Source organism: Athene noctua, chromosome 25 (genome assembly GCF_965140245.1).
Source record: "Athene noctua chromosome 25, bAthNoc1.hap1.1, whole genome shotgun sequence".
In the NCBI taxonomy this organism is placed as follows: domain Eukaryota; kingdom Metazoa; phylum Chordata; class Aves; order Strigiformes; family Strigidae; genus Athene; species Athene noctua.
The window spans coordinates 3,297,881-3,759,644 of record NC_134061.1 but is presented as its reverse complement, the minus strand read 5'-3'; the positions used below and the strand labels follow the sequence as shown (position 1 = coordinate 3,759,644).

The 461,764-nt window shown below is 49.8% G+C and overlaps 17 protein-coding genes across 68 annotated transcripts; 11 read left to right on the top strand and 6 right to left on the bottom strand.

Moving 5' to 3' along the window:
* The first annotated feature begins 6,406 nt into the window (after window positions 1-6,406).
* On the top strand, window positions 6,407-39,893 carry KCNH6 (potassium voltage-gated channel subfamily H member 6). 3 transcript variants are annotated; one of them, XM_074926457.1, is made up of 16 exons: window positions 6,407-6,620; window positions 9,683-9,913; window positions 18,235-18,390; window positions 21,191-21,300; window positions 23,136-23,448; window positions 24,972-25,183; window positions 29,690-30,118; window positions 30,888-31,287; window positions 31,551-31,750; window positions 33,677-33,929; window positions 34,393-34,586; window positions 35,479-35,578; window positions 35,868-36,155; window positions 36,601-36,781; window positions 37,945-38,143; window positions 38,535-39,893. In XM_074926457.1, exons 1-16 carry the CDS (start codon window positions 6,545-6,547, stop codon window positions 38,820-38,822), a joined length of 3,630 nt encoding a protein of 1,209 aa, XP_074782558.1. In that variant the 5' UTR covers window positions 6,407-6,544; the 3' UTR covers window positions 38,823-39,893. The 3 variants fall into 3 exon arrangements, with proteins under 3 accessions (XP_074782558.1, XP_074782559.1, XP_074782560.1); XM_074926458.1 differs by lacking the exons at window positions 21,191-21,300; window positions 23,136-23,448 and having other exon boundaries at window positions 6,410-6,620; XM_074926459.1 differs by lacking the exons at window positions 6,407-6,620; window positions 9,683-9,913; window positions 18,235-18,390; ... (1 more) ...; window positions 23,136-23,448; window positions 24,972-25,183 and adding an exon at window positions 28,177-28,362.
* A 1,379-nt stretch (window positions 39,894-41,272) lies between these two features.
* Window positions 41,273-58,413, top strand: DCAF7 (DDB1 and CUL4 associated factor 7). The gene is made up of 7 exons (XM_074926644.1): window positions 41,273-41,694; window positions 47,910-48,068; window positions 48,498-48,609; window positions 49,709-49,827; window positions 50,456-50,665; window positions 51,246-51,363; window positions 51,891-58,413. Exons 1-7 carry the CDS (start codon window positions 41,557-41,559, stop codon window positions 52,061-52,063), a joined length of 1,029 nt encoding a protein of 342 aa, XP_074782745.1. The 5' UTR covers window positions 41,273-41,556; the 3' UTR covers window positions 52,064-58,413.
* Window positions 58,414-63,101: 4,688 nt separating this feature from the next.
* On the top strand, window positions 63,102-105,632 carry MAP3K3 (mitogen-activated protein kinase kinase kinase 3). Of its 3 annotated transcripts, none has more exons than XM_074926577.1 (17): window positions 63,102-63,140; window positions 71,335-71,456; window positions 71,810-71,899; window positions 74,962-75,002; window positions 78,996-79,095; window positions 81,132-81,245; window positions 84,662-84,782; window positions 88,548-88,681; window positions 89,372-89,445; window positions 90,850-90,917; window positions 91,152-91,244; window positions 92,078-92,269; window positions 93,860-94,008; window positions 95,822-95,953; window positions 96,668-96,797; window positions 98,426-98,603; window positions 101,033-105,632. In XM_074926577.1, the coding sequence occupies exons 2-17, from the start codon at window positions 71,361-71,363 to the stop codon at window positions 101,259-101,261; spliced, it is 1,941 nt and encodes a 646-aa protein (XP_074782678.1). In that variant the 5' UTR covers window positions 63,102-63,140; window positions 71,335-71,360; the 3' UTR covers window positions 101,262-105,632. The 3 variants fall into 3 exon arrangements, with proteins under 3 accessions (XP_074782678.1, XP_074782677.1, XP_074782676.1); XM_074926576.1 differs by lacking the exon at window positions 63,102-63,140 and adding an exon at window positions 64,518-64,802 and having other exon boundaries at window positions 89,372-89,433; XM_074926575.1 differs by lacking the exon at window positions 63,102-63,140 and adding an exon at window positions 64,518-64,802.
* Window positions 105,633-112,035: 6,403 nt separating this feature from the next.
* Window positions 112,036-125,404, bottom strand: LIMD2 (LIM domain containing 2). Its single transcript, XM_074926729.1, has 5 exons — window positions 125,109-125,404; window positions 116,402-116,538; window positions 113,727-113,771; window positions 113,346-113,485; window positions 112,036-112,802 (listed from the first exon to the last, which is right to left on the bottom strand). The coding sequence occupies exons 2-5, from the start codon at window positions 116,441-116,443 to the stop codon at window positions 112,643-112,645; spliced, it is 387 nt and encodes a 128-aa protein (XP_074782830.1). The 5' UTR covers window positions 116,444-116,538; window positions 125,109-125,404; the 3' UTR covers window positions 112,036-112,642.
* Window positions 125,405-128,115: 2,711 nt separating this feature from the next.
* Window positions 128,116-134,369, top strand: LOC141970250 (E3 ubiquitin-protein ligase RNF113A-like). Of its 3 annotated transcripts, XR_012635164.1 has the most exons (11): window positions 128,116-128,218; window positions 128,514-128,590; window positions 128,681-128,785; window positions 130,224-130,331; window positions 130,600-130,709; window positions 130,914-131,020; window positions 131,571-131,660; window positions 132,544-132,637; window positions 133,298-133,404; window positions 133,895-134,163; window positions 134,263-134,363. XR_012635164.1 is itself a non-coding variant. In XM_074926705.1 (10 exons), exons 1-10 carry the CDS (start codon window positions 128,119-128,121, stop codon window positions 133,981-133,983), a joined length of 987 nt encoding a protein of 328 aa, XP_074782806.1. In that variant the 5' UTR covers window positions 128,116-128,118; the 3' UTR covers window positions 133,984-134,367. The 3 variants fall into 3 exon arrangements, 2 of the variants coding, with proteins under 2 accessions (XP_074782806.1, XP_074782807.1); XM_074926705.1 differs by having other exon boundaries at window positions 133,895-134,367; XM_074926706.1 differs by having other exon boundaries at window positions 128,118-128,228; window positions 128,518-128,590; window positions 133,895-134,369.
* Window positions 134,370-135,954: 1,585 nt separating this feature from the next.
* On the bottom strand, window positions 135,955-148,255 carry STRADA (STE20 related adaptor alpha). 9 transcript variants are annotated; one of them, XM_074926791.1, is made up of 13 exons: window positions 148,246-148,255; window positions 147,921-148,005; window positions 146,579-146,636; window positions 145,695-145,723; window positions 141,984-142,086; window positions 141,344-141,465; window positions 141,106-141,214; window positions 140,866-140,989; window positions 139,827-139,998; window positions 139,068-139,172; window positions 138,682-138,923; window positions 137,964-138,006; window positions 135,955-137,374 (listed from the first exon to the last, which is right to left on the bottom strand). In XM_074926791.1, the coding sequence occupies exons 2-13, from the start codon at window positions 147,954-147,956 to the stop codon at window positions 137,222-137,224; spliced, it is 1,296 nt and encodes a 431-aa protein (XP_074782892.1). In that variant the 5' UTR covers window positions 147,957-148,005; window positions 148,246-148,255; the 3' UTR covers window positions 135,955-137,221. The 9 variants fall into 9 exon arrangements, with proteins under 9 accessions (XP_074782892.1, XP_074782893.1, XP_074782894.1 ...); XM_074926792.1 differs by lacking the exon at window positions 148,246-148,255 and adding an exon at window positions 148,217-148,245 and having other exon boundaries at window positions 147,945-148,005; XM_074926793.1 differs by lacking the exons at window positions 145,695-145,723; window positions 148,246-148,255 and adding an exon at window positions 148,217-148,238 and having other exon boundaries at window positions 147,945-148,005.
* Window positions 148,256-148,744: 489 nt separating this feature from the next.
* Window positions 148,745-161,810, bottom strand: CCDC47 (coiled-coil domain containing 47). The gene is made up of 13 exons (XM_074926948.1): window positions 161,522-161,810; window positions 159,112-159,377; window positions 158,879-158,986; window positions 157,334-157,508; window positions 156,905-157,026; window positions 156,201-156,266; window positions 155,220-155,321; window positions 154,306-154,416; window positions 153,648-153,733; window positions 152,243-152,301; window positions 150,962-151,071; window positions 150,630-150,797; window positions 148,745-150,328 (listed from the first exon to the last, which is right to left on the bottom strand). Exons 2-13 carry the CDS (start codon window positions 159,370-159,372, stop codon window positions 150,248-150,250), a joined length of 1,449 nt encoding a protein of 482 aa, XP_074783049.1. The 5' UTR covers window positions 159,373-159,377; window positions 161,522-161,810; the 3' UTR covers window positions 148,745-150,247.
* An 83-nt stretch (window positions 161,811-161,893) lies between these two features.
* Window positions 161,894-181,067, top strand: DDX42 (DEAD-box helicase 42). 4 transcript variants are annotated; one of them, XM_074926946.1, is made up of 19 exons: window positions 161,915-161,986; window positions 163,860-164,096; window positions 164,934-165,084; window positions 165,690-165,751; window positions 166,773-166,809; window positions 168,268-168,417; window positions 168,650-168,754; window positions 169,350-169,469; window positions 170,544-170,720; window positions 171,222-171,350; window positions 172,223-172,322; window positions 172,987-173,034; window positions 173,577-173,674; window positions 174,981-175,257; window positions 175,856-176,082; window positions 177,383-177,493; window positions 178,271-178,372; window positions 179,018-179,746; window positions 180,910-181,067. In XM_074926946.1, the coding sequence occupies exons 2-18, from the start codon at window positions 163,876-163,878 to the stop codon at window positions 179,711-179,713; spliced, it is 2,811 nt and encodes a 936-aa protein (XP_074783047.1). In that variant the 5' UTR covers window positions 161,915-161,986; window positions 163,860-163,875; the 3' UTR covers window positions 179,714-179,746; window positions 180,910-181,067. The 4 variants fall into 4 exon arrangements, with proteins under 4 accessions (XP_074783048.1, XP_074783047.1, XP_074783044.1 ...); XM_074926947.1 differs by lacking the exon at window positions 180,910-181,067 and having other exon boundaries at window positions 161,894-161,916; window positions 179,018-180,880; XM_074926943.1 differs by lacking the exon at window positions 180,910-181,067 and having other exon boundaries at window positions 179,018-180,880.
* A 1,444-nt stretch (window positions 181,068-182,511) lies between these two features.
* LOC141970104 (parathyroid hormone/parathyroid hormone-related peptide receptor-like) lies at window positions 182,512-194,563 on the bottom strand. Its single transcript, XM_074926462.1, has 14 exons — window positions 194,524-194,563; window positions 190,527-190,564; window positions 188,756-188,861; window positions 188,212-188,322; window positions 187,966-188,090; window positions 187,680-187,774; window positions 187,122-187,308; window positions 186,008-186,161; window positions 185,759-185,819; window positions 185,119-185,185; window positions 184,723-184,821; window positions 184,256-184,393; window positions 184,095-184,136; window positions 182,512-183,878 (listed from the first exon to the last, which is right to left on the bottom strand). Exons 1-14 carry the CDS (start codon window positions 194,561-194,563, stop codon window positions 183,516-183,518), a joined length of 1,626 nt encoding a protein of 541 aa, XP_074782563.1. The 3' UTR covers window positions 182,512-183,515.
* Window positions 194,171-201,152, top strand: LOC141970105 (myosin light chain, embryonic). Its single transcript, XM_074926463.1, has 7 exons — window positions 194,171-194,542; window positions 195,385-195,412; window positions 197,718-197,867; window positions 198,437-198,610; window positions 199,019-199,096; window positions 199,792-199,835; window positions 200,911-201,152. The coding sequence occupies exons 1-6, from the start codon at window positions 194,444-194,446 to the stop codon at window positions 199,818-199,820; spliced, it is 558 nt and encodes a 185-aa protein (XP_074782564.1). The 5' UTR covers window positions 194,171-194,443; the 3' UTR covers window positions 199,821-199,835; window positions 200,911-201,152.
* A 3,774-nt stretch (window positions 201,153-204,926) lies between these two features.
* On the top strand, window positions 204,927-239,209 carry CDC27 (cell division cycle 27). Of its 9 annotated transcripts, XM_074926800.1 has the most exons (20): window positions 204,927-205,151; window positions 211,225-211,300; window positions 214,626-214,773; window positions 216,869-216,994; window positions 217,943-218,040; window positions 218,568-218,722; window positions 218,830-219,044; window positions 219,725-219,839; window positions 223,314-223,447; window positions 223,881-223,980; window positions 224,253-224,460; window positions 225,283-225,455; window positions 226,789-226,941; window positions 228,192-228,400; window positions 229,028-229,145; window positions 230,180-230,308; window positions 232,108-232,182; window positions 233,951-234,131; window positions 236,373-236,482; window positions 237,578-239,209. In XM_074926800.1, the coding sequence occupies exons 1-19, from the start codon at window positions 205,125-205,127 to the stop codon at window positions 236,453-236,455; spliced, it is 2,523 nt and encodes an 840-aa protein (XP_074782901.1). In that variant the 5' UTR covers window positions 204,927-205,124; the 3' UTR covers window positions 236,456-236,482; window positions 237,578-239,209. The 9 variants fall into 9 exon arrangements, with proteins under 9 accessions (XP_074782901.1, XP_074782906.1, XP_074782909.1 ...); XM_074926805.1 differs by having other exon boundaries at window positions 225,286-225,455; window positions 233,951-234,107; window positions 236,373-239,158; XM_074926808.1 differs by having other exon boundaries at window positions 223,332-223,447; window positions 225,286-225,455; window positions 233,951-234,107; window positions 236,373-239,157.
* A 4,391-nt stretch (window positions 239,210-243,600) lies between these two features.
* On the top strand, window positions 243,601-345,198 carry KANSL1 (KAT8 regulatory NSL complex subunit 1). 6 transcript variants are annotated; one of them, XM_074926563.1, is made up of 16 exons: window positions 243,601-243,619; window positions 244,237-244,396; window positions 263,495-264,881; window positions 315,016-315,157; window positions 320,246-320,350; window positions 325,430-325,545; window positions 326,926-327,121; window positions 330,050-330,215; window positions 334,446-334,631; window positions 335,035-335,196; window positions 335,532-335,683; window positions 337,974-338,092; window positions 339,299-339,356; window positions 339,966-340,078; window positions 342,530-342,776; window positions 343,121-345,198. In XM_074926563.1, the coding sequence occupies exons 3-16, from the start codon at window positions 263,578-263,580 to the stop codon at window positions 343,412-343,414; spliced, it is 3,360 nt and encodes a 1,119-aa protein (XP_074782664.1). In that variant the 5' UTR covers window positions 243,601-243,619; window positions 244,237-244,396; window positions 263,495-263,577; the 3' UTR covers window positions 343,415-345,198. The 6 variants fall into 6 exon arrangements, with proteins under 6 accessions (XP_074782664.1, XP_074782663.1, XP_074782665.1 ...); XM_074926562.1 differs by lacking the exon at window positions 243,601-243,619 and having other exon boundaries at window positions 244,042-244,396; XM_074926564.1 differs by lacking the exons at window positions 243,601-243,619; window positions 244,237-244,396 and adding an exon at window positions 252,809-253,112 and having other exon boundaries at window positions 337,977-338,092.
* Window positions 345,199-346,245: 1,047 nt separating this feature from the next.
* Window positions 346,246-399,512, bottom strand: MAPT (microtubule associated protein tau). 16 transcript variants are annotated; one of them, XM_074926990.1, is made up of 17 exons: window positions 399,432-399,512; window positions 375,812-375,900; window positions 374,353-374,439; window positions 372,876-372,962; window positions 371,193-371,258; window positions 367,157-368,071; window positions 364,575-364,630; window positions 363,204-363,383; window positions 361,844-361,976; window positions 360,676-360,726; window positions 359,971-360,236; window positions 356,665-356,757; window positions 356,425-356,517; window positions 352,741-352,822; window positions 352,051-352,163; window positions 349,873-350,020; window positions 349,262-349,400 (listed from the first exon to the last, which is right to left on the bottom strand). In XM_074926990.1, exons 2-17 carry the CDS (start codon window positions 375,882-375,884, stop codon window positions 349,396-349,398), a joined length of 2,448 nt encoding a protein of 815 aa, XP_074783091.1. In that variant the 5' UTR covers window positions 375,885-375,900; window positions 399,432-399,512; the 3' UTR covers window positions 349,262-349,395. The 16 variants fall into 16 exon arrangements, 15 of the variants coding, with proteins under 15 accessions (XP_074783085.1, XP_074783093.1, XP_074783088.1 ...); XM_074926984.1 differs by lacking the exon at window positions 349,873-350,020 and having other exon boundaries at window positions 346,246-349,400; XM_074926992.1 differs by lacking the exon at window positions 349,873-350,020 and having other exon boundaries at window positions 346,246-349,400; window positions 359,971-360,134.
* Window positions 399,513-406,719: 7,207 nt separating this feature from the next.
* SLC25A39 (solute carrier family 25 member 39) lies at window positions 406,720-413,422 on the top strand. Of its 3 annotated transcripts, none has more exons than XM_074926542.1 (12): window positions 406,720-406,831; window positions 409,169-409,277; window positions 409,354-409,413; window positions 410,078-410,122; window positions 410,837-410,946; window positions 411,080-411,147; window positions 411,280-411,404; window positions 411,596-411,769; window positions 411,890-411,999; window positions 412,188-412,269; window positions 412,373-412,453; window positions 412,536-413,422. In XM_074926542.1, the coding sequence occupies exons 2-12, from the start codon at window positions 409,181-409,183 to the stop codon at window positions 412,652-412,654; spliced, it is 1,071 nt and encodes a 356-aa protein (XP_074782643.1). In that variant the 5' UTR covers window positions 406,720-406,831; window positions 409,169-409,180; the 3' UTR covers window positions 412,655-413,422. The 3 variants fall into 3 exon arrangements, with proteins under 3 accessions (XP_074782643.1, XP_074782641.1, XP_074782642.1); XM_074926540.1 differs by lacking the exon at window positions 406,720-406,831 and adding an exon at window positions 407,325-407,845; XM_074926541.1 differs by lacking the exons at window positions 406,720-406,831; window positions 410,078-410,122 and adding an exon at window positions 407,330-407,845.
* Window positions 413,423-414,186: 764 nt separating this feature from the next.
* On the bottom strand, window positions 414,187-419,682 carry RUNDC3A (RUN domain containing 3A). 5 transcript variants are annotated; one of them, XM_074926635.1, is made up of 11 exons: window positions 419,504-419,682; window positions 417,648-417,820; window positions 417,360-417,493; window positions 416,785-416,870; window positions 416,559-416,648; window positions 416,364-416,444; window positions 416,111-416,276; window positions 415,753-415,910; window positions 415,120-415,257; window positions 414,839-414,945; window positions 414,187-414,578 (listed from the first exon to the last, which is right to left on the bottom strand). In XM_074926635.1, exons 1-11 carry the CDS (start codon window positions 419,581-419,583, stop codon window positions 414,436-414,438), a joined length of 1,356 nt encoding a protein of 451 aa, XP_074782736.1. In that variant the 5' UTR covers window positions 419,584-419,682; the 3' UTR covers window positions 414,187-414,435. The 5 variants fall into 5 exon arrangements, with proteins under 5 accessions (XP_074782736.1, XP_074782738.1, XP_074782739.1 ...); XM_074926637.1 differs by having other exon boundaries at window positions 417,360-417,526; window positions 417,648-417,763; XM_074926638.1 differs by having other exon boundaries at window positions 417,648-417,763.
* A 1,922-nt stretch (window positions 419,683-421,604) lies between these two features.
* On the top strand, window positions 421,605-437,359 carry SLC4A1 (solute carrier family 4 member 1 (Diego blood group)). Its single transcript, XM_074926613.1, has 22 exons — window positions 421,605-421,679; window positions 424,380-424,475; window positions 424,603-424,699; window positions 425,685-425,748; window positions 425,880-425,980; window positions 427,089-427,162; window positions 427,359-427,536; window positions 427,614-427,749; window positions 427,960-428,050; window positions 429,434-429,509; window positions 430,094-430,278; window positions 430,888-431,098; window positions 431,218-431,421; window positions 431,633-431,781; window positions 432,473-432,667; window positions 433,381-433,551; window positions 433,827-433,916; window positions 434,023-434,189; window positions 434,306-434,559; window positions 434,648-434,817; window positions 435,043-435,216; window positions 435,725-437,359. The coding sequence occupies exons 2-22, from the start codon at window positions 424,458-424,460 to the stop codon at window positions 435,803-435,805; spliced, it is 2,886 nt and encodes a 961-aa protein (XP_074782714.1). The 5' UTR covers window positions 421,605-421,679; window positions 424,380-424,457; the 3' UTR covers window positions 435,806-437,359.
* Window positions 437,360-441,655: 4,296 nt separating this feature from the next.
* On the top strand, window positions 441,656-458,422 carry UBTF (upstream binding transcription factor). The gene is given in 22 exon segments (XM_074926951.1): window positions 441,656-441,812; window positions 445,150-445,281; window positions 448,300-448,475; window positions 448,771-448,854; window positions 449,558-449,713; window positions 450,469-450,533; window positions 451,142-451,262; window positions 451,752-451,862; window positions 452,171-452,304; window positions 452,753-452,894; window positions 453,246-453,272; window positions 453,274-453,288; window positions 454,072-454,185; window positions 454,379-454,534; window positions 455,013-455,168; window positions 455,389-455,499; window positions 455,588-455,676; window positions 455,886-456,075; window positions 456,300-456,347; window positions 456,567-456,635; window positions 457,048-457,194; window positions 458,166-458,422. Coding segments are annotated over 21 exon segments (2,283 nt in total). The 5' UTR covers window positions 441,656-441,812; window positions 445,150-445,223; the 3' UTR covers window positions 458,280-458,422.
* The last annotated feature ends 3,342 nt before the right edge of the window (window positions 458,423-461,764 follow it).

Genomic DNA, 461,764 nt, shown 5'->3' with positions numbered 1-461,764 from the left:
AGCCTGGGAAAGCAGGCGGGTGCAGGTGTGCTCCATCCAGCTCAGCTCCTCACTGGTAATTTTGAACCCCCTGGCTCCTTTCTGCCCCATTAGTGAAGGAAAAGAGGGCTCCAGGATCATCAAGATCCTACAGGTTTCATGAAAATTGCTTTCTGGAGGAAAAAGTTAATTAAAAAAAAAAAAAATGGGGGGGGGGGAAGAGAGGGAAAAAAGAGGGGGGGAAAAAAAGAGAAAAAAGAAAAAAGAGAAAGGAAAAAAAATGAGCCACACTAAGCACACTCACTCAGGGACTGCAACACAAGCTCAGCCCTAATTAGACATCAGAGAATCCACATAGGAGCTGGCTCTGTCCTGGAATGGACACTGGACACAGCTACAAGGGTGGGTGATGGGTGCACTGAGCTGTGGCCTCCTGCTCAGAGACAGACAACCCCAGGCCACCGTCCCCCCAGAAGACAGGGGTGGACACCAGGTTACCTTCAGCCCAGGTTCAAGGTCCACCCAGGAGATGGGGCTGGGCACAAGGTCCAGCCTGGCTGGGGGTTCAAGAGCTTAAATGGAGCTGTTGGGCCACGGTGGGGGGCCAGGTGAAGGTTTTGGGGCAGTGAAGGCCTGTGGGTGGGCAGTGATGTTTTACAAGATACCTTTAAACTGAGGATGATTTCCCTTCCCTGTTGCAATAACATCTGGAGAGATTTTGCTGCCTTCTGGCTCCTGCATCATGATTTCTGCTGAAATTAGGAGGCTTAGCGAAATTACTCCCTAAGGAGTTAAAAAAAAAAAAAAAAAAGAAAGAAAAAAACCCCAAAAGCAAAACCCCCAACAAACATAAAAGCAGAAAAAAGGAAACAATTTCCCCTCAATTCACAAAACTCCTTGACGGGGAGCTCAGGCAGCAGAGGGTACCCAGGGCTGCCAGGGGCTGCCCTGCACCACCCTGCCTGTGCGCCAGGCTCCCGGAGAGGAGATTTGCTTTAAAATCAGATGAATTCAAAGTAGGAAACACCCTGGATTCCCTTCGCTGGCTCAGGGACCCTTTGGGCACCACAGAAACTCATTTTCCTTTTTTTTTTTTTTTTAGGTTCATTATCCGCCACAGAAAGGTGGTTGGGGGGGTTCCCACAGCCCGCGGCCCCTCGGTGCTGGCGGGGGCCCAGCCAAGCCGGGTCTATTCTTAGCCAGCGGGTGGCCGGGCAGGAGCAGGCAGGGTGCACAGGGCTGCGTTCCTCACATTCCCCTTCCCCGGGGACAAGGAGCGCCTGGAAATACGCAGCCACAGCTTGGCAGCAGCCAGGGGCCATCAGCAGGGGCCACCCCAGGTGGGGGAGATGGGGGGAGGCAGTGGGGGGTTCCTGGGGGACAGACGTGTCACAGGGATGAGGTGAGCAGTGGTAGGGACCGGGGACTCCCCATCCCTGCCAGCTCCCTGCCCGTGGCTTCAGCCCCTGGCCGGCGCCATCCTTCCCTCCCCGCTGCTTGAGCAAGGCTGAGGGGGGGTAAAGGTAAATTTGGGAGTGAGGGGCAAGTGGGACACCCCAAAGTTGTTCCCTCCTAAGCAAGCTCAGACTCCCCTCAGCTCTGTGGCTTGTCTAGAATTCCCTACCAAGGGGGACAGGGGCCAGATCCAACCCAAATGACACCCCCACCCTTCTGACGTCCCCTCCATCCTCCACCAAGCACCAGGCCCCCGGGGGTGCGAGCTGGGCTGATCTCCCCCCCAGCCCCACAAATTCCACACCCCTCCAGCATGGGCGGCATCCCCCTGTCCCACTTCCTTGGAGTGCCTCAGCAGCAGGACCCCAAAGCAGGCTCTGCCCATGTCTCCCCCATGCTGGTGGGGACAGCCCCCACCCCTCGGGGCTCCCCATCGAGCTGACACCGTCCCCGCCGAGGCCTCGCAGGTGGCAGGGAGACAATCGCAGCAGACTGACAGTGCTGCAGCCCTGAACGATGGGGGGAGCGTGTGGCCAAGCCCTTGGCCCTCAGCTCCTCTCCCCCCATGCCCAGGAGGTTTCCAGCCAACCAGCCCCGCTGCAACCGCTGCCAGCACCCCCCTCCCACGGCCGCATCCTGCCCTCCCCTGCAGCATCGCCGTGACTTATTGCAGCCGCCTGCTCACCCCATCCATCCTCCCAGCCCCAAGGACTGCGGGTGAGTCATGAGCCTGCCCTGTGCCTCAGTTTCCCCCGCTGAGCGGTGAGGACGGGCAGGATGCCAGCGTGGCTGCTGTGAACCGAGCGTGATACATTCCGGAGCCAAGTCCCCGTGGCTTTTCCTCGTGCTTCCAAGTGGGAAATGGCTCTTGTCCGAAAACAATGGCCATGACTTGATTTTAATGTCACCGAGTCCTTCCCAGGTTTGGGGCCTCCCATCGGGCCTCCCCTGGGATGGCGTGGCGGAAAGCCCAGGCTGATGAGGGTTAATTTTGGCTGCACATTTAACCATTGTTTGGTTCGGGTGGTTAGGGGTTTTTTTTGTACTTGGCAAACAGTACAGCAGCGAAAGCCTGGAAAAATACATCAGGATTTGTAGTGGTGGGGCAGAGAAGGGAGCCAGGACAAGGAGCTTCATTCTCCCTGCAAAAGCCATTCACAGCCTCAATTCCTCCCGCCCCTGTCACATCCCTGCAGCATCCTCTAAAAGTGAAGGGCAAAGCAGGGGCATGGACCGTGCCAGGCAGCCGGGACACCCGAGCCTGTCTGGGGACAGCCCTGGTGTCTGGACGCAGCTTTGGGGACCACGCGAGCCCCGTCTCTCCCTCGCTGGCTGTGTTTGCAGTGCGGCTCTAATTACAGAAATGTGAAGAAATGCCGTCTCTGGTTGGCAAACATTTCTCCCAGCAAGCGCCAGCCGGCAGCTGCCGTGCTGGGATTTGAGTGGGTGCCCGTCCCCTCCATCCCACACCTCCCACCCCACATTCACACTCCATTTCACGGCTGTACCCCCCCGCCTGACGTGCCTGCGCCTGCCTGGGGCAGCCCCTCGCTGGGTGGGTGAGAATTTCCTGCGCAGATTATAATTCCCTGCGCTCCCAGGTGGCTCCTTACGCACTTGTGCTGCAGGAGCAGGGAGGGGGAGGACACCCTTGGGAAGCACTCAGGTCTCCTTTGCCCTGGAAATTGGGTGGTTTCCCACTGATTCTCCAGGATGTGGGAAGGAAGGAAAGAAGGGGAAAAGAGCAAAACCTCAAAAACACTCGAGGAGGAGGAGGAGAGGAAAGAACTGAGCAAGGGTGGAGAAGGAGGAGGAGGAGAGCAGGGCAGACAGAGAGGATTACTGCTCGGTTGAATTAGAGGGAGCCCTTCAGCTGCCTTGAACAGCAGGAGAATTTGCCCAGAGACCCCAATTCTTCCTATTCGGGATAAAATGTAAGCACAGGATTAACTGCAAGCATATGCTTAAGACCCAGGGAATTGAAAGAAGTCTGGGCATCAAGTGCTCCAAGGAGGGCAGGGAGGCAGGGCATGGACCGGCAGCATCATGGGTGACCCAGCTCCACAGGGATGCACTGGGAGGACTGGGAGAGCTGTGGTGGGATTAGAAGAGCCATGAGGGCACTGGGAGGCTCCTGAAAGGGAATGACACTGCTCCACCTGCGAGGGCTGTATGGGGGAGAGGGTTGGGGAGAGAGACTCTTCCATCAGCCCCGTGATGAGATGAGACTCCCTGGCCAGAGAAAGGGGGATCGAAGTGGCCCAACTGCCATGCCCAGCAAGACAAACCTTCCTGGGGTCCCTCCACAGACCCAGCCCTGCCCTGCCCCGTGCCCACCGGTGCCCCTGCTCCCCGCCGGGGAGGGCTGCGAGCCCGCACGTGCCCTCAGCATCAGACACATCCGTGTCCACGTGACGTGTCCGTGAACATCCCGGACTGATTTATGGGATGAGAGGAGGGCAAGAGACCAACCTTAAATCCTGACTGCCTGGTGATTAATAACCATAATTATGATCATATTAGCTGTAGTAATAATAGTTTGCTTTCACTTGCAGAACTGGACATCCAGGAATCTCAGAGCGGTTTCACAAGGCCAGGTGACCAACGTCCCTATTTTCTAGCAAGGAAATTGCGGCACAGAGCTGTCTCCCTCGAGTCACCCAGTATATCAACAAGAAAACAGAGAAGGCAGGAGTCTGGACTCTGTGTCCCTCTCCCTCCCCCATGCCATTAAGCTGCATCTGTGTAATATAGAGCAAAACATCCTCCACGACTCGCAGTAAATCACGGCAGAGGCAGAGTGGATGGGGGGAGATAATGGGTTTTTCACCCTCTTCAACAATAGAACAAGTTTTTCTCCACTGGGGAAGGCTGACTTCTATGAGAGATGGAGATAAAAGCAGCAGCAGGGCTCTGAAATGGGCCTGAAAGGGCACCTGCCTTTGCTCAGCCACTTGCATTGCTGGCCCAGGGACAGGAGGCAACTCGGCAGGCAACGCCGCGGGTCGAGTGCCCCACGGGCACGGCCGGGTCCCTGTGGGTGGTGCTGAGGTGCACTGGCATATTAATTGAAAATCCCAGCAAAACACTCCTGCTGATGATAATGGACCGTAATCCTCTTAGACCAATTTCATGCCTGAAGAGTCGTGCATAACAAAATAATAATAGAAAGCCCCTCAGTGGACACTGTCCTTAGCAGTGGGCCGGGAGAAGAGGGCCGGCCGGAGGGGCTTTCTCGGGAGGGAAGGGGAGCTGCTCCCCCCGGCCTTCACCCCTGAGGGGCACCGAGAGGTGGGCAGGAGAACTGAGCCTGGGGCTGGACATCAGCTCTAGCAGAGCAGCATCGCGGCGGGACCCCGATGTCCCACAGAGCCCGGGCACCCCCCGCCCCCCCCGTGCCCTGCAGAGCCCGTGGGACCTTCTGTGGCCCCAGAGCCCCGGGATCCCCCCGGACCCTCCGTGTCCCCCCCGAACTCCCAGGGCCCCCTGGACGCTCCGTGTCCCCCGAGGACCCGCCGTGCCCGCAGAGCGCTGTGTCACCCCGGGCCCCCCCATGCCGGTTCGCCCCCCCGCCCGCCCCTTCAGCACCGCCGCGAGTGGACAGCGCCCGGCGCGGGGCCCCGCCCCGCCCGCGGCTCCCGGCCCCCCCCGACCCCCCCCGGGACCCCCGGGACCCCCCGACCTCCTCCCCGGCACCCCCCTCACCCTGGCCCTGCACCCCCTCTTCGGTCCCCCTGTACCCCCCCCGTACCCCCTACTCTGCCTCCCTGCGCCTACCGGCACCCTCTCCCCCGCTGCACCCCCCCAGCACCCTCAGACATCCCCCCCCCTCCAACATCTTCACCCATCGGCACCCCCTCCTCTGCCTCCGCACCTCCGCATCTCCTCCTCCGCCCCTGCACCCCCCCCCGGCACCTTAACACCACCTGCACGCCCCCCTCCACCCACCACCCCCTGCACCCCGGCAGCCCCTCCTCTGCCACTCCCGGCACCCCAGCGCCCTCCATCACCCCCTCTGCCACCACCCCCCGCACCCCAGCACCACCCCTCTTCACCACCACCCCCCCCCGCCAGATCCCAGCACCCCCCAGCACCTCGTCCTGCAGCACCCCCCCTCTCCAGCAGCCCAGCACCCCTTCCCTCACCATCCCCTTCGCCAGCGCCCCCAGCACCCTTCACCTGCACCCCCGCATCCCCCCCATCCCCAGCACATCCTCCTGTCCCGACACCCCAATCCTCCAGCGCCCCAAGGACCCCACCTCCACCCCCCCAAGAACTCCCCTACCCCCCGGCGCCCCAAGGACTCCACCTCCAACCCCCATCACCCCCCGCCCCGGCGCCCCAAGGACCCCGCGTCCAGCACCCCTATCGCCCCCCCCTCAGCACCCCAAAGCCCCCACCTCCATCCCCCCAAGAACTCCCTGTCCCATCCCCCCAAACTCCCCTCTTCCATCCCCCCTCCACCACCCCCTACCCCAGCCCCCCGAAAACCCCACCTCCCCCCCATCACCCCCAGCCCCCCCAAGGACCCCCCCCACCGGCACCCACCTGCTCCCCCCTCCCCGCACTCCGCCCCGGAGCATCCCCCGTCTGCGGGGCCGGTGCCAGGCGGGGCCGTGCGGGGGCCGGTGCCGCGGGATGCCGGGGGGTACCGGGGAGCCCCGGGGGGCGCGGGGGGGGGTACCGGCTCCCCGGCCGGCCGCTGTCGCTGCTGACCGCTCCCCGGGAGCCTCCGGCGGGCCGGGGCAGCGGTGACTAAGCACTTTGGGGATTTCAACTCTTATTATTTTATTCTATTATTTTCTCCCCCTTCCAAGCGGGTCCTCCCCCCCTTCCCCCCCCTCCTCCCCTCTCCATCATCCTCATCCTCCCCGGCCGCCCCCGCCCGGAGCCGGGCGCGGCAGGGCGGGCGGAGGGGTTCCCCCTTCCGGCCACCGGGAGCATGGGAGCCCCGGGCCGGCTCGGCTCCAGAGCTCGGCCAGCCCTGGGGTGAGGCGGAGCGGGGCCGCGCCGTGCCGGGCCGTGCCGAGCCGCTCCGGGGCCGGGCCGCGCTCCCCGCCGCCCCCGCGGGAAGTTCCGCGGCTCCCGGGGCGCGCAGGGCGGCGGAGCGATGCCGGTACGCCGGGGCCATGTGGCCCCCCAAAACACCTACCTGGACACCATCATCCGCAAATTTGAAGGGCAAAGTGAGTACCGCAGCCCCCCCCGGCCCCGCTCCCGCTCCCCCCGCGGCTGCGGGCAGCCCCCCAACTTCGGGGCACAGCGGGGAGCAGAGAGATGGGGGGGGGCGGGGGGGGGCAGGCGGGAGGGCAGAGTGGGGCCACCCGCAGGGTGGCCCCGGGGAAATGAAGGCGCCCCTGTGACCTCCGCTGAGGGGGGGGGGCTGGGGGAAGAGGGGTGGGCGACAGCCAGGCAGAGTCCCCGCTGGTATTTATAGACAGGGTGACACAAGGGGGACGAGCGGTCCCAGCCCGGTGGTCCCCGGGGGGGGCTGGAGACACTGCGGCCCCCCACAGTCCCCGGGCTGGGAGGGGGTCCCCGGGGTGTCAGGGAGGGGGTCCCCGGGGTGGCGGGGCTGGGGGAGAGGGGTGTACGCCAGCACAGACGGGCTCGCTGCCTGTTTGCCTTCAACTCCGCGCTGCTCGGAGGCAGCCGTCCCTGGTGAAATGTTGCCATTTGCTGTTGCTCGGAGTAATCCCTTTATATGAATTTTTGGGCTGGTTTTTGATGTCAAATATAGCGAAGGGTTGGTGCGCATCGGGGAGCGCTGGGGTTTGCGTGCGGCTGGCTGGGGGCCGTGGGCAGGAGGCAGAGGGGGCTCCGCTCGCTGGGCGCCTCGATGGGGCTGGGTCCCCCCTACGCAGCCAGGGATGAGGGGAGGGGGGACAAAAGGGACGGGGGTCACCCCAACTGCTGTGCCTGGGGGGACACTGTGGGGTGCGGGGGTTCTGCACTCCCCACCGCCTCGGCTCGCTGGGGGGTTTTCTCCGGTGTTCGATGCCGAGTGGGCAAATGTCCCCGGCGCTGCCAGGTCTGCGCTGCCTGCCCTGGCAGTGAGTGACGTGACCCTGGACACGGGAAGCGAGAAAAACTGTCCCTGGTTCCTATCGGTCCCCGCTGGGAAGCGGCGGCTGGGGAGCGGAGGGGGCACGCGGCGCAGCGTGCCAGCGGGGAAGCAGCCAGGCCCCTCGTCCCTGCCCGCTCCCTGCCTGCGCTCTGCCAGCCATGTCGGGCACCAGCTGGGCTCTGCCGAAACGTCGCCCCACGCTCCCCCGCGGCAGCTTCGTGCTGTGACAGGTGTTGGGAGACACCAAACCAGCCCCCCGGGCCCCCCCGCACCCCCCCACCACCCCCCCGTCACTGGCAGCGCGTCCTCCCTTGCTCGTGGGTGCCTTCACGCCCCCCTCCCGCAGCTCCCGTGGGTGCAGCTGCACCCGGTGAGTCCCCCCCGGAGCCGGAGAGGCCCAACGCTTCCCTCCCAGCGCTGGTGCAGAGCCCTGGTACAAGCAAATTTGGGGTGAAAATACCCCCAAGGAGACCTGGCTCTGCAGCTCCCTCCCAGCCCGGCCTTGGTCACATCCCTGTGCGCGGCACAGCTTTGCTCCGGCACCCCGCCAGCCCTGTAAATCCTGCCCTGCGCCAGCCCAGCCTGGATCCAGCCTGGATCCGGCCCACGGGGCTGGCGCTGGATGGGGAAACGCTCCTGGCAGGTGGGGAGCACACCCCAGGAGCAGGGCCTTGGGGGGAGGTCCCCTCCTTGTGCCACCTCCCAGCTGGCAGAAGGATTGGGGTAGAAAAGGATGGGGAAGAGGGAACTGGGAAACATCTGGCTGTGGTGTTTTGTGCTGTTTGCAGCGCCGGCACCGGCGTCAGCCCTGCGTGGGAGGGGGAAAGGTGCCAGGGTGGGAGTCCCCCGCAAAGGGCCACCAAGGGCTCTCACAGGGTGGGATGAAGCAGGAGACTTTGGTGCGGCATCCCTGGTGGCACTGGTTTTACTGGGAGGAATCCTCCAGAGCTGGGACTCTGCAGGGGATATTAGAGAGAGCCCCGATGTGCCGGGGAGGGGTCCCTGCACCCCACCAGCTCCCGGCACTGGGTGCTGCAGCCGTGCGGAGTTTTTTCCCGTGTTTGGGTGAAATCCCCCGCGAGGCTGGAGCGCAGCGGGGCTCTGGAGCACGCAGGCTGCAGATGCCATTCCTGGGTAATCCAGGAGATTAATTGGGGTCTGGGCTGGGAGGCAGCCTCCAAACGGACCCTCTGCTCTGACCTGCCTCCGGCTCCAGCCTGGAGCCGATGCCAAACGCGGAGGGAGATGCTGCGGGGCGGGGCACAGCATCTGTCGCATCAGCATCTGCAGCCCCAAGTCACATCCCAGCAAACCTGTCCCAGAGTGGGTCCACCCCAGCCCAGCACCGCTGAGCTCCTTGAAAAAAAAAACAAACACCAAAACAAAAATCAGTCCAGATCAAAGCTCTAGGCTGGGTTTTCCCCCAGGACAAGGATGGAAGCAGCTCCATCTGGGCTGGGCAGCCCGAGTGGCTGCAGCACCAGGAGGGGTTGGGGAAACACCACTCCCTGCCTCAGTTTCCTCTTTCCTCCACCTAAGTCCTTTTCTTCTTGAGCACAGGGCCGACACAGCCCAGCAAGGCCTGGATTTCAGCTTCAGCCCGAAGGCACAATTATCCCCTAAAACATTAGGAGAATCATCATTAGTGTGACGGGTTTCACGCAGCTTCCCACAAAGCCAAGCCTCACGCTCACTCTCCCTCTCACCCCTTGCTTGGCTTCACTCAAATCTGAGCAAGGGTGGGAAGTCTGCAAGATAACACAGGTCCCTGATAAGCTCTTGGGGAGGGACAGACGCTGCAGCTCTTCCCTCTGCCTATAGTGCTGGATGGGGACAGATTGCCCACGTGTTAGACAGCAGCGAGTCCCCACATGCGAGATGTCGATGCTGCGTGGGTTGACCCAGCCCAGCAAAAGCTGCCTTTACTGGGGACCCCCACTTCGGGTCCCCCTGTCCTCACGGTCACCAAATCACATGAAATTGAGGGAATATTCTCTCTCTCAAGGGCAGGGCAGCACCTGGCAGCCTCCACCTGCCCCTCAGACCAGTGTCCCCAAGGAGCCCATCCCTGCACAAGCCCCACAGCGGGTGTCACCACAGACCCCATCCACCCAGCCTGTCCCTCATCCCTGCGGGTCCCCACTGCCCCCCTAAGCCTCCTGCTCTCCTGCCTCCCCGCAGACCGCAAGTTCCTCATTGCCAACGCCCAGATGGAGAACTGCGCCATCATCTACTGCAACGACGGCTTCTGCGAGATGTTCGGCTACTCCCGCGTGGAGGTGATGCAGCGACCCTGCACCTGCGACTTCCTCACCGGCCCCGACACCGCCAAGAGCTCCATCGCGCAGCTCACCCAGGCCCTGCTCGGCTCCGAGGAGTGCAAGCTCGAGATCCTCTACTACCGCAAAGATAGTAAGAGTTGCTTTTTGGGGTGATGCGGTGGTGGGAGGCGTCACCTGCCTGGGATTTGGGGTGTCTGAAGCCAGTGGTGGGAGGTGAAGGGGGCATCGGGATTGCACCCAGACCTAGGGTTTTGTCGAGGGTGAGGCCATGGTGGCTCCCAGCGGGGTGGAGCTGTCTCTGCTGTGATAGGGCACTGGGGGCATTGGGACCTCGAGTGATGGAAGTTGTTGCCAGATTATTTGGGAATCGGGTCATTTGTGAGCCCTTGGTGATGGCTCAGATCTCCCAGGGCAAGCAGTGGCATCGCTCATGGGATCCCTGCGTCATGAATGAAGATCCCACGGGAAGCCCATGGAGGAGCCAGGCAGGGACACGGGTCTCGTGCTCCGTGCTCCGGGATGAGATGAGACAGACCCCCTGTCTCTGCCAAAAGCGGGTGCAGCCGATGGCCTCGGAGTCACCTTTCCAGCAAGCAGGATGTGGCTGTGCGTGCACAGATGGAATTATGTTAAGATGAAAATGAAGCTTTGATGGAAAATACTAGTGATTAGTTCTAATACTGCAGAAGTTAAATAAATATCTAGTGCTTGATGCTGCAAACCAACAGCAGCCAGGGCTCCCAGGGGTGGGGGGAATGCAGATTGGGTGCTTGCTAGAGGTTAAAAATATTAAGTATTTCCTTTTTTTAAACCTGTGGGGTTTTCCCATGGCTTTAGATTGTATTGACTGGCCTGAGCAAGGGGTTGCACTGCGCCATCAGCAGCTCCCTGGGCAGCAGAATAGAGGAGAAACAACTGGAAGCAAAGGGAAGGAGAAGGCAAGAGTCCTGGCTCCCAGCCCGGCACACTATCTCCGGGGCTGGGACCCGGGTGTCCTGGCCTTCCTCCCAGACCCTATCTCCTGGGCTGGCATCCAGGTGCCAGCGTATCGTCCCCAGGAATTATCCGCTGGCAGCACCCCTGCGTGTTAACCCGCACAACCCAGTGGGGCTGGACCCGGCGCCGGGGCAGGATCAGGCCGTTCACCAGCTGCGTTTCCTGTACAATTTTCCTCCCGTCCTCACCGAGGGACCCTGGTGGAGGCTCTTTCCCCCGGGGCCAGTCCGGGGTGAAGCGGGGCCAGAGAGGGGTGCCAGGGCTGGGCTGCGAGTGCCCCCTCGGCCGCTGGGGCTGGCAGGGGGCTGGCTGGAGCCCAGCGCAGCCGGGGAGGCACGAGGAGAAGCGGGCACATGCTGTCCCCCTGCTCCCATCCCAACACCAACGCGTGGCCATGGCGAGGACAGTGTGTGCAGCCCTGTTTTGCCCACCTCGGGATAGTTTCCCCACGTCCATGCCCGGGCTCTGCTTGGCTGGGAGCCCAATCCAACACCATCCTCCCCACTTTGAAGCATTCCCGCCAGACTTGCAGGATGCTCAGTGCTCTCCTCGAAGCCCGGCTCTTTCTCCGGGCCACAGGAAACTCTCAGTGCAGCTTTGAGCTGCTTTCTTCTCTTTTTTATTTAAAAAAAAAAAAAGAAAAAAAAAAAAAAAAAAGCGCCCAGAAGCAAACCCTTCATGTCTATTTTTAAAACCCAGCCCCACCAGCAATATGCTTTCCAATTGTTTCCCCCCAGCACTCAGCCTGCAACTGCTCAGCCCATTATAAATGGGTCTTATCGGCAAAGAAAAGGCCTTTGCATTATAGGGAGCTGCTGCTTAATTAGCCGGCGGAGGCTCGGAACCCGCCTGTCCTCCTTTTCATACCGGCAGCACCAATCTCCAGCCTCGACCTGCTGTTTATTACTGCGGTACTCCTGGCTCTGCAGCTCGCGGGGTTGTTTCCTCGCTTTTCAGGTTGCCAGAGACAATATTAAACCCCAAATCTGCCTGTCGGAGCCCCCTGACAGGACCAGGGTGGGATGGATGGAGGTAGGTGGGAAAGGGGGCACCCACGGGAGTGCGGGCAGGTGGCTCTGCCCGTGTGCGGGCAGGATGCCGTGTGATGGGGTGATGCATGTCCCTGGGGAAAGCTGTGCTGCTCGGTCCTCTCCCGGACACCCATGCTGTCATTAGCTCATTATAAAAGGAGTCACGGGTGCTGATAGTGACCCCAGCTCTGAACAGCCAAAATGGAGCCAGGAACCAAGTCCCGCTGGGGGAAGATGGGACCAGCCCAGCACGGTTGTCCCTCCCTGCCATGGCAGCCCCAAAAACACCTTGGAAAGAGGGGAGAGCCCGACCGCGGCGCGTGTGGGCTCTAATCCCCTGCTCAAAGCTGGGAGATCAGTGAAAAGTTAATTTCCTTACAAGATGCTGCACAGCTGGGGCTGCCCCAGCCAGGGGGGACATGACGGGATCAGCTCCTGCCAGGGCGAGGAGCAGCCACGGCCACCGGCCCTGGGGACACACTCCAGGGCTGAGCCGAGCCCCCTCCAGCATCCCCTGGGGACAGCACGGAGGGGCTGGCAGGGCTGAGCTGCATCCAGGGTTGGGTCTTTTTCCTCCCCGAGAGTGATGTGCTTTGCAGCGAAGCCCCCAGGGTCCCCGGAGCGGGGCTGGTGGCCGCAGGTGTTGGGCACCACGGTGCTGGCATGGCCCGAGTGGCAGCAGCTGGTAGTGCCCGGGCGCTTCGCCGTTAATCTGCATGAATGGGATGTTTATGAATATGAAAGGGGAGAGGCAGGGCTGAGACAGCCGGAGCAGCTGGCGGAGCAGCCGTCACCTGCAGCCCCAGCCCCTCCATCCCTGTCCCCTTCCCGGGCAGAGCCCATGGCTTGTCCCCTCCAGCAGCTTGTGCCCGTCCCCTGGGGCTGGGGATTAGGGACCAGTTCAGCCCAGCAAACTCGTTACACTGGTGCTGTAAACCGGGATTTCCCCCGGGGGCTCCAGGAGGAGGGGGGGAAGTCACAGAGCAGTTGAGGCACCCGGTGTCACCCAGGATGTCCCCCCCGCATCTCTCCATGCCTGAGCAGCTGTGGGGCGGGCAGGCACAGGTTGCGGGGTGTCACCGCACCCAAAGGGGACAGGAGGACTCATGCGACATGCGCCTGCTGTCCCCAGCCCAGGGCACATCCACGGCACCGCAATCACCCTCCAGCAGCTGCTGCCAGGCAGCCCTGGCTAAGGCAGGCGGGGGTGATCCAGCCAAGGTTTCTCCGTGCAGCTTTATAAACAGCAGCGTGTGACGTGCCCGACGGGCTCGCTGGAAGCAGAAGGGCAAATCCCACCGGCAGCTGCTGGATCCTGGCACCGCTGGGGCTGGGGGCCAGTGCTGGTAGCCCCAGGGAGCCCCATGGGGTGGACAAGTCAGGACGGAGGGACCTCTCGGGTGGCAGAGGAGCAGGGAGGCACGGCCAGCTGACAAAACCCCAACCTCAATTTAAGCTCTTTGCTTGTACAAAACCGTGGGGTTTAAGCCAAGCCGGGGCTGTTTGCTTTGCGTTCCTTTAAGGTTGGACTTGGCAAAGCCAGGCTGTGACCTCAGGAAAGGGACAGACATCATGGCTCCACTCCAGACAGGGACTTATAAACATCCCGCCTCACAATGACAAATGCTCTGGTCCCAGAGACCCCGCGCTGTGGGGCCGATTCTGCCACCCTTGGCACAGCTGTGTCGCAGCTCCGGCCGCTCCTGTTGCCCCAGCTCTGCCCTAGGGACAGCACAATCGGTGTAGAAAGCTGGAAGAGGCAGGTTTTACATCCTCTGCTGCTCCTTGGATGCTTTGTGCTCAGACCAGATGTCCCACAACCAGAGGGACTGGCCCAGAGCATCCCAGCACCTCCAGGGATACTTCACAGGAGGCTTTTTCCTGAAATCCTAGAGCCCCAGATTCACACCCCAAACCCTCCATCCCCATCCTCACTGGCTGTTGCATCCCCAGTGGGAGGTGACCCCGTGTGCCATGGGGACAGGGCCCTTGGGATGGCTGGGCAGCCCTGGGAAACGCTGTCAGAGCTGCAGCTTTGGCCGCACAGCCCCGCGCTAAGCTGGACTAATTCCTGTGGCTGGCAAGGATTTAACAAGGGAAGGACCATGGGCCTGAATGCGGCCACTCGCTTCACTTGGGGTGGAGGTTAAGCTGCATTTTGCCAACCCCTGTATCTACCTGGGACCCCTTTTGGCTCCTGGGGATTGGAGCATCCTCCCACCTGCACCCCAAAACATCCCACTGGGCTTGGAGGCCTCCTTCTCGTGGCCACGATGTCTGTGGGTACCCTCGGTCTCCTGACCCTCCTGGTTTTCCCCCTCCACTGCTGCTTCCAACCATCGAGCTCCCCACTAAGTGCAGAAATTCTCTCTGTGTCACCTCACGGGGGTACCCACTGTTCCCCCACCATTACCTAATAAGGTCATTTTAGGGGTTCAGGGGTTGCTGCAAGAAGCATTTTTGCCAGCCTGGTGTCACAGCAGGTTTCAGTCTCCTGATGCCTCATTTGGGTGTGGGGAGAGGGGCCGGCGCAGACCCTGCGGTGCACATCCCCTCCCAGCACAGGGGGGATGCCAGCCTGGGTGCGGGGGCTCCCCAGCACCCGTCCCTCACCCCAGACCCCAAGGGAGACCCATCTCCCACCAGCTCAGCCCCCACCTCCATCATTTTCCATCCCGCCTCAAGGATTTGCTTTCAGGCCTCCCAGCAATCTGTGTTTCCCTTTGAAGTTTCTACCCAGTCCCAACACTGATTTGTCCCCGGACAGAAGCGAGACTCAGCTCTCCCAAGCATCTCCCTGGGCGTGCCAGCCAGCCCCAGAGCATGGCTCCGTCCCCATCCCTGTCCCCGTCCCCTCCGTGCCCTTCCCAGCCCCTCTTCTCCGCTCCGTTATATAATACCACTATAGATTTAGCCACTCTGCCATGAGACCCTGCAGATTAAATCTCCTGGCCGGGGGGAGGGAAGGACTCGGTAAGAGCTCCGAGGGCAGATTAATAGCTTGCTTTTTTAATATTCATAACAATACTGGTTTGTGTCCGGCTCTTGGAAACCCCCATGTCCTGTTGATTAGTTTAATACTGATGATACCGACAAATGCATTAGCCACCAGCGGCCATGGAGGATAAGAGGGCTGGGGAGGGAGGGCCCCGAGTGATGACATTTTTAATGTTATTAAGTGCTCGCTTTTATGAAGGTCAGAAGACAAGATGGGTTGGAAAGCGCAAACCTCCGAGCGCTCGGCTTGGGGGAGGTGGGCTGGGTGCTGGGAAGATCAAACCCAGCCCAGGGTTTTAGGGAATGAGCTGTTTTTCCCAGCCCGTGCAAACTCATTGCGTTGGGTGTGGGATCCTCCAAACCAGCATCCATGTCACATCCCTCCTGCCAAGCCCTTTCCGCAGCCCCTGGGCTGGGTTTTGCCCCGGCCGGGCACGCAGGCAGCCCCACAGCAGTGGCCACGGAGCACAGGCAGGTTGCGAATGCCCCTGGGGCTCCTCCAAGAGATCATTTGGCGGCTGGATAAAATTAGATGGATGGAGACAGATTAGCTGAACAGCTGAAGGGAAGAGACAGGCAGATGGATGGGGACAGTCGATCGAGGAACGAGGACGGGAGCACAGGGCTGGGGTCCCTCCTGGGGCCAGCTCAGCCCACCGGCACCGCTGCAGGTCTGGGGTGCCTGGTTTTTGGGGGGAAGGATGGGGACGCTCAGCATTTGGCAAAGCCCAGGCTGGCTCGCCACAAGAAAACCAAGTCAAGGCAGAGGGTGTTAGGAGTCTCCCAGCTGTGCCCTCTCCACAGAGCTGGGGAGCACCCCAAATTGCAGAGACCCCAAATCCTGGGGGACTGCCCTGTCTTTGGGCCAGGCTTAAGGGAACCTGCTGCTCCCCAGCCCTGATGCTCCACCATCCCCTTGACGCCGTCCATGCTGTGGGGTGTCGGTCTGAGCCAAGCAGGGCTTGCAGGGCTCTGCCTGGCGGGGCCACTTCTGGGGTGATTCCACTGGTTTTGGAGGGTCCCACACCCAATTAACTTCTGGTCAGCCCTGAATTTGTCAGGCAGTTGGACTAGATGATCATTGTAGGTCCCTTCCAACAGAAATAGTCTACTCTATTTAATTTAAGAAGGGATCAGCATGGGGGCTGGCAGCAGCATCAGCCAGGGCTGCTCAGGCTCAACACCTCCCAGATTTGCAGGATCAAACCAGGCACCAGCTGCCTCCCAAACCCAGCCCCAGCCACCTTCCAGCTGCTCCTTATATCCCTCCAACAGGACGTAACTGGGCCCAGTTTTCAGCTGTTCAGCACTGGCCGTGGGATTAACCCTTTCCATGCCTCGTAGGGCCTGCCACGATCCAGCCCCCAGGAGAACAGCTCAGAGGCCATCCTCTCCCAGCACCGCCGAGGAGCTTAAGAAGGAAAAGTGAAGCAGTGAAAGGGGTGCAGCAAGGCAGAGCATGTGAGCCAGGATCAGGCCACTTGGATCAGGATTCCTGGTCCAGGGGGGAAGCATGGAGCTGCTGGCTGCCCATGCCAATGAACCCTGCTGGGCTGCGGTTCCCCGGGATGATTCAAAATCACCTGCGGGGAAATAAAACCTTCATTTTATAACACACTGAAGGAAAAAGCATCCGGTTGCCATTGGGCATCACACACGCAGATGAGTGGGCACACACGTGCACACCCCCTGCACACACCAATGCCAACATGGGCACTGGCTGAGCCACAGCATCCCGGGGATGGCACCGCATCCTCCCGCCTGGCATGTGCCACCTTAGCATCACACAGGACACCTCCCTCACTTGGCATCACCTAAAGGACACCACTCACCTTTAATATCTCTAAAAATCCTGATGAAGAGAGGGAAAAGGGCTCATTTCTTTCCCTCCCCGCTGGCTCCACACGCGGGCAGCCCGCAGCGTGCCTGTGCGTCCCTTCGAAACAGCTTTATCTGCTGAAAATCCTGCCCCCCACCTCCTCCCCAGCTCACACATTTAAGTGGATTTCCTCTCCCTGTGGTGAACAATGATGAAATAAATAAAGAAAGAAATAATCCTGGCTGCCAGGCCCTTTAAACGGATTTCACCGTATCCGTTTCTTTCCCATTCTTGTGCATGTGTGTGTGTGTCTGTGTATGTGCACGTCCCTGACGTCACGGCAGATTTTGAAGTTGCCCGATGCCGGCCATCTGCTCCTGATTATGGGAGGCCCTGAGCTCCTTAAAATTATATGCAGAAGGGCTGACATCCCCCTCCCGGCCGGAGCTTGGCCACGGCAAGAGTGGGAGAGCACTGGATTGAGCCGGCAGCACATCCCTGACCAATCTGCTAATCCCTGGTAATCAGAGCGCAGGGGAAAGGCAAAATCAGGGATCCACACCCGGCAAAAACTGCTGTGGGAGGAGATTGCTTTGCTCCGTAGCTGGGTACCTGTTGCTCCATCATTTCTAGGAGGGTTGGGGTAGGAGCTCAGGGAGGGGCTCAGGGAGTTTTGCCAGAGAGACTGGGGCAGCAGCTGCAGGTCAGGGGGTCCCGCTCCCACCAGTGCCAAAGCAACAGGAGACAGCCCAAGGAAGGGACCCACAGTGATTATACCTTTGGGTGGGGTCTTTGAAGTATTTGGGGACCCCCCTGTATCCTCCACGTGCTGCTTTCAGAAAGGGCTGCAGGTATTTTAGGGTGCCCCTAATTGCAAACTGGTGCACAAGCAAAGCCACGGGGTCAAGCTGGCATCCAAGAGTCACATCCCCATGGCCTCGTGCCCTGTGGCCAAGTTCAGGGTCCTCCCTGCAGCCCCCCTCACTCCAGGGACACTGAGCCAGTCCTTGTGCCATCCCGTGCCTCAGTTTCCCCATGGCAAGAGTGAGGTGAGGCTGTGCCTGACCACTCCATGCCAGTGCCTTTAGGGGATGTCCTTGGGGGCCATCACACCAGTTCCACCACATCCTGCTGCCCGCGGTCGGGACAGAGCACACAGTTGGGGTCACCCCTACTGCCCACATCCAGGGCACAAAGCGGGCTGAATTCAGTCCCCAAAAACTGTCTGGCAATTGCAGGGCAATTAGCTACGGTGTGATTACAAGCAGAATGCTTAACGAGGTTAAAGCACTACCTGGGACTTTCTGAGTTCTTAATTACCTACTCTTTAATTGCTGCTCTAAAGTACATTAATATAAATGACTGTCTGGGACAAAAAAAAAAAAAAAAAAAAGGCAAGATGCAATCTGTGTGAGCTGGGATGCTGCAGTGATATCACCCTTTCCCAGGGCTCAGATCAGCTTCCAAATCCTCCACTTGCCATCAGCAGGGATTACACCCCTCAAAGTGCTTAAAAAAATACTTTTCTGCCAAAAATGTTTTGTGCTGGCTGGGTGGGCAGGCAGCGCCCCTTGTGCAGTCCCCCCTGAGCCTGTCTCTGCTCGGCAGCCTCGTGTTTCCGCTGCCTGGTGGACGTGGTGCCGGTGAAGAACGAGGACGGCGTCGTCATCATGTTCATCCTCAACTTCGAGGACCTGGCACAGCTCATCGCCAAGAGCGCCAGCAGGAGCCTGCACCAGCGCCTGTCGCAGAGCTGGCGTGGAGGTGGGTGTCACCGGGGGCGGTGGGGACGGCGGGAGGGCAGCGCAGCATCCTCGGGGCTATCCCCACCCCGTGGTTTTCTCGGGAGCCTGTGGGGGCTGGAGGATGCACCGGTGGCAGGGCAGGATCCTGCACCGTGAGGCTGAGCCCCACAGAGTGCCCAGGGGCAGAGGGTTGTGTTTCTGCACACCGCAGCTCTGCACGCTCAGGGGGTTGAACCGGCCAAACACTTACCTGGGTGAAAAAAGGCCATTTGAGCCAGCTGACCCCCCTCACGTGCCCACCAGCCCACACACACCTCCAGAACCCCCAGGAACCTGGGGACAGGGGTGGGGACCAACCCCAGACACAGAAAGTTGCCTTTTTAAGGAGAGGGTGTCTCACTGCGAGCCCCACTGCGCACCCGCTGCCTTGCTGCATCCTTTTCATATTTAACACCGGGAGTTTTTTTCTGGCAGTGCCTCGGGCCTCTCCTGCGTGCCTGCAGCACTGCGTTTGCGGGGCAGGAGGTGCTGGTATGGAACAGGACCTGTGGGCAGGGTCATGGGGAGGGCCAGGGGGCATTTGCTGTCACCAACAGCTTGGCTGTCCTATGGGGACATCACTGAGGGAAATGGCACAAGGATCATTGTGCTGGTGTGGCTCTGCCTCAGCTTTGTGCTGTCTCCTGCTCTCCCAGGCTCATCCTGGGGTTTTGTGAGGCTTTTGGAGGCAGTGGAAAATGCAGATTCCCTTTTTTGGGAAGGCTGGATCAAAGGGAAGCCGTGGTGAGGCTCTCAGGGGGATGTGGATACCCAGGGATGCAGCTGTTGGATCTGACCATGGAAAGGAGAGCTGTAGCTTCTAAATATCCTCCTGCTATATGGCCCTCGGTCACCCATATTTAAATCAGGAAAATAATCCTACATCTACCTTCATGTAAACACTCCCTGGGGATGTGGGTCGCTCTAGGGAGGCTTTGGGCAGGCCTCAAAGCAAAGCTGTGGGGGGCAGCCTGGATCTGTCCCCCCCATGGCACAGGGGGTGGCACAGGGGGACCAGAGCCAGGGCCAGGGCCACATCAGGGACCGATGGGGACACTTCACACCGCCCGTTGTATCAGTACGGTGATTCGAGTTTTAACACATTCACACTGGGTGCATACGTACATCCCACAGCCATTAAGGTGTTTGTGTGCGGAGGAGCTGTGTGCGGTGACGGGTTTTATACATCCTCAGGCCAGACATACGCACACAGGACTGACGGACATATGCGTGTGAATGTATATATAACCTGTGCATGAGTTCTTGTATCTATGAAGTGATGAGATTTATATTTTTTGGTGCGTTGCTTTAGTACCACTTAGCCTCTATGCATGGACTGCTGAGGAAATCCTAAATTCAGCTCTCAGTACATCTCGACATAGGATGCATCCATACCTTATCCCACCCCGAGATGTACCTTTGGCTGCAGAAGGCACCCAGTTAAAAGGGTACCTACTGCTTCCCTGCGCGTTGGCGATTGCGCTGCGCATCCCGAGGAGCGTCGCTCGGGTTTCCCACTCCAGCGCCGGGGAGCGCGGAAGGGCCAGAGCTGCTGGCGCCAGCCCAGATCGGTCTCTCGTGCACGGGTTTTCTGACTCAGTCTTTAATTACACGGCTGCAGGCGCCTGCCTTGCCGGTCCCTGGCTCACTGGTGCGCAGGGAAAGTCGGCTGCTTCGCTTCTTGCAGCTGAAAAGCTGCTGTGGGCAGTGGGGATGGGGTGAGCAGAGGGAGCCTGCGCGGGTGCCCCCACCAGCGGGGGCATTTTTAGGGAGCTGGGCAGGTCAGGAGCCTGCCTGAGCGGTTCGGCGGAGTGTCAGGGCTCGGTGAGGGAAGCAAATCCTGCCACAGCCAAACAGCTCCTCGGTGCGCTGCTTTCTCCCAGAGGACGATGCCTTTGCAGAGCTTGTGTTGCGTCCCATGCACCCCGGGATTTAGGCCACTTTTGGTCCAGTTAGTGAGTACAACTGTTGCTGCTGGGGGTCAGCTGAACCCCAGGGCTGACCCTGGCCCCAGGGCAGCAGGACGTGAGCCTGGCTGCTCACACTGACCCTGTAGTAGCAGTTGGCTGCGGTCTCCAGGGACCAGCTCTAGAAGAGGATGAGTGACTTTGTACTGGGTGTCACAGCATTGGGTCCCATGGTGGGCACTGCGGTTCATCTCCACGTCCCTTCCCCTCCTGAACCACTTTTGCAGCTCCTTGCAGCCGCGGCTGCCCTTGCTCCAGTCCCACTCTCCCATAAGGTGGTCTCCTGGTCCCCCATGATGGCAGCAAAGGACCCCCCTTCTTTGATCTAGCATCCCTCACCTAAAATCCAGAACAAGCCCAGGAACAAAATTGTAGAACTACTTTTTTTAATGCCTTAATAGTTTACCATCTCTTCTGTGTGCTTTTTTTTCCAAGTCCCACCAAGGAGATTTAGAGGCTCGATTTCCTTCAGGTCTAAATCCCTTAAGTGGATTTAACCTCTTTAATTGGCTTAAGGATGATCTGCACCTTTCCCATCTTGTGTCTGCTGTTGTAGGGACTCCCCTCCAGCCCAGCAGTGCTTTCTGCCAGTTCAGGGTCTGTCTTGAGCACACGGTGATGTGATGGCATGGGAATAGCAAGTGTGTTGGAGGAGGAAGGGCCACGCAGCACGTACGTCCCCCATAGCACGTACCCCCCAAAAATTCTCTGTAGCCTCTTCCCCTGCCACCGCCCTGCCCTGTCTCGCTCCAGCCGTCACGTGCAGCTAGGTTACATCTGTCTCTCTTGTGTTTTGTTTTTCTTTTTAACAAGGTCAAGGTAGGAGGTTGAAGTTTAGTCTCCCGTCCCTGCGGCGACTCAAAATCCAGCGGAAATCTCTGCCCACCAGTGAGTTTGATGGAGTAGCCATTGACTATGGAAAGGTAACCGTAGCCTTTGTCTGATATAAGCCCATGCCTCAGGCCAGGTCCCAGCGCTCTTCCTCCGCTCTCCCCATCCTGCTCTCCCTCGGCTGCTGTGGCTCGGGCCATATCCGGCGGTAGGGGCTCTGGTGCTGTGTCAGCACCGAGCACTGGTCCCAGCAAGGGCTGGCGGTGAGCGGCGGTGCTTTGGTGGCATGGGATAGAGCTAGGCAGCACTGCTCTGCGGGGCCAGCCCGGCGTGGCACATGCCGTGGCTTGCGGGGGGAGTGGGAGAGGTGCTGAGCTGGCGGGCACCGCTGCTGAAGCTGGGAGGAAGGTCTGGCTCCGTAGTGCAAGTTGTCCAGGATGGTGGAGCTCCAGGGAGTTGTCCCCACCTTGAGGAGGGGACGTGCTGGTGATGGCAGGAGACTGGAGCAGTTCTGCTCTGAGTAGGGACTGGCAAGGACTTGCAGGCAAACCTCAAAAGGGCATATTTCCCCACGTTTTCCTGGCAGGGGCCAGGCAGTGCAGGCAGCTCTGGCTTCTCAGTCCTCCAGCAAAAGCTGGAGGGTGACACTGTCATTGCTGACATGATGAGGCTGAAAAAAACGTTGGTGAGACCTCTTTAGAGATTGCTGTTCTTGGTGGCTTCTTGACTGTCAGAAGTACTCAAAGTACCTCTGGGCAAAGACGTGTTGTTTTATGAAATTCTGCAGCTCGAGGCACAGGGCTGTGGGCAGGAGGCTTTTGCTCTGCTAACACATCCCCAGGCGCCAGGTTCTCGCTGTGCTGGGTGTATCGAGACAGCCTGGATAAAGCTGCTTCCCAAAACTACAGGTGTGATGAGGTGAAAGGTGCCTGTCTTCACAGAGGTTGTGCTTACGGCAAGTTGAAGACGTGTAGCATTATCAGATGCTCTGAGTATGTTGCTCCTACGAACACCAGCTAAAGGCTCTGGGTAGCCCCAGGTTGAAGCTGCATGTGCACTGCAGTGTTTCATGTGTGCACACATGGAAGATGTGCATTGAGGACAACCTGATGATCCACTGCTTTAGTGGAGCTTAGTCAAGTGGGAGCAGCCCAACAGATGCAGGGGCAGCCAGAGCCAGACCCTCCGTGCACCCTAAAACCTGAAAAAAGGTCCTTAGGGATGGTGAGAAGTGCCACAGTCCCTCCCATAAGTACGACTGGAATGGGCGTAGAGCCATACATAGGTTTCTGCTCCAGAAGGTGGTTGCTTTGTGTATCCCATTGCAGAAGTTGTTAAAGGCTGGAAACTCTTTAGGCCTCCAGGGAAAAAGGTTTAGCAATGGCTCAGGGTTGCTGTAGGAGAAGGAGCACGTGTGGCTGAATTTACAAGCCCAGCAGCTCCTCCAGTGCTTCCTGGTGCAGAGCACATCCTCTCCCATAGATACCAGCACAGACCCAGGGCACCAACCCTCGGTGGTGGCCTGAGCTCTTGCAGCAGGCAAGGGAAGGGGAGGCCCAGCGGTGGGACGTAGGGCCACCTCAGAAAAGTGCACGGCAAAGCAGGTACTTCAGGCAAGCCTATTCATAGGGTCTCCTCTTCTCTTCTTGCTCTGGCCTGCTTCTCAGCTGCGCAGCATCGCCTTGCAAACCACCCTGCGGCCACCCAGCCTCCGGTAGGAGCTGGTGGGAGGGAGGAGCTGCCAAGTCCCCGAGGACTCGGTCGCCCCACCACAAAGCAGGTCCTGGTCCCAGTTGGAGGTGACCTCAGGAACCACAGCGCTTCCCAGCCCTCTGCCCCTCCTCTTACCTCCCCCAGCTCCCCCTCCTTACTCCCCAGCACGCGAGGACTCCTTCTAATAAAACGCTTTCTCCTGGCTGTCTTAAAGCCTGGTGGTGACTCCCTGATTTTGAGGGACTTGAAGACATCGCCCAAGGAGAACTGTGTGCAGTCAGAGACCGAATCCCTCCTGGAAAAGGAGCGGAGGCCGAACCTGGAGGCTGACCCCACCCTACAACACTCGTCCCCGAAACAAGAGCCTCCCTTGCTGGGCCCACGAGGGTCGTACTCTGCGTGGGGTTTCTTTCGGTCTCGCCCTGGGGGCAGCTTCCACAGCCTCCGCAGGGTCTCCTCCTTGGACAACTTTGAGGCTGCGAGGTCTGAGTTCCAGAGAAAATTCAGGGAAAGGAGGGCAAACTCAGGTAGGGGAAAAACCCCGGAGTTGTCGGTCCTACTGCGGGAGCCACGGTCCTGGGCGATGGTCCCGGCACATCTTGGGGGGGGAGGTCTCTTACCCTGTATTGCTTTTCCCTCTGCAAACTGGAGATAAGCTGGGGTCTTCTCCCCAAAACCCGCTGGTCTCCATGTGATTCCCTGCGTCGGCAGGTCCTGCTCTTTGGGTAGAGCCATCCATGGTGTTGTGTGTGAGACGTGAGACTACGTGAGGTTGTGTTTGGCTGCCCCACATGAGGGGCATCCCGCTGCCGTCCCACCTCCCTGGGAGGGAGGGCAGGGGTCTGCAGGCATGTGCAATGTGAGCTGTGTCCATGCATTGCAGGTGCATGAGACACTGGCCAGGCCACTCTGTAGGGCTGGAGGAAATGTACCTCCACGACAGTGTCCATGTCCAGACCTTGTTCTCGTGAGATAGATGATGACAAATAAGATGGAGGTCAGGCAAGAGAAGCCTCAGTAATTGGGGATGGGCAGAGATCAGTCTGTGGTGTCTGGCTTGAGAAAACAGGGTAGGGGATCATGATCCTCAAATAGTCACAGTTTATGGCCCCTTGGGAGGGGACATGATGTAGGGGAAGGGGGTTGAGTGGGGAGGAGAAGGGTGGCAGCAGGATGGCTGGTGCTAACTGAGACCCTTCACAATGTCTTCAGACACCTCCTGCCCGTGCCATCTCTTGGGTCAATGTCAGAGTGCAAGGGATGGAACTGAAAATAAAACGCTGCCCTGCCCGAAGGAGATAGAGGGGTTGGGACACACTGGTTACAGTGCTTGGGGGTGTGGGTACATGCTCCCTCCATGACTACACATTGCCACAAGCAAGACCATGAGCAGACCACCTCTGGGGCTTCTTCCCTGGTCCTGCACTGGGTCACCCAGAGAAGCAGGTCCCTGGGGAAAACTGCTGGGATCCAGCCCCACTACAGCTCTTCTTCAAGAGAAAGCTCTGACCTCCCTAGCTGGAGTCTGGGGGTGGAGGATACATCTGGGTAGGGACATCATCCAGCTCCTGGCTCAATTTGGTGGCCAAAAACCAAGACAGCAGCTCAGGAGCTGTTGTTCAGGCTGAAGCATTCAAGGGTGGAGGAGCATCACCTCCTCCTTTGTCTGCTTCCATGCCAATTTTGGCATCCCTCCCTGGTGGGTCTCATTGGGGCTGGGCCCCAACCCACCACGTTCTTCAGGGGTAGCAAGGGATATTGGGCGCCTCTGCATTTTGGCAGCTGGTCTGAGCCCCCTGAAGGAGGTTTAATGGTTTAATGGGTGATGTGTCTGAAAAGCAGCCCCCTCTCAGGCATCTCGGGTTGGGCATCCCATGTCAGGAGCCACCCTGAAGTAGCCAAACTTTTATGGCCAGGCAGATATTGGTACCTTCTGGTGGCACCTTGGGGCGATTCTCAGCTCCTGGATGGCCTGCACTGAGACCAGGGCTCCGCGGATTGGCTCCTGCTGATACCATCCTCCTCAACGCTCCTCTCCATCCTCTTTCAGAGGCTTCCCACGTCAAACCCAACCCCCCGAACTCCACCTCGGACTCGGACCTCATGAAATACCGAACCATCAGCCAGATCCCCCAGTTCACGCTCAACTTCGTGGAGTTCAACCTGGAGAAGCACCGCTCAGGCTCCACCACGGAGATTGAGATAATTGCTCCCCACAAGGTGATGGAGCGTACCCAGAATGTCACCGAGAAGGTCACACAGGTATGTGGGCAGTGGGATGCCCCCAAGGCAGCGGTGGGGTGGTGGTGCTGCTGCTGGGGTACGGTAACAGCCATTCCTGTGGCTTTTGGAGGAGAGGAGCAGAGAGGGCAGTGATACCTGGAGATTCCATCCTAGGAAATGCCAGTATCCCTGTGCTTGATTTTTATTTCTTCCTCTGAATATTTGAAATGCTCTTTTTTCTCCCCTAAATCAGTATTTCTGGTAATTTTTGGCCAGGGAAACACAGGCATTAACTGCTCATGGGGTGATGGTGGTCTTGAAGGGTCCATGTTTGTGTGTGCATGTGGCTTCATTTCTGGGGGAGGGTCTGGCCACCGTTTCCTGCCCCTCAACTCCAGGGATGGAGCCCCTGGGGTAACGCTGGCCCCGAGGTGCTCAGGAAGGGACCCCACGCCAGGAGAACGGGTGGCCATGCCGAGGGCCACAGGATCCCCTGGGAGACAGCAGGTGGCACTGCACTGTCACCAACATGGGTGGCACTGCCCCGTCACTGCAGGGGACACTTGTGGCAGTGCATTGTCACCGAAAGGGACACTCGTGGCACTGTACTGTCACCGTAGGGGACACATGGATGTCAGCGTGTGAGAAAGGTGCTGTTGTATCCTGCAGTCCCAAGTAGGGAGCTCTTACCAGTGGGGAAACTGAGGCACGGGAGAGCCACGATGCACAAAATACTTCTAAGGGCACCTCCCACCATCGTCAGCAGCAGCAGAGGGCCAATTTAATGAAAATGCTGCCATCTGACCCCAGAAAGCCTCCAGCCTTGACAGTTTTCTCCATCAGAGCAGGGTGCTCTGCGGGATTTTTCTCCTGTCTCAGTGCTGGCAAAACTTTACCCTCACAGTCCCCGTGCATGCGGATGGGCTCCCCACTCCCCATGGCACGGGGCAGTTTTTTAGGCTTGTTGTGCCCCTGGCTTGTTCCCTTCATCCCAAAGCCCACTTAGTCCCTCTGATCTGGGGGTGACCGCAGCGACTGGGGATCAGCCCCTGAACATCCCAGTGGGATGGCGAGCAGCCTCCACGCCCCTGTCCCCATCACAGGGGACACCCACAAACCGGGGACCACTGCTGCATGCTGGGGTGACGCCAGCTGCTTGATGTGGGGTCATTAGCTAGCTGTGGGGTGATGGGATCAGAACTGACCAGTGGTGGCTGCAGGGCCCTGTCGTGCAGCCATGCAGCACCCACAAAGGTCGATCTTCCCTTTGCCTTAAATCTCCAGACAGGATGGGATGGGGATGGAATGGGGATGGGATGGGATGGGATGGGATGGGATGGGATGGGATGGGATGGGATGGGATAGCCCTCTCCTCCCCACTGCATCTCCCCATGGCCTCAGGGAACCCGGGCGTCCTGCCAGTCCTCACCCCGACGTTCCCCATGCCTCCCATCAAGCCATGGCTCCCTGCTCCTAGGCGATAAATAATTCACGGGTGAGGCAGAGACAGCGGTGAGACACTGCTAACGGCATCTAAAAATACCAGCTGGCGAGCAGGGAGAGGCAGACATAGGCTGCTCAGGGTGGTCTGGCCCCACAGCGAGCAGGCAGGGAGGGCAGGTCACAAGTGCAATGAATGTGCCAGGCTCAGCCTGCCAGGGCTGCGGCTCCAGGACATGGCTGGAGGCACGTGGGGACACTGTGTGGTCGGTGCCACCAGGCTGGGGTCCTATCTTGCAGGTGACACCTCTCCCAGTTCCCCTGAACTGCCCCACGGGCAGTGGGTGGTGGTGGAGCTGGGCAGGAGGGTGCTGGGGACAGGGATGAGGGGGCTGAGTTGTGTCAGGATCTGTGCTGGGAGGGACACTGGGTTGGTGCCTGCCTGCAGCCAGCACCGTAGGCCTGATCCTGCCCACTCCCTTTTGCTTGAGGGTCTCCTGGTGACCCTGGCATGGGCCTCCTCTGCAGCTTAGTGTCCCCCTCCTCATCCCCATCCCCAGCTTGGGGGAAGAGGAAGGCACATAGCTGCTGGACCCCACAGGGCCCAAGCAATGGTCTGGGTTAGCCAGAGCGGTGAGAGTCTCTCCCTGTCACCCACAGCCTGCACACACCCTGCTGCCTCCTCCCTCCCTCCTCCTCCTCCTGCCTGTGGCTGTCTCTGTCCCTTGCTTGCTGCCCTGCACCCAGCACCCAGGACCCCACTGCCATCACCCCGCACCCCATTGCTAGCACCCCACACCATGAGCCTGCGGCTGCAGCTGAAGCCAGTAAGTGCGAGGGGAAGGGGAAGAGGGAAGGGGCACCCAGTGGGATCTCCACGGGGGGCAGCCAGCACTGCCACCAGCAGAGACTCCCAGGGCCACTGAGGCCACCCAGGGGTGCCACCCACAGCCCTCCCCATCCCCAGGGACAGAGAGGGACAAGGCTGCAGCTGCTCCCATGCTCTGCATTGGTTTGGATGATCTTTTGGAGGTTCTTTTCCCTTCTCTGCCTCAAATCTTTCGAGTTGTGGGGGTTTTTATTAATTCCTGCCTGGAAAACAACAGGGCTTGACCTGCTTCTGTCACAATAGCCAGGTGCTAGGAGCAGGGATGAGGGGCAGGACAGGCATCCCAGCATGGGGATCAGCATTTCAGGGCCTGAATTCACAACTGGCCCCACAAAACTGCCTCTGGCCAGGCAGGACAGGGGGATTTGGCTGCTGAGGGTGGGACCGTTGCTGTTTTTCCCAGACACAAGGCGTAGGAGCCCATCTCAGGTCTGCTGGGCACGTCTTAGCTTTGGGACCAAGCATTTTACCGGTGTTGCCTTGTCCCCTTCCCTGCCAGCCCCGCGGGAGCTGGTCCCCAAGCCCAGCCGGTGCCTCATTCCCTTCCGCAACGATTGTGTTTGGGTCATTTTTTCCAATCCCTCCCCTCTCCATCCACCAGCGACGTCGGCAGCTCCTGCTGCCCCATTGGCGCTTTCGTCCCCACGGGGGCCCCAGCATTGATTAGGTTTGATTAATCCACACGGGGCTCCCGAATGCCCTTCGCAGCCACATGTCCCCCACCCGCCCAGCTGAGTGCATGCGTGCCTGCATGGGCGATGCCACGGCCCCGGTGCTGCGTCCGCCGTGCCGGTCGCTGCCGGGGCGTGCGGGGTTGGGGGCCCCCATGGTGGACACCCGGACTTCGAGGGTCAGCTGCCGCCTGGGGCGCCGGGCAAGCTGCAGGCAGGTAGGAGCAGGGGACACCCCCAGGGCGCGGGATCCATCAATGTCCTGGGGCTGCTCGTGGCGGGGCGCTGGGCACGCTCTGGGTTGCAGCACCAGGAGCCCTTGGGAAGCCCTTGAACCCTTGAACAAGATGGGTGTCAGTGCAGGAAGGATCAGGCCCTTCTTCCAGATCTGTTGCCAGAGGCATGGTGGTGTCCACCACCATGGCCTCGGGGCATGTGGAGCCTCCTCCCTCCTCTCCTTCACAGCTCAGCAGAAAGCACCCTTTTAGCTGGGGGCTGGGTGCCAGAAGAGAACATTGAAGGGCCCCTCGCCCTCCCTCGCAGGTGGCACTGGTGGCTGGCATCGCAAGGACACGAAGGGGACAACAGAGCAGCAGAGGCAGGGAGGGAGGAACCGGCTGTCCCCAGCTCCAAAGAAGCCCCTTCATGCCACCGTCTCACAGCACCCAAAGCAGGACAGCCCCAGCCCTCCCGGTCCCCAGCACCTTGCATTGTGTCCCCAGGGTGGCTTCAGAGCCCATCAGGAGCCGGTGGTGGTCCTGGAGGGGGGAGCTGGGACAGGTCTGGGACATGTGGGGACTCACGGGTGCCATAGGACCACGTCCCCATGAGGGCAGACAGACCTGGGGACACATGACAATATGGGAGGGTGCCTGCACGCATGGGGTGGTGTTTGCATGTTGGTTTGCATGTTGGTTTGCATGTTGGTTTGCATCCCTGCGGATGCTCTGATGGGAAATGGGCATTGCCCGAGGCCAGGCTTTGCTGTGGATGGTCCAAGCTGTCCCCTTGGCTATAGAGGACGTCTGCGCCAGAGGGACATCAAGGGGAAGGTCGCTGCTGGGGCTGAGACAGGCACCGTGCAAGGCTTGCAGATGACTAATGTGTTATCACCTTCGGGGCCAAGCCATGGCACAGCCGTGGGACTGCATGGCCAAGCTGCCCAGTCCCCGAGCCCTGTGCCAGGGACACCCAGCAGCTCCCAGGCTGGTGGCACGGAGCTGAGGGCAGAAGGAGGCACTTCCCTCTCTGCTGGCATGGGAGGGTCTGAACGGCATAAAGCAGGCAAGCAGCTGTGCCAAGCGTGCTCTGGCCATCAGAGACAGATGAGGAGCTGGGCAGACCTTGGTGTCAGCCATAGTGGGCATCTCACCTTGTGGCCTCCTGGACAAACACATACAAAGGCAGCGAAGGTGAAGAGGGTGTAGGAAACCCATTGCATGGTCCTCACTGCCCTACCAGCACGTGGGAAACCCTTACCTGGCTCCTGGCCTTATCCAACCTCTCTCCTGGTCTCCTGTCCTTCTCATACCCATCTCCTGCCAGGTGCTGTCCCTGGGTGCTGATGTCCTTCCTGAGTACAAGCTGCAGGCGCCCCGCATCCACCGATGGACCATCCTGCACTATAGTCCCTTCAAGGCTGTGTGGGACTGGCTTATCCTTTTGCTGGTCATCTACACGGCTGTCTTCACCCCCTACTCAGCTGCCTTCTTGCTCAACGAGGAGCAGGTGGAGGAGAAGCACTGGGACTGCAGCTACTCCTGTGACCCACTCAACATCATTGACCTCATCGTGGACATCATGTTCATCGTGGACATTATCATCAACTTCCGTACCACCTATGTCAACATCAACGACGAGGTGGTGAGCCACCCTGGCAAGATCGCCATCCACTACTTCAAGGGATGGTTCCTCATTGACATGGTCGCTGCCATCCCCTTTGACCTGCTCATCTATCGCTCCGGCTCTGATGAGGTACAGGCAGGGCCTGGATGTCCATCAGGATAGGAGGGGTCTCATGGATGGGTAGGGAGAGATGACTAGGAGAGAAAGAGAGATAGTGATGGCTTGATGTAAGCAGTGGATGGCTAGATCTGCAAGGAGAGGGGTGGTTGGTCAAAGGGATGGACAAGGATGTCATCATAGGTTTTTATTAAGCAGCTGGAACCTGCGACTTTATTTAGTAGGGTCAGACAGCCACACAGACCCCACTGTAAGTGCTAAGATGGAAAGTAAGTCTCATTGGACCCTCTACCCTTGCTGGGGCTGACCCAGCAGAGCAGGATGGGAGCTTGGTTTAGGGACCAGCCTCACATGCCAGAGAGGCCAAATTTGGGGTCACATTGACAGCCAGACTCAAAATGTTGGTAATGGGATGGCCCTGTGGTTACTGTGCTACCTGGAGGCCCCACCTCAGCTGAGAGCCTGTGGGGTGGCATGAAAGGCAGCTGTTGGCAAGGTGAGAACCCATCAGGAAACATGGGCTTGGCCTTGGCTCCTCTCACTTGCTGAACTGTAATCCCAGAGCTTGTGGCCTTTATGGTCAGCAGAGGGGAACTGCCCTTTCCATGCCATAATTCATCTAACCTATTTCAGATGTCACCTCCAGGAGAAGGTGATTCATGCTCTAGAAATGCATTTTTATCCTTCAGAGGGAGCACGGCTAGGCTGGAGACATGGAGACATGCCTCTGGCTAGATTTATCCTTTACTTGTCCCTGAGGTTTCTCACCTCTCCCCTGCAGACCACCACCCTCATTGGCCTCCTGAAGACCGCCCGGTTGCTGCGCCTGGTCCGCGTGGCCCGCAAGCTGGACCGCTACTCCGAGTATGGAGCAGCCGTGCTCTTCCTGCTCATGTGCACCTTTGCCCTCATCGCCCACTGGCTGGCCTGCATCTGGTACGCCATCGGCAACGTGGAGCGGCCCTACATGGAGCACAAGATTGGCTGGCTGGACAACCTGGGTGACCAGATCGGCAAGCGGTACAATGACAGCGACCTCTCCTCCGGCCCGTCCATCAAGGATAAATACGTCACTGCTCTCTACTTCACCTTCAGCAGCCTCACCAGTGTGGGGTTCGGCAACGTCTCACCTAACACCAACTCTGAGAAGATCTTCTCCATCTGTGTCATGCTGATTGGCTGTGAGTGCCTGTGTGTGTCCTGCTGTCCCCATCCCTGCTTTGGAGGTTGGAGGGGCTGCTCTGGGGAGGAACGGGGAGAGCCTATGCCTCTTCTGCACAAACAAATGGATGGAGTGATAGATAGAAATATGGGTTTCAGGTCCCACTGGTTTCAAGTCCCACTGGTTTCAGATCCATGGTAGATATGGGGTTTGGCAATCTTCTGGTTCCAGGTCCGATGTAGTTGGACATGCACCTCCCCATGTCCTGCCCTCTCGTTGCAGCTCTGATGTACGCTAGCATCTTCGGCAATGTCTCTGCTATCATTCAGCGCCTGTACTCGGGCACAGCCCGCTATCACACGCAGATGCTGCGGGTCAAGGAGTTCATCCGCTTCCACCAGATCCCCAACCCCCTGCGCCAGCGCCTGGAGGAGTATTTCCAGCACGCCTGGTCCTACACCAATGGCATTGACATGAATGCGGTGAGTACAAGGCACAGAGTCTCCACGTCCTCATGGCACCTTGTCCTGAATGACCCAGAATCTGGCTCTGGGTCCACCCAAACATTTCCATCCTTTTGACCAGAGTAGAGAGGAAGCAGGAGAAGACATGGGAGGCTGGAGACAGAGTCTGTCTGACCATCTGCCTCCTGCATCTCCCTTCCTCCTTCTCCCCCTCTGTCTGTCCGTCCCTCCACATCTACCCAGAGGTTTTCTGGGGCCATGAGGACATTTCTTGGCCAGAGTGCGGGTTTGGTGCTGGCACACTGGTGAGGAGCTGAGTCTCCATCGGTGCTGAACACTTTCAGGCTGGTGTCTGTTGGTGTCACAGAGCTGCGGAGCAGGTATCGATCCAGCTCCTCTCCACACTGCTGGTTGCTAAGCAAAGTGCATCCTGCTCTCGGCAGCAGGGAAAGGAGGACATTTAAATAAACCTCGATCCATTTTAATTAGAGCCCAGAGAGGTGGCTGTTTGTTAGCAAAGGGGGGATCAATAGTGGAGCCACACTGGAGAGGCACCATGTCTCCGAGCCTGGCAGGGAGGCTTGTGCTGATGGCGCCGGGACATGGAGTGAGGAGGGGGCTCAGCCAAGGAGTCCCAGACTGGGGCCGGGGTGGCAGGACTCAGCTCACAGTCACAGGGTTCAGTGCATAAATGTGCTGGTTCGGCCAGCTGCAAGGCAGAGAGAGGAATGAGAAAGGACAAGGCAATGAGGGACATGGGACCTGGTACTCCCTGTCTCTTGGCCCTAGGCAAGTTGTTAGCCTGCTCATTCACAGTTCATGTTCCCTTTTTGCCTAAGACTTCATCCTCCTCCACCCCTGAGCACCATCAGGACACAAATTTGCATGAATTCTATCTCTCCATCTTCAGTTGGTGCTGCCACATTAAACAACGGCAGCATTTGGGGGTTTGCTCCTGGGAGAGCTTCAGGCTAAACCTCTCCCATGGAGGAGACACCCTGGGCTGGACATCGGTGGCAATAACTAGAAGCAAAGCTGTGGCCCGCTACCAAGCACAGGTTTTCCTGGCTTAGTGCAAACCCAGGTCACAAATCCCCTGTGACAAGCTGAGCTTGCAGCTTGGACGTGCCACCGCTCACACCAATTCCTGCTGGATGCTGCTGAGACGCAAATGTGATCCAATCAATCATCCCACAGCCCGATCAGTTTGTCCACCCCTGATTTCCCAGTAGGGAAACTAAGGCACTGCTGCCAGCCTGTGAGATCATGATGGAGCCAGGAACGAGACATGCTTACCAGCCCCAGCCTGGCTGTCCCAGATTTGGCCACCAGTGGGATGTAAGCAGAGAGGAGAGCAAGGGGCACCCCAGGGCCATATGCTGCTCTCCAAAAAAAACCCAAACCCAGGTGGACTTTGTCGTGGCACCATGAGTCACTGATGGCAGCAGCTTTCTCTGTATTGCGAGTTTTACCTTGATTTCACCTTCAGACTTAGCTTTTGTTCAATATGAGGTATTTGCCACGGGTATATTTAGCTGTTGCTGCACACAACTGGCCCGTGCTGCTTCTTGGCATTCAGGCAGGTGCTGTTTAATTAGGACAGCACCTCGTTACCAGTTTGTGATCTCATTCAGCTAAGATTAGTGGGCGTAAAGATGAAAAGGGGAATATGCCACCAGTGAGTATAAATAGATTGATCTGGTTATTATTATTTATTGCTTGGGAGTGCTCCCATCCCCAGCCATGTGCAGTACAAGGCAGGGACAGGCAGGCAGGCATCCACCAAGGGAAGATCAGATGTCCCCAGCTTCGGCTTTCTGGGCTCGGGGGCTCCCCATTTGGCTCCGCCGTGTCACGCTGCTTGTCACACTGCCTCCCGGGGCTGCCATGGCTGTCTTTCCCAGGGATGGTGTTGTAACAGCATCTCTCCCTCGCTCTTTGCAGGTGCTGAAGGGCTTCCCTGACTGCCTGCAGGCAGACATCTGCCTCCACCTCAACCGCACGCTGCTCCAGAACTGCAAGGCTTTCCGAGGAGCCAGCAAAGGCTGCCTGCGTGCCCTGGCCATGAAGTTCAAGACAACTCATGCACCGCCCGGAGACACCCTGGTGCACTACGGAGATGTCCTCACCACACTCTACTTCATCTCCCGGGGCTCCATTGAGATCCTCCGGGAAGACATTGTGGTGGCCATCTTAGGTGGAAAAGTCCTTCCTTCTGGGAGGGCAAGGGGTGATGGACAAGGGGAAAAGGGTGATGGGTGATAGGCGATGAGAAGTGGACAAAGGGTGGCAGGTGAGGGGCGAAGGATGTCTCCATGTCCCGGAGAAGGAAAGGCTATTCCTCAACATCTGGCTGGTCACCACACCAGTGGACAGGGAGCGGAGGATCCCAGTAGATGTCAGGGAGAGGCCATGAAGGAGTGAGGAGAGTCAGGCATGGTTCAGCAGTCCCCAGCCATCACTGATGACAACACTACCCTAGCTTGGTCTCCCCATCAGTGATGGCTTTCACAGTGTAATAATCCCCAGCGCCCACAATCAGGGTTGGGATTGCTGGGCATCCCCTTGTCCATAAGCCCCAAAGTGAGGTCTGCTGGTCCAGTACCTCTGGAGATGGAGTGGGTGCCCAGCTCCCCCTAATGAGCTGTCTCTTGGCACAGGGAAGAACGACATCTTTGGGGAGCCCATCAGCCTCTACGCCCGCCCAGGGAAGTCCAACGCTGACGTGAGGGCCCTGACCTACTGTGACTTGCACAAGATCCAGCGGGAGGACCTGCTGGAGGTCTTGGACATGTACCCAGCCTTCTCTGACAACTTCTGGAGCAATTTAGAGATCACCTTCAACCTGCGAGATGTGAGTGCCAGGGCTGTCCCAGGGAGGGATGTGGTCAATGCTTTACATTTGGCAAGTGTGAGAGCTGAAGCAAGGATGTCAACAGCTGCTCTTCACTCAGTTTGGTGTGGATTGGCCAACAACCACGTTTCCCAAGGCACTCTCCATGGATTTATGGTTTCCCCCACAGCTCAGCAGACACGTGCATACTGCACGTTCCCGAGCTTATCAGAAAAGTTGGTCCCACAAGCTGTGTCAGTAGTACTCTGCTCTCTAGTACCTGTAAATCATCTCTAGGACTGTTGCAGCCTGGGCAAGTGGGTCACACACATGTTTTGAGGCGGCTCAAGTTAGAAATATTCTCATGCTTCACTGAGTTGGGTAGCAGCTTCCTCTGAAAATTCCTTTTTAAATAATCAGGTTTGAAATCCATGAAAGGCTTGGAGCATTTTTGTCATTGCTGTTGGACTTTTACACTTCATGACTGGACTTTGTCCTTTCCTGACATTTTTTTCAGAGACACTTGCCTGGTAAGGTAGAAAAGAAAGTCAAATTCTATGTCCTGTCCCACCTCAGGATGTCCTGCCCCACCTCAGGGTGCTCCTTCCGTCCCTATGGCCCTGACACCCTCAACTCAGTCTCAGAGCAACAAGGCCAGCCTCTAGGATCCCTTGAGCTATGCAGTCAGTCCGGGAGCGAGTGGGACAGGGTAGTATTGGAGAGGCAGAGGTAGCTGGAGACCAGCCCTAGGAGGATGCTGAATGGGCTATAACTCCCATGGCACCCAGGGCCATGACACCCATGGATGAGACATGGACCCATGGATGGGTCTTGGCACCCATGAATGGGCCTTGACACCCATGGATGGAACATGGCACCCTCTCCCTGGTGACCAGCCCCTCTCATCCCTCAGGCAGACAGCGTTCCCCGCTCACCACTCAGCGAGGAGTATGACTGCACCTACCGGCGAGCGCGTCGACGCAAGCACTCCCTTTGCCAGACCAACAAGCCTGGTGAGTCCCACAGCATCAGCAAAGCCTGGCTTAAAGGGCTGGGCAGCAGGATCATCATTTAACTTCTGCCCTCGCAAGCTCCCCAAAGCAGAGGCAGCTCTTGGTGCCTCTGTCTCTGCAGACCAACCTGTATGTCCCCACGCTGGGGGCACCCATGCTGCCTTCCCTCCCTCCCTGCCCCCCTCCCTCTCCTTAGGGTTCTCCAGCCCCACAGGCACCCTAGAGGGGTTGGGGGCTGATTTTGCCATGTGTGGTACTCCCCAAATTAACCTGTTGTGCTGCCCCACAGACCCAGACACGGGCATCTCTGATGCAGAGCAGTATCATACCTACTCAGAGCTCACCAACCCGCAGGACCCGCTGAGTAAGGACCGGTGGGATGACCTGGGCAGCAGCACCACTCCCTGCTCCCAGACCAGCGATGACGAGGCCAAGACAGGCAGCCCCATGAAAGCGGAGCCCTTCCCCACATCCAAAAAAGATGACTTTGCTCTGCCCGCGCTCAGCCTTGTCACCACCAGCGCCGGCAGCACGGAGGTCGGCAAGCAGGCAGCAGAGAGCAGCCAGTCCTACGCAGGTATCCATGGCTGCAGCCAAAGCTGGCAGGAGGGTGGTGAGGGATGCTTGGGCATGGTGGCCTTGTCTTGGAGCAGAGCCAGGCAACTCACACAGATTTGAGGGGAGCCATGCTTGTGGCCATGGGTCTTTGCTGTCTTTTGTCCCTGGTACTATCTGCTCCATCCTTCCTGTGCTTTGCAGTTTCTCCTAGCACCCAGGGACCCTTCTGGGGCTGCCCCAAGAGGCTAAATACTATGTGCCTTCCATAGGCATGTTGGGTGCCAGTGTGATGGACTATCCATGAGCACCTTGGGTGCCAGGGTGATGGACTCTCCCTGAGCACCATGTATGTCAAGGTGATGGCTCTGCATGAACATGTTGGCTGATGGACTCTGGAGCACCTCCATGCCAGTGGGGCTGGTAGACGCAAGACAGAAGTGCTGAGATGTCTGTTCTCCTTCCAGCCACCCCCCTGGACATCCCCAACATGTTCACCTTCTGGGAGGACCGAAGGCCAAACCACCACCCAGAGCCTCTGCAACACATCTCCTTGGTACACAGCTCACGGGACATCCCCCTGCACAGTGACTACAGGCCGGGGCAGATTGAGTCCAGGCTGGAGCTCCTGCAGGCCCAGCTCAGCAGGTGGGCAGGTCCCTGGGGCATAGGGTTGGAGAGTACCCAGGGCGGGTCTGGGCCATCACCTTCTCCTGCTCTCCAGGGGTGGCTGCAGTGGGCACTGCGTGCAGCAGATGCCACCTCCTGACCCCCTGGGACACTGTGTGCCTTTGGGAGGCAGTGGGAGCACTTTGCAATGCAGCAGCTTCTCAAATTGCAAGTGTTGACTCTGGCTGCAGCCCAACACCTCATCTGCTGCTGCGCCACCACCCTGGGATCTGTCGCTTTGCTGCTGCTTCCAAACTCGATGCAACAGCAGACATGAAACCACCCACAGGCTCACGACCTGAGCCTTTCGCAGGCCTCCTCTTCCTGTTGCAAAGAGCTGCAAGCATCCTCTTGTTGAGCAAACAAGCCTTGTGCACATCATTGCCCTCCAAATAAGAACAAATACACGATTTTTGAATGAGAAGGAAGAGCCCACACCAGAGACGCGGGTTTAAAGGCCCCAGGCAGCACTCACATGTGTGGCTGGCTCTCCCTCCAATGGCTGCTGCCCACGTTAAGCTCACCACCGTAGTGCCCACACACGTATTTCGGTGTCTCGCCAACGTGCCATCCCCAGCAGCAAGGGACAGACCTCCTACCCACTCTGTAAGTGCTGCCAGGACATTGCCTGCAAGGGGTGCTGTGCCTGCTCCAGCCAGAGCTGCTCCTTGCAGTCAAGGACAAGGCAGAAGGAAGAGACTTATTCTACTTTTACATCTCCTTCTACTCCTCAGTTAAAACTGGTTGGCACCAACCTGCCTTGCTCCCATCTGTCAGCACAAGCATCTGGCCTGGAGAATTGATCCAGATTAAAACTAACCATTGCGATTTTTTTCCCCCCTCCGGGGTAGTTTTAGCTTTGTTCAGTTCCCTGTCCCAGATCCCAGTCAGGCTCCACAAAAAATTGGGCAGGGGATGATTAAGTGTGGCAGGAGAGAGATGGCAGGATTGATCTCTCCGCGACAGCACTGCTTTGAAGCACTGCTAAAAACCTCGCCAAGCAGCACTAGGCAAAGCATCATCACCCTCAGGCAGCTGAGTCGGCACCTCCTCCCCAGTGCCTCCCCTGCCCAGCCGCGGGTCTGGCTCCCGTGGGATGCAGCGGGATGCGCTGTGCTAACGCCGGGCTGCTCTGTCCCCAGGCTGGAGTCCAGGATGTCGTCAGACATTAATATAATCCTCCAGCTCCTGCAGCGCCAGCTGTCCCAAGTGCCGCCCGCATACAGCCCCATCTCGCCGTCCTCCCACAACCTGGCCATGTACGGCATCCTCCCGCGGAGCCTGGAGCCGCTCGCCCCCTGCACACCCCTTGAGGATGAGGAGACGACGACCCCAGAGCAGGTAAGGCCACCGCTCCCAGCTCAGCACCAGCCAAGCTTCCTTCTGCCCCAATCAGGTGGGTCCTGCAGGGCCAATGGTTTCCTTTAGTCACCCAGCACACAAAGCACAGTCGAGCACTTGTGGGTCCAGGCAAAGCCCAGGGGTCCTGCAATGGGAGTAGGTCTACCTAGAGATGCTTCTGCCCAGTGCATCACCGATTTTGGGGCACATCCTGCCATCTGCAGCACCACCAGGTTGCCCCATCAGTAGGGAGGGGAGTGGGTTTCTCTGCTCTGAGGCTTCCTGAGGCAAAAATTAACATTTTGGGTCTTGGAGGCTGATTGGGTGAGGAGAGCACATGACTCCTTGTTTTCTTTTGCTGTAACCCATCTTGTTCCTTCTTTCCCACCAGAGCCCAAGCTACACGGAGGTAGAAAAGTTCCACTTGAAATCCAGGGACTCCTTGTCAAGCGGGATGCACCTCGCTGTGGCATCTGACGAAACCATGATGGTCTACTCCGAGCAGGAGCACCATTCCCCACCTCTCCCGAACCCAGAGCCTCCCCACCAAAGGGCACCAAATACACAGGGACTCTTCCGGGGTTCTCGTTTCCCTTCCCTCCCTGAGCACTTGGAGGCATCTTCCGAGCACCAGGACATTCAGAGACACCTCTCCGACCCAGTGCTTCCTGGAAGTTAGAGATGTGGGGGCTACGAAGCAAGTCAAGAGGAACCTCAACTGTGAGCTCGGTCAGTTGATGTTGATTTTGACTGCAAGGGTAAGACGGGGGACAATGCCATTGGCTCAGGGGTATAATTTGTAGCTGTCTTCTGCCACCGTGAAAGGAAGTATAGAGTGGCTGGCTTCCACGGTCAACGTTTTCCAGCGGTTCCCATAGAGTAGATTTCATTTGCACACTATAGTGAACCCAGAGCAGTTCTTTCTTACGGCCACCAACAAGCTGGCTAGGCCAAACGGTACCCACCACCTCTTCCTTGCCAAGGCTTCCTCTCAAGAATGGTGCAAGCCAAGTGAGCCACAGCGACAGGAGGAGAGCAAACCCACAGCTCTTGGCCATGAGGCCACGTTGCTGTCAGCTCTTTGGAGCAGGGACCATTGTGTTGGCACTGAGCTTAGCCCAGCAGAGCCTGTGGGCATTACAGAAAGGGTAGTCATCAGAGGAGGAGGAGATCTCCACAGTGCGGTGCTGGGGGGAGCTGCAGGTGGGAAGCCCAGGACAAGGACAGAGGACAGAAGCTATCCTTGTCCTACTTGACTGCCACTGAGAAACTAAGGGCCAACAGCCCCTGCCACTTCAGCATGCTTCAGCATGAGTCCTAGGGCACTGACCTCTCCAGCAAGACTGATCACGCCTTGCAAACCCCAGCACACATCCCACAACTCCCCAGATAAACCCAACTGGTCACAGGCCTGGGCATAAAGCACAAAACTCAAAAGCACAATCCCAGAAAGCCGAAAAGCCCCAGACACCTCATCTCCAGCCCTTCCTCCCAGCTTCTCTCTTTTGATAAAGGTTTGATAGATGCTTCCTCCTCCCCAGTCCTTTCCCTGGCAGACTCCCGCAGCATCCCCCGTAGGAGAAGCCCACTTAGCACTGCCACCTTGCCATTCGGTTAGATGCTGTGACAGTCCTAGGCCGCCTGCTCAAGTAATGTATCGAGCTCCCTTTGAGAGTAGTAAAACTGTGAGCATCTCTTTCTCTGGAGTTTTAGTGTACACTTTGCTAATAAAGATGTTTTTGGCACCTAACGTGGATTACAGCTGTGTTTGTTGGGAGCGTCCGTGAATTCATCCCTGGCAGTACAAAGCACAGATGCTAATCTGCAAAGATCCCTGAAAAGGCTGTGGTCAAAACCCAGTTGCTTCATCCAGGGAATGTGTGGCTAACAGAGGCCAAGTGCAGGTCTTACAGGTCCAGGATGTGGCCAAGGGGGCAGCTTTTTGCTGAGCAATTCCTTCCCAATAGGACACAGTTCAGGCTCAGCAGCAATTTGCAAAATCTTTTCTACAAGCCTGCTGCTGTTCCCCTGCGTATGAGAAATGACCTCGCAAACGTACCTCAGGCAAAGATTACACCAAGAGTCCTTGCAGCAAGTTCAGATGACAAAGCGATACCTAAAGCCCATCCTACATCCCTCGCTGAAGGGGACACGGCTCCTGTCCAAATGGGATGGCTCCTTCAGGAGGGCTAGACCCAGGATCACCCATAACTCATACCGTGTGCCCCCCCGAAAGGCAAGGACAGACCCTTTGCCCTCAGCAGGTTAAACCTGCCGCTCGCCAGCTGATCTTACCCCATGGGGCAGCACGGGGGCTAAAACCAGCCGCCAGCCCCTGCCCAGGCCCCAGGCAGGCACAGTCCCACAAAGGGGCTATTTATAACCCAAGCCAGCCCAGATTTCAGCTGGTAGGGGCCGGGACACCTCCTCCCCATCCCGTGCCTCGGTTTAGAGAGCCAGGAGGCCTCTGCACCCCGTGCCAGGGCCTGGGACACCCACCCGGCCCTGCCCTGAGGGAGCTGAGGGGCCCGCGGGGGCTCAAGCCAGACGCTGGGCCTCAGCCAGCCCAGCTCCAGGCAGGAGCTCCCTAGGAAGACGATGCCCACCCGTGCCCCTTCGTACAATAAGGCGACAGGCACACGCCAATGCTGCTGCATGCTACTAAAAATAAAATCCCATAATTAAGCTTCAGTTAATTAGAGTCAAACCCGTCCCCGTCAGCCACTCGGCAGAAGCGGGACTCGAACACGCGGTACCACCGTTCTCCTGAAGTGCCCCCCGCCACCCGCCCATGGCCGGCGTGACTGACATCGCCTCCAGCCAATCAGTTATCAATACAAGCTCAAGGTCCCGCCTCAGGCCACTGCGACCCCTGGTAGCCAGTAAGATTTCGAGAACTAGCGTGGCCTCCCTCCGGGGCGGGGTCAAACGCAACGGTAGGTTATCCCAGCCAGAGGGTGAGCGTCCGTTTGGAATGAAGGGCAAAAAGACCAATAGAAGATCGAATAATGCCAAACGGACGGGCGAACCACCCAATAAATGCCCGCGAGTCTAAGTGACAGGCACTACAGCCAACCCACACTCAGAGGGCGGGCCTCCCCGTGTGGCTTCCGTTCCCGTTGTGTGAGGGGCCGAATCCCAAACGGCCTCTGCGCTGCTCCTGCTGCCGCCGGGCTCTGGAGCCGGGCCTGGGGGTTCGGCGCCGTGCTGCGGCCTCCCCCGCTCCCCGCCACCCGTCCGGCCTCGCTGCGCCCCGGCCGGCCGCGCTCCTTCTCTCCCCCGGCCCGCTTCGCCATCCCGCTCCCTTCAGTCGGGCCCATCGCTCCCCTCCGAGCCCAGCCCCCGGTTCCCCCTCGGCCAAGCCCGCTGCCCCCCTCAGCCCCGCCGCTGCCTGGGGCCCCCTCGGCCGAGCCATGTCGCTGCACGGGAAGCGGAAGGAGATCTACAAATATGAGGCGCCCTGGACCGTGTACGCCATGAACTGGAGCGTCCGGCCGGACAAGCGGTTCCGTCTGGCGCTGGGAAGCTTCGTGGAGGAGTATAACAACAAGGTGGGGAGCGGCGGCCGGGGCCGGCTCTACCGGCATCGGGCGGCGGGGTTGAGGCAGAGTGAGGGGGAGGAGAGGGCCGCCCCTCTTCATCCCAGTGGTTCAAGCGGCTCCCCAGTCCCAGCCCCCGCAGGTGGTGTGGCTGGAAGGAGTCTGCCCGCCTTGCCCTCGGCGCTGGGAGCTGTGTAGAGCCTTCAGATATTCCCCTGAAGTGCAGGGTGCTGGCCTAGATTCAGGCTGGTTTCCTTCCCGCGAGTCCTCAGCTGTTGGGAGACTGAGGGACTGGGGGTGGGGAGGGCCATGGGTGCTGCTGGCTGCTCCTCAGCCAAGAAGGTCCCCTAGCTTGAGCATACCTGGCTTTTTTTTCAGTATGAAAAGTATATAAGTTTATGGCCAGGCAAAATGTGCATCTACAGTGTGTCTGAGACTGTGTTGGAAATGTGCCGTTCTCATACTTTCTTGCTGTGGAGGACTTCGGTGTGATAACTTTTTTCTTAAGTATATAAACTGCTTTCACTGATTCCTTAGTCCCTTTACTTTTCTCTGAGAACAAAGGTGTAATGAGGCATGAGATTATATCTTGAGTGTTTTCACTGCCAGATGTTAACAGAGACCCTTACATTGGTAATAGGGACTACACGTTCACCTCTTGTGCAGTCATTTCTGAATAGACTTTAATGTGCTGGATTGGTGTGATGAATTCATGTAAATTAAAGAGAGATGAGGAAATGGACATAGCTGTAGAGCATCCTGAAATCTGTGTGAAACAAAAAGTTTTGCGAATACAACTTTGTGTGTTTAAAGCATGTGTACTTCTTAACTTTGTCAAGCTGTTTAATGGAGGTTGTGAAAAATAATGTTAGAAAGTTTGGTGTTGGGGATTGGGTTTTGTGCAAGGCTGTAATGAGCGGGAGTGACGGTAGAGCAGGGCTGACATCTCCTACAGTGGTTAAATTACTGCACTTGCATCAGTTCTAGACATGATAGTTCTGCTGAGCACTTTGTAGTTCAGCCAGTATGAGTTGGCTCTGTGTGAGCTGTCTCCTTATGCTGGTGAGCACTGCTGTGGCTCTGGGAGTACTGCTGGGGAAAGGCAGGTCCCTGAGCTTGAAAACTTTTAATTTGTTTAAAGACCAACTTGAAAATGTTTTTGTAGTCTGTACTCTGAGAAGCTAAAATAACAAGCTTGAAAATAGTTTTTTTTGCTTAAAGGCAGTAGAATTGGTTCATAGGGGGTATACATTTATGTTGCGTTTACCTCCCAAGTTTGGATCGTTCTCTGGGGTTGCTTTCAATTACAGTGTGATCGGGTCTGCTTTTCAGTTCAGGCTTCAAGTGTGAAGTAGTTGAGTCCACCCCTCTCTTTTTCTACCCGTTATGCTCACAGTTGTTGCAGACAGAAATTGTGTAGGACTATGTAAATTACTGCTCTCTGTAAATATTCCCCAGGCCTTCTCTTGACCTCTGAGCTTCAGGAATAACTTTTCTGTTGACTTCAGTCACTGTAAGCAGTACATGCTATGAGATCTGTGTGGTGTAAAGAGCTGGAAACTAATTGTGTGAGAATGAGATGCCAGTCTGGATGCTGCTGCTATAGAAGTAAAGATGATGTATGATTGAAAATTAAACTTGTACAATAAATGCACAATAAAACATAACCTTCACTTTACAAGTTTTTGCTGTGTCCCTGGTGCTTCAAAGAACAGGGAGAGGGGGCTGTTGTGGTTTTCTTGTTTGATGTTTTTGTAATGCTTTCAGTACAACCTTCTACTGTAGGAAGATAGTTAAGAGAGTCGGGTTATTGCAAGTGTTGCTTAGAGTACTGATGTTGTCCCCTTTACTTTGGTGACCAGAACAAGCTTGGAGTGGTGTTTATCTGCAAAGTCTTTGTGGTGTCTTACTGTGGCTCTCACAGCTTTGCTCAATCTTTTAGAAGATACTGAAACATTCAGGGAATAGCTTTGTGCTCCACACTGGGAACTATTGGACAGATACAGTGTGCTAGGTGCACACTGGTTGTGAACTCTTTCAGCTCCAGCTTCTGTCCGTGTAAGTGGTGTAACTAAAGGAACAAATGGAAAGAACAGAAGTTACCTTGTTTAAGTAGTCCATAACGTTGTGCTGCAAAGGGTCTGGAGCAGTTGGTTTTATAGCCTGACTTCTGGGCTAAGCAGAAATTCAAGATTTTTACAGGGCACTTGTAAAAGCTTTGTCCTCCTGCTAATTTGCCCTTCACAGTTGAGGTGCTTTATACAGCTTCTGACATCAAAATATACTTATAGGTACAGTTGGCACTAATTAAAAGGATAATGAAAATTCATTTTCATTTCAGCTTTCTCTTTGCACTCAATTTTTAGAGGTTTCTGACAAGCTCCAGACAACATTTCTGTTCCTGATGTTGCAATGACTTGTTCCAAATAACTGACTTTCTTCCTTATCCTTAATACACTTTTTAAAAAAAGTCTGGAATAGCAATTCTAGCTTGCTTAAAATCTAACCAAATAGGTGAATATACCTTTTCCTTATTACTGTTCTGCTTTAGGGTTTCTTTTAAAAAGGGGCTTTTAAAAAGACTTAATGCACCAAATGTTTGTTGCAGCAGAAGTGCTCCCTGTAAGGGAATTTCAGTGAAAGAAAGAGGAGAGATTCTTGTCTCATTTGTCTCTATGATCTTCTGTTTCCGTAGTAATTAGGAGAGCTTGAAGTACTTATGGGTTACAGATATAAAATGGCTGTTTACACCTTTGTTTCATGGGGAACTCAAAGCTATTGGCTGCCAAATCCTAATTTACTGCTGTCCCCAGTTCCCAGACTCTTCTAACCTCTGTCAACCCCACACTAACAGGCTGCGTAGCATACCAGGAAGCTGGTTGCCAAGAACTGTTCAAACCCCAAAGGAGTTTTCTTTCAGCGTGTACACCTTTGCTGACCAAATCACTGGTACAAGAAGAGAGATTACTTGCTCCATTTGGAAGAACTAAAATGATGTGGGGTAGCATTTCCTCAACTTCTTGGAATAGGAAACTGCTGTCAGCCTTTATAACATCGCATGGATCACTGGTGTAATGGGAGGGAACGGTGGTGTTCATAAATCTCACAGTTAATGCTGTTCTGCAGGCTTCTGACTATGGCTTCGTGGATTAGGAACAGTCTGTAGAAAACCTCAGGAAAGGCTGATTTTGGTATCTATCTGCAAGACAAAACTCGAGCCTGGATTAGCAAACAGTTGAGGGTGGTGCTGTGTACTGCTCAGTCCCATCTCTGGAGCAGACTGACAAGATGTGACCATATGCTTATGGGATCACCACCTCCTCCTGAACAGTGCCTCAAATCAGAGAGTGGCAGGGCACTTGTTTTACCAGAGGGTCATTTTTTTTCTGCAAGGTTTAGAGTTACAAAGAAAAATTATTGCATGTTGAAGATTAATTGGTGCAATGAAATCTTTCTGATTGTACATGACCCTAAAATAATTGTGAAATGTTATTCTCAGTAATTACTAATTTAGATTAAAGGAATATAGTTTTTTTTAAAAAGTACTGTGGACTTACTTTGCTGTTCCTCAAACAAGTAGTAAACTGTTACCAAATTCTGCATTGTTTAATTTTGTGTCTGCTTCTTTTGGATTATGTTGGAGAGATGTAATTTTTTTAGAAGTTAAGGAGTGCTGAGTAAAGGCCATTCTTTACTTAGATGCACTGTTGCAGTTAAACCTTAAATTGATAAAGGCTTGGATTATGGTAGGAAAATCCACATCCAATTTTAGCCTGTCTTGATGTATTGGAAAAATATTTAGCATTCCTAGCTACTGTCAGAGCATAATTGCAAAACTAATGGAGATTAAACACACTAGTCCTTGTTTTTGCACTGTAATGAGTTCCAGGTAGATGCAGAATGGTTTGCTTTGTATTCAGACTGACAGTTACTCCACTGTTAGCACCACCTCAGTCTTACCTGGGCTAAGCTTCAGGCACTCCTTTGTGTAGTAGCTGGCAGCCACAAATCTTGCCTCAGTTGCAGGAGGGAGAGACAGGGCTCTAATATAATATAATCAGCATCCTGACAATAAATCTATTCATCCTCTTGTGCAGGCTGAATATGAGGAGAAAGAAGAATAGAGGTGTTCTGTAATCACTGTATGTGGTCAAGTCCAAAGAGGAGAGTCATACCTTTGAATGTGCTGAGCTAGGAAAGAATAGAGCTTCTCAAGCAGTATTTTCTGCCTCTGCTTCTGTCTCTGGGCAGACCAGTGCCTCCTGCTCAGAGTTATCACAGGCTGCTGCCCCGACTGACAATCAGTGTCAGGCACCTGATCTTCAGCAGTTACCAGGAGCTCTAGTGTTACTCATGCAATTTTTGTTTTCTAACCTGGCCTGCACCTAAAAATGTCAAAGATCATAAAGATGCTGGGTAGCTATGCAGTCATTACTTTTTGTTCAGATCCGAGGAGGGGTTAAATGTGAATATGCGGTACAGGAATATATGAATTCACACCAATGGAAGTGCATCTTGTGCTGTTTGAGATTTACTTCTGGTTATGAGTATGTTGATTGCTTTGTGTAGACTTAATACACTTGTGTGGAGCTGAAAACAGCATAAGCAAAGGAGAAGAAATGATTAGAGGTCATTTGTCTTCTGATCCTGACCTTGCCAAAAGATTTTCTATCACCAAGGACAATTTGCTTCCTTTGTAAAATCCGCTTAGTATTTCTGATCCCTAAAGGAGTTAGAAAGCTATTTGTCACTCACTTCAGAAGACTGGGAGACTCTTGACTGATTCATACTGGAGTGTAAAGTATAATAAGGAGTAGCTGTAATAAAGAGTGCAAGGCAGACAAATACACAGTTTTTTAGAAGCATACTTGGATATCTTTTGGGGTTTGTTATGGGGTGAAAACGATGGATCTTCTTATTGTGACACGGGGTGAGGTTTGCATTTAAGAGCATCTCTGGACAGGAACATAACTGTTAATGTTATAGCTTAAGATCCACTGAAGCATTTATTGATTTTTCTGTTATGTGGAAAATAATTTCTGATGTAGATTAAATGTTTAGTTTATTAATCAAATTTCTCATCCCAGAATATTTAGGATTTTTCCAGATAAACATCTTAGAAAAAGTCCATTAAGTCACTCTTTCCAGGAGGAAGCTGCTGTGTGGAAAGTACTAGGAAGTTCCAACTGTGAGCAGCTTATAAATTAATTGTAGTGAGTTGTCCCCATGATGTTTGTGTTTGGACAGTATTTAACACAGTGGGGCTTTTCATCCTGTTTAGGTCTCGTAGTCACTGCTAGGTTAAACACATCTTCCCAGCACCACATTGTTCTCAGAACACTTTCTAACATGTCAATATTTTTCTAATAACATAATGTCTGGAACTTCAAGCATTACTTCAGGTGTTGTCATGACCAAGCTATGTGGAGATAGTTTCTTGTTTGCTCTGTCTTGCATCACTCTCACAACTCAGCAAGTTAGCCCTTCCCCCTGTCACATTATTCTGCAAAAAACCTAATTTGGAATTCAGTTACCTAGAATCTTCCAGCAGACCTTTCTTGGTTTTTTTTTTCCCACAAAACATCTGAATAATTATGTAAATATTTTAGCTTCCCAATTCTTTAAGTTTGAATTCTGTTTTACTTTCTGACTCTGTGATGTGATTAATCTGTATCTTAATTTTGTGCAGTTGTGACAGAATGCTTTAGGTAATGCGATGCTAAAAACAGCTTGATAGCTAGCTAACGTGATCTGTCACAATCTGCAGGGTTATGGCCAAGAATTCCATGATAGGGGCTTTAATTGTGAGTGGTTGTCATGCAAACTACAGCTTGTCCTGCTCTCTGAAGACGACATTGTCAGCATCAGTTCAGTTAAAAGAGGCGTTGGAATAACGTTTGTGCAGTTTAAGTCTGTGATTTAAACTAGACTCTTCAATGTGGAAGAGAGAAGGGTGGTCTTTAATCCTTTAGGATTGGATTTCAATTCATTTGAGATCATCTCTTCAAAGGAAAGCACTGTGGTGATTATGTATACTTCACTTTGCTTCCTAGCTGGGGCATGTAAGCAAAGCTTTAACAATTTCTCATTCCACTGACATGATGGTCCTTTTATATTGTCCTTGAGGTTACAGAAGATGTCCTTCTGAAATACACTTAGTCTTAATGCTTTATTTATAAATGAATATTTTGATAAAAATGCTTTCTTTTAAATACGGCTTCTTACAGGTGCAGCTTGTTGGTTTGGATGAAGAGAGCTCAGAATTCATTTGCAGGAACACCTTTGATCACCCCTACCCTACCACAAAGCTGATGTGGATCCCAGACACCAAGGGGGTATATCCAGACCTGTTGGCAACCAGCGGTGACTATCTGCGAGTGTGGAGAGTGAGTAAATCCTCCATAAAAAAAGATGAACCGTGATATTAATTGTGTTACATATAATAATCTCATTTTTTCACTTTAGACCAGATTTTTTTTTTTTTTTGAAGTGAGTTATTTTCCTTTCGGGGTCTCTTACCCTTGCTACAGTCTGGAGGTTAAGACATAAAATCAAGTCGGAGCACTTGGTAATTTGTTTTCTTAACTGCAATAATGTGACTAAATATGATGACTATAGGAGAATCAGAATTATCACGGTAGTTGCTGTTTTAATTGCCTTACTGAAGATAGAGATGGTGATTGTGTTTTCCAGAGCTTTAGAATGTAAAGCTGAGAGGAAAGAAACACAGGATTAACACCTTATGTTTTGGAAGTGCAAGTGGAACAACTCATGTGAAGTTGCTATTTAAGTCAGATGTTTCACTTTTTCTAAAGGTGGGTGAAACAGAGACCCGGCTGGAGTGTTTGCTGAACAATAACAAGAACTCTGATTTCTGTGCTCCACTAACATCATTTGACTGGAATGAAGTGGATCCTTACCTTCTAGGTGAGACTCATGAAATGCTGCATTTTCAGCATAGAAAAGACACTTTTGAATTCAGTCTGGTGAAGTCTGGTTGTGACTGACTGCTGTGTCATTGCATGTCCACTGGTTAATCTGATAACTAACCAGTGGACATACTTCTACATCATAGAAACTGCCATTGTCTTAGCTTTAAAAATAAATAAAAAAAAAAAAGAAAAAACAAAATAGCAGCTCATAGAGACATTTTTTCACTGAAAGGTGCCTTGTCTGGTACAAGATGGGTCACTTAAGTTGGATTAGGGATATTCCTTATTTGCAGATAGGGAGTCTTAGTCTTCAGGGCTGGTGAGTTGTTGTAATGCTAAGTAATAACGTCTGTGAACTCCTGTGACTTATTTTACTGTGTTCTGGAGTGGGTAGAAAACTATGTACCACGCTTTGTCTTTGTGAAGCCATTTCAGCAGCAGGAGTAGAGTCAGGAGCCCTTAATTTGGTTGGAGGAGGGGGCTGAATTCTTCAGGTTTGATTATAGCCTGAATATACCCCCTATAGTGGGACAAATTGTGAATCCAAGATGACTGATGCAGCAGAGGTTTGTTTCCCAGAAGAGTAGAGCCACTTATATTCCGGGGGATTTGCCCAGAGATTATTAGTGATAATATGTCTTAGTAATTATTTACTACATGATTTATTTTTTGTGTGTTGCATCTCATCTCTTAAGAGCTTTACTGCTAGCCCCACCTGCAGTCCACAGAAACAATCAATTAATAATAATATACTATTGCAACACTCTGACTGAATTTTGGTTTTGACGTGGAAGTGAGACTTACAGAATGGGAAAGTTCATCTCAGAGTTGCATCAGGCTTCTGAATACATTGAAGTAGACATGAGCTGTTTATACTTTATTCCTGTGTGGAAGACTATTCCTGCAGCTAAAAGGTTTGGGTCATTTAAATGCATGGTAGATTGTTGTCTGTCTGACATTCTCGATTTTAATTGTGTGCTGTTCTTGAGGCTATTTTGATCTGTAGATGTGGGGGGATATTACATGAATCCAGTAAGTGATTAAATAATTTATGAGAATATTGATTTTTTCCAACAGAAGTATTTTTGTTTCAGGTACCTCTAGTATTGACACAACCTGCACTATTTGGGGTCTGGAGACAGGACAGGTTCTGGGAAGAGTAAATCTGGTCTCTGGCCATGTGAAGACCCAGCTTATTGCACATGACAAAGAGGTGATGGATTTTTTTTTGATTGTTTACATTGCAGATTTTTTAAGCTGTAGAAAAGGAACAGAACTTTCCTGATTTTCCTCCCTTTTTCTTGAAAAACCTAATGATCCAAAAAGACAACTTATCTAAGACACAGTTTTGAGTACCAAACTAATTTAGACTATACTACTGGCTATTCAGACTACCCTTGTTTACTCATCATAGAATCTGGATTTGAGAATATGCTTGTTTTACTAGATTATGCTCCAGAATGTTTTAGAACAATGAGATAAAACATCAAACTGGAATTGAAAGCAACTGCATATCAAAGGCAATAAATAACTTGCAAGATTCTTTTATTTAACATAGTATTATTTTTCAGTAATTAATATAAAAAAATCTGAGTGTGGGAAACTGATATGTTCTGATTCAGTGAATGGTCCTATAATGACAACCATTTTAAGCTTTTTTTTTTTTTCCCCCTCCTTTTGGCAAGTATAATAACTAAAAACTTGCTAGGAACATCAAGTATTTGACAGACTGTCGTAACTAGATCCGCTACCCATACGTAAAATCCATTTTACTGTGAATCAGGAGGCAGTGTGCTCACTAAAACTAAGGTTGTGTTTTTCTCTGTCGTGTCACTGAGCAGGTGTATGACATAGCGTTTAGCCGTGCAGGTGGTGGGAGAGATATGTTCGCTTCAGTTGGTGCAGATGGCTCGGTGAGGATGTTCGATCTCCGTCATCTGGAACACAGCACCATAATTTATGAAGACCCACAGCACCATCCATTGCTGCGTCTCTGCTGGAATAAGCAGGATCCCAACTATCTGGCTACAATGGCCATGGATGGCATGGAGGTAAGGTGGCAGCTCATCTTCTGTAGGTGCTAGTGGTTGGGATTTTTTTTGGAAGGTGGTTTGGAAGTAATTAGTAGTGAGTTCTTTAAGGGGTCAGTGTCAGTACCTGAACTGGAGTATAATTAAGGACCAATTCTTAGTGCACTAACTTCAGCAGGAATTCAAGTTTACAATGCCATAGTTGCTTCTTGAAGATCTCTGTGGCTCGTATATATTTCAGCTGTTTTTTAAGAGGGGTCTGTGAACCTGCTGGGAAATAGTTTTCACATAAAATCTTAATCTCAAGTGTTTCAGTCACCTTGTTCTTTCTCAGTTCAGCGCACAAGGTGCTGTATCTTAGTTTGTCACTTGTGCCACTTCAGGGAAGCATAATTTGTTTGCCCTTGTTGCATAACTCACAAGCCCTCCCTGTGAGGTCTGACTCCTTTCGAGACATGTTAACCAGCTAGAAGCTATTCTTTAAGAACAGTTTTTGCTTGCCAAGCACATCCTTTAGGAAAGGGCTGTATTTATAGCCTTGGCTCAAAATACTTGCTTCTCTGAAGAAACAAATTATCAATTTAGTTTTTTGTTTCTAAAGGTTGTAATTCTAGATGTCAGAGTTCCCTGCACCCCTGTTGCCAGGTTAAACAACCACAGAGCGTGTGTAAATGGAATTGCTTGGGCACCTCATTCTTCATGCCACATTTGTACAGCAGGTAAGTGTGATCCATCCCTATCCAGCTGCCCTGGTGAATCTCTGAGAGTCTTGCACTGCGTTTGCAAAATTTGCTCTCTCCAAAAGTTTATGCAGTTCTCTGCCTACCTTTTCCTAAAGAATACCTGCAGTTGGAAGCCCTTTATTAATGACTTACCTAAAATTTTATGGAATTGGCACCTACTGGAGCTGACTGTGCAAGGAGTGAGCCCAGTGCCCAAACCATGCATCTGCTTTAAGTTAAACTATATTATTTTAACGCTCCTTATTTTTTTGCAATCTAGTTCTTAAATGTCTTCAACTGATGTGAGTTCCACTGATCATTTGTTCTTCAGCTCTGGTCTGGATAATGTATAATGAGCCAAGCTTACTCTTTTGGAGCATAGTTGTATTATCTCTGACTTGAATACCGATTGGGACTGCAACAGCCATATCCTATATAGTTTCTTGAACTGTACACCTTCAGTATCACATATGGAGATCTCGTTATACTTTGATTCTATTCCTGATTCTCTCTTCCATTTGCAGCGGATGACCATCAGGCTCTCATCTGGGATATCCAGCAAATGCCTCGTGCCATTGAGGACCCTATCTTGGCCTATACAGCGGAGGGAGAAATCAACAATGTACAGTGGGCATCAACTCAGCCAGACTGGATAGCTATCTGCTACAACAACTGCCTGGAGATTTTGAGAGTGTAACATTACTGCTTCATGCCACGTTGAGGCAGGGCTGTATAATTTCCCCTCCCCTCTAAAGTAAGAACAACACGAGTCAAGTGGCCAGTATCTTTTGTTGCTTTGCATCTACTGTTACAAGAAACTGTTACAAGAATCAATGGCAGGTGTCTCCTGTCTCTCCAAGACTCTAAAATGCAGAGACGTGCTGAGCCTCTTGGACCTTCTGGGTTCTGGTTTTCTTTTTTTTTTTTCCTCAGTTAAAGTTCTGTATATTTGTTTGTTGACTGTATTAATAAGCTTGCAGGCTTTTAAGTTGCTGCATATGTCCATGTGTTTGTCAGCCAGCTGAGGCAGCACATCAACTAGTTTAATAAATGCAGGTGCAAAACAAGGTGGGGAAAAAGACATTGATGTTAACAGCCACCTTGGCAGGAATCTTTATCATTCCTGTTGTTGCTGCCTCTAAACTGTTTAAACATTTGTATGTTTTTTATATATTGGGCTAACTTTCTATTGAGTAAGGTTTTTTCCCTAATTCTTACTTTTGATATGTGATCCACTTCCATATGCCCAAAGCAGGATCTATTCATTGACACAAATCACAGTAACACTGCAGGCTCCCTGACAGTAAAGGCCTGCCAGAATTAACTGTTGCCTTGGCTCTCTATACCTGGTTACCTGGGCAGAATTCTCTGGTGCTGTGAAGTACAAGTACTTGTTGCACAATTTCCTTACACTTTTCTGATGCTAGAGGCAGTTGTTACTATGGTAGGCCTTATTTTTAAATTATAACTGAATTCATGTGAATCCTGCAGTTGTGTTAGCTAACAGAATGGTAATAGGTTTCAGAAAGAAGATATGTGCATGACTAAAGCTCCCAGGAGGTAAATGACTCCTGAAAAAATGTGATTTGTAATGGACTTGGGATTGATGCTTCCAGTCAAATGATTTCCCCTCGGAAGACTTAGTATCTAAACCAAAATAAAATGGTTTCACACTTTGTAGCTTGCTTGACTGGCAAATAATATGAGCAAGATTTTGTGGTTAGCCAGCACCTTGGAGCTTTTTTGTATTTGGCCAGTGTTCCTGGGAGTTCTTGAAAGGAGTGCAAAGCAATCTTTTTTCCAAAGTGTATTTGCTTTGTGCTGTCAGGTCTTGTTGAATGAGCGAGATGAGTTGAAAAAGCTGGTCCGCTGTCCAAATGAAAACTGTTTCTCTGAAAGAAATGATTCCCTGATGTAATGCACAACGATGGGTTTAAAAGGACAGAAGCCATGCCATAGAGGCTAAGGTTTGGCGCTTGTTGTCCTCGTATCTTTTAGGGATGTGCCCAAGGGCTTCTGTTTCTGTTTTGAATAGTGGATTGCTCTGCAGTAATACTTTTCACTCAAAGCTGAGTGGATTAGGCAAGATAAAAATCTTTGTTGATAACATAGCTGCTCGCATGAATGCTCCACAGTACTCTCCCAATGAAGACATGACAACCGTAGCTGGTCTGTAAGGGTATACCAGCTGAGTGTTGATGTAAATGTCAGAAACTATCAAAATTGTCTTTCCACCTAATGAGTATTCACCTGCAACTGAAGGCAGCATTATAAATAGTAGGACACTGGCAAACTTGAATCTTGTCAGTTTATGCAGGAAAGGCAAGTTGGGAGAAGTGATTGCTGTGAAAAAGTGAAGCTGACACTGAAAATGCTGTCAAATGCAGAACAGAATTTGAGAAGTTTTGTCATTCTGGACATGCAGAAATACTCTTCTACAGGCTGCTTCTCAACATGGAGCTCAGAAAAGCACTGCCTTATGAATTTGATAGGAATTCATTAGGGACATCTTTATTCCATCATCCCTTTTCATATCAGAGAATCAAGAGACTCTAACACAGTTCAAGCTCATGTTTTGTCAATGACATTCCGTGTTCAGTTGTGGGATTTTTGACAGAAAGCTTGATTTGACTTGAAGGTCAATTTTTCTTATTAGCAGCCATGCTGAGATCTGTCATGTTCCACAGACAGATTTGATCTAGATGTCAGAACAGTGTTAGCCAAACAATTAGGTTATCACTTTTTACCAATAGCACTTCATCTAAAACTGGAAGATACTGGTTCAGAATGAAGTGAAAATTAGGATTTTCTTAACAGAAGCATATAATGGCGTTCACAGCTTTAGATACCGGTATAAAAATACGTACACAGGCTTGTCATGGACTGTTTAATTACAAACAGTAGGCATAATATGCTGTGTTAGTAAGAGGGAACTACCTGTAATATTAATACTTTCTGTAGTCCCCTTTATGCTTTAAAGTCTCACTATTGTATAGATGGCATGAGTAAAAAACGAATGCATCTATTGCTTAGCTTAAAAATGCATCTTTTGCAACTGCAGAATTGTGCTTTAAAAAAGACATAGTTTAGTTGAAAGTGAAGTCACTAAAAGACTCTATAGGCTATACTAAATGGCAAATGCAGTTTATTCCTAGAGGAATATAATCTGTTACACTAAAATGATGAGAAGAGAGCCTGTGTAGAGACTAATAGTCTGAATAGCCAGGTAGCTTTTGCTACTGTTGGAAAACAATCCTGATATGAACCTGACGAGGATCCAGTGTCAGTTCTTCCATCCGTAAAGCTGCTTGAAGTTAATTTGTGGAATTGGGTGCTCATTCCAAACTCGTCAAAGACAAGTGAAGGAATCATCTAGGCCCCAGTGGTTTCTAAGTAAAGCCTATATCCTATTTGTTTATCCAGTTGGGGTACCTTCTGGATCCACAGCATATTGCTTTGGGCATAAACCATTGTTATTCTTCATATGAAATTACATTTTAAAATCACTAGAGGCTGTTTTGGAACAAGGAAATGCTACTTAAAATAGCTTCTTTTCAAAGAAGACACTTTAAAGGTTAATGACTGAAAAGACATGAAAATCCTCATGGGTGAGATGTTCTGTAGTGCAAACGGCACTTCCATGTAGGGAGGGAAGTGAGAGACGTTGGTGCCCTTTTGCCAGCACCTGCTCTGCTGACACAGTGTCAGGGAGCTAACTGTCTACTTGCTGGTTCGAGTTTATTTGCGAGATATAATAAAACCCTGAGACTTGTCACTGTAGCCTGTGAATCAGAAGATACAGTTTATCATGTTTCACCTGCTTAACATTCAATTATGTTGGGTGTAAAGCCTCCATAAGTGTTATTTTTTCCCAAAGTTTACAAAAGTAAATACTTTGATATTTGATTTCAATTATTTTGTGCTTGCTGCACAAGCGGAGGATGCAAAGCAACTGTTTTCAAATGCCTCATATCCTTTGAGTATAAAGTAACATTAAGGAAAAAGTGAGCATCAGTGAGGTTAGCAAAGCAGAAAATCACATGTTGGTACAGGCAAGACTGATTCCAGGACAAATATTTTTTTCTGACAAGTAGTTCTATATCACTTCTCCAGTCAATTAATTCAAGATACTAAGCTATTTAGTTGTTATGTTCCGTTTAAAGTAAGCTTTCCATAGATTCCTACTATTACATGGACAACCTGTTGTGAGTATATTGGCTCTCAACCAGGAGATCTTGATCATGTAAAACTCATTAGTGAGGTGAAAACCTGCAGAAAACAAGTTGGATGTTGAATTAGTGTGTAGTATGCCAACTCTGTTAATTGTCTAAATGAAATGGGCTATGGTAGGTTGCATCTATGGGACTTGTACTTCTGTGTGCAGGGAATTTAAAAAGACAAGGATTTGAGTGCTTTGACAATCTATTTAGAAAGAAAACACAGTGGTTTTAAAGAATGGTATGAAAGGAGACTGATAATACAGGTTGTTCCTTATGGAACCTTGAAATGTACTTAACGGGGGAGGCATTGCCTCTCATAAGTCAAAGTTAATGATCCTTTCAAAACTTAGCTGTAATTATTCTCCTGAATGTTCTGGATAATAGTAAAAAGATCTATTTTTGCCTGGTGTTGCAATGAGAAAGCTGCATCAGTCTCAACTGTAGATCACTGCCTGCCAGAGACTAGGTGAGGGGAGGAGTCTCATATATTGGAATTCACAGATGCTCTTGTGCTTGTTTTAAATGTAAATGAAGAAAGCTGAGTGTGTCTGTTTTGTTCTGTTGCAGATGGCACTTTAACAAGTATATTTTTGGTAAGATTAGGAAGGAGAGTCATCTTTTCCTTAGCCCTTTTATGGTAGGCATTTGTTTGTCTTTTGTGTAAAATGTTAAATACAGCAGTCACCGAAATCCTAAGCTGGCTGTAGTTGTCAGTATCTAGTGGACCTTCATCTGTTCCTACTGAACACCAAAAACATGAGCCCTTGACAATACTATTAATGTCAAACTGAAGCTCTGTATTCTGAGACTGACGTAATCTTGCAAGGCCAACCCAAGTAGGGTAGTGCTGCTTGTCACCCAGAGAGTCCCTTTGTGTAGGAACTTAACGGTGTTTGGGAATCCTCTTTTCTACCATCCGAACACGGTGGCAGTAGTGGCAGGTTGGTTGTGTAAAGATGTAGCTGGATTCTTTGGCCAACTTATTTTTGTTGGAGGAAAAATGCAGCTGCTGTCTGTAAATTCACACAACCTAAATTCTTGAAGTTGTCAAAACACCACTAATGTAAGGAACTGACTCTTTCAGTACCCACTGGAAAGGGTGAATGGCAGCAAGGGTGAGCTCTTGGCTCAATAGATTGCACAGTTACGGTTCCATCAGAGTACTGAAGGTTTTAGTCTTCCCGCTGCTGCTTAGCAAAATGGTCCTACCACCTCCCATCCACGCTGTGTTATCCTGTCAGTTAACGCAAGTTCTCCCTGATAACGTATTTCCTGATTTCTACTGTCAGACCAATATTCCAGGGCAGGCCTGTATTTATTGTATAGTGGACATCAAAAGGATGTGTCCAAAGTCCATTCTGGAATAGGCAAGGTACTGTCAACTGTGTTCCCGTTTCTCCTGATCTTTGCAGAGAATCCATAGAATTAATTATATGTGGCACTTAAAGAGCACTTTCTTGTGCTTGCTTAGAGATGCAGCTGTATTCCCCCTGCTTACCTGAGAAGAGTCAGAAATGTCTCGTTCTCAAGGATATTGAGAGGAGTTTAGCATGCCCTTCCTTTTTTTTAATTTTAGGAAGAGATCTCCAGAACTTCTGATCAGCACCTTTCACCAGCACTAAAAAACAGTAATTAAAAATGCAACTAAATACTAGTCACTGAACTCTCATCTAGTGATTCATGGCAGGCTCCAGAGGCAAAGGCACTTGTGAGACTGGCTTGCTGCTGCCTGATTTCAGATGGTAACTGTGTCTGCCATATCTCAGTGGCCTTTTGTGCAGCCTCCAACACTCAGTATCAAGCTAGAATTTCCATAATTGTAACATTTTTTTAAAGAAATTATATGTGGCTTCCATCAAGTTTATTTCTTTTCAGAGAATCTAATAAAATGAAGAAATAAGCTATTTCCTGAAAAAATACTGTGTCCATGAGTATCTGTAAGCCCATGTTCCAGAGCTCATCCCTTGGAGTTTGCTTTCCTGTCTGCAAGACGTGCGACTCTCAAGCCCCCTCTGTTAGAGATGAGGATCGGTCTGTCGAATCTGAACAAAGGCAGAAATGCAAGAACCAGTGAATGAAAGAGTCCTAGTACAGCTGAGAAGCGATGTGTTGCTTTTTTTGACAACCTGGTAAATATGAATTATGAAATCTACTATTTAAAAGGAACCTTTTTTTAAACTTGGGTTGCTAGCAGTGTAAAATGTAATTTAAATCTGTTGCGCCGAAGCATTTTCGTTACCAATAGTCAAGTAGATGTTTACTTTTATGTGTGTTTTCCCTTCTGCTCTTCCCATTCACAGTCCCGTTGTGGTAATTTCCTGAAGGTGTAATCTTTGTAGCATGATTGTACAAACATCCATATGAGATTCCTGACTTCTTGTTCTCACTAAAATATGTTAAAGCAATAGTAGTTTTACTTCTGTCCTTCTTTTCTCCACCTTCCGTATTGAGATTTGCAACTTCGCTACTATACTGTCCTAGAGGAATCCTAGTATCCTGCTATTCAACAGACATATGTTGTTGACATGGATAACTGCAGTGTCCCTATATTCCTTTATTTTTATGGAGAAAATACAAAAGGTTTTGTTACAATGGATTTTAACACCTGAATCATGGAACCATATTGTTGAAACTCTGTAAATTTTAAGGCAATTTTCTGAAATCGCTTGAAAGTGGAATGTTGCATCCTTTTATGCTATTTCCTGCTTCCTATGTAGTTTTATTCAGATTTTTTAACCTTCTTTCTAAGTTTCAGCCTCCTGTGTATTAGGTACAGTATTTTCTGCCTTTCATACTTTGTAATAAAAATGGAACATTTGTAGATTGACTGCAGTTCACTGTGTGGTCAGTTAAAAACTGGTACCTCTGGGGGTGAGCAGGGAACTACTTCAAACAGGCTTCATGTATCTTGTGTGAAAGGGAGGGTGATTGCTTTATCTTGTCTCTGCAAAACTGGTGAAGTGTATTAACCTCTCATACTACTGTTACCCAAACAAACTTCATCATTCTAGCAACTCATAAATTACAAGTTACTCCAAATAATTACATTAGTAGGAACCCAATGACAACAGAACTTGGTTAATTTTAAAATACACCCACATTTTACTTAAATCAAGCTGCCTGCATGGCCCTTGTGTACTAATGTTAGTGCTTGTTTTCCACCATTTCTGCGTAGTGCTTGTTCCCTACACAACAAATGGTAATTATCTGCCTGCATGTTTTCAGTTTTTAAGATGAGGAGAAGAGGGATTTTTCTTTTTAAATTCAAATAATTGGTCTCTAAGGCTTTTTGAATACAGGCAAAATGAAGACAAAGCAATTAGGCACTTCTTTAGCTTCCAAGTCTCTCCTGTGTATGGGTGACCTCTGTTAAAGGGTGTTTTCTTCACAGGCACAGTCACTGGTGGTGTTGTTGCTGGAACTAGGACTGAGGGGAATAGGGTGGCAGAACTTGAAAATTTGTTTTTACCTTAGATCTTGGTGAGCCAGACTGACTTCAGTATTTAGATTAACTCTAGTTCAACTAAACTGTTGTCTGACAACACCAGATTCCTTTCTAAATCTTTTGTGTACTGGCTTTGAAATAAAAGCTTACTAAGCTTTGTGACCACAGTGGAAAGAGTTGCTTGTAAAGATGCTACAGTGGTTTTAAGCTATATAAGGGCTTTGTTCTAGTAATCCATATTTGGAAAAGATGCTTTCCTTCTAAGACTTGTTTGTCTTTTACCCTAGAAATGTATTAACATCCTCCTGAATTTTTTTTCCTTGGATCTGTGCTTTGGAATTTACCAAAGAAACTTTCTCGGTTTCCACGCTGGTGGAAATAAGCCACTTCTGCAAATTGAAGTTGCTAGTACAAAAAGTCAGGAACTGGTAGATAGGAGAAACGGATTGCCTGTCAGTGTGGGAAAACAAGTGCCATAAAGTTCTGTAGAGGAATATGGGCAGAAAAAGAGACAAAGAAATGTTCTTGGCCTCTCACTTGACATATGGCAGGGCTGACTTGATTGTTCTGTGACTCTGAGAAAATCACTTCTCTGATACCAGTTGTAAGTGAAAAGCACATAATTAATCACTAATCTGTAAGTGGCTTAAAAATATTTGAAAATGAAAGAAATCCTCCACGGTAGCAGAATGTACTACCCATAGGTGTAGAGAGAAAGTAGTCTCTGAGATGATTTGAAGCCCTGACACTTGTAAGAAGCATTTAATCTTGTGCTTTTTCATTAGTAATGCTCTATAAACAGTCCAGACGGCCAGCTCAGCAAGAAGCAATGATCTGAAATCATATAATATTTTTAACATCCTTCCTCCTCTTCCTTCTCTTCTAGTTTTGCCCACTCCACGAGCAGAATGGTTCCTATTTTTTAAGCAGACAGCTTCAGAGCCCCCTCTACTGGAGTGCTGTCAGCAGTAGGAGAGGCACAGTCCTGCTGCAGAGCAGGACAGGTACGCAGCTGCTCTGCAGGGGCTGGGAAAAGGGCACTCCAGGCATACTTCAAGGAGTTTCACGTGGTTGATGTATTCTGCTGGAGTGGAGGTGAGCTGAGGTAAGGTTTAGCTGATATATATTCTGCCACGCTGCCCTGAAGTTGGGTAATGATGTTAGTTTTCCATTAACTTTGTTTTCAAAGCTGAGAAAGTGTTAGCAGAATTGGAACTGTCTGGAATCAGTGAGATAACTCTTCTCTCAGATCTGCAGTAAAGAGTGCAGAACACTTTCATGCATCCTTTAAAGATTTGCAGGGTTTCTCCTCCTCCGCCCCTTCAATTTTATTTCTTCTCACTGCTCCTATTCAGTGACTCTGGCTGTGGAGTCTGAGATGTAGAATAAGGAAGTTTTGGCATGGAACAAGGCTCAGCCTGGAGACTGCTCAGCTCCCCAGGAAGGATGTGTCTACCTAAACAAGAAGGGAAACAGGAAGGAAAGAAGAAATAGTACATCTGATAGCAAGCAGAAGAGGCTCTTTGAGTCAGACAGGTATGCTTCAGAAAATGGAAATACTACCAAAATAGAAAATAAGTTGATGGCATAGTGATTAAGAGACTGGAAAAAGATGCCAGGAGTTAAATCCCAAAGGTCTACTCCAGACTTCCTGTGTAACTTTTTAACAAGTCACTGGCTCTTTGTGCAGTGCCCTTTAATCCCTAAAATAGGGATTACATTTCCTTTTCTTGCTTCATGCTGCGTGATGGCATTAAACAATTAGGCCTCTATAAAGTTCCTTTCAAACAAATGGGCTAACTATAAACATAGTAGCTCCTGGAGAGTCTTGGTGAATATCTTTACTGATGATTTTACATTAAATGGCCTTGAACGATCTGAATAGCTCTAAGTTGAAGAATTAAGTATGTTTTGTAGTTGCTATTTACAGGAATGAAGCTTCTCTTCTGGAAAGCCACAGCTTTGAAAGGATGTGGGCAGTTTGGGTGGAAAACCACATAGTATTAGCTTGTACCATAGTGTTATTGGTAAAACAAATTCATATGCACAAAACTAGCATAGCATTAAGTAGACAGTAAAGATCAAAAGAGGAATTATCACTTTTTTTTTCTCAAGTTATACGAAATAGGGGCATCTATTTTGGTAGAAACTTTGTTTCTGGTTCAGGAAGGGTGTACCAGCTTGTCTAAGAAGGAAAAAAGGCAAGGGCGGTCTACAGTAGTCAAAAAAGGGCCTAATGGCACTTGCACATAGATAGTGTTGTGATAATGTCTGTGAAATGAGAATAGAACCACAAATCGACAGATAAAAATTGCTGGTTTAGACATTAGGCTTGCTAGGTGGGTGAAGTGATGAACTGTTAAGGACAAAACATTCTATTTTCAATTTGACAAAAGGGTGAAAAAAAAACCCTTTAGTGAAATCCAGACATCCTGGGCAGTTGAAGATGGAAAGAGTGAGTTTTAGCGAGGTGCCTATCTCCTACCATCTGCTGGGAATTCCTGGCTCGCTGTCACAAGCTGCAACTAGCTAGTCTAGTATCTTTTAGGTTTAAGTAAACCAAGTTTCTACATGAAGGACATGCAGTCGGTTTCATTTAACAGGACTTCAACTGAGAATTTTATGTGCAAACATGTAAGAACTGGAAGACAGACAAAAATACCAAATGGTAAGGTGACAGTGGAGTGTTTTGACATCAGGGCTGGTGCAGTGGGGAATTAATACTGAATTTCTCCAGTTCTGGTCCCAAGAGTAATCTTGCTAAAGCCTTTTTATAATTATCTTGGCACAAAAAGCGAGCGTGATAATTAAATTTGGTGATGAACAAAAGTGGGAGGCTTCAATAATACGAGGGAACTAGAATATCTTAGAGAATTGATGACTTTGAAGAGTGAGAAATAGAAATGAGATGAAATGTAGCAGCAGAAAGTGCAAGGCTGTGAATTTAGGGGCAAGGAGAAATTTGTGAAGGATGCTGAGAGTTCTTTACTTCTTGGAAATTAGTGAGGAAAGGAAGCTGGGATTTAGTAGTTGATAAAGGATAGTGATGAGCCACCGTGAAGCTGTGAAAAAGCACATAGAAAAGTTGGTCCAAGGGCAGTGTTGATGCTGTCAAACAAGAGAGAGAAATTCAAATTGCAACAGGGGCAAAAAAGGCTACCAGAAAGATACCACAAATACAAAGCTTGTATTATGAAGAGAGAGTGGCTTACTCATCTATTACGGTGAAGCCTGAAAGGAGATATGATTATCTTCTTGATGTATTTAGAGAGAAAATACCAGGGAAGAGGAAAGGATTATTTAAGTAAAAGGATAATCTTGACATGAAAACAAATGGCTCTAAGCTGGGCATGAAAATGGGATAGAACAGACAGAAAAGCTGGAAACACTTTTCTACCATCAGAGCAGTAAGATGGGAGGGACTAAAAAAAAAAAAAAAAAGACAAGTCTAAACACTAACAGCATCAGTCTGGTTTTAAAATGGGAACTTCAAGGTGGAATCTGTGGAAGTCATCTAGTCCAGCCTTCTGCTCAAAGCAGGCTACCTTCAAAGTTAGATTTTTGGCTTTGTCCACAGCTTCTTGCTCAAGAGGCCGGATCTGTTGATCTAAGCATTCCTCTACAGATTTGTGTGTCTACCTAGTATGACGTTGTGAGATCTTTTTATTTTTCCATCTAGACAGTTAAATAAATTAATGGTACCACAGATATTATTGCCATGCTTTGGCTAAACCCTAGTTTTCTCCTGCTGAGATTTAGATTCCTGCATTTCCCCACCTTTTTGAGAAATTTCCAGTCTAGTTTTCTTCTTTGTGTATCCAGTTGATACCTCTTTGACATCGCTGCTGTGTTGCTTTTGAGCAAAACCACTTAAAAAACAATGCACTTGCTTCTAGACTTTTACCAGATTGAAAAGCAGCTGCTAAAACATCTGATCCAGGTGGGTTTCCCAGCAGCAGGGTGTACAAAAGGGCTGTGCTACTTCTTAAAAAACCAAAACCCCTCTGCTGTCCCTTTTGCGGAGAAGACACTATAAAAATATCCTGCAGATGGAATGGAACCAGAAGCTGGGAAAGAGCAGCTGAAAAGCCTGGATGTCACTTTAAAAGGTATGATTTGATTTAAACATGATTTATGAACTTTAAATAGGATTCCTGGGTTAGATTGGATGATCATAGTAATCCCTCGTTGCCTTAAAATCTGTGAAAATCTGTTGTGTGATGTGTTTTGTTTTGGGGCTTTTCCCCCTCAAAGTTGTATTTAGGGTCATTGGTGAGCTTTTTAGCAAGACTGTGTTCTGCTTGTGATCTGGGTGTTCAAGTTGGCTTGACAAACCAAAAGGCTAAAGCTGAAAAAAAAAAAAAAATTTCATCAAGTGTCTCGTATCAAGTGAGTGAATGCAGCAGGTCAGCAGTTCCACTTCTAACAACAAAACCACTTTCTCATTAAGATAAACTCCTAAATGAAAGGGGAGGAAATGCTGAACTTTAAATGTGCTAGGCTAGAGTTCACTCCTACAGGTTGGATCCAGAACTGTACTTTCAGGGTGAGTAACTTTAACAGATGTAGTATGTCATTACAGCACTTAGAAACATCGTTGGTTATGGAGAAAATGAAATAGTGGTTTTGAAGGCTTAAAAAGCAGAAGAGCTGTTTGTTCTGTTACTTTGACATTTGTCACTTACTGCAATCCATGGGGAACTGTGGGGGACCTGTGATGGCCTGGGGACATAGTGAAGGTGGGGTGGCAATAGGATCTTTTATTAGGACAGCTACATCTCTTCCCACAGATTGGCTGGTGATGCTTTGGGTAACTGTCTCCCACTTTTCCTTTGAAACCAAAAGAATCCTGCTTTCAGCATCTTTTTAACACTCTTGAGCTGGTTTTCGTTGGGTTTTTTTTTCCCCTTTTTAAAAAGGTGCTTTTCAAGCAACAGTTAAACTCATTGCCGAGATCTATACTAATGAGTAGAGAGTCCACGTGCACGGGACACGTTCCCTCCTCCCGGACAGTTTGTCCAACCCAAAACAGTGGCTACGGGGAGACCTGGATTTGGGGCCTGCGAGAGGCGGATGCTTGGGACCGGGCCTGGAGGGACAAGCCGGGGGGAGGCGCCTGGTGCGGGGCGGTGGGTGGCGTGAGGCTGGTTCCTGCCCGCTCGCAGGACGGGACACGCTCCCCGCGGCCTCGGGCGGGCTCTAGGACCCAGCCAGGCAGGGCCGCGGAGCCATCCGTCAGCATGATTGGCAGCTCTCGGAGGGCGTGGTCTGGGCTGCCCCCGCCTAGTGGCGGGAGAGGGGGTGGGCCCAGCCCGCGAGAGGAACGGGCCCCCGTGATTGGCAGCCGGCGCGGCGGCGGGCGGGGCGGGCGGCGCGGCTGCTCGCACGCCCATAGGCGAGCGGCGCCGTCGGGTGGGTGGCTCGGCGGCGCGGATTGGCGGGCGGCGGCGGGTCGGCCCCTGTGATTGGCAGGCGGCGGCGGCGGGTGCGCGGCGGCCGCCGAGCGGGTTTGTTTTGCTCGCGGCCCGGGCGCCCTGTGGCGGCGGCGGGGAGCGACCGGGACCGCCCGTGCCCCCCTCCCACCCCCGCCGCCGCGGCGGGACCCGGAGCGCGGCCGCCGGAAGGAGGCGGCGGCGGCGCGGGCCTGGGAATGTGGCGGCGGCTGTGAGCCCTCCCCCTCGGCCCGGCCGCCATGGAGCCGCGGCGGTGACAGCCCCGTACCTCAGCGCGCCGCCGCCCGCCGGGCGCGGGCCCGCCGCCCGCCGAGATGGGTGAGAGCCGCGGCGGGGGCGAACGGGCGGGGGCGCCTCGCTGCCTCGGCGGGGCCCGCGGCCGCCTCACGGGCCTGCGGCGGAGGAGGCGGGCCGCGGCGGGGGCTCCCTGCCGCACCGGGGAGGGGGCGGGGGGCAGCGGGGCCTTCGGCGGGCGGTGCGCCGGGGGCCGCAGCCGAACGGCAACCGGGGTGCCTCGGCCGGGCCGCTCGGGGCTGGGCTGCGGCGGGGGTCGACCCGCGGCCTCGGCGGCTCGGTCTGCGGCCTCCGGGGGTCCGTGCTGGGCCGGCCCGGCTCCTCGCCGTGATTTCGCTCCCCCGGGCTGGATCCATCAGTCAGCAGCTGGGCCATCGGCAGCGCGGAAACCACTTGCCGTGGGCGAACTCTGTATTTCAAGGGATTTCTTTTGAATTGGAAAAAAAAAAAAAAAAAAAAAAAAGCCCGTGTTGTACTAGAAAGCGTGGTGAGCCCCGGGCGTTTCGGTAGCGCTGCCTCCCCGAGCCGCACACACGCACCCGATTTCAGACTTTTACTAAAATTGGCCAGACAGAGTAACTGAGGAGCAGTAGGTCAGGCCTGGGAGTTGAGGGAGGTTTTGCAGCCTCTAAGAATCAGGTTGCCTGTTTTTGAGACGGGAGTTTATGTGCTTAATGGGGAAAATTTTTAGCGTGGTATTAATTGCAGCTTGGGAGTCTATTTGAAACAGCTTTGTCTCTAAGAAGCTTCCATTGAATTCTTGCTTGCTGTGCTTAACCCGGACAGTAACACATAAAAACAAGCAGAGGAGTTAGAGAAGCTCTTTTTCAAAGGTAAAACGTCACTGTCAGAAGTTGCCATGACTGAATTTGAGTGATTAATTCTTCTAGACAGTATGTCCTGTATAAAGAACTGATTATGGAGGGCTTTTTTGTGTTACCTAGTTCCCTTTTCAGTTTAAAGAGGGATCCCATTTATTCGAATTAAAAGTTTAATTGCTTTAAACCAGGACTTACTCATATTTGCATACCATCAAGGGAATTACTGTTGCTGTCGTTAAGTGCTGAGTTGCGTGGCTTTGTGAGCTACAACTTCAACGTTTCTTCTCTGCAACTAAGTTATTTTTCTAAGACTGTCCTTCATTATTTAGTCTGTATGCATAATTAGTTCTTATATTGTAGATTTATAAAGCACTGCAAGTGTTGCTCAAAGGACAGCAACTTAATTTCCTCTGCTTTGGTTTTGTAAATACAACAAATACATGCAGATCCATCAATAGACTTTTATAAAGAGAGGCATAGTGTTATTTGGTCTGTACCTTCTCTAAAAGAATCAGCCAGATGATACATAAGCTTAATATAGTTGAGAAGGAAGAAGTTAGATTTCCACTGAATTGTTTTCCAACAGCAATTGGATGCCTGTTTGTAAACATGTGAGTGCAAAACGAAAAAGTACTGTTTCACAGGCCGTTCCACCATAGCATTGTGTGCTTGTGCTGGAGTAATCACAGTACAGCCACAAGCAGAACACTCATCATAGGGATCAAATCATCGAAAGGATAATGGGTAACAGGCTATATCACACTCTACTTTTCTTCCATCTTGTTTTTTGTTAGCTAGAAAGGATCTGTGGGCTGGTTAGCAGTAAGAGCTTAATATTGCATTTTGTCTTAAGTCCTTTGGTACAGCTGAAGCTCACTGAGGGCGCTTTACAAAAGAGGCTATGACCGAGGGTTATCTCCCTACAGAAACCTCCTTGACAGTGTTTAAAATACAATACTTGCTTCTAATACCAAGAAATACATATATATACCTGGGTGGTGTGTGGCAGGCCTAGACGAAGAGCGTGCTGTGGGCCCAGCTGCAGTTGAGTCTTTCCCTCGATCTGCTCTTTTTTCCTGCCTGTGTCACTTCCTTCCCCTGGCTCACACACGCACCCAGAGCCCAGCTCTGAGCTCTGGCTTTATCAGTAGTGACACCCCCGGTGCACTGACAGGAAGGGGAGCGGGGCTAAGGCTACAGGTTAGGACCAGCTTAAATCCTAACCTCTTTTATAAGTTTGTGTGAGAGGAGAACTACCCCAGATATATACCACGTGGATCCAGTTCGTAGAGAACCTCTGCTTTTTCTTTTAAGTCTACAAACCAGGTCATGTGCAATTTCCTAAAACTTGTGCAGCACAGCATTTTTTTACCACTGTCACAATACCCAGTGTTTCATTTGATGGCATGTTATGAAGGACTCAAAATTAAACTTTTTCAAAAGCTTTTTTTCAGAGCTTTGACACAGACTCGGTTTGCCTTCCTTGTGAAATTTATTCATTGCCCCTGGGTCTGCTGATCATACACACAGGCAACCAGCTTGCTAGTGTGGTGGCAGAGAACAAACACACGCTTATTTGTTCACTTTTTCCTCTTTTAAACAAGTATGGCATCATGTCTTCTATTATCATGCTATATAAAATAGCATCCTGGTTTATAGGGGTTTACAGGCTTCCTGTTTTTACCAGCGTGCAGATGCTTTTACTCTGAACTTTGTGATTTTTTTTCAAAACTGTTTCCACTTCTGCCACAGCAAATACACTGACTTGCTCAGACCCCTGTAATAAACCATGTATTAGTTGAAATAAATGCTTTATGCAGAGGAATAGCTTTCTCTGTGAGTAGCAGTTCCCTTTTATCGATGTTATAAAAATCCTTGAGTGTAGTTTTTAAAACATGAGAAGCATTTCCTGGACAACATCTTTCCCGCACAAAGCAGAACTGTGTTTCCCAGACCTACTGGAGACCTAGCAAAACAGGGTCTCTCAGTGCGCTTCAAAAATTGCTTAGTTTTCATTTGTAATAACTTTTCCATTGTGTGATTAATGTGATGCTGCTGCACGTGCTTCTTTAAAGTCAATCTATGGAAATTCTCTATCTTGATGGAAATAAAGAGGTATTCATGCTTCTCAACCTTAAATCTGTCACAGTGCTATCTTAACTGGATACGTTTTTTCCCTGTGCAAGCTCAGATCCATATTTGATGTTTGATTTATGTTTTAAAAAGATAAATACACCATCGTTTCCTATCTTAGCAGCATAGGGATGAATTACAGAATGTATGTTTTGGTACTAGTGAGCCAATAGCTCAGTCTAAAACTAATAAAAAAAATATATAATCGCATAGGATCCAAATTCACCTGGAGTAGTTCCATCAGCTGTCTTTTTTGCATGGATGCAAGTAAGATTGCAGCATTAGCGCTTGTCTACAGAGGAGACAGTTTGCAGTGACATACAGACCTCGCAGTGCACTAACTGGGGTTTAGATGCTTGCCAGATGCTGCCCTTAAGAGTGTAATGTCTTAGCATATTGTTAATTCACAAGTTGTCTCAGCTAATAAATAAATTCGCTGCGTAGCTGAGCTGCAGTCTTTATTAAATAGAGATACGTAATTGGTTAGGTGCCCATCCTCTTTGCCCACTTCCTCATGCAAACGAGACGCCGTAAAGCAACAGACTTTATCCACAGCCTGGGCTTTGGGATCAAACACCTGTAGCAGATGATTGCCTTGTAACCATTGATCCTTATTTTCAAGTGATGTGCCATGCTGTGGAGATGCAAATTCTTTTTCAGAGATGTATTCTCTGATTGACTTGATTTCTTGTCATGAGTGCTTAGTTATAAACTGCTTTCATAGCTGTTTTGCTTCTTGCCCAGAGGAACTCTGCCAAGACAAGCTCCTCTTCATCCTCCTGGTATCTGGCCAAACCCAAAGTGCACTGTAGTGGAAAACTTGTATCCCAGCTCTTCACAGCATGTTTTGGGTGGTAGGCGCTCCAGGGATATGCCAGTCCATATTTTGTTGTGCAAAGTTATAGTCTTTGTCTGCCAGGTGACTCAACTATCAAACAAGATTAAAAAATAAGAGTGAACTGGAGACACTCCAGTAAGGTACAAGGTTAAACGTTCAGATGTAAAGTTGGAAATAATTTAAAAAAAAAAAAAAAAAAAAAAAGTTTTGCTGTTAGCTACCTGGAACTTTAACTTCATTCACAACTGTTTTTTCACATTTTACTCCCACAAGGGGTTACTTAGTGCTGAGATAGAACCTAGCAATTATTTCCTTTGGCTGATGTGCGTTTCAAGAAAGCAACCTCTTGCTTTGGTTGTGTTACTTACACCCCTTGCTTCTTTTGCATGCAGTTGGAATTTCAAGGAGTGCTCTCCCTTCTCCACTACCACAATGTAGTTATTGTCTCATTTGGCTTGTCTTGGACAGCAGAGATTTGGTGGGTTTTGATTTGGGGTTTTTAAGTAACTTTTCTTTTCTCTGCTCTGCTTTCATTTTTTAAGAGTTTTACTCTAATTAACACCTTCTGCAAATGCATTGGGAGATTTCTTTCCATTCCCCTCTATCATCTGGCCTAGGCTCGATGTCTCTTTTTCTGGTGGTACAGAGTGAAAACCATAGTGGAGGTACCTCTGCCTTAGTGTTTAGTACTCCTAGAAAGCTAAAACAGACCTTCTGGGCAGAAATTTGGTTGAACCAAAGATAATGTTAGTGTGTCCTGACTCCTGACATTTTTAGATGTCATGCCCTTACAAATAAGTATATTTCCCCCTTTTGCTTCTCAATTTTGATAACATTTGCTCCCTGCATGCTATAGAAACTGTATGTGCCTCACATCTGTCATCTTTAAGCATTGTGAAAATCTAGTTTGCTTTTCAGACATTGATTAATTATAAACCCAGTCTTCTGCATAAAACATAAGCTTCATTGAGATGCAGTCAGGAACAAATGCATAACATGTAATTGAAGAAACAAATAGTCCCGATGAGTCCCCTTTACAGAGAAATACAGATGTGAGACAGTCTGTCATTTAATGTACAGCAACTGTTCCCAGGACACCACTTCCAAATATAAGCCATTACCCATCCAAACCAGTGTCATGAGGCAGAAACAAATGTGTAGCTATACTGGATTTTTAAAATCAAGTTTTAGTTATTTACAGATTAGTCCCAAAAATGCTCATTTCAATCTAAGCATGTCAAACTGATGTGTTTAAGGACTTTGGGAAGACAGGAGGACTCTGGCATATCAAGCACTGTGCACCTGACGCTGTCCTACAAGTAGGGATGTGATAGCCTTGTCTGTGTGTTTACTGGGTCACATCTCTTCCAGAAGTTTCAGTTATCAAAAAAAAAAAAGCCCCCCAATTTACATGCAAACTGGCAGTCAAGTCCAACCAGACTCATTTAGAAGATTATTCTTCTGGGCATGCTCAGAGCTGATCTAATCTCTGGTTCAGATTTCATGCCTAAATTATGCCTTGCTATCAGGAGGGATTTAACTGGACTTATTTGCCAAGGAAACAGCACTTTATCTCTAAAAACTCTTTGAGTCTTGCTATGTGAGACAACAGCCCAGCAATACAGTAGGCATGAGTGTGCCAGTAGCAGATCATGAGTGGTAGCAGCTGATGCTGCTTTGTAACGCTGGTGGCACCATGCCTGGGATCAAACTGGCTACTGCAGCCCCGTTTTGAACCAGACTTCACATGCCAATGTTTTCTACCTTTTGCAGTATCAAGGAATTGAGGATTGTTATGCTTGCAAAAGCAAAGCATTATTTTCAGTAGCTTTTAGACACCTTCTTACTTCATGGTAGTATCCATCCCAGCCAAACTACTACGCTTTTCTCTCCTTTTTTTGTCTTTATTTTTTTCTAGGCTTTAGAGTTCTGCTAAGTATTGCTTCTCTCCTCAAAACTAACAAGCAATGGAAGAACATTTTTAAATGGTTACATCAGAAATCTTAGCTTCAGAAAGTAATTTTCAGTCAGTACTACGTATAAGAAATACTTCAATGTGTGCTTTTTTATTTTCCTGCATTTGCAAGAAGCCTTGAACCTGCTGCATTATGCTCTGCCAGCAGACAGTGTTCTTAATGCTATGCAATTTGAATCTGCTCAGTAGATCCTGAAGTCTCATAAAATGGTTTGAACTTTGTTCCATCAGCTTGTTTTGGGGGAAGAGAGGAATGTGCTGGGAAAATCAGTGCAAGTGGATTTGAATTCAGATATGTTCTAAGATGACTTTGTCCGGATTTTCGTTTGTCTTTCTACTGACCATGGTTTGTTCCACCAGCAAGCAAGAATTCTTAGTTAACAGGATATAAAATTGGAAAGAACAGATTCTTACTGGGTTTTCCTTGGCAGAAACACATCAGTTTGCCCTTCCTAAATGACCTATGATGATCCAGCAAATCTGTCCAAGTTGCACTGTTTGTTGTGAAGCAATTTGAACAGAACCAGGGGCTGGGGATATTTATTCTGAACCTTACTGTGGCCAGATCCTTCTATAACGTTGGACAAGTGACTTAAAATTTATCCATCTGTTTACTGCTTCATGATAGTAGATTGAGTTTGGGCTTTTTATGACTAAAAGAAATTACAGTGTATTTGCAAAGATCCTAAAAAGGATTGTCTTTCTGTGAGCCAGCAGAAAACAAGTGTGGAAGTGTTACAGTTGCTATTCAGCCAGGGAACTTACTACTAAAATTCCTGTGCATCACAGATGAACAAGAGGCCTTGAAATCCATCATGAAGGACCTGGTAGCACTCCAGATGAGCCGACGTCACAGACTGACTGGATATGATACCATGAAGAATAAAGACACTGCTCACTCCAACAAACAGGTAGTAGGCCATTTAGTGAGTACTTGAAATTGTTACCTGGAGGTAGATGGGAGAGAGCAGGTTGACAGTGGATCTATCTGCCACCTCTGTTTTGAATTGGGCTTCTGACTGCTGAAGCATTACCCCCCTTTTCTTGCTCAGGCTGTGGTGCCAGCCTGGTAGCTTTTTTATTTACCTTCCTTTATGGACTAGGGAGGGTGCAGTTTTGATAATTTGCAACATCTTAGTATTCTACCTCCCTCCCATATGTTTGGGTTTGGTGTGTGTAGACTAGCTAAAAAGCTTACTGTGTGGTTTTCTGGGTTCACAATCATATTGCCTTTTTTTTTAAAACGACTTTATTATTTTTAAAGAAAAAACACAATGCCAGCAGTCCACCCCTCTTGGGCAGCCCTGCAATAACAAACCAGTGTGCCTCTGCAGTGGAAGAAAAAAAAATTCCGGTAAGAAAACTGGTTTCCTGTTCAATATTAAAACATGCTTCTAATTTATAGTTGCTAAAGTTGTGTGCAATGACCTTTATAGAATTTATTTAAGCAGGTGTGGGAGGCCAGGAAAGCTTTTCTTTACTGACTCTGTCAAGATGTAGCAGTATGATGCACTTTTCATTGTAGTGGAAATAATACTTAAATTCAAAGCAGGGAACTGAGAAGCATACTGAATAAAAGGAAACAAGTATTTCCATTTCTGATGCAAAAGAAGGCCACTGCAGTTTCAAGCTGCACAAAGCAGTCTGTTGGATCATGAACTAATGCTGGTCTCATCTTCACATGATTCAGACCGCATGTGAATGCAGAATGAAGATCCTGATAAAAAGTATTCAAACTGAAGTTGATCTAAGAAGGACAGTGAAGGTGATTGTCTGAAAGGACTGGCTTTAGTGAAACTGCAATAATTCAGTGGAAAAGGAAACAGCTATTTGCAGGTGTCTGAATAAAGGCACCGTCCTTAATGGGGAGGATTGCCTGGAGTTACGGAGTCGTATGTCGCATGAAGACAAGAATGAAACCCTTATTAGGATATGGGGGTGTGAAGTCCATTTTTCCAAGCGAAATACTTTTCCCAAGGTAGTAAGTGGCAGGCCAATACTTTAAAGTCTCTCTAGGTTTGTTCAACGCTGCTGGAGACTCTAGGAAAGGACAGAATAGTACTGCTCTGTCAGTATATGCTGCATCTCATTTGAATGAAATACTTCAATGCCAAAGCAACAATTTCAGTCAAAAATTGTTTGTTCATTACTGTCTTAAAATATTAAATCGAGTTATTGGCAGTTAGACTAACATTAACAGGAGAAGTTGCCTATATCAGTAAAATAACTCTTTCTGGTTATATTCCTATTACAGGCTTAAGCTTTTTGGAGCTGGCTTTAAAGTTCACGTCTGTCTCTTCCTTATGCTTTGTCTGCTCATAATCTACTTGTTCAGCTGGGATCTGGGATTTCCTCGAATGTGCTGGACAAATCCGTAGATGGAGCAGTACAAAATCCTTTTCAAATCACTTTGAAACATAAATTCAGAGATCTCTTAATCAAAATCTGTAATCATTATTTATGATATTGCATCACAGAACTGGAACGCTAAAGTACTAAACTTGGATTTGCTTTCTTACTCATCTCTTAGGACAGTTTGTGAGTTGCTTTAAGAAGTGGTTGATATAGGTGATAGGTTCACTGCTTTCAAAGGAAGCAACACTAGATGTTTAACTCCTCTAGGTTCTCTCAGAAATGTAAACACCAAGATTACTTTGAATACCTTTTCTTAGATCTTTGAAAAATAGGCACAAATGGCCAGTGTCTGATCCTTTTGGAAAAATCATCAAGACATAGATGCCAAATTCCAACACATCCCCCTCTGACCTTCCCTTTGTTACAAATTACAGGTTTGAAAGCATGCAGAAGAGTTGAGGAAGATATTTTAGTTTGCTTTGGTACCAGCAAATCGAAGAAAGGTTTCCAAAGAGCCCTGAGGATCTTTTAGTGCTTTTTAATTTTGACTAGTGAGAGCTTTGTCACTTAGCTGTTTCATGACCTAAAACACATCTTGAGGTCAGAAATTTAATCCAAAAAATTACTTTAATTCAATTTCATCTGAACAGTCCTGTTTAGTTCCCTTAGACTGGGCTACTTAGAATAGTATAGCGTTTAAAAAAAAAACAATCTAGAGCCTTACTTCCCTGAAATCCTAATATAAACGGATCATTGCTCCATCTACTATGTCTAAGAAACAACTGTTTCATCAGTAGTTGGCTGGTGGACATCTTTTATAGCTTATTATTCCTATGCTGTTTGTTGCAGTTTTTTCTTTACTGCTCAATTAAAACGAGTTCTCTAGAATTTGCTTCATTTTGGTGTCATTCTGAGAGTAAGTGCTTTCTCTTTCCATGTCTGAGAAAACGTCTATGGTAAAGGTATGTGTAAATTACTCACCTGCAGCTGATTGTCGCTCTGGTGGGGAAGCTCGTTCGTCATGATCAGTTCTGTACCTGCAGTCCTGCTGCAGGAATACTCTGTACTCGCAGTGATTGCCTGGGTCCCTTTGAACTGCATTCTTGACCACTAGGCCTGCCAGATACTTCCTCTAGCTAAAGAGCATTTCCTGGCCACATTTTTTTGAAGTTCCTAGATGTATGATTGCCTATTGTCTAAGGCTTTCACAGATGGCTTAATCTATTCCAATCACATAAATTGTGCAGCAGAAATTATAGAGTCTTATCAGAGCAGATTTTTCCCTTTTATTTTTATCTTTGTGACCTAAATTGGGATTTGAACTTCGATCTCCAGAGTTGAAAGTTCAGCATGTTGACTCTTCCGTGCCACATAGCATCTTCTGAGTTTGCAGTGAGCTGCACAGGTTGTGTGGTCAGTGCTTTTAACCATCTGCCAGATGTGGATGATGACCCTGTTGCACTTTAAAAGGTGACGCATAGTTAACTTCTTTGTAACTTCAGAGTTTGAGTTTCAGGGGCTGCATTTTTGCAAAAGCAAGAGATTTAGTCTGTGTCTTAAGAACAAAGAATTTGCATGTTCCCTGTATTTCTCTTATTTTGCCATAGGAGAAAACTTGCTTGCTTTGAGAGTGCACAAAGAAAATAAGCTTCATTTTAGATGAATATGCAGCTGGACTCAATTTCAGATTTTTGCTGTGCAGTGTTAGATTAATTTTCCTTAAAGTATGTTGCAGTGTCCTCTGTTTAAGTGACAGTTAATAAAAATTGCAACTTAGTTTTTACCCCTTTCCTTCTTTTTCTCCTTTAGCAAATTCTCTATTCCTCATGGTGTTGTGTTCACATGTCAGCCACTTGTTGTCCACGGTCTGCTTCAGCTTCCATGGAGAAAGTTATCAGGCTTGTTGTGTTCTGGTTGGCCTTGTGAGGATTTGATGCCAACTGTAATCACAAATTGACCTGCTTTGTGTTTGGGCCTTAAAATCATATTACGATCCATGTGTGTGCTATTATGTACGCCAGAGTTTCATTGTGAGCTAACCTTTTGTTCTTTCTTCTGCAGAATGATGTAAGGATAAAGTTTGAACATAACGGGGAAAGACGGTGAGTCTGTCTTTACTACTTTGATTCTTTATGTAGTAGAACAATTTAGTCATCAGAAATTTAGGTTAAATATTTTGTTGGCTCCGCTTTCCTTGTTCCTGAATGAAGAACACCCAGTGAAGGAATAGCAAACATCATACACGACTCGGTTATTTTTAAAAACCAGTGTCATACAACACTTTCCTTTGATTTGTTTCCAAAATATCTATTTGTAAGTGAATTGCAATAATACTAAAAAAGCTGTCCAGCCTGAAATAAATTCAGCCTGATAGTTCTTCTTTTGTTTCATTTAATTAAAACCAAATGAAACTGATCAAATTAGTGTCATTCTTTTCTAGTTTCTCACTTCCTGATGACCTATTGCTATCACTGTCCTCCTGTGACTGAGCAACAGATAGAGCAAGGGAAGATTTTTTCACTGATGTAAAAGTTTCCTTGTTATTTCCTCTGATACTTGGTTTTCAGGCACTTTCTTTTACAAAAAAAGCAGAATTGACTGAATTGGCATTTTCACTGTTTACAGTATTGTTTGCAATGGATAAAATTGCCTAGACATTTCAAAGTAGGTCTCAATAAGCCCCTTATTTGCCATCTAACTGAGAGGAACTCTTGATACTGTTGTGGCCGTGTGAACGTACAGGAGGCCTCCAAGCTTGTTTGCAACCTCTTTGAGGCTGCTCTTGGGCTCTCACCGAGAGGAAAAAGGGATCTTGATGCTAGGTTCCTATTTCCTTTTTTTGAAGAAATTAATTGGAGTGTGAGCATGAATTTATGTGCTACTATTCACTGACATCCTATGGGAGTCCTTTAGTTTCTCCCATCCCAGACAGTACTTTCAACACGAACTAGTTCACGGTTTCATGATAAAATGCAAATTTTAGTACAACAGTCCAAGTGGTATGTAGTGATCCCAATAGCCTATTACGAGCAAAGGCTGATCTGCTTAAGCTCCTCCTGAAGTATCCTCCTTTGTCAAATTTAGGGATTTTTGTTAAAACAGAAAAGCAGAGGCATTTGTTGTTTGTAAAGCAGGCAGCGGAGAATAATTTATAAAGTCTTTGTCAAAAATTTAACCGTTTCATTCACCAAAGTCCTACATGGTGAATTCTGTCACTAAAAGAACCCTGACTTTAGATGTTCAAGGAGAAATTTCAGAAGTAATCATAGCTGGGATCTTCTGCCACCTTTGTCAGCCAGATCTTCTCAGCACTCTACTGTGTCAGAGGCATTGTGTGGGCTACAACAGAGCCACTGTGCAACATGTCACAATTTCTTGTGATACTGTGTTAGGACAAGGTAACTTGGAAGCAAAATCTTGTCACCACAGTCCTATCATCTTGCATGTCTTCTGCCTGAGTGCATTTAAGATGGCATAGAGCTCAGGAGAGAAGAAAAGTTGGGGTTTTTTTCTGAAGTAGCATTAAAATGAAAAGGTTGATTGTGTGTTAGTCTAATTATGCAGTTACGCTCGCCTGAATTCCCCATTCCCAAAGTGGTATGCAGTTACAGACAGCAAGCTTGCACCGAGAATGTAAGTGTGTGTGCTTGGTTTCAGAGGAGCTGCCAGATCTAACCACAAATATTTAAGGTGGTCAGGCAGGAATGGGCTCCTTAAACCCTTCAGTCCATGATTTTGTGTTAGAAGAGTGCACAGAGTTTTTAAACTAATAGAATTTGTGGCACCTGAGAACAGCTCTGCTTTTTAATGCATTGAGTGTAGAATGGAAGCCTTTATAAGGAACTTCAGCTCAACTGAGAGCTAAACTACATTTGTATGGTGCCAGAGTACTGTAATTTCATGGATGGGTTTCTTAGTAATACGTAGAAAATGTTATTGTGGGCTGCTTTTTAACAAGGACAATTATTTTCTAAAGAGCTGAATGTTGTAGGTCTGGTAGCAAGATGAACCCTTCCTGGGAAGGGGCTAAGGAAGCCATCTAACACTAGAGCTATTTGAAACAAAAGCTGTATATCGTGAAAGGATACTGAGTGCTGGCGAAGCAGGCTGGATAGGTGTTTTGGAAACTAAGCCTTCTATCCAAAGCATGGGCTCACAAATTCATGTGAGCTTCCCCAGAGGTGTTTCGGGGTTTCATGGAGCTCAGAGTTGCCCCTATGAGCAAGAGAAGTCTTGAGTTTCTGTGGTCCGTTCAGGTCTTCCTATTTCTGTCTGATAGCAAAAATTGTTAAGTGGTGCTAATAATCAAGCTTTTTGTGGCAGTATTTCAGCTGTGTCAAAGCAGAGTTGTTTCAAGTTGCAGCGTTGGGGTAAGCAGCTATATAAGTGGTCTGAGAGCTTGCAGAAGGATGGTGGTGGCTGTCAGCTGTGTCCCAGAGCTGGCTGTTTAACTGGCCCGTAGTGGAGACGCAATGGCCCGTGGAAGCAGATGGTGAGAAGTCTGGTGGCAGGAGCCTGAAGGCAGGAACAACCAACCATCTGGGCCTTGTGCAGCAGGGAGATGGAAAGTGGGTTTCTGAGTAGTAGATGTCCTTGGTTTGCTAGAATACTGGGTTGTAAACTATAGTTCACATTTCAGTCCTCCAGTTCTTGACGCAAGATATTTTACTCGCTGATTATTCTGAAGAGGGTGAAAATCGTCCTTTTCCACTGCTGTCAAGGTAACAACTTTCTGAGTACTTGGCAGCTTCCTATAGAAGAACATTCCAGCAAAATAAACAGTTTTAGATGCTTTGCTGGAATTTCATATTACTCCTTTGCCTAAAACATCAGCGTTTCTATTCCAAGGTAGGCAAAACAATACTAAAACCAAAAGCATACTGTCATTTTCTGAAAAGTACGCACGTGCCACAGGATTCTGCAGGGTTCCCCTAGGACAGCTGTGCCTGTTGCCATTTTGGATTTCTTGAGGCCATTTGTGTATTGGGAGTCTAAAATTCGTGCCAGTCAACTGGCGAGGAAACGGCTGGGTGCTACAGCTGGAGGTTTAGTGTGTCAGAAGGTCTGGGCTCAGGGAAAGCGATCAGAATCATTTACATCTGTGCATATTTTGTATGTCAGTCAGTCGGTGAAGGTGCCCAGAGATGCATTACATATGAAAAATACTCGTGAGGGAGGAAGCATGAGAGTATGGGACTGCTCTGTCTTGTATGATTATTCTGAATTATTGCAAGTCAGCTGTGCCAGTGCTGTTACAGCTGAAGCAGTGTTTAAGTTTTGATCTGTTTGGCCTCCATAACTTAAAAAAAATACTTTTTTTTTAAATAAAGCAAGCCATGAGTGACAAACCGGTTGCACAGTGACAGTTAGATTTGACTTCAGCTCTTGAGAAAAAGCCCCTGCCATGTTGCACAGGATTTGAAAGATAACTGCAGAGACTGTAGTGAGTCTGTGATTTAGATGTTTGGAGATGTTTGACTTGAGCATGCCGAGGGCTAATGTGGAGCTAACATCACAGACCTTTGGGAAAGAGGGTTTTCAGATTCCTTTGTGTCCTCCTGCTGATGTCTTCCCTCAGGAGTCTGCACGAACTTTGCTGTGGGAATGTTTGTTGAAACCTTTCAAGTGGAACACATTTTGGAAATTTTTAGGGAGAGAGTTTTGAATTCAGATGCTGGAGTACTTAAACCAAATACTGTTTTGTTTTTTGGGCCTTCTGCAGCTTTTAATTCAACTCTCACTGAATGTATTTATGTTTTGTGCCTGAGGCAGTATTCTTTAAGCCAAAGTGCATAGGAGATACGTATCCTGTTATGTGAAAGACATTCATTCAGTAAAGGATACTTTTCTATCAAGGGACAAAGGCATTCTATTTGAAATCTTCAGTTGAAGATTGCATTTTGACAAACCATTTGGAAATAGGCCAGAGATCAAGAATTCCTTGCTAAAATAATTAATTCAAATTTGAAAGGTTCACTACCTCCTTGTGGATGAAAGGAGAACATTCAAATCTGGTTTTAATAGTTCAGCTGTCTAATTTGATTGCATTATCAAGTATATCTCTGAATTCAATCAGTGATTTTCTTTCTTTCCAGAATTATCCCATTTGTCCGTCCCGTGCGCTATGAAGATGTGCAACAGAAAGTGAAAACAGCCTTTGGCCAGCCACTGGACCTCCACTACATGAACAATGAGGTACAGAGCATTGTTATCAGTGCTCAGAACAAGTAATGCTCTCTCTGGATGACACCTCCTTTTCCCATCCCAATTTAATTTTCAGTGCTTTCCTCTAATATGAACCGTAGTTGAGTCACTCTGCTCCAGAGGAAGATGTGCTGATGCTGACAGAACATCACACTGATGTGTGTGTTGTACAAACACCAGCATCTTGCTTCCTTGTGCTGGTATTGTTTGAGAGACTCTCTTGGGGAAGTAAAAAGAGGTATTTAAAGTGTGTTGTGAATGTTGAGAGCAACTGCTGCAGGCCAACATATATCCAGTCTGAGGACTGCAGGCAGTCCCAGAGTCATTTCTTTGGTTGCCCAGTAGCAGGGTCAGTATTTGTGGTGTTTGACTGCTGATCAGCAGCAGGCATCCAGCCATTTGTAACATTTACCTCCTGCTGGCTGCCTCACGTTCTGCTTATTGCCCAGCTCTGAGGGGAGCAAGGGGAGTCAGAGACAGGGGAGGCTCTCTGGTACGAGATGCTGTAGGGGGGCTGTGGGCACTGTCATTGGCAAAAGAAAGCAACATGGGGGACAGCATTTGTCTCTGAGGAACTGGGTAGTCCCTGTCAATAATCTAGAGCAGGGGTTCTCAACTTTTCCTTTACCATGGACCCTCTTTAAATACCTTTTGTGGCCACGGACCACCAAGACTTAAGATTTAAAGCACTAGACTGCATCAGATATTTATTTCAGTTTTCTCATGAAGGGTCTTCAAATTTGGAGAGAAGTGGAAACAATCTGTTAATACACACACTCCTGTTGTAATATCTTTATTGCAGTGATTCCATATGAATTTAAAATAATAGCATTAACACCCTTCTTGCTCAAATGGCCCATTTAATGGTATTTTAACATGCTAATTCTGAATTTGATGCCAATTTTTACGTTAAAATTTGATGAAAACTTTTTACAGTTCTTCTCACCTCCCACCTTGTTTTTCTGTGTTCAGTCACCATATATTTTTGTTTATGGATCCAGGGCCATCCCTTGGAGGAATAGACTTGAGCCCCGTTGTGGCCCTAAAGAGGGCCATTGGGTTAAGAAAGTGTCGTTAAGAGAAAAAAATGCCAAGTTAAAGTGGGTCTCACCAACCATACTAGCACCAAATATACCAGCACATCAGGGCGGGCCTGGGGAGGGGAGTTTTGAGTATGAGAGGAGGGGCCTGTGGGAAAAGGAGGCACAGTGGTTGCTGTGAGCCAGACCACATGTTTCTGGGCTGGATGTTCCCCTGCCTGCTTTAAGCCTTCACAGATCCCTGGTGACAACATCACGGCTCCCCAGGGCTCTGCAGACCACAGGTCGAGAACCACTGATCTAGAATTGGCTTTAGAATTGGCTTTTTCACTCTGGACACCCTGACTTTTTCTTGGTTTTTTTGTTGTGGTGTTGCCCTCCCACCATTTGGGACTATATCTTTAATGAGAGAGATGTGAAATCCCATTCACCCGGAGGAGCTGGAAAAAATGAAAGGGATTCTTCAGTATTGATAACATTCACATTTCGAGATGCGAGCAGGCTGTAAAATAGAGGGTGTCTGAGCATAATGTCATAGGGTCTTACTAGCAAGTTTTAAATTCTTCTTTGATTCCTTCTTTCAGAGTCTTAAATCTTCTTTGGACTAGTCTCTATCTGAAACCCAATTTTCATTTGATCATTAGGTCTGGATTTATAAGTGTTCTGAGACAGTGTCCTCATCGGGAAGTCAGGGGCCTGTCTCTGACTTGTTCTTTGAAAATAACAAATTCAGGTAACAATATTTGTGTGGATGGTGCCTTAGAGAAGTTTGCATAGGGTCAGCCATTTCTCTGATGACATGGAGAAAAACCTTGTTGAAAAAGACAGTAAGACAGTGAAATTGCAGTGAAAATTTGTGGAGTAATTGAGCAATCAATTTTATATTCTGATTATTTATTTCTAATGTTTGTTTAAATACCTTTTGTGGAATTAGATTTATTTTTTCTGTCTTTTCTAATGATTTTTTTCCTGTTCTTTATTTTGCAGCTGTCTATTCCTTTGAAAAATCAAGATGACCTGGATAAAGCAGTAGATCTCTTAGACCGAAGCTCTAATGTGAAAAGCCTTAGAATATTATTACTGTCTCAGGACAGAAATCATGTAGGTAACAACTTCTGTGACGGCAGCAAAATAATGTTTTTATTCTTAAGTCCCTGAAACATGATGGTAGCCTTATCTGAGAGTAACAGGGATTAGTAAAATCACTCTTCACAGACACGAATGTATATATTTATCCTCTTTGCTTTGGCTTTGCTGTAGGTACCTTAGGTACCTCTTTTTTTCCTTCTTCCCTGCCTTCAGCAGCTGTTCAGGGACTAAAACATTGCAGCTTTTTAGGCTGTAATATGAAGGCCATTTTATATCAAGTACCCAATGACTGTATTCAGAAGATACTTAATGAGTTTGGTTCTGAGAGAACTTTTTTTACCTTTGATTAATAGCAGTGTTGAAAGTGTGTGTAATTATCTTGCCTTCAAGAAAGCACAGGTTGTCCTTGAAGACAAGCTATTAGCACTTTTTCCTGGGTGAGAGGCCTGAGGACAGCTCCCAATGATTTTTCAGTTCTATAGCCTAATGCATTGAATCCAGCCTTACTCTGTAGAGACTAGGCTGCTTTTTGCTAATAATGGTGTAGTCATACCTAAGATGGATTTGATTGTGTCTTGGTTCACTTTCCTGTACCACAGGTGGCCGTGGCAGTGAGTGTCAATGTAGTTTGCACTTTTTAGCAGAAAAGACCATAACCTGAGGAGTAAGTCTTTAAGTCAAGCTCCCAAAGCTTCCCATTATGGACAGTGAATTGCACTGCAAGCTGAAGAGCACAAAAAGGGTCAGAAGTTTCCATTATTCCTGACCTGTGACTGCAGAATTTTGTTCACTCAAACCATTGTCTTTTTTTTTTTTTTTTCAGAATTAAGGTCATAGAGCTTTTTCAAGCCAAAGACCTTGATAGCTTAGATATTTTATTTGCAAATTAGCAAATTCTTTTGAAGAGTGTGACACAAAAAGCTGCTTTGTCTTGAAAGCTCTGTTGGTAGTAGCTTGTCGATCTTGAATGTTCATCCCTGTTCAAGTTCTGCAAGCTGTGAGCTCAAACTCTTGTAATAATCACACCTGTAATTCTTGGAACTGTCAGGAGAACTTAAATGTACTTCTTGCTATTTTTGAATTTGATAATCCATGCTAATAGAAATAAAAAGACCTTCAGGAGTGTTAACAGCCAAACAACTGGATGCAATAGCTGGAAAGGTGTAGGAGGGGATGATGCTGTTCCTTGTCCTGTGCCCTTGCATTTGTTACTGGCTGTTCTGAAGACAATACTTGGCAAGAAGGCCTTTGGTCTGACCTAGCGTAGTCAGACTTTGTTCTGTGTTGTCAGGAAATAGTCTGTAAAAAGTGGCCTTAACTTTTGGTATAACGTAGTAAAACAATCCTCTTTTACAGCCCTCTAATTTTGGTGTCTTCAGGCTGCAAACCAGATGCTAAATGATACTATCTAAACTTTACATAAGCCACCTACAGTAAACACTTAGTAAATCTCATCCCTACACCAGCCAGTAGCCAGTACTGTGGTGTCCTTTTATTAGCTGTTTTTTCCTCTTTTGCTCAAAGCAGAAACAAACAGCGAAGTCTTCAGTAAGTGCCACTGTTTCCCCCCTCTCCTCAAACTTCCTCTTCAGCTCTGAGTTGCCTGACAGGAGAGCCCTACATGTGATAAAGCAAAAGCCCACAAGTCTGAAGGAGGTTTCTTGGCTGCATGATCTCATCCCACTGAGGGAGCGGGAAGCATTATTTTTCCTGAAGTACAGGATGCAGATTTTGTTTTGGTTGTGCTCTTTTCTTTTTCTGGGGATGGAAAGGTAATGCTGTGACTTTGGCACAAATATGTATATAAAACAAATTAACTTTACAGCAGTAGCTGTATGACTAGCACTGAGAGCCTGTGTTCGTGAATAGCGTTTCTGTTAATTTTCTTGTGCCTCTTTCTGTGGCTCATTTGTGCTTTCTTTTATCAAGCAACTCACTTCTGTTGTCAGTCCTTTCTTTCTGTTCAGAAACTAATGGGAAGAACTGGTTAAGTTGAACACCTAGAGTACTAAAGCCAGACTGTCCACATAAATGATGTGACCTCTGCTCCCTTTATTCATCTCCCATGAATCTATTCATGGTAGAGTTTATGTAACTTAAATCAGGCTCCCTCCTTACTCTGGGCAAGGGTAAGTGCTTATTAAATGAGCAACTCTTCGATACTTTTTTGATTGTGTGACCTCACACCTTCTTTGCCAGTCACATTCAAGTAATTTTCAGAGTCAGAATTCATTTCCTTGGGGTATCTTTGGTTCTCTTCATCTCAGTAAAATAAGTTAACGTTAGTTAAATTCTGTAATATATCAGGAAGGGAATATTATATCCTCTTGGAAAACTGGGTGCTTTGGGACAAGAAGATGAAAATTGAAAGTGTCCACTAGTACTGAGCACCTGCTTTGACATGCATAGGATTTCATCTGCTCGGGGGAGGTTGGCAATTCACATTATTTCGTATGTTCAGACCTTAGTGCACCATCCTCAGATAGTTGGTGTCCTGCTCAGTGCTCTGCTAAGAGCCCGTGTCCCCTCTATCTTCCATGGAGAGAGCACAGAGGTGTTAGCTGCCTGAAGCTGCAGTCTCGATATTGCCAGGTGAGCACCTTCTGAAGTCTGATGTGGCCCTGCAGTTTCTCGTGGCAGAACTGCTGCACGAGGAGGGGAACAGTTCTCCTGGATGGCATCCTACTGCCCTAAATTGTAAAACCCTCCTGCACGTCCTCCTACAAAGCGTGCTGGAGTTACTCCGTCTATCTTTCTCAACAAATAGGGGAGAAATTGTTCGATATGTCTCATTTCATTCCTCTTCCTGCTTTGAATGAGATGAAGGCACTGTGCAAAAATGATATTTAATTAGATTATGTCTGTGTAAATTCAGGGAAAGATGAATAAAAGCAACACAGGCAGCATTCATCTTGGCATCTCCAAGCTCTTTGTGCTCTTAAGATCTCTCCAATTTATTTTCACTTAGTCTGAATTGTCAGTTTACTTTTTAAAGATTGTGGGGAGTCAGGTTGCTATGTAACTGCTTCTGAAAGGGTGCAAGATGCATAATTTATCTCTGCTGGCCACGGTGGCTGATAGAAATTGTAGGTTCTTCCATGTTCTGGACTCAGTGAGCAATATGAGCCCCTTCTTTTTGGTTCATAGGTAGCTGCTACTGGAAGACAAACGTTGAGACTTGTAAATCCTGCATTTCATTTGAGGCTGGAGGGTAGCATGCTCTAGTTGTTCGACTCCTGGTTTACACTGTATTTGTAAAGCTTGCTCTTCTGCTGCCTTCATTGTTTGTGTTCTGTGGAGTTAATAAGACTTCAGAACTATTCCTGAGCTACTTTCTTGCTACTAAACATAATGGTATTTTTGAAACTGTGGCCAGACTGCTTGAGCTCCTCAGTCTCATTTTTTTTTTTTTTAACTTTACCCAACAGACCAGTTCTTCGCCCCATTCTGGACTTCCCAAACAAGTCAGGATTAAAACTTCCCAATCTGTGGGGGATGTGAGCACACCCTATCAGCAGCCAGAACCCAGAAGTAGGCATCTGTCTGTCAGTGAGTATTTTTGCCACTTCTGCTTGTCTTTGTTTTGTGAAATTTATGTTTGGGGCACTAGTGTTTATGGTATAGCATTTATTGAAAGGTTATTCTAGGACAAGGCAGTTCATTTTCAAAAGCTCTTAATATGTTTACAATAGAATGTTTCAAAGTTCCTTACTAAGTTGTTGAACAGCTGAGGAGCTGCTAAAGGGGATGTCCTAAAGCCAGATCCATTGAGGTTAGAAATTTGGAAAGCTTACGTGAGTCCATTAAGCTTTTTATTTAGATTGGCAATTTCAGTTCATGAAACCTAGATTTGATTTTTTTTTTTTTTTTTACGTTGGTCTTTGGAATCTGTCCTCACTCTTGTAATCAAGCATTTTACTAGTAGCACAGGAATTGCCACTGCATATCCAACCAGTGCCCTACATCCTGAGTTCCCTAAACTTTCACTCTCGTAATTACCAGATGAGTAGAGCACAAGGCTAATATAGGTGAGTGGTTCAGCTGCACAAAAGGTAATGAGACAAATCAGAGTAATATTTACCTTTGTCTCATTTCTTTTGTGTTTCTGTTTGCTTAGTGAACTCAATGTTTAGTGGAAAGGTCCATGTAAGACTCCTGTAATTTTTGTGACTTCTATCTCTGGTAGATTTGTCCAAGTTGGCCCAATATCTGTGTTACAACTCCCTGTATAACTATGCAGTACTATTCAAATCTGTAGTTGATGGATGCTCAAAGCTGTTAACTTTTTATACAAAAAAGTAAAACATCTGAAATTGCTTCAGAGACTCACGGGTCCAAAAAAGAAAAAAATGTCTGTGGTTTAGAATCTGACTCCTTGGTGTGAAACTCAGCAGTGAAAGAGCAGGAAGAAGGTGGGCAATAATAGGGATTTGCAGTATGAAAGGCTAGAGACTCCAGTGTTCTGTGTAAATGATTTTTGCTTTAGAAGTGAGAAAGCTAAATTTTGCTGGAAGCAGCAGCAGAGGATGGCTGTGTTAGTTACAACAGCTATTTCAGGGCTTGTCAGACCTAGTGCTTCTGATGACAGGTGCTGCAAATCATGAGGGTAGTACTAGGAGCTGGGAATGTCAGAGTTGCTTTGTTTCCAATTTCTAAACCAGCTCTCTCTGTGGAAGAGGAGTTCTTCAGTTTCGTTAACTGTGTAAACTTGAGGCATAATCATTACAAGGATTTTAGATCAGTATTTGCAGTCTAACCATAGTGTCAAATAATAAATCTGATTAAACTAGAATAGACAGTCTCCGTACTGGGGAGTCTAAACTGGACTCAGATTCATGCTGTTCTGACAAAAGTTGGGAGAGTAAGCTCAGGAAGGAAGGACTCAGAAGGACTTGAGAACTAGACCAGTAGTTCTCCATACTACACTTGTCTAGCAAACCTGTTTGTATCCTGTCTAGAGTCTGCTGATCCCCTTTTGTACAGTTTGCTTGTATGACGTAGCAAACAAACAAAGAAGGCTGAAAGCTTGTGAGGTACGTGACTGAAACTGGGACAAAAAGAGTTTTCCCATCCTTTCTAGTAGAAGTTAATGTGGATAAAAAGAGCAACATTCCTTGGTCCTATGAAGAAAGCAGCAGTATCCATGCACGTCTGAACACGACGTTTCTTTTTTTCAGACAAATTCAATGCCAAAGATATTTAAAAAAAAAAAAATCTTCTCCTTTATTGGCATTCTAAGGTATCCAAATACTGATGCCAAAGCTAACAGACTGTACCGAGTGTCTGTCGTGGGTAAACTGTATAGTAATAAGGGGCCCCTTCTGTATCCCAGTTGTACAGACTCTTTCCTCTTATCCCAGCTTATGGACACTTTCTGATTAGCCTGTCATTCATCAATCAAGAAAGCATTGATTTTATTTTCTGAACATGTCAAAGTACCAGACTGTTACATTATTAAGAGGTCCAGAAGAGTTCCAGTTCTGTCAGAGGTCTGACAGTAATTTGGCAATAGCTCAGCCTTGAATCAATTTCTTCTTCCTTCTCTTTTCCTATCTTTTGATTTGGAAAAGGAATGTACCCCTGTTTCCTAGTGCTTCGGGCATAGACATTTTCCTATTCATACCACGTCACGCAATGAAGGTTGAAAGCAGCACTCAACAAAAGCTGTTTGCATGCAGGAGATATATCTGTGTAGTTCCTGCCTTCTAAAGTGGATGGGCCTCAAGCTTGCTGTCACCAATTCAGAGGTTTGGAAGTAAAGATAACTTCTATTTTAAAAAAAAAAAAAAAAAAGTTGTTAAGCATTCTGGCAGCACTTGTGTTTTTTCCACTCACTTCCTTTGATATACATTGATTTAGTGCCGACTTCCTTTTCCTGCCCAGTGATGGTGGCCTTTCCACAATAGCAGCTGGGCTGATGCCAGCAGGACTTGGGCTCCCTTTGGCCAGCAGTGGCATTGTATCGGAAAGAGTGAAAGTGTGCTCCGGTGACTCAGTGAAGCCCCAAAGCACGCTCTCTTGTTTATCTCCACACCAGTTGGCTTATAATGTCACGTGAGCCCTGCAGAGCTGCTTGGAAAATCAGGTGGTAGCTCTAAGCAATAGATTATCTTTTTTTTTTTTTTTTTCATGTAGTTCACCCTCCCCATGCCAGTGTTGGGTATTTTTTACCTTCCACAGTCCTCTGAAAGGTGTGTGCACTGGTTTTCAGTTAGCTTCTGCCGATGTTTGCTTCATTCTTTATTACAATAACTTCTGTAAAAAATATTTTCCTTGGGAGAGTATTTGCTGATCTTTACCCATCTTTCATAGCACCTGAGTACACACAGTTAATTAAAGACAGCATTGTAAAGAGCACAGCTTGAGAGCTGATCTTAAACTGCTGCCTCTGACTTCATGGGTGACCTTGAGTAGATTGGCTGGACCACGGCATTTCTTGGAGCTCACAGTGTGACTTGGTGGGAGTTGCAGGTGGATAGGTCACTGCAAAAAAAAAGGATTTTATATCTTCCTGTTTCTACAGTATCATCTTTGAGATCTGCAAGGAAACAAATTCTAGGGGTGAAGTTTCTCTCAGTAGGTAGCACAACAGAAACTCTTTAGGTCATACCATTAACAGATGAGAAAAATGATTTTCTCATCCTTTGGCCGCTAGACATACTCTCTATCCATCTAGCTTATTATGTAATTAACAGAGATTGCAGAATTGTTCTCCATGTGTTTTTGCCCAAACCAGTCGTACAGTTTCATTTTTCACACAGTAAACAGAAATTTTGGGGTTATTTGCAAAGGTAACAGTGCTCCCAAGTGATACTGAATTTGCTCAGTGTCAGTATAATTAGCTCAGCTGATGATGATTAGCAGGAATAGTGCTGTCACTCAAGTAAATGATACTGGTTGGCAAACTTCTCATCAAGACAGGAGGTTGGTTGCCCTGGCAAGTGTTCTGTTTAGTGGAAATTAGCAGTGAAGTTCACCCCAAAGCCAGGGATTCCTGGAGTCCTCTGCTTTCCTTAAGATACTGAAATCATGCTCAGAAGGTTGAGCAGAAGAGGTTAGAAATAGGTGACTGCTCTGAGCAGCACCAATAATCTTGTACTGTCTAAAATGACAATACAGGTGCTTGTTGAATGATTTGCTTTTTGACATGGCACCTACTGATTCTGTTTCTGTCCAGACTGTAAGGTTCACTCCAGAACTGCTGTGATCATAGAGGTCTAGCATTAGAGGTGAATATTTGGATTTTGTGTACATGGATGTGCAGTCTCATTTCAGTAAGCATAAATATCAAAAATGACCTTCTTTCTGGCCCAGGTTCCCAGAACACAGGCCGAAGTTCACCACCTCCTGGGTACGTTCCAGAGAGGCAACAGCGCATTGCTCGGCAGGGTTCCTACACCAGCATAAATAGTGAAGGCGAATTCATCCCAGAAACCAATGAACAGTGTGTAAGTATGAGCATTAGGGTGAAAAAAAAGTAAGTCCAGCTGTGAAGGAACTCACTGCTGCTCTCTGGGCCCTCTTTTTCACTCCATAATATTCACTAGCTGTCGTTTCTTTAGCACCTACTAGTACTGCTTTGTTAATTTAAAGTACACTTCAGACTTGTTTGTAGATGTGCAAGTTCAAAGCCTTTGTAGGACTGCCGGAAGCAGTTGCCATGTGTTTTGGGCATGGTCTCCCCACCTCTGAATGAGCAGTTTTGGTGCACATTACACAAGTATGCTCAGGTTTCCTATTACCAGGTTTGTGTGACCCTCTTGCATTTGAAACTGTGCTCTCCATTCAAAAAAGTAGGAAGTAAGGCCAAAGGGCAACTTGCAGGTGGAGGCAGTGATGCAGTAGCATCAGCAGAGACTCTGTTCCTGAAGTCAGTTGGGATCAAAACGCAGCACAAGGCTGACTTAAGCTTTCATTTTTCACAGCACAGTCCTCCAACACCTAAAGCAGTGTCTCAAAATTGATGTGTCCTTAGCAATTTCTGTGGGAGATAAAGGAAAAATATGCATTCTAAATAGCTCTAGACTCCCCTCTTCGTCTGGATGTCCTCCAGGCAAGCAGCACTGATCCTCTTGCACAGCGTCTTTTAGGCATTAGACTGAACTGATGTTGCCTTGTGATTTTTCTCTGTGTTGCAGATGCTGGACCCTTTAAGCAGTGCTGAAAACTCGGTGTCAGGGAGCTGTCAGTCCTTGGACAGGTCAGCAGACAGGTACAAATGTACAGGCTGGTATGAACTTATGTGCTCAAATTGAAATGCCAGTTGTACATAAGTTAAAGTCTGTTTTCCATCTCATAAATTTTCTTGGAGAGTAATAGGAAGTCATATCCTACCTATATCGCAATATATTTCTTAGAGAGAATTAACTGTGTCTTAAGGCTGTTTTATTTTTTGGCAAAACCATACACCAACAAACTGGTGCTTCAGTACCTGTATGTTATAAATACAAAGTTCTAAAGCATGCAGTCTGTGTGGAGCCTAGACTCTGAGAACATCTGGCTGCAGGGTATTTAAATCTCTTTTAGACAAGGCTCTACTTGTTCATATAAAAAAACCCAAGAAACTATTCTAAGGTTAAAGAAGTATATCTTTACACTAGATTCCTGTGTCCTGCGAGATATAATATTCATTCCAAAGGTGAATAGGGGGGCTCTTCCTTTGATGAGGATTTTGTTCTAATCTAGATGCTCTAGATCTTTTTCTTCCCTTGGCTGTAGGTGTTGCTGGAGGTGTTGCTGGGCAGCCATAGGTCCCCTTAACTTGAACAAATGTGGCTTCCCAGCACCTGTAATATTGGGCTTTGCCATGTTCTTAACATTCCTCCAAGCTGATTCCTGCTAATTTGTTACCTGTCCTTCTCTCCCCTCTCCCTGCCCTAAGTGGAGCAAGGGGGTAAAACAAAAAAAAAGCCTTTCTGGTTATTCCTTGTAGGAGTGAGCATCATCTGGGGAAGCTGTTTTTTGGGTAGTAGGAAAGGAGTCTTGTTTGGGAGTCTGAAAGCTTTGTCAGGTTTACTCCATTTACACTGGTTAACAAAAAAAAAATATGCTAATAACATGATTTTGGCACAGATGGAGTTACTGTAGTCTTTTAAGAGATGTTAAAGACCTGCCAGACAAGGCAGAGGAGAAACATGATGGCTGTAAGCAATGTTTGTGTTTAGGCTCATCTGCTGCTGGTAGAGAGGAAAGTGCACAGAAGTTTTCATAAGAGGAACTCTTACCCTTCATGCTAAATCACTGGGGCAGTAGCCCCTGTTCTCTACTGCCCTGTGAGCAGTGTGCTGCAAGCAGAACCCTGTTCTGCTCTTAGTCTTGGTTTTAACCTTCCACTTTGTGTGTCTGAAGGAAGCACTGGGTCTTATCCCACAGACTGGAGAACCGCTGAATAAATGGCATAAACTGAACAGAAAAGCTGACTGTCCACTGGGAGTTGGTGTGGTTACTGGGGCTTAGCCTGACTGTAGCTTTGCAGACATAGCATGAAATTATTGCAGGGACATGGATTTGAGAATCACTGTTACCAGTGTGCAGATATATTACCTTCTATTTAAAGTCCTTCTAGGTTTCACTCTAGTAGATAGCAGAACTTATTCTTGCCTTCTTTCTTTAATAGTCCTTCTTTTCGGAAGTCACGGATGTCAAGGGCACAAAGCTTTCCTGATAATAGACAGGAGTTCTCAGGTATGTCAGTGTCCGGTATAAAGATTATTTGATCCAGACATTTTCTGCTGTTTGCTGACTACCCTCCATGCTTGCTGGGATTGTATAAATACAAAAACTGGGGATGTGTTGGTTGAAAAGCTATGAAATCAGTTATTACGTCTTCCTAAAAAACCTGCTATTAGAGGAAAATTCTGTCATTAGAACATACACTTTATGAAGAAGCCTCACTTCTCTCTTTGCATCTCATTCCAGACCGTGAGAATCAAATCTACGACAAAGCGGGGAAAGGTGGGACCTACCCTCGGCGCTACAATGTCTCCATGCAGCACAAAGACTACAACGATGGTGAGTTGGTCAGACCTTTGATTCCAGGCTTGAAAAAGAAGGTGAGGCAATGACAACCTCCAGGGTGAGTGTAACTCCTAGTTGAAGAGTCTGGAAGTGCCCTGGTCCTTGCAGTTAGTGCTGGAGTTAATCCTGTCATGCACAATGCCACATTTTCATAGCAACCCATGATGGCTGTTTGGAATTCTTTGTTTATTTTTCCCTTTTTGGGGGATATCCAGGCTGATCAGTGATGGCTGGGGTTGAGCAGTGGATGCAGTTATTAGCCTTGGCCATATATAGTGGGTTCCTACCTCAGGGATTCATTATGCTTTGCTAATTCACAATGCAAACTTGCTTCTGGGTCTCTTAAATATACCAGTGACATAAAGAATCACATCTCTGCTCATCAGATGGCTTTGTGCAAATTAATTTCTCAAAGTTTCATAAGAGGTCGTAATCTTTGTTTTATGGATTTTATTCACAAGTCCAGGCACATTATCTAGAAAATCATTCTATCTGTGTAGTTGTTAACAACTTTGGAGCTTGTGTGGTAACCTGTAAATCAGATTTCTGCTTTGGAAGGCAAGCTTAGACCTTGCACTACTGCCCTGAGGGCATTACAAAGTGTTCTCTCCCTTCTACTTCGAGAGTGATCCAAAGCTGTGCTGAACTCAAGCAGCATCAGCCCTGAACTGTTATATTTTTGCATCTTGTCTGCTTGACAGTAGATTCTACTCCATGAGAACAGATCCGAACACATTTTTTCTCTAGCTTCTCTTTGTTGCTCAACCTCCAGCCATTACCTTCCACTTGTCAACATGTTACTTACATTTTTATTTTTTTTTCTGCAGGCCGGAGGACATTTCCCCGGATACGGCGTCATCAGGGGAATCTTTTCACTTTGGTCCCTTCAAGTCGTTCCTTAAGCACCAACGGAGAAAACCTGGGCCTGGCATTGCAGTACCTGGACCCCCGGGGGCGCCTGCGGAGTGCCGACAGCGAAAATGCCCTTGGTGTGCAGGAGAGGAACATTCCCACCAAATGTAAGCAGTCACCCTGGTGATAACTGAGGAAAGGCCTGGGGTTATGGGCAGGAAAGGCTTTTAGAGATGCACTCCAGACCCAATATATTGCCATTCAAAACCACATAATTACATGGCTGTGTTTGAGACCAGTCTGTCTCATCTAAAGACAGGTCCTCTTTTTCTTCTAAGAATATGTAGTCTTGCACTGGGAGCTGGCCTCTCCTTTAGAAAGCATTAGAAATTCAGCTAAGTAGAAAAAAAACCTTGTAAGTTGATTGGATCTAGATGATCTACAGGGTTCTTAAAACGGTCAGACAAGCTTGTTTATTTTCCTGGTGCATTAACATTTGTAGTCAGGCTTGTGGATTACAGTTATTTTACTAGTTAAGGGTTGTATTTATTTCCCTTGCTTCTTAGTAGAAAGATTTACTTCTCTATTAATAGCATTCCAGCTTTGGTTTTTAGGGAACTTTATATTATAAAAAAAGAAATGAAACATAAATCATTACTGATGAACTTCAGATATCCCATAGAGTAATTTAAGGATCAAAATGAAGACATTAATGCAGCAGAGTAAGCAACACACTAAAACACCAACTTGGCAGTAAATCTGATTAAATTAGACATGGCAAAGCTGATATCTCAGCTCTTCTGTATTTTCACACTATCCAGATGGTTGGTTCCTGTCTTTGTTTTTAGAGTTTCTTGTTAAATACAACATAATTGGATGCATTGCACTGCATGAGTCTGGTAGTATCGTGTTCAAAGTTAGAGCTAAAGCACTGGTCTTTGAGTAATATGTTTTGGTATTCAGTCTGGAAAACTGGGCTCAGGTGTTAATCTCAGGGTCAGGAGACTGCTGCTTGTGCAATGCGCTCGCCAGCGCAGTAGAACAATGAGAACTCATAATTCCCTGCTGACATAACCTCCTACTGGGGTATTGGAGGTGGCTGCTTGAGCTGGTTCTCATGTATATTTTTATTAGAGTCTGGTTGTTCAGCAGGTAAAGGAGATACCTGCGCTGTGCTTATGTTATGGCCCCTACCTTACCAGTTTCTAGTAGGGAATTATGACTTCTGATTTTTCTGCTGTAGAGATAGCCTTGTAGTGTAATCCTTCCCTCAGGAGAAGGAACCCAAAACTAACCAATGGTTGGCAAAAAACTCTGAATTAATGTCCTTCAGGTTGTCCCAGAAGCTTAACAATCATTCCTAGCTGGGCAGGATTGATTTAGCCTGGCTGATCCAGCTTTTCTTCATCTGATGCATGTGGTAACGACAGATCAAGGCTTGGAAGATGCCGTAGAATCCACTCTGCTGGTGGAATGAAATTTCATTAACCTCACTGAATAACTTGTCTATAATATATCTTTGCAAAATGTTTCACTTTAATGGGGCACTAGTCAGCAGGTCCTGAGAGTCTGAATGGTTGGATTCTGTTCAGAGTTCTGCCACTAACTCCCTTATACTGGGAGAGTGCCTCGTATCTGTTTCTTCAACTGCAAAATATCTGTTTCAATCCCAGCATGGTGGGGACAGATCTTTGAAAAGATCACCATTGTCTTTAAACAGTATAATGAAAAGAGCAATTGTTCCTGTTCATTTTTAGCTCCGAGTGCTCCAATAAACTGGCGACGAGGAAAACTGCTGGGCCAGGGTGCCTTTGGTCGTGTGTATTTGTGCTATGATGTGGACACGGGCAGAGAGCTTGCAGCTAAGCAAGTCCAGTTTGACCCAGAGAGTCCTGAAACAAGCAAGGTAATTCTCATCACAACTTCTAAAAAGCATTATGCAGACTTTGAGATCCTGTAAAGTGCCTGTATCTGTCCTTGAAAGCTAGTACCTTCTTTAATTTGTGCTAGGGTTTCAAGTCATATGGAGAGGAGTAAGAATCATTTAAAAATCACTTTTCTGTATTACTAACTTCAGTCTGAAACTAAAATCCATTTTCTGGCTTCATTTTTGGCTCCTCTCCCTTCTCAGCTTTTTGGTTTGTTGCCAGGTTACTTGAGGAATACTAGACTGCCCTGTGTTCCTGGTTAGACATGGATGTGAATGAAACTAAACCAGAAAGAGTAGAACTTTTTTTTCTTTTATAAACAAAAAAAGTTGCATGCACTTGGAAAACCCACTTTCTGGCATTACATGGTAGGTCCTATATCAAGTGTATTAATTACTGGTTTCTGCTTCTGAATTCTCCCTATCCTTAAAACAAATTGACTGCGGTGTGTAAATCAATCAAGAACAGTGACGTGACAACACATTAGAAATAGTGGAGATGGGAAGGGGCACCTTGAAATGACAGGTTAGCACACGATTCCCTGCACAGTGGACGCAGCTGGAATGGCTGTTAGGTTCTTTGCTAGTGTTTTAACAATGTACCAGTTTCCCAATATTGAACAAATTCACTTTGAGGTGGAATAACTGATCTGTGAAGATTTAATTATTCTGATTTTATATGGGATGTTGGTGCCAAGAGAAGTCCTAACTTGGGATGTTCTGAGTTATACCATGTCTCTGTTGTAAATCAGACAGTAAGTCTGAGCCAAGGAAGAACAGGCTGGAATGCATTTTGAAGGCACTGAAACTCCAAACCTTAAACTATCAGTTAACCTGATTAAGCAACTTCGTCTGGTTCCATGCATTTCTGTGGTAGCCAGGTCCTTGCTCTTGAAGAGCTGCATCCTCTCCCAACATGAAGGAAGTTGAACCTGGCACCTTCCAGTGGAGGCAGAGAGTTAAGTGGGACTAATCTGGGGGAAACCATCATTCCTTTTTCCATAAATCCTTGTGCTTCAGTACCTTTGAAGTTCATCCTGTTCATTCCCTGGATTCAGCAAGAACCTGATACTCTTCCTGGACAACAAACATCTCTGATTCAGGCTGAAATTGTTGGATAGCCTTTTTGCATTTGCGCTATGATACCCTGTTGTCTGTGGCAAGAATAAAGTAGAGAATCGGTTTCATGTGCATAGCTGCAGATTCTTTGAATTAAATAAGCAAGGAAGCCGTTTCTAAGGTTGATTCAAGTAAAATCATCAGTGTGAGTCAGAACAGGACTGGGTGACAGAAGTAGTTTAGGAACTCTTAGTACCTGTAGTCTTGCTCTCTAAGGGGTTGAGGTTCCTACAGAAGGATCCCTAGAAATTCAGTAACTGTATTCAGAACTTTTTCATAATTGAAATTAACACTCACTGCCCTCAGCTTAGTGGTGAGAACTAAGGTTATATGTGTTGTGAGTGAGGAGTGCTTTCAACCAACTTCCCTAAAGCCATTCAGCTGACAGAATCAAGACAAGAAATAAAGTTTTTGTGGTACTGAGTCCATATATGATGCTGCCTGTGGTTCTAACTATGAAAGCTTCTGCACCTATACAAACCTGCTTATTATACAGTAAGGATTAGTGTGAAGCGTTGGTCATGTTTGCCTTTCCAAGAAGTAGGTGAACCAGTGCCATGGATTAGACTCCCTCAGTGTAGTAGTGGTCTCATCCTACCAGTGACATGGACAGATTTATTAGGATGGAATATTTCTTGGGGCTGGATCCTTACTTTCTCCTTCAATATCATAGGAGGTAAGTGCCCTGGAGTGTGAAATTCAGCTGCTGAAGAATCTCCAGCATGAACGTATCGTTCAGTATTATGGCTGCTTACGGGATCGAGCAGAGAAGACCTTAACCATCTTCATGGAGTACATGCCAGGGGTAAGAGCCCACACAAGCAGCATGGTCACTGATCATAAAGTGAGAGGGGTTGTTTTGTTAGTTGATTTATTAGTTGCTGTGATTACCCTAACTATGTAATCTACCTTATACCCTCTTAGCTATGTCCCTTTCTCATACTGGGTTATAATCATAGGATCATATATAATGCCACCAACATTCCTTTTATTTATGCCCAAAATCACCTCTTCAGGTTTTGGTTTTTTTTTTCTTAAGTGTCTTGTACTTGAAACACATTAGTCACTAAAGCCAGTTCTTTTCTTCAGTCTGAATTTGTTCTACCAGGACTCGGGCCAACCTGTAAATCAGGCTGAGTTAGCAGAGTCATATAGCACAGCAAATTAGGCAAAAACTGACCCAGCGAAAAGGGAGCCTTTTGACCCAGATCAGTCTGCTGAACTATTTTATTACTTGTCTTCACAAACAGTGGTACCAGCACAGCTCAGGGATGGAGGAAGCAGCCAGAACCTCCTTAAGCTATTTTTGCCATAAAGCATGCCCTTGCTTTTCTTAAAAGGGGCTTCTTAGGGCAAGATGCTCCAAGAGCCTCACAAAAAGGCTGTAGAAGAGGCCAGAATTCATTACCGTGACAGTTGGGTGTATAACAAGAGTCACAGCTCGTGGGAATTGAATGAAGGCTGCAAGATTTGTGGTTTATCATTCTTTGCCAATCTCTTCTGTTTGCTCTTGGTGCAGGGGTCAGTGAAAGACCAGCTGAAGGCGTATGGTGCTCTCACGGAAAATGTAACCCGGAAATACACTCGCCAGATTCTCGAGGGAGTCTCGTACCTTCACAGCAACATGATTGTGCACAGGGACATAAAGGGTGAGATCAGCTGGTGATTTTTATATATACCATGTGCTAAAGGAACTCTGAAAAAAGAAACCAAGTGTTAAGATTTCAGTATCCTGGCCGTGGCTTTTGAACATCGCTTTGCTCAGTTCTTAAGACTTTTTGGTCTTATATCCATGTGCAGGGCTTAGGGAAGGTCGTGTTCTGGGCTGGGTACGGGAAGTTGGGCTGTTCTCTCTACAGGACCTCAGAGCCTGGCAGTTGGTTATAGTAAGGAAGACTGAAAGTCTGTCATTCTTAGAAACACTTCTCTGTAACTCCTCATCTTTCTCTCATGCCCCAGCAAAATGGGGCTGAGTTGCCACCTGGCTTTCACCACACCCTTAAGGCATGGGCATTTCCCTGTGGATTTCCTTCTGATTTCCTCTCTGCTTGGCCAAAGTACCATTTCTCAGGTGGTAGGCACACTGATTCTCATAAGAGCTCCACGCCTGCCCTTGACAATCCTGCTTACCTCAGGCTCTTGTGGCTGTCCTGCCTCCTCTTCATAAGAAACCTCCAGGCTTCCATGTAGAGCCTCTGTGATTAGTGTTTCCCAATATAACCCCATGGAGCCAGCCAGTCTCCCTAAGAGTTAATGTCAACAGATGTGGCAGACACCACACAAATTTTTCTGTGCTCTAGAGGGACCAGGAGGCTTGCTTGCTGCAGGAAAAATACCTTCTTGTTCCTGCCTATAAATCTTCATTGCATCCCCTCTAGGCTGGCAAAGGGAAATGAGCTGCTGATTCTTGAATAATACCTTGTATACTGCTCATGTGGTGCTCTTTACCAAATTATTTCCTACCTGGTAGGTTATTCATTAGTTGGCACCTATCTAAGGCAAACTGTTAACTTGCCTCCAGGGTGCTGGATGGGCAGACTTGTTATTTTGAATTCAGCTCTTCCAGTGGGGAAGTGAAGTGATAAGTGATAAACCTCTCTCCCAGCACAAGTGCTTTTTATCTGAGTGTGGAAGGATTTTACATAGGCATGTACAGATAATGGCAACACAGGGTTTTTGATCTCGTTGCAGCTTTGAAGGAAGAATTGGGTTTGGTGTCTAAGCCTTCATTTGTGTCCACATACAAGCTAAGCTCTTAAGTTTGCTTTTTTCCCTGGTGCTTCATGTGCAGGGACCTCTGACCAAGTAAAGTGGAGATTGACTTGTTTACTGTAGGAGTTCAAAGTGGTTTAATTAGCTACATCTGTTACCCAGCTGACCAGAAAGCAATGGTTATACTCACCAAAGCAGCATCCCAATAAAATCCTTTTCTACACAGCTATGTACTATCTAAGCCATTGGCCTGGGGGCCCTGCATAGGCTGAGCTGTTTACAGGCAGTGTAACAATGACAGTGCTGACTCAGCTCTCATTTCCCTTCCCCCTTCACTTCCTTGTGTTTTTCCCCTGAAGTTTTTCCCATTTGCAGCCATTAGCAATTGGCTTGTCTACAGCCTGAATTATAGAAATGATGTTGAACAGGTCACCTGAGGCTTAATGGGGAGAAAGCCATACCATGAGCATGGGTATTTCTGGGTTGGATATCAGCTCTGTAGGCTGCGGATCCAACAGCTGGATTGCATGAAAACAGCTGTCTCCATTCTTTGTTTTTTGTCCAGGAGCCAATATTCTCCGTGACTCTGCTGGGAATGTGAAGCTTGGGGACTTTGGGGCCAGCAAACGGCTGCAGACAATCTGTATGTCTGGAACAGGCATCCGCTCTGTCACTGGCACGCCATATTGGATGAGCCCGGAGGTGATCAGCGGAGAAGGCTATGGGAGAAAAGCAGACGTATGGTGAGGCTTTAACTTTCTGTCCATAGATCAATTTACAGCTTTGCTGGAGCAAGATAAGACACATACATGGTTGTCCGTATATCAAAATTCAGATTTTTGTCTGGATCAAAAGTTTAAGGCGAACTGAAGCAGTTGATTTGAACTCAAGACATGACCTGCTGCAGGCTGTGCTTTACAATGTCAACACACAACCGCTTGTTTAGTTTTTCGGGAACAATTTCCACTCGTTCCTCCCTCGAACTGATAGCTGTTTTTTCTGTTTTCTGAGTGGTGTGAGGTTTCCATCCTTCTTCTGTCCCTCATAAGAGAGGCTGAAGGTTGTTTAGGGAGAGTCCATTTGTTTGGTTATAAAATGAGAGGTATGCTTATAACACACTGGAAATGGAAGGAATAGAATTTGAGCTTTAAAGGAAAGATGTCCAAACCTGGAATAACACAAAAGATACAGGTCAAATCAGAGGTGATCTGAAGTATGCATGAATGGAAACTGTAGCCATGCTATTATTGGCATAGCCAAAAAACAGCCTCTATCGAAAGGAAAGAGCAAAATGGTCCTGTGTCAAAATGTTTGTTTTGGAGGCCTTAAAAAGGTGAGATTATAAAACTAAACTCAGTGACAGCGACAAAAGGTATGTTTGTGTCTCCACAGTAAAGCAAAGCCTATGCTATTTCCTGTACAAGCAGTGAGTGGAAACATAGCTAAAATGTGTCTCATATGCAAAGAGTTAAGTTCTGCAGACTCTCCCAGTTGGGATGCTTGGGGAGAGGATGGAGCACGTGCCCTTCCCCCTGGGTTGATGCAGTTGTGGATTTCCTCTTGGTGCTGACATCGGTCCATTTCCATCAAAGAGACGCTGCTGTTGGCTGGGCTCCAGTTCCTACAATCCCGATCATTATTTAGGGGGGTCAGAATTTTCCAGTGCAGCGTTAGTCCCAGGGTGGATGCGTATGGCCGAGAGGCTCAAAAGACGTAACAAATCTAGCCACCTGGCTTTCCGCCACTGCTGCGGGCCCCTCTCCAATTTTCTTTTTCCTAAATAGCAGAATATGTGAGCTATTTGTTATTGCTGGAGTGACTTGACATGAAAAACATTCCTGCTGTTTGCTGAATATCTTAAAGAAACCGGATCTGCTTAAACGGTATAAATCAGTCTAAACAATAATATATCCCTGCTTGCTCTTGAGCAAACCCCCAGCACTTCAGCACACATGGTTTGCATTTTCTGTACTCTCTTCTAGTAAGTCTTAAATGGCTGGAAACCAGTGTAAAATTTTCACGTTGGATTTTAAACCTTGTCAAGAAGTCATTTCTTGCATATTCACTGGATTTAATTCCTTTCCTTCCTTGTCTTGGCAATTGATGCAAGTCTGCCTCTGAAAATCTCTTTTCTTTGCTCTTCACTTCAAAAGAGGGTTTAGTTTAAAGGTAGACGAGGCAGTTTTGCCTTTTTAATGGAACGATGTGATCAAAACACAGGACTGTATATTAGAAGTTCACTAACTGCTTTTGCTTAATCTATGGCCCGGAGGAAGCAATTAATCCTTTTTGAACAAAAACCAATCACTGCAGTACCACAGAAACCCATCTTCCCTGTGAAAGTATTGGTGTCACGTTTGCTTCAGAAAGGTGGCTCAGCCATGTCCCTCCCCATAATCACATTCTTGCCTTGAAGTAGCTGCAGAGCCCCATTAACTTTACTAGGAGTTTTGCCTTAACGTAATGATGCATCTGCCCTACTGGCGTTTTAATTTACTGTCTCCTCAGTTTGGAGCTGTTAAGAATTTAATTATTTTTTGACTGCCTACGATGGTTGGTTTCTTGTGAAGTGGAGCTGTTAGGGCTTTTTTTTCCTCACATGGGCATTCTGAGGCTGTGCACTGAAAAGGGATTTTGCTGAAATGGCTTTGTGGGGTCAACCAGCTCTTGACTCACCAGACCTTGATTAAAAAGTATGTTTTCTACCTTGCAACTCAGCAAGTGCCTTTGAGATACTAACAGTAGCAGCAGCACCCGAAATACCACTGAGGTTGAACGGTGCCTTCAGGGACATCTCGTGTGCACCTCTTGTTCCGGGTGTTAACGCAAATGTTTACTGAGAGCAGAGTTTGAGCGAAGGAGAGCTGGACAGATGGCACTTCACAGTTCTCGGTGCAGTGAGAACCACAGTGGCAACCAGCCTCCCTGTCTCAGCACTTCACTGCTAGCCCGACAGTAGTAACAGCAGCGACGCTGGCAGGTCTGGCTCAGGATCTGTGCACGCATGGGGTTTGCTGAGCACAAAGCCATTTTATAGCTGTTTTCAGAGCAGAGCTGTACCTTGATGTTGACTGCTTGGAAGTTTTCTCTGAACACTGTGCATTATTGTGTGAGTCAATTCTCACTTTTTTTTTTTCTTTTTTTTTTTTTATTTTCCTGTCTGCTCTTCCAGGAGCCTCGGTTGTACTGTTGTGGAAATGCTGACAGAGAAACCACCCTGGGCAGAGTACGAAGCCATGGCAGCCATTTTCAAAATCGCCACCCAACCAACAAACCCCCAGCTCCCCTCCCACATATCAGAACATTGCCGGGACTTTCTAAAGCAGATCTTTGTGGAAGCCAGACACAGACCCTCTGCTGAAGAGCTGCTCAGACATCAGTTTGCACAGCTCCCGTACTGAATTACCTCCCTTGCTAGCAGCTCCTGCTGGGCTTTCAGTGCCCCGTCTGGTCCAGTTGCAACTGCCCGTTGTGGTGCTGCATCTTCAAAATGCCAACTCAGCTGTCCTAGTCCTTTGGGGAAATTGCCAAGGAACCTAGGGTCTGCTATTGTGCCTGATACCTTTGTTTGCTGGACTAAAGTTTATTCTACCGACAGCTGTCCAAACAGAGCTGCATTTTTGCCCTAGTTACCTTGATGTGAAATTGCAGCTGGCTGCATGCTTTCTGCAGGCCCAAGAATGGGAATGTAAGAAGTGTCTCACTGGCTGAACATAGAAGAAATCTGAACCAAAGTGGGAACTGGAAGAGCTACACTCTTCAGAACAGAAATGTGCAACAGCCATCCAGACCAGCTCTCTATGTGTGGGTCACTTTTCCAGACTGCTAGGGCTTTAGAGGCATCTATATTACAAGAATCCAGCAAAAAGCCATGTGTCATTGAGCATGCGCTCGCTATATAATTATATATTTTTCTTGTTAAGTATTCAGCATCTGAAGGTGTTCAGAAAATATTGATTCAAAAGTATGTGAATAGTGTTATTTTATAATGAAACCATGGATTTTGGGGTGGGGGTGAGGGAAGTCTTTCTAGCTAAATGTCAGGATAATCAAAAGTTTCAGCAGAATGCAATCACTCCAGGGCCGAAGATTAGGGCTCTCCCACTGATGTTAGAAAATCCAGAGCTTGATTTCCAAGGCTTGATCTGTCCTAGCACTAAGACAGTGTTGGTTAGTTTATGTCCTCATAGCCAGCAAATCTGTGCTCCTGCTTCATCTCCCTGGGACTGCTGAGTCTAAATGAAAACCCATCTGGAAGGGAGTTCTGCGGAACAGCTTTCTGTTGCACCTGTCTTTTTGGCTGGTAACCTCTTACTATCCCTTAAACCAAAGATAGTTCATTTGCTGCCCAGGAGTTTACTTCAGGAAAAGCTTGTGTGTTTCTCTGAGGACCTGGCCTAATGGAAAATTGAGTTTTTCATGGGGAGAATTTGCTGGACACTAGTTGTGCACAGTGAGGTAGAATCAAGCTCAACCCTTCAGTGTGTGTTTTGTTTTACAGGTGTGCACGTATTCATTTAAGATTTCCATAAAATGTTATGGCCCTATTCAAATAAGCTTTTGTACTAGTTAAGTCAAACAGTGAACCAGAGAGAACATTGGTAATGCTAGCACATTTTTAAAATTAACTGGAGATCCCCATGTAGGTACCAGCAAAATGTATCCAAGGGATTTTGCATTTGAAAGGTACCACATCTCTGAGAGCTGAGTTCCTGATGGCTTACCAGCCTCAAATACTGTATGTTGATTTGGGCACTAATAGCCCTTACTTCACTCGTAAAAGAGCAGCGGTTTTTAAGTGCTGGGGATTCATGGAGTAAAACTTATCTGTGTGAAATGAAACTGCAAATGTATAATTAGTTAAAATACCGCTTTTTAGAGCAGTGCTAAGGGTGTTCTGCTCTTGTGTTGGAAACCATATTAAGGCTCCACATACCTCCACTCTTCTTCCCCATAAAAACTTGAAAATTGCTTTCGTAATACAGTAAAATTAACCGTTTTTAAGTGACGCTAATAGGATAAGGCAAGTTTTAATGAAACCAAGCTCCTTGAACACATGATAAATACTGTGTTGAATTAAAAGAAGAAAAAAGAGCCCTAAAGAAACCCCAGACACCCAAAAGCCCTGAAAGGGTTTAACAATCTGAAGTGTTTTTTCTGTGCCAAGCTCAGAGCAATGTGTAATCGTGAAAGCAAGCTAGTGTTGGTTTCACTTTTAGGCTCTCCTGCACTACTACAAGGATGCACTGTTTAGGTTGCAGGCACTTAGGGGGGTTATCTCTTATGAAAGCCCTTGTTCCATAATTTATTTAATTCTAGTGAGAGCACTTCTATTGATCTTTTCCAAACCTGAAACTTGACTCCAAATTGTTAAGACACGTGGCCTGGTTTTTGGCCTGTGCTTCACTGTTGCTTGCACCGAAGGGAAGCAAGGACATGACACTTCTACTCTGTTTTAGGGAGCATTTTACACCACTTTTCCATGGTGTAAATGGCTGTGTATGCTGCAGAGGAATGTGAAATCATTCCTGTAGTCTTGATGACAGAAGTAGGATGGTCAGCACTCCTGTGGGGCCCAGTAGCACTCTTCAGGCCTTGCAACTAGCACCTAAATATACCAAAGATTGGAATCTTTTATTCATCACACTTTACCTTGCAGATGTACAGCAGCAATCAAGAGTGCAGTGATCCTGTCTGCAGAGGTTTCTCTCTACCCTTGGCCTGTCCTCACCAAATTGAGACCTCCTTCCGTGGTCTTTCTTTGCTATCCCACACGTTGTGTTTTGGGAGAGAATAGGGCATGAGGAAACGGTGTAACTTTTAATGTTTCAAAGCAACTAAATCCTCAGGATCTGTTGTGGCTTTTACCTCATATACATCATGGAAGGCTGTTCCAGAGCAGAGCAAAGAGCATCACGGACTGATGGGCTCAGTCCTCTCCCCGCCAGAGCTTCTGGTCCTTCCCACCACCTATGCTGAAATGTGCCTACTCTGTGTATACACTTGTATTCCAGTCTGTATTAATGAAAGTAAATAGCAATTGTACAGTGACAGAGAACATGGGGTGCCAGCTTGGACTTCTTATATTCCAGTACCTGACCCAATGCCACCCGTTCGGCACAGGAACAAGCCAAAGCATTACTTGTATGTTTGGAGATGCACTTTTATGAATGTAGTTTATATCGCTCTTTTTTAGCTCTTTTTACATCATGTAAACAGTGATGCCTCATACTTTTTTTTTTTTATTTATATCGTAAAAGATCATATTTGGTGATTTTTATATATATCGACTCGACTGTTACGGGGTAGGGGGGAGGATGGGAAATAAATTTGACGCCTTTATGAATTTAAAAAGGAAAAAAAGCAGCTGGTTTTGCAGAGAATTTGCTGATGGTTTATAATGAGTAGAGCCAAGCCAAAATGTGTTCTTTGTTTCCTCACAGCCCTCTTGATTATGGAAAAGGAAGATCTGGATTCCCAAGTCCACTGCTACGGTGAATAAGTTTGGGGCCGATACTTATACTACAGTCTCTTAACATGGCCCTGGCAGCAAAAAAGTTTCAAGTGGACATTAATGTAATTATACTTCTAAATTGAATTACAGCTGGCCTCTTTGTCCTGGCAGAATTGGAAAAAAATGGGGATAAACTCATTTAGGGGAGAGTGGAGGAGGGAGTGCCAGGCTAACAATAAGCTATTGTGTCCATTCCAAATGTCATGTTGTGTTTTCTGCTCTTCCTTCCAGGGAGGGATATATAGTGAATATTGAGTATTGGGATCCTTGATGGAAGGTGCTGCAGAAATTGAGAATATTCTGTTTGAAGAAAAATACCTTATGGGAGTTCCTATAAGCTGGAAACAGCAGGAAAAAATCTGATATTCCCATCAGAGAACTTGGGGGAATGGGGGATTTGGCTGTCCCTGAGCTTGTTAGGAAACAAACTCTTGGCATTTTGGTCTTGGTGTGACGATTCTGTGCATTCCAGGTTATTTGCTTGTTCTCCAGTAAATCTGATCTTTGCCTATTCTAGTGGCGGTAGGTTGCAGCAATTTGGATTTTCTATTTTCATATTTTTGGAGTAGTATTCCAAAGGACTTGAAGGTGCTCCAAACAGTTCCCATTGCCATTAGTTAGAAAAACAAATAGCCCAAGAGGGAAATTGGTACCTGCTCAGGTGACACATGTTATTTCCATGTGCCAGTGAGCCAGGATAACTTGTGAAACCTTAATAAATACATACATCCTTGCTGTACACATTTTCTCTGGTAGGCAAAAATCAGATACTTAGAGCTGTACAGGGAGGCTGAATGAGAGCACAGTAATTGCTGTTTAAGTTAATAGCTGCTGAATGGAAAGGTTTCATATATTTGAATATGTACAGTCCTGTGGCTGTCACCTTGGTACCTTCCCTTGGAGCTGGGAGTGTTCAGTCTGTCTTTCATTTTCAGAAAAAAATTGGTGTCCTCTGTGGTTTAATAGTGTTTGGGCTTCAGATCTTTAAACCCCAGCCTTGCTTAGGTGCAAATCTCACTGAGCAGCTCTGAATCTCTCAGTTAGAAAAGGGAAATGTGCCTATGGGGCAGTTCAGAAATGAGGAAGTGGACTTTATTGTCTGTCAATACCTGTCTGAAAGAAACTGTGCAGAGCAGGGAGAAGTTGCTTTAACCTGGATTGTGCAGAAGACCTTGAACCAGTATATATACCGACCGGGGGCTTGCAGTGCAAAGCCAGGCCAATGTATCGTTTTATTTACAATAAAATTATCATTTATATGAAAGCCTTTTTGGTGGTTGTTTGCAATACAGTGTTTCTTACTTCCTGGGTAAGTGGTGCCTCAGGATAAGTGAATAAGACAATTAACTAGTTTTCTTTCTAACCAAGGACCTTAACTGAAGGAGGAAATTTTTCCTTTCAGGGATTTATTCTTTGGGACAGATGGAGAAGTGTCCTATTTGTGAAGCATTGCTTCTTGGATCAGGTAAGTGTGTGTCCTCTACAAGGCTGCCTCTGAGGAAGGTCACGTTCATCCATTTTCACTCTTCAGAGAGAGGTAGAATGGCTCTGTCCTTCTTGCTAGTGTGTAAAAAATAGCAACATCTTCATTTTACCTTGCAGGAGAGTAGCTGGACTGGTTTATTGGCTCTTCGTGTGGAGATTGTACTGATGGAGAGCAGGAGCTGAGGTTTGCATTTGGATTTTGCTGTGGTGGTGAGTTCTTTACTCCAGGCCTTGGTCTGTAAATGTTCTTGATTCATCAAGGTGGATTAATGGGGTAGATCATCATCAAGTGGGGAAAAGGCAGTTGGTAACGAGAGCAGGAGGAGATGGGTAGTATGATAATGTCTGATTCCCTGCTGTGTTTTGCTTTAGCTGGAAACTGTTTAGGAAATACCCCAGAGTAGCTTGCTGTGTGGGGAACTTCCACTCTAGCTGGTGTAGCTCAGGTTCCTTGAAAATATATTTAAATAACTGGTAACAGTTAAAGGCTCCTGAATTGTTTCTCCACCAAATGTGTTGTCCAGACATTTTAGAAAGCAAAAATCTGGAGAAATAAGGCCTCTGGAGTTCAGACAAATGTGAGAGAACATGAGCTCCCAGCAGAAGTGGAGGAAACTGGTTAGTCTCGCATTGAGCGTACCAGTGATTTGGGACAGGATAAGCTTTGCTGTCCCAGGGTAGGGCAAGGGAACGAGTAACCACATTTCCAAATATTTTCAAGCTTTATAATTTTTTTTCCAGCATGCTATCTTAGGAAAGGACAGAAATAGTCCTATAAAATTCATCTACACTACTTGCTGAAACGCTTTTTATTTTTTTCCCCTGGTACGGCTCTGTCTGTTTACTCAGCTCCTAGTCTTCGGTGTCGCAGTCACTTCAGCAGTGGTTTGAATGCCATCGTGGTCCCCTGAGATGCCGGCCTCCCCGGGCCCTGACCACAACCTTCCCTGTAGTTGCCTTTTCCCAGGCCATGGTATAGCTAGTTGCTATGTCAATTAAATACTGAAATATTTGTTAATGTAAAATATGAACAAATAAGATTAAATGGGTTAACAAGCTGATGCAATAGAACCCCCTGCACATGAAACAAGTACATGCGTGGCACTTTTGTGCTATTCCAGAACAGATGAGAACCAGACAACTGAAGTTGTCCCAGAACAAAAAATGTCTCGTCGAACTAGAAATAACCACCTCCCGCTGCTTCCTGACACCCTCCTTGTGTGTGTTAGAACCTGAAAATCCTGCCTTTGCTGAGGGAGGAATTTAAACTTAGTTACCTTTACTTGAGGAGGTCCTTCCCAGAGCTTGAGGCCTTCTTTCTCCTTTCCACTTGGCATGTTCAGTGGTAACATTTGTTTTGTGAACATGAGAGTCACCTCTTAGGTTTGTATGTTGGCATGTTTTCTCCTGGACTCCCCTCCTACTCGCCCCTCTCAAAAGTAACTCTATAGTAATTCTGCTTTCCATAAAAATGGAGTGTGTGGTCCTGACTTGAATCTTCACTGTGCCCTGTTTGTAGGTGGTGGTTGAGCAGGGGCTGGGAGAGGAAAATGTCTGGAGGCTTGGGTTGAAGGTAGAAATGATCAGGCACAAACCACTGACCAACACACAAAAGAAATGCAGCTAAAAACCTCTGCGGCCTCTTGTTTCTGGTAATCTGTGCATAGTGTGTGGCTCAGGGGAAGGTGACTTTAAGTATGTTTCTTTAAATCCAGTTCTAAAGCAAATACAATTTAAAATCTCTAAAGAGGTTGGCTATACTACACCACTGTGGCTCTTTCTATTAGGACAGTGAAGTCTAAACTAGGAACAATGTCTTCTGGATTTAATATTGCTTGGGTGTGGGTGTATTGCATTATATCCAGGAAATGCTGGCATGGTTAGCTGTCATGTCACTTGTTCTGGTGTTGATCTCTGCCTAGTGCTCTGTATCTTGTCCAAAACTGGACATCTGGATGGTATGGATGTATATGGATTCTTACTGATTTTTTTTTCCCCCCATTTTTATTACGTGAATCTATTGGCTTGAATTTTTAGGCTCTGGAAAATGTCATTTCTTGAGCTAAAAGGCAGGTTGGTAACAGAAGCCTCCTGCTTGCGTGGAAACGCAAAAGAAAGTTGTGCTGCGTGTAATACAAATAAAGGTTTTTTGTTGCTTGACGGTCATATTGTTTCTTCAGTGGCAAGACCAGATCTGTGCTTTGGAGGAGAGGAAGTGCAGGTGGCAGTGTGCCATTCTCTGTGCTGCAGATTAAAGGCCAGTTTTAGTGTTGCAGCAGTCATAGATAGACCCTGGAACAGCCCTTGTGCTGCTGTTAAAGCCGCTGTTCTTGAGCTCTCACTGCATCGCCTTGGAGCCCAAGAGAGCTGTAGCATGTTCTGCTTTGACTGCAACTTCTGCTGCTTCTCTGGCTCCTCTGTTGGGGTTATTTTCCCATGGAGCTGCTGCTCTGCTTTCGCTGTGCTGGAGCAGCAGAAAGAAGCTGCAGCAGGGACCAGGTCATGACCTGCAAGGAGCTTTAAGTAGCTCATCTCAACTCAATGCAAGCCCTGTGCAGCATCCTCGAGTAGGCTGCAGGCAGTATCTATGTCCCTAGCTCTTGTTTCGCTTGCCAGCTGCTGCAGGCTCCTCTCTGAACCCAGCTGTCTGGACAGCTTCTGTCTCCGTGTCACACTGAACCATCGCAGTCCCCGGCTGGCGTGGGCTGCCACGGTGTGGTGCCGCTCTGCAGTGCGGCTCAGCCTCACCAGGGGGAGTGCAGAATGCATCCCCCCACCACTCAGAGTTGATGCCTGGCTTATGGCCTCTCAGAAATTCCAAATAGAAAGCTATATATGCTGAGAACCTGTGGTCCTTCTTCTTTTCATGGGTATTTATGTGGTTAAATCTTACCCCAACTGTGGGGTCTGAACATCCTGAATCCTGTTAACACCATACATAGAGATTGCTAGCTTAGGTCAAGGGAGGCTGCTGGCAGCTGGAATGAGAAGAGACAGCCCTTGTGTTTAAAGATGGAGATTTGAAGCGAGGGTGTTGCAGTAAGAAGTCACTGTGTCTGCTCAGAAACAGAATTTTTGTGTGTGTTGCCCAAAAGGTATGCTAAGGGTGTGGGTGATTCCTAAAGGAGGGTTCCAGTCCCAGTGGAGTGAGACTAGCTCTCATCATAAATCAGCTGGATTTTAGCTAAATGTTGGGGACAGAGACAGTGTTTGGGGCTTTGATTTTTTTTTTTTTTTAATCTGTTTTACAGAAACCTCACAGTTGGAGACATTTTAAGCTGGGGTTTCTGTAGTGCTGCTGCTTCTGGTACCCCCTGGGCAAGCATGCCCTGTCATTTGGGCAGTGCACCACCTTTGAAATATATCAGGCAGATGAGAAGCTCAAAGCGTTTAAAACATCTTCCTCTGTGTGTTACCACTAGGGTTTCCCTGCCTGCAGAGTCTGGCATGTTAATCAGGGAAGCAGGATTTTGCTGTTGGCTGCTTTGTGTGCAGCAGCCATTCGGTGAATCGCAGCCGTATCGAACGTCTCTCTCCCCCTCTGTGAATCTGATGCTCATCAGATTTCGCTTCTCTCCCTTGAACTGTGGTGCCTGGGTCAGGTTGCTGCAGCCTGTTTCAGGAATATATACCCTGGTGGTTGGCTCCTGCTCTCAGAATCAGAACACAATCTCATAGCAGGCTGGAGATCTCACATTTCTTGTGCTTGCCTGTGCTCCCTCCAATTCTGCTCCATCAGCGAGAGTTTGCTGTGCTCGTATGAGAAGGGGTAGGCAGAGAACGATGAGTGCTACTGTCTTTAGATGAACCCCCAAATTTCAATTTTTGGGAGGGAGCAAAGAAATGGATCATCATTTTTTTTTGTTCTTAATGTTCTCTTTTTAACTGAAAGCCCAACACTTAAAAGCTGGGCAGTTTTTTCTCCCTCCCCTACCCCCAAATCATCTGGTATAGTTAAAAATGCTTTATATCAAATTGCCCCACTGTGCAGAAAAGAGCAGCAGCCTGCCGAGGTGAGGGAACTGGGAAGTGAGGCCAGCAAGAAACAGGAAGCGAAACCGAGGAGTCTGCTTTCGTTTTCTAAGCTGACCTGAGGAAGGAAGGGGCTGCAACCCGAACAGCATCACAAGACCCTCGCCGCAGAGCAGCGAGCGCTTGGTTTTTGGTTTATGACTGCTGCAGGGCTGCTCGGGAAGCAGCTTTTGTCACGGTGCAAACCTGCCTCCTGCATGTTGGTGTGAGGAGGAGTCGGCAGCACCTGCATGATGGGCCTGGTTAAAGCACTTGGTCAGACTGGAACTCTCTCGGAGCCTCACCAGGGTCTCTGTAAACAGTCCCCACCCAGTAGTGCTGACAGACCTGCCCTTTATAAAGCCCCTCACTAAAAAGGAGAAATAACCTGTCCGACAGGAGGGACATCAGGCTCCTGAGGTCATCCGGCATGTATCTTCCCTGAGATGAGGTGTGAGGGCACCCAGCTTTGCCCACAAAGGAGAGTGGTGGAGATGCTGCCTGGCTGCTGGTGCACACCCTGAGTCCCCGGAGGACTTTCACTGAGGGAGGACAGTGCCTGGGTTAAGAGCTCATCTCTCTACAGACCATCTCTTCTTCCTGCAACTCCTATGGACTACCCATACCCATCTTTTTCCCCTCTTCGATCCTTAGCTCCTGTTTTCACGGCTGCGTCTGGATTCTCCCAGACGGGACGTGCTCAGTGGGAGATGATGTTATCAGTCAGTGATGGAATTAGGGGCTCATGCTGTTGATATCAAAGGCTGTTGCTCAGCTGTGTGGGCTCTGAAAAGCCTAATTCCTGTAGCATTTGAAAGATGTGGCATTCCTGAATGCTTACACTTTCAAGCTAGTCTTGCAAATCGTGTGTGAAGGAAGGAGGTAAATAATAATTAAAAACAGACTGACCTGCTTTCCCTGATTTCCCTGCATTAGGCTCACCAGCCTCACAGGTCTTGTCAGACTCATTCATTTGTATGGACTGTGCTCTCCAAAATGTCACAACTCAGCAGATGGGGTTGATCCAAACCAGAGCCTGTGCTGCAGCAGCCAGCCCAGCTCTGCTGCCCGTCCTGCCCACCACGCTGGCTGCAGGGGGAATTGAGCCAGCACCTGCTCGTGGAGGCAGGGCACAAGGTTTATTGATAGGGAGGGGGAAGCGAGTAAGCCACAAAATAATATGCGGAGCAACAGGGTAGATCTAATTCACAGGATAGTGAGTTCCCTTTGAGGGTGGTCCGGGCTTCGTGTGGGAGCTGGTGTGTGGTTACAGCTGGGTGTGTAGCTCACAGGGCCGTTCAGAAGAGAAGTCAGAGAGTGATCTGGGGGGGGTTGATCGATAGCCAGCTGAACAGGAGCCAGCAGTGTGCCCAGGTGGCCAAGAAGGCCAATGGCATCCTGGCTTGTGTCAGCACTGGCGTGGCCAGCAGGGACAGGGAAGGGATCTGAGCCCTGGGCTCGGCACTGGTGAGGCCGCCCCTCGCTGAGGGGGTTCAGTGTTGGGCCCCTCGCCCCAAAAAGGCCATTGAATGACTCGAGCGTGGCCAGAGAAGGGCAACGGAGCTGGGGCAGAGTCTGGAGCACAGGTCTGCTGGGGAGCGGCTGGGGGAACTGGGGGGGTTCAGTCTGGAGAAGAGGAGGCTGAGGGGAGACCTCCTGGCCCTCTGCAACTCCCTGCCAGGAGGGGGCAGAGAGGGGGGGTGAGTCTCTGGAGCCAAGGCCCCAGCGCCAGGCCCCGAGGGAATGGCCTCAAGCTGCCCAGGGCAGGGTCAGGCTGGCTCTGAGGAAGGATTTCTGTGCAGAAGGGGCTGTTGGGCGTTGGAATGGGCTGCCCAGGGCAGGGGGGAGTCCCCGGGATCCCTGGGGGGGTTGAAGAGTCGGGCTGAGCCAGCGCTGAGGGATCTGGGGGAGTTGGGAAGGGTCAGGGTGAGGTTCATGGTTGGGCTGGAGGAGCTGCAAGGGCTTTTCCAACCCAGATGATTCTGGGATTCTGTAATGCTGACATGCAATTTGAAATCCTGGGTTCAGTCCCCAAAAGGCCAGTCTGCCTCAGTTGATCCTGCATGAGCAGAGAGACACTCTTTCCACAGTAACTGGGCAGTAACTGGCAGACCTGACCACTGCTCCCACCTCCCCGGGCCCCTGGGAACACAGGACAAGACAGCGAAGGCTCGGAAACCTTGTATTACAAAAATAAAAGAGCGCATGGCGCAGTGTCACGCGTGAAGCTGCCGTGCCAGGCTCCAGCGCAGAACGTACCAATCAAAGGCAAATATAAAAAAGAGAGACACTGTTAAACAGTCGCAGGGCAACATCCTTAAGGCTGAACAATCCCAGCTGAACTGAGCTGATGTAAACCAAGGACCCTCCTTATTCAGAGCCCCAGCAAGGCAGGATTGGTGTGGCAGGAGCTGGGTGCTCTGCTGTGACTTACAGGCTAGGTTAAGCCCCCAAATCATCTCCTTTTCCATGGTAGCAGGCCTGAAACTTGTGAACGGGGCTGGGCTTCCCCTGGGGTCAAGTGCTTCTGGTCTGATCTCATCAGGGAGAGGGGCTTGCAGAGAGCTTCAGGTCTGGGGGCTCTACCCCGGTTACCTCTGCCCTGTCCTTATGGCCTGTAGGTTCCCTCTAAGCATCCTCCAAAGAGGGCTGGGCTGCCTCCCTCACTGCTCACAGGGTCCCTTCTGCTTTACATCAGCTCAGTTAGCCCCCGGCTCAGCACTGCTCCGTGCAGTCTCTGCTGGGCTCCAGGGAAAGGTGGGCTGGCCCCGCTCACGCTGACTTGGTCCCGCTCTCCACTTCCTTGTGCACCCACAGCTCCTTGTGCTGCTTGCGCCCAAAGCCCTCGTCGTAGTTGCCTTTACTCTTGAAGAGCTGCTGGAAGTGGGGCTTGCAGTAGAATTCCCCGTGGAGTGCCGCGTAGCTGCCCAGGCTGGGGAAGTAGGGCAGGATTAGCTGGGCGTGGGGACTCAGCTGCAGGGTGGCAGGGAGCGTGTGAGGCTTGGGGACACCGGGACAGGGGAGGAAGGAGGAGGGAACATGCAGGAGGAGACCCTTAGAAAGGGCCAACTCCTCCCTCCAGCCAGCTCAAGGGCTGCTGTGAGCAGCATTAAAGGTCTGTAAAGTGGGAGGGGGGTCCCGCAGGGCAGCTCAGCCTTGGCTCTGTGTCATCTAGGAGGAAGCTCTGGCTCAGCTCCGTGTTACCTTGGGGCTGCTCTTGAGGGGAAAAAAAGCTCTTCTTCCATACCCGGTGGGATTTAGCTGAGACTTGGGAGCAGGTGGACAGATCAGCCATTTTTTTTTGCTGTGATGAGTGGGCTGGGGGTCTTTAGCTACCTGACAAGAAGAGGGGCTGCGATGGGTTGGGGGGGGTGCTGTTTGGAAGGGCCTCCCCCCCCAGGCTATGCAGAGCCGCAGTGACACCCACCCGCCTCGATGTCGGCAAGCACCACGGCAGCGTCCCGGCCCCGCTCACCTGAGCTTGGTGTGGCAGTGCTTGCAGCAGAAGCAGGCGTTGTGGAAGACAAATTTATCCGCCACCAGCCGCTCCATGGGATAGACGGTTTTCTGGCAGGCAGTGCACATCTCCTTCACTTGTGCCTTCAGGCTGAAGGACTGGGCAAGGGGACACCAAAGGGAGAGAGAGTGAGGAAGGGGTTTGGGGGATCCGGTGCCTGGCTCCCACCACAGCCCTCTTCCCTAACATCCATGCTGCCGTTTGCTGGAGCACTGGTTGGCATGAAACAGCCCCATCTCCCCTCACACTCCCTGTACCGTTCCACTGATGCTGGGCCTCAGGCTGTCAGTCCTTCCCCCCTCGCCATGAATCAGTAGGATGTGGTAAAATTGCAGGTACCTTGGAGCGCTGCACCGTGCTGCCTCCTGAGTTGTTCTTTGCCTCCTAAGAAGGGAAGGAGAAATCAAAATGAGAGCCTGGACTGACAAGCCTGGCGCTGAGTTGTGCTTAAGGAGGAGCAGCAGAGGATCGGTGCAGGCAGCTGAGCTGCAGGACCTCGGGGCTCGCCAGCAGCCTCTGCCTGGCTGTCACGGGCACACGACGACCATCTGAACTCACTTGCCTAGAGGCCATTACCCCCATCAGGTCCTTGGGTGCGAGTGACTTCCTGCACTGTGGTGCTATTCCCAAAGAGAGGAGAAGGAAGAGAGGAAAATTAAAAAAAAGAAGCCATTTACATGTTGCAGAGAGGGAACTAGGCACCAGGAGGCTGTGGGACTTGGCTGGGGCCCTGGGGTCAGAGCAGCCAGCTCTCATCCAGCACTGCTCACTGAGGCCTCTCTCTCGGACATAGGAGAGTGTCATGGCTTTGCTTCTTCCATGGCTGAGGTCTAGCTGACCTCTTTTGTGGTGGCAGCACCCAAGCACCGATCCAGGAGATGTCACAGCGTAGGCACTGCAGAGCCCAGCCCCACGGTGACAACCCTCCCTGGCTCCCAGCAGCCAGTGATGAGCAGCTCTCACCGCCTGCAGACATCAGTTACTGTCCTTGGCCACCCAGTGCAGGCACCATGTGTGTCTTGGACCGTAGAGGGTTGGCATTTCCTCCCAGGAATACCAACAGCAGAGCAGGGAAGCCCTGCTTCCACGTCCCTGGGGGACAGTTTGGACCTGGCGCAGGCAAAGAGGGGGAAAGGGCTTTGCAAAGCTGCTGAAGCACAAGCTCTTGGCAAAACTCTTGCTGTGACCTGCACTGGCACCTACTAACAGCAGCTCTGCTTTGGTGTAGATGCTGCTCATGCTCCTTCCAGCCAACACTTTACCCCACAGGGCTGGAGAGTGATGATTAACCTTCTCTTGCTGGAGGTGCACAAGGCTCTAGCAACGCTGCCACTGTGGGTCTTTGCCTGCAGTTGGGAGGTGATAGACTGCCAGTTCCTCTGGGGTATAACTGGGGTGCCCCTCGCTCTCACGGAGCGCGTTGTGCTGGTTCCCCTCAGCGGATGTTTTGTTCCTGAGTTTCTCCGCTCGCCCCGTTATCAGCCCGTCGCGCTGCTGCGCTGCACAGGAAACGCCTGCGCTGTAGATGAGACAGAAAAGCCTTCGAGTCCCTGCAGGCTCGGCGTGGAGGATGGGCGGGGGGCAGAGCTGAAGACATGTTCCGTGGTGTTCTGCGCCTTGGTGGGGGCAGATGTTACTCAGACCCTGAAACTGCAACAGGGCAGAGAGATCCAAACACTGAGGTGCCTGTAGCTCTGCCCCAGGATTGCAGAGCAGTGTCTCAGTGCACGCTCTCCCCTCCGCAGCGGTAACAACTCCTCCCAGATCATCTCCCTCTCCTCCCCTTTGCTTGCCCCACTGAGCAGCCCTGCAGTCCTGCCCCCTCCCCAAGCTGGATGTTTGCACAGGCACCCACTGGGTGCCAGTCAGCCACCTGCAAGGATTTTACTCTGCCTTTGTACTGATGAAAATGCCCCTTTCTTCTTTCAAACAGCCAGGATTAAAGGGGTAAATATACTTTTAGCACAGTGGACTGGCCAGGACTGTTTTACCCCAGACTGGCTCACCCTCTGTGCTGTTTGCTCCCAAGGCTGAGCAGTGTGACCCCAGAACATCACCCCACTGCCTCCTTGTCCTGCCTCTTGCTGCTGGTTTGGCTCTGCCTGGCCAGCCTGCCCTTTCTCTTTGCCCCCAGACTGATCTTCCATCCCTGTTCCTCCTGCCTTGTCTTTCCCCATCGTTTCTCCTTTGTATTTTTGGAAACAGTTTGTCTAAGAGACGCACAGGAAACTCTCACTTCGCTGAGCTGCCTCTTCAGACGTTTCCCAGCTGCTCTCATTGACTGGGGTCAGGGACGTGATTTTTCTCTCACTCCCACAAGGCTGGAGGAGTAAGCCAAAGTCAACAGAGGGACATGGGCAGCGAGGACACTCAGGCTGTGTAAAACCAGTTGCATCCCTCGGCACTGGTAAAACAACCGCAGGTGCTCTCCTGGGGTTAGGATTTAATAGATGGTTTCCAGGCTCAGCTGACCAGAGCTAAGGAAAACGCTGCCTCTTTGGAGCTGGAATACATCCGTTCCCAAGGCTACAGGCAATCCTCCGTTGCTCGTCACTTCTCAGAGCCTTCTGGCTCCGATCAGGCACACTATCTATTTCATATCTGATATATCCTCCCCTGGGGAAGGGCCATATCCTGTCCCAGCAGGAGATGTTCTTGAGCCTTTATGTTTTTCCATCTCCAATCAGTCCAGTGCTAAGCAGCTTGCATGCTCTCCATTGTGATCACAGAAAGCCATGGAAACACAAACAAACAGACGCAACTCGAGACAAGAGCAGGGTGAGCAGCTCTGTATGGACCAGAGCCTGGACGCTGGTGTTGCAATGTGCTCAGCAAACAGCACCTTCTGCTGGAACATTCCTATCCCCAGTTATGTTGTTTGAGTAGCAGTGACTGTGCCTTTGATCACCCTAAAATGTCAGGTCCAGAATACAGCTTCTGTACACAACCCTCCATCCCTGAGAAACAAAACACGATTTGAAATTCCCATACAAACCGCAAGGGATGCTACGTACATGAGTTGGGGGTGGGCTGGCAGGTCCTGCAGCCTGGAACATGGTTCCTTCCCCTCCTCTGTCTGTTTAATCCTGAGCTTGAAGTCTGTGGGCTGATGTTCCCTGGGGAGGCGTATAAGACAAACCTCTTGCAACACCTGGAAAGGAAATGTCAACAGGAGTGTGGCTGGTTTCATCACCCCAAACACCACAGCTGCACAGCTCTGCAGGAGCTGGTGCATGACAGCAGCATGCCCACAGCTTCCTCCATGGGGTCAGTGCAGCCTCTCTGGTCTAGGGATTTCTTGAGGCATCCAAGAGATCCCTCACACCAGACTGGACTGGCAGACAGGAGATGCAGGTCTGGAATGCTGCTCAGTTTTAGGAAGCTGGCAGTTGATCTGGGGCACTGAGCTAGAGCTCAGTAGCTCAACTCCTAGTCACATACGAAGATATCGAGCTAGGATGGGAGAGGGCTGCTGGAAACACGAGCAGAAGGTGATGTGATGTGGTAGCTTCTGCTCCAAACCCACACATGGAAGGCAATTGCCAGGCAGTGGCCAAGCCATTAGCAGCAAGGCTACGACTCCCAGGCAGAGCTACTGTCCTGCCGAGGCAGTGAAACCAGTGCCCAGTGTTTCCCTGATGTAGCCACTGAAGGACCAGTATTGCTAGAACAAGGACTGTGATTTTGGTCTAATTTTAGCCCAGAAAAGCCTTGCTGAACAGAGCGGATCACAGCTCAGCAAAGCAAGTGACAGGGATTTTGTCTTCTCTAGGGAGCCCATGTTGCCTTTAGGCTGAGACCAGTAAGCTGTGGCCTCTGTGTGATGTGCTGAGTGCCCAGGAGGATGAGTTTGACAGGTCTTGGACCAGTTTTAATGCAGCACAGAAAAAAAAACACCAGCATTGCAAATCACCCCTTTTGGTAAAAATTAGTTGAAAAGGCACTGACAGATCCTCAGGGGTTTTTCCCCATCGTGCCTTACCTTCAAAACACCCATAAAAGGTCAGGCTTGGTGAGTTCTGTTTTGCATAGGCAAGACAGAGATATGGGGTTGAGCAAATGATGCCGAGGGAGGAGCAGAGCAGGGAATAGGATGGTGAAGGAGGAGCTGTGCAGCTCTGCAGTGATGGGAATGTGCTGGGGGCTGGCAAACCAGCACCCCCACTCCTGTCTGGGGCTGCTTTCCTCTCCTGCTGATACCTCTCATCCTCATATTGCCACCCCAAAAACTTTCCTGCTGCCCAAGGACTAGGGTAGACCCTGAGAAAGCCCCCGGGTAGCAGATATGCCAAAGTGGGGGGTTTGGGTCAGGGGATATTTCTGCCATGCCAATCTCACAGTAACATTTGCAAACATGCCCTGGGTTTTGGGCGCTCTTTGTCTCCCTAAAAAGTGCCAACACCCAGGAGATGACACCAGGCTTGTGTCGCGCCCAGCAAAGCACCCAAAATTAGTGGCTGCTTTCAGAGTTGAGAGACCTTTGCTCCAGGTCCTGAGGAGTGGCAGGTGAGCTGGGCTCCCCCTTCACAGCCCTGGGGGGCTGGACAGCCCTTGTTGTAAACGTTTCACAGCCTCGTCTGAGAATACGACTCCTATTTTACCTTAAATCATTTCCCCTCCTCTGCGGTTTGCTTGTTATTTCCTGCTCGCAGAGCGGTGATGGCAGCACGCGGGCGGTGTGTGCTGGGGGTCGGGGCAGAGCTGGCCGAGGAGCAGCCCCAGCAGCAGGGGCACATGGCCCAAGCCCACAGCCCCTCTCTGCCCCCCCGTTCCCTGGGACAGGACCTTCCCTCTCATGTCTCCAGGGTCTGTACGGTGCCTACAGCCCAGCGCAGACCCTGAGGGGAGCCTGAGGAACACAGAAAACTTGGCGTCCCTACCCCACACACGCCTCTGATGTGGATGCACAACCCCCTCTCTTTTCACCTGCCTTTCACCTTCTCCCCGGCCTTTGCCACAAACATTTCTCCACACCCAGCTTCCCTTCCTCTTCCCTCACAGCTCATCTTCCTTCCCTACCCCAGCCACATTCCTTCCCTCAGTTTTCCCAGTCTCTCCATCATCCCCCTCTTGCCCTTCCCCATAAGCTCCCTGGCTCCTTCCACCTACTATTTGTTTCTTTGCTTCCCTTGTCCCCAAACCTTGTTCCCTTCAATGCCACCCCACTTACCCTACCCCATGGTTTGATGTTCTCCATCCAGCCCAGGTCTCCTTCCTCTTAACATCCCTCTGCCCCTCCATGTACGTACCCCGCTTGCAGCCTGGTGCCCACACTCGCCCAGACTTCGTTTCAAATGAGAGGTCCCCTTGGTGTAGCTGCCCAACAGACATGTGAGTAGAAGTTGCTAAATGTCCTTCCTGCCAAAGGACAGGGTAGAAATCTCAAAGGGGAAGGGTGTGCTGAAGCGATAAGGGAAACAGATGAAGTTAGAAACTGCAGGAGGGTTTCTAGGAGCCTCTCAGCTGCTGTCATTGCTCTTCTAAGGAGGCATTAGTCTGCACAGGTTGGGATTTGAGCCCAAGGCAGTCAACACAAGCCTCCGTGAGCGGAGGAACCCCAGTGGCACAGGCTTTGCTTAAGGACATGCTGCCACATGGATGTTACAAAGCCTTCACAATTGCTGGGGCAACCCTCCAGCACACAAGGGGTGCTTGCTGGTTTTCTGAGGAGCACAGAGGGCATCTGTGACAAAGCAAGGAAGCCAGGTCCAAAACTCTGTTCCCTAAGGCTCTTAGCCCTCTGTGCGGCCCTGGAAGAGCAGGCCTGAGGACAGACCTCTCCTGGTCATGCAGCCAGCCATTTCAGGTGTCTGACTCAGGACAAAGTGAGAACCTTTTTGCCTTACAGCCTCTGTTCTTCCTGCCCCTCCTGCGAGCAACTGATGGCTGATGTGGTCAAAAACCCCCTTTCTCCAAGGGATCTGTGCTTGTGCCATCTACCCAGGGAGACTGAACAGCTTCTGATGCCAGCACTGGTGGCCATAGCATGGCAGGCACAGAGCGAGGTGGATCTCGATGTGCTCCAGAGACATGGCACCACAGCCAGCAGCTTGCACTCGGTGCCTGAGCTGAGCTCTGCCTGCCCAGATCATCACCCACAGCTGCTGCTTCTGCTCCGGGGGCTTTCTTTGGTGATCTCAACAGGTTGGTGTTCAACTCAGGACCCTGGGGTTGGAGCTGGTATCTGCAGGGGGCGTGGTGCCTGCTGCTGTGTGAGAGCAGCTAGAGAGGTGCTACAGCTTTTAGGGGTGCAGTTTGGGGTGAGGAAGGCAGCATTCATCCCAGAACTTGGCCGCAGAGCTTTTGCCTAGCAGCCTCCCCGGCCCATCTCACCTTCCTGCCTGACCCTGCAGGCAGATGTAGGGAGAGGGAAGCATCTGGGGTGGCCCCTCAAAGAAACTCCCCATGAAGCATTGTGTTTGCACAGCCAGGATGGGTGCAGGGAGCCTTTTCCCCCTTCCCCCCCCCGGTGGGGCCGGCTGGGCCGCCCTCGGTGCCAAGCCAGCCTGCTCCCAGCGGGCCCCAGCCCGGCGCTGCCTAATGGCCTCTCCGAAAGCCGATGGGCTTCCGGCACAGGAAAGCAGCGTGACTGCGGAGGGTGAGAGGCCCCTTTCTGCCATATGGTTCCCATTAGCAGCCCTGTGAAGTGTATGTTTACTGCTGGGATCACTGCACCATTGCGAGAGGCTTTCCCAAAGGCAAAGCACAGCGTGGGGGATCCAGGCCCCTTCCTCCTCCATCCTGAGAGGACACGGAGTATCCCCGGCAGCACGGCGAGGCACGGGCAGGGGCTCAACACCTCGGAGAGGCTGTCTAGCCTCTCCCCCAGGAAACTGTGGGCTAAGCCGATTGCTGTGGGGACTGATGTCCCCGAGATCATGTGCAGGATTTGTGCAGCCGACACACCCGGGATGGCCGCTGACCCTCCGGCTCCAGGGCCAGCTCAGTCCATGGTCTGTCTCAGCAGGGCTGCGTGGGGAGGAGGTGAAGAGGAGCTGGAAGAGCCTCTCTGGGGATCACCCAGCTCACTGCCCAGCTGGTCCCTGTTTCCACAGCCTTGGGGCCTCACAGCCAGTCCACACCATGAAACAAAGTATGGTGCAGAGTCAGCGTCCAAGGGGCCAGCACCAGAACCGGGCTCGGCACCACCAGGGAAGGGGGCACAGAGTCCCCAGTGCTGCTTCAGCTTCTCAAGTGTAGAGAGAGCAAGATGCAGTTTGTGGGGGGTGACGGAAGCTCTAGCCATGAAAGACCTTAAGTCAGCTTCAGATCTTGGCTCCTTGTGTGGCTTTGAGCCAACCACTTGACCTCACCAGTATTTGGGACCCAGGGCAGGTCCCTGCTGGCTTGACACAGGTTGGACTCCAGGGAGGAGCAGCCAGACCAATTCTGCAGACACCACTACTCTGTTCATCAGGTTTCTGGAGAGCAGCCCCACCACAGGGACCTGTCCCTGCCTGCACCCCACTGCACAGAGCTACCTTCCACCAGCCTGCCCCACTAATCCGTTTTCCATCCACGTTCTGAGCCCGGGCTGCCTCTTGAAAGGCTGCCAGTGGGCAGGAAATCTGCAGCCGAAATGCTGAGGGATGCTGACAAGGAATAGTTGTGGGGAGGAACAGGGCTGCCTTTGTCAGGGCAACAATGGAGGACCCGCACAAGAGAGGAGGGAGCCCAAGGGAAGCCCCTGCCCACCCGCTCTGCTCTCCCACCTTCGTCCCTGCCTCAGCTTGCCTCCCCTGAGGAGGAGGTGCACGGCCCGGGAAGGATCAAGGCCAAGGGGGACCGGGCTGGTCCCCAGCCCCTGCCTCTCAGCAAGGGGGCAGGAGGATGCTGATGGGATTCATCCATATTCCAGAAGCGGAAACTGAAGCACAGAGCAGCCCTTTCCTCGGACTGTGGCTATGTTTAATGGCATCCATTAAAAATCATGGTCTGAAGGGAGTCTCTGCTCCCTGGGATCTCCTGTCTTGCTAGGAGCTCAGATGGAGCAGACAGCTAGAGCAGAAAGCCTGCTGGGAGGACCCTCTTTTCCAGGCAGAGACAAATCCTTCTCAGCAGTGCTGGATGACAGAGCAAGCAGCAATAGCCAAAAATTACAGGTTGGGAGATTCAGGTTGGGCGTTAGGCAAAGCTGCTTCACTGGGAGAAAAACTTGGAAGCTCTGCAGCATTGTACTAATTAAGTGCAATATAAACTGGGTGCAAACAAGCACGATAGGCAAATAGCAGTTCATGCTCCTTCCCTCCCCTTTTCAGTTTTTCCATAGTCATTTACATAAACCTGGAAACCTCACCTTCTGTTTTCCTGCATAAACATATATCCATCTACTGTTATACTGGCATTACGTTCCTAGTTCTTCTCCCACCATAATATTTGCCTATCAGAGGGATTCATAAGGAGCAATCACATTCCTTATCAGTCTTTTTTAGCAGGAGAAGCCGATTTCTTTTAATCTGTTCTCATAAGGCAGGTTCTCTGTTCCTACGGCCACCTTGGTGGCCTGTTGCAAGTATGTGAGCTGGCCTGGATGCATCACACCAAAGGAGATGTCAGACCTTTGTGTTCTGGCACGAATAATTCTCTGGCACCGCTGAAAATATCTGGCCTGATGTGCTCTTCCTCTGCCACCTCTGCCAAAAATCCAAGATTCTCTTTCTTCTTCAGTGCCCTCCACTTGCGGAGGTCCCTCCAGGCTACAGCAGCTTCATGATGCATCTCCCCAGGTGCCTGCTCAGGCACAACTCTACTTTAGCCACCAGTCTCATGTTCCTGTTTGCTGATCTGTTTTTTTTCCCCCATGGGCAGATCTCCTGACTTCTAAAGAGGCGTTAGTTAACAAGTTCAGTCCCTAGATCTCTCCTTGTGGAAGGATCCAAGTGTCTTCCTTCCATTTTGCTGTCTCTTCCCTAGCCTCTTTCCTGTCTCCACCTAAAATAATCATTTCTTTGGGGCACTGGAACAAGTGCTTTCCTTAAATCCAGATTCCTGAGGTCCTGTTGTTTCAAAAGTCAGTTATATCGAAGGACTTGACATGATCTGTGTTTAAACCACACTATATTTTATTCTGCTTCCCAACACCATGTCTTTGATTACTCTTCCAAAACCTATTCTAGAAACTCACCTTTTATTGTACTCCCATTAATGGACCTGTAATTTCCTGTAATTTCCTCTTTCCCCAAACATAACCTGTAAATGTTATGTTGGCTAATCTCCTCTTGTGGAATATCACCTGTAAAACACCAGACTTTGGACTGGCGTTTCCTGCGTGGATTAGCCCATCTCTTGAGCAATGAGAGGGCCCCTCCTGAGAGCTTCTGCTGTTTCACCATCTGCAGACACAGCCAGAGCAGGAGGGATTTCTGTTCCAGATCACCCCAAAACACAGCACAACCACTTCCCATGGTCTCTGCAAGAGCTGCTGTGTCCTCCTGCGTTTGCTGTCCAAACACAGATTGTATAAAAAAAAACCCCACAAAGCAAAAAACCCACCAAAATCATATTCGTAGGTTAAATTTCTGAAAAGATCATTCTTTTTGAGCTGTCCTGTCTATTTTCAGCCTTCAGCTCCACCCTCCCTTTTAGGATCCAAGATGCCAGACAGCCCGGTATAGGATCTGGGGCTCTCCAAGGGCACAGGATTTTGGTGGAGCAATGAGTGTGCTGGGAGAAGCAAGCCCTGGGGAAGCACTTGCTGAGGCTCCTTGTGTCTGAAAACCCTTGAGTTGGCCATATGGAGAGGGTTACCAGCACACCAGAGCAGTGAGAAATATGTCTAAAGTGTGCTTAATATTGATTGCAATAATCCCTTCACCCAGATTTAATGTTTTCCATCCCAGAGCTTTTGCTAACAGCTAGGTAAGCTCTGCAACACCCCCCAGATGGCAGATAAAAATGACTTAACCAGAAAGTGAAAGACAGACACCTCTGGGCGAACATGGCAGATGCCAGACAATGGACAACAACCCTGCAAAAGCTGAGGATGGGTGAAAAGAAAAAGAAAACCTGCATCGTTATGTAGGACTGGAGGGGGTAGTTGTAGGCTCACAGGACTGACTCGCTGAAGGAAACCAGAAGAGGAACTCCCTTCCCTAATGAGAAGTCTCGTGGGATTTTTGTTGACCAAAAAAGGTCAGAAACCTAGTTTTGAGCTGTATGAAAAAGAAGATGCATCCAGTCACTTTGAAATGCCCAAGAGGCTGGTTCTGACACTGGGAATTTGCTTCGTGCAGGGCTCCCATTTAAGAAAGACGTTAATGCTGGAGCCATTTCGGGCTAGGCTTGATCAGTTGCCCTGCAATTATTTTGTAATCTATGATAATAATGCTGCAGATGTGCTACTCCTGGCCTTAAATACACAACAGCTCAGCTGGGGCACCAGATGTCTTCTCTGCAAGAGCCCTCGCATGATGTCTTCGATGCACAAAGCCCAGTTCCCAAGACATGATCCAGGCAGCTGAACTGAATGCCCACCCCATGAACAAAAATCAGCAAAAAATGGATCAAAAATATGACCTACAAGGTAGCTTAGCTGGTCTCAAGTGATTCAAGGGGATTAGACAGATCAGACTAGCTCAAAACATAGTAGTTACACCACCAGACAAGGACTCGGGAGACCTGGGCTTGATTCCCAGCTCTGCTGCTAATTCTGGGGTGACAGCAGGCAAATAATTTCATTTTTTTCTGTTCCTTTCCCACCCCCCCACGCCGCCCCCGATGAAAACAGAGCTGCTCTCCTTTGTGAAGTCCTGGAAGATCCCTGGCTGTTAAGGGTTATGTCAGAGCTCAGGGTATTTGTGTTGTTATTAAATCTCACAGTCGTGCAACAGCCTCCCCAGGGAAGTGATGAAAGACCTGTCGCTGCAAAGGTTTAAAGCCAGGCTGGATGAGGCGGTAGGAGCCACACCGATGAGAATTAGCAGGCATTAACGAAGGAGGATAAGGGAGTTGGGATCTAACAGGTTTTCTTCCATCTCTGCTCTCTCTGATCAGCTTAATAAAATGGATCTGTCCAGCCCCACTCCGGCATGTACTGCAGCACACAACAAAGAGGGAATTACAGCCCAAACGGGGAGGGCGAGCCCCGAAATGCTGCACCCCAAGATACCCGCTGGAGCGGATCCAGCAAACACAGGCCTCTGTTTGCTCTTGTCCCCATGATACTCTGGGTGCAGCCCCTTGCCCCCCCCCGCTCATGCAAGGCACGGGGTGCTCACCCCCCCTTCAGCAGCATCGCTCCCCAGCAGGCTCCTGGAGCTCAGACAGCGTCTCCTTGCCCCCGCCTGACCCCGGCGAGGCCACCCAGGGCCAAGAACAGAACCCCTTGTGTTTTCCCCCCACCCTGAATCTGCTTCCCGCGACCACCTCGGCCGAGCCTCCTCCCAAAGCTAAAAAAGTTCCCAGCACATCTGGGTGGGACCTCCTCTCGGGGGGCTGTGCCGGGGGGATGAACCCCCCATCTGCTGGGTGGCTCCTGGCCAGTGGTGCTGCTTCCTGGGGCTCTCCCTGTCTTTGCATTCCCCCCTCCTCTCCATCCCTTTCTCCCTGGGCTCCTGCCTCTCCCTCCCCACCACTCGGTCTTGCTTTCTCCCCCAACTCTCCCACCACAGAGCAGAGCCGCAGAGGGCGGCAACCCCCGAGGTGGATGAACCCCCTCGCTCCCCGATCTCGGGGACCATCGTCGTCTCCCGCCCAGCCGCCTCTCAGCCCCGTTGTTCTCACCATATGCCTGGGCTCCGCACGGCGATGCCGAGCAGGAGGAGGGTTTCGCCCCGCCGGGTGGCTCCGTGCGGCGGCGGCTCTCTCCAGCCGTCCCTGATGGCCGGGTGTCCTCGCCCCCTTTCTCCCCGCTGCCGAGGCCGGGGCTGTGGGAGCGGGAGCCGCTTCCTGCGAGCTCCCCCGGCCGCCTGGCGAGCCCTTTTATCGCCGGGCTGCCGCCGTGATTGGCTCTCGGCGTCGAACCGTCTTCCAGCCGCTTGCTCCTTTGTGTGAAGCCAACCTCTAACCCCAAATCTTCCCCAGCCCTTCTCCTCCCGGGCTCCTTCTCCCCGGCCACCCCCAGACCCCCACAGCCTCCCCAACCCTGCTGCCAACACCCCCGACCCTGAGAACGCTGCCTCTGCTTTCCTCCCCACCGGCAGCGTGTGTGCAGTTACCTCCCCCCCCCGGAGTAATTCGCTCAGCCTCGCCCCCCCGAGTTCTGCCTAAGCAGATGGGCTTCACTCAAGACTTTGGACATGGCCTTGGGCTCTCCCCGCATGGCACCAACACACTGGTGTAAGGTTTCCTGCAAGTATCCCGGAGGATCCATCCCTCCAGGGTCTGCAAAAGCCAAACTCACACCCCCCCCAGCCTCAGCAAACTGTTTGCAGAGAAAGGGTCTTCCTAGGCAGCGGCAGGAAAGGGGGATCCCAATGCCCCCAGCTTCTCACCCCGCAGTGGGGCAAAACTGAGGCGCAATGGTTTCAGAAATCCAGGTTTTACTCCACAGAGAGTTTGATGAGCGGTGCGGGGGAGCGGCGCTGTGCTGCCGTGGGTAGATCTGCCACAGGGACAGGTTCTCATGGGGTGAGCAGAATTGCTGCCTGGACCATAAAGGCAGCTTCCCCTGCACTGCCCCTGGGGTGTGGGACTGGGTGGCTGAAGTTTGGAGGGCTGGGATTTCCCTAGGAACAGGACAAAATGTTAGGAATAAATATGTTAAGTCTTAAAACCTGAAGGGAACTCAGAGGCAGTTTGAAATCAGCCAAGGAAGACGGGATGGCTGTGAGCCAGCAGAAATGCAGAGGGACCCTGTGGCTCTGAGGACTTCGCCTTAACCTCCCAAACCCCTCCAGCGGGGGATAAATGTAGGCAAAATATGTGATGGAGTGGTGGGAAGAGCTTTAATAATGATGATGCAGGAACAAATATTCATGTTTGGGCTCCTCAGCACAGTGTGGTACCACTGGAAAGAGCCAAATGATGGCTGGAGATGGCCCCAAGTCTAAGCCCAGCAGTAGAAGCAGGTGATCTTTGTGTGCAGAGTTTGTCTGTAATTCCCTGTACAAAAAATGCAATTAAGGAATTTATGGCGGTGTTTACTGGACAAGGAGACAGCGGTGATATGATTTATCACCTCTGTCACTCTGCATTGCCCAAATAGCATCTGTGATGAAAAGGCTTGCTGCCACCGAGAGCAAATAAAAGAGGAGTTTGACTCAATAGTCAAATTAGCTGTTGCCGAGCAGATCCAAACCCAGCGACCGCGATGGTCATACATATCAAACAGCAGGAGACTGGCAGGGCTGCAAAAGCCAGTGTCCATCTGGGCACAGGGGAGAGTGGAAGAGCATCCAAGGCATCACCACGCTGCCCCAAAAGATGGGCAGGCATGCAGGAGGCCTGCAGCGAGCCCGTGTGCTGCCCTGTGCTCTGGGGATAAACGCACTGGCAAATGGGTCCAGTCTTCAGGCTTGACCTGCCCCCTTTTCACACAGTCACAGAACCCCAGAGTCATTTCGGTTGGAAGAGACTTTGCAGCTCCTCCAGCCCAACCATGACCCTCCCCCTGACCCTTCCCAACTCCCCCAGATCCCTCAGCGCTGGCTCAGCCCGACTCTTCAACCCCCCCAGGGATCCCGGGGACTCCCCCCTGCCCTGGGCAGCCCATTCCAACGCCCAACAGCCCCTTCTGCACAGAAATCCTTCCTCAGAGCCAGCCTGACCCTGCCCTGGGCAGCTTGAGGCCATTCCCTCGGGGCCTGGCGCTGGGGCCTTGGCTCCAGAGACTCACCCCCCCTCTCTGCCCCCTCCTGGCAGGGAGTTGCAGAGGGCCAGGAGGTCTCCCCTCAGCCTCCTCTTCTCCAGACTGAACCCCCCCAGTTCCCACGGGGACAGGGTCTGGAGGGGGAGGAGAGGGCTGGGGGCTCATCCTGGCACCCATCCGCGGGGGATGCAGGGTGGGTGCAGAGCTGTGGCCTGAGCCCACCTCCCGTGGGAGCTGCCCTGGCACCAGGACTCCTTCCCCCAGCCGCTCTGCTTCGGGAAACCCTGCAGGGCTCCTCCTCGCACGTGCACACCCGTACCCACACGTGCACACACACAGACCCACGTGCATGCTCGCGTGCTCATGCGCTCACACGTGTGCAGGTACATCACATGCGTGTGCGTGCACACGGACACACACACGTGTTGAGGTGCCCGCGCACACCGCGCGGACGAGGCGGTGGGCGATGTGCGGTGGCGCAGCCCGGGCAGGGCCTGGGGTCCCCCGCCTGCGGGCCCGGGTGAGGGGGGTGCTGGGGCTCAGCTCCTTTTCCCGTTGCTATGGCGATGTGGAAGGCCCCAGCAGCCGCCAGGCCTGCAGGAGATGGCGGGAGAACGGGGATGGGGACGGGGGGGGCCGCGGCCCTCGCCCTTCACTGTGTCCGCCCCGCTGCCAGGCTCAGAGGCCGGGGGCAGGAGCCGGGGTGCCAGAGGGACCGGCCCGGGGCGTCGGGGGTGCCGAGGGGAGCGGCCCGGGGGTGCCCCGGGGGGGGGGGTTCGGCCGCCCGGGCCCCCCCGGCCCAGCTCAGGCCCGGCCCGCGTCCTCCCCCCGCCGGCAGGGGGCGCCCTCCCCGGGGCCGCCGCTCCCCGCGGGCGCAGCCCTCCCCTGGCGGCGCCCAGTCCTCCTCGCCCGCAGGGGGCGCTGCGCTGCGCGGGCCTCCCCCGGCGCCGCTCTACCGCCGGCGGCAGCGGGCGGCGGCGCAAGATGGCGGACGAGGGCGCTGTTTGCAGCTTCGTTTTCAAGAAGCGGGGTCTGGCGGCGGGCAGGGGCCGGCGCAAGCGGCCCAGCAGCGACCAGGAGCAGGGTGAGGGCTGGCGGAGGACCCCGGGTAGGGCGCGGGAGCCGGGCCGTTACGGTACCCCGGGAGGCGAAGGAGGGCCCGGTGCCACCCCGGAGCGCTGCCCTCCCCGGCCGTCGCCGTGTCCGTGTGGAGGAGGGGGTGAAGGGGGTCGTGTCACCGCCCTCGGGGGTCCCGCCGGCCTCCCGCGCCTTCCCGCGGCAGTCCCCGGCCCGCGGAGGGGGGAGGCTGCCAGCAGAACCCGCACTTGGGCCGAGGTCCTGCCCCCGGGCGCACCTTTACCCTGGGCTTTCCCCCTCAGAGAGCAGCGGTGAGGAGGGCAGCACGGTGGTGCGGAAGGAGCGGCGGCGGGAGACCCCCAACCCCATGATCCAGAAGGTAAGGGAGCCACGGCAGGGCACTGCTCCATCCGAGGGCAGAGCGCTGGAACCTTCCGTCCTTCCAACCCGCTGACTTCCTGCCCCTCAGACCAGGAGATGCGCGAAGGAGAGACCCGCGTACGCGCTGAGCAGCAGCGACGATGAGGATCCATCAAAGGACATCAGAGTCACTTACAAATCAACAAGGTCGGCGGTAAGACCTGGGCGAGAATGGTTCTGGGGTGTGAGGGTGGGTGGGGGACTAGCAGATCCCACACTTGATAGAGGGAGTTTGCCTCTGCAAATGTAGGATTAGCCATTCCTCCATTTTTATCTATAGATGCGCCTCCCTGTCCCTTCCCTCCTAACAGACAAGCAGGTGTGCTAGGTTTATTCTCCTGATATCCTCCACATCCTCAGGAAGCCACCTAAGGTTGGCCTTTCCCTCCTAGAGGTGGAATTAAAACCCCAATGTGCCACTGGACTTGCCCAACATCACACAAGATTTTCAGGAGAGGGAGCACTTGGATCAGGTTTGCCTTACTGTTGGGTTCGTGTTTCTGGTTTTAGGCCATCTTTCTTCACAAAGAATTCAAGATGATTTAGAAGGTGCTCCCATCTTTATCCTTGTGATTAGTGATGGAGTAAGGAGCTACAGAGCAAGGTCATTGTTTTCTTGGGACTGATGGGTGGGTTGTCCTGTTAACATCTGGAGTGGGGAGAAATCAGCTGTGAAGGTTTGGGCACAGCCCAAACCGCTCTTCCCACTAGATTTTTCTCTTAACTTTCCATTTGATCCAGTGAAGTTTTGCCCAATAGTATGAGCCTGGGCAGGATATAAGTAGGATTAAAAGCAGGTATCAACACATGTTCCTCTTCAGACCTATTTCCTTATTGTCTGTGTCTCTGTATAAAATGGGAATAATGCCTAACTGTCCCCAGTCAGAGCTGCAGGGTCAGGCTGAGCTCTCCCTGGCACGTTAGAGGTTGATACAAATATAACCTCATGCTGTAATTATTGACCACTTTGCCTGCTGCCAAGGGGGGCAGCGACCCTCCTTGCTGGAGCAGAATGGGAAGAGAACAAGAAGAGATGACAGCTTTGGGCCTCCAAAAGCTTTTGGCACCTAAATTGGAATTGGTTTTAATTGGGGATGGCTGTAATTATTCTTTGGTTTCTGTGCAACTGTTCCTGAAGATCTGATAAAACCTAGGAATAGGTGTCTGCTCAGACCATTAAAGAGAAATCTAAACCAGATCATTGTATTAAAACTGAATGTAAGCCACCCACAGCTGGGTTAAAAGTTCAGACACAACATCCTGAGTGTAGGCGGGATGCTCTCATGATTAAAGTGTTGGACATGGGAGACCCGAGTTCAGCTTCCAGCTGAGCATGAAGGAATAAAGTAAGGACAAGTGTTTCCTGGCTCTGCAGGCTAAAACTTGGCAGCAGTGGGTAATCAGCACTCTGGCCTCTGTCAGCACCATGGGGGGGTTCTCCTTGGGAGGCGCTAAGGGGCAGTAGAAACCGGTGGAAGGTAAAGGAGGCCATGTCCAGTACTTGTTCTGTGACCAACCCTTCAGGTAGCCAAGGAGCTCTCTGTCTTGTACAGGATTTTTCTTCACTGTTGTCACAAGTTCTTGCTTTTCAGAAACCTGTTGGCCCGGAAGACATGGGAGCCACAGCAGTGTATGAACTGGACACGGAGAAGGAGAAAGATGCCCAGGCCATCTTCGAGCGCAGCCAGAAAATCCAGGAGGTGAGTCAGCCTTGCTCTGTAAGTGCTCTGTAGCAGGAGTACATGTGCTTTACTCATCCTCTTCTGCATACCAGGAAGAGTTTGACTCTTCATCACTGGAAATTTGAGAAGTCAAGAATTTAACGCTGAAAAAGAGGGGGATTTTCTGGCTTTATTGACATCTTGGTATTAAGGAAGGCAGGGAGGAAGACTGGTGTCAGAGTGGTGAAAGCTAATGGTGTCATGAAGCTTTCCTGATCCTTAATCACCTTTCTTTTTGCTTTCCCAGGAACTGAGAGGAAAGGAAGATGATAAAATTTACCGTGGTATTAACAACTACCAGAAGTATGTGAAGCCCAAGGACACATCGATGGGAAATGCTTCTTCAGGAATGGTCAGGTAGGTTGGGATGAGCCTCGGAGGACTGGGACCACAGAAGAGCTCAAGCACCATCCCCAAAGGCATCTGCTTGGGGCTTGAACTTTGCTGTTGCTGCCAGTTTCCTTCTCTCTAATGAGTCTGGTGTCTGGTTCTGACCAGGCCCCCAGGGGCCTTCTCCCCTGCAGCTGCACAGCCGGCCTGAGCCTTCTCCCACCCTTTCAGAAAAGGACCCATCCGCGCTCCGGAGCACTTGCGGGCCACGGTGCGATGGGACTACCAGCCCGACATCTGCAAGGACTACAAAGAAACTGGGTTCTGTGGCTTTGGAGGTGAGTGGATCTGGCCTGCAGCTGAACACGTGTTGTGCCAGATCTGCAAAGGGGTCCAGCGCAGCTCGTGATCCCCAGTTTGTGGTGCTGAGATGTGCACTTACTGCTTTACAGGCACTAGTTTGCAGAGCTGGCGTGTGAGGCTGTTGCAACGTTGGTTTTTTGTAACATTCCTGTCATTTGTGTCGGCCCTCCTGAAGGCTGATGGCCTCTTATCAGTGGTTGTAAGAGTCCTGGGAGGGTCCCCCATTCCCACAGATATTCTGGCCCCGGGGGGCACATGAGGGATGGGATTTCTGTTCCTCGCCCCACGTCCCATGTGTGTGAATGCTGGAGCTGTCGCTGTGGTGCACAGAGCACAATCCTCCCGGCCGTCAGCCCTGCGGGGTCCCGCACCCAGAGCTCGGCGCTGCCCTGGGGCACGGGCGGATGGGAAGCAGTCTGGTTTCAGCTTCTGCTGGGCAAAGCTCAGGCCGCCCTGAGTGAGGCGTCCTGTTAACGCTAACCCGCACAGCCTAGCTGTTAATTCCTTTTTCTTTGTACTCCTCAGACAGCTGCAAATTCCTCCATGACCGCTCGGACTATAAACACGGCTGGCAGATCGAACGGGAACTGGATGAAGGCCGGTACGGAGTCAATGGTACGGCACCACCTCTGCTCGCCCTCTGCCTAACCTGCGGGTGGGTGAGGCTACAGGTCCTGCCTTTGCCTTGCCCTAAAGTGGACGTGACTTAAGGATATTGGATAACCAAGAATGAAATGGGTCCTCTGCTGTCTCAAACTGCATGGGCCATGGGTTGAATTAATATTAGACAGGAAGGAGTCTTTATTCCAAAGCTGTGGAACTCTCTGCTGCAGGATAACCTCAGTGCCAGTAACCACTGACAGTGCTGAGCAAATCTGCTGCTTTCAGGTAACCACTGACTGCCACCAGAGAGACCGAATTCCTCTGGCTCTGTTAAAGTCTCTCACTGCTGTTGTGTGGGTCCCAGCAGCCAGCTGTGTGGAGCTGGGGGAGGTGGGACCGTCTGCCCCCCAGGTGCCCAGGAGGTGGGATGTTTTCATGCTGTGTCACATCGTTATTTCTCGCTTGCCGTGCCTGTAGCTCTGGCCTCAGGCTCCTCAGTGTTGCTCGCAAACCACTGTGCAGTTGGGGGAAGATGGTGTTCTCTATTCAGTTGGAGCCAAAGAGTTTGCTGGCAGCTGGTTTGGAAGAAAATCTTAAAAAAATAGGTGGGAGCTGGAGAATATGTCTCTTTATAGCAGTGAGTGGGTGAGGTAGAAAAGAATTTGCTCCTGTGAGATGAGCAGCGAACATGCCGGCGCATTAGACCTAATTATATCTCAGTCCCACATGTGTTATTGGCATCAGCAACACCCAGGTGCCAGAGCTCTATTGTTTCCAGTAGAGATTTAATCCCACCTGCTGTGCTTTCTCCATATTTAATATTTCATGCCCCACGCATGGGCTGGTCTGGCTGCCTCTGCTCTTGCTCCAGTCTGGTTGCCTTTCTCTTCTGCAGATGAGGAGAACTATGAGGTGAGCAGCGACGAGGAGGATATGCCTTTCAAATGCTTCATCTGCAGAAGTTCCTTCAAGAACCCCGTGGTCACCAAGTAAGTGGCTGTTCTGGCACGAGGAGCCGAGCGTCAGTTCACCAGTTCATTCACTGTCGAGTCAAACACGAACGCTGCCCACAGGCTGGTGGGTGAAACCTGCTCCTGCTTCTTGTCTGCCACAGCTTTCTGGTGGGTGGGGGAATCCTCTGATAACTGGGCAGCCTCTCAGCTGCTTCTGGAGCATCTCCTTGGTGGGGATCTCAAGCCTTTGTTGTCCAGATACCTTTTAGATTTCCACAGATGCTGCCTCATGACATCATCTTTCCCCTTAACCTTGAGATTTTGTTTTCATCCCTTCATCCCTCCTGGACGCTAAGCGGCACGCAGCATTGCGTGAGCAGAGAAACAAGGATGGGGAAGCCAAGAGCTTGGCAAGGATGAGGAGGCAGCAGGGGGGGCAGCGTGGGCATCACGCACGGCCGGGTCTCTCCCACCCTGGCTGGGTACCTGGTGTCTGGAAGAGCTTGCTGGTGGCTCTGTGCCATCGCCCCACAGCAGTGAAGCAAAGCTGAAACACTCGTGGGGACAATGATGCGGAGGAAGCTCTGCATGCAGCTCACTTCTGCCTGCCCCCGGGACCAGCAGTCAATAATTTCTGACTCCTGGGCACAGTGGGTGTATCTGGTGACTTGCGGTGGCATCTGTGTCTCCGTACAGGTGTAGGCACTACTTCTGTGAGAGTTGTGCCCTCCAACACTATCGCAAATCCCAGCGCTGCTACGTCTGTGACAAGCAAACCAACGGAGTCTTCAACCCAGCGAAAGGTAACGGCACCGGCGGGAGCGAGGGCTGGCGCTGGCCGCGTCTGGAGCCGCGAAGGCACCAGCTCCAGGGGTGTCTCCCTGTGTCAGGCCTGGCCCAGAGCTGGAGCCCAGAGCTCTCGGCTGCCAGCAGTAGTGCCAGGAGATGGTAAATCACGGCCTGGGTGGCTCCGTGGTCCGAAGGGGGTGTCTGTGCCTGCCAGGTGGGGAACTCGGGGAGTGTGACTGAGGTGAGGGTGGGGGGCTGCACCGCGGGAGCCGAGGCAGCAGCTTGCCTGACGCTGCAGTTGGCAGCTCCCTCCTGCACTGATGGAGTCTGACTGGAACACCTGATCCTGGACTCAGCCAGCGATGGTGGCTCCCCGCTGAGCCCTTGTGTCAGTGGGTGATCTGTGGTTCTTCAGAGATGGGTTGTACGCGACCTGGGCACCGGGCTTTGGTGCGGGACAGCCCCTGCACCCAGAGTCTCATTCTGCCTTTTCCTGTTTTTCAGAGCTCATGGCAAAATTGGAAAAACACAAAGGGGAGGAAGAGGAGGAGGAAGAGCAGCAGCATTCAGACCACGGAGGGGATCCACAATAGCAGAGCACCCTGTTTTTTGTATCAAGCTGAATAAAGCTTTCATGGAGGGGGAAAAAAAAAATGCTCCCAGCTGTTACCTTGGGGTCAGCAGCTGTAGGCAAGTGTGTGTGTATCCAGCAAGGTGTCCCGACTGTGCCGGACTCCTCCTGTGCTGCTCTGTGGAGGCACAAGATGGAACAGGTAAGGTCAGACTCCAGAGTACTGCTGCCTGCTGCCCACAGTGTGCTGGGGGAGGGCTCTGCCTTCAGTTACTTCAGAACTTCCTTTTTTTGACCCAAGGTGCTGCTGTTTCACTAACTCTGCGCTGATCCTGCTTGCTTCCTGCTGCTGTGCAAGCATAAAACTGTCACTAAGTTAATTTAAGTCCATGATCTTTGAGCATGTAGCGAGCTGAAAACGTGGAATGAGAAATGTATTAGCTTGTGTTAAGTTCATTCTTCACCCTAAAAAACGTTCACTCAGGGGAAAGCAGGCTCGAGCACTGCAGTTATGTGTGATTTATCATCGCTCACTGCAGCCTCTCCTGTTCCTAGGAGAATTCAGGACAGGCTTGGAGTGTCAGTGGGCAACTGCTACTGAACCATCCCTCTTCGGGGAGGAAACCCTTCTCCAAACGCACCAGCTGCAGCATGTTACTCGCTCTGTCCCGAGGGTTTATGCTCTGAGGACATGGTGCTTTTTCTTGCCAAGTGCCAGAGACTGGGTCCCTGTCCAGGCCTGGGGGAGAAGCCCGGGCACACTGGAGGGAAGGGAGGTGCCAGGCACAGGGACCTGGATGGGCTGGAGAGGTGGGGCTGTGTGAACCTCCTGGAGCTCAGCAAGGCCAAGGGCAAGGTCCTGCCCTTGGGCTGGGGCAATCCACAGCACAGATCCGGGCTGGGTGAGGAGTGGAGAGCAGCCCTAAGGAGAAGGACTTGGAGGTATTAGTGGATGGAAAACTGCCTGTGCGCCAGCAGTGTGTGCTCCCAGCCCAGAAAGGCAACAGTGTGCTGGGCTGCCCCCAGAGCAGGGTGGGCACAGGGCCAGGGGGGGATTCTCCCCTCTGCTCCACTCTGTGAGACCCCCCTGCAGGGCTGGGTCCAGCTCTGGGGCACCAACAGCAGAAGGACACGGACCTGCTCGAGCGGGGCCAGAGGAGGCCACGGAGATGCTGGGGGGGCTGGAGCCCCCCCTGTGAGGACAGGCTGGGAGAGTTGGGGGGTTCAGCTGGAGGAGAGAAGGCTCCAGGGAGACCTTAGAGCGGCCCCCCAGGGCTGAAAGGGGCTGCAGGGAAGGGGGGGGGGGGGAAACTCTTGATCAGGGGGTGTAGGGGTAGGATGAGGGGTGATGGTTTTAAACTGACAGAGGAGATTTAATTAGATCTAAGGCAGAAATTCTCCCCTGTGAGGGGGGTGAGGCCCTGGCACAGGTTGCCCAGAGCAGCTGTGGCTGCCCCCTCCCTGGCAGGGTTCAAGGCCAGGCTGGACGGGGCTTTGGGCAACCTGGGCTGGTGGAAGGTGGCCCTGCCTGGGGCAGGGGGGTTGGAATTTTAAGGTCCCTTCCAACCAAACCAGTCTGTGATTCTACAAGAGGGATGAGGATCTTCATAGGCTGCAGCCTTCATAACAAGCTCAGAAATTAAGATCTACTTATGATAATAAATCAGGAACCAGACCTGATCCTAGAGAGGAAGTGGGCCTGGCCCATCTCTTGTAGCCCTGCATTTCACTGACACTTTCAGAGTACAGCAAGAGCAGTTGTTTGCAGCTTCCTGCTTTAGTTGAAGGTGCTTCTGCAACATGAAGGCAGTTACAGTGAACAGTGCTGCAGGCTGCTGGGGTGAGCTGTACAACAGCCCCTGCCTTGGGGGTACACTCCAACACCCACCAGGGTGCAAGCAGCTGCCTTTTGAGGACAGAGAGGAGAGAACACACACAGCCAGGCTGTGGCATCAGTTGTGATCCGCTCCATCACCTTGCAGCAACAGCAGACTTAAACCAACAACTTCAGAAATATTTTATTTGTTTTGGCAAAAAACTAGAGTAACAAACTTTATCTGGGTTCAAGTACAGTTTATAAACACAAGGAGGACCTGTTGCCAGCACCACTACTCCCATCAACCACACCTACAGGACTGGAGTCTCAGTGCTTCGTTAAAAGAGTAGAAAGACATCCAGCACCCGTGGTCCTTGGAAGGGTCAAACTAAAAGCCTTTAAGACACCTCCAAAACAGAGAGACCACGGAAGGGGGGAGAGCTGCCAGAGCAGCGTCACACAGCTGGGAGTCGAGGGGAGCCGTGTGAGAAGCTTTTACCTGCTGTCGTCAGGGAAGGCAGAACAGCAACAGTAAAGCAAGGCTTAAAATAATTCTGTTCGTGATGTTCAAAGAGGAGTCGTGAGCAAGAGGATTTAGCACAAAAGTTAATTTTTCCTCCGTGCCAGGGTAAGTCATTGAGAACAAGCTGGTGTGAGTGCTGCATGCGGTGAAACCAGCCCAGCTAACAGGAGGCTCACCTGCACGTGCTGTGGGGGATAAAAGCTGGTACAGTGCAGGGGTGCACAGTGGCTTTGGGGACCCAGGCCACCACCAAGGAGAGGTGAGAAGGCCCTGTGTGACCTGGAGCCGAGTGCTCAGCATCAAGGGAGACAAGTTTCCTCCGAGCTCTCTCCAGAACTGGAAGAGAATCAGCCAGTGCTGCATAGGAATGTCCAACGGCAGCGGCTTGTCTTCATCTCCCATCACAAAGCAGTGACTAAATTTAAGAACATAATCCCTTTCCACCCCCACCCCCCACTCAAATCTTACCCTGTGACAACACTAACAATCTGACTAGCTCTAAGAGAATGCCCAAAACTGATTGCTACCGGCCTCCCCTTCACTCTAAGGCACCCATAAAGAGACAGAACCAAAGAGGGTAGGGACATGCAGCCTTCAACTGTGATACGAGGAAGCCAGTGATTTTTAGAAAAACATAAATAGAGACTAAACAGACTCACTCGACCCATTTGAGTGATCTACCAGTGCTCATCTGCAAGGCCTGGGGCTCTGGGCACTCCACAGCTCCTTGGGGTTGATCCTTTTCCAGCTCAAGTCTGTCCCGTTTGTTTCCAGGGTACTTCTGAAGTGAACAGGCAGCTGAAGTTCCTTCCCAAGGACCTGTAAACTCTTGTATGTGTAACATTCATCACCTTTTATGAACAGGACCAATAAATTACAATGTCCAGAAAGCTCCTCCAGAACCAGCTATAGTCCATTTTTCTAGAATTCCCAGTCATCCACATCCAGCTGCTCCAGGTTTGACACCAGCCCAAAAATGCCACTGGGATCCTGGGGCCGCGTTCCTTCAAAATTGGTGATCGGGGTGACAGGGCGCAGAAGTTCAGGGAGTGCTTCAGAAGCGCGGCGCTTGATCTGCACAAAAGGAGAGAACGTGGCTGCTGAAAGGCTCCCCTACACCTGCACCCCACAGTCGAGCAGCAACGTGTGGTTACAGGCAGAAAGGAAGAACACGGTGTCGCAGCAAGACGCGCGGGGCTTCTGCGCTGCATCTTGCGACAAGCAAGTTCTTCGCGAGCAGCGCCGGGGTCCTGATGCTCCTCCTTGAACCCTCAGCTCAGAGCAAGCCAGAGAAATCATTTCAGGGCCAGGAGAGTCTCTGCCCCTTCCCAGACCAGGGGCTCACCATCACCTCAGTTTGGTCCCAGGAAGGACCAGCTTAGGACCGACTTGCCCCAGTACTCCAGTCTGTGAGTGAAAAAACTTCTGGCACACAGGACCTGCAGCTTTAGATCCTCTGTTTAGAAAGAGAACAGCCCCTCCACCTCCCAGGAGAACGTGAGGATCACAAAGATGTACTACAATTAGTCACCAAACTAACTTCATCCTTTCAGGTCACAGAAAATTTGGCACCTCGACATTCCCACCCTCAGGTTCAGTGACACAGCCAGACAACTACAGAAAAGCCACTGTTCTTTATCTGCAGATTAAATGAGTTCCTTACCTGCTTGAAAAAGGGATGATTAAGCAGAGTGCCTGCGCTTGGCCTGTAGAAGGGAGTTAGAATAAAGTAAGCACACAAGAAAATGCATCAGTGTTTTAAGGTCAGGTAGAGGTGGTGAAAGAAAAGACGAGGGTCCATCCTGCCCCTCTCTCAGCAACAGGATACTTCCCTTTTGTAGCCAGCCTGTTCATTACGTTCACGTGATGTTTTCTGTGAGCAGGTCAACCTCCTTCTGTGCAAGTTACCTACTTGCTCACCCCAACGTTTGTTCAAGGGAAAGTTTCTGAACAGTGTGGTATGCTAGGAAAGTTTTTCATGGCTAGAGATGATCTTACACTCCCTACAGAGGAAAATACAGTTCTTGATCACTCCCCAGTGTTATTCTCTGCTGGCTGTACAGTGATGGGAAGCGGGTAAACACAGTCTCACAGGGGCCAGAAATTCAAACTGTTCAGTTGATTTTCCTGACATGTAGCACCACTCTACCCCCTGAAGACAGCTGCAAAGTAATTCTTCAGGCTTTCTCACAGAAAGGGCTCAAAGTGTGAACACTGTTCTTGTTTCACATCCTTGGACTGCTCCTCACAATATATGGAGCACATCCTCACTCCACTACACTCTTGGAAAGAAAACTTCAACCAACCTCTGCTGGCTCTCACGGTTTAATCAGCCCTAGAATGGCGTAGGTCTGTGCAGAGCAGGTTTCACCTGGATTTACCTGAAATCAGGGTTCCGCTGGAGACACTGCTCTACAAAGTTATGGAAGTAGGTGGAGAAGGTCCGAAGGTAAGGGTGCAGGGCTGGCTCCCCGTTGGCTGCTCGCACGTTGCCGATGGCCATGCTCTCCACCATCCCATAGTTAGCACTTGAACGGGAGGTCTTCATAGTCAGCTCGTCAGCAGGAATTGTGGTGGTGTCCAGCAGGCAGGGAACGGTTCCATTCAGCTTTTCCAAAAGCATCTGGAAAAGAAGGGGCATAAGCAACATCACACACAGTAAGACCAGACGGTTAAGATTTCCCACTCAGGTAGACATGGCACCCATGGGTCACACATCCCACATCCCAGGATGAAGGATGAGAAGGGAACAACTTTTAAACCTTACCTGAGTAGAAGGCATGTCTTTAAATGGTACATGTCCGTTTGCCAGCTCGCAGGCTGTTATCCCTACACTGTAAATGTCAGATTTTGCATCGTAACCCTGGAGATTCTAGATGAAAAGAAAAATTAGCCTTGTGGACTTGCATGTTATGGAACATGGGCAATGCCCAGAATTCAATATGCAGAAGAGCAAACCCAATAATTAGAGCAGAAATAGTGTAACCCACATACAGGCTGGTTACTGTGGTGGTGATTTGTTTGTTAAAACATGCAGTTATGGGCAACGTTTATTTAACTGAAATCAGCTAGCTGGTAGGGATGGCAGCTACCCGAGGGTAACGGGCATCTAATGTAATGCTTTCCTAAAGGGAGAATCTGGAGAGGTACCTACAAGAAGACTATTTAGTCAAATAGATCAGATCAAATTCTACCCACTCGCCCTGTGTCTGCCCCAAACCTGCCTCCTAGCTTCTCCCCTTCCTTTTCCTTGCACTCGCACACCTTCCTCTGGAGGGAAAGGAAAGACAGTATTGTAACCTGGGCTCCTCAGCAACTGCCCCTTTTGAAAGGAATACAGGTTTCCCCTGGCTGGGGGTCACTGGTTTTACAGTAGAAAGGATAGAAAAAAAGAATAGAGATCATCACAAGGAAAAGTAACCCTGTGGCTTAGTTGCGTGCCCGCCCCCTCCCCCATGCCATAAGAACTCAGAAAACTATAATTACCTTGTAACACTAAAAAACTAGTAGGTTTTTCTAAACACACCTGCTGCAAGACTTCAGGACTGAGCCAAGGCAGGACTTTGATGCTGTATTTGGGAAAGTCATGAACAACTTTGAGACGCTGCCCGTGGTTGATCATACTTAGATTACTTCGCAGGCCAGAGAGGTAGACCTTCCCGTCTACAGAGATCAGGATATGGCTGGCTTTAACACTCCTGAAAGAAGAAGTAAAACCAGTCAGGTTCTCTGGCCTCAAAGGAGTTATGTTCCTTACAGCTTTCCCAGGAAGATGTAGTGCAGAAGGGCACTGCAAAGGATTTAGAGCAGGCATAGGTAACCTGAATTTCTTTTGCAGTACATACAATAAAAATAGTAACCACTAATAACTTCCAGCAACTGACATTTACTCTCACAACAGAGGGATGTATCAGAGAGGAGGAAAAATATACTGAAGGGTAGAGACAGCGAGTTAGGAAAAGATTAAGAGAAGTTGTAGTACTAAAGAGAAATTCATCCTCAGTGAGCCCCTACAGGAAGGATAAAAGCCTACTTTAATATGCACAGGGCAGTGCTTGTTCAGTCTCCTAACAACCATCCCAAACACTGTGCAAAAACCCTCCTACAAACACTCACAGGATGCTGTTCACTCACTTTGCAGGTTCCCAAAGAATGTTTCTGTGGCAAGGAGAAATGCAAGACTAAGGGTTATGGACCCAGGACCAGCAACAGGGAAACACCCCACCACCACCAGTGTCAGTCTCAGTTTGGAGACTGTCAGTCGTATCTGAACAGAGCTGTAACTAGTCAGCATGTCACCATGAGCTGCAGCTGTGATTTTAGATACACAGTGGTCTTTGGGGTGAGTTTGTGTCACAGTGACACTTTCACACAGTTTAGTAAGATCAATGTTATAATTTCTCATGAATTAACTGACTTGCTCTAACAGCAAAGTAATACAGGACACATTATCAAGTTTTGTATTTCTTGAACTATCCCCTCTGCTCTAATGATGATAGTATTTCTGAGAACTTCCAATAGAAGGAAAATTGAACAGGTATTTTTTTTTCTTTTTTCTTAAATACCTATGTACATAGCCCATATGGTGGATGTAGTCGAGTGCTTTCAATACGCCTTGGAGGATATATGCAATAGCCAGTTCACTCATCCCATCCATAAAATGGGTACAGATTAAATCTTTTGCAGAACCTAAAAAGAAACAACACCTCTTAATTGGTCAGAAAAAATGCCAAGGATATTTCACCTCTTGAATTTCATCTCACAGAACATCATGGTCAGACAAAGGTATTCCCCTCTCCACCTACCATAGGCCATGAAAGACGTCACTACCCATAGCTCATTGTCAGCTATGAAAGTTGCTTTGTATGGCACGATGTTAGGGTGGTTGAAGAGCTTGGAAACATGAAGTTCTCCCTAAAATGATAAAAGATATTTTGAATCAATTGAGTAAATGCAGAAATACAAATGCAGTATTGATAAGCACTGCTCTTCCTGTCTGTGCTCGCCTAAACTTGCATTACAGAATTAGTGGATACGTGTTACCTGCAAGAATGTGACCATTTCATTTGTGCAGGCCTCCAAGTTCACTCTTCTGACTGTGACATACTCTCCCGTGGGTTTATACCTGGCCAGGTTCACAACCATCAAGTCTTCAAAGCCCCTGCCTGAAAGAAAAAACAAAGCTTCAGCAATACTTCTGGAACCACACACTCCTGGAGAACTCCTCCAGTCCTTGACCCTTAAATAATCTTTACACTCATGTACTGAAACTATTTTTGGCCTTGTGAAGAAGAGTAATCATTCCATCAGATACCACCTTCCTTGGCATGCATCCCATTGAGAGAAATTCACCCAGCCAGCAATATCATCCTGTCTTTCAAGTTCAGAACTGAAGCAGAAATAAAATGATTAGGCCACAGCCCCACCAAGGACAGGGGCAGATTTCAGGCTGCTTCTGCTGACTCTCTACTTCCCACTCAGTATCATTAACACCCCCCGCATGCCTCTTTCAGTTGAAAGCCTTTAGGATTGGCATCTCATTTTTTACTACAGTTATTTTAAAATCAAAGAGAACAGGCATCTGATGTCAAAAATAAGCAGTCAGGAAGAGGCCAGCAGATTTGTAGAAGTTATTTTCTTGGCAAAGCGGACTTCTGATCCTCCAGCCCACTCACAGGATTACCTATGATAGTGAGCAACTCATAACAGCTGCTGTCTGGTAGGAAGTTGCTCATGGTGTCCCTTTTAGGGGAAGAAGCTATCGACTCGGAGCTCGCCTCATTTGTCTGGGGGGGAAAAAAAAAGAAAAAAAGTTAGATCAAAAGAAATAAAGACCACTTGCTGGAACAATCAGCTGCTCGTATTATCATACACCTCAAAATAATAAGACAGTACTGAATATAGAAGAAAGAATTTAATTGCTGTTAAAATAATTTTAAGTGGTTATTTATCAATTGAAATCCAGGAGATGCCTCGTTTCAGAAGATCCAGACATCTGTGTTTCAAAACATGTAACTGTAACAGGTAGGTTCTTAATTACTCCAAGCTAGAATTTCTTTAGGAATATTTGGATAAAGCCAATTACTATTCCCCAGGACAGCTTAAGCACTGCTTTATAGTAACTACCTTTCTCCCATTAATTACAAACTCTGTGCCACCATCCTGTTGCCTGAGCAGAAGGGCATCAAAGGAAGGCTTGGTTATAGCCCTTCTCTGCACCGTGGCAGTCAGCATTCCTGTCTGATGCTGGGCCTTCGGGCTTTCAGCTGCTCATCTGTGATCAGACCAGCACAGCTGAAGCTGCTTAGCTGAAGGGTAGAAGTGATGAACCAACTGAGCCCAAGATATGGAGATGAAAAGAGAAGCTCCAAATAAAAGCAAAAACTGCAAAGCATTAGTGCTTACAGAAAAAAAAAGAAAAAAGAAGAAAAGGAAAAAAAAACCCACACCACACAGGGCAGCAGCACTCCCAAGCCTGTCAGCTTTACTTCACTACATCTGACATAAAGCTACCTGCTTTATTTACACAGCCCTAGATTTTTCCAAGCAGAATTTTGCAGAAGACAAACTTCAATGTTCTTGCAAGTTCCATTATACCTTCCAACTCCCTCAAACTTCCAAACCAAAGTCACAGGAAGAGCATCCTAACTGGGATCCAAATTTATCTGGTGTCTAAGATCAGATTAGTTATCTCAAATTTCCAGCACATTAACTCCTCCTGACATTTGGAACTCCAGTTCATTTTTTCCACCTCATTCTTCATCCACTTCATCAAAGGGCAAATGCCCTTTATCAGACCTTTTCTCATGGTACATGAAGCAGAAACGGTTTGTGCATTTTCTGGAGTGACAGCAAATATTCTTTTGTTCCATCACTGAAAGATGGAAATAACACAGTGACAGCTAAAGACCAGGGAACTTGCTGTTCTACACTCACTCCAGGGTAAATGTAGCGCGATGAGCACAGACATGAATTTGCCATAAATTACCTTTGTATCCCTAAGTATATTTTGGGAGCAAGCTATAGTCAGGCTTCCCAAATTCCACTCTTTCAACCGACTTTGAACAGCACACATTTTACCTCTCTCTGCCTACCTTTAAAATAGGTCTATTTTTGGTTAACGGAAAAAGCAAAACTTTAGACTTGTTAACAGTGCTATGGTATAATTTCACCTCAAACAACTCTAGCACAGCAACGCTGTCCTGTTTCAGCATAGCTAACCCCTGAGATCTCAGCAGTCCCAAATCCCTTTTTTCTAGTCCTAGCACTGCACAGTGCCGTTGCTTGGCTGAGAATAGGCAGCAACTTTCCATTCACCATTTCAAACTTCTGTTAAAGCCACCTGTCAATTCCGATCTCAATTGTAGCATTCATTACTTCATCCAGCAATTTCACACAGTCCTGTCAACAGCGAGATTGCCAGGAGAGACACACAGGCAGATGGAAACCTCTGAAGCAGAAAGGCACCACCAAGGAAATGAAAGCAGGAGGCTCTGATAAGCAGCGTTATGGAGCAATGGCAGCTGGTGAGACACTGAGCAAGATGTAAGTGGTTTGCTTTATTAAAGTCCACTCCGGATATAGCATAAGCCAACAAAACAGATGCAAAATAAATAAATAAATTTAATCTTATTAATGGTGTAGGCTGTTTCGAGAGAAATGGAAAACTACTGTAAATTCCCTTTTTAAAAGTCTTCCAGTACATCAGAGGTCTTCACTCACCTCTCCATGTTAGCAGTGACCAGTAACTGAGAGTTAATGCAGAAGTAGCTCTACCAGAAATTCATCAACATCATACAAGAGGGTTTTTTTATAAAAAAAAAAAGTTAAACTGAAATGTCATTTATGAAATACTGCAAAAAGCTCCTCAGTGGTTTCACACAGGACAACTTTTGGTGTATGGTCAAAAGCAAGAGCAGCTGCAAAATGAAGTCACATATGACTAGATTTAAGGCATGATACTCATTAAGAGCTAGCTTTCTGGCCTGTTGATCTGATTTTAATTTGAGATAGATTTAAGGAAATTAATCTTTGAAAGGCAACTACTGCCATAAGAAAAATCAGTTACGGGATTCTAGCAAGGATTTGCATTTGCCAAGTGACATTCGTCTGAGTTAGGACGAGGGAATATTGTTTTTGTTCTGCTGCCTTCCCCTCCACCTCCTCATTCCCTCACTCACTTTCAGCTTAAGCAACAAAAATTTTCCTCCCATCCCTCTCCCCAAATTATGTACTTTTTTCTATAGCCCTGCTGGAAAAAGTAAGCTTTTATTTAGATGTAAAAATCAAAATGAGAGTCAGCCATACCACTGCAAAAGTGTCCAAACCCCAAGTGAACACTTTAACAAAAACAAAACAGATGCTAATCTCAATTTGCTTCCAGTCCAGCATATGCATAATGCTCAGCAATTTAAGAAAAGGTGTGAATTTACTTGACTCTATATAAAACAATCTATATACATCTCATATTTTCAGTTTGGGTTGTGCCAGTAAATTACAGACACCGGCACAAAAATCAATTATAAGCAGCTTGAACTGACACAGCTATAATCAAATCACACTTAATTTGTGTTTTTAATTAGCTTAAACTAGAGCAACACCTGCACACACACAAAAAAAAGGTTTCAATATGGTGTGAGTAGGTGGGAAATCATTTAGACAAATATATTCTATCGTAAATTGTGTTACTCTATGAGCATTGTTCATTATGAACCAGATATTGTGCAACCAGGGCCTGAAGAACAAAAACCATTAGGGTAAAATTTTCAACCGCCACATCTGGCTGTATGTTTTTGAACAGACATTCCATGTTTGCTAGTGATTTTAGTTTTTAAGAGGCAAAGCTCTCTAAGCATGCACAGAATTGGCTCTGAAGACGACCAGACAACAGGAGGTAAAGTCACCCCAAACTGAAAATTACAATGTTTGGTTTTGATGTTGGAGCCTGTTGTGGCTGCTCGACATGGAAGAGAAAGAAAATCAGAATCAATGTGTTCAGAAGGCAACACTGGTTTTCAATGGCCAACCTAAAATTTTTTGGGCCTAATTTTCCAAAGTCCCATAAACTAACCTCTTCCTTTTATTCTAAGAGTTACAGGAAATCAGCATCTCTGAAGAATCAGATCTAAATCATCTCAAAAGAGAGACCCTTGGGGGGCTGCAGGGACGACGACACAAATACAAATCCAAATTAAGTTTAAAGTTTTCACTTGTCACATATAGTTTAAAAACCACACACCAAAATCTCCACTCCAGGGTGAAACCTGTTTCCACACTTGTAGAGCTAAATATAGAGATGAGATATATAATTAAGATAAAAAGAAAAATCAAACTTCCACAAGGAATAATCTCCATGCAATGAACCACAGCACCACAGCCTGCAAAAGTCACTTACTTTTCTCCGAGAGTCACCCGGAGGCTGCTCTGGAGTAAAGAAATTAATTGTTCACCATGTTGTGTTCAACACATACCCATTATAGCTGGAAAACTGAGTAAAAACCCTGCATGATACTTTTTGATACTAAATACATACAATATTTTCCTTTAGACACAGACATTTAATTTACACATAAAGTAGTAGCACTAAAAAATAATCAAATTGTAGTACAAGTATGGGAACTAAAGAGATTCAAATAGTGCTACTGCTCACATATTCAACATAAATGTGACTTTTTTCTAATTATAGCTTGAAACACATTCAAAAATAACATATCTACTTTGCTTAAATACAGAAGAAACTATCTAAAGTTTATTTAAAACAGTGAAAATTCTTCCTCTCTAACTAGAAGCTCAAGGTCTAGACATCTCTCCTATGCTCTCATGGCTTTCCATCACGGATCAGGAAGGAATTCTGCATCCTAGTCAGCAATTTTGTTCATTATGTTCAGAGCAGAACAGAAATCAATCAGCAATCCTGCAGGCACACTGGGGAGCTACCATCAGACTTTCAAAATCCAACTTTACTCAGAAAATTGTAGTTAACCTTCCCAACCCCAAATTTATCTTTTGCATAGAAAAAAAAGCGGTTACGCTAAGAAATACAGAATGCAGGGTCTGAAAACAGTACCATCAACATGAAACTGATCTCCAAATAACCAGATTGCAAGATCTTGGACACTTCCGTATTAACTTTATACGGTTAGCCACCTTGAATAGCCAGATCTGATGCTACAAATTTATTCATCTCTTTTACTGCTAAGATATGTATTTACAATCAAATTAACAGACCTTGTAGCTGAAACATTTCTAACAATGTCATCTAATGAGAAGAAAACTTACCTCCAAACAGTTCGAACTCTCTTAAGCCCTCAACAATGAACTTTTCAGACACCCACCGCTGAAAGAAAAAAAAAAAAAAAACAAAACGAGATAATTAGCTATTCCATCTAGAAACAAGTTTCTTTCCCTCCTCCCCCACAAAAAAACCCCATCAGAATCATAAAGCTTCGAGGATTCTGCTGTGGTCTGAAACATCAGTTACATCCTTACTTTGGGCAAGGATATTCTCTTCTTCTGCCATTACAGTGGCACGCACCCAGCAACCACGCAGGTGCTACTGCTTTTCCTGACCAGCATGCACTTGCAATAAAGTTAACATAATTCATCATCAGCGAAACAAGAATCTTTATACATGCACATACAGGAAAACTAATAAGCATGCTACAACTCCCTTATACAGGCAAATAAAAATTGTTTGTTTGGGTGTAATATGTGTAAAAAAAAAAACAATAAAGCTTCAATTATTTACAATGAGTTGATGTCTTAAAGACCTTAAATATTTTGGCTATGTATTGACTGAATGCAAGATTAGAACATAAATATTTTAAAGCTGTTGTTCTCTTCCAGAATTCATGCTCAAAATTCACAGCAAGCATTAGGTTGTGCAGAGAAGTGTTTCTATCACATTGTGATTCAAAGAAAAAAAAATATATATATATACATGCACACATAGCACACAACAAAATATGCAATTTTAGGCTTGCGGATTGTGGATCATGAAGTTAGGCTTAAATAATCACAAACACTCCCCACGTTAGAATTTGTCTACTCAGTAAAATAACTGAAAAAACAGCTTATGGTGTTTCATGCAAGGAAAGCCAGTCCTAGAAAGCACCAACGTGTCTTAAGGTGACGATGACTCAAAACTCGTGTATAACAACACCACTTTAAGGCACTAAAAGTGGTTTTCTCACGTGAAACTTCCTCATTTTAAAATGCAGAACTAAACAAAGATGTCGTGTTTAGCTTTCCAAGGGAAGTTTAGAGAAAAAAAAAAAACAAAGAGAAGCTGCCAGTAGCGTCACACAGGTGAGGCAGTAACTTCTTGAAGAAAGGCAGGAAAAAAATCAACGTTACCGCACTTTTTCTTAATTGCGATGCCTATTACAAACTCCTTGCACCGCACGCAAAGGAGATACAGGTGTGCAAGCAATAAATACCTCAGCGGAGTGGTTTTATTAGCTTGCACATCGATACCCTGCCCCATAACTAGCGGGTTTTAACGTGACTTTAAGGTGCTTTCCAGGAGGCCGGCCCCGCCGCAGCTCCTCTGCACAAGCGCAAGGCAGGTTCTACCGACACGCCGCCGTCTGAGGGAAGCTGGAAGGTGTTCAACACTCACCCTAATCCGTTCGGGTTTACTTACAAGAAAAGACATGGACTCCGCGTTTGTGTTACCACACGCAGCTCGAGAAAGGACGGACAACCTGCAGGTACAAAGGCGGGTCACCCCCGAGCGCCTCAACGCCGGGACCGAGCGCCGCGCCCGGCACCGGTCACCCGCCCTCGCCCACCCGGGGCCCGGCAGCCCCATGCCGGGAGGATCCCACCGGAGCGGGGCCGCCCGACGAGCACCGCCCGGGGCCCGCGGCGGCCCCACAGGGCAGCGGCAGCCGCCGCCTCCCCCGGGCCCCTCACCCGCTGCTCAGGCTGCGGCCGCCGCTTACCGGCAGGAGACGCCGCGCGTGTGACGTCAGCGCGTCGCCACGAGACGCGGGGTCACGGCGCGTGCGTGACGTCGCCTCCGCGGCGCGGGAAGCAGCCGGCGCCATGTTGGGTCCCTCAGCGGAGCGGCCGAGGCTTCGTCCCCGCGGGCCGCCCAGCAGCTCCTCGGGCACGGGGCGACACGTCCTGCCCGCCCTCGGTGCGGCTGCGGTGCCTGCGCGGCCCCGTCCTTAAACCCATCTCCACCCTCCCTGGCCTGCACAAGGGGAGAGACGCCTTCCTCCCCCTCCAGACCCTCTCCCCCAGCAACCACCGCCCTCCCAGGGAGCAGCTCCCGGTGGGAAAAAAAAAAAAAAACAACTTCCACCACCATCCCGGCAGAGATAACACCAGCTCCTGGGTGCTTAAAACCTACATTGAAACCTACCCAGGACAAAGGATGCTTTGAGATTCAGCTAGATGAAAGGAACACAGAGTCCAGCCAAGTACAGTAGGCAGGTGGAGTGTTTCAATTATATTTTACTCTTCATTAGATTGTTCATTTGAATGTTCATATTACAAAATTAGCTGCCATGGCCCACAAGTGCATGGGACTTCAGGAAAGCTGTCCACTTACTCAAAAGAGCACAAACTAGTATTTCCTTTCAAAGAACTTTGTGAAACAATAACATATTCATCTTTAAAGCTAAATAGTGCTAAAATTTCACATAATCTACATTAGGTTTGTTTTTAAATAATTTTACCAACCATTATAAAATTAATATATTTGCATGTATCAGGTTACAGACATTTGCATTTACAGTGTGAAGTATCCCATGCTGGAACAAGAAGTTTAAGCAATTGCTGTTTCAACAGCAGCTCATTCTTATTGCCTCGGAACCAAGTTTGCACAAAATATTGAACAAGAAAATGCAAGACATTTTTCCCCACAAAACTGTTACAAGTCTGTTACAAGCAACAATAAAATTCCTTCTAGACAGGAAGCATTTATAAAATGCAGAGCTCTCCCAGTTAGCGAAGTGCTTGCACAGGGGCATTCACTTCATTCTCCCCATTTATATTCAAAAACCTGAAGTGATCATATTTACCAGATGAAGAGGATACACATCCTCTGAAACATTTTTACTTGCTTGGGGAAATTGGCAATTGCAGATACTTTACTGAAATCTAGCTTCTGGCTGAAGTGAACTAGGCAGCAGCTGCTGAGATCAGGAGAAAAGTTTTTGAGGCAAATTCGTACAGTTAAAAATATTCAAGGAAAGCTAGTTGAAGCTGCTAACTCACCATGTGCTCACTCCTGAAGAAACACCACGCTGACATTACAGACTTCACATTGTATTAAACTTGCAGCATTCAACACCATGAGTAGGAAACTGTTCATGTATTCCCTGCCCTCGTTATCAACCCATCTGTGTTTTACACATATGCCAATCATGCCCACAGGTGACCTAAATACTGTTTCAGTCTCTTGTTTGTAAAAAAAGAAAAAGTCACTTCTATTCTACTGGGCTTAAATCCCTGAAGAATCCATACTGTGTATGGAAGGCTCTAAGTTTTGTGCCTTTACAAGCTTGATGCAAATAAATGCACATTAAATGTTTGTTGTGCAGTTTTCCTCCCCTTAAGTTTTTCCCCCTTCCCTCCCAATAACTAAAACCAAAGTTTAAAACCAAAGCATGAATGTTATCAGCACACATGGACAGATTTACAATTTTCTGTTTTTAAAGAACAAATGACAAAAAGCATTCAAGAATATTGCAATTTTTTTTTTAAACAGACAAGTAGCAAAAATTGATACCACCTGGAATAAAACAGCTGAGATAAAGCTCTCTACATACACCTGCATGTTGCTGTAATACTTAAATAAGTAACACCAATGCAAGGAGCATTTCTCTTAATGGCTACTAGTGTTCAAAGAAGCGTAGGATTATGGAGTTAAGTGCGTCTTTGTACCCTGTGAATTAAAATTCTGCAGGTGGCTCTGGGACGCTTCTCACAATGGAGTTACATAGCTTTCACTTTGATTTGCTTCATCTTCATCTGCTTCTTCTCAAGTTTCTTCTGCTCTCGCCGCAAAGCAGCTTCCTGTAGGCAAGGACACAGAGATCTGAATGAACATTGCTGATCTCTTCAAAAAGCAAACTAGTCATTTCAGAAGAGCCAGACAAAAGAGACCTCCAGTGCTTGGGCTCACATCTGTAACCACAGGAGCTGGCTCCTCACGGGGAGTCTCTGCATGTTTCAGAAAGCAACAGCATATACCCTGAAAGTTGTCTGCCTTCCAGCAAATAAGCAGCCAAAGTTGGCCATTGCTGGTATACGTACAGGCATCCCTGGAGGTAGGAGAAATCTGCCAGATTTGTAACAATCTGAAAATCCATCTCACCTCCAGCCGACGCTGTTTTTCGGGATCCTCTTCGTTCATGATTCGCTCCTTCTCTGCCCGTTTTTTCTCTTCTCGACGGGACTGGGCGGCCTCCTGCCTTTGCACATGAGTCAGTTTAAGGAAGTTCTCTTCTACACGAGCCCTGTTCTTGTCAGCTTTTTGTTTACCCTTTTCACAGAGAAAAGCAAATACAGTTAATATGGATTTCCCCATGAGCGGGATGTAGTATCTCTGGTAGTCATATGAGAAACATAAGTCTCCCAATCTTAAGGATCCAAGGGTAATGCAATTTCATACAATATTCAGAAGACAGAAAAATATACACTACTTACTTCTCTGTTCAGACGGAACTTCTTTGCTTTGTCAATAGAGTAGATAACCATGCTCATCAGAGGCAGCAAAGACTCCATATCCTTTGGGGAAGTGTTGCCTGAACCAGGCACTGAAATAAGGAGGTTTTTGTTAATTCACAGAGGTTGGCAGGATTTTTCTACTTGGTATAATGCTCTTTCCCTATTGCTCACACCATTCATGAAAGAAAGATGTTCTTATGCTCCTCTTTAGGAAGGACACAAGGCTCAGTGCCAGGTCCTGCACTTGGGTCGTAACAACCCACTGCAACACTTGGGGCAGAGTGGCTGGAAAGCTGCCCAGCAGAAAAGGACCTGTGGGTGTTGGTCAACAGCTGGCTTAGTATGGGCCAGCAGGGTACTCAGATAGCCAAGGCCAATAGCATCCTGGCTTGTATCAGAAATAGTGTGGCCAGTAGGACTAGGGGAGCAATCATCCTGCTGTACTTGGCACTGGTGAGACCACACCTCGAATACGGGGTTCAGTTTTGGGCCCCTCACTACAAGACAGACACTGAGGTCCTGGAGAGCGTCTAAAGAAAAGCAGCAAAGCTGGTGCAGGGTCTGGAGCACAAGTCCTGTGGGGAGTGTCTGAGGGCACTGGCGGGGTTTAGCCTGGAGGAAAGGAGGCTGAGGGGAGACCTCATTGCTCTCTACAACTCCCTGAAAGGAGGCGGTGGTGAGGTGGGGGTCAGACTTTTCCCAACTAACAAGTGACAGTATGAGAGGAAATGGCCTTAAGTTGCACCAGGGAAGGTTTAGATTGGATATTAGGAAAAAATTCTTCACCAAAAGGGTTGTCAAGCACTGGAACAGGCCACCCAGGGAAGGGGGTTGAGTCACCATCCCTGGAGGTATTTAAAAGATGGGTAGATGTGGCACTTAAGGACATGGTTTAGTGATGGACTTGGCAGCGTTAGGTTGACAGTTGGACCAAGCAACTGTGCAAGCGCAGACTTCAAGGCCTGTGGCTTAAAAACAAGCCACGTTCCAATGATGACCTAATACAACCACCAGTAAAGATACAAGTATGAATTAAGATTAGTAATGGCAAGATTGAGTATCCTGTTATCATGATAATAAGACGCTCAGTCCCCAGTGTTATTACCACCTTCTGTTTACTGGTTAATTGATCAGTGATCCTGTTACATGAAGTCATTTGTCATATATTGTCTTCCATAGATGACAGAACTTGAACATTAAATAAAGCACAACACTCTCCCAGATACACATACACACACACACACCCCCCAGTTCTCTTACCATTAAATGTAAACAAAAGTGTCTTTTTAGTTTCGGGCAGTTTTGTAAGCTGACCCTCCCTGGTAGGAAAGAAAAAAGCGGCTGGAATGAGTGAAGAAAAATACAGGCACACAAAATACCTAACACTGTAGGGGAAACCTTGTCTAGAACCAAGAGACACTTTGCAAGCTACACAAATAAAATAAGTAAGACTAACAGCCTGGCTGTAACCCAGATTTAAGTTTCAAACTATTCAGATTCCTGAAGTGTTTTACTCAAAAGCATGCCATGAAAAAGCATTAATGTAAAAACATATTAACAGCATGGTCCCATCTGACTGTCAAGAGGTCATGTGAGCTCTGGCATCTGAGCCCTAAGAAGGCCTGTATATTTTTAATGACATTCAGTTTTACATATGCCCTGATTATACTACTATAGATCTTCTATAAATACTAGTTAGGAGAAAACAAACTATTTTCTAAAGAACTCAAGTCTTTACTGCCTAAAACCCCACAGTACTCTCCTGTAAGAAAGTCAGACCTACATTTCACAGATCCTCCAAAGCCTAGAAATTTCAAGTACAAGGTACACATACTCCTGCCTTATAATTAAATCCAAGTATGTTCCTTTTTTTGGAGGACAGTTTCTAGTTTTTATATGGATCATTTATTTATATGCCTGCGAGCATAATACACCCTTGCAAAAACCTACATGGTAATTCAGATAAGATCAATCACCCACCACTTAGCAATTCTGAAGAGGCAGCCAAAAGCACCTCAAGACTAGGAGGCTTAGAGAAAAAGAGATGCTGCATCTGCGTATTTCTGAAGCACAGCTGAGAATCAACCTGAACAAAAGTACCCAAGCAATGGATTCAACAGCAGAATGTTTAGCAGCATCAGCTAGGGAAAGGGAGGCAGCCTTGATGTTTGGTTGTTTGGGTTTTTTGTTGTTTTTTTTTGTTTGTTTGTTGGTTGGTTTTGTTTCTTTTTTTTACTCTGCAGACTTTGTTTAAACCTAGTTCTCAATGCATTTAAATGGCATCAGAGTTAACGTGTTGAGTTCTCCTGTGGTGTTACTTCTTGACCCTTAAACTCTCACACACTGAACACCTGTAGTGGGATTACTCAGTTGGTTTCCATGCAGCTGCATCCGCAGTAGCTGCCAGGCCTTATCTGGAATTTGTAGCTGCCCTAAGTACAGCGTAACCAACACACAACAAATACTAAGGCAATACAGCACCATGACCTTCTAAACTAACACAGCATTTGGAAGCATCGGGAGTGTATTTATTCACCTGTTTCACCTTTGCTCCCAATTTGTCTTTCTGTGCATTCCAGCAGGCTTCACACTGCAAACAAGTTTGTCAGCCTCTACTTTGCTTTTACAATAGCTACTGGGAGGAGAGATCTAGCTTTATACGTACTCTTGCATAAGTTTTGGACCGGAGAACTGGTCCGAGAATTGGACGGACTCAATCTTGTCAGCATAGTGCGTGAGGAAATGTATCATCTAAAAGAGAAACTGGGGTTAGTTTTTCCCAACACCAATCCATCTGCAGCCTACCCACTCCATAGGGGTTTGCCAAAGAGATCACTCAGAAAATTGCTGTGCTCAGCTTGCCACAGTGACACTGAAATTTAAACTGTCAATTCTATTTTTAGCTCTTGCTAGAATGGGCCTCAATGCATGGAACTAAGGTGAGCAACTCGGCTATTAGATAGATAACTTTTATGGAGAATTTTCCAATTCATATGATAACATGTCAGCTTTGAGGACCTGCAGACACACCATCAACATCCTCCTCGAAACTGGCTGCTGAAGTTAACTTCCAGGCTTTGAAAGGCAGTTTGAAGTCTGCAGTTCATATTAGACTAACAGTTGCTATGTAAAAGGAATAAAGACGTGAGAATTACATCCTTCCTCCAGCCCTTAAGCTTCCTTAGGGTCCTGATTTCTCTAGATGTCACTAAGGCCGTTTGGCTCTCCTGTTGTAATGCTTACAGGAGATTAGAACTTTTTTTGCATATGCTGTAAGTGCCAGGGTTACCAAGGAAGATTTTTAATAATTCATTCCAGATTACCTTAGCGTCCATCATTCCCTCTGTGACCTCCCCCATCTCCGACAAGATAGCCAGTGAATCTGGAAGCCCATATTTTGCACCAGACTTCGGTTTATCACTGCAGAACTCACTCTGTTTCAAAGAGAACAAGGGGAAAGAAATAAATATAAATACAAGCTGGTAAGTATCTTATCAGACTGAACTGTTCCAGCACAGTGGGACCCCTAAAAGTACTTAAAAAGAAACAATTAAAAAAAATACACTTAGTCACTCAGTCTGGCTGGGGACATTTCAAGCATATAGCAAAGCATGTAGTATCAATGGTCTTTAAGTTAGTATTTCCCTTCAGTGGTCAGGACTTTAAGGAAGAAGATAAAACAATTCTAAGCCCTCCATGCTGGAATGCTCAAAGTGGATTAAGGCATTTTGCTTACATTGTTTGGTAACAGAACAAAACCAACTGGCATCCTAGCAACTACACTTTGCTGCTGTTACTTGAGACAAGTTATGAGAGAAAAGATTTGCAAACTACTGCTTGTTATCACTAGATTCTTCGCTATCTTCAGGGCTTGAACATATGGAAAGTTTTAGTTTCAGATCACATAAAAGCAGATGACTTAGACCCCAACTCTCCACATCACATATCACTAAGTTTACTTTTCTACCCTTGAAGTCGTCCTTTGTGCAAATTGAATGAGGTGAAGTGACACTTGTGTGTATCCTGACAGTATACTTCAGCCTCCTCCTAAATGAGCTATACACCAAGACGAAGACGTAAGCTGCTTTCGACTGCTTCTTTTCCCACAGTTCTGGCACTAATTCAAAGAGAACAATCACGTTTTCTTTTTTCTCAAGAAAAATAAGGAATCTACAGATTAGAGGTTCTTATATCCTGTTATTTATCATGATAGTATTCCCAACGTGAACATACATACCAAGTCCTGCATCTCTTTCTGAAGTCGCACCAATGCTTTTCTCGTTCCAACGGCAAACACGTAGGTGTCCATATCTTCATCATTCATTGTTACTTTTATTTGCTGTGGGACAGAACGTTATTAGCCCTGATCAGATTTATATGATGTACTCTGCCTTCAGACTGCTGGCTAAATGGAGACTACATCTTCTATGACTTCAATGTTTGTCTGACACTTTGATTCATTACAACAAAGAGTAAGCAAGGCTAAGATAAAGATTGTTGATTTAAAGCTTCTCAGCGTGTCTCAAGGTCAGGTAGCTTAATTATACTGAGTACTCAATTCTGTATTCTGTATTCTACAGTGTAATTAAAATAATATTCTGTATTCTACAGTGTAATGACAGTGGCCAGAACAGCAGAGTTGTAAGACTCATTTGCAGCACAGATATCCATGGCTGATGAGCAACTGCCCATACCTAAATATAATAAAATTACAGATACATGGAAAGAGTGTTCACAGTGCACACAACCACTGTTCTTCCAAATGTAACCTCTCTTGGCATTTATGCAGTTAGAGCAAGGGGCAAAGCAAAAAGTAACGTTACAGGATATAACATCCAGGCCAGCGTATGCATTAGGCAGCTCTGTTCTGGCAGACTGAACAGACAGAAGAACAATCATGAAGTATTTCAGATAGTAAAACGACTTTTTATCAAGATGAGGTCTTGAAGCATGAAAGTCTGTTCACAAAACCACTCAAACAATAAAACCCATAGATAAAACAATTTCCATCATCAGCAGTTTGCATTTCACAGGCAGAAAAGAAACACGAATGATTCTTTCGGATTGTTTCAACAGTTACTGAACTGGAAGATATGGAATACTATAGAAAGATGCCTAGCAGTTCACTTGTGTGTGACAAGAACAATCAAAAGCAGCACAGTAGAACCAAAGGAATGCAGCAATTTATCACAGCTAATCTAAAGGGCTGAGTACGTACCACTTGGTCAGAAGCTGGCCTCATCATGCGTGCAAGAACATTCAGTAGGTCTTGTCTCTTGAGGAACTAAAAAAACAAGTTTGTAAACACAGAAGAAGATAGCTGAATATACCTAGAGTGCAGCACTTCACTGGCAGATAGCAGTGGGGCTCAAGGAAAAGCAGGACAGTTAGAAGATGTTTTTCATAGAATAATTTAGTTTTGAAGGGCCCTCCAGAAGTCCACCTACACTGCTCAAAAACAGGCCTATTTTCTGCATTAGATGAGTTTCTCAGGGTCTTATTCCCTCAAGTTAGGAGCTAAACCAACGTGTGGGGCTGTTCCATCCCAGGTGCAGGACTCTGTATCTGTCTTTGCCATACTTCCTCAGAATTCCTGTTGGTCCATTCCTTCAACACATAGTCCCTCTAAACGGCAGCTGGGCTCTTCAGCCTACCGTTACCTCTGTTTATGCTACGCTTCTGGTTTATATACTCTTTCTGCAAGCATTCACTCTTGCCTGCTTCGGTGGGCAGAATACAGGCCTGTGCGGATCTTTAGTCAGGCCAGTCTTCCCTTCACGTAAGCATATTCAGAACCCTGTATCTAAATGTCAGCAAAAGACTCAAGATGGGACCCCTTGTTGCTCACACTGGAATGGAAAAGCCTCTAGAACCTGAAAACTGGTGACAGGTAAACAGTACTACAAACTCCCTCATCTTTACCTTTAGCTGGATGAGCATTCCTTCACAGCACACCCTTCCAGAGCACCACAAGTTATAAATATGTTCATTTTCTTGATTTAGTTTCCCAGTGCTTGTAGCTTCTTTATTAGTGCCATCATCGCCTGAAGAAAAGAACAGTGAAGGAGAACTGCAATCTAAAAAAAATGACAAATTTAAACACCGAAGTTCATCCGTAAGCTTAGAGCTCAGCTGTTGCTGGATTACTTCAGTATCACCATGATGTTTCTGAGTAATTTGTGCTACACCATGATTATCTAATTTCAGCACTGGAAGACTGGCACATTGTCTACAGGCACAGCTGCCATGAGCGTTATCAAAAAGTTACTCCCCTCTATAGCCCACATACCGGTCTAAAACCAGCTTTGTTCAAATAAACTAAAAATGGATCCTAGTCCTTATGGAACTCACCAACAAGAGCAAAGTTACTTTCTAGCAGCTCCCTGTGAGTATTGAACCATGCATGAGCCAGACGGTTGTTTTTGTTCTTCCCAATGATGTAATTCATGATGTAAGCAAGAAGACCTGTTACCATCAGAATCTCCATGTAATAACTCTCCCAGCTGTTTTGAAGGTGAGCAGGGACCTATGGTAAGTGAACGGAGACTGTCTTTTACATATTGAATGAGCAGATTCCATAGAGACAAACAGTTTGGAAAGCACAGAGTACTGGAGAAGCTTCAGCCCAAACACAGCAATAACCTTCACAAAGGCAACAGGACAGAGCTAAGCCTACATAATGCAATTGGCTCTACTGGGACACAGTAATCATACAGGAAACAACTGATAATAGCATTCCCAAAATACCTGGCAAATGCAAACAAAATACTTCTCTCTTCCAAGTGAGTTTGTGATAGCATGCATCCCTCAGAGTAGTCAACAGCCCAGCATTTCAACCCATTGATTATCTGAGCTTGATGCCCTGCCCATCACAGCATTATCTGATCATCACGTAACTCCTGTTAAAATCTGAATAAAATACATAATGTCCGGGAGCATTTTCAGACGCCACCAAGAGCCACAGACTGCATGGGGGAGCAGAGAAACCTACCTGATCTTGCCATCTTCAGATAATAATTAGTCATTCTCCTATTACTGTATCACCACGCAGTCACAAAAGTACCCAAACCTTAATTTTCACACCCAAGGTAAGCCCTAATACTTAAAAAGAAATCTTAGGGATAATAAAAACGCAGGCCTCAAGCACCTGATCATTTCGTAAAAGACTCTCTTGGGAGGCAAAAAGAAGATGATGCAGGGTAAACAGAGAGTGACTTCAAAAACCATCACAGCCATAGACAAGTTAAAAATATACTATGTTTACTGTAAGCATATCATCACTGCAACCTCTTCACGTGTTGACAAAGCATCCAGACATGATGGGATGTATGGTTTTTCTCTGGATTAAATAAAGGTCATCACTCTAGCTCTTCCACTTCTCCCCCACAGTCATACGGGCAAAAGAAGCTAAGTCATAAAATGCTTTGGTCAAAACTATGTTTCAAGAGGTCTGTTTTAATGAAGAATTTCCTGATCTATATTCCAATTACAATTCTCAGTTTGAGTACAGGATACAGGATTCATCCAAGGATGGGAGTTCTAGCAGTTTAAAACAGAGACCAACAGACCAAAGACAGCTGCCCTGGAAGTTTTACTTCAAGAGCTGCTATTTAAAGTAGCATAAAGCAATGCAGCAGAGCATGGAAATTGGGAGCTGGCACACCTGGATCATTTCTGCTGCTATCCTGTTGCATTATTTCAGGTATTTCTTTTCTCCACACTTCCACCCATTTCTGCACTGTCTCTTGTTAATTAAATAGGGAATTCTTTTGGACAGATTCTCTCTTATGTGTCTATATATCCATACACCAATGACATTACTGGCATACCACCTTAAAAAAAAAAAAAATCAGTGATGAAACATCAAATAGAAATCAGATCAACGTTTATACTTACATTAACTATTGTTATGGGGTCTTTATTTTTGCTATGAGATGCATCTGGTTTCTCTTCATAGCCTTCAAACTCCTCATCATCATACGGTTCACTCTCAGTATCACCTTCCTAAAGGGCAAAATTCACAAACAGCATGAAAATCTAAAGCCATGTAAGCAAAATCCCAAAAGATAAAGTGATAAAGTGTAGAGATACTACTAGAAAACACATAGAAGAGAGAGGTGAGGCAGTACCTGTGCATCGGCATCATCGAAGTCCTCCTGATTCTCATCCTGACCTTCAAGCTCTACAGTGGCTTCTTCTTCATCATCTTCTGTGGTGATGATCCTCTGGGGAGACTCTGTGACTGCATCTTCATTAACGTCTTCAAATTCAGCAAAGTCATTGTCATCATATTCCATAATGTCATCTCCATCCTCAAATTCATCATACTTTGCCAAAGAAAAACTCCACGGGATGAAAAGGACAGCAATAAAAATATATAAATTCTTCATTTTCACTGGAAAAGAAAAAATTAAACATTTCAAAAAATCCTTATCAATTCTGTTACATCACACCTCTAATAATGCCCAACTTCCATGAACAATTTAAAAACCCTATCAGGATCAAACCAGTGAGAGAAATAAACCTCTGCCTCATCTTGCCATCTTCTGTATAAAGTGAATACTCTTACAAGAAAAAATAACTCTGAAGGTGAACTTCTAGACTCTTGCTTGTAACAGGAGCAGCTGAGGCAGCACCAAGTCCCCATCTGGCCAAGCTGCTCAGATGAGGAATTTCTGGAAGCAGAGATATTCCACTATAAAACTGACTCTCCGATAGCATCTCTCAGTCATCAGATTTGCCAACTCGCTTCAAAGACCACACACTGTGCCTACAGTTGTTATTAATTAGCAACTAGCCACAGTCAGATCAATGAACGTGTAACAGCAGCAGTAAATCTTAAAATGCACTGAATTCATTTACTTTAAACAGCAATGCTCTGACAGCTTCTGCTAGTTTAATTAAAAGTGCTCATCTTTGCTCTACTAGACTGCATGCTCAGAATTGGGTCCCACAGCAGCCCAGCACTATCTCTGTTTAGAAACAGGACATTTTGCTGTAAGCTCTACCAAAAAAAAAAAAAAAAAAAAGACAGGAAGAGAATGGATATTGCACTGGTCCCCAAAACAACGTTGTAAACTGGGGCTCATGAGACCAAACTCTTTCCCCAGATCTGCCAGAAACATGCAGAGAGTTTGTCAGTTCACATTTTTTTTTTCCCCCTCAGCTTCCTATATCTCTTCTGCTTGATCTCAAAATAGTCCCACTCTCCCACTCAGACTGTGGGGACCATCATCAAAGTCCAAACTAAGAGCCCGAAAAGGCAGAAATAACCCTACTACTGCATTTCACAAACAGCTACGGAGGACCAGCTGCATCAGGCTTGGCAGTAAGACTAATTTTATTCCCTCCCGCAACCAGATCTGAGTGGGAACTTGAATGTTAATGAGATTGTTCTCTTAAAAACTTGAAATAGAAACGATTTGTTTCTAAATTAGACCAGCAGTCCTCCGAGTACCACATGCAAGGAACCCACTGCTACGAATGACAAGGACGGCTAAAATAAATGCCTTTGTCAGAGACTTCTTATTCTAGCAAAAACCTGAACAGAACATGTTCACAAGAACATTAATCAAGAAGGAAAGTACAGCAAGGCAGAGCCCAGGAATTTAGCACACTGTTTGGGTATGTCACAATTTTATGTGAATTTAAACAGAAAAAAACCCTATTATTTACATGTGACAGAATTTGTATTCCAGAGGCTAAAACCACCAGGACAACAGAGCCACCTGCTCAACCAAACCCAAACAGTTTCCCAGTCAGAATTTCGACTATTTGAGTATATCCACTTTCAAAAGACCCTACAAACCCATAAAGCTTTATGCAAAATAAACTTCTGTAAAGAGACAGCCGAGCTAGAGATGGGTGAAAACCAGAACACGCTCCCAACGCCGCCGTCTCTCACAAGGAGAGGGGGCTCTGAGCACACACCGAGGCAACTCCACGAAGCAGAATATGCTTGGGCAGGCCCCCCCCGACCCACATGTCCCCGACTTTCCCTCGCAAGAGGAGCCGATTCATCCACCGATCTGCACAGAGGCCGTTGGGAAGGGAGAGGCGCCGTCTTCCCCCTCCGTGCCCCCCCAGCCTAAAGCGGGGACACCCCCAGGGTGCTGCTCGGCGTCCCGCCGCACCGTGGATGCCCCCCGCTCCCAGCTCCTTCCCGGGACACAAGTCAAGGTTAGCGAGGCTAAAATTAGCTCCCCGCCCCCGGGTGCGGGCCCCCGCTCCTGCCCCACACCCCCGCTCCCCCTGCCCCACTCTCACCCCCAGAGGGGTGCTGAGGACCGCAGGCCCCCCGGCCCCGCTTCCCGCACCTCCTGCCACCGCGGGCCACAGCACAGGCCCCGCACGCCCAGTGCCCGCAGGGCCAAGGCCGCCCCTTTCGGGGGCACTACGGAGCCGGGGGCGGCCGATAACGGGGAGTGGGGAAAGGGGAGAAGAGGGTGAGGGTCGCCCGGCCGCCCCCGGGGAGGCGGTGCTCCATCCCCAGCAGGACGCGGGGCCACCGCCGCGGGACCCGGCCCGGAGCCGCGTTACCTGAGTCACGCGGCGCTGCCGCCGCTTAGGCCCGGCCCTCGCCCTCCACTCAGCGCCCGCCGCCGCGGCCGCAAGCGGCGCAGCCTACGTGCTTTGCGTAGCGGGGGGCATGCGCACTGCGGGCTGCCCGCGGCGGCCACCCGGGCTACGGGTGCGCAGGGGGGTGTATGTGTACGCGTGTGGGCGGTGGGCAGGAGAACCGCCCCCCGCCAGCCTCACGGCCGGGCCCCGGCACCCCTGCGCGACCTCGGGACAGCCGGCGAGGGCGGCCCGGGACGCTCACGCCTTGCCCGGTTCCACCGCCCGCCTCCCGCGGCTTCGCCCGCTGCCAGCGCGCATGCTCCGGCGGGCGTGCTGACCTCAGCGCGTCACGCACGTACCACGTTAGTGCGTAGGTACGTCGCGTCTCCACCCCCCGCCCCGGTAACCGGGGAAGCGGCGGCCGGCGGCTGCGGTGCCCGAGGGGTGAGTGAGGGGGAGCGGGCCCGGCCCGGGCTGGGCAGGGCGGGACGGCGCGGCGGCTCCTCCCCCGCCGGCGCAGCGGCTCCCCCCGCGGGTGGGGACTGGCGGGGCCGCGGCCTAGTGCGGGCTCGGGCAGCCTCGGCCTGGCCCGCACAAAGGGCCCGCCCCCGTGCCGGGGCCCCGCGGGCGGGAAAGGCTGCGAGAGGCCCCGCTGCCGGCCCCGCGCAGGGCCCAGTGTGCCGGGAGAGCGCGTGGCGGCCAAGCTGCGGCTCCCTCCGCTGCGCCTGCCCGAAGGCAAGAGGCTCTCCGCGGCGCCGGGCCCCCGCTCTCCTTTCCCCGCTGTGCTCCGGGAAGGGTGATGTCGGCGGGCGGAGGGCGTCCCTCCTCCTCTCTTCAGTAACCGCCAGAAACGGGAGCAGCTAAGACATGTTGCTGCGTTTCCCCCAGATCCAGGGGAGCCGTGGAAAGGGTCTGTACCCTCGCGTTTCCTCCCTCGGAACGGCGTTTGCAGAGACGCCAAGCCCGGCGGTCAGCCTGTAGGAACTGTCTGTAGGAACCCTCTCCCTGTACGCTCACAAGTGGGCTCCGTGGGCAGACAGACCACATTCTGTACTTTTGCAGATGTATGACAGAATAAAAGAACGATTCTTTTTATTTTCTGGGGTGGTAGGAAGGAAAAAAAGTCAGTAAGTACAGCAAGGAATAATCCTTGAAATCAGATGTGATAGCTTGAAAGACTGCCTGCTGTGCTGTCAGCTGCTGAAGTGCAAAGTTACACCTTTTATCCGTTTCTTGTACATTTTGATCTCTTGCTTGCCACGCATCTGCAGGTCTGAAAGCTACAAGGTGTGTCAGTGAAGGTGGGAGCATGACACCAGTCAGCTGCTACCATGGAGAACTGGATAGCAGAGTTTTCCCCAAAGTCTCTTAGTGAACTCTACCCCAGACTTGAGATTTATTGAGCAAGTCCCAAGCTGGTCAGTGTTCCGCACAGGGAGCGGTAGCAGTACTTACTCTCAGATTATTTTGAAGTTGTTTCTTTTGCCATTGAATTCTGATCTCATTGGAGGATTCTTGCTGAATGTGAGGATTTAATAAGTGTTTAATAACACTTGCAGCCTTTGAGCCATCTAATTATAACGCACTTGAAAGCAGTGGGTGTCATACTGTCTTTGGCTGCCTTGAAGGTATGACTTGACCATGCAGATAAAATAATTATTTGGAATGGGAAGTGTCAATCTTAGTATCAGTCTTAATCTCAGTTCAGTCTTCTCTGATCTAACCTAGAAAGCCGAATTCTGGGCAGACATGTTGTGTGGAGTATTTAAAATGTGGTTTGAAAAATGTAGGTCGGAGAACATATATATGGCTAAATGTTTTCTTAAGAAGGAGTTGCCTTTTTGGCAGAAATGTGCCTTGTCTCATAACGGAGTGGTGTGGTGCTTTGGGCTTGTTTTTCTAGCGATGTCTGGATTGCAGTAGTGTATTTACAAAGCCATGAAACGCTGAAGGATGGGACTGTATGGACGTGCAAAATATGTACTGAGTTGACTTTTCATCTCTTGTTCCTCCCGATGTTCAAAGTTCTGGCCTTGGGTTTGTTTGTCATAGATTGCAAAACAGACAAGACAGGCAACATCTTAAATACTCTTAGGCAGTCGCTGACAGACACAATCAGTTTTAAAAGACAGCGTCTTGTTTTATTCTTTTTTTGAATTATGGATACTTACAAGAAGAGAACAAAGCCTAGATCCTTTTTTGGGAAACGGATCAAACTCTTGCAGTCACATTTCCACAAGTCTCTTTATCATGACAATTATACATAACTGCCTAGAGCAAAAAGGGCATTAATTTGTTTTTTTTGTGATTTTAACAGATATATTGAGGACATCATGAATTGGAATAAAGGTGGACCTGGTACTAAGAGAGGCTTTGGTTTTGGTGGATTTGCCATAACGCCTGGAAAAAAAGAGGAGCCTAAGCTCTCTCAACAGTCTCATAGTGCTTTTGGAACAGCTGGTTCTTCTGCTGCATTTGCGAAATCGGGACCTCCTCAGCTGCCTTCTTTCTACAAAATCGGGTCAAAGCGAGCAAATTTTGACGAAGAGAATGCGTAAGTAGGGTTATTTCTTGTGTTTCTCTAGTTCTAGATCTTGGTGTTTTAGAATTTCCAAGGTCAGGGAAAGTATCTGTGACATTTATGAGGTTTAGTTATTTAGAAAAGTCGGCCCAAGAATAAATACCCTAGCACTGCATTATGGTGTAACAGAACCCCGGTAGCTTTACGGCAATAGTATCAAGAAAAACTGAGCTAGTCACCTGCAGGTACTCCCATCCTTGCTTTGCAGCAGATTTTTGATGTTGTCCTGGACTGATTATTTACCTTTTCTCTGGGTGTCAGCCCATTGTCTGTAAAATGAGAATGATAATACATCCTTGCCTTTAAATATATTTCAAAGACTCTGAGATGCTGCAGCAGCCCGTGGAGAACTCTCCTCTAGCTTTCCCTTCCCTAAGAACATATCTCAGCTGAGCCTCAGTCAGCTCAATCTCATTCTGAATAAGACTTTGCTTGAGATGGTGTGCTCAGAATTGGAGCCAAGCAGCATAAATTTGGGTGGTTTTTGCACAGGGGAACGTTCAGCTCCACATTTCTTTACTAACCCTTCTATTAGCTGCGTAAATGCGTTGAATAGAAGGGAGGTCAGAAAAGCATCCTATATTCACCGGCCTGGGAGAGCCACTCAAGAATCAGTTTCCTAACAAATGTTTGCCTGACCACCACTTTTAGCTTACAGCATGAATAAAGAACCAAATCTCAACATCTTTGCCTGTGTACATACTGACTTTTGCTGTCCCATCTCTGTGTGGGAAACTTGACTCAGAAACCATGAAAGACAGCATGGTGCTATACTGTGTGCTGACTGAGCCATTGTTTGTTTCTTTTCAGATACTTTGAGGATGAAGAGGAAGATTCCAGCAATGTCGAATTGCCATACATTCCTGCAGAGAATTCCCCCACTCGCCAGCAGTTTCATTCCAAATCAGCAGACTCTGACAGCGATGATGATCCTCTGGAGGCATTCATGGCTGAAGTGGAGGCAAGACCTGGCTTGTGAAATGTTTATTAATTTATGTGGCCGAACTTCTCTCTAGCAGGAGCAGCAAATGTCACTCATGATTTTGGCAGCTGTATTCAGAACGTCACTTAGCTTTTGGTTTTTCTGTAAGATGCTGTGTTAATTAGAACTCAAATGTGGATTAGATGGGGAGAGGGTGGATATGATTTACAGTAGCTTAACTGTTTTGAGCATGTCAAGGCAGTACAACTAACAGCTTTGTGTGGCTCTGAATACGAAATTAAGGTTTTCTGCATTTTACACTACCTGAATTGAAATTATTTGTATTTATCATGAGCTGTTCCTTAGCTACAGTTCTGTTATTAGCTGGATTCTGTCACAGTGTTTTCAGGAGGAATGCAGAGAATGTATTTTTACAACAACGTTACCGTGAAGTTACAGGATACAAATTTCAGAGGTATTAGCAGGAGAATTTATTTAGCAGAATAGGAGATGGAGCAGGAGAAAATTTAGTCAAAAAAATGCTGCCTCTGTGGCATGATGGTCTAGTTATGTAGGAACACTTTTCCTCTACATGTTTTATCATCTTGGTTTTTTTAACATGTCCTAATTTTATGACCTGTTAGGATCAAGCTGCTCGAGACATGAAGAGACTTGAAGATAAAGACAAAGAAAAAAAGAATGTTAAGTAAGTTCTCATTTATAATTCCCATGCCTGCCTGTGTCTTGTATGCTGCTAAGAGTATTCCAATGCATTTTGTTGATGATGATTGTTCTGTAGGCAATATAATATATACTTAGTAAATAGCATTAACCAGTGCATGATGTTTTCCATGGGTAAAGTTCTGTGCAATAAAAACTGAATAATAGGAGGGAAGAATCCATGACAGCATCCTACAGTAAAATGTAACACCCTGAGAGTTATCTCACGTGAAAAGCCTTTCTAGGCCACAAAAATTGGGGCAGCACATTGTACTACTACCATCTTCCAAGTCAGCCTGAATAGTTTTTCTTCTTTCCATATCCTTGCAATGATCAGGGTGGTTTACTTTAAAACTGCATTTATGTGACCAATATAACTCAGTACAGCTGAGCTGTAATACTGGAGATTCTTCCAAAGTTGAAGTAGGTTTTGAGACATCCCACAATAAAGCTGATGTATTAGGTAGCGTGGGACAATTTGGAGTTTAAAACAGTTTACATTTTTGCAGCTTATCTATCTGTTTTGACCAGAGAAAGTAATGATGCTGTTGATTCTTGATATAAATATCAGATACCTTGGTAGAACTTGCACTGCATGGGGTTGATGAGGTTATACATGGTCCTGAAACAAAACACCGGATCCATATCACCACCCGGGGAAGTTCTGAACTGGATTTGCACTTCATGGCTCATATTCCTCTTCAGTTATGGGACTTCTGTAGCATCAAGAGCTTAGACCAGGATGATCTTTGATGTGGCTTCTACTGGGAAGATGAAATCCTAATCTTTCAGTCTCATTAATAGGAGTAAAAAGAAGTCTTTGTAGGGTCGCTTTTATGGTTGGCGCCAAATATGAAAACTCCATGGGTTGGGATTATAAATGTTACTGAGTTGTTAGTGTTGTGTCTTCCACAAAATATGGAGCTCAGCACTAATCAAATGAAAGTATGGAGCTGAGTATGTGGAACACTTGCAGGGAAGTTTTTTTTCTCCGCTTGTTTTTCCAGGGGTATTCGAGATGACATTGAAGAGGAAGATGACCAAGTGAGTTCCTATGCAGTCTTTCTATCTTCTTTTTTGTTTTGTTTTTTTACCTTGCTTCCCCAAATATATAACTACTAGGTACAAACAAAACTCCAGTATCACATGCAGTATCTGGACAATTCAGCAGGAAGCTGTAGTGGTTACCCTGCTGTCTCTACCCTTCTAGGTGTTTCACTAAAAAAAAGAAGAATATTAGGAGGCAATTTCCTTCTTTTTTACTCCGTTTAAGAAGATTTTTTCCGTCAGTTTGAACTTCAACTTTCTGTACAGGATTTTCAGTATCTGAGGGTCTCATCAAATTTGGAATTAGCAGAATCAACTAACATGAAGCACCAGTGAGAGGCTGTTAAACTGTGGAGGCTATGTGCAGTGAAATTTAATGTCTGTCAAGGGCAAGAATCAGGCTTTTTGCTCTTTATTTTCAGAGGAGCTCCAGTTCTGATTGAAGATTATAAGCATCACTGTAACAGAAATAATAAACAAAGAGGAAAGTCTTCATTTCAAAATGTACCTTACTACTAAGTTATAATTAATAACTATTGTGTTACTCGCAATAATGCGGAGCACAGAAGGGTTGTCTGGCCTCAAGGCCTTTGCTTCCAATTTGGTGAGTGTAGCTGTGATAAAGTTTGAGCAAAGGTGACTTACACTTGAAGACAGCTGTTGTTCAAGTGTATCGTGTGCGTCTCTATGTGACTGAGTGATAATTGGCCATGCAAGTGAAAAAGCCAGATGAGTATATACATTTATTTGTAATAGAACCTTGCTTTAAAAATCTGATCTTAAATATTTGCGTGAAAGTCAAGTGAGACTGATGTTTCCTCCATGAGAATGTCGTGGTGTGCCAGTGAGATTCTGTGAGACACGGACATATTTGTGAGCTGGAAGGATGGCATGTGACAGGGACTTCTAACTTGGGCTTGCGTTAAAGGACTCTTCTGACATAGTTTCTTTCCCGTTTGCTGTTGACTCTGAATGAAAAATAGATATATTTTCATTTCTTAGAGTCTAGTTAGGGGAAGTGGAGAAACTGTTTTTGGCATAGTGTGTTTAAAAAGCCCCTGAACATCATATGCTTAGCAACATTGTGTTCTCTGTTTAAAAACCTGCAGCATTTGTACTTTGTTCGTGTGGAAATAAGAATAGATTCTTCTATTGTTAAAGGATGACAAGTCTCGGTAGAAGAAGTTGTTAAGCAGACGTATAAGAGAAGTTTGGTTTTTAAAAGCATTTTGTGGTCTAACTGTCACTATAGTTGTTTTCTTCATTTGTACTTATTGTCCTTCTGGACATAACTGTTGGTATTTATTAGAAGAATCAGTTGTAGTGAACGTGGTTTTTTTTCCTCAATGATGGGTGTGAAAGCAAACAGCCGTCTAGCATATACATCATTTAAACAAATGTAGTAGTAGTTTTGCATCCTATTGTATGTGATTTTACTGATATGTTTTGCTGCAGGAAGCTTATTTTCGCTACATGGCTGAAAACCCCACTGCTGGTGTGGTCCAAGAAGAGGAAGAGGATAATCTGGAGTATGATAGTGATGGGAATCCAATTGCACCATCCAAAAAAATCATTGATCCTCTTCCACCTATTGACCATTCAGAGGTAGGAAGGAAGTTTATTCCATTCTGTTCTGTCTGAGGCATTCTAGAAAGCAGGAGCCAAACAGCAGATTGAAATTGCTTCTGTCCCTGTAAAATTTCTTGAAATGGCTTCGTATTAAACAGATGTTCTTGCAGACAATAAGAACTTTCGAGAAAAAGGACCCTTCCTCTCCAAAACTATGTGTACAGAGAGAATCTTGAGTCCTGAACTAACTGAGTAATTACCCTTGCAGATTGAATATCCACCATTTGAGAAAAATTTCTATGATGAGCATGAGGAGATCACCAGCCTGACCCCGCAGCAAGTGGTGGAGTTACGGCATAAGCTAAATCTGCGGGTAAGCTGGTCACAAAACTATCCTCCTAGAATCTTTTTACTCCCTTGGTTTTGGACTTTTAGTAGTTTTAATGAAGGTTTTCACAGGAGACTCCAACCTTTGAATACCAAGCCTCTTGGATACCATCAGTGACTTTGATTTAAGGGATCTGGATTTTCCTTCGCAGTTCTTGAAAGTCTTCTCTGGATTTGTCAGAGGTGGTGCCAAAGATTTCCACTTGCATGGTTGCACTTGGACAAAAGAACTCCAGAGCTAGGAATTGAAACTGCAAATATTATATGCAAGAATTAGTTCTTTGCCGTTTGTGACATGTTAGTGTGGTGACTTTCTATGAAGGAAATTATTTGGGGAAGACCCATTATACAAGGAGATAGATATGATGTTCAGTAGCTTATGGTGATAAATTATCTAAATTTTTGTACTTGGAAGTCCTGTTTACACAAGACATCTGGAATGTGCACCTAGTTAAACTTATATCTATTCAAAAAGCAAAAAGCCATTTTCAGAGGCAGAGACCTTTTTTTTCATTTTTGTACAGAGTGCTCTTTGTTTTTCTCTTACTGTTCATGAACAAAGATACGTTTCTGTTTCTAAGGTCTCTGGTGCTGCTCCTCCAAGGCCTGGCAGTAGTTTTGCTCATTTTGGGTTTGATGAGCAACTTATGCATCAGATTAGAAAATCCGAGTATACCCAGCCCACTCCTATCCAGTGTCAGGTGAGTGTTGTTACTTCTCTAACATCTAAAGAGAACTAGTAGAACACATGCAAACGTCCTTAGTCCACATGAGGATGTGTACAATTCTAGTTTCCTATATAGAGATGTCACAGGGAAGAATAATTTGTATTTTCTAGGAAAATAGCTTTGATACTTTTTAAAATAGAAGTTTACCCACTTTTGTTCTTGTTTAATAACCATTGTAAATATATCCATATTCTTCATTTATCTCTTGGTGAAGGCTGAAGAACAGTCAAGTGACACCTCTAGTAGAAATGTAGGAAAGGGTTGTTTGGTTGTTTTTTTTTTTAAATTGTATTATAAATAACCATAGCAGTAGCTGAGTAAAGAACCCTACATTGACAACTTTATTCCTTTAAACATCTTATATTTAAATGTCTTGTAACTAGAAGAGTTATGCAACAAGGCAATTTTTTTCATTTCTTTTGGCAATTAGAATAAATGCCCTATGAGCTGGACCATTCCTTGGAGGTCCATGCAGGCAAAAGGGATTCTATTCCATATGTAGATTGATTACCATAAGTAATTAAGTTTATCAGTAATGTGATTATAACCACACCACTTCAGATGGTTTTCTTGAAGTATAAAAAATGACAGGGTGCTGTGTCCAAGGGATGTTTATTAGGATCTTAGTCCATAGTATTTGGAAAAAACTGGTTGAGAGGCCCTTATAGCAACAGTAGGGATGAACTGAAGACTTCAGCACCCAGAATAGTTACAGAAAGAATAGGCTCAGAGAATTTGTTCTTAGCATTCTTACAGCTGGACAAGATGCATTTGTGTACATGTAAATATATCCTTGGGATGTTGTGCTGTGCCCGAACATTGATTTCGTATAGGACAGCAACACTTACACATGGTAATTACTTCCAGCCCTTAAAAGAAACTAATTCTGATCTGAACTTGGCAATAAAACTGTGTAAGCATTGACATATGTTGCTGTGAGTCCTCTATAATGTGCTTTCCTCTTGTTATCTGAGTTTTTGTGTAGTATCTAGCACAAGAATATGCTAAGGTAGGCATAATATGGGTTTAGAATCTCCTTAATTTTAGGGTGTTCCAGTTGCACTAAGTGGCAGGGATATGATTGGGATAGCTAAGACTGGAAGTGGAAAAACAGCAGCCTTCATCTGGCCGATGCTGATTCACATCATGGATCAAAAGGAGCTTGAACCAGGGGATGGTCCCATTGCAGTGATCGTCTGCCCAACCAGAGAGCTTTGCCAACAGGTAGGTCTACGCTAATTGTGTGTGTGCTGTACAGTGTTCTAACAGAAGAAGACAAAATTCTGGGCAGAAATTATCAGAGAATCTCAGTAAACTATTTGAAAAAACTGCTCCGTGCATTAGTAGCATACCTCCAATGTGGGCTCAATTCTCTCCCGCGTCTCTTTGTTGAAGGATCATGACAAACCTGAAATTGTAAATTTTTGCACAGTGCTCCCGTATTATTTCTAAGTATTAAGAATACTGTGGATGCATTGCTACAAATTGTATGTGTAAAAGGATAGAGCTTGCAGGTTAAATTACAGTTGTCTAAATTGGTTTCTCAAATTACTGAAAATTATCCACAAGTATTGAAGTATTCAGCCCTAAGGATTTCTGAATAAGTTTGTTAAGTTACTAGCTGAAAAGTGGATTTCAGGAGCTGGACTGTATTTCCAAGGTAGGTGTTATTTTTCTCACATCTGTCTAATGTGAACTGTGATGTGCTTTGTTTAAAATTCTCAGATCCATTCTGAATGTAAGCGCTTTGGTAAGGCATATAATCTGCGCTCCGTAGCTGTGTATGGAGGAGGAAGCATGTGGGAGCAAGCCAAAGCCCTCCAGGAGGGGGCAGAGATAGTTGTCTGCACACCAGTAAGTACCTGTATGCACACAGTACTGGGGTTTTTTTGTTGCTTAACTGAAGTTGAGATGGATTTTTTTTTGGTGCTGCAGAATTTGTTCTCTTATCGCTGAAATCTAGGTTCTTCACAGTTATCAGATATTGAGAGCAAATACGCTGGGATGATTATTCTCCCAGGATAAATTCAAAGATATTAGGTATGATCTCCAGTAGAATAGCAAGCAAGATCTGCTTGAATCAGTGTCAGTTATGCACTGTACCAGCTTTTGATTGCTGAGCCTTAAAATTGATGAAGAAGATTCCCAGAATGTCATGGACTTGAGTGCCATCTTCCTGAATCAGTGTAGAGCCTGTGGAATTAATGCTGAAGGGTTGAAACACTGAGTCAGAATGGATGTTGATGCAGAACCAGTGATTTAAATGAGCACCACTGTCAACTGGCTTTGCTTAATGCAAAAAACTAGTTATGAACTTGGGCAAAACTGAGCAACGGTTGGAGGAATTGTGGCTATTTATTGGGGTATTAGGCAAGAAAACAAAGCATGAAGAACTCCCTTGCCAAAAATTGTGGGATTAAGTAGCCAGTTCACATTTAAAATTTAATTGTAATGAAGAATGGGCAATTTTAGGATCTCAGCAGTGTTAAGCTTGAAAAAAACAGGCCTGAAGTTGAAGACAACTATGCTTGTCAGGCATAGTTGATGAGAGTTTTAGGAATCTGTTTCTATAACTGGAATATGGACACTTAGTTCTAGACTGAAGCCTTGAGATGTTTTCTATTCTAAGTCTCTGGTAAATGAGAATAAAAAGCAGTTAAGTGCTTGAAGGTTGCATATAATAACATTTTTTAAAATATGCTTTAAAAACTTTTTTTTTTTAATAGGGTCGTTTGATTGATCATGTGAAAAAGAAAGCTACAAACCTTCAAAGAGTCACTTACCTTGTGTTTGATGAAGCTGACAGAATGTTTGATATGGGTTTTGGTACGTAACGAACAAAATTCACTGTTTTGGAAAGGGGTGGTGTCCAGTTCCCAGCTTAGTAGGACTGTTTATAACCCCTGTAGCTTCATACACTTAAAAATACATTAAGCAAATACTTTATAGACTCATATTTAAAGGGCTAACATATGTTGCTATAAAGAGATCAGTGAAATCCTGTTGGTGTTGAAGTCCAAAAACCCTGATTTTTATCTTAGAGTTGCTGAATAACTTTTGGGCAAGTCACTTCTGTGTGTACAAATTAGTGGTGTTAAAAGAACTTTATTGGAAGCAGTTTGGTCATTCAGATCTGGATGATTTTGAATTTGTGTTCAAGAATCATGGGACACAGCAAAGATTTGACAGTGCTATAATAGCACAAAGGCGGGGAGACGCTTGTAAGATGTATAGGTTATGCACAAATTTACTAGGATCTTTGCTTATGGAATTTTTTGCTGAAGGATCTTCCAAAAGTTTCTTTTTGCAGCAAAGGAACTTCCATTGTGCAGCAAAGATCCACTGGAAGTCGCAGTAAAATTAAATACTGAGTGAGAGACATTCACTCTATGGTTGGTTGTTAAATAAAGCAATGAAGAAGTATTTTTGGTTATTCTACTAAATAATGAGCATATGATGTTGATGAGAACATTTTCCATCTCCTTTTCAGAATATCAGGTCAGATCAGTCGCAAGCCACGTACGTCCTGACAGACAGAGTAAGTATAAGAGTATTTCTAAGTAACCTGAGGAGGCTTTGTGGTGGGCTACCAGTTAAGAATCTGGAACAGAGATTGGATTTCCTGTTCCTGACACAGCCACACAACGAGGCTTCTGCAAAAGTCCACTGGTGTTACTCTCAGTGTGGGCTGTTAGGAGGGAGCACTTGGGAAGTGTGGGCATGTAGCCACGTTAGTCTGTAATCCTTCCACAGACTTTACTCAGAGAAGAGATGATTAGCTGAGTTAATGTTCATATGCTTTGAGATCCTGTGTTCTAAGCTGCCATGAAAGAAGGTTCACAGCACGGCCACATATTATCAACATCTTGTTTCAAGTGCCACGAAATGTATTTCCACGTTGAGGTATTCTAACAGTGTGATTGATAATTTTCATTAAAACCTGTAAAACAGACCATAGCTTCAGATCACTGACAGCTAGCACAGTTGTACAGGTCCTCATTCACAAGATCTGTGCAGTGTTTTCACAATTCTGAAATAAAGTTTCTTTTTCAAGGAGTTCAAATACTGTTTTTCTTTTAGCCCTCTTGTTCAGTGCCACTTTCCGTAAGAAGATTGAGAAATTGGCCCGAGATATTCTGATCGACCCCATTCGAGTTGTGCAGGGAGACATTGGAGAGGTAATTCCACGTTACTTGTGAGACAATCAGGAATATGAACCATCCTGTTTCTGTTGTCTGAAATTTAAATTAAACTGCAGTAGTCATCATTTATATTCGTGCTTAACAAAAAATAGTAAGGTTTTGGTTTGGGGGCTTTTATTTATTTTGTTGAGCTTTCTTGCTGCCAACAAATATTATTATAGTGATGGGAGATTTCATCAAGGAGTGAAAAACATTAATGTGATGATTGGATTTTTTTTTTAATTAGGCTGAATCAACAGGTATATCTTTTTTTTGGTCTCAAAACTATAAGTAAATCATAGCTTTTGCAATGAAGGATTTGACACTTAGACACTGATGTCTTTCAGCTGGTTTATGTGGGAATGTTGATTCTAGATTGCTCGACAGTAGCAGCTGAACTATTAGACTAGAAATTGGGCAGTAAGTCAGTGAAGTGGGCAGGTTACACTTGCTCTGAAGAAACTGCTTATAAATGTAAACTGTTGAGAAGTTTCCCAAGATGCCTTCAGAGCATTCTTCTTTTAACCAGTTCTCTGCATTTTTATTTTTTTTCGACCATGAATGTGAGGTACCCCTTTATAACAGAAAGTTCATGGCTACCTGTAGCCCCTTTGTGGGAAAAAGTTTTTCCTAACCATCACTTAAAAAAAAGAAGCAGCTTTCTTAGCTCAATCACATGGTTTCTTTTCTTTGATCTAAATTATTACTCTGAGAGCATCATCCTTGAAACAATTAATACTTAATTATGTAAAAATTAAATCTTTCAGAGAAACTTCCAGGTAGTGCTGTGAGCTCCACTGCACTTTTATTACTTGCAATATGAAGTGTGTAGGGAGTCTGTTTATACCTCCCCTCTCCCAACTCCAAGGACAAGTTACAGCTCACAGGAGTACTTTCTCTGCTGGCTGTATGAATAACTTTTACTGATGAGCATCCTCCATCTCAGACCCTGCTCTTGCACAGTCTGTTTGAGACGTTAATGGCATCTGTCACAAGAGCATCGAAATTCCAAGTACCCATCTTTAGATCAGTTGGGTGCCAAACTGCATCATGTCAAAAGACTGAGCTTTGCCTCTCAGGTTTAGCAGAGAGTAGCTCATTTAACCCCTGCCTTTTCTGCACTGTGAAAATGAAGTGGTCAGCAGTTAGCCAAGAGCTGAAACCTCTTTTGAAGGAGAATTTTGGTCTGCTGTTTCTCCACTTTTTATTCTTACACGTAGTTTAAATTCCTCATTTTATTCTACCATCTGTGTTTGTTTGCCATTCTGTCCTGTGTTATTGCTTGTCTTCTTTCTCCCCTTAGGCAAATGAAGATGTTACTCAAATCGTGGAGATTTTCCCCTCTGGCCCTAGCAAGTGGAACTGGCTGACTCGGCGCCTCGTGGAGTTCACATCGTCTGGGAGTGTTCTCCTGTTTGTCACCAAGAAGGCAAATGCAGAAGAGCTGGCCAATAACCTCAAGCAGGAGGATCATAATCTAGGGCTGCTTCATGGTGACATGGACCAGAGCGAGAGGAATAAAGTCATTTCAGAATTTAAGAAAAAGGGGATCCCGATACTGGTAGCTACTGATGTGGCAGGTATGTGGCGTTCTAAGAAGCAGCAGAAAGGCTAACACGTTTCAGTGGAAGCCAACAAGATTGGCTTCTGCACCTGCTGGGCCCTGTATTCCAGATGTTTTCCAGAAGTACACAGTGTTAGCAAGGGATTTTATTTTTAAAGTCTTCTAATGATGTTTAAATTACAGTCTGACAGATGTTTTTTAATATACAGAAAGAAAACAAGCTGTTTCTTAAGGAAGTAGTTGCTGTTTGTTAATCAGCTGACACATTATGCCTGTTTAAATGAAGAGGAGATGGACACACTTGAAGCCTTCTCTAGAACAGCTTTTGTACCCAGCTGAACAAAGACTGAATTTCAGTGTCCTTTAATAAAGCCCTCTCTCTTCCTTGGAAAAACAGTCATTTAGAGAGATCTCTTCCATCTCCAGTCCTGTGAACTTGGAGAGAAGATATTACTACCCTTAACATGAATGAAGGGCGCCTTAACTGGGGTGTGTTCCTGTGGAAACTCCTTTCATATGCTGGAGCATAATGAAGTGATACGCTGGTATGAATGGAATTACTTTGAGTTAATTCAGGTTAATCACACTTGCTGCTATGTCGCCCTCTATTACAGCTCGTGGGTTAGATATTCCTTCCATTAAGACTGTTATCAATTATGATGTGGCTCGGGACATCGATACACACACCCATAGAATTGGTCGTACTGGCAGAGCTGGTGAGAAGGGAGTTGCCTACACTCTGCTGACTCCCAAAGACAGTAACTTCGCTGGTGATCTTGTCAGAAACCTGGAAGGCGCTAATCAACACGTTTCCAAAGAGCTGTTGGATCTAGCAATGCAGGTACAAACAAGCAGAACTTGAGTAGAGGAAGGTTCCTTCCATGATTAGCGTGAAATCAGGAGCTCAGGGACTTTTTTTCTGGCTTGGTCACGTGTTAGCAGTGACCTTTTGCAATCTATACTGTTTTTAAGTAGGCTTTCGAGTGTTTTTAATGGCCTTTGAAAGAATCCATGAAGACATGAAGATTTTGGAACGCAGTATGTAATGTATTTTGGGGTCGGGCACTGCCTAGGAAATTAGGAGCTGTAATCTGGCCGATGCCAGCAGCGCACTCACTCCAGCTGCAGTATCTCATTACAATCATATTTTTGATATGCATTTGTGGCAGGCACCTGGGAAATGCAGCTTAGCTGAAAGCTAAACTACAAAATAATTACAGGGACATTCACTCTGTGAAATGGTTGTTGCTTGATCATTATACCTGCTTGGCAGTGATATGTGGCAGGCTTGCTATATATAGGTATGACGGATAGCTGAAGCAATTGTGCCTATGCCACTCTACTCCACATCTAAGTTCTTGTCTTCTCCTGCCTGTGTAGCTGCAAGAGAGCAAAGGCTGTTTGGTAATTCCCAAATTCAGAGATGGATTAGCATGTTTTGTCTTCATTGCCAAGCAGCTTGGACACTAGCTGCTAGAAGTAATTGTTTTTTCCTAAGGTACAGAGGCAGCGTTTTCAGAAGGGACAATTTGTGAGGCAGAGCTCCAAAGGCTGCCTTTGGAGAGGAGAGCAGAGAAGCTGAAGGGCTTATTGGCTTCTTCGGATTTGAAGAAACTATAGAGCATGAAAAGGGGTGCAGGCAACCGTTATTTAAAAACCTGGTAACAGGAGGTCTGGTTGGACTGCCCTGTCCTGGCCACTGCTTGTTGCAGGAAGTTTTGCTGACAGAACCTCCCTTCTCCTTAGCCAGGCAGTGGGCTAAATCAATAAAACCCCCGTGTGAGCAAGTGCAGAGCTCCAGAGTGAATGGCATTTGAAATTGCTCTTATTCCTGGGTGTATTAGAATGCAAACTCCCAAATCTTAACAGGGATGAAATTTCAGGACATAAAATTAGTTTTCATAAAAAGCATTTGTAACAAAAAGCTTCAGACTGACATGACAAAGCTGCCTGCAGCTTGATTTCAAAGCGTTGTAGTCTGTCACATCCCACCCCCTTGCAACAGCTGTGGTGTTGAATGGGCCACAGCATATATTTTTCTTTTGAAATGCTTAAAATCCTTCTTTTCTGAGCCTCATTACATGCATTTATGAAGCTTATTATTCGCTGTGTTGAGAAGCATTTGTCCTTCTTTTGTACAGAATCCGTGGTTCCGGAAATCACGTTTCAAAGGAGGAAAAGGCAAAAAGCTGAATATTGGTGGTGGTGGCTTAGGATACCGTGAACGTCCTGGTCTGGGATCAGAAAATTCTGTAAGTAGAGATGCTGGAGAAGTTGTTAACAGATTTTTAGAACTTTTTAACTTAGTATTGACTACTCTTTAATTTCAAAAATCTTCCTAGTACTGAAATATAGCCTCTGCTTTCAAAGGTCTTCACAGCTCAGTCTTTCAGAGTTAGTATGAGAAGTATCTCAAGTGAAACTGTCCTGTGCTGCTCTTGTCAAGAGCTGCCTTTAGGGCCAGAGGGATCCAGAAGGTTTGGAGATTCTTCCCAAAATAGACTGTCAATGCAAAATAAATGCTAATCAATTACTTGAAAAGCCATTTCCAGACAGTCTTGGCAGCAAAAAGTCTTGCAGCATTGGGAACACTTAGGAAGGTGTGTCCATGCTAGCAAAACAGCTCATTGCCAGTGTGTGTGGGGGCAAAGTTTAACTCTAGGCATGTTGAAAACACACCATGTTCACCATCTTTCCAAAAGTCACAGCTGAAGCCTTATTCACACTTTGTCTTGGCTATGACCTTTGTGAAAAATCTGCATTTGATTGCGTTTTGCTTTTGCTTGTGCTGTAAGGAGCTGGGAAATGATGTTACACTGCTGACTAGTGAGTCACGAAGACTTAATGCGTATTTACTTTTCTGTCATCCTCAAAGTCACGGGGCAAACTGTTCTGCTCGGTGCTCTCCAGAAGTTTTTCATCCTTAGTAGATGTATTTCCGAGTGCAGGGCCAAGAGATATTTGGAGAAGGGTTAAATTGAAAGTGTGTAGGATAAATCTCTCCAGTTGTCCTTTGTCTTTTTGTGTAGGATCGTGGAAACAACAACAGTGTGATGAGTAACTATGAGGCGTACAAGCCATCCACTGGGGCGATGGGAGACAGGCTTACGGCAATGAAAGCAGCTTTTCAGGTTGGTTCCATCACTTGTACTCCAAGTTCTAACTCGAGAGAGGGCATAACATGATAAAATTTTACTATTGATGATTCAAGACAGTATTATTTTTTTCCCCTGAAAATGCAGAGACCCCGTTGATTTCAGGGAAGTTTAGTTTGGTACTTGTGGCCACGTCTCATCCACTTGGAGCACACACTCAGCATTGCACTCAGAAGTGGTAGAATGAGTGTGCAGGCTGGACTGAACACGTTTGCACAAAGTTAATTTGCCAGACTTTGTTTTCTGCTGCTTTGCTCTCTTTCCCTTCTGCGTTCTGCTCCTAGGCTTGATCCTATTTAGGTTGCTTAGCAGCAGTAGTGTAATTGCAATCCAAAGAAACGGGGAGCACAGAAACCAATTCTCTTCAGTGTAAAAATTTACCCCACAGTATAGGAGTTCCCTTGTTTCTGTGGTTAGGTGGCAGATGCCTGTTACTAATTCTGTGTTCATAGGCACAGCAGGAATGTAATCACTCCAAGAGTGACTTTTTATAGGAACTCTTTTTCCTAGGGGCTCCCCAGAATTCAAGATGGGCTTGTATATGCATGCTGGCTGCGTGTTTTGTGGTGCAGTGCAGAGGCAAACGGGCTCTGTTTTTTCTTTTCTGTCTCTTCCTGGCAGTCCCAGTATAAGAGCCATTTTGTTGCTGCAAGCTTAAACAATCAAAAGACTGGTAGCTCTTCTGCTGGTGCGAGTGGCTGGACCAGCGCTGGGAGCTTAAACTCGGTACCAACGAGTTCAGCACAGCAAAACGCTGCAAACCCTGACAGTCCCATCGCAGCCGCCGCAGCAGCGAAGGGTGTTCCGGGTTTCACCAGCACGGGGAATTTGAGCAGCGTTCCCACCTTTCCAAGCGTCGGAGTACAGGGCTTCAACAACACAACTGCCAGCACCAACAATCGCGAAGCCATCGGCAGCAGCGGCCCCGGCGTTGCGGCTGGCGGTGGCGGTGGCGTTGTCAGAGAACGATACAACGACAACCGGAACAGTCGCCACAACGAGGTCCCGCGCCGTGGAGAGGGTGGCGGGCGCTACAACGACGTGCAGCGCCACGGAGAAGGAGGCAGTCGCCACAGTGACGCTTACCGCCACGGAGAGGGCCGACACGGCGACGGCCATCGCCACGCTGAGAGCCGGCACTTCCCCGACGGCGGCGGCGGCCGCAATAACGGTGACAGCAGGAACAGCAGCGACGGTAGGAACAACGAGAACAGGAATGGTGAGAACAGGAAGGATGGCAACAGCCGAGACAACAAGACAGATGGGTTTGCTGTCCCAGAACCCCCAAAACGTAAGAAGAGCCGGTGGGACAGTTAAAAGCTGGTGTTTCACAACCTGGAATCTCTGCAGGTAGTGTTGTCTTTTTTTTTTCCGAGGATTTCTTGGGGTTTTTGGTAACTGGTTGTTGAGCAGCTGGGGGAGGAGAAGGAAACCATGAAAACTCCCCATTCAAGTCTGGGCTGGTACATCTGCGGACAGATTCACTCCAATGATGTGTACACACAATGCTTAGTCAAAGAGAAATCATTTTGATAAAGCTCCCTGGGTTCTGCTTTTAAACATTCAGTGCTCAAGTGACTCTCTGCTGGATTTAAACAGATCTTCTTGACAAGAAAGAAGCTGTTTCACGTCCTTGGAACGTTAAGAAACTGCTGTCCATAGAAGTATAAAGTAGTCTTTTCTTAACCAGCGTTCACATTTAAAAAACCAGTCCATCTAGAGATGCTCAGGACCCACCTGTTAAACATTAATCTTTCAGTAATTTGTTCAGTATGGTGAGTTCTTCCCCAGTCTCTTCTTTCCACATAGTCTCTTATCCCCAGATAAGAGGGATTTGGCTTCCAGGTTGCCCCTTACATCTCTCCCCATCAAGTGAGAATGCATCAGTTTGTGTTGCTGAAGGTGGGATGAAGCAAGTTGATTTTTTTTCTTTTTCTTTTTCTTTTTTTTTTTTTTAAATTTGTATGAAGCTGTTCAAGGGAACCTTCTCCAGCCCAGCCTACCACAAATTCACATGTAGTGTAGGTTGGACTCTCCAGCTTGTTTGTGGTCAGTACATCAATCCCAGTCCCATTGCCCAGGTAATTTTCCTTTTAAAGAACCTCTTCTTTCCTAATAATCTTCGTTTTGGTGGAAGCCTGCATAGCAAACTTGTCTCTCTGCTGTGCCTATGCACCCTCTGTTATGAGAGGGTTGAGTGCTTTCTTGAAATTAAAAGCAAAAAAGGGAAAAAAATGTAGATAGGCCACAACAATCAAAGGCTGGTGTCCCTCACGAAGCGTAGCTAGATGAAGAGGCTTCACTCAGAAATTCAGGGACCTGCTGCTCAGAAGCCTTTAGGGAGAACCCAGAAAGTGATTAATGAAGTGGAACAGCTCAAATATCGCCCCATATTGGACACATGTAGTTAAAACTGTAAAATCTTGCTTGACCGTTTTTAACTCGTCGTGTGTATTACCCTTTTTTTAACTTTTTTTTTTTTTTTTTTTTTTTTTTTTTTGCGCGCCATAAAGGTAAGGAAGAACTCTTTTGTTGAAACATGTCAGCACCCACCTCTGTCTTGTTTCTACTGAAAGAAGTATCAGAAACTGTCAGGGTTTTGTGACATTGTGATGTTTTCTTTATCAGCTGTGCATTTACTTTCTGCTTGCTCTAGTAAATGTTTTATTACTGGGACAAAAATATCTCGCATGTGCTTTTTATTCTCCACTTCTTTTGCTGTTCTGGCATTTGGATGGAGATTTGACTGATTAGAGATTTGACTGCGTCCCTTTCTGTCACCACAAGTTGGGGATTGTAGTTGATAAAAAGTCTTCCTGTGTTTTTTCTCAAGATCTTTCACCCCAGACTGTTATGTAAACTCTATTTTAGCTTTAAAGCCTCCCAGGGAGTAGATTTTTCTCCATTTTACAGGAGGGAAGGATGCAGCCCAGGACATCCCAGCCTTTCATGGGGTCATTGGTTGTCCTGGAAAGAGAACTCAGCAACAGTCTTGTGCCCTGATTTGCACATGTACTGGTTTCAGTTAAGACACCAACTTGATTACATGGGTCCCCTCTAGCTCTAATCTGTTGGGTTTTTCTAAAATAGCCTCCCCTTGAATTCTCTTGTCACGGTCTAGGCAGGAACCTCATTGCACTGGTTTGAGTTCTGCATGTTCAGTATTGAGACTAATAAGGGCAGATGTGGCAGGGGTTCAGAAGCTGTGGCATTCTCCTTATCACACTTCAGGTTTATCACTCTGCAGAATTAAAGATCTGAGCTTCTAAACAAAAAAAAACCCCAGCACCCTAGTCTGAAGGTGCCATCTGCCCCCTCCCTTCCTGGATCTCAGCTCGCTGCCACCGGGAGCTGGCCCTGTATGCATCCTGTGGTCGGGTCTCTCCCCTTCTTTTTAACACATCCCTCTGCTCTTCGATAGGATTATTGAAATTCCTCACCCCTCTCTCAGCTACCAGGAACCTCTTGAGACTTGAATGGGTAAATATTGATCCCCGAGAGCGAGCTATAAATGTCAGTTCACGGGTCCGTGTTAGGTACATGAGGGGGTGGGTTCAGAACAAGGCAGCTGTGTGAGCAGCCCCCAGCTCCCCCGAAAGAGAACCTGGCCCGTGCAGCGGAGGCTGAGCAGCTTCTGGAGAGACCAGAGCACAGCTCACAGCTGAGCAAATCCCTTATGGGAAGCTCAGGTCTGTTTGTGAAGCGCAATCCTCAGATCTGCCCCTGCCTCTCTGCCTGCTCCTCAGTCCCCCCTCCGCTGCCTCGTCCCCCCGCGTGGAGCAAATGCTGCCACCCCCCAGCACTCGCTGTCAAGGCTGTGCCTGACCCTGTGCTGTCTTCTGGAGCATTTAAAGAATACAGACCCCAGAGCCCTTCCCTGACATGCCTCTGGCCTGGCTGTCCGTCCCTCCAGCGCTTCCCAACCCTCGTGACTCCCCTTTGTACTGTAGCTTTTCACTGGAAGGTATGTGAATGCACAGAAGTATTTACACGTTCACCATCACTGTCTTTATTGTGAAATTACTGCCTTGAGGGACTATGTCTCGTTAGAGCAGATAGGAAAAAAATTTCTCCATGCTACCACCAACGTGCTGTTTAATTTTAACTGGCATAAACACCCCCTCTCCCCACGCTGCAGTATTTCCCCTCTCCCCACTTGGTCTGGCTGAACTGTCAGGGCTGGGCATGGCCAGTTCCTCGGGAATGTCCTTTCCAGTCGGGGATGAGCTTTCCCGGGGCAGTGGGGTGGACTGGGGCAACTGGGGTCACCTCATCCCCAGCAGCAAGAGCGGGCCTGGCTGGGAACGTGGCCACGTCTCCAGCCCTTTGCACCCTCTGCTGTGCTCCAGCAACCGATCGCTTGAGTCCGGGGTGGGGTTCAAGGATGGAAACAAGCCAGACAGTCTTTATTTGCGTTTTAGCCTGCAAAAAGATTAGAGGGCCAAGACTTCTGCATGCAGTGGCCTGGGTGTTTATAGACAACCGTGCTGTAAAGCATGGGGAATCCAGGCTGCACCCTTCCCAGGCCCTAAAGCTCGGCCTGGCCCCCTGAGCCCGTCCTATCCCTGTTTGTGGCTCCCTGTTTGTGCATTGGGCTTCACCATGGCTGTGAGCTGCACAAAGTGCAAGTAAGGGCAGGGCGAGCTGCGGAGGAGCTCTGCGGGCGCTGTGTGCTCCACCAGCCCCGGGCCGTGCAACGCAGGATTTGGAGCTAAACAGGGGAGTTGGACCTCGGGACTATGGGCTTGTTGAATCGGCTTTATTATACACGCTGGAGCTGAAGTCACCTTGCAGACTGTCGAGGTAAGATTGAACAGGGAGGATTGTTTCCTGGCGATGACTCGAGGCTTCGCATGCACAGACATCACTTACGTCAGTCGCTTGCGGTTGGAGGGAGATGAGGTTTGGAACTGGCTGCTTGTTTTCAGGCCAGATCAGTAGAAGGAGCGAGAGCACGTGGTTGCTTTGCGCACTGGCTGTGGGGGAAAGGGAACTGTGATGATCCAGCTGCTATCGCCTACCCCGGCTCTCCACGCAAGCGTAGGAGGAGCCCAAAGAGTGAGGATCAGCATCTTCCCAGGCACAGCTGGATGTCCAGACGGGAAATGCACCGTTCACTTCATAGCATCGTCTCCAGCTCGCTCTTCAGCTTGGGGTGATGCTGATTCAGGTCTGTTAAGTCCGCTGTGTTTTCCCCACGAGCTTTCTGGCTCATCTCCTTGGTCGGGCACGGCAAAAAGTGATCGGAGGGGAAGGAGCTGGGGATGTAGCCGGGCAGGCTGGCACGGGCGGGGAGCAGCAGCCCCCGCTGCTGGGTGCTCCCCGCCCCGCGCCCCGCGAGGCTCACACTGAAACTCGTGGTGGCGTGGGAGGCCAGGCCGCCGTAGCAGCAGCTCCCCGCCGCGCTGGTGGCACGTGCCTTCTGCTTCAGGTCCAGCGCCAGGCTCCTCCGAAAATGGGCTTTCTTAATCTCTGCTTGCACCTGAGGGAGAAATCGGAGACGGCTGCTGGTGCTGAGACACCAAAACAGCCATCCCTTCCCCATGGATTTCACTCCTGGTGACTTTTTTTTTCCCTTCCAAATCATACTGAGAGGGATGGATCTGAGGGTTTTTTTCCTTCTGGAGGCTGTGGGTGAACTTCCCTGACCCTAAAGGGCCTGGAGCAGGGAGCTCAGCTGCACACGCTTCCAACTTACCTCCCCATTGCAAAAGCAGTAGATAAAAGCCACAAAGAAACCCTGCCAAAAGAGACAGAGGTGGAGTTAGAGTCCTGAGCCGGGACGCTGTGCGTGTGCCTCCCCACTCCCCAGATGAGCACCACTCGGTGTTAGGAGCAGGCAGGCAGCCCATGTCATACCTGAGAGGAATTAAAGAGCATCTCATAATGCATCTGGATCTGCCACAGGACCCCGGAGACTTCGGTGTAGGGCATGGCCATGAACACCACGTAATGGACTCCGAAAAGCGGCATCAGCACCAGCGTGGACTTCAGCAGCTTTCTGAGAGGAGAAATAAAATGCTCTGAGGCCTCAGCCGGGACCTGCCAGCCCGGCTGCAGCCCCCATGCAGGTGTTGGTGAGTGTCCTAGTGAAGAGGACGGTCGCTTTAGCTTCTGCCACAGCCGGTCTGTGTGAGGCTGTCACAGTGTCCAGCTCGGAGAAGGGAGAAGGCAGAGCCTGAACTCCTGAGCCTGCTGTTTGAAGCACTGGCTGCCATCGTCCTGCCACCCTCCCTCGCTCCTGCAGCCCTTCCCACCCTGTCTCAGCTGAACAGGCAGAAACGAGCCAGACCAGGGCCGGGCCATGGTTTTGCTCCTGCCAGCACTTGCCTGTACTGCTGCCGGGGGTCCAGCTTCCCCGTGTTCGTCTCCCAGAGCTTGGAGGCCAGCACCCGGACAATGTTGAGGAAGAGGAAGAAGTTCACCTGCCAACAGACACCCACTGCAGTTTGTTGCCTGCAATGACCTTGGGTTTGCCCAAGCAGCCCCCCAGAACGAGGACAGGCAGTTCTGGGTGAGCTGCAGGCAGGGACAGGGCGGTGATGCTGCGGTCAGAGTGGGGAAGGAGCAGCACCCCCGGATCCCTCTGCATCACATGGGCATCGCCCTGGGTGCTGGGGTGGCTGGGGAACAGCCCCACTGACCACAAGCAAATGCCTCTGGGTCTCTATTGATCCCTTTTCCCCAAAAGAGATTGAGACATTCAGCCACAGGGTTCTTACCACGATGGCAGCCAAGATGGGGACCTGATAAATCCACTTCATGTTCCCTGCACTGAGGTCCCAGCACCTGAAGAGACCAGTAAAGAAACAAACACCTTGGAGAAACCTGAAATCACTGGTAAGGAAAATTGCAGGCTGATGCCTCCCTGCACGCCCCAACCAACATCCCCATCCTCCCACCCTTCACTCTCTTCATGGAGTTTGTGTAAATCTTCACCCAACAGCAGCCATGCTACAAGCTCTTGTAACCATCACGGTGTTGCAAATCAGCTTTAAATTATCATTAATGTTCCTGAGGGCTCCTTGGCCACCTCATCTGAAACTCCTGCTGTACGTTTGGTGGCCTTTCTCTTTTTAAAATGCTTAACTTGAGAACATTTTACATGCAACATATTTGCACCATTTATTGATCAATTTTTGGTGTAAACCTGCATCCATCTTCCTCCCAAATGCAGAACAAAACCACTATCGGTCTGCCTTACTGACAATTTATGAGCTATTTTAGATGTGTGTTCACTCCTCTTGTTTTTTTTAGAAAATACTCAGTTTCAAAAGTTCTGGTGTCCACAGATACTTTGCTGGCATTTGCAACCAGTCTTTCCCTCCCCACAGGACTGCTGGAGAAGGTGGATCTACGTACTGTGTATCGGCCAGGGAGGCCCTGACGCTGGCCCAGACAGACACAAACACAGCGGGGAGACCTGGAGGGGCAGGAACCAGAGTGAGGAGCACGGATGAAACATCACATTTGCAGACAGAACCGGTTCCTGGCAGCTGGTCTGCATCCCACTGCCCTTGTCCAGGCACGCGGTGCCACTCAGCCACGGCTGATGCCACAGCTCCCAGCTGGTCTCGGCGGCCACAGCAGTGGGGTGGGGTCCATGCTTACCCCAGCCGATGATGATGAGGACCCACAGGTAGTTCTTGTTGGAGAGGAAGGCCATGAAGATCAGGCTGTGCAGGTAGAGACCTTCCACCAGGATCCAGTAGTGGTTGGTGGCCAGAAAATAGAGGAAGAGAGTCACCACCACCTTGCAGCCAACCTGTGGACATACAATGAGAGAGGTGCCCATATCAGGCTGTCCCTGAAAGCAAAACCTGGTGGCTTTTGCTCTCAGGCCAGCAAAGCCCAGGCTGTGCCCCACGTGTGGCTCACGTTCCTCCTGTGGGGAGCTACATCTCCCCTGGGATATTCCAGCATCAGACGTAAAGTGGGGGGTCTAGGTCACAGAATCAATCATCTAGGTTGGGAAAGGTCTTTCCCATAGGAGAGGTATTTCCCATCCCAGGGCACTCTGAGCTCAGACAGGCTGCAAGACCGATGTCCTCTGTGGCTCTGGTCTCCAGTTTTGGGCACCTCAATACGAGAGAGATCTCAAGGGGCTGGAGCGAGGGCAGGGGAGGGCAACGAGGCTGGGGAAGGGCCTGGAGAATCAATCCTGTGAGGAGCCGTTGAAGGAGCTGGGAGTGTTCAGTGTGAGGAGGAGGAGGAGGCTGAGGGGAGCCCTCATCACTCCACAGCTCCTGACAGGACATTGCAGAGAGGCTGGGGCTGGGCTCTGCTCCCAGGGGATCAGGGACAGGACAAGAGGGAACGGCTGGAAACTGCCACAGGGGAGGGTCAGGCTGGACACAAGGAAAATGTTTCCCAGCAAGAGTGGTCAGAGAGTAGAACAGGCTGCCCAGGGAGGGGGGAGTCCCCATCCCTGGGGGGGTTTAAGGGCCGTTGGGATGAGCTGTGGGGGGATGTGGGGTAGGGGAGAACTTTGCAGAGTCAGGCTGAGGGTTGGACTCGATGATCCCGAGGGACTTTTCCAGCCTGAGTGATTCTGGGATTGAAAGAAGCTGGGCAGAGCTGTAGGTGGCCCTTCATCCCTCCCCAACTTCATCACCCCAGGGCAGCACCACCCCAATCTATGAGGGTCCCAAGTGCATCCCTTGCACCAGGGCTCCTGAATCTCCTTTTCTCCTGATCCTGTCTCCAGTCTCAGTGTGTCACTTGCCAGGTGGCTCCGTTGTCCCGATGAAGGACCCATTTCTGCCTTGAAGTCATCCTCCCGCATCTTCTCCGTCTCGCTGGCCAGTGTGCCTGAGTAGAGCACCATGTCCTTCACGAAGATGCTCACCGCCCGGCAGATGAAGGAGGTGAAGAGGTGGACGTGGATGTAGTTGCGTGTGCAGTGCAGGCGCCTGTGGAGAAGGGATGTGACACGAGCCCAGCCTTGGCTGCCCAACAAGCTCATCACACGTGTGCTCAGGCAGTGGCAGGTCCCAGAGAAGGTGAGGTCTGAGGTGCCAGCCCTCCCATGGGCACAGAAGCCAGAGCTGGGGGCAAGTTGGGTGTCAACGTCTTCAAGAGCAGGGTGGAGCAGACGGGGAGCTGGTCACCTCCGGGGGTGTTTTGGGCTTTGGGAAGTGGGGTGATGTTTGTGCTGGGGTTTGGGGCCGGTTCCCGTTCCCTTAGGGGCTGCTCCCCCTCAGGGGGTCCTGTGTGTGTGTGCAGGCGATGGGGAGAGGACAGCTCTCCCCGACCCAGGGATGGGGCTTTGGCTTCTCCTTACTTGAAGTACGAGAGGATGCAGACGGCGACGATGAGGGAGGCCAGGGAGATGGAGTAGCCGATGGTGTACATCAGGTGCAGGCGGTCAAACACCTCCTGGAAGAGAAGGGCTGAGCTCTGCCACTCCTCCACAGCCCAGGTTTCCTCCGGCCTCTGGGCTGAGAGCATGGGGGGAGCCCAGCTTGTCTGGGGAGTGGAGGGGAAAGAGCCCCTTGCTCCTGGCAGTTCCCCTGGCCCTGATCCTCATCCCGACCCCTTTTCCCAGCACCTTTGATGAGCAAGGTCACCTTCTCACGGCTCCGGCTCTCAGAGGAGAAGAGCAGAGCACACTCGGTGTAATTGGCCCAGGTCTTGTTGATGCTGGGAGCCATGGCCCAGGTCCCGTAGGCGCTGCAGTACCTGTAGGCGTGACCTGGGAATGGCAACAGGCGTTGAGACAGTGGAAAGGTGTGCGGGAAGCCCAGACACATCCCTGCTCAGTGGAGGTTTATCTCTGAGGTGAGGTCGCTCCCTGCCCAGATGCAGGCACTCACCTTTATGGTTGAAGTCGTAGATGTAGTCGGGGCAGGGCACCAACACCTCCTGGCTGGGGGAGCCCTTTGGCCAGCAGATAATCCCATCCCACTCCGGAAGGCAGCTGGTGTCTGGCCAAAGAGCAAAGACACATCTCACATCTCCGAGCAGGGCCACCTCCAGCTTCCCCAAGTGTGCGCTGGACCGGGGCAAGGAGAACGCTGCCACGATCACCCCTGGCCTGACGAGCTGGGGGAGCCGTGGAAGGGCCAGGGAGGGGGACATGTCCCATCACATCCCACTTCTTCCTGGGGGGCCAAGGCCGCTCCACGGCTCTCGTTTGCAGTGTTCATGGGGCAGTCTGGAAAACGGCACAGCCAGCGCTGGCTAATCAGAGTGATGTTTGATTAGCACCTAATTGCTCCCTAAGAGCAGCCAGGGTGCCAGGAGCTCCACAGACCCCCAGGAGCCACGTGTCCCTGGCCCCATCCCGCTCCCATCGGAGGGGACCAGCGTTTCCCACAACGTAGCCAGCTCCACCAGTGAGCAGGGGAGGGATGCTACCTTTGATCTTCTCCAGTTGGGCTTTTATGTCTCTCTGACATTTCTCTTTAGCTTCTACCAGGAGATAGATCTGCTCTTCTTTTGTGAGAACATCATCAGGGTCAATCTGCCAAGACAAAACCCAAGTGACGACCCCGCCACCTCCATGTGGCTCAGCTCAGGTCTCCTCTTCATGCTCACAATTTAGAGATTAATCTTCCGTGGGAGACCTTGACCCACCCTGGTGATCTCCATGTCCCTGGGAGCTGCCACTGCCTGCTCGGTGCCACGAACCACCCGTGGCCAGGGTCCAGGAGTGGGGAGCAAAGCTGTTCTGTCCCAGCAGCACCCTGAAGGTGGCTGATGAGACACCCAGAAACACTTCCCGACTTGGGGCAGGACCCACATCACTTCTGCTGCCACAGAACACTCCGTTGCTCCCTGCCACCAACCCCCGAATCCACCCAGCTAGTTAACACAAAGTTCCAAAATCACAAGGGGTTCGGGGGCTGTTATGGGAACATCATCTCCTAATGCAGAAACGACACTTTGCTGAACCCTGCACTGCGTTGTCTCACCCTCAGACTCACCGCATGAAGCGGGACCATCCTTGGGGCAAGAAATGAGAGTCAAAGCTGGGGCAAGAGACAGGGAGGAAAGACAGGAACACACGTGGAAAAGGGATGTGCTGGTGGGCAAAGCTAACGGAGCAGCCAGAGCCGGGCTGTGCTCTCCCAACCGCCCCTGGAGAGCCAGGTTTGGGTGGCTTTGGGTAGATCCAAGTGAGATGGAGAAGAGAAAGGCGCTGCCCACATTCCCACCTGTGCTTTTCCCTCTTGCACGGCTGAGGCTGACCGTGAGCCCCCCTTCCACCCTGTCCGCTGTCCCTTGTTCATGTTTCTGTGCTAGAAATTAGTGGCATGTTGGGCTCCTGCCCCGGCTCCCTCTCACCCCCCTGCAGCGGCTCTGGGGGTCCCGTTGCCCACGCTGAGCCCTCCAGAGCCGGGTCTGGAGGCCCCGGGTTCAAGTGGCCAGCCCAGGGCTCTGCAGACGAGTGGGAGCCCAGCACCGGGAGCAGGGGGATGCAGCCTCCCAGTCACACTGCACATGCAAACATCTTCTGCAATGTTTTGGGCTGAGATACCTGAAGGAGTTTGGAGCCAGGGTGAGGAAACAGCTTTGGAAGCGAAAAGGAGCCGGGATGCGGGGGCTTTGTGTTGGCTCCAGGCTGCCCACGGCCAAATCCCCCCAGAGGGGAGTCCCTGAACTCCCATTCACACTCTTCCCCAAAGCAGCCGTCCTGGGGGGGGGGGGCTGATGAGGGGTGTAGGACAGGAGTGGGACCCTGGGGGTGCAACAGGAGGGTGGAGACCCTGCTTTGGGAGATGCACTGGATGGACCCAGCTCTGCCCTCACCACATTACTCCATCTTCGCCTGTGCTGACCGTAAATCGCCCCACTTTTTCTGTTCCCCTGATGCCTCTGAGGCAATGAACCCTGCCCTGGATGTGTCCAGGAAATGGAAAAACCATCACAGTGTCTCTGTGGCTGCTGGAAAGCGAGGAGAGGAGAGGAGAGGAGAGGAGAGGGAGAGGGAGAGGGAGAGGGAGAGGGAGAGGGAGAGGGAGAGGGAGAGGGAGAGGATGCAAGACTCTTCCCCTCCCAGCCTGCTCCTGCCTGGACCCCAGTCCTGCAGCCAGGGGACACGTGCCCCCCCCCCGACCAGAGCAGGTTGCACAATTAACAATATTTAAAGCCAGGAGAGGGCCTGGAGGGGGCCACGCAGACTTACCAGAGCCCACGCCGAACTCAGGAGGCAGCAGCAGAGGAGAGCCACCGTGATACCTCCCACAGGGCCAGATACCTCCATGGTCCCACCGCGTCACCGGGATGGGGACCTCAGGGACGAGCCGGAGGAAGCGAAGCCTTTGCCTGGGGACAGCCCGAGTCGCTGCCAGCCCGAGGCCGCGGGCGATGGAGAGGGCTGGTGCGTTCGGCAGGACAGAACATCTTCTGGGAGCACCTTCCCGGCTGCCGTCCCCGGCGAGGCGAGGTGGTGGCGGAGACACAGCCCGTCCCGGGGAGCTCGGGGCTGGGGAGCACCCTGGGGTGAGTCCTCTGTCCCGATGGGTGCTGCCCCGGCAGCGCTGCAGGGATCTGCTCGTGGGCTTACCAGGCAGGGGGAGTTCTCCCCCCACCACGCTTGCTCCTGTTCAGTCTCTGCGTCTTGCCTGCTTTAAGCAGCTCCTGGAGTGTGTGCAAGCAGTTCCCGTTCGGATGGGGATGGCAGAGGTTTATTGGCTTAGCCTGAGGTGCTAAAATCCTCTTCATTCAAGGCAGATTCCTCTTCTCTTTTCAGAAACTTCTCTCACTGCCTGGTGGCTCATTTTTCAGCTGTCACAGCATCCCCCTGCTGCCCCTGCACTGCTCAGCCTCCTCCAGCCCCAGGCTGGTCCCAAAGAGCTAAAGGATGGTGGGGAAAATCCCAGTGATGGCTAGAGGTAGGGAGGCAGAGGGTGCAAGCACGTGAGCATCCCCTCGGCACTGATGCTCCCGAGATGGGATGTCTTTCAGACAGATGCCAGTTTAACCCTTTTCCTTCTCTCAGGGTTGGGACGTGTTTTGGGGGGATGTGCTGGAATCAGTCCTGCTCCCCACTATGACAAGCACCCCACTGCCTTTGTGCGTTTGCTTTGCAAAAGGATCTCACTGCACAACTGCATTTAGCCTTCTGCGGTGGGAGGCTGATGGAGCAGGAGCCCCTGCTACGGCAGGAGCAGGCAGGGCAGGCAGGGCAGGCAGACAGTCCTGGCAGCAGGGGTTTTCCACCCTGATGGCTGTCTCATGCAGCCCGTCAATGAGATGAGCCGAACCGACAAGGCCAGGAGGTTTTTTGGGCATTGGATCAGAGCTGGTCCCACTGCAGCTGACACCATCCCCATCAGCCGTCCCTTGTCACCTGCAGCCCCTTGGGGAGGCCCCCGGGCTCTCCTGTGTTTTGGAATCATGCAGATGCCCAGCTTGCTCCCACCACCCTGCCAGCTTGAATGCCTTGTGTCCCCCCAGCAGCCCGAGCATCCCCCTGGTGAAACAGGGGCACAAAGAGGGGAGTCCTTGTTCCCCAAGCAGGTTGTCATTAGTAAGATGAGGCTGAAATTCAACAGCCCAGTGCCAAACCCAGGGAACAGCAGGCTCCCAGCCCAGGGCCTCTCCCTTTTCCATGTAATCCATGGCTGGGCATAGCTCTTGCTGCCACTGTAAGTACCAAAATCCTGCACAGAGCAGAGCCCCCGGTCTCCCTCGGGGTTCTCCTGGCAGGGCAGCTCCTCCTGGTCCCAACTGTGAGCCCCCGCGGCTGCTTGGAGGAGGGTCAGACTTCTGCTCAGCTCCTGTGGCAAGGGAAGGCGCATCAGCTCGGTGTGAGAGAGCAAAGCAAATCCAAATGACAGCGCTCGGGAGGTGCTGCTGTTCCCTCTGATTAAATCAGACAGAAAAACAAGCCTCTCCGTTGCTTTCCCTGCCACGGCAATCAGTTCTAAATCTAGGAGGGATTAGGGACATCTTCAGCAGCTGCCCATCTCCCCGGCCCAATTTAGCCACCACCCCGGCCCATCGCGTGGGCGCTGACACCAGCCCGGCAGCATCGCTCTGCCGAGCGGCCCCGCAGCTCCCGTTGGGACGCTGCATGGGCACGCAGGGCAGGAGAGGGGATAAGCAGTTAAATTGCAGGATTAATATTTTCTGAAGGCTCTTCTGGGTACTGATTTCTGACCCAGAAGCTGCTGGGAAGTGAGGCGTTCAGGGGAGGTTGTTTTGGAGTCGGATGGCTGCGTGGCTCGATGGATGCTGGTGGGGGGAGTCAGCAACGCTCTGGGGCAATGTGATTCCCACTGCGGGCGAAATCTGACCCAGGCTCTGAGTTTGCTGTTAGCAAAACATGTTGGCGGGGTTTTTTTTTTGCTAAATTACTTGCTATATTATAGAGCAATCTGGAAGGCAATCATTGCAAACAACACCCACCCAGCCCCATCATCCAGCCCCCTCGGCTCCCCAGATCCACACCAGCAATCGTGAGATGACGGCAGACGGTAAATTTCCCAGCATTTGTTGCTCTCCCTCCTCCTGAAGGAACCCCGTAACCCAGCTGACGATAGCTCAGCCTCCAGCTTGAACAGCATTTCAGCAGTGAAGAGGCTGGGGGGGGGGCTGTGAGCACAGGGCTGAGCTGGTGACACCCCCTGTTCCCATCACTCCTCACCCTGCAGCAGCCCCAAAACAGCAGGATTAGACCTACCCAGCCATGGCAAGCCTGAGCCGCTGAGACACAATATGACCTGAACAAGCCTGATTCAACCACCTGAAAATACAAGTATAACCACATTTTCTATATCTATGTATAAACAAAATTTAAATACACTCATCTATAATGTGTGTATATATATAGGTACAAATATAATGGCTCAGACTCCAGCCAGCACCAAGACCTCGTAGCTCTCACACCAGGACTAACAGCATCTCGCAGGACCCTGTTCCACCCAGTGGCTTGCAACCGTCCCTGCAGCCCAATTTAAGCAAGCCCTGGCCGGAGAAAGGGGGCTGTGCAGCATCTCCACAGCAGAGAAGATGCTCTCATCTGCTATAAATAATTTTTGTCCATTTATTTCTATTACCAAAACACCAGTTCTTGGACCCCAGTGCAAACCAGGGATGAGTTTTCCTCGCCCTGTGCTCTGTTGCAATCTGGCTGTGTTTAAGTTGATGGTTTAAGATGTCTTGGTGTAACCCTTGAGACCCCTTTTCTGGGATGCTGAACCTCGATGACTTCTTCTGCCTCTTCTGTGGGTCTTTCAAACAGTTGGGAGAGGAGGGTGAGAGCAGGAGCATCTCCCAACGGAGCTGGGAGCCTGCCCAGCGCCTGGAGAGGAGCCGAAAGGAGACCCCATCGCCTGCTCTGCCCTGCAGGATTTAGAGATGGATGGGACGAGCGGTGCAGGGCTGTGAGAGACCCTGAGCTGATGAATTAAATGCCTGGCTTTAGCCATCATTCGCATTACTCTCGTTAACCATCCTGAAGGAGGTGAGCACAGCTTCTTCCCTGCAGCGTGGCCTTTTCCAGGGCACAAACTCAGCCCTGGGGAGAGACTGGGGCAAACCAGACCCTGAGCATGAGGCCAGGGGGATCGTTCAGAGAGGACTGGGCTCGTTTGAAGTAGTCCTTCATAAATCCTGGTCTTAAAAGGGGCTCTGCAGCATTTGCCCTTGCAGGCCTGCCTAAAAACAGACGCGCTTTTCCCGTGGGTATCACGGCAGGTTTATCAGCCCTTGTGTTGCTATTTTCTTGCCAGGCACCCGGGGCCGTTCGCGTTTAGGTTTCCAATGATCATTTAGGAAGCAGCCCCCACGCAGCCCACCCGGTGCAGGTGCTGGAGGGGGAGACGTCCCCCCTTTTGTGGCTGGGGAGGGGCGGCTGGTGGCTTTGCTGCGCCAGGAGCTGATGACAATGGGCAATTGTCAAGTTGGGGCCCCTCTCGTTTGAGTTTTCTTCCTTTTATAGTAAGTAACAGTTGCTCCAGCAGCTGGCCTGCCCCTCCGGGTGAGGACAGGGCTCTGTATATAAGGGAAAGAGCAGACTTTGCCTTTCATCCCTCCATTCGGTTGCTTCACTGGGCGGCAGAACTCATCCCTGCACCTTTGCAAAGACCCAGCACGATGCCACTCAAGAAACCCGACCCGAAGAAGGAAGCAGCCAAACTGGCTCCAGCCCCGGAGCCACCCAGAGAGCCTGCCTTCGATCCCAAGAGCGTGAAGGTGAGTGAGGAATGAAGACATCACCGTCTGCCTTCATGCCTGTCATCTGCCAGGCACGGGCGGTGCAATGCGCCATGCAAACAGCATTAGCCAGGATGAAGGACAGGGTTGGAAGGGGAAAATTATCAGTTTGCATTGATGCAGAGGGCTGGGAGTGATGCTCTTCTCGCTGGGGGAATGTTTCAATCTTCCCCCACCCAGCCCTGCACAGCATTCACCCAAGGAAACTGCTTCACACTCGCTCCGGGACGCTGCTGCCCAGAGCTCCAGCTGCGGAGTCAAACGCCCCATGGCTCCTGGCTGAGACACCGGGTTGGAGCCCCGGCAGTGTTAAAACATTTTTCTGCCACCCACCATCTCCATCCTAAAGTATTTTGCCGCCTGTCTTGTCTCGTTCATGTGAGAGCATCTTTTATCCAAGTTTCTACAGCGGGTGCTCACTTTTTCCCTCATTCTCCAGGGTTTAGTTACATTTTTAAGCCAGAGCTGTGGCAGGAGAGTTGTTAATAGCAGGCTCAGCACGGAAGCTGTTTAATCACTTGAACTAGGGATCAAGCCTTGAAATAACATCCCTTCCACCAGCACGGACTGGTCCAAGCATCCCCGCTGCCTGCCTGCCCCTCGCCCGCTGCCGGCTCTGCTTTCCGTAGGGATCTCAGCTCCGCAGCGAGGGCAGGAGCGCTCCCGGGCACGGCACGGCCGGGCACGGCATGGACACGGCCCCCGTCCTGAGCAGACTGCGGAGCCTGGGGAGGGAGATGTTCAAATGCGGGGGAGAGCCCCTTCGTTACCCCAGCAGTAACACAGCACTCATGCCCCGCTCTGTCCTCTTCTCCCAACAGATTGAATTCACTGCAGAGCAGATCGAAGGTAAGTGCAGATGTCACCTACTCCCAGAAATGGCAATAGAGATAGTGAGTTCTTTTTCCAAGTAGTTTTTCACAGCAGACATGAGGCCCCACACATCAAATCCCCTCCTGGGGGAAAACCCAGCAGAGTCCAAGTACCCCATTCGCCCCCGGCACGCTGCTCATCCTCCAGGATGGGCTCATGAGGTTTCCCAGCAGGTAGAAGGGCCATATGAAATCAGAAGGTCGTTTCCCTGACCAGTATCAGGCTGGTAAGGAGATGGGGAAGATGCTGGTGGGAGGGGAGGAGGCAGGAGATGGAGATGGGAGCCAGCACAGGGGTTTAGCTGGGACTGCAATGCAGTCAGGAGCAATGAATGGAGCCTGGCTCCTTGCTCTGCGCTGAAGGTGCCCCAGTCAAAGAGGATAATCCCAGCTTCAGAGCCTGACAAGGAAAAGGTATTTTTCCATTCATGGTGAGAGATGCAGCTTGGTTCAAAGTCTGGGATTTGTGTGGGAGGAGCAGCTTCTGGTGATGCAGGGACAGGGGGGCTGTGCCGAGGTTGGGATTTCTCATCTCTCCATGGCCAGTTTTAATACCTCTGTGCAGACTAGGGAAGGGACAAGATCCCAGGGCAGATCCTGGTGAGAGTACTGGGAGGAGGAGACCCAGTATCCTATAGGCTCGGCCCCCAAACCAGCTTTTGAAATGAGAAAAGAGAGACAGCGGAAATGTGAGCAAGTTAAAATATGAAAATATCTGGATTGAACCTGCAGCGACGTCCCAGAGCATGTGATGTGCTCCCGGTAGTTGGGAGTGGACACCACTGAGCACCCTCGTAGCGGTGCCTCTTGGCCCAGGGACTGGCAGGAGGTCATGTCCTTCCCCGGATCCCCCCAGAGATGGAGGGATCCCACCTGCAGAAATGGAGCCATTGGGAGGCCAAGCAGGATAACAGCAGCACCCCGAGGTGCTGGGGGGACTGTGGACAGGCCTACAGGATGGTGAGGCTTGGCAGAAGATATGAAGATGCCAAGTACAAAATGGAGCAAATCCAAAACCCTGGGCAAGGATTCCCACCAAACTGCCTACGAGACTAACGTCTGCATCTCTGCGTGGAGACTGCAATCATCTCATCCCACCCAACAGCAGGAGGAGCAGCAGCTCTGCTTTGCGTAAACTATTGCTGGGCATCATGAAGAAGATGGACCAGAACCTGGAATTCATTAGTTCTGTGGACAAGAAACTCACAGCTCTGAGTGCTCACGCAGGGAGGCTGGAAAGGCTGATTAACTGCTTGGGCCAGTCTTGCTTGCTTAGGTGGACTCGCTAGCCTGGAGGCAGCAGGATGAAATCCAGAAGTGTGTGGAGGATCTGCTGCAGGAAAACCACCATCTCGCTGCCTGCATAGAGCCTCGAGGTCCTTGACTTGCCTGCAAGAAGGAAGGTAAAGACTTGTGGGGAGTGTTTCCTGGAGGACTGGTTTCCTACATTTTGCACCTCAACACCAGTGAGGAACCTGCTGTAGGAAAGATCTTCTGGGTTGAAACGAAAGGCAGAGACCAGGCTCTGAGCAGCGCAGGTGCATGGTTATCCGTGTAGCCAACACTGGATTAAAGAGAGAATCCAGCAGCAGGTCAGGAAGCTGAAAAGCATCGTACACAGAAGGAAAGCAATCCTTAATTGTTCCTAATTTAGGCCTCGTGCCTCCAGGTAAAATGTAACACTCAGTGGCATGATAATTTATGGGAATGAGCTTGGAAATGAATCTCCTGTGTCCTTCTATGCAGGGCTGGCATGACATGTGGTCGGCAAGGTTCGGGTGGACCTGGTCACCCTTCCCCAAACATGAGCAACACCGTGCTGTGTCTGCCGGGCTGGGGCTGGGAGATGCCAGCAGAGCAGATGGGGTGTTGCAGGTGTCATGGGGGTGCAGCAGGAGGGTCGTGGGGTCCCCAGGAATCCTGAGTTGAAAAGGGGAAGAGCGAAGGGGTCGTTCTGTCGCAGAGACAGCAGCCTGCACCTGCAGCTGGTGCTGCCAGCACAAGATGGTGCAGGAATCCCAGCAGGTCATCCGGCCAGCTCCACATGGGTGGCAAAACCTGCTCAAAAACCTGAGCGACTCGTTGAAGGAGTCTGGCAAGCTTCAGCTGCTCATTGCTCAAACTAGCACAGGGCTGCCTGCCCTGGGCAGCAGTGAGGGGTGCTGAGGGCACCCGCCATACGTGTGTCCATCCCTTCCCTGCCTGCCAGGCAGGACTGCCTTCGGAGGGGTGGGAAGTGGGGCTGGCATGGCAAGGGACATCTGAGCTCTTCTTCCTTGCAGAGTTCAAAGAAGCCTTCAGCCTGTTTGACCGGACGCCCACGGGAGCCATGCAGATCACGTACATGCAGTGTGGGGACGTCCTACGGGCGCTCGGCCACAACCCCACCAACGCAGAGGTCCTGAAGGTGCTGGGCAAGCCCAAACAAGAAGGTGACAACAAACTGCGGCAGCGGGGACAGGGTGGGACAAGCAATCCCTGTGCTCCCCGGCAGCAAGTGAAGGATTACGTCCCCTGTAGGAACAGCCCTGTAAGATGAAGGAATTTGGGAAGGAAATGATGCAGAGAGGCTTCATTCCTGCGAAACTCCTTCACTCCCCCTCCCTGTACCACAGCTGACATAAAGGATAGGCTGTCCTCAACTGGGGATGGTGATAACTAACTGAAGCTTAGAAGACCATATCCTGAGCTGGTGCAAACTGGCATAACCTGACCAGTCCCAGTGCAGTCGCATTGCCCTGGTGACAGAGGACCTACCTGCTGGTTTCAATTTTTGGCTGACATCAGCAGTCTGTTGCAGTCCCCAGATGTTAACACTTTACTCCTCATATGGATCTTACCATCTCCAGTGTAATATACTAATAATCCCATCACTTTGTGGGGTTTCTCCCCTGTACTCAGATGGAAATGACACCAGGAAGGTTAAGTAGGTCAGTCCTAAGAGGTTGACTTCAGTGCAGTAAAATTAATTTCTGACTCCATCTCCTCCTCCCCTTTCCAGAAATGAACACAAAGATGCTGGACTTTGAGACCTTCCTCCCCATCCTGCAGCACTTCACCCGCAACAAGGAGCAGGGCACCTTCGAGGACTTTGTGGAAGGGCTGCGCGTCTTCGACAAGGAGGGCAACGGCATGGTGATGGGGGCTGAGCTGCGCCATGTGCTGGTCACGCTGGGTACGTACGGGCTGGCCCTGGGGAGGGGAGCAGGACACAGGCCACCCCTCAGGACTTTCTGGGCAAATGGCTCAGGTCGTCTCACACATTGGAAAGACCTTTTGTATTCTGCGGCTTGTAGGCTTTTGTGGGAGTGAATGGCCCCTGAATCTGTGGCTTTTTCCATCTTATGCCACAGCTTTGTGCATGATCCAGGTGAGATAGACAGTTCATAAAATCCGCAATTATCAGACAACTACTGTGGCCTGGTCCGCACTCCACAATCTCCCACCAGTATTCCCCAGTGGCACACAGCTCCTTTTTAATCCCCTTTGCCTTCCTCTGGTGGCTTTACTCTCTGGAAGAAGGACAGGAAGGTCCTGGTGGGCTGAGAACCCTTCCCCTCACCTCTCCATCCTCCTCTTCCAGGTGAGAAGATGACAGAAAGCGAAGTGGAGCAGCTCATGGCAGGGCAAGAAGATGCCAACGGCTGTATCAACTATGAAGGTAGGAGTGAGAGATGCCCATCGGGGCCATCCCAGACAGGGCTGTCTTGTCTTAGGGTGCAAAATGTGTCCTCTGTGAGGACATTGGTGATAGCTGAGAGGGAGGTGTGGACCACCCTCCAAAGGCTCTCCGAGGAGAGCTGTGAGACATGTCAGCTGGGGTGGGAACAATGCGGTTGTGCCAGTGACTTCCAGTAAAAGCAGCTGAAGACAGCATGTTTCCAAGGGTTTCGGGACTGTTTTATCCCCAGTTTTGGCACTGTTTTGTTGTAAGCTATTAAAAATAAACAAAGCCAGCATCTTTCACAGCAGAGGCTAATTGGGAACATTTGGAGACCCAGATCGCTCACAGCTTCAAGAGGGTGAAAATCTGGCATAGGGGGTGGTTAAATCTGGAAACCCCTAAAATTGGAGAGCATTGAGGAAAAGAGGGTACCCATTTCCCTTGGCCTCAGAAAACTGGGGATAGTGGTACCGGCTCATCTCTAGGAGGGGTTTGGTATCACTCTAACCAGGTTTGGGACGGCGTGTGAAAGGTGGGAACAGAAGGAGAAATCTCAGTCCTGGCAGAGCATGTCCCCTTTGTCCCTGGGGTGCCCCAGGCTGGGGGTACCCCCTGCTGCCTCTCTGCCCGCCCCACCGCAGCTCACAGCATGGTTTGACCTCTCATGCTCTCATTTCCCATTTTCTCCTCAGCTTTTGTCAAGCACATCATGTCTGGCTGAAAGAAGAAACTTCAGGTGAGTTTATCAGGGTGTCCTGCTGCTTAGTCCAAAATGGGAAATCCTGCATATAACAGCCAGGGGAACAGGACCCAAACCCCAAACCCCACAAGCAAGCCTGCAGTGGACTAATGGCCCAGGAATAATCCCAGCTCTGCAAGCCCAAAAAAGCTGTGTTCCCCATAACAAACCTCATTTGTAACTCATCCCATTTAAAATTTACTGGGACAGCATCAATCCTGTGACTGTCGATCATGAATTGTGTTGATTCTCTGCTTGGAAGGAAAGAGGTTGGTGTGGTTTATGGCAATACATTTTCTAACACACCAGGAGCTCAGGTGGTCATCAAACAGCAGTCGGTGGAAATGAATATTTTAAAACCTGCAGCAGTGAATGACCTAATGCTAAGAAAATACTAAGTACTTAGCAAGGAAATTTCTGAACTAAGAAATATCAACATTGTCATTAACATTAGAAAGAATGTGGAAAATGTACCAATGATGCTTGTTTAGCTTTTTGTGTTCCTCTAAGTGTGCCTGAGGAAAACAGAGAAATAGGTTTCTTCCAGGATGAACTATCTGTCCAAAAATCTATTCACTTTAGAAGAAAATCCAAATTACTAAGAGCTGGCCCTGGTCTCCCCTGTCAGTTTCTTATGGTTTTGTTATCTTTTCTTAAACATTTCTTCTCTCCTCAGCTGTGTGAAAGGCAGCAGAAGAAAAAAAAAACAAAAACAACAAAACAACAAGAAAACCCCACAACCTTTAGATACTTCTAAATACACAACTTCAATATTTAAAATCTCTTTTTTTTCCCCTCTACAAATCTTTTTAAACAACGGAAGGTTAAAACGGATACAGACAGAAGTCTGAACTCTGAATGTTTAGCATCTTTTTTTATCTTGTTTTTAATCCATTTCTCTCCAGTTCCTGCTCAGCCATATAGGTGGTTAGGTGGGAGATTTAATTCTACACAAAACTATTTGCATGTAATGGTGTGGAATTACAGCTATTGATATTTTGGGTTCGTCTGAGAAGGAGCACTCTCATCTCAAAGACTGATTGCCTTAAGCCCTCTCACCCTTGTCTCCCAGGCTCTCAGAAATGTTTGAACTCACCTGAGCACACGAAGAGCGAGATGCCTCCATCCATGTCCCTTCCTCCCTGGATGTTGCACATCTACAGAGATGTTTCCCATGAACCACCGTGAAGAGTTGGCCTCCCCGTGTGTGTTTGTGACTAAGCCTTGGTATACAACGAGACATCTGCAACTTGGTTTTCAACCTTAAGTTATTCCTTTCAGGTTTTGACTTTTGGCTCATTAAATTTCATTCCTTCCTCCCTTAAACAGTATCTCTGCTTTGGTTTTGGACTACTCATTGAAGCGGTAGATGGAGGAGACCCCTCAGTCTCCACCAGCTGTCAGAGATAGCAGGATGTTCCCACAAAGAGGGGAAAAAGGCAGGTTTTATGACTGCTAGATGTGAGAGAGGAGTTCAGACCTGGGGGTGAGGGTCTCTGTTCATCACCCCACTCTCAGTGTGGGGCCAGGAGCTGGGCCTGAAGCAAAGTGAGCATAAGGGACAGGTTACGTCAGACCCCCTGTTCTTGGGGGGATCTTCACCTCCTCTCTGCCCTAAGACCAGCCCTTTTTCAGACCTGTAAACCATCCACCCTACAACATGCTGCCCCATGAGCATTGCCTCCAGGTCCAGGCCGAACAGCACCGTGGAGCAAAGAGGGACCTGCTTGGCCCTGCCACTGTCCCTGTCCAGCAGGAACCTCTCCTTCATCAACACGCTGCCTGTCCCAGCTGGAAAAGGCCAGAGGTCCTTTAAAAAAACAAAAACATCACAGAAAACATTGAAAACATTTTTTTTGTCTAGATCATTGATAGGTCCAAAAATCTAGTTTTGAAGGTGGATTTCCAGGAAGTTGAATCCTGATGAATCAGCAAGGGGGAAGGAAAATGGGGGAACAACGGGTATTTCTGGGCCGAGTCCCACCTTCACCCTCATGGCACAGGATGGCGGGTCCCTGGGGTGCGGGTATTGTCCTGCCTGGGATGGAGCCCAGCCAGAACAGGGCTCCCTGGGTGGTTCCTCTCCAGGCAGACAGCGTGTTTGCAGCCAGAAGCTGTCTGGAGGCTGTGTGATGCAAGTTGGTGGCTCTCTCCCTCTTCCTACCTGCAAAAAAATCATCATAACATCATTAGAAGTGGTGAATAATTCATGACGGATAACTCAGCCCTCCCATCAGCAGAGCACCTGGGAGCAGAAAACACTTTTCTTTGATTTGTTCCTTATTCCAACGTCCTTGCTCCGTGACTTTGACTAGAAATCGAAGGCGTTTTGCTCCGATGTGGTTGACTTCAGCTGCCACTTGCTCGTTTCTGTGCAGTGACTGAGTAACAGCTGCTTTCAATTCCCACTGCTTGATTCAAATGCTCGTAAAAAGCAACATAAGCTGTTTATAGATGCAAGATTAGATTTTAGCTTCTGTCTGTGGTATTTCTACAGCTTCCATTAGGGAGAATCTGGGCAGCTCACATCTTTAATGTACTGTTTGAGTTTTAACCTGCAAAAGGACCATGGTGCAGGGTGAGAAAGGACGTTGCTTGCTGCACACTCACTCCAGGGTCACGTTTGCCCTTGCTACCAGCGTGGCATTGACTCCTGCAGAGGAACGTGCTCTTGCAGAGAGGAACCAAGCAGAGGAGAGGCGGAGGACCTGCCCAAACTTGCAGAGGAAATCCACAGCAGAGACTGGGGGCCCTAGTAGCTGTGATATTCCTGCCCTGGCAAGCCATGAGGCTGTACTCCCACTCCTATATGCAGGGTACAGCATTGTATTTGAGCCTCCAGCTTCTGTGCAGACAGGAATGACACTGTAAATTAAAACCAAAGAGACTCCTGCAAAGAGGCAGACAGAAAGAGAGCAATGGAAAATGACAGAGAGAACTAGAGAAAAATGTGAGGGCTGTGAAATCCAGCCTTTGAAGCACCCTCAGGGTAACAGCCAGCCACGGTTCACTTTGGAGACCTGTTCTGTCTCTAGGATAAAGCAGAGCTGATTTGTAGAAAGGTTGCAATGATGCACTTGAACAGGCACAGTATATACATCTCTACAGCTATATATTCCTATATGTGCCTCCATGCCCTGCCTCCTCTGGAATAGCTGAGGATCCCAAGGAGCAAGCAGTTTTAGTCCCACGAACATTTATAAAAAGCATCTATGGACACCAGTGAGTGACCCCATGCACAGACCTGCACTTCAGGATCGCAGGAGTCTCTATAAATTGAGATGTCCCAAGACAATAGTCAACACTGTCCTTTTATAGTTCAGATGCTTTACTTGAAGTCCAGGGGACTCTGAGGAGAGGTAAAAATAACCCCCACTCTGAGGAGAGCCCTATGGCTGTATCTCCTCGGGCTGTGATAAGACAGATTCATACCAAAGATGGTCTGGATGTCAGGAGGGTTAGTGCTGTGAAATGGAAGAGGCAGACAGAGCCAGCTTTCATCCTGAGGAGTTATCAGCAGCACATGGCAGGGCAGCGAGATTGGGATGAAGATGATGAGTACGGACGGTGCTGCTTGAAAGGCTCCCTCGGATCCCCAGACCCACGTACGCACACATCACCATCACCATCGTCAGCGTGTGAGGCCAAAGGCCTTTAGGGAAGGCAGACACTGCACTGCATCATGTTGTTCGCACCGTTCGTGTTCAGCAGAGTGACTCAGGTCAACCTGACAGCGAGCCAGGTATCCGTCCCAGGGGGAAAGCACTGCTCTGTGACCCATTTTGTTATTTGTCTCAGGTCAAGGACTGAAGAAAGCTTTGCCTTTCCATGCCAACCTGCTCACACCCTGAAAGCAAACACCTGCAGATTTACGGCAATGATAACAAACTTGTAAAAACGCTTTTCAGAAATGCAAAGATGTGTAAAGAGAGAGGGGAAGCCGGCAGGCCAAGCCCTCCTGCTCTGCACGCCACTTTTCAACGTAAGCCCCACGCACGCAGCTTTTATTCCCACGTAAAGATGCAGGCCGCCCCTCCCAGACGTGCTCTGCAGCGCTCAGCACCACATCAGGCAGTGCCAGGATCCGTCCTTCGGGCAGTTGAGGGTGAAAGGCACTGGAATGATACTGGATAGAGGAGTGTGCGTGCATGTGTCGCGGGGGGGGTGTGTGTGTTATGTGTTACAGGAAGCCCGCAGAGGGGTTCGGAGAAGGCACGCCTCTGCTACTTGGAAGTTGCTACTGATAGGTCAGTATATTTAATAAATATAAGTACAGTTGTGCATCTTTATTTCATCCTTTTGGGAAAGGGCGGTCTCTGCGCCAGAACATAAGGCACCTTCTGACAGACGTTGTAATTGTTAAATTACCCCCTTGCCCCAGTACCTCAACCTGCCCATTTTACTCCCGGCTATCTTGGCTGTACCCACCCAGCAGCACACGACCCCTGGGGGCTGGGGACAGGGCCGGGGCCGTGCTGACCCCCTACACCGGGAGCAGGGACGGGGGAACCACCAGCCGAAGCCCAGCACCGGGGCCGGGCTGGCTGCGGGCCCAGCAGGCCTGCGGTTACGGCGGGAGGGAAACCGCCGGCCAGCGCCGCGAGCGATGCGGGGGCTCCCACCAGGCCCCCTCAGCACCCCGAACACCCCAGAGTCCCCTTGTTTGGTCCGAAGCTCCGGTTTCTCCCTCGCAAGGGCGCGCTGAGAGGTTCACCTCACCCCCTCACACCGGCCGCCCGCGCTGAGGGCCCGAGGCGGCCGCCGCCTCTCCCGCTGTGAGGGGCAGAACTGCGCGGCCCCGTATTCCCTCCGCTCCGCCGGCTGCCGTGCCGGTGCTCACGGGCACCGAGGCGAGGCCGCGGCGGCGGCAGAGCCGAGGGGGCCGCGGCCCTTCCGCGTCCCGGCCCGCGCCCTCCCGCCCCGCTCGGGCATCTCCGGCGCCGCTCGGGCGGCTCCGGCAGCCGAGGCGCTTCCGCCCGGCCGGGGCGGGGGGGCTCTCCCAGCTGTTTTCCGTCGGCGCTCGGCTCTTTCCGCCCGGGCCTTCGGGTATTTCCGGCAGGCGCTTCGGGTGTTTCCGCCGCCAGCTTCGGGCGGACTCGGCGCTCGGCCGGCCTCGTTCCTTCCCTCCCCGCCGCCTGCCCCGGTAACGGTCGCTGGGAGTTTAAATGAGCACGGGCCGGGCTGCGCCGCGCCGCCGCCGGGACACGCGCTGAGGCGGGGCTGGGGCTGCCCCGCTCCGGGCTCGGCGAGGAGGAGAAGGAGGAGGCGGAGACCGGAGAGAGCAGGATGACGGTGCTGCAGGAACCCGTCCAGGTACCGACCCCTGGGCGGCTCGGGCTCGCCGCCGCGCTCAGGCCCCAAGGCCCGGCCCGGCCTGGCCTGGCGGGGGGAGCCGGACCCGCCGCGCTGCCCGCTGCCCGGGGGAGGCCTCCCCGCCGCCGGGCCCTCTCCTGTGGCGGGGGGCCCCGCTCGGCTCGGGCCGCTCCCGGGGGGTGGGTGGGGGGCGGCAGCGGGCCCCGGGCGCCCCCCTTCGCCGGTGGGAACGGGCCCGGCCCGAGGGGCGCTCCGGCCGCTTTCCGCCGCCAGCCCGGGCTCCTCCGCCTGGGAGCCTGTGAGGCTGCTGGGCTTCGTCACTCCTTCGGGTGTCCTTTCTCCACCCCCTGCGCCTCTGAGACGAGCTGCCCTCGCCCTTTTGCCCCTTCGGGGCCCCCGGCCGGGGGCTACCGGCCTCCCCGCAGGAGGTGTTGGTCTCCCGCCGCACAGCAGCCGAGTCGGCTTCCAGAAAAGGCCCTTTCGGCTCCCTCCGTAGATCCCCTGGGAGACCTGTTGATACCTCTCTCCATCTCGCTTACCTTTCTGCATTGCCTGCTATTTCATTTTTAAATGCTCGCAGCATGCTCGGTTCTGTACGTGTCGTGCAAATGAAGGACGTTCCTTCTTCCCAAGGAGGTAGTAGCTTCGCATTGGTGGGAGACCTAGAAGAGAAAACAATGTAAATCTCGTTTTTCTACCATATTTTAGACTCACTGCAGTTACCCTGATGGGCTTCCTGCTCATGTTCTCAGTCTTCCCATCCAAAACGCATGATTCACAGAACTGAGTTGCAGCTTCTTTCCACCTTTGCTGTATGGCTGTTACTCTTCTGTAATCTTCACTAATCAGTCTTCTTATTCGTGGGTTTGTTTTTTTTTTTTTTTAATTTAACGTGGTGGTGTTTTTTTCTAGTTATGCTAGGAACCTCTTGCTCTAAGTGTCATGATTGTGTTCTGTAATGAACATAGTGAAAATTCTTGCTTTTGGCTCTCCCTTACCTCTTAATGAAAAGGTAGGAGGGGAAAAAAAAAATACTTCTGTGGAAGATTTGACCCTATCTATGCAAGATGGTGACAGTGATGGCAGTCTTGTAGATCAGGGGTTTCCATCCTTGAGCCACTGTTCTGTTCCTCCACTCTGAGAGCAAGAGTCAATGTGGTGCTGGAAATGCTTTTGGCCACCCCATCCCTCTTCTGCAGTGGTCGTACTTATGCCATTGCTGGTACCCTTGTAGCTGGACCTGTGTTTTGCACCAATTGGGTATTCTAGGAAAACATGGGATTACAATAGAAAAGGAAGCAAGAATGCATTGCAGAGTGAATGACAGGAAACTATTTTTAATGTTTCCGGTACTGTGCTAATTAGACTAACCAAGTGGAAAATATTTGCTATTCTGAGAGTTCCCTGATAGAAATGTGCAGTCTTGTTTCCATTTTTCAGAAAGGTGAAGATCTCTCTAATATCATTCTCCATTCTTAAGCTCTTATCAGCTTGGATGTTTTGATGAGACTTTGCTACGTTGAATATATCTCTTTGGATTTTGCCCACTTTCAAATGCCAGATAATTCCTTTATTGGTGGTTCTACTGCTGTTAGCTTTGCTGCTATTCCTTCCTTACGGCAACACTGGTAAATTTAGGATTTGTTATTTTTGTGGCCTTGATCATATTGTTGCTTTTAATGGTAAGGAAGCCACCGGTGCACCATCCAAAACGAGGTCGGCGTTGGAGTTCTGCCTGGATCTGCTGTTGTAGCTGTAGTCCTTTCTGTGCCATGCAGTGAGCAGTGCTGTAGGGATTGGGCTGCTGTACTACAGGACCTTTCCAAACCAGCTCACGCTTGTTTTCTCACTAGTGTAATGTGTCCAGTGCGTGGTCTCCATTTTGGAGTGCACATCTGGGTGAAGTTGATTGCATTTCTGAATTCCCATTTTAGCTGGAGTTTGCTTAGTATTAGCTCTGTTTTTGTGATAACTTTTTTTAACAATATGACTGGAAAAGTGGATACTACTTCTCATTTTTGTTATTGCAGAGATTTTTCTTGTCTATTTGTCTGTTCTCTCCCAGACTTTCAGATGTCTACAGAGCTTAGCATTCCCGGAAAAACTGTCATCTTTACAGCTGTGATATGCAAAGCATGATAGATAAATAATGGAATCTGTGTGTATGTTGCCTTATAAGTGTTGGCTTTTAATTACATGAAGTTAATGTCCCCAAAGGCATCCTGTTCACTGGCTAGGTTTTTTACGAACATTTTTTTAATCCCTTAAAATGAACAAAAGTGCCAGAGTTTACATAGACAGCAGACCTCTACTGTGCTTCCTGATGTGGTCAGTTTAGAACTCTTCAGGTCAAACATAAAGTCTTGTTTTTCAGAAATGTTTGGAAAGCATCCAGTCTGTTTCTCAGCACATCTTGGAAACAAAATTTAATATTTTGCTTAGAATTTAGCTGTTCAAGGTGATAATCTGCTACGACCCACTTGAATAGTACTTGAACTCCAAGGCTATTGTTATGGCTGAAAACATGCAGTACCAATGTCTGCTTATTGAACGGGCAGAGTTTGCGTAACTAGTAAATGCAGCACAGCTTATCACAGAAAACTCTTCTCCCCTCTGCAACCCTGAAGAAGTCTTAAGTTGTGATAGAAACTGCTTAGCATGTCAATGGGCTGTAAAGCTTTGGAAATAATTTCCAAGGCTATATAACTGTGAGAAAAGGATGCCTATCTTTTAAGAGCTCTTTGGCTTGAATATGAAGTGACACTTGGACAATGCACAGGATTTTCTGGATAGAAGATGGTCTTGTCTGAATCTGCTTTTATTTTCTTGCTCTCCTGTCTGAGGATGCTTTGCTGCACAGCTGTGGCTGGTATGGTAGTTTGGGAATTCCCTGTTGACCTTGGATTTGCAAATTAATACATATTTAAAATTATTGATTAGGACTTGGAGGTTTATCTGGTCTGCAAGCATGCTTAAATAAACTTTGAAACACTTCAAGCTTCCCTCCTGTCCGTGTTTGTAGCCCCGAGAACAGACATTGCAACCAAATATCTCAACTGCTTTGCACACTTGAGGCAGCAGCTTCTTTGGGCTTCTGCTGACAGGTTCCATGTGAAATTTTGTAACTACCATAGGGGCGCAACTAAGACTGTATTTGGATTGTATTTGTGGTTGTACAATGGTGTCCTGCTCTGAAGTTTTCTGGGACCAAACAGTTTGTGTTGGATAGATGCCCCCAGAGTTTTTTGCTTTGGACCATTCTTCTAGTGTGGTTTAGCATTTGTCATGTGCTGTGCTAATGCTGTGTAGATGCATTGAACTGCTGCTAGAACAAACTAAATTACTACTCTGTAAAGAGATTCATGTTCCTGTCCAAAATTTGCTTCCTGAAAGGTGTGCAAGAAATCATCTTTTTTAGGGAGTTTGAGACACAGGCGTAGTTTAGACATATGTTCTCATAGGAAATGTTACTGCACAGGGGTGGCTGGTTCCCTGCTGCCTTTCTTTCCTCTTCCTGCTCTTTTAGGAAAGTGTGTGCAAGGATCCAGCCTTCAGCATTTGTCTGTTGAAGGCATGAATCCAGCTTGCACCTTTCGGGTTACAAAATTATAATTATTACATAACAGGGATACTACCAGCTGACTTCTTGCTTTCACTGGGACTCTGCTCAGCAGCAATTGTTGTTTGAGCCAGTACGTAGAGTAACTTTTAAAACGTGGCTGTGACATAGCCAAAAATCACTTGTGTCCCCTCTTAGCCTTTCACAAGACTGTTTCTGGCAACTTGCTCCTGTTTGAGAAGTCAAACACATTGATATCGCCACCCCCATACCTTTGTTTTGTAGGCACGCTGAGTTACATACCTGTCAAACAGTATTTTTCACCTGAAGGCTGCACAACTTGGATTGATTTATCTAAATGTCTCTTGTGACTTGGTAAAGGAAGAGCTGCTTCTGGGAGCAAGAGAAAAAGGAGACTTTGGGTATAGTCTGAAAGATTTTAATACCCTCCTCCTGTCTCGTAGTTTTTGTACTATGCTGTCTGTGGTGCACAGAAAAGTGTACAGTCCTGGAGCTTTTCAAGGTAAAAGTGAGTAATCACTTCAGGCAGACACTGGCTGAGGTTATCTGTAGTGTGAAATGCAGCCAGAGAGAAATAAGTTGTTCCTACTCTAATAATCAGACTAAGAGAAATAATTTTTAAATACTTTCACATGAGCTTAAAAGTACCTATTGACTTTTAAAGTATTTTGTTGGGACCTACTGATAGAAGAAAAATAGTATCTCTGTAGAGATTTTGTGTATAATATTCAATATAGTAATTGGAAACTCTGGTGTGTACTGTTCATAAAGACTGTGTAGGCTTCCTGTGAAGAGAACTCGCACATTTTTCACACCCTGAGTTTGTCAAGTTTGTGTTGGAAGAAGTAGCATATGGTACATGTAACTTCATGTGATGTTTGAATTTTTTTTTTTTAGATTAAATTGGCGCTTGCCTTTCCTGCTGGGAATAGCATTACAGGGCGCTATTTCTTTAGCTCTGGAAGATGTCTTTTAGTTCTGGAGAAGCTAATTCTGTTTGTCTTCGGTTGCTGATGAATACTGGAGAAATACTAGATTGCAGCGCCTTGAGTTCATAAGTTCAGATCTTGTTTGGATCAGTAATAACAAAACTACTGCAAAATGGCTGTTTGCTGCTTATGGGAAACTGCTTTGGAACTTGAGCAAGACTGCCAGATGGGAAGGAACTGCAGCCCTGATACCAGCCCCACTAACCTCCAAACACAAACCCTGACAAGCGTGCACAACACCACTTGTGATAAGTGGGGAGGAAAGGCTGAGGAGATCTTAAAAAGTAATTATTTTTTCCCATCCCACCCCTCTTTTTCAGATAACAGAAGGCTTTTAATCTGATCTGAAGAAAATTGGCTGAGTAGTGTTTGTGGTGAAACCTGCGTACCAGCCCTATTTTTTTGCTGGACAGCTCTTGCTTGTAGCTCAGCTACTGGCGACAGCAGCGCAAGTAATTAAGACAGCTACTTTAATGGTGTACACGGTTTGTACACCTCTGTCGGTTTGATTTGCGTTTCACTGGAGTAGTGCCATCTTTCAAGTCTCTGCACGAATATTGACAGTCCCAAGCTCTTGACCTTGGTGTTGAGGAAAAAAAGAAGACGGTACCCTTAAGCATGTGGCTGGTTTTGACCAAGTACGGGTATATGAGCGAAATGCAGAAGTAGGTTGCCTTCAGATGTGTCTGTCTGTATCAATTTTTCCATCTCATTTGCATTGCTTTCATTCTTGTGTGATACCTTGCAATCCTAATTAGTGGCAGTAAAGAGGTGACTGATGAGCAAAGGCCCAAACAAAACACCGCAGCAAAAAGCAGTGGATCACATTCATCTTGGTTCTTAGGGGAACACTGATATCCCTTCAAGGAAAATGCTGTGTACCAAACATACTTAATCAACAGCAGTCTTGTACTGACAACCTCAGACACTGATGTGATTTCTAGTCCTGTTAGTTTTTGGTTTGGCATGTCTCAAAAGGAGCTAGTTTCAATGGCTTTATCCGTAATGCCATTAAAGTGGGTTGGGCATTCCAGCTTTTTCCCACCTCCCCTGCCCCTCCTTGGGCAGAGCTAAGAGCAAAATGGAATACTCTGGTAACCAGTTGGGGGGTGGGTTTTATTTTTACCTTTACTTAATGTGTTACTGTTTGGTGGTAGTTCGCAATAATTCATGCTCAGTTGTGCACCGGGCTAAAACTTGGTAACCAGTGGAAGTACTCGCTGTCATTTCAGTGTGTGGTGGCTGAGGTTTGTAGATGGTTGCGTGTGGTAACTAGTGAGCAACACCCTTAGATTAGTTCATGACTTCAGTGCTAAGTTTGTTGAGATTTTTTAGGTCTCCTTAGTAATAGTTGAAACAACTAAAACTTTGCCTGCATGTTTATCTTTCTCTACTTATGACTCCAGTAAAACAAAATTGAACTTTCCCTTTTGACAGTAAGAGCTAATGAGTTTTGCATTTTTAAAGCGTCTCTCTAAATTTAGATTATTTTCTTGTCTTGCAGGCTGCTATATGGCAAGCACTTAACCACTATGCTTACCGCGATGCGGTGTTCCTTGCTGAAAGGCTATATGCAGAAGGTATGTATTTTACAAATAAAGTTGATGCTTATTTTAATTTAGGATTTTTGAGCTTCTGGTCCTGCTTTGTTTTACTCCTGTTGTTATGCTAATGAAGTTTTAACTTTCTGCTTGGGGAAAGCAGAAAAATGCCTTGCAATTAGGTTGGAACATCAAATCAGGTAATAGCAGCAATATTATTTTACAGTAAAACCTCCTTTAAAAACTTTAAACTCAAAGTAGTGTGTTTAAGTACAGTGTTTACAGTGATCTGTGGTATGGTGTCAAATGGAGAGTTTTCTTAATAACCTTAAGCATTGCGTTGTCTTCCAAGGGCACTTGAGTAGAGATGCAGTACACAAATTCTACAAACTGTCTTGATTGGGAAAACTGTCTTTGCTAGTAATGCTGGTCAGATATGTTGATTGGTGTGTTAGCTGAAAGAGATAATCTTGTGATGATGAAAGAAAAGGACAGTGAAATCGAGACAATGAGAATCAGAACATATGGAATGGGTATCTCCTGTTGAATTCCTGTTGTTACTTCATTGTAATGCTGTGAGATCTCAGATGTCTTAGACACTGAGCAGGCAGCAGTAACACAGATCTGTACTTTTTCTGGGTCCTTCAAAGAGTATTTTTTTCATGTGTTCTAGTCCCTCTTCTTCCTTAACCTTTCCTCCATGACCTCAGATAAGCTTTTTGTTCTTCTCTACTTCTTTCTCCTTGATACCAGTGTTCAGCCTTTCTGTATTTTGAAAGGTATTGTCCCCTAATCACTAAAATGAAAAAAAAAAAACAAAACAAAACAAAACAACCCAACCCTCAAGCTAAAGTGTAACCATAATATAAATTCTCATGCTAAACAACTTGAGTTTATAATGTGAATTAAACTGTATAACCTGTTTCACACTCCATGTTTTGCAATGAAACGTTTTTCTTTTAGTGTCTCGCCTGACACAATGCACTTAACAATGGAAGCACAAACCTCATTTTTGAGAAATAATTACTTTTTTTCCCTCATGTCAAGGTTACCTGTGAAACCTAGGGTCTTCCATCTGGTGTTTAAATGAGAAGTATTATGTAGAATATTATGGAACCTTACAATCTAGGTGTGCTGAAAGGAAATGGTGTTTGGGATGACATACCTCCCCTGAACGTGGCACACTGTGAGATGCAGGGGAAATGGTAGACTGAAGGTAATTGCCAAGGGTGTAGAAATGAAGAGATTCTGCTTTTTGCAGCAGCCAAGAGAAAAATATGACTTGATACTGATGCTGTCTTTGCAGAATAATACTCTGCAAGAGTACTTCAAACAGCTTTTTTTTTCGGTGACCAACAGTGCTGAGAGAGAACAGCATGCATGCTGTCACTTGGTTCAAGCAATTAACTGCTAACAAAACATCTGGCTTCTGGTTAAAATAAGTAGTTACACTGTGGAGTAGAAGCTGCTGAACTTGAATACAGTGACTCTGTATTGGCAGTGGTGATTTTACCCTGAGAAGACCTTCTTTTAAGTCCACCTGCACTTACTGTCCTTGCGGGGACATCTGTGGCTTGGTAGTTTCCCGGAACTCTCAAAGTGTGTTAAATTAGTGGATAAAAGAATTGATTTAACTTTAATTTTCAAAAGATCTTCTGGTGGTTTTAGGCTAAGGCTAATAGTGTCCTCTCTTTGTGTCTTCGGTTTCCATTGTCACTGTCTGGGTGATGACACAAACTTAAAATAGTCAGTTTTCAGTGTAGCAAAGGATTTGAGCAGGTTGCCCAAAGAGGTTTTTGTACAATGCTCATATTGATTTTTCTGAAGAGATCCATGTAGGTAGGTGAACAAACAGCAAAATTGTTTCCTTTAATGCTGAATTCCATTCACGTGGTAGTGTGTTATGAAGTGTATAAAGTAATGTGGGTTTCTTAATTGTTTGGAGATTTAAGTTGCTTGCCTTTATAGACAGTCTTTCTTTGATTTAAAATTGCATAAGGGTGATTTGAGTGTAACTTTTGGGGAAGTACAAAGAATAGAGTAAGACATGCTGGCTGTATGTAATCTGTGAGTGTATCTAGATATCTCCCTCTTTGTTTAAAATCCCCAAAACAGTTAAAATCAAGTCATACAGGTATTTCACACAGTCATAGCTTAATGCTCAGATTAACACCCCAGCATGCTAATGCTCACCATTCCCTCACAAATGTGCATTCTTTGGCGTTAAAGTTTCAGCTGATAACTTTACAGTAAGGTTTTAAAGTTACTTCAGGAGTTAGCTCTCTGTTCTTGATGCTGTAATCACAAGTAAAATCAGCAAGTCTGACCTCAGTCTTAACTCTGGAGGCCAAGTCAAGCTCTTCAAATAGAACATTTTTGGTATGGTACAGAATTCATCTCTGCAGTGGAAGAAGTGTTGAAGCAGACATCAAATATAAATACTTCCAGTGTCTTCCATTGAGAAATATTTCTGTCTTGATTAATCTTGTTCTGTGTTTAGATAAAGGTGATTTTTCCTGAAGCTTGACTACTGCATTCAGAATTTAGAAACTTGTGAGGGCTGAGCTTGGGAAGAAGATTTTTAGAACTTGTCCCTATTGCTCCTTTCTAACATAAAATAAACAAAACATATGAATGGTGATGTTAAGCCGTGTTCCCAGTGAAATAAGGAGTGTAGGCAGCAAAAAGGACAAGACTTAATGTTGGGGCAAAGGTGACTGGTAATTGACCAACTTTAATAATCATTAAAATCAGAAAATCTGCTCCAATAAGTCACGTGAGGACACAGCACCAAGTGCTTTAGAAAAATAACAGACGTAAAATTGCAAACAGGAAAAGATCACTTGAAATTAGGATTATAACTGTTAATTAAGCTACTTAGGCTGAAATAGATCTTCCTTCTGAAAGTTCTTGTACTTCCTAAGAGCCAATTGTTGTGCCAGTTTTAATGCACTGCTTAGCTAGTGCAGAGTGTTACTAGCAGGTGTGATAATACTCTGAGCCAAGTCTTGGTGTGGCCAAGAGTTGTAAAGTAGCTCTGTTTTACTAGGAATGACTGCTTCACTTGACTTGCTGTTACTTTAACAGCAAGCTGGCTAATCACTCCTTTTAGATTGGATAGCCAGAAGGATCAAAGTTCTTTTAGAACAGTAGGTGTTAAGAGTTGGTCTGACTATGCAAGAGAATGGCATACGGAAGTTTGTTATATTCTGACAAATAATGTGCTTCACTGAGTAATGAATTTCTCTAATATCAATACTCAGGTTTTCTTGTATATTGTTCCTAGCTGGCTTTTACTTCCTGTCCCCAAATTCCTTGTAATAAAATGATAAACAACCAACTGATGACTTTTTCATTTTTTTAGTACATTCAGAAGAAGCACTCTTTTTACTGGCAACGTGTTACTACCGCTCAGGAAAGGCCTATAAAGCATACAGGCTCCTAAAGGGACACAGCTGTACTACCCCACAATGTAAATACCTGCTTGCAAAATGTTGTGTCGACCTCAGCAAGTAAGTAAATCCTTTATGTTCTGTCCAGGGTTACAAATGCATATTTTTGTTTGGATTCCTCTTTGGAAGCTGTCATATTGCATAAACTAGTCATTCATCGGTCCTTCAGCTCTAAAGATTATCAGAAACTCAATTCATTTTGCTTTCAGATATATTGCAGACACCTCTAAAAGGTATTGAATAACTTAAAAAGGAGTTGTCAAGCTGTGTAGAGGGAGAAAACGTTAATTGCTAGGATGACTCAAGGAGACCACTCTGAGAAGTGTTTATTTTGGCTTTGTGTTTCTCTGGTACTTTTATTTCATTAAGTGTTCCCAGTATGAACTTAATGGGTAAGCCACTTCCCTTGAACAGTAAGCTTGCTCCTCTTGCCCAGTTACTGCTGATGGATGGGTGAGAGAAAAGATGTCAGACAGAAATTTGTTTTTAAAAACCCACCTTGAATTCACATCCAAGAATGTATTCAACCTCAAAATGAACCTTGACATAGTGTCAGAGTATCTTGCTGGTTTTCTGGAGTCTTAAAATTATATAATGAAATTGCTCAAGCTACAGCCCTTAATGCCCTGAGAACTTGTTAATGAGGGTATTTCACTTCTATGTAGACACTTCAGCTCAAAAGTAGGAAACAATATCTGGCTGAGGTGCAGAATGCAGAGGATGAGGCACCAAGAAAGGGAAAAATTTTTTCTCAAAAAATTTTAAGTACTGCAGGGGGTTCTTTAGAGAAGCTTAATTGTCTTCTACAAAACAGCTTGTGGTTATGTATTGTGGCTTTTTTGCCTTGTTTTTTTTTGAGTGGCTCTCTTTCACTGACCCAAAAAAAGTGTAATTTCTTTAGAATAGGTAACGTGATGTTTGGAGTTTTATACAGTATGATGTGATTATTTTGCAGGATTCATGATCCTGCTCACAACACATAACCAAAATGCAGGCCTCTCCAGAGGCAGCAGGGGAAGCTCCTTAGTCTTTGATACTCTCTCTAGTAGGTGAGCCCTTTAACATCTTTAGAGTAGCGAGGATGTCTTGCCTTGTTGTGTTTCTTCTGACACTCTCTTAACACTTTTGGTGCTATTGGGATACAGGTTTCTTTGCATCTTCTGTTGAAAGGGAAATCATGTTAATGCTCTACTTGGAAAGGTCCCAGTGGAATAAATTTGAAGCTGTTGAATCCCTCCCTTGATTCTATGAAGTCTGGTGTGTGCATATAGTACACCAGCTTCTGAACTGATTTCAGTTAGATAGGTGGGATTTTTTTAAACGCATTCTTTAGAATTTGTTAAATTGAACTGTCATTGTTATTACAGTTATGAGCTCATTTATGCAGATGTACCTTATTTTCTTGTGGGAATGGTCTATACTGATAGAAGCATCTACCTACAAGTATAATTTCAAGTGGAGGCAAGAAGAGATGATTTGTTTGTGCAGGTGTGGGTCTCAAATGCCAGAAGAATCCCTCCCATTCCCAGAACTTATATAAAGTCATTTTTAAGCCTAATAGTGAGTGGTGATTCCATGTGTGGGGTACTGCTCAGTGCAAGTGTAGTAGATGGAAGCTGAGCCTTTGTTCTCCTTTTGAGCCCCTTTTGCAGGAAAGCAAGGCATTAAAGCCTAAGTCTGTGCCATATCCCAATATCAGATCTTAACTGAGTGCATGGAGCCTTACAGATTGTATTTCTTAGTTGGGAAACAAAGCCAAAGTAAGCATTGTCTTAGCTTGTTTCCAGGTAAAGTACCTTCAAATATGAAGTGTCTAGAAGACTTTCTTATCCTCTGTTTGGTATTCTACCTAAGATTAGTCACTTCTGGAAAAGTCAAGTTGTATTATATGTCTCTGGTTTTGGTGTGTGGTTTTGGGTTTGTTTTGGCTTTCTTCCCTCCCAAAAGAGATGTTCAGCTTCAGAATACTGCGTACCTCCATGCTGCTAGAGGAATTCAGCAATTATTTAAAATTCATTTGCAGGAACTAGTTTGTGGTTTGAAACCTGTGGACACTGACAGTGGATTTCTGTTTTTGTTTGCAGCAGGGTGAAAACACTGGACTACCAATACTGTGAGCCTTGTAACCCCTTTAAACCTCTTGTTTTTTAAAAAGGCTTGCAGAAGGAGAGCAGATCTTATCTGGTGGAGTGTTGAATAAACAGAAAAGCCATGATGACATTGTTATGGAGTTTGGTGACTCTGCATGCTTTACACTCTCCTTACTGGGACATGTCTACTGGTAATGTCACTTTTTTATTTTGTCTAATAAAGCTTGAAGTGTTATATTTGACCAAGCCCAATTCTACTCAAATATTTTTAGTCACCACAGGGTACACCTGTCTCTGGGTTATATGGCCTGCACATTTTCAGGGTGTGATAGATGTAGATAGATAGTTGGCTTCCACAACTAACTTGGGAATGGTTTGTCTTTCACCCAGTGCTTCTGACTGACTGAAAACACGAATTTCTCAAATTTCTCTTCTCCAGGGTTGCTAAGCAAGCAATCCTAGAGTCTTTTTTTTTTTTTTTTTTTAATACCTTTGGGTTTGTTCTGTACTCTTCCCTAAGAGAAACTCTCAAGGCCTGTTTCTCAGCGTTGCCATTTTTATTTTTCTGCATCTGCTTTACAGATGTATAGCTATAACATTCAAATGAAAGTGTTGAGGACGGCCAGTCAGAATACCTTACAAATTCAAGTGTGTTGCTTTTGCCTAGATACAAGAAAGGTTTCAGTAAATGTGAACAGATTGAGTAGGAATAGTGGGGTTCTTGAATTCTTCCCTAGTATAACTGTGTTTTCAGAAAAATTTATTTTGGAAGCAGCTATCTTTGTAACCAGTTACTTTAGCCCGTAATTTACATGGAAACATATTATCCTTAGATATTTAAAATGGCTGGAAGGCTAGCAGTCAGGTTGATGTTTGCAAAAAAGAAAAAAGCTGAGGCAAAGAACAGCAGATCTTAAACAAAAATTCTCAAGCTATACTAGTGCTTATTTTTTGAGCACTGTGTCTAAATATGTCACGTAACTTCAAAAGAACTCAGTATTACTCAGTGGCATGAAAAATGAATAATGTTGCTGTGACTCTCAACATGCTTTTGTTTTTCAACTTTTCTTCTGGAAAGCTATCTTGAACAAAAGTGCTGTTTTCAACTTTCCCTGTAAACTGTCACATTCTTTTTGCAGCAAGACAGACCGGCTTGCCAAAGGATCAGAATGTTACCAAAAGAGCCTTAGTTTAAATCCTTTCCTCTGGTCCCCTTTTGAATCACTATGTGAAATAGGTAAGTCTGCAGAACTCTTCTACTAGTGAAGATATCTTCTACATTTCTGGTTATGTCAAGCTTTCTGATTTGCCATTGCTGTGTGGCTAGGTTTATTTTACTCCTTGTCTGGAACTAGTAAGGAAAATGCCAGCAGAATTCTTTGGGAGTGGTTTTGTGAGCAATAATGCATTTAAAGTGCTTTGCCAGTGTTTAGAGCTTTTTGTCTTGTTTTCTTCCATCTTCACTACTTATACATTTTTGGATTTAACAATACCATATGTATTCCAACCTACAGTTAGTAGGCCCTTAGAAACAATGCTTCTGAGAGTAACTTAAAAAAGCAAGTCTTATTTTTCAATAAAACTGATCATCCAGGGTTTTGTTGTAGAAGAACACTTCTGATTTAATGTAGGGGGTTTTGAAACAGTGAAATAAGAGTGCACCCCTTCTAAAAGACTTTGTGCCCTGTCGTCTTTATTTCATACTGAATGTTCAGCATATAGAGGCAGGAATAACTCTATTTAAATCTCATTCCGATTTTACAGGTGAAAAACCAGACCCTGACCAAACATTTAAATTAACGTCGTTACAGAACTTCAGCAGCTGTCTGCCTAACACTTGCACAACATTGGTATCTAATCACAACATACCCCACAGACAGCCTGAGACTGTCCTTATGGAAACGCCACAAGACACAATTGTGAGTTTTGCCAAAATTATAGCTGGAAAGACTGATTTAAATACTTAACTGAAAAATGCTAATTAAAAACTACACTGAGTATCTAACAGCTGCCTTCCATTTTTCAGGAGTTGAACAGAATCAACCTAGAGTCCTCCAATTCAAAATATTCCTCCTTGAACACGGATTCTTCTATGTCTTACATTGACTCAGCTGTAATTTCACCAGATGCTGTCCCTCTTGGGTCAGGAACTGCCATATTATCTAAACAAGCTCAAAATAAACCAAAAACTGGGCGGAGTTTACTGGGGGGACCTGCGGCTTTGAGCCCGTTAACTCCAAGGTAAGTCCTTGAGATAGACGCAGCTGTGCTGTCGGTCACGTTTGATTTGCAATGGGAAGGATGTCTGGTGCTGCACAGCGTACTCAAACACACAGGTTGATAGTGTGTTATAACTAATGTTGCAGAAGCAAAAGCTGAACATCTTGGAGTAACTGCTCTTGGTCCTAGTGTTGAGCTCTCCTGATTTTTAAAGAAGCAGTTGGTATTTTTGATGAGAATAGAGGAATTTGTAGTTCGATACATTGCTTATTGTGATGTTCACACTGGAAAAGTCTTTAAAGGAGTATGTTTCTGCTCTGAAATAAACTCTGAAGAGCATTCCTTGAAGAACAGCTATCTCCTAAAGAGCGTGTAAATGTGTGCTCTGTCCTATATGCCATCTTGTTTAAACAGCATTATATTACAAGCCATAAATACTTGGATGTTCTGTGTCTGTTAGTTATTATGCAGGCAGACAAAGAAAGTTCTCTATTTTTCTGTTTTTCTATGTCATGAATAAGAATAATTTCTGTTAAAGTGGCTTTTATTGATGAGGATAGTTAAGATATTAGAGGGTTAACATAAATCAATGTAGTAGTTCTGAAATAAAGTCGATCATCTGGGTCTCTGTTTTAACCACAGAATCAGCTCCTGTGGCCTAACATTCAGACATTGACCCTTCCTCTTCATTTTGTTCTCAGCTTTGGAATTTTGCCACTAGAAACCCCAAGCCCTGGAGATGGACCGTATTTACAAAACTACACAAATTCTTCTTCTGTAATTGATGTGCCATCCACAGGAGCACCTTCAAAGAAGGTATCTTGCATTCTGGAATATGATTGCTGTTCTATGAGTTTGACATTGCAGGGTATTTTAAAGAGGAATCCATAACACAGATAAAAACTAACTTTGAATGTGAGCTGAATTGTGCTGACAGTGGAGAGAACCCAGTTTAGTGTTTAGAAAATTTGTTTTGAAAAACAGTTTGAGTGTGGAACTTACTGCAAGTCTCCTTTAGTTGTGGGAATGGTTTGGGTCCACTGAGAATTAAGTTTATGTATAATTTGTCTACAAAGTGTGTGTGTGTGGGGAAAACAAAAAAGCCCAACTGCTCTTACTAACAATTACTTCATGCAGCAAAATAAAATGTTGTTCACTAGCTTCTGTATGTTTATAGGTTAGTGAGGTTGGGGATGCAAGGAGCAGTTCATTTTTAATTTGACTGCAACTGGTCAGGTGTTTCTCTGATAAACTTTTTAGGCTTTTTCTGAAGTGTTAGGTAAAATCAAATTCTTTGTAGAATAGTCTGTTACATTGAAACGACTGTTTCTAAAGCTTCAGTAGGTTTTTTAAATTTTGAAAATCTTTTCAGCTAAGCAAATGAGGCAGCAAGAGGAAAAAATACACCCCATCACAAGCAAAGATGTCTGCGTTGTAAATATTTTCAGCCTGTTGTGTCACTTTCTTTGGCTAGCAAAACAGTTTTGTTTTCTCAGCTTTTATAATGATAAGCAATAGTCCTTCATTTCTAATTAAAACAAGCCCTTTATTCCCCACCACTCAAAATGCACAGGCATGTGTAGGCTGGCTGACGGGTGTTGCTAGAGTTGACCTGAGGCAGGTGCTGTATCTTCTGTCCACCTGCCATCAGAGGAATGTACGAACACAAATGTTTCTAAACAGCCAAGGATTCGTAACTTCTCAGTGTGCAGGGTGGAGTCTGAAGACAGTCCAAACTTGGAGTTTTCACTTTCAGTTTTTTTAATTAATGTATTTTCAGAGATGATTTCAAATAATCCTAGAAGCCTCAAGTGAGCTGAAGCTGCTGCTTTCTTGCAAGCAGTTCTTGAATTCTAGTTTAGAGAACAGAGTAATCAAAATACCGCTGGTGGTCTGTGAAGGGCTGACTGATAGAATGGTGCTGTTTCACTGAGCTAAGTCTTGTGTAGAGGAAACTAAAAATTGTCTTTTTTTACTCAGTAAGAAACTGCCATAGTTGCCATAGTGATAAATGAGAGGTGGAATGTTGGTGACAGTTAAAGAACCATTTGTTCCTTTCTAAAAACAAAAAACCTGAGGATTTTTCCCGGTATTTTTAGTAAATCTAGAAGTTGCATGAGGGATGCTAGTGTTTTATAGGTGGCCAACTTTTTTTTTTTTTTTGTTAAAGTAAAAACTCAGTGCAAGTAATAGGGTTGAATTCCTCAAAAATTAGAACTTAAATTTCTACTTTTGATGCTCTGGACAGATCAGTTGGTGCTCAGCTTGCTGTGCTGTTTTGTAAGTAGAATTTGGGAGCTGTTAAAAACTGTTTGTCTTTTCTCATTGGCCCAATACTTAAAAGAATAAAAGCCAGTAAGCAGCTAACTTTTTTTTTTTTTCCTCCTTTGGATGGTCTTCTGAAGTCTGTGACTGGGAACTCTGGAATTTCATTGCACAAGGCGTTATGGTGTCCTGTCTCTAGACACCTCATTACTGCAACACTTTCTATTAGTTCTGTTAGTCATGCTTTCTCTTTTTTTTGCCTTTGTTCTGTTGGGGCTGTACTGTGCTAAAACAGTCTGCTGGAAGTATGCTTAGTATCGCTGATCCAGTTCCCATCCTGTAGTTGCTCAGAACCAACCAGTTTTCCACAGTGTGAGTGAAAACACTGGCTTGTGGTCGATCGTGCATGTGTAGGAAGGTAAATTTTTGTGAGTCTAAAAGATTGAAATAGTCAGCAAAGTGCAGCTCTTCAGTGTAGTACTCATCTGCATTTAATCTCACATGTATTCTACATGATAGATGAAAAGTTTGGGGGAATCCAGTCATATTTGCTGCTTTTTTTGTTGCTTTGCTAGGTATGGCACAACAGTACCAAGGCATAAATTTCATGAATCCATGTGAATGCTTTCTGCCCAGGTGCATCTGTGCTACTACCTAAAACCAAATATTTAATACATTTTAATAAACAGTTTAGAATTCTGATGCATGCTTTGTCCAATGAAAATAATTACTTGGCCAGTTTCACTTCTGCTCTTCAAATTACAGAGTTAGAAAAGGTTTAGTTAGTGTAGCTGTGGCTAGAATGTGCATGAGTTAACGGAGGCAGTTTCCTAGGAAACACTTACGTAAATGAATGAAACATTAGGATGAATCCAAAGGCTTCCTATCTGAGTGGGCAAGCATGCTTGCTGGCCGCCTAAACTGTCCTCTGATAACAAAGAAACTGAGAAGGGAAGGGAAGGACAGAACCTTAGAAGTCAGATAATGCATAAACTGGTGTTGCTTGTGCTGTCATTGATCCCAGTGTCGGATTTGTGGTGTCTCAAAGAACATCTCTTCCAAACAGCCATTGCTGAGTTGAATGTTAGTGTCCCTAGAGTAGGCAGAAAGATAGGGTTTAAGCTTTCTTTAAAAGGCAGGGAGGGGAGGACCTGTCCTCAATCCTTTATAGGAAGTCTACACATCAGACAATGAGTATCGATCTGAACTTGTTCCTTAAGTCTCAGATTCACAGTCAAGTTATCACAGCTCAGAGTTCCCACACCTCAGCTGTGCCAAGGTAGGCATCAAAGTGCACATTTTAGCTCTGTGAAGATGTAAGACAGTGTTTTGGTGCTAAATCATATTACACGCTTGTAACCTGTGGCAAATAAAAGGTACAAAAACTGTGTGTGCACAAAGTGTTGCTCAGCTGACAGGCAGTAACGTGCTGCTCCGTGTTACCTTGGCTGTAGGGATCTCCCTGTTAACTTTCTACACTGCATAATGCAGGTCCCTTTTTGATGAAGCAGTCTATCTCTGTATAGGCTCATGCAGTATTGATTTAATTTGTGAAATACTGATTTATGCTACAAACATATATGTTACACAGGGGAGTGGCAGGCTCAGATGTCCTACAGGGAGCACCTCAACGAGTTGTTAATGGTGTTAATGCTTCTGGATGTGACTGTAATATGATAATTCAAAAATCTTTCTTTCCATGGTTGGTTTTTCAGTTTCTTTTTTAACTTTCTGTGGAGAAGGAACTTTAAATGTCATCTCTTGTTCTTGCACAAACATCTTAACGTATAGTTTCTTGCCACTAGATGGAGATTTTCTATCTTTGAAATAATGTGCACAGAATTGGTGTGTTAACATGTAGAAAGAGAACTGCTTTTGATGGGTGCTTCTTGGAGGGGGACCCTCACCCTTTATTGAAAGAATCTGTGTTTGTCCTCCTTTTGTGCAGTGTCTGACAGGCAGAATGGGTTGGGTTTGGTAGAGCAGAGATTGAGACGTCTTAGTGACATAATAACAAACCTGTAGAAACTTTGTCTTATGCAGGCTGTCAGCAGGATAAGCCAAGCTGGCACAAAATCTGTCTTCTCACAGAGTGGAAATAGCCGGGAAGTCACTCCAATTCTTGTTGCACAAACACAGAGCTCTGGCCCACAGACAAGGTAGGGGAAAACCAGGAAAAAAAATATCTTGGTATTATCTTCTGCATCTCCTTTCTTAAAGGAATTTGACTCTTTATTTGCCCAACCTGTGTATGTGTTTCTGCAAAGTTCCTCTTTGGATGAGGAAGAAGTGTATTTTTTGTTAGGTAAAATAACTTCAGGGGATAATGGGAAGCTCGTGCGTGGGAGTTGGTCTGTTTGTTTTAAATCTCCTTTGCAGTTAGATCATTTTGTTAATAAATTAAAAAGTAGCTGTAAGGAAATTCTGCTCATGTTCTTGACATGCAACAGGTAGATTTTTTTTTTATCCCTTGAAATGGGAATTTCTGTGCTGTAGTACTTAAGCATTTTTGTTTAAAACAAAGGTAAAAGCTGTTTTTATTAAAAATGGAGCAAAGAACTTTAATTTTTAATGTGTGCTGTTTGTTTTTAGTACAACACCTCAGGTATTGAGCCCAACAATTGCTGCTCCACCAAACGCACTGCCTCGAAGAAGCTCTCGCCTGTTTACTAGTGATAGCTCTACAACAAAGGTAACAGACTTCACGTGTTTTGCAAACTCGTGGGACACCACACTTTGGGAATGCCGAGGCCTAAATACTTATGCACTGTAGTTAGGTGATGTGAACATTTGCTGTTTAAAAATGAGCTACTAAACAGATTTAGTGAAGATACTGAGTCAAATGGCTGAGCATCGTTGTTAAGGCTGCAAAGAAGCATAAATATAACTTTACAAAATTCACATGTTTAGTTACCTGGATTTAAGACTTGTATATAAATAACTCTTACTCTTCTTAACTTGCAGGAAAACAGCAAAAAATTAAAAATGAAGTTTCCACCTAAGATTCCAAACAGAAAAACAAAAAGTAAAACAAATAAGGGAGGAATAACTCAACCAAACTTAAATGACAGTTTGGAAATTACCAAACTGGACTCTTCCATCATTTCAGAAGGGAAAATTTCCACTGTTGCGCCACAGATCCAGGCTTTTACGCTACAGAAGGCAGCGGCAGGTCTGTTTGAACGCTATCAGACTGTAGTAGAGTAAAACTTCATATATCTATATCTTAATAGTTGAATGAAAAAATCTTTTGCTCCAATGTTTCTTTATTTCTTGTTTCAGTTAGCCTGCAGCTATTACCTTTGTATAAAGACACTGAATTCATTATCTTCCAGTTAACCTACAAAGAGCCTGTGAAGAAGTAGTAAGAAGTGGCTAGTTGTAAGCACATGTATCTTGCAGGCTCTGGTCCTTATTAATGATTAAAATATTTTCAGGCAAGATCCTTGGAAACTGATTCAAAGGAGCTATGAGTAATGCAGTCATCTGCCCTCAAAACTGGGTTTATGTAGTCTGTTTTCCCTTCATATTTCACATTTGTTTAAAACAAGTCTTTATTCAGATTGTCAGAAAATCCCAGACAAACTGTTGAATTCCTCTCTTTTTGGCTCAGTAATGTTTCCAAGCAGCAAGAAGATGTATCCATGGATACCAGACATGTGGAAACTGTGTTCAGACCTAACAAAATGTTTGAATAGCTGCTGTAAATGCAAAACTCCAGTTGCCCTGAACTTCAGTTTCTGTGTTCCTGAGCGTTCTGTTGCTGGCTTAAGAAGTTGTTGCTATCTGACTTCCACTGCAAAGGTTGATGTTTAGAGTATTATGCCTAAGTTAAGAGTGCATAAGCTAGTGTTTGGGAACTTCAGAAAGATTTTCATAAGCAAATTCAGGAGCAGTGCCTGCCACAATGAAGAGCTTATGGGATTAGCCGTTTAAAGTAAATAAGTCTCAGCTGTCTTTTTTTCCACTTTTATTTATTGTATTTTTCTCCTAGAAGGTTTGATGAGCCTTCTTCGTGACATGGGAAAAGGTTATTTAGCCTTGTGTTCATACAACTGCAAAGAAGCGATAAGTATTTTAAGCCATTTACCATCCCACCACTACAACACTGGCTGGGTGCTGTGCCAAATTGGGAGAGCTTACTTCGAACTTGCAGAATATATGCAGGTAGGAGCTGTGTGGGTTGGTTCTTCCTTGTTTCACTCTTGATTGCATAGCTTTGTAGGAAGTCTGCGGGTTTTGTGCAAAAGCCATGGGAAGTTTACAGCTGAGATAACTGTATAAATAACAAGTTACACCTGGAATGGATTTAGATCTTGAATCTGCGTCAGTAGTCATTGAGCTTTCCTGAAGAGGCTGAGTTACACTTCAGATTTCTTTTAAAGTTATTTCCTCTTTCATCCAACTATTGAGGTCTCCTTCTTGCCTCTCCCCATCTTCACCCACAGCTGTGCTGATGTAATTGTTTGTACTGCAGTGTTGTAGATTAGATCACTGAAACAATTTGAGTTTTAAAACCAAAAACTTCTCTTGCCCTTTTTAGTTAGTGCAGGTCACATCAATAACCTAGTTTTCTTTGCAGCCTCAGAAATGACAGCATTGGCACAGCTGAGGTGATGTCAAACCGCTTCAGAAACAAGCAAGTGGTTAAGGGTTATCCAACAGTTTTAACTCTCCTTGTCACTGTGGTCCTGATGGCTGATGTGCCCGTTTCCTCAGAAGTCTTTAAAACACTTTTGTGTGCAGGAGAGAAATGCAGCAGGTTTCAGAAGCGGTTTTTAAACTGTACACCCAGTCTGATTAGAGATGGAGCACACTGTGCTTCTTAACAGTTTATTTTGAAAACTGAGGCTACAGACCCTAATGGTTTCCTGAAACTAGACTTCTTCCCTTGTTGCTGCTTTGAGTGTTGTAACCTGGAACTTAAGTTTATGAAATAAATACTTATGTCAGAAAGACTTCATGAATCAACTCTTGATAAGAAGCATAGCTGTCTCAAATGAAAGTAAAGCACACGTATGTGTTGTCACATGCTTATGCATGCCCCCCGTCCCTGCATCAGCCGTGTTTCACTGCAATGATTGTTGTGCTTTTTGCCTTGGAATTATTATGCACAATGACTGGAGAGGTGTAGCACTCGGTAGGAATGCGATACCTGTCATCTGTTAGAATGGCTGATGGTCATAACTGGCCCATGAAAGCATGCAGCACTTCTGATATTGTAGGTAACTTTCTGCCTTGCTTGTGTGCTGTGATAGAAACAGTAAAATGTAATCTGAGCAGCAGTAGGGAGGGCCGGCTGCATTTCTGCTGGCATAGCTATATTGGGGTGTAGCTGCTTCCTTTGCTTGAAGGGGAAGTTACAACACTTGTAGCTCTGCATAGTACACTTATAAAGCAAAGAGAATGCTCAGTCTGGACGTGTGAGGCTTCTGACCTTGACTTATGTGCTCTGCTTTGGTGGGTGGAATTTTGTTTTAAGTCTAATTTCTGATCTTAGGCTGAGAGAGTATTTTCAGAAGTAAGAAGGATTGAAAACTACAGAGTAGAAGGCATGGAGATCTATTCGACTACGCTGTGGCATCTGCAGAAAGATGTTGCCCTTTCAGTTCTTTCAAAGGATTTGACGGACATGGATAAAAACTCACCAGAGGTATAAAATGCTGTGGTCTTGAATGAGGAGAGGGGAACCCTGTGTGGCAAAATCAATGATTCAGAACAAAGCTCTGAGCTCTAATCTAGTTCCAGTGTATTCTCCTGTGAGAACTGCATGGCAGAACTGGAGAGGGAGGTGGCAGGATTGTCTGTTGAATTGATGATGCCTGAAATGGCTTCTTAGAATTGGAATATCAGTTTACACGGAACAGGTTTGAAACCTTTTATCTATTAATGGTTATTTAAATTTGCATTGGCACCATTCATCCAGAAAGATCACGGGTTCGTCACTCCTACTGCTGCCAGTATGCCAAGATAAGAAATATCTTTTTTTCCTGTAACACCTTTTAACTGCTGTAGTTAATTCACTGGCACTTAAAACATATTTGCACTAGAATTTATTTTCAGACGTAATGTTGCACACTTTTATGCCAAAGTCCATTAAACTTCAGAGTGTATGGTAATATAAAGTTATGACATGTAAAAGGCCAGGCATCTTAATGGCTGCCACAGTAAAAGTAATAGATGTATGTGTTTATAAATGTGTTCTTAACAGAGTTGAGGTTATATTGGGATATATTTTTTTGTTGTTGTTGTTGGAGAACAGAATGTTGTCTTGTTAGCTTGTCTTATAGTTGAAAAATCAAAACCAATGAAGCAGTTAGTAGTTGTAGTAAGCTACTCCAGAGAGGAGAAAATGCAGATTCTAATAAAGGGAGTGGAGAACGGTTAGGTGATGTGGCAGTGATCTTAACAGTTGGGGAAAGCACAGACCCAGGGCTGTGGTGCTTTACAACCTCGATGCTGGTTGTTGAGCAGGAGAGAAAGAGGAGGTTGCTGCTACAATTGATGCTCCGCAGATTTCCAGATATGTCACTTAGAGGGAGCTGAAGAGTGAAAGTACCGTCTCCCCCTTCATTACTCTTAAATATCTAAGATGTTTTATTTCTAGCATTTTCAACAGATTCAAGAGCTTTAGTCATCAAAGTCTCTAATTGGCCCAAACTTACTGGGTGTCCTTAGATTCTTGATTTCTGTATTTCAGCTTGTCTAGCTATCGGGTGTATTTAGGCCTGTCTGCCTCTCATGAATGAGACTTAACTGTTGTTTTATTGCTATTATTGTTTTAACCTAGGAGGAAGTTTATATATAATTAACGTAAATCAGTATGGAAAAATCTGTTCAGCTCAAACTTAGTCACTCTGAGTTGTAAAAAGCATGCTAACTTTGCGCTGTTGTGTTTACTAGGCATGGTGTGCTGCAGGAAACTGTTTCAGCTTGCAACGGGAGCATGACATCGCAATCAAGTTCTTCCAGAGAGCCATTCAAGTTGATCCAAACTATGCTTATGCCTACACCCTGTTAGGGCATGAGTTTGTGTTAACAGAAGAACTAGACAAAGCATTAGCTTGTTTTAGAAATGCAATCAGAGTCAACCCGAGGCACTATAATGCATGGTAAGTTTTGCTTCACCCCCTCCTACTGCATGTGACACAGAATTTCTTTTGGGGAAATATCTTCTGGATGTTGCCACTGCTGTCATTTCCTCAACACTCTTCTCTAAGAAAAGAGCAAAGCTGTTTCTGCAGAAGACGTGGACCTCATTGGAGCTTTTTTGTTTCCACAGATCTTCTTGGCTGCATTACCCTAGCTGTTTTGTTCTGTGCAGCACCCTCATGTACCTAGTCGATTGTTCTTCAACTGCAGTTAGAGCTGAGAGTTGCAGCCCTTTATACCTTAGGATACAGTCAGTTTCTTACAGCTTTTTCTGTGGAAAAAAAATAGATAAAACAGTAAAAGTTAGATCTGCTAGTGTAAGTCCCTTAGTTTTGAGAAACTTTTGTGTGCTTTTTACTTTGTAGATGTCTAACCAGTCTTCCTGTGTATCAGCTGTCAATTCTTCAAACTACCCAACTGACCAAAAAAACCCCAAGACAGGTTTAGACATAGCTTTTTCACACAAGAAATCATTTCCCACACTGGGTGTGTTTGGCAAGTCCATTTCTGTCAGGTCGTATTCACTGACAAAGACTAGTTGGGTTAGAATACAGTCTCACTTAACAGAATTGTTTTTCTGCTTGCAGGTATGGGTTGGGGATGATTTATTACAAACAGGAAAAATTCAGTCTAGCAGAAATGCATTTCCAGAAAGCACTTGATATCAATCCTCAGAGCTCAGTCTTACTGTGTCACATTGGAGTAGTAAGTAGATTGCGCTTAACTCTATCCTTGTGTCTTAATCTGCTTCTGTATTTTTGTTTGCAGTAGAAAAGTAATTCTGAATCTTTTTAGCAAAAAAGCCCAAGAAATTCAGAGTACCTGTTGGAGGATCTTGAGTGCCATATAAATGAATTACCACAGCTTTAATGTGTCAGAAAATAAACCCTCCCCTTTCTCCAAACTACTTTTAGCCAGTAATTACATTATACTATCGGGTCATGTTTGTGAGTCAATCAAAATAGTGGTGATATGAAAATCAAGACTGTGTGCGAGTATTAATGTGAACAGAGGTTGGTTTGGGGTTTTTTTTGGGGGGTGGGGGTGGGTGGGTGGTGTATACTTAAGAAATTAAGTGGCTTTTAACTGCTATTGTCTGGGTTTGGACCAGCACTTCCAGCTCTGTAAAACGCTAAGGCACCCGTCTCACCTTTCAGAGCAGAGTATTTTTGTCCCAGCTGTATGTTTGCAATGCCCTTGTTCCAGTCACATCTACAAGTGATAACTTCTTAGGCTGCTTGGTGCCAAGTGAAGTTTAAGTAGCTGCCTGTTACTTAAGCCACTATCCATTCTATTAAATTTATAGGGCTCTTTGAAAAGCTGGAGCCTCCCTCCAGCGAACGCTTGCGTACAAATTTGGGAAGCACTTCTCGGATATCTGTGGTGGACTCAAGGCTGTAGGTCTGGTGGGTGGTTACCTGCTGGCAGAGATGTGTCACATTCTACAGGGGTAGTGGCTGCATCTCACTTACATACAGCAAAAGGCCTTGAGTTCACTCCTGGCCAAAGGTTAAACAATTCCTGTAAGCCATTGGGTGGGGAGGATGTTTTGAGGTGGAAGCAAGGTGAGGTGAAGTTTTCTTCCTGTAAGAAAGCTTGTTAAGACTTGGTCTAGAATTGGACAATTTTTTTTTTTTTAAGGAATAAATTGTAAGTAAATGTAGTTAAATGGATTTGTCCTTGTCTGATAGATAAGCTGTTATCTTCCCTTTTAAATTTGTTCAATCTTTCTGTAACAGGTCCAGCATGCACTGAAAAAATCTGAAAAGGCTTTGGATACTTTAAACAAAGCTATTAACATTGACCCCAAGAACCCGCTATGCAAATTCCATAGAGCTTCTGTATTATTTGCAAATGAAAAATACAAGGTAAGATTTGGTACAGGTAGACAACCTGAAGTTGTTTTTAAACTTCTGTAGCTGGGAGTGGGGATGCACTGGAAGCTAAATGTTTATAGATTAACACTGGGTAGCATCAGGGTTTGCAGGAAGAGCCTGGGATGTTGGCCTGGCTTGTAGAGGCTAACATGAAGCATTTGCTTTGTCAGGTGCCACCTTCACCAAGGGAAATATGTTAAATTTTTTGATTGTTAGAAAATCTGGGGGCAACTGTTGGTGCTTTTTTTAGTTACTCTAGTCTGACCCTGGAAAAAAAAGATGAGGAAATTATTACAGCTGTCACCAACATGTGACTGTCTTATCATGAGTTTATACTAGATTACTAAAAAAGGCTCAGCAAACTGCTCCATAACCAATTACAACAATAAGGACCACTGATTTCAAAGGCTGTATTACTGAGTGAAAAATAAGAAGCCTAAGCAATTTTGGTCTGATCCCCTGCTGACCTGTCCCTGTTTAGGATAAGTGAAGATCTTCCCACAGTCTGTCTTTAGAGACTGTTGTCCTCTGGCCTGTTTTTTTGGCCGTGGAAGACAAGCTGCAGTCTGGTTTTTGAAACCTACCTTGCTTCAGAAATGTGTATGTACATGTTAAAGGGAAAACTTTTACTTAGAACTTTAAAAAAAAAAAAAATTCATGAACGAATTCAATATAAAATGTATTAAGCACCTAATGAAGTGCCCATTCATGGGTGGTTTTTAAAATTTAAAAGCAGAGGGTAAATAGAAGAGGAAAGAAAAAAATCTAATAGTCCACTACCTTACTGCCCCTTGTTAATGAAGGAACTTGTTGACCATGGTGAAATGGTATTTCAGGAAATAAAACATTTAGACCCTTTTTTCTTTATTGGGCTGAGTCTCGTAAGACTAAAGTTATGCCGTTCACATAAACTACATCAAACTTAATGAAATGTGATTTTTAGCACCAGTAGTGAGAGAATTTTGATAGTGTGATAAATTTGGCTAGTGTTAGGTAAATAAATGTACATTTATACTTCCATTTATGTAGCAAGCCCTAACTTGAAATTGTCTTCACATGAATAAGTTTTAGAGGGTTGAATGGAACTTTTTATAACTAAACCCAACACTTACTTCTAACTGCAGACTAAATATTTTTAGGTAGGATTCCTTAATAATGCCAGGCTACTGTCACAGTAGAATAAATTGCTCCAGTGTCAACAATTAGTTTAAAAATAAAGTAGAAATTTTACTAAATATTTTGGACTTCAGATGCCTAATATAAACAGTTATTTGTAAAAATCCACAGATATATATCTAAAACCAGAACCTTTCAAAAGCATAGGCTTGAGAACAGTACATCCAGCACAAAATAAACCAACAGCTCACTTTTTCAGAAGCTCAGTATACTAAAGGAAGTGCCCACTGTAAATACACTACCCGCTTCTTGCCTTCTACCTAGTTATGCCTTATTGGGGGCAACAGGGGCATTTTATATCAGAGATGTGTTGTTGGAGACCAAAGCCCGATAAATTTCCTTTATTTCTGTAATAATGGGGCTATAATATGCTGCAATCGTTAAATAAAAACCTAACGGAAAAGGAATTTTAGATGCTTCTGAGATTGTACTATTGCTTTTGATGGAATATACTGTGTGTAAATGCCAGGATTTCTTTTTTTTTTCCACATCAGTGTGAAGTCACAGTTTACAATATTTTTTTTTATTTATTTAATACACAGTTTAGTGATGTCATAACTGGTTGCAGACTGCTAGCTTCTAGTTACTAAGCTCTTTTTTTCTTCTTTTTTCAGTCTGCTTTACAAGAACTTGAAGAACTGAAACAGATTGTTCCCAAAGAGTCTCTTGTTTACTTTTTAATAGGAAAGGTAGGTAGAACTTAACTGTGATCATAAGCTCTTTGGTTTCCTTTGTTGCAGAAATGTATGCCTGATGAGAAAATTTGATGCCTGTCACTAAGCTGCCTCCATTTGGAGCAGTATTCTAAAAATTCCCAAAGCTTTAAATAAGGCTTACTGCTCACAGTATCAGCTTTTAAATGCAAAAGACTATTACTACTGCAGCAGCCTTCAGCTCTCTTTAAAACAAACTAAGAAGAAAATAACCCAAGCCAGTGTTATTTGCCTGCTTTGATTTCACCGCTGTCAACTTGAAAGATAATTAATTTTAAAAATCAATGAATTGATGGTGGTAAAGATACTTCACTGAAAGGAGATGTGCACAGAGCCATGTATCTTTCCCTGAAAATGGAACTCTAGCAGTGATGTGATCCGTGGAAATCCTTCTAATTTTGAGGGACAGTCCATCCATCAGTCAGCAGTGTTAGTTATTTGTGCGTGTAGCTGTTAAAATGTTGAATCACACTCTAATGCATTCTATCAGAAATGCTGTGTAAGGAGTAATTCTACTACTAAGTCTCCATCAATAGCCACAATGTCCTTTTCAGCTGACAGTCTCCCCCCAAAAAATTGTAGAAGATTCTCAGTTAGAAAATAAGAAGAGTCTTCAATGGGGTAGGCTAGCACAGGAAAAGATATTAGTAGTTTGTCAGCTGTGTTTACATTCCAACCTTCTTTGTGTTTAATGGCAGAGAAAAGTAATCTGGAAATAGAAATCCTCCTTCCTCACCATCTTCTCTGCTAATATACTTTAAGTTCTGCAACTTTCTTCCTCTGTGGGGTGTCAACTAGGAAGCAACAAGACAGACTTATTTCTAGCACGGTGCTGGATAACTCTTAATCAGCAAGATTATTAATTTTTTTAAACTGGAGAGAGATAAAAGGATTTGTGCTGAAATTTCTTGACTGGTATTTGTCCAGGAGTAGCTGGATCTTTAAACCGACATTAGTGTTGCCATGTCTTGACAAACTTAAGTATTTTCACTGTTTAAATTCTTAAGACAGATAAATGACTTGCTCCTCTGTCCTTAATGATAAGGAGCTTTGGTGCAAGTTAATAGTGACAAGGTATGTCACATATATGGGCTGGATTCTGGAGTGCAGTGTTGTCTTGAAAGTGTTGCTGTTCAGGCCGAGGTGTCACTTAATGTCCCATTGTTTTTCTCTACCTGCCAATGACCATTAAAATGCCACTTGAGGATGTAAGAATAGCCAAAAATCTGTCTAACCTGTATGTATCCTGCCTTTGCTAGTCCTCAGTAAGAGAGCTGTAGGGAAGAGTGTAAGATTGAGTGCACACGGTGATACTTCCCTGGGCTGTTCTCTGGGCCTCTGACATGAGAAATCTGAGATTTTGGACTTGTCCTGAGCCACAAGGAGATTTGGGATCACAGTGACTCAAGAAATTGCAAGAGTGGTGAGGGGGTACAACAAGCAAAAAAAAATGTACACTCTGCTGCAGCGTTCCAAAGCTTAAATTTGTATCTGAACATCCACCTCCTTATGGCTTTGAATCTGTCAGCTGCTAGTTTAATTTAAGGTTTTTGGAGTCTTAAATAGAAACACTTGCTCACTCTTTCTACACATACTTGCTGTTTCCCTTGGGACTCGTATAAGAAATCTTTCTCTCCCCTCTGTTGCTTTTCATAAATTAGCAGTTAACTGTGGCTTGGTATGTTTGTCCAAACCTTCAAGTAGCAACTTCATGTAAATGTAGCCTTTTATGCTTTTATTTTAGGTTTATAAAAAACTGGGTCAAACACATTTGGCCCTAATGAATTTCTCATGGGCAATGGACTTAGATCCCAAAGGAGCCAATAACCAGATTAAAGAGGCCATTGATAAACGTTACCTGCCAGATGATGAAGAACCAATAACTCAAGAAGAGCAAATCAGTGAATGTTACCCTTATGAATCAGGTTTGTATTTCCCACCCTTTGTCATTCAAGGATGTATTTCCACTTAGGTGGTAGGAAGAATCCCAGGTTTAACAAGTGAAGCGCTGCTCAACCTCACTGCTTGGCAAGTAAGAACTTCAGAGGCTCTTCACTCAGAAGAATTCATTCATGCTTCCTACAGTAAGCATGAAATAAAGGATTGTGACATTTCTTTAGAATTTCTGTAGATGGAGTAGGACAGAGATACTGTAAATTCATACAAATCATGGTTGGCTAATAGTATCCTAGGAGAGCAAGATGTTCCCAGAGCTGCAGATCTTCACTTGCAGAAGCATCAAATCATTTCAAGGTAACTGAATGGCAACTGAAACTGTCTGTAGAGGCTCTGTTAGAAGTTAAACAGAGTGGATGTTGGGTAAAAATATCTGGTCTGCTAAACATAAGAGGTAGCTTGTGATAAAAGTCATGAGAACAGTTTCATCTGAATGGAGAAAGTAAAACACTTCTGTTACACTACTTGGGAATAATCCGCAAAAAGGAACGGCCTGAGTGTCTGTTCTCCCAAACTTTTTATCGTGGCCTTAAATTCCATGAAGCATGGGTAATCATAAATACTGACCTCTTTGCAGACTGAAATAGTGATAGAAAATAAATAGTAATAAACAATATAATTCTTTTTCTCCAAAGAAGAAAATATAGCAGGTTCTGGGTTCTCATTTACACACGTGCTGTGTTCAGCAATTCTAAATCTTCGGCTGAAAAGGTTGGCATGTTTGCCTATAGTATATCACGTAGATTTTCATGGGTTCTGTATACAATGTGCTTTTTAATACTGAAAACTTATCCTGCATTGCACTTCCTGAAGCGTCAAGGGTGTTTCTCTCCCTGCTGTTGTAATTGGGCTAATTTAGAGCGCTGGCTCACTGGGGGCTGAGCGTGGTTCTGGCCAGAAGATGGAGACAGAGTACTTGAACTGCTGAACGGCACCTAAGCAGTACAAAAAAAAAAAATCCAAGCCCCACACCTCAAAACCAAAAAAAACCCAACCGCAAAACCCACAGAAAGACCCAACCAAACAAAAAAAAACCCCAACCCCAGAAAGAAAAAACCCATCAATTTAATCTGTCTAGCAAACATAACCAAAATAAAACTCTTGGGCCGTGTGTAAGCAATTCCATTTCCCTGGCTGTGCAGATAAATTGTCGGAGAGTTTCACAGTCTCAGCTGAATAACTCTTGTAGGGTACATGAGACAAGCTAAAATAAATTAAGGTAGTGCTGGGGGCTGCAGGAATTAGTTTTTGTATATTGGCTACTGTAAGCAGTTTTGTGCATTAAATTGCCAAACGTGGGACTGGCTGTGTCCGTTGTACAGAATGCAAACACTTTACAGGTTTAAAGTGATAAAAGGCATCTGTGTTTCTACCCACGAAACAACTTGGGTATTTGGGAATTTACAATTAATATGATAACTATATGATGGAAAGCAGACTCAGTTGCATTCCTGTGTGTAATGAAGAACACCCATCATTAGATATTTACCTTTGTTCTCATTTTAACAAGTATAGAAGTTAAATATTTAAGGGTAGCCACTTGGTATGTACACATTTATCTTGTGTGCTGTGCACGACATGCTGTCTTCATTCAAATAGCAATAGGAACCTAGTTTTCCTGGAAGCTCTAGGCTAGCCATCATCTCAGCTGCGTGAGCAAAGTAATTCTTCAAGCATCAGAAACGTCCGTGCACGTACTCACAGCAGTTCTCTTACCACATGTAGTAGTCTTTGTCAGGGAAGCAGGGAGAAAGCAGAGGCTGCCTAACTCTACTAATTGAATGTTACTTGATTGTAAATTGAGTGGTCACAATGCACTGATGCAGTGAGTAACTAACATGAGCATTTGGAAGGAGTGGGAAGGTTAAATTGCTCCTAAGGCAATTTTGGAACCCTCCATACCAGTCTCTACCTAACTAGGTGTTGGAGATGTCACATTTTTAACAGTCCATAGCTAAGGCATTATGTTTTGTTGGTATGTATTTTGTGTTAATTCCTTTCTAAATGCATTTATTTACACTTCATTAAGCTGGCAGGGATCAGTGTATTAGAAGGAAAAAGAGAAAAGCCATATGGGTTTTCAGCATTTGGAGGGGAAGCCCAAACCCATTGCTACTGTGCTTTTGATGTGCTGGAGTTGATTGTGGGGAATCTTTGTAACGAAGCAGCCAGGTAGTGTTTGACTACTCTGTGTTTCTTTTTCTTTCAAGTTGGCACAGACGAATCCCAAGAGAGCAGCATGACGGATGCAGATGACACACAGCTCCACGCAGTTGAAAGTGATGAATTTTAACCTCCAAAAGCCAGTATCTGAGCTCAAGTGTGTGACTGGTACTGTTGTGTTCTCCCCTTCCTTTGCATCCTGGGTCTTCACATCACTGAGCCAGCATTGTCATTACTCTCCACTGACACCATGAGTACACCACTCAGACTTAAACTGTACACCGAGTTAATGGCAGTGCAATATTCAGCTGCTACTGAGTCTGACTAGTTGGCTCTTACACATTTATGAAAGTGACTGAGGACGAAATGCTATTTTTGGACTCTCCTTTGCTGGAATAATATCATGGAAGAAAGACTTGTGGTTTGCTGTAACGAAGCCAGTAGGTGTGGGGATAGTACTAATGAAGCAGTGTCTTGTTCTTTTTCCAGAAATGTGTCTTAGTTTGGTTCTTTCTTGGTAAGCAGAGTGCTAAACCTCATTTCCAAGTTCTTCAAGGACAGTGTTGACAAATGCAGGCTGTTAAAGACTTTTGCATATATTGTAGTGTAACTTAAATACCAGGGAATGTAAATGACCTTAAAGCTGCAGTGTCTCCAGTGAACAAACACAATGCACATGCTCAGGACTAGGAGTGTGTCAGACTACGTAAAATATCCAGTGTCCCTACTTAGAGTGCAAACTTGCAGGAGTGGAAATGTAGCAGGAGAATCACATTGCAGAATCAAAGCTTTCGTGAAATGCTTTCATGTTCTAACCGAGGATTAATTTATTCACCTAGTTTCTGAAAGGTCAGTGTTTACTTTGTACTTCAGAGAAACAAGTCAGCAACACCTTGCTTCATTTTTCATATACCCCTTGACTTGTTCTTCCCCTTTTAAGAAAAAGAAAAAAAGAATAAAGGGCAAAAATCAAGAGAGAAACGTAGATAGAACTGTAATGTGAAAACATCAAGCCCTTAAGCTAGAGTGACTGCGTGTTTCTGAGCAGGTAGACTGGGAAGACTGTGGAAGCCTTAATACAATCAGAACCTTAGTGAAATACATCAAATAATTGTCTAAGATGAGCATCATTTTTAAAACTGTTTTGTAAAGTGTGGTCCAAGCAGGATGCAAAAATGTGCAATTATCTGTCTTTTTTTTTTTAAGCTGTTCTTTAAGATCCTCACTCTAGGAATACTTTCCTCTTCTACAGAGTCTGCTTCTGTGAGAAGAAACCTATGACACGTTTGAGTCCAAAATGATCTTTCTCTGTAGCATTCTGCAAGCAACAATTGATGCCCTTTATGCAGTGTTGATAAAGAAAGTGTATGATATAAGCAGTTTTAAAGAGCAATTTATGCATAATAAATTGGGAATGATATAAATTTCATAGCAACATATTTTTGTGGTCAGTCTTCATGTTCTTTTTTTTAATGTCTTTTCTTTTAGGGGTCTTTTAGTTACCTCTAGAACTTGATGTCTTCTGTCACAGCTCCTCTCTGGTCATGAGCCACACGGACACCTTTATCACTTGAAAAATAATCCTTAAGTGCTGAGCAAAAATATAATTCTTCAGGCTTGGTTTTTTTGAAGTAGGAGGATAAGCGGTGAAAAATAGGCTTAAACTCCTGTAATAGCACAAAAAGGAATTTCTAAAATCTGAGGCATGGTAATATATTAAAGGAGCTTTGACCTTCTGCCATGTACTTCTGACCAGCTTGTGTCTGGAAGGTCAATGAATTGACTGGAAAATCATGACATGTTTCAGCTGCCTTGAGTGTGCTACGTCCTGCACTGCATGTTGTGGTGATCGATATTCTGGGGCAATTCCCTTTCTGCGTGAGTCCTCCCCGAGGAAGACACGGGGCTCAGATGCCCTGAAAGCTGCTCTGCATCTCCCATCGACCTCCCGTGCACTGCTCGAGTGTCTGTGTCCGGGTCGTGTCCATGTCCATCCCGCCGTGGTTCCCGTGTGGATGCAGCTTCCCAGCACATCCCTTGCAAGGAGTTTCTAAGCAGCACCTCAGCATAAGGTCTGGAGGCAGGCAGCGCTTGTGTGAAAGCCTCCAATTAAGGTGTTAATTGGCTTCCTTTTGGTTCCCAACATACTTCCTAAGCAAAAAACAGGAGTAAGGGAGGTGCTACTCAAGACTTTTTCCATTTAAAAAAATGCCGTTGCTTCAATGGGAACCAGAGATCTAGGAATTTAAGTGGCTTTTTCCCTTTTGTTTTTTAAAAATTGGGAACACTTGTAATAAAATTTTCACCACCTGAGGAAGAGCCCTTAATTCAGCTGGGATGTGAAAAGGCTATTCCTGCTACCTGGAAGATTTAATACATAAAACTGTCCATTGTTTTATATGTACATCATACTTCAAAGGGATTTTTCTTTTTTTCCCCGAGAAGCTCAAGTAACATTTAGACCACGTTACTATTTTGTCTTCTAAATAGATACACAAAACTATTTGATCAATAAAATTTTGCTCTCTTCAAAGAGGGGCAGGGAGGAGGGCGAGCATGAAGGCACTCTGGCAGCCAGGTTAGAACAAGTGTGTTCACTGAAAAGAATTAGGGAACTGTCATTTTCTTACAACAAAACTATGGAAAAATGCAAAGTGTGGGTGTGGTGTGTACTATTTGCATTGAAACAATGTAATTTGTCTTTTTTTTTTTTTTGCTTTTCCTGACTTTTTATTTCAGAAATTGTACAGTCTTGGGGGGGGCGGGGTGGGGGAAAGTCTTTTCTGTTAATATATTTGCGATTCATTAAAGGATGTGGAAAATCCAAATAAACTACTTTTAAAAGCAGGTTTATCCCCAGGTGCTTTGGGTCAGTGTTGGGACTCACCCTGCAGGAGACGGACGAGTGCAGAGGAGCTGGAGAGGAGCCTTAAGGCGACCCTGGGGGTGTGGGGGGGCTGGTTTCTGTCCTGCAGTAGCTGGTGATCCCAGCGTGAAGCCAAGCTGCCCCCGTGTCCTCCTGGCTCCGTTCTGAGTGAGGTGGGGGGGTTACACCTGCTCTTGGGGGCACGCAGTGACATTTCCAACAGCGTTTCTGTTCGTCATCAGCTGCCATCCTGCAGCTCGAGGGGAGGCTCCATAAACTCCCGAGTACAGAGCAGAGATTTTTATTTTTTTAAATTTATTTGTTATTCTGCCTTCCATAGTTGCTCCTAACGTTGATCGTGGCTGCGGCTGGTGTCGGCTCAGCAGAGAAATGATTACAGACTTTGCTCTACTTTCAGACCTGGAGGAAAAGCTTGCCAGGAAGGCAGCGTGAGGCTCATGGCTGTATAGGAACTCCTCTCGCTGCATAGACAGTATCTTGGATTAAAGCTTCTGGTGCTCATTTTTGTCCACTACATTAGCATAATCCAGTATTTTTTCAGAGCTAAATTTGGCTGTAAAAGTGACACTGAACTTAACCCTTTCCTGCACCCAGTTGCTTCCCATCCTCTTTTTTTTTTTTTTCTCCCATGTTTGTTTTAATCCTGGACTTTGATGATTGTGTGTACAACTGCAGTCCCACACTCAGATTCTCTGCTCCGTAGCCGACTTCCCGCTTTGCTTCACGCACGACAGCCAGAGCAGAGTTATTCTTCCTGTGTCTCGTTGCAGTTTCTCTGTGTCGGCTGAAATACGGGTGATTTAGGCTGTACGCTTCCTAGCGGTGAAACGAAGCTTTGTTAATGGTAGGCTGAGCTTTAAATGTCTCCAGAGAAAGGCAAAGCATTAATGAAGTTTGACTTGCAAGCTGCAATACTTTGTTCTGTGTCTGAATCACAGCAATGCAGCGAGTGTTAGGAGTTGTTAGTGTCTCAGGATTTCCAGCTCGGAAGGTTTTTGGCACCTGATCTACAGCTTCTTCCTGGTGCATCACGTTTCAGTCTGTTGTTCATCAGTAACTTTGCTGCTGCATCATCTCCCTATTTTCTGTCCCTCTGGTCAAAGTTAGTGACTATTTGAGTAAGACCTGTTCCAGGAGCAGGCACTGGTTCCTTCTTTTTGTTTTTATTTTTTTTAAATGGAGCAGAGGAACAGGGTTTCTAAGGCAGGAAGCCCTGTATTCCTGACCCTCAGAGGAGCGGGGTTTAATATTGTATTAGCACAGAGAATAAAGCTTCCTCTGGTGCCTCTGCATATCTGCTACTCAAATCAGCATTTGCAGAGGACCTGATTTCTTAGTTTGGGTCCAGCTGCTATATAAACCCTGGGAGATGTTCCTTGCTTTGAAATCCCACGGCGTTGAGCAGCCGGGTGAGCAGGGACAAGAAGGACCCGGTCCCTTCCCTGTGGTCGCAGCACCGCACCCAGCCAGCAAACTCCTCTGCGTCCTCACATCCAGCTGGGCAGAGCCACGGAGCAAAGCCACGGACTGGGAACACCGGGCCCACAAGAGCCTGTGGAGGTGGAAACAGGACAGATGAGGGTGAAGGAGACAGAGGAGCTGCTGTGGCAGCTGCAACAGAGAAATGAGACTGATAAGAAATGGGGGAGTGAGCACAGCGGGGTGACGTGTGGGACCTGGCGTGGGTGACCGCCCCCCTCTCCAGAGCTGACACTCACATTCACCTGAGATTGGGTCAATTTGGGGCTTTTCTGGGTTTCTCAGCGCTTCAGCAGGAGTGCTGCTCAGCTCAGCAGGGCCCCCCCCCCCGCCTCCCCCTGCACCTCTGCAGCCTCTCGGCACAGGCAGACACGGCCACTGATGGCTTCTGCATCCACTGGTGCCCATGGGTATCGTCTGTGGGCCTGGCCACATTTCTGGTCCATCCAACAGGGGTTGGGGGTCCTCCCCCCCCCCTTCAAGGGATGCTCCAACTCACTCTCATCTGGGACCTGCTCTCCTGGCCCAGACTGTTTTGTTCAGCCTTAAAGGATGGTAAGGATTTCAAATATCCTAATGGTGCCAGCGAGGGAAGTATCAGAAATACCTCCCAGATCAGAAAAAAAAAACCAAACCACAACACTTTCAAAGCTCAGTTCCATCAAAAATACCCCAGAAAACTACATCCAGGAAGGAACTCCAAGTTCCTTTCTGACAATCTTTGCATTCAGACATTTTATCAGTTAAAAATCTCCTCCTATTCTAAAATCCAGCAGTTCATATCCACATATGTGTGGAACAACAGAAATTCTTTGTTGTCGGGACATTTGGAAAGTAAGCTTAAGAAGACAAGAGGATTAGTTTGCTACTTTCTGCCTCTTTTGATTTGTTGTCTGTCTCAACAGATTTAGGCCCTTTCTGGCAGGTGTTTCTGTCTCAGACCCATCGTGCTGGGTCAGTGGCACATCTACTGCACCCTCTTTTCAGCACTTTGTTAAGGCAATCCGCTGTGCTGCTGGCAGTCACCTGCAGAATATGGCCATATCCTGGATTTTCCTGAAGAACTAGGAAAAACAGGCTGGTTGCAACTACCATACAGAAACCACCTTCCCTGGGAAAGGAGAGGCAGAGGATGGTGTCTGCATGGGAGATGGTGAATGCAGCTGCTCTGTGAAACAAACTTTAATTTAAATATAGATAAGTTTGGCTGCCACACTGAGTAGGGCCGGAAGTTCTCCCTGCACCAGAAGCGGTGGTGAAAAATTAATTTTGGTCCTAAAACTGAATATATCCAAAGAGAAAAAGACTGTATGTAATAGCGTGTCCGTGGTAATCCTCTGACACAGAGGGAAGCTCCTGCCTCCCCATGCCAGATGAGTTACCAGTGTTCAGCTAATCCCACGTAAAGCCTCTGGGTGTAGCGGTGTCTCTCCCTCCATCGGCATCGGCCGGTGGATGGACCTACCTGGACTTCAGGGAGGTGCTGGGGCAAGAAATCCCAGCTAAACCCAACACAGCTCGGCTTGCCCAGGGAGCCAGAAATGGGAATTTCCTTCTTTGACCCATCTGGCAGAACACACCTGTGCTCAGATGTTGGGGATATTTGATGATGGTACAAAACATCCCGGGGATTCCTGGGGGCACTGAGGATCAGGGTGTCATCTGTGACGCTGACGTGTCTAGAGCATCTCAAACATCTCCACAGCTCTGCTGTCCCTAAGGGAAACAGGGACTCTTGTCACGCCGAAGGACCATCAGCGAAAAGTGAAGGAGCTTGTCTCGTTCTTGGCCTGAGGGACGTGAAGTTGTGCCTTTTATTTGAATTAAACCCAGCCTGGTGCTGGGATAAAAGGTAAAAGGAAGGAAACAAAACAAAACAAAAGAAAAAAACCCGCGACAGTGGAAGCAACTGAATGAAGAGCACGGCCCTTGTGTCTCTCCACGTGAGCAGGCAGAAGGAGAAGGCAGTGGAAGGGTTTTTCTTGCCTGGGAGCAGGTGAGGCTGAGGATGACCCCGGGTTCAGCACCGGGAGGCTCACGGGGGCCCCGGGGGAGCTGCTGCTGGGTCCTGTCGGTGCGTTGGCCCACGGGACCAACGCAGCTCGGGGCCAGCCCAGGCCCGGCCGGGGGACACGGGGCAGCGGTGCTGCCCCTCCTGCAGCCCCGGTGTCCCCCGTGGGGCCGGGGCCAGCGTCAGCTGCGGGGCAGGACCCTGCTGTCACCCGCGGGGTGGGAGCCCACGTCACCTGTGGGGCGTAGGCCCTGTGTCGCGGGTGGGGTGCGGGCCTGGTGTCGTCTGCGGGACAGGGGCCCAGCGTGGCCCGTGGGGCAGGAGCCCTTGTCACCCGCGGGAGAGGAGCCCTTGTCACCCGCGCGGCGGACCGGGGTCACCCGCGCCAGCCCCGTGTCACCCCCCGGTCATGAGTGGCCTGTGGCCCGCGGGAGCCCCGCGTCCCCCGTGGGTCACGATCCGGTGCCACCTGCGGGGCAGCCGCGCCCCGCCGCCGCCGCCCCCCCCGCTCCTCACCTCCCAGCGGCCCCCCCCCCCCCCTCCCGCCGCCGCCCCTCGCCCACCGGTCCCGCGGCCCGGGCGGACCCGCGGCTGCCCCGGGAGGCGGCCCAGCGCCCGGGGCCTCCCGGCCGAGCCGGGCCGGGCCTGCGGGGGGTAGAGGGGGGTGCGGGGAGGCGCGGGGGGGGCTGTGGGGGAAGCACCGGGCGGGGGGTCCCGGGGGCGCGGGGGGGGGTGGGGTGCGGGGGGTGCCGGGCAGGGGGCGAGCCACGGCACGGCATCAATCACCGCTCGCCCCGCCCCCTCCCGCGCTGACTGACGCGGCGGCGGCCAATGGGACGGGCCCATGCCCCGCGCGCAGCCAATGGGGGCGGGGGAGGGCGGAAGGTCCCCACTTCAAGGCTGGTTGAGCGGCGCAGGTAGGTGCGGGGCGAGGCGCTGCCGGTGCGGGGCGGCTCGCGGGGGGGGCCCCGGGCCCGGGGGGCGCGGGCTGGGCTGGCACGGAGCGGGGCCCGCCGCCCGCCTCCCCCCCGCCGCCCGCGGGCAGCGCCAGGCCAAGTCGCGGCCCCCCCTCCCTTCCCCGCCGTCCCGCAACTTGGCTGCGGGGGCCGGGCCGCGGCGGGGCTGGGGGGGGCGGCGGCTCCTCCTCCTCCCGCGGCCGTCCCGGAGTTGGGGCCCGGGGCTCGCCGCGGGGTGGGGGGGGGCCGGCCGCAGGGCCCGGGGCGCCGGGGAGAGCTCCGCCCCGCCGCGCTGCCCGGGGGGGCCGGGCCGGGCCGGCTCCGTGCGGAGCGAGGACCCCCCCGCCTCCCGCCCCGGGCCTCCATTTTAGCCCGGGGAAGCGAGGCTGGGCCTGGGGGGGCTTCTAGAAGGATCCGGGGGGTAGCAGCCCCCGGCCCCCCGTACCTCCGGCCCGGCCTACGGGTGCTGCCGGGCTCCGTCCCTGCCGGCCGGCCCGCGGCGGGATGGAGGTGGAGGGGGTTACGGAAGAGGACGGTGCCCCCCCCCCATCCCTACTGACAGCCCTTTCTTTCCCCAGGTCCCGGATTTTTCCACCTCCTCAAATAAATAAATAAGAAACTTGCAGACCTACCAGGCGTCGGCAGAGGCTGGAAGGATCCGGAGGCCGTCCCCGTGCCGCCGGCTGACCGCCTGGACCGCAGGTGGCGAGGATGGGCCTGGCCAAGATGCCCACCAAGGTACGGCCTCCCCCTCTTCCCGCCTAGCAAGGCCAAGCTCAGGGTCTTGCGAACCACCACGCCGCCCGGGTCGGACGTGCTGGGTTGCCTTTGCAGGTGGTGGTTTAGTTTCTGATGGTGCAGAATGAGTCTGGAGCCCTGCATGTAGTTTCCTGGTGAATGCCTAACTTTAAAATGGAGGTTTGGGCATGTGGATTCATCCCGTGTGTGTACAGGGTGGTTTTCTCTCTCCAAAACCGTTCCAGTGCCTATATGTGGGGAAGAGATGTGTAGCCTCCTCTTGGGAGCATGTGGACGTATTTCCTGGTATTACCTGTCCTCGTATGCAACAGAATGGAGACATCGAGGTGTGACTTGCCCAGGAAAAAAAAGGATCTCCTACTTCCCCCCCTTATTGCATCCTTAAACCCCTGGTTTACATCAATCGGGTCCTTCTTGCTGATATAATCTGGTTTATATGTGTACTTATTATATCAAGGGAGTTCTGTGTGTACCTGTCAGGGTGGTCTTGCCTTTGTCATGTGCAAACCGAAGGTCTAAACCTGGGTTTCCATGCTCACGTTTCCATGCCTCTGGCTTCTCCATGTGTGAGGTGGCCGTAGTGCTTCTGAGTCTGGAGTGGAGGGTGGTGAGAATTTGCTGATGCCTGTTTTGAAAAGTCACCTCTTACCTTGCTTATTTTATTACAGGTTACGAATTGCATCTTAAACACTTAGGTACAGCAATCGAGTTATGTGAAGCTGAGTAAAACCTAAAGGGAAGTGCTAAAGGGAAGGATATTTCCCTCTTTTCATAAATCTTCAAGGCAAAGCAGCCTGACTTTAGGTCAATTATGGAGGCTGAAATTAGACAAATTCTCTTGTAATGGGAAAACCAAAAATCTTTACTCAATCCTTTCACACTGACCTTAGACAAATCTGCTCTGGTATCTGATCTCCAGTTGGCTAACACACCAGTAAAGGCTCTTATTCTTTGTACACATAGTAACTGTAAGTTGTTATGTGGGCTTTAAAAAAGGAATTAAAACTCCCTGTGATAGATTTTGGAGGTTATCGCTAAAGTTCTTGGAAGTCTCTGTTCCTGCAGTGCCTGCTGAAAGTGGTAGGAAATCAGCAGGTAGCTTCTCTGGAAACTGCTCCTTGTTTCCAAAGTGCCACATGCTAAATGGGGGTTTAGCTTGACACCCGTGTGGGTACTTGTGTAGCCCCAGGCTGCTGCGAGCCCTGTGATTTCGGGGCGTTTGCCAACTCCTGAGGGTCTACAGCAGTCGACAGTGGTGTTGCTCTGTCTATCGAAATGCTCCCATTCCAAACATGAGCTTGTTAGCCTCGGGCTTCAGTCTGGCAGACTTGGAGGAGTAAAAAGGTAAAATTTAAGAGCGCTTAAGCCGTTGTGAAATGGAGGGACAGTGTCATCTTTGTGTTGATGGCTGGGAAAGGGGCAGGTAGTGGCAGCGCTGTGCAGCCTGGTCACTGGAGAGAGAACCTCAGCTTTGGGTTTGGGGGGGCTCAGCAGGCAGCTACCCTCTCAAACGGAGCGGGTCAGGGATGGGTGTGCGGGAGGATGACGCCGGGTCCCTTCTGCTTTCCACGAGCTGGCAGGAGCCGAGGGGAAGGAGGTGTGCCTGTGGCAGCAGGTCACACCTAAGTCTGCTGGAGGGTGTACCGAGGAGGATGTGCAGACTGTCCTCGTGTCGAGCCGTCACGTCCGCTCGGCATTTTTGCTTGGAGGCGTTCACCTCTTGTGGTGAGGATCTAGTTGGACCTTGGTGGGGTTTTTTTTGAGTGTATGAGTGTGTCATCTGTTCCTGTGCCAATTGCTTTAAACCTCTGATGAGTACATATTTTGGGGCTTTTGTAGCCTGCATCCCTAACATACACTCAAACTCCAGCACCTGATGATACTACTGTCACAGTTTGTAATTTTTTTTTTTTTTTTTTTTCAAAATATAAGGGAGGGAGCAACTCCACTACAGCCCTTAAATTTTACAGAGCCCTTTACCTGCAGCTCCTCAAAGGGGAGGGAAGTTTCTCAAAGCAGAGGAGCAGGAAGGTCTGCCTGGTTCGTCGCATCTAACGGGCACAGGAAAAAAGTCTTGCAGACTGTGCTGCTCCAAAGCTCTCTGTGCTGTGGTAGCCACAGAAATGGGGGACTTGCTGCCTTATTCCTCTTGTTGCCATTTCCCTGTGGTCAGCTGGGCACCGATTCTCCTGCACTAGACTTGTCACAGGAAGTATTGTTAATAAGGAGAGTGTGTAGGGACTTGACTTTTTCCAGCTATGATCTCTGTCTGCCTGTGTTGCTGAGGGTTTGAAGGCAGGTGGATTTGGCTGGGACCGAGGAATTTGTGTGAAGCCCTGAAACTTGGGGTTTAGGACTGGCAGATTGTGTTATCTCTGGAACAGCAGCTTTGGGAGCACGGCTTTGATCTCAGGATGCTAGGTGACTCTTGAGCGTGACCAAAAGAGTAAATAATCTAATATGCTGGCTATTGGCTGTGTTTCACTCTGGTTAAACTGCTGCTCCAGTTTGGGATTAAACTGAATTATAAGCAGCTACCAATAGGGTGGTAGTTATTTCCCTGAGTCTGGAAATCCAAACAGCAATAGAATTGTTCTAAGTGCCCTACAGCACAAATAGAAGCTAATTCTCCTGTTAGCGGGTCTGAGAAAAGCCATGTGAAAGACGATGACATGAATTAATGAACAGAAACTCTTAAAACTAGTGTTAATCTTGAATTGCGTACGGAGGAAGAGCTTTCACGTCCCAGTGTCAGCAGTGACTGGAGGCTGGTGTTGGGAGAACTCAGGTTTGCTGTTGACTCACGAGGGGGAGTGTGAGGTGCAGGATTTGGTGCAAGTTGAATCTGTTCAAGATGTTCTGTGAGCCTTAGCCATGGCTTGTGGATAAAGGAAAGTACATGGAAGATTTTTCCAGCTGGAAGGTGGAGGAAGGGTTGAGTTGCTCAGCACGTATAAATCCAGTCTTCCTCTCAGACCCGTACTGCTGGTAGCATAGCCATGCTTGTACCCAGTTGCTGGGTTCCTAACTAATTCTTTTAACTTTTATTTGCATGCAAACTCCTTAATCTATTTGTTTGTCATGGAGTGGAACCGCTAGCAGTGGGAACACAAGTGTGGATTGTCTGTGCTCTAACTATACAACAGACATAAGGTGTATTTCAGTGTTGAGATTTGAAAGGGCTGTCCCCTAAAGCTCAGTTAGCCTGTGTCTCATGGTTTTATAAGACATAGGCTTTTACATGGTCAGTGCAGGACCCCATGTCCCTCTCCTGTTCTTCCCCCCTCCCCCCATGATATAATCATCTATAACCTGAAATGGAAGGAATGCAACTTTTTAAAAGTGTGCCATCACCTTACTTACTCTGCCATTCATTTGTATTTTATTTTACTGCTCACATCATTAAATGTCTGGGATCATATAGTGTACTCTGCACAAAACATACTGAGTTCCGTAAAGAAGTATTGCTTGAATCGCTGCCATCGTGGTGTTTCTTAAGCAAATACCCAAGAAAACTAATGGGATCTGAGGCTTACTTTTGCACCTCTTGTGCAGTTTCATACATGTGTTTTGGATGGATCTAAGCCAACATGATAATATTGTTGGCAGTTCGTGGCAGCCTGCATGATACGGGCTTACAACTACATGTAGATTGGGACTGTTCACCCTCTGCAAGTTGATAAGACCTGGCTGTCTGTCCCCAGCTGGACTGACAGCTTAAAAATTCAGCTTTATTGTGAGTGCTCAGCCTGCTGTTCCCCTTTGGAAGGTGCTACACTGAATTCCCCAAACTGGCACAGATAAAAGTTCCACGGGGACTTTGGGAAGTCTGGCTCTTCTGTACAACGTTTGTTGCTCAGATGCAACAGTGTGGAGAATTCGAGCACTTCTTGGCATGATGAGACCAACATCTTTGGCAGGGACTCAAAAATACAGTGGTGAAGTTTGTTTTTTACCTTTGTTAAATAGTCTTACATTCCCAGCCTCTCACCCCTGCGGAAACCATAGAAATACTTTTTACAGGGGAAACCATATAAATACATTTCAATTGAATCAAATGATTCAAAATAGCTTATTGCTATGTCCTAATAATAAATGTCCCTTAACTTCACGGCATATTAAAATAATTTCCCCCCTAGCCTAGGTAACAATAGAGCTGTGACCTTGAGAGGTACCAGTGTTCTAGAGACTGGACTCTCCAATATGAGAACAAGCAACACGAGCTGTCCTTGGAATGATGATTGTCTGTATCAAATGACTTAATCTAAATCATCAAGTGGGTTTTCAAACAAGTGGTGTAACTTCTTATGTGGATGACTTGGCTTTTTTAGTGAGTAGTATATCAATTTCCTGTTTATGTCAAGCAAAATAAAACTTAATCCATCGATCCAGAAGTCCCCAGGGAAGGTCCAGGTTTATAGCTCAACCTTAGCATATGTTAGTGGCATAGAGACCTCCCTAACCAGGGAGGTGTTGGGGTTGCTGAGCTCTACCAGCCTCTGCACTATTTACCTTCATGTGGCTCTACTCTGTGTTTAAGGACTTTGTTCTTCTTTCCTTTTTAGTGAGCGTTTTCAGAATAGCTGCCTGGGACGTGCTGTGTCTGTCGCAGCTAAGGATTGCCTTTCTTAATGTCACTGGGTATTTCTCTAATGTTGAAAGAATATCAGAAGAGTAACGATCACTGCAAAGGTCTCTTGTTGTTGTACAGCTTACCTGTATTTAGCTTAAACCAGACAAATTTTGCATATTCTGAAGCCTCTGTGGCCACTGACACTTGAGTTTTCTGCTTTTGTTAGGATATCTAATGAGGTTGCAAATGAAGATGCAAAAGTTGCAGTTGGTTCTTTCGGTGGCCATTGCCTTCTCTACCTTCAGGATGTTTCTCAAACTGATCTAGCATCTTTGCAGGCTCAAAAGTCTCTATTTGTGTGTCCTAGCATATTTGTTAATATAACTATGTACAACCATGCATATATACTTATTGTATAGAGACTGTTAAATCTCTGAGGCAAGTCTTGAAGATTAATAGGTAGGAGCAATGAATGTGTGTGGGAAAGACAAGGTAACGATCAGGTATGAGCAGTTCAGTACGTAACACTCGCCCTATATAGAACCCTGAGGTTTGTATGTTCGTGATGTTTTGTGGAAGAGGGTGACTTCAAAGAAAAACTTAAAGGATTTTGCTGTAAAAATGTGGATTCACTAGGGAAAGCTCCTCTTGTTCACATGGGGCATCTGGACAGTAGTAACGAAGCTGTGCGAGGGACTCATGGGTGAGGGTGGCTGATACAAGAGTAGCGAGGTGACCTGGAGGAGATGTTGCAGCGCTTTTTTGAAAGGAAAATGGAGTTTGGAAGGGCTATAAAAAGGTATGTGTCAGAGGCCAAAGTTGTATTATTTTAGACCGTGCAGCAATTTTTGCTACATCATCTCCAGATCAGGTTGACTGATGAAAGCTGTAGGTATGTCTGTGCTGCAGGAAGGTCCAGATCTGTACCAGACTGTCAAGCTAGAGGTCTTGGCTCTTGGTTAGGCTTGCCTCAATACCAGAAAATTCTGCAGTGCAGAATGAACAGAAGATTAGAAACTTTATTGCACAGGATTTTTTTTTTTTTTTTCCCCTCCACAACGGACTGTCCTTCCTCTTCTGTTCCAGTAGATAAATGTATGTGTTGCTACTTCTGCTTTTTAGTTGAACTGAATTCTAGGTATATTAAAAAAAAAATAAAAAATCGGAGATATGTACGCTGTTGTAGTGTTTTGGGTCCTGGCTTCCTAAAGAGCTGCCCAAATATAGTGGTGAGGAAGAGATGAGGAGAAAGCATCAATGAACTGTTCATCATGCAGCTGTCTTTCAGAAACACTATTTTTGTTACCCTTAAGAACAGAATATATTCTCTGTGGGACCCCATTCTGTGCTGGATATGGGTCCTGTTGGATAGTGTCCTGCTGTGCTCCTTGGCACTGTTTCATCATTGACTTAAAGCCCAGTTCAGGGCCCCTAGACTAACTTTTCAAGGTACTGCATGAAGTTGCTGAGGCTGCGTAACCGGGGCGTTGGGACAGGGAATGGCCATCTAGGAGGGGAGGACTGTGACTGCGAGTGACAGCGTGCGCGGGAGCAGAGCTGATTGTTTGCAGCTCCCTGCTAGGGCATAAAAACCAGCATCAGTCTCGCTGCTGTCCTTAGTTGGATATTTTTCTTAAAATATTTCAGTATGAGAAGAGTTTTGAGCATTTGTGTTGGTCAGCAGAGATATAGCCAGTATCTGGCCTCTTGGGGGTTGTTTTGGCTGTGAGGGTAGGCAGCCTCATAGGCCCTTAGAAAAATATGATGAAATGTGTTGCCCATAGATTTTTTTTTTTTTTTTTTGACCCAAAAAACCAGCTGTAATGACAGTTCCATGGTGTGATTTGTTAAGCAATATCTTGGATTTTAAAAGAGCAATGGTAGTATCTTGATGTATCTCCAAATCCTTTTTAAAGGAAGGGAGCATTGCTTTTCCCCTTGTGTGGTGGTGGGACTTGAAGCAAGAGGAGTAAAAATACTTGTCTGTATAATCCAGATCAGGCTTGCCCATACTGCCTATGGAAACAATATCCATAGGTTTTACCTAATTCTGCAGTTGAGATGGTACAACTTTTTTATTTTTTTGCTCTAAACCCAACTCCCTCGGGCAAGTACTCCTGCCAGTGCCTAACAGCATGCACTGCTGTAGGTTTTTTTCCCTTTGCAGACAAATGATGGTATAAAGCACTTTTTTTATTGGCATAACTGCATTCCTACTGTAGAGGCAGCATAGCTATAGTGAGGGGAAAGTAGTGTGCTGGTTGAAATAGATATCAAATCAAATGGACGTGTCGACTCGCCTGAGGGGGGGAGAGTGCCTTTGCCTGGCAGCAATATTGAGTGGCTTTGTGGCACCCTGAGCGCGTCAGGTGAATGTGCACGCGTTGGCTCCTGCTGCGCTGGGGGACAGATCGGCGTCACCCTCATGCAAATGGCAAAACTGAAGGTCAAAGAGGTGAAACGGTTTCTTCAGTCCCAAACTAATTCTTGCCTGCTCCGCTGCCTCTCGGTGTGTCCTGGGCATGTAGTGAGATGGCGTTTGTGGAGGACGGGGAGGAAATAGCCTTATGTGGGTATGAGAAACCCTCTGCTCGGCTGTGGATCACACTCCTAACTGAGGTTTTCAACCTTGTGTCTCCTTACGGATTTTGCCAAAAAGCCTGCTTGTAGCCCTTGACATCAGGGGCTGCAGATGCCCACGTGCAGAGCTGCTGGGAGCGTGCGGACCTCCGTTCGTGAGCTGGGGGAGCCCTGGGAGGGGGCTGACAGGGCAGGAGGTCGAGCAGCGTGCGGCCAGGGCAGGGTTTTGCAGTGACGCCTCGCAAAGCCGTGCTGGCTCGGGGGGGGGTTTGGGTGCTCAGGCTTTAGGGATTCTAATAGGATTTTTGGATGGAGTTTTTGGGGAATAAGGCTGAAGAGTCCAGCGGGGGGGGAATGCGAAATGAGCCAGTAAAAAGCTCTAGGGGCTGCAGGGAGATAGAAGAGCAGGATGCGTTAGTTTTGGGGGGAAACCACTTAAAACTGAAAGTTTTTCTGCAGGGAGCGGGGTTTAGATGGAAAAACGGGAAGTGTTTGTTTTTGGCGGAGAAATGCATCAGACAGGGAGAGTTTCTGCGGGGAGGGGGCTCGGGCCGCCCCTCTCGTACCCCCCCCCGGGGGTGCCGGCCCGGCGGCACGTGGCGGGGTGCGGGGGGGTGCGGGACTGCACCTCCCGGCATGCCCCGCGCGGCCCTGCGGAACCTGCCCGCGCGCCTGCGCGCTGCGGGGCGGGCGCCCCCTGGCGGGCGGCGGGGGGGGGAGCAGCCGCCCCCAGCGGCGGCCGCGGCGGCCGGACAAAAGGCGGCGGGTCCGCCCCGCCCCCGGCCTCCCCCCCCGGTTCCTCAGGCCCTCCCCTCCCCTCCCCGGCGGCGGCGGGCGCCCCTCCCGCACTGCAGCTCCTCCGCGCGGCGGGCGCCCGGCGCTGCGGCGCGGCGGCGGCGGGAGCTCGGCGGGGCCCCCTGGCTGCGGGCGGGCGGCGGGCGCGGTGCGCGCGGCGGCCGGCGGGGGCGCTGCGGCGCCCCCCTCCTCCTCCTCCTCCTCCTCCTCCTCCTCCTCCTCCCCCCCCCTCCCTCCCTCCCCCCCCCGGTGCATTCTCCGGCTGACGGGAGGGGGAGGGCAGAGAAGGAGCCCGGCCGCCATTTTCCGAGCCGCGCCGCCGCCGCGCTCGCCCGGAGCGGGGGGGAGCGGGGGGAGAAGAAAAGCGCCGCAGCGCCCGCTCCGCCGCGCCCCGCCGCCCGCCGGGCCCGCCCCGCCGCCGCCCAGCGCTCCGAGCCGGGGGTGGGGGGGCCGCTCCCCCCGCCCCCCCCCCCTCCCCTCCAGCCCCGCTCCCTCCCTCCTCTGCTCGCCCCAGCCCGGACTGCGGCCGCCGCTCTGCGCCCGCCGAGGAAGACGGGCGAGCCCATCCCCCCTGCCGCCGGGGCGGGCCCGAGCGGGCGGGGGGGGCGCCGGGGCTGCGGCCGGGGCTGGCGGTGCCCGCCCCGGTTGCGGCGCCGCGGCTGCCCCTCGGCCGGGGCTTGTTTGCAAACTGCGCCCATTTTGTGGGGGGCCGAGCCCGCCCGGACCGCGCTCGCCGCTCGTCACGTGGTAGGTGCCGCTCGCCCCGCGCCGCTCCGCGCCCGCCGCCCCGCGCCTCCCCCGCCGCCCCTTTGTTAGCGCCGCCGCGCCCCGCCGGGCCCCGCTGCGGGGCGGCCGCCGCGCCCCAACTTCTCCGCCCGGCGGGAGGCGGCTCCCCCGCCACCCCCCCTTCCCTTCCCGGTGCCGGGGAAAGTGCGGGGGTCGCGGTGGGGGAACCGGGGGCGGGCTGACCCGCCGGCCCGCTTCCCCCCCCCCCCCCCCCCCCGGCCGCCCCCGGTGCTGCGGTTCTCTCGGGCGGGGTGGGGGGGGTGGGGGGAATGGCGCCACTTTAAATTGAAATCCCCGGCCCGGAGGCGCCCGGGTGGGCGGTGGGGTCCCGCCGGGCCGGGCCGGGGCCCCTCACGTGGCCGGCGGCCCCGCGGCGGCGGAGCCCGGCCCCGCTCCCCCGGGGAAGGAAAGGGACGGGGAGGGGAGGAGGAGGAGGGGGGGGGGAAATCACCATTCCCTGACTGCGGGGGGGTGGGGGTGGGGGGGGTGAGGGGTGGGGGGGGCACACGCGAAGTTTTAAAAGTAAACAGAAAAAAAAAAAATTAAATTGCATAACCTCAATCTTGCAAAACGCGTGGAGGGGAGCAGCTCCTCCGTCCCCGAATCTGCCTGGAAAATATTAACGTAGCGGTCTCCGGTAATCCCGGTGGGCTCCCGGCGCTGTCACCGGTGTCTGCGTGCAGGAGCCGTGGATGTGTCACGGTGCGCTTTCCCCTTCTCTCGGGGTATACAATAGCGTAATTTTTCATGTGGGTTTGAGCTGCTAAGCCATTTTCCTGTATTTACTTTCCGGCTGCTTATTTTTTTATTTTATTTTTTTCGAACCGGCCCTGCCGATCCAGAATTATTTTTCTCAAAACAAGCTAGAAGAGCACGGCTATCCTGAAATGCTTTCCGTGATCGGTACGTGTGTTTACTTCCATCACGGGATTAGCATCTTCCAGTGCTTGATTACAGAGAAATTTCCATCCTTTTGGGTATAAATGGGGGTCATGTAAAAGGAAAAATACATCGGCCAAATCGAAATATATGGAAACTGGCCTTATTTTCTGTAAAAAAAAGCAAGCAGACCCTCCTTACAAAGCGAGATGTCATCTCTCGGCTCATTAAATTTGTGTACAGGTGGATCAAAACGCAGGCACTATATAGATTATATTGCCTGTTATGTAAAATTCACTTGAATGACAAACTGTAGTTTTCCATGAAACCGGTCAGGATATGGGAGGAACTGCAGGTTTTTTTATTTGTTTTGACTGACCATTATATTTTGAACTGGTTTGGGCCATGTCTGTGTTCGCGGTTACATCATGTCATGTGTTGTGTACAGTGTGATTTGTGCCTCTAAAAATAAGGTGAGGTAGAAGCCCGTTTCTCGGAGGTAGGAAAGTAGAAGAGTACTTCAGCTGTGGTACAGTCCCGCTGACGACAGGAATATAAAACACTTGGGGGGGGCAGTTAAGGTGTTATGTGTGTGACTAAACCTCTGCCGTAGTTATGAATCCGGGGATCTGTTTGTATATAAGCGTTTTCTCTTTAAAACCATATTTGTCCTTTTTATAGCCTTTGTTTTCATGGAGGAACCTCTGACGCTCTTCCCCTGCTTTAGCGTTAGTCCCCTTGAATTTTCATTCTGGGAATGGTGCGGGTAGCAACGCTGTTCAATCTGATTATATTATTTCCTTAATTGAGAAGTCATCAGCCTTTTAAATCAGCAAAGGGGGAGATGAAGCAGAGCTGGCCCAGGGAATTGTAAAGGCGAAGCTGGGGAAACCCCTGATCTGTTGATGGGACCAGGATCCCGGGGAGCTTGCTTTTTCCTTCCCGAGGTGTCCGCTGTTGGCCACTGTCGGAGACAAGATATGGGCGGCATTTTTTTTTGGCGCGGGAGGGATGGTTGTTTTTTTTTTTTTTATTTTTTGTAGCCACACTGCCAAGGTAGCACAGCTGTGTAGGGCTTAATGGATTGATATGCTGCAGGAGCAGTTAATTGTGGAACTTGGTTGTGGTACTGTTATAGCTGATTTGTAATGATTTAGCAATGAGGATGACTTGTGTTGCCTCTTCAGAGGTGATAAAGCAGCAGATGACCAGGCAGATGTGGCTGTGTGTTTCTCTTATGCTTTTTTTTTTCTCCCCCCCTCTTTTTTTTTTTTTTTAATGCTGTATTTGAGTCTCATTTGTTCTCAGAGATCATCCGGTAACTGAAGAGCTGGTGAAATTCTGACATCACGCAAGTTGGGTGAAAACTGTGCAGTTCTTTGACCAAAGTCACTTCCTTTTGCCCTGTTTATAACTGTGTTTTTGTGAACGCAACTGCCATTATCTAATGAACCCTCTGAACAAAGACTTGTCTCTGGAGTTTCAGCACTCCACCCTTTTTCTGCTCCGGTAGTGAGTGGTGCATGTCCTTAGGAACCTCAAAAGACTTTTCCAGGGAGGATAAGACTTAATGTATAACAAAGTAAAGATAAGGCCTGAGGACTTCGTAGGCCCTACCAAGGCAGGGGAAAGGGTATAGCTTGGGGAGGGGGGAGAAGGGGCAAGTAGTTTGTATTTTAATTTATGGGCCTTCCCTCACCCCCATGCAGTTTTCCTTTTCTGGAAAATTCATATTTTTCTGGAACTATTTTTTGACAGTAGGTCAGCTGTATCTCTGCCCATCCCCATTTAACAGCACCTGATTTTGCATGATTTTGTTTTTTACTGGTCTGTATGGGAAATGGGTGGGTCAACGTGTGTCTAAATGGTAATTTAATTTAGTGGAAGTGTCCCAGGTGGATCACATACGGCTCAGACCAAATAGTAAGTTAGTTCTGCACCCATGTCTCTCTTCAAAGTGTTTATTCTTTCATTAAAAAGAGCTTCTTAGCACTTGGGTAGTCAGAATGGCAGGTGATCTGAGAAGCACCACTTCCGTTGCTGCATTTTATAAATACCATGTCCCTGCTCATAGCTTCCAGGAATACAATGTCTATCTGGAATGAAAAGCAGCGAAGACTTCAGCATGCCTCTTGGTTTGAGAATCCTCCCTTGTAAATAGCCATTTAGCTAAATCTTCAAGGATGCGGTTTTCTGTAACAAATCGCTTAAATTGAAATAAAGGCTTTCTGTTTTTTCTCAGCTGGGCAAGGAGTTGTCATACTCAAATCAGCAAGAGTCCTGGTGATGCAGGACTTGAGTAAACATAATTCTGTTAAACCCTGCACGTGTCCTCTTCGGCCTGAGTTCAGACCCCTGGTTTTTGGAAGAGGATAGTTTGGATAAGATCCTGTTCAGGTTTCAAAGAAAGTTAGAGAATAAGGATGTATTTTCCCCCCTGCCATGAACTGCTGTTAGCAGATGACTGCCAAAGTATAACGCAGTTTAGAGAAGGAGAGAAACAGTGAAATGGGATATGCTAATAGCTGTGAAAACTTAATTCTGGAGAGCAGGGTTTTGACAGCGCAGTATCTGAATTTAGTGATGAAACTGTGCTGTTTGCTTAATAAAATGAGGAAAAAGGATAACAAAATCTCATCTGAAGAGAGGAAATGGGAGTAGCTGTCAGCCTGAACAGGCCCCATCTTCATCTGTTCCTTAGTTAATCTGCTGCAAACTTATTTTTTGCAGATTTGGTGGAAAGACAAGCATGTTAAAAAACTTGGCTGTTTCAAAAAAGTTTAATTGAAATAGATACTTCTGTATCGGGAGCTGCTTCACGCCTCAGAGATGTTAGCAGAAGATGGACCTTAAAGATTTCTCATTTTCAGCTCTATCAAATGTTAGGAGTCCTCTCTCTGAAATCTTTATAACTTCCTGTTGAGGTCTGCAGCGACAGAGGATATGATGGGAAAGGTTACTGGGAAGTTGCCTCGCACTAAATGAGAAACAGCAAACCGAGTTCATGCTGTAATTACGACCCATAAAAAGGAACCTGCAATGTGTGATTGAACATCACCTTCTATTAAATGACTATCTCTGTTCTGGAGTTCATGTCATCTTGTTTTTTAGTTGCTGCCATGGCAGTCTTTGTGGATTGTTCGCTCTCCTCTGAGATCCGAGGAGCAATAAAAGCTGAGATCTTCAGTTAGCTGAGCATACGTGTCCTGGAGAACTGTGTTATGAACTCCATTCAAAATAATGTATTTAAACTCAGCTGGAGACGACTCTACCAGATTGGGCAGGGATCTAGTGATTGGAGACACTTAATTCTGCTCCTCTCTGTTCTGTTACTTCATCTTGAGGACATGGCCAGTTAACGCAAGGCACTCCGAAAGACTTTTTCTAGTGACAGTCTATGCCTCGTTTTAAAATACGAAGTGTTAAGGTGGTGACATTGATGGGGCAGGGGAGTTTAAAAGTTTTGGTAACAACCGTGTGCTTTTGAGCAAAGGTTGGTATGACCACACCTAGTGAATGAAAATGTGTCTTTAAATTTAAAAGGCAATTCTGTTTTTTGTTTAACTTGCTCCCTGAGTCCTGAGTTCAGGTTTTCATATTTCCTGGGCAACTTGCCCAGATTATGCGAAAGAAAAACAAAATCTCTCTGATACTGGATGAGGGGAGACCTGGATTTCACAACTAAAGTTGGTTGGGGTTTTTTTTGGTCTCTGTCAGACTGCTTCTTTGTGCAAGTGTCCTGTTACTGTTTTTAAAACCACATTTCTTTTTATTCAACTGTAAACAGCAACTTTGTTCTGAAGACTGACTTAAGAGCAATGGGTATTTTTTTTTTTTTATCTCCAGCCACTTAGTTTTCCAGGTGAAGGCATTCTTGCTTGTAATTATTCAAATTTGCAGACTTTTGGTTGGGGAAGGACAGTTAATCTTGCTTTGTGGCCTTTGTTCTTTTCTGACATTATAATGATAAAACCTTCTCTACCTCACATTATGCAACTGATTTGTTTTACTTGCATCCAGTGAGAATTCACAGGCATAAGAGAGAATAGCTTTTGAAGGAGGAGGCCTCACACTGCTGTTTCTAGAGTTGACCAAAAGACTCTGCTGCTTGTGCAGACCAGCAAGTGGGAACAGCAGCTTTTATTTTAGTCTTGAGGGCTTCTGGTTGGAAACAAAGGCTATAAAAGTAGGGCTTGGTAATATCTTTCTTATTTGTTCCAGTGCATAAGTACCATTCCCTATGATGTTCTGAATATCAAAATTCTTATTTTTTCCCAGAGAGATTAGGTGCTAGTCTGTAGTGTTAATGTATGTGGAAGGTACTTCTGTATATATTGTAAAAATCTGTGGTTCTTATGTATGTTCTTCACCTTTTTTCATTAATACTAAAAAAAAAAAAGCCTCTTTCCCAAATGTAGGTCACTATATGCGTACAGTCTGCCAAACTGCACGTGATAGCTGGCTTATCAATAAGTTTATCATCCTGTACTTGCCTGTCACATTTCCTTAATTAAAGCTTTGAGAGTTACTTCTCATGTAAATATCTTTCTAAATTGATAAACATCTGTCTTAAAACTATAAAATGTTGAAAGGTGATAACAAAAGGCATGTAGAGGATCTGTTATGCATAACAGGTATGGCTTTTGGTAGATGTACATTTTTGATGTGGAAAATAACTTCTAGGGCTCAGGGTGTTAGATTGTATATTGAGTACCTGCTCTGACTGCTGAGGTTAGAAGCATAGATGATGTATTTCAGTTGCCAAATGAAATGTGTAGGGATTTTATTCTAGCAAGTTGAGTTGAGGTTTTCTTTTTTTTTTTTTTTTTCTAAAAGATATTTGTAACCACACGAATTCAGGAGTTGGCTGCACTCTTGATTCATAGTGAGGGAGGAGAGGGGAAGTGGGAATTGGTATAATATTCACTTCCTTCAGGGTAGTTTTGCCTTTATTGTTTCTAATGCAACATGTCTGTATCCTCTGCAAGACCTGTGTGTTGGGTAGAACAGAGCTTTGGAGGTTGGAGAGTTTGTGGGTGGTGATGTAGTCAGTTGTGGGGAGGCTTGCATCTAGCACAGGTTATTTGTCCTTTACATGTGTGTTGAACTTAAGTCTCTGCATGACCACCTATAACCTCTTCTGTCTTCATTTCTTGTGCAAGTTACAGGAAAAGGGGAATGTGCCCAGGTGCACCTGGGTGACTGCCTCGTAGGAGGAGATATGGGGAAGTAAGGAGGCCTTGCAGCAGCTATAAGGAGTAGTCCCAGTGTGGTTTGGCACGTGATGAAACCAGACAGCGTGTGCAGGAATTTTGGATAGAACGTCCAGGGTTTAAACTGTAATTCAGGGAGTATAAATACACAAGGTAGATGTGCGTGTCACCAAGCAGTGATGGGAGGGATTGAAAGCAGAGGTAGTGTAGCTGGGTGGGTGCAGGGCTCTGTGGCTTGAGAAGGGTGGCCATGGGGACTCGTATCTGCGAGGAGAACTGCTGGTGGGAGGGCATGGAGAGCCCTTGAGGAGAGAAACTGGAGTGAGTGTTTAGATGGGTGGGCAAAGGAGAGGCTATTGATACCTCTTGTGTCCAGGAGTCAGAGCTCCTGTGATCTTCTCATGAACCTCACTGGTAGCACAGGTGCTGAGTTTCTCCCCCTTGAAACTCTCGTCAGAGAGATTTCAGAGAGCAAAAAACTTCCTGTATTCATTTTGGTCTTATTTTCTGAGGTGTGGCACAAAATCATGTGCTTGGAAACCCAGTTCTCCTTTCAAGGTCTGGCTGTAAAATTGGGTTTTAAAAGCAGACGGTCTTAAATAAGTCAGCATGCTGAAGGATTATTTTCAGGGGTGTTGTGACCCGATAGCTGCTCCAGGGTATAGTGTGACTGGGGCTGTTCCTCGTGCCTCTTCTAACATCCCATAGTAGCCTCGACCTTATTCCCGCTCTTTCCTCTGCTCTGTGTGTAGAGTGGTAAAAGTTTGCATGTTGGTGTAGTTGACGTGGAATTGTGGGTGAAGCCACCTGCGTAGGCCTGGTGACTTTCTTCCCTCGGTGGCCTCGCGTGCACTCCTCGGGAAGCGAGGGAAGATGGGCAAATTACAGTTACCCTGTTTCTACCTGCTTACTAGAGTCTTTCATCTTTCCTCTGTTAATTAACGCTAACTGCTCGGGCAGTGCTCTAGTTTTAAAGTGAAAATCAAGAACGTGCTTGTGGATTTTGAGTGTTTTCTTAACATTGTAAGGGCCATGTTGGCCTTCCGGAAGAAGCTCCTTTTGGATCTTCCCAGGTGAAGTCCAGCACAAGGTGTCGTGCCATGTCTGTTGAAGGCTTGTACTGCACCAGACATTTTGTGGTGGAGGAACAGGAGCAGTAATGCAGGTACTCTGAGACTCGTCTACCAGCAGGACTTCTGCAGGAGGAGAAGCCCCTTGGTCACACGCATGTCTACTCAAGTGCTGGGACTCATAGACCCTTGGTGGAGAGACACTGTAAAAAGGGACCTGTGGGTGCCTCCATCAATCTACTAATATTGATGGGTGATAGCAGTTTGGGTAGAACTTGCCAGCATGGTTTCAGTCCCAGAGGCAGACAAAAGATTCAGGATAATTCTTGGTATTACTGTCAAAATTCTCAGAAAGCTGTGAAAGTTCCTCAGACTATCCATGCGAATGACCTTTTCTTTATTCCTCCTTCCTATGGCTGTCTCAGAGAGATGTCTTACCACCCTCTTCCCTCCAGTTCCCTGTTAGGAAGAAATTACTGATAAGTGTAGTATGGCTTTAATAACAACCAAAACTTAAAACCGGGGGGGGGGGGGGGGGGGACGGGATGGGGGACATGCTTACAAATGTCTCAATGTTTTTTCCAAGTGTTGTTTATACAAGTAGACATCTAATTCAGTGTTAGAAAAACCAATGCTGTTGAGCACACGGATAGTTTATAAAGACTTAAATAATCTTTTTTAAAAAAAATATTCCCAATAACTTTTGGAGGTCATCTTTAAGCTACTAGAACAAAGCCTGATTCTTAAGGGAGGCTTTCCAGGCTTCCCAAGTATTTTAAATGCTGTCCACCCATCTGACAGTGAAGCCAAGGAGGGTTGCAGTAGTTTAGTAGGAGGATTTTCTTTTTAAAGTGAGTTTGCTAACCTGGAGGACGAATCAGTATAGAAGTTTTGCTTCCCTTTTCTACTTCTGTTAATGTAACTGAAGTTGATAACCTACAAATTTGCTCTAAAATACTCCTCAGCTTAGGTAAACTCCTAAATGACTGCAGTATAGTGCAAATATATTCATAAAGAATCACAGCATTCAGCACCAAGTGCAGGTTTTTCTGCTTTTTTTGCAGTATGGGTATTTCCTAAGCTGCTCTCGATATCTTGCAGTGCTGTGGTGGTAATTGTGGTGGAGAGCAGCGATCCACACTCTTCCTCTGGAAGACAGACCAGTGTGTTTCTGCAGAACTGAGAGTGCCTGTTAGGAACAGTCACTCCAAGTGTACGTGTCTCTGTAATGAAGGTCTTGGTAGGAGACTGGAGGGGGGGAAGTCCTTTATTCTGACAGTTTTCCTCCCTCCTCTCCCAAGGGCATCTTAGCTACAAGTGGAAAGTTCCCTTCAAGTTCCTTTTTAATTTTTTTTTCTTCTCCCCTTGAATAGTCATGTTCAGTCTTTATTTATGGACCCAAATGGTGTCTAAAAGCCATTTTCAATGAGCAGTAAATTTTAGGCATGCAGTATCGTTTTTCAGTAAGGACAAGGTGTAGTTGATCACAGAAAAAGCTAAGTTCTGTTAACAGGGGGCTTCTGAAGTCCAAAGCCATCTTTAAGGTCTCTGCATTTCTGTTACTATATCTTAAATTATAATATTATTTTTTATCAGTTCCTCTGTGAGTGTATCCTTTCTTCCCTGTCTTCTTCCTCTGTGTCACCTAACTGGTTTTGGAGAGAAAGTTTGTTAGACCACCTGCAGCCTTGCTGGGTTGTAGACCTGGCCAACGTACACATTCATTGGAAGCCAAACAGAGCAACTAACTTAGAGCTTGTCCTGTGGACCTTCCCTCCGTGGGAGCGTGGGTTTGTTTCTCTAGCTCATCTCTGCCTTTTCACAAAAATTCAGGCTTTTATACTTTGTATTTTTCAGCCCTAATGTTTGTTTGTGGTCCCTGTAACGGTGAAGCATCTGGTCTGACAATGGGGAGCAACTGGGGTGCAGCTGAATGAGACTGGAAACAAAACTGGCTGTTAAATTTTGCTCATTCAACATATTCAAACTTTAGATAGTCCTTGCTTTTCCTGTAAAGTGGTATATTAATTTGGTCATTGGGGTGTGTTAATGAACAGCTACAGCAAGCTTATGCAAATTTATGTGAAATTAGAGGATTGGCATATCAGGCAAGAGATCGGGGCAATTTTTTATTATTAAACTGACATTGAAATAGCTTATGAAGGTGCTAGATAAATTTTGCAGCAAAAAGAAAATAAAGTAACGTTGCACTGTTAGCAGAGCCTCTGCTGTGGGTTATATGAATGCAGTTGAAAAAAAAAAAAAAGGCATTAAAAACCACTGACACTTTTAGTGGTAAAGAAGGTAAATGACCAGAAACGTGAAGGTAGGTGGGTGGGAAATGGTTGCAGTCTACATGAATGAAAGGTCTTTGGTTATTTCTCTTAACTTGTTAGATCTAGGTGAGTTAAGCCATGGCTTGCTATTACAGAGTGTAGAACTGCTCTGTCATGGTGTGGTTGTGGGGGGGTTAATCTTTATCCATGTTCTTGAAAGAAAAATAGGAATAGCTAACACTGGAAATCACCTGGCTTATTTGGAAATGTGCTTCTGGGAAAGTAGGTTTCATATACACCAGGGAAATGACTTTCTTCAAATCCAAGGCTTTCAGGGAAGCAATGGGGTTGCCCAGTGGGTGGGGGGGTTTCTTTAGCCACTGGGAGTTGAAGCATATGGAGATTTGTTCCCCTCAAGACCTCTCTCTGTTACATGTTATAGTTCTAATTTGTCATTTTTAAGGCACCTGAGCTGGCAGTAGAAGCTGTGAAAACTGTTTTATAGGCATAGCTCAAGGATTTCAAAGATGAAGTTGGTGAGCTGCTGGCATTGAGGAACAGCTGTAACCAGGGCCAGACCTTTTGTGAAGGCCTGGAAGGGTGCTGGCGTGCTCGGTGGATTACCTGAAAGATGAGAACAATGATTACAGACAGGCACCAGCTCTGGGACATCCCAAGGACCATCTTGCCTGTTGCTACTTTTGTTTTTAGCTGCCTGGTGCCCAGCTGGATCTGCTGAGCACAGGGCTGGTGGTCACAGAGGGAGGATGCGGCGCTGAACGTGGAGCTCGCGTGGCTTCTCCAAGCGCATGGAGTCGATAAGTCTCAATGCTGTTGTCAGTCTTGTTTGTTTAATTTTCTATAAGTGCAATGCTTAACTTTGTCTTTTCCCTTACCTTTTGTAGGCTGCCCTCGGGAGAGGCAGTGGGAGGCAGTGGAGCTGGCCTCGGCACCGGGAGAGGCTGGACTTCCCGTCTCTCTGTGCTGAATGGCTGCGATGGCGCCCGCTCTCACTGACGCAGCAGCTGAAGCTCACCACATCCGATTCAAGCTGGCTCCCCCGTCCTCCACCTTGTCACCTGGCAGTGCCGAGAGCAACGGCAACGCCAACAACATCCTCCTGGCTGCCAACGGCACCAAAAGAAAAGCCATTGCTCCGGAGGATCCCAGTTTAGATTTCCGAAACAACCCTACGAAGGAAGAGCTGGGCAAGCTGCAGCCGCTAGTGACCTCTTATCTCTGCTCGGATGTAACATCTGTTTCTTCAAAAGAGCCTCTGAAGCTGCAAGGAGTCTTCAAGAAGCAGACAGTCCTTAAATCTCACTCTCTCTTATCTCAGTCCTTCTTGAAAACAAGTGATCTGTTGGGGAGGCAACCGGTGTTGGAATTCACTTTGGAGAATCTAAAAACAATGAGTACTAATAGCCAGCCACCTCTCCCGCAAGCGCCTGTAAATGGCTTGGCCAAGAAATTGGCCAAAAGTACCAATTCAGATCATGAAAACTCTAGTTCTCTGAACGGTGGGAAGTGTGCTCCTCCTTCTGCTGCCCTTCAGGGTGTTGACTATAATGCAGGAGGTTCTGAATTGGGGGACTTGAAGACCGGGTTGACCAATTGCACTCTTCCACATAGAAGCCTTGATGCAGAGCACACGACTCCATTTAGCAATAATAGCACTGCAAACAAATCTTCCCTTAATTCCACAGAGCAACAGCGGGTGCTTGAGGGTGGCAGTGGAGAGACTAGGTTGCCCAGTGTTGCTAGTCACTCTGACTTTGGGAGCAGTAAGTTGGAGGAGCAGAAACCTTCTCTGCTGGCTGGTCACCACAGTGCTCTTGACTCCGAGATGAGGACGAGGGCATTGCTGCGACGGCAGGCAGACATTGAGAACCGTGCCCGCAGGCTGCAGAAACGCTTGCAGGTGGTGCAGGCAAAGCAGGTGGAGAGACACATCCAGCAGCAGTTGGGTGGCTTCTTGGAGAAAACTCTGAGCAAGCTTCCAACTTTGGACCCCCTGAGGCATCGGAGCCAGCTGATGTTGACCAGAAAAGCAGAAGCAGCCTTGAGGAAAGCTGCGAGTGAGACAGTTACTTCAGAAGGCCTAAGCAGCTTCTTGAAGAGTGATTCAATATCAGAAGAACTGGAGAGATTCACGGCCAGTGGTATGGCCAACTTGAGATCCAGCGAACAAGCGTTTGACTCGGATGTCACTGACAGCAGCTCGGGAGGAGAGTCTGACGTTGAAGAAGAGGAACTGACCAAAGCAGACCTGGAACAACCCCACGTACCGCTGTAAGTAGCAGTCATGTTTTGCTTATCTCTGGCTGGGGGAAGAGAGAGGTGAAGGATGGCAGATGGAAAATCTGTTTTTTTGTAGGAACACTTCTTTTTGATGGGCTTAGATCAAAAAAGTAATTGTTAAAACTAGTGTGGTGTGACTTGCAGCACACTTCCTAGTTCAGGCAGCACATGCAATGTTGAGGATAAAATTCTTCATGCGTATGGTAGTCATTGGTGTTCCTGTGGAGCAGCAAGTGCTGGAAATACTGGCTGGCTGGAGTGATGCAAGCATACTGCAGCTACAAACCCGAAATACTATGAACAGTCTCTCCGGGATGTGTTGGACCTGCCCCCTGAAATGAAATGTATGTCGTCTTACAGCGGGAATCTTTGTTGTAAACCAGTTATGTAAAGTAAGGCCAGTCTGAATCTTTGTAGCTGACAGCATACTTGTGACTGGGGAATTAACTTTTTTTTGTTAAACGAACTGCCTGGAAAAAAACCTCTGACAAGATTTGGTCCAAGTGCCAGTGGAAGTGTAAAGTGAGCGTGTTCTCTTTTTGAATCTGGGAAATTACTGTTGGGAATTTTTTTCTTGTCTGTGAGTTGCGTTAAATGATAACAGCCTCATAATTATGTTATTAACTGGATACTGTTTGCATAAGTATTAGGTGTCAATTTGTGTGTGGAGGAGGAAGGTGCTTGTCAAGGCGAAAGGTCTCGAGACAGGTCAAGGAAGAAGGGAAATTTTTCTTCCAAAATCAAGAACTTCCCTGAGGATTGCATATCACAGTATTCTGCACAAATCTCTTAAAAGGCTGTATTCTGTGTCTAGTCTGTGTAAAATCTTGCTTGCATCAGTTGATGATTTCTTTCACCTTGAGGGACCTATTGAACTTAAATCTTAGTTTGGAAAGTATAGCTACGGTTGACAAAAAGCTCCCTGTGGCAGTCACAGGGGTCCCGCTTGGAATGCGGGCGACTTTCCGATCAAGGCTGGAAATAGTCACCAGGACTTTTGCATTCCTGTGCTATTCTGGGTTTGTTCAGATTTCAGTGGAGAAATAACTGAATGTATTCTGATACCTGTTGTCCAAAGTAATGTTAATGGCTGGTCGAGTGCTGCATGACACAGATTTCACTGAACTAGGTAGGTGAGCATGAACAGTGTGTGTGTGTTTGGTAACTTCATCATCCTCCAAAACCACGCTCATATGGATGAGTGCTGATAAACAGATGTCACAGCTCTTGAATATAAAATTCCAGCTAAATGTCACATCATGTTTTGGGATGTTAGCATAGGATGTAGTTCTGTATGTGAAGTCTTAAACATGGCATGAGTTCGGCTTTCCCTCAGTGCAAAGCTAGTAACTGAGCATGTGATCCCTGCTGGTGGGACATAAAGGCGTTCTTGTGGCGTTAGAGAAGAGAGTTTAATAACTTTATTCCTGTTTTACAATGCTCACAAACTTACTGTTGGGATTAGCAGTAGAATTGCATTTATAAGCATTGTCATAGTTATTAGAGGAGACGTTTGATTAAAATTCTGTCCAAAGTAATATTAGATTTCCCATACTGTGGGTTTCATAGATTCACGTGTTGTCTAGCAAAGTGAAATTTCTTTGCCACTCATCATAATCCCAAGAGGAAGTGCGGTATTCAGAGACATGATGCGTGAAATTCTTTGCTGACTTTTCTGCCCTTTGTGTTAGTCATGCCTTTACATTCCCCAACCTCCTGAGTACTCTTAAAAAGCCAGAGATTTTAAAGCTAATAAAGAGAACGATCCTTCTATTGTCTGTAGGTTTAGAAGCTGGTGTGTATTCATACTGGCATCTAGGCCAGGCCCACCAAACCTCGTTTAAAGTTTATGCCTGTGGGTATTTAGTAATTAGTCTTCCCAACATTGACTGTCCTGTTGGCATGAGTGCTTTGACATTGGGTCTCATGAGCTCTGGCATTACTGCAGTTGGGGCTGAATGCACATTTGTGCTTGTTAGCGAAACTCCTGAAGTCAGCCTTAAGAGTTGGTACTAGCATCTGAGTACTTCTAAATATCATTCTTTTCAAAGCAGTGCTAAGAGACAGGAAGGGGAAGACTGACTTTTCCACTGGGAAGCTGCCTTGGGCCAGCTGATTGCACAGAACCATTGTTTCACGTTTGTGTGAGCACAGAACAGCGAGGGCTTTTTGCAGGGTTGCTCAAGTATGGCTGGATTTTGCAGCTTGCTAAATTTACTTATTAGAAGGAAGACTTTTACCCTGATTAATTTTGGTAGTGAGATGGAATATCTTAATGAGTGTAAAAACTTCTGTCTCATCCCTCAGTTGGGATCCCTTGGCTCTGTATTGCTGCTGGGTGCCACTGCCTTCCCCCAAGAAACTGCTTGCTTGCTTCTAGTTCTTCAGTGAGAGTTACGCCACTAGCCATGTGTCTTGTAGCTTGCTTGCAGCAAGTGGCCATGTCGCTGACTGCCTCTGGGATTCAAGTAGAAGCATGCAAAAGAAACAAAGATGTGTTTACATCATGCCTAGATAAGAGCTGACCTTTGAGTTTTTCTGGCATGGTGGCATTCCAGAATCTGTATCTGGTCAAGGACAGACTTGGAAGTATTTGTCCTGTTCTGGCCCTCCTGATCTTGGCTATAGAGCAGCATCTCCCTGAGGAATTTTGTCTTTCCAGTAGCGTTAGGGATCTATCAGAACTTGGTAGGGCCTTTTAAAGTACTGGTAGTCCTGCTGCCCAGGAAGGTGCTGTCATTCAGGTGCATAACCAGGCCATCATGTAATGCATAAACAAAGCAGGGAGGTATTCGTTACACCTTTGTTGGGAAGCCCTGCCAGCTATGGGCTTGGTTTAACAAGGCGCTCTTGATTCTCATGCAGCTGATGGGGAAAGAAAGTGCGTGTAGACAGGATTGGTTCACGATACACTCTTAGGTTTACGAGGATCAAGGACCACCATGTTGCATTTCATTTGCTCTCTGATTAATAACATACAACTCTCTGCTTCACAGCTAAGATCCTCTTACGTGTCACTTCAAAAGTGCAGTGACAGAGTTTTAGGATCAAGAGAAGCTTTGCCTCTGCTTGGTGGTGAGGAAGGCAGGTTGGAGCCTCCCCCGAGGAGATTTGTACTGAACTTCTTTGGCTGGGTGTGACTGCAGGCAGCAGCCGTCTGCGACTGCGAAACCTATGCTACTTTGAAAGGGCCCAAATGCTGTTGTCAGCGTGGTAGGATCAGGAACTTCTGTTTGTGAAAGGTCGCTGGGAGCAGGGCATGCCAATTCCTCCCAGCGCTGGAGGGCTGCTGGCTGGGCTTTGGCTTGTGTGGCCAAGGGATGGTTTAGCAAGTAATCAAAGTCCTGGTGTTTCTGTGGCTTTGTACTAATACATATAAGTAGGAGATATTTCATGTGGCTTGTGCATCTTTACAGTAGTTGCTTTTCTCAGACTAGTTGGTTTCTTTGTTTGTCTTTGACTGTAGACTAGTTTCATCAGGATTTTGTCAATTATTTTTGGCTGATTAGTTAACTGTGTCAAGCAGTAACATAGTTATTACCTGGTGAGTGGTAGGTGATTTAGTATCTGCAATCCTCAACTTCAGTCTGTGTACCATGGAATAATTTTCTGAAAAGGTAGTGAAAACAAATATTTAATTGGAACTTAATCTTTTTAGTTCAGGTTTCTTATCTGGAAAATCCCTGTTCTGGTAGCAGTTACATCAAGCTGCTGAGAGCGAACTGAAGTTCCTAGTGACTGACTTCTCACACCAGACAGCACCTACAGTGTATTCAGTTGTGGTTGTTACGATGCCTATGGCCATGATGCCTAAGCACACTTTAATTATCCCCATTTACTGGTGGGAAATCTGAGCACCTTCTGCACTCGGTGTTCCAGTGAATCATTTCACAGCCTTGAAGCCCGTGTGGTGACTCCTCCCTGCTCTCTGTCACATTGTGCTGTCTGGATTTCAGAATTGCTGGACTTGGAGTAGTAATGAAGATTTCTCAAAGAAGTGAGAAATCTTTGTCAGCACTAATTTCAAAGTTCCGTGTTGGAAAGGGATGTGTGTGGCAAATGCATTGGTAGTTGTTTGAGGGGTAGTTGCAGTCGGTGCATCAGTTGACTGAGAAATAGGATTTAGAAATTCTGATTTTTCTCCCTTCATTATATTTTTGAAGCAAGAGCATGGTAAGGAAGCCTGTATTTCAAAGGCTTTTAAATAGCATCTCTCAAATCTGCCTTCCTGGAGCTGTAATTCAGCTGGCAAATCCTGTGCTGTGGTGTCTAAGGAGGCTTTTCCTACTGGTCACGGACATGTTGCACTAACCCTGATTTATGCAGAACAGTTCTAAATGTTTGTCTCTACTCTTTTTGACTTCTTCAGTTACCTCCTTGGCTTTTTGTGGTTTTGTTCTTGGCTTCTAGCTGTGCTTGTAGGTACTGACGGTAGCACAGCGCTTAATCTTCTGTTTTTCATCTATTTATGAAAACTTGTGTATGTTGTACCTGAATTGCTTGTAATCCACATGCTGCTCAGCAGCAGTATGTTGGTCAAGAGAGATATCCTCAAGCGTCTTTGTTGGTAAGAGAGGAAGAGAGCAAATCCTGAGTATGTTATTGCTTTGCATTTGAAAGCAGAATAGCAAAGAGCAGTTCATTGTTCAAAAATGCTTAATCAGGTATCCAGAGTAAGTAGGACACTCGGCAAGTCCCTCTTGCTTTTAAGAAAAGAGGGCAAATGAGAACACTGTTTGAGAGATGTTAAGAAAAATGAGTCAGTTATTTCTCCAAGAAATGTTGGTCATAGTACAGTTACAGATACAGTGAATGTCTAATAAGTTGTTTCTGGCTTTTATTTGAGCCTTGATCCTCATGCAGACCTCACTGGAGTGTGGAAGGGAGGTTAGGTGATTTTGGTGTGGTACTCATGTTGCCATCCACAGAATTCAGTTAAGGCAGCGTTGTTGGTTTTCATCCTAGAGGGAGTTTGGTTTAAATGTATCTTTCTGGGCTGAAGTCACAGTTGTTTTTGGGGGAGCAGACGGCAACCAGCCCTCGGTGTTGGGCTGTGTTTGTGAGGAATAATGGTGGAGTCGGGTGCTGTGGTGCAGGGAAGCATTTGGATTTGGTGTGTGGGGTGTTGAATGGAGACAGAGAATCCTTCAGCATCTTTCTCACAGATGCCTTTAGTGCTCTTGCAGGGGTTTGGGTTGTTCTCTTTGGAGTCAGATCTTTGGGTTTTGGGCCGTGGGGTTGTGCTGGGCTGGTGTATGAAAGATAATGCAGAGGACTGGAAATGATTTGGTGTCTGGCACTACCAGTAAACTACACTTTATCTCAATAGCCCTTACCCAGAGGGGCAGTGAGGAAGAATGGGCTCTACTTCAGACTTTTTGGGACTTGTGGGTGACACTTTGGGTAGGATTGCATAAATATTTACTTTACTTCTCATTGGAAAAAGCCTGTCACAGCATCTGAAGCAGCAGGAATAAGAAAAAAGTGAAGCTTGTGAATGTGAACAGGCATTAAAAACCTAGTTGTGATAGCTTCTCTGCTTTCCTACAATCTCATGTGAAATTGAAGTTAGTGTTTGAGCAAGGGAAAGGGGCCCCTTTTAGAGCTGATCTCTTAATATTGAAGTCTAATATACTGGTGTGGGGGATGGGGAAAAGACTTTTGTATTGCATTACAGCAGCATCTGTAAGCAGCTACAGTTTAGAGCTGCATTTCTGGTCTTGTTAATACTGACACAAGACAAAAAAAATTACTGTGTGGCTAAGATTGAAGCGATGGAAAATGTGGACTTCCGTAAAGAGATTGTGAAGGTGTACTTCACAGATTAGTTTTGCTTCCTGAGAGATTTTGGTTTTCATTATGCAGTAACGTGGGCTTTTTTTTCCCCCCCCTCCTTTGTTCTCTCCTCCAGCAGATACGTTCTGGTTGCACTAGCTCGGCAGCAGCGCTGCGCTAGACTTCCAGCTGGGGGAAAATGTTTTCCTTGCTAAACTGGCACTACCCCAACAGATTTTTCCACGGAGCGTGTTTTGGGCACACCCTGGATATGGTGCGTTTTGCAAGTGTCTTGTTTCAAAGGCTTGGAGAGCTGGATGGCTTTGCTTGGGCCATCCTCAGATAAAATGCTTTAGGTAGAAGAGAACTTAAAAAAAACCCCAAACAAACAAACAAAAAACTTAGGTTTTACTTGCTGGATTTCTGAATGAAAGGAAGGACTTAAAAATACAAATAGGTGAAGGCCAATGTATTGACTAGTAATTCAATAGGGAAGTAGAAAGAGAAACTTCAGTTGCAGTTGGGTCTGTTGCACTTACCCTTCATGTTTCTGGATCCAGATGGGAACTGGGGATGGGGATTCTCTGCTGCACCCAGAGTTGTCTCTGACATCCTCTGGTTGTGGCTCCCTGCATTTGAAAGAGTGGCCGATGTGCTTGTCTTGATGTAACGAAATAGTTTGCTTAAGTAACATGCAGCTTTTTCCCCCCCTCTGACCTTCTCTGTGATAAGGTTACTTTCTGGAATGCCTGCTCCAGCTTTGACCTCAGCACTGAACAAGCTATTTACGGGAAGGGTACCTGGCACGGGCGCACCGAGTTAAGGATTTGTTAATGGTGCCTGGGATTTCTGTGTAGAATATGCTGTTTCATGAAATCGTATCCCATCAGCAGCGAAGGGAATGGTACTTTGATGAAAGAGAGTATTTAAAAGGGGACAGTCAGAGTCTTGTGCTGTTGAGATCTTAAATTCACTGCTTCAGTTACGAGGATGGGGTGTCTCAAATTTTGCTGCAAATTGGTCATGTTGAAGGTGGCTCTCCTATGGCCTGCCCCTCCCCAAAACCAGCCTTCAACTTTGTGCCAAAACACACTTGTTCAGCAGTTCTCCTTGGCTGGTTATTGTGCCTGAGCAGGGAGGTCATCACGGTGATGTATTTAAAGCTCTTCTGATAGTTGTAAGGCATCAGGTTAGCAAAGGTGAACAACTTGGCAGATGGCTGTTTTTTCCCTGGTGCTCGTGTGCAGCCATGATGTCTTAGCTGCAAAATGAGATGTTCCCTGGGATAGTGGAGGCAGAGTTCGGCTGGCACACCTCGTGATGCTTCTGCTTCCGAAGCAGATTAATTTGTGCTGTCTTATGAATGAGCATAAGCATGCTCCTTCCAGAAGTGTTCAATTCTCAAAGATATTTAGCCCATTTTAAAGAGTTATAGCTCCTGTTACCTGTTAAATAAGTGCACCCTTACTGTGCAAAATACATAATTTGGTCGTCTCTCACTTGTCTAGTGGAACAGTCAGGGCAAGTGGGAGAAAGAAGCAGATTTTGACATAGATCTCACTGCAGTTTCGGGTGTCTCCTTGCAGCACCATACAGCACTGAGTTTGTCAGATTGAGTGTCGTTTCACTTCTTTAAAAGTGCCTCCTGATAGGGTGGATTTGTGAAATGTGACTTTATTTGGCTGCTTGCTTAATAAAATACTTAGTAACTTAAAGAAATGGGGGGAAAAAAAAAAATGCACCCTCACTATAATGGTGATTTGATACTTTTTTTTTTGTTAGTCTAAAAACATTTGGTGGTCATATTACCAGAAGAGAGAAATAAGGAGGATCAGGGTACTCCTTGTGCAGCAGAGCTTTAGGCTTTTGTATTTGTGACATTTTAGCAGTTTCCATAGTAACACATAACGATGTTGTAAGAAATGTTGCAGGGATTTTATTTGTATAAGGGAGGACTTTAAAATATTAATGGAAGGCAGTGTGAATTGGAGGGAAGTCTAATTGTGTTTTCTGTTCGGAGCATAAAAATTGATGCTAGGTAGAGGAGAGTGATTTGATGCATTTTCTGGAGTGAGCAGCCAACTGTAGATTGGACTCGACTTGGCCAGCAACAGAAAATAAGAGAACTTTGGTCATCTTCAGAATGTTTGCCACAAAGTCTTTCATCTCTGATACTACAGGTAAAGCTGGAAATACTCTGCTGTCACTCATTCTTCAGGTCCAGGTATAAAATATTTTATCTCAGAAGTACTTTTCATCCCAGCCTGTGTGCAGTTGGAGCTCATCTGCTTCTATGATACTTGATTGAATGTTTGGAGCTTGTTACCCCTTTTGTGTTCATGGGAGTCTCTGTAAGCTTAGTTGAGTTAAAAATTGGATGTCTCCGTTTAGAAGCCTTTGTAGCAGAGTAGCTCATAGGGCTTTACAGGCAATCTGCTTTTAGTGAATTCCCCAGTGGCTCCTACTTAATGACCAATATTGAGCTTTGGCTGTTTCAGGGCTAGTGATGTTACATTGTATTATCAAATCCAATCCACTTGAGTAGGAAGTAAAGGGGTTTTATGTAGATGCAGTAGTCAGAAATCACCAAAAAAGGTTTCTTGGAGAAAAAGGGGTTAGAGAGGGGTGTTTATGTGCACCTACTTAAGTGGGTGTAAGTTTGAGTTGTGGGTCAGCAGCAGCTGTGCTCCTAGCCCTGTATTTCCATCCAGTTAGGTGACCAGAGGCAGGGGAGGGAAAGAAAAGGCACTGCAGTTTTAGATGACTTTGCAATTAAATCACTTGTAGAACCCAGCAAGAAATTCCTACTTCCCAAATTAGCTTAAACATCAGTGCACACGTGTCTCACTTCTGTGTATCTTATCTTTGTTCTTCTGTTATCAAGTTAGATATTTCATCTTTCTATGATTAAGTTAAGTATTTCATCTTCTGAGCTTCTGGCCTTGCCCCGATAGCTTGTGACCGGGAAGCTGCTGTGAGCTGGTCCCTGTGATGATGGTTAGTGCCCTCTGGATGCAGCTGACTGCTGGCCCGAGGTTACAGACGGTTTCTTGCTGGGCTCTGCATGGCCGCTTTCTGATTTTCCTCTGTTGTAGCTGCAGATCTGTTAGTAGTTAACTGACTAGAAGCTGATTAGTAGTTAACACATTTCTGCCCATTTCACTTTGGAGAGTACACCTCCTAATGCAGCAGCACTCCTGGGGCTCTGGATGTTGCAAACGCGGTGGCTCCTTCTCCCCATGTGCTTGCAGACACTGGGTGATCTGGTGGGATGAGCAGTTTCCCTCACAGGAGCTGTATGTGCCTGTGGATGTCAGTTCTCACTAGGTTATGCCATGTAAAGGTATGTTGTATTTCAGGAACGATATAAATGATAAATAAACTCCGTGCTTTGCACTTGGTTTGTTTTTTTTTTCAACTTGCTTCTGCATTCTAGATGGCAAAAGCACTGTGTGCTGCTGTCACCCACAGTGACTGGCCTTAAAAGTGCTTGAGAAGGTTAATCTATAGAGAGGTGGGTGCAGCAGCTGCTGGTGACCTGTGCACGCCTCGTGTGCTTCTCCTGTCCCTTCTTAAGAAGATTTGGCACAAGAGCTCTGCAGCTGGGGTGTCATGCTTGCTGTTTACCTGTAGTCTCTCTGCCCATTGTTGTTATTACAGGTCCTGTCCTGCCCTGGGTGCTGTGGGTGTCAGCACACAGAGCACTCCTCTGTGTCCATGCATGGAGCCAGGCAGGGCTCTGATCCAGAGGGGGGAGCTGAGCAAGGGACAGGCGGCTTTGAAGGTGCTTTGGTGCTCAGTGATCGTGGCTCTGCACGGCTTCAGCAGCCTCTGACAGAATTTACCTCCTGTGGTCCCAGTTCCTGATCTGGGTGGCTTGATGTGAAGAGGCTCTTCATGTTCCTAGTGGCTTTTTTTTCCTGCTGGAGGCTCATATCCCAGTGGCCATGGGGAGAATGTTTCTGTTTAGCAGCCATTACTATTCCTAGGCTGGGACAGTAGCATGAATAAAAGTTGCAGCAGCTAAATCTGCCTATTTTTGTGTGAATTGGAGCCCTTCTCCATGTGACTTCTGCTATTCCAGTGCTGGCTATTTCAAAAAAATGAGACAATTAGCCTTCTGTGGATCTGCATTTTGAATGCAGAACACTTGCAGAGCTCTTGCTCCATGTATGCAACATTTTGTGGTATTGGCTTTTTACTGTCTCAGACTAAAACAAGAAAATTATTCTCTCTGCTCCCTCTGTGTTGTAGGTAGCTCTCCTGCCATTTGCAGAGATTTCTGAAAGTCAAAGGGAAGATTCTGTTTATACTGAGACAGCAGAAAATAATGTGAAGAAACAACCACATTAGGAAACCTTTCAAGGCATTAACCACTCTTCCTAATTCAAGGTGGATTAAATTGATACAGATTAATTTTCAAGTATTTTTCATCCTAAAATACATGTCTGAGTGTCATCTGATGATTTCTTCAAGGCTTGTTGTTCACATATTGGTCAAAGCCTTACCGTTTTAAATAAAATAAATCTGTTTGAGTAGTAGCCAGCCACTTAAAGAAAATTCTTTAGTGTGATGATTCATATTGTGCCTGAAGACAGCTTTCCATATTCAGCCCTCGCTCACTCCCCCCTACCATCCCCCCTCTCCCTGCCTCTGGAAATGGGCAAGAAGCCCAAAACAACTTAACTCTTAGTTATTTAAACCTATTTTTAAGAAGTGATACTTGCAGAAAAATCTTACCTGAAGGCTTTGATTGACACTGGCTTGTGTATTAGATCTTAAACTGGCTTATGAAGTGTGTAACTTTGCTGTTTGGGGGTTTTTTGGCTGCTTTTTTATGAACATGAACCGTTGTTTGAATTCTTACTAACAGGCTGAAATTACATCTGTCTCCAGTTAGAGCGGTTCTGTACTTGTTCACTCTTTTGTGTGAATCTTTGACTTGTCAAGTGTGCCCTAGTGCCCCTCCTCTCACTCCTGCATTAGCTCTCCTCTTGTATTAATGTTCAGGCCTTTTTAATATAAGGAGTTCTAGTTATTTTTGCATCTAATTCTCCTGTGTGCTGGCTGTTCAAGTAGCGTGTGTTTTCAAAATAGTATCCTCTGTAGGGAGAAAGCTTTCGTAACCCATCCTAGTTGTCATGGCACAGATCTGCCTTTTTTCCCCCCTTTTGCTTGCTGTTACCAGGCATGCTTTGGTTATGTTAAACTCATGAAACCAAATGCCTCTTCAGGCTGGGTACAGGTAAGCCCTAATCAGATTAGCTGCGCTGCAAATTGAGTTGATTATTTTACCTGTGTCTTCCTGTGCGTGAGCAAGTGATTTTTGTGTGCTAGGTCAAGGCACTGTTCTGTGATAAAGGAAAAGCGACTTGATTAAGCATTTTGGTGGCTTTGTGAAGAACTAGTTAAAATTATCAGCTGTGTTTACTTGAATTCTGTATGTGCATATGAATTTTTTCCCCTCTGTGTATATGTGAATTTTTCTCTCTCCCCCATGGGCAGTAGTTACATGTTTGACTCCTCTGCTTTATGCCCTTTGGTAATTTCTGCAGCAGAGCTTCTTCTGGACCAAGGCTTGCCCATGACTCAGATTGGTGATTGGGGTGCACAGGAGCTCTAGTTGTTTGCACCCACTCTACTCTTTGTTCCTTCCTTTTTCCATCCTTCCCACAACTTAAAAAGATGGTATCTGAAAACTTCATGGGGCGCAGTGATGTATCTCCTAGACAGGATAAGATGCATAGAAAATTTTATGAGGTGGTTTTGGGTTTTTTTCATTGTTGTCATGTCTCTGAACACTCTGAACACAAATTCCCAGAAGCTTTTAGTTGTGATGCTGCAAGACTTCGGGGAGGTAACCTCCACAGCCTCTCATAGCCCTGACAAAGTGGTCCCCACTAATGAGAGTCTGTTGCTGTATCTGAGTGTACTTGGTGAATCTGCCATAGGAATCCTCCCTTTTCTGTTTTGCTCTGATGTTGCGACATTCCTCAAAATTGCTTTCATCTAGTTCTTGTCTGCTTGTTAACAACCATCTGCATCCAGAGCACTTGGATACTTTAAATGTTTGCCTTATATAATTGAAACTTTTCCCCCCCTCCTTTTGGAGCTTTCTAGTAGGAATTTTTTTTCCTCTCTGATGTAGGTGTTTGATTTTTCTCAACTAGTCAAACTAGTACATAAAGTAATCTTCCTGTTCTGAGTCTTGCTGTAGTAGTCTTATTGGAAAAATATTTGTTTTCACTTAAATTTATTAGGCCTGGGAGAAAACTATGTATCTTCCTTCCAGTTTGAGAGACTGAAAGCAAAATTTCCAAGAATACATACCTGGTGAAGCCTTTTCTCCTGTATCTTATTTTCTCTGGTCCTACAGAGATTGACTGGAGCTTTTAAGTGAGTTGGATGCTATAGCCCAGTGATTGGGGATTTTGTTCAGATGAGAAATAACTGGGATGTGTGTGTGCCTGTCCTTGCTGCCCTTGAGAACTGCTGACCTGGTACAAATGGGAGTATTAATTGAAGTAATGGAGCTCTCCTGTTTTTCACTTCATTTCTGAGAGTAGCTTGTCCAAAAGCATCTTGCTTTATTTGTTTAGCTGATGCTTGGTGAGATGAAGAAGTTTCTGAGAATTTGTGATTATCTCCTTAGCAGTGGCTTACACTATTGTCTCTTACAATGCAGTGGAGCAAATAGGGAGCACCCCTCCTCCTCCTCCTCCTCCTCTCTGCTGCGAAGAACAGAAGCTGCTGACTTCCTCAAGGATCAGTCATCGCCATCATACCTCTGATCAGTTTTTGACACACATTAGGGCAGAACAGAAAAGTGTCATCTTCTTGCTTCACATAAATGTCTTGGAGAATGTAAACATATATCCAAAACTCTCAGATCCACCTCTTTTTTAATAGTTGTAATTGCCTGTTAGCTTAGTGCTGGCTAGTATCACTTCTAAAGTCCTGGAATTTATTACAAGAGATTGTACAATAATTTCAGAGGGACATTTTCCCTTTACCACGGTCTATTTTTTAGGTTAAAACATCCCATCCTCTCTAGTACTTCTGAACTTCCTTGTACTTTGAGCGAGATGACAGTACCAAAGTACAATGGCTGCGTTATGGTTCTGGTTCTTACCACAACTCGTTCCAGTTCGTCAGTTTTGTTCCAAAGCTGGGAATCCTCTAGGTCTGGGGAAGTGAAAATGCGTAATAGTTGGCTGTTCAGCCCACTTGGCCCTTTGGACCCTTTGAGGCTATGTAGTAATCGACTTGCAGTGATGGCTCTTTGTTTCTGATACAATTACTTTTGTGTTGGCTTTTGTTGTGAAATGCTTGGCTTCAGAGTTTTTGAATGCATTTGAGAATGTACCATGTGTTTTATGCTTTCTTCTGACATGTGCAAATAACGTTGACATGAGTCAGAAGAAGTGTTGTCCAAAAGCAACGCAGGTTCAGCCCAGTATAATTCGCTGTGATGGTGAATGGTCCTGTTCATAGCGTGATTGTGCATCAGACCTTGGGGTGTTGAATCTGCTGTCAACCTGACAACACTGTTTGCAGCAGATTTTAAAAATCTCAATAGATTGAGAATCTGTATTCTGTTCTTTGCTTTGTGTGAACCTCTTAAAATTTTATCAAGGTCTGGAAGATGACGTAGAACTACAAACTATTTTCATTTGCTGCCTTTGCTCATGGATTGCTTGCTTGAGAGTTGTCACAGTTCTGGTTTTTTGGCTCTTGTCCTGGCTTCTAGACATGTGAATGTGACATGCTTTGCTTTTGCTTGTAAATAAAAAAGAAAAATATTAAAAAATCTAGTATTCACTTTTCATAGAAAAGCGTAACTCCTGGAAAGTAGAGACTGTAAGGTAAGTAATGCTCCACTCACTCCCATTCCCTCTCCCCCAACAGAATTAAGAAAACCCTCCTGAAGTAAAGACATCTTTGATAAAAACCTTCTGATGAGGTTGATCTCATCATTTTTTGAAAAACTGAGGAGGGTTGGGGTAATGATGGAAGCTCTGCCTCTTGTATGAGATGTTTCAATGCTGCCAATCAAAACATCTTCTAAAAATATCCCATCTTCTAGAAGAATCTATTCTTGCAAATCGGAGCCCGATATTAAATAACATACTGTTGATTGCAAAGGATCCAATTTAAAGAAACAGACCAATAATCATCTCTCTTTTCTCCCTTTCCAACTCTTTATGAAATTGCTGGATATTTGTTGCAGGCTTCACACCGGATACAAATAAAATTACTCTGAGCTTGAGATCCTTCCAGAAATGTGGTATTTGAACTGCAGGGGAGTTTGCTCAGAAGGTGGAAACTGGCTTGCTTTCCTCTACAGACACTTTTTTCTGTCGCATGCCTGGTGTCTTGGCATGAAGTAAACATTATCTAGTCCTTTTGAAAAGTCCTGAAGTAGAGAGTGTGTCTTGGCTGAACCTGATTAAAAGGGCTGGGGAAAAATCAATCCAAGGAAAATAAACTTCTGGTGGAGCAGCCAACAGCGTGTGGGACATGAACCACTTTCAGAGGGATGGTACAAATTAGAGCGTTTTGATTTGGCTCTGGGAAATTACAGGTGAAATGGGATGATAATGACCTTTGTTACTGATACGGTTAAGTTATAACTATCTCTTTTAGCATAAAATAATTCCATTCTTGCTGTTTTCTCACCAGTTTTTGTTCCTGTGGCATCTCTTTCCACATTGTACCCTGTATTTTCTAATTTTCTGTAGATCTTAGAGAAGAGCATCTCCCTTTCCTCCTGCTCTGGAGGCCGCAGAGCTGGGTATATGCTGAGTTTGGTGATGGGGCTCATCGCTCACAGTGCGATACAGGCACCTGCCCACAAGGAACTGCATCACCCGGATCTGTTGGGGAGATGAATCTCATGGAGCTGCTGGCATTGGGTTCCTGAGGCTGTAAAAACTTGTTGGGTTATTAGTTTGCAGAGGTGCAGTTCATAGGGCTGTGTTTTATTTAGGGAGGGAGAAGAGCTGAAAAACATGTCTATGGTGACAAGGGGACACTTCCCCTGCGCTGTTGTCTGTCCTCTCTCCAGGTGGTGTGGTGTTGGGGTCAGCTTTTTGAGTTTGTCTGTGGTTGCCTCTTCTCCCCATCCAGCCCTTTGCTCCCAGCATTGTGATTTAGAAACTCTCCTGTTTGCATTAACAACAGGGAGTAGTCGCGTAGCAGTGGCAAACCTGCCACGTCTGCTTGATACAAACCCGCATTGTCCTTGACAAGGAAAGAGCCTTCCAGTAATTCACCTTGCCAGCAAGAAAGAGGTTGGTGTGCTTTTTTTTTTTTAAGAGCAGCTGAGTTGTTTGAAATCAATGCAATGTTTAGTGACACCAAAGGAGAATACACTTTTGTGGTTAGGAAATGCTGCTTAACTGCTCAAGACGGCAGTTTATTCTTTCAGTCTATGGAATTTCAGTCTATGTGAAAACCAGAAATGTGGCTGTGAACTCATTATTTTGATTTCTTGCTCACTGCTTCGACATAGTAGAAAGCATCTTGCACTTGCAGAAAGAAATGATGAATCTTTCTGTATCTAAATGAGATTAAATTAATACTGCATTCTGTATAGCTTCTTTATAAAGGATCAGAAGCACTCTGCTCTTTTACAGGGTGGTGTTAATCATTAGCAACTTAACGAGTGACCACATAAAGATGTTTAAACTGGCCACCGAAAAGCTGAAGTGTGCTGAAGGGAGCGCTGGGATCAGAAACAGGCTGCAGGAACCGAGTCACAGAAATAAATATGATTGCCAGTATGTTTACCAAACAGCAGCTGAATCTGACTGTTCTGAAGTAGAAATGGTCTTGTTTTCTCTTTCACGTGTTGATGAACAAACCTTTTTTAGCTGCTTGTGTGTTTTAAACTGTAGGGAATTGTGAATGACTTGTATGAGTTTGTAGTGAGTTGAGCTTTGAAAGATGTCTGAGCATTTTGGAGTGTGTGTGTACACAATGTGTGTGTGGTATGCAAGAAACTTTTTAAAAAGAGGTCCTAATGTTTACATATATACCAGCAGTTTGCTTTTGGGGCCCTTGCTCTGATCTCCTTAGTTACAGATACGGTGAAGTTCATTGGCTGTGAGGAAGAAATCTGAAGTCTCTCTTTTTAAGTAATCAGAATATAATTAAAGCAGGTTTTAGGGAAGAGCAGGAAGTGAGGTACAGGTTAATAGGTAAAAGCACATGTGTTCTGAGTATTTGAATATGAAATCTTGATGTGCGTGACAAGTTGCTCACAGTACAGTCAAGTGGCCAAAAATGCCACCTGCTTTATTTCTTCAAATCTAAAATTCAGTCTTGCTTTTTCTCTACATGTCAATAATTTTATCGCACCGAGGGAGTTAGGTTGGACTGCATAACTCTGTTCCTGTAGCCACTTTTCTGTGCTTTCAAAGAAAGTATAAAAACTAAGTAGGAGGATCTGCTCTTTGTGGTAGGTTTCACTCATGTTGGTTAGAGGTTATTTTAAATTTTAGAACATGAGGTTTAACATCTCTTCTAAAACTTATTGTTAACTTTATGTGGGTAATGGTATGCAAAATACTTAAACATGGCTAAATTCTTGGTTGTTTGGTAGCCTGCTAGAGGAGAGTTCAGTAGTCTTTGACGTTTTGGCTGTTCCTTATTTGTAACTTGCACTTTTCAGAAATGCATTGAGGTTTCTCTTAATTATTGCTTCCCCATCACTTGTCTGATGAGTGCTGCTGTCAGAACTAGCAGTGTATAAAACACACACCCCTGCTGCAGCTCGTGCTGCCTTGGCATCTCAGCCGAGCCACCTCTAATCTTGCTGTTAGAAGTTGAAGGTAGACCTATTTACCTCCCCACCCCCAAAACAAAATAAAACCCAACCTCAGAACTGAGTTTACCCAAAACTTGCTTAGCCAGTGGAGCATCTGGTCCTGCGTGAATTTGGTTTTTTTAACAACATTTTGCACACAGGCTTGAAGACGACTGACTTTGTCCAGGAGATGCTCAGGACTTTGTAGTCTCTACATAAAGTTGCTGATGGAATGGTATTTTGGGTTGCCCAGAAAACCTGTTAACAGTTGCATATGGTTTGTAACATGAGTGTCTCTTAGAGTGAAACAGCTCTATGTTCAGTGTGTGTGGGGATAGAGGCTATTTGATTGTTAGGCACATTTGTGAGAAAGCTGAAGCTGGAATCAACAAAGACTTTTTTTTTAATTCTGTTACTGTTGGACTTGTCTTTTGAAGTCCTACAGCATTTGAATATTGAACCTTGTTGCTCCAAATGTCAGCTTGTTGCTGTGCTTTTGGGGACAAGCTTCTGCAGCAGGTAATGGAGCATTCAGTCTGGCTTTTACACTGCTAGTATTTTAATCTTAATGCTATATCTTGCTATGGCAGAAGCATAGAGCTGTTACATAAGTAGCTTTTGAAGATGGGACTGGTCAATAAGAAAATGGCCTGTAAGCTTTGCTTAGTAAGCCTTTGCATGGAATTAAGGGGTTGCAAATAAATTTGTTCTTAATAAACTAAACTGAGTGTAGTTCCCAGTTTGTCTAGGACTTTGTTTATAAGATAGAATAGACTTCTTGCAGCTTTTTTTTTAAGTTCTGGTTGTATACCAGAGGTTATAAATCATGTTCTCTGCTGCCTTATGAAGGCTGAAGTCTGGATCCTGTGTATCAGTCTGGACTGGTGACTTTGAAAAGGAAAGCTGTTCTCAAAATCAGTAACTGCTGCTTTTTAGCTCCCTTACACTTTCTCTTGCACCTTTTTTCCCCTCCAGACTGGAGACTATGAAGGTCTAGGGTGTTGTACTTTTAAATAGAAGAGGATATATTGCCTGTATGCCTTCTGTGTCTCAAGTTGCAGCTGTAACAAGCATGCCTATTGCCTGAGCTCTTCAAGGATGAGGCTTTTGCAGTGTTACCAGGAATAGTTGGCATAGTTTACTTGCAGAGATTTCTTTTTGAAGTAAAATAAGTATAGATAACTCTTGGACCAAAGCGCAGGTGGGCTTTACAGTATTTTATTTTTTTTACTTTGAGAAATAAGAGGAAAGTGCTACTCTGGGAGGTGGACTTTATCTATGACGTGGCTAAACATCCTCCTGTAACTCTTCCCCATGAACATGAAACATCTATACTGTCTGTATAACTATTTACATCAAGTTGAGAAAGAGCAGGCAACTATTTGGATCAAAAAGAAGTGAGCATGGTAGCATCTGGAGCCTCGATTGTGGTGTTGTCCTCTTCCCTTGGCCTTGTGAAACTGAGGTTTGTTGGGCCATGGTGGCCACCTCTGCTGTACTCAGTGTGAGCTTTTCTAATCTTAACAGGTGTCTCCCTGAAAATATGTGCCAGTATTTTCTGTCTGCTGGTGAAGAACAGTATTCCTTTGTTGCTGTTTGGAGAGAGAAGGGAAGCCAGCCAATCTGGGTGCTGCTTCATGGCAGAACATATCTCATTGCTTTGAAGTTGTATCCTTTCTAAAATAAGATCACCTAGCTCCGAAATTCTTTATTGCAGTCGCTGAAATATGTTCCAGTTAGTAACACATTCTTCTACTAAAATCCTGTCAATTTTTTAATCCTTTTTCTGTTACTGCTTTTATGTTTGGGAGTGAACTAGTTCTTTTGCATCCTTTTGGGAGATATATAAGAAACCCAGAAATTCATCTACTCAGTCCTCGTCTTGATCTCAGTTGCCACCTCTGCCAAAGAGCTGTGCTCTAACTTTGGGCAAAAAGATACTTAAAGAGTGGACATCTCTGATTCCTAGGAGACCAAAGGAAAGATCTTGATGCAGAGAAATGTTGCATGTAAAATCAGAGTTAATAAAACCATTGCATAGGTGTTTTTTTTCAGAGGGCGTTCAGATGAGGTTGATGATTTACCCATTCTTTTGCCTGGGAATCTGGATCTCGGTGCAGCTGGTAGTTGAGAAAGACCAGGGAGTTGTGCGTGTGGGAGTTTGTGGGAGGAGGGTGTCAGTGGCGGTTGAGTGGTTTTACAAAGTTTTTTGTTCAAGGTCCTGGGAAACAGAATTCTTGGAAGGTGTAACAAAACATTGTCTCCCTTTATAGCAGTTGAGTTTCTATGTGGGGGTTTGTGCATGTGTATCCTCTCCATCTCCCTTTTTTGGAAAGGATCTTACTGTGCAGTTAGGAAGTATGTGGTGTGCTGGACTGCTGGAGTTCAACAGCAATTAATGTAGTTTAATAAACCCCCTCCTTGAGACCCAAACCTTCTAAGAATTCCCAGCACAGATAAGCTCCTTTCACTCCATGCTACAGTCCTCTGCCTCTGACTCGGGTCTAACTTCCCTCCTCCTGGAGGCTAAGGAACAGCACCCTGGGGAGAGAGATCGAAAGACTCACGATGCTTGAGCCAAACACGGTTCTGGTGACAAACCCCATACACCAGAGTACACGGGATTCCCTTTGTTTGCACTCTGATTTGCTCTCTTGCCATCCATATTCTCAGGCACCTTCGTACATTTATGAAATTCTTGTCCGGTTTTAGCTTATTTTTTGTGTCCTTCCTTTGCACTAGTGTTAGCTTTCTCGTGTGCTGTAGAATAGCGCAGCTGAGTGTACCAAAAGACAGTTCTTTGAGCCTATGTTGGAAATAAAAGCCCTTGGAAGAGAGAGGGGGATTAATATGCTGTTTGATCAGATGTTGGCTTCCTTCCTGATCTCGGGGCTGGGACCCTTTGGAACCCTATTGCATAAGAACAACAGAGCAGGGAAGATTTAAACCAGCAGCAAGCCCGTCCCGGTGCTGCTCTGATCCTCTGGTGGTCGTGCTGCACGGCGAACTTCAAATAGCTGGTGCTTGTTTCTGAGAATGTCATGAACTCCGTGGTTTGTGTTCTTGTAGGAAAACCTCTTGAGTGAGTCTTAAATCATGTGTATATGGCTAATTTAAAACACCCCTTAAACTTGTAGCATATCCTTTCTGTGTGTAAGAGCGTGCTCATGCATACAGCGTGAATTTGTCTTTTGCAGGAGCACTGAGCACGTGATTTGGATGCTGCCATTGGGAGGATGATTTCTTAGGGCTGAAAGTGCTTGCGATCATTCTTGAAATAAATTGGTTTTATTTCCTGCTTGTGTCTTACCAAATATCCTAAAGCTATATGTTCACCTTCTTTCCCCAGCAGTATTGGGAGCTGTTGGGTAGAGCCAGTCCCCTGCTTCTCTGTTCCAGTTACTCTGAAAGCAAAGAAGAAAAGCTTTAATGGGTACTTCCTAATTTCCTTATTAGACAGTTGAAAATCCATATGGGAGAGAGACTTTGTGATATCTGGAGTCTTACCATGTGGGGAAGATTTTTACTTCACAGATCTTCCCCTCTTAAACACCAAAGACTCTGTAGTGAAGCTGTTTTGTAGAGAATTATTCTTAAATGGCATCATGAGCACTTGTGCTCAGACCATGAGGTCTGTCTTGCTTAGTGAGGTGTATGTGAGAATGTATAAAAGCTTTAGGTGTTTTACTAGTACACACCCTTTCCTCCTTTTCAGGAAAATTAGTTTTAATATCTTAGTAACTCTTGCAGCTATGGTTTATGGCCTCAGCAACTGCCTATTTTTGTTGTGATTGCAAATACTTGAAGATCTTCTTGTTCTCATTAGGTTAAGGATGGCTCCCTCTGTCAATAGTAAAGGCTTGTATCATGAACTTGGGATTCAAACATGTGAAACACTTGTGAGATAAATAGGAATATAAGTTGCAGCCTGCCAGCTGTTTAGTAGTGGCTGTGCATGTTTGTGCCCTGTTGATTTTTTTATGGAGGGATAAGGGCTTTATGTTGCTTTAGGCTGGGAGACTGCAAGAGGCAGGTACTGTACGTCACGTAATGCGAGTCATACTCTGCCTTGCTTAATCTATGCTGAGTTGCTCAAGAGTATGAGCTCCCCTGCTTCTCTGAGCAGTCGAGCAACTCTGGCCTGAGAGTGAAATTTCAGAGGCTGAAAGTTGGCACGGGGACATGCACATATTGCTGTTTTCTGATGTTAAATATAATCCTTCTCTTGAACAGATTAATATGTAAAACCATTGGGCAATTGCACACAGCAGCCTCTTGTCCTCCTGGCACAGATAAATCCTAATGGTGGATTTCAACCTCTCTTACTCTGAGAAAACTTCTCAGCTTCTGCTCTGAGAGATGCTGCTGCTGTTTTGGTGCCTGCAGTGCACCCTTTGCACTGCTTGCATGGCCCTGGCAAGGGCTGAAACTGCTCCGAGCTCCCTTGCTGGGCACTGTTTGGTGATTTTAGTTTATTTGAGAACTGGGAGTATGTTAAAAAGGTTCTGCAAGCAGCAAAATGCTTGTTACATAAAAATTGGGCTTGTATTTTTTGTGTTACGGTATTTTAAGTTGAAACTTACGGGACTATTATTTTAGATATAAGCTCCAGCAGAGCTAGTGTATCTTTTTGCATACATATCTATGTACGTATCCCATACATACTAGAAATAGCTGAGAAGACTATAGGAGAAGTAGAGCACGGGAGAGGTAATTGATTAATGTCCCTCCCTGAGACATTCTGAGTTCTGTACTTGGAACAAGTAGTTAAATTAAGGCAAGCTCTAGTTGATGGCATTCAGTAAGAAGTTTCCTCTTTAAGGTCACATTTTTCTCTTTGGCTTTTTTCTTGACTAGTGTTTGAAATGTGTTCCAGGATTTGTTTGTCTTGTTTAGTATGTCACCCTTGTGTTCATGCTCTGACCGTTGTACTCTTAGACCAAGGTTAGTTCTGGATTTGATCATATCGCATGTTATTGGGAGAGCTGTAGGTGCCAGGCATGTTGCAGGGTGTGTTTAGCTTGTCACGGCGGAGGATTCCAGCGCTCCAGCCGGACCTGCTCATACTTCCCTGGCTGCTCTCCTGCTCCCCATGCTGGCACGGCCGCTCAGACACTGCCCACCTGCAGTCCCAGCCTCTGGCTGAGGGCTGAGGCCTCCAGCAGTGAAATTTGGAGTCCAGCTCATCCCAGACTGGCTGCCTTGCTTCTCCAGCTGGTCATCATTAGTCAGCAAACTTTTTTTTTTTGTGCTCCCTTCTCTGCAGCGAGTTGGTCTGAACTGTGCCGCTCACAGCGGGAATGTTCCCAGCAAGGCTGTGGTTGCAGTTAAGGCTCAGCTCTGCCCTGCTGTGTCTGATAAGGACAGAGCAGACGAAGGGGGGCCCTCCATGGTGGGACAAAGTGATTGCCATACTGCACCTTTTGTTAGACATTACTTTCCTATGCTTTATATTAAAAAAAAAAAGGGGGGGGGGGGGGGGGGAAACGGGACAGAACTCCTCTCCTATAAAGCAGCAAAACTACTAGTTCTTTTTACCCCGAAGCTTGCAGTCCCCTCCTACGCTCTTGCATTCATGTCAGAAGCAACCTGTTTGTTCCAACTGACGAGTACATCCCTCCTGATATTTTCTGTCTTTTCTGTCAGTACCCTGGGATAGTATTGTTTCTTTACTCAAAATGCACAGGAAAATAAGAGTGGCCAGGTGTAACTGCTGAGCAACCTCAGCCCAGCATCTCATTTGCAGGATGCTCCTGAGTGCTGTGGGCACTCGGGACTGCCAGGCACTAGGAGCAGCAGTCCAGTATCTTCAGACTTAAAAATCCCAGTAACGAGGACAATATTCACAACTCTGGCCAGGCTGTTTTTCATTAAGAGTAAGAAAAATGTGAAATCCTAGGGAATTTTGTAAAAGCTTTTGATATGTGAGTACACAATGATGTACTACAAGATCTGGAGGAAAATAAACTTTTGATTAAAGAATAAACTCTGTTCTCAAAACTCCCTGCACAATACATGGAGGCTTTTCAGGTACATGAGGGACCTGGGCTTGGGTATTCTGTTGAAGAAAGCTGCCTTGCTGTGGCCTTCCATCAGGCTGCCATGCTTTTTGTCTAAGCTTGTAAGCTTCTTTGATTGCTTCTTGCCTGAACCTCGTTTTGGAATTTACTATGGAAAAATATTTATATAAATACTTAATATTTGTATGTAATACCTTGGTTAAACCTTTTAGAGCTTTTCACTAAACTTTCTCATGGAAGGGGTGTGCTGTCTCATTGTGGAGGTCAGCAAAACTTTACAGGCCATAAAGTTGAGACTTTTCAAGCTCTGTGGGCATCCTGTGACTGAAGTTAAGCTGCTTTTTTTGCTGATTTCAAGGATAATCTGCCATGCAGGAGTGTGTTTTGATATTATTTCATCTAGTTTTAGGGTTGGAACTTGGCTGTGTGGATTTCTGTACCATGTCTACAAAAAGCAGACATTCATGTAGCTGTGTACTGACAAGCAGAAAGACAAATTCAGAATGATCTGCTCTGGAAGGGATCCAAACATTTTAATTTGTGTGTATGTAATTCTAGTATCTCTACTAGAGCCAAGTCTGCTCTCCTTAGACTTGATGATAATGCTTAGCACATGTAGTGTTTTCATCTTGAAAGCACTACACAAACATTAACTAACCTAACAGTTAAGCTTTAAACTTTATTTTAGCTAACATTGACTTTGGTTTGAAAGCAGGCTGCTCTCTGTGCAGGCTCTATAGTGTTATATACGTTGACTGGGAGCACATCACAGCATGGGCTGGCAAAGGGTGCTAAAAATAACTGCTCATGGTTCCTCTGGATAGTGGAAGAAAACTCAAATCACTTTTGAATATGAATCGCTTTACTGATCTGACCAGAAACCCAGTGACCACATCGCAGCTACCACTTCGAGCGGAGCACCGAATTGATTCTTCTGGTGAAAGTCTTTAAATTTTCATGTAGGTAGTAACTGGGACGATGTAACTGATGTCATTTCTAGTAAAATGACGAGGCAGCAGTGAGCTTTTGCTTCCACTCACTCTGCTCAGGGACTGGATCTGACTACTTTTCTGGCATAATACCATGTTCCAGAAACTGTGCTGCTGTCCTACCTTCAGGTGTTGCCATACCACTGGTAATTACTTAATCTCAATCAGACAAAGGGCTGAATTTGGTAAGCAAACTAGTTGAAATAAACACAAATAACCCTGCAGGTGTTTCTGTCGGATCTCTGGAGGCCACACCGCTATTTTGTGCATGGGGGAATTTGATGGTTTCAAGATGCTTTCATTCCCAGGGACAAGAAGACACGTTACAGGGTGTTAAGTCCTTGAAAATCATTCCTGGCTTGCTCGGCATTGCGGTGAAGCTTTAAAAACCTTTATCTTCGTGCTTTTACTGGTGGGTTATTGTTGCTTCCTTTAGTTCACTTAGCAGAACAGGTGGCCTTATTCTTCGGTGTCTTGGCAGATTTCCTCTTAAGCCTTATTTTAGAGAGTTGAAAGAGGAAGAGGGCATAGGGTGCTTTTTGAAGCTGTATTCACTGAAGACTGTATTCCCACCAGCGTTGTGAAGTCTAGAATAGTTACTCCAGGATTCTTTGCTGGTTTGAAGCAAATTACGGTTTCCTGATCTTGAAGTGGGGGATGTTGTCCTATAAAAGAAGAATATAACCAGGAGAACCATTGAAACATGGAGAGTAGGATCACAGATTTTATTCACTGCCCCAGGATTTATCCACTTTGTCTCAAGACATGCACAGGTTTTGCAGAAGCTTGTGAAGGCTTGGAAAGATGAAAATAAACATGGTCAGCACTCTTCATTTTTGAATAATAGGTGGTTGAACAGAATTGCTGCATAATGAATTTTGACATTCATTAACCCCCTCCTTCCCCCCACCTCTGTCCCACTTTCTGTACCTTTGAGTAAAGCCTGACCCAAAGTGGTGAGCAGATGCTGCAATTAGAGAATGCTTTTTCTGTTTTTACATAGATTTTCTGTAATAACAGTTAAAAGTAGGCGTAGCCTGTTCTTTTCCTGCTATATGAAATCAATAGCGAGTCTTAATTTTTATTTTTAAAAAAATGTTCTGTTATTACTAAATGTATTTTAAAAGACTATTGGTTTTGTCAACAGTGTGAGCAGCAGAAAGGGAGACAGATGCTTGTGATAGGTTGTTCATCTGTGTGTGCTTGAAGAAAAACCGAACGCTGATTTTTGTAGGAAGAGTGCAGCGGAGTCAGGCTGTGTCACCTGTGTCACACCATGTCTCTCTTTCTATTAACTGCAGGACAATCTGAGTAATCAGATTCTCCAGTGAATTGGAGCTGGGACACTTTCGGTTGTTTGCTCTTTTCTTGGTACATGATTCATTTAGTTTTGACTGGGACTTTGGGAGGATGACTACAGCTGTGGAAGCACTGGGATTGCTGACTAGGAGTAGCTCCAAGAAGAGATGCTTGTTCCAAGTCTGTTCCACCTCCCTGTTTGCTAATTACGTATTTGAATTTCCCCCTGCTCAGCTCACCTGTAATAAATCAGACACCCACAGGTTACATGACCCTGGTGTCTGTCTCTTCGGTAAAGGTCTTCATATGATGTTTCCAGTAAGATTTTTACCTGCTGGAGGATTGCTTTGAAGGACCTAGCTCTATTTGAACTCAGTTGTATTTCAATTATAACTCACCCCAGATATTTTAGGATGTCCCATGCCCGTCGCTGTAGGACTGTAACCTCGACATGCAGCTTAAAGACCTGCTTGAAGCTGTCCTGGTAAAACATTCACCAACATGCTATAAATAACTAGTGACTTCCCAAACATAATTAGTTTATTTACTGACCTTTTAATAATGTGCGAAGCAGGTGTAAGCTCCACCCGGATCACATCCTTCCAGCCTGTGCATCTCCTTGCTTAAAGGGTAGGTGTCTGGTAGCAAACCTTCCTTGCTGCCAGGTGTGTGCATGATGGCTGATGCAGAGCCGAGTTGTGCTCTCAGACTGATTTACCAAGCTTCTGCTCTCCACTAGCCACTGAAAATGGATGATGGAATAGGGATTGAGGCTACTGGTAAATCTGTGTGAGGAATGGAGTCTTGTCTGCCTGTTTTCTTCATTTGAGGCTTTCTTTGAAGAAGGTGGCGTGCATCGGATCTCAGATCTGACATCAGTGCTTTCTGCTGGATCCTTGCCATCTTTGGTAACTTTTATTTTCTATATGTGCCTTTAGGCAACCCGTGGTAACAGAAATTTGTGTTCTTGATCCTTGTCCAGCCATCTTTCAAAGTCTCATTGATGTGCACAACGGTGAGATGAGGGCACCTTTTGGGGGAGAATTTAATGGAAGCTAGAATGAAATTCTTGGATTAAAGCCTCCACGATGGAGCTGATTCCATGGAATGATCCAAACACTTGGCTCTGTCTCTCAAAAATACCATGTCAAAGTTAGCATGGCTGAATGTTTTAATACTTTTAGTTCCTGCTGGGTACTGGTGGTTGGGACACATTGCTAGGACTGAAAATATTTTCTGCTTGAATGAGCACACAGTGTGTATGGACAGTGTGTCTTGATCTTCCAGCTGCTGGCCTTAAAAGAGCAGGACAAGTCTTGAGATTGGATGGAGTGGTGCAGTGTGTTGGGCAATGGGACAGAAAAGCTGCTGGAAGGAGACGGAATGCTAGTAAGAGAACTGGCAGGAAAAGAAGGAAAGAAAGCCTAGGGAAATGGTGTCAAGAATACTTTTTTTTTGTTGTTGTTCTGTAGCCTGAGATCATAAGGCCAGATGAGATCATTTATGTAAGAAGAGATCATTGTAGAGGCTGTGTGATTTAGCTGAGTAAATTCCTGTTTGCTTGAGCTAGAATGGATTTTCAAAATTATCTTCTGGCTTGAATTTCCTTAGTTTGATCTTTTAGCCATCAGTTCTTCTTTCCCCCTTGCCTGTTGGGTTAGGAAGCCATATAGCAAATACAAGTACTTGTGGATGTGATCTTGTTGCCTCTTGCCATCTGAAGAGAGAGCTCAGATTCGAATATGAGATGTGATGGCTTTTTAAATCTGTCATTATGGCTTTACTTAAAATTTTCTGGCTTGTGGATGGATTGTTTGCCTTTTTTTTTTTTTTTAACAAGGCTTCATAGTGGTGTTCTAATTCCAACAGTGTCTTTCCTCAGTGATCTGAAAGCATCTTTCTCCCCCTCTTTAAAAAATAAAAAAATCCCAATACTGTAATTCTGGCCTACATTCTTTTGTATCTGCTAAATATGGTCAGAAGTGTTAAGTGTGTTTTCATGCTTTCATTTGCTGTCAGTACGAGGAAGTTATCTTGCTGTCAGTGATGCATCTTACTACTTCTTGTTCTTTCAATCAAAGTTTATTTAGATTTTTGTTTCTTCAGAAACTACTCAAAATGCCTCCTGTTCCTGGTCCTCCCTTTCAGTTCATCACTGAGGATGTGGTTTATCTGCTGTGTGTGAGAACTATGCTGATGGTTTGGTCAAGAAACTGTGGAGTACCAAAGACTTTTTCAAGAAGAGTTATCTTTAAACAATTAAACACTAAAAAGAAAAGGAATGATTTTTTTTTTAAACATGTATGGAGTTATAGACTTGAAAAAAACATTTACAGAAGATACTGAAATCGTGTTGCGGTCCTGACATGCTTGGCTCTGCAATGAGAGGGGATGTGTTGAGGTTATGTCAGAAGATGAGATTAAGCACTGAGGCCTCCCTTTTTCTGACAGATAGCTAAACGTGCCGGCGTAATAATTTCCTTTAATGCACACAGGTGATAGTTGTCTTGTAAAGTTTGCACAAAGGTAATATTGACGCCAGCGGGAGTTTTGCTGAAGATTGAAGGTAGTGTGCCCTAAATTCGTGCTCTTTTAGACCGTAATTATAAGTGCACTTTGGCTCCATTCCCAGGAAGACGTTGACACCTCTGAATCTGAGTTGCTGGGAGGTGAACAGCGTCTTGTGCCTTGGAGATGTGATTTCCACGTATGGGGCCCTCACCTGAAGTAAAACGGACTTTCCACTTTATATTTACTACTTGTCAACTTTGGAGCACGGGGCTGTGAAACTGAACTGGGATTGCATTGAAGAATTCCTTGGATGCTTCTCTCTTGGCTTAGATACTCTTGCCCCCTTCTTCTTCCTTTCGCCATGCCATCTGTCTGTCATTTGCTTTCTCATTTCTCTGACCTATTTATGAAATATGTTTGCACAACCCCTTTATGCAATGATTGCAGAGGAGCGTTTGAATTGTGACCAGACTTTTACTTGTTCTTTCTCTTTGTCAAATTCGTCAGGTTCAACAAACTACCCATCAGATTCAGTGGGGTATCTGGTCTCATTTTAAATTTATATGGTGTTGGTTTCAAACCAGGGCTGTGCAGAGAATTTCCTGGTGTAGTGGCAAGGCAGGACACGGCAGCAGCACAAGCCTTGGAGGTTGGGATTTGCCTGTCTGAGTCCTGGCAGGAGGTGGGGTCGGGTTTGGGTTGCAGCGCTTGCTTGCTGGAGTTCAACTTTCACAAAGAGGAACTTTATTTACGAAGCTTTGGACAGTGATTTCATTGTCCCAGAAATGCCTGGCATGAAGGGGAGCATTGAGGCTCTGTCACGAGTCCAGGTTCCCGAGTCCACACCTGTCGGTGGGCGGCAGCAGCCAGTCGTCCCCTGTGATGGGGGTTCTTGGTTTTCTCACGTTTAAGGATTAAGGCTCAGCTCTGCTGCAGCTGGTCTCAAACTCCAGAAGCCCAACAGCGGACTCTGGAAGCAGTAGGATTGCTTTTAGCACACAATGTTGTGATGAGACACGCTAATGCAGTAGCAACCAGCATTGATGTGTCTCCTCTCTTGCTCTTCTCCGCACATTCCAGAAAAAACAGTAAATTGCCAACAATCCCCCAGTTCAGTCCGTGGTAAGTGTTCATGATAAAATAGGACCTTAATACATTTGAAGCGTTCCAGTGCAGGACCACGTGTCCCAAGCAACTCATCTAGCAGGGAGGGACTGCTCTTGAGTTTAGGATATTTTCATGCCTTGTATGAATAGTGAAAAAACTTAATCTAAATAATCAGGGTTGGATGGTGCCATACACATAGGGAACAATGCAGTTATGGCTGGATTTGTTCTGGAAAGGGTGTTATATCATCCATGCTTTTCTGCTCAAGATAGCAAAGGAAAAAACAGAGGGAGAGGGAGGAGGACAGCAGTGTTGATAAGGCGGCTCCCTTTCAATTTCCTGCCTGCCCAGTGGGGAAATCTGTCTTGCCTGTGATGGATCTGAAGCTAAGGATCTCTGTTCACGCATTTATGTGCATGTGTTTCCAAATAATGTGTTGTTTTGTTTATTTTTCCCATAATTGAATGTTACATAGGCAGAGGTGGCTGTGAAGGGATGGCAGGATTGTGAAAACTTACTGGACTTCCATGCCCCTGCTGTGTAGGGCTTTCTCAGCAAATGTATCTAGGAAATTTTACCACTTCCTTTGAAACTAATTATTGGCCAGTCTCCGATGCACAGGCTGGCAAGGTCACTGTGAAATCGGAGCTTTGGGGGAAGGGTGGATTATTTAAAAAAAAGAAAAGAGGGGGGCAACCCCTTGATGTAGGCTGCTGTAGATCAGATCATATGTTTTCTTTTGTAGATCAGGCATGCTAACAAACATATTAAAGGTTACTAAAGGAGAGGAATAGCTATAGCTTTCTAGTTTCTTTTTTTTTTTCCTTGAGACACTGAGGAAAGAAAATGGAGCACTAAGGGGACAAAAAGAATTGCTGAACAAAGCGTGTCCTTTCCTCGGCTTTACGAAATAGCAAAAGCGTCTCTGGGAAGAACCTGAGCTGCAGGGAGGGAATGAGAAAGCGTCCGGGAGCATGTAACCAGTCGTGACATACAAACGGCTTCACATTCCTGCTCCCCAGATTTGCATAGAAGATGCCTCGTGTAGCTGAACTAATAAAAAGCCCAAACAATAGCTCTCGCCTACGAGTTGCTACAAGGAGTGGATTGTTAACCTGCTGCTGACCCTCTCCCTTTTCTTTAATCTCAAAAAATGAAATATGGTCCATATAATCACTTCTAAACTCGTGTGTGTATAAGATACATATTTTGCTCCAGAAAAGGCATACCTGCCTGCAAGCTCCAGCCCTTGCAGTTGGAGAGGGTGGCCATATGATTAGTGATGACACAAGGTGAAAAACCTCCCTTTGTTCTGCTTTTTCTCGCTGACCTCCACTCTGCTTGGGAGAGTGCACAGTCTTGATCAGAGGGAACTTTTTTTGTCATGTTTAATTAATAAAAAGAAAAAAGGTAGTAAATTGATGGTTACAGTGGAATGCAGTCTTCTGCCTGGGACAATAAATACACCGTAGATAACAGCTACTCTTGAAGGTGAGCCAGAACTCCTCTGGCCATGTTATAGATGAGAATAAGATCTCAAGTAATGCATCCGGGATCAAAAGACAAGTCTGTGATGGAGCAGAGAGTTAGCAGATTCAGGTCTGGAGTCCCAGCTTTGAGCCTCTTCACCCATAAGACCGCCTTCCTCCCACCACTGCTCTGTCATGCTGTGGAAGGTGGATGTCGGCCATCAGGATTCTGCAGTGGTACAACTCTAGTGTCCTACTCCCTAAGGGAAGGTTTTCCTGTGGTACAATAAATAAGTTCAAGTATTAGTCTCACATAGTTCACTATGCATATACAGACTTATACTCTGCTGTCAACTTTTTGCCCTTCTTGCTTTTTGTCTGTCCTTCACTTTTCTTCCTGGTCAGATGTGGATTTCTTCCTTGGAGCCTACCTGGAGTTAATTCTGTACCTCTGCTCTCAGTGACAGTTCACATCTTCTATAAATCTCATTGGCTGATGCCTTTTGTCTCTGTAGAAGAAAGGTGGCTGCACACTTGTGACTTTACCTGTTTGGACTCTGCATTATCCAGAGTTTATCATCTGAAACCTGTCTCCCCTGCCCAAGGCATGACTAGAGACCTAATAACTGTTTGGTAACAGGGAAACAATATTTTTTTAGAGATGTAAAATGGGTCACAAATTGAGGGAGTGACATCTAAGGGGTTTAGATCAAAACTGCACATCAGTAAGAGGTTTGTACTTTAAGCTGTGCATTGTAAGCGGAATAACTGTGCTGTCTGGGGTAAAGCAGCGTCTTGCCCAGCACAGCAAGAGTTGTGAGGGAGATGGTAATGAAAATATATTATGGCATTTAGTGGAACACGCTGAGATGTTGATGTCTTACCAGAAGAACTGGAGACAAAACCCAGGCATTGATTTCTCCGGCCTGTTAACTTTTAAGCTAGTGTTTGAAGCACTCAGAAATCACATAATTCATTTCTTTGCCCTTCTGAGCACTCCAAGAGTGGAAGCAAGTTAAAGGTTTGTATGTGCATGTATGTACTTGAAATAAAAGCTGTGTTTCACATGAAACTTTTGTTGTATACTAAGCTAAAACCTGTGTGGGGGTGGGGTTTTTTTTGGTAGCTTTGTCTTATGAAAAGCTAGGAGAAATGTAGGAGTGTTTTGTTTTGTGTGGAGTTTGGGACGTGCTGGTGGTCTGTTTTGTTCTGGCTATGCAACTTGCATATGGTCTGAACAGAAGGGTGGGGGAATTTATGTTTGAGTTGAACTGAAGCTTGTATCATGGAATTCCTTTGTCTGAAGTACTGGACTGAAGCTAAGTGGATTTCTGAACGTTGTGAGAGGCAGGTTTGGGGAGAGAACAGGCAGCACTTAAGTGTCATATCTGCTTAAGCCTCTACTGATGCCCACCTCACCCCTTGGTGACACTTGGAGTGAAGAAACCCATGTAGCCAGTTTTTTCTTACCTTTTCGTAATGGTTGTTTCTGTGTTGAAGGTGGAAACATGCTGTAAATGATGATTGCAGAAACGCAGTTAAGATTTTATTGTTTTCGTGAGAATCTTTGGTTTCAAGAACTTGCTTCATTACCCTTCCATCTGATGTGAGCAAGGGGGTGCCCACAAGCTTTTCCCTTTAAAGGAAAACTTACATCTGAAATCTGGTGCAACTCTGGGATGATCAAGCAAAATACAGACCTTGTGTAAACTGTTCATTCTCCATTCGCATGCGGTTTTTAGCTGGGTGTTACTTTTGCAGCCGGTATCATGGCCATCTAAATAGCAACCTGGTTAAACAACCAACTTACTGGCTTTATGCTGATCTGCCCCACCACGTGCATCCTAAGTGGCTTGGTGTGGCCACCTCTGTTTGGCACGTCCTGGCTGCTCCTTTCACTGGGGTGGACACGGGGCTTGTAGCTGCTGCTGGAACCACACGCAGCCGCCACGGGCACCTGGCAGCGAGCTGCCACCACCGGGACATGCGATGCTGAGGAGCCCTTGAGAACGGGGCACCGTGCAGCGGTGGCTGGTTTCTCTTCTGCGGGCTCTCACGGCAGTTTGGGGGCTTCATCCGGCGAACAGCGGGTTGCAGTTTGGAGGGTTCGTGTAGGGATTCCAGCGTCTGTTAGCATCCCTAGCTCCCAGCCCTGCAGAGAAGTGCTCTGCGGATTTATTCAGATCCTGCTTCCTTCCCCCTCCAAGGCATGCATGCCCTCTCAGGGTTTGAATTACCCCATACTCTTTTCAGGAAAATAAATAGGGTATCTGTAAGTTTAAACATTAAGGCCTTTGTCAGCCCACAGCGAGTAGCAGAGGCCTCCTGTGGATAAAACTATGTTTGGGGGGAGGTCCTTGTTTTACAGTGCATTGAGTTCTGTTGAAGGATGGAGGCTTGACAACATTGAGACTGAAGTCCTCTGTCCAGGGGACAGGTGGAGCTCCGGCAATGAGCCTTTTCCCCTTTTTCACTGCCAGCCGCTTGTGCCGAGCGTGTTTAATCCTTGTACTGAAGGGCAGTACCATGCAGCAGGGGTGGAGGAGAGGATGTCGACTGGCATGACTCAGTCCACAGCCCTCAGATGGCTTGCCAAGTGGAGCGTTGGGGCCTTTCTGTCTCAATCACTTCCTAGCAGATCATCCCGACTTTGTTTTTCAGCTGAAGCGTGGGCCACCTCTTACCTGTGCTGTGCTGCTGGCTGAGGGTGCGCAGGGCAGCCCTCACCCCCTCCACAGCCTCATCCTGCACTCTGGTGTGTGTTCAGTGAAATATTCTTACTTTCTGCTGTCCCAGCTATCCTGAACAATTTTGCAGGCCAAAATTAAAGTTTCTTCAGCAGAGAGAACATATGTTATTGATTAGGTGCACGTAGTGCCAATATGACCTGTTCTCCTCAACCCGCCAGCTCCCATGAAGCTGGTGATGAATCTGTTTTATAGTTACTTAAATGGAAAAGATGGATCACAGCTCAGCAGTGACACTTCTTCCCGTGATAGGGTACTGCACCCCCCTGGTGTATGATGCACAGACAGGTACGAGGCACTGCCTAGCTTTGGTCTGGCTTGAAGCAGACTTTTGTACTAGTTAAATCAGCAATTTGTTATCACAGAAATTGCTGGGTTTTAATTGCTGCTGGCAGACACGTTCAGGATATAGTAAGGGCTGAAATAGTGATTCTTAAACTGTGCTCTCTGCAGAGGGACTTGCAGATTCATTAAATGAGCTTTTTGATGGAAGACTTGATAAAGGAGCCAGGAATGCCCAAGAAATTCATGGGTGTTGACAGACGTCCGCTGGTGTGAAAGCTGCAGCAAGCGCTAGCGGAGGGAAATGACATGATGTGTCGGTTTGTTTCATGCAGATGAGAAGTTCCCTGAAAACCCTTCATTAGTGACATTCATTAGTGGCCAGAGTTGCTGTTCTGGAAAGTTCTTCAACCTGGTCAGAGCTCAGTCCTTTCTTGGAAAGCAGAGATGCTCTTTTGTGTCTCCTATTTGATGTTTGAATCCTGTGTTTCTTCAGTCCTTTGTATGCTGGAGCATCTGTTATAAAAAGGGGTTCATGTGGCTAAACAATGCAAATTGTGCCTTTCTTCTAATGGAAATAAAACTCAATTTTCACAGCTTCCAAGTAGCCTGTATTTTGGCCATCCTCTGCCACCCCTCCAGCACAGCTCTGCCCAAAAGCTCCTCTCTTGTGCCCCCAGTTTATCTACCCCAAACCCAACAGCTACCCCTGCTTCTTTACCAGGATCCTGGTCTCAGATTTGATCCAGTGCCTTGAAACCTTCCTGCATCCTTTGCTGTGGAATGTAGTTGCCAATTCCTTCATTTACGCCTTCTGATCTTCTGTCTCTAGTGCTGCTTGTCCACGTTAAGTCACCAGAAGCAGACGCCCTTCTCCCTGCCCATGCTACCCAGTGCCCCATGGCTGCTTTGTGCCGTGGTTCTCTATGGCTCCAGGCAAAACTGAACGTAGCATGGTTCGTATTAGTCTCTTGTCATTCTCCCTCTCTATTTCCATTTCTCTCTGGACTTCTTCATGCTCCTGTACTGTATAGCAGTCCTTTAGCCAGGATTATTTTATTCCATTTCTTAGATAAAGGGTTTGGAGGCCAGGAATGTATTATTCCTGTGTTAACTGGAAGGGCTCTTTGGGTTGAGAGAGGAAACTTCTCTTGGATGGATGCCAGAAATAGCACGTCTGCCCCTTCCCTTGACTAAATGACCTTCAGATTTAATATTGATGTGTAGCTTTATCCTTGCTCTATTTTAGACTGAAGAGGCGATCTTTGTCTGCTGGAGGATGGTGTTAGGGCATACCTGTGTAGGTACATGTATTATTGCACACTCCTCTGCGTGGTGAGCTGCGCAGGAGGGAATACCTGCAGCTTTATTCAGTGGGTGTTCTCTTTTCCTGAAAGGCCTGGTGCTTCTATTACTTTGAGCAGGGATGACCTTCCTGTGCTTCAAGCCAGAAAAACGTATTTTCATTTTTCCTACAACTCTGAAGCAGCTCAAGATTGAAGGCTTGGAAATCGGGGCAAGCCCGTGAGCGAGTGGGCATGAGATGCAGTTGCACACATGCAGATTGTTCCCTCTGCCTCCAGCACAGCTCTCCCGGATGGGAAGCAGATTGCTTCTTGCTTCTGCCCTGGAAGGCAGGGAGCTTGGGGAGCCCTGGGACTGCACCCGATGGGTGAATTCATACCACTACTGCTGTTACGCATTGAAGATGCCTCTGATACTGTCCCTAAAATCCATTAGTTTGCCCTTACTCTCTGCTCACCCCAGCCCATTTCAGCTATGTTTGGCATTGACGATAACTTCTTCAGCTGGAAATCCTTCTCGGCTTCTACCTACATCGTGTTAATGTTGCTACATGGCCCAAACAAATCTGTGTTTTCTTGACTTCTGCCTCTGAGCTTGAAAACCTGATTGCCCTGAGTAGTGAGGAAAACCAGAAAAAAAACTTTTTAAGAGGAGGTTTCTGTGAAAAGGGTTTAGGGCTTTCGTGGCTTGGGTACAGAGCAGAGCTTGATTTTGTGATGCTCAGAGCTGTATTTATGAACACAGACTTCATGTTGTAATTCTGCATTTTGAGATGTGTTTGCAAAGCTCTCTGCTTTTCCTCCCAGGACCTTAGAGAGCAGATAAGGAGGGTGAGGTCATCTCAGTAGTGCAGAAATTTCCCAGGCCTAGAGAAGAAGCCTGCTTCAGTGTAATCACTTATCCTGAAGTTTTATTTTGATCTTGGACTGCAAAACCTGTGGAGTTAAACAAAAACACCCCCCTCCCTATGATCCATGACAAAACACTCTTTGACCTTAGGTCTTAACGGCTGCATAATAAAAAGTGAAGAGGCTGAAGCTGCATTTTCATTGCTGGGAAGGCTGGAGTATCCACTGCTGCTCATTCCTTCTGCCTGTCAGTAGTTATTAGGTGTAGTGGATGGGTAAGAATAGGAAGATTCTATCTCCTGCAAGCTAAATCAGGAGGAAAGTGAAAGCATGTTTTATTTGTTGGACTGCTTATTTCAATCCTACTTGGATTGGTGGGGATCAGAAGTTGCTTAGTTGAAGACAGTTTGGGCAGGTGTCTGCATCCCATGTTAGTCTATAGTGAGTTCTTACCAGCTTCATTGCTGAGAAGTTTGGTAAATACCGTGTCATCTTCTCTTGCAAGGAGAGCTGTGGCATGGGGATCTGAGGAGTTCACAGAGATTAACTAGAGTTTTTCTTGGATATCTCATTGTGAGATTGGCTTGCTGGTGCTGCCCGAGTGGAAAGCTTTGCGACACTGCGATGACTGTAGTTGCACTTGTTTTGATGAAGTTGAGGGCAGCACGATCGGGAAAGTGCCTTTGCCGGTGCTGTTCTCTTTATGGTGTGAGCTGGAAGGTTTTAACATCCTGGAGAATAATTCCATCCATTGTGCCTTCGGTAAACTCTTCTGAACAATGAAAAGCATGTCCCAAATAAGTCCTGTTCTGACACGGTGTTGTATTAATGCTGTTCACCAACTGGAGCTCTGAGCTGCTGTCCTCACACTGGCAATAATTTAACATAGTTTCTGTATTATGGAATATTGATTTACTGTGGAGCATAAAAATGTGCAGTACTCAGCAGAAGGGCCTCACCAATTGTTATGCTCCAGGAACACTGCTGCTCAGGAATGTGAAATAAATTTTCTCTTTTAACAATAGATCCTGATTTGCATAGTCTCTATTCTTGTTTCCCCAGGGATTGTGCTACTAATGGTCTATAGTGAGCGCTCCCCCACTTTGACACCAAACTACTCTGTTTGCACACATACAAAGGACTTTGCTGTTGAACAAGTGTAGTAACTTCTCAGATGTTTTGCTCTGCTGTAATTGTCTCCTCTCTGTTGTGCATTTACTTTTGTTTGAAGAATTTAAGACACTGAATATCCCCTTCCTCCTCTTCTTTGATGTTTTAACTGCATTAATTTCAGGGAAGCTTGGTTTACAGCCATCCAAAAAGTCAAGTCATCCTGTGCTGCCAAGTGTGAGGTGGTATCTTGTTGCTAGCTGAAGGAGACCAGGAGCTGGGAAGTGGCTTGTTTGCTCAAACATACCTTCTTGGAGGACGTTGACTGCTGCTGCAAGCCCTGACTGTCCCAGCCCCTGAGGTGGTTTTTGACTGAGGGTGTCCCAGTCCAGTGGCTTTTATTTATTTTATAGCATTTCCTAGAGAGGATACTGATTTTCTACAGGGATGTGTTGGAGGATGCTTGACTTGTGGTCTTTTCCAGTATATCTGCTTGCATGTGCTTGTCTAGTGCTTCGGCAGCAAGCAGAGTTTTAGAATGGAGTTTCAATGTACGCAATTTGTCAGGTATTTCAGGACCTCTTCATTTTCAAGAAATTCAAGAAAATGGCTTGTAGTTGTTGCTGGTTGTGTGCATTAGTGAAGATGGTAAAACCAGCCTCTGTTATCATGAGCTCTGTCCTCCTCTTGGTTGCTTGTCCTTAGCTTTACTGAGTTTGCCAAAGAAAGATTGTAAATCTCTTAATGAAATCCCACCTTTAATGTGAAGAGGAGAAAAAATGAAGAGCAAAATTGCCATTAGCTTAGTGCTTCTGCCACTTTGATTTCTAATGGGAGAAGTGCAACTTCTAATGAAAAATACAGATCTAAAAAAGTTAATGATTGTATTGTCCTGTGCAACCCAGACCTGTTAGGAATCCATTGTAAGCAAAACTACAATATTGGTAAAGGGCCTTACTTGCCAAAAAGGAGCATATGCTGCTGGAAGAAGGTGTTGTGAGCTTGAGCAATCCTATTTCAGGCATTTTGAGGAGAAAGGTGGGCATCTTAGTACTTAGTTCGCATTGTTGAGAATGGCATATTAATCAATACTTTAAGAAACAAATTCCCAATGAACTGAAAGCGCTTTGCAGTTGGAGCAAACTTTGATAAACACCTTTCATGCATGATATAGCCTTACGAAGCTTCTTGTTCCTGGATTTAGCTGCAGGGGGTAACAAACTGCCTTGCATTTTCTGGTACGATGATGATCAGGCAAATTCTCCGCGTTGGCAGTATTAGCTATTCTGCTGGCTGCTGTGCCTGCATAGTTGCTTGTGAGCGTGTGGAGAACTATATTGAAAAAGTGGTCCAATAAATTCTCTTATAAGTGTGGTATTTTTCAGCTGGCTGCTCTGCTGTGCATCTGGAGAGTTGGTTTTACCGGCATAACAGCCAGCTCTTCGTGTCCACGCTCTTGTGATTCCCACCTCCTGTGCCCAGCTTGCTCCCCTGCCTTCCCCTTCTCTCTCTACATCTTGCTCCATAGTTCATGGGTACCAAAACAGGATTCAGACATGGGCAAAAGTACTTGCATTGGCATAGCTGAAAGAATAAAATCAGAATTTTAGGCTATTGTCACAGAACAATTGTTGCTGCTAAGGGCTGAAGAGCAGCTAAAGCTTGGAATGGTTGTTTTTCAGACAGTCAGCTGAATAAATGCTTGGGGCATTGCATAAATGTCATAGCGTAAAGATCTGGGGCACTTGGATTTGAAATATCACAAAAGTTCAGACCTAGCCCTGGTAACCAGCATGAAGAATTTCAGCAAAGATCTTAAAAGCATTCTGGAAACTAAGAAAGAGAAAAAAATCTCTCAACTCCAGTTCTGAGTCTGAGCAGAGCCTTCTGCTGGGCCATGCTGTTCAGCTTCTGACTGATCAATGTGCTGCCAAATTTATGCCTTGGTCATGAACTCAGAGTGAAATCATAAGGGTATGACGGTCACTTGTTGAAATCTTGTAGTTAATGGGTGCACCACGTTGCAGAGCTCTTATAATCAGGGGTCTTTGTGGGCTTCATGGAAAATTCGGACTTTTTTTTTTTTTTTCTCATCTTTTAAGCAGGTGGCACCTTGAGGTAGCTGAAGAAGTTAAGCAAGCCTGGGGGGTAGCGATATGGCAGCAGAGAGCAAGAACTTCACAGGAACTGGATGAAGTGAGCTTTTTGGGAGCAGAGGGCTGGAGCTGCTTCTGCATATACATGTTGACTTGGGGAGTTGAGCACTCTGGGAAGATCCTTCCTGCAGGGGTCTTAGGAATGAACGAGATGAAGGGGCTAAGAGGAACAACAATAAGGTGGCACAATGTTTTGCCTTAAAGCTTATGAAAAACAATAATGGAACAAAAAACCCAAACCAAATAAACACTTGGTGTGCTCTCCAGCACCGAAGTGGTGGTTTCTAGTCTTTGTATTTTCCCTTCACACTTGTGTATCCCTGCGGATTCACCCGTTTAAGAGAAGGAAGCTGTGTGGAGGTTGGCAAAGTTGAGAGTGCACGTTTTACATCTACGTGGTGCTTACAGGAGACTCCTAAAGATCAGCACAGAGCTGATGGTGGCCTCTGCCTTCGCTTCCGTGCCTGGTAAGAGCGAGGAGGGACTGCAGCTTTTGCTGCAGGTCAGCTGAGGCAGAGGAGGGCAAGTTCTGAAAAGTGTTAGGAAGGTGCTTAAATGCCTGTTCCAGGCAGCTGTGGCACAATCCGAACCGCTGCAGGGTCTGCTGTGCAGGGGTTTTCCTGCCGGGCAGGACCGAGTGGAGATGAGCAGCTCTGCCAGGAAAGCATCACCCCTTATCGCTTACTGCTCTCTGCCTGTTATCTTAGCGACTGTCTCCCATCTCCTTGTTTGGAACGGGTCCTCTTTGTGTCACCCTGTTGGGTGTTTCCTCAGTCATGCTATTGGGTTGGTGCAGGGGATGGGAGTGTTACAATATTTCTGTCCCTTGGGACCTTGGGGTCTGCTTTCACATAATCCCAGAATCATCTGGGTTGGAAAAGCCCTTGCAGCTCCTCCAGCCCAACCATGAACCTCCCCCTGACCCTTCCCAACTCCCCCAGATCCCTCAGCGCTGGCTCAGCCCGACTCTTCAACCCCCCCAGGGATCCCGGGGACTCCCCCCTGCCCTGGGCAGCCCATTCCAACGCCCAACAGCCCCTTCTGCACAGAAATCCTTCCTCAGAGCCAGCCTGACCCTGCCCTGGGCAGCTTGAGGCCATTCCCTCGGGGCCTGGCGCTGGGGCCTTGGCTCCAGAGACTCATCCCCCCTCTCTGCCCCCTCCTGGCAGGGAGTTGCAGAGGGCCAGGAGGTCTCCCCTCAGCCTCCTCTTCTCCAGACTGAACCCCCCCAGTTCCCCCAGCCGCTCCCCAGCAGACCTGTGCTCCAGACCCTGCCCCAGCTCCGTTGCCCTTCTCTGGCCACGCTCAAGTCATTCAATGGCCTTTTTGGGGTGAGGGGCCCAACACTGAACACTGTTTTTATACCTGCCTGCACAGAGTTGAACCCAGCCATAGTTTGGTTCCTCTTGGCTTGGCCTTAGGTGAGATGGGCACAATGGTGGGAACTGTGGCAGAGCTGCTGTTGTGTGGACAAAACATGTTGATATCACATGCAGACCCTGCTTGGGAGCTGGTATCCAGAATACCACAGATCCTTTTGCTGATGGCCTTAGTGAGTATTTCAGAGTCCCCATTCCAACAGATGATGTTTATTGCATCCTTCCAGTTCTTCAACCCAAAACCTCTTAAGGGATCTATTCAACCTTTTTGAGACCATTCTCCCATTTCCAGGCTTTGGTAAAAGCTGCCGTGTGTTGCTCTTGAGGTTCCTGGGTTTCCTTTGCGATTGTGATGGGACTGAGAAAGGGCCAGCACAGACAAGGCGAGTGACTCAGCATCACCGACACGTCGTGAGTCACCGCTGCTGCGTGTCACCGCGCTGCCGGCTCACCACCGCGGGATCCAAACCTGGGGGGTGGTGGGCTCTGAGCTCTTACACACTGGGATGAAATGTTGTATCGTCAGCACAGGAGCTGATATGCCTGGGGAGGCACGGCCTTTCACTGTTGGATGATAGCATTCTTGAACTGCTCTGGTTTGGGCTGTTAGCTCCATTTTTGTAGCACAGCCAGACCCTGGACATGGCACAGGGGTGTGCGAGAAATAAAGTTCCAAATTTCTGCAGGTGATATGCATGGTGTTTCACCAGCCTGTGTTGTTACTCTGAGCTAAAAATGGGAGGTAAATAAAATTATTATTTTCAGTTTCCCGATGAGAAATGGAGTAGTTTGTTTGCTCTGTGTGTGTATCTGTAGAATTTCCTGGCTTGCTCCCTACCTGCTTGCTGGGATTCCTCTTACATGGCATATATTCTTCTTAAAAGTATTACACTTAAGGGAAGGAGGATACTTTAGTAGTGTGTCTTGTTTTTTTACTTCCTTTGCTAAGGACACTTTCTCAGGCCATTTGCACTTCAAAAGTATAAATCTTGTTAAGATAAGCCTGATACTGAGGTATGTAGATAGTGATGATGATGTTCAACAACATAAATAATCCCCTGACGTTTTATTTCAGGGGAAAATTTCTTTTTCAAAGAGTAGATTCAAGTATATTTTTGTTATGCAGCTTCTAAAGTAGTTAAAATTGTCCTGAATCAAGTAAAATCTGTCAGTAGGCAGGAAGGGCTGTGAAGGTGGTTTGGTAGCTTTGTTTTTTTCTGTGCAGTGAGCAGGTTGGGGGGGGTGGGTGTCCCCTGCCCCCTCGCCTTGGCAGTTGTTTCACTTTGGTATTTTTAATTTCCCTCTCTTCTTTCCCCATCTGTAGGTCTGTTTGTAGATTGAGTTTTGTACCCATCCAAGCAGGTTTTTTGATCCTTGGGCTGCAGTTACCTTCTGCTAGCAAGGGATTTGGGGTTACTTTGGAGGGATAAATTGCCATGAGCAAGTGGCCTGGGGACAAAGGCTTTGGCTGCAACAGTAAGAGGGGAGAAGGCAAGAAATTATCTCTAGTATGGAGCATCACCTTGGTTTGAGGGGCTGCTGGGACCCGCAGTGCTGTAGCTGTGTTGAGCTGTGGGCTAGACACCGTTTCTGCAACCGGTGTGTTAGAAATTTGATTCTGCGGTGTGCAGTTGCCACAGGCTGTGCGGTCTCATCCTGCCATAATTTCTATGCAGGAGTTCAGGCATCTTTTAATGGCTGGCCTGGGCCAATTTTTCTTTCTTCTTTTCTTTTTTTTTTTCCCCCTTTTTAATAGAAATGAACTGGAGATGCCAAAACAAACCTTTCATATCCTGATCCGAGTGATGGTTGCTCTGTAGACAAAGCATTGCATGCTGTGGCCGGTGGAGTGGTTTGGATGGTTCCTCATCATCAAAAAGGAGGGCAGTTGTGATCTGCTTTTATTTGAATGCAAATTATGCATGGCCCTGGGGTTGCTGGCGGCTGGCCAGCGCTGCCCTCTCTCTTGGGCAGAAGCTGGCATCCTTGCTTAGCCCTACTCAGCAGCAAAATGCCTCAGGATTTGTGCTCACAAATTTCCCCGGAGCAGTGGGGGTTTTTCAGTGAGGAACAGTGGAAATAACTCTTTACTCCCAGCCTCTAGAGGTCTTAGTTTTTTCTGAATACGGGAATGAATGAACGGAGTTGAGGTTTGAACTAGATTTAGATTAGTGCCGAGCACATGCTGTGAATAGAAGAGCCCTTCAGAAGCTGATGTTTCTGTCCACAGGGTGGGGGCGGGTGTTCAGCTGAACAAATTGTTCACTGTGGCTTCTTCGCAGGCAGAAATGTTATGATCAGCTAATGAGATTGTTCTTGAGTGCTTGTGGGGTTTTCTCTTCCTCCCTTGGAATTGTCATGCAAGTGTATTTGGCAGAGTTTAACACGTTGCTCCACCCATAGATCTGATTTTGCGCTGGTGTAAAAAAAAAATAAAAATAAAAGCTTGGTGGTCTGAGGAATGAACTTGAATATAGGGGGACAGGAGCAAACTGAAGATAGCAGCTGAATTGAGTGCCTGACTCTCTCTTCTTTAGTGAAGCACAATTAAAAGATCATGAGAGCAATTGGAAAAGTTGCATTTGTGTAGTGCTTGGGTGATGACGCTTAGATTTTTGTTGTCAGAATTGTATATGTGAGCAGAGCACATGGCTTTTTTTTACTTGGGCATGTCCTGCTTTTCCAGGATTTGTAAGCACTGGTATTGATGTCCCAGGCATGGACTCTAACAGCACATGTCCCACTATTTTACATTATTTTCAGTACTGGCATTTGAGCCACTTAAAAGATGGGCAAAGAGATGCGGGGAATGTGGAAAAGGGGAAAGGTGAGAGGGAATGGGGAACTTTTTTAACCTGGTTTTAATGGTAATGTTTTTCAGTTTCTGGTGACTCAACAGGAGTTGATTTAACTGTGAGATTTCTCTTGGCATTTCACTATTGTTGGGGAGTAGGCACTGCACCAGTATGGACACGAAGCATTACATTGCATTCGCACTACTAAACTTTGCCCTGGGGCTGCTGCCTTGTGGTAGGTAACTTAAGGAAAGCATGCAGAATTAATATGGATGATTTGCCCTTTAATAGACTTGATGGCTGAATGTCATAAACTGTCATATTTGAAACTGCTTTTGTGGTTTGCTGGCAGGTTTTGTCTCTGCTGAAGATCCCAGGTGGAAATGGGAACTTAGCTCTGGTGTGCCCCGTTTTTCTTTGCTGTAGCTGGCAGCAAGATGCCTCTTCTAGTTAAGAACAGTGAATTGCATCGAGTGCTGGTACTTGGGCAGCTCTCTGAGCATTTTGGCAGTGGTGGGATGCAGAGTTGAGTACAGAGCTGGGAAGAGGAAGGCAGCTTGTGCAAAGATTTTGGAGCAGAATCAAAATTCAGGATGGGACTGTGGCTTCCTGCAGTTGCAAATTGGCTGGTGCAGTCGGCGTGATGTGTGTAACTGATGATGAGATCTCACACATGTATTTCTTCTTGGTTCCTTGGGGAGAGGACAAGTGTGCAGGGGGGCTATATGAGGCCAAAAGCAGGTGGTTCTCAGTCCATAGCCACCCTGCTGGAATGTTAGGAGCAGTTCATGGCAAACCAGTAGCACCCAGTCTGCTTTTTTGACAAGCTCCGCAACAGATCTGAAGCCTGGTTAGCCCCATAAGGGATGAACATGGACAGTGGCTCTGGAACAATCCCGGGTTTTCGGTGTGGGTCATGCCTTTGGTGGGAGAGGGTGTGGTGTGCTGGGGTGGGACTGTAGCTAGTTGGTGTTGGGGATGGGATCGGACAACCCAAGAAAAGGACAATTTGACCATATAGCACAAGAGTGGATCAGGTTGGAGACCTCCATGAAGAACCAGCTCCATGCAGACAGTCTTGCAGAGGAAGCTCCATGGGTCATTGTTTTACGGTCTCCACTCACTCCCTTCTTCAGATAGTGAAACATTGACCTGGCTGTGTTTTGACTGGGTGTTAGAGACTAAATCCTTCTCCTTACAGTGTGGCACTTTCAGGACTATCGAAGTGGAGCCCTAGTTGTGGGCCATCTGGCAAGCGTGTCCTGACTTCTCGTGCTGAAGCCTTATTTGGTGGACAGATACTTGTCTTATTCAAGAAATCTTATCCACCTCTTGGGGTATGTCCTCGTGCCGTGATGAGCCTCCTACATGAAATCTTCTAATGCCTTTCCAGCTTGCCTCTGGCATGTTAAAGAGGCTGAAGTATGTATTTTGGGAGAAGGTCTCAAAATCTGGGGCTTTAGTGATCTTTGGTGATTTTTTCCATTGAATAACTGCGTAGGAAGGGGGAGAGTAAATATAGAGTGGCCTCTGCATTGGTAGGTGACTGCATTTCAGGGGACAGAAAAGCCCCTGGGTATATGCCAGTAAATATTGGAGGAGGGGAACCATAGAGAAAGTGCCTGGAAAGCTCCAGCTTATTGCCTCATGTTGCAGCATTAATCTGTATCTGGAAGGGAGAGGCCGGCAGTGTCATGGCCGAGGACTTTCAGATCTGCCATGTGCCCCGGCTGCACTGGCTCCTCTGCCTGGCGTGCAGGCAGGGTGGCTGTGGCACAGCTCACCGCGGGCTCATGCTTCATTGCCAAAAGTGTTTTCTGTTTCACCATGAATCTCTTCCGTGGCTATTTCACCACGCAGGCTGCTTGGCTTCATGAAAAGTTTTTCAGTGTTTCTGTGTGTCATATTTCTCTCTTTCCCTGGTGTCGACTCTTTTTTTTTTTTTTTCAGTGCGACCTGTTATTCCTCATTTAACATCAAGATGATTTGGGTTTGTTGAAGTGCTCTGGGTGGCAGAAACAATCTCACTCCAGAGCCCGGCGGCTGCTTTTCATTCATTACTGCTGACTCCTAGAAGTGGCTCTGATATGTAGTTCCCCTCCAGTCTGTAACTTTTCAATCTGAAATCTTTTAACTTCATTTTTCTGTGCTGCTCCTTGTCATTATCGGGATGGTTTAGCAGCAGGTGGTGGATCTGCTCTGTTCACTTTGCAGCTGAGCCTTTAGTAGGGCAGTCTCCTGGTGAAAAATAATTCTGCTGATCTCTAATGCCCTCAGTTTGTTGGTGCTGTCTCTGTTTGCTCCGTTGGTGTTCAGCTGCGTGGACTCAGCAGAAAGCAAGACGGACCGATGGCTGGCAAGGGCTTCTCACCACTGGTCACGTGTGGTGAAGGGAGGCAACGCAGCTTCTCTGAAGTCCAGAAGAAGCAAAATGAACTTGCATCTCCTAAGACTTGCTGGTACAAAACCAGCAAGCAGCAGGGAACTCCTTTGGGCCTTAATTTCCTCTAAGGCAATATGTAAAACCTGCTCGTGGGAGGGCACGGGCGTGCCGTTCCTTGGAAGTGGAAAGATCCCTGTGCATCTTCACCCAGAAGTGCTTTGTGGACAACTTTGACTGATTTTTATATGTAGGCTTGGTTTAAGCGTATGTATATCATAGGTGGAGGTTGTGTTAGGTAGGACTTATCTATATGGAGCTTGTACAGCTTTTACAGCACCACAACTGCTGAGACGGCTGAACCAGGCCTAGCACGGGCTGTACCGATGGAAGTGCATCGACCGCGGTGTTGCCGTGTTCATTGGCAGGGCTGTATTTATATTGCTTATTTAAAAAAAAAATATAGTAAAATAAGAGTACACACCCCTTTCTGAAATAGCTGAAGCCAAGCTCTGCGGTGTGCAGAGCTGGCTGCCCTGCCCGAGGACAGCAGTGCCTGCCCTGCCCCTCGGCAGCTCACCGGCCCAGCGGGACCCAGTCACCTTTCTGACCCGCTGGCTCTTCCGCCTTCGAACTGGAGACGCTGCTGCCTGGCAGGAGCACCTGGCTGGTGGGTTTTGTTTTCTGGAGTGGACTTCGCTGTTTAGGAAAACTAATTTTAACCCACAGTTGCCTTTTTTTTACTTAGGGAGAGACTGGAGCCCATGCCAAGGACTTGGGCTGAGGTAACACAGGATTTATTTTTTTCCCTCTGCCCTTCTGCTCTCATACTAAACTAACAGCTGTTTTTTAGGAAGAAGTGTTTACTTCTGAGAATTTGTTGTGTTAATAAAGTTTCTTCCTGTAGTTTCCTACAGGATTTGAGGTCTTCTGCCACAGATGGGGAGAGGGATCCTGTTCTTCCCTCATCCCCTTCCCATGAAGCCCCGCAGCCTCCCGTGGTATTTATAACCCTGCGGGCTGAGCTTGGCTCAGCTCCCCGCTTGTTCTTCCTCCTCCGTCCCACCCTCCCAGCCCTCTTGGGCATCTTCCGGGCACGTGTGGGTTCCCTCCGCACAAGGAGATGTAAGGCTGCTAATTTTGCACACACGCACTATTTACGATAAGCACCATCTGCTGAAGTTTGCAGGACTCTGTCCTTGTCGGTCAAGGCGAGCGCGGTGCTGGCTGGGCCTGCGCAGGCCAGGGGCGGCTCTCGCTCCCGTTGCCTCGTGTGCTGAGGCTGCTCTCCTGTGCACACGCGTGCCTCCAGAAGGGGAATGAGTCTACCTGGAAAATGTTTTTTTTTTTTTTTTTTTAAAAAGGGTCAGGCTCTTAAATAATTCATTTTCTGTGCTGTTTTATGAGTTTACCCTCCTGTCCCAGCTGGAGGGGCTGTCCCATGCCATCCTCTGTAGCCTGTCTTGTGCAGTCGCACAGAGCACAGGTGCAGCAGCACGGTGAATGGTTTCTCTTGGAGGATGCAGCGTTTAACTGCTTTGGTGCTGTTCGCATTACTCCCTGCACCAGATTTGCCTCTCGAAGGACAAGACCACTCTCAGGATGAGCCATGCAGCCTGCTCGCAGCAACACCACACTCAGCAGCCATCTGGCTGTCTCTTCAGTCGTCTTGTTCAGCTTAATCCAAAACCTGTTTGAGCAAGTGCAATAAACTCTTTTATTAATTGTCATGTTAAAGTGCTTAATGTTTGGAAAGAAAGGAAGTGGGTTTCCCTCCCCCCAGAGCCGGGTGTCTGGTTCAGGTTTCAGGTGACTGCTGGTGATGACTGAAGCTACTTCAGATGCTGTATTTTGTGTGCGGTTGCTACTTTCTAGGGCTAGTCAAGAAAACAATCATTCTTCCAAAATATTTGTATGGAGATAAAAGCTAAAGAAGCTATATAGCTTGTTACCCCAAGATGATCTACATGAGGAAGACACATATATGTTGCTGACAGCACATCACAGCAAAGGGTGGAATTGAACAGGCTCTGAAAAAGGCTTAATTCTAAATATAGAGGACCACACTACGCTCAATACTGTTTTGGAAAGTGTGGCTGAGCCATCATTATGTATCTTCCCCTCCTCCACCTATGCTGCAGGGTGTCAGAGGGTGAAGTATACGTTACTGTGTTTCACTTTCTTGGTTTATTTTTGGTTTAAATCCAGTGGGTTTTTCTGGGGTAGGATGTGTCCTGATTTTAAGGTGAAGAGCAGGGCTGCTGCTGCTTACGCTGCCATGTCACTTAGGAATCTAAACGGGTGTAAGGTGTTTTTAATACTTAATCTCAATTTCTGTGTAATCTGAGCAAAAGAATGAGTTGTATTTAATGGAGCAGGCCAGTATTGTTCCAGCAGGCACAGGTGCTTTATAATGTTGCAGAGGCAAACAAGGGAGTTGATAGTTTGGAGGTGCTCTCAGCAGCTTTTAATATTTCTAAAAACAATTTTCATTGCTACATGGATCCTCAGAGAGCAAATAGAAGCCTGCTGAGATCTGCCCTGGAGCCCTACACTTTCTAGGGGTCCAGATAGCCTATTGCATCCACAAATGCTGAAGATGCCGTAATAGCAAACACAGCCATTGCAGAGATCTTTCCTGGTTTTAAGCTATAAAAAAAGATGAGCTCTTCTCCAGTAAAATTGTTCTTAACTTCTGAAATGATAGTAGGGTAGAATTTCACTGAAACTTGGCTGGCAGAGAAGTAAGGTATTCTGGAAAGTCTTGTGGGAAACTACGACGTGAAAATGCTGTCAGTCTTGCAAGTGATTGAGTCAGAGCAGCGCTGCTTTTCCAGTGATGCTCAAGGAAATGTCTCTGCGAGATAAGGGAGATCTGCTTCCCAAACACTGCCTTTCTACCCTCGGGTTTTCTGGAGGGGATTTGGGGCCATTTAGGCTCGGACTGGGGATCCCTCATGGGGAGGAGGGACCATAAAGCTTGCAAGGCATTATCCTTCTTGGAACACAGTAAAGCGTGACTGGGCCAGAGATCTGGTTTAGAGCTTGCATGATCAGGTGATGCTGGGGCGATGTTGGCAACTGCTCAGCCCACTGTAAACCAGTTTAACCCTGTGGTCACTGCCTTGCTGGTGGCGTATGACAGACCTTTACCCAGCCCCAGTGCCCAGCTGCTTTGGCTGCCTTTTTGGCTCTTCGGACTGTGTCCTTGGTGTAACTGATGGAGGATTAAGATCTGGCCTTGCTGCAGCATCCATCTACAATAAATAGTAAAATTTCCACCACACATAAGGTCAGCATTGATCGAAATAGAGCAGGCATTTTATACAGGGGAATATTCCAGACAGAAGGATTTAAGCTCCTAAAAGTGCTTTGAAAATGGTCTTGGAGAGGGCTGAGAGCACTGTAGGCAGCAGATAAAATTGCCTGTTTTGGTGGAAGTCTGGCCTCATCAAAATTGGCACTGAAATGACATCACCCACGCAGCCGGGAGGTCCGGCAAGAATATGGAGAACGTGTCTTGTTCTAAATTTATGGGGTTTGCTTACAGTTTGAAGGAACCAACTCCTCCTTTTCAGGGTATTTCAGTTAGTTGGTTTGAAACTTGTAATAACCCTGGCGCTTTTTTTTTTTTTTTTTTTTTTTGGCAAGTGCATTTGGTAACAGCACACCTAAATAAGGGCAGATGCACAGGAGGTGAGATTTTTCTAAGAACTTGATTATTGCTGTTGCTTAACCATCTCTGCAGCCGGGGGTGCTTCAGTAGTAAATCTCATTTATTTTACCATGTGCTGCTTTTGCTATAATGGCTGGTTTCAGCTTTGAGACGGGTTAATCTCAGCAGAAGGCAACTTGGTTAGATTTTGGGAGAAAAGTCCAGACATTGCTGCAGCTCCCCTACCCTGTGTGGTCTTGCTGGGTTTAAAAATGCTACAGAAGGAGGGGGAGTTGGGCAAAGGGAATTATTTGGTGATTAATTTCTTAATTGACAAACATCCAGATGTGGCAGAGGCTTTGTGCAGTGGCACTGGATTTGTGCATGCACTTTCTGCTGATGCTTTGTTTCTGCACCATGTTGTGGTTTTCGTTCTTTCTGGGTAGCCTTAGCATTTATCCCCCAGAATCAGGATGCTTAGGTTATATTTTCATAATGTTAGGGCTTTTAATGTGGGAGACTAGGAGCTGTGGATTTATATGTACCTTGTAGTCTTTGTGTTCCTTTCTGCCCTGGAGTGCGGTAGTAGAGCGTAAGGGTGTTTTTGTAACAGTTGGCTGTAAAATGCAATGGTGTAGTCCATGCACTAGTGAAAGCATATTTATGCTCCTGCAGAACTGTACTCTGTGTTCACAGCAGAGATAAAGGAGGTAGGAGATCAGTCAAGAGTTGCAAAGTGTGTGGGTTCCCCCCATGCGCCCACACGCACTCAGCTTCTCTCACATTGCACCTCTGAGCCCCAGAGATCAGGAGGAGTCGTTCACTTGGTAATTTTCTGGTGTTTTTTCCTGGCTTCTTTGTTTGCTCAGTCGAGCCATCAGATGCAGAAATCAAGTTTACTGTTGCCTGCTTTCCTTTGCAACACCTCGTTGCGGGGGAGCAGTTTGTGCAAGGTGCTGTTAGCTCTGTTGCTCGTCTCCAAACAGTGGTTACTCTTAAAACTGAATGATAGTGTGTTGTGAAACTTGCCGCTGAGTTTTAATTGTGGCCATGTGGTACACGCTGGTGTTCAGGCGCATTTTGTGACTGATGACAGAGGTCTTTCTTTTGAAGAGGCTAAGTCAGGGAAGGGAGGGCAGATTGCGTTTGTTTTTTTCCAAGACTCGGAAAAGTGAATCTGGCAGATGTAGCCAGGTAAGACTGGAGCTGCTGGTTCAGCTAAGCATGGAATAAAATCTTAACGCTTGCATAGGCAGGACTTCAATCATTGGGTACCAAAAGTTGTTTTAATGTTGCTCTGCGGAGGCATGGCTTGTATAGCACGTCTGTAGTTTGGTTGGTAATTATTAGCAGTGGCTAGATGGTATCAGTCATGCCATTCAGTATGTAGCTTTTGATCTATCTGTCAGTTCTGCTAGGTTTTTTTGTGGACTGTATAATTAAAATCACACTCAAAATAATCCCCCCTTCCCCTCTCTGTTTTTCCAGGAGGCGAAGGGCAGAGTGGAGATGGGCAGCAGACCGTGCAGCCATCGTCAGTCGCTGGAATTGGCTCCAAGCCCACGTCTCAGACCTGGAATACCGAATCCGGCAGCAAACAGACATTTACAAGCAGATTAGAGCCAATAAGGTGAGGACCAGGAGTGAATTTGGATACGTGTGATTTTGCTTTGTCTGCCTCCTAATGGCTCTCTCTTCTGGTGCAGCAGAGAGTGCGTATGCAAAGTCTGATGCTTTTTTTTCCCCTGCATCTCTCAAAAAGCATATTGCACAGTTGTGACTAATTGTAATGCTATTTGGCATGGGTTGAGTGTAATTCTTTTCCCTGGTTCAGTGTGGTAACATGAAGAGAGCAGTACCTTACTTCAGAGTCAGTCTTCGGGTACTGAACAAAACTTGTTTTCGCATGTGTTGCTGTTCCCTATTGTTCAAGCATTTCTCTTTTTTGGATATTAAAAAAAAAAACAAAACAACCCTTCCCATTCTTCCTTTTTGGGAGTAGCTGAAGATGGGGATAAGGAACAACTTAACAAGAGACTTACTGGGGAAGGGAGGGGACTGTGGAGGAAGTTAGCTTCAGATGCTATCAGAAGCACAGGCTTAAAATTGAGTCTGTATCATTAAAAAAAAAAAAAAAAGACTGTTTCTAGGTACTGACCTTTCTCTGTGGAAGGAATTTTTTTTTTTCAGACATGTTCTCAGATGGTGGGAGAATGGGGGAGAGTAGAGAAGGGATGAGGAAGCAATTGTTATCAAGACTTGTTCAGGCATGCACATCTAAATGTCAGGCCTTGGAGGGAGGCATGTCTGGAGCTTGTGGCAGGAAGGCTCGTGGTATTGCATCAACTTGCAGGTCTTCAGGAATTCAGAGTCCAGCAAATGCTTTTCCCAAGATGTGTGGTGCTCTGGGGGTGGTGGGGAGAAAAGCTTCCAGGCGGGTAGAAAGCACATGCAGGGGAGGAAGACTGGACTTTTATGCAGCTATGTAGAAAAACAGGCTAATTGAGTGAGTGAGGGCTATAAATGACTAGGTGGAAGAGCACGGCTTGCTGAACGGAATACATTACTGAGATTAGAGCTAAAGGCTTCTGGGAAGAGGACTGTATGTCAAATTAGTGAACCAGTTTCAGAAAGAATCATGTTCCTTTTGTCTTAAGCTGATCATACAAGATGATTTCTAAGTATAAAATACAAAATAGCTAAACATTTATATGCTAAAAATTAAGTAATGAAAGAAATGAGAAACTCATCTAATGAAGTGGAAGATTCAGTGCTTTCACCAGATGATGACAACTTGACAGACTTGTGAAATGGCCTGATAATGGCTACAAGCATCCCATATGTTTTTATATAAGGTTGCAGTCTCTAGGTCTGAAGGGAGAACATCACGGTACTGTGTCAAAGTTGAAAAGTACATCTGAGGTTTCAGAAAACAGGATGTCATCTTTTTTTTTATTTGTTCAAATAAAAACTCCTCAGCTGTGATAACCTGATACATGAATTCAAGATAAAGCATGCCATGTAAGCAGTGGCAGAAGAGTTCAGATGTTGAGGATTTGGTGGTGGCTGTTCTGCCTGAACAGTATCAAACACCCCATCTTTCTGATAGGACTTCGTGGAGATTCCCACGTGCACCCATCTGTCATCGTCTTGGTGTCATTGAGCTCAAGGATGCCTTGTAAAACTGTGTTCTGTTTTCATCAATGAAAAACTCAGAGTAAGATTCATAAAAGCACTTTGGAGCAAGCATAGGAGACTAGAGAAATGACTGCATGTTTCAGTAATACAGGAGTCTTGTTGGAATGGATTTGGCTTCAAATAAGGACAACAATTAAAGAATTTGGAGACACCTTGTTTTTTCTGTCAACATAAATTAACTCTAGCTTATTTGGCCACGAGGAAGTTAAAATGTAGCTGCTGCTGCAGGAATTCAAAGTTGCTATTCTTTTTTTAGGTTAATTACCTTTACATGTTAAGGTTTGTATCCCAGTGTACCCTTCAAGATGCACTGCTTTGTCAAATCAAAGCAAGAGAAGGACCAAGCAGTTGAAAATAACCTTCTGTTTTGAAGGTACACTGCTGCCTGGGTGTCTCAGTGGTAATTGTGTTTTCAGCACATTTGGATCGGCTCAGTCGGAGCCTGGTGAGATGTGGAAGAAAACAACAAATCAGAGAGCATGTGTTCAAAGTTAGTTGTGAAGTACTGTGTTTTCTAGCGCTTAAATGTTGTGCCTTCGATTTTGTGCTCATTTTGAAGAGCATGTACAGTTAATTTAAGGGACTGGATGTCCATGAAGGTAATAAGGTGGGTTTGTTTTTTTTTTTCACAAATGTGCTTTGTTGGCCCTTTTTGAGATGGGGTGTGGCACAGTGCTGGTGTCCACGTGTGTTGCCCGTGTTTGTCTGTCTGCCCACCCCCCCGCAGTCTTTGCACCTCCCTGCATGTGTGGGTGGCAGATGCTTTGTGTTTGCAAAGGAACAAACAGCATTTTTTCCTCTCTTTCTGTGTCTTCTATGAGTTTCACTCTTGAATGGAATAAAAGGTAAATCATGATGAAGGGCTTCTGCAGGAATTTTGTGCAGTGGCAGACTGGGGTTGTCTTGCACATGGTCTCTGCAGACCCAGGTTTGACTTGTTCCCAAGACTGTCTGAGACGGGTTCACTGTGTTCCCTTCGAGCTTTTAGTCTGATCCCTGTGCAGCCTCCCGTGGGGAGGGCTGTGCTCTGGTCGGAGCTGCTGAGTCAGGAGAAACGCGTGATGGGAAGGGTGGGATGGGAGTTAGGAGGAGCCTTTTGCTGGAAGAATTTAAAGCCCTCACATGAGTTTCCTGTGTCTGCAGTGGTATGTTGGACTTAGGGCACGATAAGAAATGCTGCTGTCCCTCTGTGGATCTGTTTCTGTGCAGCACATCTTTCTGATGTGTCTTAATGTGTGTCAGTCCTCTTCCTCACCCGTTAATCCTCTGGCAGAAGCTGCTGACTGTTACAAGACTGTGAGACGTCTGAGATCTATCTCTGTATCTGTCTCTGAGACCTATATGACTGACTTCTTATTAATACCGTAATTAGTGATAAAAATTGAAGTGAAGAAGCAGCAAACTTGCCCATAAATATTGGAGGGGGCCTTCCTTTTTTCTTTGTTTTGGAGAATGCAAGTATTGTGTGACCTTGGAATAATTCAGATGTACTGCTCCTTTTCCTTTCCTGAAGGGGAGCTGGAGGTTTGATGTTGCCCTTCTAATTCCTCTCCATTATTCAGAAGTGTATAAATAACAGATATTTAGAACTCTTAGAAGCAAAGCAGAGAGTAGGAAGATGCTGTCCAGTCTGTAGGTCCATAGAGGCTGTCTCACGGGCTGGGAGCTGGGAGAGGATGACGGGCGAGCACGGTAGGTGCAGGCAGGGCAGCTTCTGTACAAGGGCATGAAAACCAAATCTGTGATTGTCACAGGGAAGGCTGTGTTAGGCGTTGCCTCTGCTTCGAAGTCACCAGTAAAGGTAAACAAATACCCACATTATATAGAATTAATTACTGCTCCTTCCTGAGGAGGCATGGAGCAGCTCCCCTCATCCTCTTCCTTTAACTGAAGGCAGAAGTCCTTGGTGGCTGTTTCTGTTCCTGATGCCCATGCTTCTCCATTTTGTTCTCTCGCTGAGCAAATAAGCCCAAGTGCTTTCCGGAGTGTCAAAGGGAAGCAGTTTCCTTGGTTCCAATTTTGCATTCAGTCTCAGTTTCTCCCATTTTCATGTCCGCTGTCTCCTACACCTGACATCTGGAGATGACCAACCTGGTTGCAGAAGCCTGCTTGAGGATGTTTCTAGAAGCAGTGATGAAATGTGGTGGGTTGCTTTCGGAGAGAGATCTTTCAAGAGCAGAGGAAAAGCACAACGGTATTAAATTGAGTTCAGACTTTCAGCCTCTCTCATCCACTAAACATCCTGGGATGTCCGAAAACTCTAGAAAGTCGTCATCATGTTTATTCTAGAAGCTGGCTACTTCCTCATTGCTGGTCAGAGGCCGCGTACAGTTGTATTTAGTTTATGAACTGATTTTAAATAAAGTATCCCTGAACTATAGGCTACCGCTATCTTTCTGGAAAGCCACTGATCTGTTGTATAGATGATTGCATCAAGGCGTAAGATCAGCCTTATGAGCCACTGCCACAGTCACGTTCTGTGGCATCGGTCATGTAAGATTTGACTGTGGACTTTGAGGGAAGTCTCATAGCTCTCTCCAGATAACATTTCCAGGTTCCCTTCCAGGCTCACTTTCTTGTGACGCACCGTGCAACCTCCAGAATTGTTTTCAGATGACTGATCTGCCTGTTGTTAATCTGAGCAGCCCTTTCCATAGTTCCTTGTTTGACCAAATGCAAACTTGTTCTGGCTTGTCTTTGTCCTGGACTATATTCATGGCCTGTAGATTCCACCAGATCCCTAATCCCTTGAATATTTTAGCCTGCTTTGTTACAATATAGCTCGGAATATGCATAATTATAATGCATTTATTTTACTTTGTGGTGTTTAGAGAGAAAGCAGTCCTGCCTTTAAGAGTAAGCTTCACTTAGAGTAAAACATAAACAGGACAACATATGTTAAGCCTGATAAAACAGTGCTCTGCCACTGTGCTTTGTCCCGCTAGGTTTATAGCAATGGCTTGTTTATCAGTGTTTTTCTTTCCTTATTGAATTTCGTGAATATCACTTCTTTGAAAAAATCTGCTCAGAGTAACAAGTTTGACTGTAGATTTTTGGCACCCTCTCAAAATTGTTTGCTTGGCTGTGGTGGCGAGTTCCACTTTGTACTATGAAAGCAATCGTTTCCTGCTCTGCACTACAGCAAAATGTTCTCTTTGGTTTTGCTGGCATGCAGCTCGCTGAACCTCCTCGTGTGCGGGAGGAGGGGAAGGAGTGGGAAGCGGGACAGCAGCAGCGCTTCAGCAGTTTTGCCCGAGAGGGAGCTAACTGTCTACTATTAATGGGCTGAAGGCATGTGATCTGGCTTCAGCCACTGTCCTTCCCCCTCCGAGTTCAGTTTAGATGTCAGGAAAATCCAGGGCAGCAGGGGATTCGGTTTGGCATTGTGTCTGAAAAATGCGGTGGGAATGCAAGCCTTGCTGTGCAGCGGTTGTAGTTTCTGCGGGACGATGGATGCGCAGTTTCCCTGCTGAGGCTGAAGGACCCACAGTTAATTCCTGTTCCCTTCCCTCTTTTCCAGGGGCTGATAGTTCTTGGTGAAGCATCACCCCCTGATCCTGCAGTAGATGATGCATCCCGTCCCGTTAGTGCTGAAGTTAAGCTGGAGCCCGGGGCTGACCGGCTGGTAAGTGCCAGCAGCAGAAGGGACTGGGTCCAGATACTTCATGTTCATGAATTTTGGGTTAGGGAAGGTTTGTCCTTTAAGCTGTGGTGGAGAGATGCTCAAACCGTGTGTCTGGCATGGGACCGGCCTCCTGCAGAAGCCACCTCTCTGGGGAACTTCACGTGGGAATTGCTGATGTGTTAGTCTCTGTAGCTTGCCCCCTCACAGATTATTTGGGGGTTAATAAGTGATAGGATTTAAACACCTTTTAGAACAGAGTTCCTCAGGGTACCTTTGTAATATGCATTAGCATTTTGTGAAGCTTAAAAATCCTAACTAATCCCTTCCCTCTAGCAGAAAAGTACCTCAAACTGAGAGCAGCACAATTAGCAAAGCCTTCTAAAGATGTGGCTATTAATATCTGCCTGAGTGTTACCCGTTGGAAAGGGAACTAATGATTTCAGTGAGATGCACTGGAAACTATGCGGAGTGCCAGGTATTTATTATTTAATGCAGAAATATAGGCCACAGACTAAAGGCTTGATCATACTGTTCAGCCTGGCTGTGATTACTTTTGATCCTGTGGGACATATCGACGTATTAAAATGGAGGATTTTGAAGTTGTGGTGTAGTACTAGAAGAAGGGTGGTCCCTATGTGGCTCAAACTCCTGCTTCCAAGCTGCATTGCTCCTGGTTTTCTGTCCTAATGCCATGTTTGGAGAGAAGCAGAGATTCACACACCAATATTCAATGTAGTTGATACAGATAAAAAAACTTAACTAGAAGTAACTGTAAAATTGTACTTTGAGTGTTTTTTCTTATCACTGGCAAGACTTTGTCAGAGTTTCCCTGATACTGAATGATAATATGAAATACTGTGAAATTTTTTATTAACACCAGACTGCAAAGGGGTTATTACAAGTGATTGTAATAACATGTCTCCTCACTTGACACTGGCTTTCAGATATGTGTTTGGAATTTAAGCAGGTTAGCTGAGCCCAAAACTCTGCTGTGTAGTTTGATACAACGAACAGGTTTTGCTCATGACTGAAATAGTGAATGGTGCTTCAGATGAAAACAGAGCCACGCTGGAGGAGCGACGGGAGGCTGGAGAGCCAGGATGACAGGGGCTGCTACAGATCGTGATTGAATCACAAGCATTACGCAGCGTCTGGTTTTGAGCAGTGATGTCCGTCTGTCGTGTGCCCCCCCCCCCCCCCCCCCCCTTTTCATGCTTTAACCCAAAAAGCGCTTGGAGAATAATAAACAAGCGCAGTGACAGCGTGCTCCAATTCGCTTCAGAAATAGCGTGCTCCTGCACTGATGAATTGGCTGTTATTTGGGAGCTAATCTGTAAGTGGAAGACTGATAACGGAGATAAATGGTCAAATTTAACAGTGATAGGAAGAATATTTTCGTCCTTATCTGTTCAAATCAGAATGTTTATCTGACATGACTGTATTTTCAACCTGGGAATCTGCAGATGGAAGGACTGTGTCCCATCTGACTTTGTCCCTACATGTTAAATACATTTTTGATATACTTACAATCATCACACTAACCCTTTTTAGATTGTTTTAGACATCATCTCTGTAAGTATAGGATAGAAGATGTCCGTAGATTTCTGATGTATGGAAAAGAAAATGCTTGCTTGGCTGGCGCTGTCTGGTTTTGCTGCTCACAGTCATCTCACTGTTGCTGTGTTTACTCATTTCCTGCGTTGTCCCTTTTCTCATCCCTTTCGCTTGGGTATAAGCTCTTCACATGGAGACTTTTATTATTGCAGCGCTCGCGCGATGGAGATTTTGTCTTGCAGGTCTTGGGGGTAACAGTGACACAAATAATAGATACTGAGAGCAGCAAAGAACAACATTTTCAGTGTAAAGCAGGCTCGCAGGTTCCTACTTGGCACCTTCTTGTGGCTACTCCTGCAGCTGTGCTTGCCGTCTTGGAGGGTAACTCCTCCTGAAAAGGACTTTTTATTCCCGTTCCACATGTGGCTGCTGCTGGACACACACATCACTCCACGCTGCCAGCTTCTCTGCAGCATTGCTGGAGGTGTCAGCCACCAGAAACGCTGCCTCCAGGCACCCAGCTCCTACACCCTGCTGCTGGAGGGTTTGTGCTTAATTAGATTTGCTCGTAAGGGTGGGGTGTTGAGTCAGAGCCTTGATCTGCTCTGAGCCAGAGATTAGCCCAGAGACCATTCCTGTTGCGTTAGGACACTTACTGGAAGCATATCTCTTGGGCCTCTCCTGGAGAGGTGCTTATCATTTTGGCACTCCTTGGGCTGCTTAGAATTCTGTTGGGTTTTGGGGTGGTTTTTTTTTCCCACACAAACTGGCGGAGTAAGAAACAGGCCTGCAACATGGAATAAGGGGAGGAATCCCTCCTGTCTCATCCCCCACTCTCTTTGGATCTCATCCGCTCATGGGTACCTCCCTTGGCCAGTGTGAACGCAGGATACGTGTCCTTGGGCATCGGCCTGATATGTGGGATGTGGCTGATAAACCCGAGGAGGAACTAATTCTGTCGTCAGCAAAGGGAAGGGCTTTGCAGAGAAGGCCTGGGAATGTCTGTTGGGAGCTGGAAACTCACTGTGTAAATAAATATTTTTGTCTGAAGATTCGAATAACATGAAACCTTAAAGAAATAACTCAGCTGGTGTTATTGATTCGTTGCTTGTATGCTAGTCTAGCGAGGGAGGTGCACTTAACATTTTTTATTAGTAAATGAAAAAAGATATTGATGGAGCGTCTTGGTAAGGCTTCGGTCTGAACCTGCCTGGTTTTATTTGGGTTTTTGGGGAATATGGGGGATGTTCCTGGTGTTGGGTCATGAGTGCCTGCCAGCACACAGCTGCTTTACTGCCGTGAGAGCTCCTTGTAGTCTGCAGGCTCCTGGTTTCCTGTGCAACAAGCAGGTGTGCTAAAGCTGAATCTTTGATGTGACCCCCACCCAAGAATCTTAGGCATCCTAAAAACCTGGACTTCCAGACCCAGGCATACCCAAAACACAGAGAAGAGCTCAGTCTGAAGCATCTGTGTGATCCTGGTGTGATGAAGGCTGCTCAGGATCCCAGCCTGGCTGCCCAGCCAGCCCCACAGGAAAGTGTGGCGTTGGGAAGTGCATCCAGGAGGAGCTGGTACAAGAGCTCTGCCTCTGCTCTGAACACTGGAGGTGTCAGCTCTGGCAGTCCTGCTTGTCCCCCATTGCTCATGTCAGAGCCTGGTTAGGGTACGCCCATCTTCAGTGTGATAAGGTGGGCCTGGGGTGTTTCTGATAAATAGACTTTGGATTGATGCTTTCCAGCTCCTCTGCAGGAAGTGGAGGAGTCACCCTCTATTCCTGTCTTGAACCACTGAGCCAGAGACGGCTCTTGGAGCAGAGGTTCCTCCTTTAAGACCCTTTCTGGAGAAGAAAATAAATACCCTATTTCAAAAGAGCTTATGAGTCATGTGTACCCGCCCTCCTGAACCGTGGGTGCCTCCGGCAGAGGTGTCATGTGAAGGCTCAGCCTTGCCAAGCCTCCAGAAACCGGAGGGAAAACGTTCAGCTCCTGCACTAACTTCACCTCGCCAGGGTGCTGCGTTGTGCTTGCGTAACGCTTCTGGCGAGATCTCATCTTGCACCTACATCTGTGGGCTCAGACCGAGTGTCAGGGCCGAGCCTATCGATCTGATCCTGTCTCTGCTCCGCTCCCCCCGGACAAACTCCTTTTTAGCAGAAGTGTAGAAAACCCAGCAGAGTTCCTCAAACAGGCGACAGGCAGAAGTTGTCTGTGTTGTTAGAAATTGCTCTTCCCTTGGTGAATCAGGTCTCTGCTGTTCTGGAAACTGTTAGTCCAGCATCACTGTAGCCTGATTTTAGTTGTTCACTGAGTTGGGGGAGTGGTTGCAGGGAAGATTTTAATCAATGCAGTACCAATGCTTTTGAGTTGGAGTATGTGACGAGCAGGGGGCTGGCTGCCTGGCCAGCCATCTATGTAGATAAATCAGACCTTTTGTCTTCTTTACTAGTACTTGGAACGCACCACCGCCCTTGCAGGCGCAAAGGGGGAAACCCAACTAGGAAGACATTGGCAGTGAGTGTAGGAAGTGCTGCACGAAAGAAGAAATGAAGTTTAACCCTGGGGAGGAGGAGGAGCATGTCTGAAAACAAAAAAAAGGAGCTGCAAGGATGAGACTGGGGTGGCGAGTGCCAGGGGTAGGAACATGCTGGACTGTGCTGGCACCTGCTGGGGTGGAGAGCAGGAAAGGCACTGGCAGGAGGTACAAAGCCAGCGTGTCCTTGGAAGCTGCAGTGACAGTCCCTCTCGTTGAGGCCACTTGCAGGTGCAGCGTTCAGTGCTGCAGCCACAGTAACTGCTGCTCGCTGCAGAACGAGGGAGTTTGTATTTCAGACCTAAGGCAGAAGGGATTGGGGAGCTGTGTGTCTTTAGCTTAGCTTTCACTTGTTTTCCTCTGCCAAAAAGATGTTTCCAGCTTTGTGTTTATCAGGCAGTTTTAGCTTTATAGAGTTAGCCTGCTTATATCCAAAAACCACAGCTTGTGTGCATACTCATTTAAAAAACTTTTTAAAGTGCTGTTTGGACCGTGTTTGCACAGGTATTTACTTAAAATGCAAATCCAATTTTGCAAGTCTGTTCTCCTCTCCCTCTTCTCCCGTTTTCCCCCAAAGTGCTTAGACGAGCTTGCAGCCGTGTGGCTCAGAGCACAACATCAAACTTCAGAAGACGCCTGCGAGGTTTACGGGTGGTTATGAACTTGTTTGTGCTATTGAGACAAAATGCTAGAATCTCCTGAAAGACCTCAGCCTTTCATGCTCCTTAGTGGTTGCCTGAGGGGAATTGAAGCCCTTTGGTTCTTGCGCTGAAAGTGCTGTCGTGTATCCATCCTCTTGGCAGAGCTGCTCCCTAAGAAGTCCTTACATCTCCAGTCTCCTGTTCACACAGTGACTTCTGAACCCTTGTTTTGAAGTCCTGTGTGGAAACCCACGGCTACAGTGCAGAATCCTCAACTAGAAACTGGGAATCAGAAAGTTGTGGCTATTTAAGAAGCTTTTTTTATTAATTTATTTTCTTTCTTATCCTTCCTTAGAGTGTTTCTGGATCCCAGCCACTCGAGAACTTGGGTATTTCTGCTGCGAATACTCCTGAATCCCATCCCGCCAAGCCCTGTGGAGCACCAAGACCCGTCAATGGAGTTATTAACACGTAAGAGTTTGATTTTTATGATCTTGACAAAGTCTCATTGGAAACCAGCCTGCAGCATGCTGGTTGATAGTAACTGGGTTGGTAATGGTATGAATGGAGACCGTTTACTGACTTTTTGAAAAAAGTATGGTAGTAGATCGTGCTTGGAAACATTTTGGAGAACATTGCTTGCTTGAGGTTTTCTGCTGCATTGTTTTTCTGAAAATGGTATTAAACTGAGCTGTGTTTACATGAACAAGCCCTACAGGCAACCATGCAGTGAGCATGTTCAAAACTGTTTCTTTATGGGTATTTTTAATACACTCGCAAGTTGTATGATTCAAAGGTACTAGTGGCCTGCTTGCAATTGTTTTGCAGAAGTATCTGTAACCACTGGCTCGCTTTTCTGAGGAACCCAAATCCCATTGAGTTTTGGGAGTAAGACTTAACTAAATTCTTTGTTTCTCCAGGCTGTTTTTGTTGAGAAGGTCTTTAAGTGGGTAAATGAACCACTTGAAAACCCTTGAACACATGGTGCTTTGAAGTTCTGATAGTGGATAGAGAAGCATCACCACTGCACCGGTGCAGCGTGAGCAAGTGTAGAAAGCTCCAATCAGCTCAGTTGTTGCTACAGCTGAAACACTGCAGGCTATGACAGAGCCCTTTATATGCCTGCAGCCTTTGAACTGCAGAGCCTTAGACCACAGGGCTTTATTGTTTTGCATTTTTAGAAATGAAACACTTGTAAAATATACATGAAAAAATTCCGTAGATGAGGAGCTGCGCTGGTTGGTAGGTGGCATGGTGTACTGGTGCCATGTAGGACAGGGTCACTGCGTGTGGACAGGAAAGTCCTTTGTACCTAAACCAGAAAGGTTAATGTTAACATTGCACCATCCTGGTGTCACTGCTGAGAGCTGTTAGAGGTGTAGTTCTCCAGTATTAATCAGAATCAAGTTTACATCGAGGTTAAGTATTTTTTTCCAGAAAATTATATCTTCTCTGTCTTGTGTTCTCTGGCATTTAGACTCATGAGAAGCTGTTGTCTTAAGATGCCCTGAACTGTAATTCTGGGGAAAGCTGAATTCTAGGATTAAAGTGGTTCAGGTCTAGAGTGGCTTTTGGACTTGCTCTGTGTCCAGCTTTAGATGCTGGTTTTTGTTCAGAACTTCCAAAGGATTTTGTCAAAGATTCAAAGGTGGGACAGTGTGGAAAGTGACCAAAGTAAAAGCAAAAATTAACAAGTTGGCTCAATATTGCCTCATGAAACTGCAATGCTTTAAACTCAGCTCAGAGTGTTTTCTAAGGTCTGAGTTGTGAACCTGGCTTGGTACTGTTGGGTAACATGGGATGGTTGAATGAATAACAGTATTTTCCTTTCTCTCTTCTTTTCTTGGGCAGTCTTCAGCCTGGCCTGGCAGAACATGCTCAGGGAGATGGCCAGGAAGCTGAGGAGCTCTTGCATAAAAAGCAACGACTGAACATGGTTTCTTCATCTTCGGATGGAACGTGTGTAGCAGCTCGCACTCGCCCAGTACTGAGCTGTAAGAAGCGACGGCTTGTTCGACCTAGCAGCATTATGCCCCTTTCCAAAAAGGTTAGTGCTGTTTGGTTCTTTGATGCAGTATTTAGCTACAGCTCCACACCAAAGAGCCTGCCGAGGTACCAATGCCTTTGCACAAAGAGGTATCCCTGCTCTGGGAATGTTTGTGGTTATTAAGAGGGGGAAGAAAACGGGGAGGAAGAGGAGGACAGCGAGGCTTCAAAAGCTGTTGGAAAAGTAAAGGAGAAACAAAGAAGAAGCTTTTGATTTGTTGAAGACTTTTATTAGCTGTCACTGGGGAGGAGAGATGCTGAACTCTGATGTGGGTTTTCTTTTCTAAAACCAACCAGCCTGAGGTGAACCTCAGGCCAGGTAGTTCAATATGGCACAGTCTGAGCTGTTGAAAGAAGCTCTGAGAAGTATCGAGAAACCTTAACTCTGAGCACAGGAATTAACACAGCCCCAGGAACTCACTGTTGCTTGCTCAAAGGAAAACTACAGTTGCCTGACCAGACATCTGTGGGATGTCTTGCAAAAGCCCTTGCCGAGGTGATCGTGTTCACTTCCGCTGCTTAAGTTTGGAAATCGCTGAATGCTGTGACTCTGTTCCTGGTCTTGTTCTCGTTTATTTTTTTTTATTTTATACCCCTCTCCACCTAATCTTCCCTTGCCCTTATGCAGAATTCAGTCCAGTGGAAGCAGAGTTTATTCACTGTACAAGGGAAGGCCATGCTTCATTTTTCTTAATTTGTTTTAGGAATGCCATAACCTGTCAGCTGAAGAATAGGTAGGTAGAAATCAAAGGAATATAAGGACCTTTTCTGTACATGCAGCTCTGATGATTGCAGAACATAGATGGCAAAAATTCACTTACCTTCGAGTCAGAGTGTTTCGAGTCAAACTTTACAACAAGGATTGGGGGAGGTTTTTGCTCTGCGGGTGCTAGAGTTTTAAAGAGAAGTTCAAAAAGCAACATTTTCCTGAGAAAAATAGATTCTCACTCAGCTGAGTTAGCTTTAACTGATTACTCATTTGCAGTTTTATCTGAGGTATTTCTGGTAGACTGCTGCGATGACTCCTTACAAGTTCTTCAGTGATTTGAAAGTTTATAAACTATCCCGTGGGTGATGCTGACTTGTGCACTCAGTGTTTGAAGAAGCATCTGTTAATTATGTTAGTTTTTCATCATATACATTTCATAATCAGAGATGGTTCAGAAAAGGAGTTCCAGATAGCGGAGAATTTCTGTGGACTCCTCCAGTTGTTAGAAAAAGCTGAGTGATGGCTAGATCATGGTCCAGAAATACTATTCCAGTTGACTGTGCTCTCCCATCTAGCACCAAGTCGTTGTGGATTGCTGTGACCAGAAGTTAGAACCAGGGAGTTCACTGTTTCAATAGAGATCATCCATTACTGTGCCTACTGTTTTACAAAGTCTAAATGCATCACCACTTGAATTTTTTAAGTTTAAGAGATGTCCTGTAGGAAAGAAAAGTGGCTTAAAGGTTGAGTGCATCTGTAGCGTGCACTGGGTTGGAAACAGGACGGGAAGGGATCTCCTGCAGTCACCCACAGCATCCCCATGCAGAGCAGACTGCTTTATCCTCATGACATGCCAGACAGTTTGTCTAAACCTCCCTAGGCAAGCTATTGGAGTGCTTGGCTAGTCTTGTTTTTCAGACAGCAAAACTAAACAAACCAAACTTCCGAATACAAGCTGCCTTGGCTGCCATTTAAAGTCTTAATAACTTCAGTCCAGTAGTCCCAAGTCCTGGTGTAAACTGGTCAGCTCGCCTCATTGCTTCAGAAGCTCTTCCCAAATTATGGTTGTGGTAATTCTTAATGTGGTCACTTCTACACTAAACGTGCCATGGGTCTTTCTGGTTTTGCACATGGGATGTATTTTTGGGGATCTCTTGTTTTCCTCTCCCATTTGGTGCACACATTTCTTGAAATAGATGCCCAAAACTGGGTGCAGCCCTCCCAGCTCACATTAGCAATGCCGAGGAGAGTGGCAGGGTTATCTCGTACATTTTGCACAGCCATCCTGTTTGTAAAGCCCTGTGGGGTGTTAATTCTCAGTAATGGTACAACACTGCTGATTCACGTTCATTTTCTGATCCATAACAACCACCAGATCCTCTGGGCAGAACTGCTCAGTTACCTCTTCCTCCTCTTCACTGGTCACTGAAGCATCTGCTTGTTGCATTTGCCCTCAGTGAATTACATTTTACATATTTTAGATACTTTCAAGCCCTTTTCTTCAAGGTACCTGCAGCCTTTCCCAGTTCTAGGGTTACTTGCTAAGGCTTGAGGATGTTACCTCTTCCATCATTCAAGTCATTAGTGGGAATTATTTGAGTAATACTAGACTCAGAACAGACTGCAGGATCCAGTTTGATACATCCTTCCATTTTGATGGCTAATCATTGGTTACTTTCTCTGTATGGGATTTACATTCAGTTCTGCATCTGCTTACAATGGTTTCATATAAATGTAGTCTATATAAAGTCTATAAATCTGTGAATTGAAAGTCTGTCCTGGTTTAGGAAACAAGGCTGAAAAACGCACTTTTTCACTCTGTAAAGACATCCCTGATAAGTGTCAGCTTTGGGCATATAGTGATGGCTCTCTGACCCGTCTGAACTCCAGGCAGCTCTTTTTTTCTCTGACAACTGAATTGTGCTGCCTCATGGTTTTTATAAATGAGGTTTCAACCTAGATAAAATTAAACGCTCTTAGTCGAATTTAGTAAATGTTAAACTGTCTTTGCTGGTGAGCAGTAGTTTTCAGTTGTGTTTATGCAAAGTGAAAGTGTCCTTTTATGAGTCCAGACTGAATGAACAGGATTTATACAAGGTACTAAAAAAAAAACCCAGAACAACACAGTCTTTAGGACTTTTTTTTTATGAGCTGTCAAAGGGGAATGGATGAAGAGAGCCCTTAGACACACTGACCTCTGGTTCTCTGTCCCCTTTCCAGGTCCATCGTAATAGCCTGGTGCGATGTAGCTGTGATGTGAACCCTTCATGTGCTCTGTGTGGCACTCGAAGCTCGACGACTCTGGAAATCCAGTATGATGCCCCTTTGCTGGAGCGCCTCTCCCAGCTGGACTCGTGTATTCATCCTGTCCTGTCATTCCCAGATGGTAAGCACAGCACCCCCCAGGCTGCCAGGGCTGTTGGCAAACTGGGCCAAACTGGGCCAGGGATGCTTGGAGGTGCTCTGGAGCCTCTTCCTCCATCCTGGGCTTCCAAAGGAAGTGCACATCTGCTGGAGTGTGACCAAGCTTGTTCATCTGCAAGTATTTTTAGGAGCAGAGCATTTTACTGGAGCAGAAGGGTTTGGGAAAGCGTTACACCTGAAATCTTGAATGTATTTATTCATGGGAACCTGACCTGGAGCCCCCCTCAGGGTGGGGAAACTGAGCGGTGCCTGGGAGTCTGTGCTGGGACCTGGGTCTTAGGCTAGTGTCTTTGTTGCTATAAACCACTTGAGAAATATTTGCTTCCGCAGGGTTTGTTCCTCTCTATAAAATTACTTGTGGATTGGTTTAAGTCACAGGAAATTTTTTTGACCTTGTAAGGAATTGTTAAATGATCTTCCATGGCTTAGAGAGTACAGTAAGGAGGGATGTTCCCGTTAAGAGACTCGTTTCCCTGTGTTATGGTATCAGAGTTAATCATCATTAAGAGGAATAACTAACCAACCCTGACTGTGGTATTCACAGATTTCGTGTGTAGGGACTTTTCCCAAGGGAAATGAAATGGTTTCTTTTGTTTGCTTCCAAAGCTGCCAAATTAAATACACGCCTGTTCTTTGACCAAAAACTACTGGCTTGCATGAAATTGGTGTCCATCTGTCGTCTTTCTCCTCTGATCACAAAATACAGAACCACAAATGATAGGAACTGGTACTTTTTATCAGGAGAGCCGGGGAGAAAATAGATCATAGCAGTTCATTTCCTTGATGGGAGTGTGTGACTGCTTGAGGTGTAACTCACCACTGGTAATACTGGGAGGGAGGTGTGTGTCCCTGCTTCCCGTGAGGATGTAAAATGGTTGGTCGAGCCTAAGACATTGGGCTAATGTGCATGTTTGGGTTTAAATTCCAGCTTTGCACAAACCATGTGACAGTAGGAAATGCATGAAGTGTCTGGGAACAATTAATCTGGCATCTTTCACTAGCACTATATTTAAAACAGATTAAAATAGTAAATTGGTGCTATTTTTAAAAACTAAATTCCCACCACCACCACCCCCTAAAGAAACATCTCTATTAAGGAATGTTAAAGGAACAGAATGAACTGAACTCCTGAAGCAGAAACTGATTTCCTGATTTCGCAGCACTTGTAATCCTCTGTCTGTAGTCTTCAATCTAATACCCGAGGAAGCGGTGAGAAAACCTGTTGTTTACCTAGTGCAGCGTGGCCACCACGCAAATTATCTCATTTAGTATTCACTTTTTATTTTCTTAGGGTTAGCTGCAGCCAGCTCAGCTGACAAAAGATCGCTTCTGGCTGCACGAGATTAAAAGCTTTGTTTTTAAAACTATATGGTGTAAAGCTTAAATCACCTATACAGAAATACCCAATCCCCCCACTCCCTCCCTCAGCTTCACTTTGATTATTCACTGATGCTTAATGTAGCTTTACTAGGGTTGCTTTTTGGGGATGGGGATACTTTTCTACCCTAACATAAAGCCAAGTAGCGAGCTCAGGTAGGGAAATTGTGCTTCCTGACATGCTTAGTCTGCACTGAGGTGTCTCCCTGCCTGTGAGTATTTACCCAGGTTGCTGTCGGTGCCCCCCCCCCCACCATGGTTATTTTGGGGGCTCACCTTGAAAACCAGCTGCCTGGGTCGATGGGCAGAGGCTCAGTTAAGACTTTCTGAAATAGCTTGCGAGGTTGGTATATGGAGCTTGGCCTTAGAACTCTGAGCATGTGCTGACTTTCACTTTGAGCTTGTCTCTCTGGGGCTTCTCCGGTGCCAGCAGCCGGGGATCTCCGGTGCAGTTTGCCAAGGGCAGAATTGCCAGGCGCCGCAGGAGGAAAAAGATCATTTATTCTTCTGGCAAGCAGGGTGCAGGCAAACGCGACTTTTAACCCGTTGCACTTGCGCTTTGTAAGCGCTTTGTCCCCTTCCTTTCAGTGTTGTTTTTTTGTTTTCTGGTTCAACTGATTTCTCGCTGGGAATTTTCAGATGATGTAATAACCTTGGTGGGGAGGACGGGAGCGGGGGCTCTCGGGCTCAGTGTGGTTGCCATCTGCTGGTCCCTGGGAGGCCTGCACCTCCCAGGGTGGAAGGAGGAGGGAGAGGAGTGTGTCCGTGTCACTTGCTGCACATACTGGTGCAACCAGTGCTGACAGCAGGACAGTGACCAACCACCAAATAACTCATTTTCTGCTGACAGTGTCTTACATTTTTTCCTCTCCCTCTGACCTATCTGCTCCTTCCACAGATGTGTGGGCTGCTGGGATGGGATGGGATGAAATTTCGGGAGAAAACAAAAAATAAACAGAGAAGAGGCCGTTTTCCCAAGGTCAGACCACTTCCAACACAGTGATGTTGCAGCCTCACTGGCAGTGTCCTTACAGGACTGCCTTGGCCCCTCTCTGTTCTTTGGGACATGTGTCCACAAACCAGGAGTGATGGCCAAAGAGCTGCCATCGCACTGAGGTAGCCCTTCCTTAGCAAATGGATGGGGTTAAACTAGAGCTTTAACCATCGAGGTACCTGAAATGCAGCTGTCCTGGCTTTTTCCTGAGTTGAGTTCCCCCGACTCCAGCCCGTGCTCTGCCAGCTCTCCCCATCCTCTCTGCCTGCCTGGATCTGCTGGGGCTTTCCAGTCCCTGGAATTGGTGGGGAAATACTGGGGAGGGGGTTAGATATCAGTCATTGAGACTATCAACAGGGCTTGAATCTCTGCCACTTGCCCTCTGAGATTATCTAGATGCAGTTTCTAAATCCCACGACAGCTCCTATTTGCCTCCCTGTCCCCTCTGCAGGCGCAGAGGGAGGAGTTTTATTCCTTGTGCAGGGCCTGGGAAGGTTCATCTCTGCTCGGGGTTGCTTCAGAGTCCCTGTGAAAATGTTACGTGAGCTTGAGAGACGTGGGGGAGGGATGTTTGTACTACTGATGCTCATCTTAGTGCTTTTTAACTCCTAGTTGTGGCAGTGTGAGTTTGCATCAGGCTGCGTGGTCCTGCCAGTGGCAGGTCTGCTGGTCTGTACTGGGGAGGAAAGCAGATGGGTGGCGTGTCAAACCACAAATACTGGTGTATAATGATCTTAAGGGTGTAGTTGGAGAAGATAAAATTCATGTCTCGGTATTCTCCTGTTAACCTTAAAGGTCTCAGTGCTTTTCCAAATGAGGATTTTGGCCCTCAGGCATATAAAAGAGAGCTGGGTCTTGGAGATTTAGGCAGCAGTATTTGGTGATCAAATCTGAAGTTTGAAGCTATGAGTATGAAAGGAAGGCTTATTTGTGGGACTCCTGAGGCTGGAGTAGTTTGCTACTGCCTATCTACACAAGAAATACACTGAATAATCTCATTAGTGCTCTGTCTTTTGGCTGAGGTCGGGAGTGCACATCTGTCTGGGACTTGGGAGAAAGGAAACTCGAAGAATGTGAGCAAAAGTAGTGTCTGCCACATTTCCCAGCAGTACGGCACACTTGTGCTCGTTGAGACACGGCAGGATAAAATAGAGACAGGTACTCAATTACTGTGAGCTGTGGTATGCACAGAAACTTTCAGGCTCAAAATGCATCAGTTACCCAGATAATTACCCATCAGTTTGCCTGCTCGCAGATGGCTGCGTGACCCGGCCCCTGCGCGGGGAGCTCCAGCGAGCTGCAGCACTTCTGCTCTTGGAGCTTCTGAAGTGTGCTCACTTACACAACTTTTGTTGGGTGATTGAGGTGCCACATCAGGCAGATTAACGTCATAAAGTACGTGGCTGGCTTTTGGCTTGACCTGAAATTGAGGATTTAAGCTGATTTTCTCTCTTTCTGCCTGTACCTCTGTAGATTTGATGTGCTGAGATACCTCAGATTCTTGGAAGTCAGATCTGAGATAGCAGAATTGAGTGTGACGCTACATGAGATACCTTCAGTGGTAAAGACACGTGGTTTTTCTGACAAAGATTTCATTCTCCGGCTGTGAATCCTGTAGAAAAGTCCTGCTCTCAGATAGTTCCAGATTAGAAATGTTAGGCCCCGATACTGCAGGTCCTTCCTGAACGTGAGGAGGGTGTAGGCAAGCCTGCGTTTGTCAAGGGCTATTCTTACTGGGGTACTGGGAGAGGATTATGGTACTGCCACTTTCTGGTGCTTAATTTAGTTAATTTGAGTGCTGTGCTTTGTGTCCCTCTGCAGATGTGCCCACGAGTCTGCACTTCCAGAGCATGTTGAAATCTCAGTGGCAGAACAAACCCTACGAGAAAATTAAACCTCCCAAAAAGCTCTCGCTCAAGCACAGAGCCCCCATGCCTACCAGCAGCCTGTCTGACCCTGCTCGCAAGGACCGCCACAAGCTGGTGAATTCGTTCTTCACTGCAGCCAGTAAGTGCCTCCACCACGTGCAGAAACACTGCCTGGTTTTGTACCCAACAGCCCTGCAATCTGGGAGGAGAAAGAAGGAGGATACCCTTTAAATTCAGCTCTCCGGGATGAGGCCGTGGTATCACAGGCCAGGGCTGAAGGTGAAGTGTGTGCAGGTTGTGAAGTTCAGGCTGGTCTCGGTTCGTAGAGACCTCTTGTTGGTCAGTCTGAGGCTGTGCTCGGGCTGGCACGAGCAGTACTGTGACTCGTTCTGCTCTGAGCACATCTCTCCAGCACCCTGATGGTGTTGAGCCCAACATGTCTGGATTTATGGAGCTGGTAAACTCTGCCCGAGTCTCCTGTGCCAACAGAAAGAGAGGTGAAAACAGGCGTTTCATAGCTCTTTCTCTGTTCCCCTCCTCAGAGCGCTCACATCAAAAAATCCAACCAGACAAGGCACACAGGCCACCTTTAGACGATTTTACGGCCGTGTCCAAGGCCGAGAGAGCGCCAGAGCGCTCACTTGTCCAGCCTCCTGCCTATGACAAAAAGCGATTGCGAGACTGCTCATCTGAGAGGAGTGAAGGTAGGCTCCCACGGCCAGGTCTCTCGGGGGGAGCTTGGGCTTTGCTGCATATCCAGCCTCTCTCCCCCTTCAGCCTCGGAGAAGGGGGAATGCACTGCTTCTGGGCCTCGTCGCCATCGCAGCAATGCCTCGTGTGCTCTAACTGCTCCTTCCCCCAGGGCCTCCCAAGCTGGCAGCCGCCATCCGAAGATGCTTCTCTGTCATGCAAAGTGCTCCTCAGCACTGGCCATTTCTGGTGCACATGGTCCTTCTCTATCCACCACCACCCTCCTTTGTGGTTTGTTTTTTTTTTTTGTTAATGTCATTCTTCGTTTTCTCCCACCCTCCCTGTGTAGTGTTGAAGCACCACACGGATGTCGGTGGCCCGAGCTACTTGTCAGCAGCTGCGACCCCCACACCTCACAGCCCTATAGCCCGGCAACTGTCCACCTCCTCGGAAGGCTCCGCGCCGGCCAGCGCGAGTTCACAGGGCACCTCCAGCACAGCCGTAAGTACCTAGTGCCTTTCTGGAGAGGTTTTGGAGCTCAGCTCCATCATGGGGCCTCAGCTTTTGAACAGTTCAGGCATCTTAGGCTTGAGAGTCCTTAGTATTCCTCTTGCTGTGCTGGACCCGTTGGTCCAGCTGATGGTGGGGTTGCTGGCCCTCTTTCTCAATCTGACTTGGGGTCTGCGGGGTTCTTGGGTTGATGTTGCCTGTGCAGAGAACCAGTCAGCTGCAATTACAGGTTCACTGTCAGCTCAGGAACTGCTGGTAAATGCTCCTTTCTCAGAAGTCCCCTGGCTTCGCTCCACATCTGGTTTTGGTTTCTGAAGTTGTCTGGGGATGGAAGAGGAATAGAATTACTGAGCACCAGCAGTGTGCTGCTGGTACAGTGGTGTTTTCCCTCCGTGGCACTGGGCTGTAGGTGGGCTTAGGGCTGAGTCACAGGGCAGTGGTACAGCAGTGGTGGTTGAGATCTTAACTATCACCTAAACACAAGCTTCAGCAGTTGCTTAACTCGTATTGTCTTCTGAGACTCACTCAGCCTCCCAAAATGCTAAAGGATGAGAGGATTCGGGACCTTTATGAAGCTGTGTCTAAAAGCAGTCAGTAAGCAGGACCATAACTCCCCCCCACTGTGCTCTGGGACAGATGGATGACACAGCTCCTCCGCCAGACGTCATTCATCCTCCCAGCGCCTGACCCGCATTAACAGAAGCCCTTGATTAAAGGACTGAATTACGCTGAACTCCTTAAGTGTCTCAGTGAAGAACCTGGCCCTTCTCTGGCTGCTCCAGTTGGTAGTTTGTGCCACAGCCTAAGCTGGATGTAACCCAGGGATGACGGAGCAGATTTCAAACCCTGATACTAAAACAAGGGTGGTTAAGAGGCATTTGTCCATGGCAGAGCTGAGGGCACCACTTCTAACTCAGCCTTGTGTGCCTTTGTCTTTGCTCCAAGCCTTTTGCTCTGGGATCACTAGGTACCATCTGGGTTCTGTGCTGGTGAGATCAGCAGTGACATCAGTCTGAAGAACCCAGCAGGCAGTGGTAGGTAGGCCTGAATGCGCTAGGGCTTTTGGAGAAGCAGCTCCAGTGTGTCAAGACGATGTTTCCTTGTGCTCATGCACATATCTTTTTGGTCCTTTGCTGCATTTTCTGCTGCTCTTTCACAAGCTCATTAAGAAAAGCAAGACGAAGCGTTTTCCCTTCCGCAGCCGAGTCCACCCTGTTGCAGGTGTTGTGGTCTGGACCCTGGGCTCAAGCATCTGGGTCCTGGCTTCAAGCATCCCCGTCTGGCACAGGTTTGTGCATGCTCCCCGGCGGGGGGCCAGGCCCCACTGTTGACGGTGACACTCTGGAATTTCCTTGCCACTGTGGCAAAAGCAATATCCTCATCCAGCTTCACGCGAGTCCTGGGGTGTGGCTGTGGCAGGTCCCTGGCAGTTGGGTTCCTGCCTGTTTTTACACTAAAAGCTGCGGGATCAAAGGAGACAGAGAAAACGCAGGTGACTCCATTAGGAGGACGGGCCATTTGTGTGTCGAGCTGATCCCTGAGGCCTTGTGTCACTGTACTGACAGTGCTGCTGTCACAGGTCTGGGGGAGGTTTTTGGGTAGACAGATGGTAGGAGAGCACCCAGCGTTCACCCAGGTTTAAATAGATAAGTGTGGAGCTTATTTCTGTCTTAGAAAATCTATTCCAGTCAAAAGCGCGACACAGATGGAAGCTGTTAGGCTCTCAGTACAGCTGTCATAACCTGAGATGAACTCCTGACTGCTTCACGTTCCTCCTCTGTCACAGTGTCACCTCTGGTGGGTCCAGAGTCCAGCAGGGACACGAGCAGGGGGCTGTTTCCAAACTGGATGGTTCTTCCTCCTTTCCTGATGGTCTCACTACTTCCTTTACGCTGGCAGTAGGGAATTAGATTATATGGGAGACTTTTCTTGCTGGGTCAGATGGTGAACAGGATCAATCTCCTGATCTGCCTGGCTGTGCAGGGCCTGGTGCTAGTGTGGAGATGGTGGCTGGAGCCTTTGCTCCCCTTGCTTCAGTGTCTGCAGGACCACTGCAGCCCTTGCCCTTGCTTGTACCCCCCAAACTAAGGACTTTTGGTTGGGAAGAGGACCTGCAGCAAGCAGCAGGTGAACTCCGTTTTGGTGCAAATTGCCCTTGGTTCTAGAGTCTCCATAGGTCCTACAAGGCCATTTCCTACGAGGCCTCATCCTTTTTCCATCAGTGACTTCACATGACAAAACCTATGGCCCTTTCTCATGTGGTTCTCATCTTATGTTACAGCAGCCGAGGAGGAGAAGAGGTGAAAGTTCATTTGATATTAACAACATTGTCATCCCGATGTCCGTTGCTGCAACGACTCGTGTGGAGAAACTGCAGTACAAAGAGATCCTCACACCCAGGTACGTGCCTGATCCCCAGCTCCTGTGGGGTTGGTGTGTGCTGGGCTTTTACTGTTAACTCTCGTTGGAAGTTCAGCTCTGGCCTAGGGCTTTGCTCCTAGTGGCTGCCAGTGCTGGTGAGGGAAGGAGCTTGCTTCCTCCTTGGAAATACAAAAAAGTTTGGAAAACTTCTGATCATCTCTGATGGAGACTTGCTAAGTTAGGGAATGTGTTGTCTGAGTGTCCCTGTGGTGAAAGCCAGCTGCCCTGCTCAGGTCTCTGTGCAATCTAAAGTCATCCTGCTTGTCCCCTGTCCTGCTGCAGAGCTGCTGAGTGTGTGGAGCCGAAGGCTCTGGGGGTTCCCCAGCTCTGCCCGGCCTGCGCCGGGTTAACGCTGCAGTGCAGGAGAGGGGCCGTTGCCTTGGCTCACCTCCCATGGGGGCACCGGTAGGAATTGGAAGTTTTCTCTGCCCGAGCTGAGTTCAAGGAGCTGAGCTGTCGGCCCATGTTTGGATGTTCTTGCATTAACACTCTGGATGAGATCAGTTTCTGGTTTTCTCACCTGAGTGCTCAGTGGGAGTGTGCCAGCTTGCTACAGCACTGGTGCAGCTTGTTCATCCAAACTGCCCAGTTTCTAGTCCTTTTCCCTCCCAGTTTTCCAGGTCTGTTTCCCAATTTACCTCTTTCTTCTTCCTGGTCCTACGTGCTCTTCCCGGGCCTTTTTCAGAGTGGGGCTGGGAGAGGGAGCCTGTTGTTGAGCCAGAGGAAGAGAAGAAAATGCTGCAGCATCTGCTCTGCTTCCTCTGCCCTTGGCAGGCTTCAGCCACACTGCCAGCCCAGCGCCAGGAGCTGGGCAGGGAGGCAGAAAGGAAGGGCTGCAGCAGGAGGACACTGGCAGCCTGGGCCCCCCCCATTCCTGACCCTCCCCACGTGGAAGGACGTCTCCTGCCTGTCCCCCACCATTGCACTTGGTGGGTGTGACCCCACTGCATAAAAATGTGTTCAAAATGGAGCAGGCTAACAGTGTCTATCCCTTGTCTGATACTACAGGAGGGATTTTGGTAGACAAACGTGACTCCTTGGCTTAAAACTGAGCCTAAGTACGTTGCTCATCGTGGCAGGCTTGTATTTTTCCTTTCCCAAAAGACAGTGTTGGTGTATGCAGGGCACGTGCTGCTGGGTCGGCTGTGCCAGGGATTGACTGCCCTCTGATGTTGTGTGTTGCAGCTGGCGTGAAGTGGATATCACCGCTCTGAAAGCCAACCCTGATGAAGACAATGAGGAGGTAAGAAGGATTTTATTTCTGAATTAATGTGAGACGGGGTTGGTGGAGGCAGAACAGCGTCCACAGAGGACGCTGGAAGGGAGTGGACGCAGGGACCTCAGCAGGGAGGTGCGGAGTCTCTTCCTTTTTTGCAACGAAATGGCACAATTGGCCCTGCAGAACCCAGCCTGGGGTTGGTTCCTTCTCAGGAAAGGTGTGATAAGGCAGAAGTTGCATTAGTTAGATTGGGTACAGTTGAATTTGAGGTTTGATTGCTGTCAGGAGACTTCTCTGGGCAGCATTCTTCTTATGGAATAGTCTACTCAAAAAATCATGACCAGTCACGCCGCTATAGTTGTTATTTTAGCTAAACTGATGATGATGGTATTTCCTTAAACCTCTGTGTGAGCACTTTCATTCTGGGCTAAATGGCTTGCTTTTGGTTTTTGGTTCTTAATCTCTGTGTAAGAAATGCAGACTCCATTTAACAAGGTGCTCTCAGACTCACTGATAGCATCTACCTCCCTCCAGATATAAACATTTCAATTCACTCCGTAGCTAACACTGGAAAAACTGCAGGTGTTTAATATAAGAAAGCTCTGACCAAGCCCTGTCCTCTTCCCTTTCCAGATCGAGGACTTGTCTGATTCGGCCTTCACTGCTCGGCACGGCAAGTGTGAGGAGATGGAGCGGGCCCGCTGGCTTTGGAGCACGAGCGTGCCCCCGCAGCGGCGGGGCAGCAGGTACGGCCCGGGGCACGGCTGGGGGGAGGCAGAGAGGATGCTGGGGGCTTCTCTTGGCCAGCGTGTCATTCCCAACAGAGTGGGATGCTCCCGGGAGTAGGCTGTGGCGGCTTTATTAGATCAGCTGATCCATAAAAAGGGTTAGAAGCTTGTGCTGGTGTTGGAAGGTTTGATCACCATCCACAAGAGCAGCTTGAGGAGCCCTCGTAGGAGGGGGCACAGTCTGGCTTAGGTAGGGGTGAAGTTACACTCCAGTGGAGTTGCAGACAACCAACTCTTGCTCCATCTGTTTGGATTCCGCTTCCTCAAGCGCTTTCACCGCTCTAGAAGTGTGGAGGGTGCTGCGCCAGCGCGGGGGGCTGAGATGGGTGTCCCTCATGCAGGGACAAGGAACGGCGCTCGTTCTCAGCGTCAGGCTGGCTGCTGCCTCTCCGCTCGACTGCCTCAGCACCGCTGTTTCTCTGCCTCGTTTATACACGTGTCCTTACGTTCCTCTGATCACTTGACACTTGATTGCCTTTCTGCAGTGTCTTTTTGCGAGTGGGTGTCTAAAACCACATCATTTCCAGCTGTCGATCTCATAAACCCTGCGTAAGAAGAGATTTGCTCTTCTCCGTTTGGCTTCCGATGCTTTGTTTGGTTTTGAATGAGTGTGCTTGGGCAGAGATGCTGCTGAGCTACAGCTGCATGCAAACGTGGACGCAGTCGCCTTGGTCTGGTTGTGGTTTCAGTTTAGCCCTGTTTTGCTCGTGCGATTGTGCACGATTTCTGCAAGAACTTCTGCAAATAAGTGGCATCTGTCAAGCTCCATTTGTGCTGCTGCTGCCTCGTTTTATCTGCAGCTGCATTTCCCAGTGGTGTTGGAGCGTGGGACCTTTTGGCGTTTCTTTGCAAACTTCTTTGGCCACTTTTTCACATCCGATAGCAACTCGCCATAACTTCCTTCCTCTAAAGACCCTCTTGGAAGGACGTTGGTGAAAGATGCTGTGTTGAGGTCCTGGCTTGGTCACTGAGGTCAATTCAAACTTCATCTCTTAAGTTTAGAAATGGAAGTGGGAAAGGAGTTCCTGGGGTCTCAGGTCCAGGCTCCTGCAGGGCTGCTGCCAGCAGGAGACCAGGCTGGCTGTGGCTTTGGCTGGCCCTGGTGTGAGCCCTTCCAAGGATGGGGATTCCCCCAGGCCTGGGCCAGTATTCCCAGTGCAGCTCCCCAGCACGGAGCGATGGGGAACAAAGTGTCCCTGCTCCACTGGCCGCGTTCCCCAGCACAGCCTGGGACGTGGTTTGCTGCATTTGTGCTGAGAGCGACTTGGCCGAGTTCAGCTCAGTGTTTGCCACGTCCCGAGCTGCTCCTCAGCAGGATCTTCGCTCAGTCCCTCCGTTCCCATCCTGGGCTTGTTCTGTGCAGCTGCTTTAGTCTGTCTTTAGAAATTGTTGGAGTCCCTTATGTCCTGGTAACTTCTTGTTGCTGTGATTCAGCCAGTACCTTGCTGCTTTCCTGTGGAGTTCCTGGGCCAGGTAATACCAGTAAACACTGGGGTAAACTCAGTTTCCCTGAAATGCCCTTCTCTTTGTGACCTGCTCCGGCAGATCTGCTGAGCCTCTGGTGGTCTCCCTGCCTCGTGTACATAACAGATTGTTGGGTTTTTTTTCCTGTAGCAGCTTTTAAATTAAATCTTGATCCAGCACATTGACTCCATCTAGCTTGCTGCACGTTGTAGGTGTTTTATTATGTCTAATTGGGGCTGGGTTTGTATGTTCTGATGAACATTTTGCCCAAGGTAAATTTTGGAATCTGATCCTTGCCAGTCCTTGATGGCCACTTGCTGTTGCAGTTCATCTTGAAGAGTTGCACACGGGTGTGGGAGCTCCAATTGGTTTCTCTGTTTGCAGCCTGTGGGTCTTTTATCTGGGAATCTGTGTAGGTGCTGAAACTGTCTTAATTCTTGGTTTAAATCTTCTGAAGTCTAGGGGTTTTACAGTGCTCCTCCTACACCCCAACCTTTGAACTTGCTGCGTTTTCAGTGTTACTGTTTCACTACACCTGGTTCTTGAGCTGCCTGGTGTCACATGGCGTGTGGATGGTGGAAACACTCGGAAAAACCCATTTTGAAGTGTCTGATGTCATGGGGTGGCTTCTCCTCGTGGTATTGATGCAGCACTCGCAGCGTAGGAGATGTGTGGGACACCTAGCCTTAGGAGAGCAGCGTCAGTGTTGCAAAACTGCACCGAGAGAGCAGAGTTGGGACAAAGAGGAGTGTGGATTTGCTCTGGGTCTCGGCATTCCCTGCTCACGTGTGCCAGAGCCCCGCGGCGCTCCCCGACACGTGGCTGCTCCGAGGTGGGGGTGGTGGGGGGGACCGTAGGGCAACAGCGAGCAGCCTTGGCCCCCCCCGTATCATTGGGAGCAGAGCTGGGACTGAAACCAGGCTCTCCCCTGTGTTCCTATCGCAGGTCCTACAGGTCGACAGACGGACGGACGACCCCCCAGCTGGGGAACCCCTCGACTCCCCAGCCGGCATCCCCTGACGTGGGCAGCTGCCACTCCCACTCGGAGCTGTCCCACACCCACTCACCGCGCAGCCCCATCAGCCCCGAACTGCTCTCTGCCCCCCTCACCCCCCTCTCCCGTGACTCCATGCGGCTCCTCTCCAGCGAGGACACCCGCTGCTCCACGCCCGAGGCCGGCCTGGACGAGCAGGTGGGTGCTGCCTCCGCTTGCGACCCTTTGCTCTAGTTTTGCTCCTGGAGGGAAGCTCCACACGCTGCCTGTGGCTGGCAGGGGTAAATCTGACACTCAAACCTGGCTGGTTTATCCCCCTTGTCGTGGGGAGGCAGCTCAGAAACCTGCCCCTGGGAAACGCTGGGCTGGACGGGCCGTGGGTGGGGCAGCAGGATGCGGCCCCAACGCTTGGTTCAGTTCAGAGGCTGCTGCCTCCTCACCCCACGCCCGCTGAAGCTTCCCACACCCTGGCCTCAGCGTGGAGGGGGAGCAGAAGAGCTTTCCCAGAGGGTTTTCCATAGCCTGGTGTCTCTTCCCTTTAGGCTGTGCAGCCCTGGGAGCGACGCACCTTCCCGCTCTCGTACGATCCCAGGACAGAGTGCGAGGACCAACCTGACCCCCAAGACCGGTTGTCGCGCTGCACCCGGCGCACGTCGGGCAGTAAATCCTCCCGGGAGACCGATGGCACTTCTGCTTTGCCCAACCTGGCCAGCCTCAAGAGCCGAACCCCCCTGGCGACACCCTCCTCCTCCTCTTCCTCCTCCTCCTCCTCCTCTTCCTCCTCCTCCTCCTCCTCCTCTTCCTCCGCAGCAGTTCAGCGGCCAGCGCACAGATAGAGACATACGGGAAGACATGAGCAAAACCAACACACAGAACTAACTCTTGGCATTAAAGCTTCCAAAATCTGCGTTTGATATTCAAACATCCTGCCGGGAATTTTCACAGTTTTTAGTGAATTTAAGGAGTTTAGAAACTGTTTTTTTTGTTTTCTTTTTTTTTTCTTTTTTTTTTTTTTTTTTTTCTTCTTCTCCATGTTTCCTTGTCACACGAATGAGAGCCCCCTGATTCCTCCCAGCGGAGTGAAGCCTCGGGAGGGGAGCAGCCCACCAGACCCCCTCCCTCTTTCCTCCCCTCCCCTCTTAGGTGTATAAAACTAGAGCACAGGATTTAGCTGACTAGCAGACTTCGGGGATAGTTTTTCTCAAGCAAAAGGGTGTGTCTTTCTCTTAACCCGCTACCCCCCTCCCTGAAAGATTTTAGTGGAGTGAAATTAGTGGTGAAAAGTGATGTCTTGGGATTGCAACCTTCACTAGCTGTCTGTCTGTCCTCACGTGCAGAGTGCCCACCCTGCACCCCCACCCTCCGCCGGTTTTTTTCCTCCCCCAGGTTGTAGTTCCAGGTATCCCGAGGGGTGACTCTGCCCCCTGCCCGCTCTCCCCTCTGCCCCCACCACCGCCTCCTGCCCCCTCCCCTGCTTTGGGAGCGGCCCTTTGCTGAGCTGAGGTCTGGCTGCCCGGTCCCTGGGGGGGAGGACAGAAGGACCCTTGGAGCCGCTTCCCGCACAGCTCTGCGGGGAGGAGCGGGGTCTGGGATCAGCCCCGGCCCGGCGCTGCCGGATGCTTCGAGCCCGAGCAGAGTCTCGGGGCCGCGGCTTTGAGCTGCCACACGAGGGGCTTCGAGTGCCCGAGGCCGGAGCTGGGGGTCGGGCCGAGGGGCACCCCCCTGCCACGAGTGGGGCGGCGCCGGGTGGTCCCTCTAAGGTGGGTTTGGTCTCAGAAAAGGGGAAATAAGCGCGGGAAGGAGGGGGGGGCGGCCGGGCGGCTGTGCTGAGGTGCTGGGGGGGGGCGGGATCGGTCACCACTGCTTCGCTCCACTCCCACACACGGTCCGAGAACGGGGTCGATTCTGTTTCATTTCCCAGTCGTTGGTCCGGCGTGCCACCTCCTGACAGGTATTTTATTTTGAAACCGAGTTCGCTGTTGTTCCTCCCCCCTTCCCTCCCTCCCTCCCTCCCTGGCCCTTCCGCACCCGCAGTGACTCCCGGATCCCGCACACCGTTCCCATCTGTAACGCTTTCTGATCCCAACGGTGTGGCTATTGGTCCCTGTCCTGTTGCTAGCATTGTGCCTGTCTTATGTATAATCACATCACCAAAAAAAAAGGAAAAAAAAATACAAAGGACATTTTTTTTTTTTTTCCATTTTGTAATCGTAAAGAAATAGTAGCTAAACTGCTTAATGGTCGGGGTTTTCACAATTTTCAACATTATCTAGTGTTTTTGGTTCTGTTCTAGTTTAAAGGATTTGTCATTGTTTCTTTAAAAAAAAAAAAAAAACAAAACAATGCTACCATATCCCTCTGCATAAGTGCTTTTCTATTTATAAGGTTGAAAATTCTGAATAACCCTTTTAGCATTATAAAAACCACAAAAAAAAACCACCTTGTATTTTGTAAATATTTTCTTTTCCTGCTTTGAGCTGTGTAATGTCCTTGTTATATAGAAATGCTTTTCTTCCGAGAAGCTGATCTTTGTTAATGTCTTGATTCTGTTGGCAAAGCACAAATGTGCTTATAAAAAAAAAAAAAAGAAGAAAAGATTAAAAAAAAAATTAAAACAGAATATTCCATGCAAAGTGTGTTTGTGAGACGCTGGGTTGGGATGGGGAAGGGGCCCGGTGTCCGGGGGGGGGGGGAATCAGCTGCTTCCCACCCTCCCACTCCCCTTTCAATAGGCTTTTTTTTTTCCTTTCCAAGGTTTTTCCCCAGCAGTTGCTGTCGGTGAGCGCAGGAATTGTTGCGTTTAACGCTGGGGTGTGATGGGGCAGGGCAGGGCTGGGTGGTGCCTCGTGTCGCTTTTATTTGACATTTTCAGGGTTAACCGGTTCCTGCTGATTCGCACCCGGGTCCGGGTTGTGCCAAGTGTTTGCCCTCGTGTGAAAGTTTAATGTTTGCAAGAGGCGAGTGGTGGGAGGCGACTTCCCCGGGTGCTCCTCAATCCCCCAGATAACAGAATTAAACTTTGTTCCTCGTTACCCCAGCGGATGGGAAACAGGAAGGTGCTGGGTGATTATTAGCCAGATGGTCAAAGAAGAAGGAGGCAGCAACCTGGGCATCACCGCGTTTGTTAAAACTAATTAACAGGGGAGGAAAAATTCCATCTGAAAAGCAAACGGTGGCGGCCGCACCAGCAGCTGGAAACTTCTCTGACCTGCAGCGGGCGGGTGCGGAGCGAAGGGCTGGAGGTGCTGCTGCGGGGCCGGGAATGGGGGGCCCTGGGGCTGCGGGGGGGGCCGGGAGTCAGAGCAGCCCCCGCGCGGGGCAGAGCTGTGCAGAGAAAAGGGCCGCGGTCACTGAAAATAAAACTTGGGCTTCCTGGGGGCCGGGCCCCTGCGCTGGCCATGGGGCAGGGCCTCCCCTCCCTGCACCCCCCTGCGCTGCAGGGAGAAGCGCGGCCTCGCCCGGGGAGCGGGGGAGGGAAGGAAAAAAAAAAAAAAAAAGAGCAAAAGCCTCCCTGTCCATCTTTACTGCTCCCTGGTTAGTGGGTCCCCTCAGCGTGGCCTGAGCCCAGAGCTCGGCCTGAGCCCAAGCCCCAGCCCAAGCCCGGGGGGCAGGAGCAGCCCTTTGTGTGCCCAGTCCCATCTCCTGTGGGGCTCCCCCCCCGGTCCCCGTGCAAAGGAGGCAGCGTTTATCGTAGTAATGACTTTATTTCCAAATTCACTTTTACGGCAACAGTGTAACCCAGTTGTTAAAACGCACGATACACTATGGACACGCACAGACAGAAGCTAAGCTAGAATGATACACTGAGATCAAACCTTCCCTCCCGCCCGGCGCACGGGGACGCGGCTGCACCACCGGCACTCGGACACCCAAGTTCAGTGAAGAAGCTGCTTTTTTTTTTTTTTTTTTTTTTTTTTGAGTGCAGAAACACGGGTTTTTTTTGAATCCGTGCCGGTTTTAACCCCTTTTCAGACCAAGATGTGTGTGGAGTCGAGGAAAAGCCATGGGTCAGTCTGCCCAGCTGCTCCTGGTAACCCTCAGGCCTGGGTCTGAACACGGGGCAGGGGACAGCGGGGACACGGTGGGGCGACGGGCTGTCCTGGCACCGTGGGGGGCAATGGGGGGGCTGGGGCTGCTCCCTGGAGCTCACCCCACGCTAAGGTGGCCCCTGGCCCCCAGGTTGGTGTCCCTAGGCCAAGGGGGTGGCACCGGGCAGGACCAGGCCGGGCGCCGAGCAGAGTCCCCGGGGGTGACCAGCGCGCGGCGGGTTCCCTCTCGCTCGTTTTACAAAGGACAAAACTACCACAGCGGCTCCTGCGTCCGACACCGACACAGAGTCACGGACGGGGGGGGACAGAGTCTTACAATCAGCGAGTTGACTGAAAGGGAGCGAGTGACAAGCGGGACACGGGCTGTCGCCCGACCTCTTGGTGTTGGTGCTGCACCAGCCTCTCCCCGGCAGTAAAGCAGCTGCTGGAGCTGCAGAGACAAGGGGGGGGCACCCCCTCCCCAACCTGCCATTCCCCACACCCACCTCACCCCCCCCAAGACCCAACCATCCTCCCCAGGCACCAGCCAGGCCTCGGTTTTAACCCTGGCAGCAGCCACGCAGGGACCACGGGGGGGGCCACACAGGCCCCGGCTTCACTGGCTCTGAGGGGTCCCAGGCAGGGAGGAACCACGGCTCTGCCCCCCCCGCCATGAACAGCTGCTGAAACAGCCTCACAGCCCCCAGCCCGAGGCCCCCCCAGCCCCCCGCTGTCCCCGTCAGAGCAGGTTTTCAGCCCCTCGCTGGGAAAGGGAGGCTCTCCCCACAGCACAGCCCTTGGGGTGGGGGGTCTGCAGCACCCCTGGGCCCCCCCTCAGCCCTCGCCGCCACCTCCAGCAACCCCCCCGGCTGGGCTGGTGCCTCCCGGTGGGGCAGGGAGGGGGGGCCCACACTGAGCTGCCCCCATCGCAGCTCAGGCTCTTTGGTTGTAGAAGGAAGGGGCATGTGGGACGGCTGCGGGTGCAGCACAGCCCCGGGCCACCCCTCAGGCTCCCTAGGTTGCCACAGGAATAAAAGCAGCAAAAGTAAGAAATAAATCAGCTCTTTTCCCCTGTATGATGCTGCGGGGCGGGGGGGGTTAGTGCTGCGTGAAGGAGACACGGTGAGGGGTAACCTCCTGCCAACTCAAACCAGGAGAGCGCCCGGGGGGTCGGTGCCAGGGAGCAGCCTCTGGGCCCTGAGCTCAGGACGGGACCTGGGGGAGCTGCCACCACGCAGCAGCTCAAGCGGCCCCCGCGCCTTCCCCTCGCGTCCTCCCGGTTGTCTCCTACCGCTGCCAAGGGCACGAGAAGAGCAGAGCCATGGAGCTGCCACTTCTGCGATCTCTTAGCTGACCTTGCAGGGAGAAAAAAAAAAAAAAAAAAAAAAGAGAAAAAAAAGAAAAGAAAAAAAAAAAAAGGATCAACCCAAAAACTGTTACAAGCTGCACCCAAATCCAGGGGCCATCCCAGGCCTGCAGAGGCGAGTGCCCCTGGTACAGCATCCCCGGCCCTGGGGGGCGCAGGGAGCCCCGGCGCAGCCCCCCCCCTCCCCGGGGAGCAGCCCAGGGGCTCTGCACCCCCCCACCCGGCAGACATGCGGTGCCGGGTCTGGGCACAACCCCGAGCTCAGCAAAGCTCCCCCTGGACCCTCCTCGCTGGGCTGCGGCGGAGCCGGCACGGGGCAGCTCAGAACTACTTACATACTTACAGCATTTATTATCTTTTTTTTTTTTTTTTTTTTTTTTTTTTAAACACATGCTCGTTTATGAAAACAATCACCCTGGCACGGTCCAAGCATATACAGACAAATCTACTCTACAACACGAGGGGCTGCCAAAGGAATGGGGAAAAGCCTCTACTCATCCACTCAGCGGTTCCAGCACAGCCACGGAGGGGGAACGGCCGGGCGGGGCTCCCCCCGCAACGGGACACCCCGGCCGCGGCAGCACTCCAGCTGCCGGCGCTGAGAGCCGGTTTAGGGGACACCTGGCAGTTATCTTCATACACATCTCGGCTTTCGGAGGTAAAAACAAAAAGGTTTCTTCCAAATCAGCAGGAAAATTTAACGCAGAAAGGGAGGGCACCTCCCTGCAGTCCCTGGCCACAGCACCCTCTGCCCGCGGGGACCGTCCTTAGGGGAAGGTCCTGTCCCCTCCCTGTGAGGACCCTGGTGGTCCCTTGGCAGGGACCCCCCCCTCTATGCCCCTCCCCGCTTCCCCGGGGCGGCGGGAGGGTCCCTGCCAGGGGGGGTGGCCCCAGGCAGGGCTGGGACAGCGGGGGACCTCTCCGGAGGGGGGGGGTGAGGGAGGGCGCGGGGGGACGGGCTGTGCGCTCCAAGGAGCGGGGGGAGAGGAGGTTTTGTACCTCATAGTGTCACTGATTTTGAAGTCCTGGAGCTAGAGCTGAATGAACAGTAAAAGCAGGTTAAATCATTAACCAGTTAGGGGATGGGGAAGCAGCTGTAAAAGGAACAGAGGAAGAAGGCCAGATTATTATTTTTGTTTCTTTTCTTTTTCTTTTTTTTTTTTTTCCTTTCTTTTTCCTTGTCTTCTCTCATCTTGGCCCGCCGTGCCCCGATCACAAGCCCTGCTTGGCCAGCGAAGCGGACACTTCGTCGGCTAGCGTGGCCAGCTGGGGGGAGTCCACCATATTGATGCTGCCGGTGGAGGAGACGTTGCTAAGGCGGCGTGGGGAGGCATCTCCGGAGATGGTGGGGGACTTGTAGACGATTTCGGCGCCGTGGTCGGTCTTGGCTTTGGCGTTCTCACGGAAAGTCAGCTTGTGAGTCTCAATCTGCAAGGAGAGGAGAGGGTGGTGAGCGGGGAGGATGCGGGACGCGTCCGGAGAGGCTGTTTTTTACCTGAAAACTCTCCGCTCGGTCACTGCCGTGGTGCGGCTGGGAGGGAAGCTCAGTTCACTAGCCTGATGCCCCCAGTGCCCCCAGTCCTCAGGCACGTCCCTTCCAGTTACCCACAAAGGGAAAGGGAACAACCGGAGGGGAGGGCAGGACTGGAGCATCTGAGGACGCTGCCAAATCCTTCCCAAGCGCCCAGGCCCGGTGTGGCCGTGGGTCCCAGGAACACCCTGCGCTGCTCCCACTCCCCTGGCAGAGATTTTTTTTAGGGAGTTGGGATCCCCATTCGGTGCATAAAGCTGCCTCTTAACCCACGGCCCAGCTGGGCACAAAATGCTGCTCCCACGAGCCAAACCCCTCTTCTCCCAGCGAGCGCGAGGGGAGGTGAAGCGGATGGGGTTTGCTACTTACAGGTGCCCTCCCCAGCTGAGTGCAAGGCGGGGAGCTGGCTCTCCGGGGGGGTGGGTGGCTCCAGCACCAGGGCCTGGAGCCCAGCAGGGTCTGGGCTCGGGGTCCGAGCAGCCTGGGGACGGGTCTTGTCTTCCTTGCCTTTCTCTCTCTACAGGTGAAGAAACCCGCCCAGGGCGGTGGGGTGCAAAAAACGCATCAGCAACAAAAAACAAGATCCGATAAATGTCAACCAGAAGGAAAAAGATTAGAAAAATAAAGAAAAGAAATAGAAAATCAGGGAGAAAAAAAGATCTGAAAAACAGGGCCATTCACTGCCTCATAGGAAGAACAGCAGCTGTCTTTGGAGAGAGGAAGGGAAGCTTTCCAGGTGCAGCGAGGGAGAGCAGATGCTGCTGGCACAGGTACTGGCAGAGCACAGAGCACCCCGGCTCCCCGCGGGAGACCCAGCGCAAGAGTGGGACATGAACCAGCGTTTGGCCCGAAGAGCTGTGGACTGTGTGTCCAGACCTGGGTCGTCTGTGTGGCAGAGCAAGGAGGGGGCTGGGGACATGGGAAAGGCTGGGGAAGGGGCAGCAGAGCCGCCCACAGCCGCGCTACGTGAGGGTTGATGGGGCTCAACCCTGTCCTGTGCCCTCCCTGTGACCAGAGAGTCCCACCTCGGAGCAGCACTGCCCCAAGGGGGTCCCTGGGGCCGAGGTGTGAACAGGGATGGGCTGCGCAAGGGCAGCAATCTGAGGCAGCATCTGTACTCAAGTCACACCGACAGCCTCCTCCAGGGGTGGACTGGGGCAGGGTATGGGCAGCTGCCACACAGGGAGGCTGAGGCAGGGGATGTCACTGCTGATTCACACCCCTGCAAATAAATTCCCCCTCCAAAGGGCAAATTCTTCAAACTATGGGCCAGTGAATGTGCCAGGATATGAAAGAATCATCACTGTAATGATAAAAATGATGGCAATAGTGAAGCACAGGGCAGTCTGATGCGTAGAGCAGCAGTGAGAGAAGGGTAAGGAAGTCAAGCGATCCCTCAGTCAGAAGCCAGCGCACCGCCGGGAGATGAAGAGCTGGGAGGTGCACAGAGAAAACGTGGCCAAGAACAAAGTGCCAAAATGCAGGAGCCAAAACAGAAGTTTCCCCTCCCACTGAGAGGGGGGGAAAAAAAAAAAAAAAAAAAAAAAAAAAAAAGAAGTGTTTGAAAACCAAGCGAGATAAAAATCACTTTTCCCTGGAGAAATTCAAGCATGTGTGTCACCAGGCTGGAGTCTCAACTCTGTGCTTACCTGATGTCCCTGCTCCCCTGCCTGCAAGGGACGTGCCTGTCCTTGAGGCCAGGCTGTGGAGGTGTCTCGCTTAGCTAAGACTTACTGTGAAGTCACCATCAAAGCCTCCACGGAAACGGCTCACCCCAAGTTCAATATTTCACCTGACCCGATTGGCTTTTGTCTTTCATTTTAAATTGCCCCTGAATGCACACCCCTCCCTACGCAGAGTCCTTGGTCAGTCTCAGCTGAGAGACTCAGATGTGAAGTAAGAAGAGATCAGCTTCCTTCTGAAACGACGGCCTACTGCAAAGTCACCTTCTCTAAATAAAGCTAAGCCTTTAATGCTCCACTCTCCCTGGGGAAGCAACACCTCTGCAGCAGCCTGAGCTGCCAGCTTTGTGCCACCGCTGGGAGTAATTGGCAATGCTGAGGGCTTCCCTTAACGTGAAGGTTGGAGACACGAACCTTTCTGCACAAACCTCAGAGAACAGCAGAAAGAGCAGGAAACCACAGGAGAGGATACCACTCACACTCACACTCATTCAGGTGGCCACGGGCCAGGAAGAGGACAGATTGCCACACTTGTGCTCCCACAGACGTCCTCAGGGCTGGCAAACGCAGCGCGGCAGCCCCAGAAGGCCAGTTACCCCGTCCCTGGGCAGGGAGCTTTCTGCCCTCCGCAGGACAAGCGTGCACAGAGCACCCCACGCTGGAACACGGGCAGCAAATCGTTCCAAGCGCTGGGGAAGAAGTGCTGCCAGGCAGGCAGAGGTCTGCGGGGGAGCCGGGGGAGCAGCACCTTCCCCGAGTCCAGACTTCAACCGCTCTCCGCTTGCACGCCTGCTCACAGGGCAGACAGACAGACCGACCCTCGCAGCAGAACAGCTTGTCTGTTCTCAACCCAGTGCCCCTTTACCTTTTTATTTCCTCCTCCAGGGACGTGGCTGATGTTATCTAAGGACCCGATTTTCGATTGCACCTTATCTTTGAAGTCCAGTTTCTCAGATTTCACCTCCACCTGGCCACCGCCTGGAAGAGAAGAGCACGGGCAGGGTTAGCTCCTGTAGCAGCCAGGGCACGCTGGGGGAAAGCACCGAGGTCTGAGCTCAACCAGAGCACTCCAGGGCGAGCAGAGGGCGAGGACCAGGAAAATGGCAGCGAGAGGGACCCCACGGTGATCTGCGAAACCCAGGAACCAGGGTAAGGAGACTCTCCAAAGGATTGCTGCGCAGCGCTGACAGACACCCCGATGGTTTACAGATCCAAGGGCAGGGAGGTAACTTTACTCCCCTAAACACCATCAGTTCCCCCTGTTTATTCCTAAATACTTCCCATTTACAGTGATGTGTCAGCACAGACGGGTGCCTGTGGATTGCACCAGGTCCCTCCTCTACTACCGAGTGGTCAGGCAGACCAGAGAGGGTCTGGCACTGACAGAGCTGGGAACCAGCACCCCAGGGCTCACTGATGCTCCGGCCACCGTTCCATGTGCCTCCCCTCGCTCCCTGCGCTCCCCCAACCCTCTCCCCATCTCCACAGGCACACCACGATGCAGCCTGTGAGCTCCCAGGGGACCAGCACCCAGCGCTGACGAGTCAAAAGGTACCTGGTTTGTGATGGATGTTGCCCAGGGAACCACATTTGGATGTCACATGGCTCAGGTCGACTGGCTTGTAAACAATTTGAACCTGTCCGTACGAGAAAGGAAAAGGCAATGAGCTTATTGCCACCACGGGCAACCTGGGGAGGGGGAGGCACAACACACACCGGCACCTGATCTGGATTCAAGGGAAAGGACAGCTTAAACCCCAGTAAGATTAATAATACAAAAGAAACTGCCATCAGAAATGGGAGATCATTAATGCCCGTGTGCAGTAGCCTCTCTTAACATGTCAGCATGCACAAGATCACCTCTCCACAGAGGGGGGAAGTAGAGGCAATTTTAAAGTGCTTAAGTGAAAGAGAAAGTGGAGTGGTAATTAATTAAGATTTGCATACACATCATCCAAAAGAAGGAGATATACCAGAGAGAAAACGTAAAAAATAAATACCTTTTCTGGTGTAAAACATAAAGCTTATGTCCACAAAAACTGAAAGAACAGAAATGATCAATGTGCACAGAACTTTTAAAAGAGTGACCAAAATATGCATTTCTGAAAAATGCTGTAACGGAAATAAGGGTTAAAAAAAGGCAAAGCAAAGTCTAAATATCTGGCAGGAGTTCACATAATATAAATCAAAATGGCAATTACAATATACCGAACCACAAGAGTATTTCATGATATTGTGCTCTGGGTTTTTATTAGTTTTCCCCATCACGTCTCTGAACATGGGCTCCAGCAATTCCACTCGAGCCGCCCCGCTCAGAGCGCGGCCGCGGCGCTGCGGGTTCCACGGGACGCACACACGAGGGAGGTTAACGGGGAGCTGTTTAGTGGTTACGTTAGCAGTTAAACACCACACTGGAAAACACTAACGACTGGAGAGGTCTGGGACCATCAGGCGTGTCAGGGATGGCAAACCACAGCACAGACACACCAGCTACATCACGAGCAGGAGACAAAGGGGTGAGAAAACATCCCCACGGCCCCAGACGTGACCCTGGACTCTGGTTTTGGACTCAGGCCTGTGTGTGAATTGGCTCTTGCTGTAGTTAGTGGGGCTGCAGGAGAAATCAGATCGACACCTCTGGGTCGGTGCCTCCTCACGGGGAAGTGTCTGGCTCCCAGAAGCAGCCTGGATTTCAAGGGGCGCGTACGCTGCTCTCTGTGTTCTCACCAAGCACCACGGCAGGCGTGCTGCTCTCGCAGAGCTCGGGAAGGATGTGCTACCACCAAAGGGATCTTTGCAGAGGAGCTGACTCCTCCAAGCAGCCAGGCAGTCTCCAGACCAACGTGGCCAAAAGCCAGCACAAAGGATTCACCGTAGCCTCTGCTCTCCATCGCTGACCCTGTGTCGACCCAAAAGCCCCAGGGTGAAGGTGCAACCTTCAGTTCTCACGTTGGCCCCATCACCCTCTGAGCTAGGTGCTGGACCGTGGCTGTGCACGCCACTGAGAAACACTCTCCCCTCCATGGTGCAGCCAGGGAAAGGAGGAGGGGACAGAGGCTCGGTGCCACCGTCCCAGCAGCACAGGGCCAGAGCACCATGCACGTGGGCCTGCCTTGTCTCCGATGCTCACGCAGACCAAAAGGCACATTTGACAGAGAGTGGAGACAAGAGAGGAGGGAGAAAAGCAACCTTGGGGTCTGGGAGCACATCGCAGACACAGACATGACACGTTTAATGCACTGGGCAGGAGGAGAGCTATGTTCAGTCAGAAGGCAGGAAAACAGACCCCCAAAGGACAGCTGGCACCTTCCTCATCCCAGCCGTGACCCCGAAAGGCCTATGAGCAACTGGGGCACCACTGGGGCCTGGGACTGACCAACCTCCCATTTCCAGAGTGGGCAGTCAGCAACTGAAACACTTTCTGCTCTCATTCCAGTTCCCTTTTTTTCAGAGAGGGCTTCATCAATCCTCTGCTAGGGAGCAGAGAAGGGTCCTCTCCATTTTAGCAAGAAAAAGGGGCACAGAGAGCTGCTTGCCTGGGAAACCAGTGCCAGAGACCTGGGGATCCCACCTCTCAGCACGAGCAATGCTTAGGTCAACTTCTGCCTAATGCATCACCTTTGTCAGAGCATCCACTGGCTTTAAAAAAAAAAAAAAAAAAAAAAAAGATCCCAACCCCAGGTTGCTGTAGCAACAGTTCATTCCTCTGGAAGCAGCAATGGCTGGGCAGGCAGTCGCTGCCGACAGGCTGTGGAGGATTGAGACGTGGCAGCCAGGGAACGGCGGTGGTCTCTTGTTGCCCCTCTGTCAGAGGAGCCCCAAGGCACCACTCCGCTGCCACGGGCCTGCGCAGCCACGCTCCGGCCACGTCAGCACAGGGCTCTGCTCCGAGCGCCCGCACCCAGAGCTCAGCCGCTGCTTTCCGTGTCACGGCAGCCAGGCAGCGATCACACAATTTTCACTGCTGGCAGAGCCTGGGGAGGGATGACAACCTCCAGCCAAAAATCCAGATAATTCTTAACCCACTGCAGCCACTGCAGCTGAAAACGCTTGCCCATGGTGTGAGCTCTCAGTGGAGGGAAGGATGAGCTCACCACCCTGTGCTGGAGCTAATTACCAGCCACCGCACAGATGATTCGTGAGGAACACTAACTCCCGGTGTAACAAGTGGTCCACCACGCACCAGGCAGTCCAGCCAGTGCAGGACCCTGGGGTAAGAAAGAGCAGAACAAGCACGGAACCTGCTTCACAGAGGTCTGACCTCCGTAAAGCAGCTCCTCTGGCCCGTTAAATAAATGCAGAATGACATAAAATTTAAGATGGAGGTTGCAAACCCAGTTATGTCCCAATGCTTACGTTTCAAGCCCTCTGCAGTGCTCGGTTTCTCAGGGAGGGCATCCACAGAGATCAAAAACAGCACAAAGAAAATCCACCAGGAACATCTGAGAGGCACCAGATAGCTTCTTCAGATGGCTGCAGACCAGGCAACCACAGACCCCAGGTCGCAACGTTTGGGGTCTCAGTGATGCACCTTCCTTGGTCCGTCATCTTTCCTGGACCCAAACTCTGTCTCCAGAGAGACTGGTGTAAATCCGCCAACCTCTGTGGAGTTTCTCCAGGTTTCTGGCACAGTAACTGAAAGCTGAGTCTGGCTATTTATCTGGGAATAGCTGGAAATGCCAGCGTTGAAATCAATTAACTCAGTATTTCTTTAGGCTCAGCCTCCACGGGCACTGCCAGACACATTCACTAGCAAGAAGTAGTTTAATATTTGCATGGATCATACTTGCCTGATAGGAACGGGTGGGAACCTGCGCTTTCACGTGTTGTGCAGAGTCATGTCCAATTTAGCAGTACATTAAGCAACAAGGACTGCATTTGCTTAAAAATCTATCCATCTACTGCATCAGCATCTACGTCACTGTCTGCTAGAGGCCACCCACCCCGCAGACAATGAGGCATTAAACCTTCCAGGTAGTGTAAAACCTTTGAGTTAACGGGATGTTTTGTTACAGACATGGTTTCTACACAGGTCAGTTAGTTCTGTCCATGTCAGGCATGTACAGGACTGGTTAGGGTTGGTCTAACCATGTCTTTTGGGTTAATGGGGTTAAATGACAGCACGTCACCAATGGCTATCTGACGGCAGGGTCGCTGCAGATAGCATTGGCGATTTAGTGTATACAACATGCCACTAATAATGATTATTACAGTGCATTCAAAGTGTGAAGGTACTCACACTGCCTCCTCCCGGGATGTGTTTGATATTATCCTTTGAGCCACACCTGGATTGAACGCTGCTAAAGTCCAACTTCTTATTAACAATCTGCACCTTTGGTAGCCAGAAAAGAGTCATTGCACGTCACCAATAGCTATCTGACGGCAGGGTCGCTGCAGATAGCATTGGCAGTTTAGTGTATACAACATGCCACTTATAATAAGAACTATTACAGTGCATTCAAAGTGTGAAGGTACTCACACTGCCTCCTCCTGGGATGTGTTTGATATTATCCTTTGAGCCACACTTGGATTGAACGCTGCTAAAGTCCAGCTTCTTATTAATAATCTGCACCTTTGGTAGCCAGAAAAGAGCGTGAGAAACAACATGACCATCTGCAGCTTGACCATGCGTTATATCACTAAAACCAGGAACCTGCCTTCCAGTGCCAAGAGCAAAGGAGAATCTCTGGCTTGCTGCATAGATCTGTCTGCTCATGGGTTGGAAACTGAAGGTGGGCAAGTTATAGCTAGAGACTGGGTACATCTGGCTAGCAAGGCAGCGCCGGTTTCCAGGCCAGAAACACCAGCAAGCAAGCCAGCTCACCCCGTTTTCTTCCACAGAACAAAACGGGGAACTTGCTGGGCAGCAAACACGCTGGAAGGCACCAGTGCTCTGAGACTCAGTTTCTGCAGAGCCAGCAGAAGGAGGAAGGATGGAGCTGAGAGAAAAATGCCTGCTCAGCCCCATCTCCTGCGCCGGGCAGCATGTCTCCTCTCTAGGACAGACACACGTGCCCTCATGTTTCAGCAGCTTGAGCAAACTGGGCAAAGGGGTGGACTGGCAGGGCAGCAGGCTGGAGAGCTGTGCAGGGCTCAAACTCCCTCTACAGTTACAAAGAGAAAAAAGCAAATGCTGCCAGGGCTGCCATCCCATGCCTGCAGTGCTCTTAACTCCTCTATAGATGAGATGAAAGGGTGGCACAGACCACCCCAAAGGCAGCAGCATATTCCTAACAGGTGGGAGAGAGGCTGGAAATGGTTTAGTGCCACAGGGGAACCACATACCATGCCAACATCACCCCCAGTCCCGCAGCCCGCTTGCCCTCTCGGCCACACGCAGATTTTTGTACTAATGAAGCTGTTTCCATTTAGGACTTGTTTTCCCTAGTTGGGTTTTGTAAGGGCAGCTATGCTGGAGTGACCCCGCGCACAGGAGCGGCTATTCCTGACAACACAAAGATGAAGACAGTCCCTGCTCCTTCCCCTACATGGACTGGAGTGGCTTTACAACCTACGCACGTATAAACCAGAGGTAAATGCAGGTGAAAACCAGCAGGCACACAGGCCTGTGCTCCCTCAGGAGAAACCCTGTCTGAAGCACAACCCCCATGAGGGCGAAAGAGACATCCTGCAAGAGAGCAGCATCACACTGCACGCTCAGTCCCCAGACGACAACGTCCCCAAAGCTGGCTGAGCGGGCATCCTCGCCCTCCACCTCAGCTTGTCCCCAGCCTGCTGCTGTGAGGAGAGCTCCTCGCTCTACCCTGGTTCTTTAGCATGAGAAGCACCAAGGCTGACGCGCCTCCAGCATCATTTTCCAAGTTCATATCAACTAATCCTGCAAATCAGGACGCAGTTCTGCCAGACCAGGCTTTGCCAGAGCAGTATTCAGTGATCCAGCAACAACAAAAGTGCTCAGGCAATGCAGAAATACTGGAAGAAATGTGGCCTGGCTGACACATATGTGCCCCATGTACCTTTGCTTCCCTAGGCTGGGGTCTGAAATCTGTGCAGAGAGCAGGCTCCAGACCCATCTTCTGGTCACCCTAAAATCAAACTCATTGGATCAGCCCCTTCTGCTCCAGCTGTAATGGTTCTGTGTAGGACACAGTCTTGTGCCCTACGAAATCCCCAGCAGAGTATCCAGCCATTCTCCCTTGCAAAGAGCAATGAATTGTACCAAATTCAGCTGCTCTTACTCTTTCAGTGACAACAATACACGTCACCTGCCAGAGAAGCAGAGGAAAAAAAAAAACAAAAAACAACACCTCGTAAAAGCTGGATTAAAAAGAACGAGCAAACAGTTTAAGCAATTTACAGCAAATGGAAGGGTTCCTTCTAAAATCCCTGAAAAGCAGCGTTTTGTGGGGGTAGCAGGAAAAACTTACACCTTGTGCTAAGCAGGTGGGAGGGCTGAGGCCCTGGGACATGGGCAGCTGGAAGGACACGTGCTGCTCTGCTCACAACCCACAACCCTAGCAGCCCTGCCCAGGCTCCAGAGCCCCCCTGGATTGTAGCACAAAGCAAAATGTGCATTGACCAGTAAGTCACCAGCCACAGCGAAAAAATGCACATAAGGAAATGAAAAAGCAGGCTGCTATTTAAGATGGTGACTAGAAGCCATCTCAAAGCCTCCCCCCGCGCCAAAGTTGAACATTCAGAGCCGTGGAGTTACCTACTTGCACAAAATGGCACGGTCCGCACTCGGGGATGAGTTGTTACGGCTCCGTTCTCCCCCCGGGGCGGGCAAGCACAAGCACACGGGGACTCCTGACTGCACCGGCCACCAGACGTGCAGTTCTGTCATTTAACATCCATCCAGGAGCCACTGGGCCTCCACCAAGTCGGAGGAACCAGGTGCTTTCATGTCTCCACCCATGCAGCAAGGAGGATTTTATAAAAGCCTCGGGACGCATCCAGGAGCAGCGCAGAGAGGCTCGGATGGGTGCTGAGCAGCCAGCACCACAGCTGTGCAGCTGCTGCTCTTGGGGCTGCGTGGATGAATTAGCTCATACCACTCCCTCAGCCAAACTCTCCTCTGCTGGGCTTGCAAAATTTAACACGAGACCCTCGTTCCCAAGCACTTATAGCACGGAGTTCACTTTGCTGCTTGTGAAACAGCCACTCTGGGAGTGAAAAGTACTAGTGGTTGGAAGGATAAGAGTGCCACCAGTTCTGGCCGTGCCACACTGCATCATGGAACAAGACAGAGCCTGATCCAACACAATCCGACACCTTGCCAACAGAGTGGGATCCAAAATCACAATGTCCTGAAAAATGTGCCGAGCCTGGGACCCTCACAGGGAGACGACCATCCTGCCTGGTCACTAATGAAGAAATGGAGGCAGCGTTGGAGGGGACTGCTCCAGATCACACAGAATAGGATACAGAAACACAACCCTGATCCTGCAACTCTTTAGGGCTGCCAGGTCACAATTTTGCTCTCCCTAACTGGACACCACGAGGGAATGTCATTCCCCTGGCAGCCAGTCCGTACGTTGACGTGCCACTCCACGAAAGCCACATCACGAGCTCTCTGCGGGACAGCTGCGCTGCGCTAAGCCAGGCAAGCAATTTCAGGACAAGCACCCAACCCAATCAACCCAAAAAACCTTTAAAACCAGAATGGGGCTGGAGATCAGCTGAAGCATGGCTGCCCACTGATGTATCCCTGGCCCAGCGGGGCCGCTGCTGCTCCAGGGTGGGGGCTCTCCCCTCCCAGACGCAGCACCAAGCACCCGCTGTCCCTACAGACAGGCCCCTGGAAAGCAGAGTCCGTGTTTACCTTGCCCCCTCCGGGCTGGTGCTTCAGGTTTTCAGTTGAGCCAATTTTGGACTTGACGTTTTTCAGATCAGGCATGGGTGCAGCTGACGGCTGGATGCGGCTCTTGGCAGATGCGGGAGATTTCGGTGGTGTGCGAACCACTGCCACCTTCTTGGGCTCCCTGGCTGGTGGGGTGGGCAGAGAGGGAGTGCGGGAACGGCTGCCTGGAGTCCCGGGGGAGCCGGGACTGCTGTAACCGCTTCTGTCTCCAGACTTTGGCTGCTCACCTGAAGTTTGCAGACAGAGGGAGGCAAGCACAGGATAAGCAACCTGGGCACACAACCCCTTCCCCACTCCCTGCCTGCATTTACCACCTCGACCTGCCCGGTCCCAGGGCCCACCCACTGCTCCTAGTGCAGACCATCAGCAGCAGGGGGATGGCTGCACTCTCTTCTACTTCATTTTGAAGTGAAAACTGATTAAAAGCAATTTCCTACCATCTCAGAAGGAAGATGGTCTTCATTGGTAAGATTCCCCACCCGAGCGTGACATTAGCATGCATGACAAATTGCAGAGAAAAGACACTCAAACAAAACCCCTTTTCCATTAGAAACTTGGAAGCATTTTTACAAAATTATTTTACGTAATTAAATATCACTGAGCAGCTTAGAACTGTTCCCAGTTTGAAAAGAAATGGAAGAAGAAAAGAAAACCCTTAAACATCACCTTTCTCAGACTTTGCTGCTGCAGGAGGTGGTTTTTTCTGCTCCTTTCTGCCTGTTTAATGAATGAGAAAGATGCTTAAACATAATAAAGCTGGAAATTTAATTAATTTATGGTTTTATGCAGCTCTAGTTAAGTATGAAAAACATGTATATTCAGTGAAATGCACTGTTTTAATGGAAATTCACAATGCCTGATGCTTTGTGGGGTTTTCTTCTCTGAGAATAATGGGCTAATCTCCATTCCTGCAATCGAAGAATTGATCCTCTTGCCCCCGGTCTTTGTGAAATATCGTCAAGAGAAAAGGAATAGATGGATTAAAAAACCAGAGCTGCCTAAATCTTCCAAATCAGAGGAAATCCCAAAGGGATAAAGAAAGTGCCCTCTCCTACACACCGGCAACTCTATGAAGAGAACAGATAGAGCAACATCCAGAAAGGGTCCCTTCAGAATCCCAGAATCATCCGCGTTGGAAAAGCCCTTGCAGCTCCTCCAGCCCAACCATGACCCTCCCCCTGACCCTTCCCAACTCCCCCAGATCCCTCAGCGCTGGCTCAGCCCGACTCTTCAACCCCCCCAGGGATCCCGGGGACTCCCCCCCTGCCCTGGGCAGCCCATTCCAACGCCCAACAGCCCCTTCTGCACAGAAATCCTTCCTCAGAGCCAGCCTGACCCTGCCCTGGGCAGCTTGAGGCCATTCCCTCGGGGCCTGGCGCTGGGGCCTTGGCTCCAGAGACTCACCCCCCTCTCTGCCCCCTCCTGGCAGGGAGTTGCAGAGGGCCAGGAGGTCTCCCCTCAGCCTCCTCTTCTCCAGACTGAACCCCCCCAGTTCCCCCAGCCGCTCCCCAGCAGACCTGTGCTCCAGACCCTGCCCCAGCTCCGTTGCCCTTCTCTGGCCACGCTCGAGTCATTCAATGGCCTTTTTGGGGTGAGGGGCCCAAAACTGACCCCACTCATGGAGGGGTGGTCACGTCCCTAGCTCCGCACCCACAGCCCCGTGACAAGGCAGAGCAGCTCCGGGTCACCACGCAGCTCTTGGCTCTGCGCATGACCCCAGCCTGCAGAGGGGCACGTAACTGCATCCAGAGCCTGGGAGCTCCACCACAGCAGAGCCTCCGGAGTCAGAGACACCGTGGGAAGGCAGCAGCCCGCCGCTCTCACCATCACTTACCGGAGCTGGGAGGTGTCTTGGGGGCCGTGGGTGTCTTTGCTGGGATGCGCGTGGCATTGGTCGAGTTCCTCTGAGCCTGCCCGGCTGCAGACCGCGGCGTGGCCGCCTTCGTGCCACCTCTCATCTCCGGGCCCTGGGGGTGCAAGGGGGAAAGGCTGATGCAGGGGGGGTCTCCCTGGGGGTGGGCTATCACCCCTCACGGATCAGAGGGACACGAGACCCGCCTGCTTCCGACCCTGAGAGCCCGCAGGAGCTCCCGCAGGTCTCCCCACGTGCAGGAACCTGCGACGTGCCCGTTCACACCCCGTCTCCCATCACGGCGCCTGCCACAGCCGCTGCACCCTCGTGGGCTGGCAGAGGGGCTGGGACACTTTCCCACAGCAGCTCTTAAGCTTCAGTTACGTTATTCACCACACACTCAGGTTCAGTTAAAAAGTATGTTCAACTCCATTGTCTGTTCTCTAAATTTCATCATTTTGCTTCCCCTGTTCTGTTAAAGTTTTGTACAGAAGATAAAAAAATCCACTGACTAGACTAGAGGGTCCAGCACAGTGCCAGGCACCAAACACAGGGAAGCACCTCCTTTATCTCCACCTGCAGTAACTGCTCCAACACCTACATCATCTCTAATGGCATATAAATAGCAATATGCTATTTACTGTCTTCTGATCCCACAGAAAAGCCTCCCCAAATCTATCACTTTCTAATGCTGGTCTGTGTACAAAAGCTCCTGGAAAACATTCAAGTGACAATTTACAAGCTTACTGCTCCCAAGGCAGGAGGAAACCAGGGCAGAGCCATCACAATGCCCATCGTGGTAAAACCATACCCATTGTCTGCAACCTGCAATCCCTGCTCTTCCCTCACCAAGGGTGTATTTGTGTGACTAAACACCACAAAGGGAAACTCCAAACTACTCTTTACATTGTAGATTAAGCCACGGATGTCTGTGCATTTCCTATTCTCTGTGTAGCACCTGGCAGATCTGGCTCCAGCACATTTCAAACACATCTGCTGTTTACAGCCAATGCGTCCATAAAACACAGCATAAAGCTGTAAAACAAGGAAGAGCATGAAAAAAGCATAAAGGGACCTGGAAATGCCTCAAGGAGACCAGACAACACCCTGCAGCAATGAGATATTTTTGCTGTACCACAGAGCAAAGTGAGACGTGCTGGTGAGACAGACCCAGTTGCTTCAAACACCAAAACTGGTGCCAAGTCTGGCCACAGCCCCTGGAAGGTGAAGGGGAAGCACATCCCACCTCTCCACTGGATGCGGCACGGAGAGGCTGCCCAGCCAAGCACCTGTCAGGGATTCCCCAAGGCAGCTTTGCCTCTCTCACATCCCATTTCCTTACCTTGGCTTTTGTTTCTTGCGTTCCTGTACTGGCAGGTCGGGATGTGACAGAAGAGACTCGTTTAGAGGTGGAAGCAGGGCTGGAGGGTGTTTTCGAAGGGGTTGTGCTAGAGGAGGTGTGTCGTTTGGGGGGAATGGAGGGTCTATCGCCTGGGGGTTTGGCAGTGGAAGGTGAGGATTTCTTAAACATGGAAACAAAATAAAATTGGAACAAAAAAAAAATCAGCATGGGAGGGAAACAAAAGGGGATCACTGACATTAAATAGGATTAGAAGGTGCAATACAGAACTGGTTGTGGGGTAGGCAATGGCACTACCCTGCAGCACAGAGCTGGGCAAGAGCTGGAGGCCCAGGGCACTGCTGGGGACCCACGGGATACCTCAGCTCTATTCCTCCCACGGGGTGCAGCAACACCCAAGCCCCTTTCTGGGGAAAGTGTCACTCCGTGACAGCATGCCCTTATCACCACCCTCCACACCAGTGGCATGTGTTAACATCTGGACTGTTCTATTTACTCCCAAACTCTCTGTGTGCTTCACTGGCAAAGATGCCTCAGGTACAGCACCGTCAGCACTGTGGGACGTGCAGGTGACTGCTCCCAGGTCTCTCAACCCCATCACAAACTGCTTTGTCAACAGCGGATGGCTGGTTTTTATCTAGATGATTGTTTGGTATCATGGAAAACGCTTGGCCTGATACAACCTGCCAAATCTCCCTAGAGAAAGACCATATTTCACACTGTTTGAAAATAATTACATTCCTCACCTTTATTTCTTCACCCACTAAATTATCCATCAGCTTATCTGTTACCTCACGCAGGTAATGGTAACTAGCCAGGCTAATGGTCAGCTGAGCTAAACCTCCTCCAAATTAGCAGTGTGACATCTTTAAACTTCTGGAATTTACCCACTATTAAACTTTGTTCCTCACCCAGAACACAGCACCTGCAAGGCCTAGATTATTTAATTTTTTTAATTACGTGTCTTGCTCTTTTCACTGTTATGCTGCTTGTCCCCAGTACAGCACAATGCAGGTTTCAGTTTGCTTTTGCACCAGTTTGCCCCAGCAATGCCAGCTGTCTGCTTTCCAGTCTTGGGCTGAGAAAATGATTTCTCTAACCACCCACCCAACCCCATGAGCCACATTTTTGCTTTAGATTTGTTTTGCTTCCTGGCCCTCAAAGATCACCATGGATTGCACCATCCAAACCGGGGTGATGGGAGAAAAAAATTAAAACATTCTTGAAAGACAGATGGAAGGTAATGGCAAGGTTTCCTAAGAGGCACAACCACAGTCCAGGAGAGCGGGAGAGGGAGTCAGGAACATGCACTTAGTGGGTCGATGTTACCTCTGGTTTTGTTTTTAAGCTTACCTTCGGTTTCTTTTCGTCAGCTTCAGTCCCTTCCTTGTCTTTGCTGTCAATACGACCTGACAAATGCAAACACACACAGTTACACTTCTTGGGACTGGCCAGTGAACTCTAGAGAGATGACAATGCCTGTACTACAGCAACATGCATGCTGGGTGGGTGTTCCATGTTCCTCCTCTCCTTTAATTTAGCTACTATTCTTAGAAATATTACAAAGTCACTCTTTCTTGCAAAAATACTCGCACATCGTAAACACATTCTTTCTGGGTTAACAGATTATCCTGTGCACAGGCAACAGCGTATTAGTCATCACTGGAACATCAGACACACGCAACATGGTCTGTATGAGACCAATTTCCCCAGATTTGCACTCAGTTCCAGCAGCATCTGTTCAGTTTAGGACAGAACAGTTCTCTTCAACCCTAATTATGAGTCTCCCTCTCTAAAACAACCATTGGTTCTAACAGTTACGTAAGTAAAGACTAAAACTGAAGGATGCCCCAATCCGAGCAGCACCAAGATGCCTGTGATCCCATCTAAAGTTGTTTTTCAGAGTGTTAGCTTTGCAAAGCATTTTTATACCTGCCCGTTGTTAATTCCCATCTCTCCTGACACACTGCTTGCTGCGTCCCCAGCAGACAACACGCCTTCGATCTGGGTCAGACCCTGCAGAGTCTTAAGGTTTTAGCTCTTGTCCTACTTGATCGTATCAGGCTTACAGTGACTCTGACAATATTTCAGTGTTTTGTCCCATTAGTCTATAAGCACAACAGGCTGCAATATTGCTAATTAGGAGATTAGGAACAGGGAGGAAGTAATGTTTGTATTGTAAGGCACTCATAACAAAGCCCCTTTTCTCCATCTTCAGCTAATTCCTCCCTAATCTGGGAGGAAAAACTGCTGTTATTGTCCCCAGTGTTTTGGAAAGTTGTCCGGAGGGGGTCAGCCCTTTCCCAGTGACACGAACAATGTTTGTTAATGCAGCACTGACCCATCCCAGCAGCCACTCCCAGAGCTCCTGGATGCACTACCCCTTCCCCAGTTCAGTTAAACTGCAGACTGGAGCAAGGCTGGAGCTGAATAGCCACAGAGTATCTCTGTCTTGGGAGGAAAAGACCATAAAATAATTTTAAAATTCCTCTTATTTAATCAGGAATTGGTTGACTCTGGGCAATGCATCCCCAACCCACCATCGTTTCAGGCTCTGATACGAGTGACAGCAAGCCATGCCAATGCCCTGCAGCCCACGTGCGAAGCTTCCCGCTGGCTTATTAGGTAGTGAACGAGAAATATGTTATGAGCTTTAGCTCCAATGGAAAAAGCTACATCAACAATTTCTTCATGAACCCCGTGCAGCAAAGAGCACACTCTCTCTGCTGCAAACCAGAGCAGCATTTCCAGCCTAATGGAAGCAGCCAAGCCAGCTTTAGGGATGTGGCACTGGGGTGAAAGGCAGAGCCTCCCCCGGGCCAAGCCCTGGACAGCCAGAGCTGAGGTACAACACGGTGAGGCACCATCGGGTTTTAACGTGTGTCCTGCTGCCCCAGCTTACTAACACCACTCGCTGCAAAACCTGCATTTGGCTGCTGAGCAGGGCCCCTAGTGACAGCCCCCTGACCCGCAGTGAAGGTGGAAAATAGCTCTTGGAGGAAGAAAAGGTCTAAGAGCTGCTCTGCTGGTTCAGTGGTGAGCTCAGACCTTCACCCAAGACAGTTAAGACTGAGATTGCTGCGTGGACCCATCAGCTCCAGTGTCTGACTGCCCTCCCAGCCTGGCCTAGCCTAGAGACACAGCAGCTGGTAGATGCACCCAAGAGCCAGGCCTCCACACACACAGGCAGCTCCTGCAGAACACCCCAGACACAGCCACATCGCGTTGGACCACCCAAGGACACGCTGTCCAGCACTGGGATGGGAGCAGGATGCTTTGTCAGAGCATCAGACATGCCCGGCAGTGCCCAGCTAGCTCCAAATCTTGCCTCCAACAGCAGTCAGTAGTGGATATTTAAGGGAAATACAAGAAACAGGACCGATGTGAGGCCTTTTCCATGGTCAGACCTCCCAACTCACTTGCCTTTTTCCTCCTCCCTCCTCTTTAGGAAAGCCAATACAAAGAGTTATTGGACCGGACAGCGGACACATGCAAACCAGATGGCACGTGTCTTGTTGGACCAAGCCGCAGCGTGCGCCGGGTTAGCCCCACTCCAACATGCCAGAACAACGTCCGTCCCGTCTTCATCTTCTCTGGGAAGGTGCCAGGTGTGAGTTAAGGTGCCCACCCCACAGATCCAAGGAAATCAAAACAAAAACAGGTGAACAAAGCATGATCAGGGACGCGCCAGCACCATGCAAGGGACGCAAAACCGAAGCATAAGGGTCCGGCACGTATGCCAGGATATCCAGGATTAAATTAAAGAGGGAAGGAGAGGGAGGGAGAAGCAGCGGCACTTTGTAGATCAGTTCCAGGCCATTTCCCAAGCAGCAGGATTGGAGAAGTGGCAGCAAGCTGAAGTACTGGTTCAGGCAGCCTTGTCGGGAGCAAGCCACTGGCAATGGGAGCTCAGGGCAGGCAAAGGTCACACACACCTTTTAGGAGAGGGACGCGACTGACGGCTTTGTCTGCACCATGGGCACAGGGTTTCTTCTTGGGCGTCCGCCGTTCTCCAGTATCTGGTACAGCCTCTTCCAAAGGAGCAGCTCTCTCTTCCGTGTCATCTTTTAACTCAACAGGGAGTTTGGCTGTTTCTAGCAAGGGTCCAGAATCTTCTGCCTCCCCAAGCTTCGCTTCTTTTTGGGAGATGACTTCAGAAGGCTCTGAAGTGGTGACATCTGTCTCTTCTTCCCCCCTCAATGGCTGTCTCCTCCCCTCTTGGTCCTCTCCCGCTTTATGTGATTCAGTTTCAACACGAAGTGCCTCTCCCGGTATGTCTCTGAGGGCATCTTTGGACTTGTTTTCTACAAAGGCATATTCTCCCAGATCTTCCTTGGCTGTTGCTGGACACAAGCCCATTTCAGGGCCCGGCGAAACATACTGTCCCACCAGGGAAAGCAAATCCTGTTCAGAAGTTTCATCAATATCACGGTCCTCATCTCTTTCCCTGCCACTGACATCTTCTTTTAATGGAGCTCTGGCATATAAAGGAGATGGCCCATCTTTAATAAGGGAGTCATCTGCACCACCCGCTCCTGCCAACCCCTCAGTGCGCACATCACGGCCCAGCTCTGCTCCCAGGGCTGGAGCCACACCAATGCCTTCTCTGCCTCGATGATCCCACAACTCATTGCTGTCTTCAGACGGCCTGGAGTCTTGGTACATATCCAGGGGTATTGGGATGGTGACCTCTATTCTGGTGGGAGCTGCTGTTGTAGCCTTCATTTCATGAGACAGAAGAGGCTGCTGGAGAACTCCAGCTCCTTGCTTTGTGGGCTGGCTTTCTCTTTTTATGGCATCTCCCACACGCTCCTGAGGGCCAGGCTGTAGCTTTGGAGAGCTTGGCTCCCCTGGAGTTGAAGACGCGGGGTATGAAGCATGGGCACAGAGTTAGCACAGGCATGTCAAATAGGTAGTCAGTCACGTAACGCTGAAGAGAGACTAAGGATTTCTACTATCCATCTAGAGGATAAAAGCAAATCCCACACTGCCCCATTGAATGGACAACTTACTTCTATAGTGGCTTTTACCTTTAAAAATATTTCTGATCCCATGGGAATCAGGAACAGTGACAGCCACAACATGTGGGAGACCACACTCCTCCCTGGACCTGCTCTTGGAGGTGGCTGGGGTATCCAACCACCAATTTCTGTCTCTATGAGCTAGTTTAGCTACAGAAGTTTTCAGAAGCCAAGAACACACCCATTTTCTAATCTTACACCACCACTGGACCACCAGTTAGCTGGTCAGTGACCACCACTTTCTGCCTCAAGGGCCTGAACAAAACAGGCCAGACACCCTCACAGGCTTACAAAATCCCTACAGTCCTCTCCTCCCTTGCAGATGTTGTTCATGCAGACATGGCACCAGTTACACCCTCTCAGAGCTCAAACTATCTCTCTGCTTTGTTCTCCAGATCATTTCTATTGCTAATGAGCTTGGGGAAGAGCACTGCTATGTCTCCTCTCTTACTGCTGTGTGTTTCAACAGCCTCAGTGGAAAGGACTTGAAGTAAAAATGTGGCTGTAGCCACATGGCCACAGCAATTTTGGACTGTGCACCCACTCAGACTAATTAGAGCTCCAGTGCTGCTGCCACCATTTGGGTGGAGTAGAAAGTGTGACATTTAAAGCACAAAACTTAAGGTCACAGAGACACAGATCTCTTTTTTTTTTTTTTTTTTTTTTTTTGGTGGGAGGGGGGTAAAAGAGACAATTCTGTTCAATCGCTGATCTCATGCATGACACAGACTTTTGCAATTTCTCCCAACAATTGCTGCATTAAGCCACATATTCTAGTTGAGCTGGAGCTTTTCTGTTAGAAATTTATTCAACTGAAGCAAAGATGCACTAAGCAATGGAGAATTCACCCTGAATATAGCTAAACTGCTTTGAAGTCAACTGCCCTAGTAAGACTGTGCATCTTAAATTATGATTTTGTCCAGCTTCAAATACTCTTTAGACTTTTTGAGCACTGATCAGGTAAACTAAAGAGCCTGGATCACAGCACTTCAGTACTGAGATCTCGACTGTTGCTTTGTTAGATTAACAAACAAGATTAAAACAATAAAAGGAGTCTTTTGGTCTTTTATCAGTGTTCTCTGCATTTTAAGAGAATATAATGGTTATGTGAAACTACCACACAAAGACATCTGAAATTGTGTTTTAAGAGAAATCTCAAATTGGCACCTATTGACCGGTAATATTTGAAATGTGGCATCAAAAACATCTTTTACAAGCACAGGGATTTGAAGGGTGTTTATGCATTAGCCAGCAGATTGTCCTGGCTCATTTCTTCTGCAAATGAACAGCATGACCGTTAACGACTGCCGGCGCAGGGCTGTGGACACTCGGTTGCTCAGCTGGACTCCCAAACTCCGGGACCCTTCGGTGGCTCTGAGGCAAACGTGCAGCACAAGGTCAAGAGCCAGCAGAACGCCAACACAGCACTAAATGTGCATCGGGAGATGCTTCTCCATCTGAGACTCCAAAGGCATTTTTAAGACGTTCCATCTTCACTGCAAAGATCATTTTTTTAAATCCCACAACAGGAAAAATGAAAGTAGCTAGTAATGAGACATCCAAGACTCTGTGTGTATCAACAACCACATTTTTCCCCAAATCAGAGAGAACCATTAAAAGGAAGCAGCATGTTATTACAAGTCCACTTTCAGAGAAGTAAAAATTTACATAAGAACCTAGAAATGTCATATGTAAGTCATACCAGAGCTCCAGCTAGCTCTATGTCCCCATCCCCATATGACAGCTGAAAGATCCCAGGACAGTACAAAAAGATTTTATTGAAAATCTGGTGAGAAACAGCAGTTAGAACCAGACTGAAAAAGGAGACAGAACTTCACCACCCTCCTGCTAACAATCAATCTTTTTTGCAGTGGTGCCACGATTTTAAATACAGAGAGTTGCTAGTCCAAGAACCACAGGCAAGCAAAGGTTTTATTTTAATTGTAGGGAGCAGACTGCACATAACTGTGCTCATCTGTGTGTGGAAAGCCAAGACAACCTGAATTCTGCCCTGAGCTGAGAAGGCAAAGACCTGTTCTTTAAAAGACACGATGTCTGTAAATGCACTAATGCAGCCATGAGGAGAAAAGACGCTGCCCAAACAGCTGGAGGAATGTATGTCTGCTGCACAGAAAACTACCTTACAAAATGGGGTTTAACTAGGGTTTTAAACAGCGCACCAAATTAGCTCTATGGCCTATTAGTGCTAGCAAGACAGCAATATCAAAGTGAGTTTGAACCCATAAGTCTGCCCCATTGGGCACAGAATTAAGCTACCACTGGGTACTTTGGGAAAATCCCATCCTGAATTTTCCATCAAGTCTGAATGGAGCAGACTCAAGAGAGGTTTTCCAGATAGCCAGGAGGTCCCTGGGTAATTTCTTGGCTCATCTGAGCACACGCACAATTAATGCTCTAAAAACACTCCCGGCCCACCATGACTGGCTTTGTCAGTCATGTTCCCCAAGACTGGGATGAGAAGAAAACACCCTTAATGTTAAAGTCAGAGCATCAGTGAGTAGGTTTGTTTTACATTAGAAAGAGAGACAGAAATTAAACAATTCACTTATTTCACCTGTGACACACAGGGCCCAAAACTGACTCTGTTCAATGCTGAGCAGCTCCTCCAGGCTAACTGCACCATCCCGGCTCTGTTTATTACCTTTTCTAGCCTGAAGGATGCCCTGTGATGCAACCAGACAAATAAGCACCAGGGCTTCAGCCATCTGAGAGAGAAATTTGGTGCATGAAAAGCTGCAGTTTCCTGAAATGAGTATGTTGGAACATTCAGAGCATGTATGACCCTCCCCTGTCAGGAACGGGGAGAACTGCACAACTGCTTGTACAGTGCAGAGCATTTGCATTACAGAAGAAAATTCCCAAGCCACTAGCAACCAGCCACACGTGTGGGCAGCAATAACTGGACCCCAGCGACAGGTGATTCACTAACCTTGAGCAGCATCTCCTGCAGCGTGGTCCTCCAGGTTGGGGGTGGCTCCTACCCCCGCCTCCTCAGCTGGTCCCAGTTCAGAGAAAGAATGGGAAAAACATGATCAAAAGAAGAATTAAGTTTAAGCGTGTGTCTGGAGAATGTATTTACCTCCCATCAGTGCTGTTTTATGAGCAGGGCAGCAGAGACAGGAAATCAACTCATGCTGATGATGGATCTAGGCAGATCTATTCAGCCTGTGCTGTACCAGACTGGAGGAGTGATTAACCAACCCACACATCCTGGGTGGCAGGTTAGTACAAGCTCCTTCAGGCAGAGGTGCAGAGAACAGGCTGTTAAGGAGCAGGGAAACTTCTGGATTTATATACCCCTTTTCTACCTCCACCTTGCATTTACGTTGCCAGCAGCACTCACAGCACTGTCTAACTCTTACCTGAACCCTACCTTCTTGGTGTCTCCTACCTAGCTTACTGTAAAGACCTCTGCCGAGGCTATCTGAGACCGGTAAATCTAAGTCTGGTATAAACCTGACACTTCAGGAATACTGGTACATTAGAAAAGCACAATTTTCTTCACAGCAATGATGATTTGTCTCTGTAAGAATTTTTTTCAATTTATTGTATGACTACTTTCCAACTGGCTTCATCGATTATATATGTATGTCACAGTTCCACAATCAAACTAGGACTTTCTCTGTTTCCCCCATTTTTTTTCCAAAGAGTTCAGGACACACTGCTGCTTTCTGGTTCCCTGGTGCAGTCAGAGCTTGAACCAGAGACTGCACATCCTTGCTAGCAGGCCAGCTCTGCGTTTCAGCCCAGGGCTCCACCAGTAGCCTGGGGACTGGATGCAGGACAGACAGTTTGGCTGCCCAAGGGAGCGTGCTGTGGGCTTGTTTCAGTGTTTGGGCACTAGCAAAAGCCCATTTCCACCCACTACCTTTTCTCAGGTCCTGCCTGATGCTTCCAGGAAAAAGCCAGTGGCTACCACGCAAGGGCCACATACTCATTTTTCACACACAGACCTGACTCTCCCAGGGGCTCCTGCCTTCTCGTACACACACAGCACTGCCGCAGCTCACTCCCTTCTTCCTCTGCCCCTGAAAGTCCTCCATCCCCCCCCAGAAAAGCAGGCCCAGGTGCAGTGATTCCCCACAGAGCATCCAGGCTGAATCTGCCACTTGACTTCCCCTGCATTATCCTTAAAACACACTGGCAGCCACAGAACTGCTGCAGTGGCCTGGTTTTCACCTGCCGCTTCAAAGACAACCGCATGGGCTGGGCTGAGCGAGAACACCAGTGAGACAAGCAGCAAGGTCCTGCGGTGACTGCCTCACCTCGCCAGCAAAGCAGGGCTGCTGGCAGAGGGGCAGAGATGACTGGGATCTGCAGGTAAGCACTCAGCCTGGAGATGGGAGGCGAAGCCACCACAGATAGAAAGATTGTCAGATGTGGAGCTGAGAAAAAGAGAAGAAAAGGCTGCGAGTTTCCCCCAGGATGGGGAAGGTAAGAGGACAATTGTAAGCTAAGAATTATTTCTGCAGGCCGTGGAGAAGAAAGAAGCACGTATCAGGAGCAAAGCATGCCTGCGAGAGGTTTTGCAGTGTTATTTTTAAGCACTAACCAGTCCAGCTCTCTGCTCTGTCTGCATCAAGAGATGAAACTGCACCTTGGTCTCCCTCACCTGTGGTTCCTTCTGGGATCTCCCCGTGCTGTTCGACACCACCCTGATCCTCGTGGTCTCCTTCCTCCACTAAAGGTGCTGTGGCATCTGAAAAACAACGCAGCTTTCACATAGCCATTAAGTGGCAAAACCCTGCGGAGGCCAGGACATGCCTGAAGAACCTTTTGCTCAGAAAAGCACCCGAGTCCCTCCCTTGAGCCAGTGCTTGTGGAGGGAGAGAAACGAGCATGAGACAGCAGGGACACCATGAGCTGTCTCCTCTGCCACACAAACCTCACATCTCCAGCACAGTCCTTATGCAGCTGAAGGCTTTACCATAAACACTGTCTGAGAACGCACAGCTAAAGGCAGCCACTGGTGCCTGATCTGCGTGCACAGAAATGCTCTCTGCTCGGGGACATCACTGGTCTGGAGCAGGAAAGAACAGCTCCCATTGGATACCTTCATAAACCGTGCGAGCACTGCGGCTGAGTCACGCTCTGGGCAGCTCTGGGACTGACAGATACCTGGCACCATCTACCAGAGGAATGTCTGCTCATCATGACAGTCCCAGTCCAACAGGAAAGAGGGACAATATCCCCTTCTGCACCAGCCAGGTTTTACGTACTGATTTCTTGAGCCACATACACAGGAACGGAGCTGCTTCACAGACCAGCAGCTAGCCTACACCTCCAGTGGGACAGGGCTGGAACTGGTCAGCATCTCTGTCAACCTTTCTTTTAGATAAATTTTGCAAACTAATGCCTTTACCTGAAGTCTCCAAGAGGCAGGTATTTGGGATTAAAGCAACCAGAAGAACACAAAAAGTGTAGTTAATTAAAACGGTGAACAAGTCTCTAGACCACTTCAGAATTAGATTCTTTCTACAAACACGGCATTCAGAGAACACTCTGGAGCAGCACTGACATGCCCCGAGTCCTACATTTATATCAGCACAGAGTTTTGTTTTATGTATAGACTCTGCCCATCTCATCACTCCAGCATGACTCATGCTGCAATAATGAACATGTAAAAATGGAGGGGGCAAAACCAGAGCTATGGGGTACAGCTAACCCTGGAAGGGAACACAGCGACCAGGATGTGCTGTCAGTATCTTGGGGGAGCACAACGATGCAAACCTCTGGCCCTGGGAGCACACAACATGGGATTGCTCCTGGCCGCGCTGAGCTAACAGGACCTTGCAGTCACTCTGTGAAAAGTCTTCAGGAAACAAACCACAAGTGTCTTCCTGAACTATAATAATAAACACTTCACTTTTTCTTGACTTCCAACCCACTGTCCATCTTTAAAGCTCATTATCTCATTCTGCAGAGTGGCATACATTGCTTGTGATGAGACTAGTGAAGAGCATTTGTCCAAGAGTGCAGACACTCCTCCTGAGCAACCCCACCAGAACACGGCACAGCGAGTCTTTCGGCAAGGTTTACCACGACCCCATCCATCATGGTTTCAAAGCAGTAAGTCAAAGAGCTCCCACCTTCCGTAGTTGGGGTGCTCTTAGCGTCAGATGTTTCAGAAACAGGCTCATCCGATCCATCATCGACTGGTATCTGAAGGGGATAGCCTGGAAAACATTCAAATACTTAGAACAAGTCCTTGGCTATGAATTATGGCCTCTGAGTTATGACCTCTGATTGCCCAGATCCACAGCAGCAAGAAACTCTAATTGGAGAGTATAAAACACCTGAACTAATAAGCAAGCAAAGCGTGAAAATGCCAACCAAAAGCACCAGTGTCATCACCAAAAGGAACAAGCAGAAACCCATCGGCAAAAGAAAAGCCCGGTGAACCGGACAGCTAGAAACAGCAAAGCATGGCACAAGCAAGAAAGGAGATCTTAGCAACGTAAGCAGAAAAGATGTACAACTTGTGAGTCACTGTTGTCCTCTGCCATTCCTGGAGCCATTAACCTCCCTCCCAGAGCAGGCTGCTGAAAGCTTCCACGATGTGTTAATTCTAATCATTGCAAACCAGCAAGTCTCTGTACAGGGCTTGGTGTAGCACATTGGGCTTCTGTGCAACTTGGCTGCAAAAGTCATCTTTTGGAAGAGCAGGGCAAGAGGCTCGAGTCTCCTCTCTGCAAGGAGTCTGGGCAAATAAAATAACGAGAACTGAAGAAAACGACTTGGAAAAGAAGATTCAAACTAATATAAGCAAAATCCCTGGGAACCTGTGATGTGCAAAGCTGAGGCTACACGCTGAGAGGAGCTATCAGACTGAAATGCATTACAGCACCTGGCATGAATGGATGCTATGGATTCTCTCCAGAACAGAGACAATCCATTTATCTGGTGTAAGCTGTGTCCAAAGCACCTCAAGAAAAGAAAATTAAGATGATGTTTATATGGAGCGTAGCTGGGAGCGAGTCCCACCAGGTTTGCTGGCTTTACATGGGTTTCCAAGCTCAGTTGTGGAGCATGGTGGAATGAGAAAGGAAAGGCTTCGAGAAATGCAGGTCTGAAATACGGGGCAAAAGACTCTTGCATGGCCCCTGCTCCCAGAGCTCTCGGTTCAGTTCCCCCCATCTCCCTGTGCAGGTGAGAAAAGCAGGCAGCAAGCAGCACCCTTGAGCTGTGTCTCCAAATAAAAGCAGTGCTGTATTTTTATAGCAAACTAAGGAGTGAACACAGAAACACACATTTGCAAAGCTTCAGCTATAAGATCATCACTAGTCTGGATACTAGGGGTTGTTCTGCTCTTGCTGGGCAATGATATCAAACAGCAGCATTTTCCTACGACTATGAACATCAGAGCATCTTGTGGGCTACCCACTGCCCACTGGCTGCAGCCAGCTGATCCACGGTAACCTTCTGACACACATACCACCTCCTCCTGGCCGTCCCCAAGGACGCTGGCCCTGCTCTCCCCACTTAGGTCACTCTCTCAGCAGTGGGCCAGGCAGGTCCTTTCCACCATCTCCTCCTGGAGGTGCTCACCTGATGGGATGTGCTTCTCCTGGCCAGCTGCGTGATCCTCCATCATGGTGACGTCCTGACGCTGCTCCGCCATCTAACAGCAAAGTTACCTGAAGAGGAGAGGAAAAACAAACACCCATCAGGCAAAATCTGACGCATCTGGAGCCCAGCTGGTGCGCTCCCATCTACTGCTCCACCAGACAATTTTGGTTGGTCAGACAATTTCCAGGAGCATTAAATATCCTCTTGCAAGCAATCAGCCAACACCAGCCAACAGTCTTTTCAGCCACTGTAAGAAGATACCTACTTTGTTCCCTTTTCCTGATGAGCCCTGAAATCACACCACTGTGCTCAGGGAAGGTCACAGCTCAAGATACATGTTACCTATTGGATTTCATACCATGCTGAAATACTCCCTGGAGCATCTAATGCTAGTGTTTCCAAATCCACCGGGAGCATGTTTTGTCTGCAGTCATCAAATGGAGGAGGACAGTGGGAAGTGAGTGCTAACATGCCAAACTGGGATCTAAAAGGCTGTCCCAGCCAGACACCACTCTTCAGCAGAGCTGCTCCAAGCTTTCGGCATAGGTCAAAGGACAGAAAAAATTCACCTACGGGCACGAGCCAAAAGGAGAACACAGATTTTGCATAAAAGACGTATAAAGGAGCAAATGTTCCTTGTGAACAAAGGCAAGGTCTAATTATTCCTGCACAAGCAAAAGCATGTACCAGTCACTGCATCCATCACAACAGGACATAGGCAAGTTCTGTCCAGATGCAACTTCAAAAATTCCACAGGTATTTAAGATGTCCCAAGCAAAATGACCATTCTGGTGCACACAGGACACTGCTTGGCTACTGTTTTGTCACAGGTGACCACCAGGAGCAGCAGGTACTTCTGCTGCATGCTCCAAACTCTGCCACTTTAACCAGTCTTTCAACAGCAGTGTCTGCTGGCAAGGCGTGATGCTGCTGCGGGAAGGGATGCCTTCTGCCCCTGTGGATACACCCAGCAGGGAAACACGGCTCTAACAATACAACAATTGTCTAAAAATCAAACCAAAAGTGACATTCAGGGGTAAACCAGGACTCTCCAGAGATGGATTTGGACCAGGCACTCTTAGAGAAGAGGGTCTTGCTTGGTTGTGGGTCTGAGAGGGCAGCACAAGGGCTACTCAACGTGCTACTTCTTGCAGTGCTCAGGAAGCCAACACCACGGTGTCAAGTGAATAGGCCTGGGCGCTGAAGTGGAAGTAGAAAGGTGCTAAAATTCAGAGTTATTTTTCTAATGTGCGTCTATCTGCAAAAGGAAATGAAGTCGCCAACAAACATTATCTGCTTATTTGAAGCAGGGACCGCGTTTCTCCTTATTGTCCATGCTGGTTGAACAGACATTGCTTTTAGCTGACTTCCTAATAGCTGATATAATTACAGCCATTGGCAGTGATTAATAACCAGCTATTAGTGTAATCACACATTTTCCATGGCCGTCAGGAGCGAATGAATCCAGCAATGAAGCTCAGGTTACCAGCAGCAAGGAGGCAAACTCCTTTGGATTTCTTTGCTGGCAATAGATTAACTGGATATATGGAACTACGCAAGAGAAACTCCAATGCTAGTAACCAGATCTCTCACCCAGCTTTTTTTAAGCCTTAGCAAGATGACTATGCAATTTAATTTCTGCCTTAGACAGCCACAAAGCCATCTGACAGATCTGTACCAAGTAAGTTCGAGAACTTGCCCTGAAAGGAAATCACCCATAAAACTGGAGGTATAAAATAGGAAATAATTAAGTACCTAATTTTTGTTCCTAAAATGGTGGGCCCTAATTATTTGGACATATGGCTGCTCCTCCCAGAGCTCAAAGGATCATATTGATTATATCCTGATGTCATCTAGCTGCTGTTTGATATTATTTACAGGTCTACGTAGCACTGAAATACTAAAATATAATGTTAACCTCATGTAGAGGGCACAAAAGCACCTTGGGCATGGACGTGACTGTAAAATGACACACAGATGTGCTGCTCTTGTGCACGCGTGTTTGTGTGTGTGCATGCACAGAGGGTGACCTCTGCCCCAGACACATACCCGGGGCCGGGTACAGCAGCTTTCCCCACACGCTGCCCTATCTGTTGGTAGGAAAACACGGATGGGAGAAGCAGTTCCTACTCCACTCACAACTGGTGGTTCCTAACAGGCCTCCCAACCCAGCTCAGTTCACTAAACATCTACAGATATTTACATCTTTGCTTCCCAACTGCAGATCCAGAGGCAAACCCCTCACAAATCTGGTGGCTGGATTTCAGTGAGGCTGTTTCCTTCTTCTGCCTCCTTTTCCCTCCTCCTCCTACCTGTTTTTTGGAGAAGAGCAATTAGTGTCTCCCCCAATCTCTCTAAAAAGATACATTTAGTCCTTTCTTGCCTCTGGACAAGAATTTCCTGGGACAGCGTCCAGAGAGGACTCCCAGCCTGACAACCAGTAAACTCATATACTCCACCAGAGGCTCATGTCTGGCTCCACGGGCAGCACTCGACGCAGCCAAAGATCTTCCACTTTTCCTCTGAACAGAGCATTTTGCATCTGTTCCATCCTGGCACAGCAGCAGGGAGCCATGATTCAGCAAAGGCCAGTGGATCTGCTGGCGGGCGCAAGGGGCCGCCTGGTCGCACAGGGCTGACTGTCACCCTGTTTCCCACTGACCTGCCAGGGCTTTTCAGCACAAAGAAATGGCTGGGTGTTTTTCAGAGAAGCTGACGATCTTGCTATCTGCCCCAGCTTTGCGAGAAGGCTTTTAATGCTGTGCTGCTCAGAGCCAGGCAGAGGCAGCTCCTGTTCCCACTGAGCTCTATGCTTGGCAGGATGAGGCCGTCTCAGAGGTAAAGGACTGGAGGTGGACTCGGGAGGTTGTAGCCATTAATTTTGCAGAGATAAGAGAGAAAGAGCTCCCTTTTCTGTTACAAGGAAAAAAGCACACCCAAAAATCACAAAGATCCGTCCAAAAAACACTCAGTGGGACCCTGAGAGCACCTGTAACCTGGCTGCAGCTTACAAAACACCCTGGACACTCATTCATTTGGACACAGCGATTCTGGGGGCTGATGCCCGGTTTGCCATGGAAAACAGAAACATCTCTCAGCAGATGAAGCACAACGTCCTCCCGCCATGCCTGCAGCACAGCAGGCAGGGAGCGGAGTCACTCTGCACCTGAGCCACTGCGTGCAGCAGTCAGCGGTGGAGAAGAACAAAAACTCCTCCAACTGGCACGAGCCAAGGGGCAGGGAGAGGGATCCAGCTCCCACACGGTTCCCACAGCATCTTGCTTTCAGCAGAAGAAATGCCCACTCAACAGATGCCTCTCTCACAACGCTGCCCCTCCCGTGTGGCTCGGGAAGCATTTCCTACAGCTTGCCCTCCGAGGCCTGCCAGGGCTGAGATTTAAACCCATTACAATAGGGCTGATGAAATTCCATCAGCACCAGATAAGCAAATAAATAACATTAAGCGCACAAAGCGATTCAATGGGTAAGTACAAGTGAGCCGCCACCACCATTATCTCTAAGCTGCAAAGCTCTCCCAGCAGAATTTGAAATACACAGGCCATATAATCATACAGTCCTATTCACCAGGAACATCATCTATAAAGATATTTTATGCCTCTCCGATGGATGCTGAACTTCATTCTCTCCCTCTTTCTTTTTCATCCATTGTAGATGTCAGCTAAAAGCATTGCTCACTCAAAACTGTACTGATGATGCACACAGTTTTGGGACAGATCTGTCCTGTTGAAACCAAGAAGCAAAACTGAACTGCCTACATGCAAACCCCTTCTTATTCTAGAGGGAAAGTCTCAGCTTTGCTCTGGGTTTTCACTCAGGTAATAAATTCATATGTCTCAAGAGAATTTAAACCTTACTAAAACTGCGTATTTTAGATTAGACTTCTTAAACAAAAATGGTCTGAAAATTGTGCATTTGAGAAACTGCTTTGAATTTTGAAAACAGTCTCTTGCTGATAATCCTACTTGTTTTTCTTTTGCAGCGGGGGAAGGGGAAATCCCTCTTAGGGAAAAACATACCATTAAGGGGAAAAAACATTCTAAAAACTGTAAAACCAGCCCCACCTTGACGCAATAGTTCAGTAATGAATAATTACAGCAAGGATAGCTGCGCAGAGATAAACTTTGGCAGCACCCTCTGTATGACAGATAAAGCACAAACCCTCCTAAGAATCTTATCCGTTTCCAGCAGAACTCTTCTTGTTAACCAGGGACACTATCTAAAAAGCAACAGCCTATCCCACAATTAACAGCTCCTCCAAACCTCGCATTTTTCAAACCCGCAGCCCGCCTTTTGAGAGAAAAGCCGTACTGAGCAGACGTTTTGAGCTGCGCAACAAGGCATACGAGGAGGGAAGTAGGGGGGCAAAGTTTTTGTTGCCAGCAGCAGGAGAAACGGGCTGATTTCTGGCAGCGTAGGCTCAGCCCACCAGTACCTCTGGTGTTTGCTCTGGACGTGCAACCTCATTAGGGCCCCCAGCGTAAATAGTTTGTCCGAGAGGTGATTTTAACCAGTGAGAGTCCGGCCCATCTCCTGCCACCAAATGCAACTGCTTTGCCATTGACACCAGCGTTGAGATGAGATGCAGGCTGGCACGCAGCGTGTTTCACTCCCAAGCTTGGAGCTGCTTTCCCAGTGATAAAGGGTTATAAACCGGCTGCCAAGCCTCTGACTGCTTTGAGAGTTAAATATTGCCATCTCCACCCTCAGGCCGGTGTAACCTGGAGAGGAGCAGGTATTCCAAGGTGCTGTAAGCAGGGGGGCTGGGGGTGCGCGTGGAGCCATCGGCGGAGCAAAGGGAGTGCAGGGCGGCTTGTGGCGTGCGGCCTGGCTCCAGATGCCACCACCCCACCAGCTGAGCTCAACACTGAGCAACCAGGAACAACTCTCAAGCATTTCAATAGCATTTCACAGCTGAACCGGGCCCCAGAACAGTCCCTGCAGGCCTGTGTTGTATAAAATGTTAGGGGCTAAAAGCCAAAACAGCAATTTACACCCCAAAGAGCCCAAAGCATGCAAGACCACGTGTCCAGTGAGGACAAGCCTTAAGTGAAAGGATGCAAACCTTTAATAGCCATTGACAGCACTGAAGTTTAGGTCAGGAAGTGAAAGCTATTAGTCAGCTCAAGGTCCACAACATACTTAAAGAATTAAAAAAAAAAAAAAAAAAAAAAAAAAATCATTTTCGTGGTGGAGTTTGGCAAGGATACTGAAAACAACATCACTACTCTCACAGGAGGTTGCAAAGACCTGACAGTAAAGCCTAGCAGCTTTACATGATGGTTCCCACACTGCCTGCAAAACCACAGGCTGCCTTTTGCCCAACACCACAAAGGTCTCCTGCCAGCCCACAGCCAGCCTGACCTTGCTTCATTTGCAAGATGTAATGATCGTGATTCAAGACACCAGAGCCACATCCCTGACACCATCCTGCATTCATGCCCAGGAGAACTGAGAGGAATGAAAGCACTGCTCTGCTTCCACTGCCTATTCTGCAAATTTAATTTCTAAATAGCTTGTTAGGCTTGAAGGCATCAATAAAATGGCTTGGTCTGGTCTGTCGGCAGAAGCAAAAGCTACTAGAGCACAGCTGGGGTGGCACTATTTGGAGTAAAACCAACTGCTCGATTCATGGCAACCTCCCACCCCAGCACAACCCACACATGTGAAAACTGGTCCAAATGAAACAACTGCTGTATCCTTCCTCCAAGAGGAACTGTAACAACGGCTACAAATACTACTTCATAAAGAGGGAAGGAGAACGGAAAAGGCCTATGCACACAAGAAATAAAATTAAATCAATAAATGAACAAAATACATGAGAAGTTCCCAGCTAGAACACATTTAAGCTCTGTTTATAGGGCATAACCAGCCCCCCGTTTTGGAAAGAAACGTCTCCTGTAAAGCAGCATGTTTCTCCTGCCTGGTGAGCCCTCTGTGCTGCAGGCCACGAGGCTCCACACAGCCCCATTCTGGCAGAGCCAGAGAACAGGCACCCCAGACGTCTTTCTGGAGCGCAGTCAGGACACATCACCACCCGCACAAAGACACAGCAGAGCTCTCATTCTGCTGCCGCTCAGGCTAACCACCAGCAAACCACGCACAAAGCCTCCAGCATTCTCCGCCTGGGAAGATTTAGATCCCAAATTAAGTCAGGCAGCCCAAAGTCTTAATCTCCTTGGCAAAAGGTTTCTTCGCAATGAAAGGTAAATAAAACCAGGGCTGAAAACAACGTACCCTATTGAGAGCGGCCCAGTGGCGGAGGGGGAAGAAAGCAGATGCCGGGGACCACACAGCTGTGCTTCGGTGGCACTCAGCCTTGCGTAATCTGTGCCAGACAACATCGTTAGCACTATCACAAAGGAGCACGAAAACGCATCCCCACAACCCTTCTGGTGCCAGGAGATGAGTGCTCCCACGATGCCTGTCCAAGGAAAGTGGGTCAGCAGCTGCACCCCACTCACCCGCGGGCCCAGCAACACGCGGGGCTACAACCGCGGCCAAGGGGACACAATCCGACAGCCACCGTTCCTGAACGGCTGCGGGATTATCCCCAATCACAGAGGAAGAGGGAGAGTCTCAATCTGCAGCGATTCAAACTGCGCAGCTCCAGGGATCACGAGCCTGGGAACCAATGGCTCGATTTACATACGCACAAATCCCAAAATAAACTAGGTGTTGGCAGATCTGTTTGCGGCTGGGTACGGGGGGTTACTAGCCACACATTGTAAGAAAATAGAAGAAAGAGAAAATTCAGCAGAAGGTGAGTGCAATGCTTTGAGAGATACTGGCTGGATTTGCACACTCTGGTACTCATCACTGGGTCTAACTGAGCTGCTCCATCTTTCACGCTAGCCACAAAACATCCAAGCAATCACCCAGCTGATTTCCAGACACAAGCAGAGTAAAGACTCTTGGCTGTTGTGTCTTGTGCTCAGCTGCAGCAGTGTCTTCCTTCCCCGTTATCTAATTGGTAAGGGCAGTAAGCACCCACTCTTGTTTCTTGAAAATGAAAATTCAACAAACCTGAGCTATCTAAGTGTTACCTCTGAAAGGTGATCAAACACAAACAGGGTTTTAAAAAAAGCATCATTCCATCTGAATTACTTAATTAAAATGGAGCGACAGCCCCATGAAATAACATCAGCCTGAAAGGTTGTTCATAATTCCTTTTCATCTCCTTTGTGTACTTCTCCAAGTACTGTTTTTCCGAGAAGCTGACAGAGGGGGGTATATGGACGGTGATCTCATTAATTGCAGGCACTGCCTAATATGCAGTGAGCTGAGAAAGTACATGGAGTTTCAAGTTATCTAGTCAAGAGGTTAGAAAAACTTCCTTCAGGTTCAAAGACAGACAAATGCCTCTTAGAACAAGAGGGTGTTGCAAAAGAAATAGTCTCAAAAATGCACCTTTTTTCTCACATTTTTTCCATGTTATAGTTTAAGTGACTCCTTGGGAGCCTGGAACTTTTGTGACCTTTCTCTCGGGGCTGGACACCTTCCATGCAGGTGTGAGATGGGTTTGGGTTCACAGCAGAACAGCTTTGAGGCACAGGAGCCTCATCACAGCAAGGATGGTCACACTGGCTTCATGCACACCCATTTGGGATCTGAATGTTACTGGGACCAGGCAATAAACAACTGCCACACCAGTTAAAGGTGTATTATCAAGTTGGGAAAGGAGATGGGGAAAGGTGAGGGTGGTCACAGGGCAAGAAAGCCCCAAGCAATGAGATACCACGATTCTGTACAAACCAGGGAATAGAAAAGCTGCGTTCAAAGACACAAGAGCTCAGGGAACCATCAAATCTAACCTCTCCACAGCCAAGAGTTCTGCAAGCTAACTGCTGGGGGTCAGCAGCTGGCAAAGGTCTCCAGGGCACGCTCGTGGCTAGAAAAAAGCCAAGGGATACTCACGTGCTGACAAGTTCCTCAGCATTGCTGAGAATTAAAGTAACAGAATTTGCCATCCCAAATCAGCTTAGGCCCAGTTCAGCAGCTGCCTCCAAGCAGGGTGGCAATTAGGAGACAGGATTATCCAGGCACACAACTCCAGCCCACGGCCTGAGCTGCAAGAGCAGCTGGACTCGGGAGATGGGAAATGGTTTTATCCGCATCTCTCTTTTCTGCCCAAACAAAAGGACACCGCAAATGTGGCCTCTTCCAGGAACAGTAATGTGCTGTGAATCGTTGGGGGAACATACACAAGTGTTTGGCAATATTAACCCTAAATCTTGCATCGGTTGCTACTGACAGAAGCGCAGGGCGGTTTACCAAAGATATTTCATTATTCCCATTTTCCCTGCGGGAAACAGAGGTGAAAAGGCTTGTCACAGGGCAGGTTGGGGACAAACCAGAGTGGAAGCCAGGCTCCCACAGACACCACAACCCGCGTGCTCCCAGCTGCACTGCTCTCCTTCAGGCAGGGTTCTCTGGAGCAGCACTTGAGTAGAGAAACCAGAGGAAGCTCCTGAGGGACACCACAGGGATGTAAGAGCAGCAAGGCAGCTCCACCTTCACCTCAACTCAAACCCGAGCACCTCCATGGCAACCTGCAGCATCTACCGGTGCTATCAGCATCCTCCTTCCTTGACCTTCCACCCCTTCTTACCTTTCTTTTTCACTTTTGTCTGGCTTATCTGACCAAGTCAAAACCAGCCTTTTGCAACATCACCGTAGCAGGTCTCCCTGTCCCAGCCTTCTCTTACAGGAGGGCGTTTAAGGGCGACTGCTGCCCAGGGAGGGTTCAGCGCTTCAGATCACGCTTCTCATTCAACACTGATGCAAAGATCAGGCTGTCTCTAAACCCACTATCTTTAGCTAGATTAAGGCTCTGATCAGAGGGGCTTACACAGCATCAGAAAAGTAAGCAACAGTAGTTTTAAAGCTTGCCCTATCTGTTCAGCAGGCTCTTTGCGAACAGAAGGAAGAGAAGCTTCTTTAGCAGGGATTTACTAGGCTACCTTTGGATTTCTTCCCAACCCCCCCACTAGAGTATCTTGCAGTCATGCATTTCACAGAGCCGCGAGATGGTTTCCGGGTGGATAAAATCTTCCTCCCCCAAAATCCTACTTGCTTGGGAAGCCCTTAAGCAGTTGAACATGTAGAGCGAATCAAAGAGAAGCAGGAGATCTTATTTATCAGCTAATTCTCTTTGACTCTTCCTAGCCCAGGCTCAGCCCAACCCACTGGAAATCAGAGCATCTTCCCTGCTGCTGCAGGTTTTAAGGCGGGCTCACAAGTATTCAGGCTTGTACCAGTCATTATTCACTTAATAGAAAATGGTGGAAGCCTAGTACTTCCTCTGCACTGTCTTTCAAAGGCTGTGCTGCATGCCAAGACGTGGCTGAACTGCTGTGCACGGCAAAGTCCTCGGACAGACTCACGGGTTGCCGGGAGGAGCTGCTGCCCCAGCCTGGCCGCTGCCACCGAAGAGCAGCAGGGAAGGCAACACGAGTCAGTGTGTTCTTAGCTGTTACCTTCCAGCAACAGCAGAAAAGTCACATTTACGTGTGCCTGGATGTGGAGAGGGAAAAGAGGAAAGAAAAGCTTCCAAAACCACTGCTGGAGTCTTAATGAATTAGGACAGTTGATGGCACAACAGGGTTCTGCCCCATCAAAAGCCTCGTTTACTTGGGCTGGCAAATTACATCATGAGGAGGAAAAGTGCTTTCCTGAGAGATCGGGCTGCCTGAAGAAAGAAAATCAGACATCCATCCCCACGAACTGACGGCTGCCACACTCCTCTGTCACTCACGTGGAACGATTATAAAGGATGTTCCCATGATAAGCAGCTGAGGAAGGTCCCTTTCACACAGCAGTCAGTGGGAAAAGGAGCCTGGCAGGGCTCATCTGGTCTGTGAACACTTGCAATCTACCACAAGCAGGACTATTAGCCTGGCCAGCAGTTTCTCATGGTTATCACAATTTTCTTCATTAACATGAGGTCAGAAATAAACTGACGGGACTTATTTCATGCTCCAGTGGGTACCACAACACATCCCAGGGCAGGGAAAGGCTGACAGACACAGAATCACCCCCATTTCCCTGAACACAGCCAGTTTGGGAGGATGCTGAGCACCATCTCACCCTTCCTGGGTTCTTGGCCAGAGCTTCTGAAATGCAATCCAGTCAACTGAAGAGCTGAGAAATAGCCCCAAACTTGCTCTTCATCAGCCAGCCAGACACCAATCACCCTCAAACAAACAGGAGGGTGAAAATACCCATGCTGGCTGACAAGACAGCATAGAGCCGAGCTCTCAGCCGGGTGCCTCCCTCCACCTAGCAGGCCTGCAGCGTGATCGACCAAAGCACCAGATAAAGGGGTTTCTAGCAGGTTAGTAAACAGCCTCTCCTTGAAAGCAGCTCTGCTGTTCATCTTCACGCAAGCTCTCCAGCACCGTCTCCATTTTACAACCTACTGCTCTGCAGCAGAGCCGTGTGCTGTAGGACCCAGCAGAGACGACTGCCAGCAGGAGAACCAAAGCTCTGCTATTTCCTTTCTCCGGAGGCTTTTGTAGTGGCACACGTACAGCAGCATCCATTTGGTGCACCAGAGCCACGGGCTAGAGAAATGTCGGAAACCTGGTTTGAACATGGGATCAAATACAAGCCCTGAACCATCTGCAGAGCACACACATCAACAGCAAGCTCTGCACTGAAGAGTTTAAGCTCGATGGGCTGCGTTTAAGTGGAAAAATTGCAGAGTCCACTGCAAGGAGAGAACCCCCCTGCAATACCATGCCAGCCCCATGAATCTTTTTTCTTTGCTGCAGGAGAAAACAGCCACCTTTGCTGCGGTGCACAGAGCCAGGGCCCCCAGGGACACAGAAGCAGGATTAAGCCCTCCTGCACTGGGAAGGGCCACATCTGCACTTTCCAGGAGCTGCTCTAGGCAGCTGGCCTCAGCGCAAGCGGTGAGCAGGCTGCACACCAGCTTCCTTCCCCTCCCTCTGTGTGCAAAGGCAGACGAGGCTGTTGCGTTGGGTGCTAGGCTCGAATGATGCTGACACTGAGAACACACCAACATGCAACCAGAAACCTCATCAATTAAGAGGATTTTATGAGGAAAATTTCCTTTACACCTGTAAATGGACTTGAAAAACAGGATACTTGCTACCACATTCCACCTCCACCAAGACGGCAACGTGTACAGCACCCCAGAAAGGACCCAAAATACACAGTGAAGAAAAAGTAGATACCTTGGCCTCAGAGCAGCAATGTTTTGATAATCAAAAGATCCAAAGAGCAAGGCCCCTACCTCAAAACTGAGCAGAGCCAGGCTTCAATTCAACAAGCCAGGCTCAGATCACACTGCTTGGTCCTTACTCCCTACACCACCAGCACTGCTCCAGCAGCCCACAGGGAGGTGGTTCAAGGCACTAAACCAGCAGAAGCTGAACCCCTGACAAGCAGAAGTTGTGTGTGACAGTAGTGCTATGGGTCATCTCACCCCGGCTTTGGAGCACCTACGTAGCAGAGGGGGAAGACATGGGAGGCCAACACCATGCCAGCACCAGCCGCCATTCAGCTGCACCTTGAGCCCCTCCAGGTTTTGCCTCCGGCTTGAAAAAGACGCTGTCAAGACACACGGCATGTGTTTATTGCTTACTTTGATCTCAGCTGCTCTTCTTTCTTTGATTTCACAGTGCTGACAACATTTGCTGCACCCTGACAGAACAGCCTATGCAGAAGTTCTGTGAATATTCAATGCTGCCACAGTAATGAAGATATTAAATATAAAAGATTTTTCATGCCACATCTCTAGCCTACAAAATGATCCTAGTTAGAGTGGATGTGGCAGAACTAGGAAAGTGCTGTGGACACTGATAATTGCAAGAGATTTTCTCAGGGCAAGGAGAACATTCACAGTATCTTCTCGGATTGGGCCTTCCTTTCTTAAAGTTATTTTGAGCTGTTTCAACACATGGATAGAAATTAAAATGATGACAACAGCACCATCTGCTCCAGCTAGTGCCACACCACCATGGCTGGCATCGCTCTTGCAGCGACAGAAAGCCTGTCCTGGGGAAGAAGCCAAGTCAGGTGAGTTTTCCTAGGGAACGCTATTTCACTCCTACAGGATCCAAGTCTGCAGAGCTCCTGGCTGCAAAGACTGAAGATGCAGAAGCGCTCTAAAAGCAAGAGGCTTCCAGTAGTGCCACAAGGAACAGGGAGGGAACAGAGAGGGTGTTCAGGCAGTCAGGCTGAGCAGCGATGCTCACTGCCCTTCACGGTGGCCAGAAGCCCAGGGTAAGCACCTCAAGCACACACGTGCAGCTTGCCTGAAAAACCCCGGTTTACCACTACAGTGGCCACACAGGTCTCTACACACTCTGGTGACAAACCACCACCGCACGGTTTGCCCACAGTGCTTATTTCACCAAGCCATTACTTTTAGCCACTTGATATCCACGCTGAGCACCAAATACCCTCTGGCGCCATAGTGTCCAGTTCCAGCATCCCAAAGATGAGTGACAGCACTGGAACGCAGCAGGATGCCTTATCAGGACAGTCTCACTATAAATACAGGGGAAGGAAAGAGTCATTCGTTCCTGACACACTGGTTACTTAGCCAAGAAACAAACACGGCAGATCTCACAAGCTTTCGAGGCTTTAGCAGGACTTGTCCTCACCGCAGCAGTCACAACCAGACAGGGCTTGTGGAAGGCAATTTTAGCCTCTGTCTTGCTTTTCTGCGTTATTTTTGATTTTCATGACTAAGAGACACTTCAGATGAGGTCAAAAGTCAGAGTCTGTTTCCTGAATGTCTTTTTTTTTTTAAGGCCAAAAGACACAAACAATAGGACATTCATCAAGCATTTCTGCTACACTTACATCTCCCTTGTCACATTATTGCACAACAGTAGAAAACACACTGTTCCCTTAAAATGTTCTCAACAGTATTTATTAAAAGCTAAAAGCAGCACTTCTTTATTAAATCTGTATCAGAAGGGGCAGTAAGAAGATAAACGCAGGAAAAAAAAATCCTAATCTGGAGGAGCTCAAGCAAAAAAAAAAATAACACAACACATGAGCAGGAGAGCACAGCCCAGGGATGAGTGCATGGTTCAACTCCTGACAGAAAGGACTGCGACATGCCAACCAAGCCAGGGAGTGATGGGGAAACGGGTGGGCAGCCCAGCAGGCTGCCACCTCACAGAGCTGGGAAGCTGCAGCCCCAGTCCCAGGAGCGGCTGATCGGACTGCTCAAGGGCTGCCACTGCTCAGACAGGGGTGCTGGTGCCTGTTTTAGCTCCCAGTTTCACCCACCATGTCACGAACAGCAAGTGAGAGGTGCGGTGGGAGACGGTAGTGTCTCCTGATACCCAGCACAAGTTAACAGAATTTGAGAACCTTGCTTCTAAAACAGTAAAAACCCCACAGAAGCTCCGCTTGTACCTTTATTTTTCATAACGAGGGAGCACAGTTTGAACCATGCTGAGGGACATGACAAACAAGGATTTTTAAGTAAGGATAAACAGCAAATAAAAACCTTTATACACAAAACACATCCCTACTGAGCACTCGGATGTCTCTCTCCAGCTGGTCTCCGCCCAGTTTGGGTCACTCGGGATGACAATCAGGTAGCAATCTGTCTTGCCTTGATTCTAGTTTTATCGAGCCAATGAGCAGATTTGCAACAAAAGCAGATGCAGGCAGCATGAATAGTGACAATCCACACGGGAATCCAGACCATAAATTCAGCCAAAGAGTTGTAAAACCATTATTTCCTCTCCCAACCCAAAGGCTAAAGGAGGAGCAAGTTTTTTTGTTTTTTTTTTTTAAAAAAAAAAAAAAAAAAAATCAAGAATCCATGAGCATTTCATCCACCCCAGGAATCAGGTGGAAGCCCAGCTGGTGCCATCTTCCTTTCCACAAGGATGAAGAGTAGAAATTGTCCGAATTTAAGACTGCCCCAAGTCTAGGAATTCAGGCTCAATCTTCCCCAGTACATTTGTTAAAAATAAATGAGGTGCAATCTGTCTCCTCAGGGATTTTATCCCCTTTCAGCTCTAAATGCAGCTCTGCTGTCACACATATGATATGTATAAAAGGACAGCCTGCTTCAGAGCCTTACTTCTTGCTTAAAATAATATTGCTCCTGGTCTCGGGTTACGAGAGATCCATTCACGTTCGGTAAGGTCACAGGCTCTCCCTAAATCACTAATACAAAGGCTGGAATAAACAGAGTTGCTGGTATTTCAGTAGTGCTTCTTTTTATTGCAGTGCATGAATAGAGGCAGACTATTTGGAGAGGCTCTGACCGCACCTAGAGCCACAGCGCTTTGTCATTCCGTACCAAGGGAGGCAGAGAGCAGCCGGTGGGAGACGTTGGCTTCTGTTCTCACACTGACATCAGGCAGCAAAGCAAATCCCACTGCAGCCCGACACCTATACCCACCTTACAGAACTGCCCGTTTTCACAGATGGGAAGCGTTCAGAGCGCTTCTCTCTCCGCACACTACAGGACTTCAGTACCTAGTGATCCTTTCTCAGTTCCAAAACCCATCTTACATACACCGATCCCCCTTCAGCATCACCCAGGCATGCCCAGCTCCCTCTTGCTAACGAGGACTTTCTAGTATTTCACTCAGGCCATTTCAAGCTCTTTTGCCACAAGCATTGCTAAGGTGCTTTTTATCTGCACACAAACACTGCTACAACCAGAGTACAGGATTCTCCACTTAAGAACTTAAGCACCAAGAGGCTGTGGGATGCTGATAGAGCAAACAAACGCATGGAGTCAAAAAACCCTCCATAAGGGGAGTACCTGTGCAACAGTAACTAATGAAATACGCTTTGGAGCTGAGCACGGACCTCAGACAGCCGTGACAATAAACCCTATTATTAGACACAATAAAAGCAGTGACATATTTGAGAGATTAAGCATTAATAAGTGCCTTCACATTAAACAGCATTCATGACTCTCTTCCTCTCTCGCCTGGAGGAACCTGGGGGAAGGGAGGAGCTGGCAAGGTAATTCAGTTAACATTAAAATAGGAGAAAGGCAAAACTCATGCAAAGTAGGCTACAAAGCCAAAAAAAATAAGGATGCACTGATGACAGCTCGGCAGTGCTGCAGATGAGAGATTCCCAGTGCTGGAAGCCTAGTACATGTGCAGGGAGCTGGGCTCCATCTTGCTCTGAGCAAGCCCAGTTGCCAAGCTCTGGCCAAAGGCAAGGGCCAGGCAAGCACCGGCTGCCTCAGCAAAGAGGCTCCCAGGAGCACTGCAGAAGAACACGGATCTGCTAGGCAAGATTCAGAATGGAAGGGAAAAGAGGTCAGGAACAGGGAAGTTTGATGAGAAAGGAATGGCATGGCCACGTGTGCACATGGTGCTTGGATCTGGCCCAGGATGCACACACTGCTCGGGATGAGAACAAAACCTGGGAGCATCGGGGTAGACTCCGTTCTCCAGCTCACAGTTGCCCTTTTTGCAGACCATTTGTCCACCACTTCAACCCCTGCAAGTTTCCTCTTCACAAGCCTCAGAGAGTCCCTCCCTCTGTCACAGGGCAGGTCCAATACCCTAATTTTAGTCCCATCCTTTCTGAATCTGTTCTGTTTACTGACGGGCAGTGACTACAAGCAACACTGCAGCTCAAGCAGTAGATCTTCAGCTGGACTTTTTACCTGCTTTCCTTTTTGTACCCAACAGCAACATTTATTATTTCTGCTTATATATGCCTGCCAGGCTCTCCATTATTATACCAGAAGATGCCAAGGGAAAAGCATGTAGTTTTCTGTCCAATTTGGAGATGTCCATTGTTAAAAGCTACTTCTACAAACCCCTCCAGCTAGCTCCAGGGCAGCATCATTTGTCATGGTGATGAGGCAGCAGGTAAAACCACATATAAAGAAGTAACTTCAGAGGGCAGAATTTGCTTAGGGTGAAGTCTGCCCTTGAATTCAGAGTAAGTGGGAGCTAAAAATGAACCACAAACAGCAATCCTGACTTCAGACGAAATCCCAGCTTTGGGCTCACTAACACCTGATGTGACACCACAAGCTACAGCTACCAGCAGAGAGCACGTGCAGCTCCACTTCTGTAACATAACCACACAAGCCAGCTCCATCACAGGTCTTGCCTTAAACCACAAAGGTAATTCAGTCCCAGTAACTCTTACCCCATCACATCCAGCATCTGCAGTGGGAGAGTAATAAAATACTCAGCACTTGGTACGAGGTGGGTCAGCATTAGCAAAGGAACACGAGCCACATAGACAAATCTTAGGTTTCCTTTACTTCTCACCATACACTTTCAGATAAAAGTTGCACTGACACACCACCCTGAGAGTTCACCAAAGGCTGGAAGCTACAAACCAGCCTCCGGGAAGCTCATCCCACTGAATCACCCCTTCTCTAGGGATGGTCTCTCCCAGCACACCCCTGTCATCGCTGTGTCCTCAACCCAACCCCACAATGAACACACTCACCTTGGGCCCTGCAAGCCAGGACAGGAACATTTTATCACCTATAAGCCCAGCACAAGCAAGTTTTCAGCCCAGACACACAGTTCCGACACTGTGATGCAGAAATGCTGTGGGTCACTGCTCCTAAAGCTCCCCACTCCCACACCTCTGGCCACTGAGGTCCAACAGCCCCTTCCCAGGACAGGGATAAGATAGTATGCACATATCCCTTCAGTCAGCTTTACTCCATTTCTTTGGCCCTCTTCTTGTACCCATTCCACTCGCATCTTGCTGCGCCTCAGCCTGATGAGAGCTCACACGATCCCTGCACTCACCACCCACCACTGGTGATAATCCCCTCCACCTGCTACCTGGACATTAAACCCACAGTAGCCAGCCAAAAAAAACCAACAACCCACAACCACATTGCTTGCCCATCAGTTTGCCTCTCATGTTAACTGTGACAGACTGCTCTGCCCTCAACTCAACTTAGAATGTGCACAGCTGGCCAGATGTGTTCCCTGCACCAGGAAGCTCCCATGAAGTGACATTTGAGAGAAAGGAGCAGAAAATGCTTCCCAGCAAGACAGACACACACCTCCACGGTACAACCAAGCCAGCGCACCCACGATCTAAGTCGACCTTTGATCAAATAAAAGATTAAACGCTTCTTAGGCAGGGAAGTATTTCACCACTCTAAACACCCCCCTACTTAGCCAGTTTCAACTTCAAAAGGGCATCCCAGCAAACCCTTCTTTCCAATGTATGGGAGACAGTTGACTTATCTCTAAAACAGATCTCCAGGCCAGCACACACATGCACGTTGCTGAGCCGGACGTGTTCAAAGATCATGGGAGAGGCTTCTTTAGATTTTTTGAGCCATTTACAAACACATCAAGGAATTTCATTCTGCAGCAAGTGACCTCACACACTGATGAAATCCATCTGAAATTACATCAGGCACTTCCAGGCAGACAGCCTGGGATGGGAGCTGATGGGGAGCCATGAAGTGAAACGCTGACAAGTGGCAGAAAGCCCAACAACTCTGTACCACAGGACGTTCAAAGTCACACACACACTATTCAAAGCCATGAATATGAGTAGCGTCACCACCTTTCTTGTAAGTGCTTAAGCTTTTCCATCAACAGCAGAGTTTAACACGGCCTTTCTTCCTATGGACTCGTATAACCTGTCTCTTAAGACTGCACCTCATCCCACAATAACCCCCATCAGCCTTCATCCTTTCCATGGGCCTCAGAGCATCAACACAGGCAGCTGAGCCACAGCTCCCGTGGAGCACACACACACACACACTGCCCAGCTGAACGGGACAGCTCTGGGACAAAATCCACCCACCTTCCCAGGGCACTAACGGTGCAATCCCACCAACCACTCTGAAGCAATTCAAGAGTCCAGAGGGAGGGCACAGACACAAAGATGGACAGACAGTGATACCGGATCTGCTCTGGGAAGAGAGGTCAGGGCAGGTACAGCAGGGAGGCTGCAAAGATGGAAATAATTAGCCCAACTGCAGCGATAATCCTTTTAGTTTAACAGAAGGTATCCCCCGGTGCTTCCCTTTCCTTGGATATTTAAAGAAAAGAAACTGAAAACAGGAGCCACGCCACATGTAATGACTGCCTTTACTAATCGGACTGCTTGGAAGGGAAAGGGAAAAAAATCAGTGGATTGATTTCCGAGGAGCATGAAGGGCTCATTAGACTTGCAAAGAAAATCCACTCAAGTCTAAAGGCACAGATATAACTCCTCCAGACTCCAGCGTAAACTGCATATGCTTTCCACAGGCACTTCAAAAACCAGCCTACAACCGGCAGATTTCAGTGGAAAACAAAGCTCCAACTCGCAGATGGAGGAGATCCATCCTGCTGCAAAGAAGATCCAGAGATTTGGTTCAGTCCCTCACAGCAGAGCTGTGTCCACCTTAAAAACCTCACAAGGGGTTGCCTGAAGGGCCACAAGTCTCTGCTATATCCACCACATCCTGGGGTGATCTACAAAAACAGCGTGGGATTGAGGTCTGTTCACGCTAAAAAGGCAGGCGGGAGCAATGCTGCACAGAGCAGACACTCCACTTGTGCATCTCCAAGAAGGAGCAGCGATTCGAACCGAGGGCTGCACCTCTGGCCAGGCTGGGCCAGCCCAGTGCTCTGCGAAGTTCTGGCAGGGCTGCCTGCCACCACACAGCCCACTGACCTCTTCCCAGGACTGGCTTGAGATGAGTGGGAACATCTCTGCACTGCTCTGCAAGGATTAGCAATCCAGCTCAAATTACTGCTGCGATTCCCTCCTTTCTTTTCTGTCTCCACAAGCAGGCAGAGCCGTGCCGGCAACCCATGCCTTACAGCTCTGCCTACTTTATTGATGAGCACCCCCAACTGCAAGGATATGCCCTCGGGGTGCACCCCAGACACCATGCCAGCCCACCTCTGGAGTCTAAACACCACAGTTAAGCGAGCAAAGCTCCTGCAGTAGAAAGCAGAGATTACACTGGATGCACAGAAAAACCTAGAAAGCCAGCCCAGCTCCGATGTGACTGCAGCACTAGCGAGAGATCCCCTGAGAGCTGCTGTCCCTCTCCCAAATCATCAGGTGGTGCTTCCCAGAACAGAGGCTGGGAACAGCCAAGATGCCGAGCCCAGGGTTCCCCCTCCACCTGGCTACAGGGCAGGGAAACAATCATCTCTGATATTGTTTAAGAGTCTCAGCTGTTCTAACACAGCTGGAGGGGTCCATTTTGCTTTTGCAAGGAAGGGCTCACAGTGCTTTTTCACAGACTACACAGGCCTGTAGAGCAAGCCACATACCCACAAAGCACAACACATGACCCTGTCGTTTGGGGGCTCATTGCTTTACCTGTGTGAGGAGCCACAACCATCCTAAACCCATACCATGTTCCAGCAGCTCCAGAGACAGCCCTCACACACACACACTCAGCATCACCTGGATGAAGAACCCACAAGTCTGTTCTGAGTCAAGGGCACTTCACAAGCTTCCAACTTTCAGAGCCCATCCCCACACCTACATACAGCCAGCACACGGCCTAGGAAACAATTAGCCAACCTACTAGCCAACTGAGCTCATCAACCAGCAGGCTACGCAAACTGAGAAATACTGGGAGCTGGGTGGAAACTATCACCCTGGTTCTTTCCTGATCAGTTCATCAAGTGTCAGACCATTGCTATAACTAAATTAGAAGCACACCGAGACTCATCAGCACACTGGGCTGGCAAAAGAAGCTTATTCTGCTCAAGACAAACTCAAATCTACAGCTTTCTTCCAGCTTTTGAATAACGTTCCTATTGGAAAAAGAGGGAACGGCCACCCTCAGCACCTCCCCTCAGACACCACTTGATGATCCAATTTTCAACGCTTCACAAACCAAAAGGGATTTGTCTGGAAGTCTGGACACAGACACACCCCAGCACCAGGATCTCGACAGGCAATGCCAAACGCCCATACAGGAGCACACAGACACTCTGACAGGCAAAGCGGTTATAGTTGTGCTGCAATAAGTGTCAGGACAATTAGTTACTCCCATGCTGATGGACAGAGGCTTTCAGAAGAAATGGCAAAGACACCATCTCAAAAGCATGTTCAATGTGGCTTTCCCCAGCCACTTCCAATAGACCCATGACGCTGCAAAGCCCAACTTCCAAATGAGGATATAAATGTCATCAAGGAGCAATTTGCTCTACTCCCCACTGCTACACAGTAAAACCTGCTCAGCTAAGCCCCAGCAAATATGCAAGGAGCAAGGTGGTACCCAAACACTTCCAAACCCCATGGCTGGGAAAACCCTGAAAAAAGACAATGATGCAACACAGATCAGCAAGCATGCAATTAAGTACACTGTTCTTCAAAATAAAGCAGAGGAACTCAAAAGGCAGAAGATTAAGACACCCACCTTCCTGGCATGCTACAAGTGTCCCTGACTAGACACACCAGGCTCAGCCTCAGGGTGGAAAGACCAGTTGTGGTGCCATATTTCCCTCATTTTTATCCCATGAGGGCTGCTCTCCTTCCCCATGGCTTTCAGGAAGGAAATGAGAAAGCTGCAGTTCTACTTGTTCGGGACAGATAAAGATGTTTACTTGGTCCATCTGGGTCTTGCTGAAACTGCAGTTTAAGAACAGAAGGAACAGGACAGTTCAAATGAAATGCCTTGGGAAGAGAGAGGCTGGAAGCAGAGGGCAGCAAGGTGACCCAGAGGAACTGATGCAGGGTGAGGAAGCCTAAATTATAAGCCTGACCTGCCAATAGTTAACACATTACTTGAAAAGGGCGAGTAATGAGGGAGGGAGAAACACAAGACCCATACTTGTGCCCTTGTCACCTGCATTTTGTCACCTGAAGGGACTGGACCCATCTCCTCTCCATGGGAGCTCCCCCCAGGGCACACAGAGGTTCCATCAATTCTGTCCTCATCTCAACTAATCCCAGTTGATGAAGGATAAATGTCTCTATCTTATCTGTGATGCCACCTGCCCCTTCCAGAGTAGCTAACAGCCTTGCTCTCCCAGGCAGAGACCACATCTTGATGTGTCTCATGTTCACGTCAGATGGGACCTTTGCAACAAGTTCACCTGAAAGCTGCAGATCAGCAGCAAGCTGTTCCAGAGCAGAGCTGAACAAGTGGTCCTTTTTGAGAAACAGTCTTCGTTTAAAGGCTTCAAGCGACGACAACCACGCTTCACCCTTTCACTCATTAGAGCAGGGAGAGCTGGTTTAGTTCAAGTTTCTCAAGGGTCAACTTCTGGCCATCTTGCTGCGCAAGATGAAGACAGACCCACAGCACTGGACACCTCCATGCACACAGTAATGGCCTCATAACCTTTTAAACCAGAGCTCACAGGTGTTTCAATTTACACTCTATGTGTTCAAGACTCAACTGTCCTAAGATCTTCTCATGCTGCAAATCAAGCCTTACAGAGGACGCAGACACAAGCAACCAGCCTGTGGCATCACACCAGAGCACAAGAGCTGGGTCTCAAAAAACAAACCCTACCTGCATCTTAATTCCAAAGCCCTGAACGCAAGCCTTCATTTCCAAGGGCATTCAGCAGCACGACGTACCTCTGCTAACACTGGGAGATGGCACAGGGAAGTATGCCACAGCCATAGACCTCCTTCCAAACATCATTACTCTGTCTAGAGCAAGAATGAGAAAATGCAATAGTTTTATCAGGTGTGAATTATCTGCCTGGAAAACCTCTATGCACTACAGGTAAATCAGCCAGCACCTTGCTTTTCTCCTTAAGTTGCACATCTTGGGGTAAAAACCAAGCATTCTGCATATCAAGAGGGAACAAAGTGTAACTGGGTTAGACTATTTCTCATTTCTAGAGAGAATGAGATTTTGATTTGCCTTCTCTCAAGAGCAGCCTGTAAATGCCCAACTGAGACCTGTTTTGACTCACCACGTTGAAAAAAAAAAAGGAAAAAAATTGAACTGCACAAGGAAAACCATCAAACACTACAAATCTGAGGTACTGGCAGCAAAAGCAAACACCCTTCATTGGATGCAAGAGGGCAGCCATTGCTCGACAGAACAAATTAATGATTCTCGGTAGTGAATTTTGTTCCACTCATTCAGACACACATTAGACATCTGCCCAGATCCACGCAGATAAGCACAGGGCAGCTCAGGAATACGCTGCATACAAATTGCTGAAGTGACAGCTTAGCTCATCTCGACTACTCGTTCCAGCAAACCCGTTTCTAAGCAAGACCAGCCTCTCGCTGCAAATGGAGCTGCACCTCGCGTGGTGGTACCACCAGCAAATGGAAGGAGAAACTCCCTTTAAAGTGATGGCAGCTGCCCTCTGCAAACGAACAACAAGATTGCATTTCTAGGTGTTAAAAAAAAAATAAAAATCACCTCCCCTAACCGAATCCTCCCTTGGGTTAACAGGGCAGACAGGGATACAGGCAGAAATCTCCATCCCTCACCTGAAATAAGCAGTTTCTACTCCTTCTGGGTTTAATTGCTCCGAGCCAGGAGGGCAGGTGTGCCACACAGCACGCCTGGAAACACCTGGCAGGAAAACTTCCCTTTTCACATCTGTGAAGTTAGACTTAAAACAAAGAAATACCCAACACCTAAAGGAAAAAAAAAGGCAAACCGCAGAAAAGGGGCCAGCCCCATGCCCCGCCTGGTGCGATTTTAGCACAAGAAAGAACAGGCAGCACGGAAAGGGACAAGGGGGAAATTTTGGCACAACACGGGGACACCGGCAAGGTGCGAGGCACATCCAGGGAGGGACGACACCACCAGTTACACCAAGTAGCACCACCCCAGCCCCAAACCCACAGGGCTCGGCACCAGCATCCCCAGCCCAGCTGGAAAATCCCCGGGGTTTAACAACACGGGAACCCACCCTGGGCGACCCCACCGTTAACATTAAATATTGGGATCCCTTGGCCGGGCATTTGGGGGATGCAACAAAGCAAGACAACTCCGGGGCATGGTGACCTCAATAACGCCTGCCACCCCCAAATTTCAGGCTGGGTATGGACAGCTCCGTTTTCTGAAACGCTTTTTCCTCATAGTTTTCTATTATTGATTCATTTATCTTTTTTAATTACAGCTGCCCCCCGCCTCCCCCCTCCCCGAGGGCGGCTGCAGAAGATGGCACCGCGCCGGGGCGGGAAGGCGCTGCCCGCCCCTCCTGCCGCAGCCCCGCCGGCACAGCCCCCCGGCTCCACCTGCCGCAGGGAACGGGGCAAAAAAAAAATTTAAAAAACGGGTGAAAAAGGGGAGAAAAAAAAAAAAAAAGAAAAATCCGCTTTTCTCTCTCCCCACCGGCCACCCCACCCCGCCGCGCACCTGCAGCCGGGCGGCAGCGCTGCCGCAGGGGCCGCCCCTCGCACTGCTGCAGCGAGCGGGCTGCCCCCGGGCCAACCGGCGCCGGGGGTGACACGCCCCTCCGCGGCGATCTTTTTGGGGGCTGAAATGGTTGAGTTGGGATTTTTTTTTTTTTTTTTTGCCTTCTCTCTACCCGTTTCACGCTTTCGGCGTGGGGACAGCGAAACGCAATGCCCGTAAACCGGGAAAGGGGAGATGAGGGAGGAAAAGGGGGGGGGGGTGGTCGGGCCGTGCAACCCCCCTTCCCACACGCCGCGCTCCCGCAGGCCGTGCCCCTACCTGCCGCTGCACGGGAGTCCGCACCGGAGCCGGGCGGCGAGTGACAGCGGCGGCGGCGGCGCGGGCGGGGCGGGGCCGGGGGCGGGGCGGGGGGCGCGCGCGAGCTCCGGAACCTTCGCCGAGCCGGCGGGGGGGGGGGGCGGCAGAGCGCATGCGCGGCGCTGCCCGTACCCCCCCATCGGGCCGAGGCCGGCGCATGCGCAGAGGGAGGGAGGGGCCGCCGCCGTCTTTTGTCTGTGGGACGCGGGGGCGCGCGGCCCCGCCCAGCAGGGGGCGCTCGCACACTGCCCGCCCCCCCCCCCCTTAGGCGCCATTTTGTGTCCGCGCTGAGACGGCCGCACCGGGCTGTGCCTGGCCGGCGCTGCCCGCCACCAGCCCAGGGGCGATGGCGACGCCGCCTCTCCCAGCCCGCTCTCTTCACAGCCTGCGTTTAGCTAGACATCCTGCACAGACGCGTGTGCTGGGGCTTGGATTCACCACCTCCGGTCCAACTGTGCTGTCAGCCACTGTCCTCAATATCCAAGGAGACGCATAACAGCTCACTAGCTGCCAACAGCATCCCTTTACCTTCATCGCCAACCCCTGAGATGAGCTACAGCAGGCAACCATCCGGGTTTAATTTAATCCATTTGTTAGCTCCACGCTAACAGGGAAAGCAGCCTTCTACCCAAGGCAGGCAGCTCTGCAGCCATTATCTACACATCTTCAGCTACAACAGGTAGGCACCAGGACTTCACAGCATGCATGGAGGAACAACAGTGGGCAGCTTTAATTAACATCTGGTTCAGCAGACACCTGTGGGAAGGAGTCAACAGGTGACTTGTTAATCACCCTGTGGTACTGGGGAGCTTTGGGGTTCCCTCACCAGCCAATACAGGGCCTGCAACCCAGCCTGAAGCACTAGAAAGTGGAGGGAGAGTTTGAAGAAACAAGTCATGCTCCCAAAAGTTCCCTCTCCACCTTGCCTTCTTCATCTGGAAAAGCAATGAGATGCTCTGGCTCAGCTTGGGAGCATTATGGACACCGTGGAGATCCCTCAATGGAATTACTGCCTTGTGTTACAGGGTTATTATCCCTGGTAATTGGATTTAGTGGAGAAACTGCAGGAGGGATCTTCTGTCAGAGAGGCTCCAGGTTTCAGTTTTTCCTGAGAAACATTCAGGTGCAAATCAAGGGCAAATGTCCAGTCTAAGAACAGGCTTCTGGCAGAGATTGTGAAGAGGAAAGCTCAACAGGGAAAAAAGAGAAACAGATGCAGAACCTGTGGCACCAAAGGTTTCTAAAAGCAGACTGGGTTGGGAATGGTCCATCTTGGTTTGGAATAAAGGTCTATGGAGAGTCAAAGCTCTTCTCTTACTACAGTATCAATAACTGCAGAAGTACAAAGTCATATGAGGGGGGGAAAAAAATCTGGATTTATGAACATGCAACACTAGGATATTTTTCTGGTCAATAGAAACAGGTGAGGCATCTAAAACCAGGAAAATGGCTCATTTCTACCCATTTTCAAACTGACTAAAATATACCCATTATAAATTAGTTGGAGAATTTTCCAAGGGCAGACACATCTCTCAAAAAAATATCACTGCTTTGGAAAGTGTAAAATAAATACTACAGTGCTACAAGGGGATCCATCCTTGTGAGACCAGGAACAAGCTGAGTTTGAACTTGCAGTGCAAGCAGCTAGAGACCAATTCTGGAACAGCAGCTCTTCCTACCGGCAGTACAGATGTACCAGGAACACTGCAAGTCAGCCGAGCATCCCCTAACAGGACGATTTCTTCATCTACAACCAACCAAAAGGGGCTCCCCACCCTAATTTCTTAACAAAGCACTCAGGAAAATGACACTTAGCTTTCTGAAGTCACCTCAGTCAAAGCTCAGCTTTGCTTGCCTGAGTCCTCACCAAAAGGGACTCGGTGCCTGGATCAAAGAAGTCATGGGCTGAGAAGCAGCATTAGCCAGTCCCAGCTGATGTTCAGGCACAGCCATTCTTGCCACATTCTGGATTTAGAAGGTCTGTTGGCAAAGGCTAGTCAAGAATTAAATACATCTCCTGATGGACCACAGTACTGCCAGCCTCAAATAAAACAGTCAGTCCTCTGGGGCTGCGACCACCTTCCTGTCCTGGCCCAGGGCATGGCCACAGAAGCCTGGTGGCACAGTACTTGAAAATAAAATGCTAAGAGTATCATAAGCAGTCCTATCTAGAAAAAGCACAATGTGCAAAGACCCAACATCTTGCTGTTTGATTCCATCTGTGTTCAGAGAAATAGAAGCACAGGGATATTCTTGGTAAACAAGATTACTGCAAAGAAATAATCAAATCTACATCCAGCTTCTCCTCCTCACCAACACCCTGCAGGGCCGAAAACATGGGCTGAGTATCCGTGTCAGAGGCATAGCAACTGGGGGAAGATTCCCTTCCTTGTTCAGGTGCCCTCACTCCCCACATCTGAACACACCTCTAGCTTGCTGCAGACCCTTCCCTTTGGTGCAAAGCCCCACTGTGCAGCAAGACACTCATTTTGTTCTACATCCCAGGTGGAGCAGCCCTCCACCTCTGCTCCCTGCACCGGCAGGCACACGCTGTTGTGAGCTGGATGGGTGGCGGATGCTGCTGCAGCAATCCCGAGATGTTACAGGAACTGCTGGAGCAGTCTGAGTCCTGAAGTGCAGCTGAGTGCTCCGAGCCCCGAGTGGAATGAGCTCACAGTCATCAGCAGATCTTGCACCAGCTAAGAGAAACTACAGAGAAACACTCTATAGGCAGATTTCTTACCTGTACACACAGCAGGCTGACAGCTGATGGAGACTTTTAATTACCACACAGAGCTCTCCTGGCCATTTCACGTTCTTAGGGTGGTTCTGTTTATAGGAAAAAGGATCTGTGAATTTATCCTACCATTCTAAGTCAAGGCTCACACTTCCCCTACATTCTTTTTGTCCTATATTGCTGCTAGGTGGAAACAAGACACTATTTTTAACATCAAATTTTAAAGGAAACCAGCCTTTAGGGAGGAAAGCATTAAGCCTTTATCTTCCATACCCGTTTCTTCATCCATAAGACAAGGCTCATTTTCCTCACAGGTGAGTTTTGTAACCTGTTTCACAACTGCATCAAGCTTCTCCCTGGCAGGTGCTGCAGCAGGTGGGATGTGATTTCTCACATCTCACCTGCAGTGAGAATCACCCTTCAGAACTTCAACTGTATTATGAATTCTGGGTTATGGTTGTTTCAAGTCTGGTATCTTTAGGGCCTCATCTGTCCACAAGCTGCTTCATTTCAGTCACTTAATTCAGATTAAGGATGGCTTTTGCAAAACCATAATGATCCTAGCTGAAATAAATACTCAGATTCTGCAGTAGCTTAATTCCATTACAGCACTACTCATATCGCTTTTGCAACCTGGCCCTTAAAGTTCACCTAAAAAAAGAAAATGGGCTAATCGCTTTCAAAATGGTTTCCAGCAAGGAGACAGGATTGATCTTTCTGAAACAATTCCAGGTGCCATTGCTTGCTGACCGACCACAGGACGACCCCCCTCCTTCCTAAATAAGGAAGCCCCAGGCAGACACAACCTCCAGACTCGCCTCTCAGGGCACAGCCGCTAATACAGCATGGCATCTGACCAGGGAGCCAGCTGGGTTTCGCAAGCTCGCCATGCTTTGAAGCCTCTCCATGGCGATCACAGCAGGGAGCTGGGCGTTACACAAGCAGTTTTCCCAGCCATGCTTCTACACCGTTCCTAACAGCGGGCACTACCCCGGCCTGTGCTGAGCAGACCAGAACAAGGCTCATGGCAGACCTTCCCCCGGCAGCTCTGACTCTGTGTGGAACTTTGCAGCTCGAGAGGGGATTAGAGCTCAGCTGGCTCCATTCCTCACAACTTGAAACTAAACGCACAGATTTGCAACTCTGACACAGTTCTCTCCAAATGAAGTCAACTTACATTTAATTTTCACAGACAATGGGAGCATGATACACCCCTATAACCCCCGCCAAGGCCAGCGGGACTGCAAAGATGTGAATCAGAGACAGAAACACCCCCGGCGCTAGGACGGCGCAGGCAGCGAGCAGGCCGTGACTCAGCAGAAAGAGCTAGCCAGCAAGGTCCTCTGAGCAGCACTGAGCCTGGGAAAAACAAATTCACCACTTTCCCTGTGATCACTTCTGCAAACAGAGAGACCTGACAATTGAGAGTGGGCACTTGGACCATCTCAATCACTTCCCTCTTGCCCCCACCCCAGATGAAAAAAGATTCTTCCTTTTTCTTCTCAGTTGAACAGTGTGGAAAGAATGCAGAGCCCAACGCCCACAAAGAGAAGATACAAGAACCAATATCCCTAAGGATTTTATTCTTTTTAATTAATCATTATTCCATTTCTAAATTGCCTGCTACAAGAGGCTTTCCAGATCATTTAAACCCTGTGTATCTGTAAGAGCCAGAGTTGACTCATTAGGGAGTTACAGGATGCATTCACTTAGGTGACCTTGTGGGAATTACTAGGTTCCTGGCCTCACATCACATAAACTCAAGACTCACTTGGCCTTGGTATCACAGAAGGGAAGCGAGTGCTTGCAGGGAATTCAGGATCCCTTTATATAATATCTGCATACCCAGACTAACTGCCCCAGCAGTCACTCTCCCTCACGCACAAACCCGGGGCGTTTACAGCCTCTACCCAGACGCCAGCAGCAGCTCGCAGGGCTGAAGCCTGATCACTGCTCCTGGCAGTAGCCGTCCCCTTCCCCGACAAACTTCAGAGAGGTCAGCAGCCAAAAGGGACTTTTTTTCCCACAGGAGAGCAGCTGCCACAGCTCTGCCAGTTCTTCAGAGAGACGGGGAACTTCGCTCTGGGGTGACACGGGCTCCTCACCCAGTACCACTGTGTCTGCAGACTGAAGCCCTAAACGGCTCCCGCTTACGCCAGGCAGAGTCTGCTGATGGCCATCTGCTGTCCGTGAAGTCTTTCCTGTTCTTGCCACAGGATGGCACTCACAGGGGAGCAGAGAGGGGTGTAGGCACCGGTGCAGTCTTTAATCCTTGAGTTTAAGTCAGGACAAGAGTTCAATCCTACTCTAAAGGTAGAGGATTGCATTATGCAGCACCACTGACAGGTTTTGCGGTGACGTTACCACATGCACGCAAACAGAGTCACCAGGAACGTCTAAGCCAGCAGGTCACCAGGAGAACACACCAGCTGGGCACTGGTCCCAGTTCTTCAAGCCAGGCACCCCCAGTCAGCCACCCCTTGTTACCTGCTGGGGCTGTACAGGGCCAGGCCAGAGCCTGGGCTCCTGGGTAGCGTCCCCCCGGGTTTCCGAGGGGCTTTGAGAGCCATCTGCTGTTATCAGCTCACATTACAGCATCAGGCACCACCCTCCCTCATCGCTGGGTGCAAGGGCACCCCTCGGTGCTGCTCTGCCTCTCTCCCATCAGCTCAGAAAGAGCCAAGCTTAAAGCACTTTCTATGGATTAAAACACTGACAGAAATAAGACCACCTCAGGCAGTCAACTGCTTTGCACAAACGGACTCGGGACTCTCCACAGACACTTCTGACACAGTGGAAAGAGCAAACCCGAGCAACTAAGTGAAGTGGAGATAGGACCTCCTGGCCCTCTACAACTGCTTGGGTGTAGGAGGGTGCAGAGAGGGGGGATGAGTCTCTGGAGCCAAGGCCCCAGCGCCAGGCCCCGAGGGAATGGCCTCAAGCTGCCCAGGGCAGGGTCAGGCTGGCTCTGAGGAAGGATTTCTGTGCAGAAGGGGCTGTTGGGCGTTGGAATGGGCTGCCCAGGGCAGGGGGGGAGTCCCCGGGATCCCTGGGGGGGTTGAAGAGTCGGGCTGAGCCAGCGCTGAGGGATCTGGGGGAGTTGGGAAGGGTCAGGGGGAGGGTCATGGTTGGGCTGGAGGAGCTGCAAGGGCTTTTCCAACCCAGATGATTCTGGGATTTTAGCCCCCCAGACAAGGCAAGTCCCTAAGCCACAGCTCTTATAGGACCAGGTGGAATTAACCGAGAAAGCTCCAAGGTTTGTACCTGTTGATAGAGACTGGAGCCACCTCCAGACACCACAACAGCCCATTTTCAGGGGTGCACCTTTAATAACAGCACATTTTTAACTGCATAAGTTAAAGTTTCTAAAGTTTCTAATACCAGAGAAGGGACTGAAGAACCCTCCTCTCACACTTATTCACAAATAAAACCACCCTCAAGTAGAAGGGCTAAAAATGCAAAAGACAACCTGTAGCCCTTCAAATAAAAGAGTTTTTCCCACTGGCTAACACACAGCAAAATATGAAAAAAACCCTCTTAGCATATCACATTTCCCTTTCTTAGCCCCTAACCCCCACTCCCCTCAAAGCACCACCCACCCCCATCCCCTAGGGACTGGGAAGGGAAGGGGTAGATGTGCTGTGCTGCTGCCCGCGGGCCAGTTCTGGCTGAGGGACCTAACGAGCTTTGTTCCTCGTTAGGGGTCAGCGGGGCGCAGGCCCTGGCTGGGAAGCAGCGAGGCACCTCCTGCCTGGTGGAGTGTCCCAGCCTGCCCTGGCACAGCGAGTGTGCAAACCCCACTGCCTCCAGCATGGTGAGTGTGCAAACCCCCATGGCCCCGGGACGCTGAGTGTGGCAGCTCCATGGCTTTCAGCATGGTGAGTGTGCAAAGTGCCCCCCTTCTGCCAGCATGGTGAGGGTGAGTGTGCAAGGAACCCCCTTCCGCCAGCACAGTGAGGGTGAGTGTGCAAAGTGCCCCTCTGCCTGCACAGTGAGTGTGCAAAGTGCCCTTCTGCCAGCATATCAAGGATGTGTGTGCAAGGCACACTGCTGCTAGCATGGTGAGGGTGTGTGCAAGGTGCACTGCTTCCAGCGTGGCAAGTGTGCAAGGCGCCTCACTGCCCGCATGGTGAGGATGGGCGTGCAAGGTGCCCCTCTGCCAGCATAGTAAGGGTGAGTGTGCAAGGCACACCACTACCAGCATGGCGAGTGTACAAGGCACCCCTCTACTCACCCGGTGAGGGTGAGTGTGCAAAGTCCCCCTCTGCCTGCCTAGGGAGCGTGCAAGGTGCAGCACTGCTAGCATGGTGAGGGTGAGTGTGCAAAGCACCCCTCTGCCAACATGGCAAGTGTGCGGGGCGCCCCGCTGCCCGCACGGCGTGTACGAGCCCCGCCGGAGCCGCGAGCCCGCGCGGGTGCAGGCGCTGCCCGGCCCGGCAGGGGGCGCAGGGGCGCGCGGGCCGCAGGGCGCATGCGCGGGCGGCCGGCGCGGGGCGGAAGTGTCGCGCGGGCCGGCGCACGGCGGTGGGGCGCGCGGCGCCCATGGGGCTCCTTAAAGGCGCCGCCGCCCGCCCCCCTTCCGCTGCCGGCGGAGGGAAACGCCGCACGTGGCTGGAATGAGCAGGTGGGGCGGGGCTCCCCCGGTGACCCCCCTCGTGACCCGGCACGCGCGGCCGGTGCCTTAGTTTCCCCCGGTACCGGGGGTTGTGCGGCTCTGCTGGGGGCCCGCCCTCCCCGGGCCTTGCTGGGGAGGGGGAGAGGGGCTCGGGGGAGGGGGGGCGGCAAACCCCAGGACAGGGGGTGCGAAGGCCTGGGGGGGGGGGGGGCTGCAGACTTCGAGAGAGGGGGTGCGGTGCCTGGGGGGGGTGGTCATGCGCTCGCGGGGGGGGCTACAGCCCTGGGCTGGGGGCTACGAGCCCTGAGGGAGGGGGTGCAAACTTTGAAGCGGGGCTGCAGACCCCAGATAGGGCTGCAAGCTCCAGGGGTTGCGGGGGGGGGAGCAGGGGCTGCCCCCCTCCGTGGGCGGTTCCCCGGGGCAGGCTGGGTGCAGCACCCCTCCCCTTGCTCCCCGGGAGGGCGGTTTGTCCACCCGCGGGTGGGGGGGTGGCTGCGGTGGGTCCCGCGGTCGAGCCCTCCCCAGGGGCGCTGGCAGCCATCCCTGCCTGTTCAGGCAGCGCCCGGGTCCTGCAGCGCAGGGGGGTGGGTGTGCCCGGACAGGATGAGGCCCCTGGTGCTGTTTGGGGACTTTCAGGGACGGTAGGACTGAGGGGGGGGAGACACACATGGAGCTTTGCAGCCCCAGCCTGGAGCAGCCCAGGTGCTGGGAAGCGCCGGAGGGGTCTGTCCACAGGATTTCTGTCCTCTTCCCTCTCGCTCAGGGCTCCAACAGCCCGCTGGGCCCTTCCTGAGCGGGAAGAGGCTGCAGAGCTCCACCAGCAGCCTCTTGGCCCCCGCAGTTTCTTGCCTTTATCATCTTAACACATATTTGCTGCTTTTTTCCCTCTCCTTTTTGTACCGAGCATCCCAGTGCTGTATCCAGACCCACCAGTGCTCCACACCGAGCGGTGGGGTCAAAGTCATGGTTTTAGGGGTCTGCTTTGTCCTGGATGGAAAAGGGAGCAGCTCCCAGCTGAGAAGGGTGCTTGGATGCAGGCGGGAAGCCCTCGCTGTTGCCCTGGAGGTGCTTTGCTCCCAGCTTTGCAAAGGGAGAGGGCTGTGTTGTGGCACGTATAAAAGCATGTTTTAAGCTATCCAGGTGTTGCAGTGCTGTGAGCGAGAGATTTTTTTTTTTTCCCCTGCTTGCGTAAGGGTTTGTCTGTAGGGAAGGATCTGGTGCTGGGGCCAGCACCCTGCCCATGGCATGGTTTTGCACCGGCCACGTGTTCCACAGGGAGTGTGCCAGGGTGTTGTGCCACCTCGCCGCTGTCCCGTGACAGGCACGATTGGACCCATGCCCACCCCCCAAACAGCACCCAGCTCTCCCGGTGAAGCTGGTGTGTTCGGCTCCAGGGTAGACCCATCCCTGCTCACAGCCTTGGGCACCTAACAAGTCCAAAGCCTCTAACTGGGAGATTTATGACTGCTTTGACCTTGCAAATTGCTGAGTCAGATGGTAAAGTGCTTTTTTTTCTTTTTTTTGCTGCATTCTCTGGCTTTTTAAAAAAAAAAATAAATAGAAAAGTGGGTTCCTGAAGCCTGGAAGCTTTCCTGCCATAGCCCTGGCCCTGTCCGGGCGTGAGGACCATCCCTGGGCTGCGGCGAGGGGGAGCAGCTGGTCCTGAGCAAGCACAGTGTGCTCGGGCTCGCTTCTCCCTGTCCTGCCGCAGGAAGGGTGCGATATCCCCCGCTTCCCGAGGGCAGACGCGGGCCACGGGGCCACAGCCTTGCCAAACCTCTAGGGGGGCAAAGCATGCAGAAGGTTTTGGGGTGCTTGTTGCAAGTTTGCACCCCATGTGCAAGGGGGTATTCCCCCCTGCTGGGTGTCTCTCCATGGCTGCCTTGGGCTCCGCTGCCTTCTCAGCCAGGGCTGGAGGGGGCTGTTGCAGCATGGCTGGTCTTTGGACTTTGTTCCTTCCTGTCCCTTAATTTTCCAAGCGCAGGGAGGGGACAATCCTCCCTCCCCAAGGACACGGAAGGCTGGCCTGGACTGTCCCCACCTCTGCAGCGAGGCTGGGCCTGCTGCCAGTGGCACAGCCCAGGGGGGGCTGTTATCGGGACTGGGCTGGCCCCAGAAGCAGTCCCTGTCCCCCCCACCCGGGGCAGCATGATTACCGGGAGGGGGGGGCCGCGCCTGCCCTGTGCCATGCCGATAGCGTGGCCAGAGGTGGGATGTGTGTCCTCACGCTGGTGGAGTGGGGATGCTGGGGGGTGTTCCCTGGGGAGCCGTCCCTCACCCCTGGGCAGGGACCCCCAAGCACCCCCAGCCTCGAGCATTCCCCCCACTCAATGCTGTGTGTTGCAGGGAGCCAGCGCCATGGCTGAGAAGACGTCACCGAGCCCCAGCAGGGACATCACACCGCTGCAGCAGATGCTGGCCTCGGGGACGGGGGCCATCCTCACCTCCCTCTTCGGTGAGGACTGTGGGGAGCGGGAGGGCGCGGGGGGTCTGGCGCGCTGCGGCGTGGCTAAAGGATGGTGTCGTTTCAGTGACACCGCTGGACGTGGTGAAGATAAGGCTGCAGGCCCAGAGGACCCCCTTCTCCAAAGGTAACGCCACCCAGGGCAGGGCGGGGGTCTCCAGCCAGCCCCCCCACCCCACCCCGCTCCAAATGGGCCAGTGAGCAGCCCATGTGGATGTCTCCGTTGGCAGAGCTGGTGACGGGGATTTCTCAGCTCCTGAGCGTGGGGCCGTCGCGAGGTGGCAGGTTACCATGGGCCCCTCGTCCTGGCGGGCTCAGGGGGCCCTGCTGGGGGAGCTGGGCTGATGCTTGGTTCCGTCCTTCCCCCTCCGCAGCCCCGTGCTGACGCTGAGTGGGGTCAGCGCTGTGCCCGGCAGCCCCCCTGCTCTCCGGGGAGTGGAGTGGAAGGGCTTGGCTCACTCCAGTCGCTCGCTCTTTCCCTCACTGCCTTTGTGCCTGTCTCTGTGCTGCTCCCCACAGCTCCCATGGGGCAGGAGAGACCCTGTGGGCTCTGCCCCTCCCTGCCTGCCCCCCTTTCCTGCGGGGACAGAAGGCTGGGGCTGGTCCCAGGGGACTGGTTTGGTGACAATAGGGACTGCTTGGGAAGTGACTTGGGGGGCATCCAGCCCCTTCACCCGCAGAGCTTTCCCACTGCCCAGCTCGGAGCTGTGGCACATGCGTGTGCCCCAGCCACAGGGGAGGTGGCACGTCCCCCGTGTCATCGCTCAGCACGTCCCCGTTGTGTGTTTCAGTGTTGCCAGCACGGTCTGTGCCCTGGGGCGCTCAGCCAGCCACATGTGAGTACGCCCGGGGGCTCTGGGCAGCTCCTGCCGCCAGCAGCTTCGCTTCCCCGAGCCTTGACCCCAATTGGCTTCTCTGCTGGTGGTGGCTCGGGCTCCTCTGGCTGAGGACACCCCTCTCTGGTGTGGGGGCTGTCATCATCCCTGGCCCTGCAGCCCTGCTTTGGGGTTGGCCCTGCAACGTTCCCGCTGGGTCCTTGCCCGGGGCAGAGGGGTCTGCCGGGGGTCTGTTGTGTAACAGGCCTGGCTGGCTGTGGTCCCCCAGTCCTTGCCCTGTCTTGTCGCTCTGTGCTATTGCTACTTAAAATTCCCGTGGATCTCCGCTGCCCTGCTTGCTCCCCGCTGCCCAGCGTCTCTGGGCCTGGCTTGAGAGCACGGTGGCAGGGCTGTGCTGGCTCCCTGCGATGGCGTACCCACTGTGCCAGGGCAGCAGAGCTGGCGCCAAGCGAGGCATAAACCTCTCCTGCTGTGTCCCTGTCCCTGTGGGGGGACTGGGTGCCCCCCACCCGTGGGTCTGGCTGTGGTCAGACCCTGCCTGGAGGGTTATCCCTCTCCTGGCCTTGGTCTGGGGGTGATCCACACCAGGCCCTGGCACTGAGGGTTCAGGTTTTTCCTGGAAGAGATGATGGTTTTGGGGATCAAATGAGTGGGGCACGGGGCAGAGGGGAAGGGTCTCCAGTCTAACAGCAATGCTGTTGTCTTTCACCCCAGGGAAGTGTTTCCTCTACTGCAACGGGCTCATGGACCATCTGTACGTCTGCCAGAACGGCAACGGCTGCACTGCCTGGTACAAGTCCCCCACCCACTTCACCGGCACACTGGTAGGAGTTGCGGGCACAGGCAGGGTGGGCAGGGGCCTCTCTGCCCCAGTGGGGGTTTGGGGTGTTTGCTGGGGGGGTGCTTGCCTGTCTCCCATCTCTAACCCCTCTCCCCGGTGCTCTGCTCTCTCCTCAGGATGCCTTCGTGAAGATCACACGCTATGAGGGCATCAGGTCTTTGTGGAGCGGCTTGCCCCCCACCCTGTGAGTTTGGACCCTGCCCTGGGGAGGAGTCTGGGTGCTAAAGCCTTTCTGGGCGCATGGGCACCCACCCCAAGCCTCCTGCCAGCTCCCGGGGAGGGCACACATCCCCCTCACACCCCTCCTCCTCGGCAGGGTCATGGCTGTGCCAGCCACTGTCATTTATTTCACCACCTACGACCAGCTCCGGGACTACTTGCACGCTCGGACGGGGAGCCGGGGACACCACATCCCCTTGCTGGCTGGGGCCCTCGCCAGGCGTGAGTACCCCTCCTTCCTCCCTGGGGGTCCCCCTGCACTCCCCCTGCATCCTCTCAGGAGAGCACGGCGGGTCTCTTGGCTGTCAGTGCCCACGTTTGGCACCTGGCTCTGCTGTCACGGTGCTCTGCTTGGCTCCGAGCTGGCTACCAGAGGGGACAGGCCTGATGCCCAATGTCCCCCCCCATTGCAGTGGGCGCCGTGACGGTCATCAGCCCCTTGGAGCTCATCCGCACCAAGATGCAGTCACGGCAGCTCAGCTACAGGGAACTGGGCGTCTGCATCCAGTCGGCGGTGGCTCAGGACGGCTGGCTGTCCCTCTGGAGGGGCTGGGGACCCACCGTGCTGCGAGACGTCCCCTTCTCAGGTACAGCTGCAGCGGGACGGGCTGAGCAGTGGTGCTGGGAGATGGCGGGGGACAGACACAGGCCAGGGCAGCCCTGTGTGTGGGGTCTGGGCTGCCTCATAGCACCGGTGTTTCTCCCAGCTCTCTACTGGTTTAACTACGAGCTGGTGAAGGAGTGGCTCTGTGGGCAGGCCCGGCTGGACGAGGCCACCTTCATGATCAGTTTTGCATCCGGGGCCATTTCTGGGACGGTGAGTTTGGGACCCTGGGGTCTGCACCTGCACTGGGAGGAGGGGAGCCGAGGGGAATGGCCCCCCCGGGGAGAAGGGATGGGGCTGGGACAGCACTGGGAGGTGACAGCAGGGATGTCACTGGGCAGGAACGGCATTGGGCAGGGACAGCGAGGTCCCAGCTCACCGCCCGGCCGCTGCCCCTGCAGGTGGCTGCGGTGCTGACGCTGCCTTTCGACGTGGTGAAGACCCAGCGGCAGATCGAGCTGGGAGACGGCGAGGTGCACCCAGGTGAGGGGCTGGGCTGCAGGCGGGTGCCTGGGGGGGCAACCGGGACCCTTCCCGGTGGTACATGGGCATCCCCAGACCGTCACCCACTCCCCTCTCCCCACAGTCACAGCCTCCAAGCCTTCCTCCACCTGGCTGCTCATGCAGCGCATCCACGCTGAGTCTGGCACCCGGGGGCTCTTTGCAGGTAAGGACATCGCCCCCATCCCCAGACTGGGGTTTGCTGGTGCCCTGGTGTCACCGAGAGACTAATGGGGTTGTCCTTGCAGGCTTCCTGCCCCGCGTCATCAAGGTGGCACCCGCCTGCGCCATCATGATCAGCACCTATGAATTTGGCAAAACCTTTTTCCAGAAGCTGAACCAGGAGCGGCGGCTACGTGGGTTGTGAGCCAGGGCTGGGGCAGGGCTGGATGGGGACAGTGACACCCCAGCTCCTGACGAGGGGCCCCGGGAGCAGCGAACTGCACTCGGCCGTGCAAAGCCCAAGTGCCTTGGTGCTGCGCTCTGCCTCCCCTCTGCCTGTGCGCGGAGGCAGTGCCGGCCCGGCCCCTGTCTCCAGCCCCAGCCACGCTGGGGGACATCTGTGCCTGCTGCTGTGACACGGGGGGGGAGGATGAGGAGTCCCCCGTGCTCATCCCTTGAGGCTGGAGAGATGCTGCTGCTGGATTCACGGATGCTTTGGCAAGGACGGGGTGTCCCAGGAGCCTCGGCAGGGTGGGAGATGGGAGCTGGGGCTCTGGCAAGGACCAAACCCCCAGGGGCATCTCTGGGTGCCAGCCTGGGCCCCCCCCAGCCCTGCTCCACCCGGGGATCTGCCCCTCTTCACCATCAGTCACGCACAGTGTCCCCTTGCCGGCTCTGTGTGGCATTGGGGACACATCAGACCCTCTCCCTGCCTCTGGACCTCTCCTCCCCCTCGGGGTGTCCCTGTCCCCTGCCAGACCCCGGGCTCGGACCCTGCGTGGGGACAGACCTTGCTGCTGCTCGGGGGTGGGGGGCAACGTTTTGGCACCCTCTGCCTGTGCCATGTCCCTTCACTGTGAGGGCCTGTCCCAGCACTGTGCCCGGGGTGGGTGCTGCCCCACCTTACCCTGGGGCTCCAGGGGGGAATTTCTCTTATTTTCTTAAATAAAATATTATCTCTTAGGGAAAGGAATTCTTTCCCTGCTCCCTGCCTGTTGGGGCTGTGGAAGGCATCCTCGTGGGTGACAGCTGTGTCCTTGCTGTGTGGGCACAGTGCTGCTGTCCACCACCTCCTTGCTGGGTTTTACTGGGGGTAATGAGACCCCAGGACCTCCCTGCTACCCCCAGCAGCAACCCACTGTTGAGGGGGCAGGGGCTGTCCTATCCCGGGGTGACCTGTTGTGTCCCTGAGGTGCTCTCCCTGCCTATGGGGGGGGCTGGAGGAAGCTCACAGGACCCCCCCAGCATCCCTGCCTGGAACAGGGCCTTGTGGCTGGGGGCACAAGGGGTCTTTTTTCCCCCCCTTTCCCTCTCCTGGCTTGGGGGGAGCTCACAGAGGCCAGGTCAGCTTGCTGCATTTATTGATTCTTTTTGCTCCAACAAGGCAGATGGGGCTGAATTAAAAACAAAAATCACCCAAAACAACCCGAAACCCAGGGGAGGAGGGGAAAGAAGAGGGCGGGGGGGGCCTATCCTTGTTATGGGGTTGCTGTTGCAAGGAGGGACAGCTGGTCCCCAAGGGAGGGACAGGCCACCCCCCAGCAGCGCCTGGGCAGGGGGCCAGGGGGAAGCTGGGCACCCAAGGGGAGAGCAGTGCCCAAACGCTCACCCCTGGAGGGGTTTTGGCCCTGAGCCCCCTCCCTTGCTTCCCAGCAGCAGTCGCTCGTTGTGTCGTCTTCCCCCGCCCCCCCCCCCCCCCCCCCCCCCCAAAACAGTTTGTTCCCCCCGCGCCCCCTTCCCCGGCTCCCGTGGGTCCCAGTCCGGCATCCCCCATCCCAACAGGTCCATGTCCCCAGCCAAGAACCAGGCTTGGGGGTCCGAGGCGCAGCCGGGGTGGGGTGTCAAGATGGGGAGGGGGATGCCCATCCCCAGCCTCCCCGGTGGGTTCGGTGAGTCCCTCGTCGGTCCCGGGGGGACGAGGTCAGTCCTCCGCCACGACGCTGGGCCGGGCAGCCGGGCCGGGGGGCGCCGAGGGGGCCGGGGGTCTCAGCTGGGGCTGCGGGTCGGGCTGGCTTCGGTGCTGTCGCTCACCAGGCACTCGTTGGACTTGAGGCTGGCCAGGGACTTGCAGCTGGGCAAGGAGGCCAGGGAGCCGCAGAGCCCCAGCATGGAGGGCGTGGGGTCCTTCCCTGCGGGCACAGAGTGGGGCGCCGGCGTCACGGGGGGCTGCAGCCTCGCACCCCAACCCTGCCGCGGGGGGGGGACGGGGACGGGGACCACCTCTCCGGGAGGGACCTGGGTGTCCTTGCACTGTGGGGACGGCACGCCTGCCGCGAGGGGGGGGCTGCTGGAGGGCAAGGGGGGGTGTCTGAATGCCTGGGGGTGTGCTGGGGGACATGCTGAGCCCCACCGTGGGGCACCCTACGATGGTGATGGGGGGGTGTCTTACCCAAGGGCCCCCAGGGCTCGCCTTCGCGCTTGCCCTCGCCCAGGCGCTGGGAGTCGGAGCTGAGGCTGTTCTCGGCCGAGAGCTGGTCGGTGCTCATGAAGCTGTGCCTGCGGAGGGACGGCGCTGAGCCCCCCCGCGCCGCGGCCCCCCCAGGGCCAGGACAGCCCCATCCTCTAGGGCCAGCCCTTCTCCCCGTCCCCTGCCCGGGGCAGACCCCCCCGGGGCGGGATAGGGTGCTGGGCGCGGGTCAGGGCGGCTCTGACCCCCCCAGGGGGGGTTACCTCCTGTAGAGCTTGCTGTCCGAGCCGCTCTCGTTGCCGTTGAGGGTCCCCAGTGAGGGCCACTGGTTCACCAGGGGTGTCACCATCTCCTTGGAGAGCTGCGCCAGCTGCGGGTTCTCGCAGGGGATCAGCCCCGTCCTGCGGCAAAAGCGGGTGCTCAGCACCCGGCACAGCCGCGAGTGCTGCCGGGTGACATGGCCCACGGGACATATGGGGTGTCAGGGACCTGCCACGTCCCACAGAACATCCCCGTGGGAGACCCTCTGTGTCCCACGGAACATATGGGGTGTCGGGGACCTGCCACATCCCACAGGACATCCCCACTGGGGACCCTCCATGTCCCACAGGGCATATGGGGTGTCAGGGACCCACCACGTCCCACAGGACATCCCCACTGGGGACCCTCCGTGTCCCACAGGGCATATGGAGCACCTGGGTGCTGGGCACCTGCCACCCATCACATCCTGTGGGCCGTATGGGACCCTGGGGACCCTCTGTGTCTCACCCCACGGGGCAGATGGGTGCCAGGGACCACCACTCCCCCTGCCCCTCTGTGTCGATGGGGCACTGGGGGCCCATCCAGAGCCCACGGGGCACCCAGTGACCCCCCCCCCCGCCCCGGTCCCCACTCACAGCTGCTCCTGCAGCTCCAGGATGACGCCCTCCAGCTCCCTCTTCTCCAGCTGGTTCTGCACCATCACCTCCTCCAGGCGCAGCTTCAGCCGCTTGTTCTCCGCCTCCAGGTCCTTCAGCTGCGACTCCCGCAGCCGCACCAGCTCCTCCAGGTACCCCTGCGTGAGGCCACCGTCAGGCAGCACCCCGCTGTCCCCACCGGGCCCCCGCCACGTCCCCAGGGTGACACGGAGAGGGCTGGGTCGCTGTGACAGCGGGATGAAGGGCTGCGGGAGTAGGGACGCAGTGGGGGGATGCTCTGGGCTGGAGCATCTCAAAGGGGTTGGTACCCAGACGGCCCCATCCTGGCTCCCGGTACCTTTTGGGCATAAACGATGCGAAATTTCTGCTCCATCTTGCGCCACTTGCTGTACCAGCTGTCCTCGTCGGTGACCAGGGGCAGGTAGGGGTGTTCGGGGGAGCTGTCCTCACTCGTGCTGCTCTCCATGCTGCCCCGCTCCTCCTCCTCGTTCAGGTAGTCGTAGCTGGGGGGGTACAAGGGCTCAGCAGGGAGCAGGGAGAAACCCCGGGGGGGTACGAGGGGGTGGTGGGGTCCGTACCCCAGCTCTTACCTCTGCGTGAACTTCAGGTAGGGCGTGTAGTCGATGACCATGGGCATTTTACCATCCATCACCTCGCCCTTCAGGCAGAAGCTGAGCGGCGGCAGCAGGAGAAGGAGCAGAGGATCAGGGCAGCCCTGGGGGGGGGCCAGTTGGGACAGGGTGCCTGCGTCCCACCCTGCGTCCCACCCCGTGTCCCACCCGCACCTGAAGTCGATGGCGCCAAGCCCGATGAGCAGCCCCGTGAGCACCATGGACTCGTCCCGCAGCATGATGGCCCCGTCGTCGTAAAACCGTCTGGGGGGAAAAAAAAAAAAAAAAGTGGCTGCTTGTGCACCCCACTGACACCCCAAAACGCGCCGCAGGGCCCACCCTGGTGCACCCTTAGGTGGCCTGTGCGTGGCCACGGCCGGCTGTGCCACGGGCTGCTCACTTGGTGGTCCGTGTGTCCTGCAGGGCCGTGGAGATGTACTCGGAGATGCGCTTCTCCATCAGCGCCACGCGGATCCAGGCCCGGCCCTGCAAGACACCCCGTGGGGCAGCCCTGAGGGTGGGTGTCACCCGCGGGTGTCCCACTGCCACGGTCCCACCTGCACCCGGGGCTCTGGGGGGGTCCCCACCCGGGATATACTTTTGGCCCCGTTATCCCCTCGTGGGGAACCACAGCTCCTCTTTTACCCCAGTGACCCCGTGGGGTTCTGTGGGGTGAGAGGGGGCTGCGGGAGGATGGGGGGGGGCAGGAGGATGGGATGGGAACGGGGTGGGGTGGGATGGGGATGGGGGGGATGGGATGGGATGGGATGGGATGGGATGGGGATCAGGATGGGATGGGATGGGGTGGGATGGGATGGAATGGGATGGGGATGGTGTTGGGATGGGATGGGATGGTGATAGGGCTGGGTCCACGTGCCAGGGACAGAGTGTGAATGGAAACGGGGGCAGGAATAGGACTGGAGATGGGGACAGGGATAAAGACAGGGACAGGGCTGGTGCTGGCACCTTCCTGACCTTGGCCCTGGAGGTGCTGATGTTCTCCATGTTCTCGATGCTGCTGACACAGTTGTTGGGGATCTTGCTGCAGGCCAGGCGGATGTAGTCCCAAAACCCGCGCTGCCCATCCGAGCTGAACCAGCTGACGGGGCCTGCGGGGACCGAGGGGCTGCAGTCGGGGGCCACTGTGCGGCAACCCCCGTCAGCCCGGACAGCCCCAGGGCAGAGCCCGGCACCAGGCACACGTGCCCACGCAGCACAGGGATGGGGACAGGGACACACCAGGTCCCCGCGAGCCACCGTTACCTTTAAAACGGTGGCTGAGGATCTGCTCGAGGATGGCGGCAAAGTTAACGAACTCCTCGGAGGAGTCGTCGATGGGCTCCGCCGTGTATTTCTCCAGCAGGGTCTTCACAGAGAACCTGGTGGGGCAACGGGTGTCCCGGGCGGGAGGGGCTGTGCACCCAGCCCCCAGCCCCCTGCGCACGTTAGGTTTTAGCAACAGAGCAAAATGCTTTTGCAGATGTTGGCTTTTGAGCCCGGTAGCGGGAAGAGGGCGGTGGGCCGAGCCACGGGCTGCGGCTCGCTGAACCCCGTGTCCCCGCGTCCCCGGGGAGCCCGCTGGGGCGGCCGCCGCTCCCCCGCTGTGCGAGTGGCCAGGAAGGGCGAACAAAGGCCCCCTTCCTCCCTGGCCGTGCGCGGGCGGTGATGGCTTCCCCTTCCGCCCGGCCGCTCGTGCTCAGCGGAGAGAGATGCCGAAGACACAAAACCTGCTGAGCCCGGCAGGACAGCGGGGCACGGGGCAGGTGTTTGCGTGGCAGGGCGGGGGGATTGCCCCGTCTGTGGGTCACGGCCACGCATGGGGAGGGTGAGACTGGGGAATCCCTATGATGGCAAGCGGAGGGTGCCTTGTCACAGCAGTGGGGTCTGGAGGTGCCTCATGGCACGGCAGAGAGGTCTGGAGATATCCTGGTGTCAGGATGAGAGGTCTGGGGGTGCCCTGTGCTGTGGTGAGGAGATCTGGGGGGCCCCCCATGTCATGACAGTTGGGTCTGGAGGTGCCCTGGGCAATGGAGAAGAGATCTGGGGTTCCACATGTCATGACAGTTGGGTCTGGGGGTGCCCCATGCCATGGTGAGGAGATCCAGGGGCCTCCATGTCACAGCAGTTGGGTCTGGGGGTGCCCCATGCCATGGCAAAGAGATCCAGGGGGTCCCCATGTCATGACAGTGGGATGTGGAGGTGCCCTGTGCCATGGCAAGAAGCTCTGGGGACCCCCAGACCCCAACAGCAGGACCTGGGGGTCTCTGGCACGGTGACCCCGAGCCTGGGTGCCCCCTCAGGGCCGAGCTCCCGTCCCAGCCCAGCACAAGCAGCCCCTAACCAGGGGCCGGGGGGGGGCGGCGTCACCCCACCCCTGCGCTTGGGGGCTGGGGACAGGCAGGGGCCACCAGCCGCCCCCACCGCTGTCCCCATCACCCCATCCCGCCGCCCCCCCTCCCCGGTCCAGCCGAGCGTCGCCATGACAACCCTCATCCTCCATCCCCGCCGCCTTCATCCCTCCATCCCCGCCGCCCGGAGCGGGGTCCTGACGTCACTTCCTCGGCCCCCCCCACCCACAGGGGGGTCCCCGGCCCCAGACACCCCCCCCCCCTCCGGCCCCGCTGCCCCCAGCCCCCCCCCCCCTCCCCGCAGCCTCCACCCCCCCGCCCGACCCGGCTGCCCCCGGCACCACCAGCACCGGGGGAGCCTCCATGTTGTCGTTGTGTCCTCAGCCCCCCCCCCCTCCATCGCCCCCCCTCCATCACCCCCTCCCCATCCCCACCGCCCCGGCCCCCCCGCCCTCATCCCCGCGGCCCCCCCGCCTTTCTCACATCCCCATCCTCCTGCCCCCCCCCAATCCGAATTCCACCCACCACAAAACCCACTGCACCAAGAAAAAAAAATAAAATCCCCCCCCCCTCTTGGGCGAAGGGGCCGAGAGAGGACGGGGGGTGGTGATACAAACCCCCCCATCCCTCCTCCCCACCCCATCCCCACCCCCATCCCCAGCAGCGGGGGTCCTCTCCCTCTCCCCTTCTGCCCCCCCTTCTCCACACGCCCCCCACCCGGTATTTTCGGGTGCGCGCCCCCCCCCCATAACAAGCCGGGCCGGCCCCCACCTGCAGACGGTGATGAGGTTCTTTCTCTCCACGGCGATGTTTCTGGAGGAGGCTTTCTTGGAGGAGAGCCCCAGAGCCATGGCAGCCTGCAGGCACCCGCTTCACCCAGGGCCGGGCGAGCCGGCAGGGCCACGGCCACGGCCACGGGCGATGCCCCTTCTCCCGTGGGCCTCCCCCCCCCTTTGCACCGCGCAGGCTTTGCTCCGCCACCCCCCCCCTCCCCTCTTCCCCGATGCCCACGCCAATGGGCCGTGCGCCGCCCCCCCCCCCCCCAAAAAAAAAAAAAAAAAAAAAAAGGATGCGGGGCCTGGTGCTCTCCCCGCCTCCGCCCCCCCCTCCCCCCCAAAAAATAATTCTCTGCCCTGGGGAGGGAGTGGATGGGGGAATAAAGGGGGGGGGATGAAGCTGGGGGGCAGCGGTCCCCGGGGGGGGGTCTTCTCTCCGCAGGGCTCAGCCCCTCGACATGACGTGCCACAGGGGGGGACCCCGTGGGCAGAGCCACGGCGGGGGGGGGACAGGCTCCAGTCGGACTCTGGGAAGCCCCTGGGGTAGTTGGGGGGGCATTTCACCCCCTCCCAAGCTGAGCTCAGCTGCCCCCCTCCCTGCCCCGGGTCTCCGCTGTGGGGGGGTGCTGAGCATCACCCCTCCCCGTGGGGTCTGTGGGGTGCCTGGGACACCCCCGAGTGGGGAGGGAGTCCCCAGGGGGGCATCTGTGCTGGGCGGGGGGGCTGCAGTGCTCCCAGCCCCCTGGTTTTGCACCGTGCCTCCGTTTCCCCATTGATGTGACAGGGAAATCGCGGAGGGGGGGTGCTGTGATGAACACCATGGGCACCCACATCTCCCCCCCCAGCACCCAGATAAATCAGAGTCACCCTGAGCAGACAGGCAACTCCCCCCCGCCCCCCAAGTCATGACCCCTGGGGACATGTCCCTCCTCTCTGTGCCCCCCCGGGGTGCCCCACACCCTCCTCCACCCCTTCAAAGGGGACCCAGGCGGGGGGGGGGGAGGGACCCCCAAAATCCCCAGGGCTGCTGCAGGGAGGGGAGCCCCCGGCAGCACCCAGATAAGGCCGAGGGCCCTTATCGGAGCACCCAGCCCACAGCTATCGCCCCCCCGGCCTGCCGCGGGTGCCACCGGGTCCCCAGCGGGTTCGGGGGACCCACGGCCTCCAGCCTCGGTGGTCCCCACAGAAAGGGGGGACAGCGCCGTCCCCACCCCAGGGCCGGGGCACCAGCGATGCCCCAGCAGCCAGGACATCCCGAGCCGGGGCGGGGGGGCTGGTGTGTGTGTGCCCACGTGTGTGCCCACGTGTGTGCGTGTGCAAGGCTCGTCCCTTGTCCCTTTCCCTGCACCCTGGGATTTGGGGCTGGGGGCCGGGAGCCCTTTAGGAAGGCTGCAGATGTAGAGACACACGCGTGTGCACGCACACACATGTGTAGCTGTACGTATACATGTGCATGCACACACGTGTGCCCACAAGTACATGTGCCCACGCGCTGGAGCGTGCACACACGTGCATAAGTGCACATGCGTGCCCGTGGGTGCACACGCACACATACACACACGTGTGCACACACGCTTGCACACGCACACACGTGCGCCTGCCCCGCACTGGAGCAGCCGGGCCTGTCCCACCACCTCTCCACAGGGCACCCCGGGGACAGACGACAGCCCAGCTACGTCCCCCCCCATCCCCACCGGGCACCTCCCGCCTCCCCCCTCAGGGAAATCTCCCCAGGAACCCCCTTTTTTTAAAAAAAAAAAAAAAAAAAAAGAGAAAACCCCAACCTCACGTGAAGGAGGGGGACAGCTCGAGGATTCCCGGGGATCCCCCACAGGGAAACCTGGAGCCTCGTAAACAAGATATCGGGGGGTTTGGGGGGGGGGGGCACCGGGAGCCCGAGTGAGCGGCTGGGGAGGGCCGCGGGGCGCAGGCAGGGCGCAGGCAGGGCGCAGGCAGGGCGCAACCTTGACACTGCAAGATGTTGCGCCCCGATAACCTTGTTTACGGGGGGCCCCGGGGGGGGGGGGGTCTGGGTGAGCCCCAAGGGGGGGGGAGATTAGGGAGGTGAGCGTGACTCAGGGCATTTGGGCTCTTTCCCCGCGGGCAGCAGCAGGCAGAGCGCGGGCAGGGGCTGGCGGCGAGGTCGGGGGGGTCGCGGAGCCACCCCAGGGGTAGGTGCGGGGTCGCGGGCGGCGGCAGCGGCACCTCGGGGTGTCCCTGAGTGCTGGGGGACGGTGGGGCCAGGCGGGACGGGGAGCACCCTGGGGTGCCCCCGGGGTGGGGTGGGGTCTGCAGGGGCTGTCAGTGGGGTGGGCTGGGGTGGGAGGTGCTGTGGGGTGGGGGACGTATGGGCTCCATGCTGAGCCACGGTGGTACCTGCCATGGGAGGGAGCTGAGCCCCGTGTGCGGGTGGCGTGGGACGTGTGGGCTCCGCACTGAGCCGTGTGGGACGTATGGGCTCCATACTGAGCCGTGTGGGACGTATGGGCTCCATACTGAGCCGTGTGGGATGTGTGGGCTCTGTACTGAGCCACGGTGGATGGTGTGGGACGTATGGGCTCCGTACTGAGCCGTGTGGGACGTATGGGCTCCATACTGAGCCGTGTGGGCCGTACGGGCTCCATACTGAGCCACATCGGGTACTGGTTGCCTGAGGGATCCCAGCCACACCGTGTGGATGGCGTGGGCCGTACGGGCTCCATACTGAGCACCTGCTGTGGCAGGGCGGTCCTGCACCAAGCCCCACGGCGTGGCCGGGGTGGGCGGTATGGGCTCTATGCTGAGCCGTGCTGGGTATAATGGTGTAGGAGGCACGAGCCCAGTCCGGAGTGACGGTAGCCACATGGTGTGGGGGGTGTGGGCTCTATACTGAGCGCCTTGGCTGGCGGTGTGGGAGATACGGGCTCTCTGCAACGTGTATGGGGTGGGACGTATGGACTCCATGCCGTGCACACGGTGTGGGACGTACGGGCTCTATAGGGTGCACCGGGTGGGACGTATGGGCTCTATAGGGTGCACCGGGTGGGACGTATGGGCTCTATAGGGTGCTCCCCAGATGCCCAGCGGAGGGGGCCTGGGCTCTATCCCCCCCCACGCCGTAGAGCCTATGGGCTCTATACGGTGCCGCCCAGCACGGGGGCGGCTGTGGCAGGTCCCGGTGCCCCGGGCTCAGGGTGGCCGGTGCCCCGCGGGTCCCCCCCAGCCCCTCACCGCGGCCTCGGGGCAGGGGGGGGGGAGCGGGGCGGGGGCCGACCCCGGCTGGGCGTTATCAGCGGGGCGCAGCCCGGCACACCGGGATGATGCAAGAGCCTCCGGCGGGGCTCGGGGGGGGCCGGGGGGGGTGGCCCCGGGGCTGGGGGGCCAGGCGGGGCAGGAAGGAGGAGGCCGGGTCTGGAGCCGCCGGGATTCCCGTGGCCTCGCCGCGGCTCCCACACCCCACCCGCGGCTCCGTGGCCCCCCCCCGGCTCCCGCGGCCCCCAGCCTCCTGCGTCACCCTGGTGAGATCTGGGGGGGCTAGTGCCCCCACAAAGCCCCCCCCCCCCCGCCCCATGCCCTGAACTTGCACACACACATACACCCCCCCCGTGACACCCCCCCCCCCACCTGCGTGGGGTCCCTGGGCCGGGATGGGGGGGTGACAGCTGGGGTCCCCATTCCGCCCCAAATCTGAGGAGGGGTCCCCATGGGGGGGGCTGGTGCAGGGGGGGCTGAGGGTCCTGGGGCAGGACACCCCCTCCCCCCCCCCCTCCCGGAGGGTCTGGGTTGGGGGGCAGGTGAGGGGTCACGGGGGGGCGTTATGGGGGATTGGGGGGGGGGTCCCGGTATCTAGGACCCTCCGGGGCGGGGGGGGGAGGAGGGGATGGGGGGGGCGAGTGTGGGGGTAGGGCGCCCCCTGGCGGTTGTCCCCCGGCACGGCCCCGGGGCAGCTGCGGGGCGGGGGGGGGGGAGCAGCCCGGGGGGGGCACAGCGGGGAGCAGGGGGGAGTGTGAGGGCACCGCCCGGGGTGCTGCAAAGGTTTTGGGTGCTGAGCTGAGGGGCAGAGAAAAGGGGGGGGCAGCGGGGTGTGTGTGTGTCCCCTGCTGTGCACTTCGGGGGGTCGGGGTCCTTGTGCCGTTCTGCTTCGGGGTGTCCCTGCCAGCCCACCTGTGCCTCAGTTTCCCCTCTGCCAGGGGCTGCGGGGGCTTGCTGGGGCCCCAGGTGCTGCAGTGTGGGACCCCGACCCCTGGGCGTGGGTCTGTATGGGCCCCCACCCATGTGTGTGGGTCTATATGGGACCCCAGACCCCATGTGTGTGTCTATATGAGACCCCAGACCCAGTGTGTGGGGTCTATAGGCCCCCACCTATGTCTGTGGGTCTATATGGGACCCCAGACCCCGTGTGTGGGTCTATATGAGACCCCCATCCCAATGTGTGGGTCTATACGGGCCCCCACCTATGTCTGTGGGTCTATATGGGCCCCCAGTCCCCGTGTGTGGGTCTGTATGAGCCCCCACCCACGTGCGCGGGTCTATACGGGCCCCCACCCATGTCTGTGTGTCCACGGGGGACGTGACCCGGGTGCAGGACGCGGCGGGGCCGTGCGGGGCCGCGTCCCCGGTGGGAACCTGCCGGGGCTGCGCCGGGGCCTGACGTCGGTTCCCACCCGGGCCGGCGGGGGGGGCTTCCCCGGGGACCCCCGGCCCCGGGACCTGCTGGCCCGCGGGGAGCGCGTTACGCGGGTGGGGACCGCGGGCACGGCCCCTGCGTCCGGCCCCAGCCCCGTCCCAGGGGACAGCCCCCCCATCCCGGGGCGGGGGGGCACGGCGCGCTGCCCCGGCCTCTTCTAACATCTCTTCTCTCCCTTTCCCCCGCGCTCGCCCCGACGCCGCAGAGTTGCCGGGTTATGGTGCCGCCGGGCTGATCGCGGGGACGCAGCGAGGCGGTGGCGGGGGGGGCCGAGCCCGGAGCCATGGAGGGGCCCGGCCAGGTAGGGAGACCCGGCCCCCAGCCCTGGCTCTGCCGCTGCGCCCCGGCCGGCCCCCACCCCCGGCACAGCCCCGGCGAGGCGCTGGGGGGGCCGGGCCCCGCTGAGCCCCCTTCTCTCTGTCCCGCAGGAGGCCTACGAGGAGGGGATGAGGAGGAGCCTGGACCCCGAGGGCTACGAGGACCCCGGCATAAAGGGCCCCCGCCTGTCTCTGGGGGAGATGAGCAGTGAGTGGCTCCGGCGGGTGCTGGGGGGCACTGGCACAGGCACCAGCGCTGCACGGGGGACGGCGTCGCACGAGCACCGGTGTCGTACGGGCGCCAGCGTTGCATGGGGGATGGCATTTGCATGGGGGATGGCACCGGCGTTGCACGAGAACCGGCACCGGGTGGGTGCCAGCGTCGTGGGGGCACTGGTGGTTCAAGGTCGCATGTTGCATGGGCGCCAGAGTCTTGTGGGTGCAGCTCTGATGGGCACCAGCATGGTGCAGGTGTGTTGCACGGGGGCAGGCATGTTGCACGGGCGCCAGCGTTGCATCGGCACCACGTTGTGTGGGTGCCAGCATGGCACAGACGTGTTGCACGGGCGCTGGCATTGCACAGACGTGTTGCATGGGTGCCAGGGTTGCATGGCCACCAGAGCTGCATGGGTGACAGCGTCGCATGGGCGCCAGCATGGCATAGACGTGTTGCATGGGCACCAGTGTTGCACAGCTGCCAGCATGGCACAGACGTGTTGCATGGGCACCAGAGCTGCATGGGTGCTAGCATCTCATGGGTGCCAGCATGCACAGACGTGTCGCATGGGTGCCAGCGTTGCACAGGTGCCAGCCATCGCACAGACGTGTTGCACGTGTGCCAGTGTTGCACGGTTGCCAGCGTTGCATGGGTGCCAGTGGGGCTCTCTTGGCACAGGTGTTGCACAGGTGCCAGCGACACCCTTTGCCGAGGCCCCGGCACCAACGAGGTGCCTGAGCTGTGGGTGCCCAAGATGTGGCCTCAAGGCCACGACCAAGAGCCCCCGGAGGGAGGTGAGGGGAGTTGGGGGGGGTCTGTGTGCCCCGGGGCATCCCCTTGCCTGAAGCTCGGTTGATGCGGAGCTGCCACCCCGAAGTGGGTGCTTGGGCCGTACCGGCTCCCCGCACCCAGCCCCCCGGGTCCCCGTCTGGGGTGACGCAGGTCGGGGGGTAACGCTGCCGCCTGTTCTGCGCAGGGGCCAGCACCGGGTCCCCCCTGCACGCGTGGAGGGTCAGAGCCGAGGAGCTGGCGCCCCTGCGGTGAGTCCCCCAAATCGGGGCGGGGGCCAGACGCTGCCCCACTTGCCCGGCTGGCATCGGCAAGGGGAGGCTGCCGGCACCCATGGGTGCCCGGCGCTGACCCCGCTGCCCCGGCGGTGTGTGTTTTGCAGGCAGTATCTGCCCAGCCGCCGGGGATGCTATGACCTGGACGGGAGGAGGCGCGTGGCCGGGGCCCCCCCGGGACAGGCGAGCCGCGGTGGCAGAGGGCAGCGTGAGTGACCCGCGGGGGCATTGGGGGACAAAGCCCAGCCCCGGCGTTCCCCCCCACCCCACCCCCCACCCCCCCCCCAGCCCTCCGTCGCGCCACTCGCCCCCTGGCTTTGCCGCCCCCATCCCTGTCCCCCCTCCCGCCGGGTGACCGTCACCCGGGCGTCAGGGCACGCGCCGTGGGGTGACCGCTGCCGCTTGCCCGTAATCGCCCGCTGATTGAGGATAAATAAAGTCTTTGTTTGGGGTGAGGACAAGAACCACTTGGGGCTGAACGTCGGCTGGCGCCGGGCGGCTTGGTGGCGGTGGCAGCGGGCCGGGACGAGGACAGGCTTGTGCCCACGTGCCACGGCCAACGCTGTCGGGGACAATGTGGGGGGGACACGTGCCCGTCCCTGCTCCCGTGGGCGCAGCATCCCTGAGGCAGCAGAGCAGGATGCGGCTCCTGCGACATCACCCCGCCGGGTGACCCGGCTGGGGACAGCGGGGGGACCCCGGTGGTCCCCGGCGGGGACAGAGGGGACGGGGTGAGCGTGTCCCCGGCACCGTGGTGGCCACGGGCGGGCGGGAGCCGCGCGGGTGTTTACTGTCAGCAAAGGCGAAGTGCTCCGGGATTTACGGTGCACACAGGGCGGCCGCGGGGCGTGGGGCTCGGCCCCCGCTTTATAGGGCTGGATCTGGCCTGAGGGACCGTGGGGAGCGCAAGGGGGGGGCGCAGGTAGGCGGGAGATGGGGACACCTCGAGATTCTGGGGTCTGGCTGGCCGGGGATGTGCTGTCCCCGTCCCAGTCCGAGTGGCTGGGGTCAGGGTTGTGCCAGTGGCAGGGTCACCCCAGCCTTGGTGGTGTCCCCAGACTGTCACCCTGCCCCAGGAGCTGGGCTGCGGGGATGCCAGGGGCTGGCGGTGGGCACCGGCACGGTGGGGGGGGTGACGGAGAGACACGTCCAGTAAACCCCAACTGGGGCTGGGATGGGGGAATGGGTGGGGGACACGTCCAGCAAGCCCCAACTGGGGCTGGGGTGGGGGTGATGGGGGACACCCTTCCAACAGACCCCAGGGGGGTCCGGGCCGGGGCAGGGACCCGCTGATGTGTTGGTGGCTCCGCTCGCAGCTCCGTCGGTGACTGATGTGGACCTGGAGGTGGCGGGGAGCAGGAGGCTCGTGTCCCGGCGGGAGACCCATGAGGTTTGTGCTGCCCCAGGGACCCCCATTCCCTCCCCGTTCCCAGGGGTGGGTGGACTGTGGCCACCCAGGGACCAACCTCACACCAAGCCCTGGGGGGACACCGGGGTACGGGGGGGTTGCTGGCTCAGGAGCCACGGCTATGGGGGTCCCCGCTGCTGCCAGGGGGACCCTGACAACCCCCCGGCTCGGGCTGCAGGGCTACGTGGAGCTGCACACGCTGGTCATGGACAGCAAGAAGGAGCTGTGCTGGGTGGAGGCCGGCCACTGGCTCAAGCTGGAGGAGGACTTCAAGGAAGCCGGCCACTGGGGCCAGCCCCATCTCTCCTTCCTCACCTACCACAGCCTCCTGGAGATCCGACGGGCTTTGGCCAAAGGTGGGGACACCGGCTGGGGGCTGGGATAGCGGTGGGGACCCCGCGCTGGCCGGCGGGTGATCGCGCTGTCCCCGCAGGCGTTGTGCTCCTCGACGTGGCGGCCAACTCGCTGGCGGCCATCGCCCACGTCCTCATCGACCAGATGATCTACAAGGGGCAGCTCAAGCAACGGGACCGGGACGACGTCCTGAGGAGGCTGCTGCTGCAGCACAGGTACGGCCAGCGCTGACGGCCCGTGGGGGGACCCCGGGTGTCTGGGCTGGATCCAGCCCCAGCGAGACCCGCTGGAGCCTGGTGCTGCGTGGCAAAGCCCCTCTGGGGTTTGGCTTGAGCTCCCAGCCCGGTTTGGGGCTTCTCCTGGGGTTTTGGGGGGGAGTCCAGGGGTGTTGGCCTGTCTGATGCCCCCCTCCCGTGCTGCTCTAGACTCCCCAGCGAGGTCGAGGTGCTGCAGCACTCGGGCACGGGCCAGGCAGAGACGGAGCAGCCGCTGCTGGAGGGGCACAGGGACGAGCAGGTGAGTGGGGCCGGGGCTGTGGCGGGGGGCAGGGGGGCCATTGGGGTGCAGGGTTGGGGGTGCCAGGTCCAGCCAGGGTATGGGGGGAGGCTGCTGGGAGAGGCACAGTCACACCCGAGGCAGTTGCACACCAAGCTCATGCAGGGACACCTCCCCCCCCCCCCCCCACTGTGCACCCACTGACACACACTTGTGCACACTTGCACATGTACTTTGCCAGTCAGAGAGGGACCGGTGGGGGGGGTGGGGGGGTGGGGGGGTGTGATAATGAGCCAGCAGTGTGCCCAGGGGGCCGATGGCATCCTGGCTTATGTCAGCACTGGCGTGGCCAGCAGGGACAGGGAAGGGATCTGAGCCCTGGGCTCGGCACTGGTGAGGCCGCCCCTCGCTGAGGGGGTTCAGTGTTGGGCCCCTCACCCCAAAAAGGCCATTGAATGACTCGAGCGTGGCCAGAGAAGGGCAACGGAGCTGGGGCAGGGTCTGGAGCACAGGTCTGCTGGGGAGCGGCTGGGGGAACTGGGGGGGTTCAGTCTGGAGAAGAGGAGGCTGAGGGGAGACCTCCTGGCCCTCTGCAACTCCCTGCCAGGAGGGGGCAGAGAGGGGGGGTGAGTCTCTGGAGCCAAGGCCCCAGCGCCAGGCCCCGAGGGAATGGCCTCAAGCTGCCCAGGGCAGGGTCAGGCTGGCTCTGAGGAAGGATTTCTGTGCAGAAGGGGCTGTTGGGCGTTGGAATGGGCTGCCCAGGGCAGGGGGGAGTCCCCGGGATCCCTGGGGGGGTTGAAGAGTCGGGCTGAGCCAGCGCTGAGGGATCTGGGGGAGTTGGGAAGGGTCAGGGGGAGGGTCATGGTTGGGCTGGAGGAGCTGCAAGGGCTTTTCCAGCCCGGATGATTCTGGGATTCTGTGAACCACAGGCACAGTCACGCTCAAGTGCACGGGCACAAACCTCACCCCAAAGTCCCATGCACACCCCGCTTTCTGTTGCCCTCACACACGCGTGCACACACATGGCTTCACACTCACAGGTGTGCGCACACATGTACTTGCACATGGGGGAGGCGTTTCTGTGGGGTGGTGCAGAGGTGGGAGGGAGGGAACCAAGCTGGAAGGGGACAGAGGGGGACACACGGGATGGAGGGGGACATGCAAAGGACAGCAGGGGACATGCAGGGGATGGTGGGGGGACACAGGGGATGGAGGGTGACACATGAAGGATGTAAGGGGACACCCAGGGGATAGAGGGGGACACCCAGGGGACAGTAGGGGACGCTCAGGGGATGGTAGAGGGACATGCAGAGGATGGAGAGAGACATGCAGGTGTCAGAGGGGGACACACAGGGGATGGCCACTACAGAGGGCTGATCCCCACCATCCATCTGCCTGCAACAGAGCCCAAGCGGGAGCACTAGACCCCAGCTCCCGGAGAAGGTCCCCGAGGATGCCGAGGCCACGCTGGTCCTCGTGGGTGAGTGGTCAGCGGGGAGGTGGGTGCAGGGTCCGGGTGGGGGGTGCAGGGTCCGGGTGGGGGGTGCGGGGTGAGGGTGGTGGGTGTGGGGCCGGGGTGCACAGCGGGAGCTTTGGCATCTGCCCGTCGCTGCCTGCTCGCTCACTCGCTGCATTTCTTGCACCTTTTTTGACTCTCCCCGCCCTCAGCCCTCGCCGCCGCCTGCTGCTGCTCAGCGCCGCTCTCTGGGCCCCTTGTCCCCATGTCCCTTGTCCTCACACCCGGTTTCTCCACTCCCCTGTGCACCCACGCCCTCATGTCTCTGTGTCCCCATGCCCTGATGTCCCTGTGCTCCCATGCCCACCTATCCCTGTGTCCCCACGTCCATGTGTCCCTGTGCCTCATTGTCCTCACCCCAGTCCTATTCCCTCTGTCGCCCCATGTCCCCATGCCTCTGTGTCACCTTGTCTCCATATCCCAATGGACCCGTTTCAATGTCCCCATGTCTCCGTGCTCCTGTGTCCCCCTTTCCCTCTGTCCCCCTGTGCCCCGTGTCCCTGTGCCTGGCCCCCCATGACCCCCGTCCCGTCCCGTCCTCCCCCCAGGCTGCGCAGACCCCCTGGAGCAGGTGACATTGGCCTTCGTGCGCCTGAAGGATGCGGTGACACTGGACGCCGTCCTCGAAGTGCCCCTACCTGTCCGCTTCCTCTTCGTGGTCCTGGGCCCCGACATGCCCCACATCGACTACAAAGAAATCGGCCGCACCGCTGCCACCATGATGTCCGAGAGGGTACAGCTCGCCCGCCATTGTCACCGGCACTGCCACCGCCACAGCACTGCCGTCCTGGGCGCCACCCCCCTGAGCACCCCAAAGTCCCCAGCGCTGGGGCTGCACCCTCCAATGGGGCCCGTCCACCTGTGCCACATCCCTCTCTGTGCTCGTGTCCCTGTGTCCCCTCCTTTCCACACACCTGCGTCCTCATCCCTCTGGGTCTCCATGTCCCCATGCGCCCCTGTCCCCATGTCCCCATCTCCACAGGCCCTGTCCCCATGTCCATATGCATCCCTGTCCCCATGTGTCCCTGTGTCCCCATGCTCCTGTGTCCCCATGTCTCCATGCCCCTGAGGTCAAATGTCCCCAAGCAGCCACATCCCCATGCTCCTGTGGTCCGGCGTCCCTCCTGTCCCCATGTCCCCCCTTACCCCACGTCCCCATGCCCCTGTGGTCTCACACCCGCTGTTCCCAAGCCCCCATGTCCCTATGTCCCCCTCATCCTCACGCCCCCATGTCCCCACCATACCCCATCCCCGTGGGGCTGCTCAGGGGCTGGGTGGGTGCCCAGCAGCACCCAAGGGTGCTGAAGATGCCTGACCTTCCATCCCCGGGGCCACCCGGCAGGTCTTTCGCCGGGACGCCTACCTGGCCGAGGGCCGCCAGGACCTGCTGCGGGGGGTGGAGGACTTCTTGGAGGCCAGCATCGTCCTGCCGCCCACCGAGACCCCCAACGAGCAGCTCCTCCGCAGCCTGGTGCCGCTGCAGCAGGAGCTGCTCCGCCGCCGCTACCAGCCCCGCGACAAGGCGCTGGCCGAGACCTTCCTGAAAGATCTGAGTACGTCTGGGACCACCCTGCTCCCCCCCAGGGACCCCCCATCCCCGTGGCTGGCGGGACCCAGCCCCCCACCCCTTGCATGTGGGGTCCCCCCATGGCCACCCGCTCGTGTCCCCCAGGGCTGGAGGAGCCGTTGGCAGAGGACGACGACCCCCTGCGCAGAACAGGGCGACCTTTTGGGGGGCTGGTGCGGGACATCCGCCGCCGGTACCCCAAATATCTCAGCGACATCAAAGACGCCCTCAACCCCCAGTGCCTGGCGGCTGTCATCTTCATCTACTTCGCGGCGCTGTCACCTGCTATCACCTTTGGAGGCTTGCTGAGTAATGGGGGGGGACATGCTGGGGACACGGCGGGGGACAGGGACGTGGCCTGGCTGGGCAGGGGGCGGGGGGGCTGGGGGAGTGGGGTACCACTGCCTGCAGCACCATCCCCTAATCCCAGTGCTGAGGAGTGTGGGGAGGGGGGGACACAGCACTGTCGTGTCCCCCTGCCCCGGCACCCACCGGCTCTGTCTGTGTGTGTCCCCCCCAGGTGAGAAGACCAAGGGCATGATGGGGGTGTCGGAGCTGCTCCTCTCCACCTGCGTGCAGTGCGTCCTCTTCAGCATCTTCAGCGCCCAGCCCCTGCTCGTCGTCGGCTTCTCGGGGCCCCTCCTCGTCTTCGAGGAAGCCTTCTACATGGTGGGTGCCACCCCGCACCCCTGGGTGCCCCCCACCCACCGCCGGTGGTCCCCACAGTGGGCTGGTGGTGTCCCCACCCTCCCTGGCAGAGACGCGGGGGTGCTGCCACGAGGGGATGTTGGGGGGAGGATGGCACAGGGGATGGCACTGGTGGGGACGTCACATCACCCGTCGGGGGGTGGCACGGAGGTGATGTAAGGTGATGCCACGTGGGTGATGCCAAATAGCTGATGCCACGTGGGTGACACCACGCCAGGTGGGTGCTGCCAGACTGGGGTACTGCCATCGCCATCCCAGCACCCCACTAGCCCCCCCATTACACAAGCAGCCTCAGGTTGCACCAGGGAAGGTTTAGGCTGGCTCTGAGGAAGGATTTCTGTGCAGAAGGGGCTGTTGGGCGTTGGAATGGGCTGCCCAGGGCAGGGGGGAGTCCCCGGGATCCCTGGGGGGGTTGAAGAGTCGGGCTGAGCCAGCGCTGAGGGATCTGGGGGAGTTGGGAAGGGTCAGGGGGAGGGTCATGGTTGGGCTGGAGGAGCTGCAAGGGCTTTTACAACCCAGAGGATTCTGGCACCCCCAAGCTCCCAGGCAGGAGGTGCAGGGCCACTGTGGCACCCATGAGCTCAAGCCCACCCCTGGGTGCCCATGCCGGGGGCTCTGGGGGCTGACGGGGCTGTCCCCTCTGGCTCCCCAGTTCTGCAGCAGCCATGGCATGGAGTACATCGTGGGCCGGGTCTGGATCGGCTTCTGGCTGATCCTGCTGGTGCTGGTGGTGGTGGCCTGCGAGGCCAGCTTCCTGGTGCGCTACCTGTCCCGCTACACCCAGGAGATCTTCTCCTTCCTCATCTCCCTCATCTTCATCTACGAGACCTTCTCCAAGCTCGTCACGGTGAGGGGCGCAGGGGTCCTGCGGCAGGGAAGATTCGGGGGGGGGTTGTGGGGTGTGCTGCAGATTGTGGTCATCCCCTGGGTTTCCATAGAAGCGGTGGGAGCCAGGAGAGGGATGCAGGTGAGGGATGGAGCCCGTCTCCCAGCATTTTTGCCCCCTTCCCAAGTGTTTCCCAGCTCGTGCTTTTTTCCACAGGGGGATTTTGGGGCGGGGAGGTGAAGCCCTGGCCCAGGTCGCACCTGGCCGGCAGCAAACATGGTCCTTGCCCAGGAACTGCCCAGAGAACCCAAATTTCTTCTCCCATCCCCTGGCTCAGAACCTTCCCAGCTGGCCAGTAGCAATGGGACAGTGTCACCCCACACACTGGGTGCCCACAGGGACATCTCTGGTGCAGGAGAGGGCACATACGCCACCACACCCTGGACCCCCATCACACTGAGGTGTCCCTGTGCACCCCTCCACGAGCTCAGCGCGGCCCCATACACCCTGGGTGACGCATAGTCCACAGCAGGGCCACGGTCATCCCTCCCCACCGTGCCACCCAGCCCCTGCTCCAGCCCCATTTCTGAAGGAGCATGGAGAAAACCAAACCTAAAAATACCCCCCTGCTCTCCGTGTGCCAAGCTCCCAGCCTGGATGGGCTGGGGATCCCCCATCCCCACCCACTAAGCAGGGATCCCATCCTGCCTGACCTTCTCCTCTTCCCTCCCCAGATCTTCAACAACCACCCGCTAAAGCAAATTTATGACAACACGGAGCCCACGGTCCAGCCCAAGGTGCCGCAGCCCAACACGGCGCTGCTGTCCCTCGTCCTCATGGCTGGCACCTTCTTCCTGGCCATCTTCCTCCGCAAGTTCAAGAACAGCGCCTTCCTGCCTGGCAAGGTGAGGTCCCCCCTATCCCCCCAACACCTCCCTGGACCCAGGGTCAGCGCTGAGGCCAAAGCAGGCGCTTGGCAGCTGCTGTTAACTGAAAGGGGCTGGCTGAGACCATGCAGACTCATCGCATGCTCCTGCAAGGTCTTTGCTTGAACTTGCTGCCGGTGGGGATATGGTGTGGGGGCCCCCTTGGCTGGGTGGGGGCCCCCTTGGCTGGGTGGGGACCCCTTTGGCTGAGTGGAGCCACAGACAGGTTTAACGTGGTCACGGTGTCCCCACAGGCCCGGCGCTTGATCGGGGATTTCGGGGTGCCCATCTCCATCTTCATCATGACGTTGGCTGACTTCTTCATCAAGGACACGTACACGCAGGTCTGGGAGCAGCGGGAGGGCAGGGCTGGGTGTCCCCAACAAGGGGACAGGGAGTGCTTGTCTCTGTGCCCTGTCCCCTCACTCCCCCCTCTCTGCTCCCATCCAGAAACTGAACGTCCCCAAAGGGCTGGAGGTCACCAACTCGTCTGCCCGGGACTGGTTTATCAACCCCATGGGGAGCAACAATGACTTCCCCATCTGGATGATGTTCGCCTCCGTGCTACCCGCTATCCTGGTCTTCATCCTCATCTTCCTCGAGACACAGATCACCACGTGAGGAGGGCGGGGGGGGTGGTACAGGGAGGGAGGGGAGGGCTGCGGGGTGCCTGGCAGGACAGGGATGGAAGGGGACCTCTCACCACCGACTCTTCCTCCTCTGTCCCTGGCAGCCTCATCGTCAGCAAACCCGAGAGGAAACTGGTGAAGGGCTCCGGCTTCCACCTGGACCTGCTGCTGATCGTGGCCATGGGGGGCCTGGCGGCCCTTTTCGGCATGCCCTGGCTCAGCGCCACCACGGTCCGCACCATCACCCACGCCAACGCCCTCACCGTCATGAGCAAGGCCACCGCTCCCGGAGACAAGTCCCAGATCGTGGAGGTCAAGGAACAGCGCATCAGCGGCTTCTTGGTGGCCGTGCTCATCGGTGAGCTGGGGACGTGCCCCCCCAGCCTGGGCGGCGAGCGCTGGCTCCCCCCAACAAGCTCTCCTTGACCCCTCCTTCTCCACCGCAGGCGTCTCCATCCTCATGGAGCCCATCCTGAAGCACATCCCGCTGGCCGTGCTCTTCGGCATCTTCCTCTACATGGGCGTCACCTCCCTTTTTGGCATCCAGCTCTTCGACCGCATCCTGCTCTTGCTGATGCCACCCAAGTACCATCCCAAAGAGCCCTACGTCACCCGAGTGAGTGAGCCCTGGGTGGCTTGGGGGTGTCCTGGGCTGCAGCACCCCGTGGTGCTGCCTGTAATTGCTTGGGGCTCCCCAAATAGACTCCTCCTTCGGTGCTGACCTTCGCTGGGTTCTTGGGGCCACTGGTCCTGCCCCCCCAGCAGCACCCAGCACCCTGGGAAGGGTGGTGGAGTGCTGGACCCACCACCCTGACCCCCCCCCGGGCTCCTCGTCCCACAGGTGAAGACTTGGCGGATGCACCTCTTCACCTTCACCCAGATTGTCGTCCTCGTGCTGCTGTGGGTGGTGAAGTCCACCCCAGCCTCGTTGGCGCTGCCCTTCGTCCTCATCCTCACCGTGCCCCTGCGGCGCTTCCTGCTGCCCAGGATCTTCCGGGACATGGAGCTCAAATGTGTACGTAGCCCCGGCGTGGGCTGGGAACCACCACAGAGCTGACCCTGTCCCTGTGCTCGTCCCTGTCCCCTTCCTCGTCCTCATCCTCATCCCCAACCCCATCCTCACCCTCATCCCCATCTGTGTCCTCATCCCCATCTCTGTCCCCATACCCAGCCCCATCCCTGTCCTCATCCTCATCCATGTCCCTATCCTGATCCTCATCCCCATCCCCATCCTCATCTTCATCCTTATCCTCATCTGTGTCTTCATCCTCATCCTCATCCCCATCTGTGTCCCCATCCCCATCCCTGTCCCCATCCTCATCCCTGTCCTTTCCCTCATCCTCATCGTCATCTTCATCCCTGTCCCCAGTCCCATCCCAGCCCTCATCCCTGTCTCCATCACTGTCACTGTCCCTGTCCTCAATCCTGTCCCCATTGCTGACCCCTCCCCATCCCTTCCCTGTCCCCATCCTCACCCCTGTCCCTGTCCCCGTCCCACCTCACGCCCTCTCCCGTCCCTCCAGCTGGACGCAGACGACGCCGTGGTGACCTTCGACGAGACGGAGGGCACGGACGTGTACAACGAGGTGCAGATGCCCAGCTAAGGGCTCGCTGCCGCCCGCCCCCCGGATAGCCCCGCGCCCCCCCGGCCCCTCACACCCCCACACCCGCTTACAGCTCCACTGCTGCCGTCCCGGGGCCTCTGGGCAACGGAGGAGAACTTGGGGACATGGCCCCAGAGCCCCAGTCCCCACCTGCGCATCCCGTGAATGGAGCTTTTTTTTTTTTTTTTCCTTTTTTTGTCTTTTTTAAAAAATATTTTGGTTGCTGTGATCTCACCCGCACTTTGCTACCTTCTGGGGAAGAGGCTGCCTTTGCTGGGGGGGGTCCCATGGGCCACCCCGCACCCCGTGACAGGGCAGGATGACCCGTGCCCCATGTCACCATCGTGTCCCCAAGGCCACTCTAGGGCTGTGACTGGGCACCAAACACGGGATGGAGCCTGAGGAAGACAACCAAGCCCAGATAGAGGATGAAGGCCGGGATGAGGCAACACAGCGGGGATGGAGACACAGTGGAATGGGGTCCCCCCATTCCCCCCCCACCCTGCTGCCTCCCCGGGGGAGCCCCCCCTGCCCAGCCCCTCTTCTCCAGACGAACTTTCAGTGCTAATGAGCACGAGCTGGGACAGACCCTTCACCCCACAGAGCCCTTTTTCCCCTTTTCTCCAACTTTTGCTCCGGTGAGAGCATCCGCTGCACCCACGGCCACTCCCAGCATCTCCCGGGGTCGGGATGTAAATAGTCCAGCGAGGGGGGTTTATATATTTGCAATGAAGATAATCGTGCTAAAAAAAACACCAAAAAAATGACGCTGATGCTTCCGTAGGTAGGATTCGCTCAGAACCAAACAAAAATTAAAAAAAAAAAAAAAAAGGCCAAAAAAGCACCTTGAAAAAAGAGAAAATTAGGAAAACCAAAAAAGCAGCTGCAAGCGTAATCTGTATATTGGATGCTAGCAATTGGGGGAGTTTGTAATTTATTTCTCAAGGCTGATTGTGCTCCCGCCCACGGCGGGGGCCGTGTGTGTGTGTGTGTGTATATACTAGAGAGAAACTATATAAAAATTTACAATTTTCTAGAAAAGCTTATTTTAAAGGATCCTGGTCAGGGCCTAAACTCTACGGACCAGTCCGGCATCGTCGTTAACTGACGAATTTTAGTATCATTCCTTTTTATTTTTTTAGCATTTCAATCATGTAGTTTTTCCTTGATTTTTTCCCTTGCTTTGCTGACCACATCTGGCCCTGTTTCTGCCACTATTGCTCCCAAACTGGCCAAGCATCCCCCTGTGTCTGCCGGGGCTGATCCTGCCCAGGTCAGACCCAAGGGCTGGATCCAGCCAGGGCGCAGCGCACCCGATCAGGCTGCGAATTTGCTCCTTTTTGCATAAATCAGAGCAAGGGAGACCTCAAAATCAGCGTGGGGGACAGCAGAGGGGGGGCAGCGGTGCCTGGGGCTGCGCTACCTCGTGTTTGGGTTGGTTTAGTTTTATTAATTATGTATCTGAAATAAAGAATATCGCGAGCTTCGGGGTTTTTTTTCTTCCCTTCCCCACCCACCTCTGTATCAGGCTTTAATAAAAAAAATGAATAAAATCAGAAAGGAAGTGGGGTTTTTCTTTCAGGTCGGGCATTTGCGGTGGGTGGGGGTGTCACCTTATTTATCTCGCCCCACACAGAAGAGCAGCAGTTTCCTCTGGAGGTATCTGCCCCCCACCCTGCCCCAAGATGCTCAGTGCAGCTGTACAAGAGGTTTGCCGTGGTGTCCTGGGATGCTCTCTGCAGCCATCCCAGAATGTTCCCTGCAGCCATGCAGCCATACTGGGATGCTCCCCAGGGTCATTCTGGGATGTTCCCTGCAGCCATCCCAGAATGCTCCTCATGGTCATCCTGGGATACGCTCCATAGTAATTCTGGGATGCTCCCTGCAGCCATCCCGGGATGCTCCCCATGGTCATTCTGGGATGTTCTCTGCAGCCACCCTGGGATGCTCCTCACAGCCATCCCTGGATATTCCCTGCAGCCATCCCAGAATGCTCCTCATGGTCACCCCAGGGTGCTCCCCACAGACATCCTGGGATGCTCCCCAGGATCATTCTGGGATGTTCCCTGTAGCCATCCTGGAATGCTCCCCATAGTCATCCTGGGATGTTCCCTGCAGCCATCCCAGAATATTCCTCATGGTCATCCTGGGATGCCCCCCATAGTAATTCTGGGATGCTCCCTGCAGCCATCCTGGGATGCTCCCAATGGTCACCCCAGGGTGCTCCCCACAGCCATCCCGGCATGCTTCCTGCATCCTGACATCCCAGAATGCTCCCTGTGGCCATCCCGGGATACTCACCCCCCCTTCATCCCCCACCCTGCACCCTGGGGTGCTGCCCTATTGCTGCCGTGGCTGTCCCTGCTCCAGGGGGGGGACACACATGCTGAGCCGCCTGCCCGGGGATGTCGTAACGCGCCGCAGAGCGGACCCCAGCCCCCCTCCTCCAGACTGTGCTGGCACTAAATTGACCCTGATTACCTGTAATCTCATTAACGAGAGCAATCAGCAGGGCTGCTGACCCCATGGAAGGCACCTGCCCACAGCGGGTGTGGGGAGCAACGTGCCCATTTGCCCGGAGCCTTTCTATGGGGCAACCATCGGGGCCGGCATCTGCCCCTGCTCCTGACTGTGCCCCCCAACTCTCTCCATGGGGCTGGGATAAATCCCGTCGCCCTCACCAGCTTTTTCCGAGCCCGGCGTTGCTGCTAGCCGTTGTTTTCTAGAGATGGAGGGACGTGGCTGGTGTTCTTCAGCCCAAGGCCTGCAGATCCGGCAGCTGCCCGTCCGTCTGCCAGCCTCACGTGGGCGAGCCACGCCGGGTGCCATCAGGAGGGCTCTGCGTGCCACCGGCGCTGGCCGGACCCGCTGCTGCCACCCCCGCCTCCGCAACCCGCCGGTGATGGAGGAAGGCCTCTGCCTGCACCCCGTCCTTCCCACTTTCCACCCTGCAAAGGGATTTTTTTATTCTCTAGGAGATGTCAATGAGGTCACTGCCACGGGATCCGGCCTGGCTGGGGGGGGTGTGTGTGGATTTAGGTCAAGCTCGCATCTGAGCTTGACTTAACCCAGTGAAATGTGGTTGGGGGGGTGATCTGTGGCGGGAACCTGCAGCGGTGGTTGGTGCCAGGGTGTGAGCTGCAAGGGAAAAAGAAAAAATAATTAATAGGTTTGGTAATGAGGAGGGGGGGAGCACAGAGCTGGAGAGCTGGGTCACATCATAGCATCACCCCGGGGAGAGCCCCGGTGCTGGGGGTGGGGGTGTCAGGGTGCCCACAGCATCACGGGGTGCTTTGTGCCATCAGGCAGCTGAGCTGCCCTCGGCTCTGCTGCCTGCACCTCTGCCCGTGCAGGCAGGGCCACAGCCTGCCCGCGACAGCCCGAGGATCTCCTCGAGGTGTACAGCAGAACTCTGTTATTGCTCGTGCACTGAACAAGTGAAAATGAAAATAAAAAAACTCCCAAAAGGCTGCAGTCGCACCACCTTACTGCCCCTTTATTTGCAAAAATACTAATTACTCAAATAACAGCAAATAAAAAAAATTCCCTTGGTCAGAAGCAAGCCCTGGAGAGGGCGCAGAGCGGGGAGGGGAGCGTTTGGGGGGTGTCTGCGAGGAGTCCCCATTTCTGACCCACCTGCTTGCGGCCGAGTTCCAGGGCTCTGGTGTCCCTCCTCGGTGGCAAAAGCCACACAAACACGTTGGGGGGGGGGGGGGGGGGGGGATCCGAGCTGCCATCAGAGCCCCAGAGGGTTTGCACACCCCATCTAAAATGGCTTTTTGTTTTTTTTTTTTTTTAAAAAAAAGGTTAAAAATTTAAAATGTTGATTTTCACGTTTAGCCCGATTGTCTCTAAATATTTTGTTTGTTTCTTTTTTTTTTTTTTTCTCTTGCAATTTTTCCCTGTTGCAAAACAGTGACATTTCACCTAATTTAGGCCAGGGAAAACAGCTCAGCTGAGGGCCTTTTCCACACAGAATAAATATATATATATATATATATTTTTTTAAGCTTTCACTGGAGGGATTAACTGCTCGGCGCCGAAGCAGACTGGCGCGGCTTGGCACACCTCGGCGGCAGTGCCGGCTGGAGGCAGGACCTCGGGACGTGGCGGAGGGGCCGTCCGTCTGTCCGTCCGTCCGATCCTTTGCTTGGAGATAAGGCCCAAATAAACCACTTTCCCAGCCTGGCTTTCCCCCCCCCACCCCCCTCAAATCAACCTGGGGGGCGCCTTGCACCCAGATTTGGGGATTAGTATAATTATTTTTGTTCCTTTTCCATAAAAATCAGTGGAAATCTCCCAGATTTTGCCCATTCCTGTGCAGTCAGCTGGGGAGCCCCGAGGCCTGACCCCACGTTCCCACGCCTCATCCTGCCACCCTGGGGCGGGGCTGGGGGGGTGAGGAGGGGGTCCCCAACACATCCTGCTCCCCGCTGCCTTGCGGCAGGTGCCTGCCCGGAGCTGCCTGCCCGGGAACGTGCAGACGGCCGGGGCTCGCCGGTAACGTGCAGATGGCTGGAGCTCGCCGGTAGCGCATGGGCAACCGGTAACATGCAGATGGCCCAAGCTCGCCGGTAACGTGCAGATGGCCTGAGCTCGCCGGTAACGTGCAGATGGCCGGGGCTCGCCGGTAGCACACGGGCAGCCGGTAGCGTGCAGACGGCCTGAGCTCGCCGGTAACGTGCAGATGGCCGGGGCTCGCCGGTAGCACACGGGCAGCCGGTAGCGTGCAGACGGCCTGAGCTCGCCGGTAACGTGCAGATGGCCGGGGCTCGCCGGTAGCGCGCAGGCAGCCGGGAACGCGCCGGCGGCCTGGAGCAGCCGTGGCGTGCGGGCGGCCTGTGGCCGTAGCGCGCAGCCAAGCCCCGGCCGGTTGCGTGCGAGCGGCAGCGGGGTGGCCGGTAGAACCGTGGAGGCAGCCCCGGGGTGGCCGGTAGTGTGCAGGCAGCCTGGGATGGCCCGTAATTTGCAGGCAGCTTGGGATGGCCGGTAATTTGCAGGCAGCTGCCCGGCCGGGATTGGCTGCGGGGAATGACGCCCAGCACAACAAAGGTGGAGTTGGAGAAATTGCATTAAAAAAAATTAAGAGAGAGAGAGAGGAGAAAAGGGAGAGGGGAGCGGAGGGAGGGGAGGAAACTGCCCCTCGCCCGCCCCGCCGGGGAAACCCCCCACCGCGGCCGTGGCCCGGGGCTGCCCGGGGCCGCGGGGCGGGCAGGGAGCGCGGCCCCGCCGCTCCCCGCCGTGTCGGAGGGGACCCACCGGGGCGGGAGGCGGCTCGGCTCGGCTTCCCCCCCCCCCTCCGCTTCCCCCCCTTCTTCTTTTTTTTTTTTTTTCTCCTCTCTCTTTTTTTTTTTTTTTTTTTTTTTATGCAAACGCCGGGCGAGGATTGTTGCACATGTAAGGAGATTTTTTTTTTTTTTTTTCCTCCTTTCCCCCCCCACCTCCCCCCCCACCCCCCCCCCCCTTCCCTCCTCTCTCCTTCCTCCTCCTCCTCCTCCTCTTTTTCTTCTCGCCACAGTGTTGCAAAAGCAAAGAGCAATAAAAAACACGGCGAAAGCGGCGGGAGCGCGGGGCGGCGGCGGCGGCCGGCGGCGCCGCTTGGGGAGCGGCGGAGGCTGGCGGCGGACCCCGGCGCTCAGAGCCCGGCTGATTGGAAGAGAAAACGCAGCGCCATGGAGGCGGGGGAAAGCGCGATCGTCTCTGCGGGGACTGGAGCGCGTCCACGCCCGGGGCCAGCGCTGCAGAGCTGGCCGCCGTTCAACCGCCGCTTCCCCGCCCCGGCCCCGCCGAGCGAGCCCCGGCCCCGCCGAGCCGCGGCCCCCCAAAGCCGCGGGCCCGCAGGTACGTGCCTGCGCCGGGGGAGCGGAGCCGCGCCGGGCCGGGCCGTGCCGCGCCGCCCGGGCTCGCCATTCGCCGCCGCGCCGCTCCGCCGGCGGGGCTGGAGGAGGAGGAGGAGGCGCTTTGTTCCTCCCCGGGCTCCCGCCGCCGCCGCCGCGCACCGGGCTCGGTAAGGCGCCGCCGCCGCTCCGCCGGGAAGGGGGGCTCAGCACCCGGCAAAAGGGGGATTTTTTTAATTTTTTTTTTTTTTTTAGGTGGGTGCTTTAATTTTTCCGGGGAGGGGGGGAAAAAAAAAAAAAAATTTTTTTTTTTTTTTAGAAAGGGAAGAACAACAACAAGAAAAAAAAAAAAAAAAAAGGGCTCGTTTCGCGCAGGCCCCGCGGGCAGGAAGCCGCCGCCGGAGCTCGCCCGCCCGGGCCCGCTCCGCGCCGGCGGGGGGCACCGCGCTGGGGCTCGGGGCGGGGGGGAGCGCACGGCTCGGCGGCCCCGGTGTACCCCCCCCCCTCCTCTCCCTCCTTTCCCTTCCCTTCCCTCTCCTCCTCCTCGCTCCCTCCCTCCTTCCCGCTCGCCCTCCTCCCTCCCCGGCTGCCGCAGCTGGATTTCGGGGGCAGGCTTCCAGCGCTGGGCGGTTGTTTTTCCCCAGCCCGGGTGAGTCCCGCGCCGCGGCGGGGAGCTCGGCGGGTGCGTGCCCGGGCTCGTCCGCTTCCCCCCCCACCACCCTCCTCCCCTCTATTTCCCCCCCCTCTCTCCTTATTCTCTTTTTATATAGATTTTTTTTTTTCCCCCCTTTTCTTCATTTTTTTTTTTCCGCCTTTTTTCTCCCCTTCTTTCTTCCTTTCTTCCCTCCGGACCGGGAGCGGGGCTCCAGCCCCCCGCTGGGTGGGTGGGTGTTTCTGGGCTCGAGGAGGGGTCGCGGGGGGGGGGGTGTAAGGGAAGGGGGGGTGGGGTGGGGAAGAGAGAAGAGGAGGGGGGCGGCGGGGGTGGCGGTGGTGGGGAAAGGGGGGGAGGATTGGGTAGGAGCCGCTCCCCGGGGGTCGGTGCGGGGAGGTCGCGCTGCCCTCGCCCGGCTCGCTGCAGCTGCCCAGCCGCCCCCAGCCGGGCATCCCCGCCCCCCCTTCCCCCTCCTCCTCCTCCTCCTCCTTCTTCTTCTTCTTCTTCTTCCCCCAGCGGCTCCGGCGCGGGGCTGGGGCTGCGGCGGCTCGGCTAAGAGCTCCCCCCCCCCCCTTCTCCTCCTCCTCCTCCTCCTTTCCACCACCACCTCCTCCTCCTCCTTCTCTCCTCTCCTCCTCCTCCCCCTTGCAGCCCGGAGAGGTGGGTTTGTCTCGGCTTTATAACCGCGCCGGCTGCACGGGTGGAGGGGAAGGAGCGGCGGGCGGAGGCGGGCGCAGCCCGGCCATTGTGTGCCGCGGCGGAGAGCGGCCGCGCCGGCCGGTAACGACGGGGGGGGCGGATGGCGGATGGGGAAGCGCGGGGTGAGGAGGAGGAGGAGGAGGGGGGGAAGCAGCAGCGCATCGCATCGCTCCGGGGGGGGGCCGGGGGAGCGGAGAGGGGCCCCCCCGGCCTCGCCTCCATTGTCTGCCCGGGTGTTGGTGGCGGAGAGCAAGGCGAAAGAGAGACGGGGGGGGGGGGGGGGGAGGTGGCTGGAAGGCGGAGGGGTGGTAGTGTGTGAGGGGGGGGAGGATGAAAAAGGCGGCGGAGCGCGGCTCGCTGGCGCCCGGGTGGGAACCGGGGGCGGGAGGGGGCCGGGGAGGCGCCGCCGGGGCCGCCCGCGCTCGGTCCCACCCGGTTCCTGCTGCCTGGCGGAGGAGGAGACTGGAGCTGGCCGGCGGCGCAGGGCATGTGCGGGCTCCCCGCCTCCGCCCGACGGCCCGGCCCCTTCCTCCCCCGCCTCCTCCTCCTCCTCCTCCCCAACAGGGCGCGGGATCCGGTCCCGTGTCCCCCCCCCCCTACACACACACCCCCCGGGGGGATCCCGCACACCCCCCCCACACACACCCCCCCTCGGGGATCCCTCTGCGCGCGCAGCGCGATCGCCCCCGCCACGCCCCGCCATGATCCGATGGATCCCTCCCCCTGACACGATCCCGCCTTCCCCCCCCCCAAACACACCCCAACCCCCGAGGTAGTCCCAGATCCGCCCCCCCCCCCGGGGGCTGATCCAACCTAAGAGTGGTTTTTTAACCCCCCCCCCCCAGCCATGCTCGGGGCTTGGTGGGGGTCTGCACCCCCCCCCGGGGTCATCCCTGATTCCCTGCAGTGATCCCCCCCCGCTCCCGGGAGCCGATCACCCCCCAGCGCAATCCTCGACCCGTCCTGAGCCATGAGGGGGGGGTCCTGCCCCCCCCAGGGCTCTCCCCCCCCCCCCCCCCCCAGTCTCGGGGTGATCCTCCCTCAGGCCCAGGGCCTGGATCCTCTTTCCAGGAGCCTTCCCAGGGCCCAGCTCTCTCCTGGGACCCCCCCAGGGACTGGATCCCCCCCGATTAGTGCCTGGCTTCTCATCGGATTTACCCCCCCCCCCTCCAAAGTCTGGATTCCCCCTGGGACCCCCCCAGGCCCGGCTCCCCTCCCTCAGGCCTGGGGCCTGCTCCCCCCAGGGCTCTTTCTCCTTCCCTGGGGCCTGTCCCCTTCCCCCGGGGTGACCCCCCCTCAGACCTCCGTCCCTGAGCCCACCCCCCGGGGATCCCACCCCCAGGCTTTGGGGTGCCCCCACCGAGGCCCCTCCCACCCCAGCCTCAGGGCGATCCTTCCCCATGGAGCCATAAGATCCCTCACCCTGGGATCTGGGGGGGATCCTTTCCCTGGAGCCCCCCTGTTGAAATATCCTCCCCCCAGCTTGTCCTCCCCCCTCAGGGGAGCCCTGACACCCCCCCCCCACCCCGGAGCTCCCCACATGGGCACTTCCCTGAGATCCCTTGGATCTTGGGGATCCCTCTCCTCTGAGCGTCCCCCCCCAGGGAGGATCTCACCAGACCCATGGTGTCCTGTTCTTTTAGATCCCCCTTTTTGGGGGGAGGTCACACACCCCCCCTTGGGAGATCCCTTGGAGCCCTGTTGGCTCAGATCCCCTTGACCGGGCTCTGTGGACACCCCCCCCTCAGGGAGACCCCCCTGAGCTCTTCTCCCCTCAGGTCTTACGGGGGTCCCCTTTGGATCTTTGGGGATCCCCCTTGGATCCTGCCCCCACCTCGAGGACTCCTTTTCCCCTTCCCACACCCCCCTTTTTTCCTCCCCCCACCCGCGTGGGGATCATGTCACCATTCACGATCCCACCCCCCCAGGATCTCTACGACCACCCACATGCACCCCCCCTTCTCCTCCCTGAACCCCTTTTCCACAAACACCCCCCACCCCCAAACCTCCCAGGGCTGGCTGTGGGCTACCTCAGCACCTCATTGCTGCGGGAGGGGGGACACACACCCCTGGGTCAGGCCCCCCGCGCCCCGTCAGGGGTTGGGGGTGCGCCCTGGCGTGGGGGGGTGCCTAGCGGGGTCTCCCTTTGCTTGCAGAGCCGAGCGGGAGTGATCTCGGGTAGCGCGCGAGGGAGCCGGCGGGGACCGTCCTGGGCGCAGGCAGGTGGAGGATGAACGGCGAAGCCGAGTGCCCTGCAGACTTGGAAATGACAGCTCCCAAAAACCAAGGTGAGCCCCCGCTCCTCCACAACTCCCTGTGCCCTGCAGACCCCCCCCCAGGACCTCCCCCAGGAATACCGCTGCTGCCACGTTTTTAAAACAAAAAATAAAAAAAATACCACCTCAGGGCGGCCCTTTTGTCCCAGGGATGGAGGAGCCACGATCCTGACTGTGCTTCAGGCAGGAGCGGGGGGGATGCAGGGTGGGGGGGGGGGATTTGCCTCTCCCGATCCTGACTCCCAACACGCGCGCACACACGCACACGTGTGCGTGAGCGTGCGGGTGCACGTGCCGGTAGCCCCCCGGCCCTGGCGAAGGGCGGCCACTGGCTCGAGGTGCCGAGGATGCTCTTTTTGGGTGGCTGGTGTTTTCGGGGGGGGTGTGGGGGGGGCTGGCACAAAGAGGTGCTGCTTTTGCCGTTCACATCTGGGCTGCATTAAAAGCCAAGCCGTTACCTTGGGCCTCCGGCTTCCAGACCCTGGGATGACATCAGAGGTTCAGCTTTTATTGGAAAAGGGGGAGGAAAACAAGAAAAAAAAAAAAAAGAAAAAAAAAAGGGATATTTTATTTGGGGCAGCCTGCCTGGGCAGCAGGGTTCTGCTACCCCAGCACCTCAAAACTCCTCGGGTGCCCCCCAAACCCCGGGGAGCGGCATCCAGCCCCTCTCACCCCTCCCCGGTCCCCCCGTCTTCTCTCCCTCGCCGCAGTCGGTTTGTTGCCCCGAGCGAACCCGGCTGGAGCACGTGTCCTTCGCCGGGTCTTTAGATGGATTTAATTACACCGGGGCAGCTTTCCTAATATAGACCCGGCCCGGGCGATGCCAGGAGAGCCGGGGATAAATCGGTCCCAGGGCACAGACAACCCCATTCATCTTGGCGGGTAAACTCCGCAATTCCGGCGATTTTTGGCAAACCCCAGCCAGAGGGAGAGGGGATGCAGGGATGGGGGAGACTAAGCGTGGAGTCCCCGTTGTCCCCACCCCGCTGCCGGCGAGGGACTGGGGAGGTTTCTGCCGTTTCTTCCATGTTCCTGTGGGCTGTGGTTATTTTGGCTGTCTGCCGGCGGGGGGGTCACGCAGGGCCAAAGGTTTCGAGGCGTTCCTGTGTTGGAGGGGGGTGTGGAAACTGAGGCATGGGGCTTGTTGATGGGGGTGGGTTTGGGGTGTGTCTCATCCCCTTCTTCCTCCCCACTTGATTTTTGTGGCCGTGCTACTTTCGGTTATTTCTCTTGATTTATGCAAGTAAAGTCGGCCCCAGCTTCGTGGCCCGATTCTACCTTGTTGGTTCTTGCCTGGGGAGGGGGTGTGTGCGTGTCTGGAAAGGGGATGAGAAAAATAAGAAGAGAAAATCTGGGGCCTGGTGCGCCCCCCGGTCTGATCTCCCCTCGAGGCACTGTAGGGGGGGGGCTTTACCATCTCTTTTCCCCCTTCATGATGTTTTGGGGCTCTGAAGCCGGGAGTGTGTGGAGACGTGTCTCGAGCCACTGGGCTCCCTGCTTTATGGGGGGGCTCTTTCCATCTCCCCCTCCCCAATTAATCCATAACGGACCTGATGAATTATCTGCAGAGATCAGCTGGATCCCAAACCGCTCCTGCCTCGACCTCCCAACCTGACAGGTCCGGGAGGCGAAGTGGGGTGGGGGGACCGGTCCTGGCTGTGCTCCCCGTGTCCTTTAACGTTCCTCGCTCGGATTTGGGGTTCGGGGGGGCAGGTGTTGCCCTTCACTGGACCGAAGCAGAGGCAGGACGTGGAGGCAGGAGGGACAGACGGTGGTTTTGTGCCTCTTGAGTTTGAGCGGAGGGAGAACCGCAGCTGGGTGTTTCTAGGGGCTTGTTTTCATTCCTGGGGATGGAGGGAGAGAGATGCTCCCCTCACAGCCCCGACCGGCTGGGCTGTCCCCATCTTGCTGAGATCTCCGTGTCCCTCCGGCGGTTCTGGACGCCCCAATCTTCTCCCGGCAGTGACGTGGGGCACGGGGCGCTGCAGAGAGCCGGTCCCGTGCCGGGGAGCCCCTGGGCTCGGGTGCCTGTCCTGGGTTGAAGCAGCCGGGGCCGTGCGGGCGTGACTCGGGGTTCTGCTCCTCCAGCCCGTCCCTGGAGACCTCTCTTTCCGCTCCCAGGCCCCGCTGCTTTTCCCCAGGGCCACCCATCTTTGCAGAGCACCCGCGGCTCCTCTCCCCAGCTGGCGGGGAAGCTCGGGGAGCCTGGCAGAGGAATTACCCCGGCGAGGAAGCAGCCCCGAGGTCGGTGCTGGGTGGGGCATTTGGTGCTGGGGTATCCTGCCTGCTGCCTGCCCCAGCACGGGGCTGCTGCCCATCCTGGCCCCCCCAGGTTGCTCCAGGCTTCCCCGGCTTTGCTGTGTGTCCATCCCGGCAGCTTGTCCTTACGGGAGTTGGGAATGTTCCTCCCAGCGGCTCGGGGGATGTTGGGGTGGCGTAACCATCACCCCTGCGGCGTGAGGGACCCCGCTGTGAGACTGGGGGGCTGCGGTGGACTCGCCCCCCCCCTCCCGCTTTGTGGTCTCTGAGCTTTGACCTTGGCAGAGGTCAACATGGAGCTAGGTCCCAGGTGATGGCAAGGCTCTCCGAGTTGAAGGAGAAGCAGCGCTGGGGGGGGTTTCCCATTGCTCTGGATCCATCTTTTCCACTTAGAAAGTGGGTTTCCCCGTTTCCTCCCTGGCTGGAGAGCGCGTCGCTCCCGTTTCGCTCCCGTGCGTAGGAAATAGCCCTCCGCTCCCGCGCGGCAGAGCCCTCGCCTTATCTGATGGCGTAGTGGGATGAGCGAGTCTCTCTGGTTTGCACCGAGTGGATTTTCTAGCTTTGCCTGGATTGTTTTGGGCCCGTAGAAAGTTGCTCGAGGGTGATGGAAACAGCCACGGCCCTTTGATCTTTAATCTTGAGAGGCAGCATGTGGAGATGACGTGTCCCGGCGTGTGTCCGGAGCTGCACGCCGGGAGCTGTAGTCGCCGTGTCCTGCCGGGAAGGCTGCCTGCCCCTCGCTGCTGCTAAGCCTGTTTCTTTGCTGCTCAGACCGCTGGTCTCAGGAGGACATGCTGACTCTGCTGGAGTGCATGAAGAATAACCTGCCCTCCAACGACGGGAGCAAGTTCAAAACCACCGAGTCCCACCTGGATTGGGAGAAAGTGGCTTTCAAGGACTTCTCGGGCGAGATGTGCAAGATGAAGTGGATGGAGATTTCTAACGAGGTAACCGGCGGCCGCACGGGGCTTGGGGGGGGCGGGTTACACCAGAGGGACCGAGCATCCCGCTAACCTCCCGGGGCTGTTTGAATCGCTTCAGTTCATCACCCTGAGTCCTCGGCCCTTAGTGCCGACACCATCCCGCTGCCGCCGGCGTCGTGAATCCCTCGGAGGCGCTGGGACGGGCTGTTCGCGCGGTGGCGTTACGAAACCCTGTGGGTTTACGCCGTGGTGAGCGGGGATCTGCCCTGTCCCCCCATGCGCAGCCTGTTCACCTTTGTGGTCCTTTATTACCCCGCAGGTGAGGAAGTTTCGAACTCTCACAGAGCTTATTATGGACGCTGAAGAGCACGTGAAGAATCCTTACAAAGGCAAAAAGCTCAAGGTATTGGGGCAGGAATTGCGGTTGGTCTCTAAGGGGGGACCTCACCCTTCCCCGGGATGAGGGGCTGTCACCCGTGTGGCACCCCAGACCCGTGTGGCTCTGCCACCGGAGCCCCTGCAGGCACCTCACCGCCCGTAATCCCCGCGGCCGGCTGCCCAAGGCTCTGGAGGCCGCGGGCTCTGGGCCCGGGCCAAGTCCAGGGTACATTTAATATGGCCGGCTGTATTGCTGGCAGCCTGCGTCCAAGTTTAGCACCCGGGACGGCGGGGGCCGGGAAGCCGCCGTCCTATTCCTGGCCTGCCGGGTCGGGTGGGGTGCTGCTTTCGGCAACGCAGCCCCGGGGCAGCCGATGCTCTTGCCACCGGCCCTCCCCGGGACGTGGGTCCTGTCCCTCCTGCCTCAGTTTCCCCTCTTGCAGCACAGCTGCTGTGTGCCAACAGCTCTGGATGGCTGGAGGCTGCTCCCGAGATACCCGGCGCTGGGATGTTGTAGTTTCTGGGCAAGGGAGCCCTTATTCCCAGCGTTTTCCCCCCCTTTGCCTGCAAAGTCAGGCTGTCCCCATGTCACTGGATCACTAGGGGGACTGGATGGAGGCAGGTCTCCCCCCGTAGCGGGGGGAGCTGGGAGCTGGTGGGGTTTGGCTGTGCCCTCTGCAGCACTGCCGGCTCCGCACTCAGTGTCTGCTGCTCTGCTGTCTCCCCAGAAACACCCCGACTTCCCCAAGAAGCCCCTGACTCCCTATTTCCGCTTCTTCATGGAGAAGCGGGCCAAATATGCCAAGCTTCACCCCGAAATGAGCAACCTGGATCTCACCAAGATCCTGTCCAAGAAATACAAGGAGCTTCCCGAGAAGAAAAAGGTACGAGGGGAGTCAGCGAGCCCCTTCCCACTTGCGTGCCTCTGCGTGCTGAGCTCTGCCTGCCCAGTTCTCCCAGTAAAACCAGCAGAGCCCAGCCTCTATGTGGCGAGAGTTTAATCTGGCTCTTGACGGGGCAAAGCCAAGTGCTTCTTTAGTCCAGTCAGACCAGTAAGACTTCCTTTCCTTTTCCTGTCCTCTTTCCCAGGATCTGTGGGGTGGAGGCTGGCTGGGTCTGTCCGTTGGTCCGTCTTTCCCAGACGGACCTGGACGGTGACTTTGCTGTTGGGTGGATCCGTGTTTAGTGCTGGGGTTAAATCACACACCCCGCCGTGGAGGGCTGGAGGGGCAGGCTCTGCTCTGAGCTGTGGGAGGTGCTGGGCAGGGAGCTCCCCATCCCACCTCCAGCTCTGGAGGAGGCCGTGGGCTTGGCCAGAGCCCAGGCAGGATTTTGGGGTGCCCCAACTCTCAGTCTAGGTGGATTTGCCACCAGCAGGAAAGGTCCAGGGCACAAAGTCCTGCTGTGCCCTCTTGCCCAGGGCTGTTGGGGTGCAGGCAGATGGGGGCAGATCCTGCGTCTGAATCCCTGGGCAAGCTGGAAACCCTCAGCTGGGAGCTGCAGGACCAGTCTGAGAGGCTGGAGAGCCCTCGAGTCCCTTTGAGGGAGGTGGGGTGCCCAGTCAAGAGGGATGTCCCTGCTTGCCTGTTCCCTGGTGCTGACGTCCCTCTCCACCTCCCTGGTGGCTTTGTGTCCCCAGATGAAATACATCCAGGACTTCCAGCGAGAGAAGCAGGAGTTTGAGAGGAACCTAGCGAGGTTCAGGTGAGCGGGCAGCCCCTCTGTTTCCCCAGGCCCCTCCAGGCAGACCCAGTCTCTCCTCCTGGGTGTAGTTCATGGAGGGGGAGTCCTGGTGGGTGCTGCAGCTTGAAGGGAAGTGGGGATGCTGGGGAAAAAAAAAAAAAAAAAGTGCTGTCTGAGGTGTCTGAGAGCAACCCTCCAGCTGGGAGACTTGGCAAGGGGGAGAGAGCAGAGGACCAGCCACGCTCTGGGGGTCTGCAGGGGGAGGACAGGAGTCCTGCCACCGGTGCTGTTAAAAGCCAAACCGACCACCCCATTCCCCCCAGACCTTCCCTTCAGACACGGTCGCTGTGTCCCAGGTGGGTCCTGGCGTTCCCGGTGACCCACTGCTGCTCTGGGGACGCAGCCCAGCCCAGTGCATTAAAGGGGATGCTCGTAGCTGGTGCTCCACAAAGAGGGGCAGACTCAAATCTCCCCTCAAACCCTCCTACTCTTTTTGGGGACAGCCCCCCCCCTGCAGTATCTGAGCCCTGCAGTGACAGTTACCCCTCATCAGGGAGGTTTAGGGGTGTTCTCCTTCCACCTGCAACCTCTGTAACGCTCTCCCTTCCCTACCTCCCTGCCGGGTAAAGGGAAGATCACCCGGATCTCATCCAGAACGCCAAGAAATCCGACGTCCCTGAAAAACCCAAAACCCCCCAGCAGCTGTGGTACAACCACGAGAAGAAGATCTACTTGAAAGTGCGTCCAGATGTGAGTACGGTGGGTGGGAGTGCGTGTGAGTGTGAGTGTTGAGGGGTGCTGTACCCCGCTGCTGGGGGGAGAGGAGGGGGAAACAAGAGAAGCCTTCCAGGGGGGGACGGGATGGAAGACACCGCTAGAAGCTCCCAGCAGTCTGGATGGAGGTAAGAAGGGGCTCTGCACATCTGGAAGAGGCTCGGGGACACAGACCCCACGTTTTGTCTGAAGTTGAAGGGGTGACCACAGCCTGAGGCAGGGCAGGAGAGATTTCCAGCACAGACATCCACCTCTGGCCATGCCCCACACTTGCACGCACCCCCTTCCCCGGCCACGAGCTCAGCTCACAGCCACCCCACGGCCCCAAGCCGGGTGCCGCTGGGACAAAGTGGCAGGCACACTATTTTTGCCTTTTTTTACTTTTTTTTTTTTTTTTTTTTTTTTTCCCCTCTTCTTTTTTTGGATTTTACCCCTCTGCCCTCACCTCTGGCTTTGGGTTTTCAGGCCACCACGAAGGAGGTGAAAGAGTCGCTGGGCAAGCAGTGGTCTCAACTCTCGGATAAAAAGAGGCTGAAATGGATTCATAAGGCCCTGGAACAGCGGAAGGAGTACGAGGTAGGGAGCAGCCTCACCCGTTCCCCCTCCACACTCGTCCCTACGTTCACTCTGAGCCACTCTGCCTCCCGGCTGCAGCCGCCGGCGGCTAGCCAGCCTCACCCGATAGCCAGCGTGGGGGTTCAGCCAGATCCCTGCAATTCCCTAGTGAGTCTGAGCCCTGCCTCCTCCAGCCGTGTTCAGGGAAGGGAGAAGTACCCCTGGGGAGATGATTAGGGTAATGGTTGGCTTCTCTTTCCTCCTCCTCCGGCCCCCAGCCAGGCGGGGATCGGAGCCCCTCTGCTGACGGCTCTCCCCGTCCTTTGCAGGAGATCATGCGTGACTACATCCAGAAGCACCCCGAGCTGAACATCAGCGAGGAGGGCATCACCCGCTCCACCCTCACCAAGGCCGAGCGCCAGCTCAAGGACAAGTTTGATGGACGACCCACAAAACCACCTCCGTGAGTCCTCTCCCTCCCCGTCTGGGTACGAGGGGTCCGTCTCTCTCTGAGCTCTCACGTCAGGCTCTTGGCCAGCTCGGGTGGACGCTGGTTCTTTTGAACGAGGAAACTGGGGCTCTGCCTGGCGTTGAGAGGCAATCCCCGATCACTTCTGGGACCGTGGGCACAGGCTGTCGATGACCCCATTAAATTGGTCCTTAAATATACATTAAATAGATATTTGCAGAGAATCTGAGCGAGGTTTACGGTGATGCTGCGTGCTCCGGGTTAGGGGTAATCCAACCCCTTGCTTCCCTAAAATGCAGCCACCTCTGGCACAGCACTTCACTGCCCAGTGCAGCGGCAACTGGGGGGGGTCTTGGGGGGCTCTTAGCACCCAGCCAGCTCCGCTGAGGGGACGTGAGCGGGGCAGGTTGTCCCTAATGCTGGATCTCCCCATCGGCTGCAGGAATAGCTACTCCCTGTACTGTGCAGAGCTGATGGCCAACATGAAAGACGTGCCCAGCACCGAGCGGATGGTGCTGTGCAGCCAGCAGTGGAAACTGCTCTCCCAGAAGGAAAAGGACGCGTACCACAAAAAGTGTGATCAGGTGAGTGGCTGAGGGTGGACAGACGGGAGGACAGGCAGATGGGCACCAGTACTGTGGAGAGGGAGGAGCAGGATGGGAGAGCTTGGGCTACAGTTCTCGCTGGAAATGAGCTCTTCACCCTTCCTTGGTGCCTTTTTTTTTTTTTTTTTTTTTTTTTTTTCTTGACCACCAATTCTTCCTGAGGTCCTTGGTCACCTCCCTCGGTCCTCGGTCGCCCCAGTTCATGGGTGTGGGACCAGCAGATGGTCGGGGTGGAGGAGAATGCTGCTGAGGGGGCTGAGGCTGGGCCTGGGACTGCACGAGGTCGGGATGGGGATCGTTGTGTAACCACGTGTCTCCATCTCCCTCCAGAAAAAGAAAGACTACGAGATTGAGCTCCCTCCGCTTCCTGGAGGTAAGTGGGGTGGGGGTGCCTCAGCCATCGGGTGCTGGAGACACCGAATGTGGGGAGGGAGCCCTGGCCAGGGGCTGAGATGGGTTAAACAGGGGCTGCCCTGATGCTGCCCCTCTTCTACTCCCTCCAAAACGTGGCTGGGTCCAGCCGTGGGTGCTGTGCAGAGATGTTTGCACATAGTCTGGACCCTTTGCCAGCTACCTGACCCAGTGCCTTCCAGTTGGGCACTGGGAGGTGGGGATGGGTCCCCGTGGCCGGAGGGGAAGCTGGGGGTGAGCTGGTGCCTGGGGGGGGCGGTTGCTGTTGGCGCTGTGGTTGTGCAGGCGGCAGCGAGTCTTTCGCTTCCTTCCCTCGGCCGGGGGTGTAGGCGGGGGGAGCCGTGCCGAGGCCGTCCCAGCATCGTGCTTGGCCCCGGGCGGACGTGACGTGGCCCCGGCTGTGTCTGCGAGGGCAGGGGGTGGAAAAAAAAGGGGTGCACTCAGATCCGGGCACCTGCCTGCCCTGCCTTCAGGGAGAGAAGCAAATGAGACTGAGCCGGGGAGGGACAGAACTTGGGGAAGAGGAACGTTTGCCTGGTGAGGGGGGGGTGACACAGGCATGGGGACCCCCCAGGCTGTGCACCCAGGCTTGCAGTGCCCCATGTTGGCCCTGGCTGGGCTGGCTTTTGGATCAGGACAGCTGAGTGCATTAATTCCCTCTCCTCAGTGTCCCTGTTCCCCGATTGCTTCCAAGCCTCGTTAGTGTCGGGCCATCTAACCATGTCTCTCCTCCTGTGCCACCCAGAGCCTGCCCGAGGAGGAGCAGCAGCGGGTGCTAGGTGAGGAGAAGATGCTGGGCAGCAACCGGAAAGGGGCGACGAGTCCTGCATCCAAAAAGTCCTCACCAGAGACCGGCAAGGTGAGAGCAGCAACTGAAGAGACGGGGCAGCGCGTGCCAGAGACATGGGATGGGGCTGCTGGTCCCTTAGGGTGCTCTGCGGGGCTTGTTCCTTGGTTCTTTCACCGTGGTTTTCCTGGGTTGGAGGTTACCAGTGCGAGGCAGGTCCCTCTGTGAGCTCACCCCGACCCACGGCCCCGTGTCCCTCCCGCAGGCCAGCTCAGAGAAGCCCAAACGGCCCATCTCTGCCATGTTCATCTTCTCGGAGGAGAAGCGGAAGCAGCTGCAGGAGGAGCGGCCGGAGCTGTCAGAGAGTGAACTGACCCGGCTCCTGGCCCGCATGTGGAACGACCTCTCCGAGAAGAAGAAGGTTGGTACCGTCCCTGACCCTTCTCCTTCATCCCTGTTGCTCCGTTGGGCGTCTCCAGCAGCCTAGGGGACGCTGCCTGTCCTTGTCCTGCTGTTCCTCGTCCCCAGGCACTGGAGCTGGGGGACAGTTGTCCCCAGGAGCATCACAGCTCCATCAGCCATCACCCAGGCACTGGTGTTGGCACCCATGGGTGCTGCCGGCCATGCCCTCTCCCCTCTTGTGACCTGGTGGGTCAAAACTCGCAGCTTAAGAAGCCTCAGAGGGTCCTTGGGCCTGAATGTAAAGGCTTGATGGTTTTGCTGGTGGGAGGCGAGTCCAGAGACGTGGGTGTGGGTGGTGGGGGGCTGCCACCGCTACCGTGGGACAGCCCCGAGGGAAGCCACAGCATCCTGCTGCCTGCCCTCCTGGTGTTTGGTGGCCAGGGGCTTGTGCCAGGTGGCCAAGCTCACCCCCACTGCGCCCCCTCCACCCTGCACAGGCCAAGTACAAAGCGCGGGAGGCGGCGATGAAGGCGCAGTCGGAGAAGAAGCACGGCTCAGATAAAGAAGAGCGCGGGAAACTGCCCGAGTCTCCCAAGACGGCCGAGGAGATCTGGCAACAGAGTGTCATCGGGGACTACCTGGCTCGTTTCAAGGTGAGGGGTGGGCTGGGAAAGGGGCTGGAAGGGGGATCATCGCTCCCACCAGCAGGAATCACGTTGTGCCTTCTGCCCTGCTTTCACACCCGAGGCGACAGGTTGGGGCTGGGAGCCCTGGGGGGGCCGGGGGTCGCAGCAGGGGAGCGGCTGCCCTGTGGCCAGAGCCAGCGGCAGCACCCTCGGGTGCTAAAGTGTCACGGGGCTCTCTGTGCCACAGAACGACCGGGGCAAGGCGCTGAAGGCCATGGAGGCCACTTGGAACAACATGGAGAAGAAGGAGAAGCTGATGTGGATCAAGAAAGCGGCGGAGGATCAGAAGCGATACGAGGTGGGTCCCTGCTCCTTCCTGCCCCTCGCCGGGCGCCTGTGGCCAGCGCTGCCCTGTCTCCCTGACCCCTCTTTCTCCTCTGGCTCAGAGGGAGCTGAGCGAGATGCGAGCCCCTCCGTGCTCCACCAACTCCGCCAAGAAAATGAAGTTCCAGGGAGAGCCGAAGAAACCCCCCATGTGAGTACCTGGGGTCTGGGCTTTGAAAAATTGGATCTGGCTGGGCAAGGGGGGGCTGGCGCGAAAGAGCCTGGAGCGGCCTCGGGGTGGAGGGAGTGTGGGCTGGACCACGATGGGGATGGGTGGTGGTTACTGCAGGCTGTTTGTGGCCACCTTGGTTCTCCGTGCCCGGCATCTCATCCGGGCTCTGCGCTCCCCCCTCCTTGCAGGAACGGTTACCAGAAATTCTCCCAGGAGCTGCTGTCGAACGGGGAGCTGAACCACCTCCCGCTGAAGGAGCGGATGGTGGAGATCGGCAGCCGCTGGCAGCGCATCTCCCAGGGCCAGAAGGACCACTACAAAAAGCTGGCAGAGGAGCAGCAGAAACAGTACAAGGTGCACCTCGACATCTGGCTCAAGGTGAGGGCCCAGCCCCGACGCGTGGTGAGGGGCACCGGGGCGCTCAGGGGCCGGCTGTTCTTGGGACCATGTCAAGCGTCCCCAGCTCAGAGCTTTCATCTGGGAACCACCATCTTTAGACCCTTTTTTGGGCATTTTATAACTTTAAAATATTATATTTCGGGAGGGGGTGCCCCATGCTCGAGTCCCTCCCTGCGCCCTGACTGTCTCCCCTGTCTCCGCAGAGCCTCTCGCCCCAGGAGCGAGCTGCCTACAAGGAACACACTTCCAACGTGAGTATCCCCCAGCGCTGCCGTGGGGAGTGGGCTGGGATCCCCCTGACTGAGATTAGGCTGTGTGGTAGATGAGCTGAGCTCAGGTAAACCCCTCAGCGGGATTCACCCCCGTAGCAGCTCGGCAGTGGGGTTTTCTCCGTGCCAGGCTCTGGGAAGGAGCCGAACTTGAGCTCTGCAGCTCTAAAATGGTTTGGTTTTGTTCCCCCCTCCCTGCAGAAACGCAAGAGCATAGGGAAGATCCGGGGTCCCAACCCCAAGATGAAGCCAACGATGCAGTCCAAGTCGGTGAGTGCGCGACCGCCGTGCTCCGCGTCAGGGACACCCAGCACCCTTCTCCCTGGGGGGGGTGTCCCGGGGGCACCCAGAGCTCTTGTTGGAGGTGTCCCCGGTGCTTTCTGCTGCCTGCCCTCTCCTTGAGACAATCAACCAAAGGCCCCTCCCCACATCTGTGCTCAATGATTTTTGCCCCCCCCGCAGTCTATGACATCCCCTTGCACCCACTCCGGGGGGCTTTTTGGGGCAGTTTGTAACATAAATGGGGAAAAGTCTCCCAGGCGAGGTGTCGGGTAGGAGCCATCTGCTCCCGCTCGGTCAATGAAGGGACCCAAAGGCTGGTGGCCAAGGGATGGGGTGGTGCACCCATGGGTGCTGGTGTGCCGGGGTGCCTGCTTGCCACCAACCCCCTCCTGCTCCGCAGGAGTCAGAGGACGACGACGAGGAGGAGGAAGAGGAGGAAGATGACGATGAAGACGAGGACGATGACGACGACAACGGTGACTCGTCAGAGGAAGGCGGCGACTCGTCAGAGTCCAGCAGCGAGGAGGAGAGCGAGGACGGGGACGAGGTGAGGCTGCGGTGGGTGCCGCGGGGAGGGCGGCGGGGCCGTCCCGGGCCCCGCTCCGCTCCCATACCGCTCGCCCTGTCCCCCGTCCCCCCCCCCCCTCACCCTCCTCCGGGGCTGGGGGGCGTCCGCACCCGGGCTCAGATAGAACCGTGGCGGAGGAGCTCCCGGGAAGCACGGGGGGAACACGGGGAGGCGAAGGGAAACGGGGCGTCATCCGTCTGTCCGTCCGTCCCCCCCAACACCCAGCGTCCCCGGGGAGGGTGTGAGGAGCAGCCGCGGGGCGTAGTTAGGAGCAGCCTCGGGACATAGAGGTGCGGGTTGTGCAGAGCCCCCAGTGAGCAGAGAAAAATCTCCTGTCTTTTTCCTGGTGGAGATACTGAGTCTGGTCTCGGCTCCGTTTGCGCCAGTGTGAATGCCGAGTAAGTCACCAGAGTCAAAGTTTTACACCGGTGCAACTGAAATCAGAGTATGCTGGATGGCGCTGGGGCCAGAAACCGTGTCCGTGCCTTGTGCTCGCCAGCGGACAGGTGAGGTGTTTCCACCCCCTCGTTGGTCTCAGCTCACGCCTCTTCCTTCCCCGGCTTTAGAGGGGGGAAACTGAGGCCCGAGGCGGGTCGGGTACCCTCCCTCGGATCGTGTAGCGAGGCAGTGGCAGAGGTGAGGGTAGGACCCCCGCGCGCTGCTCCGGCACGCTCCCCCCCTCCTCCTGCCCCCCCCACCACCCCGGCACCCCCGAGCTGAGCCCTTTCAAACTCACTCCTGCCCCACGTCCCTCCTCCATCCCCCCCTCCCCGCCCCGGGGTGGCAGTGGCGGGAGGGATGGGGTTGCACCCCCCCGTCTTCCGTGGGGATCCCCCCCACCCCGTGCCGCAGCGGGGAGGGCGAGCAGGGGGCAAAGGGGAGATGATGGACGGCAGCCGGGGCCCCCCCGCCCTGGCCTGCCACTAACCCTGGCCCCCCCCAATCCCCAGAACGACGAGGATGATGAGGACGAGGATGATGAGGATGAGGATGACAACGACTCGGAGGGCAGCAGCAGCTCCTCCTCCTCCTCCGGGGACTCCTCCGACTCCGACTCCAACTGATCCGGCCAAGCTCTTAGTAACGTCGTTTGGTTTCTTGGTTTCGGTCCCAAATGCCCCCCCCCCACTCCCCTCCAGCCCACCCCCCACAAAAAAACCCTTTCTTCTTCTTCCTCCTGCCCCCCCCAGTGAGACGCAGACCCCCCCGTGGGACCCCCCAACATGGGGGGCGGGGGCTGGAGGGACCCCTCCGCCGAGCTCACACTACGGAGGGGGAGCTGGGGGCTGCTCCCCCCCTGGGCCGGGGGGGGAGAGGAGGGGGTGAACCTCCCCCCCATCCCTCCCACCCCCCCTTTACTCTTCTGAGGGAGGTGAAGTGATTTTTTTTTTTTTTTTTTTTTTTTGAGATAATATTTTTGGAGGGTCGCCCCATCCTCACGCCCTTCACACCCTCGCTACCAGCTCCGGACTTTATAGAAAGAAAACAAAAAAGAGGAGAAAAAAAAATAAATCCCCCCCCCCTTTTTTTTTTTTTTTATTAAAAAACCACACAAATGGAGAAAAAAAAAAAAAAAACAACCCACACCTCACCCTGTGCAGACCCTCCCATCCTGCCCCAGGCAGTGGGCGCAGAGCATGAGCCGAGTTGCTCAGGACTCAGCCGTGGGGATGATGTTTCTGCCCCCTCCTCCCGTCTCTGCGTTACCCCCCCCCCCAGCATCTCGGGGGTGGGGGGGCACCCCACTTCCCCCTCCAAAAAGAAAACAACCAACCAACCCACGAAAAACAAACCCTTGTACAGTCTGGAAGCTGCACCGGGACCTCCGCATCCGCGGCACTTGGGAACGCCGGCCACGGACCGTGACCCCCCCCGCCCCCCCGGCGTGTCCCCAGGAGGGGGTGGATGAAAATTTTTGGGGAGTTGGGGAGGGGGGGTGGTGGGAAAATGGGGTGTTTTGGGGGGAACAGGGGGGGATTGGGGACGTGTGCGTGCGTGTGCGAGCGTGTGTGCCGGGGTGGGGGGCACCCGGGGCCGTGGCTCCCCCCAACCCGGGGTCCCGGCTGCTCAGTGTGACCAACTGGGGGGGGGGGGGGGGGGGGGGGGGGGGGGGGGCGTGGGGGTGCTACCGGAGCACCCCTCTGTGTTGTCGGTGGTTGTTGTGCCGTTGTATTTTATTTTATTCTTTTTTTTGTCGTTGTTTTTTTTTTCCTTTTTATAAAACGAGAAAGATCCAACTTTTATTTTTTTTTCTCCCCACCCCCATTTCCCCCTCCTTTATCCCCCCCCCCCCCCCCCATTTTCTCCTCCATCTCCGGTGAAGCTGCTCCTCTCCCTTCGCCCCAAACCCCTTGGGGAGACCAGCACTCCCAGTTGCCCCAGTTACCCCCCAGTTTGCCCCCCCTCTCCTGTGGCAGGCTCTTACCACCCCCCCTCCCGGCCATGCTGTAAATATTGGTGCGGTTTGGGTTTATTTTTTGGGGGGTTGATGCCCCCCTCCCCGGGAGGGGAATGGGGCTGCGGGGACTGGGAGGGGGTGCATGGGGAGGGGGGGGCCTGTAGCACCTGTCTGGGTGCCCCCCCCCCCTTTTTTTTTTTTTCTTTTTTTTTTTTTTAAAGCTGACACGAGCACCAGCAATCCCACGGCACTCCCTGTGGGGTTCCTGTCCCCCCACCCTCTGTGTGTGTGTGTGTGTGTGTGTGTGTGTGTGTGTGGTCCCCCCCCCCCAAAAAAACCTGCCCAGTGGGATTGGGGACCCCCCCCTCACACCCCCACTCGTTTGGGGAAGGGGGGGTCACACACACACAAGGTTTGTCCCTTTTGGTGTGTCTCCCCCCCCCCCATCCTGTCCCCGGAGAGGAGCTGGGCTGGGGGACAGGATTTGGGGGGGTCCCAGGGGAGGAGGGAGTAGGGGGGGCACCTGCCTCCCCCCCCCCCTTTCCCCAGGCAGGGGTCAGGAGGCTGGGGGGGGGGGATTTTCCTCTTGTGTGCTTTAATTTAGCAATTTTTCTCTTCACCCAAATTTCAGCTCAGCGGGGTGGCTGGGGGGGCGGGGGGTGTGGGGGAGAGAGGGGGGGGGCAAGCTGCAGATTTGGGTTTTTTTCTGGCTGCAATAGGGGGGTCCCATGACCCCCCCCTGACTTGCTGCTCTCAACACCCCAAATCCAGCCCCCCTCCCCCCCGATGACACCCCAAAACAACCCCGGGGCCCCCCCTCAGTGCCTGGGGGGGGGGTGTGGGGGGGGTGACACTCCCTATCAGAGCCTCTCGGCCTCAAATCGGGCTGAAAAAACATCATTTTGGGAAATTTACCCCAACCCTGGGGGGTGGGTGTGAACCTGGGTGCCCCCGCACGGACAATCCCCCCGTGTCCCCCCTGGGACCGGGGCCTCCAAGAGAACCCGGCCGTGTGTTGTGTCCCCCCTCCCCGCCGTGTCCGTCTGTCCATCCCCCTGTCTCCTTCCCCCCCCCACTGCCTCCATTTGGGATTTTCCTTTAATTTTCTTCCCAATTTTTAATCCCCCCCCCCCCCCCCCCCCTCCATCCCCTAAGGGGAAACCCATCCCTTTTTCTGCTGAATGTACCCAGCACCATCGTGTTTTAGTGGATGTGTTTTTAGTACAAAAAAAAGACAAAAAAAAAAACCTTTTTTTTTTTCTTTTTTCTGTTTTAAAAAAAAAATAATAAAAAATAATAATAAAAATGAAAAATTCTTACAGCGCCGACAATTGGGGGAAAAGGCGTTTGCGCTGTAAGAGAATTGAACCTGAGTGCATTTTGGCACTGCCACAAAAACCCGGGATCCTTTAGATGGAAGTTCTTGTGAATTACATTAAAAAAAAAAAAAAAAAAAAAAAAACCACACAAAAAAAATATCATCTTTTTTTTCTAATATTTAAAGAGTGTTTTTGTAGGTTTAAAAAAAAGACAAAAAAAAAAATTAAAAAAAAAAAATAATAATCCCAACTTGGAATTTGTACGGCTGAGCGGGACGCGGGGGCCTCGCATCTGCGGTTTCCCGGTTTGCTTGGGTTTCGGTTCTTTTTTTTTTTTTTTTGTTGTATTTTGAGTTTTTTTGAGTTTTTGGGTTTTTGTTTTTTTTTTTTTTTTGTATAATAAAGTGAAAAATAATGTTTCTGTTCTCATGTCATTACTATAAAAAATAAAACTTTAGGAAAAAAAAAACAACAGTGTGAGGAGTGTTTTTGCCCCCCCACCTCCTGTTGTGGAGGTGGGGGATCACTGGGGGGGGGGGAGGGTGTCCCTAGGGGTAATTTTGGGGGCTGCACGGGGCTGGGGGGGGATCCATGGGGATTTGTAGGGATTGCTAGTGGGGAGCAAGGGGGGGGTCACTCCCGGGGGGGAGGGGATCTGTTGGGATCCGGGGGGTCTGTAGGGAGGAGGATTAGGGGGTTCATTGAGTCATTATTGGAGGGGGGGCATGGGGGTGGATGGGAGGGGGCTGTGAGGGTAGGAGGGGTCCGGGGGGTCCGTGGGGGTCGGGGGGATCCATGAGGATGGGGGGGGGTCCGGGGGGTCGGGGGGGTC

Excerpts from the sequence above, each read along its gene's own strand:
- MAP3K3 (XM_074926575.1), top strand. Across the intron at positions 84,783-88,547 it reads AAGTAGGCATCTGTCTGTCA|GTTCCCAGAACACAGGCCGA; the intron begins GTGAGTATTTTT and ends TTTCTGGCCCAG. Across the intron at positions 92,270-93,859 it reads GAGGAACATTCCCACCAAAT|CTCCGAGTGCTCCAATAAAC; the intron begins GTAAGCAGTCAC and ends GTTCATTTTTAG.
- SLC25A39 (XM_074926540.1), top strand. The coding sequence starts at position 407,786 with ATGGTTTTAGGGGTCTGCTTTGTCCTGGATGGAAAAGGGAGCAGCTCC. Across the intron at positions 411,148-411,279 it reads AGCGGCTTGCCCCCCACCCT|GGTCATGGCTGTGCCAGCCA; the intron begins GTGAGTTTGGAC and ends CCTCCTCGGCAG. Across the intron at positions 411,770-411,889 it reads GCGAGACGTCCCCTTCTCAG|CTCTCTACTGGTTTAACTAC; the intron begins GTACAGCTGCAG and ends TGTTTCTCCCAG.
- KANSL1 (XM_074926563.1), top strand. The coding sequence starts at position 263,578 with ATGGCTGCGATGGCGCCCGCTCTCACTGACGCAGCAGCTGAAGCTCAC. Across the intron at positions 327,122-330,049 it reads TTATGCCCCTTTCCAAAAAG|GTCCATCGTAATAGCCTGGT; the intron begins GTTAGTGCTGTT and ends TCCCCTTTCCAG. Across the intron at positions 338,093-339,298 it reads AAAGAGATCCTCACACCCAG|CTGGCGTGAAGTGGATATCA; the intron begins GTACGTGCCTGA and ends TGTGTGTTGCAG.
- DDX42 (XM_074926946.1), top strand. The coding sequence starts at position 163,876 with ATGAATTGGAATAAAGGTGGACCTGGTACTAAGAGAGGCTTTGGTTTT. Across the intron at positions 170,721-171,221 it reads CCAGAGAGCTTTGCCAACAG|ATCCATTCTGAATGTAAGCG; the intron begins GTAGGTCTACGC and ends TAAAATTCTCAG. Across the intron at positions 173,035-173,576 it reads CGTACGTCCTGACAGACAGA|CCCTCTTGTTCAGTGCCACT; the intron begins GTAAGTATAAGA and ends TTTTTCTTTTAG.
- KCNH6 (XM_074926457.1), top strand. The coding sequence starts at position 6,545 with ATGCCGGTACGCCGGGGCCATGTGGCCCCCCAAAACACCTACCTGGAC. Across the intron at positions 25,184-29,689 it reads TCACCGAGAAGGTCACACAG|GTGCTGTCCCTGGGTGCTGA; the intron begins GTATGTGGGCAG and ends ATCTCCTGCCAG. Across the intron at positions 38,144-38,534 it reads AGACGACGACCCCAGAGCAG|AGCCCAAGCTACACGGAGGT; the intron begins GTAAGGCCACCG and ends CTTTCCCACCAG.
- LIMD2 (XM_074926729.1), bottom strand. The coding sequence starts at position 116,443 with ATGTTCCAGGCTGCAGGACCTGCCAGCCCACCCCCAACTCAT. Across the intron at positions 113,486-113,726 it reads GCACGGTGCAGCGCTCCAAG|TCCTTCAGCCTGAAGGCACA; the intron begins GTACCTGCAATT and ends CCCCTTGCCCAG. Across the intron at positions 112,803-113,345 it reads CACTGCCACACCAAGCTCAG|CCTGGGCAGCTACGCGGCAC; the intron begins GTGAGCGGGGCC and ends CTACTTCCCCAG.
- RUNDC3A (XM_074926635.1), bottom strand. The coding sequence starts at position 419,583 with ATGGCTCTGGGGCTCTCCTCCAAGAAAGCCTCCTCCAGAAACATCGCC. Across the intron at positions 416,445-416,558 it reads CTTGGCGCCATCGACTTCAG|CTTCTGCCTGAAGGGCGAGG; the intron begins GTGCGGGTGGGA and ends GCCGCCGCTCAG. Across the intron at positions 415,911-416,110 it reads GCATCGTTTATGCCCAAAAG|GGGTACCTGGAGGAGCTGGT; the intron begins GTACCGGGAGCC and ends GGCCTCACGCAG.
- MAPT (XM_074926984.1), bottom strand. The coding sequence starts at position 375,884 with ATGGCGGAGCAGCGTCAGGACGTCACCATGATGGAGGATCACGCAGCT. Across the intron at positions 364,631-367,156 it reads TCGCGTCCCTCTCCTAAAAG|GTCGTATTGACAGCAAAGAC; the intron begins GTGTGTGTGACC and ends TGCATTTGTCAG. Across the intron at positions 363,384-364,574 it reads CTGACGAAAAGAAACCGAAG|AAATCCTCACCTTCCACTGC; the intron begins GTAAGCTTAAAA and ends TCCATGTTTAAG.
- LOC141970105 (XM_074926463.1), top strand. The coding sequence starts at position 194,444 with ATGCCACTCAAGAAACCCGACCCGAAGAAGGAAGCAGCCAAACTGGCT. Across the intron at positions 198,611-199,018 it reads CCATGTGCTGGTCACGCTGG|GTGAGAAGATGACAGAAAGC; the intron begins GTACGTACGGGC and ends CTCCTCTTCCAG. Across the intron at positions 199,097-199,791 it reads CGGCTGTATCAACTATGAAG|CTTTTGTCAAGCACATCATG; the intron begins GTAGGAGTGAGA and ends TTTTCTCCTCAG.
- LOC141970250 (XM_074926706.1), top strand. The coding sequence starts at position 128,119 with ATGGCGGACGAGGGCGCTGTTTGCAGCTTCGTTTTCAAGAAGCGGGGT. Across the intron at positions 128,229-128,517 it reads CAGGAGCAGGGTGAGGGCTG|CAGCGGTGAGGAGGGCAGCA; the intron begins GCGGAGGACCCC and ends CCCCTCAGAGAG. Across the intron at positions 128,591-128,680 it reads CCAACCCCATGATCCAGAAG|ACCAGGAGATGCGCGAAGGA; the intron begins GTAAGGGAGCCA and ends CCTGCCCCTCAG.
- DCAF7 (XM_074926644.1), top strand. The coding sequence starts at position 41,557 with ATGTCGCTGCACGGGAAGCGGAAGGAGATCTACAAATATGAGGCGCCC. Across the intron at positions 41,695-47,909 it reads TGGAGGAGTATAACAACAAG|GTGCAGCTTGTTGGTTTGGA; the intron begins GTGGGGAGCGGC and ends GGCTTCTTACAG. Across the intron at positions 51,364-51,890 it reads ATGCCACATTTGTACAGCAG|CGGATGACCATCAGGCTCTC; the intron begins GTAAGTGTGATC and ends TTCCATTTGCAG.
- CDC27 (XM_074926800.1), top strand. The coding sequence starts at position 205,125 with ATGACGGTGCTGCAGGAACCCGTCCAG. Across the intron at positions 211,301-214,625 it reads TGAAAGGCTATATGCAGAAG|TACATTCAGAAGAAGCACTC; the intron begins GTATGTATTTTA and ends TCATTTTTTTAG. Across the intron at positions 219,840-223,313 it reads CAGGAGCACCTTCAAAGAAG|AAACTTTGTCTTATGCAGGC; the intron begins GTATCTTGCATT and ends ACAAACCTGTAG.
- SLC4A1 (XM_074926613.1), top strand. Across the intron at positions 427,537-427,613 it reads CCGACGGGCTTTGGCCAAAG|GCGTTGTGCTCCTCGACGTG; the intron begins GTGGGGACACCG and ends CTGTCCCCGCAG. Across the intron at positions 428,051-429,433 it reads AGGGGCACAGGGACGAGCAG|AGCCCAAGCGGGAGCACTAG; the intron begins GTGAGTGGGGCC and ends TGCCTGCAACAG.
- LOC141970104 (XM_074926462.1), bottom strand. The coding sequence starts at position 194,563 with ATGTCTTCATTCCTCACTCACCTTCACGCTCTTGGGATCG. Across the intron at positions 184,822-185,118 it reads CCATCTTGGCTGCCATCGTG|GTGAACTTCTTCCTCTTCCT; the intron begins GTAAGAACCCTG and ends GTCTGTTGGCAG. Across the intron at positions 183,879-184,094 it reads ACTGCTTTTGCAATGGGGAG|GTGCAAGCAGAGATTAAGAA; the intron begins GTAAGTTGGAAG and ends TTTCTCCCTCAG.
- STRADA (XM_074926787.1), bottom strand. The coding sequence starts at position 148,112 with ATGGGGCTGCCGGGCCCCGGGTGGGCGAGGGCGGGTGACCGGTGCCGG. Across the intron at positions 141,466-141,983 it reads TGAGTTGCTCACTATCATAG|GCAGGGGCTTTGAAGACTTG; the intron begins GTAATCCTGTGA and ends TTTTTCTTTCAG. Across the intron at positions 139,999-140,865 it reads CATATGGGCTATGTACATAG|GAGTGTTAAAGCCAGCCATA; the intron begins GTATTTAAGAAA and ends TTCTTCTTTCAG.
- CCDC47 (XM_074926948.1), bottom strand. The coding sequence starts at position 159,372 with ATGAAGAATTTATATATTTTTATTGCTGTCCTTTTCATCCCGTGGAGT. Across the intron at positions 153,734-154,305 it reads AGGGAATGATGGACGCTAAG|ATGATACATTTCCTCACGCA; the intron begins GTAATCTGGAAT and ends TTTCTCTTTTAG. Across the intron at positions 150,329-150,629 it reads AAAAACAGCGTCGGCTGGAG|GAAGCTGCTTTGCGGCGAGA; the intron begins GTGAGATGGATT and ends CCTTGCCTACAG.